Source organism: Uranotaenia lowii, chromosome 1 (assembly GCF_029784155.1).
Source record: "Uranotaenia lowii strain MFRU-FL chromosome 1, ASM2978415v1, whole genome shotgun sequence".
In the NCBI taxonomy this organism is placed as follows: domain Eukaryota; kingdom Metazoa; phylum Arthropoda; class Insecta; order Diptera; family Culicidae; genus Uranotaenia; species Uranotaenia lowii.
Window position 1 is genome coordinate 178,371,140 of NC_073691.1, and position 488,180 is coordinate 178,859,319.

Genomic DNA, 488,180 nt, shown 5'->3' on the forward strand with positions numbered 1-488,180 from the left:
ACGTATTTGACGTTTGAGTTAAAGTTTCGAATTTCCGTTCGTGAAGATATCTGTCGTGAGCGCTAGATGTTCCGGAGACTCGCAAATGCAATTCTGATCCGGGTTTCGATGTCTTTTCTGGTACCACCATCAGGCGTCATCTGGCTACCAAGATACTGGAAGCACTTCACCTTCTCAACGTGTTGCCCAGCTACCATGAGACTGGAGGGATTTCCTGTGTTGACCTCCATCGACTTGGTCTTCCAATATTGACTTTGGGACCTGTTGCCTTGGAGCTTTTGCATATCCGGTTGTGTTTGGGCGAGGAAACCAATATCGTAAGCCAGGTCAAGGTCGTTCAGTTGCTCCATTGTTGAAGGATTCCACGGCAATCCTTGGTTCGGGGCACAGTCGATCGATCCAGTCAGAATTTCATCCATTACGATTAGAAAAAGTAGCGGTGATAAGATACATCTCTGTCTCACTCCAGCAGTTACGGAATTGGATCGGACAAGACACCGTCGTGCAAGACCTTGCACGAAGATGCCTCATACTGTGCTTCGATGAGATGGACTAGTTTCTCTGAGACCCCTCGTCGTCTTAGAGCAGTCCAGATGTTTTCGTGGTTAAGTCAGTCAAATGCTTTTTCGAAATCAACGAATACCAGAGGAAGAGGTTTCTTGCAAGATCTCCAGTGTAGCGGTGTTTGTTGGAAAATGCGTCGACGAAAGCTAGGTAGTTGTAGCCATCCACAGGACCAGCGTAGTCGACACGGGCTTCGTTGGAATTTGCCATGATTTCATATTGGTTTTCCCCGGGATTTTGCGGTGCAGAAACTGCAACTTCGAACATTGGATTTCTGCTGCACGGACTGGATCAGTGTGTTGAATGGGACTGACCAGAGATTAAACTGATCGATCGTCTCAATGCCGAAGACGTTGGGATCCGGGTTGGTTGAAATGAAAACTCGACCTTGCTTGGTGGTACCATGAACGGTGATGTTTGCAAGGAATTCACCGATGATACCAATCTCGTCATCTACAAATTTCGGCTCTTGAATTGCTGATTGACCAATTGTTTCCCAGACCTGTCCGGAGATGTTAGTAATGTCCGACGCACAGTCTAGTTGTAACTGGACTGGGAAGTTGTTGAGATCCATCTTGATGTATTTCCGTTTCGTGGAGTGGTCCAATCGATTAACCAAAGTGCCATTGGATTTGCCGGTATCCTTGAGCTTTGGTTGGTCAACCGGTTTGAATGGCTTCTGCTTGGCGGAGGAACAATAACCATCTTTGTGTCCCTTCTTCTTGCACTTGGTGCAATAACGATGTTGATAAGGGCACTTCTTGACGTAATGTTGGTGTCCACACAACCACCAGGGTGTTTTCGGGACCTTCTTCTTGCTAGCAGAATTCGAATGATAAGCGATGGATAGGCGATTCCCGGTTGACGTACTTGTTGTTTTCCCCCTTTCTCGATCATTTTTCGTGTCTTCTTTCACACATATAGGATCTCAGTGAAACTTCATGTTTCTTTGAAGAGATCTAAATTCTACTAAAGACTAAAGCGTACATTTTTCAAGGGTTTAATGGCTAGCATCGTACTGATGGTGACACCACCAGCTCACAGAAAGAGTACTATTTGTGTCGTGACCGAGACTCGACCTCATGACCTCTGGCTTAGAAGACTTGAACGCTATCCTCTAGGACACGGTCGGTGGTTCCATCCCCGGCCGGTGCGGATTTTTCTGCTTCAAATTAGCCAATCAATCGTGTCCGGATGTCGGCATCGCGTGGTGACTGGAGACACGGACGAACCGGAGCGCCTTAAATTGATCGTTGGAGAGCTTCGTAGGTGGAATAATCATCAGCATCGTCCTCACGTATTGAAGACACACTGATAGCGAGCGTTGAAGAGCGATGTTTGCCTTCCGAAAAGTTCCTCAATTTCGTGACGGTTTCTGCGAAACAGAATTCTCGGGGGTGCTTTGACAAGATGCTGTTCAAGTAGTGTTCGTGTAGCTGCTTGCCGTCTTTCTTGAAAATGTCTTCGAAACGCGCCTACCACGATTCCATAAATATTCCGTTATCAAGATCGTACCGAAACTCGTCGATACTAGTTGCGAGACAGTCGATAATTCGCTCACTGCCAGCCGGATTGATGTTCGTCCGTTGGAGATCTGCAATCTATCGTTGCTGGTTTGTGATTCGGTTCGGTGAGCTGAATTATCGTGTCTCGGAAATCCTTGTCGGTCATCTGAAATCGGTTGTTGCTTAAAGGTTTCAGAAATTTGAGTTGGTTGCTTCCGGAGGTTCTTGAAATTCCTCGTTGCCGAAAGAATGTTGTATTCTTCGATAAGTGAAACAAGGGAAATACTGACTAATATCTGACTCAGTTTTGCACCGGTAGTGAACTGAGGGCAAACAGTAGCAAATCTCTGAAAATATCCAGTATTGCTTGTGCCCTCACCAATGCTATCGTGAATTTTGACAGGTCGTACTTCCCGATTTAAACAAATGGTATGAAAGCGAAAACAAATATTAGCTGGTGAAGGATTTCCACAGCTTGATGTTTACAGTTGGCACCATCGATTTTACGCACATCAACTGTAAGGTGAGGGCAAAACTTGATTTATGTTCGTTTTTGGCCGAGACGATGCACCACTATCAAGTGATGAAAACGAATACGGTATTAGTCATTTTGTCTCATTATTCTCGTCTCACTCCTTATACGTCTCAATTCTCACGTCTCATATCTTACTACTAATGTTTCACGTCTAAAGTCTCACTTCACACGTTTCATTTTTCACTTCTAACTTCTAATGTCTTCTCACGTCTTTCGTCCCATATTTCATCTTTCACGACTCACACCTTACTTATAAAGTCTCAGGTGCCCCTTTTTTAATCATAGCTTTGTTAATTAAGGCATTCTACTTATGAAGTTTCATTTTTTTCGAGTGAGGTACCACCTGGTACCACTTCTTACTTTTCATTACTTTGGTCTCACGTCTCAGGAATAGGCACAGTTTTCCGCAATTAACACGGTTTTTTAACACGTATTTTGCATTAAGCGCAGGTTTTTTACACGGTAGTACCCTTATTCACATAATAGTAGTCTCGTAATGATGGGAATCGTATAAAAATATGAGACCGTTATGCGAGTAGGGGCAGTATACCCGTGTAACAAAAAACCTTTTTTGGATCTTTAATAGGAGACTTTTTCTTGCTTGGAATAATACTCAAAACCTCAAGCCTGGAACAAAAGACAAAATTACCTATATGGCAAAATTCAAAATCGATAAAAGCGGTTCAATAATTTTAAAATAAAAAATGTCTTTTAAAAGTCCACTTAAATTGAGAAACAAATGTTTGAAACGACTACTGTTGAATATGATTATCTACAAAATTTGTTGTACTATGTTGATGAGGAATTTTTGATTGTATTTTCTCACTACTTTTTCAAAAGCATTTTTCTCATCCCTAAAGTCAGTGCTGCTAATATCATTTTGGAGCAAATTTGATTTCAGGGCTCCATTTTTTTTAAATTAAATCCGGAGCCTCAAAAATGCTTGAAATCAAATTTGATGCTTTTTATCAAGTTTAATCATTTTTTTAATATTCCAGCTTTAAAAAAAACTTTCACATCCTAGAGGGTGCAGTCAACCAATGTCTATCCGCGCCGGCACTTTTCCGCGATGCAACTTTCGCCTTCTCTCGCTCTCCGATTAGGTCGATTGACTCCAGCCAGCCGAGTGCAACAGGACATTTATCCATCCATCCACCAAGCGCCTCCATCAACCTCAGCCAAAACCAACGGCTTGCGTATGTCGCACGGAGAATTAATGCGTGCGCACGATTGAATGTTTCACACGAATGGTGAAAAGTGGCTTCCTATGAATGAAAGAGAATGAGATAGGGAAGCTACAACATTCTCCCTGGTCAAGCAGGCCACGCGTCTGGCGTCTGACGCTGTCGCTCGATTCAACAATGTTGAAAACTCGTGGTGTGGAAGCGGCGTCGTCGTGGTATATAAAACTGCATAGACTCTAGACTAGAACGTCACGACGGACGACGGCATGTATCCCATCCGTTCATCCATCGTTGGCAGCGCCATTGTCAGTCAGTAACACATGGCGAACGCAGACGGACTGGCAATCTTTGCTCCCTTCGTTTAGTCGCGCCCCGGTGCCCGTTATTTTACTGTGGACGAACTTATCGATCGATATCAACGCAGCCTCCAACCGAAAGGAGGGAACGTTTAAGGAAAAAAAACAGGGGTGGTGCAACTGCAAGTTCGTCTCGGTTGCGTTTTACATCAAATCAAATGTTTCACGCGAACTGGAATTGATTAACCTCGAAACAATTTAATCTTTCTGCGGACTTCATTAATGACACGAAATCGTGGCGTCTCACAGAAGAACGGTGATAATTAATAGTGCCTCGTTCAAACAAACATACCATCAATGTCTGTCTATTTACGTCCATTCAATTCGTTGCCGGTAAAAATCGTTAAACTGATAAGAACCCAACTTCTGCCTTCGGGATTGAGATTCCGGTGATCCAGGATTAACGTCAGTAACGGCGCAGCTGTCGACCAGAGTGCTGAAGCTCTTCAACAAACGCCGGTCTTTCTTTTTCCTTCATCAAACATCGATTGAGAGTGAGAGTTCAACTCGAAGACTTCAAAGTGGCCTACCACTTCACTTGTACCGAAGTGATTGACTGATAAGAGTTGTTCGGTTAGCTCTTGATTTGTTGTGAACGAGCACCGAAACATTAAAACGATTTAGGGAACCAGTAGTAAATCGTCATCATCAGTTGCCAAAAAAAACGGTGTCAGTGCTAGTACTAGTAAGAGGTTATCATGAGTGGTGACGAAACGGCTAAGCGGGACGTATCAGGGGTCGAAAATGGATCAGCTGCTTCTGCTGCCGCCAATAATGGTGGAAGCGCCACCAAACTAAACGTCCAATCCGTGCCCGGGGATCTGAAGCAGATCGTCCTGGACGGGTTGGAAAAGAAGGGGGACCGAGGTAGTTGGCTGTGGTGAGTCTCGCCTCGTTTTGCAGAAAAGGTCAAGCTAAAACGTGATATTGATATTGTATAGAAATCCAACAAGCCGATAAACCGCACTGTTTTCATACAGTGTTACAACAGCCTGTATTGCCGAATAATTAACATTTGCGCACATGGTCCTCGTTTTGACTATCTTTTTTGCTGGCAGAAAAAGGTATTGGAATCGACGGGCACTACCAAATTAGAAAGTCTAAACATAGGAAAATCGAAATTTTGTTTTTGCATCGGTGCTGTATGCTCCATAATTGTTCATTCGAATGGGAACATACAATTGAAGATCCTGATTTCTTAGACCACGGGGGAACAGCTTCCAGTAGCGTGGGACAGTCGATTCGCGATGTCAAGAGATCGGCGACGAAAGAATCACGGGTTGCAAGTCTACAGGCTTGAAGAGTGTCAATGTCTATAAGGCGGCATCGATTTTCTTAGTTTGGTAAGCGAAAAGGGTCTTGCCAGTTCAGGTGCCCAAGGGCGTATCGCAAAAAGCGCCGCTGGATAGCCTAAAATTGATCATAGGCCCAGTATAAGATCTCATGCCAAATTTGGGCCAGATCGGATCACGGAAAGGGGTCACTCCACGAGCCTGAAGTTTGTATAAGATTTAAAGACATTTCGTTTGGGAAGAACATGAAAATCCAGTTTTTCATCAATAACTTTGGTCCCCTTCGCCCGATTTCTTTTGGAGACGGTTTTTCTTAAAGCCTAAATCATGACAAACATTTCATCCCAAGACTGCATTGCGATTCGAATTAAGATAAAAAAAAAGTTATCAGGTTTCAAAAATGGGATAACTTTTTAAAGGGGGATATTCATCACCCATTCACCAACGTTATTGATAAAAAACTGGATTTTCATGTTACTCCCGAACAAAGTGTCTCAAAATCCCATACAAAATTCAGGCCCGTTGAGCGACCCCTTACCGTGATCCGATTAAGCCTAAATTTGGCATGAGATCTTGTACCAGTCATAGCATGCAGCGCACAAGATTTCACAAGTTTGAAATTTGCCATACAAATTTGGGGCAGTCTACTGCACATTTACGACGATTCAATGGCAAGCAGTTGATGTCGCACCAATGAGCGAGGTTGAACTGATTTTGTAGAAAATTAATATCGTCGTAGTCGTTTACGGTGTAAAACATTTTAAGGTCATCAGTATAGCAAAGTTTTGGAACGTGTGTTTTTAGTTTAGTATAATTCTCTGAAATTAAACTTAGTTTAGTACAATGTTTTTTTTTTAAATTTTTCAACTTGTTTCATATTTTAAACAACTTTGATTGAGAAGTGGATCTCTTAAAAGGAACACTTGTTCCACTGAGATTCACTATTTTAGCTTACATTCATTTTGATATTATTACATTCTTCCGCTCTAAAAATTAAATATATTGTGTTCTCAGCATGCTTAACTTTTTTGTAATTTGCTCGCGTTCTTTTTAATTACTTTGAACTTTTTTGCTGCCAGACATGCTGAGAACTGAAGTGTCCATTACCAGGAAGCTCATTTGAGTTTTTTGGTGTGGGGGAGTGTGGCGGGCCATTCCGAGAATAAAAAACGTCGAGGAATGAAAGCATGTCGTTGAAACAGATTAGAAAAATAATCGATCCTAAATGGCTTCCTTGTGGCACACTGGAGGAGGCAGAGAGCTGCCTGGAAGAGATTCAAAAAACTGACAAGTATTTTACCACCGAAACCTAAACCTAAGCATCCAATTTTCCCCATGGCAATTTCGTGGTTCACATTGTCGAATACAGCTGACAGATCAGTGTAGATGGCATAAGTTTGAGATTTCCCAGCGAAGCTTTCATCCATAAAAGAAGTGAACGTCAGCAAGTTGCTTGCCGTGGAGCGTTTTGCATGAATCCGTGCTGATCATTACAAAACGAGAAAATGGGATCCAGAACCACCAATTCAAACATAAGGCTGAGATTCCTCGATAGATTTTATCACGCACGAGCTGCTCTTTCGACTCCATTTCTGCGAGTTTTGACCACAGGATTTTAAAACTTGCAGGATGTAAGCAATGTACTATGAATTAAATCTACCCATGTTTTCATTGAATTCTACCCAACGGTTAAAAAGTTAGAGTAGGGATACCATACGTACTCTTTTAAGAGTACATGTACTCTTTGTCGATCGAAAAATGAGCGTGCTCTTCTTTTTGTGAAATTTTACGAAATGTACTCTTTTTTGGTGCAAGGAATTAAATAAAATTTTCTAATATAAACTAACTTAGTTTTTCCGATACATGAAGATTGTATTCTTATGAATACAAGAGATCCAACTTTTTATGCATTCGTTGCACAACAATTCAGTTTTGTCTCTTTTGTTGAATGTTTCAAAGGATGGCTACTAATAGAAGGAAACACGAGTACATTCATGATTTCATACGAGATTTTTCGTTCAAAATTAACGCCTTTGGCTATGCAATGAACTCCCGGACATTACGCAATATGCATAAATACAATTCACGAATCAGGAATAATGTTTAAAAGAATAAAAAAAACGCCTTTATGAAAAACTCTTTTAAAATGCAGTTTTTTTTATCAAACTTTTGGAAATCCAACTTAAAATATTATGCATTTGGCATGTAAGTCACATATCTTGCAAGAAATTGGCAGTATTTGAATGTCCTAAAGACATCATGGTTTTTAAATAAATGGTGTTGGGCTTTATAATTTTGAAAAAAAATTCTCAATGTACTCTTTTTAGCGTTGCAGGATATGGTGACCCTAAGTTAGAGTAATTTCATAGTGTGGCAATTTCCTCGTGGTCACCCTTTAGGTGCACATACCCATAACCCGAAAGGGGTTCCGAAAGTTAAAAGTTGGTCTCTCCATACTTTCGATAAAAGCCGCGAATCAGCCTATGGATCAACCTGGTTATAATCGTTGTGGGAATTTGGTGTTCATTTTTTTTTAAACCTGCGTGTAAATCTCAAAAGGGAAGCTTTATAATCCATCATCATCCAATATGGACGGGCGCAATCTAATTTATCCTATCTGTACGAACACTACTGCTGTATTCTTCCAAAAAAGGTACCACGCTTATACAGTGTGTATGGATCATAAGCAGCTACATAAATAATCATTCCGTTTAGCTGCAATTTCTGGGGTACCACAGGGCAGTAGTTTTGGGCCATTATAGTTTACGCTCCTCCGCAATGATATTAACATGCTGGTTGTTTAATGTGGAGCATTTTCAGTCTTTCTAATAAATAGTCACATGATTTATGACGATCCCTTAATATAGTATTAACCTGGCTAGTGGGTCAAACTCGAAAAAACCGTCGAATCTTTTCTAAGAAGATTTGTCCGTTATGCTATTCGCGAGTTACCCCGGGAGAATCCTGCCCACTTATGCACAACGTTGTGCTCTGCTTCCTACTGTTATCCCAGAAGACCTCTTTTCAGAAAGCTGAACTAAGAATTCAAACTTATTGAAATCTGTACCGGTAAATTACTAATTTTGTCATTAATGCGATTGCGAAAATCGTATCTCTGAACAGATGTTTAGTTCCGCTAGGTGATTAGATAGAAATTTTCCCGAAGCCACTCGCTCGGTCGGTATCGCGCGATATTTCGTTTTTTCCTTCTTTCTTCAATGGAGCGTGCTCCAAATGTCCCACTGACATGAAGAGTAGAAAAGTAGAAAAATTGTGAGAATGAGCGGAACTTAGAATAATTCAGCGGCGTTGTTGCGTGTGAGTGAGTTTTCCCCCTAGCATGTTCAGCTGCTGCTGCTGCTTCTGTATAGCAACAAAAACAGACCTCAGAGCGACGGACGAGTACATAGTTAAGGCCGACAGAATTAGAGAATAATTGTATGCAGGGAGGCAAAGAAAGTGTTTAAATTTAGACCATGCAACAGGCAGACGTCAGATTTGCGGTATGAGAAACGAAAAAAAAAACCAGAGTGTACCAACGGATTTCTGGGTAGCGAACATTGGGGTAAAAAAAAATGGAACACTCTTACTAGATGAGGTTTTACAAGTAGTGTTACTGCTAGGCTAAAAACTAAAACACGCTTTCTGGACCTTTGGTCCTCAGACATTGATCGCCATGTTCGCGACAACTTCAAAATCTTTAAATACTCTAGTAAGTAAATTAATCATGCCATATGGGAGAAAAGACTACGGCAGACTGATGCTTTGCTATGGTGCTGTTGACTCTATCACGTGACTATGCTCCGTGAAGACCCGCACTGACTTGACTCCGTCACCCACCATCCATTGAAGAAAAGCGAAGAAACGAAAGAAGAAATGTTGGACAAGGTCGGGGTTTGATGTTCAATTTCTTTTTGTTCTTCACAGTTCCCCCTATCAGCAGCGATTGTTCGGTTTTGACCTGTTCAGAATGGGCCAGAGAGAAAGTGAACTGATAAAAAAACAGGTCTGGGTGGGTTAACATATTAACATAGTTGAAGCCGCATGCGGCGAGGATTTTTTTAATTATCTTGCATCACTTCAAGAACGCTTGTATCAGCACGCACCTTTACACAGAGTTAGTTGATAGCTAATGAGGAAAATAAATCCCATTTTTGAACTGTTGATTCGAGACAAGTATCAACTAGGGCATAGGCCCTAGGGAACAAAATGAGGCTGCCAAGAACGGATTCGGTTGCTGTGCTCGCAGGCCACTAAATGAAATCTTAAGAATAACAAGGTAGAAAAATAAAAATAAAATTTCCCTGTGGTCTTCTCGAAGAAAACAATAAATTGATAACTAACAAAACTTACTGATTTGTTGGTCTGAAATTTTCAAACCTCTTCTAGAACGTGCGCAGTGAAAACGTAATCTCGCCAAAATTTCGCACTTCCGGTAAACGTCAGGGTTTTCCACTCCTAATCTCTATTTTTGCGAATACTGACCTTTTTTTCATACACAAAACTTTAGAATGTTCTGAATCAAAGCAATCGGAAGATTCCCTTTTGCTTTGGTTCAGTAGAATTATTCAATCAAGCAGGATTGAACACATATTAGAGTTGAGAATGTTAAAATTTCAAAAGCGCCACGTTAAGAGCTGTGCGTGCGTAGCGAATCGGTCCTGCTTAGGCTAATACGAAATGAATGTTTGCAACAAAGTTGCCAATTTATCCTTCAATCCGAATAATTGTGTCGTTATTCACTCAGTGAAATAATATGTCGTTTGAGTCGTGATATTCAAATTAGTCAAACTCAATTAGCGCTCGCCGATGATGCTGTCCGGTTCCGGCTGCACACTTAAATATAAATTTACCAGCGCAAGAGGCTTGGTGCGATAAGATGCGAACAAAACCCGATTAGGTCTTCAAATCGGCACAAAAAGTGACACAGTTTGTTCTCGCTCCGTCCCAGCAAGAGGGGCACTTCCGGTTAAGTATCGACGATCCTGTTTCTGATTTTTTGGTTTCTAAAACTTAGCTCCAGTTCAGCTGTTCAAGTCACATTCAGTGACACGTCCTACTATCGGGAGGCCATTACACTGTCTACCGGCTGTTATCGCCTTAGCAATGGAAGCGTTCGATTTCAGCTGCAATCGTTGGCATCCGATTGAGAATCCGAGAATCCGTTCCGAGATCCGCTTTACGTTACGTTTATTTTCGAGTGCTGATGAACTTCCTCAGATTAATGTAGTGCTGGAAGCAGATGCTTCATTGACATTATTTGATGCGCAGTTAGTTTGATTAGCCATATTTGTATATAGAGGTGAGAAATGAGAGGTCAACAGTTTAAGGTATCAGTGCTTAATGAGTAGAACTGACAGATATAGAGCTATATAGCTAGTCCAAACACGCGGTCAATAACAAACTTTAATGCGTGCAGTGATTATAAAACAGTTACATTTATAGACATACTGATTGACGTTCGAAGCAACGTGACGGATGTACAACACAGTTCATTCGATCTGGTTTGTTTGGTGGGAATCCCTCTAAAATTCATCATCCGTGCTCTTTTGGAATAAAACAAATTCAGTATCTATGACTGGTGCAAGGTAACTGGTTTTAGGGTATTCCTCCTTTGGATTCAACTTAATAGTAATAGTTAGGACTGCAATTAACTGACCGTAAAAAAGAGAACTTTAGCATGAAAAAACAGGTTCAGCACATGTCCTTTTATCACTTAGATTTTAAATCTTCGAGAACACCTCCAAGGGAGACAATAAATAAATAAAGAATAATGCCAAAAACTAATGAATTGGAATAAACTGGACAAAACATTGTGTGCAAAAAATTGCATAAAATATACATTGAACTTAATTTATCGGCCTTATCCTTTTTGGTACCAAAATCTTAAGGTTATGAGATTTTTTAGACGGATAGAAAGTTGGAAGAAATGAAAGATGGTGAAAATGGGCAAGCAGAAGATTTTATTTAGAAGCATTATCGTTACATACCAAATTTTTATTCAGCACGGGTCAACTACTATGAAGTGGCAGATACAGATTCATCTACCACCAAACATTAGTAGGCCAAGCGTGGTTCGCCTCACAAGCCGAAACATGAAGTGCGAACGAACAAGCATTCAGTCAACAAGAGTATGGGTAAAGGGTGTCCACGATGAAATTGCCACACATAAAATTGATTCGCAAAATTCGAGTTTTCATCCGATTGCCATCAAATTTTCAGGGATTGAAAAATAACTATTAAACTTAATTTTTCCATTTTACTCGTATTTTATTTACAGTTCATACGCAAATGCCTGCACCTTGGCCTTAACCCCGGCCATAAGATTCTGCACAACCTGTGAATCAACGGCTTTTTTTGCATGTAAACCCATACTTTCTTCAGTTCTTCGACTTTCTTCACTACCTTAGGTCGTTTAAGAAGGTGCTGCTTCAAATTCGCCCAGTACATCTCGATGGGGCGGAGCTCAGGAGTGTTGGGAGGGTTGAACATTTTCGGCACGAAATTGACCTTATTGTCTGCATACCACTTCAGCACGTCCTTGAAGTAGTGGCATTAGGCCAAATCCGACCAGAAGACCTTCAGGAGAAGAAGCAGCCGCTTCTGGAGGAACTCTTTCATGTACACCTGTTCGTTCATCGTGTCCTGGGTCACGAAAGGTGCACTCTGCTTCACGTGCAGATAGCTTGCCAAACCAGGAATTTCTTCGCAAATTTGAACATCTTCTGAGTGCGGACATACTCCGGAACGCTGAACTTATCCTTGGCCGTGAAAAACAGGTTGCCGGGGATCTGTTTGAAATCGGTCTTCACATATGTTTCGTCGTCCATGATGCAACATTTAACTCTCGGCAGCCAGGTACAACTTACTGGCACGGGTTTTGGCGGACTTGTTCTGCTTCTCGTCGTGATTAGGCCTTTTGTACCTTGAACGTTCAAAGCCCAGCCTTCTGGACAAAACGTAGGCTTAGGCGCAGCTTATTAGCCACATCCCGAACAGAGGCGTTCGGGTTTCGGTTGAAGACCCCAACTACGCAGTTGTGATTTTTGGTGTTGTACGGAATACTTTTTCTTTCACTTCTGGGCTTCCGATCGGTGGTCAATCGTTCCTCGGACCGCTTAATCACTCACGACACCGTGGAATTCGATTCCCAACGTTGTAGCGATGGAACGATACGAGAGATCCTTGTTCTCGTGATGAATGCGCAAGATTTTATCACGCACGAGCTGTTTTTTCGACTCCATTTTCGCGAGTTTTGATCACAGGACTTTAAAACTTGCAGGATGTAAACAATGGATCATGAACTAAATCCACCCAAATTTTCATTGAATTCTACCCAACAGAAAAAGGTTTGAGCAATTTCATAGTGTGGCAATTTTAACGCGGACACCCTTTATGTGTATAAGCCTCGATTCGTTACGAAGAGAGGTCAGATCTCAAGCCGTAAGAGGAGAGATCGGGCCTTGAGTCGTGCAGAGATGAGGTATGTGGACGTTAATCTCGAGCCAATGGGAGATGAGGTTCTCGAGTCATTAGAGGAGAGTTCAGACTTTGAGTCGTAATGAAAAGAGTTATTGCTGGAAGTGGTCTCGTCTATGAGTTTGCTAGTACGAATAAACCTCCCACCACTAAGGACATTATGAAGTGGAAACTAAGGTGTGAGAACCCAGGTGGAGTTTAGAGAGAAGGTATCACGAGTCGTCCCATTGCAACCAAGGACCAAGAGTAGCAAACTGGAGAGATGCGGTGGCTTGCCGTGCCATGGAATCCAATCCGTATCCTGGGTTATCTACACTGAAAGAAAAATCATGGTATTCCAAAATGAATAAAAATGTTTAATTTTACCATACGTTAATATTGTCGATATAAATAAAGTTTTATTTATTTTGACGACTTTTTGGTTAATTTTACCATGCGGGGCAGAAAAAAGATGGTAAACCTTAATGAAAAAAGAGGTTTAATTATACCATGCGCAAAATTTGTTGATAAATATGAAGTTTTGGTTATTATGACGATCTTTTGGTTAATGCTACCATGCGGGTCAAAAGAAAATGTGGTAAACCTACATAAAAAGAGGTTTAATTTCACCATGCGGAACGTTTTGTGCATTCGAATATAAAATTTTGGTTATCGTGACAATACTGTGGTACATTTTACCATGGTTGTCAATAGCCAAAATACTTTCAATTATATGTGTCATCTTGCACTTTGTTGCCTGCTTGCCGTTGAAATGGCTTTGGATTTTAATTTATTGTTGAAACATTGGAAACAATATTGATTTTGTGCTATGTGCCGCGATCTTAAAGGTAAAGTGTTTTGGTGTGGGATATGTCACAAAAGATATCATGTTTTATTTATCCGCAGAGCCATTACAATCTGGAGTGCAAGCAGAGTCATCAACGGCCGCTAATTTTAACAGTTTATAAAATTTTCAAGAGTAAGTAAAATTTATTAGTATTTCTGCACAATATTTAACTTTTTTTATATTTCTAGGGCACGGGCGATCATGATTCGAGAAGACCAAAATAAAATCTTGGGACAACCGCGGAACACCGGAAACAAAATGTCGAAGGAACCTTGATCAAGTTAGGTTTTTCTAATTAGTTCCTGATCCAGTGTTAATGACAAAAATATTATTTGTGAAGAAAAACATAAAAGTGATGAATAAATAAACCATCATTTTAAAAATTTAAATGATTTCATTGAATGCATGGATAAATTACCATAGTTTTGTCTTAAATACCATGGCATAGTAAAATTGACCGTCATTCTGCCATAACGCACCATAACACGTTCACATGGTAATTTTAACTAATGTGTTGTTCAAGATAAACAAAAACGTACTCGAAAAAAACCACCTGTTTTTATTTTTAAATTTACCCTCGGATATGGTAACGGTTACCATGATTTTTTTTTCGGTGTACTAATAAAAAACACCATTTCTTCATCTTCCCCGGCTACCGCTCACTGAAAGCCTCACACTTTCTCTCTCTTCGTCTGTTTTTCTAGCGCCGATGTGGTCTAGCGAATAGGCTGGCGCGAGTCAGGTTTTGGTATGCCAGGCGTAATACATTCACTCCATAACAGCTCATACGAAGCCATGGGGTCCGGGTATAGTACGCGTCGCATTGAAGATTTGTCGAACTTAAAAATCTAAAGAATGCACTTGAACACATACTTAGGCAGAAACTGCGGTGAATCCGTGCATCCATGGTGCCAACATACATACATACATACATACATACATACATGCATACATCTTCTGCGTCTGTTTTTCTTTCTTTCGTCTCACTGCTACTTCTCCTTACTAGCGCTAACACTTACTTGTTTTCGTTTTTACTTATTATTCTTTTCCAGCGACCACCCAAGTCATGAGATGACCGAGCGGCATTTGGGAACCACAGGCTACAGGCGATTGGCCGATCAACAACTCCCGGGGAAAGAACGGCTCCAACCCCGATGAAAGCTTGTTCCAGCACTCACTTAAAACGGTTACAAAAACAAGTAGCCCTAAGTAACAGTTCAAGTTTTTAAGGCACCCTTCAAGATCAGTTTCTAGTTTTATGAGAAGCTTCATAAAACAATCAGTGTTACTTGGGGCTCCAGCTCCCAACGAAGTAAACGACTTCTGGCTAGGGAGTATTTTGTTGATGAGCCTTTCCAAGCATTACGAACCTGTGTTTATCGGTCACTAAGCTTCCGGGATGGTGCTAACGGTGGATGTAAATTGGGATAAGGATAACATCCAAGATGGCGGCTTTTGATTTACTTTCAACACCCGAAGATGAAGATGATACGAAAATCCAACAATACGAGTATTGACTTGGGAAAGGAGCTCAACGAGTAGAATTATTGCCTATAGTTAAAACAAATGTTCTTTTAAAGCTCTGCACATTTCTAAACATCCGATTTTCTTTTTCACTTTTCCACAGGATTTTGTTCATCCTCTGCCTAACGCCGAACATTTTGAATGGTTTCCACGTGTCGTCGTACGTTTTCCTGGGGCAGATGCCCCAAAACTACTATTGTGTCGTTCCGGAGCTGCTGCAAAAGGGTTGGAGTCACGACGAAATTCGAAACATTTCCACCTTGAAGTAAGGAGAGTTGAACTTCGATTGTTGGGCATTTTTTAAAGCATTCTTCCCTTTCAGTGGAATCACTCAGAACGGAACGTGTAGAATCCTCAACTGGAACTACGATGAGCTAGCTCCGATGAACTACACGGAGGCGGTGACCTTTTTGGCCGGTAAACCCAACCCGGAAGAGGTGTCCTGTCTGAGAACGGCCGGTTTCGAGATGTACTACGATCAGCAGCCAGGGGCGTCCATCGTTCCGGAGTGGGATTTGATTTGCGAGCGGACGGCACTGCGCTCGACGGTTCAGGTTGCCCTGTCGATTGGGAAGTTTTTTGGAGCCTCAACCTTTGGGGTGTTGTCGGACAAGTTTGGCCGCAAGAGTAGCTTTTCGATAGCGGCCTCGCTATACATTGTGTCTAACTTGTTGACCACGTTTTCGCCCGTCTATCTGCTGCTGCTGTTGGGTCGCATCGGATTGGGTGCCTCGGCTTCCGGTGTGTTTTATCCGGCATTTGCGCTGCGTAAGAATTTCCCAAATTCATTGTTCGGGTAGAAGTAAATAATTTTTTCACTGTTTCTTCATCACAGTAACAGAAAACATCGGCAATCGACACCGATCGTGGATGAGCATTGCCTTCAACTTTTCGTATCCAATCGGTATGCTGATACTGGCATTGGCCGCTTATTTGATCCACCCGTGGCGGGACCTTTCGCTGGCCCTGACGATACCATCGTTTCTGCTGGTTATCCACTTCTAGTGAGTACCGAATGCGTTATCTCAATGTTCCTAGAGGATGTTAATTTGGAGGTGCCCAATTTCAGCTTTCTGGTCGAATCTCCCCGGTGGTTGCTGAGCAAGGGCCGGGAACGTCGTGCTTACCGGATGGTGTTCGGACGGAAGGCACCCCAGGAGCTGTGTGACAGTGAGAAGGAATTGAACCCGGACGAATCGATGACGATTGCCGGTGGAAAGGGCACCGAACCGAGCTCATTCAATCACAAGCTCCGTATGCTGTTCAGCGAGTTCACAAAACTGTACGGCACCCCAATACTCTGCCGGAGGGCTCTGATATGCCACTTCACGTGGTGTGTCACTTCACTTTGTTACTATGTAACAGGTACTTCAACCAAAACTTTGTTAAATAAAAATTATGAAAAATAAGACTCACCTTCTTTATTTGCAGCTTTGAATGCCGACAACTTTGCGGCCAACCGGAACGTATACGTGGCCACCACCGGTTCCGTCGACATCCTAGCCTACATCATCTCGATGATAGTGTTGGCTTACTTTGGCCGGAAGAGCACCTCGTTTTGTTTCTTCCTGTATGCCGGCGTTTGTTTGCTTGTCGTTTTGGCGGTTCCACGGGAAAGCACCACGGCCGTCGTATCCCTGGCCATGCTCGGGCGGTTGGGAATTACGGCCGTCTATGCCGTGGTCACCCTCCATACGGCGGAACTGTTTCCAACGGAAATTCGCAACACCGCCCTCGGGATCTGCTCGACGATGGCCCACGTGGGTTCGATGGCCGCTCCCTATATCGTGGACCTTTTAGGGCAGCTCGGTTGGTGGATTCCGACTACGATATGTGGTGTTTCGGTGCTAGCAGCTGGCCTGCTCACGCTACTTCATCCGGAGACGAAGGATGCCGAGCTCAAAGATCACGCGAAACAGGAAGTGCGATCCGAGGGTGACGAGAGTGCCGAACCCATGAAACAGTAAAGCATTCGATAAGAAATTAGACTAGGTGTGCCCGCGAGTTTTGTGAGTGTGTATGAGTGTTGTAAGTGCTAAGATTATGATTAGACAATTTATACTTGCTGTATGAAAATTCGAATATATTACTGTCAAACCAGAATAAAAAAAAAACAATCGAAACAAATGTCCCCTAGTTCTTATTCATAATGTCACGTATCCAGGGCATGTAGAATCTGACATCGGTGTAGACCCCGGGCGATGCCGGTGTCCCACAAGCTGCGCCGTAAGAAATGACGCCCCGTAGGATGAACCGGCCAAGGGTGGAAGGATGAAACTCATCAAAAATGGGCCGAGGTCTAGGGCGACATACCAAACCACTCCCGGAGTCACCCTGAAAAAGAGAAACATTAATGTATTGTTTTGTTGGCCCAATGCGCCGCGGAGGACACTGTTTATTTATAGCCCTTATCCTTATCCCTCATCTTAGAAATGTGACCCCCACCCTTTCAAGTCGTGAACGAGTTGGAATATCGTCTCTAGAACCAAGGTTCTTAGATACACTAGGTTCTCCGACTTTCACAGTAAGTAGGCGAGGAGTGAGCGGGGCTCTCAATGAGTTTGTTTATTTTTTGCTCAGCTTTTCTGTGGTTTGTTGGTAAACAAACTTCATGAGTTCCGTATAGTTGCATAGCCTACATAGCCAAAATGGCTGAATCGGGAATTCGTTATTCGGGAACACCTCCTGAATATATACGCACCTTGTCTAGAACTACAGCATTGAACTGAAACTAGCCTAACAGTTGAAACTTCAACTCGGTTAGCATCTCCCCCCATTTCGATAGTGGTAGACAGAGAAGTTTCTGTTGAAACTAAGTAGTCTAGGATAATTGAATATCCTTGGTTACCCTAAGTAGCCATGGATATAACAAACAGAAAATAAATTTTCACTTGTTCTTCAGACTTCGACCAGAACACATGTTTTTCGTTTAACTCTCAAGTGTTTCAAATGGCATTCCTTCTCAACTTCAAATCTGCAATACCATTTTTTTTGCGAATTATACCCACCTGGCAGGCATCAGCGATCCCCATGGCACAGAACATCCCAGAGCTTGACGTATCCGAGGGTGGAGCCACGACCAGTCCCAATAGCTGCGAACACGTTTCATGGTCAATCGGTTGAACCTGACCAAACCGTAGAATTTTACTCGTCGGTCCGTTGTAGCGATCCGCACCGTAACCAAAAATTTGACACTCCTCATCTCGTTCTGATTCAGTTTGTAACGTTTTATCGCTGAACCAATAGTCGTAATCGTAGTAGTTATTATCTTCATAAGAGTCAACCGAGCTTTGGTCGTTTCTTACAGGAAAAATATTTGGTAAACCAACTGAACTCCGTGGGTTGGAAAGTTTTGGCGGTATCTCAGATATATTGATGCGTAACATGGCAATGTCTCCAACAAGAGTAGTTCTGTGAAGAAAAAAACGCGTCAGGTCAAAATTCATCAAACCTTATGAAATTTTCCTCACCCATCATAGCTAGGATAACTTATTTTTTCCAAAATAGGAAACACGTGGGCATCGTTGCTGTCCAAAGACGATCCGCCTAAAATCGCATATATCAAATGAGATTCACTGAAATCAGAATTCGTTAAATATTTCAGAGTCACAAATTAAACATGTGTTACTTACAAATCCGTAACACAATGGTTGGCGGTCACAATCCAACCCAAACCTATGTAGGTTCCCCCGCAAAAATGCGTAGCTTTTGTCGAGTTGTTCTGCTTCGTCAGCGGAATCCTTTGCAGGGATGCAGCGAAAGGAAATGGACCTCCATTCGGGAAGCTTCCTTCATAGATTTGACCATTTTTTATGGGATTGGGGACACTTTGTACGAAATTTCTCTCAACAAGCAGTATCACAATCAAAGGTAAAATCGTGGAAAAAAATGACAAAATGTGACCGAACATGTTCCGCTGTTGGAATTTGTAAGCTCATCGGACAATGATCAAGGCGCGCGCTATTCCAATTGTCGTCAAAACGAATGGTGATGAACACGTGTGTAAATATTGAAGTTTAATTCATACCAAAATCGTTAAGGTTGTTCTGAACAAATTAGACCGAAACGAGCTACACACGTTGGTGCAAACCATTTTTGTTAGCTGAGTTGTAAGGTAGTATTCTTATTTAAATGATAACTAGCTGATACAGTTTCTAATGACGGAAATTTGGTTGATGTTGTTAGTAACGTCGATGAATTGAAATCATACTTTTCACAATAAGTTTACAAAATCCAAGCAGTGCCCACAAACGGGTGTTTAAAGGTACATTTTAACAAATAAAAAATGTACGTCGTATGAATAGCATAAATTTATGCGTGTTCTTACAGTTGTCACCAGGTCCTATGAATCGATTTTTTTTTTCATCTGCCATCCCAAGGAATACATAAATTTTTAAACATACAAAGGAACTGAAAATAAGTTCAGTTTAATGCCTTCAAATAACCATTTTTGCCTCAATTTCCAGCAAACTGGAAACGATCAGCAATTGAAATTTTTGAAATAAAATTCGATTTGCTGGTTTTTCCATTATTTGCTTTGTTTTGCTGTTTTTACAGCAATTCGTGAGTTAACTTAAAGTGATCAACAAATAAGAGCTCGAAGTTCAATGTTGCCGAATGGAAAAAAAAATCTTTTAAAGCGAACCTTCCGGTATATTTTTTGTTCAGCTATAAATTTTACAAGGAAACTGACTTGTTTTTCTTATTTTACAGACTTAAACCAAATATTATAATAGTAGGAATATTCCTCACTCCCCAGAAACTTGAAGGACACATAAAACGCGCCTCCAAGTGAGGAAAGTTATTACGAATATGAATAAATGCTATCGAGAAGACCTAAGTTGCCTTAGACTAAATTTCGAAAGCTTCTGGCGAAAACTGTTAAGCTCATTATCACCGAAACTTTGTGTCCCGATCTGACAATTATATTATAACACAAGCACATTTTTTTTTCATAATATCTTTCATGATAAGTTACTGGACTTCGTTAATAAATTTTATACTCAAAATATGATTTTGATATATAGAAAACTCCAAAACATGTTGAACCGATATATCAAAATATGATGTGCCTAAATGAAAGGTATTAAAAAGTGCAAAGTCTACGCGAAGATTTTTTTCCTTTACCAGTTTATTCATTTTTAGAGAAATGCTGATTTTCATTTACAAAACGTGCTCCAGATAATAATAATAATAATAATAATAATAATAATAATAATAATAATAATAATAATGATTATGTGGTAATCAATTAAGTAGAGCGTAACTAGAGTAGAGTAGATTTAAAAATCAATTGTTTTTTACAATTTACTTAGTAAAATTGTTGCATTTTATGATTTATTTAATGAATTATTCAGTTTTCTTCAAAAAGAGAAATTTCCTTCAATGATTGTTCCAAATTGTATATTCAAATAACATAAGAAACTCAAATTGAAGATATTTTAGCATACTTCGTCAGTCGGGATCTTTTTTTCCATTCGGCAGAAAACAACACAAATTGAGAACCATAGCAACATACTTTGCTACTCGGAGGAAAGTTGGAGTAGGCCGAAATTCCTATGTTGAAAATAAAATATAAACAAAATTTTCTGCGTGGTCATACAAATTCAAGTTCAATCACGAACTTTTGTAGTTACGACGCGAACCCACGGTTGATGAAAAGAATGTTCAGAGTTGCCTCAGTTCCTCAATACTTGAAATTTCCTTCTAGTAAGAACTTTCTCCAGAAGGTGGTTCTTATGTGCATGTCCTTGTTGAAGTATATGAAGCATGCTGAGAGTTACCAATGTTAATTATAAAATGTTTGCTTAAACAATGGCTGGACTAGCTGCTAAAAATGCAGGAAGAGCATGCGATTTTATAAAATTTTTGTGTAGCTTAAATTGTGTTTGTACTCTTCTTCTTCTTCTTCTTACATCAACATGGCCAAAACTTGTAAGCATCCCACGGTATAAGTATATAAGGTAGGCTACTAACACGAGTAAACAACTCGTTTGAATGCAAACTAGTGACGTCATTACTATCTGCCTATAGCGTGCCGGGCAAAAAGTTTCGCGCGCGGAGAATAATCAGATCACTAGATGGATAGTAATGACGACATCATCGGGAAGATATCACCTTATTAAATTGTACACCGTGTAAGCATCCTGGAAAATGAAAAACTTGCGTCCTTCATTTTTCTTTTCAACGTTGTATCTGTTACATATTGAATGCATTGCAGCTACTACTACGGCCAGGCCAACCATGTGATGAAAACCGCAAAAGATTCAGCATCAAGGGGAGGAATGAAGTGTGGATTTCCCTTCCAAACGCTTCATAAGATATTTTAATACATTTATGGTTCTACAGTAGGTTGAATAAAAGCTAAAGTTATAGAAAGGACAAAAATAATGGATAGATCTTACCAAAATCTACCGAAGCCGCGAAAATTCGAACTGTCGACGAGCATCTTGACGGGGACCAAGTGAAGACGCTGATTCCGGATCGTCAACTACGGCCCCATGCGCCGGAGAATCGACGCGGGACCATTAGGAAAGTAAGCAATTCTTTTCCTGCTACGAAAACATTTTCGTCTTCACTCCTTTACAGGTTTTCTCGATTCCAGTTTTTTGTACTTTCAGTGCACTACGAACTTTTTCAAAAGTTTCTTGTGCAATTCTAACTTACAACTTTCACATAAACGGTTTCTTTGGAGAACTTTCAACACTTTGATTGAACTCGATTGTTGAAAATATGTTATTTTCCAACAAATTTGCCGAACCGAAAAAAACGCGTGCTGACAGTTTGGCATACGCCTACTCTCTTCTAACTTAAATTGTGTTTGTACTCATAAATAAAAGTATTTAATTTAAACAAAAACGTGCAGACAGATTTTTTTTTAAATATTAACAAAGAGCAACATAAAAATATTGAATATAAACCGAACGTTTGTAGGATTCACAAAATGCTTTTTTAAAGATTGCTATTTTTCCAGCAATTCAGTTTACTGGTTTTCCAGGATTCGATATTGCTGAAAATTTTGCTGGAGAGTCAGCAGGACAAAAACCAGCAAAAAAAAATTGCTGTGTATTGGCTATTCATTACGTACAAACATCGCGAAACAGTAAACCAATTAATTGAAAATTAAAATTCTGATTAGAGTGGGAAATGCAAAATTCAATCCCCAATTAATTTAATAACTCTATCACCAACTCTAATTCTCTGGTTAAGAAAACTTCAAAGATACATCGCTACAACTAATCCTTGACTTGATATCTGGTTGCTAGAATATAGAGGAAAATAAGAATAATTGTATTAATATAATCAAAGTTCGTGAAATAAAGTCTCACCTTGCTTCAGCGTACTAAAACAAACAGACTCCAATTCGACAATGCGAATGCTGATTTTCCAGCAAACTAATTCAATTGCTGATAAGTCCAGCAATATGAACACCGATTACAGAGTTTTCAGCGAAAATGACAAAAACAAAACCGATTGCTGATTTTCCAGCTAACTAGATCAATTGCTGGAAAGTCCCGCAATTTGAAAATCGATTACTTATTTTTTAGCAAAACTGACAAGAACGCAACCGAATGCTGAAAAATCCATCAATTAGAAAACACATTGCTGGTTTCCATCAAAAATTTAGATTGCTGAACGTTTCCAGCATTTTTTTTTTGCTGGAAATCGAGGCAAAAATTTACTGTGTACAAACGCTATGTAGATGACTGCTTTCTAATTGCAGATGAAAGCAAAATCGAACTAGTCCTAAGCGAATTTAATCAGCACCTTGAAAAACTAAAAAACCTACATAAAAACTCACAATGGATTTTGAATCTATATTTAATAAATATTCTTCATTTAAATTATCAAATTTTAAGATCTTGCCTAGATATTATAGTTTCAGAGATACCTACAACTTCATTTGTGCTACAACGCTTTAAAAAAATAACGATTTGACTTATACTTTCAGAAATATCTGAGATATAATTTGATTTAAAGCTTCTTCCAGATTTCGAAATTCCCGCATTTTGCGGAGTTATGAAAAATTAACAGAAAGAGAACTTCTATATTTTTCAGAAGTCATAATTTTAATCGGTGTTCGGGAAAGTTGATCATGTAATTAGAACCTGTATGCATTTATTTTTAAAATCGGTGTAATTTTGCCAAACAAGTGCCCAAATTTGTTAGAAGAATACCTGTTTTCAAATGTTTCGGTTCTAATGGACAAGCATAATTCGTAGTATGTTATCGATCCGTACAATCAAGCGTTGCTTAGGGTCTTTCTTTTCTCGTTCGAACATGAATAAACAATCGCTCCTGGTGTCATTAAACATTTATTCAAACTTATATAAGTGATTTCCAAATAAGAACATGGAAAAGTAGTTTTATGTTTCCATGTGTTGATAAAAATTACAATTGGTAATGACATTTCATCCTGAATTATAATATTCTTTCTCGAATTTTTAGGTTCATTGAATACATAGTCTTAGTATATTATGGAAAAATTATTGATAAGGTACAACTCCCTCGTTTGAGTAGAAATTTCACGGAAGCTTACATTGGGGAAAAACTTGATGGATAACTATGAATGTTAAAGTGTTCGATGATGAAACCGGATTGAAAAAAACGACGTTGTTTTCAATGTTTTGTCCAAACAAGGGTGCACCCCAAGGAACAAACAGATTCGTTGCGGTCCATGGTATAGGAACCAAGGACAAAGTAAGTGACGACAGAAACCTGGGATAACGACAGATAAAAGAGTGGCAACATGGCGACCGTCAAAAGATAGGCACAAGATTATTCAGTGAAACTCAAGTTTTCCCAAAATGATGGGAGGCACGGAATCGAAATCCAAAAAGCTGAAGATAGCCGTGAACTGCACTCCAAGTGTAATGATCGCGTTTCGCTCATTATTTTATCGACGACATTGGTTGGTTAATATCTACATTTAAAGTAGTAGTACTTTAATAATAAAATAAGAGCGAATAGAAAAAATATGATTACTATTATCAAGCATGAGGTTTACTTTCTTCTCGTCTACATGCCTTAATACTGCCCATCACGAGTCCTTTGGGGACGATGGCCAGTTAAATTTAGCCACAAGCCATGCTGAAATGGCTAGCAATATAATAGAAAGACCGTATCGGAGTTCTGACAGAAGATAAGTGAGTTAGCGGCAAAGCTAGCAGCAGTGACCAGTGCGTATCTGGCACAGATTTCGAAACTGAATCTTTCGACGAAACCACAAACGTTAGATTTGGGTTTGGCTTTGTAAGTAGCTAAGCCATTCGATGGCTCTGCGAGAACAGCCTAATGATCATTTAGATCATAATGATTATCGCCCATCCACTTTCTAACAGAGACCCATGTTGATAACGAACAAAATTTTGAATAAAATAATAAACCATCTTCATCACAACCATAGAAAAAGAATCATAAAATAAGAATCTACAAGAATACCGTTCGGTTCAAAAAACGCTCCGACTGGTTTCCAACGGGCTACCGATAATATACACTCAGAAAAATACTATTATACATGCCATAAGATTCTCTTATGAAGTGGCGCCATAAGAAAAATCAATGAAATTCATAAGATTATCTTATGACGCGAATGAACTCTGCAGATGAACACCTGCTTCAATGAGAGGTTGGGACTTTTCATAAGAGGGTCTTATAAAAACAGGAAATGTCACGTTCGATGAAAATAATTCAAAACAATTGATGTTAAAAATTTATTTTATTGTTCGGCTAATTGGCTCGGAATTACATTCATTATGGTCACCATCAGCAACACATCCATACCCGGTTCCAAAGAATTTGTTCGGCCGCATACGGTGTTTTGACCTTCGATTTTTTTCCCGGTCAACGTGCTGAAAAGTAAACAAAAAACATAGAGTTTACCTTTAAAAATATGTTTAACGATTACAAAAATAAACTTCAATTCAAACTTACCATTTAAAAGAATAAAACTAATTACTCCACTACTTCGTTTGACGACTGAAAAATTACTGATGGAATGAATGTGTTCATAATTTTTCCACAATGCCGTTTCTTCTATTTTCCATAAGAACTTCGTATGAAAATTGAAAGAATTTCATAAGACTCTTATGAAAACTTAGTTTGGACGCAAAAAAGGGGTTCATAAGACGTATCTTATGAAAATTATAATAAGATTTGGCCTGAGTGTATGAGTCAGTTAACAAATCATACTCTGTAACAGAAAATTGAAAAAGAGAGAATAGTAAAAACAATAGTTTCATGAATTACACATATACACTTAGAAGTAACAAAAAACAAAATTTGAACACCGAAGAAATTCCAGACGGTCAGGAGCTCTTCGAAATTCACCTCACTCCCGAAGACAGGGAAGCAAACGAAATACAAAACAAAACAAAATATTTGAACAAGCCGGAAGAGACAGTTTCTCAAAGCATGGAAGAATTTGAGAAAAATTGCAAGGCGGCATCCAAGAAATGCACAAAAGCTACTGTGCAGAACCTGATGGGAGGCATTTAATCAAAAGTACGATCATTCTTCAGAACATAATTTTTTTAATTATGTTAACCATGATATTATTTCTTATCATACTGGTCCTCAATAAACCGGAAAGGAAAAAATTAAAATAGTTAGCTTTCATTTAATTGTTATTCACAGAAAGATGTTGCTAAAGGATCCGATTTTCTCGTCCTCAAAACAATACTTTACATCGTTCGTGCAAGATAGCTTCACCATGAAGTCACAAACTGACGCCATCTATACTGATCTGTCGGCTGCTTTCGATAAAGTAAACCACGATATTGCTATTGCTAAACTTAAACGCTTAGGATTCTGTGGATCCCTACTGGACTGGTTTCGAAGCTATTTAACGGGACGAAAGTTATCAGTGCAAACTGGAAATTACTTTTTAAGACAATTTTCTGCTTGTTCAGGTGTGCCCCAGGGAAGCCACTTGGGAATGATAATTTTTGTCATCTATTTTAACGATTTTAACGAACCCTCTTCACGCAGAGTACATTCTTGGGAACGAAACCATCGCCCGGGTGGACCACATCAACGATTTGGGCGTTATCCTAGACCATCGGCTGGAGTTTAAGACTCATACGAATTACAAGGCGACGATAAAGCGTCTAGAAGTCTTGGCTTCTTATTTCGCGTAACAAAGGAGTTTAAAGATGTGTACTGCCTAAAAAGTCTGTATTGCAGCATAGTTCGCTCAACGCTTGAATATACATCTTTAGTTTGGTGCCCATTTTACCAGAACGGAGCTGAACGAATAGAGGCTATCCAGCGGCGTTTCATACGGTATGCCCTGCGACACTTGAACTGGTTAGATCCGTTTCGTTTACCCAGTTACGAAAACCGTTTCCGCCTAATTGATTTAGACACGCTTCAAATTTGTCGTAACGCTGCACGTGCTCTAGTCGTAGCGGATCTCTTTGCGTCGAGGATTGACTCTCCCATGCTGCTGGAGGCTATTCCTCTCAGTGTGCGACCCCGAGGATTAAGGAACCAAAATCTACAGCTCTATGTTCCCATCCGGCTGAATAACTACGGAGCCAACAGCGCTCTTATTGGAATTTTGAGAACTTTCAACCGCTTCGCCGAGTACTTCGATTTCGACGTTTCAAGGGCTACCGCTAACGCCCTTCAAGTTTTCTTAGCTGGCATTCTCGAGCCAATTGGCGGAAATTCCAGAGCCGTACAACCCAGAACGCTAAAAGTGGCCTGTGACGCAGCTGTAGAAGAAAGAAATTTTAAAAATCAAACTGGATTCGATCGAGTTTCCCAAAAACTTAAATAACACCCTGTTTCCTTTAAGATTTATGAGAACCGAAGTTCCTCCTTACCAGTAAAATTTCAGTTACTATATTTACATGGATGTCCGACTCACGACATAACCAGATGAACAGTATTGCTCCAATTAACTCGATCTATGGCAACCGGACAAATTGGCCGATTGCCTACACCGGTTGATGGTCCGGATCTGGGACACAGAAAAGCTACCGGAGGAGTGGAAGGAAGGGGTCATATGCCCCATCTACAAGAAGGGCGACAAATTGGACTGTGAGAACTACCGAACGATCACTGTCCTCAATGCCGCCTACAAAGTGCTGAATCATACTCCACCGCCTAACGCCACAAGCAAAAAGTTTCGTGAGAAGTCTTCAGGCAGGCTTGAAGGAGAGACGGTCTACGACGGACCAGATCTTCACATTACGGCAAATCCTCCAAAAATGCCGTGAACACCAAGTCCCTACGCACCATCCGTAATGGTCTTTAAGGCAAATGTATTAAAAACAATAAATTTTCACACGTTAAAAAACATCCGCTTCGAAACATTTGGTCCTTCGAGCCGGATCGGAACTGGTGAAGAAGCGTTTCGCGTGGCTGACAACGCGAACCGAGCGTGTCACGTGGCTCGAACAACGTGACATTCGCGATTTACCCGCCGTCGTTGGAGAGAACCACGTCGCGGTGCGAAAGTTTAGTTACGGTTTTCGTCGCGGTCGCCGATTAGTAGACGTGTGATATCGTGCGCCGGCGAATTCTTGCGTGTTCTACTGCGGCGAATATAGGACACATTCGTGAGTGATTGGAAAGGAGTCTGCGGTTACGGAGATGCTACCTCGCACTCCCAACCAGAAAATGGAAAGGCCTGAAGAAATTTCGAAGCTCAACATCCGACGTGGCCGGGTCAAGGCAAAGGTGACCCGATTACTGAATATTCTGGAATCGGATGAAGGAACACTTTCCTTGCCAGCTCTGAGGGTTCATGCCAGAAACCTTCAAGCCATGTATAATGAATACAACGAGATTCATAATTCCATTATTGAAGCCGTACCCGAAGATGCCGAAGCACAGGAGGAGAAATTTATTGAGTTTGAAGAAGCCTACAACGAGGCCTCAATAAAGATCGAGATCCTGATGGATGTGCTGCAAAGGGACAATCAGCGAGCCCCAGCCCACGCCGTTGCCGCACCAATGCCAGGTCAAGTGATAGTTAACACACAAGCCTACCGTGCGCCGTTACCCACATTCGATGGTCGCTATGAAGCATGGCCACGCTTCAAGGCCATGTTTAAGGACCTTATAGAGCGAACTAATGATTCAGATGCGGTTAAGCTATACCATCTGGAAAATTCGCTCAAGGGTGAAGCTGCAGGGGTAATAGACATTGAGACGCTACAAAACAACCATTACGAACGAGCGTGGGAGATATTGGAGCAACGATTTGGAAACAAGCGTCTCATATTGGAAAGTCACATTCTGGGACTCCTGAACATGACGAAGGTTCAAAGGAAAAGTTCCAAAGAGCTGCGGAATCTGGTGGACGAGTGTACTCGACACATTGACAACCTAGTCAAGCTAGACCAACCTCTGACTGGTATGTCACAAATGTTCGTGGTGACATTGCTGACACGTGCACTGGATGATCAAACCCGTGAGTTGTGGGAAGCCTCATTTGATCAAACGGAGCTACCACAATATGATGACATGATCGAGTTCCTGAGACAGCGAGTTGTGATATTGGAGCGCTGCGAGACCGCCACAACAGTTGGAACGTCCAAGACTTCAAAGTTTGCATCGTTCAAAGGAGGAGCCTCGAAATCATCGCATGCAGCAATAGCAGCATCGGAAGATGCATGCGACTTCTGTAACGGCCAGCATAAAAACGACAAATGCCCAATATTCGTAGGAATGAATGTTCAGAAGCGGCGAAGAAAGCTCAGAGAGATGAAGCTCTGCTGCAACTGTGTTCCAGAAGGCCAGAAGGCGCAAATGTTAGTGAAAGAGGAATTTGATTATATCCGAGACAAACCGACCGTATCAAGAGCGTTTAAATCCAAGCCGAGTTTACAGGACGTCAGATTTCACATCGGAGACACTGTGTTTGAGTTCCCCCAGGAGAAATTACTGTTGACTAAAGAGCAATTAAGCCAAGAGGGAATATTGGCGTGTAAGCTCATATTTCCGGGTTATATTATCCGCAGTATCCGGTACTTCGCGTATTCAGATTACGTTAGTATCTGCAGAAGCTCAGGCAAAATAGGAAGGAAAAATAGAAAACCTTCGGCTGACAAGAGCAGTCTAAAACCTACCGGTCTAGCGCAAGCTAGTCCGCAGGAGGAAATCTCAGAAGAACAAACTGTCTCAGAGGCCCTAGAACAGAGGTTAGTCTTGACTGCTCAGCCAGTCAGATCGGCAACCGAAGAAACCCTAAGCACAAAAACCAAATCGTCAACACCTCCTACAAACCCTCGCCTCCAAAAGGACTATTCCACCGGCTCAAGCAGTCTTGAGTTAGCGTCTACGACAGATTGTAGGGAAGTACTTTTACCAACTATGTCAGATCCAGTTCCGCGTGCCTCTACTTCGTCTTCGACTCCCCCGGGTCGAGGCCATGCCTCTCAGGGAAACCAAGAAGTCGCGCCATTGCCTGGGCAGCTTCCCGCGTCACTGGAGGCAAATAGGGCCAGCGGCGTACGACGGGCATATGATGCAGTGGCAGCGAAAAATGAACTGCAAGCGAATTCATCCATTTACTGGATGGATGATCTTAGAAGTCACTTCCTATCAGGCCCAACCGTGTATCGACAACTGATTTTCAAGACCTCTCGTCTGGTCACTAGACTCGCTGGAGATGACCGGATGCTTTGGATGCCTATGTTGATCAATGTAATATGCCAGTCCAGAATGCTGGCTATTATGGAAAATAGTAGGGTCGCCCTCCAAGTTTTGATGGTAGCGGAGATGACTGGACTTTATCAGAATGAGAGGATGGCAGACCCTGATACTGCGGATGGGATTTTGCACGCTGCTTGCGTTGCCGTGTTGAGGAACCCGGACATGATTGCATGCTGTGACCTTACACAAGGTACTCCACTGAGACCAGATAATGCAAGAGGTTCCGAAGCCGCTGACGTTGCCCTCATAGACCCGGCTAATGCTGAAGCAGTTTTCAACGAAGTTATGGTAAGGATTAGGGCTGATCCTGACTCACGTCCGTATGTGACCCCGGTAGCCGCGTATGCTTGCGCGGTCACAGCGGTCGCCAAAAAGGGCATAGTAACAACACAATGCCTAGAGAGGATCATGGAAGGAGTCTGCACCGACCTGGGTCGACAGATATCCCTCTCTGTTGACCTAATTCGAAGATACCATGACAGATTCCCGATTACATTCACGGACGAGAATGTGGCAGAGCGCTTCAGAACCATCGAACAGATTATCCCTGAAGAGAATATGAGACTCAGGATCATCGTCAGGCAGGCGGCCCTAGCTGGTTTAACGTGTATTACACTAATTAAGAGGGCTCTCGATTTGGTTCCAAACTTCCCTTGGGGAAGAGTAATGGGCTTGTTCCCCGGAGAAGCCCGCATTGCAATGAACGCATTCCGTCTCATAGACAGAAACCCTTATTATGGGTTTGTCCATTCGTTAGAGGGGATTGCCGCTAACAAATACCGGAATCTTGCATGGGTCTCACGAGAGGCTCTAGTTAGATACCAAGGGGAGTCCGACCTACGAGCGTACATGGGTCTCCCTCGGACATGCCAGTATCCGGAGAGGGTTCAAGCCATCTTTGACGCTAAGGCCCACCTTAGACGGCGTGCAGAAGACGGAGTGTGGAGGCGAAGGATGAACCACGAGCTCGCGCGACTCTACGGCGAACCCAGTATCCAGAAGGTGGTGAAGGCTGGACTAGGCTGGACAAGTTCAGCTGCACTGCATTGCCATCCTTCCCAGCCGAAAGAGGGCTTTCAAGACAAGAGGAAAGGCGAGGTATAGTCTCGTCTCGAATCGGGTCAAGAGGGCTGAGTGAAAGAGAGTATCAAGTCACGAGTCTCACGAGTCAGTATGGTCTCCCATCACGGGAATGACGGCCAGTGGCCCCAAATGGACTTTATATTGTATGGGTACATAGTATCATGAGTCATCATTTGCATCCATGGAACTAGAGTTTAAATGGGGGGTGGGTACCCGGAGGTTCGCCGTTCCTTGGGATACAATCCGTAAACCGGGATTTACCACCTGTAGCTACCAACTAAAAAAAAAAGTCGTCCAGATGTTTAGTATACGCTTTCTGTTGACTCTATTCGTGAAGAACGTTCCAAAAGTGTAATTACATAACTCAGAATTCATAAAATGTAAGTTACCACCGTATCAACCGAACCCAGGTGAAACCACACGACAGCAGCCAATCAGCAACGCACCGGTACCCAGTAGCACATTTTATGCTGGCTGACACTAGCGGCTCGTTTAGACACCAACATTCATTGATGACGACATTTTTTAGTTGAAAGCCAAATTGTTATTTGCGCTGTCCTGAGCCTCCAAGAAAGGACTTCGAGGACTGGACCCAGCTTCATCATCGCCAAGACGATCGACTTGGGTCCCGAAAGGTAGTCGAAGAAGCACACTGGAAACTTGGCACCGACCCGGAAAAACAAATAGTACCAAGAAGGATCTAAGCGATGTCTCGCAGTACGTTATCGTACTCCCTGTTTTTTTTTTGAGTATAAATTAAAAACGAAAGAAATAATTTCAAGGAGAGGAAGGGAACCCTGTTCCCAGGTGAACGTGTGTTTTGTTGATAGTTTTTTAAATTTCGGTTTTGAGGTGTTAGATATAGGAGTGCAAAGAAGGAACAGCAAGAGAGCAACAATGGAGATTTCCTCCTCCGTTCAGTTGCTTGGGAAAAGAGAACATCAGGCAAGCGAGGCGCGATCGGATGCGTTTTTTTCTCTTTCTCTCCCCGTTTGCTTAATGCGTTAGAACGTTTTCGCTCGTTATGTCGTTCTTGCTCTTATCGTTTTTAACGCGTGGTAAAATTCGGTGAGTTGTACCGGTGCCAAATGCATTGTACGTGTATGACAATGCCACGTTAAGACGTTTTGCTCTTCTCATTTTAAGCGCGCGATTAAATTGTGCATTGTACGTGTATGACAATGCCACGTTGGACGTTTTTCTCTTCTCGTTTCAAGCGCGCGTTAAAATTCGGTGTGTTGCACATGTGCCAAGTGCATTGTACGTGTATGACAGTGCCACGTTAGGACGCTTTGCTCTTTTCGTCTTATGTGCGCGGTAAAATTCGGTGAGTTACACCGGTGCGAAGTACATTGCACGTGTATGACAATGCCAAGTTAGGACGTTTTGCTCTTCTCGTTTTAAGCGCGCGACAATTTCGGTGAGTTGCACATGTGCCAAGAGCATTGTAAGTGTATAAAAATGCCACGTTAGGACGTATTCGCTCTAAATAAAAACGTAATGTACTCGATTGTGTGCGACCCGACGATCATTAAATATTTAACATTGCTTTGACCACATCCCTTCCCAAAGGGAATCCAGATCTTATTTACCTTCCCCACTAACAAACCACCCTTCCTGAGACGACCGTGAAGATTTAGAGGTGTATTCGGTCTCTAGTAGCAGCGGAAGTCGAACTAACAATCCTTCCCTGTCCCCGATGAACCGTAAGGACGTGGCTGGCGCCGTTATTGATCATATATGATTAGGAACCATCGAAACGTGTACACAGAGAATGGTAAGCTAATCCCAAGACCCATTTATTTGGATCTATGTACAATTTTGATGGTTCTCGTCAATCACGGAGTAGCAACTACTGAAATGTACGGTTTATCTAAGCTCTGAGCTCTAAAAACGAAAGAAATAATTTTAAGTAAAAATAAAAAATCTCTAAATGCGAATCGCATATTAACAACACAGCAGCAAGCCCGGACCAACCGTAAATGACCTGCTAAAATATCACAAAGTGACTTACCAACTCAAAGTAAAAACAAACTAAAAATCTTTAAAACATAATTGAAAACCTATAATCGCGAATTGCATACTAATAGCAATTTCGAAGATCGAGATAAAATCCCTCAAGTTGTTAGGGATTTACCTGATTTTAATGGAAATCCAAGAGATTGAAGCTCATTGATGTTTGAACTATTTGACGATTTGAGGGATACATTTCAGTATCATCTGTTAATAAAAACCATCCGTAGAAAATAAAAGGTGAGGCCAATAATACGCTCATCACCACTTCCACACAATGGGAAAATATTAAAGAGGTTTTAAAACTTTATCACGCTGATAAGCAGCACCTTATGACCTCCGACAATTAGCCTAAATCATTGAGCATGGACAAAACGGAAAGCATCGAGAACTACTACTCGATAGTAAAGCTATATATAGCCAAATAGCATTGGTCACTTTTATATGGGGGCTTGGAGTTCCACCCTCCAGGTTTTGTTAAAATGTTAGACCGCAAAGCTTAGCACAGCCCGCTGGCCAGTAGCTCAACGCCGAAGCGCAAGTGACTCCATGAAAGTTCATGAAAATTTAGTCTTGCCATTGACTATAGAAAATTAAACCAAAAAACGCTACCTGATAAATATCCGATGCCGGATAATGTTCAACATTCTTGACCAACTTGGAGGGAATAAATATTTTACAACACTGGACTTAGCTTCTGGTGTTCATCAAATTAAGATGAACCTAAGACATCGAAAAAACTGCCTTTCCGATCAACTATGGCAAATACGAGTTCCTTCGTATACCATTTGGCCTGAAAAATGCTCCTGCGATCTTTCAGAAAGCAATGAATGATGTCCTTCGAGAGGAAATTGGAAAACGTTGTTATGTCTATATTGACGACGTAAATGTGTTTGGGAAAAATTTCAGAAGAACGCAACAAAAACTTGAAAGTCGTCTTACTAATTCTTAAAAATGTCAAACTCAAAGTCATATGTGACAAATCCGAATTTTTGCATAGTTCCATTGAATTTTTAGGATATGTTATTGCCGACAATGGAATCAAACCGAACGAGAAAAAAATGGAAGTCATTAAAATCTTTGCAGAACCTAAAGATCTCAAACAACTAAGGGGATTCTTAGGCATAGTAGGATGTTACAGGAGATTCGTGAAAAATTTTGCTAAGGTAGCAAAACCTTTAACAAACCTTTTAAGAGGTGAGAGGAATTCAAATAGTTCTAAGAAAAAAAATACGATAAATCAACAAGAAAGGGATTGTTTCGAACCCATTAGAACGACACTTACTGGAAGTCACGTTTTAATTTATCCAGACTTCAAAAAGCCCTTTTTAATAACTACGGTTGCATCAAAATTCGCTATTGGTACCGTGTTGAGTCAAGGTGAAATGGGTAAAGACAAACCAATTCATTTTACTCCAAGAACTTTGAACAGAACTGTAGAGAACTATTCGACAACGGAGAAAGAATTGCTTGCCATTTACTGGGCTCTTAAAGTGTTTAGGAATTACATTTATGGTTGTCACGGACCATCAACCATTGACATGTTCACTGTCTCCTAGAAACACTAATGTAAAATTAAAGAATTGGAAATCGTATTAAGAAGAGCACGACTATGAAATCGTGTATAAACCTGGAAAAAGCAATGTGGTAGCAGACGCCTTAAGTCGCATACAAATCCATTCGCTCACGCCAACGCAACATTCCGCAGAGGACGATGATCCCAATTACATTTTATCAACAGAAGCTCCTCTTAACGCATTTAGAAACCAAATAATCATCGAAAAGTGAACGATAAACCATACCCAATAATCAATCACACATCCTTTTCCAGGAATACGACGGACTGTCATTAAGAGAATTAGCTTAACTGACCAAACTTTGGCAATATTACTTAAGGAATTTTTTGATCCTACAAAATTCAACGGTTTGCACACCTCCAAGGAGATTTTGGGTAAGCTTCAAGAGGTTTACAAACAGTTTTTCTGTTTGTAAAATTCGCTTTACACAAAAAATCTTGAAAGATGTCTCAGACCCAGAGGAACAACAAAGAATCATCCGAGAAACTCATTTGAGAGCTCATCGCGTGGTTCTATCTTCCGAAAAATACCCAAACTATCCAAACATTCATCCGAGTCTGTAACGAGTCAAAGTACGATCGACACCCTCTTGATTTACCCATTCAGGAAACGCCCATTCCAAGATATCCTTTCCGAATTAGTGGACGACACTTACTTCCCATGGAGCACTGGAAAAACTATCAATGCACATACGGGTTTATGAATCGTTAAGAGGCTAAGTAATAGAAATTCCTTACTGCGCAATATTCAACTAAAATATTGTAGGTACCTTTCCTTTGATAGATGATGTGACCGGCGTTGTTGTTCCGGTTAGAGGTGTACCGGGTCTTAGCGTTAGAACCCTAGCTCTGCGACGTAGTTCCACTTCCCCGTGGTGCAGAGTGCAAACGTGTCTACAGACTTGTCACCTGTAGATGTACGGCCAAGAGAACTACACGTCACACTTGGTACAGTCAGCTACCGACGGGCTGCGTGCCGAGGGTGACAAAACGTGGTGTGACTGGGCACCTTGGTACCAGTGCTCAGTTGCAAGAGGGAGGGTCGGAACGTGTATCGGGTAGTCGCGACCCCGATATGCGGGACGACCAAATGTTTGAGCGGGTTTCGATCGATCTGCCTTTTGGGGAGGTTCCTGGCCCCGACTCGCGGATACGATTGACTCACGACAGACAGAGGGGCCTTGTGCCGTAACATGTGGCGCCCAGCGGATGGGCCTCAGGTTGAGTCTTGATGAGAAATCTCGGAGAAATAGTAGGATGAGTGGTTATCTCCAGACCCGAGGAGAGGCGAGTTGTTCTCGTCTCGAATTGGGTCAAGAGACGTTTTGAACGAGGGCTCTCGAGACACGAGGAGAGGTGGGTATTGACGCCTCAATTCGTGTCAAGAGGAGGAATGTAAGAGGGCCTCGAGTCACGAGTAGCGGCGAACGGACTGCCAATCCGTGAGTCGTGAATCGTGACAAAGAGTGGATGATGATTGCTGGTGTAGCACGTATAAAAACGAGTATTTGCCGTGGAAAGCATTGCGCGAGTATGGTCTCCCATGTCGGGTATAGCCTTCGTTGCAGGTCCGCATGGGAATTATGGCCAGAGGCCCCAGGTGGATTTTTAGGGGTACATAGTATCATGAGTCGTCCAATTGCACCCATGGACCCAGAGTAGCAAACTGGGGGGAGGGACGCGGTGGCTCGCCGCGCCTTGGAATGCAATCCGTAAAAAGGATTTACCACCTGGGTTAACGACTAATAAAAAAAGAACCCAAGTGTACTTGTTGATGTACCTGATGATAAATATATTTTCCCCTTTTTTAGCTCCAAATAGCCATTGATATCCGAGGGTCAGAGCTAGAGCTTAGTGTCAATATTTACAGTTAGATCGAGCAACTGCAGAAATAACATTGAAACCTAGAAACGTTAGGAATATCAAGGTCCGAAAACATTCATGTGGGCCGAAAACGTTGATTTCTTTTTTTTTAATTTACTGTTGGTATCTTTAACTAATTGAACACACTTTTTCGAACGAAGAAATTAGAGGAATAGAATAGAAATCAGTGATAAGTCTTTCATTTGCCAAGTACAAATGAAACTAGAATCGAGTAGCGTCTATCGGTTGTATACTGTTTACCGGAATTCCATTTACCGGAAAACCATTTACCGGAATGCTTTTTACCGGAAATTCATTTACCGGAATGAACCGTTTACCGGAATGCTATTTACCGGAATGAACCATTTACCGGAATGCCATTTACCGGAATAAGAGTTTTTAATGACAAATCTATTATTGTATCCCGTTTACCCGTGAACTGAAGCCCAGAATGATTTTTGGTCAAGATTTGGGTACATTAATTGATATCATGATAACCAGTGATTTAGTATCCGACTCCTCACGCTGCGCGTTCGAACTTGAAAGACATATTGTCCTTCACGCTGTCGCGTGGCGGACGGGGCTAAGGGATCACCCCTAGCTTTCAGGCAGACCTATGAAGCCCCGACAGACCTAGACCAATGTAATAGGGCCGCCGCTTCCGACGGCGGGTCGGCGGCCACCTCGGATTTGGGAGCCTCGGCGGCTTTGTGCCGCCTCAGTCCCTTCATCCTCGTTGGTTGCGGCTTTGCCCCAAAAAATAATATTTCAAACCCCTTTTTTTGGAAAAAGTTCTTATTTTCGGATTCGATTGTATAAAAATATTCAATACTCTGGAAAATGGTCTTTCAGGCGAAATTTTCTATTGAAGAATGGTAAATTCTGGCGAAAATTTTAGGGAAACGGGGTACAACCCAAATTGTTAGGTATCAAAGAAATTCCGGTAAATGGTAGTTCTGGTAAATGGTTTTCCGGTAAATGGTATAGTCCGGTAAATGGTTTTCCGGTAAATGGTATAGTCCGGTAAATGGAATTCCGGTAAATAGTACATTCCGGTAAATGGTATTCCGGTAAATGGTACTTCCGGTAAATGGAATTCCGGTAAACAGTATACAACCGCGTCTATCGTAGTAATTGTAATGTGAATCTGGGCTTTTAAAGATTTAAATTTTAAACTCTAAACAGATATAAGTATAAGTATATACTTGACCACCATGTGGTTTTCTAACGGAATTTTTTGAATAGCTTACGTTAGGAATTAGTATTGGTTTTTGGTTGGCTTACGTTTCAACTTGAAAGTAAATTTGCGTACAGGAAGGAAGTTTTTGTTCAGTTCGATGCGAAATTAATATACCGTGCGAGACACAATGGCCACGCACTTTCAACTTTAATTATTATTTTCTCCGAAAATCAACAACGAAAATGTTCATGTTTCATATTTTCGGATACCTTTCACTACTGAAATAAATTTATTTTTCTTTTCGAGGTCAGGAACAAACAAAAGTTATGAAACATTTGAAAAGAAAAGTGTCGTTCAGTCGCGGAAAAAAATGACAATTTTATACACTTGATTAAGAAGGTTTCTATCCCCGCGCACGGAAAATCTTATAGTATATATCAGTCGTTCTTTTTATCTTCTTGGGATTTTCATCCAATAGGATGATTCATCCCTCGGTATCAGCCGTTCAACGAAGAGAAGTTCTTCGAGAAGGTAACAAAGGTTACAGTAGTTTAACAAACAGACTTCTTCATCAATATTTTACACCATATATTGGGTAATGGACTGAAAACGCCATTTTTAGAAGAAAAAAATCAGAAAAACTGATTATCTGATTGCAAATTGCTACGACGTGTTGGAAATTTGAGGTTCGATTACAATTCGTCTCTATTTAGTGTTGGTTGGACAATTTCCTCGTGTATTTCCAATGTGCCGCCACTTTTCAAACTGTTTGGATACCGTAATTGTTCGAACCTGAATGAAGTGCGCGGCCTTTGATACACCGATTTTTTTACAAATTCACGTTTTTTGTGACGTTGCAATGACAAATTTCCTGCTTTTACATTTGTCTCTCAAAGTACGTTAGTTTTACCACGTGTCAGTGATTTTCTTTTCAGAATCGCACAAAAAATTGTTTTTTTATGGCACAGAGACCATTCATCACCGCTGAATTGCGTGGCCATTGGTGCAGACACGGAAGCTGAACATTAATCATCAGCTCGTCCAAAACAATTTAGACTGCGTGTCAAATACCGCATTTTTATTCAAATATGTTTCGCTCTTTCAAAACTTAATCATCGCTGATCTAATCAGTTGATTAAGATTACTAATCATAATCTTGCTTTCCTCAAGTATTTTTGTGTTGCATTATTTTTTCAATTCTTAAATCTAAACTATATCGGACAAATATAATTTTAAAATAAAGTAAGTCAAATTTAAACCAGAGGGAAACTTTTGGTAAGCCGACGGTACTTTCAGAATAAACTATATAACTTACAACAAGCCACAACGAGACTTAATTGTAAGATGTGTAGACAATAAAAATAAACAAGCTCACCAAATAAGCTGGGACAACACTCAAAGAGAATGCAGAATTACTTAACGATGATACTAATCGTTGCGATGCCTTCATCAGGGCTGTTCACCATCGCTTCGATCATTCTACCGTGGACCGATTCAGGCTTGCCATCGGTCATCATTCCCTTCAGCGCGTCCAGATCTGTGAAAAAATGGTAAGACATATCTTACAGAAACAGTTCAATTATAATTTTTTTTAACAAAACGCCAACGTACTTTTCACTTCGACTTCGTTGTTGTACACAACCCGGCTCAGCCCGGGCGGGAAACGCCGAATGTTTTCCTTCGGAATCGATGCAAAGCTACCGATATCCAGCAGCAAGAAATTGCCCTCCTTGATGTCGAACAGTGCCCGGGACCAATCGGCTCCTTCATATCTCACGATAACGACTTCGCCCTCCTGGGTTGGCATGTACGGATTTGGATCCTTAGGGCCGATGCCGGTCAGCTGGTCCACAACCTGGCCGTACTGGTCCAGATCGTCTCCCGTAATCACCGAAATGATGTTCGATTCGAACACTTCGCTCGCGTCGACTATAAACAGGCGCTGGACCTTATCAAACTCGAGCTGCTTGGTTCGGATCGCCTCCTGGTGGCGGAAAAAAAGTAATGTTAATTTTATTAGAATTCGATTGAGTTTGGATGACCGGCGGAAGGTTTTTTATTTTTTGTAATTTTTCATAACCTTCGGATGATTGACATAATAGTCAAGTACTTAACATACAAAATTTCAGTTATGAACACGATAAATAGCATTAGACCCAAGTGACTACCCTGTGATAATCTAGGAGTTTTTTGTTTGATATTTTCTTATAGCTTTTTATTTCATTTTGGGTTTGCTTTGGATTCCGTCAGAATAAAAATAGGTACGACTTTCGATTTTCAAGTTATTCCATACGTAGCTGTGCGTTAGAACGAGCCCAATGTTTACATGCAGCTGTCATTATTAAATTTCTCAACTTGCAGCGTGAATCTGAAAGGTATCTCTGTTATTAATAAATCTTGATCTTCCCGCCGTTGGCATCAACATCTTGACTTTGAGACCGTTGACTTCACGATCACAGGGTTCAAGAATCAGTGTTAACACCACTGAGACAGCGAGAAATGGCACTGTAAAACTGAGAATGTTAGTAGTCGTGACAAAAGTTAATTAATCCTTACCCAGTTTGAAAAAAAAATTGTCAAGTTTAATATTTTTAAATATAATCTATTAGTAACATCCTGCTCTATTGAGTTGAAACTTATAAAGCTACAAAATCGTAGAATTCATCGTTAGACCTTGCTTGACTTACATCGAAGAACACCGGCTTGTAGGTGCTAGGATCGGCTATAGCCGAGCGCTTTTCGCGTTCCTTCTCTGCCTGCTCCTTTTCCTTATCCGCTTTTTCCTTCTCCTTTTGTTGGCGTTCCTTTTCTGCCCGCTGTTGAACTTCCTTGTCGCGCATCTCCATCAGCTGCATGTTCAAAGTCTCGGATTGCTTGGGGCGCCGCAACACCACTTCCCGGACATCACTGTCCGGTGAAGTATCGACTCTCATCAGCTCCAGATCGTCCGTGTGCTCCAGCGAGATGAGCATTTCCTTCATCGGCTTGGTCAACTGCCCAATCCCGACACCCTCCAGGGCTACCGGGAAGGTTAGAAGGGGGGCAAATTTGAGAGATTCATCGACAATACTGCGACATTCTTTCCAGGAGACGTCGCCCGAATTGCCAAACTCCAGATACTGGATGGTGATTTTCTCCTCACTTCCAGTGGCAAGAACCTGAAGAGATATGTAAGTTTTGAGTTATTTTTGAGGGATGAAACTGTCGAATAATGGTCACCTTTGACCGGAACAAAGCACACTCGAATGGGGCAAAAATGATATCGTCGATTTTGGGTTGCTGTTGAAGCGGGTCGGCATCTTGAGCCGCAATGTGAAGCTTGGTGTTCAGCTCGTAGTATTCGGATTTTCCGCCCTGTCCGTTGATGTGGTAGATGTACACGACACCCGACGGTAAGGTAGCAGTGATTTTCACCCGTGCACCTTCCGGTGGAAAGCGTCCGGATTTTAGGACCTTGCTTACAGCCGGTTTATTGGCCCCGACGGTAGATCTGGCAACCTTCAGCCGTTCTAGTTTGTTACTCAGCATGCTGACCTTGTTATCTTCCTTCGGAGAAACCACCGATTGGGGTTGCCCTTTTGGCGATTCTTTTTGATCATTTTTATTGGACCTTTTGTTGTCATTTTTATTTTTGTTTTCATTGTTTTTCTTATTGAAATGGCTATTGTTTTGCGCCGGTTCTTCGCTAGACCTGTTGGATTGATTCTTATAGTTTTGATTCTGTTGTTTGTTCTGTTTGTTATTTTGGTGCTGTTGCTTGTTTTTGTTGCGGTTTTGATCCTGGTGATTCTGATACCCTTGGTCGTTACCGTAATTGCTAGTAGCGTCGTTCGAATACGAATGGAGACTGGCTGTTTGGAACTCTTTGAATGCATTCGCTTCAGCCAACATACGTTTGTTGGAATAAGAAATGGGAACCAAGCGGCTGGAAAGAGATAAAAAAAAAAGCAAACATGAGCTAAACCACTCGCCAGGTACCCTGTTCATTACTCACGGCATACAAATAGCTTTGTGCCTGGGCCAGTCCGTCCGCTGGCAGATGGCATCGCAGTAGTAAGCGCCACATTGGCACTCAAAATTGGGCATTTTGGTGCAGTTCCAGCAACCAAGTGGGAATGCCGGCATTTGCGATTCCTGCGGAATGGAAAAGATTGTGGAACACTAGATTAGAATAAGGTTAGATTGGACAGGAATTCCTGGCAGATTGAACATAGTAAATAAAACCTAAACTTGATTTGGACACTATTGAAGTGTTGTGTAAACAAATACCTATTAATCACTTACCAGAGACATTTTTTGTGGAGACTCATTCTCTGATGAATTGGAAGCATAATTCCCGTTGTTGTTTGGACCATTGAACGGACGATTGTTTTGTCCACCTTTGTTTTGCCGGTGTTGATTCTGGCATATACAAAAAAGGGAGGAAAGAATCAAGTATTATTATTATTACTTTTTGCGATGTAGTATACTTTAAGTTCAAGTAGTTAAAAAAAGTATTCTTTTCTGTTCTACCGTGGATTCCGGAGGCAACGAGAAGCACGATTCTAGTGTTGGCTTCGGCTGAAATGGATGATTCCGGATCTGAAAGTTCGGCGTTGGTTGCTGAAAATTGGGCACGGTTTGAGGGATGTTGAAGGGGGGTCCCATTCTGAAAAATGGTGCCCATGGTGGGGCTTGTGGTCGATTATGAAATCGAAACTGATCATGTTGATTTAACATGAACAGAGGTTGACCTACTAATCCATCCTGAAAACATTCAATCCATTTGAAGGTCAAAGATGTAGTGTGATGAGCACTGTATGTGACTTATGTAAGTAACCTGATTTCTAGTAACGAACCAAAACTTACCGCATTCTTTTGACCACCCGGGTTGTTTTTGGTGTCTTTTTCACGATCGTGGCGTAATGCAAAATCAGCGGTAAAGAACACCGGATAATTTCGCATCTGTGCAATGGCATGACCAGCGCATCTGTAAAAATAGAAAACATTATTTAGATCCCCACCACTGTAAGCCGAACACGAATGTTGTCCAGTATTCAAATATCTGTTATGTTAACAGATATATCATAATTCAAAAAAATATCACGAAATAGGTCTGATTGTCTAGCCAAATGGAAAATAATGTAAATCAGGAACTTTAACATATACTAATTGCTACCTACTACACGATAAAAGCAATTATTCAAGAAGTGAAGTCAATTATCAAATTTCTACATACTTATAAGAAAAACCTCGCGAAAATGGTATCATGAATATTGTGAAACTGAAGCCAAGCTTCAAAACTAAACTATCCCCATTTTTGAAGCCTAATAACTTTTTTTATTTTAACTCGAATCGTTTAGCAGTCTTCGGGTAACATATTTGTCAATATTTCAGTTTTAAGAAAACCCGTTTTCAAAAGAAATCGGTCGAAGGAAACCAAAGTCATTGATGAAAAACTAGTTTTTCATGTTTTTCCCGAACAAAATGTCTCAAAATCTCATACAAACTTCAGGCTCGTTGAGCGACCCCTTCCCGTGATCCGATCTGGCCTAAATTTGACATGAGATCTTGCCTAGGCCTAGGATCAATTTTAGCCTGCAGCGGATAACATTTTACAGGTTTTAAATTTCCCATACTAATTTGGGACAGTCTAATGTACATAAATACATACATATATGTATTTAATGAATATAATTAAAGGAATTTGTTTTAGCGTATTAAAAAAACCAAAACGGTTTTGAAAAATTTTGTGTTTTGGAAACTTCGGATGAATAACGCAGTATCTCAAAACAAAAATGAGTAATGCAAAAAACATTCAAATTTGGTGTAGGACCACAAGTTTTAAACCACACTTCCTTATCGGACCAGTGGAAAGTGTGTGATAATCGGTTGAATGAGCACAAATTCGAGCCGACCTAATGGTCCCTAATCTTACGTCAAAACATCATTCCTGACTTGACTCGCTTGAATACTGTTTTTCTTTATGTTCTTTGCATAGTCACCGAATTTATCAATGTAGCTAGCTATTGAGCCGAAAATGGAAGTTAAATGCTTGAATATGCATTTTTTGCTGATCTAATATTAAAAAAAGGGCTTGAAAACTTACTCCGGTTCCTCGAATTGGATGAACACCATCTGGTGATTGTTGTCCGGCCGGTGCATGCCTTTCACGGCCCCAAACTGCCGGGCTATCTCTAAGATCATGTCATCCGGGAATTTGGGATCCCGGAGGATAATCATGACACGGCCCGGTTGAACATTGCCAGCTTGCTGCTGCTGTCCCGGTTTCGGACCCATTCCGCCACCACCTCCGGAAGATTGATTGCGAATCATTGCAGACAGAAAAACCGTATAGATTATTGGGTATCGACAGCACTTCCGATTGGTCCAGATTACACTGCACTGACGATTACACGAGATCAACGAACCGGGAAGTTCCAAACAGCAAGATTCAGAGTCTATGTCGAGACAACGGAGACAAACCACATGTATGGAGACTGCAGGAGGAGACCAAAGAAACTGGCTTCAAAATTTGAAAAATTTGTCTTTACACGCTTTTTTAAGAACAGCCAAGGCACGAATCGATTTTGTCCCGAATCTGCCCTATAGGAAATGGAACAGATTTTTGAGCCTATTTTTAAAAGCCTTTAAGATATAAGGTTTCCAGTTTTCTCCCGGACATATCCGTTCAATTTTATTTAAAAACCGGGCAATATCCGGATAAATTTGGTCAAAACCATGGAATTATTCAACAAAAATCAGAAAGGAAACAGGATACATACAAAGGATTGAAACAATGTATTACGAGTTTGAATGTAAAGAAAAAAATTTTAAACAAAGATTTATTCTTTGAACTAAAAAAAACTTTGAAACATGATATTAACTCGAAAAAGAATGCGTCACCCATACTTGGGTGACGGGAAGATGATCATGTTAAAACAACAATCGCCCATCTTTTGGCAGCTTATCAGAAAACGTTCAAGCGCATCGAAAATGTTGAGCTAATAATTTTTCGTGCTATTCACAATTGGTGATACGATATGAATAAGAAACACGCAAGTGCTTCGGTCAATGTTCCGAAAATCAATCAAAATATAGGCTCATTCGTCAGCTTTTCACATCCTGCTAATTTTGCTCCCGGTACCTCCAAGCAGCGCTGATTGTTTACTTTTCCGAAGACTTCCTTCACCTGTAATTCTGAAATCAGCCATGCTCAGAACATTCACCAGAACATGGAGCCATGAGCTAGGTGTACGGTTTGTGGAAATAAGCCTTTGCTTGATTTAAATTCGGCCAAAAAAAATTGATCGAATACGAACCAAACCAGAACTTATTCGAACTGATTTCTGTCGATTTCTGTCATTTCGGCCCGAGAGAAATTGGTCCGGAAAAACAGACAAAAGCCGAACAAAAATCGGACGGTTTTGAACTGACAAGCTTTCTTTTGACAGTAATCGGTCCGCTTTGACTGACTGACTGGACACTCGATCTCGTTGTTTTGCATCAAGGAATATTTAAAGGAGGTAGTGCCGAGGCAGCCTTGCTTTAGTATTAGTACCGCCTGTGACGTCATTGTTGCCAATATTCTGTAAATTTATATGGAAATTTTTCCTTTTTTATTAGCAATTACAAAAATTTGAAGATTTTTTCAACTTTGAAGCCACACAATTCTAGAAATATTATTGTTCTTCAAGACTGATACTAAAAAAGTTGAATGTAGTAGTTGTTTTGCTTTAATCCAGACGATTGAAGTTGCTGAGGTATCCTAACTCAAATTGACAAAACTTGATAATTAGTTCAAAATTTTGCTTATAAACGTTGAAATCAGTTAGGTTTGAATCGTTGATAAAATAAAATAACCAAAAATAGTATTTTTCGAATCCAACCACAATCTTTTATTTGAATTTAGTAAACCAAAGTTGCAATGGTTTTATTGGGGTTAATTGTTCTAAATTAGAAATTCATATGGTACACCATGTTAGATTCAAATCATGACGATGAGGTGCACTGCCATAAACTACCAATCAGACCTTTTGAAATGGGAAAATTATTATTTTTGCTCGTTTCACATAGAGCATGACTGTGCATTCAATAACAAATTCAAGAATAATACACACTGCAGTCTATTAAACACAAAAAAAAACCTCATAGCACAATCAACTAGTAACCTTACAACAGGCGATTTCGACGATACAATCTGGCTAAACCGATTAATCTTTATTACAGAGCATTTTTGGTCACAATTTTTCAAGTTCGCAAATCGCAATACCGACGGTAGGTGGCAAAATTAGCCAGAAAATAATCAGGTTTTTGTTCTTTGTGCCATGTCAATGTGATCAGATGGTTCTACTCTCTAATTTGATTGTTTCGGAAACTTTGCTTACAAATGGATTAAAATAAAATTAAAATAAAAAGGCGAATTTGTTCAAACGTTAAGGTAAAACACTTTTCTTAACTGGGAATAGATTTAGCTAAACAGGATTGAAATGTTTGTCGTATAAATGATGTGTGTATTGGCTCAAAAGTTCAGCTGCCCGAAAGTTTACAAGTGCTCGATATTTATTAAGCTCTTCTCATCCAATGTGGTGGAAAGAAGGTGATGAAGAAACACGCACACTAATACAGAACTCGTTATTCTAGATGCAAAATGTAAACAAAGCCTACGTCACTTGCCAGGATGTTTATGTATCCTAGGCGAGAATCGTAAACAGCAGTTGGCAATGATTTTTTTCTCTATAGTTTTCGCTGTTGGTTGTTTGTTTGGAAATGCAACTGACGTCACGAATTGTCATGGTTTCAATGTTTACAGAAAAAAACTTTTACTAACACTTAGCACGGGATTTCCATCGCCACCTGAGATGTGTATACAGGTTGCTTCTCATCAAGTCTGTTGACTGCAATGTTGAGTGCAAGTTCGCATTCCACTTGAGTGCAATATTGTATAGTAAGCTTGAATGCGGAACGCGAAATATCAAATCGTAGAATGGTTCAAATTAATTGGAAAATAAAAATAGGAGAATTTTGATAAATACATCAGCATCTTTTTGAATATTCAATTTGAATAAATGAAAAAAAAAAAATTAAAAAAAATATATGATAAAAACCAGTTGAAGAGGAATTTGAAAATAATCGATAAATCCACTTTGAGAAGTGTCACACATTCGTCTCTGCCTGTATAGAGATACCTATATTATTTTGAGTGAATTCAATCCGTTAATTCAAATACACATGGAAAACAACTTCTCACCTAGAAATAAGGTAACTATTTTCTGAAACCGTTTATTAAGCTAGAGCTGATATTTCATTGAATAACATGTTTTGCATTCGTGGTGAAAATCAGAACAGAACGATAAATCATTCCGGAACAGCCATAGTCAATTAATATTTTTACCCAGCTGGCCGGAGAAGAGGATGAATGTGCTGACCAATTTAGAAGGATTCAGCGGCCATAGTTGCTCGGAAGTACACGGAGAAGGCAGCGTTGATATCCGAGAGGAAGCAAAAGTGTAACATTCAAGGAAAAAAACAAGTTGACAGAACCAGATTGCCGACAATCTTAAATAAAAATCAAACATTGAATGAATTTGGGTCTTTGTTTTGTTTTTTTTTTTATTTATTATTTGGTGACAAGCCAGAACCAGACCATTTTAATCAGTGAATGAGGAACTGGTAGAATGTACTTTTTTGGTCAGTGAATCCCAAAAAGGTAAAATTCAGCATTTTTCTAGGTGAATGCGAAAAAGGTAAAAATTTACCGAGAAAGATTGGTGGAAAAAATCACCTCTGCTTCTCGGCAATTTTTTACTTTTTTTATTTTCCGTGTTTTTGTTTTTTCGGATGTTTTATAAATAAGAAAAAATGTCATTCATTGCTTTTTTTTTCAATAAAACGTGTTTTAATTCATAATTTTCTGACACAAGGTCTAGTTTTGTGCTGAGTTGAATGTCTTTTTTTTTTTAATCTATTTACAATTTTTGCCAAATTTTCCACAAAACTCTCATCAGTTTGCATTAAACTATTTAGGCCTACACTCGTAAGGAGATAATTAATTTAGAAGAAAACACTATCTCTACGTCTTGGGTGCTTACGAACTAATAAGGGTATTATGCTATTTGTATTCTTGCACACTGTTCTGTTGTTGGTTTATGGGTTTTTATTTTTTGACATTTTTCTTTTTTTTTTCATTAAGTATTCGATAACCGAAATATTTTTTTTTTTTGTTATTTTTTATTTATGTTTTGTTTAAATATATTAATAAATCATCTGTCTTTAAATTTTGTACAGTTTTTTTCTCTCTCCCTCTCAATCTTTCCCTAAAAATCAGTCCAAATTTTCGCATCGGAGGAGCCTCCGCGATGTTTATAGAATTTTGTATTTTTTAATTTAATTTTTCTGCGGGATGAAGTTAAAAAGTTTTAAAACAAACTCGTCACACTTTGATAAAATAAGTCTCTCAAAAAAACAAAAAAAAAAACGGGGAAAAACAAACAAACGAAATAAAAAATCTCTAAATTCAAGATTTGTAGAATTAAATGTTAACTCGATTCCCATCATCGTTGCGATACTTTTGAAAACAAAGTGCTACACTTTTTAAGCATGTTTTTACATACGTTGTTCCAATTTCTCGCGGGCTGTGCGAAATAAAGTTAACGGGAAACGATCGATGTTTATCTAGAGTTCACCAGTAAGTATTAAATATAATTTGCACTTTTGATAGCCCACAGAATTCTGCCTCGAAGAGCGGAATATCATGTGAGTTTCAAATCTACAAGTCTAAGCTTGAGTTGCACCTTAAAAGTATGGGTTCGTTCATTGGGATTGCGTTGTCACAAGTTTCCTCTACTATTTTTTGTTTAGTTGGTAGGATGGTATGAAATGTACAAATGCGAACAAGGGGTAAAATTTTTTTGTTTTAAATTATTATTTTCTTTATACAAGTGTCTAATTTAAGATTTTGTTTTATAAGGAAAAGTTTCGTTAACATCTCCTTTCAGTCGTTTGTGTTGCTTTTGTTTGTTTTTTTTTTTTTCAATTTTTCATCAGTTTCCTCGCTTGTCCTAGTGTATAAATTTTGTGTTACTGCCATATGCTGTTTGGCTGTCTCTTGTCCTCACGCTTGTTTTGTTTCAGGTTCTGAATTGTTCTGGTGTTCGTCCCCGTTTTTCTATCCAGCTCTAGTTCTAGCTCTCTCTTTTCTTACTACTTGCTACAATGTTTTCTAGTTATTAAAATATTTCGTATAATTGAAACCGAGGAAAAACTAAATCACAGATAAATCGCGTGGATAACAAACAAAAGAGTGTGTCTCACTAAAAAAAACTATACACATATAAAGATATAATTCGCAACTCGGGGTTCTAGCGCTAACAATTTCTAATTTTTCTCGTTTCTGTTTTGTTGTTATTGCCCAAAAAGAAGAAGTCGTTGCGCGATAAACTAATAAACTTATAAAAAAGAAACAGAATGAAACTTATACAAATTAAAAAAATGACCGGAAACGAACACAAGAGCAAACTTTTGTACAGAGTTGAAAGAAAGAAAAAAAATAAACCCAGAAATAAAAATAAACTAGTTACAAAAAAAAAACAAACCAACAGAAAAAAACTATGGTCAACTTCTTCGATTCCACCAGTTATTGGTTTTAGTCCCGCATTTTTACACCTAGCCAACGATAGATGGCGCCGCGTCGCTTCAGTCTCTGCTCTCTCTGTTGAACTAACTAGCTTCCGTCCTTCCGGCCGATCGAAGGTACTTTTGTACGGATACGATTCGTTAGCTTGCTTGTTGTTTTGTTAAGGTCGTTCCGGTGTGTCTACTTGTTTGTTTGCTTGAGCTGAGTATTCTCACAGCACCAGCCGGGATCGGGACTTCACCAGCCGTGAACCACCGATTCGACCGCTACCGAAACCACCTTCACTGCTGGACGAGGAGGTTGACGAGGAGAAGGAGGCGGAATGGGGCATAGCCGAACCCTTGATCACGTCCCCGTTCCAGCTTTTGCTCTTGGCTCGGAAATGGCGATAGGCATCGCCGAAGGCCGGGTCCAACATCTCCCGGTAGGCAATGGGGTCGCACAGTTCCGGATGGACGGCGAAAAAGTCCTTGTAGCCTCCATGCAGCAGGTAGATTTCCGGATAGTGGAGCGCCGGGTAGCTGTCCGAGTTGAGGATCCGATCGTGGTTTCGCAGGAAGCGTGATCTGTAAGGCGAAAGAAAACAAATTGATAAGTAACAGTCGGTTTGAATTTGTTGACGTGGTACTCATACGCAAATAAAGTTAAACGTGCACTCTAGTTGGAAAAATGGGTGGGGATACTTACAGCTTGGGACCTCGTTCGGAGGAGAACTCGCAGTGGAACACGATGACGTCCCGTTTGGGTGCGTCGGCTTCCACCTTCGGAGGATTGGATTTGGTGCGTATCAGCTCCTCGAGGATCTGGTCCTGGGTGTAGAGGTTGCGGGCGCCCCGAATGTGACCGCCTTCGAACTCGTAGGGGTAGCGGCAGTCGATGATTTTGTAAGAGGCGATCTTGTGGTCGTAGGCGCCACGAACGAGCTCGGCCATCGTCTGGGGGGAGATGGACTTGAGGTCCCGGTGCCGTCCCTCGGTGAGGGGGAGGATGTAGGACTTGCTGAAGTCTCCGATGAGGTCCGGTTCCGAAGATGAGCGGGAGAGAGCTTTCATGATTTGGGCATCGTTCATGGAGATAGATTTCTGGAGCAGAGGTCGCTTAGGTGGGACGGTCAGGGAAGCGGGGCTGTCCAGGGAGATGTTTTCCGAGAGGCAGCTGCGCAGGGAGCTGACCGGGGTGAGGACTTCGGGCTTGTGGCGTTTGCTTTGAACCGGGCTGACACCTGGGGGTTCCGGGCGCTTGAAGCAGCGAGTGGCATCGGAGCGGGATGAGAAGGGAGTAAGGTTAAGGTTTTCCTGGTCCGGTGAGGGCCGGTAACGTTCCGGAGTCTTGACGATGGGGCTATTGCTGCTGGTCACTGGGGAATCGAAGAGCAGGTTGCTTTTGACGCGACGCACTACCGGAGTTTCCGAAAGGCTGAGGCATCGCCGCACGAAGGGTTTCTTGTTTTCCGGGGTCGTTTTGGTGGCCTTAATGTCTCCGCAGATCAGGGAATTAAGGTTGCTAGGGAGCTGGGCGTCATCTTCGATCGAGTCCATCTCGAACAGGTCCATGTCGATATCGTCCATCGACTCCATCGATCCGGAGGACAAACTGTAGCGCATGACGGCTGAAGCGGGAGAGGCAGTGACCGAGGAATTTTGACGCGGGATCGAGGGTTGCACGAAGGTGAACAAGGATTGGCTTTTGTGACCACCGCTCGATACACTGGCGCCGTAGCCGGAATCCATCGAGTTGGGGTCATAGTCTTCGAGGGGTCGGCGGGTGCGGATCGCACTTCCGGTAAGGGCACCGATAGCGATCGTTTGCTTGTTGGGGGTGATCTCGGAGGCCAGCATCTCTTCCGGCTCCTCGGGACACTCGCAGGGACTGCAGGGCCGTGGGCTAGGCTGCGGGCTGTTGCCATGGTAGAAGGACAGTTCCTCCTCGGTCGGAAGGTTCTCCTTGCCCGGGGAGCCGAGGAATTTGTTGTCCATTCGGAGCGGGGCAATGAACTGCCGACGCTGGGCCGACCGCTGTCGTTGTTCGGCCAATCGGCTAGCCGGTGATCGGCCGGTCGAGTTTATTGTGAAGGTGGTTGAAATGCATCTGTTGAAGAGAAGGGGGAGAAAAAAATGTATTAGGTCTAGTCGATCTAGTTCCGGTGATCGGGGCTTATTATAATATTTTTTGCGCGTTTTTCTTTTTTCTACGGGACCCCTACTTGGATAGGATGATTAAAAAGCGTGAAAGATCCCCCATTTTTTTTTGCTGATCCCATTAGGTATTTATGAATGCGCATATTTCATCAGGAAAGCTACGGTGTTTATAGCGAGTGTGTTTGCTGTAATTATCATCCTGGCGCATAAAATATTCAACTCGATTGTCTCGGAAGTTTGTGGCGGCCGGGAGTAAACACACATGTGCGCGGGGAGATGATCCTTAACTTTTTTTTTACTCTATTAAGGCTACACGCAGACACACACACGCGCATGAGGAATACTTCTAGAGCCGGCTCGAAGGACCAGCAGCAGAAAAAAAGAAGGAAAAATATGTTTATAAAATGTGTGAATGCGCTGCGCCGAGGAGGGCATTGAGCTATCGAGTTGAATTGCGTTCGAGTCTGGGTCCTGGCACAAAGCGGGAAGAAAGAAGATCGTCACATGGTAAGACGAAGACGACTAAAAATAGGATCACACGCAAAGGGACTCGGCATTGCCTCTTTCGCTGTAAGGTAAGCCAAAGGAAGAACGAAGTAGAAATCGATAAAAATAATTTGACGACGACCGACCGAGGGGGGTGCAAATTTTACCCCCCTTAGAAGTGAAAAAAAATAAATGAAAGAACCAACTCCGGACCTATCCCAACACTTACGAATCGAGGCATCGAGAGTCGCGGTTGGGGAAACATGTGGTTTACGTGGGAGATTCCCATTTTTGGGGCACAGATAGCCAGCCGGCTGGCCGGCCTTGAGGTAAACAAAACAAAAATTGGCGAAAGCTGGGACGAAAGCGAGCACCAGAAGCAAGCAGAAAATTTGCCGTAAATCGCTGCTCGACTAGCCGGTCGGCAGACGATCGCGTAAAATTTGCACAAAACCGCGAGAAAGGAATGAAAACAAGCTAGCGCGTAAAGCGAACGTGGGTAGGTAAACAGAAAACAATCTTTGAGCTGGTTAGGCAAAGATTAAATTTTAATTCTCACTCTCAGGAGCTGTAATTTCAAACTCAAAACTAAGTTTTGAAAAATAAATTATTTTTCGGGAGGTTTTAAATAAGGGGGGATTGAGGTCAATGTACTTCGGACCTAGTTTTCCCCCAACTTGAAAGATTCCCATTTTCTGAATCTAATTTCCCTGGAAAGTGATTTTTAATCAACTTCCTGTCTGGCTGCCTGACTGCCTTCCTTAGTGAGTTGTAGGCGCGATCACATTTCGGGTCCCCCCTTCTTCTCTGGAAGTAGTTTTATTCCAGAAATATCACACACGGTACAGAGTTTTCCCCCACTTGCACAACTCTACATAAACTTGTGGACTCGAACGACGAAAACTTGTAAGGAGGAAGTGTTTATTTCTTTTCTCATGAGTGCACATCAACCACACATCGTCGATCGGGAGTCGAGACACAACCGAGAAACAGTTGGCTGCTCGGAACTATTTTTCCCCCGGTTTTTCCACAATAATACTGCGCTCTACTGCGAGGGACAAGTCGGCAAGCCACACCACATTTGGCATTTTTCTGTTCCGTTTGCGTTCAGCTCCGAGCCAGGAGGAGAACAAATACACAATTTTTCAGCTGCCATAGAACCGTCACATTTGTGTTATGTTTTTGCTTTCTTTTTTTTTCGTTCTGATGAACGAATTTGTTGAAGGAGGAAAAGTAGTTCAAAGGGCGATCTCCCTCGCGTATTTTTTCGCCTTTTTTTCCTTCCACTCGTAATTGCAAGATAACGAAGTGACCCGAAGAACTTAAAGTCGCTTCTGGCTGGTCTATATCTAGGTTTTTTTTCCCGATCGCGCTCCCGATAAATAGATTTATTAATTTTTGGTTCGCGGCCTAATTGAGGACACCTTTTGTTCCCAAACTTCGGCTTACCTTGTGCACTCGGACAGATCGAAGTCGATCGTTTCCAACATCATGATGATTGTAGAGTGGAAGAACACGTTTCTTCGCGGGTTGTAATCCAAATTTTCTGGGAAGGCTTTTCCGACGGCGATCAATCGATCGGTCACACACTAAATTCACTAGAGATCACACACTAGGGTACAGTTCTTGGGATCACTATTTGCACAACATTGTTCAGAGTCTTTTTTTTTCCTGGTTGTCTTCTCACAGTCTCTTCGTGATCGGTTTGAGGAAAGTCCTTCTCTCGGGTTTAAACTTTTGTCACCGCATTACTCTTAACTGAGCTGAGAGAGATAAGAATTATCTTAACACACGCGATCGCGACAAGTGTCACTACTTTTAAGTTATCGAAGTTAGAACCAACCGAAGAAACCTTAGTGAAGGTTGTTGTTGTTGTTCTAATCTTACAATTTTACTGATTAAACTTGGCAGATCTGAAGAGTTAAGGAAGAAGTCTTCAAAGCAGGAGCTGCTTCTGCCACCGATGAAGTGCTGAACTCAACTGACTTCCAGTTCTGTCGCCGGGATCAACTCGTAGTGCCGCATAGGTCCGTCTAACTTATTTTTACCAAGTTCACTTTGTTCTGCCTGTCCTGCAGCGCAGCGTAGGCAAAGAACAGAACGACGAACATCGAAAGGCGCGCTCACATAAACTCCGGGTCTTGTCTGTTTTATTCCTTCCTGCTCCGACCAGTTCGTCCTTCACAACCGAGAGCGTTTGCTCTCTTTCGCTTCAGCAGCATACGAGCACACACACCAGTTTAAGGGGATCCCTCGTCGTTCGGGATTCAATCCATCCATCTACCATCCTAGCAGCAGATCCAGAGATCCAGGCACACACACATACACTATCACGAACCACAGAAACCAGTTATGCTGCCGGATGTCTTCTTCTGCCTCGTTCTTCTTATGTTGCGCTGCTGGGCTGCCATACTCCCGCCACCGTTCCAATCCACCCTCTCTTGCTATGTTTCATCTCTACATTACTGGTGGTGCAGGCCCTTCGGTTCCTCCGTCGTCGTCGTCGTCGTCGTAGGTACTACAAACCGGCCGACTTATTTTTTCTGCTCTTTCCAAACCCCCTCGAAAACCTTTTCCCCAACAAGAATATTCCCTAAAAGAAAGAATCCATCCAACATGGTCCTTCAACACAGGTAGGTTCCACCTACCTACACACCTTTCAGAATCAGAATCTGACTCTGACTTGCCTAACTGACTGACTGACTGACTGTGTCTTGTCTTGTGCTAGCAGAGATTCCTGTTGGATGGAGGCTGCTGACCTCCGACTTGTTTCACTCCACCCACCCTTTTCCCGTGTCGTATCTTTCTTCTGGTAGGGCTCACCTCAACACTTGCCGTCGTGTCGTGATTCCGTGCAGGAAACCCCGATTGGCCGCTTAAAACAATTCCGCCGAATGTAATTAACGCCAATTTCTCTGGCATCAGCAGCAACCACAGCAAATCCCTTTTCTTCCGGAAGCTAAACATCCGCGGCCGCTGTGCTGTGGCTTCTTGGTCCGAAATTTGATTTTTTCAGTTTTGGGAAACAGAAGTTTTAACGAAAAACAAAATTATGCTATAAAACCAACCAGTCATGTGCACCGGAAATTTTATTTTCTAGTCGAGAGACCGAGATTTTGGATTCCGAAATAAGAACCTATGACCTATAAACCCTCGAATTCGAATCTAGATGCAAAATGCTACCAGAAGTCTGGATCTCGAAATGTTTATTTTTGCTGGCCGTTACCAGTCAAAATAACCGATAAGAATCTCATGCCTCTAGGCAAGGCTGTGCGAAGTCTATTTAAGACATTTCTTTTTACGACTCTATATGATGTTCAGCAGTTAAGACTAATTTTTAGTTGTAGATATCGATTTGCAATCCAGTTAAACTTTTAGCTTAGCTTAGCTTGATTGACTACTCACATCCACCATTGATTATTGAACCCGAAATGCTTTATTTATTTTTTGTAATAAATTGCAATTAAAAAATTTCATTTGATTGCCTTAATAAATTTCATGGATACTCTTCATTGATATGGTTGATATTGAATCATTTGCATTTCGAATCCCATGATCGCAGGCGTGGCTCAGTAGAAATAGTTCCACATCGCCAATGGTTGCTTGCTACTCCGTGATTGACCGAGGCTATCAGTTAAACTTATGTATTGAAACTCAAATCTTGACTCACAAAAACCTTATCACGTGTTACAAATTGGTTCTCACTAAAAAGTGTAACTAAACAATTTCAGAATTTCAAACCAACCATTTGAACTCCGAAATTCATTCATCTCATACTAGACTGCTTTTTGAAGAAGCTATGTTAAAATTTTTGACTGCTTCATCCGTTCATTGCGAAGATCATGGCTTTTTCTATCGAAACATATTAATTTATTTATTAACGGTTTTCTTGGCATCGTCGTTTATATCGTCGTTTGTTGCAATGTTACCAGATTTAAGCCTAAAAACTCGCTTCTTCGATGATTATTCTGGTCGGTATTTTGGACCACCCTTAAACTAAAAAAGTTTTTTCTTCTAAATTTTGCTATATTTACGACAGCAATTGATGCGCAATTATGCGAATAATTCAGTTAATCTTTTCCTTTCGTATTCTTGTAGTCAAGTTTTGTTTGTACACGTTAATTCATTCCTAAACTAACTTTCTTCAACTTTTCCGGAGCCTCTATTCTGGTACACTTGTTTCGAAACATATTAAGATTATCTCATAGCTATAGTTGAATATATTTTTTGTTAAAATTGTTCTACCGAGATATTTCAAGTGTTCATGTTTTTCATGTTTTTAAGCTTCTTTAAGCTGTAGCTTTTGACAACTGCTTATCAAACAGTTGCCATTAGTGCGGATTGTTAGATAAACGTGGCATGGTGCACAAAAAGTAAGTTAAAACAATGATTGGCTTGGTTTTATGCTGGCTGAAGAAAACTCCCTCTAAAGGCGGGTTTGGGCTTTAGCGAGTTGATTAATTGAAATAATGCCAAATTTCCACATTTTATTCATAATTAGCGATCGAAATAGTGTGCATGATTCTTCTCATATCGTCGTACAACATCTTATAACGTTCATGAACATTTAACAGCAAATTTTATACCCAAGTCATGTTGAGTGGTCCAAAATAAGTCCCTAAGGAATAAGATAGGACCTACAGTGAGCGAAATAAGAATAGCACCACTATGTGTTTTGCTTGTTAAAATATGAAAGATTGAAAATTACGAAAATTTTCTTCCACAGTTTGTTCTGAATTGCTTAACGGATAAATCAAGCATACGTTTACTTTTTTTGGACGAAGCAATTGGCGTTGAGGACCAATAATGTGAAAAAGGGGTGCGAAAATTAGAATAGGACCACTTGAGTTTTTCAACAAAAACATGATTATTTTTAATAATTTACTGTGTAAAAGTGAATAATGATACTTCTACGAATTTTTTGAATAGATAACTGCATTTTAAGAAGTTTTCCAGAATTCCAAAGGTTTTCAAAGATTTTAAAAGGGGGTTTTAAGACAAGTTCATTTTGCGTTAAGGAATTTGATATTTGACCTGTAATTCTTTACCAAACTACTTACTTTCTTCATTAAAATGACGTGAAATGATGAAACAAACATTCGAAATTAATTTGGAATCAGAAAAAAATTGGTTGGTAATCAAAAACATTTATTTTGTTCAGTAAACCACACTTTTTCCAGTTTCAAGTCGTAGATGGCAGCACTATCTTGCAGTTAAAACCAAATTTAGTCTCAATATTGATTTTGCAGGTTAATTTAGGCCATTATTCATCATTTTGAGGTATTTTCCCATCACAGTTTTGTATAAGTTCACGCTGCAGAGAGCTTTACCGGATTTGCAAAAGAATCACCAGCACAAAAATGTACAACCGTCAAAATTCCTGCTCATCTCAACTTCCGATTCAATTGCAAATCATACCAAAAATACTGCTAGCTGTCTGGTTCATCAAGTTCCATCGCAAAGTATAACTTTATTCTGATAATCGGTCCAAAAAATTCACTTTTAGTGACCTTGATTCAATTCTATTTTTTTCGGATTTAGTGATCTTAGAATTTCCAAAGTGTTCACACGGTACATGAATTTATTTCTTGACCAAAATCATCCAGCACTCCCTAATTAAACCCGGATATTCGAAAATGGGCATGAATTTGGTTTGATGACAAGATAGTGCTGCCATCTATGACTTAAAGTTAGAGAAATAGTGTTTGACTATTAAAAAACATTAGTATTTTTGAATTTCAACCTGCTTTTTGGATTCAAACTCAGCCTCAAATCTATATTTAATCATTTTACATCATACTTTTGAATGTTAATGAGAAATCAAGCAGATTGATAAAGTTTTAAAGCTCCAATATCAAATTCCTTAACGCTAGAAGAGCATCTCTTAAAACCCCCTTTTAATACCTTTGAAAACTTTTGGAATTCTGGAAAACTCCTTAAAATGCAGTTATCTATTCAAATAATTCGTAGAAGCATTATTATTCACTTTTACACAGTAAATTTTAAAAAATAATCTTGTTTTTGTTGAAAAACTCAAGTGGTCCTATTCTTATTTCACACCCCTTTTTCACACTTTTGGTCCTCAACGCCAATTGCTTCGTCCAAAAAAAGTAAACTTATGCTTGATTTATCCGTTAAGCAATTCAGAACAAACTGTGGAAGAAAATTTTCGTAATTTTCAATCATTCATATTTTAACAAGCAAAACACATAGTGGTGCTATTCTTATTTCGCTCACTGTATTTTCGACATAGGTCAAATTGCTATTAAAACAAGTTTTTTTTTGGTTCTTCGAGCTTGCAAACTAGTTGTCACGTGTTTTATCATAGCTTTATGAACATGTTTGTAGTTGTCAAATTCATGACAGCTCAGCAGAAATCCTCTTGAAAGTTGACTCCAATAATGGCCCGTCCTCCTGAAATGTGCTTGATTCGGTTAAACTATGAAAATCAAAACTTTATTTTCAGTTCAATCTCCCTTATCAGCTTATTTAAATGAAATGTAAGATATGAATAAAACCATAAGAAGTAGCTTTAACTATATTTGTTAAAAATTTTTAGGTTAACATGATTTATGACAGAAACATAGGAAAAAAATCTGCAAGGTGGTCCAAAATATGTACCCGGGCCTATATAAGTCCGTTACCCTAAAGGGGAGAGTGGGGATACTCGATCCCCTTTTCTAATTTTCACCATATCTTTTTGAAAAAAAAGCAACTCGAACCCTTTTACATTTTCTGACAGCGTGTAACTTCAAGTTTTTATGCTGCAAAAATTAGAACGATATTTTAACCGGTCGAAGAACTAGAAGCATTTTCGTAGAAGTAAAAAAAAAGTTATATATTTTATGTTAAGGGAGACTTGATCCTCTATAGGGCGTTTGCTACACACACATACAAGAGGTCTGTTGGGCACACATTAGAGGTTTTTATATGCAAAAATAGCAAAATTCAACCAAAATGTTGGTTTTCCCTTAAATGAATGCTCAATTTCTCTAAAAAGCATTCAAAAAGTATATTTCGGATCATTTGCTAACAAGTGGAAACGATTCTGCGATTATTTTATTGGATATCAGTGGGAAACCAAGCAAAACAAAAAATGAAAAATAAGCCAACCATAATTGTAAAGCATATTAAACGGTTCCCCGGGGTCCTTTGTTCCCGTTTTTGGGTCTATCATAAAAAATTTAGAACCAGGAAGAAGATGTTGATAGTTTTCGTCACGAAATTGATTAATAAACTTGAGCAATATTTGTCCTGCTTTCATTAAAAACGCTCATATCCTGTATAAAGTCTTCATTTTTGTTAAAGAACGTCACTCAAAATTAGAAAAAAATCACAAACAAGTCAAAAAATGATCTGGCTTTCTAAAAATGTGTTGAACATAAGAAACTTTTCAATAGTTTTCATTAATTCTTCGAAAAATATCTTTCTTTAGTCGATTTGTATCCATTTAACATGGGGCTGTCACATTTGTTTGCCCAACGGCTTACTTATACTAATGCACTGAGCAAACGCCCTATTGAAGCAGACTTGATCCTTTATTCAGGAAGTCCTAATCCTTGGAAAAAAATCAAACAAAACCCAAGTAGACTGTCGATTGAGTATTTTGGTCATGTTTGTTTTGGTTTCACAATTTATAAATGTCAGAAGAAGAAAATTCTTCAACTTTGTCTCAACCCTAAAGATATTGCATTCTTAAAGGCGCTATTTTCTGTAACTGAGAGAAAATTAATTATTATAGCCTTTTTCTTCAGACAATTGTTCAATAAATAATAGTTATTGGATAAATATTAGTAATCTCGTAATCAGCAATGATCACGATCCATTCAGAAGAAGAATATATTGTTTTGAACCCTAGGGATCAATTCTACCCATATTCAACATTTTAGAAAACTTTTTCTGAAAAAAAGTTGAGAGTTGTCGATTGTTTTGAAAATATGGTATTATGAAGTTCATATTACACTCGAACGATTGGTATATTGGAATAAATAGTTTTGCTAAAAAATTTCCATGTAAGGAACATTTTAAAGTGATGAAAAAAGATCTTCAAGTCACCTTTTATAAAAAAAATTCAAACAAAGCTCAATAACTCAAACAATTATTTTGTTAAAAAATTTGGGGCTTTAAGAATTATTGTTTTGCTTCATTTTGCACATTTTTCTAGAACATTTGATCTTTGCAAGACATTCCAGTTTCGAGATATTGCTAAGGAATTAAGTATCCCCAGGGATCAAGTATCCTCATTCTCCTCTACTTATTTAACCCATCACAAGTTGGTAGCCATGTGAATAGTATTGAATACTCGCCAGGGCCGTAGGAAGAACCGTCTCATGGTTTTGATTTTTATTATGATTTTTTTTTGCCAAAAATGCATGAATAAAAATAACGTTAGAACAAATTATTTATTTTTAAGCACATTTAATTTTTTTTTAAATTAAATCGTAACTTTATAAAATAGATCATTAAATCTTTAAAATGGTGAGCTGGATTGGTATAATGAAACCTTAAGTAACAAAATATGGAATGCACATCATTGAATTTGTTCAAGAGTTTGATAGATCAAGCTTATTTGATTTGAGCATAAAATAAGTTTTTTTAAGGAAAGCCTCAAATTTCCTAAATAAAACTTATTCTAAGCATTCCAGATTGCATGGTTTAACTCGGGCCCTGCCCGGATATTCAGTGAAAATTTCGTGAGAAGTCCGGCCCGGTCCGGATGTCCGGTTTTTTTTGAAGAAAACTACCCGAATGTCGCCCGGGTTATGGTAAGTTATGATTTTTGAATCCAAAAAACGATTTTTCAAAATTTTTAACACCAAAGTTCACGCTTCTAATATGATTTGAATGCTGCTGATGTTCTTCGATGGAAAAAATCAAATTTGGAATGATTCATTTTTGATGTTAATAATTTACGGATTCTGCTCAAATTTCCCGGATGTTTCCCGGTTAATGAATTGGAAAATTTGAGATCCAATGCACGATTTTTGGCAGGTTTATCTTTTTTTGAAATTTTTTGGCTCGAATACGCGCTAGAAATATAAGCCAAAAATTGAATTTTGAATCTCTTCTCCAAATTTTAATACGATTCCTGAAATATAAAAAAAATACGATTTCCGAATCTTAATTCCAGATCAGAATTTCATGAGCCAAGTTTCGGAGCCCTTATTCATGAATCTATAATCTGTAGTTCTGAGTTTCTATCTGTATTCATTATTAAAATTATTTATTTTTAATCTGAATTGTGAATTTAAATTCAATTATGAATTTCGAATGATGTATCTGATTCTAATTTCAATTTTGAATTGTCAAAGCTTTGTCATAATTGAATTTTGTGTAAGAATCAATTTTAAGAACTGCTGATCAGAATGTTTAACATTTTTTTTTTCATATGTGATGAAAGGAATTAGAGAAACATGAACTATCAAAGAACGAAAGAACATAAGCCGTAAATATCATGAAAATTTCGAAAAAGATACAACGGCTCACCGACAGGACTTGAACCTGCAATCTCCGCTTCGGTACAACGGCGCGTTAGCCAATTCCACCACGGTGAACGTGATGGAACCGGCGAACACGAGCAATCGAGCTCTGCCGATCAACTGCTGGACCTTCTATCGAAACACCATGTATATCCCGCATGTGATCTTTTCCCTCTATTGATCTCTCTTGTTTCTCTAACCCCACCCATCGACTCGGGATTTTTAGCCGAGCGAGCACATGGTCGATTGCTTCGGGTTTTGCCGCAACTTACGGTCAGATGAAGAAGCAATCAGTGCCGCTCAAGGTTCCGAGCAGACCAGTTACACAGGGAGGTGTTGCTCTGTTGAAATCAATACTGATGTTATGAAATCGCTTGGTACATCTTTGTACCTGAAAATGATCACATTTTCATATGTGATGAAAGGAATTAGAGAAACATGAACTATCAAAGAACGAAAGAACATAAGCCGTAAATATCATGAAAATTTCGAAAAAGATACAACGGCTCACCGACAGGACTTGAACCTGCAATCTCCGCTTCGGTACAACGGCGCGTTAGCCAATTCCACCACGGTGAACGTGATGGAACCGGCGAACACGAGCAATCGAGCTCTGCCGATCAACTGCTGGACCTTCTATCGAAACACCATGTATATCCCGCATGTGATCTTTTCCCTCTATTGATCTCTCTTGTTTCTCTAACCCCACCCATCGACTCGGGATTTTTAGCCGAGCGAGCACATGGTCGATTGCTTCGGGTTTTGCCGCAACTTACGGTCAGATGAAGAAGCAATCAGTGCCGCTCAAGGTTCCGAGCAGACCAGTTACACAGGGAGGTGTTGCTCTGTTGAAATCAATACTGATGTTATGAAATCGCTTGGTACATCTTTGTACCTGAAAATGATCACATTTTCATATGTGATGAAAGGAATTAGAGAAACATGAACTATCAAAGAACGAAAGAACATAAGCCGTAAATATCATGAAAATTTCGAAAAAGATACAACGGCTCACCGACAGGACTTGAACCTGCAATCTCCGCTTCGGTACAACGGCGCGTTAGCCAATTCCACCACGGTGAACGTGATGGAACCGGCGAACACGAGCAATCGAGCTCTGCCGATCAACTGCTGGACCTTCTATCGAAACACCATGTATATCCCGCATGTGATCTTTTCCCTCTATTGATCTCTCTTGTTTCTCTAACCCCACCCATCGACTCGGGATTTTTAGCCGAGCGAGCACATGGTCGATTGCTTCGGGTTTTGCCGCAACTTACGGTCAGATGAAGAAGCAATCAGTGCCGCTCAAGGTTCCGAGCAGACCAGTTACACAGGGAGGTGTTGCTCTGTTGAAATCAATACTGATGTTATGAAATCGCTTGGTACATCTTTGTACCTGAAAATGATCACATTTTCATATGTGATGAAAGGAATTAGAGAAACATGAACTATCAAAGAACGAAAGAACATAAGCCGTAAATATCATGAAAATTTCGAAAAAGATACAACGGCTCACCGACAGGACTTGAACCTGCAATCTCCGCTTCGGTACAACGGCGCGTTAGCCAATTCCACCACGGTGAACGTGATGGAACCGGCGAACACGAGCAATCGAGCTCTGCCGATCAACTGCTGGACCTTCTATCGAAACACCATGTATATCCCGCATGTGATCTTTTCCCTCTATTGATCTCTCTTGTTTCTCTAACCCCACCCATCGACTCGGGATTTTTAGCCGACCGAGCACATGGTCGATTGCTTCGGGTTTTGCCGCAACTTACGGTCAGATGAAGAAGCAATGTGCTCGCTCGGCTAAAAATCCCGAGTCGATGGGTGGGGTTAGAGAAACAAGAGAGATCAATAGAGGGAAAAGATCACATGCGGGATATACATGGTGTTTCGATAGAAGGTCCAGCAGTTGATCGGCAGAGCTCGATTGCTCGTGTTCGCCGGTTCCATCACGTTCACCGTGGTGGAATTGGCTAACGCGCCGTTGTACCGAAGCGGAGATTGCAGGTTCAAGTCCTGTCGGTGAGCCGTTGTATCTTTTTCGAAATTTTCATGATATTTACGGCTTATGTTCTTTCGTTCTTTGATAGTTCATGTTTCTCTAATTCCTTTCATCACATATGAAAATGTGATCATTTTCAGGTACAAAGATGTACCAAGCGATTTCATAACATCAGTATTGATTTCAACAGAGCAACACCTCCCTGTGTAACTGGTCTGCTCGGAACCTTGAGCGGCACTGATTGCTTCTTCATCTGACCGTAAGTTGCGGCAAAACCCGAAGCAATCGACCATGTGCTCGCTCGGCTAAAAATCCCGAGTCGATGGGTGGGGTCAGGGTTACCACCTATTTTCAAAAAATGTCTGGAACAATTGGGCCGAAATGTCTGGAAATGGGTATAAATGTCTGGAACATTGTAGTGTTGAGCTAGTCGGGGACAATAGAATCGAAAAACGAAAAAAACGCCCGAACATCAATTTTTCTGATCATTTCACCGACCAGTGCAAACATTGATTCTTTTATTTTCTTTGGGTTATTGTATTAAGCTTTATCATTCCTTTTAGAAAATTTGAAAAATGATATCACGTTGAGCTTTTGTCGGTTCCAAAATGCAAAGTTTCAACAGCTCTATCCAGTTATTGGGTTAATTTCTGCCAAAATAAATGATTTTTCAAAAATAAGAATGCATTTGGTTGGTAATGGACATCACAAATCCTTGAAATCGAAACACATCAACCACTATCTCAATGTTTGGCTATGAAAAATGATGAAGCGAATTTCTATCCTCCCTACCCAGGTGTTGAGAAGCTTATTTCAATACTCAAATTTTAAAATAATACGTTATATCAAAAATTAAAAGTTCAGAATATAAACCATCTGTTTAGCAATTTATATTCCGGAATCCAGGTTCATTTAGAAATTATTATTTCAAATCGCAGATTCATTGTTATAAATTGTTATTATTGTTATTATAAATTAAAAGTTATCGGGATCCAAATGGGAAAAAAAAAATAAAGTTAAAGATTTTGTTCCTTTCTGCTTGCATACAGTCATATCTAGATTGGTAATATTGAAAAACCTTTTTTCATTGTTAAAACCTTTCTATCAAGTAATGCAAAAAATTCAGGTGGATTTAGAATTTTTCCTCGGAGGAGAAATTGTAAAAGTTAAAGATATTTTAAGCACGACTTTTGAAGTATATTTTCACAGCGTGAATTAATTTGTGTATAAAATAACTTGAATGCGAACCATGCAGTGGATTCTAGGGCATTTTGACCGGAAGTTATAGATAACCGAAAAGCACTGTAAATATAAAAAGCAAATTATTTAAATCTTCGTGTCGAGCATTTGTCCAACGAGGCTTGTCGAGATATTTTCTGTAACATTAAATAACATAAGTATATACGATTTTAAACAAGACATCGTAGGTTTCAATGTGTATGTATTCAGAATATCAATATTCTGATTTCACTTTTAGATAACTATTCAGATTAAAGTTTTCGTTAAAGACAACTAACACCATTTTGAGAAATCTCAGCCAAGTTTAGCAGAGCCTACATTGCGACGTTGAATTAGTCAATGTCTACTTTTTCAATGGCTATTAAACGTCTAAAACTGTTTTTCAATTTCTTTTGCAATTTCACAATATATGTATAACAACATAGCTGCTGAGTTTTAACAAAAATAGTATTGATTTGATTGGAAAGTTTGAAGCGTTTGTGTCTGGCGTAAAATTTGATAAGTTGTGATGTATGTTGATGATCCAGTTTGGAATGTTACGTAGGCACATTATTATAAATTTTTAATAACTACTTGTGATGTTTATACTAGAAACAAATGTAAATTGATTACAGAGTTTTCGTTTCTAGTAACTGATTCGAGTTGGGGAATATGCCCATTCAACAATTTTTTCTGAGTTTTTCGGATTCTGACTTAGAAATCATATCAGTCTTTTCATTTCAGTCTCAGGTTTCAGATTGAAATAATAAATAAGCTCGGGCATATTTAAAAAAAATTCTAGCAAACCTGACCATTTCGAAACCGCACTTTCTCTGTCTCAAACTGCTCAAAAATTTCCGAAAAACCAGTCACTTTCCGCGGACGGGACGCAAGAACGCGTGATTTCATGCCACGGAAACACCAAGAAAAGAATGACACTTGGCCGCCGGCTGGTCGCATTGTATTTAAATATGCCTTTTCACACAGCCCATTGATGAAATAAGTTCGGGACTAAATGATTCCAAATTCACCCAGTAGGGGAGATGGGGGCATAATGGCCACCTTAAGGAAAACGGTTATTTAACCATAGAAAATAGCTATAATATGGAGGTTACATTATTGTTTCGTGTTCAGACACTTGAAAAGCCTATTCCCTAACGGGCTGAAACGTGAAAAACTAGATGAAAACGTTAAAAAATGCATTTTAAAAATTTTTGCCAAAAGCTGAAAACCAACCACTGTGGAGGCATAATGAGAACCCCCCCTGAGGCAGTATGAGCACCATTGATCAGAGCAAGATGTGCGTTTTCTGCCGGGGAATCTAGCAGCGAATTCAATTCGATGAAGTCAGGTGAGTCGTAGATTCATCAAACAAAGCAATAACAAAATAATCTAGGTCTGTTTGTAGAATACAAACAATTCACGCACGCTCATACATTATGTGCTTTGTTCGGAGGATGACGCTGCTAGCCGTATAATGTAACAATAAAAAAATCGATCATGAATTGTAAATGGAAAAAAATCACCTCGAACAGAAATCTAACTCTAGTCTTTTGATTACTCCTCCGACACCTTACCAATAGGCTAAATCGTCGGATGAATACTAGTCAAGGTGTGGCGCTATAAATCAATTTGAATTCGCTGCTAGATTCTACGGCAGAAAATGCTCATTATGCCTCGATAATATGGTGCTCTATATGCCCCTAGTCAACAAATTTAAGTAAAAACGTGTTTTAAAATTGATAAAAGTGAAAAATCAAAAATTTTATGATGGTAAAAATTGAGAAACAATGTGTACATCATGTTGCAGTGCGTACATTATAGATCAAGGTTATTTTAAGATCGTAACAGCTTATTTCGTGGTGCTCAAAAATTATAATATTTTCGTAACTTGAGAACCAAGCTAGTTTTTTTTGAATACCTCTGTAAAGATGATAAGGAGATTCCTTTTTTTGTGAAAAATTAATACTATAGGAAGTACGAAACAAATCCTCATGAAAATTTATTTAAGAAAATACGCACTTTCGTAGAAAAGCGTAGTTCTCATTATGCCTCGGGTGCTCGTTATGCCCTCATCTCCCCTATGCACGTTCGGACCGAGTAATGTCAAATTCTAGACAGTTTTCGTCCGATTTCGGACGATTATGATTCAAACTTGGTCAGAGTCATTCGGTGGGAACAAAACCCACCGGGCTGTTGATAAGAGCGAAGTGAGCTCGAACAAACTCTACTCCACCTCAGTCAGTTAAAGTAGTCAATAATGCCAAAATAGATTAAAATTTTGAAAAAAAAAACTTTTTCAATCAAAAAATGTCTGGAATTGTCTGGAAGAAATACTTAAAATCTGGAAGTCTGGATACCAAAAAAAAAGTCTGGTCGGAGGTCAAAAAGTCTGGAAGATCCAGACAAAATCTGGAAGGTTGACATCCCTGGGTGGGGTTAGAGAAACAAGAGAGATCAATAGAGGGAAAAGATCACATGCGGGATATACATGGTGTTTCGATAGAAGGTCCAGCAGTTGATCGGCAGAGCTCGATTGCTCGTGTTCGCCGGTTCCATCACGTTCACCGTGGTGGAATTGGCTAACGCGCCGTTGTACCGAAGCGGAGATTGCAGGTTCAAGTCCTGTCGGTGAGCCGTTGTATCTTTTTCGAAATTTTCATGATATTTACGGCTTATGTTCTTTCGTTCTTTGATAGTTCATGTTTCTCTAATTCCTTTCATCACATATGAAAATGTGATCATTTTCAGGTACAAAGATGTACCAAGCGATTTCATAACATCAGTATTGATTTCAACAGAGCAACACCTCCCTGTGTAACTGGTCTGCTCGGAACCTTGAGCGGCACTGATTGCTTCTTCATCTGACCGTAAGTTGCGGCAAAACCCGAAGCAATCGACCATGTGCTCGCTCGGCTAAAAATCCCGAGTCGATGGGTGGGGTTAGAGAAACAAGAGAGATCAATAGAGGGAAAAGATCACATGCGGGATATACATGGTGTTTCGATAGAAGGTCCAGCAGTTGATCGGCAGAGCTCGATTGCTCGTGTTCGCCGGTTCCATCACGTTCACCGTGGTGGAATTGGCTAACGCGCCGTTGTACCGAAGCGGAGATTGCAGGTTCAAGTCCTGTCGGTGAGCCGTTGTATCTTTTTCGAAATTTTCATGATATTTACGGCTTATGTTCTTTCGTTCTTTGATAGTTCATGTTTCTCTAATTCCTTTCATCACATATGAAAATGTGATCATTTTCAGGTACAAAGATGTACCAAGCGATTTCATAACATCAGTATTGATTTCAACAGAGCAACACCTCCCTGTGTAACTGGTCTGCTCGGAACCTTGAGCGGCACTGATTGCTTCTTCATCTGACCGTAAGTTGCGGCAAAACCCGAAGCAATCGACCATGTGCTCGCTCGGCTAAAAATCCCGAGTCGATGGGTGGGGTTAGAGAAACAAGAGAGATCAATAGAGGGAAAAGATCACATGCGGGATATACATGGTGTTTCGATAGAAGGTCCAGCAGTTGATCGGCAGAGCTCGATTGCTCGTGTTCGCCGGTTCCATCACGTTCACCGTGGTGGAATTGGCTAACGCGCCGTTGTACCGAAGCGGAGATTGCAGGTTCAAGTCCTGTCGGTGAGCCGTTGTATCTTTTTCGAAATTTTCATGATATTTACGGCTTATGTTCTTTCGTTCTTTGATAGTTCATGTTTCTCTAATTCCTTTCATCACATATGAAAATGTGATCATTTTCAGGTACAAAGATGTACCAAGCGATTTCATAACATCAGTATTGATTTCAACAGAGCAACACCTCCCTGTGTAACTGGTCTGCTCGGAACCTTGAGCGGCACTGATTGCTTCTTCATCTGACCGTAAGTTGCGGCAAAACCCGAAGCAATCGACCATGTGCTCGCTCGGCTAAAAATCCCGAGTCGATGGGTGGGGTTAGAGAAACAAGAGAGATCAATAGAGGGAAAAGATCACATGCGGGATATACATGGTGTTTCGATAGAAGGTCCAGCAGTTGATCGGCAGAGCTCGATTGCTCGTGTTCGCCGGTTCCATCACGTTCACCGTGGTGGAATTGGCTAACGCGCCGTTGTACCGAAGCGGAGATTGCAGGTTCAAGTCCTGTCGGTGAGCCGTTGTATCTTTTTCGAAATTTTCATGATATTTACGGCTTATGTTCTTTCGTTCTTTGATAGTTCATGTTTCTCTAATTCCTTTCATCACATATGAAAATGTGATCATTTTCAGGTACAAAGATGTACCAAGCGATTTCATAACATCAGTATTGAACATTTTTTTTCTTTTTTTCATATTCGGAAAATTATCATCAAAATATTGAAAATGAATCTGATTTTCAAAAATCATGAATCAAATTTGAGGGGAAGAATGACCAAGTTGGGTAAAATGCTCTATAAAAAAAATAGAATAAAATAGTATCAAATTTTATATGCAATGCAAAACCAAAGTTAAACCAGGATTTAAAGCAGTTTTTCTTATATAATTTGTTAGGATTATTTGAACTAAAATTAAGGATCCTTAACTGAAGACAGAATCCGAAATAAGAAAATCGGAATACAATTTTTGTTATAGGATTATGGAACCAGAATCTGCGAAATGAGTTGATTTAATTAAAAATTTAATAAGCAGAACCTAATTTCAATGAACAAATGAGAAAATTTCGAAAAACTTTAGCAGAATTCTGAACTTAGAATGGGTTTTCGAGGTTTTGGCATTAGTTATGAGTCTAGATTGTTACTCTTGAATAGCCTTACTCTATCATCAAATTTGATTACGAATTTAAAATTTTGAGTATAGAGTAGAATACCTCGCTTGCTCTTCTTGGATCCTCTTGGGGGGGTGGGACATATCTAATGCTCATTTGAAGGTAATACAGCGAACTCTTTACAGTTTCTTTGTAAATTGATTCATAGAGGTCTAATCCGTCTCTGATACTCACGATATTCAACAGAATTAGCAAAATAAAAACAAAAACCTAATATCCATAACTTTATAGCTTATTTGATTATGTAAAACAGTTAACGTCGTTCCAAATGTTATGCTGATATGAAATATTCCTTGAGAAACCAATTTCAGCCTCAATTGTATTTTGTGTTTCTCATTATTCTGAATACTAAACTCCATATTCAAAGGGATTTTGATAGATTACTTAAAACCACAAAATTCACATTCTTCCGAGGTGCAAATAACCAGCTGATAGGGTTTTGATTAATTTGGGTACCATAAATCTAAATATGTAGTTTTTGTCAAACAGCTTCTGGTTTTGAAATCACTTTTGAAACTATTTAGGTAAAAATCATTTAAGAATTTTTATTTTGACTTATTTTGAGAAAACTTTAAAACATAAAAACTGTAGAATTTAACTCTTTTAGATAATTTATCATCATGTTTTCCTAAGTTGAATGAAGTATAATAAACAAATGAGAAAAAGTTTTTTTGACTTCATGTAGATTTGTTTGATTGATTTTACTCAAACCTGATGCATATTTAAACTTATTAACTCCGTATCACCAAAACCTCAATTTTCTTATTTTGTTTCAATATTCAAAAAAAATTACCGAATTCTGAATGTTTGTACTTAAAAAAAACTTTTTGGAAACCTTTAAATCTAGATTTTTTAATTAGAAAAACATAGATTCTTCCTTTTGGTTTATCCAGGATCCAGTTTTTCGAGGGCGGCAAAATATTCGGAGCTTGAAATGTTCAACTAATAAACCTGCGTTTCAAAATTTACAATCATTCCATTTATATATTTTTTATTATATTAAAGAATCTTTTTCTAATCGTTCATTATTTTTTTGAATCTATGATAATTAGAAAAACATAGTTTCTTCCTTTTGGGTTTTCCAAGACCCAGTTTTTCGAGCGCGGCAAAATATTCAGAGCTTGAAATATTCAACTAATAAACCTGCGTTTCAAAATTTATAATCGTTCTAATTATATTTTCTTATTATTTTAAAGAATCTTTTTATAATCGTTCATTATTTTTTTGAATCTATGAGAAGTTAGAAAAATTATTCAACGTAGAAACTTTAAAGCCAAATTACAATGTGCAACGTTATATCAATTGGTATTTGCTGTGTGCTTTCAATACTTACAAACATCTTTGAATTCCTTATTTTTATTTTTACCAGTTTTATGGATCATTCTAGAAATCATAAATTTTTGCAGCCTGTACTTTGTCAGTTTAAGCTTTCAATGATGAATTGAACATGTTGTTTAATAAATACATGATGTTATTATCGTGAACTTCAAAAATGAACTTGTTTAGCCTTTTATTTTGATACCTAAATGGAAGAACTTAAACATAAAAATGATTTTATCTCTGATTTTTTTGTATATGAATAATCCTGAAGCAAATCATCTCGATATGTCAATGACCCCTGTTCTACCAAAAAAAAAATTGAATATTAGAAAAATTCAATAAATATTGAAAATGAGCGATTAGAATTTTATTAGAAGCATTTTCGACATATTGTTCCTCATGGAACAAATTTTTATTTTCATAACCTTTAAATATTCTTACTGAAAGAACATTACTTTTACCGATAGGGCCGATAAATTAAATTAACATTTTATATTTATTTTCAATTTACCAAATTAATTTACCAAATTTTATTTTATAGTGTTTTTAACTTTTCAATAAACGGACCGATTTTTATAGTCGAAATAATAAAAAAATGAAATATTTTTCATAAGTTTGCCTTTGTTTATATAATCTGACTTGCAGTATTCTGAAAACATAATCTCGGAAGCCAATAAATCTAATTTTTTCAATAAGAAAAACTTAGCTGCATGCTTTTGTCCTTTCCATTATTATAATTGACGACGACATAATATTCATAGCTAGGAATCTTAAACTTTAACTGCGCTGGAAAATTTATAAACGTGTCACTAATTTTTATTCTTTTTAATCCTCTTTTTTGAATCGATCGTTCTTTTTAATAAGTTTAAAAATTCGAAAAATTATCCGAAGAAGCAAATTTTAAGCTTAATTTTAATGTGTTTGCTTTATGTTTTCAATATTTACAACAAAACTTGGAGTTCATTATTTTTATTTTTATCAGTTTCGTGAATTTGATCATTCAAAAAATTATCCATTTCATAACCTATACTTTTTCAGTGATGTTAAATTGGTTCTGTTGTATTTTCAATATATAAAGTTATTAGTGCAAACTTCAATCAATCTTAACCTTTTGCAGCCTTTTATTTTAATAACTGGAAGTATTTGAATATAATGAACAATTTTATCTTTTATTTTGATCCCTGGTATTCCCATCTTTGTGTTTTGAATAGATTCTCTAAAGTAAAAATTTATTTATTTATTTATTTATATTTTTTTATTATCAAAAATTAACATTTCAAATCTTGATCGAATATTTTTTCAAATTCAAAATGATGCAGAAGAATTTTTTATCAACTCTTCAATTGAAAATAAAGAAACGAAATGTTTTTTTTTCAATTATTAATAACTAACAATATCATTTTGCTGAACAAAATAAATCATAGTTAATTTCTGACCAGATCTGAAATTTATTTTAGGATTCTAATTTTATTTGTTTTTAAATCTGATGTTATACTTTATGTATACATAACTGACATTGATTTGAATCTTTTATTCTGAATTATTTTGAATTGTTTTAGTATTTATCAACTATATATGGATATATATAATATACTAGCTGATCCCATACGAACTCCGTTTCGCTTTCAACTTGTAGAACGTTATGAACAGTTTGTATAAAAGTCAATTGCCAAGCATTTTCCAGATGCACTTCCGAATTCATTGAAGTAATGATTGCAAAATATTGGAAGATCACATTTTCTGCTACTAAATTTAAAATCAGGAATTAATTGACCGTGCCGAGAAACCTCGTGTATAAATTTCGAATCGATCGTTACATAACAACGCCATTATTGTCAAAAAGCTTTCGGTTGCCTTTTTTACAATATTTGATATCTGAAATCGATTGCCCTTCCCTCAAAACTCCCGTGTACAAATTTGCATAATAACGTCAATTATGCTAAAAACAGTGAAAAATTTATTAATATGGACGACCTCTTTCGTTGACCCCTGGCATAACATTAGACGTCTGAAATCGATTGCCCGTCCCTGAAAGCTACCATGTGCAAATTTTCATCCAAATCCGGTTGATAATAACGACGATATTGAAAAAATATTGGAAGGTTAATATGGACGATCCCCTTTGCCGGCGCCTTGCACTGAATTTATTACCTGAAATCGATTGCCCGTCCCTCAAAACTCTCGTGTATCAATTTTCATCTGAATCTGATGCATAATAACGACAGTATTGCATTTACAGTGAATAGTTTATATGGACGACCCCTTTGGCCGACCCCTGATTTTAATTTTGATAAGTGAAATCAAATGTTTGTCTCTTATCACTCCTATGTGTAAATTTTCATCCCAATCCGATGTACAAAAACTTCAATGTCAATTAGATATTGAAAAGTTAATATGGAAGACCCCTTTTGCCGGCCCCTGACACTGAGGGGCTTATTCTGCGAGGCGAGTGACGTGAAGTGACTTGGTTTTTTATAGTCACCGTATTCTAGCAGGCGAATGCCGTGACTTGAATGAACCTTTGGTGACTTGAATGAACTTTTTTTTACTGTCACCGTATTCTCAGAGGCGAATGGCGTGACTCAAGTCGATGCCAAGTGACTTTTGGAGTCGTAACCTATTTCGCAAGTGACTCGATAGGAAACTAAGTGGAAGGCCAAAAAAACATAAGAAATTGGAACGGAAATTTTATCAAATCATTCAATGCTTATAATAAAAACTTGTAACATGAACCCTAACTCCAAATTACGTTCTTTTCCAGCAGCAAATGCAACAGGTCGTATGCCGCCGGCTGATAGGTTTTTTTTTCATCGACTCGAAACAGACAAATGGTCGATGTGTCTGCTTAACGCAACCAAAAGCTTTGCGGTAACTTTTACACTCCTAAGTTGATACTTTCATTCAGTAAATAAAAAATCAGATGATTCTCGTTAGTTTATTTTTTTTTTATTACGCGTTCGATTTTCTTTTACCGTCCTCTTTGTCGTTCATCAAAATTAAGGTTCCAACGGCTTCGAACCGCAGCTCCGGATCCGACGATCGGATCCGGATACTTCATCCCTCGAGGGATGAAGTATTCGCAATGCTTATTTCTCCCGCAAGATGTTCATGGTGCTGGAACATTTCCAAGAAATTGCAAATCTCCGGCCACTGGTTGATGCTATCGTCGTCGATTAGATTCTTGGCAATCTCAACCACCATTTCTAGCGGAATCTGCTGTTCGAGATGTTCCTTCGATTCCGGCGGCAGTGTTGTAGAACTCCAAAAACTCGACCCAGAACAGTCGCCGTAACAGCCATGGCCATGACACGGGCATCCTCGGTCATCTGCGAGTTCTGGATGGCTCCTAGCAGATGTGTCACCTTGCCTCCGAACGGTAGATTGTTGAAGGCCTTCCGGGCCCGGATGTTTGCCGTTTCACGAAATTGTTTTCTTTTTCGTTTGTTTTCGGAACCGTCGGGTTTCGGTACTTTGACAGTTCGTTGGGTTCATGCGAATGAACTCAGTGGCAAAAACCTATGGAATGTAAAGGGAGGTGACGCGAATATTTATTTTTAAAATTAATGGTAACCAAAACAGACGGAGATGTTACTTTTTTGTTGATAAGAGTGATTGAGATCATTGTAAAAAAAAAAGTTTAATACTTGGCAAACAAATTGAAATGCGCTCACATTCAAAATTTAAAAAAAGATGTGAAAAATTGTTAATGAAACTGATCTGATTTGCTTCACCTGAGTATGAACAAACGTTGGGCAATAGTCATTCCGGATGAATTTCAAAGAACTGTCAATCAATGAAATTAACTTGATTTTTGAGGTAGGCAATTCATGTTTTTGTATATGTATTAGTATTTCAAAAACTTTGCAATTTCATTGAAACGAGTTTCATATGCTACATAGTTACTATGTATGTGCAATGCATAGTAATTTATATGTCTATTTTTTAAATTAAATTATTTACGTTCTTGAGGTATAACTTAACAGACTGAATTTATTCAAGCAGTATATTTGTGTCGCATTTATTACTGAATTATCAAAAAAAAAATGTTTTTCAAACTCTATAAAACCGCAAACGGAGCTTTTCACAATGTGATGTAAAAAAAAACAAACATATTCAAGAAAACAAATACCAACAAGCTTTTGATCCAAAGAAATGTCAAGGGTTATGGATAACTTGATTTTTAAGGTATAATAGATCGCTTGTTTGTATTTGTATTAGAAAGCTATCAATAAAATTGTTACGGATCTGAAATCCTAATGTGAAATATAAGTTCCAAAATCATTAAATTTGAATTCATAATGCCAATCGGTTCTGGCATATTTCCATCTTGATCTAATGTAAATTTCAAACATTTAAAATATTTTGTACATATCTTTTTGATTGAACAGGAAATTTTTCGAAAAGTATACAAAAACGAACACAACCAAAACAACTTTGAAACGTTTTTTTTTTTTTCCAAAACAGTTACAACAACTTATAATACTCCTCTGGATTTGTGTACCTTTAATGCAATTTGAAATTAGTAAATCTGAATTATGAGTCTATATGCATATCTGAATCCAACGCTGGCATTTTAACGTTCAATCTGAAATATGGTTTTTATATGAGGTCCTTCATTTTCAATTAACATAAACTTTAATCACAATTTTCTCAATTGATCTTCTAATTAAAATGAAATTTTAGATCTGAGTTTTCATTTTGAGTTTGATTTTTGAATTTGTAATTTTTGAAATTATTTAGTTATTTAAGTATTATGAATTTTGAATCTCAATCTGAAATTTAAAAGTTAATAAAGGCAAATGGTAAAGATAATTGGAATTCCATTTAGGTTTAGTTGAGAAGAAAAAGTGAATGTGACGTCATCCAAGAAAATTGAATATCACACCACCTCCTTTAAATGTTCTTAAATGTTTGACAGTTCGCATGGTGAACCAGATGAAACTGGTTCATTTCCACTGAAACTTCAAAATGAACTATTTGCCTCCGAAGCAATGAACTAGTCACCGTGAGTGAGTCGCCTCTCGGAATACCCCGACTAGAGTCACGTGACTACGACTAATGTGACTCCGAGTCACTTCATTCGCCTCGCAGAATAAGGCCCTGAGTTTGATACCTCTAATCCAGTGGTTTTCAAACTTTTTTCACTCACCGCCCCCTTTTGCAAAATTTTCGAGCTCAACGCCCCCCTGGGCAAAATTTCAGAAAATTTTAAAATAACGATAAGCTGGATCGTTGAAAAACCATAAGCTTTTGGCTTTATGTTGTTGTAAGACTTAACTCAAAATTCATTCAAATCTACATGAGGGGTAGGAAGTATTATAAATGGTCGATTTTAATTTTATAATGTCAAACGATTCTTCCAATACTCAAATTCCAATCCACAAATCTTTTTACTATAATAGATCATTTGTTGTTCGAGGTATCCTTAACTGGAATCAGCTACCCAACGTGATTAAAAACAAAACTCAAAGAAGAGGATTCAGGGAGAGTTTACTGGCAAAACTAAACGATACAAAATAGTACACATGTAGATTGGTAGTAGGCACATTTTAAGAAACAGTAATAGAATAATCATCAAACAAATTATCATACAAAATGTCACAAATCAAAAGATTTTCAATCTTAAGTTGCATGAATTTACAAATAAATAAAATAAAACGATTCTTCATATTTCAAAGTATATTTCGTGATTTTTCAAATACTATTTCGTCCGAAAGAAAAATGGAAATTTTCGAAAAATGTATGAAAAATGACCATACACAAAAACATAAAAGCGCGTTTTCTCGAAATGAGCTTTTATTCACTTAAGTATATCCTTTGGCTCCAAAAGGGCCTAATTTTACATCACACCTCCAGCAAACAATTCTATGTAAAATTTGCTGAACAATTACTTTAATTGATTTATAAGTTTGTTTTGATATAAAATCATACATGTATCTTAAATTTTGATTAAAAAAAACTCTATATTCACCATAAATTTGCATTATTGAATAAAAACTTACAAACTTATTACTGTCCAGCCGGTGAAATAACGTAAAAAATAGTATTATTACTTGTTATCAGAATTTGAGTCCTGTTCAAAGTTTTGAAGCATTTCCGGGTCTTAAAGTTTAAATTAGATTTTAATAACTGAATTCCGGGAATGTAAGTAAGTAAAATAGAAAAAAAAAAAATAACCGAAAAGATAAAAAGTTTATCGAATGCAAATGGCCCAATTGAAATGAAGATGATCAAGTAAGAACTTAAAATAAAAATTCTCTTACCTAAAAAACTTCTTTCAAATTTTCTTCCCAAAAAGCTATCACTAATCACAGATGTAAAAGGGTGTAACAGATTTTTTCGATGGTTGATAAACAGAAATATCTTTTTTTTTTAAGACAATACATTTAAAAAAAAATCAAGCCTTGCCATCTAAAATTAATCTTTTTAGTAGATATAACCCAAAATAATCCCACAAAAGAGGATCAACATGTAGAGGGTATTTTTTTCGAGGATTTTCATCCGGTTGGATGATTAATCCCGTTAAAGCGTTAGAGGATACACAAAATCTGTGACAACATAAAACAATTTTTTAGATACATTTTTAGAAAAAAAAATTATATATTGGAATAAAAATTGCATGCAGCTCAGAGAAATTATCGATATTTTAGTCTTAACCCTGATGTTTAGTTCTGTAACGTAATTTCATTGTTTTGCATCGAATTGATTCGTTTCTAAATCTACGTTGTTTCGTGATTTGTGAAAATGTGAATTATGACCTCACCGCCCCCCTGAGCCCTTCCAACGCCCCCCAAATTTCAAAATTGAGCTCATCGCCCCCCTGTAAGCTCTCAACGCCCCCAAGGGGGCGGTAGGGACCACTTTGAAAACCACTGCTCTAATCGATTGCACGTCATTCAAAACTCTCGTGTTTCAATTTTCATCTGAATACGATGTATAATAAGGTCAATATCGCAAAAACAGCGAACAGTTAATATGGATGACCCCTTTGGATAACCCCTTAAACAAAATTTGACTCGTGAAATCGATTGCTTGTCTTTTAAAACACTTATGTGCAAATTTTCAACACAATCCGACAAAAAGTAACGTCAATATCGCGAAAACATTATTTGTCTAGTATGGACGACCCCCTTTTGAATGGGTCATCCGAAAAACTGAAAACATTTTTCATCTTTCCTGGTCCTAATGAGCATCCACGTCAAATTTCAGACCTCTAGCTCTTAAGACGGCTGAGTCTATAGAGGACAAACAAACAAACAAACAAACAAACAAACAAACAAACAAACAAACATACAGAAATTGCTTTTTATATATATATAGATATGGATATATGGATGGTGGATGGTCATGGGTAAAAAAATGGTTTAGAAATCAATTTTCATATTTATTGCGAGTTTTTGTTATTGTTATTATTTCTAGCAACAATTGATTTTTTTCGAAACCTACCAAAAAGTCGTCACGTCACACTGGAATGTGTCAAAACGTGACCAGATATCTACGAATCCGTTCATTTTTGCAGCTTTAGCCAAATGTTAAACTTCAGCCATTTGGATTCTAGCAACTCATATTTTGCAAAGTTATGCAAATTTTGAATTCTCTGAATTAATTTGATTGATTGGTAATTTGATTGTTTTATTTCTGTTTCGTGTTTGAAAACATTTGTACCTGAAATCCAAAATTTGAATTCTTTATAGTGTTATTTAATCACTGTTCAATCTAATTTGTTAACTAATTTTACAGCCTTATCGGTGAATGTAATGTTCTTTAAGTAAGAAGATTTTAAGACATTTACTGCCTTAGTGCCTTAGTAGCTGATAAATATTATTCAAGGTAGTGTCTACTCCATTTGACATTACATTTCTAAATTAGTCACTCCATAGTGAACAAATATTTAGTATGTGATGAAAATGCCTCTCAAAAATTTCTCTTTGCTCATTGCCAACTGCAGTAATTTTCTTCAAATCTTCTACCAGTTTAATATTTTCAAATCTTGAAACGTTGTTTACCACAAGAACATAGCATTCAAGATTGAAAAAATCACTTAAAAAGAATTGAATATTTTAAAAGCAGTAAATTTCTCATTGTTTTAGAATTGTGGTTATGTACATCTATTTCATTCCAATTTGCAACTTCAAAATTCAATTCAACATTTCAAACAATGAGAAAGTGTTCAATATTTACATAAGTACAAACATGTAAAAATTTACAACTTCTTGGGTTCTAAATTACCGAAAAATTGCTGAACATTTGAAGTTTATAAAACATAAATGTTTGGGAAATATATTTAAATTGGAAAAATAAAATTTTCAAAATCATTATTATTCGATTTCAGGATACTGAAATTTTCCGAAACTGATATTTTCGGTTGTGAAGTTTTGAATTTTCTGAAGGTCGGAATATTAATGTGGAATCCGCACAAAATTCCAAACTTACAGTTTAAAAATAAAACATGAGATGAGAGAATTTTAATCGTTGGATTGAATCTACCTTCTTATTTTATTCTATAAAATTTATTTCGTCAAACAAATATTGTTTCAAATTAATGTTCATAGCGGTTTTGGAATTGGGAATGCAGTTTCAAATCGAAGATGAAAAAAATTCTAATGAAAGTTGAGATAAGGAAAAGAAACTCTGCATTGAAACTACAAGATCCTAAATTTAAAAAAAAAACATAAATTGTCAAAGATTTTAACTGGAATATTATTAATGTTCAAGAAACTTGATTTTTTTTAGACATTTTAATTTCGAACTGTTTGAAGAAAATAAAAGATTTTTTTTTGAAAATGCCAGGTTGCATTAAAATCTTATTTCAGTTTGACACATTCATTATCCAATGACGATCCAATATTGAAGCCTTCTGAAGTTAATTTTAGTCTAATTTAGAATCAAATTTTAGCTCAATTAAGGTAGAATTGTAATTCAATTTCAACATCATGTTCCCTATTTGACTGTATCGATTTTTCAAACTTCGAATCTAGACGAAAATGTTAGTCCCAGAATTCGGATACTGACATACGGTTCAGTAAACATAGCATAATGCTGTCTACGATGACTTAACCTTGTCTATGGCGACCGTCAAAAATTTCAAGATGTGCATAAAGTCTGTTGAGAAACTAACTAACACGAGACCTGCTAGTTAAACAATGAATTTCAACTTTTCCAAAATGTACATTGTTGACGGCATTGAGTAAAGGGTAAGTAAAACAAGATTGCCAAATATGGGAATTAAATGGCTCTTATTTAAAGTTGGCTGGTAAAAAGAATTCTGTTAATTTCCGGGAAAAATCTGATCTTTTTTTTGGTCTTTTACTTGAAGCCCCACAATTCAACTCCAAGTCAAAACGATTCTACATGCCCATCAGCGTAGAATATCCACTTGTCTGTAGATACCTTCCCCCGAGAAACTTAAATTCGAAGCTAGGTTTGTATTCGTAAGATAAAAAAGGAAAAAAACCTGCGTGCCCTGTTTGTCATTTGATGATTCTGATTCAAACTCGGAAGGGGACACCGGCCTATGATTAACACTCCGATTCTGGGTTCTGGGTGGCTCTCAACTATCTTCATCGTTGCTCTATCTAGCAGGAATGTTTAATCTTTAAGTCGCCAGTAAAAAAACGTCTCAAATAGTCACATGTTTATGGTGAAGGGACAATCGCCGCGTCGGCCGAAAGTCGGGGAGTCCCTCCATCGAAAGGCGACAACGACGACGACGACGGCGTCGCGGGGCCAGAATTCCCTGAATCATTACGTGTTGAGCGATGTGAACATTCTGATAAAACAGTGAAAAAAAAAAGAAGAACTCCCTTCCCTTCGTGAGTTGTTTTTTTTTTCTGCTGCTTCTTCTCAACTGAACTCCACACATATGTATGGGCTGTAGAAGAGTAGTTATGCCACTAATCAGCATTTCCGTCTCAATCAAATTCATTCACGCTTTTCTGGTGGCGCGGTTCGTCTTCGCGTCCGTTTGAATTTCATCCATCGCATCGGGGTGTTATATTGGGACAAGTGCTATGAGAAGAACGCGGGTCGGTTCCTTATCAATGGTTCGGTCCCCCGTTCACAAATGAAGATATGTTTGATTGTAGTTGTATTTAAGTTGAACGAAGGGAATTGTGTTTTGATTAGACTCAATTGATGATGTCTTTGGGAGTTTTTAATGGCCCCGCAAAGTCGCTTCCGTCCCCGAGGCCATCCTAAATAGTGGCAATATGGGATGATCGATCAATCTGTGATAGGTGCGTTGTGACAGTTGATTCGATTGGGCTGAAACTGTCATCTTTTAATGAAAAAAAAAGTCAGATCACAATCAGTTATCTGTCCAATGTTGTTTAAAGAAGTTTCAACTATTGACGAAGTCTTTTCTATACAAAAGATTTCTGGTTAAGTAAGATTTCAATATTTCAATTTCAATAAAAATGATATCGTTTTTGTATCATTTTTGTGTCATTTTTGTATAATTTATGTATATTTTTTGCTCATTTTTGTGTCATTTTTGTATCATTTTTGTGTCATTTTTGGTCATTTTTGGTCATTTTTGTGTCGTTTTGAATCAATTTTGTGTCATTTTTCTGTCATTTTTGCGAAATTTCAGCGTCATTTTTGGGTCATTTTTGTTGTTTTTTTTGTCATTTTGGTGTCATATTTTTTTGTCATTTTTGTGTTCTTTTTGTAATTTTTGTAATTTTTGTAATTTTTGTAATTTTTGTAATTTTTGTAATTTTTGTAATTTTTGTAATCTTTGTAATTTTTGTCATTTTTGTCATTTTTGTCATTTTTGTCATTTTTGTCATTTTTGTCATTTTTGTCATTTTTGTCATTTTTGTCATTTTTGTCATTTTTGTCATTTTTGTCATTTTTGTCATTTTTGTCATTTTTGTCATTTTTGTCATTTTTGTCATTTTTGTCATTTTTGTCATTTTTGTCATTTTTGTCATTTTTGTCATTTTTGTCATTTTTGTCATTTTTGTCATTTTTGTCATTTTTGTCATTTTTGTCATTTTTGTCATTTTTGTCATTTTTGTCATTTTTGTCATTTTTGTCATTTTTGTCATTTTTGTCATTTTTGTCATTTATGTCATTTTTGTCATTTTTGTCATTTTTGTCATTTTTGTCATTTTTGTCATTTTTGTCATTTTTGTCATTTTTGTCATTTTTGTCATTTTTGTCATTTTTGTCATTTTTGTCATTTTTGTCATTTTTGTCATTTTTGTCATTTTTGTCATTTTTGTCATTTTTGTCATTTTTGTCATTTTTGTCATTTTTGTCATTTTTGTCATTTTTGTCGTCATTTTTGTCATTTTTGTCATTTTTGTCATTTTTGTCATTTTTGTCATTTTTGTCATTTTTGTCATTTTTGTCATTTTTGTCATTTTTGTCATTTTTGTCATTTTTGTCATTTTTGTAATTTTTGTCATTTTTGTCATTTTTGTCATTTTTGTCATTTTTGTCATTTTTGTCATTTTTGTCATTTTTGTCATTTTTGTCATTTTTGTCATTTTTGTCATTTTTGTCATTTTTGTCATTTTTGTCATTTTTGTCATTTTTGTCATTTTTGTCATTTTTGTCATTTTTGTCATTTTTGTCATTTTTGTCATTTTTGTCATTTTTGTCATTTTTGTCATTTTTGTCATTTTTGTCATTTTTGTCATTTTTGTCATTTTTGTCATTTTTGTCATTTTTGTCATTTTTGTCATTTTTGTCATTTTTGTCACTTTTGTCATTTTTGTCTTTTTTATCATTTTTGTCATTTTTATCATATTTGCCATTTTTGTCATTTTTGTCATTTTTGTCATTTTTGTCATTTTTGTCATTTTTGTCATTTTTGTCATTTTTGTCATTTTTGTAATTTTTGTCATTTTTGTCATTTTTGTCATTTTTGTCATTTTTGTCATTTTTGTCATTTTTGTCATTTTTGTCATTTTTGTCATTTTTGTCATTTTTGTCATTTTTGTCATTTTTGTCATTTTTTGTCATTTTTGTTATTTTTGTCATTTTTTGACAATTCTGACAATTCTGGAAATTCAGACAGTTTTAACAATTTTGACAATTTTGACAAATTTGACAATTTGGACAATTTGGACAATTTGGACAATTTGGACAATTTGGACAATTTGGACAATTTGGACAATTTTGACAATTTTGACAATTTTGGCAATTTTGACAATTTTGACAATTTTGATAATTTTGACAATTTTGACAATTTTGACAATTTTGACAATTTTGACAATTTTGACAATTTTGACAATTTTGACAATTTTGACAATTTTGACAATTTTGACAATTTTGACAATTTTGACAATTTTGACAATTTTGACAATTTTGACAATTTTGACAATTTTGACAATTTTGACAATTTTGACAATTTTGACAATTTTGACAATTTTGACAATTTTGACAATTTTGACAATTTTGACAATTTTGACAATTTTGACAATTTTGACAATTTTGACAAATTTGACAATTTTGACAAATTTGACAATTTTGACAATTTTGACAATTTTGACAATTTTGACAATTTTGACAATTTTGACAATTTTGACAGTTTTGACAATTTTGACAATTTTGACAATTTTGACAATTTTGACAATTTTGACAATTTTGACAATTTTGACAATTTTGACAATTTTGACAATTTTGACAATTTTGACAATTTTGACAATTTTGACAATTTTGACAATTTTGACAATTTTGATAATTTTGACAATTTTGACAATTTTGACAATTTTGACAATTTTGACAATTTTGACAATTTTGACAATTTTGACAATTTTGACAATTTTGACAATTTTGACAATTTTGACAATTTTGACAATTTTGACAATTTTGACAATTTTGACAATTTTGACAATTTTGACAATTTTGACAATTTTGACAATTTTGACAATTTTGACAATTTTGACAATTTTGACAATTTTGACAATTTTGACAATTTTGACAATTTTGACAATTTTGACAATTTTGACAATTTTGACAATTTTGACAATTTTGACAATTTTGACAATTTTGACAATTTTGACAATTTTGACAATTTTGACAATTTTGACAATTTTGACAATTTTGACAATTTTGACAATTTTGACAATTTTGACAATTTTGACAATTTTGACAATTTAGAACATTTTGACAATTTTGACAATTTTGACAATTTCGACAATTTTGACAATTTTGACAATTTTGACAATTTTGACAATTTTGACAATTTTGACAATTTTGACAATTTTGACAATTTTGACAATTTTGACAATTTTGACAATTTTGACAATTTTGACAATTTTGACAATTTTGACAATTTTGACAATTTTGACAATTTTGACAATTTTGACAATTTTGACAATTTTGACAATTTTGACAATTTTGACAATTTTGACAATTTTGACAATTTTGACAATTTTGACAATTTTGACAATTTTGACAATTTTGACAATTTTGACAATTTTGACAATTTTGACAATTTTGACAATTTTGACAATTTTGACAATTTTGACAATTTTGACAATTTTGACAATTTTGACAATTTTGACAATTTTGACAATTTTGACAATTTTGACAATTTTGACAATTTTGACAATTTTGACAATTTTGACAATTTTGACAATTTTGACAATTTTGACAATTTTGACAATTTTGACAATTTTGACAATTTTGACAATTTTGACAATTTTGACAATTTTGACAATTTTGACAATTTTGACAATTTTGACAATTTTGACAATTTTGACAATTTTGACAATTTTGACAATTTTGACAATTTTGACAATTTTGACAATTTTGACAATTTTGACAATTTTGACAATTTTGACAATTTTGACAATTTTGACAATTTTGACAATTCTGACAATTTTGACAATTTTGACAATTTTGACAATTTTGACAATTTTGACAATTTTGCCAATTTTGCCAATTTTGCCAATTTTGCCAATTTTGCCAATTTTGCCAATTTTGCCAATTTTGTCTATTTTGACAATTTTGACAATTTTGACAATTTTGACAATTTTGACAATTTCGACAATTTGGACAATTTGGTCAATTTGGACAATTTGGACAATTTGGACAATTTGGACAATTTGGACAATTTTGACAATTTTGACAGTTTTGACAATTTTGACAATTTTGACAATTTTGACAATTTTGACAATTTTGACAATTTTGACAATTTTGACAATTTTGACAATTTTGACAATTTTGACAATTTTGACAATTTTGACAATTTTGACAATTTTGACAATTTTGACAATTTTGACAATTTTGACAATTTTGACAATTTTGACAATTTTGACAACTTACAGGAAAAAGTTTAACAGGTTAGAAAATCGTTTTGAATAAAACCGTTTGAAGAAGAATCCATTGTTGTTTTAATATTTTGACAATTTTCACGGATTCTTGAAAATGGCGGACTTTAAAATCCAAGCGAATTTTGTCAAATAAAAATTACTTAAGATAACCAAAAAAATGAGTTGAGATTCAGCTCTCTTCTTCGAATACCTTTCTGTTTTACATACATTTAATGGTGTTCGGAATTCATTTTTTTCTAATAGCTTCTCGGAGTAAAATTGTCAAAAAAAATACGAACAACTCCGTTCGTTCTAGTTCCGGTTTCCTGACCAGCAGTTGAAATTTTGTTAATTTATTCCAAATCATTACTCCAGAATAAATTGCACCAGTGCTCTTTTGTTTTGGGTTCAGTTGGTTTAGAGTTGAGAAATCGTAAAACCAAATCAAGTTTCCTCCCAGTGTAGTTGAGAAAATATTTATTACCCGAAAAACACCGTAACGATCGCTTTGAGGGGATTCCAGGACCTTTTGGCCTCATTCCGGGCCAAGAAAACTGGATCGGCTTGTTTTCCTACTATTAAATATTTTGTCCTCCTCCGGATCGAAGATGTCCAGCTCAAAACAACGGTTCCTCTCCGATTACGTAAGACGTGAGAGGCTGCAGCAGGCTGACGACATAAGAGGGGTCAACCGGATTCGGTGGACCATTAAGCAAAGTCTTGAGCCGGACAAACGTTCGTAGTGCCGTTAATGAAATTTTCTCCGGCCTTATTTTCCCGATGTTTTCGATGGGAATGAAAGAAATGTGGAAGAAAACCCTTCTATCTGGCAGCTTCTTCATTGAAATCTTTTGTTTCGCTCTCGGACGTGACAAAAGCCTGGTGACGATTGATAATTTTTACTGCTGTTGAGAAAGTTGAGTGACAGATGGGGATTTAAGGTTTTCTTGATGTTCCCTGATAAGAAGATGCACATTCGGGGTTGAGATTAGAAACAGAAAATCTAGTTTTCGAACGGCTGAATCTTGATCCCGTTTCCTGTTTCTTGATTGACAGTGATTTTCTCATTCGATGGGAGTTGTTTGTTTACCACTTGGATATTGTTTGTTGTTTTCAGTTGATGACGCAATGTACTTCTTCAAGTTTTTGTGTCTTTCAAGCCAGAAAGTTTGGATTGGAAAAATTGGCTTGGTTTTTTTTTTCAAATTGTCAAAATTGCTAAATGTTAGAAAATTGTACAAACAGGCAAATTTGTCAAAATTGTAAAATTTTCAAAAATTCTTAAACTTTTTAAATTGTCAAAAATTTCAAGTGTTAAAATTATCAACTGTCAAACCTGTAATAAAATTCATTTAAAAAATTGTAACAAAAATTGTTTCCAAATGTCAGCCCGTTTCGCAATGCTCCAGTTGGTAAGATTCTGATCATTAGGCTTACCCAATTGGGCTTTCCCTTTCTAAAGTCTCACAACCGATCCGATCGCCCCGAGATCTTTTTTCCGGCCCAGGTTTTGTTTATCCTTCTTCCTTCTCCGGAAAGATCTAACAGGATCTCGAGCGACGACGAAGACGGAGAAGAAGGGGAAAGTGAATTCCTGTTGCATCGGCAAAAAACCAACAAATTCATTTCAGCAAAATCCTTGCCGACTACCGAAGGAACGGAGCCTTTTTTTTCGAGAGTGTGGGTGAGCCAGATTGTGATTGTATCGGGTCGTGTTGATCCCGTTTTTTTTTTGTTATTTTGGTCTGGATGTCTAACCTCCGAATGTTATGTGTAGTGGGAGTCATCAGCCTCCCACACTTTGCCGAAGAAAGAAAGAAAGAAAAAGGGAGAGAGGGAGTTGTTTTGGTTCATTTTAAAAATAAGGATCTGGCTTTATCGGGATAATGATCCTTGTTTGGTTTCTGATTTTTTGGGGGTATTGGTTTGCGTCGTTAAGCCACATAGAAAGATTCACACTGACAGGTCCTGATCGGTTCTTTTCTCTGTGTTTTTTTTCTCGCTCCTTATTATTGAAAGTAGACAATCCGTGTCAGAATTCTACACTTGTTATCTGTTGCCGTTTCTTTTGTGCCAAACTTTGTGTGATTGTTGTTTAGGTATAGAAGTAAAGTGGAAAATCCAAAGCGACCAACGAAAAAAAAACAACTTACAGGTTCAGAAAATTTTGGTTTCGGTCAGGTATTCAGAACGACTTCGACTGTCGTAAAGTGCAGGTCGGTTCTATTTTCTAATTTTTGGTTACAAAATAACAAGTCAAGACCCAGCGATATTTTTGTGGGACGAAGTTTTTTATTACGATTACCGGTTCACAATTTGGGAGTAAAATTCCAATCCGCGTACGTAGCTGAGCTCAATCCTAGGTTCTTAATCTGAAAATGGAAACCTGAATTCTGATTCCTGATTTCTGAATTCTGAATCTGAAATCCAAATCTGAATTCGTAATCTGATGTTATGTGTTAAATTTATAACATTTGAGTTGTATCTCTACTAAAAGTAGCAGATTCGGGGCATGCGAAAAAACGAGATACAGACTCCGTTCGTTTTGGCAACACGAACGTAAATTTTGTGTTTCCAAAATGTCTGTATCACGTATTTGGTCCCACAGTAAAGAAACCAGAGAAATAATATGAGATAATCAAAAACGACATGAAAAATATTTCCGCCAAAAGCTCAGTATTTGTTAGATTAAATCAGAAAATGTTTTTGGTGTTTATTTTAGCATAACAGGTAAATTTACAATTAGTTCTAGGATTTTCACTTAATTTCAATAATTTAAAAAAAAAATTAAATCTGCTTTCTGTCTTCAATGTAGATAAATGAATATTAAACACAAATCTTCATGAAAGTGTTTTTTTTTATTTTTCACAGTTTTATTGATCACTTTGAAGTTTCTTCCAAAATGTTTACCATCCCCCTAAAAGCATGTTGAGAATTGATTTATTAAGTCTAAGTAAAATGTTTATGCATTTATTTTTTGAAAATCGAAGTTAGAGTATTAGAAAGTAGGTCAAAAAGTGTTCAGTCGGGTGGCAATGGATGTCGAAATTTGAAAACCACACACATTTTGTAGATTGGCCCAAAAAACTGACCTGATTTCTGCCCAATCGGACTTGACTTAGGATTGCCTCAAAGCGTTCATCAAAGTTTCGGTTTTTACCCTCAAAAATCATTAAAGGGGGGACCAAAGGAAATCAGAAAAATCGAAATTTTAATTTGGATGCAAAATGACTTAAAAATGCATGAAACGTCGAGATCTGTTGTTACCTCTAAAAAATTTTGTTTGGACAACAATAGACTTTCTGGGACATTTTTTCGGAAAACCGACTGAGTCCCAGAAAGTTGATTTTAGGTCAAAATGTTGTTTTCGAGATAACACCAGATCTCGATGTTCCATGCATTTTTCAGTCATTTGGCATCAAAATTAAAAATTTCGATTTTCCCTATTTCCTTTGGTCTCCTCCTTTGGTGATTTTTGAGGGTCAAAACCGAAACCTTGAGCGCTCTGAGTGCTTTGAGGCACCCTTAAATCAAGTCCGATTGAGCAGAAATTTTGCAGAGCTTAGTTTTTTGGGCCAATCTACAAAATGTTTATGGTCGGTTTGCGAAATTCGACATGGCCCGTTTGGCTGCCACTTTAATTTAGTATTCGAATCTCGAGTCTACTCATACCAAAATAGGTTAGACACTTTAAAATATTTCTAGAAAGTTCTTTCTTCGATATCAAATATTAAAGATTTCACCGGTCACAAAATTCACATTTTTCATTGTGCCAAGAGTTTCAGAGGTCTTTTTATTTGAATTCAAGCGTTTATCAAACGATTTTTAATTTTTTTTCTACTTCAGGAAAGTTGTTAAGTGAATTTAAATCTTCAAGATCAAAAGCTCAGAAACATATTAAAAACAAATTTTAAGTTTTTTTAAAGCATTAGAACTCTGAAATCAGAATAACTGGGAAAATCTGGTGCTTTGAATTAAAGACGATTATACCTTATTGATTTAAATTTAAAGTTTTAGTCTGTTTTGTTAAAGTTTGTTCGTTGATCACTGATTTTGCTAATAAAAATAACTGTTTTCATTTTTTCAAACGATATATCACAAACACTAGAGGCGATAAAAAAAATATGACAAATGATTAAATCCAGAGCGCAAAATTAATTTTTCAAAAATCACTTTCTAAAATATATGTATCAAAAAGGATGTGAATCTTATAAAAAAAGTTCTGCTTCCATTAACGAAGAATGTTACTTATAAAAAATATTATCTGTAACTGAAGGTTAATTTGGTTCAACAATTTAAACACTCACATTTTTCGAGGTACCAAACCGCTGAATCCAAACATGCATAATTCCATAATTATAAATTTTCACACCGCCTATAACTTTTTTTGTTATTTTTACTGCCGAATAAAGCAATAAATTTTAAGAAGCGATTTATTCAGTCCTGACTTAGCGCAACGAATTTTAATTGTGTATGAAAGGTTTTACAGGAAAACAATATTTTCTATTCAAAAATCAACAAAGATGTAGGGGGAAGTCGTCTATGGCCGGACAACATAGATTTTTCGAAAACACAATATCCTAATAATGTTTTAACATCATGAAAATAAAGTAAATAGTATCCTGATATGGTGTTAGAAATATGGTAATCCAATCTGAAAAGGTAAACCAATGATAGGCATCTAAAGCTTTTGCCTAGTAGTACGGAGAGGATCGCCTAAACTTTGCATTTGTATTGTGGTCAGTTTTTTCGGCTTGTAAATTTAAACTGCACATGAACGACATCGTTGATTGGTTATCTTTCGACTACGTTAGATATGAGATAACAAAACGCAAATTCAAACGAAATTTTAGGAAAATTAAAAAAAATGCGATTTGTCTATGACCGGACACCAAATTGTTGTCTATGACCGGACAAGAAAATATTCAAAATTATAGATGATTTCAACTTGAAACTTTAAATTTTTCATCTTTATAGCACCCTCAAATGGTTAACAGAAGATAAGGATTCAATAACGAAACTATTTTGGTCCTCTGAGAAACTTTAGATTTTGCTGTCCGGTCATAGAGAATTTTTCTCTAGTTTTTTCGAAACAAATGTTCCATTCTGGTTTGTCAAAAAAACTTTTATGACTGGCTTCATAGAACGTTCAGTATTGGAAAACATATACTCACAAGATCTGAGCAAGTGATTTCAGTCATTTTGCTGCGTTTTTGAGCCATTGGTGACAACTTTGGTGAAGTAATTCGTAGTGTCCGGCCATAGATAACACTTTTGGAAATGAGAGAAAACTAACATGAAATGATTTCTCTTACCACATGAATATGTTGTAAATTTTTTTTTTTCTAATATAGTTAAGTGATCATAATATTGATACTCTTTAAATCAGTTGAGAAACCAATATTTACAAAAATCTATTTTTGAAGTTATTGCTTAAAAATCTTAAGTGTCCGGTAGTAGACGACTTCCCCCTACTGAAAGTTCAAAAACATATAACTTTGGATTATAAGTATTCCTTGATTCTTGCAGTACATTTCATGTCAACAAACCACAAACCTAACTTGTACCCTGGAAAAGATATTCGATGTTATACAAAAAAAAATTCTAAATCTTAATTTGAAGCTCATGCCCGTAGGAAAGGGGGCCGTTATTTTGTTAAACGACTAACATAATTCAAGAGTAACAATCTCAACAAGGCCAAAACCTCGAAATCTTTACCCAGGTTAACAATTCTACTACAATTTTTCAAAAAATTTCTCCCTTATTGATAGAAATGTTAGAACTGTACTCGAAATTCTCGCTTCAAATTCAATTGTGAATAACTTTCGATTGCGTGGAAGGAATTTAATGAAATATTCCGAAAAGTGATGTATTGCTTAGGTATGCATTTGGGCGACAATCTGTCAGCCCCTAGATTTTTCCGGCCCGGATAATTGCGAAAAATTGGTCTGGTTAGCTTAGGCTGTAATCATTTCCGATGTTCTGGTTCCAAATTTGATTATAATAATTAAAATTCATTACTTGTGATCGGATTTTGGATCCTGTACCCAGTTTATAATTCTTGACTTGCAATTCGGATCATCATTGGGACAAAATCCTGATGCGAATCTTGGTTTTGCATTTCTTCTCTAAAATTAGATTAAATTTTTATGTTTGAAACTGAAACTTAGCGCTGAATCCAGTTCCAGAGTTCAACTTAAAATGCAAGATTTCTGGTTAGGGATTCTGATACCAAACTCGATATTTGAATTACACCAAGGTTTTTTACGCGGTTTTCACACGGTTTTTTTACACAGCTTTTTTTACACGGTTTTCGGGAATTAAAACGGTTTTTGACAGAAAATAGTCCTTTAGAACGGGACAAACTTGGGGAAGTTTTTGAAGTTGGAAAAATCGTAGCTCTGAGACTAAGAACGTGGTACATGAGACCTGAGACACCTGGTACACAACATCTGAGATCTGAGATACGAGACATGAGACCTGAGACGTGAGACCTAATACACAACACCTGAGACACAACACCTAAGACCTAAGACCAGAGACCTGAGACCTGAGACCTGAGACCTGAGACATGAGACTTTAGACCTGAGACATGAGACATGAGACATAAGACATAAGACATGAGACCTGAGGTATGAGACAAGAGCCATGAAACATGACACCTGAGACATGAGACCTGAGACAAGAGACAAGTGACATGAGACCTAAGACATGAGATCTGAGACCTGAGACGAGAGACCTGTCACCTGAGATCTGAGATCTTAATAATAATAATTCATTTTTATTCGTGTAACATAAGATACAATCTTTTTTAAGTGTTACAGTTGGGTTGGTCTTAGACATAGGACAGGTCTCGAGCCCCACGTCTCAGGTCTCAGGAATAATTTTTCAGGTCGCATGTCTCAATTATAAGGTCTCAAGTCTCAGGAACCAGTTCGCAGGTTTCAGATCTCAGGTCTCATGTCTAGGGTTACCATACGTACTCTTTTAAGAGTACATGTACTCTTTTTCGATGGAGAAATGAGCGTACTCTTCTTTTTGTGAAATCTTGAGGAATGTACTCTTTTTTTTTCCTATATATATAAGAAGTCCGAAATAAATGCAACACTTTATCATTCATGGCACGGTACTTCAGGTTTCTCTACTTTGTTGAGTTTTCCAAACAATGAATTAAAATGGCATCATTAATCGATTAAAATCTAAATTTTTCGTAAAAAACAAGCATGCTAATTCATCAACTGTTTTTAATATGAGTAAAATACAAAAACTTCGAAAGTTTCAAAACCGCTTTTAAGAAAAGCTTCTTCCAGGCGTCGAGATAAACTGTGCAGGCAATCAGCGCCTTTGAATATGCAATTAGCGCCCAAACAGATGGCAAAGAGCACTACAGCAATTTGAACTCTTTTGGGAATGCAACAGTTTCCCATGTTTGAGATATTCTGATTTCTATCTTTTTCAATAATTCAACAACCCTTTGACTTTTCACTGAAAATCTGCAAGAAAATGAACAAAAACTAATAACGAAAACTTTCAATTTGTAAAAGTACTAGCTGAACAGGTAAACTTCGTTTTACCTTCTTAAGTATAAATCGTAATAAATGTTTAATTTCATCTACACGTCTTTAACTGCATCGTGCTCGCGAATAGATTCTTATGGAAATCGTAACAAATAAAGTTGAATTTGTATTTGGACCACCTTCCATAAAAAGTGAGATCCTTGAAACTATTATACAAACCATCTCTGACCCAAAAAACCCTCGGATACCAAATTTCACTTCATTCCGACCGACCATTCATACGTGATGTTGTTACAAAGAAAACGCCTCCATTTTTATATATAAGATTTTTGAAAAATCTTAATTGCTAGGTTATTACATAACAAGCAACTACATAATTGTCACTATTTTATGTATTTGAATGACCTTAAATTTCATGGATTCTTCCGTTTCTCCTAAATATTTTGAAATATGATTTAAACGTACTCTTTTTGGCGTTGAAGGATATGGTAACCCTACTCATGTTTCAAGTCTGAAGTCTTAAATCTCAGGTCTCAAGTCTCAGGTCTGAGGTCTTAAGTGTCAAGTTACAGGTATTATTGTTTCAAGTTTCAGAGTTGCAGAATTTGGATGGTCTTTTTTGCACGGTTTTCGGGAATTAACACGGTTTTTCTTTCCACGTTTTTTTTACGCGGTACGTTCGTCAGTGCAAAAAAAAACCTTACTGCATTCATTTCTGGAATCTGGAATTAAGAATCAGAAATCGATTTCAATTTAGTAATTCAAAATTTTGATTCAGGTTCAAAACGCAGAGTTCAGAATCGGAATTTAAATAAAAAAATAGATTCAGATTTAACTCGAAGTTTCAATTCATAATCAACATTAAAATATCAGTATGAGAATTTCATTAAGGTATCAAATTGCAAGAGATCGCAGTTTCAAAATTTTAATTGTTTATTCATTTTTCCAGTTTCAAAGACTTGAAATAATTATAAAATAAGATCTAAATTCAGTATGAACATTGCGCTCTTTTAAAAATCTAGCTTAATATTTAAATTATTTTTACAGGATTTTAATAAAGGAATAATGTTTGATGCTAAAGGAACTTGTACTTGACCTTCTTGTGAAAATTTAGCTGGAAATCCATTCCCATTCCATTCCCATTCCATTCCCATTCCATTCCCATTCCATTCCCATTCCATTCCCATTCCATTCCCATTCCATTCCCATTCCATTCCCATTCCATTCCCATTCCATTCCCATTCCATTCCCATTCCATTCCCATTACATTCCCATTCCATTCCCATTCCATTCCCATTCCATTCCCATTCCATTCCCATTCCATTCCCATTCCATTCCCATTCCATTCCCATTCCATTCCCATTCCATTCCCATTCCATTCCCATTCCATTTCCATTCCATTCCCATTCCATTCCCATTCCATTCCCATTCCATTCCCATTCCATTCCCATTCCATTCCCATTCCATTCCCATTCCATTCCCATTCCATTCCCATTCCATTCCCATTCCATTCCCATTCCATTCCCATTCCATTCCCATTCCATTCCCATTCCATTCCCATTCCATTCCCATTCCATTCCCATTCCATTCCCATTCCATTCCCATTCCATTCCCATTCCATTCCCATTCCATTCCCATTCCATTCCCATTCCATTCCCATTCCATTCCCATTCCATTCCCATTCCATTCCCATTCCATTCCCATTCCATTCCCATTCCATTCCCATTCCATTCCCATTCCATTCCCATTCCATTCCCATTCCATTCCCATTCCATTCCCATTCCATTCCCATTCCATTCCCATTCCATTCCCATTCCATTCCCATTCCATTCCCATTCCATTCCCATTCCATTCCCATTCCATTCCCATTCCATTCCCATTCCATTCCCATTCCATTCCCATTCCATTTCCATTCCATTCCCATTCCATTCCCATTCCATTCCCATTCCATTCCCATTCCATTCCCATTCCATTCCCATTCCATTCCCATTCCATTCCCATTCCATTCCCATTCCATTCCCATTCCGTTCCCATTCCATTCCCATTCCATTCCCATTCCATTCCCATTCCGTTCCCATTCCCATTCCATTCCATTCCCATTCCATTCCCATTCCATTCCCATTCCATTCCCATTCCATTCCCATTCCATTCCCATTCCATTCCCATTCCATTCCCATTCCATTCCCATTCCATTCCGTTCCCATTCCCATTCCATTCCATTCCATTCCCTTTCCATTCCCATTCCATTCCCATTCCATTCCCATTCCATTCCGTTCCCATTCCCATTCCATTCCATTCCATTCCCTTCCATTCCATTCCCATTCCATTCCATTCCCATTCCATTCCCATCCCATTCCATTCCCATTCCATTCCATTCCATTCCATTCCCATTCCATTCCCATTCCATTCCCATTCCATTCCCATTCCATTCCCATTCCATTCCCATTCCATTCCCATTCCATTCCCATTCCATTCCCATTCCATTCCCATTCCATTCCCATTCCATTCCCATTCCATTCCCATTCCATTCCCATTCCATTCCCATTCCATTCCCATTCCATTCCCATTCCATTCCCATTCCATTCCCATTCCATTCCCATTCCATTCCCATTCCATTCCCATTCCATTCCCATTCCATTCCCATTCCATTCCCATTCCATTCCCATTCCATTCCCATTCCATTCCCATTCCATTCCCATTCCATTCCCATTCCATTCCCATTCCATTCCCATTCCCATTCCCATTCCATTCCATTCCATTCCCTTTCCATTCCATTCCCATTCCATTCCATTCCCATTCCATTCCCATCCCATTCCATTCCCATTCCATTCCCATTCCATTCCCATTCCATTCCTATTCCATTCCCATTCCATTCCCATTCCATTCCCATTCCATTCCCATTCCATTCCCATTCCATTCCCATTCCATTCCCATTCCATTCCCATTCCATTCCCATTCCATTCCCATTCCATTCCCATTCCATTCCCATTCCATTCCCATTCCATTCCCATTCCATTCCCATTCCATTCCCATTCCATTCCCATTCCATTCCCATTCCATTCCCATTCCATTCCCATTCCATTCCCATTCCATTCCCATTCCATTCCCATTCCATTCCCATTCCATTCCCATTCCATTCCCATTCCATTCCCATTCCATTCCCATTCCATTCCCATTCCATTCCCATTCCATTCCCATTCCATTCCCATTCCATTCCCATTCCATTCCCATTCCATTCCCATTCCATTCCCATTCCATTCCCATTCCATTCCCATTCCATTCCCATTCCATTCCCATTCCATTCCCATTCCATTCCCATTCCATTCCCATTCCATTCCCATTCCATTCCCATTCCATTCCCATTCCATTCCCATTCCATTCCCATTCCATTCCCATTCCATTCCCATTCCATTCCCATTCCATTCCCATTCCATTCCCATTCCCATCCCATTCTAACGCAATGCGATTTTTCTTATGAACGCGGCAAAAGACAATGACAATAAACCTTCGTTTGCTAACTGACTCAGTTGGTGCACCGGTTAAGTCATCGGGCTGGCAAGTCGGAATAAAAATTTTGTGTTGGGTTCGATTCTCACTCTATTTTTTTTATTTTGTTATAAGTTATCCAATAGGATGAAAATCCCATAAAATGTGTTTCTTGTTTTCCTTGAATGTAGAGGTCATGCAACATTTTGCTTGGGAGTTTGAGTCGTTTTGTAAGGCTTCTCCAATCATATCACTTTACAGTACAGTACAGTACACTTTTCAGTGCATTTTTGGTAAAGAGTTAGTGCCGAGCCCTATTGAAATTTTGCAACCTCTTCTTTGGGTGTAGCTATCACTGAAAGAATGTGTTCTATTTCTAAATGAACTAAATGAAGCTCAAGAACGTTTGAAGGAACGTAAAAACTAATTTGAAAAATTTGTGCATCTTTTATTTTATAAAACTGTAAAATATTGCTTAGATATTCAAAATGAAGGTTGTACAATCAACATCCTTGAACGTTGCGAGTTATGTTGACTTCTGAGAAAAAGGTAACAAAAGTTTTTTTTCTCATTTCGCTGAAATGTGCGTATTTTAAGGAAATGTTTAAGCAATTTAATTCAAACAAAAATTTTGGTTTTTTTGACAATAAGTGATAAGTCATCTTACATAAATTCATAAATTCTCCAACATCAAAAACACAAAAAAGTCCTTCAGGCTTACCAGAAAAAAGTTGTAAGTTTTTCTATTAAGTTTTGTAAATATACTGAAATTATTTTTTCTTCAAAGCGTTGCACTCAAAGAATCCCAATTTGAAGAAGAATAATAAATTGACTCCAACCCAGTTTTGTGTATGACAGATTTTACTAAAACATGATACCTTTTAAAATTTTCAAAGGCAAAATTTAAAAAAAAAAACAAAAGGCGACAAACAAAGTTTGACAAAATATTCCTCTTCAGGACACTAAAATATTCCAAAATTAGGTTTTCATATATAGGAATACAAAATACAATTCCTCTGTGTAAAAATTAATTGTCAATTAAGCACATGTCAGGTTTTTACCCACGGAGGAACTGGCTGTTATTGGCTCTAGATGGCTTATTTCGACTTTGCTATTTTGGTCAAGTCAAGGGTTTTCTTGGACATTTCATATTTTTAATTGTTGGATATTTACTTTGTCAATATGTTACAAAATTTGGAAAAGAATTTCCCGTCAACGACAAGCCTGGCGCCAACTAGCGTAGCCAGCTGTTAAAACTTTTACCCGAAAAAAAAACAACAGGTAGACTTTATTCCAGCTAAATCTTTAAAAAACAAATTGAAATCCTTCCCTTCAGTGGGTACATCTAATTAAAATCGCTAACCACAAGTGAATGTTTTGGCAAACATACAATAAACAAAATGTAAACAAATCCCTCCCATCGATCAGGTTAATCGTTGTTAGGAATTTTCAGCAGGATAAAATTTTCTACTACTACTAGTACCTATCAATCTAATCCGAAAAAAAATTCCTCGCCTAGAAGACTCTGCAAGATTTCATATGATGATGTGTAATGGGTTCGAGTCCCAAAATAAAAGCAAAAATTTTTGTACAGAGAAATTCACAATTTCGCCCATTTCAGCAGAAATCAATTCACGCTAAGCAGAGGGAAATCCGATTCAGCACTTTTCCATATCGAAATAGGCATCATCGGCACCCTTAATCGGGGAATACCTACTTGCCATCATCCAAAGCCATCGGTCATCGAACCAGCAGCCAGCCATCTAGGAAAAACGCAGGTGCTCGGTTCCGACTACAATTTTTTTTTGGGATTTACTACCCGCAGCAGCAAATTTTGTGAATGTGATACGCACGCGCGTAAGGGGGTGAAGCGCAATCGCGTTCACGTTAGCGTACGCGCAGGCTAAATTTCAATCCCTCCATCCCGAAGGGAGGCTGAGAATGTCCACATCTGTTCAAATTTTGGCCAGCCCTCTTGTGAATGGGATATTTGATTCCGGTGCTTATCACCCTCGGCCTGATTTCGGTTTTAGTCGTTTAGTTGGTGTTGGTGGTGCTACTTGTGATGGTGGTAGCTGTCAGCGTTGTTTGATAACGAATCTGCGCCAAGTAGGGGTGAAATAATGTTCACGAGCCGCGACTTTGGCTCTGCCAAAACCGAAATTCGAATCGGAGTCATCCTTATGAAATTCAGGTTGCAAGCATACAGTGCTCAACTTCAGACAATAATCGCGTTCTAAAATGTTGTATTTTTTGCATTAAAACTTGCCTCAGTGATATTTTAGTCGAGCAAATACTCAGTGTGTGCCTTTTTCTAAAAGAAATTATGTTTTTTGACAAATTTTCTTAAAGATTAGCATAACCATATCTGTTTTTTCGGTACAAATAAGAAGCGATTAATTCACGTGCGTAACTTCCCGATTTGAACAAATCTTGAAAACAATTTGGTTGAAAGCACTTTTTATTCAATGGCTAAGAGACTTTGAACGATCTCCTCAGAATTTGAACTAGAATTTTTTGGCTAATCAATGGGCGTTGATTGCTTATGACTTTCTTATTGTTTGTTTTCTAGAAAATTTACCACGTTTGTTCGAAGATCAGACATTAGCTGTACCCGCGAAGGGGGCAAAAATCTTTACTGAGCACTTTCCGATGATTAAAATTGAATACAATTACCTGTTGGTAACATTTTTAGAGAAAATTCTATTTTAAGGAGGATGGTCTTGGTCGGTGGCGCCAGGTTTGTTTTTGATCGGGAATTCCATTCATTGGATTTCAAATATGTTTCACGTTCGTGTTTCAAAAGAAGACTGACGTTTGATCGTACCTTTCGAAGAAAGCAGAGCATAGCCTCGTCGGTTATTTCATCTTTTCAAGCCAAAAATGATTCAAATAATAATCGTCAAAAAGTTGTATCTCATAAAAATTACAAAAATAATTTAAAAAAATGAAAAAAAAAGACAAAAAGAACACAAATGTAGAAAATAGGATTCTGAAGAAATTTCTGTATATTTTTGTATTTGTCAAGTTTAACATTGCTGTTATCACTCATGTCATTCATGAAATTTTGGGGTCATTTCTGTGTCAATTTTGTATCACATTTTCAAAACCTTTTGTGTTATTTTTGAGCAATTTATGGGTTATTTGTGTGACTTTTGTCCCTTATTTCTCATTTTTGTGTCTATAGTGTGCCATTTTGGTGTTGTTTTTGTTAGATTTTGACATTTTAGTAATTTAAGTATCATATTTGTGCCATTTATTATACGTTTTCTGAGTAATTTTCGTGTAATTTTAAACCATTTTTGTGCCGTTTTTAGGCTATTTATTTGCATTGTGGTATTTTTGTCACTTTTGTACCATTTTTCAACCATGTCTGGATCAACTTTGAACCATCTTTGGAAAATTTTTTAGGGATATTTGGCATTTTTGCACCATCTTCGAGCCATTTTTTTGACCATCTTCTAGCCGTTCGTGTACCAACTTTGAGCCATTTTTTGTTATTTTTAAATCATTTTTGTATCATTTTTACATCATTTTTATGTCACTTTTGTTTTGAATTTTTGTAATTTTTGTAACATTTTTGTTTAACTTTTGAATCATTTTGGTATTATTTTTGTATCATTTTTGAATCATTTGTGTATCATTTTTGAATCTTTTTTGTATCATCTTTGAATCATTTTTGTATAATTTTTGTAACATTTTCGTTTCATTTATAATTTCATTTTTGTATCAATTTTGTATCAATTTTGTATGATTTATGAATCCTTTTTGTATGACTTTTGTATCATATTGGTGTTATTTTTGTATCAATTTTGAATCATTTTCATATCATTTTTGTATCATTTTTGTATCATTTTTGTATCATTTTTGTATCATTTTCGTATCATTTTTGTATCATTTTTGTATCATTTTTGTATCATTTTTGTATCATTTCTGTATCATTTTTGTATCATTTTTGTATCATTTTTGTATCATTTTTGTATCATTTTTGTATCATTTTTGTATCATTTTTGTATCATTTTTGTATCATTTTTGTATCATTTTTGTATCATTTTTGTATCATTTTTGTATCATTTTTGTATCATTTTTGAATCATTTTTGTATCATTTTTGTATCATTTTTGTATCATTTCTGTATCATTTTTGTATCATATTTGTATCATTTTTGTATCATTTTTGTATCATTTTTTTATCATTTTTGTATCATTTTTGTATCATTTTTGTATCATTCTTGTATCATTTTTGTATCATTTTTGTATCATTTTTGTATCATTTTTGTATCATTTTTGTATCATTTTTTAATCATTTGTGTATCATTTGTGTATCATTTTTGTATCATTTTTGTATCATTTTTGCATCATTTTTGTATCATTTTTGTATCATTTTTGTATCATTTTTGTATCATTTTTGTATCATTTTTGTATCATTTTTGTATCATTTTTGTATCATTTTTGTATCATTTTTGTATCATTTTTGTATCATTTTTGTATCATTTTTGTATCATTTTTGTATCATTTTTGTATCACTTCTGTATCATTTTTGTATCATTTTTGTATCATTTTTGTATCATTTTTGTATCATTTTTGTATCATTTTTGTATCATTTTTGTATCATTTTTGTATCATTTTTGTATCATTTTTGTATCGTTTTTGTATCATTTTTGTATCATTTTTGTATCATTTTTGTATCATTTTTGTATCATTTTTGTATCATTTTTGTATCATTTTTGTATCATTTTTGTATCATTTTTGTATCATTTTTGTATCATTTTTGTATCATTTTTGTATCATTTTTGTATCATTTTTGTATCATTTTTGTATCATTTTTGTATCATTTTTGTATCATTTTTGTATCATTTTTGTATCATTTTTGTATCATTTTTGTATCATTTTAGAATCATTTTTGTATCATTTTTGTATCATTTTTGTATCATTTTTGTATCATTTTTGTATCATTTTTGTATCATTTTTGTATCATTTTTGGATCATTTTTGTATTATTTTCGTTTCATTTTTGGTAATTTTTGTCATTTTTGTCATTTTTGTCATTTTTGTCATTTTTGTCATTTTTGTCATTTTTGTCATTTTTGTCATTTTTGTCATTTTTGTCATTTTTGTCATTTTTGTCATTTTTGTCATTTTTGTCATTTTTGTCATTTTTGTCATTTTTGTCATTTTTGTCATTTTTGTCATTTTTGTCATTTTTGTCATTTTTGTCATTTTTTTCATTTTTTTCATTTTTGTCATTTTTGTCATTTTTGTCATTTTTGTCATTTTTGTCATTTTTGTCATTTTTGTCATTTTTGTAATTTTTGTCATTTTTGTCATTTTTGTCATTTTTGTCATTTTTGTCATTTTTGTCATTTTTGTCATTTTTGTCATTTTTGTCATTTTTGTCATTTTTGTCATTTTTGTCATTTTTGTCATTTTTGTCATTTTTGTCATTTTTGTCATTTTTGTCATTTTTGTCATTTTTGTCATTTTTGTCATTTTTGTCATTTTTGTCATTTTTGTCATTTTTGTCATTTTTGTCATTTTTGTCATTTTTGTCATTTTTGTCATTTTTGTCATTTTTGTCATTTTTGTCATTTTTGTCATTTTTGTCATTTTTGTCATTTTTGTCATTTTTGTCATTTTTGTCATTTTTGTCATTTTTGTCATTTTTGTCATTTTTGTCATTTTTGTCATTTTTGTCATTTTTGTCATTTTTGTCATTTTTGTCATTTTTGTCATTTTTGTCATTTTTGTCATTTTTGTCATTTTTGTCATTTTTGTCATTTTTGTCATTTTTGTCAATTTTGTCATTTTTTTGTCAATTTTGTCATTTGGGGATTTTTTTTTATTATCTGACAATTTGCGCCGGGGGTCTTCAGATTTTCCCCAAAATTGAAAATTTGGTTCATTTTTGTGACTTAAAAACACATGTAATTTTTCAGATTTCTAACATTTTTATTTTTTGAGTTAGCTTCGGTTAGATTTTTTTGTAAATAAAAAATAACCATTTTTCAAAGCTACATAACTCTGTTGTTTCTCAACGGAAATAATAAAATAGCACATCAAAATGCATTGAAATTTTATCAGCTTTCCAAATAGAATAGTTGAAAAAAATTAAATAATGACCTTCAACATGAAAAGTTGTAAATAAACTTTAAATGGCTTCTAAAAGTACCGTCTGCACCACCGAATATTTTGCAAAAAATACCATTGTATAGCTCGATTCATGATGCAACTTTCATCTGAAGACACCAAAGTGGGCCATTAACACCTTGAAGAGTTATGAAAGAAATAATGACAATAAATCTCTTTTTTTGCATCGAAAACAAACAATGGTCGAACAACTGCACTCACATATGGAGATAGCAAGCACTTCTAACCTAACAACATGGAAACAAAAGAACTTACCAAAGCAGGTAAAAAACACTACTTTTTCGTGCTTTGTAGAGTGTTTGCAGCAAAACTGACTTCAAATTTTAACCAAAATTCTGAGTATCGTATTGTTTAAGTGATATAACTAATAATGGGAATGTTGCTTTTACAACCTAGTCATATATAACTATATAACTTATTAATTTTTCGATCAAAGATCATTGTGAAGCATAATCAATGCCTAAAGTAGAAGGTTCAATACCTGTGTTTGGGATTACAAAAATGTGATTAAAAAAATGAAATATAGACGTGCTTTACATAGTTTTTATATCGGGAGCTAAGCACTGGACACCAAAATCCTTTCCCATTGATCAAAAAAGTATGATAAAGTGGCACAAATGTTGTAGAAATAATCAAAGAGCTCAGTATGGCCAGCCCAGGCTGTAAAATGATGAAAATATGATACTTTTACCGTATTCGTTTTCTACATTCGCCCAGTTTTGAGGTTTACCATACTAGAACGAACATAATTCGTCGTCAGTGTTTTGCTACCTCGATCGCTCACACACGAATCTCCAGTGTTCCACCGTCCATTTTAAATCAAATCTGGGGAATTACGGATGCAAAAATTAGCGCATAAACTTCTAAAAATGACAGTAAAATGTGCATAACTTGTTGTGACCTGGTGCAAAACTGGGTATAAACGAATACGTTATTAGATTTTTGGATATAACATGAAGTCAGTTAAGCTGCAACAATCTACCGCCCCTTCTTTCATAACAGTCCCATATACAAAAATAAGCAAGCGAGACAATCAGCTTTTTCTGTTTTGGAATATATTTTTAAATTGTTACCACCACTTTCAGCATAAACGAAAATCGTTTCTAGGTTGTCATAATAAATCGTTAGGCCTGAAATTTTCGAAATGGAGTTATTGGTAAGGTCGAGAGCACCATTTTTATTCATTATGGAACTGTTAATCGGCCATATTTAAAACCTTTTTCGAATCTACTAGCATAACAGTCCCATACAAAATATATTTTTCTCACCAAGCTACCTTCTAAGACTTAATTTGATCATTTTTGAACTTCTAAATGCAATTGTCAGAAAAAAACATACTTTTGCAAAAAAATATCATGAATTCCACATTGTAAGTTGAATCTTTTTACGATTTTTGATTGCATCCGATAGTTTTTCGCTCAGGAAGTCATTTCTAAGAACGTCAGACCTGCCTTCGAAAACTAGTGTGCATCATTCGACATCAAGTGAGTTAAAAAAATGTTTAAATGATTCAAAGCAATAAACCAAAGACTATTTTGCCGAAAGAAACATTGAAAAGTAATCAAATCCGTGGTATTTCACATATGGGACTGTTATTCAGGTATATTACATATAGGACAGCCACGAATTGATATTTTTTTTCGAAATTTCTAGAACAAAATATTTTTTTTTTGAGTCTTTTATGTTGAAGCCTTATGTTGACCTAAAATGACGAAAATTCATATGGGACTGTTATGCGAGTAGGGGCGGTCTGAAAAGGACGAAAAAATAGTGTTTTTTACCTGCTTTGATAAGTTCTTTTGTTTCCATGTTGTAAGAAGTGCTTGCTATCTCCATATGTGAGTGCAGTTGTTCCACCATTGTTTGTTTCCGATGCAAAAAAAGAGATTTATTGTCATTATTTCTTTCATAACTCTTCAAGGTGTTAATGGCCCACTTTGGTGTCTTCAGATGAAAGTTGCATCATGAATCGAGCTATACAATGGTATTTTTTGCAAAATATTCGGTGGTGCAGACGGTACTTTTAGACGCCATTTAAAGTTTATTTACAACTTTTCATGTTGAAGGTCATTATTTAATTTTTTTCAACTATTCTATTTGGAAAGCTGATAAAATTTCCATGCATTTTGATGTGCTATTTTATAATTTCCGTTGAGAAACAACAGAGTTATGTAGCTTTGAAAAATGGTTATTTTTTATTTACAAAAAAATCTAACCGAAGCTAACTCAAAAAATAAAAATGTTAGAAATCTGAAAAAATACATGTGTTTTTAAGTCGCAAAAATGAACCCAATTTTCAATTTTGGGGAAAATCTGAAGACCCCCGGCGCAAACCCGTCAGATAATAAAAAAAAATCCCCATTTTTGTCATTTTTGTCATTTTTGTCATTTTTGTCATTTTTGTCATTTTTGTCATTTTTGTCATTTTTGTCATTTTTGTCATTTTTGTCATTTTTGTCATTTTTGTAATTTTTGTCATTTTTGTCATTTTTGTCATTTTTGTCATTTTTGTCATTTTTGTCATTTTTGTCATTTTTGTCATTTTTGTCATTTTTGTCATTTTTGTCATTTTTGTCATTTTTGTCATTTCTGTCATTTTTGTCATTTTTGTCATTTTTGTCATTTTTGTCATTTTTGTCATTTTTGTCATTTTTGTCATTTTTGTCATTTTTGTCATTTTTGTCATTTTTGTCATTTTATGTCAATTTTTTTTATTTTTCTGTCATTTTTTTGTAATTTTTTTGTAATTTTTCTGTCATTTTTTGTCATTTTTGTCATTTTTGTCATTTTTGTAATTTTTGTCATTTTTGTCATTTTTGTCATTTTTGTCATTTTTGTCATTTTTGTCATTTTTGTCATTTTTGTCATTTTTGTAATTTTTGTCATTTTTGTCATTTTTGTCATTTTTGTCATTTTTGTCATTTTTGTCATTTTTGTCATTTTTGTCATTTTTGTCATTTTTGTCATTTTTGTCATTTTTGTCATTTTTGTCATTTTTGTCATTTTTGTCATTTTTGTCATTTTTGTCATTTTTGTCATTTTTGTCATTTTTGTCATTTTTGTCGTTTTTGTCATTTTTGTCATTTTTGTCATTTTCGTCATTTTTGTCATTTTTGTCATTTTTGTCATTTTTGTCATTTTTGTCATTTTTGTCATTTTTGTCATTTTTGTCATTTTTGTCATTTTTGTCATTTTTGTCATTTTTGTCATTTTTGTCATTTTTGTCATTTTTGTCATTTTTGTCATTTTTGTCATTTTTGTCATTTTTGTCATTTTTGTCATTTTTGTCATTTTTGTCATTTTTGTCATTTTTGTCATTTTTGTCATTTTTGTCATTTTTGTCATTTTTGTCATTTTTGTCATTTTGGTCATTTTGGTCATTTTTGTCATTTTTGTCATTTTTGTCATTTTCGTCATTTTTGTCATTTTTGTCATTTTTGTCATTTTTGTCATTTTTGTCATTTTTGTCATTTTTATCATTTTTATCATTTTTATCATTTTTGTCATTTTTGTCATTTTTGTCATTTTTGTCATTTTTGTCATTTTTGTCATTTTTGTCATTTTTTGTCATTTTTTGTCATTTTTGTCATTTTTGTAATTTTTGTCATTTTTGTCATTTTTGTCATTTTTGTCATTTTTGTCATTTTTGTCATTTTTGTCATTTTTGTCATTTTTGTCATTTTTGTCATTTTTGTCATTTTTGTCATTTTTGTCATTTTTGTCATTTTTGTCATTTTTGTCATTTTTGTCATTTTTGTCATTTTTGTCATTTTTGTCATTTTTGTCATTTTTGTCATTTTTGTCATTTTTGTCATTTTTGTCATTTTTGTCATTTTTGTCATTTTTGTCATTTTTGTCATTTTTGTCATTTTTGTCATTTTTGTCATTTTTGTCATTTTTGTCATTTTTGTCATTTTTGTCATTTTTGTCATTTTTGTCATTTTTGTCATTTTTGTCATTTTTGTCATTTTTGTCATTTTTGTCATTTTTGTAATTTTTTTAATTTTTGTCATTTTTGTCATTTTTGTCATTTTTGTCATTTTTGTCATTTTTGTCATTTTTGTCATTTTTGTCATTTTTGTCATTTTTGTCATTTTTGTCATTTTTGTCATTTTTGTCATTTTTGTCATTTTTGTCATTTTTGTCATTTTTGTCATTTTTGTCATTTTTGTCATTTTTGTCATTTTTGTCATTTTTGTCATTTTTGTCATTTTTGTCATTTTTGTCATTTTTGTCATTTTTGTCATTTTTGTCATTTGTGTCATTTTTGTCATTTTTGTCATTTTTGTCATTTTTGTCATTTTTGTCATTTTTGTCATTTTTGTCATTTTTGTCATTTTTGTCATTTTTGTCATTTTTGTCATTTTTGTCATTTTTGTCATTTTTGTCATTTTTGTCATTTTTGTCATTTTTGTCATTTTTGTCATTTTTGTCATTTTTGTCATTTTTGTCTTTTTGGTGTCATTTTTGTCATTTATGTATCATGTTTCGCTTTCAACGAGTCAGACTCGTACAGCTTTGATAGATGAAACAAATCTTTAACACGTGACATTTCGCAATGAAGTCTATGGCATACATTTTGAACTGTGAGGTTGACTTTCAAGAGGTTTTATTTCAAAAGAAAAAAAAATACGAGTGATTTGTTATCTACGTGGTAAACATCAAAAAGCTTAAATCACGAGTCTGGCTCGTAGTAGAGAATTTCAACAATTGTCAAACTTATTTTACATGTTTTTTCCCTTTTATCTCAGGGATATTTAGATGATTATGTACCTAGCAACTTCTTTTGTTAGACTATAGATTATTTTTCACGTTTTTCCATTATAATATACTGTTTTTATCTCTACCACGAGTCAGACTCGTGGTTTTATCTTTTGATAAAAATACTAACTATGTAACAACAAATCACTCGCGCTTTTCCCTTATGGAATGTTTTCTGTGACCATGAGTTGACTCGTGATAAAAATTGTACCGCTAAGTAAAATTTTCACGAGCCAGACTCGTGATAATTGTGATTTTGGCTCAAGTTCATCTAAGATTTCTATTAATTCATCAAAAATTTCTATGCCAAACTGAAGAGAGGCGAACTCGTAAAATGCTGGTAGTTCCCGATACCATCTAAATCCCTGCCGGTCGCGGATCGGATAAGATTGAACTGTTTTGCACTTCTACATGCATCTCCTAATATCCATCAAATCGTAATGCAGCCAAATCGAAAAGCGCGCAAAACAGTCCCTAGTCTCTCTGATGTAGGAATAACTAGTTTCCCTCGCTCCCTGCTTCGATCGAATCGAAAGGACTCTTCGAACGGGAAAATCCCTCTACGGTATCCCTTTCTCCTCCACTCCACGTCAACTCGTCATACCGCACACGCTGCTGCACTTCCTAACTTCCGATTTTGGTGATCAGCCCGAACATCTGCAGAAATAAATTTTCCTACCTAACCTAACACAATCACAACCGAATGTGTGTTGTGTTGTGTAGGAAGGAAGGGCACGTGCCATCCGGAGGTTCCCGCGTGACACTTCCTCCTGCCTCTCACTTCAGTCCCTTCGATCGCATACCTGGCACTGGCTGACTGACTGACTGGTTTGGCCGTACCGTATGTGATGATGACGACGACGATGAGACAGTGTGGCAAAAATCTCACCCTACGGTAGAACTTTTTCGGGCTGAGGGCCAAAAACACCCGGCGCGCGCACCCTTAGCCGAATTTGCTGCAGCTCACCACGTTGTTGTTTCCCTCCCGACTTTCTCGGGCTCTCTGCTGTAGCTAGCCTAGAGGTTTTGGATATGGGCAAATATTTCCTCTTTTTTGGCACAGAATTGCGCGCTCCCGACTACAATCGGTACTTTGATTGAGCAAAATAAAATGAGAAAAAATGGTACAATAAAATCCCAAATATAAGAGAGACAATTATCGTCAGCGTCTTCTTGGTTTGGCTCCTTGGCAAGGAAAAGGTGATAAGATTTGGCATCTTGCTACTTCAAATACAGCTGGCTTGGCGGCAAAAAGGAACAAAAATAAGGAAAGGCGCTTCATTGCTGCCTTGGATATAAGTTGTTGGTGGAAAGTCGGTAAGTCACAATGGCAATCAAAATAACTGTGATACGGTCGTTTTCGGAATGAAAAGTCTGCTCTTGCATTCGGACAATGTGCGGTTCCAGATGCGCCGAAATGCTTTGACCATAAGCTTTGTCCATCAATCCATTTTTGGGCCGAACAGGAACTGCTTACCATACGATGATTCTTGATTCTGGGTTGTCTCGACAGAACAAACACTACATTCGTTGCCATAAACATTCAATCTGCAATTTACCAGCGTTTGAAGATTTTTGACGGTCGCCATGGAGTTTTGTTTATCAAATATTGATCGAAAAGGCATTCTTAACCTGAAAATTATTCATCCAAAGAATCATCCACGGAAATAGTATGAATTTCTGACGGTCGCCATTGAGGAAATGTTTTTTTCGCTTTTACAATCAATGATCAATGCTCCATTCCGACTTAAAAATTATCCATCCGTAGTATTTTTATTCCGAAGAATTCATCTTACTCCCCTGAAATTTATCATTTCAACCCGAAATAAGTGTATTGCATCATTAAACGCAGATTGGAACAAATTTCTGTTAGTAGTACCTACACTAGAAGATGAGTGCTTAATTAATTGAAAAAAAAACTTACCCGTCGTTTTCCAAACATTTGCTGGTCCTGAAAATGAAAAAAGAAATAGTTCACTTAAATTTCATCTTAAATGAAATATTCTAAATTTAATATTTTTTCAATAATAATTTCAATAAAATTGCAGCAAAAATAAAGAGGAAAAATTCTATTTCTGTCAAGTTTTCTCTCTTTAAAATATTCGAGTGAAATACCCGAGTGTATTCCAAGTAAACAACACAAAAAGCGCGAAAAACTCATATAGGTGCGTATCACTGGCAAAAGTTTGCTAATTTATGCAGAGCCTTGTTTTCAATCAATTTACTTTGTTCCCGAAAATTCCCCCGTCTTCAGTGCGCTCGCGCCAAGCAAAATCCTAGAATGAACGAAAAAAAACCCTCCCCTTACAAGGATGCAGAAAAGAAAATGCATCTCATAAATGCCAAAAATGCCTTGCAAGAAGAGCTGTCCATCTTCCGGAATCAGCTGATCATCTAGTGGAAGTATTTAAATTTACCGTCTTCCACGTTCAACCCCCTTCCAGAATTGTCTTGTATGTCCTTCTCTAAATAGCAAGGGTCTTCGTCCTTAGGCCAGGCCTAAACCATCTACGTGAGATTGTTGCTGGGCAGCATTCAAAATACATAGTCTCCTAAGAAATATGGCAAACGAAATCAAAAGGAAAAGAGTAAAAAAAGTCATACAGCCAGGATTGTTGCCGTATTCGTTACAGAGCTAATTGTCTTGCAAAATCCGTCCTTACGCAAAAGGATCTAACAGCAGTGCAGCATCGGCGCTTGGAATGTGCCTCTGGCAATCGTAGTGATTTGCGCGCTCTCGATTCTTTGCAGAACAGATAGAACAAAACTAATAAAAAAAAATGAATAGGAAAATACATATTGTTCTTGCAATGTTTTCAAAGCAAGAAAAAATAAATAAACTTAAATTAAAAGCAAGTAAAATATTGAAATGAAACAATTAAATAACGAAATTCGAAACAAATAATAAAACCTTGAAAAAAATGTCAAATATGAACAAGAAACTTCCGAAGATGAAACGAAATTGAATTATTTGAGAATTAACTGAATAAACTGAATAAAGGGAAAACAATATTTATTAAATAAAAAATAAAATATTTTCAAAATCATAAAAATTGTGTAATTTTGAGAAATTAAAAAAAAACATAAAACCCGATGATATTCAACCTAATAAAAGAAAGGAAATGAAGTTCATTTAATGAAAAGGCGGAAAAAAAAGTTAACAAATCCATGATGAAACAGTTTCGTCTTAGAATCATTGTCTTAAAATTGTTGTTAATTTTTTTTTTAATTATCTTAAAACAATCTTAGAATTGTCTTAAAATTGTATTAAATGTCTAGAAATGTTTTCAATTTTTTAAAATGATATTCAAATTATCTCAAAATTTTCTCAAAAAATATTTAAAATAAGTCTTGACATTGTCCTAAATTCATCTCAAAATGGTCTTAAATTGTATTTTTTATATTTCCTTTTTCTCAGGGATTGCAAAATATTCTTAAAACTGCCTTAGAACAGACTTCCAATTGTCTCAAAATTATGGTATAAAACTAGTATTAGGTCTTTTTTTCTCTCTATTTTGTCTTCTTTTGTCATCTTGTCTGAAAAGACAAAAAAAAAATTCAACAACCGAAAAAAACACTTTAAAAAGACCAAAAAGCAAAAAAACAAAAAGTCAATAAAAAGAACAAAATATAGTTCTTTTCTGATTTTATTACCTTTTTTGAATTTTTTTTTCTTCCTTTTTCGTCTCTTTTCTTGTTTTTTTTTCGTTTCTTCATCTTTTTTAAATCTTTTCTTTTGTTACAGACTTTTGTCTTTTTCTTTGTATTTTTTTGTCTTTCATGTTCGTTTATGTCTGTTTTTCTCTGTTTGTTTGTTTTTCATTTTTGTCATTTTTGTCATTTTTGTCTTTTTTATCTTTTTTTGTCTTTCTTGTCTTTCTTGTCTTTTTTGTCTTTTTGGTCTTTTTGGTCTTTTTGGTCTTTTTGGTCTTTTTGGTCTTTTTGGTCTTTTTGGTCTTTTTGGTCTTTTTGGTCTTTTTGGTCTTTTTGGTCTTTTTGGTCTTTTTGGTCTTTTTGGTCTTTTTGGTCTTTTTGGTCTTTTTGGTCTTTTTGGTCTTTTTGGTCTTTTTGGTCTTTTTGGTCTTTTTGGTCTTTTTGGTCTTTTTGGTCTTTTTGGTCTTTTTGGTCTTTTTGGTCTTTTTGGTCTTTTTGGTCTTTTTGGTCTTTTTGGTCTTTTTGGTCTTTTTGGTCTTTTTGGTCTTTTTGGTCTTTTTGGTCTTTTTGGTCTTTTTGGTCTTTTTGGTCTTTTTGGTCTTTTTGGTCTTTTTGGTCTTTTTGGTCTTTTTGGTCTTTTTGGTCTTTTTGGTCTTTTTGGTCTTTTTGGTCTTTTTGGTCTTTTTGGTCTTTTTGGTCTTTTTGGTCTTTTTGGTCTTTTTGGTCTTTTTGGTCTTTTTGGTCTTTTTGGTCTTTTTGGTCTTTTTGGTCTTTTTGGTCTTTTTGGTCTTTTTGGTCTTTTTGGTCTTTTTTGTCTTTTTTGTCTTTTTTGTCTTTTTTGTCTTTTTTGTCTTTTTTGTCTTTTTTGTCTTTTTTGTCTTTTTTGTCTTTTTTGTCTTTTTTGTCTTTTTTGTCTTTTTTGTCTTTTTTGTCTTTTTTGTCTTTTTTGTCTTTTTTGTCTTTTTTGTCTTTTTTGTCTTTTTTGTCTTTTTTGTCTTTTTTGTCTTTTTTGTCTTTTTTGTCTTTTTTGTCTTTTTTGTCTTTTTTGTCTTTTTTGTCTTTTTTGTCTTTTTTGTCTTTTTTGTCTTTTTTGTCTTTTTTGTCTTTTTTGTCTTTTTTGTCTTTTTTGTCTTTTTTGTCTTTTTTGTCTTTTTTGTCTTTTTTGTCTTTTTTGTCTTTTTTGTCTTTTTTGTCTTTTTTGTCTTTTTTGTCTTTTTTGTCTTTTTTGTCTTTTTTGTCTTTTTTGTCTTTTTTGTCTTTTTTGTCTTTTTTGTCTTTTTTGTCTTTTTTGTCTTTTTTGTCTTTTTTGTCTTTTTTGTCTTTTTTGTCTTTTTTGTCTTTTTTGTCTTTTTTGTCTTTTTTGTCTTTTTTGTCTTTTTTGTCTTTTTTGTCTTTTTTGTCTTTTTTGTCTTTTTTGTCTTTTTTGTCTTTTTTGTCTTTTTTGTCTTTTTTGTCTTTTTTGTCTTTTTTGTCTTTTTTGTCTTTTTTGTCTTTTTTGTCTTTTTTGTCTTTTTTGTCTTTTTTGTCTTTTTTGTCTTTTTTGTCTTTTTTGTCTTTTTTGTCTTTTTTGTCTTTTTTGTCTTTTTTGTCTTTTTTGTCTTTTTTGTCTTTTTTGTCTTTTTTGTCTTTTTTGTCTTTTTTGTCTTTTTTGTCTTTTTTGTCTTTTTTGTCTTTTTTGTCTTTTTTGTCTTTTTTGTCTTTTTTGTCTTTTTTGTCTTTTTTGTCTTTTTTGTCTTTTTTGTCTTTTTTGTCTTTTTTGTCTTTTTTGTCTTTTTTGTCTTTTTTGTCTTTTTTGTCTTTTTTGTCTTTTTTGTCTTTTTTGTCTTTTTTGTCTTTTTTGTCTTTTTTGTCTTTTTTGTCTTTTTTGTCTTTTTTGTCTTTTTTGTCTTTTTTGTCTTTTTTGTCTTTTTTGTCTTTTTTGTCTTTTTTGTCTTTTTTGTCTTTTTTGTCTTTTTTGTCTTTTTTGTCTTTTTTGTCTTTTTTGTCTTTTTTGTCTTTTTTGTCTTTTTTGTCTTTTTTGTCTTTTTTGTCTTTTTTGTCTTTTTTGTCTTTTTTGTCTTTTTTGTCTTTTTTGTCTTTTTTGTCTTTTTTGTCTTTTTTGTCTTTTTTGTCTTTTTTGTCTTTTTTGTCTTTTTTGTCTTTTTTGTCTTTTTTGTCTTTTTTGTCTTTTTTGTCTTTTTTGTCTTTTTTGTCTTTTTTGTCTTTTTTGTCTTTTTTGTCTTTTTTGTCTTTTTTGTCTTTTTTGTCTTTTTTGTCTTTTTTGTCTTTTTTGTCTTTTTTGTCTTTTTTGTCTTTTTTGTCTTTTTTGTCTTTTTTGTCTTTTTTGTCTTTTTTGTCTTTTTTGTCTTTTTTGTCTTTTTTGTCTTTTTTGTCTTTTTTGTCTTTTTTGTCTTTTTTGTCTTTTTTGTCTTTTTTGTCTTTTTTGTCTTTTTTGTCTTTTTTGTCTTTTTTGTCTTTTTTGTCTTTTTTGTCTTTTTTGTCTTTTTTGTCTTTTTTGTCTTTTTTGTCTTTTTTGTCTTTTTTGTCTTTTTTGTCTTTTTTGTCTTTTTTGTCTTTTTTGTCTTTTTTGTCTTTTTTGTCTTTTTTGTCTTTTTTGTCTTTTTTGTCTTTTTTGTCTTTTTTGTCTTTTTTGTCTTTTTTGTCTTTTTTGTCTTTTTTGTCTTTTTTGTCTTTTTTGTCTTTTTTGTCTTTTTTGTCTTTTTTGTCTTTTTTGTCTTTTTTGTCTTTTTTGTCTTTTTTGTCTTTTTTGTCTTTTTTGTCTTTTTTGTCTTTTTTGTCTTTTTTGTCTTTTTTGTCTTTTTTGTCTTTTTTGTCTTTTTTGTCTTTTTTGTCTTTTTTGTCTTTTTTGTCTTTTTTGTCTTTTTTGTCTTTTTTGTCTTTTTTGTCTTTTTTGTCTTTTTTGTCTTTTTTGTCTTTTTTGTCTTTTTTGTCTTTTTTGTCTTTTTTGTCTTTTTTGTCTTTTTTGTCTTTTTTGTCTTTTTTGTCTTTTTTGTCTTTTTTGTCTTTTTTGTCTTTTTTGTCTTTTTTGTCTTTTTTGTCTTTTTTGTCTTTTTTGTCTTTTTTGTCTTTTTTGTCTTTTTTGTCTTTTTTGTCTTTTTTGTCTTTTTTGTCTTTTTTGTCTTTTTTGTCTTTTTTGTCTTTTTTGTCTTTTTTGTCTTTTTTGTCTTTTTTGTCTTTTTTGTCTTTTTTGTCTTTTTTGTCTTTTTTGTCTTTTTTGTCTTTTTTGTCTTTTTTGTCTTTTTTGTCTTTTTTGTCTTTTTTGTCTTTTTTGTCTTTTTTGTCTTTTTTGTCTTTTTTGTCTTTTTTGTCTTTTTTGTCTTTTTTGTCTTTTTTGTCTTTTTTGTCTTTTTTGTCTTTTTTGTCTTTTTTGTCTTTTTTGTCTTTTTTGTCTTTTTTGTCTTTTTTGTCTTTTTTGTCTTTTTTGTCTTTTTTGTCTTTTTTGTCTTTTTTGTCTTTTTTGTCTTTTTTGTCTTTTTTGTCTTTTTTGTCTTTTTTGTCTTTTTTGTCTTTTTTGTCTTTTTTGTCTTTTTTGTCTTTTTTGTCTTTTTTGTCTTTTTTGTCTTTTTTGTCTTTTTTGTCTTTTTTGTCTTTTTTGTCTTTTTTGTCTTTTTTGTCTTTTTTGTCTTTTTTGTCTTTTTTGTCTTTTTTGTCTTTTTTGTCTTTTTTGTCTTTTTTGTCTTTTTTGTCTTTTTTGTCTTTTTTGTCTTTTTTGTCTTTTTTGTCTTTTTTGTCTTTTTTGTCTTTTTTGTCTTTTTTGTCTTTTTTGTCTTTTTTGTCTTTTTTGTCTTTTTTGTCTTTTTTGTCTTTTTTGTCTTTTTTGTCTTTTTTGTCTTTTTTGTCTTTTTTGTCTTTTTTGTCTTTTTTGTCTTTTTTGTCTTTTTTGTCTTTTTTGTCTTTTTTGTCTTTTTTGTCTTTTTTGTCTTTTTTGTCTTTTTTGTCTTTTTTGTCTTTTTTGTCTTTTTTGTCTTTTTTGTCTTTTTTGTCTTTTTTGTCTTTTTTGTCTTTTTTGTCTTTTTTGTCTTTTTTGTCTTTTTTGTCTTTTTTGTCTTTTTTGTCTTTTTTGTCTTTTTTGTCTTTTTTGTCTTTTTTGTCTTTTTTGTCTTTTTTGTCTTTTTTGTCTTTTTTGTCTTTTTTGTCTTTTTTGTCTTTTTTGTCTTTTTTGTCTTTTTTGTCTTTTTTGTCTTTTTTGTCTTTTTTGTCTTTTTTGTCTTTTTTGTCTTTTTTGTCTTTTTTGTCTTTTTTGTCTTTTTTGTCTTTTTTGTCTTTTTTGTCTTTTTTGTCTTTTTTGTCTTTTTTGTCTTTTTTGTCTTTTTTGTCTTTTTTGTCTTTTTTGTCTTTTTTGTCTTTTTTGTCTTTTTTGTCTTTTTTGTCTTTTTTGTCTTTTTTGTCTTTTTTGTCTTTTTTGTCTTTTTTGTCTTTTTTGTCTTTTTTGTCTTTTTTGTCTTTTTTGTCTTTTTTGTCTTTTTTGTCTTTTTTGTCTTTTTTGTCTTTTTTGTCTTTTTTGTCTTTTTTGTCTTTTTTGTCTTTTTTGTCTTTTTTGTCTTTTTTGTCTTTTTTGTCTTTTTTGTCTTTTTTGTCTTTTTTGTCTTTTTTGTCTTTTTTGTCTTTTTTGTCTTTTTTGTCTTTTTTGTCTTTTTTGTCTTTTTTGTCTTTTTTGTCTTTTTTGTCTTTTTTGTCTTTTTTGTCTTTTTTGTCTTTTTTGTCTTTTTTGTCTTTTTTGTCTTTTTTGTCTTTTTTGTCTTTTTTGTCTTTTTTGTCTTTTTTGTCTTTTTTGTCTTTTTTGTCTTTTTTGTCTTTTTTGTCTTTTTTGTCTTTTTTGTCTTTTTTGTCTTTTTTGTCTTTTTTGTCTTTTTTGTCTTTTTTGTCTTTTTTGTCTTTTTTGTCTTTTTTGTCTTTTTTGTCTTTTTTGTCTTTTTTGTCTTTTTTGTCTTTTTTGTCTTTTTTGTCTTTTTTGTCTTTTTTGTCTTTTTTGTCTTTTTTGTCTTTTTTGTCATTAAAGGAATCCTTTAGGTGTGGTGTTTGTTTGCTCAATTCTGCCAAGCAGCAAGAAGCAAAAAAAAAAGTTTAAAGAAAAGACGACACTCAGTTGCTGATTTTTTTGCAAGGGCAGCGAAATTATTGCCATTTCCTCTCTCATTCCTCTCCCATCAACGCCCGTTCTGGCTGATGAAGGAAGAAAGGAACGAAGGCACTGCCAGGATTATATTCCTGACGATTTTTTCTCTTCTTGCTGTAGCAAGACTTCTTGTATTGAAGATTTCGATTAAAAGACCCCGGGTGCGCCAGTCTGAATAAGAAGTATGAAATGAAGAGAAGTTTTCGCGCGTCCTTGTTACAGCCGTCGAGTCATTGTTCTCGAGTAACCGAAAGGAATTGGCGCGCCCATTCAGATTGATTTTACCTCACCTAAGGTTGCTCGGCGCCAAATGTCCTTGGAGATTTTAAAATATTCAAGGTCGACGAAATGTTTCGATGGTGGGTTGAAAGAATAATGTTTCGATGGTGGGTTGAAAGAATAAATAGGAAAAATGTTAGATAAATTCCTTAAATAAATTAATTTAACCAGTTAGATTATCTTTTCTCCAAGAATGCACAAAAACCAAATATTTGCCACTGTTTGGGAACTTTCCCAAGCAAATTTGTATCAACTTTGCTTCGATTGTTACCAGGTTTATTTCAGGTCTTCGAAATGTAACAATTTGTTCGTTTCGCTTGCTTAAAGTCAGGCAAAAAGTCGCCGGAAAACCACCAGTAGCAAACCATATGGTGTGGCGCTGATGGCTGCCCTAATAAATAAATGGCGCGTACCCAGCCAAAGCCGTAAAAAGGATTCGTTTGTCGATCCCGTTTCAGGACAACGACAACTACGAAAAAAATTGTAATAAACTTTCTGGTGGGAAAAACTCTCTTTGCCTGTCACAGTAGAAGGAAAACGCGCGCCATCCTAAGGATAATTATGCGCCTTTTCGGGTTTCCGACAACGGGAACGGAGAAATCCTTCCTTCTTCCAAACATTTTTGTCGCCGTCCCGATTCCCGGTTGGTTCACATATGGTGGGGCATTTTCCCTTTTCGATGAAATGTCCAGGATCATATAGTTCCCGAAGAGTCCTGCTTTGGGATCGTTCAAAACGGCAACAGACAACAGTTAAGGAAGAAAAAAAAACAAATACATCAAACTAGGGCACTTCCACAAAGTGTTTGGGTAATTGGTGCCCATTGCACCAATTCCAATCCAATCCAAGAGAGAAGAGGGAAAAAATGGTATTTTAATGAAAGTCAAAATTTTCGTGTCTTTTTTACGGTTCTGGTTTGATTTGCATTTTTCACCTACGGAACCTACGTGTGTGTTACCGTTTTCTTTCGAACGATGGGAAACTCAACTTCTACCACCAGGTTGTCTGTCATCTGGAGCTGAGTTCTTGTTTTTTTTTTGTTTTCGGAAATCGAAGCCGAAAGACATTTTTGAAATTCTTCACGTTTGTGGGAAAAATTTTCTCCGATGCGGAAGTTTAAAACGTGTGAAAATATTTGGGCCATTGAAGTTATGGTTGAAATTCTTTGTTTTATGTAGGATCGGTTTTCGGTGATGTTTGTCCCTTAAATGCTGAATTTTAAGTTTTTGTACTTCAACTTACTCACTTACTGACTACCAGGTTACTTACGCACCGGCATACTAAGTAACCAGTTTACAGACATACCTATGTAGAACAAGCACTAGGGCAAGAAAAAATAGTAGGGCACGGACTAAAGACGACAAGGACAAGGACAAGGACTAGGACAAGGACTGGGACAAGGACTAGGACAAGGACTAGGACAAGGACTAGGACAAGGACTAGGACAAGGACTAGGACAAGGACTAGGACAAGGACTAGGACAAGGACTAGGACAAGGACTAGGACAAGGACTAGGACAAGGACTAGGACAAGGACTAGGACAAGGACTAGGACAAGGACTAGGACAAGGACTAGGACAAGGACTAGGACAAGGACTAGAACAACAGTATCAGGAATTTATGCGAATAATTCCACTAGCTTTTTCGGTCCACTTTTATGATCCTCACTAGCCCATCCTTGACCTACTGTCGATACAAGTTCTTATAAAAATTGCTCCACCATAAACAAAAACACAACATCCTGTCGCCCATCGACAAACAACGACGGCCAACGACAGTCAGTACAAGTTCATCTAATCTCCCGAAATTGACCCACGGCCCAGTAGACGAGTTTGTGTGCGTCTAATGTTTTAGTCATGCAGTTTAAGTTTGCTTTTTCTTCCTAACGGGTTCCGAAATCATTCTAATGCAAATCATCGACTGCCAGCGGCCTACCTTCTGTTTGAGCAGTTCAAAAGTTCATCGAAACCGTTGTTGATCTTCCTTTTGGTTGGTCGAAAGAATGGAGCATCTAATCATATATGTAACTTTGTACGGCATTGCGCTGCTGGTTCTACGAATGGCTCGATTGCATCATTGAGGAAAGAGAAAAAAAATGCAAAGATCAACCAACAGTCACCAGCCAGAGGATAGAATTGAGCGATTAGAACTCTTACTGCTGTTTTGAAACTTCCCTCATTGTAAAACTACCAATAACCATGAATTAGACTTGTATTTGGAATTTTTGACATTTTTGTATCAATTTAAAATTAAATTTGGATGTTTATGGATATCACTTTTGTCAATTTTGAAATTATTGTCATTTTTATATCATTTTGGTATCAATTTCGTGCCAATTTTGAGTCATGTTTAGACATTTTGTGTCATTTTGTGTTTTGTGTTGGTGCCAATCAGGGCCGTAGGAAGAACCGGCTCATGGGGGGGGGTTTTGGTGACAATTTTTTTCCTATTACATTTTTGCTCGAACAATGCATACATTAGTGAAAAATGTACATATACATATGTTTTAAGTACTAATTATTCACATTAAAGCTGTTTTGCATTAAAAGTTTTTTTTTTCAATAAGTCCTAGGAGTTGCCAATTTTTTTTCATTAAGCTTTAAAAAATATTGAGCTTTGTGATATAGCTCAGTTGGTAAGTCTATTGCCTCCTGAGATGATGCCTGTGAGTTCGGACCCAAGAGTAAACATCTAAAACAATTGTTCCAGATAAGTTTTTCAATGACTGTTGTGCCAACTGCATCTTTGATAAAAGTCCCGAGTGACACAATGATGTAGAAACGACTATAATTTAAACAAAAAAAGGATTTTGAATGCTTCATAAAGAAAAAAAAACTTTTTTACTCATTGAAATTAGCAAGCTCATTCTGTTGAACCATAAATAAACATGACCATTTTAAGCATGATTGAAAATGTATCAGATATTTATAAATGAAATTAAAAAGTTAGGTTTACGGTTAAAAAATGGTTAATTTTCTACTCTTGTAAACTCTGGTTTTAGTTGATGTAAAGATTTTAGTTAAAACCTTTGATTTTGAAGAATCTGCAATATATGTATAATAAAATTTCTAGCTGAATTTTTACCAGAGGATACAAAACAAGTTTCAAAATTATCATTTATTATATTTCATAATTTAGATCCTGTGATTAAAGTTTTCAAAATTAAAATCTAGATTTTACAAAAACAAATTAAAATAAATCCAGATCTTATTTTTTATATGCGATTTTCAACAGTTTTCTGTTTCTAAACAGATAGTTGAATTCAAAATTTTGATTTTGAATAAAAAATCAAAGATTGACTGCGATTTGATTCTTTAACAAAATTTTATCATTATTGATTTTAAAACGTTAATTTACACTAAATCTAAATACGATTTTAGTCTCAAGTCTGAATTCTGCATTTTGAACCCAAATTCAAAACCTGAATCTTAATTCCAGAATTTGAGACCGAAAAGTGAAATTTGTATCAGAACCCTTTACGAGAAATCTTTTATTTGATTCTGAATTTATGGTTTTCAATTTACATTTTTTTCCAATTGAACTTGTGAATTAAAATAAATTCGTTTATGATGAAATTGTTTAACATTTTTTAATTCAGGACACGTGAAACTTTCTTATGTTTCAACTCTGCGTATTGATTGAGGATAAAAATTTCAGATCCAAATCTTAAAAATGGTTTGAATTTTAAAAACTGAAACTGATCCAAATTGAAAATCAAAAATAATTAACTGAATTTTTACTAGATATTTTTCCGCAAGTATCGGGGTTGGGCAAAGGCAGGCAATGTTATTCTAAAACCTTGCGAAATAAAGGCATATTGTTTCCCCACAATCCGGCCAATTTGCAGGAAAATTTCGTAATTTATCGATTATAATTGAAATGTGAAAAACGTGGAAACTGTTTTTATTTTATTAAAACACATCAGCTGATTCAGAATCTTATTTAAGGCTTCCGAAAAATTGTTTGTGTTTATTTCGACACAATTTATTTAAAAAAATCATTTCAAAGTAAGATACATAATTCTGTGGACTAAACTGAAATTTTCGTTTGACTTTTCATATAGAGTGAGAAAATCTGTTCAAAATCCGGACAAAATGGTAAGCTTAGTGTTGGGGTTCAATATTTGGGACTGAATTACTACCATCATGTGAGAATTTTTTTGAAAAACTGTTGACGAAATTTTGATGTTTTGGAGTTGAGAATGTTACGCTATTGATACTCTTGAATCATTTCAGTTGTTCATCAAAATTTGATTGGAAATTTCAAATTTTATGTTTAGCTAACAAAATTCACTTGGCATTTTTGAACCTTTGGGGGTTTAACCCCCAAAACCCCCCCCGTTCCTACGGCCATGGTGCCAATAATTTCACATAAGTAACATAAAAGCATGTGAAGCTATTGGGTTTTAACAAAGGTTTGTGTCATTTACGGGTCCCTTTTTCTATTTTTTACAGTTTCCAAATTTTTTTTGTGATGTTTGTGGCACTCAAAAATGCCGCAAAAATCACACAAATTTTGTGCCATTTTTGAGTCACCTTTTGACAGTTTTTAGTGAGATTTTTTATATTTTTGTCAGTTTTGTCTTTTGAGAATTTTTGTTATTTCTATGATTTTTGTCAAATAAACCATAACTGGAGTGAAGTATCATAGTAACCTCTTGAGGAGTTTTATCGTATCATTTTCTCTACTTTTGAAAATGCTAAGCGCAAAAAAACTTGCTCGGCCACCATTCATGAATCAGTACCAGCTTATCGTCCAAATGAGAAAATCTAGGCACGATAATAGTCACAGTTTTTTTGTCCACATTGTCATAAAGATTCTAAATGTGACGCGTAAACAGTTATGGGTTTTTTGGATCGCTTCCATTCACTGCCGGAAATGAGCTGCGAATATTTGAATAATTCTCTCTTTAGCTGTTTCTATCCATGAAAGGCGATGGGCATTTTTTTTCACAGTTGGATCAAGAGATTTTGTTTAAAGTTTAATTAACTTGAGCTTTTGATCTTATCAACAGGTTTTCCGAATTTAAACTGTGTTCATTTTGCGGTGAAATTTTTTGGATCAAATGACGATCCGTAAACTTTTTCGTTGCGAATTCTCGGGAAATCGTTAAAAAATAGACCACCATCATTTGATATTTTCGGTTCAACCGATGGACCGACAAGGCAAAAAAAAAGATTTTCTGAAGAATTTTCTCACACCAACCATTTACTTTTGAAATCTCTTCATCTGCCAATCCGTCAATAAATGGATTACCGTCCATCAAGTTTGTTTGTAAAACTAAAAGCTAAAAGTGATCGAATTTAAAGAACTCGAAAAAAAACTAATCCGCTCTTGAGAGAGGTCCTGAATGGGATTCTCAATCAGGTAGGTCTTCCGATGGTGGTGGTTTAAAATGTATCGAATTGCTTCGGAACAAGTTCTCTGAATGAAACAACCAAGGACCAGAAGAAACCAACAGACCATGTCCCGTAAAAAGTTTTTTTTTCTAATAATTTCAGTTACCGCTTTTTCCTCTTATTTTGCCGAACTGTTCACTCAGGGGACGGGAAATTATGCATGAAATATCCTTGTTAAAAACTTGTTCGCAAAACCCGTATCGGGACTCGTCTCGTAATTTTTTTTTTTGGAAATGGTGTCCTTCTTCCTACTTTCGGACCAGAAAACGAACACCGTTGTTCAAACAACGGACGGAGACCTTCTTTTTGAGGAACTTCCTAGATTTGTTCTTTCCTTAAAAAAATCTTTCGCTCAGTCGGTCTCCCATGATGGTGTGGTTCGCGCGCAGCTCTTTTGAAGGCGGACACAAAAATAAGGAAGGAAGCACGTGAAAAAGGACATCTCAATCTTCGAATTTGCACTACTATGCAGTAGAAAAGAATGCCGGCGGACTTCCTGCTTTTGTTCCTGACCAACGTTTTTTTTCCTTCCTCCCTTCTCAACTTCAACAACCTCGGTGGTTTCTACGCTTGAAGTAAAAATGTTTTCCAGAAGGCGAAAGTGAAGACAAGTCCATTTTGCCAAGAGTAAATCTTTTAACAAAAAACCAACAGAGAAAAACAACAAATCTGAAGAGGAGATATGCTTGTTTTTCTCCGTTGTTGTCGGGCTCATTGAGCATCGGCATTTCTTCACTTTCCCAAATTCACGGTTGCATTCACGCATGTGATAATTGATGTGTCCAATACAGTGATGAAAAAATGAAAAGAGAGAGATTGGCTGAAGTAACCGGTTCCTGCTTAGCTTAAGAAGGAAGTGGTTTTTCTTTTTGCGAATAACATCTTGGTTTCAAGCGAATTTGGAAAAGGAGTTTCTCTTCGCTGGTGGTCATTTAGAAAAGATCTTTTGAAGGGTTTTTTGTTGAAGACTTTGTATTGAAAGTTATCCCCTGGAAAATTCTTGTACGAACCTCAAAAAAGGATCTTGTGAAAATTAAACACAAAAAAACAGATTGTTGGACTGGCAGATTGACAAGAAGTCAGATCGTGAATTTCACATAGATACGAATCAGACAAAATTGACAAAATGAACAATATTGATAAAATTTGCAAAATTGACAAAAATGATAAAAGTGTCCAAATTGATAAAATTGACAAAACTGTCTAAATTACAAAATTGATATAGATGACAAAAATGATAAAAATTGACAAAAATAAAAAATCAGAAAAAATGACAAAAATGACAAAAATTACCAAATCACAAAAACGACAAAAATTACCAAATGACAAGAATGATAAAAATGACAAAAATAACAAAAATGACAAAAATGATTAAAATGACAAAACTGACAAATGACAAAAATAACAGAATTGACAAAAATAACAAAAATGACTAAACTGATAAAACTGTCATAAATGACAAAAATGACAAAAAAAAACCAAAATTACACAAAACAGACGCCAAAATGACACAAAAAAGACACCAAAATGACAAAAACGTCAAAAATGCCAAGAATGACAAGAATGAAAAAAGTGACAAAAATGAAAAATGACAAGAATGAAAAATGTGCCAAAAATTAAAAATGACAATAATGACAAAAAAGACAATAATGACAAAAAAGACAAAAATGAAAAAAATTAAATGAAAAAAATGACAAAAATGACAAAAATGAAAAAAAAAACACAAAATTAACAAAAATGACAAAAATGACAAAAATGAAAAAATGAAAAAAAGAAAAAAAAAATGACAAAAATGACAAAAATGACAAAAATGACAAAAATGACAAAAATGACAAAAATGACAAAAATGACAAAAATGACAAAAATGACAAAAATGACAAAAATGACAAAAATGACAAAAATGACAAAAATGACAAAAATGACAAAAATGACAAAAATGACAAAAAATGACAAAAATGACAAAAATGACAAAAATGACAAAATTGACAAAAATGACAAAAATGACAAAAATGACAAAAATGCCAAAAATGCCAAAATTTACAAAAATAACAAAAATGACAAAAATGATTAAAATGACAAATATGGCATGAACTGACAGTTTGACAGACTCACAGACTGACAGACTGAAAGGCTGACAGACTGACAGACTGACAGACTGACAGACTGACAGACTGACAGACTGACAGACTGACAGACTGACAGACTGACAGACTGACAGACTGACAGACTGACAGACTGACAGACTGACAGACTGACAGACTGACAGACTGACAGACTGACAGACTGACAGACTGACAGACTGACATACTGACAGACTGACAGACTGACAGACTAACAGACTGACAGACTGACAGACTGACAGACTGACAGACTGACAGACTGACAGACTGACAGACTGACAAACTGACAGACTGACAGACTGACAGAACTGACAGACTGACAGACTGACAGACTGACAAACTGACAGACTGACAGACTGACAGACTGACTGACAGATTGACAGACTGACAGACTGACGTTGATAGATTGACTGACTAACAGACTGACAGAATGACAGACTGTCCAACTTAGCAACAGACAGGCAGACTGACAGACTGACAGACTAACAGACTGACAGACTGACAGACAGGCAGACTGACAGACTGGCAGACTTACAGACTGACAGACTAACAGACTGACAGACTGACAGACTGACAGACTGACAGGCTGACAGGCTGACAGACTGACAGACTGACAGATTGGCAGACTGACAGATTTACTGGCTTACAAGTTGATAGATCAACTGACTGATAGAGTGACAGATTGACAGACTGCCCGACTGAGCAACAGACAGGAAGAGCAACGACAGTTTGACAGACTGACAGACCAATAAACTGACTGACTGACAGACTGACTGGCTGACAGACTAACCGACTGACAAGTTGATAGATTGACTGACTGACAAACTGACAGACTGACAGACTGACAGGCTGACAGACTAACCGACTAACCAGTTGATAGATTGACTGACTGACAAACTGGCAGTCTAAAAGACTAACAGACTTACTGAAAAACTTACTGATGGACTGACTGACAGATTTACAAACAGGCAGACTGACAGACTGATAGACTGACAGACTTAAAGACTGACAGACTAACAGTTTGACAGACAGACAGACTGACAGATTGATCGTCTGAAAGAGTGATAAAAATGACAAAAATGACAAAAATGACAAAAATGACAAAAATGACAAAAATGACAAAAATGACAAAAATGACAAAAATAACAAAAATGACAAAAATGACAAAAATGACAAAAATGACAAAAATGACAACAATGACAAAAATGACAAAAATGACAAAAATGACAAAAATGACAAAAATGACAAAAATGACAAAAATGACAAAAATGACAAAAATGACAAAAATGACAAAAATGACAAAAATGACAGAAATGACAAAAATGACAAAAATGAAAAAATAAGACAAAAATGTCAAAAATGACAAAAATGGCAAAAAAGACAGAAATGACAAAAATGACAAAAATGACAAAAATGACAAAAATGATAAAAATAACAAAAATGACAAAAACGACAAAAATGACAAAAATGAACGATATGACAAAAACGACAAAAATGACAAAAAAAATAAAAATGACAAAAATGACAAATATGACAAAGATGACAAAAATTACAAAAATGACAAAAGTAATAAAAATGACAAAAGTAATAAAAATGACAAAAATGACAAAAGTAATAAAAATGATCAAAAATGACAGAAATGACAAAAAAGACAAAAATGATATAAATGACAGACTGATAGACTGACAGACTGTCAATCTGACAGACTGGCAGACTGATTGACTGACAGACTGACAGACTGTCAGACTGACAAACTGACAAACTGACTGACTGACAGACTGACAGACTGACTGACAGATTGACAGACTGACAGACTGACAGACTGACGTTGATAGATTGACTGACTAACGGACTGACAGAATGACAGACTGTCCAACTTAGCAACAGACAGGCAGGCTGACAGACTGACAGACTAACAGACTGACAGACTGATAGACAGGCAGACTTACAGACTGACAGACTGACAGACTGACAGGCTGACAGGCTGACAGGCTGACTGACTGATAGACTGACAGACTGGCAGATAGTCAAACTGACAGATTTAATAACTGAAAGACTTACGATTGGTGAATCAATTGACTATCAGACTGACAGACTAGTAGACTGAAAGAATAACAGACTAACAAACTGGCAAACTGATAAGGTAACTAACTGGCCGGCTGATAGAATGACTGACTGACAGGCTGTCAGATTGTCCAATTGACAGATCAATTGTCTTGCAAACTGAATGAAAGACAGTCTGCGAAACCGGCAATCTGTGAGATTGAACGACTGTTCAATTGTCGCTTCCGGCGAGGATGATGACATCATAAGACTTGGAAATGAAAAACATAAACATCTAAAAAAACTGTTGAAAGCCGCTAGCTAGGCATATTGCAAAGATCGTTGTTGTTTTGTCTGCAACCGAAGAAATAAAATCGAAAATTGAATTTTTATTCCCCAACAGAGTTTCACAACTTTCGAGTGAAGCAAACGGACTTATACAACAACAAAAACAACGAAAAAATTCACACTTTATCAGAAACAACTGACAGAACTTCCCCACGGCACCAGGGAACGCCAGACAGAACCTCCGATGGAGTAGAGAGGGTTTGTCGTGCGTTTGCGGCTGACTGTGACATATGGCATGAATGGGCCCTTATGATTTGCGCGAAACATATTCACGCACGAAGGCCCGCCACCATCCTTGCCAGCTAGCTAAGCTAACAGTTTTGTCCGTTGCTCGGTTTGTTGATATTAAGGTTCAGAATGCGAGGTTGTGATACCCAGCAGCAAGATATATGCCTACACCATGGCAAGCAAGTGGTGCGAGGAGCATGTGAGTTCGGGCCATGCTTTCCTTCCCCTTCCTGCTGCCGATGCCGAGGCGTTTTGGTAACGAACAAATGCGCGCGCATATACAATTTCCCCGCATTTTCGTGCGCTAGATATGACTATTTGCCGCATGGAATCTGCTGAAAAAGTATTCTAAATGTGCGCCAAAGCTGATGTTGGCCAACATAATGGTTCTGGAAGGCGGACGATTTTATCCCGAAGCGGAGGGGAAGAAAATCTTATCAGTTATGGCACGCTTATTTGAACTGTTGGTACTTCATCTATGAGGTATTGTGGATTTTTATATAAAATCGTAGAAAATACTGTAGTGTACACATAGGCTTTTTTGCGTTGGTTCTTTTTAGAAATTTCGCTATATTCCATGTAAAAAAATCCGCGGAAAATTCAAAGCAAAATTTTCCCATTCATAGATAAATTAATTTATCACGAGTCTGACTCGTTATAGTGAATCTATGTCAAAACCGAAACCTGCACGAGTCTGACTCGTGGTAGGGAGCTCATGTGACAGTAGAATCGACGAGTCGGCGGAATATCTTTTACCACTTTACCACAGGCACCATAGGCAATAAAGATTTATCTATCGGTATATTCAGCCATTAGCCACGAGTCTGACTCGTGGTATAGGGTTTCTGCAATAAGAAAAAGGTCTAACTCGAGATTAGAAAAACTGATTATAAACAATAACCAATTTAGGCAAATCCAACGACTTACATTCTAATTTTTAAACAATTTTGTCTTTTTTACAGTTCAGTTGTGTCAATTCGGATTGTGTGAAATGAAGCACACCATCGGTTGATTTCGAAGCACGGAAAAAATCTGATAGCCTCAGCAGCAACGGCCGAATTCCCAAACAGGTGCGCAAATTTTCCGTTGAGATCCCACAGCTTTGGTGTTCTGGATGGCGAAAACAAATTCATTCATAGAAATTAGACACTTTAACTCCAATTGCATCGTCCTATTCTGTCTGCCGACTGTGCACTCAATAACGGTTAGGGCACGTGGAACTGCAATCTATATAATATATCGTTGGAGGGTGGTTGTGGGTCGTACTTTCAGCGAAAAAGTCCGTTATCTGCAACAGGGCTCAGGGGTGATTTTTTCGACCTACTGACTAGCTATGAGGGTTTTGGATGGGGGTGAGAAATAACAGTTGTTATCAGCTGGTGGCAGTTGGGAATGATTACTAATAGTTGTTTTTTCGGAAACAGTTGGTTTCTTCAACAAAACAACCGCATAACCTATTGGGAATGACTTCTTAAAATTTAAAACTCAGTCGATGGCAGTCAAAGATCGACAAAACTCGGATGGAAACCGTTGCTGGAAACAGAATCGAGAGGGAGATGAAAAAAGAAAATATTTAAACGGAGTTCTCTCAAAGGCGCGGTCACGAGGCGATATTAATCTTCATTCTCGAATACCCTTTCGCATCGTTAAGGAATTCGCGCTCGAGTTGGGGCTACCAGATTCCGAAAACTTTCGATAATATGCGCATATTTCTCATCACGAGTCTGACTCGTGGCTACTTCAATTCTATACCACGAATCAGACTCGTGGTTATCAAACACGTGGTTTGCAGTTTCCGCTTTAGATACTTAGATCGTAATTCAAGCTCGTGGTTTTGGTGACACTTCATCATCACCAGTCTGGCTCGTGAATTATGTTTCTGATGTTTGTTCCTTGAGTCTGATTTCCAACAAAAGAGTTAGAAACCTTCAAGTTTAGGTTATAAATTTTAGAATTGACCCTACCAAGCTATGGTAACCCGAGTGCAACTGGATGATATGAGCATGTTTCTCATCACGAGTCTGACTCGTGGCTAATTAAATTCTATATCACGAGTCAGACTCGTGATGAGAAATACCGCGAGTCAGACTCGTGGTTATGTCACACAAGGTTTGTGGTTTCCGCTTTTGATACTTAGATCGTGAGTCAGGCTCGTGGTTTTGGTGATACTTCACCAACACGAGTCTGACTCGTGAATAATGTTTCTAATTACCAACAAAAGAGTTAGAAACCATCAAGTTTAGATCACAAACTTAAAAATTGATCCGTGTCAAACTATGGTAACCCGAATGCAACTGGATCCACAACAATCATCCCGGCAGCCAAAGGACCAACGCATAAAATACGACCAGAGCCGAAACGTCGCGACAGAAATGCAGCAAAAAAACAGCGAAGCAAACCGAAAACATAACACGATCGCTAATAATAATAAAACTGGAATCACACAGCCTCGGAGCATAAGAGACCACTATAATAAAAAAGCAAAATAATAACAATAATAATAGCAACAGCATCAGCAAAAAGGAACCGATCCGTCGGAATTGTTGTGGTTGGTCCGTCGATTCTCGGCAAATTTTCTGAGAGCAGTCAAAAAAAAAATAAAACCGGTCCTCCCGCAGCACAGCATCCTTTCGGATTCTTTCTCCTGCCTGGATCGGTTGCTTGAGCCCAATCGCCTTTCACGGCGAGCCTTGCTAGCTCGTGCGTTTTGGGGCGAGCCCCAACCTCGGTGCAAACGAGCGGATACACGAAAGGGCAAACGAAAAGAACACGATGATAAGACCACACCGAACGCGCATAAAAGCGATCATCTCGCTCGCTTTCTCTCTCCTCTCCATCTACCAAATCACTAATGTTGGACCAACGGTCGTTTTTGCACTTCGTCGACTTCCTCCCGGCAGTTAATTGTTTTAGGGCTTCGGTTAAAATTTCCTCCGAAAGGAAACCGTTTCCTGTACTGTAAATTAAGTGATCAAATATTTTATCGTAATTTTCAACGATTTTTGGGATTTGTACCGTCATAGGTGAAATCCATATTGAAAACAAATCATAACTAAGCTATCAGCTTAGCGAAAATTGCGAAATTTAAGTCAACATTTTGATTCAGAATTTAGGTTTAGAATTGACAGACCAGTTCGAGGTGGAAATGTTGCTAATGGGCGAATATCACGAGTCTCACTCGTGGTAGAGAATTTATACCAGAAAAACAAGCCATGAGTCAGATTCGAGATGAGGACCTACTAGACTAAAAACCTCCACACAAGCACAACCACGAGTCTGACTCGTGATCAAAAATTTCTGAGTCTTACACTTCAACTTTTCCGGGATTCAGACTCCAAACCTCGAGCTTGGCTCGTGGTAAACTATTTTTAACCATATGCAAAAATCACGAGTCTGGCTTGTGGTGAAAAATTAAATATGGAGGTTCAGAAATATTCAGTTTGGAATACAGATTTAAAATGCACGAGTCTAACTCGTTGGAAAAATTGTAACGGAACTCATGAGTCTGACTCGTGGTTGAGAATAAAGTTCATTGACAGATTTCACGAGTCAGACTCGTGGTGAAGAAATTGTTCCAGTTGTAAAAATCTGGAGCCCGATTTTTGGTAGAAAAAATTGATAATATGAAAGTACTCACGAGTCTGGCTCGTGATAAAAAAACCAACCTAAATTCAGGGTCCAGAAAAAAAAAATTCAAAGAATTTAGATTTAGCTTTACAATTTATAATTCAAGTTGTGAAATAGGAGCAAGAACGTAGAGTGAAACTGTAAGCTATTCGAAAGAGTTCCTTGAATCAAATACTTCTTGGACTTTCCGAATTCTTAAAGGAATACCCGTTCAAAAATAATCATGAGAAGAACTGTTTTTCATTCATCAATTCTACTTCACCATTTGAGCATCAAAAACGGACAGGCAATACAACAATCGACTGGAATGTCGGCTATCAGCAGGGGGGAGCCAAATATGATTATTATTCATTTCAATTTTTTTTATGACCAACAAACAGTGGGCACACATTCCAAGGTTTAGGAGAAGAAAAACGAACGGACAGCTTCTAAGTACCGAGAGCAATGGATGGATCAATGATGTATGGAAGAAAAGTTACTCGTCATCATGTTCTGCTTTTTTTGTACCAACTTTTTTCTCCACATTATCGCACACTTTCGAGCGCTTCAAACGCCCCTAAATACTTAGTTGCTCGAAAATTTCTCGCCAAATTAGAAGCCCATCTCCCATCTTCTCACTTTTTAAAAACCATGGCGGCAGCGGCGGCGATTCTCAGCGAGACGGACGAACCTAGGCGCAATTATTTCCAATAGATTATGTATATGAGAATATTTAACCGCGAAGAGAACACGTCTTCGCAGAATGGCGGAAAAAAATTGAGCAACAACAAAAAAAAAGACTCGCCCGGTGCCTGATTTGAATACTAAACCATCCTGTTGGTGGAACCTTTCACGAAACATAGGTTCCTACATGATAATGATATTTCTTTAGCAACGGAGCAGCAGCAATGAAGAAATCACCGGCCAAGACGTCAAGAAAACGAAGCCTCTCTGTGGTGGCACTCCAGGAGGCCCCGTCGTCGTTGCCCGGTTCTGGGACCGGGAAGATCCTAATCTGTTTGTTGCTGCCGAGGAACTTTGGTGAAGTTGATGGCGCGTACACAATGGTTGGATTGATGGGAATACTTTTTTTTTGTTGCTCCAAGTTTAACGTGTGGATGACGATTTTTAGATGTTAGATTGAATGTACCGAATTTTTCAACATTTGAAAAATGAGAGTCCAAACTAGCTGGTTAATGCTTATCGAAGATCGGGTAACGCTTCTGGCCAATATGACAGATAAGGTATCTGTCTAACCTAGCCAGATTGATGGAATGATAGATTAAGAATTTTTGGATTTTAGAATAAAAAAAAATCAATAAACAAAGAATCAATTCAAACGGGGAGCGATAATTTACCTTGCGGCCTGGAACTACGTGCCAGACCCGTTTTAAAAATCTGTGCTCTGTTTTACAATGTGTGCCATCAGCGAAAATCCCGAGTCTGACTCGGATTAAGAACACGACTTTCACACAAATTTTTCGAACGGGTCAGACTCGTGTCAAGTTTTTACCACGAGTGAGGCTCTTCATAAAGATGTGCAATAAAGGATTTCAACCATGGTAAAAAAATAACGAGTCCTACTCGTGGTAAGAAATACGCGCCATCAGTGAAAATCACGAGTCAGACTCGTGGAAAATGCATTTCAAACAAAGATTTTACCACCAGCCAAACTTGCGATAAAGAATTTGTGGCCCTATCACAAACTTTAAGTCAGACCACTAGTTAGGTAAGAAAGCTGAACAACTTTATCGAAGACAGTAACTTTGTATTTTATTAGGCAAAGAGCCTGATTTATTGATGAGAAATCAAGCGAGTTGAGAGGATAGCTTGAAAACGAAAGACGAGTTGAGAGGACAGCCTGAGTAATTGATGAAAAAACAAGCGAGTTGAGAGGACAGCTTGAAATCGAAAGGCGAGTTGAGAGGACAGGCTGAGTAATTGATGAAAAACAAGCGCATTGAGAGGCAGCTTGAAATCGAAAGTCGACTTTAAAGAACAACCTGAGTAATTGATTGAAAAACAAGCGAGTCGAGAGGAAAGCTTGAAATCGAAAAGCGAGTTGAGCGAGTTGAGAGGACAGCCTGAGTAATTGATGGAAAAAAACAAGCAAGTCGAGAGGACAACTTGAAGTCAAAAGGCGAGTTGAAAGGACAGCCTGTGTAATTGATGAGAAATCAAGCAAGTTGAGAGGACAGCTTGAAATCGGAAGGAGATTTGAGAGGACAGCCTGAGAAATTGATTAAAAAACAAGCGAATTGAGAGGACAGCTTTAAATCGAAAAGCGTCTTGAGAGGTCAGCCTGAGTTATTGATGAGAAATCAAGCGAGTTGAGAGGACAGCTTGAACACGAAAGGCGAGTTGAGAGGACAGCCTGAGTGATTAATGGAAAAAGTGTTGAGAGGACAGTTTGAAAGCGAAAGGTGAGTCTAGAGGCCAGCCTGAGTAATTGATGGAAAAAAACAGGCGAGTCGAGAGGACAGCTTGAAGTCGAAAGGCGAGTTTAAAGGACTGCCGGAGTTATTGATGAGAAATCAAGCGAGTTGAGAGGACAGCTTGAAATCGAAAGGCGAGTCTAGAGGTCAGCCTGAGTAATTGATGTAAAACACAAGCGAGTCGAGAGGACAGCTTGAAATCGAAAAGTGAATTGAGAAGGCAGCCTGAATAATTTATGTAAAACAAGTGAATTGAGAGGACAGCTTTAAATTAGAAGGCGAGTTGAGAGGACAGCCTGAGTTATTGATGAGAAATTTAGCGAATTGAGAAGACAGATTGAAATCAAAATGCGACTTGAGAGGACAGCCCGAGTTATTGATGAGTTACTGATAAAAATTCCAAGCAAACTAAAAGAATAGCTTGAAATTTAAAGGCGAGTTAAGAGGATAGCCTAAGTTACTTACGAAATTGGAAATCAAGCGAGTTGAGAAAAGAACAATCAATGAAGCGTTGCGAGATGATAGTTTGAATGAATTATTCGTTCGTCTTTTCTCGTACCTAGTCTAAAGTGAGTATAGTTTACGATTCAGGTTGACGTACTGGTACTAAAAGATCTATCGGATTCAACTATATCCTTAAAGTTCCTGTTTATATTGTAAGATTCAAACAAACTAAAAGACGGGATGAAAGGCGAAATACTTTATTAACATTAGAGAGTTTGTTACTTCAGACATTCATCGGTGTTAAGCTCACGTAAACATTCAATTGAAGTGCTTGTAAAGTTTGCGTCGTCCAAGCGAGAAGCCAAGTTCCGCCAAAAGAGTGAGCCAGCAAACCAAATAACAGACCAGCATGACCTTTACCATCGGACAAAGGTCTTCGAGGGAAATGTACGGAGTCGCATGACCGTCATACCATAAAGATAAAGCACGTTGTTCGTATCGTAACAGCAGGTCCTCGTATATGCTCTCCCAGTACTGGTAAACACCGTTATCGAAAAGCTGACGTTGAAGTCTTCGGTAAAGGTCGCTGAACGGGTTCTCATAACCGAAGTAGATCGCACCATATCCTAGGTGAATTTTTTCCTCTAGCGCTGCGTACTTGTAGCGGTTGTCTGTGAAAGACCACAGCTTCGACAGTCGTTTCACGTCCGAGTCGAACAGTAGATACACGTGCTCTTCGTTTGGCTTGAACACGACCCGTTCGACGAAGGTTAAAGTGTTCCGAAACGGTTCAAGAATGGTAGGAAATTTAGAAAACGTCAGTTCGCCATTGACAAAAATGGGTAGTTTGGAGACCTGAAGGTCTTCAATGGATGTTATATCTGGTCGGTAGGGCCAATCGACGATCAATGCAAACATCAAACTCTCGTAAACCGAACGTACCACGAAGCAGAACAGCTTTAAACCGATGAGTAGAAAGCGTTCTTTCCGCGTAGTTCGATCCAGCGAAGCACTTTGTATGTCGAATAAACAAAAAAGAATAGGATTGTTTTCGAACATGCTTGGATAACGGAACATTATCAACGCAACCACAAGCAATAAACCGACCACAAAGAGAATGAAGGATAATTCAAGAGGCTTCTGTATGACCTCGAATACTGTGTAAGAAGCACTGCTTGGAACTAGAAGGGCCATGTTGAATGGAGTCAATGCTATAACTGTTCGCTTCAGATCCACGTTCGTCAGCAATAGTCTGTTCAAATGTATTTGCTCAACGTACGAATCAATATGCTTTGTTAGACACTGCAGTGAATCAAAACCCGCACATTTAACTTCGTGCACCTTCAAAGTACCATTCATATGATTGATGATGGCCTTCATTAGCTGATAGTCGATACCTTCTGTAGAATGTGCAATCATTTTTCTAAATACAAATGGTATACTATTCCAAGCCGCGACCTCCAACTCGAAGCCGTTTAGATCCATGAACTGATATGGAAATAGTTGCTTCCAAGATTCTTGTTCTAAATGCTCAATTATCGTATCTTTAATTGGGATGTACATAAACCATCTAATATCGCCTTCGGGTTCGACCGGCATTGTGACCAAAAGTGTTCGATACAGTTTATGCAGAATCATTACCGTTATCATGGATTTCAGATATTCGAAGGTGGTTCTCCAGAAAACAACCACCGTCTGAGTTGCTACTGGAACTGTATCAAGTAGCGCCTGTGTTTTCTCCGAGAGTTGTCGATTCGTATGCGGGTGAAGTATTACTAACAAAGAAGGTTTTCTTTGAGTATCCAGCAGGTTCAAAGGAAAGCTTTCGTTAGAAATTAGGATAATGGGAATCCGCTGGAACGGGTTATTTCGAAAGAAACCAGTGAGTAGTCCTTCAACGCTATGGTCGTCATCGATTGATTTTTCCGAGACGATCACCCAACAGGTTAAGGTTTCGTCAAGTCGTTCGCCGCTAAGCTTTTTCAGGAGCGATGCGAAGGTTTGCTGCAACTGGTAAACAATATTCGGTTGCATTACCACCAACGAGAGAGCGAGAAAATTTGTCACATTCATTCCGAAAACAGCGACTTCGAGGAATGCAATCCGGTAGCAGACTGTTGATTTGTTTGAACAATGTTATGGTTGGTCTGTTTTTGAAGTTCACACGATAGTTGAAGCAGGTGGGATGTGTTATTGAGGAATAATTATTGGTTGCAGAACCTGACAAACTTGCATCTTATCTATGTGAAAATGTGCCAGATTTCCTATACATTTGCTGGAAGTAAAAAACGATGGAAACTGTTGTTAAGGTTACTGATTTAGACAACAGTTCATGGAATCGGTTCTGTCGAAGTAGCAATGGCGGGTTATGAACCCTTAAGGTCATCGTTTAAAAGGTACCTCCTTTACAATAGAAAGAAACGCGTCAGCTATATCACCTCGGTAAATTATGACCGCTTCACGTTTCCCGGTGGACCGCGGAATCCATATTAATCGTTTAAACCCACTTCCAAGGCTGCTGAGCTTTAATACCCTGCTGGAGGTCAAGGCACCTAGTTTCAGTTATTTATTTACCTGATGGACCGTGCCAATCATTCTAAATAGCGCTTATGACTACTGAAGCTTGATAAGGTCAGGGTCACGGCAGCGTCAAGTCAGGGTCAGGATAAGCTTAGAATAAGGTCAGGGTTAGGTCTGGTGCAGGTCTGTTTCAGGTCAGGATAAGGTTGGCCAACCAATTGGGTTAAGTCAAGGTCAGGGTTAAATCAGATCAGAGCCAGGTTGTCAGGTGGATCAGGTCAGCGTCAGGTCAAAATCAGGGTCAGGTCAGGATCGTGTCAGGATCAGGTCAGCATCAGGTCAGGGTCAAGATCAGGTCAAGATCGGGAGCTGAACTAGGAGGATTTGCAAATGATGTAGTTCTTTTGGCGAGAGGCTCCTCGACAGCGGAGGTAATGCTACTTGGCACAGCAGCTATCCAGGTAGAGGAAGCTGGATGCGGTCCAAGTTCCTGCGTTTAGCGCACCACAAAACCAAGATGGTGCTGATCACTAACCTGATCTGACCCCAAACAGGTACCATTGCAGTTGGACCGTGTGATATCGTGTCCAAATGCGCAATTAAGTATCTAGGCGTGATGATCGACGACAGACTTAGCTTCACGAATCATGTCGACTGACCACGGTCGCACTCACACGGATGATGTCGGCAATCCGCAGTAGCAAGAGGAGGATACAGTCAAGCGTGACCACGTCAATATTGGGGTACGGAGCGGTGGTCTGGAGGCAGGCCCTGCGAAGACAGTGTAACCTGCAGAGACTTAGCAGCGTTCAGCGGCTAATGGACCTGCTGGTTATCAGTGGATTTCAGACCATCTCGAAAGTCACCTGCGTAATCGCCTGTCATCCCATCTCGGTTTGGCTAGAGGAGGATGTCTTTTGTCCAACTGGCAGCAGCTGTGGAACAGCTCAGCGAATCCTGGAGATAAGTGATCGGGCTTTGAGTCGTTAGAGAAGAGGTCAGGCCTCGAGTCTGAGTCTTTACGGTAAGAGGTCGAGTCTCGAGTCGCAGGAGGAGAGATCAGGCCTTTAATCAAAAAGTTGAGGGATATAAGTCGAGTCGCCAGAAGAGAGATCGGGCCTTGAGGATAGGTATGTGTCCGTCAACCTTGAGTCGAAGCGATGAGGGGTTGGATCTCGAGTCGTAAGAGGAGAGATCAGGCCACGAGTTGCGAAGAGGAGAGGTTTATGTGGTAAGCTCGGGTCACTGCGAGGAGAGTCGTTCTCAAGTCGTTAGAGGAGAGTTCAGACTTCAAGTCTTAAGATGAAAGGTTTTGCTGAAAGTGGTCTCGTCTATGAGTATTGCCTTGGAGCGCACAAGCGCGAATAGACCTCCCACGATTGAAGCATAGTTTGTTAAACAGTTCGAGGTAGGAACTAGGTTTGCAGCCCGAGGTGGTGTTTAGAGAGTAGTCTTCCTATTGTACCCATGGATCCAGAGTAGCAAAGAGGAGGAACGCGGTGGAATGCCATCCGTAAACAAGGATTTACCACCTGTGGTTACCAACTGAAAAAATTCGGGGTCAGAGTCTAGTGTGGTCAAGTCAAGGTCAGGTTAGAGTAAGGTCACGGGAAGTTCAGGGTCAGGTAAGGTCACAGGTGTTCGACAATCCGCCATTGTGACAATCGACGTTAAAATTGCTTTTAACAACGCTGTTACGATCTACTGCCCTAACCGCAGGTGTTCCACAGGATGCCATACTTGCACCTGTGCCCTGGAATACATGTATAATGAGGTGTTAACGCTGAAACTACCGAGCTCATGATCACCGGTGAAACAATCGAGATAGACGACCTTGCAACGGTCGGACTGTAGAAAGGGTTGGCATCTAGACGGATGGAGTCAAGCTCCAGACCATAAAATCGAAGTACTACTCGTGACCAACGAAAGAGTTGGAGATTACTGACACACCACATCTTCGAAGAAGCAGCTGAAATATCTTGGAATACTGTCAGAGAATCGCTTTTGGTTTTGTGGGCATGTCAAATACTGTTATGATAGTGCGTCGAAACTGCCATGGTCCAAAGAGTATCAAGAGACGTCTCCTTGCGGGCGTTGCACTATCGAAACTACGATACGAAAGGGCGGTCGGAGCTCTGTCCGCAACAGTTCAAAATTACCGAGTTCACATCGGCTCATAACTATGCGAGTTTGCTGTGGATACAGGACCATCTCTACAGATGCAGCTTTTGTCATCGCGAACATGATTCCCATCGACATCACTCTGGCTGAGGATAAAGAGTTATACGTAGCTAGAGCACTTGTTACCTGAAACTTTCATGGCGATATATAATCGTCGAAATTGCTCAGATCATGTGCAATCTGATACGGAACAGGACGTATGACCCCACTAATCAAAAGCAAAGCGATCTTAGAGCGCGGTATAACAGTATGGCAAGGCTTAAAAGTGAGACCTACTCTCGTACTCTCGTAGATCTTTTCTACAGCAAGAGGAACTTGAGAAGGAAAAAGTAGAGATGGTGCGATGTATAAGTGTAAGAGCACAACCTACACCTTGGTGTAGTATCATAGGGTGAAACTAAGGGGCACATCAGGCATACGAAGCTCAAGGTGGTTATAGTGGAACGAACCCACTCACGGCTGCAAAAGCACTCGGCTGTTAAGGTTTAGAGTCAAACTTCAATATTGTAAAAAAATCAGGGTTAGGTTAGGGTAAGACCAGGTCTAGTCAGGGTCAGGTTAGAATAATTTCAAGATTACTTTAGGATTAGGTTCAGATCAGAGTCAGGTCAGGTTAGAGTAAGTTCAGGGTCAGGTCTGTGTCATGTCAGAACCAGGTCAGAGTAAGGTCACGAGACCACAAGATCAGTTTAGGGTCAAGTTAGAGCAAGATCAAAGTCAGGTGATGGCCAGGATCATGGTCTGGTCAAAGTCAGTATCAAAGTAAAAGGGTTTGGTAATCACGCGGTTAGAGACTCGTGGTCACCAGATTAAAGCTGTGAATGCTCCAAAACACTGCGAGATCTATAGGTTAATATTTTGTCAGGCGCTACATTTTCCTCTGATTTCGGATCAACGGATAAACAAAAATAACAACACAAACTTTTACGCAAGTTCTAAGTCTAAAAAGGCACAAGATGAAATATTCAAAAAGAAAATCGGGAGGCCAAAATTTGGAAAGATCTTTTGGTCGATTACTTGTGATATAATTCTCGCATGTACTTGCCCATATGCCAGGCTCCAACAACCAAACAATTTCGGAATACCACTATTGCTGTCCTCGTTTCGAACGATAAGCGCCTCAATTCAAATTGAACCTTCTGCTATCCGAGAAACAGAATGAAAAACAACCTTATCAACGGTGATCCAACCGAGCAGGAGAGACCGTGAGAAATCTAACCTACATATCAATTTAGGGGCAATCTCATCATCCGAGTCCTGGGGGAGGTCCAACCAGACGGATGACTGAAAGTGGTTAGAAGGTAGCTGATAAAACCGGAATCCGGCTGTCGGCGCGAGTCACGATCCTGGGAAGGATAATCGAAATCGAAAGTGATGATTACAGGGCACCAACGTTGGGGTGCATTGAGGTTGAAAAATTTAGTTCGCACCCAACGAAAATGGACGTTGTTGCTAAGCTGTTTGTTCCTCCATCCAGCAGTAGATTCGGATTTGTGATTAGTTCGTAATTTATTCGAATCACTACTGAGTGGATTCCGACCCAACGGAAAGAAAACTACTGAAGTAGCAAACAGTGACCGGCTTTGTCTGGGAGGCACCTGGTTTAAATTTTTTTTGTTGCTTCCAAGTGAGAACACTTTAAAGTTCTTAATTCTATTCAACAGCCCCATACAGAACATAATTGTAGCCGAAGCACTCGAAGAAGTTGCTGTTTGCATGTTTTATTGTTGGAGATGCCACCAACAAATACCGGCTAATCGTCGTTGAAGTGCTTTTGAGGAAAGAAAATTTATGCACAACAGTTCTCGCTGATATATGCCACTTTTGTATTCATTCACAAAATCGAAAACCACCTTCCAGGAGATCGTCCATTCAGATTTGGGAAGCCGCCTGGCAGGCGGATGCTGTTCGTTAACAACCGGTTGGGTGCTTAGACTTATTTTGGGATGTTTTACAATATTTTGTTCGAAAACAACTTCACTCAAATTTTTTCTATCTAGCCGAGTGCAAAAAACTATGCGGAAGGTGTGAATGAGGTTTTTTAAATTAAGAAGATTAAAAACTGGAACTGCAATCATTTTGAGCTTAAACTAAACAAACAATGATTGAAAACTTTCCCGTGAGTTATGCAATGAGTTGAAAAACCTATTTTGGTTCATTCAACCCCATGAGTTTCCAACACCAATGTAATAATATCACGATTTAGTCACGCGTCATTAAAGTCATTACCGAGGAAGGCTCCATCAGCGCCCCAATCGTGTTACAATTATCGAAAAAGAATTCCCCACAGAATGAATTTTACCAATCATATCGGCCGAATGGTTCAAAACAACCTCCCCGGGAGCAATGCGGGAACCCGGTCCATAAATCGTAAAGTGATCAATTAATTTTAAGATTTGCCAATTTCTTCTAGTCCTCTGGGATGAGACGAAAAAAAGGGGCGAAACACGAAGAACACACACGGAAAATTGATTCGATTTATTATAGAAATTAGCCTCCAGGCGGCAATAATTGGCGCACAATCAGGCGAAATGGCTATTCTGTTCCAAAACAGCGCAAAAAAAAACCTCAAGAGCAGAAACAAGATCACAAATGTTGCCTTTAGATATAAATTTGGAGAGCTAGGGAACAGACGAAATGAGGAGCCTGGTTGGACGATTGGCCACCTCTAGTTTCCCTGGGGGTGTCTCGTCGGCAGAAGTCAGTTGTTCATCAAATGTAATCATCAACATCCCTCAGATGTTGGTCCAGCAAAACACGTTCGTTGCCAATTTTTGGCACAGTTTGATGTTTTGATTCCATTCTTGCCGAGGCCAAACGAACAATCCTGTCCATTTGTTGTGCCTCCGATTTGCGGAATGAAGCGACACAGATCGCAATTTTCGACGCCGGAACGTGCCCACATCGTTTGTTTTTTTTTTCTTCTGTCTTTTGTTTACAATTTTAGAGACGAAATCTATAGCAAAACGATGGCTATTCCTTTTTCTGTTGACATTTTGATAACAGAATTAACAATGATAATTTTGACATTTCATCAGTAAGGAAACAGTGTTAAGATAAGTACATCAGTTTTGAAATTTTTGATAAAATTTACAGTGTGAAAATAGGAATAATTTTGAAAATATCAAATGTTTTAATAAACTTGAAAATTTAGACCATTTAAACAATTTTGACAAATTTGATTACAAAATTTAACTCATTTTTGACGGTCGCCATACAAAAGAACAGATGATTAACACGCACTTTGATTTCGTTGTGTAATCTGGTATGTTAACTTTTTTTTAGCTAAAACAATTTTCAATATTTTGAAAATTTTCAAATACTTAAGCTTTTGTCAAAATTTTGAGTAATCCAAGGGTTTTGATAACTTAAATTTTTTTTCACATCGGCATTTAATACTTATTGTTAAAAATTTAGATAATTTGAGCCACTCTACGTTGAACTAATTTTTAACGGTCGTCCTTAAAATAGAAAGACATCATCGTTTTGTTTTGAGTGAGATCTAAAAAAAATAGACAACTTTAACAACTTCAAAATAAAATAAAAACAAGTTAATTAATTTAAAAATTTTGATCAGTTCAACAGTTTAAAGATTTTAATCTTTTTCACTATATCGGTAATTTTTGACATTTTTGACAATTTTTACAATACAAAAAGCTTTGACGGTCGCCATAGAAAAGAACACATCATTTAATAGCTCTTCAAACGCTACGTAATTTGGCAATTTTGACAGTTTAAGGCTTGAAAATTTAAAAAAAATGCCAATTTTAAAGTTTAGCCATTTCTGAAATCAAAATCAGTAGGGACCTACCTTGCTGTGAGACATTTTTACACACTAAAGACTGCAAAAAAAATCTAAGCCAGGAAAGACCAAAATTTGGATTTCTATATCTCAGAAACCTGTGGACCAAATCCTACAAATTTAGCAACTTCGAGTTACAATATTTTTGGTGTTTAATTTTGTTGAATAATGATTATTTATTGAATTAATAACATTTGAGTTATGCTTCATAGAGTATGCTAACGTCAAGTGAAAAAACGAAATATCTCGTATACGGTACGCAATGAGTTAAGCTGCTCTTGAGTCAAAATAGTCTAAATTCGCACAGGGATTAATCGGTGTAAATCAATCAAACTCGGTCAAATTTCACAGATTGATGACGTTGACGACGATTGCTTTGCATCGGCTTTTGGATGGGTATTTCGAGATGCTGCTTGCAGCGGATTTAGTTGAGAAAAAAAAACCTGGAATAAGGGTTTCGTTTCTTTGTTAGCGCCGCCGTCAACTGAAGATGAAGAGTTTCAGATTACCCGCCACAATCGGGCTCGATTTTTCCTAAGGACAACCTTTTGGGAAAAGGGTATTGAACCCTTTATATTGTCGATCGAAAAACGGAGAAAAAAAATTACATTCTTAAAAAGAACGAATGTTTTTTTCCCAAAGTATGTACGTATAAGAGTATCTGTCAAAGAAAAAAGACGCCGAGTGTCAACCTCAGAAAAGTGGAGCACAAATTAGAGCCAATTGAAATGATTGGGCTACTTCTGCCGGGGAGAAGAGTCTCTTATCAATTGAAAGCGACCATTCGAATTGGTTCCAATTGGTAAACCGGGGACTCGTTTCGCTTTACTGGGGTTTCGATTTTTTGTCACCGCCAAAAGATTCTAACTTCGGAGAACTATTTTGGATGCGAAAAAAATCTTTTTAAGGAGGTTCCCTGGAAGTTTAAATGCCTGATTGAATTGAAATCGGTTTGTTCAATTGTCATTTCTCATTACCCTGGAAAACCGCCCCCCAAATCGTAAAACTATCTCGTGGACAGGAACGTGCCGGACCTTTCGAAACGAGAGGAGAGAAAAAAAACGGGAACAAATTTCCGTTATGGATACCTGGTTCTTTGATGCTATACCATCAGTTTTTGTCAATCTGTTGCTGCTGATGTTATTGCATTGGATTCAAATTGTTCACTAGCAGAACCGTAATGGGATGTCCTGACCGGTAAAAATTTCCAAACCAATTACGAAGCGATTGTTCCGATTTTCAAAGTTCGATTCAACAGTTCGGTTTCAAAGTTGTACGGAAAACCAAAAGCTGGGAGGTTCTCATTCGGCTCAGAACATTGTCACTTAGCTGCAGTGTCTCTCTTTTACTAGCAACAATGATCCAGCTAATTGTAACGAAACTTCTACGAATAAAAGCAGTGTCAGGGAAAATCCCATTTTAAATTATCTACCAAGAAAGGTTTCTCCATTAGCAACTGTATGCTTAAGTTTCGTAACGGGTTTTCGAATTCCACAGGCACTGAATCATCTCGTTACTTGTTTGTATTATACATTTGATGAATATTTATTGAAAATTGTTCAGGTTGTGTCAAATTTCCGTTTAGAAATAGATTAGGTTTTTTTAAAGGAACAAATCATCTTTTTGTGCTGAATTTTACGAAAATTTAAAAAAAAAATGGTCTGAAGTTGCGTCGTATTTTAAATTGACGTTCAATGACCTCGTAATTTGAAAATATAATAGATAACAAATCGTCTAGTAATTTAAAAAATACATGGTAATCGATAATGTTTTACTGTTTTTGTCTCCCATTTAACTTTGATCATGCCTAGGAGACTCTTTCGATGTTTTCTTAGTGGAAGGTTCTTCAGTGCAATAAACAATCTCAAACAATTTCCAAAATTTTCTCAGTTATGAACTTGACGATAAAAAAATATAATTATTTTTATGTACCTAATTTAGCCAAAATTTGTGTAAATTATCTGGTTATGTCAACATTTGCTTGTTTGGTCTCTAAAATTGATCCGACTTGTCTTTACGACGTAACTTTATTTGTGAATCAATTTTTATGAAAACCGTTCGAGTTGTGTCATTTGCTACACCGAGTTTGTATGGGCCCTACCCCTTATTTTAAAAGTGGGAAAAATTACTCATTGCAATAATCATCTTGTCATGTCAAAGCTTGCATGTGTACTTTATATCATAAATATCACATGAAAATTGTTTGCGTAATTTAGATTTTTTTTACTATCAATTTTGTATGGGACCGCTTCGGTCAGACAGACCTTGTTGATTGTAAGAATTTTTAAAATTTAAACGTTAGTTTTTAAATATTTAAGTAAGTTTCAAATGAAGAAAATTAATTTTTGGTTCATTCACAGTGCGATGCAAAAAACAATAGGGAAAATAGGCGAAAAAGTGGACAATAAGCTTCACATAAGTATTAATGTTGAATATTGTTGTTTACTTGTGAATAAAATTAGATGTAAATCACAAAAAAATAGATTGAGATGGGTTGTATTTTATAATGATTTTATATGGGCCCTCTTTTAGGAAATAGAGAGCGCGCTTTCAATACAATCAATTATCTTATTGAATCAAAACAATAAATTAGCCTCACCATGAATAAATATTCTTATTACGGTAACATAAAATTAAAAAAATTTCCGATGTGTGACTTTTTACATTCATTTTGTACAATTCAAATTTTCTTGAATAATTTTTTCCTGTTTTCAAAACCTTAATCTAAAATTTGATTTTTTTTCAATCATTGTTTAAAATCTTAAATTAGTACTCAAACATGTACATTTTAGTTGTATAGAATTCCCCTCCTCTTCCCCGTCAAATTTAGAGCAGGTTTAGAATTTACATTGATACATTTTTCGTTACTAAATAGCATCACATGTATCATTGGCTTTATTTGCAAAAAAAAAAACATTTAAAAAGCCTCCCTCTTTCTTTCGTCTCCCCTCTGAAAGAAGGAATCATCATAGAAATATTTCTCGTATCCTAATACCCTCTCATGAAAAAAATTGATTTAGTTTGCTTGATAAGGTATAGTTATCCTGATAAAAAAGGATGGGAGCCTCCTTCCTTTTTTCTGAGGGATGGGGGTCTCAACCAGACCTAGAAAAAATTCTCGTATCCAATAACCCTCCCATGCCAAATTTCTTTTAAATAAGCAATCCAAATCATCATACAAATATTTTGCGTACTCAAATACCCTCCCATGCCAAATATCGATCCATTTGCTCGATCAGCTCTCGAGTTATGTAAAAAATTGTATGAGAGTCCCCCCTTTCCATTTCCCCCAATGAAAGAATGGGAATGGGGACAAACAATCATCGTTTTCAAATATTTACCATCCCATTCCAAATTTGGATTCTTTGTTCGATAAGTTCTCAAGTTATGCATACAAATGTATGAGATTCCACCTCCCCTCTTCCTATCTCTCTCTAAAAGGAAGGGGGAATCTCGAATCAACAAAAAAAAAATAAGATAATACTATAAATAATTTCATGACACCCACCCAACACTTCATTTTGCTCCAAATGTTATAAAAGTCATTCGAGTTTTGCAACATTTTACAAATTACCTTAGAAACATTTTTCGTAAACTCATTAGGTTATGTTCGACATTTGGCCATTTGCTTGAACTCATTCTTTTTCGCATCTCCTTACTAGAAGAAGGGAGGGATATTGAATAATAATAGGAACATTTCTCGTAGTCAAGTCTCATGCTAAATTTGGTAACAATAAAGTGTTATAAAAAAATTACATTTGTATGGGAACCCTCTTCACCCCTTTCTATCTCCTCACTGGAATGCGGAAAGAATATCAAACAATATAGAAACATTCTTCGTTTTCAAATACCTTCTCCTACCAAATTTGATTTCCTTTGCTTGATAAGCTCTCGAGTTATGCTAAAAATATTACACAAGTGTCCGTTCTTTTTCATATACCCACTGGAAGAAGGGATGGGTATCAAACATTCGTAGAAATATTTTTTGTTTCATTCGCTTGATCACCCACTATCCTTCCCATGCCAATTTTTGTTTCCTTTGCTTGTGAAGTTTTAATTTTTTTTGTTTCGATTATAGTCATTTTACCATCTTTATAGCATTCGCGACTTTATCAACGTTGCAGTTGGCGGATCGTTATTGAAAAACTTATCCGGTACAACTGTGTTCGTTCTTGGGCTCGAACTCGCGGACATCGGCTCAGAAGACAACAGACTTGCCAACTGATCTATATCACAAGCCCGTGAAGTTTTTAAGTTATTCAAAAATTATATGAAAGCCCCTCTCCCTTTTCTTTTATTCCCACTGGAAGGAGAGATTTCTCGAGATATGCTAAAAACTACTAGGGCCCCCCTTTTCCCCCCTTCCCATCTCCACATTGAGAGGCCGGAAGGGTCTCAAATGATAATAGAAATCTTTTTGTGTAAACAAACACCCTCTAGTACCAAATTTGTTTCCTGTTGCTCTATTAGTACCCGTGTTATGCAATAAATTGTAAATGGGGTCCCTTCATCCTTCCTCATTTCTCATTAGAAAACGGGAAGGGTACTAAATAATCATGGTATGGGAAAATTCCTCGTATCCAAATAACCTACCATGCAAAATTTATTTTACTTTGTGTGATCAGTAATTTAAAAAAAATTTAAAAGAGAGAGACATCTCAAAATGTCATAAAAAATGTCTGGTATCCAAATACCCTCCCATGCCGAATTTGGTTTGATTTGCTCAGTAAGTTCTCGAGTTATGTGAAAAATATTATGGAATACCCCTTCCTCCCCTAATTCCTATCTCTCCGCTGTAAAGAAGAAGGGGTATCAAACTATTTTAGAAACATTTGTTGTACCCAAATACACTCCCATGCCAAATTTGGTTCCATTTGCATTATCAGCTGTCGAGTTATTCAGACATGTTTCTTTTGTGTGGGAGGACCACTCCAACCTTCTAGAGAGGGGAGGGATCTAAAACCATTCTCGGGACCTTCCCGGACCCCAAGGTTCACGCAAATTGGTTCAGCAGTTTGCGAGTCTATAGGGAGCAGACAGACAGACAGACAGAAAGAAATTCATTTTTTTATGTGTAGATTGAATTTTTATGGGGTCCCTCCCTTTTCAACAAGTTAAGGGGTATTCAATAAAACAATTCACCTGGTTTAATCAAAACTTTTTCACTAATATGATAAATCATCTTATCAGAATGAGTTTTGTTTTTAATGTTTGAGTAAATTTTGTATGGGAACCTTTCCTTCCTCGGAGGAGTTTGTAGTATTATAGAAACCATCTCCCGCCCCAAAAACCCTCAGTTTCAGATACCAAGTTTCACGATGATCGGTTCAGCAGTTTCTAAAGTCTGTAGGGAACACACAGTAATACAAACATTCATTTTTATGTATACAGATGTGACCTCTGAAACCCCCCCTCATCCTATAACTTATTTATAAAATTGTATAGTTCATTCAGTACAACCATTTCGTTGACGGATCAAAACTTTTTTAAGAACAGTTAAAAAAGAGCTATACAATTGTAGAATTTTGAATGGGAGCACCCTCTCGACAGGCAGATGGGTAACTCCTTATCGAGCGATATTGGAACAGCATACTTCCTTTTTGAAAGTAGACTGTACTGTAACTGCTTTCATTTAAAAAGTCCTAAAAACAAACGCCCCAAGTTTTAGATCACAATTTGGGCCTCAATAAACCTACGCAACACAAACCCAGACTGCTCCTCCGGTAAACAGTTCCCCCATCTGAATGTGGGGATCCAGATTTCCGAGAGGGTTTTTGATGCCGCAATTTGCATGAAGGGCCAAGCAATGGAAAGAAGGAATCGCCGAGAAATCATATAAAGTAATGTAAGAGTAGTTCACACCCAGCATATCGAAAGGATGGAGCAACTACAAACATCCAACCAAAACAAAACGAAAACAAAACATATACAACATACATAAATCCGACGCATGCCACTCCGATGCTCCGATGCCCGGACAGAAAAGTTCGTTACAACCTACTTTCGGCGAAAGGAACGAACAAGTTGAATGTTGTGCGCTCGCTGGCACATCGGGGCGGATAGGGTTTTTTTTATCTCTGTTGGGGAATTCTCTTCCCCAGAGTCCACACAAGAAGACAATCATTAGAATTCAAGCTTGTTCGAGAAATTATTCCTGTCCGATACAAATCCCACTGTGCATCGTTCGAATGTGGTGCTGCATGGTTAAGTTTTTCCCTTTGATTCTAAGGCTAAGGCAAACCTTCTCTGAACTGAGCGATTGCGTTTCCCGAAAGCTGCAAGAGAAAGAAGGCAGATTTTTAACGGACAAATTCCAAACTATCTCTACTGGCGCGCGATTGCTGACTTTATCGTCGTTGGTTTTGGTGAGACTGAGAAACGAGGAACGATTACGATGATGATGAGGTAGGGTCGTCACTGAGGATGAATCCTACGCTTGTTCCAGTCCGGTCCCTGTCGGTGCATCTCCGAATCTCTCCGCCCTGAGATGGCAAATTGAAGAGTAACCGTCAACGATGGCTCCAGCAGAGATTAAATGCTGTTTCGTTGATAGTCCTACCGAAGTTATCAGGGAAGATAAGAATTTCGTGTTGATTTCAGGCGTATTTAATGTGAAGTTTAAATCGAGATTACAGAATCTTAAATCTGAGTTCCGTTAAGGCTCCTAGACTGAAAATTTCAAGTTCAGGTCGAGAATGAAGATTAATTAAAGTACTAATCGGAACTTTAAACAGGAACATCAAAACATTCAAGCAAATATGAAATGCTTAACACGAGCAACACTCGTGATAAACATTGTACATCATGTAGTCATGTGCCGTTTACTCATGTTTTAATTTATACACCACGAGTCAGGCTCATAGCTTTTTTCTAGTACACAAATGACCATATTTTTTTTATTACGAGCCTGACTTGATGCCAAGGTCAGTAGAACGAATAAGACTCTGACTGTTTTTAGATTTTTCCAATATTCTTTACCACGAGCCAGACTCGTTTTTAAAGTCGATAGAATCAAAAACAAGAAAAAATAATCGTGTTTACCTACCTTGGAAACTGCCTAGGTAGATATTTTTTTACCACGAGTCAGGCTCGTGGCCTTCCTCTATTACACAATGACACGAAAATTACTCTGACTGATTTTTGTTTCTATAAAAACAAAAGAAAAACAAGATAAAAACACAGTATTGTTTACCGACTTTGATTTCCCGCATTTTGCCCGACTTTTTCCCGCATGGTCTTCAGAAATTCCCGATTTTCAAAATTAAAAATGTTTTCAATCATGAAATCCTTATTTTTTTGATTTTTTTTTAAAGGTAGTGATTTTATTTGTACTTTTTTTTCTACAGAGCCAAATATCATAGCTTATTTAAAAAGATCTCAATTTTTAAAAATCTCGTCATGACTCGCCGTAGTTCTACGAATTTTCATATCTCGCTTACAAGAAATCCAGTTTCCAAATCAGAAAGAACATTAAAAAGGTCAAACAAAAATGAGAGTTTGGCACGCCATTTAAGGGAGTTTGCGAATGCATTGATAAGGAATGTATTCGGAAAAAATGCAACACTTTGTTTGTGAATAACTTTTGAATGCATGGATGGAAATTGATAAAATTTTCAGTGAAACTACCTAGTGATGAAATGTATACGTGTTGAAATGAGTTGATGTCATGTGATTTTTTGAGATAGTGTCCGATACAGAAGCTAATTGACAGAACGTTTTGGGCAGCATCACAAAAAACAACTGGAAATTAAATATTTGACAAAATTTTTATACGGTAAATCGTTTAAGGAGTCTTAAAGGATCTACCAGTGTGAGCTTAAACTTGAATAAAAGTGAAGATTATTGATTTCATGAAGTTAAGGAATGTGAGAGTTTTAATCAAGCGCAATTCGAAAATTTCTATAGTGGAAGTGATGAAAAAATATAATTTTTTCTGACTGGTTCGTCTATCTGACTAATAAACTGGCCTGGCTCAACTAGTACATGGTAAAAAAGCTGCCCAGTGTTAAAATAAACATTTATTTATTTTTTTTTTTTGTTGGGTACCCATCACTGCTACCAGTTAGTTGATCTATTGTAATATGTCCCCTGTTTAATGTATGCTAAGTCAAGGAAGATCACTTTCATATATTAGATAGTGTCCCTATCTTGAGATTTAGCATTTTTCCAATCTGGTATAACCGCTCTTATGAAGCTGTTCACCTTTTTAGGACCAATTGAAAAAACTTCGGAGGGATCTAATATACCACAGCAATAAACATAATACGGTGGTCAAATCGTCCGTAATATATTTGGACCACTAGTGGGAAATTTTTTGAAAAATTTTGTAATGGGCACCTGGCAGGTTTCCAGCCAAAAACATTCGTTGACAAGTCAAGATGACAAGTCGAAACGTTATCAAAAAAGCCTTGATTTAGAAAAAGGGTGGTTCACAGTATACATTATAGATGACGCGAGTGATGCCCAAAAATTAAAGTGGAAAAATTTCTTCATTGGACGCTATTCAGGAAACAACTTGACAAAACAAATAAAAAATTTGCACATGTAAACATTAAATTTCTAAACAGCTTCGCTGAACCCGCCCGAATCTTCTGGACGTGTAATTTAGATTAGGAATTTAGTACTTTTCGTAGATTTTATCCATACAATCACAATGATGCCAAAAATTTCATTGCATTCTTCTTAACTTTTAATCAGAAAATATTTCCTGACCTTCTGTTTGATGCCGGAGGACAAATATTTGTAAAAAAATAACTAAACGTTAAAAATGTTGTATTAGAACACAAATTAGAGTTTTCGAGGTAAAAACCTAAACTCAACAAATCAGCTGCCGAAAAAAAATATTTACGTCATCGTGGAATGTGTCAAAGTTTAAAATTTGAAAGGTTTAAATCTCATCAAGCTATTTCTCGGTAGCCACTGGACTGAATTCTATGATTTCTTCACTTCTGAGTTGCTGGAAGTTTTAAGTTTGATTATTTAAAACATGGTTTAAGTGTAAATTACTTAATTTTTCTATTATTCTGGAGGCACTAAAGGCACTAAAATATACACACTGCGAAACTGAGCCGAAAATTCCCGATTTATTGGAAGAATTCCCGACTTTACCCCGATTAATTTTAAATCCCGACTTTTTCCCTCATTTACCGACTTTCCTGATTGAGTGGCCACCCTGTTATTAAAATAGATATCAGTTTCAAGTGTTTTCAATGTTTGAGCATGAGAATATTTAGAATCAAAACGAATTTATTTCCTCTGAGCTAGACGCGAAGTTTCTGTAATTTATTTTTCACGTGTCAGACTCGTGACTTTTGTTTGGGAATCTTACCACGAGTCAGCGTTATTAGCAAAAAACACTTTTCAATCGCGAACCAGGCTGGTAGTTTCAGATTATCTATTTCATACGAGTCAGACTCGTCATGGCTTTCTTTTATGTCACAAATATTTGTCAACGAAAACTAGTGATTTTGAGCCTGTCTAAATCTTGTGTATTTACATATATTATTTTTGATTATGATTTTTTAAGAAGGAGAATTTGGGGTTAATAAACATCTCTATTCGCGCGGTGGCTCCAACGGTGCCAGGATTTTTCATGATTTGTCCTAATTTTCGAAAGACTGTCCTGAGTTTTCAAACTGTCCTGATTTAAAATAAAAATGGTCTTTAAATTATACTGAAATTGAATTTATAGTTAAATTATCAGGATATCTAACAAATCTGTAATAAAATAGCTAACCTAGGTTTGTCAGATGGTTTCCAAAAAAGCAGGACATTTTTAGAAAAAAAAAGCGTGAAATTTTAAAATGTTTTAGAAATAGTCATGATATGTATGTTTGTATGTTTTTGGTAGATACTCTGGGTAAGTACGGTGCTTTCATACTTGAATATTAAATTTTATAATTTGACAACTGAGGCATAGCTCAGTAGGTAGAACATCTGCATTTCGAGGCAACATCTATGTTTTCAGACCCAGAAGTAAACATCGACCAAAGTTGAAGGTTTTCAATGCTCTTCCGCCAACTGGAACATCTCAAAATTATAGAAATTTTTATACTTATAAAATTAATTCATTTTAGTGCAAATAAGAGTGAGTCATTATTTTAGCAGTCTTCCACTAGCACTAAGAAAAATAAAATCTTTTTGGCAATATTTTTTAGTTTACTGAAGAGCTACAAACTTAGCCATGCAGCAAAAACAGCTAGTTGCCATCGAGGAGCTTCTCGACCTTACCCTTTCTGAAGGCTAGGTGTCTATATAAAGGGTAACTCAATGTTTTTATTTATGTCACGACATAAATTATATTGCCTGTCGCTTATCAATATGGAAATTTGCGAAAAATAAAAACTTGAAAAATATAAAAACAAATGAAACATTTTGAAATTACATTCAGTTTTTCATACAATTTGAAAAGCCTTGGCCCATAAAGTTCGATGGATTGGAATCTGCCATGAGTTCGGTAAACGAAATACATTATTGTTCTTGAAGAATGCGATGAAAAATTAATTATATTTTTCCCCGCACGTATCCGGGCCGAAAAATCCGTGTTATTTCATCAAAAAACGTGACAGAAAGAAGAAGAAAGAAAGTTTAAGAAAATGCAGACCCAAAACCCGGGCAAATTTGGTGTAAATTTAGGTATTACTCAACAAAAATGAATTAATTAACGATTTAAAATCGCATTCAGGCTTCAAGAAAACCGTTCATATACATTTGGACAAAACATGCTCAAAAATTTGTATGAAGACGACACATAAATATTCTAACGTAAGGTTGCCAGATTTTTCCCCGGACCTTCCAAATCCGGGCAATTTCATCTTAGAACCTGGCATTTGATTTAAAAAATTTCATCTCAAAATCCTAGAGAATTTGGTCAAAATAACAAAATTATTCTATAAAAATCAATAATTCAAATACGATTTGAATTTTAGGACATATTTTTATCAAGTTATGTCGTGAGACGAAGAGAATTTTTTCCCCACCAAAACTCATCAGGAAATATTGAATGGTATTTTAAACTTTCAAAAAACCGTTCCAAAAAACCTGTTCAAAAAAATCGTTTTTGGACGCAAAAATATCCGGACAAGGTTGGATAAAATCCAGCAATCTAAGCTCTCCATTGAAATGCTTAAATGTGACTTGCACCGCAAAATTTAAAAATATGATTTTGAAGTTTGAATAAAGCAAGGCAACAACCTTTATTCGATTTAACACAACGCATATGTTCAAATATGCATATTTGCATATGATATGAGAAATTAAGAGGAATAAGGGTTAAATTAGTAAAATCTACTCCTTTCAATTTCCCGAAAAAACATGTCTTTCCTTCATAAGTTTGAAATTAACTCGGTAAAAGTGGTGTAAAGCAGTAGACTGAGTTGATTTGAGGTCATTTTTAAATTTCTCAAACCCTGGGGTCTAAAAAGCTTCGTTTTTGGTTCTAAACTCATCCATGATTTTATGCAGAATTTTTAAGTAACGTTTACATGAGTAAATTTGAACTTTTAGGTTTGTATGGGAAAATTAAATATTTTGTACTAAAAAATCAACATCGTTTTTGTTTCTTCTGTGGGACCTAGCCTGTTCATGGGTTTTGTGCCAATTTATGAATTATTAAATTTTTTTTCTTTTTCTAGGATTTTAACTCTCTCGAGTTATTCATCCTCATTAAATTATTCAAAGGAAATTTTCCACTGCACAATTTTTTCCAAGACCGTAACTCCGTATCTTATTAGACAAAAAAGTTATTAGCTGTTTAACAGGGGTATGTCTTTTGGCATTGATAAACAATAAATTCAATAGACACCACTGCTAGGGGCCTAGTGAGGTTTTAAATGACTACTTTTTATGCAATACTTCGCGAAGCACAAGCAGTGGTGTCAATTGAATTTATTGTTCATCAATGCCAAAAGACGTACCATTGTTAAACAGCTTATAACTTTTTTGCCTAACAAGATACGAAGTTACGTGATACTTCAGGGTTGTGATATGTCAGGGTGTGATTGCAATTAACTCGATAAGTGGGAAGTTATTTTGTAAGCGAGAAGGCAGTTTCGATAGTGTTGTGTTTTTTTTAAAAGGTCAAAATCAAGCTAATGTTTTAAAGGATGTGATAATCGCGCTCGGCAATTATAATGTGGTGTGAGCAAAAAAAAAAAGAGTTTGAAAGCGTAGTAGTTTGCTAGCTAAGTTTTTGAAATTTCGGGTCGAAGGAGTGTATCTAGTAGGAGAGCATTAATTGAAAACTGAAAAGAGGGGGGTTTTATGAACAGTGAAGGTGAAAGCATCTTATCTCCTCTAAAAATCGTTTTTCATAGTATTTCATTTTACATGTTTTATCGACTTAATAAAATCATTTTTTTCAGATCGGGAACCAGGTAATTGAATACATATAATTATATTGTAATTATTTTTCCTAAATTGGGGCTTGGGGGATCCATCCGGGCATCTTAATGAAGCGATTCTTTGAGGAGAGCATTGGGCTACCTCATTTTATGGAATCGTGGATTGAAGACGGGCTCGTCTCCACACCCAGTGGAGCGCTTTCCATTATAACGGCTCGACTCAGAGATTTTGTGATTGCAATTTGTTCTTTCGATGGAGAAAACTCAATCCTATCCCTACCTAGAAGTTCAAGTGCCTCTGCTTGAACTTCTTTTCCTTTGGAACAGTCCATTCAAAGGCATTTTGGTTCATTTGGTCTCTGAATCTTGAACAAGTTATAAAGAAAAAGTTGCTCGCTGCTACTGGCTGCGCCTTGCTAGCTGGGTGGTAGATATACATACATACATACATAACAAGATACGAAGTTACGGTCTTGGAAAAAGTTGTTCAGTGGAAAATTTCTTTTAAAGAATTTATTAATTTTGCACAAAACCCATGAACAGGTAAGGTCCCACAGAAGAAACAAAAACGATGTTGATTTTTCAGTACAAAATATTCAATATTCCAATACAAATCTAAAAGCTCAAATTCACTGATCTAAACGTTACTCAAAAATTCTGCAAAAAATCATGGATGAGATTTGAACCTAAACGAAGATTTGTAGACTCCAGGGTTTGGGAATTTCAAAAATGACCCCAAATCGACTCAGTCTAGTAAAGCAGCCTTATATTCATATTTTCATGCGTGCAGTTACTCAAAAACACTATTTTTTCTGAAGATGATCAGGTCAATAAGGTGGTTTGACAAGCTAAGAAATTTAGTTTTTTTTATTTGTTTAGGAAATTCTAGTGAAACAACCAACATATCTCCGTTGAGGAGGTAGCCGGTGTCTGAAACTTCTTCGAACCGAATTTTACCCAGATAATGATCGAGAAGGAGTAAAAATATAGAATTTCTGTGCCAACACTTCAGGGGTGTGAATAAAAATTAAATTTTGAAACTGATTGTCATGAAATTACCTTCTTTAAGAGACATCATATCTAAAAGACATATCGCATAGCCTGCTCATCGTCGATTGGCTTGACGAAAAAGGAAAAATTAACAGGGATACCAAATTCCCCCTTCCTCTCCAGCAGGAAAAGGTCAGCAAGTATCGATGTATAAAATTGTATCGCATTGTACTTGCATTCAGCTTAAAATATGGCAGATTCAACTATATTCTCTGACTGATTATATGCATTCTTCCCCTTTAAAAACGGAAAAATAAAATTGTTTGTTCGAACGAAGTTCGGGTTTCAATATTTTTATTCTAGAATCAAAATTTTAAATTAAAAAATTCAAAGGAAAAAGATTTTTGATTTTTTTTTGTATTGGAATTAATTTGCAAAAAGTCACATTCGGATTGTCATCGATCTTCCGAGAACGCGGCAACTTCTCTGTGACAACTGTCCAATTTATGTCAACCGCTTGGAATCCAAACAAAACCCTGAACCCCTTTTTAAGCATTCTACAAATATGACATATCCCGCTGTTGTCCACCACCACTAAATGTCCTGACCACAAAGCTGGACATTGTCCCGGGCATCCTTTGTATCCTTTGTTGGCCAAACAAAACTACACCTACGATCTACGAGTGGTTTCATTCTATTTTGGCACACCATTGGTTTGGGCTTGCTGTTGCGAAATTCTTCGGAACTCCCGGTTCGGTTTCCCTAATCCTTGGGCCTGACCAAACGCCCTTTTGCAGTCAGTTTATTCTTTTTCTAGATTTTTTTTTCTATTCCTTTCCAAACGAACCGATCGCCATATCGAGTTCGATGGAATCGCTGTCAGAGAAGTTCGCCGATCCTAATCCGCTTATTGTGCAAAGTGACGAGGGCACAAGTTCCTGACGGATCGATATTCGTCATTTTTGTACCTGTGTAACCCACACCCAAGGACAGGTTTGGCCCAAGAACAAATTCGAAGGGATTTAAAGTTTAAAAAACTCCCACCCACCCGATTAGAATGGCAAGGTCCCGGAGACACAAAGCGAAAGCGATCCTCACCGGGATGCGATCCTTTTAAAAGAAAGAAAAAAATAGGACAAAAAATCTGCCATCCACAATGGCTATTTTGGTCCAATTTCTTTTATATCGCAAACAATTAAATCTTCCCGAATACCGAAACGACCGAGGAATTCGCTGGCCGTCGGCATTTTAGGGTCCTCTGGAGCTGATAAATGCCTGCCGGCTTCCTTCAGGTGCTGTGAAATTCCTTTTGGATCGGAGTAACATGTTTCAATTATGTTTTTAAAATCCTCGCGGAACGACCGGAAAAAAGGACCAAAAAAAAATAGCTCTGCGCAATAAGGTGATAATTCAATAAATCAAAAGATTTACCTTCCTTCTTAAAATCTTTTAGGACTTTTAAACAAAATTGCAGCCATCGGCCGGTCAATTCCCATGACCGCTTCCGCAATTACATCAACGCGGCTTCGGAAATGCCCGGATTCATCTTTCAGCAGGTCTTCAGAAGGTGTGAATTGGGTGCGGAAAGCAAGGACACAACCGCCGGGATGGATCTGTGAAACTTCTTCGAATGAAAGGATTGCCAAAAAAAAAACCTAGCGCTATCCGATTCGGGATTAGGGCAAGGTTTAGACGAAACGTTGCAGACAATTGGCGTTTCCGGTTGTAAAGAAATTTTTAAGGGCATGCTGACTTTAGAATTTCATAAGTTCAAAGGAAGACGTAAAAATAGTCCTTCTGAACGTTCAGCGCAGTTTTCCTCGAAACGGGGTGAATCCCGATTGTAGCAATTTTATTGTTCAACGAAAGAAAAGTTTGTGGAAAAAGCAGTGAAATTTCAAGAGACGGATTTAAAAAATAACTAAGCGGCAAAAATTGTTAAATTTTATTTAAAAAAATTCTGTCAATTTAGTGAATTCTATCAATTGTAATGAATGCAAAGTCATTCAGCTCAAATTTGTAAATTGACATTAATAAAAAAAAAAATTTCTATAATTTAATTGTATAATTAAGTCCCTTAAAGGTATGAGTGCATAAAAGCTAATTCCGAGAAAACAGGCTTTTAAATTTTTGTGTTTGAGAATTTTCCATGTATTTTTAGAAAAATAGTTTCATGAATATTTTGTGAAAATTAAACGTTCTTTCAAACATAAATAAAAAAAATGTAAATAAAACTATAAACATCTGAAACCATCACCAGTTACAGTTTAAAATATGAAAAATAGTTATACTAACTCTAAATCGATCATTTTGGAACTTATACCCCTTTTGCTCTGAAGGGCAACGATAATAAAAAAAAAAAAAATCGGTCAATTTAATAAATGGCATACATATGTAAAAATTCATGAACAATCTCATATGAAAAAATTATGATCAATTTAGTCAGTTTCTCAATAAAGTAGAAAATGTTCTCCGTTTTTTTTTTATATTTTTTGAAAATATGTCAAAATTTTACAATTTTGTCCATTCTCATCAGATTTGTAATTTTTGTCATATTCGTCAAATTTTAAAATTTTTCAATCCTTTTAATATTTTGTGAATTATGTCAATTTTTTAAATACTTTTAATACTATCAATGATGTTCATTATGTAAATTTAATCAATTTATGGACAATTCTATCAATAATCAACATTTCAATTTTGCTAATATTGTCAATTTGAAAATTTTGGAAATTTTGTCTATTCTGTCAAGTTTTTTAAATTTGACAATCTGTGAATTTTGTGTGTTTGATCAGTTTGATCATTTTGATTAACTCTGTAAATATTGTAAAATAAGAAAATTTTTCGAATATATTTCCAACAATTAAGATTTTTTAAATATTTTGTCAATATTGTCAATATTAAATTAATTTAATTTATTTTCAATCTGTCAATATCGTAAATTAGATGAATCCTGACGATTTTTGCATCATTTTTGTATCCATTTTGTATCAATTTTGTATCATTTCATTTTAAGTCTTTTTTGTATAGATTTTTTTGTCATCGTAGTGTCATTTTTATATCATTGTGTCTTTTCTGTGTCATTTTTGTATCACTTTAGTATCATTTTTTTTTCCTTGCAATTTTTCTGGTATTTTGTCCTTTTTTTTATTTTATTAATCTTTGTAATTTTTTTCATTTTTCTAATCATTGTAATTTTTTTCATTTTTTTCAATTTTGACATTTTTGTAATTTTGTCATTATTGTCATTTTTGTTATTTTTGTAATTTCTGTCATTTTTGTTATTTTTTGGCATTTTTGTCATTTTTAACATTTTAATAAATTTTAGTAATTTTTATTATTTTTGTCATTTTAGTCAATTTTGTCAATTTTGTCATTTTTATCAAATTAATCATTTCTGTCAATTTAATCATTTTTGTCATTTTGTCATTTTGGCATTTTGTCATTTTTGTCATTTTTGTCATTTTTGTCATTTTTGTCATTTTTGTAATTTTTGTCATTTTTGTCATTTTTGTCATTTTTGTCATTTTTGTCATTTTTGTCATTTTTGTCATTTTTGTCATTTTTGTCATTTTTGTCATTTTTGTCATTTTTGTCATTTTTGTCATTTTTGTCATTTTTGTCATTTTTGTCATTTTTGTCATTTTTGTCATTTTTGTCATTTTTGTCATTTTTGTCATTTTTGTCATTTTTGTCATTTTTGTCATTTTTGTCATTTTTGTCATTTTTGTCATTTTTGTCATTTTTGTCATTTTTGTCATTTTTGTCATTTTTGTCATTTTTGTCATTTTTGTCATTTTTGTCATTTTTGTCATTTTTGTCATTTTTGTCATTGTTATCATTTTTGCCATTTTTGCATTTTTGTCATTTATGTCATTTTTGTCAGTTTTATTATTTTTGAGTTATTTTTATGTCATTTTTGTCAGTTTTATTATTTTTGAGTTATTTTTATGTCATTTTTGTGCCATTTTTGTAATTTTTGTGCCATTTTTGTCATTTTTATGCCATTTTTGTCAATTCTGTCATTTATGTATCATTTTTGTGTCATTTTTATCATTTTTGTCATGTTTGTGTAATTTTTGTGTCATTTTTGTGTAATTTTTGTGTAATTTTTGTCATTTTTGTCACTTTTGTCACTTTTGTCGCTTTTGTCATTTTTGCCATTTTTGTCATTTTTCCCATTTTGCCATTTTTGCCATTTTTGTAGTTTTTGTCATTTTTGTCACATTTGTCATTTTTGTCATTTTTGTCAGTTTTATTATTTTTATGTCATTTTTGTGCTATTTTGCCATTTTCGTCATTTTTTGTCATTTTTATGCCATTTTTGTCATTTTTGTCATTTTTGTCATTTTTGTCATTTTTGTCATTTTTGTCATTTTTGTCATTTTTGTCATTTTTGTCATTTTTGTCATTTTTGTCATTTTTGTCATTTTTGTCATTTTTGTCATTTTTGTGTCATTTTGGTGTCATTTTGTATAATTTTTGTGACATTTTTTGTCATTTTTGTGTCATTTTTTGTCATTTTGTGTTATTTTTGTCTCATTTTTGTGTCATTATTGTGACATTTTTGTGTCATTTTTGTGTGATTTTTGTGTCATTTTTGTATCAATTTTGTGTAATTTTTGTTATTTTTGTCATTTTTGTCAGATTTATTATTTTTTAGTTATTTTTATGTCATTTTTGTGCCATTTTTGTCATTTTTGTCATTTTTGTCACTTTTGTCATTTATGTGTCATTTTTGTGGAATTTTTGTGTCATTTTGGTTCATTTTTGTGTCATATTTGTGTCATTTTTGTGTCATTTTTGTGCCATTTTCGTGTCATTTTTGTCATTTTTGTCATTTTTGTCCTTTTTGTCAATTTTGATATTTTTGTCATTTTTGTCACTTTTGTCATTTTTGTCATTTTTGTCAATTTTATTATTTTTGAGTTATTTTTGTCATTTTTGTGCTATTTTTGCCATTTTTGTCATTATTTGTTATTTTTATGCCATTTTTGTCATTTATATGTCATTTATGTGTCATTTATGTGTCATTTATTTGTCATTTTTGTGTTATTTTTGTGTCATTTTTGTATCATTTTTGTGTCATTTTTGTGTCATTTTGTGTCATTTTTGTGTCATTTTTGTGTCATTTTTGTGTCATTTTTGTGCCATTTTTGTGTCATTTTTGTGTCATTTTTGTCCTTTTTGTCACTTTTGTCATTTTTGTCATTTTTGTCACTTTTGTCATTTTTGCAATTTTTGGATCAGAATTAATCATTTATGTGTTATTTTGGGGTTATTTTTGTATCATTTTTGTATCTTTTTGGTGTCATTTTTGTGTCATTTTAGTGTCATTTTCGTGTCATTTTTGTAATAATTTTGTATCATTCTTGTAAGATTTTTGTATCATTTTCTTGTTGTTTTTCTGTAATTTTTATGTCATTTTTGTGTCATTTTGTGCCATTTTGTGAATTTTTTTTTGTCATTTTGTGTCTTTTTTGTGTCATTTTTTTTAGTTATGTTTGGGTTTTTTTCAATTTCTTTATTTTTGACATTTGTATGTAATTTCTGTCATTTTTTTGTCATTTTTCTCGTTTTTGTCATTTTTCTCGTTTTTGTCATTTTTGTCACTTTTCGTAAATGCCAAAATTACTCCTGTTTTTGGTAAATTTATGTTCCAATTTTGAACATTTTTCTTATCTTGAGAAGATCTGCAAGATAAATAAGTATAGAATGCTAAAATCAGTTCTTAAATCCTTTTATTTCTTTTGACATGTACATCAATATGAGCTACATCATGTGAACTATTAACACTTAGAAAAAGAGTAATTTTACCAAAATAGATATCAAACCAGTTAAAACAAAAAAAAAATATAAACAAAATATAAACTTGCAAAGGTTTCTGTAAAACTATGACTAATTATTTTTTCTTATACTTCATCTGTAGTATAGTGTTCATTTGACACTTTTACCAGGGTTGTACCTACCTTTTTCGAATTTAGATGGGCCTCAATTGAACCTACAGTTTATTCATGAGAAGTAAATATGCGCATTGACCTACTATTGATTCTCATTGGGACATCCTCAACGCGTTGCACCAAGCGACCAGACAGTGTCATTGACCTTTTCGATTGAAAAAGATTTGCTCGCATTACGTGTGGTATGTGCATGCATAAATAACCAACTAGATGTTGTTATTGTTGATCGACCCAGTCCCTAAAAAGTTAGAAGAGAAAAAAACCGAAACGAAATGAACAACAAACTTATTCGTTGGACTGGGAGGACTAATTTAAATACATCAGACTGACTGACTAACTGAGGACGTCGTCGACGTCGTCGTCAGTTCTGAGACATGCGGGTCATCCGAAATATCTCTCCCAAGATCATTATCATACTACGCGGGAACCGTTCGGTAATGTTTTCTCGGATGAAACACAAATTTGTACTCTGGAGAGAAAAAAAGGAAGCATCTCTCCAGGCAGCTAGGAGGATTAATGATGGAACAGCTTCGACAACAGGGAACCATTTTAGCATAAAAATTACCCATTTAGTCGCAGAATTCCTGGGGATATTTAATTTTTGTTTTATCACAGTCCTTTCCCGTTTGGTCCACGCCACAGCCAGATGGAAGGTTCCTTACGGAAGGAAGTTTAGGAAAGAATCGATGAGGAAGTTCCCATCGTGATGTCTCACCCGGGATTCAGGAAGAAGATTTCAGGCGACCGATGGGTAAGAAGATCAAACTACCTATGGATTCTTGTGCAATATGGGATGAAAACTTTCCCTTAATAGGGGAGATCTGCTTTTTCCCGGGACAGGTAGGACAGCCAGACGTTTGATGATGATTTAGGAAGCACTTCAAGATAGAATTACTTACATACATCCATCGCCGGGATGCGTCTGGGGAAAGATGATGGGAACATGCGTCAGTTTGATAGGAAGGGCAAATTTTGGACAGTTTCTCACCAGGTTCTGGGATCGGTTCGATTTTCCTTGCCCTAGGATGGACCCCGACTTATTACGGTTTCACATCAAAAAGGGGTTTGGTCTGATGCTGGGTAAGGGATCCGTTTGCAAAAAAAACTAAAATTAGAGTAATTTAAGATAATAGAAACAGTATTACTTTCTGGTGAAAGTACTGTTACTTTTTTTTGCATTCCTCTCTGCATATGAAGGATGAGAAAAACCTGGTCCAGGTGCTTCTTCGGAGCGAAAGATTTGCCGTTCTCGAGGGGCGTGAGACCTGGACATCTTCTTTCCAGTAATTCCTTCACCACTAACAATTTCCAATTATAAACGACTGTATTTTGTGTTTGATATTTTCCCAAACGGAGCCTGGAGGCCGATCATCTATGATCGAGCCCAAACTCCATTCCAACAACAATCATTCATCATTCATTCCGCAAGGTTCAATAAAAATCTACCGGAAAATAACCCATGTGGTCTTATTTAAACTAACTGTGAAGGAGGCGTTTTTTTTTTCGAACCGTTCCAACCTTTTCAGCAAGTAGTAGTAGCAACTGGACGACCGACTTTTTTGGGACGTTCCGGACAGCACGGGCTAACCAGCTAACGCGAAACGCCCCCTTAGAAAGAGTTGCTCATGCTGCCTGGATGTTTTTATAGAATACTTTTTTGATTTTTTTTTACTTTCTAGTTCACAGCTAGAATCTACCCGAACAGACAACGGACGATTTTGCTGTTTGTAACATGAGTCATATTTCAAGAAAAAAATCAACATAATGAATAAACAAAACTGTTTTACATTGTTTTTTGAAAATCGGTTTACAGTTTTGACTGCATCTGTAAAACCACTGGACCTATTTTTTTTACCATTTTGGAATCGTCTTAAGAGTTTCTTTGTTGTTATCATGTTTGGAGGCATCGTTAAATTTCAGTTAAACTTAGTTTTTATTAAAAACTCGATTTACTGTAAAAATTACTTCTAAAGTTATCTGCAGCTGGATTTGCAGACTTTGGTCAGTTGAAAGTTCAAAATAAGCTCTAAGGTGGTCTTCTGCATCATTCCGACTTACTTTAATTCGCACCACTATTCAAAGTATGCCCTGAAGTGATATAAAGCTGTAAAGCCGTAAAATTACTATTGTATTCAAGAACATAAATTCTTCCAAAGCACCGGAACTAAGACTAATTTAAAAATTCTGTGCTATTTTGAAGCAGGCACTCAGTGACCGGCTAAAATGGGTTAATTTTGAGGAAGGAATGACCAAAAGTAGGTTCTTGTTTAGAAGAAGCTGCGCTCTCAGAAGGAGCGCAAATATTTTTGGGTATAGTTGGAATATACGAATATGGTATCGAACTAAAATCAAGTAAAAACACCAAGAGATCACAAATGGTTTAACGTTTCAGTCAAGTTTGAAAAGAAACGGCGTTTTTATTGTGGTGCAGATTGATGTGAAACACCCTTTAAATATTGTTTTTGCAATCTATGTAATTTGGGTGTTTTTTTTAAATATTTTAAAACTATTTTCATTTTTGGGTTAGCTAATATTTTATGTCAATACTTCCACTGGCAATTATGGATCATTTTTTTTAAATTATTTTTTACTTGTGAAATTTTTCGCTGTTTTTAGCCATTTTTTGTAATTTTTTTTTTAAATTTGTATGTAATATTTTTGACATTTTTGGCACTATTGTGTAAATTTGTTAATTTTTAATTTTTGATTTTTTTGTCTTTTTTGCCTTTTATGTCATATTTGTGATTTTTGTGCCATTTTTGTATCATTTTTGCATCTCACTTGAATCATTTTTGTATCATTTCCATATTATTATTGTGAAATTTTTGTATCATTATTATTAAAATTTTATATTCCATTTGTATCACCTTTGTACCATTTTTGATTAATTTTCGTATTATTTGTGTATCATTTTTGTGTCATTTTTGTCATTTTTGTAAAATTTTTGTATTATTTTTGAATAATATTGTGTCATTTATGTGTCATTTTTTATCTTTTCCGTATAATTTTTGTAATTTTTTCGTATTATTTTGTATCATTTCGTATCATTTTCGTACAATTTTGTATAGTTTTTCTATAAATTCTGCATCATTTTTATATCACGTTTTAAATCAACTTTGTATAAATTTTGATTCAGTTTTGTATAATTTTTGCATCATTTAAGAATCATTTTTGTTTAATTCTTGGATCATTTTTGTATCATTTTGAAATAATTTTTGTATCATTTTTGTCTCATTTGTGTATTATTTTTGTATCATTGTTGTATCATTGTCATTATGGTAATTTTTAACTTTTTGTCGTTTTGAAATTTTTGTCATTTTTGTCATTTTTGTCATTTTTGTCATTTATGTCATTTTTGTCATTTTTGTCATTTTTGTCATTTTTGTCATGTTTGTCATTTTTGTCATTTTTGTCATTTTTGTCATTTTTGTCATTTTTGTCATTTTTGTCATTTTTGTCATTTTTGTCATTTTTGTCATTTTTGTCATTTTTGTCATTTTTGTCATTTTTGTCATTTTTGTCATTTTTGTCATTTTTGTCATTTTTGTCATTTTTGTCATTTTTGCCATTTTTGTCATTTTTGTCATTTTTGTCATTTTTGTCATTTTTGTCATTTTTGTCATTTTTGTCATTTTTGTCATTTTTGTCATTTTTGTCATTTTTGTCATTTTTGTCATTTTTGTCATTTTTGTCATTTTTGTCATTTTTGTCATTTTTGTCATTTTTGTCATTTTTGTCATTTTTGTCATTTTTGTCATTTTTGTCATTTTTGTCATTTTTGTCATTTTTGTCATTTTTGTCATTTTTGTCATTTTTGTCATTTTTGTCATTTTTGTCATTTTTGTCATTTTTGTCATTTTTGTCATTTTTGTCATTTTTGTCATTTTTGTTATTTTTGTCATTTTTGTCATTTTTGTCATTTTTGTCATTTTTGTCATTTTTGTCATTTTTGTCATTTTTGTCATTTTTGTCATTTTTGTCATTTTTGTCATTTTTGTCATTTTTGTCATTTTTGTCATTTTTGTCATTTTTGTCATTTTTGTCATTTTTGTCATTTTTGTCTTTTTGTCATTTTTGTCATTTTTGTCATTTTTGTCATTTTTGTCATTTTTGTCATTTTTGTCATTTTTGTCATTTTTGTCATTTTTGTCATTTTTGTCATTTTTGTCATTTTTGTCATTTTTGTCATTTTTGTCATTTTTGTCATTTTTGTCATTTTTGTCATTTTTGTCATTTTTGTCATTTTTGTCATTTTTGTCATTTTTGTCATTTTTGTCATTTTTGTCATTTTTGTCATTTTTGTCATTTTTGTCATTTTTGTCATTTTTGTCATTTTTGTCATTTTTGTCATTTTTGTCATTTTTGTCATTTTTGTCATTTTTGTCATTTTTGTCATTTTTGTCATTTTTGTCATTTTTGTCATTTTTGTCATTTTTGTCATTTTTGTCATTTTTGTCATTTTTGTCATTTTTGTCATTTTTGTCATTTTTGTCATTTTTGTCATTTTTGTCATTTTTGTCATTTTTGTCATTTTTGTCATTTTTGTCATTTTTGTCATTTTTGTCATTTTTGTCATTTTTGTCATTTTTGTCATTTTTGTCATTTTTGTCATTTTTGTCATTTTTGTCATTTTTGTCATTTTTGTCATTTTTGTCATTTTTGTCATTTTTGTCATTTTTGTCATTTTTGTCATTTTTGTCATTTTTGTCATTTTTGTCATTTTTGTCATTTTTGTCATTTTTGTCATTTTTGTCATTTTTGTTTTTATTGTAATTGATGTAATTTTTGTCATTCATGTCATTTTTGTCATTTTTGTCATTTTTTTCATTTTTGTCATTTTTGTCATTTTTGTCATTTTTGCCATTTTTGTCTTTTTTTGTCATTTTTGTAATTTTTGTAATTTTTGTCATTTTTGTCATTTTTGTCATTTTTGTCATTTTTGTCATTTTTGTCATTTTTGTCATTTTTGTCATTTTTGTCATTTTTGTCATTTTTGTCATTTTTGTCATTTTTGTCATTTTTGTCATTTTTGTCATTTTTGTCATTTTTGTTATTTTTGTCATTTTTGTCATTTTTGTCATTTTTGTCATTTTTGTCATTTTTGTCATTTTTGTCATTTTTGTCATTTTTGTCATTTTTGTCATTTTTGTCATTTTTGTCATTTTTGTCATTTTTGTCATTTTTGTCATTTTTGTCATTTTTGTCATTTTTGTCATTTTTGTCATTTTTGTCATTTTTGTCATTTTTGTCATTTTTATCATTTTTGTCATTTTTGTCATTTTTGTCATTTTTGTCTTTTTTGTCACTTTTGTCATTTTTGTCATTTTCCATTTCTGTCAGTTTTGTCATTTATGTCATTTTTATCATTTTTGTCATTTTTGTCATTTTTGTCATTTTTGTCATTTTTGTCATTTTTGTAATTTTTGTAATTTTTGTAATTTTTGTAATTTTTGTAATTTTTGTAATTTTTGTAATTTTTGTCATTTTTATCATTTTTGTCATTTTTGTCATTTTTGTCATTTTAGTCATTTTTGTCATTTTTGTCATTTTTGTCATTTTTGTCATTTTTGTCATTTTTGTCATTTTTGTCATTTTTGTCATTTTTGTCATTTTTGTCATTTTTGTCATTTTTGTCATTTTTGTCATTTTTGTCATTTTTGTCATTTTTGTCATTTTTGTCATTTTTGTCATTTTTGTCATTTTTGTCATTTTTGTCATTTTTGTCATTTTTGTCATTTTTGTCATTTTTGTCATTTTTGTCATTTTTGTCATTTTTGTCATTTTTGTCATTTTTGTCATTTTTGTCATTTTTGTCATTTTTGTCATTTTTGTCATTTTTGTCATTTTTGTCATTTTTGTCATTTTTGTCATTTTTGTCATTTTGACATTTTTGTAATTCATGGTCATTTTTATTCATTTTTGTTATTTTGCTTATTTTACTCATTTTTGTATTTTTTCCATTTTATTTGTTATTTTTATACTTTTCATATTTGTTATTTTGGTCAAAACTGACATTTTTTTTCAATACTGTTATTTGTAATTTTTTCGTTATTTATGTGAAGTTACTTGCCTTCTTAGGAAAAGCTTATTTAAAAAGCTTCGATTTGTAATACTTTGCTAAATTACACAATGTGACCAAAAAAGTTTGCCATTTTTCACATGGTTTTCTCTCCAATTTAGCAACATCATCCCTCGAACCTCAAAAAGAGGAGTTAGGTTGTTGCAAACTCAAATTCAGTGCCCTCGAAGTTATCAAAAACAGATTCATAATACCCAAATTTAATCTGAAATGTAAATTTACATGATTTTTTCTGTAATTTTGGATTTTAATGACTTTAAATTTATTGGATAAAATGGTAATTTTACAAAAAAAATCATTTTGATTAAAACAAAAACAAAAATGCTTCTGGATTGTCCGATATTGAGATCTGTACTCGGGATCTAGCTGAAACATCTGGAAATAAAAGTTTGATGTTTTTCCTTCTCCTGTCAGAGTTTTGATGCCTAAAGCGTGTTGAAGATCTTCAAATGGAAATTTTCCAATATGGTATTTCAGCTCATCAGAGTTTTAATGTCCATCTTGCCACGAGATACAATACTAATCCTCTTAGTCTTTGTTCAACTCAATGCAACCGATTGTCATATATTAGCTCGATTTATTTGTTTCTTTTCTTTGAATTGTACGGATACAAACAACATTGTCCTGAAGACAATTGTGGCTCTAAACCATATGTGAGGGGCGCCTTAAAATATCCCGGACTGCGTCCTGGAAATCGTTCCATAATTTACCTCACCATGATGACAATTTCTTTGACAGTAAGTAAGTAAGCAGCTAGAAACACGAACAAAACACCGATAAAACTGATCGATCACGTCTCTCAGAGTTTTGGAGGCGATCCGGGACCACAATTTTTGAAGAGCTCACCTGAAAGAAAACAATCGAAAAAAACAAAAGGTTAATAAAGGTTTCGAAAAAAACGAAACGAAAAAAATAAGCGCTAAAGGGATTTAAATTATCGACGAAATATGGTTGGGCAATTGTTTGAAACCAAACGAGAAAGGAGTAAAACATAAAGCGAACAGAAGGATTATCGATGAAAATTGAAACGAACAAAAAACTGAACCTTATGCGATTAGCTCCGAAGAACCAGACGATGGATGGTAAAAAAAGATGTTTGAAAGGGTTTGCTTTTTTCAATGAGTTTGTCTCAGGTTTTTCGCTTCTTTAGCCCTCAAGAAACGAAATTCTTTGAAAGAAGAAAAAAATCAGGATTACTCGAGTGGGCATCCCGAGCAGGCTTCTTCGCGATAAGATCTCCAGAGACGAAGCCCGTTTGCCTTGGCTCGGATTCTGGGAGATTTCTGGACTGCAAGACTTAACTATCATCCATCCAATCGCCAGATCCCAGACTTTAGCAATCGTATCAGGAAGTCGGTCAGGCGAGAAATCAGTGATTAAGAAAATTATCAACATAACACAGCTAGCAGCAGGACATCTGTTTTTTAAGGGTTTAATTAGAGATTAGGGGGCTCAGAGAAAACTCGAGAATCGACACAATCATTTGAAATATTTTGAGAATTTTTGTTGGAATTTTGGACGCGGCGCTTTTCACGTTCGCCATTTAAGACATTTGTTTTTATTTTTTTTAATTTTTTTTATTATAACCTTTATGTAATTTTTATCATTCCTGTCAAATTTGCTATTTTTAACATTTTGAGCAATTTTTAAAGAAGTTTTACGTAATTTTTATCATTTGATCATTTTTGTTTATTTCTTTTTTTATAACTTTTGAGTCATTTTTTTATTTGCTGGCGTATACACGACTTATGCCTAAGACCAACGAGACCCAACTTGGCTATGTATGTGTTCTCTATAATTGTATTTGTTTTTGTAGTCATTATATTTTTTTAGTTTCTCATCTACTTTATCGGTAGCTGTTTTTTTTTGTAGACTATTGGCTATATGCCCAATCTTCTTCTGATTACTTCGTGGAGTTTACAATATTGATGTTTCTTGGCCGAAGCCCTCATCATGGTTTGGAGCTTACAAATTCTTGTTTTCGTCCGTAGATTTTTGTGGTTCGTCTTATTCTTGTGGTTTGTCCGACGACCTTTATTCTGTTTAGCCTTAAGTTTTTTTCAAAGATACAGTTACCCTTAAAATTACTGATAAGTACTACCAGAGCTGACGAAATTGAAGTCTGAGATTATATAAATTTCCCAGATATAAAATGGTCTTTTTTTTTGACAATCATTTGTAGACACATATATTGTTGCGCTATTCTGTTTCTAATTCTTACCAAATGTTTCAAAACCGTGGGAAACTAGAAGCTGATTTTGGAATCACTTCCGAAATTGAGTAAGCACGAAATCGTCGACTCATCTTTCGAATGCCTAACGGTTCCATCAAAAGGACCTGTCAAAAATTGTACCATCAAAATTGATAAAAGTAAGCTATCAGCTTCCTAATGTCGGATTGATCTCCGAAGGCGGTCAGAATATTTCATTGAATCAATTTCAATCTATCAAGTGTGGCTGGCCAAACTTAAGTCATTCTAGTTCACAGAAAATCACTTTAAGGCTGAAGATCATCGGCGATTGATACTTTTCGAAAAGGAAAGTTGCAACATCACCGTCTAATATTAAAAACTATCCTCCAAAATGATGGTCCCATTTTGACGGGAGATGATGGACTTTTTCACACCATGAGGTCCTCCTTCTGGAAGAGGTTTCTTAAAATTCTTTTCTCCCAGACTTTTGCTGCTGCGCCGGTTTGCAAGTGCAATTTTCGCGTGGGAATTCGTGCAGGCTGCAACTTTGCCGAGGAGAAAATTTCCAGTTCCAGAGATCCAACAGGGAACGGTATCGGTTTTGTTTCGGAAGTTTTTTTTTTGGATTCTCAAGTGTTCTGGGTTCTAGTGAAGCGTAACTAAAATGGATAACAATGAGAACCAAGGCAAGACGATCAACGATCTCCAGCAGTCAAGGGAAGAGGAACCAACAGACGAAGAAAAAAACCATAAGGTGGCGGCAGGTCATAGACCAATATTTCATTTGGAACCCTTTGCAGTTGCCAGGGCACCTCCACAGGATAGCCGGAATCGATCTTGGTCCAGAACTTGGACTCGAAGATCCCCCACTGATGTATTTTTTTTTTTTGTTGATCCTCGATAATTTTTTTTGAATCCTGCTGGATCATTCGAATAAATGTTAACGATCTTCAGAATTTAAATTTTGTTCTCAATATGTACTGTTTCGCGAAAATTTCCGAAAATTTAAAATAAAACTGTAAAGCGGAAATGATAAACATAAATTAACGAAAATCTTATTAATTAGTTTAGGATTCAAACTTCAAAAGCAGCGAAAGCGAAAGGTTCTGAAAAATTTGCTCCAATTATACGGTCCAATCCGCAGGATCAATCTTCCAGTTTTCTTCCTTTCCAGGTTTGTGCTCGAAACCGAAAAATCCTGACCAAGGACAATGGCTATCCTAATTTCTCATATTAATGGCGCTAGAATCCTGCTAGGGAAGCAATTTAAGAAGGAAGAAAAAACCAATTCCTTACGGTTCCCAACTGGGTACGCGGCTCAGAGTTGCTTCCTGTGGAGATATTTAGGTCAACCTTTGCTCTCAAAGATTTTGTCTGTGTGGTATCACTCCGGGAGGATGGCTTAGCCAGAAAATGCATAAACTGGGAACGAATTAGTTTTTCTTTTGTTAAACCTTGTAGTGATTTACAGGGTTATTTTTTTGTAAATTTAACAACATGTTGTACGTTTCGCCACAAGCCCAAGGTTTAGATAAGGCGCCAAGCGCAATTTCTGAGAACAAAAGACAACTCCACAACACATGAAGTTTTTAACAAAAAAACTGGAGACATATAAATAACCATAAATCCAGAAACCTCAGCTGAGAGCTACAGGGTTATTTTTTTTCATATGGTTCCTGTTTTGTCTTGTATGAAAATTTCTCAGTGTATTTTTCATTTTCAGAAGACTTTTTGGCTTTGAATTGCATATGAAAAAATGGAGTTCTTTTAGTTGTCCCTCATCACTCGAAAACGGGTGGTCCGATTGATAAGGTATTTGACACTTGTGGAATGTTTATATAATACTAGCTAACCTGGTGTGCTTTGCTACACCTTCTAAAAATCAGTAAATTGTCATTGAAGTTATTGAATAATGCAATAAATTGTATAGAAGACCCTCTCCCCCCCTTTGTATCTTTCCAATCGAAGAGGGTTGAGTCCCAAATAATTATAGAAACATTTCTCGTACCCAAATAACGACCCATGTCAAATTTGGTTCCATTTGCTTGATTAGTTCTCGAATTTTACAAAAAATCGTCAGAGAGGTCCCTCCCCCTTTTGTATCTTCACACTGGAAGGTGGGAGGAATCTCGAACCATCTTTAAAATATTGTTCCTACCCATATACTCTCGCATGCCAAATTTGGTCCCGATTGCTTGATTAGTTCTCGAATTGTGAGGAAAATTGTATGGGAGACCACCCCCGCTTAATACTATCCCATTGGAAGGAGGGAGGGGTATCAAACCATTTTAGGAACATTTCTCGTTTCAAAATACACTCCCATGCCAAATTTGGTTCCGTTTGCATGATCGGTTCTCGTGTTATGAAGACCTGTTACTTTTATTTGAGAGACCTCCTCCCCCCTTCTAGTCAGAGGAGGGGGTTCCAAACTTTTACAGGAATCTTCCCCGTCCTCCGATACCCCCACAGAACAGAACAGAACGACAGACAGACAGAAATCCATTTATATACATATATAGATTCACATACCTACATATTTAAATACACAGGGAAAGGGGGCTCCAATACAAAGTCAACGTGAAATATCACACAAATGATACATTTTAAACTGAATTTCAATAAAATTGTTTCTTTTGGCAAATTTTGAGATTACGAAACGATTTATTGGACTTACTCTTCAAATCATTTATAAGAAAAGGCGGGGGGAGGTTGGTAATCGGCCATCCCATACAAAATCAATGTAAAATATGACATTGCCCAAATGAAGATTATATAACTTTGTGCACAAAAAAGTTTTAACATTACGAGAAAAATTATGGTATTGAAATAACCATCTCGTTTTCAAAATGTTTAGAGGGGAGGGGGGTCCCATACAACTTCAAAACGAGAAATATGACATAACTGTCATGTGATTTTTATCAAATTGGAAAACAAACTTATCATGACGTAAAGAGATGATTTATTCAAGCCAATTTCAACATTACGAAATAAATTTTTCAATTTCCCTTAACTAATTCTCTCACTTTTTAAAAGGAGGGGCACCCCCTTTCATATGTCCCATATGAAATCAATAAAAATTTCAACAATTTCTAGGTGAGGTTTGTGAAACTAGGTACACAAGCCTGTTTTGATCTTATGACATGAAATATGGTACTGAAAGAGCCCTCCCACTTTTAGAACGATGAAAGGAGGGGAGGATCCCATACAAATTCAACGTGAAATATGGCATAACTCGGATAAGTTTCAAGTGTTTTTTCCAAATTTGACAAGCATTCTAATTTTGACACAATGAGATGTTTCGTTGTATTGAAATATTCTCCAACTTAAAAACAAAAATGGGGAAGGGTATTGGTGTCCCATACAAAATCAACGAAAAGTACGAAACAATACAAACACTTTTAAAGTGATGTTTGAAAAATATTTTACACAGGAAAGTTTTGATGTAACGTTGAGGATTAATTGTTTTGAAAGTCCTTCCCGCTTTCCAAACTGGGGTTCCCATACAAAATCAATGTAAATATATGACAAACACAAACAATTGCTATGTGACTTTCAAGTCATTTGGGACCCAAGCAAATTTTCCCAATCAACTTTGGCAGGTCTTTTCAGGGTCAAGGAAATAATCAACCTTCTCAAATTCAAAAGCATTTGACTACTTCTAAAATAGATTAGTTCCCATAATTTTTCTTCGGTCAAGAAATTCGAATCTCTATCCGGAACAATAAATAACGGATTGTCATTTTTTTTTCTTCAATCTTCGAAAGTCAATTTCCCAAATCGGTCGGAAAACAGGATCCTGCCGCCCGAGAAGGAGTCCCGTTTCCAAAAGTCAACAAGTATGCGACCATAACAGTAGTTTTTTTTTTGGAAGCCGATTTCTTTCTTTGAGAAATATTTCTACAAGTCCAAAACCACCGATTCATAAAGCAAAAACCTGGGAAAGATAACGGTAGCGGCCAAGTTGGTAGAACCAACGACGGACCAAGTGTCACCGACCACGGTGACTTCTTAAGACCTCTCAAATTACCGTTGAGAGAATATTGACAAGCAAAGCCATCGGGCTTCAAGAGGGAACAAAACCCTAAAATGGGAAGAAGATTCCGTAAGGCAAAACCAGACTAACCAGATCTGCATCGAAGAGCTAATGTTTGCAAAAGTCCGGTCCCTGGCTCAGCATCCCAGAAATTGGTCCAGCCGAGCGGTCAGATCGATAAGTTTCTTGTTTTTATGCTTTTGATTGCTTCTCCTTTATGTAAACTCATGTTGGACCTGTACTTTTCCGTTCAGTTGACCGCAAAAAAGGTAAATATAAACAGAAGTGTACATGCACACTCACACAAAACCGTAAGTAAACAGTCGTGGGACGGGAAATTTGCTCAAATGAACTTGTCCAAATAGAACTCGGGCAGTTGAAATGCTAACCATGGGCAGAGGAATGGCATTCATAAATATGTGCACTGAGAAAAATAAAGAAAAAACCTTCTCTCGGATGGAAAATCTCGCAAAAATAATTAACACTCTGGAACTTAATTTTTCGACCTGTCTAATCCCCTTATTAGACATGGTTCAATTTTCCACTCAACTCCAGCAAAGGATCTTCCGCCCGAAACCCAAAAATCGGAAGGAACACAAAAATATTTGCACAAGTCATTCGGCATAATTGGGAAACGGTTCGTTCCGGTTCCACCTTCTGCGCTAAAAATCGGGTTTTTTTTTTGTTTTTGGTAAATACTCTACCCGATAATTATGTGCTGTTTTATTTGAGAGGAAAACCGGAAAACGAACCGGTCACAAATTAAAGCGTTCAAACTTTTCACGAAAGTGTAGTAGCTAAGGTGGAAAACAAAAGATTTCGCCGACAAACCACCATCTTCTGATCTGGAGAAAGCCTGAATGGATTTTTGTTCTTTTTGGACCCCTCCCCCCATCTTGTTTTCCAATCTTCCCGCTGGAAACTAAGAGGGGCCTTACAATTTACGCAAAAAATACACTGCCATACCAAATTTGGTTCCATTTGAAGCGTTAGTTCTTTAGTAAACCAAAATTGTGGTTCATTTATATGGGCACCTCCCTACTTTCTTCCAGTGATGAAGAGGGGCTTAAAACTTCTTTCTCAAAGCCCCTCTCAAAACCTTCACTCGCCAATTTTCACATACACCGTTTAAGGAGTACTATACCGATTTGCATTAAAATTGGTTAGTGGTGGATTTTAAGTGGGCTTCAGAATAGTCTCCATCACTGGATGGGAAGAAAGAGACGGAGGGGTGGGTGGTGGGGTATTGTCATACAAATCGACCATAGTTTTTGATAGCATCACTGGAAAACAAATCGATGAAATTAAGCCAAATTTTGTATGAAAAGTATTTGAAAGGATAAATATATTGATGATTTGGGCCCCAAGGAGGAGAGGGATGGTGTCATTTACATTTTTTTCATAGCTCGAAAACTTATCAAGCAAAAAAAGCCAATTTGGCATGGAAGAGTATTTTGAAATAAAAAATTTCTATTGATGTTTTAAGACCTTTTGTACTTTCAAGTGGAAATGATTAAAAATAAGTTGGGGGGTATCCCTTAATATATCTACATACCTCGAGAAAGAATCGATCAAATAGAACCATATTTGGCAGGGAATGGAATTAGGTCTGGAGAGTTGTTTTTATCAAGGTTCAATAATCTTCCGTCATTGCAGTGGGGAGATTATTAAAAGTAGGGAGGAGCAGCTTCCATACAAACTTTTTGCATATTCCGAATACTTTGTATGCAAATGGAATCAAGAGGTATGAAAGGGTTTTGCCAGTGGCAAGTAGTTGATTTTACAAATTTCCAAAAACCGACAAATAAAAAGAACTTTAATGTCTAGTATCTTATTGAACGAAATCAAAATAAAAAAAAAGAAATTTAAACTTTTTCAACCCATTTTCTACATAAACTTTTTTCGATATCCTTTGATACAACTTCAACCTATAACTTTCCATGCGTTATTTTTTGCGGTACAAGAATTTTGTACACCAGAGAGTTGAAAAAATATCAACTTATGAGCTCATTGTAAAAAATCTCGTTATAAATGTCATTAAAGGAAATGAAAATAGCACACTTGTAGTTGAACAGCAGAAAATTTAAGGACATTTTTCAATTGTTTATTTTCCTAGATCTTCTTCATGTCAGCGCAAGGTTTTCACAGAGAAATATGATTTCATTTTTCGTTTGGGAAAGCAAATATTTGTGTTAAGTTTCTGACCTAATATTAGTTATAATTTTAAAACTGATTTTAAAAATCCTGTTATATTTTTCTGAACAGTGATTCGAAAATGTCATTTTTTTTATCAATTCTGCAATTTCTGTGAATTGCCGTCTAAAACTTTCATTTATAAATCTAAATCTAAATTCTGAAATAAAATAATGAAATATGATTCTGAACTCTGGAGCCTTTGCAATTCTAGTTTCATTGAATTTAAAACTCTCATTCTAGATTTATATTTTTTTTTTAATTTGAAACGAATTAAATGAAATTTTAATCTTTCGTTTCGAATAGTGACAAATTACCAAGAAAAAATCATGAATATTTTTGTGATTATCTTTTATTCCCTCTAGAGCACATTACTTCAAATTTTTCAAAACGATTTTTTTTAAATAACAGAGGAAAACAGCATTTTTGTGCCTAAGCTTCAGAAACTGATTTTGGAAGATTGAGTCTTCCTGTATTCAGAACATTTGTCATATTTTGCCTAAAACGCCAGCGGCTTCGGCGTAGTGGTTAGAGTTCAAGTCATCTAAGCCAATGTTCATGAGATCGAATCCCGGTCATGGCATACATAGTACACTTTCTGTGGTCTGGTGGTTTTAGCATTTGTGAGATGCTAGCCATCATTACCTCGAAAGATGTGCGCTTAGAAAGAGACGAACCAGCCCAAGGCTGAAAGTTTCTATAATAAGAAAAAAAAAATATTTTGCCTATCAACGCTAGTTTTAAAGATATGGCGTGTGGAAATTTAAAATTGATCAGTTTTAGGTCGATCGATCTTTGATAACTGATAAACTAATAAACCCACATGTAAATTGAAAGATGATTATAAATCAATTGCTATCCTTTATTCAATCAAGGATCCAGATCTTGTCGAGTTAATTTTGTTTTCGCTTTGAAAAATTAATCCTACAATTCTACAATTGATCAAAATTTGAATAAATAAGGTTACAAATTTTTCAAAAATTATTTAAGAAAGCCTTTAAGTATTTGATCTTTAATATTTGAAGTCATTCAATAGCTTGGTCATTCTTTCTTAAAATTCCGTCGAAATTCCCGTTTTTTTTACAGATTTGGAAAAAAATGAACTAGAAAAAAACTTCGATCACTTTTTCTCAACAGAAAACTTATCGCAGCTTTCGGAAAAATGAGTTCTTGAGTTAAAAACTTTATTATCAAAATATTTGTGACGTTCTACAGTTTTGCCAAAAAATTGCAAAATTTGTTCAATAAATTTATACATATCTTTTTTAAGAAAAATGTCTGAGAATCAAGAGCTAATAGAAAAAAAAATGTTTGGAATCAGCGCATAAAAAAAATTTAAATTAGCTTTTATAACATATCGCCAAGTGAAATTAAAAATTCTTAAAATAAAGCATTAATTTTTAAGAGTTGAAAGTAAAAAAAAAATCACATATTTTCGACGTACACAAAACTTAAGAGCTGATTTTGACTGATTTGTGAATTCTGAATTCAAATAATGACATTATTATTTTAGCTCTCGTTTTTAAGACACGGATGACATGAAAGTGTTAAAGTGTCTCTAATTAAGCCAAAAAAAGCTCTCGTTTCTAACATTCAAGGCTAATATGCAAAAACAGTAAAATATAATTCTCTTATTAAAACTAATTCCCTTATTAAAAAAAATATACGGAAATGATGTTTGCAGTCTACAATTAAGATTTAAAATAAATTAAAATTTTTGATATAAAAATCTTCATAACGCTCTTCTGTAATGTCAAAAATAGTTGAGTATATTTTACAAATAAATTTTCAAAAAAATGTAGAATTACATTTATTTTCTAGTGCCCAACCCCTCCTTAAGACGGAATTCATTAAAATTATCATAAAATCGCATCGAATAGTTATTTTTTATTTTATTTTGCTGAATGATTAAACAGATGTTGTGTTAAGATTATGTAATGATGACAGCTGTTTGACATGCGTGTGGCATTCTTGTAGCTAAGAAAACTTTGTCTATACAAAGTCTAATAAAAGTTTGTTTTTTTTATAGTTTTTTGTTATAAAACAAAATTTAAAAAAAAAATTGTTCGATGTTGGTTAAAAATGATGAAATAAAAAACTCGCCTAAACATATTTTGTTTGATAAATCAAATATTTGTTTGTCAAAAGTTGTTTGTAACCATAAACTACAACATCTGTAAATTTTTCAGCGAAAAAATGGGCCTTGTATCCCTCAGACTAGAAAATTAAGAAAAAATATGAATCCTTCAAAAAATTAAAGATAGTAAAAAGATTCCAAATCTGTTTTGAGTTCTAATGTACCAAAATCTGACAAAATATCGCGTAACATAACATGAAAAAACTGGAAAAGGACCAATTTTTCGTTAAATAATCGTTTTGGTAGCGTCAGAAATCTTTGGTCTATGTTTTTTTCGATGTAAAATAGCTATTGACAGTTAAGTCTACAACTTACACCAATTCTGACAATGATCATAGTTTAGATTAAAAACAAAAAAAGGAATGGAACTTTTAAAAGTGGGATTAGGAAAATCGACAACAAGTCGATAAATATGTTACGAAATATGTACATATTTTTTTGAATTACGAAGGAACTAAAATGAATTCAACATTTTGCCTTTAAATAACCATTATGTCTGCGTAGAAAGCAGTTTCTGGTATCTTTAAACAATATTGTTAAACCATCATGTACAAATATCGAGAAACAGTTAATAATATAATCGAAAATGTAAATTCTGAATTAAATTCAGACACGAATGCCACAAGGATAGTAACAAGAGACAAATTACAAATAAAATTCAAATACAAAATTGAAAATCAAAGTAACAATCAGAGCCAATACAAGAATTACAAATTGTATAATTCTTTTTCAAAACGATTATTTTTGTAAAATTTGAAACAAAACATTTGAACAAAAATTTAAAATATAATAGCAATTACAATTTTCAATTAAGAAAAAGATTCTCATCAGATCAAATATTAGAAACAGAAACTCTTCTGAAAAAATTCTTCTAAATGTGACAAAAGTTGAAAACATAAATTTTAAATGGTGACTAGATGTTTAAAACACGGAATCAGTAAAGCTTAGTTCTTTTAGAAATGGGACAGTTACGAATGCCTGTATCTAAAAAACCATTCGTTTGAACGAAATACTTTCTATGAAGAAAAAGAAGGTAATGTTATGATCTTTCATGAAAAATTTTGAAAAAAAATATTTACCGTTTTTTGTTAAAGAAATTTCAACTTTATTCTCGGTATCTCCCATTAGCCAGCGCACACTTTTTTCAGTCATGGTATTGATCAGTTTCTCCAACTTATACTTCGTAAAATCTATATTTTAGGTGGCTTCACCCTCCTTCTTCAATTTCTGAGACTTTATGGTCCAATACTTCTCTGGAAACTGGAAACTGGAAGCATTTTGGTGGATACAGTTAATTCGAAATGAACAAATTTGATTATTTTTTACCACATTTTTGAACGTTTTTTTTTTCGGTACCGGTTTTAAAGCTTAAGAGCTTTGGAACTATCAAAAAATAGTTGTTTGATGTTGGATTTCAATGAGTCATCACTCGGCAACACTTTCAGCTTAAAGGAGAAAATTGTTTTGGACATTTCAGCGATCTACCCTTAGTTTTTCGTTTATTGAAAATTAAAAATGCTGGTATGAGACTTGACTTCCTTGATGATCTTTAACCGTTGTTGGCGATCATGTGCTTCTCTCCAATGCTTGATTTAAACTTTGTGGACATTATTGACAGTGTTTGCATACTTATCCACCACAAAAACTCAGTAATTCTTTGAATAATCAACGGTTTTGTCAGCTATCAATTTGATAATGACGTATTTTCAAGGAAACTGTGCAAAATTATTTTTTTCTTTTTCTCTTGCATCGTACATATCTCAAAAACGCGTAAATTTTAAATTTTGAAAAAAAATAGGTCGAATAGTACTTTTTACAGGAAACAAAATGCTGTCAAAATTTTCAATATCCAATAACTAGTTAACGAGCTATTAGCAAATGAAAGTGTCCCATTTCTAAAAGAACTAAGCTTTAATTCAGTAATTAAGGAATCAGTAATTCAGTAATTAAGTGATTAAAAAATCAGATAAAAAATCCAAATAAGTACCTATAGGTAGTACCTTCAAAAATGATCTCGAGTTCTCAATACTCGGAAAAATCATGAAACTGAAGCAACAACACAAGACTTAAAAATCTCAATGAATTCAATCTCTGTTTTAAAATCTATTTAGAAGAAGACAAGATTAGAAAAAAAAGAAACATTTATTTTTGAAGAATCATTCATTGAAATTCGCAATTCAACTACGAGAATCCTTTTTTTTATGATGAACATAACTTGAGAATGGACGTTCGATTGGAAAATGAAATGCTGAATCCAGGATATTAACTTCAGCAGAGGATAATTATAAAATGGAAGTACCTCAGAATCAATAGTATGAGACTTTGGTTCTATATATCAGATGGAAAGTTTCAATTCAAATTTCGAATCTTATACTGGAATAGAAATTCAATAGAGAAACTCAGTACTGCCGATTGGTCAGTTGCCTAACTACGGTAGTTATTTTCCTTTCTTGTTGATTTTCTCATAATTTGTTATTAATTATGCATTAATTCTAGACATACTTATGCTTTAAAAGATAGCATTCTAGATTGCCAATTTATTGATTTTATTTCCAGCAAAGCTCTAAAAACTCATAATTTTCAATTATTTTTTTTTTCAATTTCTTTGATTTATTTTAAATTTTATATCAGACCTGATTTTAACCCAGATAATGCCTAGTTAAAATTCTGTAGTGTTTATTATTTTTTTTTTTTTTCATTTAACTCAAGCAAACATGAAGCTTTATATAATTGCATATTTAAAAAGTTACTCACAAAAAATGAAAGTTTGAAGTTATCTTTTGATTTTAGATAACGTTTGTATGTACTTGTGAGAAGTGCTGTTTTTTTAAATTCTACATATTATTTCTCCAAAAACTTATAATAACTGTTATTTATTCGAATTTAAACAAAGCTCAGAAAAAGCCATTCCAGCCACCGCCGAATCCGCTACATGTTTTTTAATATGAAGAAAATATTGCGAAACAAAAACCTAATGTTTGATAAGCTGGAACCTCTGAAAATATATTCTTAATTCAATAATTAGGAGTAAGCGATGCATTCTGGATTTTTTTGAACATGTCCAAATTTTAAAAGTAAGGTGGACAAGTAAAACAATGAACGGTTATCAGAATATTGTTTAAAAAAAGTCCGTATTTTGATGGGTTGAATTACATTAAAAAAACAGAAAATTCAAATTGTGCTCAGTTTTTTAACCAGGGTCGACACTCGAGCGTCATCTAAATTATTGTTCTTGGAAGTTCGAAAACGATACAAGAGCTACTGATGTGTTCGTTAAAAAATGAAAACTCAAGGTGTTTTCTCTCACTTTCTTCTTGAATTTTTTTTCCGAATAATTACTGAATTCTGCTTGGATTTTGTGTTCAAAATTCGAAATTCAATGTTCAGATTTTTTTTTAAAAGAAAGAAATATCCTAATTTAGTCAGCCCGCTTAACCCTAATCCGTCCCTGCGATTTGTACTCGTAACAGTCCCTGGAGTGTCAATTGGATATTCCTGACTAAAACCAATATGTATATCTCTTTTTTCTCTACCGATTTTTACAAAATTTAAAGTTATGAAAACATCATAATGTGACTCAAATATATCATATTATTAGACAAAAACACTTCAATTTTCCGTTATTCAAAGTCTAAGAAAAAAAAAATCCGAAAACATGCTTCGGAAAAAATACTGTTGATTAGCTACGGATTGTACAAGAAAAATTTCACATAGTGTCCAAGAAATCTGAAGTTAGAAGATATACGTATAAAATATAAATTTTTTAAATTTTTTAAGATCATGACCACAAAAAATGTAAAGGTTTTAAGCGAGGAGAGTCAAATTGACACTCAAGGTCTGATCAGGGAGTTTTTTTTCCTGGGCTTTCAAAGTGCGTGCATAAAAAAGTAGTGATGCAAAATTACAGACTTCATATTGAGGGAAATTGTATAATTTGAATGCACCCAAATAAAGTAACAAGCCGCCAAACTTCCAATAGTGTCACATTGACACTCAAGAGCGGAATAGGATTATATGCGGGAAAAATACTGCAATGTTTATTCCTGGGGCCCTACCGTAACTTATATTTCAGTGAAACTATTAGAGATATTGTTTTAGGGGGGCCCCTTTAATGTTACAATTCCAATTTTCTAGTTTTGTTTTCCTTGATTTCTAGAACTTTAGATAGTATGATCAAAATAATGTTAAACTTTTTTCCGCCCTAGCGGGAACAATTACCCCCATAACCCCCCTTCCCCCCTCCTTAATCCGGCGTTGAATACGACAAACATTCCTATGATGGTTTGAAACCACTTGTCTCATTTGAAAGGGAACTCCCATACAAATGATACACAAATTTAAGCCAACCTCAAGAGAACTAATCAAGTAAATAGAAACCAAACTTGCCATCTGAAGATATTTAGGGTCAAGAGTGGCTCTGATAAAACCCGTCAATATTTTAGAGGTGGTGGGTTTCCCCATAAATTGAAACACAAAAACATTGAATCTCTTTGCACTTCCTGGTAGGTCCTTGTTGAGCTATTCAATTCTAACAAAGCCATTTTCCGTTCTAAACACGCAACTTTAAATCAGTAAAATTGTTGAACATTTAAGAATGAATTTAAATAATTGCACAAAATCCGAAAGAACACAGAAAAAAGAACGGCGCCACCTTTCAAATTATTTGGGATCATGCAATCTGCCGCAGTTCCACAGATTTGAGCTTCAAGACCAAGACAGCCTCTGCGAAACAGCTGATTAGTGGTCACCTTTTGCAGGGTTAAATCAAACAACCCGAAATCCCGAGTGTCTTACATCATTGTTGTTGTTTACGCTTCCGAATTGATTGCATTGGTGAGCGAAACTCGGCTGATTAGTTAGTGCGGCTTCAGACCAAAAAGATCCGTTTTTTTTTTGGCCCGGCTCCAAACATATCTTCCCCTTTAATCGTCTGCATCCCGAGGGGCAGCATAAAATATTTTTATTAATGGTTACCAGGCAATGCACGCCCAATTTTAAACACTGTTAGCCAAAGTTAGTCGAAAGAGGATCCACTTCAGGAGCATTCAGGCAAAGGCTCCAATTTAGCGCGTATCAGTCAAGGGAAAATGCATCGAAATACGATTTTTTTTTTCTGGTAACTTAGACCGGTCTCCAATCAACCGAAAAATTCCTTTCCCACACCAAAATGTTTGTGTGTGGAGAGGATTTCGGCGAGGTTTTCTTCATCTTGAATGGATATCCTTCATTTTGGGGTCTTTTAAGTCACCGTATTTTTTTTTCTTTGGTTTTCCGTTGTCGGTCGCGCTGTTCATTCTGAATTTGCATGTTCACACTTGTGTGTGCCTCGAATCGGACAGTTCAGAATGCATTTTTGTGGATTTTTTTTTACCATTTTCGTCATTTGACTCACAGTGGCTCTGTTTAACATATAAACCAAAGCTTTCCGAAACCGGTTAATTCTTGTGAGGGTTTTTCTGGAATTTATGAATTTTAAACATTTTTCAACATCCTTGAACCCACCGTTCTTTGAACTAAACAAAAAAAGATTTTTGTGAAGGAATCGACCGAAGAGTCGTTGGTCATTTTGAGCACGGACCACTCCGAGACGAAGATAACAACAAGGGAGCGCCTTAACTCCTCCTTAGAAGTTTATTTTTTCTTCCTTATGATCTTAGAGTCAAATGTTTGTGCCGAGGAAAGGCAGTCAAAACAAGCGAACTAATTCAAGGAATGCTCATTCGAGGAATTTATTTTATTTTAGCTTGAAAGGGAAAGGTACTAAAGTCTATTGAAACAAACGAAAACCTTTTTCTCTATCAGAATTTCGAAAAATCACGTTTAAATCTAGTTTCGATATAAAATCTCATATTTGATTTGTCAATGAATTTATCGACCTTATCGGTGAAAAGGGATATTTTTTAGTAAAAAATCTTAAGAGTTTTGAAATTTTTATAGACGGACAGAAAGTTAGAAGAAATGAAAAATGGTGAAAATGATAGGATAGAAGAATTTTATTTTGAAGCAGCATCATCACATACCAAATTTTTGTTCAGCACCTGCCAACGCTCATTTTAACCATCTTTCATTTCTTCTTACTTTCTTTCCGTATTCAAAAATTTCAAAACTCCTAAGATGTTCTTACTAAGGAATGTATTCGAGAAAAATGCGACACATTGTTATGTGAATATCTTCTGAATGTATGGATGGTTATTGATGAAATTTTCAGTAAAGCTCCCTAGTAATGTAAAAATTTGGAGCGTCTAATACAGAAGATCATTCACAAATTTTTTGGGTAGGATCGAGAAAAATCCAGGAAAATCAAATTATGAGACCCGAAAATAGCTGGAAATCAACTATTCGGCAGAAGCTTTAATAGTAAATCGTTTAAGAGTCCTCCTAGAGGATCTTACAGTGAGCTTAAATTTGAATAATGCCCTAATTCAATTGGGGATGTGATAAAAAGAAAAAGGTAAAAAAGGTAGAAAAGTTGCCCACCGGTAAAATAAACAAAATACGGTGGTCAAATCGTTAACAAAATATTTGGACGCTAGTGGGGAGATGTTTTGAAAAAAAAAATCCGTAATGGACAGCAAAATGAGCACTTTAGCGGACACCTGGCAGTTTTCAGCCAGACACTTTTCGTTGAAAAGTCTCGTCTGTATTTTCTGGAGATAAACAGGGAGAAAAATTTGAAAAATTTGGTGTCCGATACTTGGGGAGGCTGACGACCTGTGGAAACTGCTAATATTGTTTCATAACGATTGACACGCTGAATGGCTTAATATACGAATAAGTCTACCTCAGAATGCCCACAAAGTTTATGCTCTGTTTTTGTAAAATCTTAAATCGTGCCATTAGGCGAAAATTATAGTGGAGAGATGTTCTTTTTGTGCCGAAGGACAATCGGCTAAACTTCTCATAATTTCGCCCAAATTGAAATTTTCAAGTAATTTTAAATTTTAAATTTCAGTAAACAGTAAAAATAATAAAAAAATAGCTATATTTTGTAAAAAGGGTAGTTCATAGTATACATTACACATTACAGTATACATACACTATATATACATACATACAAGAAAATGCAATTAAAAAGATTAATAATGGTGTTTTACATAAACCATACTTTTTTTTCCAAACTGGTTAAAAATTACCCATTTTTTGTTTTTTTGTCATAACTTTGAAGGATGCAAGTATATGCAACTTTTTTTTCTTGCACTCGATTAATTAGACCCTTAGCTATGTTTCGAAGATAAACAAAACATTTCGGGCAACGTTAGGCTTTTTTCTTTGGCTCCAAAATGTTTAAAACCTAAGAGTACTTAATAAAATTACTCATTTTTAACCATTTTAGTTAACCGTTTAAAAATGAAACATACTTTAAAAAGAAGCTTAGAAACCAAGCTTTCCAACGATATATTTGAAATTGATGTCGCATTTCCTTTATAGAAGAAATATTGATTTGAATCATCCGAAGTATATTTTCCAGAATTTTCTAAGTCTAATGTCTGTGAAACGATAAATGCTCATGATAAATGCTCATGAAAATTGAGGATATCTCAGTTAAATATAAAGCTACAAACTGGTATATGACAAAATCATTACGATGAAGTTATTCACAAAACAAAGTGTTGTTTTTTTGCGAATACACTCCTTACACTTTCCCCGATAAGGCCGATAAATCAATGAACAAACATAAAATTACGGTGATAAATCTCGTCTTAAAAACGAAATTTGATTCTGATATCTGTTTCTGATGTCTTAAGCTTGCCAGATAACCCGGTTTTACCCGGACTTCCCCGGATATTTGATACCAAATTTGAGAAACCGACCTGATTGACCGGATTTGGTTGAAAAACGCTCGGATTTTGCCAGGATTTATTCATCTTACTAGCAAAATCAACAAAAATCTCAAATTAAATTGTTATAATTTCTACTTTTTGCTTCCATAAACAAAGTTTCATAAAAATAATTTTGAAAGATTTTTTGAGATTCAAAATAAGCTGATGTGTTTCGATTTTCATAAAAAGCTAAAGCGCATTCTGTTTATACGTAACCACAGCTCGAATAAAGCAAAAATCTGGCTAAAATCGTTATCATGACCAATTTTTAAATCTTCAATCAAATTGTGGCTACCAAAGCTTTTATAAAGCTCCTTTAAAAAATTTCTGTTATTTTTTTTATTCCGTGAGTTCTCCGAGTATTTTTTTTAATTTTTTCCAGCAACCATGATGATTGTTGAATGATGATTGCATTCTTGAGATATGATCTGGTAAAATTAATAACAAAAAAAACAATGTTTTAGGCATATTTTGAGCATCATTTCTACTTCCAGCCATAATTTTAGATAAAATGTGTATGAAATAGTATCTTAAAATAAAAGCACCTCGTCAAATCTTTATGATAAGGAAATTATAATGAAAAATTTATTTTTATGGAAGAAATAAAAGTAAAAATATTTCGCGAAATACGTTTTAAAATAAATATAGTTGGGAAACATGACATATTGACATCGCAAACATAATGGAATTGATTGAAAATAGGCCTGAAAAAATATTTTGAAATAAAATGTTAAGTAGTAAGGTGAATCCATCAACATGACGTTATTTTGTGACCTTCGATTTTGCCACCAACATACCGTAAGTTAATTCAATGCTTAATAGATTTATTATGATCAGATAAATAGGTTATTAGTTTAAAAATGATTTTATGAAAGCCATATAAATAGTTAAAATTCGATCTCGCAAGTGAACTAATAATACGCGTAGAATGAGTGCATCATTTCTGTGTTGTTAATCATCAGTACAGAATATGAGGACAGACTTATTAAATGGAATTACAAGGAATTGGTTTTTAATGTCCGGTGGAATGATACCATGAGTTGAAGTCGAATTTCGTTGTCTGGCGCCTTCTTAAAATCCAAGATGGCAACTTCCGCTTCACTTTAAAATGTTGTGATTTACTTAAAACCGCATGAAGCCCTCACAACATGGGAATTGGGTGTGAGAACTAAACGAGTAGAAGTCGAATTTCGCTATCTGACGCTATCTTAAAATTCAAGATGGCGGCTTCCACTCAAATTTAAAATGCTGTAAATGACTAAAAATCGCGTGAAACTCCCACAATAAGGATATGGATATTAGATGAAAGGGCTAAACTAGGAGAAGTCGAAAGTTGCTATCTGACGCTATCTTAAAATCCAAGATGGCGGCTTCCACTCAAGTTTAAATGCTGTAAATCACGGAAAATCCCAAGAAACAATATGCGCAGTGTGTAAAAGGGCTAAAGCCTCACAATATGAGTATTGGATGAAATGGTTAAACTAGAATAAGTCGAATCTCGCTATCTGACGCTATCTCGAAATCCAAAACAGCGGCTTCCGCTGAACAATTCTGTTAACGACTAAAATTGCATTGAACCCTCACAATATGGATATTGGGTGGAAGGGCTAAACTAGATGAATTCGAATTTCGCTTTCTGATGCCATCTTAAAGCCAAAGATAGTAAATATTGCTTCTACTCGTTTAGTTCTTCCATCCAACCCATATTGTGGGAGTTTCATTTTCTGTTATTTAGAGATATTCATAGTACTTTCGAAGAATTTTTTTTTTATTCAACTCGAAAACAGCACACATGACTAATTAAAAATGTTTTAAAAATGGGAATTCCAATTCAAATATGTGCAACCTAGCCTGATCGTGTCCTGTTTGAACATCTTGATCATGAAATGTAACCTAATTTTATTTATTAATTTAAAAAAGTTTGAAACAAACTTCTTAGTTTATGTTTAATTAGAATTTTAATAGATCATTCAAAACTCTTCCTAAACAACACAAGTATTTTTTGTAAAAGCTTTATTGAAATATGAAATTAAATGGTTGAAACAAGAATCTAAGCATTTTTTATGACAGTAATAAAACAGTCATAAAACTAGCTACATATAAAAAGCCATAATTAAGCCAGGGTTGCTTGGTGCTATAATTGGCATAAGAAGATGCCCGCAAATGTAGCAAACAGTTTATGGGAATTTGGCATTGAACGAATATTCTTACACGAGCAAAAAATCTGCTCATGTTCTCTTATTTATAATTTTCAATATCCAATGGTTCTCCGTTTTACAGTTTTCTAAAATCAATTAAAATTTTTGGGCTTTCAAAATCACACATTAATATTAAAACGATAACTTATTTTATTGTGAGTCGTCCTGGGTTTTTTTCATTGAATCTTTGCTTCTAAAGTCCCTTCCAGGTGACCCAGTTTCGACAATCCTCGACCCAGCTATCCGTTGCTGAACTTTCGTAACATAACGATACAAAAACGAGAATGAAAAACATCGAAAACATTCCGAATCAAAACAAGTTTTGAGGATCGACCCCACCACTCAGCCGAAGGACGGACTTTTCTGTAAGAATTCCCTGAGTTGATGTTGCTATTATCTGATGCCCCTAGACTAGTTTCTGGTGGAGCACGAAATTCGGCTTAAAATTAGAACGACCAAGACTGAGATTCGACGACCTCCACCGAAGAAAAATCCGCACAAACGCTTGTCTTGGAAGTCTTTCTAGGGAGTCCTGTTGAAGTAACCGGTCTCCCGGAGAAGGTTCTTGATAAATAATTGAAAGAGGGAGAAAAACATAACAAAACTGCCATCGCGAAAGACTTGTTTTGTAATGTTGTCGAGCGCTGTGGCGCATTCAGCGGATGCATTTATCTTGAAATGCAGCGGCGTGGAGGCAGTTAAAATGAATCGACTTCGGATGTTTTGCGCTTTCCGGAGGCAGATAAGCTGTGGAGAAAAACAGAACAAGCTACCGATTATCGTCGTTAAGATTGGTTTCTTGGAACCAAGTGAACTGAAAACTGTTAACCAAATTTTGAATCAAAAATTAGCTTGGATTGAAAGTTTTGAGAGCTGGATTATAATGATGACTTCAACCATGTAAATCAGAACTCAAAATCGAAATTTGAATTGAAGGTTTGAAAAAACTGATTTCGAAATCAGAACTAAGAATTTTTAATATGACATTTATGAGCGTTTATTTGAAAAAAAAATCGGGTAAGAGTCTGAAAAGTATCTTTGTCTTATACTTTCAATCAGTGAATCTTTACCATACTATGCATTCGTCACTATAAGCTCGAAGCACAATTTTCTTTTAGCACGAGTCAGACTCGTGGATTTTGCTTGGGGCAAAAAATCAACCACAAGCTGGACTCGTGGTAATACATAAGTCAAGTGTAAACATGTGTGAATCTTCCAAGCCGACTTATCTGAGTTTTGAATTCCTTACATAGTGAATCTTTAGAGATTATCGATCAGTGTATTTGTACAGTTTTCAAACTATAAATTTTCGATCAAATAATCATATTGTGAGTCTTTGGAATCATCATTCTGTCAGTCATTCATTGTAAACACTCCTCACAACAAGTCAGATTTTGAGCTCGTGGCACATATTCTTCAACCATGAGTCAGACTCGTGGTTTTCGGTTATGCCATACTTCCCTTACCACGTCCCTGACTCGTGGGTATTAATTGAAGAATAAATTGGTATGTCCTATATGACTTCCCTGAGTTTTCAAATCCTCAAACAGCGAGTTTTTTTTTAAATTTTCGTTACGTGTCTTTGTCAAATTTTTAAACTGTGTATAAGTTTTCGATAAAATAATAAGTTTGAAAGTCTTTGGAACCCCACGTTTGCTAGTTATTCAATTCATCGGTCTTAACCGAGTTTTTCTACCTTTATGAAAAAAAATTTCAACTCCGAGTCAGACTAGAGGCGGCTGCTTCTCAGACTTTTGGTTATACTTTTAATCGGTGAGTCTTCGCCATCCTATGTATTCGTCAATGCAAGCTCGATAAGACCCTTAAGCTCGAACCACAATTTTCTTTTAGCACAAGTCAGACTCGTGGATTGTGCTTGAGGCCAAAAATCAACCACGAGCTGGACTCGTGGTAGTACATTGGTCAAAGTGTAAACATGTGTGAATCTTCAAAACCGACTTCTCTGAGGTTTGAATTTCTCAAACGATGAATCTTTTGAAATTTTGGATCCGTGTATTTGTACAATTTTCGAACTATAAGTTTTCAAAAAAAAAAATATTATGAGTCTTTGGAATCATCTTTCTGTCAGTTATTCATTGTAAATACTCCCCGTAACAAGTCGGATTTTGATCTCGTGGCACATTTTCTTTTACCACGAGTCAGACTCGTGGTTTTCGTTTATGACATACTTCCCTTACCACGAACCTGACTCGTGGGTATTATTTGAAAAATAAATGCGTGTGAATATTTGGATATCCAAATATGACTTCTCTGAGTTTTAAATTCCTCAAACAGCGAGTTTTTTTTTTTATTTTCTTTGTCAAATTTTCAAACTGTGTATAAGTTTTCGATCTAAAATTAATTTTGAGAGTCTTTGAAATCACGCTTCTGCTAGTCATTCCAATCATCGATCTTAACCGTTTTTTTTACCTTTGTGGAACCAATTTTCAACTAAGAGTCAGACTCGAGGCGGCTGCTTCTCAGACTATACTTCTATTCGGTGAATCTTTACCATCCTATGCATTCGTCATTGCCAACTCAACAAGATCCTTAAGCTCGAATCACAATTTTTTTGAGTACGAGTCAGACTCGTGGATTTTGCTTGAGGCAAAAAATCAAACTCGAGCTGGACTCGTGGTAATACATAGGTCAAAGTGTAAGTATGTGTGAATCTTCCAAGACGACTGCTCCGAGTTTTGAATTCCTCAAACAGTAAATTTTTTGAAAATTTCGATCTGTATATTTGTACAATTTTCAAACTATAAGTTTTCGATCAAATAATCATTTTGGTGAGTCTTTGGAATCATCATTCTGTCATTCATTGTAAACACTCCTTATAACAAGTCAGATTTTGAGCTCGTGGCACATTTACTTCAACCACGAGTCAGACTCGAGTTTTTCGTTTATGACAAACTTCCCCTACCACGAACCTGACTCGTGGGTATTATTTGAAAAATAAATGCGTGAGAATATTTGGATATTCAAATATGACTCCTCTGAGTTTTCAAACCCACAAACCAATTTTTTTTTTTTTTCGTTCCGTTTCTTTGCAAATTCCGTTAAATGCACTCATCACGAACAGTCAGATTCTTGGGCTCGTGGCAAAATTTCCTCGTGATATTTGCGTATGGCACATGTCTCTAACCACGATTCTGACCATAAGTGATAAGTCGAAAGAAAAAAAATGCTTGAGATTATTAGGATACTCAAAAATGACATCTCTAAGTTTTTCAATAGTCAAACAGTGAGTTTTTTTTCAAATTTTCGTCAAACTATAAGTTATTTGAAAAATTGTCATTTGGGGAATCTGTGGAATCATCGTTCTGCAAGTCAATCATAATGTTTTTCTACAATTTTCTTTTGCCAGCGAAACGCACCTTACAACAAGTCAGATACTGGGGCTTGTAACACTATTTTTTTTTACCACGAGTCAGACTCGTAGTTTTCGCACGATTTAGAATCGCTCAGAAAAAGCATTCTGAAGTAGTGATCCCAAATTAAGTTTAGAATCTAGAAAAAAAAGCTTCTAAAGGCCAGAAAACGCATTTTAAAGTTGTGATCCCAAATTAAGCTCAGAATCCCGGAAAAACACTTCTTAAGGCCAGAAAACGCATTCTAAAGTAGTGATCCTAAATTAAGCTCAGAATCCAGAAAAAAGCATTCTAAAGTTGTGATCCCAAATTAAGCTCAGAATCCCGAAAAAAAACGTGTCTTAAGGCCGGAAAATGCATTTTAAAGTCGTGATCCCAAATTAAGCACAGAATTTCGAAAAAAACGCTTCTTAAGGCCAGAAAATGCATTTTCAAGTTGTGATCCAAATTAAGCTCAGAACCCCGAAAAAACGCGTCTAAATGCCAGAAAACGCACTTTGAAGTTGTGATGTAAAAGCTCAGAATCCCAAAAAGACCAGAAAACGTGATCCAAAATTAAGCTCAGAATCCCGAAAAAACGCTTTTAAAGGCCAGAAATCGCATTTTAAAGTTGTGATGTGAAAGCTCAAAATCCCGAAAAGAAAATGCATTTTAAAGTTTTGACCAAAATTAAGCTCAGAATCCCGACAAAACGCTTCTAAATGCCAGAAAATGCATTTAAAAGTTGTGATCCTAAATTAAGCGAATCCCGAAAAAACGCTTCTAAAGGCCCGAAAATGCATTTCAAAGTTGTGTTCCCAAATTAAGCTCAGAATCTCGAAAAGACGCTACTAAAGGCTAGAAAACGCGTTTTGAAGTTATGATCCCAAATTAAGCACAGACTCCCGAAAAATGCTTCTAAAGGCCGGAAAACGCATTTCAAAGTTGTGATCCCAAATTAAGCACAGAGTTCCGAAAAAAACGCTTCTAAAGGCCAGAAAATGTGTTTTAAAGTTGTGATCCCAAATTAAGCTCAGAATCCCAAAAAGACGCTTCTAGAGGCCAAAAAACGCATTTAAAAGTTGTGATGTGAAGCTCAGAATCCCGAAAAGACGCTTCTAAAGGCCAAAAAACGCGTTTTAAAATTGTGATCCCAAATTAAGCTTAGAATCCCGAAAAAAACACTTCTAAAGGTCAGAAAACGCATTTTAAAGTTGTCTCTCAAATTAAGCTCAGAATCCAGGAGTCGAATTGTGTCTTCATCAAATTGTGAACCTGTAAATTTTGTTTTAAATTGTTATTCTGAAAATAAGTGAGTCTTGGGATTAAATTTTCGTGAGTTCTTACAAAACTGTAATTCTGCCTGCGAGTTTGCAGATTGTCATTCTAGGAGTCATGAAAATTATTATCATGGGTCCAATTTTATGACTTATCTCAATAATTGTTTTTGGTTTTATTTTAAATGGCATTCAGTGAGTTTGTTCATTGAGTTTTCCACCTTGTAAAATTTCAATCCAACAGGTTTTTAGAAAATTTCCGAGCCACAGTTGTAGTTGTACAATGTGAGACCGTCGCAAATTCCAGTCCGCCATCTGACACTAGAACGTTAAAGACCATTTCGCTGAAGGATTAATCTGATAAGATGAAACTTGATCGTTTTCTTTTTGCCGGCCAAGCTTAGGCCCTCTGATTTATAGCCTTTAGCCGTTATGAAATTTGAAGATCTATTCCCGGGGCTCTCTGGCCGAGACGCGGCTGTGATATAAATAAACAAAGCCTCCGTTCGCAAAAAAAAACAATTCGCACTTCACTCAGAATACGACTCTCGGATGAAGAATCCCATCAAGTCTTCAGAAACGTGCCCGGGACAGCTCTCAGCGGGCTGATTTGAACCGGGGCAACCAATTTTTGAAGTGTGCAGAAGATCAACTTACTATGTTCCGAAAGTGAGGCGCGAGCGAGAAGAGCATGGTCACGATTTTGAACCGCGCGCCAAATTTAGCAAAAAAAATATGAACATGAATATGAGAAACGCCCTCAAGAATTGACCCCTGCCTGTGTACAATTGAGGCGACTTGAACTGTTTGGATCTGGAAGACCTCATTCGAATTGAGTTCCTAGAAATGGGGCAGGGGCGTAGGGAAACAGTTTTTTTAAAGATAATTTCAATCAGTTAGAATTCTCAATCGGAAACTGGCAACACGATTTTTTTTTCATTCGAACATTAGAAGGAATTTTACCGTTCTTCTCATCTCTGATTCGATCCTCGTTATTTTTTTTCAGTGCACACCAGCCGAGATTCTAATTTCAAGAATGCACACCTTCCATTTGAACTGCTTTTCTCCACAGATCTCTGTTTAACGAAGTAAATTCGAGAAAGTTTAGCAACGCCACTGCCTCGAGAAACCGTACGCAAAATGCCTCCAAACATAAGATTAATAGCGTCTATTCTTCCGAGAAATATCTTCCAAATAAGGAATAGATCGCTAGATGGTTTCAAATTGCGTCTAGTAAAAAAAAATAACTCGGGTCGCTGAACCTGCCGACCATCCTGAGATAACGAATCCTGAACCCTCTGGCGCTGCTGTTCCGATTGGTCGAATCATTCTGGTTTGCTACATTTCTTTGATCCCGAACCGATGGGAAGCAAACAGAGCCCAGTTTAACAACACTCATCCCCCGCGCACTCTCTCTTGCGCAAACTTCTCAGGAGATGGGGAGCAGAAAAACTCATTAGGCGAAGCCTCTGAAAAAAGTGTCCTCAACCAACCATCTCGTTAGGACAAGCTGGCATCTTAATTCCCGCAATTTCACTGGACTCGTGAGCCGGCCTCGCGAGCCGCACTCATTTTATTACCCGCTAAATATCAATTATTGACCAAATAAATACAAGCCGGAACATGAACGGCTACATGAGTTTGTTTTGTTTTTTTTTATGAATTTCGCGACCAGCAAAAACTATAGACGCGGGGAAAAATCTGCTCAATGAAGTTTTAACGACCGACCCATTCCAGCCCAGCAAAACTCCCTCCGCGGATCTTCTACAGAGCCCCCGAAAGATTCTTTGGGGCTTTACCGCAGGCGATCTCTCACGGATCGTTAATTAGGCGTCGTGTCAAATTCGCGCAGTTTTTAGTCATTTTGCGAATGGGTGTTTTTTGCCTATCTGCCGTCTTCCGTCGTCGAGTGGCCAACACCCAACAATTCATTGGATGGATAGATGAATGACTAGGGAGGAATGGGGCTGCTGCTGCTGCTCATCAACGTCAATGTTGGGACAAGATCGCGCGATAGAGATAACTTCGTCGGGGTGATGGCTTTTTGGCAGCCGGGCAGAAGACGACAGACTCCTCTTTCTACGAACGAACGGGATGATAGCCAGCCAGCCCATACCAAATCACTCGAGGAAATGGTGATTGTTTTTAGATGAGCCTTGTTTGACAGCCTGTAAGTTAGATGTTTTAGTATTTATCTCCTAACTTGATTGGTGCTTATTAGATTTAGAGTGGCATCACACCAGCTGTAGCGACAGGTGATTGGATTTATATACGTTAACTGTCCTATTTAAAACTGAATGTAGAGTTTATATTGTGTAAGATTTGTTTAATTCAGTCATGCATAATAATAAAGACGACAGGTATGTCGTCTTCCACACAACACAAACAACCGAAGGAAACATTCCTACTGGTGTGAAGCAAAAGTGTGCATCCCTACTGTACATCCTTACTGGTGTAAATCGGTCAGGTCTAATAAGAGCGGTCTAAAAGTTTGCAGGGGTAAACTTTAGTTTTCTAAATGGCGTCCAAGCTAGAGGAGCTACGAATCAGAATTTTGTACATGCGTCGTGAAAATCAAACGTCAAATCCGTATTGCTGTACGGGTCCGAAACTTGGTGCACATATGCGGTAACGACGCGAAAACTGCAAGTATTTGTAAACCGCTGCCTGCGGAATATCATCCGCGCTTGGTGGCCTGGCAACTGGATCTCGAATGAGGAACTACATCACCGGTGTCATCAAAGGGCGCTAGAAATCTTGATTCGGAAACGTAGGTGGAGATGGATTGGGCACATGCTGCAGAAAGATGAAAACGAGATTTGCAGAGAGGCGCTAGATTGGAATCCAGAGGGACATCGAAGAAGAGGCAGACCCAGAAACTCGTGGCGGCGAAGCCTAGCGAACTGTCGACGAGAATCTTGACTGGGGCCAGGTCGAAGACGCTGGCTCCGGATCTTAAACAGTGGAGGTCTTTTACCACGGCCCTATGCACCGGAGGATCGGCGCGGGATCATTAAGTAAGTAAGTAAGTCGTGAAAATCCAAACTACACGCACGCAGAAATAGCAAAAACAAGATCTCGGAAGCTGTATACGACATTGTTAACAAAGTTTGTTTGCGTGGCAATGGACGACGAAACCTACGCCAAGGCAGACTTCAGACAGCTTCCGGGACAAGAGTTTTATACAGCAACCGGATGAGAAAAGGTGGCGGACATTTTCATGCATATTTAACTATCAAAGTTTATTAAGAAATATATCGTTTGGGAAGCTATCTGTACATGAGGCTTGTAAAGGAACATTTTTGTTGCAGCCGGGACCATCAACCAGGAAATTTACGTAAACGACTGTCTTCAAAAGCGTTTGCTACATTTCTTGGAGAAACATTACTTATCTGTGCTGTTTTGGTCGGATTTGACATCCTGTCATTAAGAAAAAAAGGCCAAGGAGTGCTGCTAACAACATTCAGGTTGTACCCAAGGATAAGAAACCTCCCTACACACCAGAACTTCTCCCAATCGAAAAATATTGGACGATAGTTAAGCAAAACCGTAAGACCTAAAAAATGTAAGCAGCGAGAAGCAGTTCAAAGCAAATTGGCGCCGAAGAAAGTGGATAAGGTGACTGTACAAAAACTGATGGCAGGCGTTAAACGAAAGTCTCGCCAATTTGGACTAGGTCGACCGGATTCTTAACTGAATAGTTTTTCCGTCTTTTATACATATTGAACCCAAAAAAGAAAGATACTTTAATTTTTAAATAAACAAATAATCGATTAACACGCAATTTAGTTTCACCCCTTTTTGATCCGAACACCCTATACACACGCACAGCTCTTCTCGGCTAGTGGTTTTTTGCCGGCGATTGGAAATAAAGAATGTTACCATCCTGTTTTGTCTTGTGATAGGAAATGGGTTCAGACATGAGCGCGGTTGCGCTGGGAGTACAATGCCAGTTATTAAAAGGTGTCCACGATGAAATTGCATTATTTATACCCTGCAAGTTTTAAAGTCCTGTGATCAATACTCGCGGAAATGGAGTCGAAAGAACAGCTCGTGCGTGATAAAATCTTGCGCATTCATCACGAGAATAAGGATCTCTCGTACCGTTCCATCGCTAAAACGTTGGGATTCGCGAATTCCACGGTGTCGCGAGTGATTAAGTGGTTCAAGGAACGATTGACCACCGATCAGAAGCCCAGAAGTGAAGGAAAAAGTATTCCGTACATCACCAAAAATCACAACCGCGTAGTCTGGGTCTTAACCGAAACCCAAACGCCTCCGTTCGGGATGTGGCTTAGAAGCTGCACTTAAGCCGAAGTTTTGTCCAGAAGGCCACAACTAAGGCTGGGCTTCGAACGTTCAAGGTACAAAAGGCCCCTAATCGCGACGAGAAGCAGAACAAATCCGCCAAAACCCGTGCCAGGAAGTTGTACCTCAACATGCTGACGAAAGTTGAATGCTGCATCATGGACGACGAAAAATATGTTAAGGCCGACTTCAAACAGATCCCTGGCAACCTGTTTTTAACGGCCAAGGATAAATTCAGCGTTCCAGAGCATGTCCGCACTCAGAAGATGACCAAATTTGCGAAGAAATTTCTGGTTTGGCAGGCCTGCATTTTGGTTAAAGTAAAGACACAAAAGTTATTAAGCTTCAAAAAATCCTTTTTAAAGGGTGATATTCATCACTATTGATGAGAGACATTGCTTCAAACATTTTGACGCAGCATAAACAGTGATAAATGCCGCCCTGATAACAGATAAACCATTTTTGAAGTTTAATAATTTTTTTATCATAAGTCGAATCGAAATGCAGTCTTCGGATGAAATATTTGTCATTGTTTAGGCTTTAAGAAAAACCATTTTCAAAAGAAATCGGACGAAGGGGACCAAAGTTATTCATGAAAAACTGGATTTTCGTGATCCTCCCGAACAAATGTCCCAAAATCACATACAAACTTTAGGCTCGTTGAGCGACCCCTTCCCGAGATCCGATATGGCCCAAATTTGGCATGAGACCTTGTACTAGGCCTAGGATCAATTTAAGCCTGCAGCGCATAACATTTCACAAGCTTGAAATTTCTCATACAAATTTGAGGTAGTCTACTGTACATCCTTACTGGTGTAAACCGGTCAGGTCCAACAAGGGCGTTCAAAATACCCAGCGTTAAAAATTCGCATGGAACAAAAAAAAGTGAATTGAAACCAGCCATTTTTTTTTATTGATTTATGGACATTTTGGTCAACACATTAAGAACCGCAAATAAATCTAAGTCCGACAGGATCAAAATTTGGCTTTCTCTCTCTCAAATTCTACAAATTAAGTGTCTTTGAGTTATCAAAAAAAATTTTTTTTTAAAAATGTAACATTTGAGTTATGCTTTCAGAAAAGCGCAAACGCGTCAAACGAGAAAACGAGATACCTCGTAGTTGGTCCGCTATGTATTAACATAATTTTTTTTTATTTTTTTTTTTTTGCATTTTATCAGTTCAATCAAAATGTCAAAATTTAAATCAAAATAATTATGGAAAAACTATTGAAATGATGTATTGATAACGTTTACAATCTTGCAATATACCAGATATTTTCAGGTTAAAAATTTTTTTTAGCTATACATAGTTAGCAGCTTTAGTTTTGAGTTCAGAAGTGGAATTAAAAAAAAAATATATCTTTTCTAAAAAAATTGAAATTCAGCGAAACAATGCTTAAAAATGCACAATGAATTAGGAAATTGATGAAATATGTTTTGTCCACCTTTTCATCCTACATAAGGAATTTTGTCGAAACGTTCGCGAGCCAGGCTTTAGAAACTATTCGATCATACACAACTCTCTTTTTATTTCCTCATCTGAAATTGCTTTAAAATAACTAAATGAATTTCGAGATTTCAGTTTTGGGTCAAATCATAAACTTTGCACGTTATCTAGTCAATTTGGATTTGGGTTTTCAAAATAAAAAAAATTTAAACAGTCATAACTTGGGGAACTAGTGTATTTAAAAAATATTTAAAAATACCTAATGATACCTTAAAAACCTACCACTCACACACTCATATTCAAAATCATGTTTCTTATCCTGAGTTATAAATTTGTTAGAGAGTGCCTCTTTAGTATTCAGGTTCACAAGTTTGAAATCAAAATTTCAGGCACCCCAGGAAATTATCCTCAAAATTAAACTTTCGGTTGCATCTAGAATTATAATATGGTACTGAAAAAGTCATGGCAAGGAAATGATATAAATTGAAATTTCATAAGCATAAGAACGAAATAAAATCAAAATTTTCATATTAAAAAAACACAGAAAATCATAAATATAAAAACATATGCTCAATTAAAATATAAAAAGACATAAATTAACACAAACTAACATCAGAGTCATGCAATTATTTTTGGACTAAGTTGGATATAAACAATGAAATAAGATAATTAGAGCTCAGATTCACGGCGCATAGCGTAGTAATGGTTAATTGACAATATTTTATTTTAATATCAATATATTTTCAACAATTTCAAATAAAAAATTAATAAAAAATCCTAAGATGTTGGCTGAAGTTTAATTTCATTTAAGCTGAAGAATGGAGTTTATTTTTGTTATAAGAGCATTTAGTGATAAAATCCCGAAATTAAATAATTTTTTATACTCAAATTTTTCCAGTTTTTTAAATATAAGACTAAAAGAATTCATTTTTGAAACGCACAACAATAATTATTACATACATAATATGACACGATAAATTAAACATTGAAAGCTTATATTAGAAACGTATAAATTTGGAAATTTAACGAGCTATTGGAATTCGATACGGAATAAAAAGGTGAATAAAAAAAATATGATAGACTCAAGAAAAACATTTTGAAAATTAGAAATAACTAAAACGGATTTATATTTTGAAACGCAGGTTTTCTAGTTTTTAATGCCAAGCCATGAATATTTTGTCTCCGTCAATAAACAAATAAGGTTTTGGAGAAGACAAAAGGTACAAAAAAATATCTTAACAAATTTTAAGCTTTTAGTCTTGAAATAAAATCGTGTTTTTAATACTCAAAAATATTGAATCGAAAAGCATTGAAACAATTTAAATAATGGGAGTTAAGAATTTGGCGAATTAATTTGAAATTCAAACTGAATATCAAGTGAAAAAAATAGTTTGAAATATTTGAGAAGAAAAATTAAAAAAAAAACAGCAAACAATTTTGAAAACTTATAATTTTTTTGAATGAAATAGATAATCCATCAAACCACTTTTAAATGTGAAATTAAGCATTAGGCAGAAAGAAAAATATAAAAAAATTTAGGTTGAAATATTTTTTTTTGGATAAATCAGCATTAGTATCAGCAGAAAAATTGTCTTGATAAAATTGTTGTTTTCCAATAATCATAATTCGCGAGTGATATCTACATGTATTTTTCACATGGCTACCACCTTGTCTATCTGTTAATAAAGATTAAATCAATAAATTTGTGAAGTTAAAACGGTTGAATTAAGAAAAACCCCTTTTAAGGTCGAGATAGGGTTTTTGGGTGTTATGATTTGAATTTGTATACTATAGTAAATGTAAATATCAATTCAACATATATCCAAAAATAATGGCTACGATTTGTTAACGTCATATCTGTAGGATATGACTTGTTTGGTAACATTTATTTTTGAAACACCTTTCTCAGTACAATAATGGAAACATTATTGTAGTATTTTCATTTCTTGAACTGAAAATTTGATACGAAAAAATCTCCCTCGGGAAGGGGGGAGGGATTTTTAAACCCCTTGAATCCCCCTCCCCCCTCCGTTGACACGGCCTTGATACTAAACATATCACTATAGAACATTACTGAATATTTCAAACAGTACCGATTTAGCGTTCATCAATTATATTAGACTCAGAATAATGAATCCACAGAATTATGTCAAAAAGTTATCAGTACACCAGTTTTGAGACTGTTTTTTTTTTGCTTGCCTTCAGATTACAGTAAAACTTTCACCGATTATTTCTCATGCCCCACCAAACATTTATGCAAATTAAAGGCTCATTTGTGAGTGATAATCGTTTATGCACTTCGAGGTTTTGTCAACAGTAGTAAAGTTGTCTAAGATAATTTCATTAAATGTTATCTAGCGTACAGATGTTTTCTGTAAAATTATATTTTTTGGGTTTTGGTGATCAATATCAAATACATCTCAATGATATATGTAGGTATAAATAAACTAAAAATCATCAACTTATATCGAAAGTTTACCTTAAAAGTTTACGTTTAAAAACTAATAGTAATATTATGGAAAAAATATTTTTGTGAAAAAAACTTCACAAAATGATACTCCGATTTAAAACCTTTCCTTCGGTGTATGTTACCACGGTGTGTTTTCACAGGATTCCCTTAAATAACCGCGGTATTAACACAAAGTTCAGATACCGAAAGCAACTACTATCTTCTTCATTGAGCGTTTTCGATCAATCGAAAATGCTCATTGATGAAGATATAGTGTCCGAAACACTTTGTATTTTAATTGATAAAATATGAATGATTGAAGAAAATCATCAAAATTTTCTTCTACAATTTGTTTTAAATTGTTCAACGAATAAATCAGCCATAAGTTCACTTTTTTTGGATGATGCTATTGGCGTTGAGGACCTAATATATGAAAAAAGGGTGTTATAAGAATACTAAGTACCGCTTATGTTTTTCTACAAAAATCAAAATTGTTTCTTAAAATTTGCTGTGTAAAAATGAATAATAACGCTCCTATGAATTCTTTGAAGAGATGATTCATTTTTTAAGCGTTTTCTGGAAGTCCAAAAGTTTTAAAGGAGCGATTTTCCTCTAGCACTGGTGCAGGAATTTGACAATTTGACATTGACAATTGACATGATGTGAAATTATGAAACATAGATTCTAGGCTGAATTTAAATCCAAAAAACAGGATTCTCATTAAAAGATATTATTTTTTTAAATCAATCAAACATGATATTTTCAATATTAAATCATAGATGGCAGCACTGTCTTGTTGCCCCCGCGCGAACGCCTTAGAAATTCTAAGATCACGAAATCAAATAATAAGAATTGCATCAAGAAAACTACAAAGTGAATTCCTTGGATCGATACTCAGAATAATGTTGTACTTTCTAAAGGAGCTTGATGGATCAGATGGTTGGTATAATTCGCAATCCAATCGGAAGTTGAGGTGAGCAGAAACACCAGCGGTGTCTATATTCTTCCGCTGGTGAGTTTTTTCAAATCCAAAAGCTTTCTTCAGCGTGAACTCAAACAAAACTGTGTTGTAAAACTGTCTAGAAATAAAGAATATGGGCCTGAACGGACCCGGAAAATCAATACTGAGACTTAATTTGGTTTTAACTGGAAGATAATGCTGCCTTGAAAAAGTATGGTTTAAAGAAAAAAAAGTTTTTGAATTCCAACCCGTTTTATAGTATTATAGCTCAAATATCAAATTGCTTAGTGCTAGAGGAAAAACTTCATAAAACCCCATTAAAACTAATACTAGTGAACGCCTAAAACTGCAGTTTTTTTTTGAGTAAATGATCATTAGAAACATGGAGAGTTTATTACACGTTTTATTTTTTTTTATACCAATTTTATTAACTCTGTTGTACACTGTGATTCTTCAATTTTATTCAAAGAGCTAGCATTACTGTTAAGGTTAAATAATCTTAGCATCCACAGTTTTGAACCCATAAAAAACTAGAATTCTTTGTATCAATTTGAATTTTAAAGTTATTAGGAAGTTTTTTTTTTTTTTTGTTTCGATTATAGTCGTTTTACCATCTTTATGGCATTCGCGACTTTATCAACGTTACAGTTGGCGGATCGTTATTGAAAAACTTATCCGGTACAACTATGTTCGATGTTTGCTCTTGGGCTCGAACTCGTGGACATCGGCTCAGGAGACAACAGACTTGCCAACTGAGCTATATCACAAGCCCAGTTATTAGGAAGTAAAATTTTTAAAATGTATGAAACTCGCCTAAAATCGTTTATAAATTTAAAATTTTCAAAAAAAAAAATGCTTTTTTTTCAGCTAATACCAGTCCCCGACGTTCCATGCATTTGCCAAATTTTTATGTCGATTTTTGACCAAAAAATACTTTTGTCGAGGTACATCAAATGTTTAAGGCATTTGGCATCAAAATAAAAATTTCGATTTTTCCGATTTCCTTTGGCAGTGTCACAAATAAAATGGATTAATTGTCATTAGATTTTGATACACAATATGTGCTTTCTAAAAAGACCCCTCCCTCTATAAAAAATTGGCAAAAGTGATCTATGCAACATTTCAGAAGTGCCAATAAAAATAACATATTTCAGAAAATTGCAATAATAACAAACCATAAGTAAACCTAAAATCATAAAGCAGTCATTCAGACCCGCACTCCAGCATACGGCAATTTTTCGGCATAGTTTTCTGGGGTCACTGTAGTACACACACCCAAAATTCAGCCTCTGTGCCAATGGCGTGTAGTCAATTTCATAGCATCATTGGTACAAGAAGATAACGCGACCGGCACTGATTCGATTTGCGCCAGCGAACCGAGCACTGTGCGTGTGAATGTAGCAAAAGCAACAACAAAAACATCCTTCTAATTCAATCAACCGGCAAACACGGCTAAGCTGTGCGTGTGTATGTAGCAAAAGCAACAACAAAAACATTCCTTCAATTCACCGGCAAACAACACTGGCCAAGCTGCCCGGCTTTAGCAGCTGTGTATATGTAGCGTGTGTATGTAATAGCAGGCAGTAAGCAAAGCACAGTTCTCATTCAATGGGTTTCCCGTTCCTTCACTCCCGTTCCCTTTCCCGTTTCCATCTTAAGACAAAGGAATGCATTGAAAGGAGGCCAAACGCCGGGAAGCCGCCGTTGTACGTTTTTTGTGATTGATCGGTAACAGAAAGCCTATGACAAATATACCTCTTCCTGCATGAAGCTCGAATAGTACACTAGTTAGAATGTCAGACTGGCAAGACTATACAATTGGTGATGTGAGTTCGATTCTCACTACAGCGCTGTGGTTTTAATTTTTATTTTCTTGTTTCTGGGATGAATTATCCAATTGGAAGGAAATCCCATAAAATGTTTTTCTTGTTTCGCTTGAATGTAGTGGTCATAATTTTTGTTGGGAGCCGAGTCCTTATGCCAGTTACGGTTTTTCAAACATACCGTCTTCGGCACAGTGCACATTTCAGAGCATTATCGGCACAGAGATTTGCTAAAAAGGCATTGGATTTTTGCAACCTCTTCTATGGGTGCATATAAAGCATTTAGCATCTGATATATTTCTGGAAAAAGTAGCCATCAATCTTAAAAGAGAACTCTTTTTTCTTCACTCAACGAAGATATTCCAGTTTTTTTTTTGCAAGGATTTTCATCCGTTTGGATGATTCATCCCCACCCAGAGTAAATGATATTCCAGTTCCATTATTGATAAAAATAGTACTTTTTTAAAAATGTTGATGTGTTATTCGTGCTACACTGACAATATTTTCACCGACTTCAATAAGTAAGTAGGTCCAAAAATTCCAAGCAAAACTTTGGGACCTCAAACTGCTTCTAGAAGGCCTGATCGAACCGAATTCTAGATCAATTGGTCAACTCAATGAGGCTTTTCGGTCTATTAAATTCTTTCATACAAAAGCAACGCCAAATATGATAAAATTGGATTAAATTGATATCATTGGAGTTCGAATTTTTATTAACGTTTAATTTAACACTTTGTTATTAATACAACCCGATTTATATTTTTTCGTTTACCTTGGACTTTGCAGACATGCAATTGTTTATCAACTTTATAGGAAACTTATGCCGATTGTATTTTTTTATTAAAAAAAGGACTTGGTCCAACTTCGTTGCCACTCCTTTTTGTTGAACGTTCCTCAAATTCATTCTGTGGAATTCCACGATTTTCGATTCATGCCAAAAGTCATAAGTCCGTTGACAGGTTTGCTTCGAAGATCTTCGGCACACCCAGAGTTAAAAAATAAAAAATGAATATAAGAAACAATAACAAAGGGAACGGACCAGTTCCTTGAATTATTTTCATTTTTTACATACACACATGACGTCTCTCTGGAGAGCAACGGGCAACAGTACGTGCCATGATTTGCATTTCCAATCGATTTCAAAACGTCCCGGGCTTGAATGGTGCATTTTTCCTTGCTGCAGGTTACTTTTTCTACCATAAGTCAAAGCTCGGGCACGTCACAGTTTGCGTTTGCGCAGTCGGGAATAAATTTGAAGTGTAAACATGAACCCCCCTTCGTCGAGTTCTTCAACAACTTGGGAGGGCGCATTTCTAAACATTCTCAATGGGAGAACTTGGGGTCATTGATCTCGGGGTCTCTCGAACTAGCGCTTTTCGAAACTTTATCTAAATCTTCCTCGAATCGATGACATCCGGGGATTGGAAGGCTCGGAAATTTCACGGTGCGAAACGTCGTTATGGTTTGCAAATTGAACTGGTTTGCTCGTTTCGAGCCCCTCGAGATGCGCATTTCGAGATCGGGCATGTTAATTTATTTGGCAGCAAAATTCTAGAGAAAAGGCTGCGCCTTGAGAGTCTAGTATTGCAAACAGGAAATTGTATAAAATTTAGATTCACGGTACAGATTTTGAGAGTTTGATTTAAGATGTTCAACATTCGAAGGTGAATCGATTGTTGGAAAAAAACTAGCCAAAACAGGAACTGAAAACCTTAAAAAAACTCATTCAAGTCTAATGGAAGGATTTCAAATTCAATAATCTATGAACTACGCGGCAAGAGCAACCTAGGGAGTAAATCGTTCCAAATTATGCTTTCAACATTTTAACATCATTCAAAATAATTACAGATTGGCTTTTGGTAGTTGGAGCTATCTATGGGTTGATGTTGTTAGGCTCTAAGATCAACACAATCCCCTGTCCGATCCATTATGCTCAAGAGAGGAAAGAAGCGAGATCCTGAGAGAAGTTTTGAAGTGGTTCGATTCCGCCTCGACTGGAAGAAGACTCAATGAAGATGCCAATCACGTCCGCTCGTCCCGGTATTCTTGACTCCCGGCTTAGAAAGAACTTTTATAAGAGGCCATTCACACGCACTCTTCAAGCTTTCAGCCTTCCTAGATTTCTTTTAATGGCAGCCCGCGAAAAGCAGGAACCTGTTATTCAAATCCTCCCGGGGCCTGGGTCATATCATAAAATGTCGGTTTTCGAAATTCACATTTTTTTTGCCTTGCGCAACGTCACACGCACAATTTTTTTCCTAGAAGCCTGAGGAACGCACAGTCTTAAAACCATATCTTAACCAGCTGATGAGCCATTTCGAGAGGTCGGTCATTTCGAAATAATCTTTTCCCGGAGGGCATTATCGGCATTTTGAAACAGACACCAAACCCGGACAGGACAGGTTGTTACGCACTAAGTATTTCACACCCGGCTCCAAAGTCCGAAGACGACGACGAATGCTATTTCCTGTGAGATTTATGTTGATTTCTAACCATCAAAACGGCACCGAATTATGTCGGGATCCGTCACTTTTGGAAGAGTTTATGACCTTCGCGAAATGGGAAAGAAGTTTGGCAACACAGAACTCGAATGATTGAAGTTGAGAGTTGGAACTTTTTTTTTCTTGGAATTTATCAGAAAAAAAATATTAATAAATTTGATCATATGATTTTCTTTGAGTTACCTCCCCGTAACCTTACCACTAGGCTTACTCGTAAGATGAAAAGAGTCAAGCTATAATTCAATAGAATTCATCAAGTTGAATTCACTGCTAGATTTTACGGCAGAAAATGCCCAATGTGCCCCGATTAATGGTGCTTTGTTTGCCCCGAGTCAACCAGTTACAGTAAGCAAAAATTAATACTGTAGGAACTAAAAAAATTGTTCAACAAAATATGAACTTGTACTAAATTTTGGAATTATTGGAAATAATGTCATTATTTTCATTTCTGTCAAATTTTTGACAATTTCATATATTTTTGTGTCATTCCTGTTTCACTTCGGTGTCATTTTGGTATTGTTTTGGAGTTATTTAGGTGTCATTTTTGGATCATTTTGGTGTCATTTTTGTGTCATTTTTGTGAATTTTTTTTGTTGCTATTTTGTTGTGTCATCCTGGTGTTATTTTTGTATCATTTTTGAATCCTTTTTGAGTCATTTTTATATCATTTTTGATTCACTTTTGTGTCATTTTGGTGTTATGTATTTTGTGTCATTTTTGTGTAATTTTTGTGTCATGATTGGGTTTTTAAGTGTATTTATGTGTCATTTTGGTGTCTTTTTTGTGAGTTTTTTGTGTCATTTTGGTGTAATTTTTGTTTGACTTTTGTGTCAATTTTCTGTCTTTTTGTGTCATTTTTGATTCCTTCTTGTGTCATTTTTGTTCCACTTTAGTATCATTTTTGTGTCACTTTAGTGTTAATTTTGTGTCGTTTTGGTGTCATTTTTGTGTCTATTTAGTAATATTTTTGTGTCTATTATGTAACATTCCTGTGTCACTTCGGTGTCATTTTTGGTAATTTTTGTTTCATTATTCTGTTTTTAATCGTGTCATTTTTGTGTAATTTTTATGTCATTTTTGTCTCATTTTGTGTAATTTTGTTGAAATTTCTGTGCCATTTTTCAATCACTCTTGTGTCATTTTTAGCAATTTTTTTCCCTTTTGAATTATATTTATGTTCTTTTTGGTGTCATTATTGTTATATTTTTCTATCTTTTTCATGTCATTTTTGTGTCATTTTTTTTCATTTTGTTCCATTTTTAAGTGATTTTGTAAGTACTTTTGGTGTCTATTTTGTGACTTTTTTGTGGCATTTTCGTTTTATAATTGTGTCATTTTGGTGTAATTTTGGTGTCATTTTTGTTTACTTTTGGGTAATTTTTGTCTCATTTTTCAGTTTTTTTCGTGCCATTTTTGAATCACTTTTGTATGATTTTTGTGAGATTTTTGTGTCATTTTAGGGTCATTTTTAATTCACATTGGTATCATTTTTATGTCATTTTGGATTTATTTTGGTATTAGTTTTGTGTCATTTCTGTGTAGTATTGTATCTTTTTTTGTGACTTTTTTGTGTCATTTCGGTGTCATTTTTGTGAAATTATGCTATAATGATAGTGTCATTTTAAATTCATTTTTGTTCCTGTTTTCTGGTGTAATTTTCGTGTCACTTTTATATCATTTTGGTGTTACTTGTGTGTCATTTTTCCTTCCCTTTTGTGTCATTTTTTGTTCAACCTTTGTATTATTTTTCTGAATTTTCGTGTTATTTTTGTTTCGCTTTTTTGTAATTTTAGTGTAATTTTGGTGTTTTTTTTTTTGTAACCTTTTTGTGTCATTTATGCCAGTTTTGTCATTTTTTGTCATTTTTCTAATTTTTGTCATTTTAGTCGTTCTTTAACATTTTAGCCGATTTAGTCATTTTAGTCATTTTTGTCATTTTAGTCATTTTTGTATTTTTTATCATTTTTGTCATTTTTGTAATTTTTCTCATTTTTTTAATTTTTGTAATTTTTTTTTAATTTTTGTAATTTTTGTAATTTTTGTAATTTTTGTAATTTTTGTCATTTTTGTCATTTTTGTCATTATTGTCATTTTTGTCATTTTTGTCATTTTTGTCATTTTTGTCATTTTTTGTCATTTTTGTCATTTTTTGTCATTTTTGTCATTTTTTGTCATTTTTGTCATTTTTGTCATTTTTGTCATTTTTGTCATTTTTGTCATTTTTGTCATTTTTGTCATTTTTGTCATTTTTGTCATTTTTGTCATTTTTGTCATTTTTGTCATTTTTGTCATTTTTGTCATTTTTGTCATTTTTGTCATTTTTGTCATTTTTGTCATTTTTGTCATTTTTGTCATTTTTGTCATTTTTGTCATTTTTGTCATTTTTGTCATTTTTGTCATTTTTGTCATTTTTGTCATTTTTGTCATTTTTGTCATTTTTGTCATTTTTGTCATTTTTGTCATTTTTGTCATTTTTGTCATTTTTGTCATTTTTGTCATTTTTGTCATTTTTGTCATTTTTATCATTTTTGTCATTTTTGTCATTTTTGTCATTTTTGTCATTTTTGTCATTTTTGTCATTTTTGTCATTTTTGTCATTTTTGTCATTTTTGTCATTTTTGTCATTTTTGTCATTTTTGTCATTTTTGTCATTTTTGTCATTTTTGTCATTTGTCATTTTTGTCATTTTTGTCATTTTTGTCATTTTTGTCATTTTTGTCATTTTTGTCATTTTTGTCATTTTTGTCATTTTTGTCATTTTTGTCATTTTTGTCATTTTTGTCATTTCTGTCGTTTTTTTCAGTTTTGTCCTCTTTGTCATTTTTGTAATTTTTGTCATTTTTGTCATTTTTGTCATTTTTGTCATTTTTGTCATTTTTGTCACTTTGTCATTTTTGTCATTTTTGACATTTTTGTCATTTTTATCATTTTGGTCATTTTTGTCAATTTTGTCATTTTTGTCATTTTTGTCATTTTTGTCATTTTTGTCATTTTTGTCATTTTTGTCATTTTTGTCATTTTTGTCATTTTTGTCATTTTTGTCATTTTTGTCATTTTTGTCATTTTTGTCATTTTTGTCATTTTTGTCATTTTTGTCATTTTTGTCATTTTTGTCATTTTTGTCATTTTTGTCATTTTTGTCATTTTTGTCATTTTTGTCATTTTTGTCATTTTTGTCATTTTTGTCATTTTTGTCATTTTTGTCATTTTTGTCATTTTTGTCATTTTTGTCATTTTTGTCATTTTTGTCATTTTTGTCATTTTTGTCATTTTTGTCATTTTTGTCATTTTTGTCATTTTTGTCATTTTTGTCATTTTTGTCATTTTTGTCATTTTTGTCATTTTTGTCATTTTTGTCATTTTTGTCATTTTTGTCATTTTTGTCATTTTTGTCATTTTTGTCATTTTTGTCATTTTTGTCATTTTTGTTATTTTTGTCATTTTTGTCATTTTTGTCATTTTTGTCATTTTTGTCGTTTTTGTCATTTTTGTCATTTTTGTCATTTTTGTCATTTTTGTCATTTTTGTCATTTTTGTCATTTTTGTCATTTTTGTCATTTTTGTCATTTTTGTCATTTTTGTCATTTTTGTCATTTTTGTCATTTTTGTCATTTTTGTCATTTTTTGTCATTTTTTGTCATTTTTGTCATTTTTGTCATTTTTAACATTTTTGTCATTTTTGTCATTTTTGTCATTTCGTCATGTTTTGTCAAAGTTTTCATTTTTGTCATTTTTATACATTTTTTTCGTTGTTGTCGTTCAGTCATTTGAATCATTTTTGATTTCCTGACCTTGCTTTGTCTTTTTGTGGCAGTTATCTCATTTCTACTTTTTTTGTCATTTAAACAAAATTTTCATCGAGCTGTAGAATTGTCACTTTAGACTTGGTAACGAAGAAATTTCGAGGGTTTCGGGTAAACATTCGCAGACCAATCCTCAGACTTGTTATTTCGTGTTATATATAAAAAAAATCTTTTAAAATAATTTATCATTTAACAACAAGTTAGGTGTTAAGTTTGAAATTGATTGAACAGATTGAAACCATTGAATATTTCAGCCTCATGAAACGAAATGAATTTTTACTTCCAATCCAGTCTCGAACACGTTCAAAGTTCTCGATGTTTCTCTACATTCGTTTATTAAGCCCCACTTGTGGCAGTTTGAGAACGCATCAGTGAAAAAAGTGACCACGATGCGCATCAAGAAGCTGATGCTGCTGCTTGCGCTAAACCTGATGAGGGCTCTTCTGTTGACTTTACACTTTACACTTTCTTAATGTAAACAAATTCCTCTTTCACAACCTGGTTCGTATAAATAAATACGAACCTGGAGAAGGGCATCTTGGAGAAAAAACAATGAATTGGTTTTTTTTTTCGAAAGCAAAATGTGGACTCAGAATCATTTCATCAAACATTGAACGGCAAAAGCCTTTTTTTTAACAAACCATAGGTTTCAACTTCAAATCGACTGTTTCCTTCCTTTGAAGAAAATATGCAACAATTGCCAATAAATTAGAAGACACGCATCCGTCAACTCAAAACTTAAAAAAAACCTTTCCATATGATTATCTTCAAATTGCCTAACCACAAAACCATCATTGGTTGCGTAGATTTACGCTACAAACGCTAGTCCAAATATTTTTCAAGTTCACTGTCAATGGACCCATAAAAATGCGTGCCACGCATGATTTGCGACCAAAAGACGGACTCTCATTATAAGAACCCCTTTTCGTTCAACTGTCATCGTCCGGCCGATTAAGGGAAATAGTCCGATGAGTTGGGTAGGGACACATTTTATGGGAGGGGGAGCGGGAATTCCAGGGTTTAGAATTCGGGAAGTCTGGTGTGCGCGAGCATTTGGATACGCAGACACGCACAAATTACGTCAAGAGAAAAAAAATCGAAAAAATCGTGGAGGGCTCGTCTAGTTTCGAGTTCTTGGGCCTGTCTTAGGACAGTGCGTAAATTTTACATTGGCTCAATAGGTTTCCTGAAGCAAACTAGAAATGACTATCTTGAGGCATCCCGCGATTGAGTCACTCGATTCCAGTCGACTATTCAAATTCAGGGACTGTTTCTGTCGCTCGGCTTCACCATCAGCGGAATACCAATCAAGTTTTCGATACCATTTAGCCAGTACTCTCCAAGTATGGTAATTTTAGGTTGCCGGTACAGGAGTATAATCGAACATTTCTCTTTCACTCGTTTGAAAATTGTAAGACGAAACTAACTTCGATTTTTAAATTGAATTACCCACCCAGAGCGCCGCACCCATTTCGACGTTCATTGTGGTTCGATTGCGGAATGAGATTTGATTCTTGAATTATGACCCAAACTGCTTCTCTTCAATGTATTCTAGTCGTTATGCTGCCATCGAAAACCGACGAAAAGAGACCGTTGAAAGTCAGATTCCGTCAGACGGTAGCAACACTAGGGACCTTAGGAGTTTCTTAAGAACATCCCATAAATTCTTAAGAATGGCATGAAGAAAACCCTGGAAGTACAAATCTTAGTCGGTTTTGACAACAAATTTTGGATTGTAAAAATGGAAATGTATCAACATCGAAAGACTTTTTGCTAATTTAAAAAAAATTGTTATCAAAGGTTAATTTTTAACAATTTAAGTCATTCTAAATGTATTTTTCATGTCTGGAGCCTCATTTCTCACATCTCACATCCCACTTTTAACGTTTCATGTTTCACGTCTGACGTGAGACGTGCGACGTGAGTCGTGTCACGTCGCATTTCTCAGGTCTCTCGTCTCACGTTTCACTAATCACATCTCACGATTCGCTTCTCACTTCAAAAGTTTTGCTTCTCACCTCACACTTCTCACGTCCAACGTTTCACTAATGTCAATTTCTGACAATTTTAAGTAATTTTTCATGTATTTTTCATGTCTCATCCCTCATTTCTCACATCTCACTTTTCACGTTTCATGTCCCACGTCTCACGCCCATGTCTCACATTTTCCGTCTTACTTCTCACGTCACCCGTCGTACATTTCAGGCCTTATGTCTTACGTTTCACTTCTCACATCTCACGTTTCGCTTCTTACTTTGAAAGTCTTGCTTCTCACCTCACACTTCTCACGTCTAACGTTTCACAAATGTCAATTTCTGAAAATCTTGAGTCATTTTTAATGTATTTTTATGTCTCATAGCTCATTTCTCAGGTCTCAGTCCTCACGTTTCATGTCTCAAGGCTCACGTCTATGTCTCATATCTTACATCTTTTGTCTTACTTCTCACGAGTCACGTAGAACTTCTCAGGTCCTACGCCTCACGTTTCATTTTTCATTCTTCATTCAACTTCTTGCTTCTCACCTTTCACTTGTCACGTCTAACGTTTCACATGTGTTTTTTCACTTCACAATACTCATGCCTCATTATTCACTTCTCATGTCAAACGTCTCACTTCTCGCGTCTCATGACACCTGTGCCGAAATCGAATCGTGTCAAAACCGAACCCTGCTAAGATCAAACTATGCCTAAATTTGGAGTGCCTTGTACTTCATGAAAAGTAATTGAAAAAAAATCTTACAGCACTGGAGAAAAGTGTACGATAGTATAAGATTGAAGAAGAGTGGAAAATTTGAGTAAAAGAGAGTAAGCAAGAGCAAATGAAAAATCAGTGGAGAAGAGAAGCTTAATGCAAAAAAAAACCTAGAAAAGGATGGCATAGAGCAGAGTAGAGTAAAGTAGATTAAAGAACGGTAGAATAAAGTGGGATTTTAAAGAGTAAAATTAAGAATGGAGACGAATTGAGTAGAGAAATGAAATTGGAAGAACAGAGAGGAGCAGATCAAAGGATGAATAGATAAGAGTAGGTAAAAGAACAGAAAAGAAAAAAATAAAGCTGAGTAGAGCAGTTGATAAGAGTAGGGATAAGAATAAATATCTCTAGAATGAAGTAGAGTACATTAAAGTAGAGAGAAGAGTAGAGTATAGTTGACTTGTTTTAAGAAATATGTAAAGAATATAGTAGAAAAAGTAGAGTAGACTATAGTAGAGAAGAATGGGTGACTGTAGAGTAGACTAGAATAGATCAAATAAGAATAGAGTAGAGTTTAAAGAGGAGAATAACGATGATTGATGCAGAGTATAATAGAACGAAGAAGAGAGACAAAAAATGTACAGTAGAATGGAGTAGGGAAGAGAAGAGTCGAATAAAGAGTTAAAAATAGAATAGAGCACTGAGAAGAGTGGAGTAGAGAGTATTTTCAGGTAAGAGTACACCAGTGTCGAATAGAGAACAGTAAAATTCAGAATTATAAAAAGAAAGATGCAGAAAGTTAAATCAATTGAGATTAAGCTTACCAGGACTTGCCGGGATATTTGATACAAAATTTAGAAAAAGTCCGGTACGGCCCGGTTGCCCGGATTTAGCCTGGATTTATTTACTTTATTTGGAAAACCTTACAAAAAAACTCAAATTGAGTTAACATAGTTTTTAATTATGATTAATTATAAACGGTGTTGGAAGCCTAAAATAAGATTAGAAAAGAATAGATGAATTTCGATGGAAAAAAACAATATTTCAAGTGTTAGTTTCTTGATTTTTATTGAATAATTCTGTGGTTTTGACCAACTTTGCCCAGATATTGCCCGGATTTTGGGAAGATAATTTTGAAAACAAATACTATAATATTTAAATAACCTAGAGGGTAAGTCAGAAAAATTCTGGTAACCTTTATTAGGATTCAAGCAGAATAAAGAATGCTAAAGTAGAGAAGAGTAGAGAAAGGTTGCCGAAATCAAAAAAAATCTGTAATAACCCAGAATTTTGAGCAAATTTTCATCACAGAATCTATGTCACAGAATACAGAATTTTGAATTATTCCTTGAATTCTCAGATTTTTTTATTTTTGAATGAATTTCCAAAAGTTTTTTTTACCTACCTAACCCACCTAAGGGATTTTTTAGCCAAAATAAAATTTAGATTTCTTACTTTGAATTAGAAAAGTATGATAATATTGGTAATGTATATCGATTTTTCCCAACTAAAATGTAGAAAAGACCCAATTTGTCATAAATTTTCAATTAAATTAAGGGGAATAGCATCACAAAAAACCGCCACAGAATTTTTGAGTAAAATCACAGAGTCAGAATTTGTTTTCTCAAAAACATAGAATTTTTTTTTCGGCAACCTTGGAGTAAAGTAAAGGAGAGTACAGGAGTGTTTTTATTGGAAAGAGCAGATTAAAATAGTGTAAAGTGGAATAAAAAAAAGAAATAAAGCAGAATAACAAAGTTAACATAGTTAAGATAACGATAAGTAAGTAAAGCATGATAAAGAAAAATAATATGAAATAGAGAACAGAACAGAAGATTTATGGTTTAAAGAAGAAATATATAATAGAATATATACGTGAAAGAAGAGTATAAATATTTAGAAAATTTCAAAAAGGAAAAAGTTAGCTCGACACAGAAGTAGTAAAGAAAAGTGGCAAATGGGAGAAATCACATAAAGTAAGGAGAATATAATGTGCAGTAGAATATAATAGAAACAAAACGAAGATGAGACAGTGAGAAGGATATAATCAAATAGAAAAAAAGAAAATAATAATCAGTGTTAGAGAGAAGAAAGAGAAATACAAGCTGAAAAAAATGAAAAGATAAATTTCTAAAAATATTAAGACGATGTTAACCAAAAAAGAAACAAAACATAAATACAAATTTTTGTTAGCGTTACATAAATTAATGGTAAAGAAAACAAAATTAAGGTAGAAAATCCTCAGAAAAAAGGAGGAACAATATAAAGTTAGTGATAGAAAAACTGGAAGGAAAAAGATTCACAGAAATTAGTATCTAAGGGTATGAAAAGAAAATCAAAAAGGATGAGAAAAAAAACCAAATATACAATAAAGAAAGAGCTAAAAAGCTTTAAAAAATCAACAAGTATAAAACTATTTTGAAGACAGAAAAAAAGATAATTAAAGAGGCAAAAAATTAATCAAAGCTAAAAATCACAAAACAAAAAGGAAAAGAAGCGAAAAAAGATTTATAAACTGGAGGAAAGTTGTGAAGAGGAAGAAAGAAATTGGAAAAAACGAAGCTGATCAACAACAAGGAAAAAGTTTGAACAAATGAAGAGTAGAAATAAATTATGGAATATAAACAGGCATGGCTAGAGAACACTAAAGGAAGGGCTCAAAAACACAAGGTGGAGAAAAAAAACACAAAAACCCGGAAAAAAGAAGTAATGAAAAGCGAAAAAAAATTAGGAAAAGCTTGGATAAAATCGTGAAAAAGCTCAAATAAATTAAAGAGTTATGAAAGTAAATGAAACATAAAAATAAAAAATAAAAAATATCAAAGAAAAAGAAAAAAGGGAGAAAACAGTAAAACAACCATGAGAAAATAAACTAAAAACATTAAGGATTTGCTGAAACCAATAAAGAAAAATAGAGGATAACAAGAGATCATAAAAAAACGAGACTAGGAAAATGAAATGAAAAACTTTTTAAGACTACGAAAGTTAAAAAAACGAACAGAGAAAGAAGGTTTGGTATTGAATGAAGAGACAGGAAGTAGAAGCTAGTGGAGGAGGAAAAAAAACAAACAAATGGATAAACCTGAAAACATCAAGTTGAAAAAGAAAGTGCAAGAAATGAGAATGGCGAAAGAATAAAACAAACTCATGAAAAGCCAGCGAAACCAAAAAAAAATTGAAGAAGAGATACGATAGCACGACAAGGGAAACAAAAGTTAATCAGAGAAACCGAGATAGAGAGAGAAAACAAAAAATACAACCTCATGGACTTTTTGAAATTCAGCAAGACAAAAAAACATTGGATTAAGTTTAACAAAGAAAGTTCAAGAAAAACAAAGAAAAGAAAAAAATGGAAAGCCAGAAAGAGCCAAAAAATGACAGCAAACTGTAAAAAGAAAAAGAGGCACACAATGAAAAAAGAAAGGAAACTGGAAATAAAATAGAAAAGAGATAATATAAATGAGAACATAAAAAATAAAGAAGGATAAAAATATTGACAAAAATTGGAAAAGACTACAGAAACAAAACCCCTCAAACGGAACGAGAAAAAGGAAACTAGAATTGTTGAAATTGTCAACATTGTCACAATTATAAAATTTTTAAAAACAATTTTTCAAATTGTAAAAATAAATGAATATGTAATTTTTTTTTTCAAAAACTGCAGAACATTTCACTTTTGACAATTTAAAATTTTTCCAAATATTTATAACTGAGACAATATTAACAAGTGCTTTGAAAAAGTTTCAAAATGGACTCTAATTCAAGGTCGTCGAAAAAAAACTTATATTCTGAGAATTTACCCGAATATTCGGTGACGGTTTTCTGTGATGAAAATAGCATTTATTTCATTGAAAAGCTATTAAAAATTGGGGATTTTCACAATTTACATGGGAAAATCAATTATAATTTCCAATCTTATCATATTTTTCCAAAACAAAGTATAGTGAAATTTTGCTCAAAATTTTGTGAAATTATAGATTTTTCTGTGATTTCTGCACCTTGCTCTAGTTACGCCACTGAGGCAACAGGCCTAAAAAAAAAACCGGCCAAACTGCAATTGTTGTTGCTCCAAAAACCGCAAAACCCCATCCAAAACCGCCAAGAAGATCAACGTCGTTAATCGATTCGGTATAAAATATTCGAGAACCATCATCATCGGATCCATACCAGAAGCAAGTTTCTGTTTCGAGCAACATACAGACAGACAAATTAACAACTTCGAGAGCAGTTCATGGACCGCGACGATGCAACTTTTTGGCGCGAAAAAGCCAGAAACATCGAAAAAAAAATCAGGAAAAAGCGCGCGCTTTTCGGGTTGAAATTTTCTATGTCTTCCTGCAGAGTTTGACCAGAGTTTCAAACCAATACAGCTTTCAGAGTGCGAGTCAAATAACTGAAGATGCAACTTCGGAGCAGCATCCGTCCATTTAAAGGGCTCTCGTAAACAAGCGGAAAAGATGCATCTCATTCCCCTCGAGAGGCACAACTTGGCTGCATTTTTCGCGGGTTTGTGTTTCCCGGATTCCTAATGATTGGCTGGCTGGCTAGCTGGCTGGTCGAGATGGCACAAATACTTGGAGGCCGAAATTGAAAACCAGTAAAAGGAAATTGGAAGAACTAAATGGCAGACTAAACAGCCCTTAGCCCGGAGCCACTTGTTCGTTTTTTTTTGGTGGCGCAAAAAAAAAATAAAAAAAAATCTATGTTTAAGGGCCTCGAAGGTTGACTGTTTTCGATTCGAGAAATAAAGCGATGTCAGAGTAAATTCCATCTTATCACGTAAAAAATTTATAACAAATTTGATAGGATAATATGTAGACATGGCCCAATTCGGGACAACCACCCTGGCTACTTCTAGAGATAGCAACACCAGAAAACGAGTTTAGGACCTCCTTATGGAACGTGCGGGGATAAGCGCGGAATCGGTAAAAGAGTTCAAAAGCAGAGGAACAAAAAACAGCAAACACATAAAAAAATCAGAAAGAATTTTGTATGCAATACATGAATACAAACAAGTTTTCGAAGAGAGGATAAAGGGTATATGATGATAAACAAAATCAAAACCAAAAACAACAACAGAAAAAGTAGAAATACATGGACCAAGAGGATCATGCCAGATATTTAAATGCCTTTTGCATAGCGAAATCTTCCCTGCACAGTGGACTGAAATTCCGGAACAAAATTGTTGAAAAATGCTTCAAATAGGTACCCTTCTTCCGAAATGTTGTTCTAGTTCAACAAATCAAATAAATTTTTCTCAAATTTTTATTTTTCCAACTCTGAAATCGGAAATTCATATATTTGGTGACAACTGGCTTCGGCTTGTTGAGAGGGTTTATGGCTGTAAGCAGTACCAGGACGTTATTCGTGGCATACTGCTCCATAGATTGCTCCATTTCTTCGGAAGTTTCCCCTTTCGCTGGTGAAAGATGATTTGCTCAAATACAATTAGGTATGTGAAATTGGTTTATATCGAATTTTGAAAACCGACCATATTACTTTTTGTAGATTGGCCCAAAAACTGACCTGTGCAAAATTTCAGCTCAATCGGACTTTTTTTAGGGTTGCTTCAAAGCGCTCAAAATTTCGGTTTTTTTACCCTAAAAAATTACCAAACAGGGGACCAAAGTAAATCGGAAAAATTGAAATTCTTATATTGATGTCAAATGAATTAAAAATACATAAAACGTCGAAATCTGGTGTTATTTCGAAAAAAAAATACCTAAAATCGACTAAAAAATTTTAAAACTCACCAAAAGGGAAAACCAAAGAAAATTTTAAAACTCATATGGCTTAGAAATGCATGAAATGTCGAGATCTAGTGTTTTTTTTACAATTAGCTCATTTGAAACGGCTCAAACCATTGAGTTTTACGGAGCCGGGAAAAGAGATCTAGTATTTTTTATCTGAATAAAATATTGTCAAAAATCAACTTTCTGGAAAATTTTCGAAAAAAACGCTAAGACCCAGAAAGTTGATTATTAGTAAAAAAAAAATATTATGAGATAACACCAAATCTCGACGTTTCATGCATTTGTAGGTTATTTGACATTAAAATAAAAATATCGATTTTTCAAATTTCCATTGTTCTTCCCTTTGCCAATTTTTATAAATTTTAAAGTTGATTTTTGAAAAAAAAAAATTTTTTTAGAGATATCACCACATTTTTAAATTTTTAACATTTTTAAGTCATTTGGCTTAAAAAAATAAAAATCGATTTTTCCGATTTCCTTTGTTCCCTTCTCTCCCCCTTTGTTGATTTTTGATATCCTAAAGTCGATTTTTGATCAAAAATTTGTTTTCGAGATTACACTAGATTCCAACGTTTTATGCATTTTTAAGTCATTTGGAATTAAAATTAAAATTTCCTTATGATGATTTTTAAGGTAAAAAACCGAATCTTTGAGCGCTTTGAGTCACCCGATTGTCCGATCAAGTCCGATTATTGACAGGGTTGCTAGCGATTTTTCGTTTTGAAATTCCAAAGTTTTTCCCGATTCCCGGGTTTTCCATGGTTTTTTCCCGATGAAATAATGATTTATTACTTTATTACACTCGATTTTCAATATAAAATCATGGTGAATAAAAAAAATCAATGGAAAGAGTCTCAAATTTTCAACAATTGTATCCTTAAACTTGTTAACCGGTAAGAAATCATGTCAAATACTTTTAACACGTAGTCTTTTCGTATCAAATTGATAGGTTTTTCCTGATTTATTTAACGAATCGAACGAAATTGGCATCTATTTGTGGTTTTGCTCCACAATTTCAACAATTTTGCAAAAATAAATCCAGTTAAATTGATTATGAAACTATAATGTAGTATGTAATTTTCAGCTACTGTGAAATTTTCTACAATTTTTAGAGATTTTTAGAAAAAAAATGTATAGCTTGTTTAAAAAAATATGTGAAAAAATACATCGAAACATAATTACAGCTTTTAAAATTTGAATGGGGATTTGTCTTCAGTTATTTTCTGAATGCAGTTATATTTTTTTGTACAAATCCAAAGACATGTTTTAGCAAAAAATTGTTTATCTTGCCAATACAGAACAATGAATAACTTTAGTAGTGCTCAAGTCAATTAAACTAAAGTTTCGTGGGAATATTGAAAATCGTCAAAAAGACAGGGCTGAACTTTAATCGTTTGAATGTAAGATATTATTTTATATCAGGTTAAAGGCCTTAAATTTCAACAGGAGCCTTTTTCGATACAGTTTTTACACAAGACATATATTCCAGCGTAGGAAACTTTAAGCAAAGGTTTAACGTAGGAAGAATTTAAAACTAAACACTTGCGATATAATGCATCGTTCTTCAGGCCAATTCAAACGAAATACACAACAACAACAGCATCAACGTTGAAAAACCAATATTTTTTCTCGTGTAAAAAATGTGTTATTTTCCTTAAAAACGACTTACGATGTCAAATTATTTGCTCTATGCATAAAACATTTAAATGAAATATGTATACCGAACACTGAATCATTTGATGTCGAAAACTAAAACTGGTACAGTCGAACCTGGATAAGTGAGAAACCTCTATAAGTGAGAGAAAACATCAAATCCCAATATTTTCAAAGCACAAAACCTTATTAAGTGAGAGTGTAAAACCTTATAACCTAGAGTCGTTTTTCACACTAGACCAAGGAAATTAGAGAAAATATCAGGTTTGTATTTAAGTTTTGGTAACAAAAGGCTTACCAAAGCTTACCAAAGAGCAGCTATCCACAGTTCCATATTGAAACTCATTCGAGAATTCTTCGAACTGATGCATCAACTGGTTACTTCTAAATCAGTTGATTTTTTATCAAATACATATTGGATAGTTGCATTTTTAAATCACTTTTATGCATTTGATTGATGTTAACCCTCTATAAAAGAAAACTTGATTAAGTTAGAAACCTCTTTAAGCGAGTAAAAAAGTTTAGTCCTTTGGATTCTCACCTATCGATTTTTGATTGTAGTTAGTTTTGTTTTTAGTTTTGTCGATAATAGTTTCTTTTTTAAATTTATAACATTTTATTTATGCTGGGAAATGTAGAACACTTGCGGAGAGCGAAAAAATAAGATATCACATATTTCTCCGCAATTAATTAAAAAAAAAAGCGATTCAAAATTCTGAAAATGAGCGTTTATGAGATAAAGCTACTTCGAGAATGTCAAAATCTACTCTTAAATTTAGAAATAATTTTAAAAATATTTTTGAAATACCGTGAATAATTTTTAAAGATGACAACTTTCCCGGTGAGGTGCCGAAATTCCCGGTTTTTTCCCGGTATTCCCGGTTTTCCCGGTTCGCTAGCAACCCTGGATTGAGTTTTAATTAAGAACAGGTCAGTTTTTTTTGAGCCAATCCATACTATGTATGTGGTCGGTTTTCGAAATTCGATGATGGAATTTTTCCCACACATGCATCACATTCCTAATGTATAACTTGAAAAAATAAAATTGAAGTGCGGTGTTTCCTGAGGAAACAATTGGAAACTTTTCTAATTTTTCACAACAGTTAACGATTTTTCGTACGATTCAGGTTCGTTAAGTGACATTTTTCCATCCTTTCGTAGCTGATCTACAGTCTTTTTTCAATGTTTTATCGGATTCTCTTTTAGACTTTGAATAACGGAAAACTGAAGTGTTGTTGCGGAATGTTGTCTGAGAATAATGTTACATTGATAGGTTTCTAGAACTATAGATTTTGTACAAATCGGTTGAGAAACAAGAGAGACCCAAGTAACCAAAAGTTCCATAGAACGGTCTCTTAGAAGCTTACTCAGCCCGGTTTTAGGGCTGTCTAGCATTCTACTCAGCTTAAAATTTAAGTTCTTATCGATACTTTAAAGTCCCATTATCGAAGCTGAGTAGAAGGCTATTCAGCCATCGCATGAGACTTTGAAAAAAAAGGATTTTTTTCAAAAAGAATGGTAGGTATTTACTTTACCACTCTTTCATTGAAATTCTATTCATTTAATTTTTATTATACTTTTCTCGTTACTCTTAATAAATTTTATACTTACTTGAACAATTTTCATGAAGATTTGAACCTGGACCTTTTTGGTGAAAACTCAACACGCTGCCTCTGTACCATAGCCAATGCTTTGAATGATGTTATCTAAAACTTCTATTTACAGTTAACTCAGGTTTATCACCTTTTCCGAGTAGGCTTAGGATTTAAAATGTAAACATTTGCATCCATCAAATTATGCATCCTTTATTCTCAAAGCGGACTCGCATGGTTCATGATAAAACGTAAGTTTTGAAATGTTTGATTTAGCTTTTTGTGAAATGTATGCCTTACTTTTTTCTTTCAAGTTCTAGTTTAAAAAAGAAGTACCCCATACGGTTGGATTACAAGTTTCTATTTTCAATAATCCGATAATGAAGTGCTGCGAGATCTCTTTCAAGTCGAAAAATTTCTGCAACAGCAAATGGAAAGCCAAATTGAGCTCGTAAACGAGTATGATTTTTTAAAATGAGTTTTATTTGTTCTGTGCCACTAACGATAATTTTTAATTTTAGATTCTTGTTGGGTGAAATAAAAAAAAAACAGTTCTTCAAAATGGGCCTGAAAAAAATTCAGAAGGCGCACAGTTTTCAGTTTTTCTCATTTGAGTGCTTCTAGTGCAAGAAGCTTCTCCCGGTACAAACCAGTGGAGACCTTGCTTTAGACTGCTCCGCTTCTTCTGTTACAGCTGCTCCGCCATGAAGAAAATAAAGGAAAATTTAGAAACATAGCAATGTAAATGAGAAAATATGATTCGGTGTGAATATATACTATCATTGAAAACAAAATTTGAATAAAAATTTGGTTTTTTTGTTTGTTTGGCTCAAAAACTAAACTATGGATTATTAATGTTCCAAAAGTATAGAATTTGTGGAAAGCTGGTGCAGAAACTTATTTTGGATTTAGTAAAGTATTCCCTTAGTATCATTTACTTATGAACCTGGACTTTTCCATTTCAATGTTCTTTTCCTAACATCATTTTTGTTCCAATCGCCGACGGAGACAGTAAAACAAACCATTCTTTTATTTTTTGTAAATAATTTATACGTTTGCATTGAAGTTCTTAAGAAGTTCCTCATGGAACCAAAACGTTCGTAACAAGTTCTGCATGGAACCGAAAAGTTCGTAAGAAGTTCTTCATGGAACCAAAAAATTCGTAAGAAGTTCGTAATGAAGCACGATAGTCCAAATTGAATCCTGGATTTTTAAAGGTACTTGGAACGCACAAAAATGATCTATGCTACTTTTTTAGACTTTTTATGTTCGTTCAGAAGTCCGATTCAAGCACTTATATTCAATTCTCTCGAAGAACTTTTACTCAGCCAAATGTGAACTTTTAATGCACAGGATTAAGTATTTATGAGACTTTTGGTTACTTGGGAGATTTAGCGGTTTTTGTCAGGTCAGGAGTAATTTTTTCTTGGATGGGTGAGGGTTAAGGACCACGAAGAAATCTATATACAAAACACAGAAATTTTGAGTTTGGTATCTTGAGAACCACTGTACCAAATTCTATAAATTACGTACTTTTGAGTTGTTTGTAATGTCTTGTTTGATTTTGTAGAATATCATTTGGTTAAATTTACTACCTAAAAAATGTAATTCGTTTAAGTGCAGCTCACTTGAGGAATGCCAGCTACGAGATATTTCGTATTTGGTTCGTATGTGTTGAAAAAAAGGTCCCAAACTTCGTTCCAAGACGCGAAAAAAAACTCCAAACGACCAGAAAACGCATCCCGTAAAAAAAGTAAAGTAAAGTAAAGGAAAAAAAAATAATTTTATAAAAGTGCAAAACTTGATTCAAATTGCGAAAAAAACGTTTCGAACTTATAGAAAATGCATTTTTCAAAAAATGATGATCAATTTAGGTAAAATTGTCAAAAAAGCGTGTTTGAAAAATTACGAAAAACGCCTAAATCAACTAAAAAACTCATTTTAATACCTTAAGGACCGCGAAGAAATCTAAGCCGGAAAGCACCAAAAACAACTTGTCCAAACCCTACAAATTTAGTATTTTTGATTTTTTGAAACTGTTGTGTTTGATTTTGTTGATTTTTAAATTTTAAATTTATAACATTTGATCTACGCTTCTTCTTAGAGTACCACTCTAGCGGCAATAAAAATAACGAGATATCTCGAAAATAATATTGTCATTCAAGTTGCGAAAAAAAAACGCTAAGAAAAGTCAGAAAACGCGTTGGAATCATATGATTCTCAATTTTGGTTGAAATAGCTAAGAAAAAAACTATTAAATCGGCCAGGATACGCATTTAAAAAAAAAGTGATAACAAATTCCGGTCCAAATGTCCCAAATATCTGTCCAAATCACGAGAAAAGCTAAGAACGATCAGAAAGCATTTTGAAAATCATATACCCAAAGTTCGGGCCAAGTCGCAAAAAAACACTCTTATAATGGCCAGGAAAAGGCATCTAAAAAAAAGGTTCCAAATTTCCTTTGTGTGCGACAAATTAGCTTTTTTACAAATTTTGATGAGAACCACTTGTCAATTGACTGAATTAACAGTATTTCATTGTATTTTACGATTATTAGGTACGGGAGCTTCGCAGAAACAATTGTTCACTCGAAAAACTATTTTATGCTAAATTTCACACCAATCCAGTCGAGTAGTTTCTGAGTTCTTCAAGAACATAGATATAAATTCTCTTTGATTTTATAAAGATTTTGGCCAATTTTAATTAAATTTCAAACAACTATAAAACGCTTTAAACAAAAACCATACCTCCAGTTTTCAGATATTGTAAATACTTTAATATGAACTTTCATTTCAGATGCAATAAACGATAAAATTTTCGACTTACCCCATTTGATACCTCAATTGATTTGTATAAAAGTTCGGGTGAAAATGAAAGACAGAATTCTAAGCAAATATAAGAGAAATCCGAATAGCCTCTACCTAAACGAACTTTTGAAGCACAGCTCCAAAAAATAACAAATCTTGAAAGAAACGATTCAAAGAGAATATTTTAGAACCCTGTTAACTAAAATATGTTGAGGAGACCCCAATTTGGTACACTTACGCCTTCTTCTGTCGCTGGTGAAAGATGATTTGCTCGAATTCAAGTATGTAAAACAGGGTGGCATGCCAAATGGGTCATGTCGAATTTTGAAAACCGACCGACTTTTTTTAGATTGGCCCAAAAAACAGACGTTTGCAAAATTTCAGCTCAATCGGACTTGATTGAGGGGTGACTTAAAGCGCTCTAATTTCGATTTTTGACCCTCAAAATTTACAAAAGAGAGGACCAAACGAAATCGAGAAAATCGGAAATCTAATTTTCATGCCAAATGATTTAGAAATGCAAATAAGTTCCTATTTTTGAAATTTCCTTTCGATCCCCCCTTCGGTAAATGTTGAAATTTTAAAGTCGATTTTTGCCTAAAAAAATTTTTTTTTAGATAACTCTAGATTACGACATTTTATGCATTTCTAAATCATTTGGTATAAAAATTAAAATTTAGATTTTTCTGATTTCCTTTGGTCACTTCTTTGGTGATTATTGAGGGTCCCCTAAATCAAATCCGATTGAGCTGAAATTGGCACAGGTCAGTTTTTTGGGCCAATCCAAAAAAAATGATTAAGGTCAGTTTTCAAATTTGGATGATGAAATTTTTTCCATACATTCATTGCCACATTAATGTACAATTCACTAAGGGAATCAATTGGGAACTATTTTATGATTTCACAACTTTTCTTACGATTAAAAAAATTAATTCAAATGTTGGTCCGAATCGCTTAAAACGCTCTGCACGGCTAAAAAACGCATTAAAAGAATGATCCCAAAGTTCGATCCAAATGCTAAAAAATGCTGAGAATAGCCAGAAAACGTATTTTAAGCATAAAATAGAAAAAACTTTTAGAACAGCTAGAATACGCTTTTTAAAAAGGTGTTAACAAGTTTTGGTCTAAATGTCCCAATTATCAGTCCAAATCATGGAAAAATGCTAAGAAATCCCAAAAATAAATTTAAAAGAATTATCCCAAAGTTCGGTCCAAATCGCCAAAAAATCGCTTAAAATGGCCAAAGAACGCATCCTAAAAAATGTTCCAAATTTCGATTCAAATAGGGAAAAAACCGAGAATGGAAAGAACGCATTTTAAAAAATTATCTCAAATTTCGGTCAAAACCGCAAAAAAGGCACTTAGAACTGTTCGAAAACGTATTTTAAAAAACAGTTGAGCAAATTGAAGTCGTACAACCTATTGAAGCATATATAGATTATTTACTTATAAGTTTATATTCGATTGCGTCCTTTTGAAAAATTGTTACTTTTAAAAGAGCTATCTAGAAACAGTGCCATCTATAGCGCCGGTAAAAAGTTACAAATCAAGCAAAAGATGTCACTGTTTTTAAGGCTTCTTGAAAAAAAAATCATTTGATATTTGATGATTTTTTGTTTGAGCTTGTTTGTACTTGTATATTTTTATATCGGTGATAAAAGTTTTGTGACTGTCTAGAAGGGTATTGAACATGATGTTAAAACCAAAGACAGATGTGAGCTGAAAAAAAAAGACGTGATACGTGAGAAGGTGAGACATGAAAAGGTAAGAGGTGAAAAGGTGAGACATGGAAAGGTGAAAATCGAGACGTATGATGTCAAAAAGGAAAGATGAAACGTGAGACGTAAAGAGTAAAAAATTGAGATTTGAAACGTGAGTCGTGAGGAATTGAAGTAAGCCGCGAGAAGGAAAAACGTGAGACTTGAGTTAAAATCGAAAAATCTAGCGAGACGTGAGAAGTGAGACTTGATAGTTGATAAAATGAGGTTTGAGAAGGGAAGAAAGGTGACGTGAAGACACGTGAGACGTAAATGGTGAGAAAATGATACAAGAGAAGGAGAAATGTGATGCTTGAGTTAAATCGATACCAAACGAGACGTGTAAAGTGAGTCGTGATACGTGAGAAGAGAAGGCATGAAAAAAGTAAGAGATGAAAAGGGACATGATAAGTGCAACTCGAGACATATGATGTGAAAAGGAAGGATAAGACGTGAGACGCGAAGACTAAGGAATTGAGATCTGAAACGTGAATCGTGAGGAACTGAAGTAAACCGTGCGAAGGAGAAACGTGAGGCTTTGAGTTGAAATCGAAAATCAAGCGAGACGTGAAAAGTGAGACTTGATAGTTGATAGAATGAGGTTTGAGAAGGGGAGAAAGGTGACGTGATGATACGTGAGACGTGAGGCTCGAGTTAAATCTGTGTAACAAGACGTGTGTAGTGAGAGGTGATACGTGAGAAGAGAAGTCATGAGAAAAACGTAAGAGATGAAAAGGTGAAATGTGAGACATGAGTAGTCGTAAGACGTGATAAGGAAAGATGTGACGTGAGAGATGATAAAGTAAGAAATGAAACGTGAGACGTGTGGAAGTGGAATGAGATGTGATAAGGAGAAACATGAGCCGTAGTACTTTAGACGTAAAATGTGAGACGTGAGCAAATGCGAGTGAGAAAAAACGTAAGCTGTGAGACTTCAATTTTTCCCAACTGAGCACCTTCACTCAATGCCCGTATGGTCGGGTTCCTGCATTTGACATTTATAGCGTTTTAAAAAAGCAGAAACGTTTGAAAGAGCCAAACAGAGTTGTTAGGTGTCATGATAAACAAGGGACCGTGCTAATTTCTTGAATCGTCCAGATTTTTCAGACGATATTTCAATAGTATTTTTCGCAGCCAAGATAACTCCAGTTGTATAAATTAAGGTGTATGTCGAACCTGTATTTCACCTTTTTTATGCAATCTAAACAGAGCTGCATATCATTTTCATAATTCTTCGCTGTGTACTGATTTTCTACAAAATCACCATACAACTCCGAGGCCAAGATTAACAAGCTTAAAATCCATCATGCAAGTTACTGAATAAAGAAATTCAATTGGAATTCATTTTCAATATATCGAAAAAAATAATAATTTCACAGTTTACAGATTACAAAAATTATTTTAAGAAGTGACACAACTGGCAAGAAATTGAAATTTCCTACCCTTTTTTCATATCTTAACCTACTGTGCCTTCAATGTCCGCAACCAGCTCCGGGAGGAACAATCCGAAGAAATAGCAAAAGGCGCTTTCGCGCTTTTTTCCCTTCTTGATTCGAACGAAAGGTTCGCTGCTTTCGGCACCTTCTTTCTCGGCCATTTCTCGTCGAATCGACGTCGAACTGGACTCCAAGATTTAGTAGAAGCGCGCGCGGGAGGAAAAGCTCCAACGGACAGGAAAGAGAGTCAGTGAGTGGTGCTAAAAAAAAATTGAAAAAGGGAGGCCCAACGAAAAATAACTGGACTGTAACGGTCGATTTCGGTTTTATGATTTCTCCAGAAGCTGTTGTCCCGGACTGGATTCGAAAACAAATCACAAAAGTTTGTCATTTTGAAAACGCGTTTAACGATTCGGGTGTTTCAGGTTCGGTTTGCATACGATCGGTTAAATTAGGGAGAGGTTAACTGGACAGTTAATCTGTAATTTTATTGATATTGCCCAAAGAAAATCTTACAATGTAGGGAACACCGATGATTGGACAAATATTGTACAATCTTAAGTCAACAACGGGGCAGAAGATGGAGCAATCGGTTTGATTCTTTGAGCTCGAAAGTTTTTTCTCATATTTGCTCTGGGCGGGCGATTGAGAATCTTACCGTCGAGTATTACATATTGTAACTACATTGTAGCGATGCAAATGTTGCGACACCTTGATTATACATATTTGGGAGCCGACGCCTGATTTAAAAAAAAAAGAAAATTAAAATCGTACTTATTTTCTCACAACAAAATTTATCTGAAAGTTGAGGGAAAAAAAATCATTCATAAAAAAAACAAACCAACAAGCCATTTAAACACTCGTGAATTGAAGTTCCCATGAAACCACCTAATTGTTGCAAATTGGCGGGAACGAAAATGGTTCCCTTCGGTTTCCGATCGATGATGATGCTCCATTATCGAGTAATTTTAAAGAAGTAAAAAACAAACAACCATCCCCAAACATCGGTTTCAGAGTGTGATCTGTCGATATGGTCAAACAAAACGAGAATCCATTTGCCGACAATAGTGATGGTTAAGGTTGGTATTTTTAACCGAAAAGTAAAATTTCTCACACCGTTTTGCGGGACCTGAGGAATGCTGCGTTTGATGCGGTACCGATTTCCGGTCAAGAAATGTTTGCAGAATCGATATTGGTTCTTTAAAAAAAACGGAGAACGGGGTAAATGGTTTCCTGTATGGGATTTTAAATAATAGCGACAAATTCCCTGGTGTTTTGGAGATATTTTAAAAGTTTTTTAACAGCTTGGAGCAGCTCTTAAAATTCCCGGTTCTTTAAAAAAAATCGTTATTTTGCAATGACAAATGTCAACAAAGATAGTTGAATACACAAGTATACAAAATTTTTCAAAAAATTCGTGAGCTTTATAATCAATCGTAAACCGATCCAGGATTTTAGTTATGTTTTCCCAAAAAGTAACTTAATTGATACTCTTAAGGAATCCAAATAGTATAAGTCAGTACAGTTTATTTGCTTAAACATCCATTTTATAAAGCACATAAGAAAAATGATGGTGGAATTTGCTCTTAGTTACTAGCTTTTGTCACTGACTGTAGCTATTTCTCACCCAAAAGAAAATATTATGAAAGATGTTTCTAATTATATGGCGGATTATTAACAAAATATTCATGAATCATCCAAAACTCGGGCTCATAAAAAATCGTGATGGAATCACCCTTAAACCACGAACGAAAAGTTTTGTTAAAAAAAACTAATTTAATCAGAAAATTTCGGGAACACGTGCATATATTTGGGTCTAATATTCACAAAAATATTCAAAAAAATGAAAGAAATTGCCTCATGACAGTTTTTTCACGATTTTTTAATATATTCAAAAAAATTGTAAAAAAAAAAATTTTCTTCCGAAAGAGTAGTTCCTGGAAAATAGTTATTATATTTTTTTAGATTCGGAAATTGTAGAAATTTTCTAATGTCTCAAACAATCTTCCGGCTCCTAATGAACAATGTTTGGAAGAAATTTACCAAAATCGTACAATTACAACCAGAAAAACCAACAATTTTCAAAAAATATTTTTTAACTTTGATGAGGCATAATTTTTATAAGATTCAAAATAACGGCTTCAAACCTGTTCAGTTGCGTTATTCGTGTTTAAAAAAAATTTAAATAGCCACCAGGCTATTTTTAATAAGCAATGAATTCTATTATCTCGTTCAATAATCGCCTTTCCTCTAGTTCAACTGAAATTACCGGAAACCAGAAAACCATATTTATAGCTGAATTGACAGATAATGACAAATGTCACTTAATACTTTCCTCCGTGGACTAAAATATGAACAAAAAACATTACAAAACAATATCAAACATGAAAAATCTGCAAAACCAACGAAAAAAGCACGAAAAACAAAATTAATGAAATTAAGAAGTGACTAACCATAAAAAATATAGAAAAAAATAATACAATGACAAACTGGTCATTTTATTCATTTCTGTAGATTTTGTCATATTTGAAGTTTTCCTAAATATTGTGATTTTTGTCATTTTTGAGTCACTTCTGTCATATAAATGTCAATTTTCTCATTTCTGTTTCAATTTTGTGTCCTATTTTGGTCATTTTTGTGCCAATTTTGTGTCATTTTTGTGCCACTTTTGTTTCAGCTTTGTGTCATTTTTGAACCAATTTTGTGTCATTTGCAATTTTTGTGCCATTCTTGTGTCATTTTTATATCATTTTTGTATACATTTAGTGTCCTTTTTGTTTAGTTTCTATTCAATCTTGTGCCATGTTTGTTATACAGACCCCATTCGATTTTGGCAACATCCAATGTTGGCACAAGTGCCAAAATCGAACGGTTTTTAGAAGCGACATTACCTTTTAGTTTTCTCTATAACAAAACCAATATAATTTAGACAAACACCAAAAATACGTTTCTATGGTCAGAAATGGTGATAAAAATCAACAATATAATCATTTTTTTTAAATTATAAAGTACTCAAAAATTACAAACAAATGAAAAATTTAAAAAAAACAAAAACAAATACAAACAAAAGACTAAAAATGACAAAATGATCATAAAAATGATGAAGAATGACAAAAACAGCAAAAAGACAAAAAAAAAAAACAAACACTATAAACAAAACAAAAATAGTGCAAAATGCATCAAAAACACGAGAAGAAAATTAATAAAATTTCTAAAAATGGTCGAACACTGACTAAAAATAACGTTAATGATAAAAAAAATAGTTATTTTAGGGAAACAAATTTCAGGAAAAAAACCGTTCGATTTTGACAACATTCGATTTTGGCAACACAAAATGTTCGGGCATGTTGCCAAAAACGATAGGGGTCTGTATTTGTAATGTTTGTCGTTTTTGTCATTTTTCTCGATTTGAGTAAATTTAGTCATTTTAGTCATTTCAGTCATTATTAGTCATTTTTGTCATTTTTGTCTTTTTTTTCATTTTTGTCATTTTTGTCATTTTTGCATTTTTGCAGTTTTGTCATTTTTGTCTTTTTTGTAATTTTGTAATTTTTGTAATTTTAGAAATTTTTGTTTTTTTGTCATTTTTGTCGTTCTTGTCATTTTTGTCATTTTTATAGTTTTTGTCATTTTTGTCATTTTTATCATTTTTGTCGTTTTGTGTCATTTTTGTCATTTTTATTTTTTTTTTGTCAATTTTGATATTTTTGTCATTTTTATAATTTTTGTCGTTTTGTAGCATTTTAGTCATTTTTGTCACTTTTGTCACTTTTTTTGTCATTTTTATCATTTTTTTAATTTATGTCTTTTTTGTCATTTTTGTCATTTTTGTCATTTTTGTCATTTTTGTCATTTTTGTCATTTTTGTCATTATTGTCATTTTTGTCATTTTTGTCATTTTTGTCATTTTAGTCATTTTTGTCATTTTTGTCATTTTTGTCATTTTTGTCATTTTTGTCATTTTTGTCATTTTTGTCATTTTTGTCATTTTTGTCATTTTTGTCATTTTTGTCATTTTTGTCATTTTTGTCATTTTTGTCATTTTTGTCATTTTTGTCATTTTTGTCATTTTTGTCATTCTTGTCATTCTTGTCATTCTTGTCATTATTGTCATTTTTGTCATTTTTGTCATTTTTGTCGTTTTTGTCATTTTTGTCATTTTTGTCATTTTTGTCATTCTTGTCATTCTTGTCATTCTTGTCATTCTTGTCATTCTTGTCATTCTTGTCATTCTTGTCATTCTTGTCATTCTTGTCATTCTTGTCATTTTTGTCATTTTTGTCATTTTTGTCATTTTTGTCGTTTTTGTCGTTTTTGTCATTTTTGTCATTTTTGTCATTTCTGTCATTTTTGTCATTCTTGTCATTCTTGTCATTCTTGTCATTCTTGCCATTCTTGTCATTCTTGTCATTCTTGTCATTTTTGTCATTTCTGTCATTTTTGTCATTCTTGTCATTCTTGTCATTCTTGTCATTCTTGTCATTCTTGTCATTCTTGTCATTCTTGTCATTCTTGTCATTCTTGTCATTTTTGTCATTTTTGTCATTTTTGTCATTTTTGTCATTTATGTCATTTTTGTCATTTCTGTCATTTTTGTCATTTTTGTCATTTTTGTCATTTTTGTCATTTTTGTTATTTTTGTCATTTTTGTCATTTTTGTCATTTTTGTCATTTTTGTCATTTTTGTCATTTTTGTCATTTTTGTCATTTTTGTCATTTTTGTCATTTTTGTCATTTTTAACTTTTTGTCATTCTTGTCATTCTTGTCATTCTTGTCATTTTTGTCATTTTTATCATTTTTGTCATTTTTGTCATTTTTGTCATTTTTGTCGTTTTTGTCATTTTTGTCATTTTTGTCATTCTTGTCATTTTTGTCATTCTTGTCATTCTTGTCATTCTTGTCATTCTTGTCAATCTTGTCATTCTTGTCATTTTTGTCTTTTTGTCATTTTTGTCATTTTTGTCATTTTTGTCATTTTTGTCATTTTTGTCATTTTTGTCATTTTTGTCATTTTTGTCATTTTTGTCATTTTTGTCATTTTTGTCATTTTTGTCATTTTTGTCATTTTTGTCATTTTTGTCATTTTTGTCATTTTTGTCATTTTTGTCATTTTTGTCATTTTTGTCATTTTTGTCATTTTTGTCATTTTTGTCATTTTTGTCATTTTTGTCATTTTTGTCATTTTCAACTTTTTGTCATTCTTGTCATTCTTGTCATTCTTGTCATTTTTGTCATTTTTGTCATTTTTGTCATTTTTGTCATTTTTGTCATTTTTGTCATTTTTGTCATTTTTGTCGATTTTGTCATTTTTGTCATTTTTGTCATTTCTGTCATTTTTGTCATTCTTGTCATTCTTGTCATTCTTGTCATTCTAGTCATTTTTGTCATTCTTGTCATTCTTGTCATTCTTGTCATTTTTGTCATTTTTGTCATTTTTGTCATTTTTGTCATTTTTGTCGTTTTTGTCATTTTTGTCATTTTTGTCATTTCTGTCATTTTTGTCATTCTTGTCATTCTTGTCATTCTTGTCATTCTTGTCATTCTTGTCATTCTTGTCATTCTTGTCATTCTTATCATTCTTGTCATTCTTGTCATTCTTGTCATTTTTGTCATTTTTGTCATTTCTGTCATTTTTGTCATTCTTGTCATTCTTGTCATTCTTGTCATTCTTGTCATTCTTGTCATTCTTGTCATTTTTGTCATTTTTGTCATTTTTGTCATTTTTGTCATTTTTGTCATTTTTGTCGTTTTTGTCATTTTTGTCATTTTTGTCATTTTTGTCATTGCTGTCATTTTTGTCATTTTTGTCATTTTTGTCATTTATGTCATTTTTGTCATTTTTGTCATTTTTGTCATTTTTGTCATTTTTGTCATTTTTGTCATTTTTGTCATTTTTGTCATTTTTGTCATTTTTGTCATTTTTGTCATTTTTGTCATTTTTGTCATTTTTGTCATTTTTGTCATTTTTGTCATTTTTGTCATTTTTGTCATTTTTGTCATTTTTGTCATTTTTGTCATTTTTGTCATTTTTGTCATTTTTGTCATTTTTGTCATTTTTGTCATTTTTGTCATTTTTGTCATTTTTGTCATTTTTGTCATTTTTGTCGTTTTTGTAATTTTTGTCATTTTTAACATTTTTGTCAATTTTGTCATTTTTGTCATTTTTGTCATTTTTGTCATTTTTGTCATTTTTGTCATTTTTGTCATTTTTGTCATTTTTGTCATTTTTGTCATTTTTGTCATTTTTGTAATTTTTGTCATTTTCAACATTTTTGTCAATTTTGTCAGTTTTGCCATTTTTGTCATTTTGGTCATTTTTGTCGTTTTTGTCATTTTTGTCATTTTTGTCATTTTTGTCATTTTTGTCATTTTTGTCATTTTTGTCATTTTTGTCATTTTTGTCATTTATGTCATTTTTGTCATTTGTGTCATTTTTGTCATTTTTGTCATTTTTTGACATTTTTGTCATTTATGTCATTTTTGTAATTTTGTTTTTTTGTAATTTTAGATTTTTTTTGTCATTTTTGTCGTTTTTATCATATTTGTAATTTTTTTAATTTTTTTAATTTTTGTCGTTTTGTGTCATATTAGTCGTTTTTGTTTTTTTCTTTTTGTCAATTTTGTTATTTTTGTAATTTTTGTTTTTTTTTGTCATTTTTGTTATTTTTTTCATTTATTCCATTTTTGTCATTTTTGTCATTTTGGTCATTTTTGTCAGTTTTGTAATTTAAGTAATTTTTGTCAGTTTTGTCATTTTAGTAATTTTTGTAATTTTTGCAATTTATCAAAATTTTTGTCATTTTTGTCATTCTTGTCATTTTAATCATTTTTATCATTTTTGTCAATTTTGTCATTTTTGTCAATTTTGTCATTTTTGTCGTTTTTGTCATTTTCATCATCTTTGGTCATTTTATTCATTTTTGACAATTTTGTCATTTTTGTCTTTATTGTCATTTTCTGTCATTTTTGTCATTTTTGTTATTTTTGTCATTATTGTCATTTTTGCCATTTTTGTCATTTTTGTCATTTTTGTCGTTTTGTAATTTTTTGTCATTTTTGTCATTTTTGTCATTTTTGCCATTTTTGTCTTTATTGTCATTTTCTGTCATTTTTGTCATTATTGTCATTTTTGTCATTTTTGTCATTTTTGTCATTTTTGTCATTTTTGTAATTTTGTTTTTTTTTTGTAATTTTAGAAATTTTAGTTTTTTGTTGTCATTTTTGCTGTTTTTGTCGTTTTTATCATATTTGTCATTTTTATCATTTTTATAATTTTTGTCGTTTTGTGTCATGCTTGTCGTTTTTGTTTTTTTTTTTCTTTTTGTCAATTTTGTTATTTTTGTCATTTTTATCATTTTTTTCGTTTCGCGTCATTTTTGTTATTTTTGTTTTTTTTTGTCAATTTGGTTATTTTTTTAATTTTTGTTTTTTTTTTGTCATTTTTGTCATTTTTGTCATTTATTCCATTTTTGTCATGTTTTGTCATTTTTGTCAGTTTTGTAATTTTAGTTATTTTGTTTTTTTTTTATTTTTGCCAATTTTGTCATTTTTGTCATTTTTGTCATTTTTGTAATTTTGTTTTTTTGTAATTTTAGAAATTTTTGTCATTTTTGTCGTTTTTATCATATTTGTCTTTTTTGTCATTTTTATCATTTTTGTCGTTTTGTGTCATATTTGTCGTTTTTGTTATTTTTCTAATTTTTTAAATTTTGTTATTTTTGTATTTTTGTTTTTTTGTCATTTTTGTCATTTTTGTCATTTTTTCCATTTTTTTTTCATTTTGTAATTTTTGTCATTTTTGGCAGTTTTGTAATTTTAGTATTTTTTGTATTTTTTTTAAAATTTGGTCATTTTTGCATTTTGGTCATTTTTGTCATTTTTGTCATTTTTGTCATCTTTGTGTCATTATTGTGTAATTGTTGTGTCTCTTGTGTCATTTTTTTTTTTTTTGTGTCATTTTTTGTGACACTTTTGTGTCATTTTGTACCATTCTTGTGTGATTTTTGCGTCAGTTTTGTATCACTTTAGTGTTCCATTTGTTTAAATATTATGTCATTTCCGTCATTTTTGTGCAATTTTCGTGTTATTTGTGGTTGATTTTATGTTAGTAAAGTTTTTCGCTTTTGTCGATTTTTGTCATTTGTGGCTTTTTTGTAATTTTTTTCTTTTAGTCCGTTTTTTTTTCGTAATGTTTGTCGAATAAAGTCGATTTTTGTCAATTTTTTATTTTTGTATTTTTTTTTAATTTTGGTGTTATTTTTGCGTCTTCTTGGGCCATTTTTATGTTATATTTGTGTTATGTTTGTTTATGTTCTTTTGTGCCATTTTAGTTGAATTTTTGTGTCAATTTTGTCATTTTAGTTTCATTTTTGTCATTTTGGTCTCATTTTTTTTAGTAATTTTGTTAAATATAATGTTCTGAATTCATCTTTAATTATTTAAATTGGGCTTTTATGTGGAAACCTCATTATTTATGATGAAACTTCCAATCTGGAAGAGGATAGGTAAAAAAACTTGCAGTAAATCGTAATAAGAATAACTTTATTTTACATCAGGATATCCTAATGAAATACTACACTATTATTCGATCCGCCTCTCAACTCTCCCATGAGTGAATAGGTCTTAATAATTAGGGAAACTGATTCTCCACAGGAAGTCCTGCGTCCGGACTCCCTGTTTTACACTTGTTCTCTGACACATCCGAGCATTCAAGAAGTCAACGAATCCTCCAACATTCCAGTCGTTGCTCATTCATCTTTATTGTGTTGTTTCTTTTTTTTAAGCAGAACAACACTTACAAACCCTACACACTGAACGTGGAAGATTTACAGAAATCAAACATTGAATATTAATTAACTTGACGGCGTTGTTGTAGGGTTTGTTTTCTTTTTTTTTTTATTCCAGTGACACACATGAGAATGTAGAGAGCAGACAGATACGCTCAATTGAGCTATTCGAGAAGGAACATCCACCACACGTTATGACGATTCCAGAATGAGATGTCAAAAAATGACGGTCATAAATTGTTTCGATAAACGTTGCATAGCAGCTACTGCCACTTGTTAATCCGATCAAGTCCGCCGTGGGAGAAAAGGAACCTTAGAAAAGTCTTTCGGTTTCGAATTGAGGTGAAAGGGAAATCTCGGAGGATATCCTTTTGAAGGGAAAAAAATCGACTGGCTCCGCCATAATCTTAAAGTATGATGGCTCGAATATTGAAATCGAAGATAGCTGAAACATCGTACAATTCCTTCCGTTTGTTCCGATTCTGAGCGGTGATTTTTTTCCTTTTCTCATGGTATGCCTAAGAGAGAACTGTAATCTAAATTGATATTTCTATGGACCTTAATTACATCAGTCGCACCACCGAAATGCTTCAGAGAGAACTTCCGAAAAATTTAACGATGGCTGCTTCCAGAAATGAGATATATTGTGTATGGGAATATTGTGGTGGGAACAAAACAATGTAAAATACGGCAAAACTAAAACGGTTTTGATTGAATGAAATAAACAACCAGGTTTTCATATAAATTAGTGTCATTTTGGAGTCATTTTTGTCCCATTTTTGTGCCAATTCAGAGTCATTTTAGTGTCATCACTATCATTTTCGTGTTATTTTTGTGTGATTTTTTCATAACTAGATTTTTAGATATATATCAACAATATGTACTACGCAGCTTGAACAATTAGTTTTCTTGAAATTTGGCACAAAAACATGATTCGATTTATCGAGTTTATAGATTATATTTTACATAGAAAAAAAATTCTTCCACTGGAGGAAAAGGGGGAGGGTATGGGAAGTCCACTACAAAATTAATATAAAATACGATAGAACTCAAAATTTGTCAACAAAATTAATTTAGAAACGAATTTTGACAGCACATGATAGATTCAAAGACCACGCTGACTTGTCTGACTTTGACTGACTAAGAAGAAAGGTTGGTGGAGAGGGATCCCATACAAAACCTATGTATAGTGCAACATGACTGAATATTTTTTTTACAAAATTTATATACCAATAACTATTTAAATAATGATATCAATTAGTGTATTGAAAAATCACTCCCACTTCAAAAGAGGGCGGGGAGGAAAATAAGGCGGGTCCCACACTAAATCAATATAAAATGTAACGCTACTCGAATAATTTTGAGCGAACTTCTTGAAAATTGGTACACAAATAAGGTTTCACATAGCAAAGTTTCATATTGCATTCGAAGACGTTGGAACCCAGATGTTCATCCCGTCTTTTGTATTGCTTTTAACATTTTTTTGTTAGAAACTACAGGAGTCCGTTGAGCCTCCCAGATGACATTTGGAAGGTACTCGAATCAACAACCATGTAATCTTTCATAACGTACTATCCAAAAGATGCTTCAACTTTTTGTCTCAAGAAGTTTGATCACAAACAGTGCATGGCCAATGCGGGAACAATGTGGTCCACTCGAGAGAGTTAAGTGAGAAGAATCCTTTCCCGCCGAGCGCGCGCGAGTTTTCAACAACCGAAACCGGCCGAAAATTAGGCACAGGATGATTACTGATTTCGACTGGACCCTCGGGTTAGTCTTGTTCGGAAAAATTCGAAACGCTCCCACCGAAAACCTTCCGGAACAAATTGCTAAGAAAAATTGCCAGAGCTCGGGAGAAATCCTTAAGATTTTTTTCTGTTCCGAAAAATCCATCCAAACCATAAGAATTCTCTGAAGCTTCAAATTTTTCGAAAAGAAACACAACACAATTGTCGGATAAGAGATGACGCAACAGGAGAAGGTGAGGCATGAAATTTCATTCACCGAAAAACCCTACCGATAGCCGAATCCAAAAATTATTACTCTTTGACTCCTTGCATAGGTTTTGAAATGAGGAACGAAGAAAAACAAAAGAGTTGAGAGATCCTACCGGGGGATCTACCGTAGTTTTTCTTCTTTCTTTGAACGGGGTACTTTGAACTTGTATCGAATTGTAGCTGTTTTCAGTTTTTTTTCGGACTCAAAGTCGTACGTAATGTCACCATCTGAGCCTTGGTCACGAATAAGTTTCTTGGTTTAAGAAAGAAAAAACTTAACACTAAAAAACAAAGCACGGCAAATTTACGACTTCGAGTACTACACAAGCCCGTTTCAATGGCGAAAATCGGCAAATCTCGTTCAAGGGACCTACCGATTTGCAGAAAAATCACCGATGATGGTGCATACAATAACATCGGGAAAATAGGTAATAAATGTCAAGAGCCTATGTTTTTGACTGCAATTACTATGGGATTCCGGCCGAATTCCGGATAGATATTTGACAGCTCGATGACTTGACCTGCTCCAAAGGCTCTACAAATAGGCAAACTCAAAAATGACAAAGAAAATAAAAAAAAAAAACAAACGAAGCAATCATTATCCTTTGAGTTATATTATTCATTCTGTAATATATGAAATATCAGTCCATTTGTGTCATTTTTGTGTCCATTTTGAGACAGTTTGAGTATTTATTTTATCGTTTTTGTGTCATATTTTGTCATTTATGTGCCATTTTTGTACCATTTTCTGTCAATTTTGTGTAATTTTTGTTGATTTTTTTGAGTCATTTTTGGGAATTTTTTGTGAATTTTTTGTGAATTTTTTGTGCAATTTTTGGGTCATTTTTGTGCCATTTTTGTCCTAATTTTTGTGTCATTTTTGTGCAATTTTCGTGTCATTTTGTGTCCTTCTTGTGAAATTTTTGGACATTTCTGTGTTATTTTTAAACCATTTTTGCATCACTTTTGTGTAACTTTTATATCATTTTTGTCATTAATTTATTATTTATTTGTCATTTTTGTGTTGTTTTTGAACCATTTTAGTTTCATTTTTGTGTCATTTTGGGTCATTCTAAAGTTATTTTTTTTTTTGTTATTTTTGTGTCAAATTTGGGATTTGTCATTCTTGTGTGATATTTGTGTCATTTTTTGTGTCATTTTTGTGCCATTTTTGTGCCATTTTTGTGTCCAATTTAAGTTTTTTTTTGTCATGTTGTGTAATTTTTGTGCCATTTTTAGTGAAATTTTTGTATTATTGAGGTATCATTTGTGTGACATTTTTGTATTGTTTTGTCTAACTTTTGTGCCATTTTTGTGTCATTCTTGTACCATTTTTAAGTCATTTTTGTGCATCGTTTGTGTCATTTCTGTGTCATATTTGTGTCATTTTTGTGAAATTTTTGTGTTTTTCTCTTCAATTTTGTGAATTTTTTTTGTCATTTTTGTTTCTTCTTTATTTTATTTTTGTGTGCATTTTGTGTCCATTTTGTGTCACGATGGGCAATATTAGTCCCAATTTTCATGTCATATTTGTGTCATTTTGGTGTCAGTTTTGTCTCATTTTTATGTCGTTTTCGTGTCATTTTTATTGACATTTTTTGTCATTTTGTGCTATTTTTGTATCATTTTGGTGATATTTTTGGCGTATTTGTGTATCATTTATGTGGCTTATCTATGTTATTTGGCGTTTAATTCTTTAAATCTTTTGTGTCATTTTTGTGCCAATTTTTCCCATTTTTGTGCCATTTTTGAGCCTTTTTAAAGTAATTTTTGTGTCATTTTTGTGTCATTTTTGTGTCGTTTTTGTATCATTTTTGTGTCATTTTTGTGTCTTTTTTGTGTCATTTTTGTGTCATTTTTGTATCATTTTTGTGTCATTTTTGTATCATTTTCATGTCATTTTTGTGTCATTTTTGTGTCATTTTTGCGTCATTTTGTGTCATTTTTGTGTCATTTTTGTGTCATTTTTGTGTGATTTCTGTGCCATTTTTGCGCCATTTTTGTGTCATTTTCGTATCATTTTTGTGTCATTTTTGTACCATTTTTGTGTCATTTTTGTGTCATTTTTGTGTATTTTTGTGTCGTTTTTGTGTCGTTTTTGTGTCGTTTTTGTGTTATTTTTGTGTTATTTTTGTGCCATTTTTGTGCCATTTTTGTGCCATTTGTGTCATTTTTGTGTCATTTTTGTGTCATTTTTGTGTCATTTTTGTGTCATTTTTGTGCCATTTTTGTGTCATTTTTGTGTCATTTTTGTGTCATTTTTGTGTCATTTTTGTGTCATTTTTGTGTCATTTTTGTGTCATTTTTGTGCCATTTTTGTGTCATTTTTGTGTCATTTTTGTGTCATTTTTGTGTCATTTTTGTGTCATTTTTGTGTCATTTTTGTGTCATTTTTGTGTCATTTATGTGTCATTTATGTGTCATTTTTGTGTCATTTTTGTGTCATTTTTGTGTTATTTTTGTGTCATTTTTGTGTCATTTTTGTGTCATTTTTGTGTCATTTTTGTGTCATTTTTGTGTCATTTTTGTGTCATTTTTGTGTCATTTTTGTGTCATTTTTGTGTCATTTTTGTGTCATTTTTGTGTCATTTTTGTGTCATTTTTGTGTCATTTTTGGGTCATTTTTGTGTCATTTTTGTGTCATTTTTGTGTCATTTTTGTGTCATTTTTGTGCCATTTTTGTGTCATTTTTGTGTCATTTTTGTGTCATTTTTGTGTCATTTTTGTGTCATTTTTGTGTCATTTTTGTGTCATTTTTGTGTCATTTTTGTGTCATTTTTGTGTCATTTTTGTGTCATTTTTGTGTCATTTTTTTCCATTTTTGTGTCATTGTGGTGTCATTTTTGTATCATTTTTGTGCCATTTTTGTGTCATTTTCGTATTATTTTCATATATATGATGTCATTCTCGTGTCATTTTTGTGTCATTCTAGTGTCATTTTTGTGTCACTTTTGTGTCAGTTTCGTGTCATTTTTGTGTCATTTTTGTCTCATTTTTGTGTAATTTTTGTGTCATATTTCAATCATTTTCGATCATTTTTGTGTCCAATTTGAGTTTATTTTGTGTCCTGTTTGTAGTTTTTGTGCCATTTTTTGTGCCATTTTTGTATCCTTTAAGTGTCATTTTTTGTAACAATTTCGTCTAGATTTATCTTATTTTTGTGTCATCGTTGTGTAATTTTTGTTCCATTTTTATGTCATTTTTGTTTCTATTTTGACTCCATTTTGTGAAATTTTTGTGCTATTTGTGGTACAATTTCATATAATTTTCGTTTCATTCAATTGTTATTTTTGAGAAATATTTGTTCAATTTTGTTTAATTGCTGTGTCATTTTTATGTTATTTAATTTTTATTTTTGAGAAATTTTTGTTCAGATTTGTTTCATTTCAATGTCATTTTTGTGTCTATTTTGTGTCTATATTGTGTCATTTTTGTTTCAGTTTTGTAACATTTCTGTATCATTTTTGTATCATTTTTGTGTAATTTTTGGGTCATTTTCGCATCATATTCGAGTATTTTTGTGTCAGTTTTGTGTCATTTTTGTGTGATTTCTGTGCCATTGTTGTGTCATTTTTGTGTCATTTTTGTGTCATTTTTGTGTCATTTTTTGTGCCATGTTTGTAAGATTTTTGTGTCATTTTTGTAAGATTTTTGTGTCATTTTTGTGTCATTTTTGTGTCATTTTTGTGTCATTTTTGTGTCATTTTTGTGTCATTTTTGTGTCATTTTTGTGTCATTTTTGTGTCATTTTTGTGTCATTTTTGTGTCATTTTTGTGTCATTTTTGTGTCATTTTTGTGCCATTTTTGTGTCATTTTTGTGTCATTTTTGTGTCATTTTTGTGTCATTTTTGTGTCATTTTTGGGTCATTTTTGTGTCATTTTTGTGTCATTTTTGTGTCATTTTTGTGTCATTTTTGTGTCATTTTTGTGTCATTTTTGTGTCATTTTTGTGTCATTTTTGTGTCATTTTTGTGTCATTTTTGTGTCATTTTTGTGTCATTTTTGTGTCATTTTTGTGTCATTTTTGTGTCATTTTTGTGTCATTTTTGTGTCATTTTTGTGTCATTTTTGTGTCATTTTTGTGTCATTTTTGTGTCATTTTTGTGTCATTTTTGTGTCATTTTTGTGTCATTTTTGTGTCATTTTTGTGTCATTTTTGTGTCATTTTTGTGTCATTTTTGTGTCATTTTTGTGTCATTTTTGTGTCATTTTTGTGTCATTTTTGTGTCATTTTTTTGTTTTGTTGTTTTGTTGTTTTGTTGTTTTGTTGTTTTGTTGTTTTGTTGTTTTGTTGTTTTGTTGTTTTGTTGTTTTGTTGTTTTGTTGTTTTGTTGTTTTGTTGTTTTGTTGTTTTGTTGTTTTGTTGTTTTGTTGTTTTGTTGTTTTGTTGTTTTGTTGTTTTGTTGTTTTGTTGTTTTGTTGTTTTGTTGTTTTGTTGTTTTGTTGTTTTGTTGTTTTGTTGTTTTGTTGTTTTGTTGTTTTGTTGTTTTGTTGTTTTGTTGTTTTGTTGTTTTGTTGTTTTGTTGTTTTGTTGTTTTGTTGTTTTGTTGTTTTGTTGTTTTGTTGTTTTGTTGTTTTGTTGTTTTGTTGTTTTGTTGTTTTGTTGTTTTGTTGTTTTGTTGTTTTGTTGTTTTGTTGTTTTGTTGTTTTGTTGTTTTGTTGTTTTGTTGTTTTGTTGTTTTGTTGTTTTGTTGTTTTGTTGTTTTGTTGTTTTGTTGTTTTGTTGTTTTGTTGTTTTGTTGTTTTGTTGTTTTGTTGTTTTGTTGTTTTGTTGTTTTGTTGTTTTGTTGTTTTGTTGTTTTGTTGTTTTGTTGTTTTGTTGTTTTGTTGTTTTGTTGTTTTGTTGTTTTGTTGTTTTGTTGTTTTGTTGTTTTGTTGTTTTGTTGTTTTGTTGTTTTGTTGTTTTGTTGTTTTGTTGTTTTGTTGTTTTGTTGTTTTGTTGTTTTGTTGTTTTGTTGTTTTGTTGTTTTGTTGTTTTGTTGTTTTGTTGTTTTGTTGTTTTGTTGTTTTGTTGTTTTGTTGTTTTGTTGTTTTGTTGTTTTGTTGTTTTGTTGTTTTGTTGTTTTGTTGTTTTGTTGTTTTGTTGTTTTGTTGTTTTGTTGTTTTGTTGTTTTGTTGTTTTGTTGTTTTGTTGTTTTGTTGTTTTGTTGTTTTGTTGTTTTGTTGTTTTGTTGTTTTGTTGTTTTGTTGTTTTGTTGTTTTGTTGTTTTGTTGTTTTGTTGTTTTGTTGTTTTGTTGTTTTTGGCGCACTTTTAAAGCTTAAATTTCAAAATGAACTGAATATATTTAAAATGAAAGAGTTATTAAATAGATTCCAACATCGAGGTAGGTACTTCTTAGAAGTATTTAGACGACACCGTTCCAAAGGAAGGCAGTAATGAATAGACAAATTTTCATCATATTTTTTCGTAATTCGACCATACCAAAGTCAGATCGCTTCACCAAAACATTGTGGAATTGGCCAGTTTTCTTTAGCAGTCCCAGGAGCAAACATTCCACTAATAATGAAAGAACGAATCGGAAATATCCACACAAATAGCATGTAATGGACTGCCGCCAAAGATGAACGTGCATTTTTTGGACCAACCAATCGCAAAAAAAAACATGAATGCATTCAGCAGCATAATAAAAACAGTTTCTTTTTAGCTTCGAGAACCATTCAAGATCAGTTTGAGCGATTTCTATTGAACGTAACATGAATGTAACATGAATGCGAAGAGGAAAAAACATACAAGGCAAAACGGAAACTTCACAAACCAAAGTTTGAATTGTTGATCCTAACTTCATTTGTGCTAGATGAGCTTTGTCATCCTTGATTTATACATGAGTTATACATGATTCGAAGCAAAATCGCGTAACTTTATAAGCCCAGATTAGGAATTTCAATTCCGGAAAGCAGATTAAAAGTTTTAGACTAAGAACTTGAAAAATTTTACTTTAGTTTTATTTTACTTTCCTTAAAAACATTTTATTCTCGATTCGAAATGAGGGTCAATGAACCTCCTAAGCCCTCCTAGACAGGAATTTTGAGCTGTAAACAAAAAAAAAATCAAAAACACAAATAAAACCCGAAGAAGAAACCCTAGCATTCCAGAAAAAGGCGGGAAATCCCTTTTCTATTTAAAGGTCTAACGCCGAGAAAAGGCGCCAAAATCAACGGATCCAATAAAAAAAACGGTGCGGGAGCGGCAGGCTTCCAATTTCGAGATTTTTATCTTCCAAACATTTTTTTATATTTAACTGGCTTGTTCGATGTAAATATTAGAAACGGATTGCCGAAAAGTTCTTATCCCTTTTTCACACGTAAACCACCCAGTAGGAGTTTTTTTTCTATCATCGTTCCCGGGTCTTTAACACACAAGTTTGAAGTCATAAAAACCGTTTCGTTGCAACTTTCCAAAATCCAAGCCTATAGCTAGAATATCCTTGAAGTCCACTGGAGAAAAAAATATAAGCAAAGAAACCTAGCCAAAAGTCAATAAAAACACGAAATCAGTCCCGAATCAGTTTCGGTTTCGGGCAGTTTTTTGCCCCGTTCATCCATCAAAATAAAAAATAAGAAACCAACGAAAAAAAAACCCGCGATACTGACCGACGAACGATCCGGAATGGTGATGTTATTTTCTTAACGATTCCAAATAGGGTCCAAGAAACCATGGAAGAAAAGCAAAATGTGCCATAAAGATTCGTTCCGAAAGATATGGGGCACACACTAGAGAAAACCGGGAAATTGCCACACATCCATTAGGAGCTTAGGCGGGAATTGCATTAATCTCAACTTGAAAGAAAAAAAAATATTAAGAATTCTCGCAACAGGTAAATACTTTTGCTCGCTGCACTCAAGAAGAATTTCTCACCATTAATTTGATCGGACAGAAATCTGTTAGATTCAATTTTTTTCCTTAACAACAACAACAAACAGAAAGCAGCTCCTTTAACGCTCTTTCTAGAAACCGTTTCTTGTAGGGATGTTTTGGTGTTTGTAGGTATTTTAGTGTCATTGTTTTTATTACCGATCATTTTTCACTGCAACTTGATTTCGGGGTTCGGGTGTCGAGTTTGATTTATAGAATTTTTGCCCGGCAAACTAGAAGCGGGGGAGGTGTCGATCAAAGCAAATATAGGGAAGGGAAATTGGACCTGGAGAAGGTTTTTTTCCAGTGGAATGTAATTTAGAATTCCAAGAGTTCTAATTTTATTGAGAAATAACTTTTGAGTTTAAGGATTTTTTTTCCTTTTTTTTTAGAGTTCCAATCCAATCCAATCTTCAAGGGTAGAGAACTCCAATAATCGAAGAGCACTGATGCCTTCATACTGTAAAAATTAGGGCTTGAATATTGTACAAACATTGTGAAAACAGGAATCCAAAGCTTTATCTTGGTCCTGATCGTGGTCATGATCCTAAATCGGAACCAAATGATCCTGATTCAGAACCTAATCCTGATCTGAAATTAAACCCTGATAAAGATCGAGATTTCAAAAATCATCCTGATCCTGATTAAGATCCCGATCCCGATGATTTAATGGCGGAACTTGATCTTCCTCGGGAGCTTTAAACTACTGCTGATACTGATCCAGAACCGGATCTCGATTTTCATCCGAAACCTGACTGTGATCGTGATCCAGAACATCATTCTGAATCGGCTACTGAACCTGATCATGTTCCGTAAACTCATTTGAAATCTTATCACAACTCTGAGCCGAATACTGATCCTGATCGAGAACCCCATCCTAATCGTAACCTCGACCCAAATTATTAATATGATCTTTATTCCGATCCTTGAACAGGTTGATCTTAATCTTGATCCAAAAGCTTATTCTGATGCTGATCCTGGATTAGAACCAATTCATATCATGTTCCGAAACCTCATCCCAAATTGAATCCTTACCCAGATCCTTATTCGGAATCAAAATCAGACCATGATCGAGAACCTGATCCTTTTTCTGATCCTAGGCCTGATACTGGTCCGGAATTAATCCTGATCAATTACCCGATCATGATCTTGATCATGAACCTCAAACTGATGATGATCCAAAACCTGATTGATCCTAATCCGAAATCTGACTCTCATCCTGACCTAGAACCAAATTCTGATTATGATCCTGACCTTGATAACAATCCTGAACCTTACCCAGAAACTCATTCTGATCCGAAACCTGACCCTTATCGTGATCCAGAACCTCATACGGCACCTGATCATGATTCAGAGTCTCATTTGCATCCCGATCTTGGTTCAAACACTGAACCTGATCTAGAACCTAATCCCGAACTTGACCTCGATCCTAACCATCATCACGATCTTCTGCAATCGAATGTTTCTTCGCCGAAGGAGCAACCTTGGTCTTAGAGGTCTACATCCACACTCAGCTTTCGCCAGAAAATTCGTGACGAACGAATCAACAGGATCCGTATGCAAACCAAGGATGTCGGCTAAAATATAGAGTGTTGCATTTTAGCCGACAGGTGCCTTATGAGGTTCATAATCTAGAACTTCATACAGCACCTAATCAGAGTCTCATATGAATCTTGGTCCAGACACTTATCCTGATCAAGAACCTTATCTCGATCTTGACCTCCACCCTAACCATCGCCACGATCTTCTGCAATCGAATGTTTCTTCGCCGAAGGAGCAACCTGATTTCGCGAGAAAATTCGTGACGAATGAAGCAACATGATCCGTATGTTGCATTTTAGCCGAAAGGTGCCGTATGAGGTTCACGATCCAGAACCTCATACGGCACCTAATCACGATTCAGAGTCCAATTTGAATCCCGATCTCGGTTCAGACACTGATCCTGATCTAGAACCTAATCCCGATCTTGATCTTGACCCTAACCATCGTCACGGTGTTCTGCATTCGAATGTTTCTTCGTCGAAGGAGTAACCTTGGACTTGGAGGTCAACAACCTCACTCTGATTTGGCCAGACATTCCGTAACAAACGAAGCAACAGGAACCGAATGCAGCTTCAGATGCGTCTCAGAAGAAATGGAGCTGGATCGAACAATCTGCAAATCCCTTGACAAACCAAGGAATTCTGATGTCGGTAAAATGTTGAGTGTTGCATGAAACTGTTTTCACTCCTACTGCAGCTTCGAAGGAAGGGCCGATCACAATCGTACGGCTCCTCTTTTTTTGATCTAAGTCGTGTTGCATGAAGAGCTTGGCTATTGTTATAGCTGGTTCGATGAAAACCAGCAGATTGCAAATTCTCGCTACATAGGATCACCTTCCTCATGGTCAGCGCCGACACCCAGTATCCCATACTAGGCCGAGGGTCAGTACCGATTGATCTTCGTTCAAGGTCTTCAGATGGAACGTCTACAAGACCCGATCGGTTGTTAGAAGCCCACTTTGTCAGATGAAATTCTGCATACTGACACATCGTGGACATCTGGCGACGTATTCGTATAGCGGACTCTAGATTGTGGCTCTAGAACTAGGCTGCGACTGGGAACCTATCTCCTTGATCAATGGCTAACTGCTTCAACGCACGAGTTGCCAGGTACGGAGCTGAAGCGGTTCCGTGATCTGGGAATCATCCTTTCGACACTTCTTCGCACTTTCGTATTTCTGCTGAGAGGTTTTGGCCTTCATTGACGGTGTTCAGAAACGTTCCAGAGTTTGAAGTTTGGATTTGGTCAACGGTGGAGATGTAGCACGCTCGTGGTGCGTTGGTGGAGTCAGTCGTTACTTTTCCGGAAACTGTTCAGCCGAAGTGTATGTCCACCAAGAACGGGAAACCGTTGCCAAGAGATTGACGTACGCCGGTTAGATCTCGTGATAGCACTCTCCACCGATGATCATGTCGACCATAGCTGGAACATTGAAATGGACACCCACCAACAGAACTTTAGGAATGATCCAACCAAATGTGTCGATAGGAATTGTGGGCAGATTTGATGTCGGCTTCCTCATAACCAGAAAGTCGAGTGTGGTGGAGAAGTCACTATTCCTGAAAACAATCTTGGCCACCAGCTAACGTGCTTGATGCACTTGATGGATGCTCTGATTCCTGCAACTGAGATGTTCACGGGGCTTTGTATGGTGGCGAGCTCGTTCGTCAGCTTCTGCGTGATAAAGTTAGACATCGTTGCCGAATCACGACTCAACTCCGCTGAATTTCGGCAGATCGATTTTTGGCAAACGATGGCGAAAACTAGCTGATCTGTCGTGAGAAGACGATGCTTGCATGATCGTTGAACTAAACGGATGCTCCCTACTTTCCAGTTTGGTCAACAAAAAAACCTTTCGCCCTTCAAAACCGATCCTCGAAATCCGATCAATACTCTAGATGTCTCAAGATGTGATCCAAGGCCTCATCCGAAAACTCATTTGGGACCAAATGTTGACCATAATCCAGAACCTCATGCGGCGAAACCTGATTTTGATCCGAATCCTGAATAGGAAAAGAACCCGATATTGATCATATACATAAATCTTAATTCGGAAGTTGATCTTGTCCCAAATCCTAATTCGGAACTTGATCTTGACCCAAATTCTAATCCGAAACGTGATTTTGATTCTTAGCTTGGTCCTTATCCGGAATCTGATCTGTTCCCGATGTAAAACCTAATCCTGGGCCTGATTTTGATTCTGACCCTGCTAATCATAGTTTTTCAGAACCACATCCGGAACCTAATCCTGATCCAGAAGCTCGTTGGGGAGCTCATTTCCTCAGATGCTAATCCTGATCCTGATTAGCATTTTTAATGTTGTAGCCTTGATCATGATTGTCATTCGAAATTTAATTTGTGACCTGATCCTGCTTGATTGCCTCATTTGGAATCTCGTTTTGAAACTGATTCTGACGCGTTACCAGTTCAAGATGCTGATCTTAGTTCACGATCTGATCCTAAAATCTGTAACAAATCCGAGGCCTGATCGTGATCCTGATTCAAAACCTGATCATAATCCTTGTACAGAATCTTCTCTCTGACCTCGATTATAATCATGATTAATTGATTCGAAATTGCACCCGGAACCTGATCCCACATCCAAACTTCATTCGTAACCTCACCATGATCATGATCAAGAACCTAATTCGAATCCACATCCTTATCCTTATCTCAATTCAGAACCTGATCCTTATGCTGATACCGTTCTGCAACCTAATCCTAATCCTGACGCTGATCCTGAATATGATTCGGAACCTTACTTTAAACTCGTAACTCGTATCGAATCAGATTCTAATCTTTATTTTGATCATGATCCGAAACCTTGTTTGGATCATGATCCTTATCCTCATCGCAATCCAGAACTTGATCCTGATCCGTTTCCGGAACCTTATCCCGATCCTTACCCTGATCATAAACATACTACGGAACTCTTTAAAATTTTGTGCAGTACCTTATCAGAAACCTGATCTTGATCCTTGCCCGGAAGCCGACTCCAATCCGAAAACTGATCCTAGTCCACGACGTAATCTTGATCCTGAATCTGACCCAGATTAACCCTAATCCGCTCTTGAGTGTCAATATGACAGTATTGGAAGTTTGGCGATTTCTAACTTTATTCGGGTGCATCCAAATACAATTTCTTCGATGATCCTCAATTAATTCTTGAAATATTCGATTTAAATCATTACTTTTTTATGGACGCACCCTGAAAGCACAGGAAAAAAACTACCTAATCAGATGTTGAATGTCAATTTGACATCCTCGCTTAAACCGCACTCCTGTGAAGGATCGCAGCTCTTATGTAATAGCACCACTAAAATCGATATGAAATTGGCTTTCTGGTGAATATAAATTTATTGCGGAAATCTTGAGTTAATGTACTCAAAATTCAGTGCAAAGAGGAATTAAAGTGCAAGAAAATCTGACAAATTGCAAATGGACGAAAAATTTGAAAATCACCTACCTTTGAAGATTCGTCAAAGAATCTGAATTTGACAATATAGAAATGCAAAAATGTTCCAAATTACGTCAAATTTCCAATCCTTTTTTCAAATTTTATCTGGTGTGACTTAAAAAACTTTGACGGTTCATTGATTGAAAGAACGGTTTTCACACCACTTTTTTACATTTTTTGTGGTCATGATCTTGAAAAGTTACAAAAAAAAAAATTTATATATGCAACGTATAGCTTCTAACTTCAGCTTTCTCGAAAATTAAGTGAATTTTTTTCTAAGCATTCCGTAGCAGATCTTCAATCTTTTTTCCGATGCAAGTTTTTTCGGATTTTTTCCTTGGACTTTGAATAACGGAAAACTGAATTATTGTAGGTGAATAATGTCTAAGAAATATATTTGTTACATTACGAGGTATCCAAAACTATGAATTTTGTAAAAATCGATTGGGAAACAAGAGAGATATATTGGTTTCAGTCAGGAATGTCAAATTGACATATGCTGTGAGACTAAATTATACCTCCAATCAAACTGGAAAAACCACCAACACTAAGCCAACATTTAAAGGTCCTCTTTATCAAATTAAAACAGAAACTGACCGAAAAAAAACCCGACAAAGAAACCCACTGTTATCAGCTGAAGCTCGTACAGCTGGAATTTGCGGTTATTTACTATACTTTTCAAGCCCTTCTTCCGAATATTTATCCGTTTATCTGAATTTAAGGTTTCCAGTCTCTCAATATTTGCATCTAGCTCAACGCCTAGTAAAGCAGTGCTGAAGTTGAGCTGATTAGATTGCGAGGTCCGGCTGTGAAGACAGCTGACCGGAAAAGAAAGTTGGCACTTATTGAGAACCGATTTGTAAATAAGTGCCTTTTTTTTAAATATGGATACAACGATCAAAAATTCATTCAAAAACTCAAAATTGACTGTAAAAAAAAGCTTCAATTATTCAGTAATGATAAAAAAAATTTAACAGTAAAAAAAACTATCAAAATCATAACTACACCACGTTACAAGCCCAGCTGATAAGAGCGTGAACTTGAATGTGGCAAACATTTGCGGCCGTCGTCGGCGGGAACAAATAAGTATTTCATTTACAAACAAATTTTTGATTCGACAAAGTGAGAACGTTGTTGTCGTAGAAATATGGTGCGCGGCTGTTCAAAGGTAAAAAATCGGGGTTTTTCATGAATGAATTCGATGCGATGACACCGGAAGCAGCTTCTTCGCATATTCTTGCGAGGCAAAAACCTACCTTGTGCCAATCGATCGAAAATTGTACTTGGCAAAGAAACATTTCTGGTTTAGGAAAAGTTTTAAAAAACATTTCAAAACATCTAATGTTCCGGCCAAGATTTTTATAAATCAACGGTCAGTTTATTACAATTTTAGAAAATTGTTTTAGAACAGTGATTTTCAAAACGGCCCCTACCGCCCCCTTAGAGGCGTTCAAAGTCTACAAGGGGGCGGTGAAAGAGCCCATAATAACCAACTTTTGTTCTATTTCCATACAAATAAATTCAAAAATACTCTTAGGGGGGGGGGGGGGGTCGGGTGAGAGCTCTAAAATATCAAGATGGAGGGGGGGGGGGTTCATGAATAAAGTTTGAAAATCACAGTTTTAGAATCTTCACTGGCAGCGATGAAAACTGCTGAACTGTTACAAGATTAGTTACTTTTTCAAAACAGACAGCTCCGTCTTAACAGATGTCCGTGTTAGTGAAAGCAATTGGAAATCTATCAGTTTCTGGACTCGAAATTCGATCGGAAATTTCGATTTGTACTTCTGTAGTGTTTCTCCGACCACAATAAACAATGCAGAAAATTGCTTAGGCTTCTTGAGCTACTTTAAATTACCTATTCTCTCTAAAATGCCGTTACTCGCAAATATCTTTCACATTTTTTACCAAACAAATGACATCTTCTGAGATATCAAGTTTTTTGTTGTTGTTGTGGCCAACCGGTTTCTCTTTTCCGGACAAGAAAACTGGCTCCAAATCAACCTCCGAATTTCGGTGGGCCAAGAGGGCACCTTCAAAACATGGTTTCAAAAAATTGCTTCCCCCAGAGGAAAACCCGTACCAAATTCGAAATTCGAGGCGGATCACATTCGGTCCTAGGAACAACACCGTTAAAAAAATAAACTTAAATTGGGTCCTCGAACCTGTCTCTCATAACAGTAATTTTTCGAAAACGAATTCAAGATCGGCTGGCTGCTGCCTCTCAGAGATGATGAGATCCGATTTTGGGCGCGAATCGGAAACCTGTTTTCCATTGGTTTATTTCGATCGTCAACCTTGGCCAAGGGTTGTCCTACAAGTCTGTCCAAGGAAAAAGTCGCGAAACGGGACACTTTGTTGACGGAGATAAATCTAATGAATATTCAAAACAAGGATTACACGCTCCTTTCTAGGTTAGATTCGTTCCTTGCTGTCTCTCCTTCTCGGATGTTAGCCCTTTTCTACGTGAAACGTCCGTCCGGCGCTGGGAAATGATTTATATGCGTGTATTTTGAGGGTCCAGAATCCGGCAAAGGTCCCGTGTCTAGCCTGGAGAGGGGCATCCAGGAGGAAAGATTAGTCTATCTAATCAGTCTCATTAATTCTCATCTCGCGAGAAAGCTGCGTGCCTTATTTCCCCGGGACGAAAACAAAAGGGAAAGTTTCAAGTTTGAGCTCTGATTTTCCGGACAGCAAATAGGACGATTACTTTTTTTTGGAATCTGGAGAAAGTAATGGCATTTTAAAGCAATTTTGTCCATAAAATTTAGAACCTGTTGCATTTAAACACTTACGAAAATAGGAAGCAGGAGGGGGAGGGGGGGTGAACAGTCTCCCATACAAATTTATAGCAGCACAACTGAATCAATTTGTATGCACAAACTATTTTAACATAACGAAAAGATTTACGGTTTTGAGAACCCATATGTCAACAGAACTCTTCCAAATGAAGGAAGGGGTGAGGGGCTCCCATACAATATTAATCTAAACTATAACCCAGATCAATCAATTCTAAAGTGATTCTCACAAAGTTTGACATATACGCCAGTTTTACTACAATGTGATTAATGTTTTCATTTAAATGCTCCTCCCACTAAAAATAATGGAGTGGAGAGGGGAGGGGGGTTTCCCATACAAATTTATAGCAGCACAGCTTGATTAATTTCTATTAACAAAAAATTTCAACATAACGAAAGGATTTACGGTTTTGGGAATCCATGTATCAACAGAATCCTCCCAAATGAAGTAAGGTGGTGGGGCTCCCATTCAAAATCAACTTATAACTATAACTAAGATCAATCAATTTTAAGTGCTTCTCACGAATTTTGACACATAAGCTAGTTTTACTACAATGTGATGAATTGTTGCACTCAAATGCTCCTCCAACTAACAAGAATGGAGAGGGGAAGGGCAGTGGTTTCCCATACAAATTTATAGCAGTACAGCTCAATTATATTTCTATACACAAGCAATTTTAACATAACGAAAAGATTTAAGGTTCCAAGAATCCATATGTTAACAGAAACCTCCCAAATGAAGAAAGGGTGGAGGGGCTCCCATACAAACTCAACCTAAACTTTAATCTGATCGATCAATTTCAAAGTGATCCTCACCAAGTTTGACACATATGCCTGTTTTGATACAATGAGATGATTTGTTGCAGTTTAATGCTCCTTTCACTAACAAAAATTGGAAAGGGTGGGGTGGGGGGTGTACAACAGTCTCCCATACTAATTTATAGCAGCACAACTGGATCAATTTCTATGCACAAGCTATTTTAACATAACGAAAAGATTTATGGTCTTGAGAATCCATATATAAACAGAACCATCCCGAATGAAGGAAGGGTGGAGGGGCTCCCATACAAAATCAAACTCAACTATAACCCAGATCAATCAATTCCAAATTGATTCTCACCAAGTTTGACATATAAGCCAGTTTTACTACAATGTGATTAATGTTTTTATTTAAATGCTCCTCCCACTAAAAGTAATGGAGTGGAAGGGGGGGGGGGGGGGGGGTCTCCCATACAAATTTATAGCAGCACAGCTCGATTAATTTCTATTTACAATAAATTTCAACATAACGAAAGGATTTACGGTTTTGGGAATCCATGTATCAACAGAATCCTCCCAAATGAAGTAAGGTGGTGGGGCTCCTATACAAAATCAACTTAAACTATAACTCAGATCAATCAATTTTAAGTGCTTCTCACAAATTTGACACATAAGCCAGTTTTACTACAATGTGATGAATTGTTGCATTCAAATGCTCCTCCCACTAACAAGATTTACGGTCTTGAGAATCCATATATCAACAGAACCATCCCAAATGAAGGAAGGGTGGAGGGGCTCCCATACAAAATCAAACTAAACTATAACCTGATCGATCAATTTCAAAGTGATTCTCACAAAGTTTGGCACATAAGCCAGTTTGATACAACGAAATGATTTGTTGCATTAAAATGCTCCTTCACTTCCTAAATTGGAAAGGTGGTCTCCGATACAAATTTAAAGCAGCACAACTCGAGGAGGCTCCCATACAAAATCAATCAAAAATGAAACCCAACTCGATCAATTTTCAAGTGAGTTTCATCAAACTGTGTTCGTCAGTCAGTTTCGATACAACACAACGAGAAGTTGTATTTGTTGATATTTAAACCTGCAATTTCACCCTTTAAGGTGAGTTTGTCAGCAGATTCTAACCGTCTATCCTCGAAATCAACTGTGACGAACGAATCTGACGGATTGGAGGAACCCGGCCCAAAGTTCCAGGTACCCGCGCTCGCGATAGATCTACTAACGAAATTACGCAACAACAAAAAAAAAACAAAATGCAATCCCTAATCAAGAATGCAATTCAGGTCGGTATTTATCGGTTTAATTTCTCCTCTGTTTGCGCTGTTGGCCCATCCTAGAAGCCAGGGACCGAGGAAAGTCCCGAACTTTCTAATCTTCATTCATTCAACAAATCTGAAGGACCGAGATGACCACCCCTCGAGGAATCATCTCTAGGATTCCAACTGAAGCTGGGCGCAATTCCTTTCCCGATGAGAAATGAACACTAATTGGCCAATGTTTTCCCAGGAGGATTTTATTGTAGGGCTGGTACATAACTTTTTTTTTCGATGGTCTATCCCGCTGGAATGTTGTTGTTTATCCTCAGTGAAGTTCGGTTGCCGTAGCTGGGATCAATAAATTAATTGTCTAAAGTGAGAAAATTGAGAATTCGATGCGAAAACAAACCTTGACTTGAGCTAGCGATTCATTATTACTGGGTTCGTCGAAACATTTTTCGATTCCGCCCATCATTCTTTCGGAAAGGTTTAGGCAAAAAAAATGATAAATGAGCTTTCTAGCAAACGTGCTTTCTGTTTTATATCGAATCAAGTACGAAAAGATTTTTTCTTTGGAAAAACAAGTCTAGCAATTAAAATTGAATTATCAGTCGTGGCGCTAAATTTGATAATCACTTAATTTAAAGTCGATTACAACCCAAGAAAAGTGTTTGGAGGAAGAAAAATGAAAATGCAAACAACACTAATCAAATTCAGAACTCTGTAACCAAATTTTAGATTCTAAATTGAAATTATAATTTTTAGATTCTAGATTCTAGTTTTCTAGATTCTAAATTCTAGATTCTAGATTCAAGGTTCTAAATTCTAGATTCTACATTCTAGATTCTACATTACACATTCTAGATTCTAGATTCTAGATTCAAGATTCTATATTCTAGATTCGGAATTCTAGGTTCAAGGTTCTAGGTTCTAGATTCTAGATTCTAGTCTCTAGATTCTACGTTCTAGGTTCTAGATTCTAGATTCAAGATTCTAGATTCTAGATTCTAGATTATCAATTCTAGATTCTAGATTCAAGATTCAAGATTCTAGATTCTAGATTCTAGAATATGGATTCTAGATTCTAGAATATCTAGTCTCGAATGAAGAATCCAAAACCTTGAATACACGGTTTTAATATTATCTCGAAATTCGAATCCTGAATCTACTTTCAGGAATCTAGTACTTTAATCTGTTTTCTCGAATTAAGAATCTAAATTCGGGATACTGACACCTAGAAAACATACATATATTCATTATTCAAATCTAGTATCAGAGTCCCTCTTTCTAAGATTTAGAATCCAAAATCTAGTATCTTAAATTCAGAATCTTTAATCAGTATTCTAGAATCTAGAATCAATAATCTAGAATAAAGAATCTAGAATCTAGTCCAGAATCTGTAATCTGGTTTCTTGAATTAAGAATTCAAAAATTCTGGAATCTAGTTTTCTATAATCTAGATGGAGTTGAGATTCGAGAAAATTTAAAAATCTAGAATCTAGAAAACTTGAATCCAAAATCTAGAATCTGGAATCAGAAATCTAGAATCTAGAATCTGGAGTCTGGAATCTAGAATCTATAATCCAGAATCTGAAGTCTGGAATCCAGAATCTTGAATCTAGAATCTAGGATCCAGAATCTAGAATCTAGAATCCAGAATCCGAAATCTAGAACCTTGAATCTAAAATCAAGAATCTAGAACCTAGAATCTAGATTCTAGATTAAAGATTCTAGAACCTAGAACCTTGATTCTAGTTTCTAGGTCCTAGATTCTAGATTCCAGATTCTAGCTTCTAGATTCTAGAATATAGATTCTAGGTTCTAGAATATAGATTCTAGGTTCTAGAATATTGATTCTAGGTTCTAGATTCTAGATTGTGTATTCTATATTCTAGATTCTATATTCTAGAATCTATATTCTAGATTCTAGATTCTGGATTCCAGACTCCAGATTCTAGATTAAAGATTCTAGATTCTACACTCCAGATTCTAGATTCTAGATTTCTGATTCCAGATTCTAGATTTTGAATTCAAGTTTTCTAGATTCTAGATTTTCAAATCTTCTCGAATCTCAATTCCATCTAGATTTTAGAAACCTAGATTCCAGAATTTTTGAATTCTTAATTCAAGAAACTAGATTACATATTCTTGACTAGATTCTAGATTCTTTATTCTAGTTTATTGATTCTAGATTCTAGAATACTGATTAAAGATTCTGAATTAAAGATACTAGATTTTGGATTCTAAATCTTAGAAAGTGGGACTCTGATACTAGATTTGAACAACCAATATATGTTTTCTAAGTGTCAGTATCTCGAATTTAGATTCTAAATTCAAGAAAGTAGATTAAAAGCACTAGCTTCCTGAAAGTAGATTCAGAATTCGAATTCCGAGATAACATTAAAATCTTGTAGTCAAGGTTTTGAATTCAAGATTCGAGTTTAGAAATTCTGGGTTCAAAATTATAGGTTCCAGATTGTAGATTCTTATTTTCGAATTTTAAATTCGATGTGCTAGATTTTTTTTCTGTATACTGAATTCCCGATTACAGGTTTGGTGTTCTGGATTCTTTATTTTAGATTAATAGTTCTAAATTCTATTTTCTGTTTAGATTCCAAGTTTAAAAATTTGAAATATTATTCTAGATTCTAGATTCTACCTTCGAAATAAAAGATAATAAATTTGGGAGTCAACAGTTAAGATTCAAGATTTTAGACAAGATTATAGATTCTTGATTCAAGTTGATAGTATTTAATTTCTATGCATATAGATTTCTGGATGATTCGTGACTGTATATATTCTATATTCTATAAATTCAATATTTTAGATACTGAAATCTAGATTGCCACCGACCGTGGCCTAGAGGATAGCGTTTAAGTCTTCTAAGCCAGAGGTCATGAGATCGAATCTCGGTCACGACATACATAGTACTCTTTCTGTGGCTGGTGGTGTTAGCATAAGTGAGATGCTAGTCATTATATCCTGGAAAGATGTACGCTTTAGTCTTAAGTAGAATTTAGATCTCTTCAAAGAAACATGAAGTTTCACTGAGATCCTATATGTATGTGTGCGTTTTTAAAGATTGGAGATTCTTGATTCTATATTGCAGAATGTAGATTCTTCATTAAGATTTCTATGTCCTCGATTCAGAATCAGAGAGTCTGACATATCATTCTTGATTCTAGACTCTACCTTCTGGATGGAACATATTGTTGCAGATTATGGATTCAAGATTCTAGTTTTCAGGTTCTAAATTCCCGATTTTGGATATCGGATTTTGTTTTTGTTCAGATTCTCAAAAAAAGAAGTTCTTTAGAAAAAACTGAACTGAACTGTTTTTTTTTCTTTTGGTAAAATTTAAAGCTGGTAGGAAAAACAATAAAATGAAACTACAGTCGTTTAGATTATTTAATTTATCTACCACAAACACAAGCGTTTATGTTTTCTCATAAAATTTCTTAAGTCGCCAAACGACTTCTTGCCGGAAAATTAACCTGCGGCGGAATCCTTCTGGGAAAATAGGATTCTCGAAGGCCTGTGCTTACTCGAAAGGTCAGTTTGAGTTTAAGTACGCTGAAAAATCAAATATCCTATCAAAACATCAAAACGCATTAAATGGTAGGTGTTCGTGCTTTTAACGACCTGTTGTCCGAAATCGGGAGGCCGCTTTTTCAGTGCTATCTTTCTTTCAAGTTTCATTTTTTAACTCTGGAATATAATGGTTCAGTCTTGAAAGAAAGTAACTTCCCCAGAAGCGAGAGAAAAGAGTATTTGCGATCGTCGTTAGCCAAAGGCAAAAACAACTACTTTTGGACGATTCAGGTCCCATAAAAAGCGAAGGGTAATGTGGCAATAAAAGGGATGAGAAGGTATTTTCCGAAATTCGGTGTGCTGTTTGGACTGCGAAGAAAGGACTTCTTCAGCGCACTTTTAAGGGAAAGGGCATTCTCGAGGAACAAACCTCTATCGGGCTAGGTGAGAGACAAATAAAACAGCAGGTTCCTCTCGAATCGGGTTCTTCTTATATTATTTGTCTCGGGCAAACTGTTCAATCAAAACCAACTCTGTGGGAGAGATGCTTACGAGCGGTTAGCTTCCTAGTGGCTTCTGAAGTGATTTTCTTATGATTTCTGGGAGAAAACAGAAACCTTTAGTTTGTTCTGATAAAAGAGTAGAAATCCGGGAAGAAAGGATTTTTATCAACTCTGAATCATTTGTCTAAAATATATTTTTCAAGTTTCAAATTTTCACGAATTCTAAATTTAAACTTTTATGTTCGAGGCTCTAGCCTAGAAACTTATAATACTAGATCACGATTTTCAATTACAGACAGATTCTTGTTTCTTGATTTATGCTTCTAGATTCTAGATTCAAGATTTTAAATTCAAGGTTCTAGTTTCTAGATTCCAAATTTCCTATTTTCTAGATTCTAGCTTCCAGATTCTAGATTCTAGATTCTAGTTTCTAGATTCTAGATTCTAGATTCTTGATTCTAGATTCCAGATTCTAGATTCTAGATTCTTGATTCTAGATTCTAGATTCTAGATTCTAGATTCTGGATTCTAGATTCCAGTTTCTAAATTTTGATTCTTGATTCTAGATTCTTGATTCAAGATTTAGATTCCAGATTCTAGATAAAAATTTCTGGATTCTAGATTATTTTTTCTATATTTTTAAAGTTTCTAGATTCTAGATTCCAGATTCTGGATTCCAGATTCTACTTTATAGATTTTGGATTTTAGATTCTAGATTTGCGATTCTGGATAAAAGTTTCTAGATTTTAGATTCCGGATTCTAGATTCAAGCTTCTAGATTTTAGATGCTAGATTCTAGATTCTAGATTTCATTTTCTAGATTTTGACTCTAGATTCTTGATTCAAGATTCTGGATTCCAGATTCTGGATAAAAAATTCTGGATTCTAAATTCTTCTATCTAGATTTTAGATTCTAGATTCTGGATTTGCGATTCTGGATAAAAGTTTCTAGATTCCAGATTCTAGATTCTAGATTCTAGATTCCACTTTCTATATTTTGATTCTAGATTCTTGATTTAAGATTATAGATTCCAGATTTTGGATAAACAATTCTGGATTCTAGATTTTACTTTCTAAATTTTAGATTCTAGATTCTGGATTTGCGGTTCTGGATAAAAGTTTCTAGATTCTAGATTCCAGATTCTAGATTCAAGCTTCTAGTTTCTAGATTTAAGATGCTAGATCCTAGATTCTATAATCTAGATTCTAGGTTCCAGATTCTAGATTCTTGATTCAAGATTCTAGATTCCAGATTCTGGATTAAATTCCAGATTCTGGATAAAAATGTCTGGATTCTAGATTCTACTTTCTAGATTTTAGATTCTGGATTTGCGATTTTGGATAAAAGTTCTATATTCTAGATTCCAGATTCTAGATTCAAGCTTCTAATTTCTAGATTTCAGATGCTAGATCCTAGATTCAAGATTCTAGATTCTAGATTCTGGATAAAAGTTTCTAGATTCTAGATTCTGGATTCTAGATTCTAGATTTTAGATTTTAGTTTTCGAGATTCAACAGTTACATTTTTCCAGTATGTTTGGATAAGGTGCAGCTATTAGTCCTACGTTTTGCCAGAAACTAATTAACCGGTCAATCATTCGCTAAGATTTTCTGTGGTTGCCGAAATAATACTGGCCTTGTTCTAAGGAAAGAAAAATGCCCAACAAAACTAGCAGCGATCGTTTCGTCCCTTTAAATGGTCATTTAAATCCCAAAAGCTCAGAGCTGTTCAAACAAAAAGTAAAAAAACAACGGGACCAAACAAATTTCCTGGACCTTTAAAAATCCTGGAAAAAATATCTTTCTTTATCCAACACAGGAGAGTCCAAAGAATCGGAAACCACAAAAAGCGGCAAAAATTGTTCTGAAAAGCCTTAGAAAAGACCACAGCCAGCACCCAGTATTGTTGCTGGTAATATTTTTCGCAAATAAAGAATGAAAAATTAGAAGAAAAAAAACAACTCTCCGATGTCCAGCTGATAAAGACCTGGAAATGGTTTTCAAATTTGCATGCCAAACAACAGGGGAAAAAACCGGGAAAAATAGCCTTGCAGTTTGCAATAGAGGAAAGGAAACTCCGTAGCAAAAAAAACCAACCTTGCAATGATATTGCATTTTGTTTCGTCGTCGTTTTTGTCGTCTGGCGATCCTTCGCTGATCGCGCTTTGAGTTTTGCCGCTTCGGAACCTACCTTTCGGGTGATATTTGGTTTTGTGATAAGCCCAAAAAAAAAACGTCGAAGGCCGTCTTACCTGAAACGAGAAGTTGAACAAAAAACGTGTTTATTAATCTTCTAGCTGAAGAGAAAAAATTGACGGTTTATCATAAATTCGGAGTTTGTGAAAATGGAAATATTTGTTTTTAAAAATGTTTTTGTGTCTTTTCTTTATTTGGGAGTCATTTTTACAATTTTCTAAATTTTGTGACGTTTTAAAAGTCGAGAGTCTAAAGTCAGGAGCCGAGATTTGACAGGCAAAAGTCAAGATTCGAAGCAATGAAGTGTCGAGAGTCGAAAATTTAGTGCTGAGATTCGAGAGGCAAGAGTCAAAAGTCGAAAAGAGTCGAAAACCGAAGGTCAAGTCGAGTGATCAAAGTCGAAAATCGAGAGTCAAGTGTCGAAAATTAAAATTCAAGAGACAATTGTAGAAAGTCAAGAATTAGGTATCAAAAGTTGAAAGTGTTGAGAATCAAGGGTCAAAAGTCGGGAGTCAAATAAGAATCAGCGAAATCAAAAATAAAGAGCAAAGAGTAAAGAGTAAAGAGTAAAGAATAAAGAGTAAAGAGTAAAGAGTAAAGAGTAAAGAGTAAAGAGTAAAGAGTAAAGAGTAAAGAGTCAAGAGTAAAAAGTAAAGAGTAAAGAGTAAAGAGTAAAGAGTAAAGAGTAAAGAGTAAATAGTAAAGAGTAAAGAGTAAAGAGTAAAGAATAAAGAGTAAAGAGTAAAGAGTAAAGAGTAAAGAGTAAAGAGTAAAGAGTAAAGAGTAAAGAGTAAAGAGTAAAGAGTAAAGAGTAAAGAGTAAAGAGTAAAGAGTAAAGAGTAAAGAGTAAAGAGTAAAGAGTAAAGAGTAAAGAGTAAAGAGTAAAGAGTAAAGAGTAAAGAGTAAAGAGTAAAGAGTAAAGAGTAAAGAGTAAAGAGTAAAGAGTAAAGAGTAAAGAGTAAAGAGTAAAGAGTAAAGAGTAAAGAGTAAAGAGTAAAGAGTAAAGAGTAAAGAGTAAAGAGTAAAGAGTAAAGAGTAAAGAGTAAAGAGTAAAGAGTAAAGAGTAAAGAGTAAAGAGTAAAGAGTAAAGAGTAAAGAGTAAAGAGTAAAGAGTAAAGAGTAAAGAGTAAAGAGTAAAGAGTAAAGAGTAAAGAGTAAAGAGTAAAGAGTAAAGAGTAAAGAGTAAAGAGTAAAGAGTAAAGAGTAAAGAGTAAAGAGTAAAGAGTAAAGAGTAAAGAGTAAAGAGTAAAGAGTAAAGAGTAAAGAGTAAAGAGTAAAGAGTAAAGAGTAAAGAGTAAAGAGTAAAGAGTAAAGAGTAAAGAGTAAAGAGTAAAGAGTAAAGAGTAAAGAGTAAAGAGTAAAGAGTAAAGAGTAAAGAGTAAAGAGTAGAGAGTAGAGAGTTAAGAGTAAAGCGTCATGACTCTGGTTACAAAAATAATACTTTGTACCATGTTTAAAAAGAAGATTTCATGACCTTTTCGGGATGCAAAATTTCTCTAGTCAAACTCGTGATTTTCTTCTTGATGACACAAAATTATTAAATTAATTCGTTTCAAATAAAAGACTTTATAAATAAAAATATTTAGAAATCTAACACATCCTAATCCGGATATGATTTTCGCTTTCTAATCCCTGTTCTCAAAACGGAAAGAAAATCTGACACAAAACCGCTGACTTTCTCACGTTTTACACTCCCACTAGTTGAAATGGTAAAAGTGAAAGGAAAATATTAATCTGTGCTTTGCCAATAAAGTAAAAAAAACTCCTGAAATCAAAAGTTTTGCGGGTGTCAAATGGTTCCCAAGTGTATGTAAACACTGGCCCGGATAATCGGTACCGGGCCTCGGCAGGACAATCCGGCCTCTGTTCCGTTCCCCTGGGCTTGATCAATTGATTCCAGGCTTCCTTTACCTTTGATATCAATTGATATTTTTTGGTCCATTATCCTCAATCCGATCGAAGAAGATGCGCTGGGAAAATTTGGCAGGTTCATCAATTTGGGAACAATTTTATCGCACTTTTCTTTCTCATCTACGTCTTGCGTTGGCCATTCAAAGGAAACCGGGAATAATGGTCCGAAAGCCTCAATACTTATTGCTTGATTTGAGTTTTTTAATGGTTTTTTTCTCGGGTAAGGTCCTCTTTCTTTAATCGAAGTAAAGTGTCTCATGACTCGAGATATTTCTTAAGCGATCAACAAGAGATTATTCGGTTGTTGAATCGAAGGACGATCAGTTCTCACAAGGTGCGGTGGTCTTTAAGGAAAATTTGAGGAAAAGATAATAAAAAGCCATGGTAGTGCCAAGAAGTTGCTGACGGGAAAGAAGTTTTTCCTCTTTCTTCGGTGTCCCGGGAGCTAACGGCAGCGAGGGGGTGCCAAGGGTTGGAACAAAAAACCTAACCTTACACCATCATCGACGTCACAAAGATCAGACAAAGTAGAGGGTGGAAAAAGGCATTCCGCAAAAATTCGAGGAAGGCCGTTAGACAAGAGAAGATGGTTGGCTTTTTGTACGTGCGATACTTGTTGTGTTTGTTCGGGAGATTCCTTTTTTTCTGGATGGTGGTTTTTTAAAAAAAGATCCTTGAGCTGGATCCGGTAGCAGGTATGGGTGAAGTTTTCTCACGACCAAATTCATGGCTTTGAAGCTGACTCGCTTTGTCGAGTTGAGTGAAAAACGAGACAACCATTGTAACCACATGATAACCCCAGGTCTTAGTTATCTTAATCTAGCTACTTTTAAAGCATGATTTTTTTACGCAGTTTTTGACGGTCGCCATGTAAATACTAAAAATCTACGACCTAATCGAATCCGCGTCACGACACTGTTTCACTGTAAAAGACATCTCACTTGAAAGACGAGTTACGGTGTCATCGAGCCTGCTAATTGACATCCACTTTAAAAAACACATATTTATTTCGTATGAATTTTAACATAATTCTTATAAATTCAAGAAATTATTCTTATCTTCACATTTTTGTATTTTCTTATATATAAAAAATGGAGGCGTTTTCTTTGTAACACCATCACTTATGAATGGTCGGTCGTAATGAAGTGAAATTTGGTATCCGAGGGTTTTTCGGGTCAGAGATGGTTTGTATAATAGTTTAAAGAATCTCCCTTTTTATGGAAGGGGGGTCCCCATACAAAGTTATCTCTTTTCCATATCTTATATATAAAAATGGAGGCATTTTCTTTGTAACACCATCACGTATGAATGGTCGGTCGTAATGATGTGAAATTGGGTATCCGAGGGTTTTTCGGGTCAGAAATGGTTTGTATAATATTTTCAAGAATCTCACTTTTTTATGGAAGGGGAGTCCCCATACAAATTCAACTAGAAACGGGACAAAACTGGAACAACTTGAAGATGATTTTCACGAAAACTGATTCACGAGCACGAATTACTTAAAGAACTGTAAACATTTTCCAACGATTTATTAAGGAACGGGTAAAACGAAGTTTACCGGGTCAGCTAGTTTTATATAAATGGAATTGCAGTACTCTTCCTTTGCTTCGAAAACAAGAAACGTCCGGAGGTCCTGAGAACGAATGGCTACCGGAAAGCAAAACACGAAAAGGATCGGATCGGAATCATATGATCTCGAGGAATCGGGATCGGTCGATTTTGCCATCAGCTGATTTCTCGTTCATTCTCGTTACCTTTAAACGGGACGGCGACGGTCATCGGGCTCCGAAAATTGACGTGAAATCACCTGATTCGGAAGGTTCTTCGAAGTAATCCTTGCTAGGGCCAAGGATTCGCCGCAATGCCTGCAGCGACGAAGTTGGAGTGTCGTCGTATCGGGATCGTGTCGAATCGAATCTTGAGATAGACGACCGTTTTCTTTTTTTATTTCTGCAAGATCTTCCCGGGTGGGTGAGCCAAGAATCAATTGATTTTTTTTCTGGGGTCAATATTTAAAGGTCCCTTCTATTCTCCGATCGTGGGATATGCTGTTATTGCTGAATTTTTTTTTCTTTCATTTTGGGAATAATAGCAAAAAAGGAATCATAATTATTGCGTCCAAGCAATAAAAGATCGGCAACCGGACAGCGACATCGGAATTGTCGACGATAATTTATAACCATAAGAAGGTGGGAAATTCACGTGGGAATTGACGGCTAGGATCCATTAGAAGGCTGGAGGTTTTTTTTTTTTCTTTATTGTCATTTTTCTGTTGATAACATTAATAAAAAAGCGTTCTCGTAATCGGCCAAAAAAGTACACACACAAATTTCTATTTTTTGTTTTTCTTCTGATCACATCACATGATCAAAAAGTTTCCAAAAAAGCAAAATCTCAAATGCAACTTTGTTCAAAAAACTTATTCAAAACAAGTTCCACAAGGGACAACAAAGTTCAAAAGGGTCATTTCAATCAATCAAGGCTGTTTTCGATTCTCAAAACTAAAAAGAAATAAAATAAAAAAACACTTAAGAAAGAAGCCCCTCTTGAAAAAAGGTAATTTTTCAAAGGTTTCGATTCAACGTGGAATCGAAAAGTGGGGGCATAAAAACTCCAAAATCATCACTCAAAATAATCAATTCGAACCAAATTCGAGAGAAGAAAAAAAGGAAAACATAAATAAACCGCGACCGAAGACGACGATTTCAACAGAGTTCGAGACATCGAGAGGCGTAAAAAGAAACACTTGAGAGCGGTACGGTTTGGTATCATTTGGCTTCGTTTTATTCCGATTCTAACTTTTTCAGAAAAAAACCCGAAGAAGCGCGATGATTAAAAAGATTCAATTTTCTTATTCCATAGGTATGTGAGACGTTTGGCTTCGTCAAAAAGGACCAGGACAACGCAACGAAAAGCCAAAGGATTGTCCAATCATCTTGAACGGGGTGGGTGATGTTCCATGATTCTCAGCATGGTTCTTAATTTTTTCATTTTTTATCTTGGTTTTTTTTTTTCTTCGGTTTGTTTCAATCTCTGGACGGTAAAAATATAAAGTCAGTTTTGTTAAGTTTTTGTTTTGTTCTCATGAGTGTTCGGTTACATAATCGTTACGTTTAATGCTGCTGCTGAAGCATGCTACCCGTTTTGATGGATTGTTGAAGGCAGTTTGAGCTTCGAACCAGAACAAACAACTGAAAAAATTTGAATATTCAATTCTAAAAAAAACATCAAATTGCAAATTAAATTTCTTAAAAACCAGATATAATACCCTTGACAGTGGATTTCAGCCTTTCTTACAGCTTGTACATTATTTGGATACTATGACACCAAAAATAGACAAATCATAGATTTATAAATTCTGAATTATGATTATAAAATCTCGAACGCAGAAAACTCAAAGCAATTTAAGAAAATAAAGTTCAAAATGGTTTAAAGCATAAAAGTATTTTTAAATAATCATAAATTTCATATAAATAACAAAATTTTCAACTGATTGGAGAATATTGAATCACTGGATTCTGGAATATGAATCATCTTATTTCTATGACATTATAATCATACACAATTTACTCTTATTGTCATTTTTGTCAAATTTGTCATTTTGGCATTTTTTTTCAGTTTGGTCAATTTTGTCGATTTGGTAAATCTTGTCAATTTGTGATTTCATACACTTTTGTCGATATAAGAACAATTAAGACGTTTTTCAATTTTTTTCAATTTTGTAAATAATGTTAATTTGGCAAAACTGGTAAATTTGAAAAGAATCTGACAGTTTAATAATTTTTTTCAAATTTTTGCCATTTTTTTTTCAATGTCATTTTAGTCCGTTTCGTCATTTCGACAATTTAGTCATTTTTGTCATTTTTGTCATTTTTTCCATTTTAGTCATTTTTGGCAATTTTGCAATTTTTGTCATTTTTGTAATTTTCGTCATTTTCGTCATTTTCTTCATTTTTGTCATTTTTGTCATTTTTGTCATTTTATTTCACTTATGTCACTTTTGTAATATTTGTCATTTTTGTCATTTTTGTCATTTTTGTCATTTTTGTCATTTTTGTCATTTTTGTCATTTTTGTCATTTTTGTCATTTTCGTAATTTTTGTCATTTTTGTCATTTTCGTCCATTTCCGTCATTTATGGTCATTTGTAACATTTTTGTCAAAACTGACATTTTTGTCATTTCTGGCATTTTTGTAATATTTGTCATTTTTGTCATTTTAAATTTTTGTCATTTTGGTCACTTTCGTCCATTTCCGTCAATTTTGTCATTCGTATCATTTTTATCATTTTTGGTATTTTTATCATTCATGTCATTTTTGTTATTTTTTGTCATTTTTGCCTTTGCTGTCATAATTGCCTTATTTGTCATTTTCATCATTTTTGTCATTTTTGTCATTTTTGTCAATTTTGTCAATTTTGTCATTTTTGTCATTTTTGTCATTTTTATCATTTTTGTCTTGTCATTTTTGTCATTTTTGTTATTTTGTCGATTTTGTTATTTTTGTCATTTTTTTCATTTGATCATTTTTTTTCATTTGATCAATTTTGTAATTTTTGTCATTTATGTCATTTATGTCATTTTTGTCATTTTTGTCAATTTTGTCAATTTTGTCAATTTTGTCATTTTTGTCATTTTTGTCATTTTTATCATTTTTGTCTTGTCATTTTTGTCATTTTTGTTATTTTGTCATTTTTGTTATTTTTGTCATTTTTTTCATTTGATCATTTTTTTTCATTTGATCAATTTTGTAATTTTTGTCATTTATGTCATTTTTGTCATTTTTGTCATTTTGATCTTGTCATTTCGGTAATTTTGTCATTTTTGTAATTTATGCCATTTTTGTCATATTCCATTTTTGTCTTTTTTTGTAATATTTGTAATTTTTTTTTTTGTCAAAATTGTCAAAATTGTCATTTTTGCCTTTTTTGTTTATTTTTTCAGTTTTTTTAGTTTTGTCATTTTCGCCATTTTTGCACTTTTGCCATTTTTGTATTTTTTTTAAATTTTTGTCATTTTTGTCATTTTGTATTTTTTGTAATTTTTGTCATTTTTGTCATTTCGGTTATTTTGTCATTCTTGCCACTTTTGTATTTTTGTAATTTTTGTAATTTTTGTAATTTTTGTAATTTTTGTAATTTTTGTAATTTTTGTAATTTTTATAATTTTTGTAATTTTTGTAATTTTTGTAATTTTTGTAATTTTTACCATTTTTGTCATTTTCGTCATTTTTGTCATTTTCGTCATTTTTGTCATTTTTTCATTTTTGTCATTTTTGTCAATTTGGTGAATTTTTGCCGTTTTTGTAATTTTAGTCATTTTTGTCATTCAGGTCTTGTCATTTCGGTAATTTTGTCATTTTCGCCATTTTTGTCAATTTTGTATTTTTTGTTATTTTTGTCATTTTTGTCATTTTTGTCATTTTTGTCATTTTTGTCATTTTTGTCATTTTTGTCATTTTTGTCATTTTTTGTCATTTTTTATCATTTTTTGTTATATTTGTAATTTTTGTCATTTTTGTCATTTTTGCCTTTTTTGTCTATTAAGTCATTTCTTTCATTTTTGTCACTTTTGCCATTTTTGTCATTTTAGTCATTTTTGTCCTTTTTGTCATTTTAGCCATTTTTGTCATTTTAGCCATTTTTGCAATTTGTGCCACTTTTGCTTTTTTGTCATTTTGTTATTTTTGTCATTTTTCTTATTTTTTGTAATTGTTTTCATTTTTCTCTTTTGTCATTTTTGTCATTCTTTTCATTTTTGTCATTTTTATAACTTTTTGCCATTTTTGTTATTTTTGTGATTTTTGTCATTTTCGTAATTATTATCATGTTTGTCATTTTGAAATTTTTGTAATTTTTGTAATTTTTGTCATATTTGTCATTTTTTCCATTCTTGTCTTTTTTCTTCATTTCTGTCATTTTGTTTTTTTTTTGTCATTTTTATCATTTTTTTTTTTCATTTTTTTTAAAATGTTTTGTCATTTTGTCATTTTGTCATTTTTGCCATTTTTGTCATTTTTGTCATTTTGGTCATTTTAATTGTTTTTGTCATTTTTGTCTTTTTGGCCCAGGGAAGTTCACCCACCTGTTGCATAGCGTTTCATAAAACAGTTGAGGACATCCAAAGATCGCAGCCCGGTTCGGTTTCGAGGGTCAGGACTCGGATTGAACAATAAAACTCCGTATTCTCCTACACTAGCTTGTCGAAGCTGGAACCATTTAAAAGATAATCGAATCTAGAATCTATTGGAAGGTCGTCCAGTCCAAATTCATTTTAAGGTTGACAGTGGGAATACTTTGGGAGGTCACTGAACCCGCAATCGATTGGGACGCCGTCGAACTAGAACAAAACATTGAAAGGTCTTAGGAATCTATCGGAAGGATGCCAGGTAGGAAAGCCCCTGGAAGGTCATCTATCCGGAAAATCCATTGAGAGATTACAGATATGGAAACTTCGGAACCATTGAAACCATTGGAAGGTCATCGTACACTAGAATTCAACAATTCTGTTGAATTCTTGTTTTTACGACTCCCATAGAATTCCTGGTTCGACAACCTTCCATTGAACTTCTTTGTTCGACGGCTTCACAAAAGATTCCTGGTTCAATGACCTCCCAAGGGATTCCACTGTTTGATGCCCTTGAATGGGGAATATATTGGAAGGTCATAGGACTTGAAATCTTGGGAATCCTGGGAGTTATCGATCCGGTAATCCACTTACTGGAAGGTCTTCGAGCGTGGAATCCCTTGGGAGGTCATTGAACCAGGAATATTTTGTGAGGCCGTCGAACATGAAATTCAATGGAAGGTCGTGAAAGGTTTTTGATCGAAACTATTGGGGGGTCGTGGAACCATATTAGAAGGTCATAGCGCCGGGAATCCATTGAATGTTCGTTAAGCCAGAAATCCTTTGAAGGTCATGCGGGAGGTTTTTGAACGGGAAATCCCTGGGAAGTCATTGAACCGGGAATCCAATAGGAATTCGTAAGATCGTTAGACCAGGTGCCACACAGGTCGTTGAGCCTGGATTGGGAGATCGTCGAACAGGGATCCAGCTAGGGGTTCATCAAGACGGCAATCTTTAGGGAAGTTGTAGAACCAGAGACCTTATCGGGGGGTAGTCAAGCCAGGAATCAACTAAGAGTTTACCTTGTTGCGAATCCTTCAGGTCTTTGGAAAATTGTCGGAATAGGTTTAATACATAGTCCTCAAGCCGGAAATCCTTCAGGAAGTCGGGATTCCATTCACAGTTCATAATAAATCGAAGGTAATTAATACTAGGAATCAAATTGGGGATCGTCGACCCGGTAATTCATTGAGAGGTCGGGAAGCAACATCATAATGAGGTTGAACCGAACATCTATTGGACAAACTTCGAGAAAGCAATCTCTTGGAAGGTCGACAAGTCCAAGTCGTCACGCTAGGACCTCACCATAGGAATTTATCGATCCAGGAGCCTATAGAAGGTCGTCGAGCCGAAAATCCTACATAAGGTCGTTGAGCCCAGAATTCTTTGGAAGGTCGTCAGACCGCAAATTCATTTGGAAATCATCCAGCCTAGATGACATCTTAAGTGGTTGAACTGGATCTATGGAAGATCGTTAACAGGAAGGTTATCATAGAACGTAGTAGTCGTCGAGCGTGGGTTGGTGGAAATTCATCAAACAAAACCAAGAAAGGCAGAGCGAGCGGCAGGCAATGATTATGGTTCGGTACGTTGAGGTTGAGTGACTACTTCATAAGTAGCGACTACTTCAGAGGTTTATGAACTTAGAGGGGTGCTTTACAAATTTGTCAGGGTTCATACCCTCATCCACACGGATCCTTGGCTTCCCACGAGTCGTGATTGCGACCTTAAAAAAATTACCCGAAAATTATCAAAAATAGTCCTTCATTTGATGGCATAAAATAGATAAAAATGAACTGAACCTCCATAAAACAACTAACATCTTCAACGAATTTAACATCGTTCGAGGAGCGCAGAGGACTCTCCTGAATCGATTTTGAAGGCCTACACAGTTACTAAATCATTTTTTTAATGATTTTTCCCTCTTCCGAAGTAATATGCTCTTTTTTGTGTATTCCATCGAATAATTCTGACGAATGCGCTTTCCTCATCCTTTGAGCAGAGTCGACCCCAGAAAAAAAAACCCAACTAATGCGGGTGGCGGCAAGCCTCAAAGAGGAAAGGGTTCATCCTAAATCTCCTACCTTGCGACTACCAGTAAATTAGGGAATCGTCCGACGAATGCTAACAAGTGAAAATAGGGAAACTTTCTTCGAAGTTTCATGAACCAACACATACGTGGAACTAATGTGCTACGAAATGTAATTACGAAACCGAGCCCAAAAAACCATGTGAATGCACCTAGCCCCCGGGATCTATTGGACAGGTTGAATAAACAGGTTCCCCCGCCCTGGACCCAAATCTACGTTCTCGGTGGAACTTGTCTGGGACTAATCTGTCTTCGATTTTTTTTTTCAATCAAGAACAGAGAAAAGGAAAACAGAACCGCGACCATATTCCTTCCAACTAAGAATAAAAAAAACCATAAAACCTAGGATGAACATCATAGTCATAGCACACGTGTTTCGGTCAAAGGAATGGGTTAGATCGGTGGAGATCTCCTCAGGATAAATACGAGCCGCTCCTAGAAGAAGCAAAAGTAGAAATTAAAGAAGAAGAAGCCTCAGCTCAAACATAAACAGGTTTCGGGTCGTGAAGTCCTACGCGTTCAAATTTGGTTGAACGAAATCCACACTCAGACACGAACGAGTCCCAATGGAAGACCAAAGGTGGCCAAGGTGGGTGGATGGAATCCGCGACGAGGCAAGGAGGATTTGTTATCCTATATTTACCGATGAACGCCTCCGCGCGCCGTCGCCTTGAACGAAAATCAGGATCCGACCGGGGGAACCGGTTCTATTTTCTCTCCTTCAATCTTCCTTCGATGCACGATCGAGCGAGAAGCCTTTCACGCGCGATCCAAGTTTCGATATGTTTGGATTAGCTTTCTGTCAATGTTTTCTCGGATTCCCGCTTCTTCCTTCGACTGGCGGTGATAATCCTAAAGGTCATAAAGTTCCTTTTCTCGATGTTACTTTTAGCTTCGTTTTTCTTTTCGTCGCCATTGTTGTTGTTGTTCACTGGACGAGGCTGGTGTAATTTGGATAGTGTGGATAATTGAGCCTCCACCATCGACTAATGGGTTCAGTACAAAACATTTTCGGGATTGTGCTGTTAAATCATAAACTTTATGGTTATGAAAAAAATTATTCTCTGTAAGTCAGTCGGTCTTCAGAGGGGATTTGAGAAATGCATTCCATTTACGGTGGTATTTTATCCAAATATTTCCCTTTATTTGAACGTTGAAAAAAGTTAGGAAAAATTGTTGGAATTATCGAATCAATAAAAAAAATACTTTAGCAATAAGAATTTAGATTGCAGCTTGTTCTCGAAAAAAAAAAACTGTTTAAAAACGATGCGATATTGAGGCATTCGATTTTGTTCTTTTAAGGTAGGTTTGTGACAGTCTTCAGTCTTCTCTCTCCAGGCTCCAGTCTAAAGTCTTCAGTTTCAAGTCTCGAATCTCCAGTCTCCAGTCTCCAATCTCCAATCTGAAGATTTGAGATTCTTCAGTGTCCAGTCTTCAGATTTCAGTCTTCAGACTTTAGTCTTCAGCCTCAGCCTCCAGTCTTCAGCCTCAGTCTCCAGTCTCCAGTCTTCAGGCTCCAATCTCAAGTCTTTAGTCTCCAGTTTCAAGTCTTCAATCTCCAGTCTCCAGTTTCCAGTCTCCAGTCTCCAGTCTCAAGTCTCCAGTTTCGAGTCTCTAGTCACCAGTCTCGATTCTCCAGTCTACAATCTCCAATCTTCAGTCTCCAGTATCCAGTCTTGGAGACTCGAGTCTCCAATCCTCAGTCTCCAGTCTCCAGTATTCATTCTCCAGTCTTCAGTTTCCAGCCTAATGTCTCAAGTCTCCAGTCTCCAGTCTCCAGTCTCCAGTCTCCAGTCTCCAGTCTCTAGTCTCCAGTCTTAAATCTCCAGTCTTCGGTCATCAATCTCCAGTCTTCAGTCTTCAGTCTACAGTCTTCAGTCTTCAGTCTCCGGTCTCCAGTCTCCAGTCTCCAGTCTCCAGTCTCCAGTCTCCAGTCTCCAGTCTCCAGTCTCCAGACTCCAGTCTCCAGTCTCCAGTCTCCAGTCTCCAGTCTCCAGTCTCCAGCCTCCAGTCTCATTTCTCCAGTCGCAAGTCTTCAGTCTCAAGTCTCAAGTCTCCAGTCTCAAATCTTCAGTTTCCAGTCTCCAATCTCCAATCTCCAATCTCCAACATCCAATCTCCAATCTCCAATCTCCAATCTCCAATCTCCAATCTCCAATCTCCAATCTCCAATCTCCAATCTCCAATCTCCAATCTCCAATCTCCAATCTCCAATCTCCAATCTCCAATCTCCAATCTCCAATCTCCAATCTCCAATCTCCAATCTCCAATCTCCAGTCTCCAGTCTCCAGTCTCCAATCTTCAGTCTCCAGTCTCCAATCTTTAGTCTGAAGTCTCCAGTCCCCAGTCTCCAGTCTTCAGTCTCCAGTCTTCAGTCTCCAGTCTGCAGTCTTCTTTCTCCAATCTCCAGTCTCCAGTCTCCAATCTCTAGTCTTCGGTCTTCAGTCTCAAGTCTCCAGTCTCCAGTTTTCAGTCTCCAATCTCCAGTCTCCAGTCTGAAGTCTCCAGTTCTCAGTCTCCAGTTTCCAGTCTTCAGACTCCAGTCTCAAGTCTCCAGTTTCCAGTCTTCAGTCATCAGTCTCCAGTCTACAGTCTCCAGTCTCCAGTCTCCAGTCTCAAGTCTCCAAATTCTAGTCTTCTATCTTCAGTGTCAAGTCTCCAGTTTTCAGTCCTAAGTCTCCAGTCGCCAGTCTCAAGTCATTAGTCTCCAGTCTCCAGTCTCTAATCTCCAGTCTCCAGTCTCCAGTCTCAAGTCTCCAGTCCCAAGTCTGCAGGTTCAAGTCTCAAGTCTCCAGTCTCGAATCTCCAATCTCCAGTCTCCAGTCTCCAATCTCCAATCTCCAGTGTCCAGTCTCCAGTCTTCATTCTTCAGTCTCCAGTCTCCAGTTTTCAGTTTCCAATCTCCAATCTCCAGTTTCCAGTCTCCAGTCTTCAGTCTTAATTCTTCAGTCTCCAGTCTCCAGTTTCCAGTTTCCAGTCTCCAATCACCAATCTCCATTCTCCAGTCTCCAGTTCAAGACCCCAGTCTCCAGTCTCCAGTCTCAAGTCTCCAGTCTCAAGTCTCCAGTCTCCAGTCTCCAGTCTTCAGTCTCCAGTCTCTAGTCTCCAGTCTCCAGTCTCCAGTCTCCAGTCTCCAGTCTTTAGTCTTCAGTCTTTAGTCTTCAGTCGCTAGTCTCCAGTCTTCAGTCTCCAGTCTCCAGTCTTCAGTCTCCAGTCTTCAGTCTTCAGTCTCCAGTCTTCAGTCTTCAGTCTTCAGTCTTCAGTCTTCAGTCTTCAGTCTTCAGTCTTCAGTCTTCAGTCTTCAGTCTCTAGTCTCCAGTCTCCAATCTCCAGTCTTCAGTCGCCAGTGTCCAGTTTCAAGTCTCCAATCTCCAGTCTTCGGTCTTCAGTCTTTAGTCTCAAGTCTCCAGTCTCCAGTTTTCAGTCTCCAATCTCCAGTCTCCAGTCTCCAGTCTGAAGTCTCCAGTCCCCCGTCTCCAGTCTCCAGTTTCCAGTCTTCTGACTCCAGTCTCAAGTCTCCAATCTCCAGTCATCAGTCATCAGTCTCCAGTCTCCAGTCTCCAGTCTCCAGTCTCCAGTCTCCAGTCTCCAGTCTCCAGTCTCCAGTCTCCAGATTCTAGTCTTCAGTCTTCAGTCTCAAGTCTCCAGTCTTTAGTTCCAAGTCTCCAGTCTCAAGTCTCCAATCTCCAGTCTCCAGTCTCCAGTCTGAAGTCTCCAGTCCCCCGTCTCCAGTCTCCAGTCTCCAGTCTTCAGTCTCCAGTCTCTAGTCTCCAGTCTCCAGTCTCCAGTCTTCAGTCTTCAGTCTTTAGTCTTCAGTCGCTAGTCTCCAGTCATCAGTCTCCAGTCTCCAGTCTTCAGTCTCCAGTCTTCAGTCTTCAGTCTCCAGTCTTCAGTCTTCAGTCTTCAGTATTTAGTTCCAAGTCTCCAGTCTCCAGTCTCCAATCTCCAGTCTCCAGTCTCCAGTCTGAAGTCTCCAGTCCCCCGTCTCCAGTCTCCAGTTTCCAGTCTTCTGACTCCAGTCTCAAGTCTCCAGTCTTCAGTCATCAGTCATCAGTCTCCAGTCTCCAGTCTTCAGTCTCCAGTCTTCAGTCTTCAGTCTCCAGTCTTCAGTCTTCAGTCTTCAGTCTTCAGTCTTCAGTCTTCAGTCTTCAGTCTCTAGTCTCCAGTCTCCAATCTCCAGTCTTCAGTCGCCAGTGTCCAGTTTCAAGTCTCCAATCTCCAGTCTTCGGTCTTCAGTCTTTAGTCTCAAGTCTCCAGTCTCCAGTTTTCAGTCTCCAATCTCCAGTCTCCAGTCTCCAGTCTGAAGTCTCCAGTCCCCCGTCTCCAGTCTCCAGTTTCCAGTCTTCTGACTCCAGTCTCAAGTCTCCAGTCTTCAGTCATCAGTCTCCAGTCTCCAGTCTCCAGTCTCCAGTCTCCAGTCTCCAGTCTCAAGTCTCCAGATTCTAGTCTTCAGTCTTCAGTCTCAAGTCTCCAGTCTTTAGTTCCAAGTCTCCAGTCTCCAGTCTCCAATCTCCAGTCTTCAGTCTCGAGTCTCCAATCTTAAGTCTCCAGTCTCCAGTCTCCAGTCTCCATTCTCAAGTCTGCAGGCTCAAGTCTCAAGTCTCCAGTCTCAAATTTCCAGTCTCCAGTCTTCAGTTTTCATTCTTCAGTCTCCAGTCTCCAGTTTCCAGTCTCCAATCTCCAGTCTTCAGTCTTCAGTCTTCAGTCTTCAGTCTCCAATCTCCAGTCTTCAGTTGCCAGTCTTCAGTCTTCAGTCTCCAATCTCCAGTCTTCGGTCTTCAGTCTTTAGTCTCAAGTCTCCAGTTTTCAGTCTCCAATATCAAGTCTCCAGTCTCAAGTCTCCAGTCTGATGTCTCCAGTCCCCAGTCTCCAGTCTCTAGTTTCTGACGTCAGACTCCAGTTCAAGACTCCAGTCTCCAGTCTTCAGTCATCAGTCTCCGATCTCCAGTCTAAAGTCTCCAGTCTCCAGTCTCAAGTCTCCAGTCCCCAGTCTCCAGTCTTCAGTCTCAAGTCTCCAGTCTTCAGTCCCAAGTCTCCAGTCTCCAGTCTCAAGTCTTTAGTCTCCAGTCTCTTGTTTCCAGTCTCCAATCTCTTGACCTTGACCAGTCTAGTAGAGTCTAGTCCAGTGCAGTCCAGTCCAGCCCAGTACAGTCCAGTACAGTCCAGTGTAGTCTAGTTCAACCTAGTCCAGTCTGGTTAAGTGTTGTCCAGTTTAGTCTACTCCAGTCGAGTCGAGTGTTTAGTCCAATGTAATCCCGCCTTGAGTCTAGTGAATTCACATTAGTCAAGTTTAGTGTAATAAAGTCCAGTGAAATTTTATTTAGTTCGGTGTTGTGCAGCCTAGCTCATTCTAGATCAATTTATCCAGTCTTACTAAGTCCGAGTTCAGTTCAGTTTAGTCTAATGCATTACAGTTTGGTGTAGTTCAGGCTATTTAGATCTTGTCTATTCTAGTCTAATCAAGCTTAGTCTTGTCCATTCAAGCAAATTATGGCGATAACAATTTGTCCCTCTGCATAAATTCGAGTTTTTGTTAACAAAAGTACAGAAAAATGTTCCAGATTTGTATACAAATATTTCCTCAATTTTTATTTTATATTTTCCTACAATTTTCTTCTAACAGGAAAAAAATTTTGAAATTTTATAATTCACTTCATTCGGATTATTCAAATTGAACATACATAATAGATAAACATATTTTGAATGACTTGAAGACATCGCCAGGTTAAACAGTTTTTTCAGTTTAAAGGTCGAAGAATATTTAAGTTTTTTCATCAATCTTCTGGAAAGTGATTAAAATAATTTTTTCAGTGGGTAAAATTTGTGACCAATTTTTGTAACCAATCTTTATATTTTTTTTATTTTATTCTTTTATGTGTAATTTGTCGGTCCGAAATCAATCATCCATGGGGCAGCAGCCGGACTTGCAAGGTTTCCATATCGTTCTGTGGGAAAACTCCGCTTGAAAGCTGATCCTTTCAAATTTTCGAGAGCAATTTCATTTGATCCAAGTCCTCTGAGAAAGGTTCTGGAAACTGACTGGGAAAATTCTCATTATGCAATAATGTTGTTATTTATTGTGCCGTGTTCCTTCTTTACGCAAACCCTGGAAATTTGAGGATCGTCTCGAAGCTATTTGGGTGAAACACAAGAACAACCCGGAAAAAAACCATTAGAAAATAAAAAAAAACAGCAGTCAAAAAAGTCCCAAAAACTACAAAGGCACACCTAAAACTGACCATTCTTCGTCGCTGGGCTCGGTCTGAGAGGAGAAAAATCTCAGCACCGTGGTGTCAATTATCGCAACTAGGTTTTTCGATAGCAGTGCCCTAACGAAATTGGAGGAGACAAGCAGAAAGGACAACGGTTTCTTCGGGTGGCGGCGATGTCACACTCGAAAGCTAATGAATGAAGAATTGAAAGTTGCAAAAAAGCAGAAATCTTAAAGAAAACACTCGACAAGAAAATTTTGGTTCCCATGGCCCTTGGCCGTAAGGCACTTGAACTATTAATCAAGCTAAATACTTGTAAATGGGCCCGAATCCTGGGGTTTTGCTCAAGTGACCTCTGGTGTTTTGTCTTTTTGTTTTCAGCCAATTTTGGCTACTTTGCCTTTTAGAGAAAAATTACACGTGCATTGCCCAACAATGGATGGGACATTTTTTTTCTAAATACTTAAACTTGACCTAACCTACTTTGCCTTTGGCCCAAGGAGAGAAAAAGCTAGAAAGGTTTCGTGGTCGTGGGAAACTGCGGAAGATTTATTACCACAACCGATGAAACTCAGACGCGCCTCGGGGAGTCCTTCGAGTTCAACCTTAATGGAAGATAATCGAATGTCCTCTTGGAATGTTCAATCGAACGACTATCCTGGATAAACCGGCTTTTTTATATATATTTTGGGTTAGTTTGTTTTGGTTTAAGCTCTGATGCTGCTGGACGGTGAGGAACAATCAACCAAAATATATTTCTCATTCCGAGAAGCGACTTGAAGAAGCACTTCTCGGCACGGGTTTTGATTCTTTCTGGTTTGGGTTTTCTCGGGTGTGTCATGTTCGGTGATTTCGTTATCTAGATGGATCAGGCGACGCGAAGGTGATTTATCCGTAGCAATAGTCTCGTCCCGAGACGAAACACCAGTTTGAGTCGAATCTTATGAACAAATTAGACATAAACAAACTTTTGAACTGTTTACGAAAAGCACTTTAATTCTTAGAAACTAAAAGTTCCCTACAAGTTGTGTAAGACTGAGCCATATTGTAACGGTGTTTTATCGTGTAATGTGCATTACAAACAAATAAGAGCCCATGTAAGACTAAGCTGGAATTTTCAAAGTTCAACAGGTACTCTTTTCTCACTGAAAACTAACTGACCCGAGCCCGGATCGACGAGTGTGAGAAGGAATGTCATCTAATCTCGACTCCCAAAAAAGAAGCCTCGATCCAATTAGCCTATCAACGATAAACTAGCTCGGAACGAAGATCGAATTATCGACCAAGGATCACAGCATGATTCATTCGGCAGGACAACTAAAGGATTGTAGGATTCAGAGAAACCTGATTTTGCTCTCAAAAGATTTCTTTTGTCCTTTTTTCTATCGAAGCTTTTGGAAAATTAGTTTTTTCTTTCTTCCCGTTTTTCAGAGTTATAAAGGGGTACCCAGCGAACAACAAGTTGAAGGCAAAAGTGAACGAAAATATTTACGCTTTTAAGGATTTATTTGTCTAGCGAACGATTGCTTTCGGTTTTTTTACTCTTTTTTCGACATAAAGCCGAGCCTGACAGTGGTCTCCAACTTCGACCTGATAAAGAAAATGGAAGAAATCGAAAAGTTAATTTTACGATCATTAGCCTTAAGGTGAGCGCGCTTCTTTGATGAAAATCCTTTCCGAGGTTAGGAATTGATCGAAGTAAGTGCCCGGTGAGGCTGGATAATGGAAACAAGGAGCAAAGAGGGAATCCTCGACCACGATGAATAATCATTATCTGCATCCCCGAACGGGAATGGACGAATCAATTCGAGGGCCCCAGTAGGAAACTAATGGATGGATGGATTCAGGTGTCCTAAATTAGGCCGCTCGATGCAGTTTCGATGACCACGGTTCCCACGGTTTCACTTCGATGGCCGCTAAGATGTAAAAGAAAAAAATGAATTGAATATTACCGAAACAAGATCAGGGAAATCAAATCGTGAATCCTGAAATTTCCGTCAGTTAGAAGAAAAAATAGATTACATCTTGTAAAACATCATTTCACTTTTGATTGACCACAAGAAATAAACTCAAACTGAAATTTGAAACACAAAAACGTAAAGATTTGAAAATAGAACAGCGGAAAAAATTGAGCTAAACTTTTGCATATCAAATTGTACCACCAGTTTCAACGATTTGAAAATCACAAACGGACGGAATCAGAGTTGCCAAATTTGGGACTTTCTAAATATCCATTTCAAAAATGAAATACAACCAAACATCTGTTCCTAGATATGCGAAGTGAGAACCGAAATTTTACAGCTTTAAGGTGAAAGATAAAATTTAAATCTCTTATCTCTCATCTCTCATCTGAGGCCCTCGGAGCCAAAGAAGTATAAGTGCATAAAAGCTTATTTCGAGAAAACACGCTTTTAAATTGTTGTGTTTGGCCATTTTCCGTATATTTTTTAAGAATTCGTATATCACTTTCGAATGTAAAAGTATGAAAAATAAATTCTAAAAATCAGAAAAAATCATCAAATATAGCTTGAAATATGAGGAATCGTTTGGCATCATTAACTCAAATTGACCATTTTGTCACTTATACCCTTTGGCTCTGAGGGCGTCATCTCTAATCTCTCATCTCTCATCTCTCATCTCTCATCTCTCATCTCTCATCTCTCATCTCTCATTTCTCATTTCTCATCTCTCATCTCTCATATCCCATTTGTCATTTCTCATCTCTCATCTCTCATCTCTCATCTCTCATCTCTCATCTCTCATTTCTCATTTGTCATCTGTCATTTGTCATCTCTCATTTGTCATCTCTCATCTGTCATCTCTCATCTCTCATCTCTCATCTCTCATCTCTCATCTCTCATCTCTCATCTCTCATCTCTCATCTCTCATCTCTCATCTCTCATCTCTCATCTCTCATCTCTCATCTCTCATTTCTCATTTGTCATCTGTCATTTGTCATCTCTCATTTGTCATCTCTCATCTGTCATCTCTAATCTCTCATCTCTCATCTCTCATCTCTCATCTCTCATCTCTCATCTCTCATCTCTCATCTCTCATCTCTCATCTCTCATCTCTCATCTCTCATCTCTCATCTCTAATCTCTCATCTCTCATCACTCATCTTTCATCTCTCATCTTGAAGGATGGGAACTTGAAGAAACTTGAAGTATGAGATTCATGAGATGAGAGGTGAAAGATGCGACACTGAAAACTGACACTGAAAACTGAAAACTGAGAGATGAGACACAATCACCCATAGATGAGAGATGTGTAAAAATGGAAAGCTGTGTGACTGTTGCGATTTCAAATGAAAAAAGGCAACACTGAAGGTCTGAAGGTTGACATTCTAGACACCTGCTATGACTTGGTTCCTGCTAAAACATTCCACTGACAACGAAATCCTTCACCGACCCCTTCACTGCTCACTCGATTCCACCCACCACTTCACGATCCTATCAAGAACCGAAACACACAAAAAAAAGTCAGTAGCCAATTCTCGATTGGGCTGGGAACTTTGGGTACCCGGTCCGTATGCGTGCGATTTCCGATCAGCTGACCGGAGCTTTCTAGGAAATGACCTCAATTCTGACTACGGGCGACGAAGACAACAACGGCAAACGGAGGCGACCCAGTTCCGTGGGATACTTTCGGTCGAGATTCTCGGAAAGTTTTGCTGATTCCAGGGCTTTCGCCGCAGACGTTCGCGTCGTTACGCCGATCCAGTTTGGGGTTGGATTACAACAGCACGATTTAGTTTTCTGTTACTCCCCACCATCCCCAGGAATGTCGTTTGAAGGATCTACTTTCATTCAATCTTTCAGTTTTGAAGACCGAGTGATACGTGAGAATTGTTCTTGGTTTTTTCAATGAGAATTGAATGACGAAAACTTCTTAACATAGAATGGAAAAGGGAGTCTCTAAAAATAAAATCACGTTGTTTTTATTTTTGTCACCTGAAAATACTCACGAAGCAAATGCGTAAAATCCTAACGTACACGTGGAAGTTTTTTTTTCTACGAAAAATAGCTTCAACGGTTTTTTAGCGTTCATTGTCTTCTGCAGCCGAGAAAAAGATGAACATCTGACACTTTTGCTGCTCAATTACATTGGTTTCAATGTTATTCTTTTATCTTCCTAAAAGAGCGAAAAAAATCAAAACAATATCGAATAACAAGGCCGATAGGAGTACAAAAAACACCCCCTGATCGTACAGAAAACGACCAGGATTGATTCATTTCTGCCCAACTCGTAATCCTTCCGCTATTTCGTACAATAACAAGTTAAAGGAAAAAAAATCTCAAAAAAATCTTGTTCAAATGTTAACTTTCTGCGGCTGCGCGAGTTCAAGATCTAAATCTTGAAACTGTCAACCCACCCTAAGGGAAAGCTATCGCGCACTGTCTTTGTTTATCAAGTGTTTGTTTCTTTTTAAGGGCAGAAAACCCGCAAAAAATCCTTGAAAATAATAAAATAACAACCGCCCTTTTGTGCGATGTGTCACAAGATGAATGTGAAGATTTTTTTTCACTTGCTAGAGACTGAAATTCGTTTTCGGTTACAACTTTTTTTTTTCGATCTACCGGGAGACATTTTTACGCGTAGCGGGCCCGTGAGATAGCTGTTAATTAAGACCTCACCAGGCGCAGAGCACAGCTTCCCGAGATTGGCACCGAACTTGGCGCAGAACGTGTCAATTTATGTTTAAAAGAAAACATTTCAAAAGGTTTAACTAGGCACTCCTGAAAACCCAAAGTATAAATCATCTCTCATTTTGTTATGATTGAATGCAATTTATTTATTTTTCGACATCTCTCATTGGGTCCATATGCTTTCAATTATAATTTCTCTCATCCTCAATTTAACCTTTCTGATATCTTGTCTTATGTCTCATATTTCATTTATCAAATCTCAAATGCTCATGCGCTCTTATCTTAAACCTTATATCTCATCTTCTGTAGTCAATAATATTTTGATTTTCTCCGAATTTTCTTAAATTTATATTCAACACGTCCTAAGGCGCATTGAATCTTGTTTCCCATTACATGTCCCATTATTATTTGACGCGCACAATGACGAGATTGGCACATTCATAAACCTAGAACACCTCTGAGAAGAAAGAGAACAGTGCCAAAAAAACTATCAACAACAAAACGATACTACTCGAAACATATCATGGCGTCCCCAAAATCCGGGTAAACGAGAAAACGAAGCGAAATGCTGTAAATTAATGTAAATTTCGAGAGGAAAAAACTGATTTACATGTTGGGTACCACGGCGCGGCACCCGGCAGGAATCCGTCCCCGGGCGTCTTAGCGTATTAGATTTGCCTTACGGTTCAATAGGGACGTAATTTGGTCCTGGGATTATGTCACCCCGTTTTATTGTTCCGGGAGTTTTGTTGCCTTACATCGTCAGTATATTTTTGTAATTTTTTTATAGCACAGCAGCAATTTTCCCAAATAAGCCAACATTGTTTCCGCCAGTAATTGAGACAGCCTGGAAGCGAAAATAACAACAGCTGGAAAATTTATTGATACTCGTCGTTTCCAAGATATTTTTTTATATGACAACTAGAAGCAATAAAATATGCCAACCAAAATTGAGAACGAGATTTGCATGAAATACATACATAGGTCGAATGCTCGAAAGTCGAATCAAATATGAATAGGCCTCTAAAATTCATCAAGTCTTTGAGTCACATGTATACTCCACTTTCTTCACCCTTCAATAATCTCTCATCTCTCATTTCTCATCTCTCATCTTTCTTCTCTCATCTCTCATTTTTCATCTTTCATTTCTCATCTCTCATCTCTCATCTTTCATCTTTCATCTCTTATCTCTCATCTCTCATCTCTCATCTCTCATCTCTCATCTCTCATCTCTCATCTCTCATCTCTCATCTCTCATTACTCATCTCTCATCTCTCATCTCTCATCTCTCATCTCTCATCTCTCATCTCTCATCTCTCATCTCTCATCTCTCATGTCTCGTCTCTCATCTCTCATCTCTCATCTCTCATCTCTTATCTCTCATCTCTAATCTCTAATCTCTCATCTCTCATCTCTCATCTCTCATCTCGCATCTCGCATCTCGCATCTCGCATTTCTCATCTCTCATCTCTCATCTCTCATTTCTCATCTCTCATCTCTCATCTCTCCTCTCTCATCTCTCATCTCTTATCCCTCAGCTCTTATCTCTCATCTCTCATCTCTCATCTCTCATCTCTCATCTCTCATCTCTCATCTCTCATCTCTCATCTCTCATCTCTCATTTCTCATCTCTCATCTTTCATTTCTCATCTTTCATCTCTCATTTTTCATCTATCAAACATTATTTCTCATTGGAAACAATTACAAGAAATTATCTATTCGACGTTACGCTACCAAATATTGCATAACTTACAGCAGGAAATCCGATCTTATTCCCCTTGACTGACCATGGAAACCAACGATCGATGTCATTCAATATTCTCCCCGATGTCGTTCATTGATGTAAGCAACTCCCACTCCTGAACCAGAACCCAGTAGTAAGTCGCCGGCGGCAGCAATCGTGAGAAACATTGGGTTCGATCGTCTGATTTCCAAACAAAACCCCCGGGTGGAGGTGATCTTTTCTTGAATTATCTTTTTATTAGATCGTGGTCCTTCTCGGTAATCGCCTTCGGATTTGACACCTCACCGACAGCGCGATCTCTCTCCTCGGCAGGAGATATCCTGGGCCCATGCTTGATTGGTTCTCGATAGCGATGTCCGAAAATGTAAGGCCATTGTCGGTACCCGTCGAATTCCGTACCCCCCACGCAACCGTCCTCAGTTGAATTTCTAGGATTTCTCAGCCTTTTTTTCCTTGGCACCCATTACCAGAAAACGATGTTTACGGTCTGTTAAGTATCGCTATTTGTTGGTTTCCTATCAAAAACATTGTATTCATCGGGAAAAATAGGGCCTAGAGAGGTTGCCGACTTTTCTCCCATCCAGTACAAAAAAGGTCGCCCAAGAAACTATTCGCAACACGGTGTTGGGTTCTTTATTATTGTCCTGTTTAACAAATGAAATTCTTTTTTTCCTGTAAGATAAAAAAGTGAACGAGATCCTTCAGAGGAAAACATTTCTATGAATGAGCCTCTCTTCGTCATGCCGACGCCTTTTCCCTGGACCTAGGCGATCAATCGATCCTGTGAGGTAATAACTTTCTGATTAAAGGCGCTCTCATGGCTGCTGCTGGGAAATACTTCCAATGTAACATCATTCATTGGGAAACCATCTTCCAGGAAAACTGCTCCAGGAATGTCGGATTCTTTGAGAGGGATGCGAGCATTCTCACCACTAGCCTCCGTTGCCCTGTTCATTGAGAACTAGCCTCCGTCGACGGAGTTTTATCAATCACAAGGATCGGTTTCCGATGAACTGGTTTCCACAGTCAGTGCAGGTCCTTTTCGAAAAGATAATCTCCGCAAAATACCTCCGGCTTCGTTGTGCGAAGGAATTTGGGATGCTTGTTCCGCAAGAAAAAGGGAACAAGAAAGTAAGACACCGCACAGCCACCGCAAAAAAACTACCATGCAATGCAATAAATTTGTCAGTTTTGATAACCTGATAAGCGCCATCTAGGAAGGTCTAGTTGCCGTCAATTTTTAATTCAATCAATTTTCTGTCAAATTTCAGTACTCATCTCTCTACTCTCATCTCTACACTTTCTTTTCTTGAATCCCTTCTCTCAATTCTACTATATCTAACCTCATATCTCTCTTATCCACTCCACTCTTTATATTTCTTTCTCCTTGATCTTTCCTCAATTTTTTTCTTTTCCTTTTGTCACTTTTATAATCCTTTCTATTTTCTCTTTTCCTCTCTTTCTTCTTCCCTATTTTTCCTCTCCTCTCTTTTCTTATCTTTCACATCTTTCCTTTTCTATTGTCCTACCTCCATCCTCCTCTCTTCACTATCCACTGCCTTCTCATCGTTTTCCTCTCTTCTCTTTGCTCTATATCCTCGCTTTCAACTCTCTTCTCTTCTCTTTTTTATAATTTATTCTCACTCTTCGACTTCTTTATTTTCTTCTCTGCTATCTCTTCCGTCACTACTATCCATTTTCATATTCATATTTCCTCTTTTCTCCTATTTTTTTTCTTAACTATGCATTCTCTGCAATTTTTTCTTGAGTGAAGATATGAGAGTTTAGAGAGATGAGACATAATAGATGTCTCCAATGAAGGAGAGAAGAAAGAAGAAATAAAAGAGAAGAGAGAAGAGAGAAGAGAGAAGAGAGAAGAGAGAAGAGAGAAGAGAGAAGAGAGAAGAGAGAAAGAGAGAAGAGAGAAGAGAGAAGAGAGAGAGAGAGAAGAGAGAAGAGAGAAGAGAGAAGAGAGAAGAGAGAAGAGAGAAGAGAGAAGAGAGAAGAGAGAAGAGAGAAGAGAGAAGAGAGAAGAGAGAAGAGAGAAGAGAGAAGAGAGAAGAGAGAAGAGAGAGAGAGAGAAGAGGAGAAGAGAGAAGAGAGAAGAGAGAAGAGAGAAGAGAGAAGAGAGAAGAGCGAAGAGAAGAAGAGAGAAGAGAGAAGAGAGAAGAGAGAAGAGAGAAGAGAGAGAAGAGAGAAGAGAAGAGAGAAGAGAGAAGAGAGAAGAGAGAAAGAGAGAAGAGAGAAGAGAGAAGAGAGAAGAGGAGAAGAGAGAAGAGAGAAGAGAGAAGAGAGAAGAGAGAAGAGAGGAAGAGAGAAGAGAGAAGAGAGAAGAGAAGAGAGAAGAGAGAAGAGAGAAGAGAGAAGAGAGAAGAGAGAAGAGAGAAGAGAGAGAGAGAAGAGAGAAGAGAGAAGAGAGAAGAGAGAAGAGAGAAGAGAGAAGAGAGAAGAGAGAAGAGAGAAGAGAGAAGAGAGAAGAGAGAAGAGAGAAGAGAGAAGAGAGAGAAGAGAGAAGAGAGAAGAGAGAAGAGAGAAGAGAGAAGAGAGAAGAGAGAAGAGAGAAGAGAGAAGAGAGAAGAGAGGAAGAGAGAAGAGAGAAGAGAGAAGAGAGAAGAGAGAAGAGAGATGAGATATGAGATATGAGAGATGAGAGTTGAGGGATGAGAGATGAGAGATGAGAGATGAGAGATGAGAAATGAGAGACGAGAGATGAGAGATGAGAGATGAAAGATGAGACATGAGAGATAGAAGAGATGAAAGAGAGATGAAAGGGATGAAAAATAAGAGATAAGAAATGAGAGATGAAAGATGAGAGATGCGAGTCAGAGATGAGAGATGAGAGATGAGAGATGAGCGACGAGAATTGAGAGATAGGAGATAAGAAATGAAAGAGATGAGAGATAAGAGATGAGAGATGATAGATGAGCGATGAGAGTCAGAGATGAGAGATGAGAGGCTAGAAATGAGAGATGAGAGTTAAAAGATGAGAAATGAAAGATAAGGGATAAGAAATGAAAGATGAGAGATGAAAGAAGAGAGGTGGAATATGATATTTTATCCCCTTTATCTCTTTGAACACTTTCTTCTCTTCTCTCATCTCTCATCTATTTTCCTTATCAGCCTTCCTCTCTTTTATGATCTCTGATTTCTTTTCATCATTTTCTTCTCTTCTCTCATCTCATTCTCTTTTATAACATCTTTCTTTATATTTCTATTACATTTCTTCTTTCTTCTCGCATGGCTCTTCTCATTTCATCATCTTTTGCTTTTAGTGTCGCTTCAATTGTTGTTGGCAATTGGATAATTTTTAAGTTATCTTTCTTTCCGTTTTTTTTAACGGTAGAACGCTGTCAGCTTTTTTTTTATGTGGATGAAGCATAACAAACACAATCCTTTAAAATTCCCAAACACAATTTTAACATTGGACTCATTCGGTGAGTGTACGGGAAATAAAACGATTGAAGCTTAGGAAGGTTACACTTCTAACAAACAATCGTTTTAGACGGAACTTTTGAAAGAGTTCAATAAAAAAAGACGCAACTCGAATTTATACTTCCGAACGTCGATTGCTCAAGGATGAAAAACTCCACCTTCCATCGGATGGAAGTTGCGCTCAGGTGTATTTGCATCTCAAGGTTCCTGAATCTGCTGCTGCCGTTGATTTTGTTTGGTTGTTTTTTCCGTTTCCTAATTTTTAGAAGGTCACTTCTTGGGCAGCCCGAGACCAGCAGGTTTTCTGCCTCAAACATCAAACTTTATAGGACCCAGAGGAAAACTTCCAAATGGAGGTCATAAAACCATTCATGTTCGGGCATTGCTTTATTCAAATTGTTGAATCCGACAAAAAGGAACAATCTTCCGGATGTTTAGCTCGTTTCGTATTTTTTTGGATGTGCTGCCGAAGGACAGAACAGGTTGCTGTTGGCAACCAACATTAGGTAATCGGAACCGGTGGTTGTAAAATCTGGAACATTTTGCTGGTTTCCTATTGTTGAGGCACTGCTGGAACAGAAAATTAGATCACTGCGAAAGGCTGCACGCGACAATGGATTTTGATTGCCCCCGGGATGGTTCGAACTTAGGAATGTTCGAGGAAGTTCGAGACCTTGGATTTTTTTATTTCGAATTAGAACGATCCTTAAGAACGACAGCTGATGGTTTTTTTTTGTTAATAAGCTGGTTTTTTTTTTAAAGAGTTGACTGCTGAAAAAGAGTAAAGATGCTGAGCTACTTCCGCCAGTATTTTTTTTTGCATAAAACTATTTCTTTGTGACTGGATCACTGGACTGGAAGATCAGTCAAAGCTGTGCGGCAACAAAAAGGTAACGAAAAAAAATTTCCAAGAAAATTCAAGTAAACATATCAGAATTATATAATCAAAAGCTGTTGAAACATTCGAACCCATTTTCCATCACTTCCCTATGATTACTTAGTTTATAGTTTGTGCAATAAAATGTTGTTTAGGTGAAATTCTTCATATACCGCTTCCTGGACAGGATATCTTTAAATTTTATAGTTCTCTGTACAGCCGTTGTTTGCCAATAAAATTTCGATGGAACTAAGTTGTATGGAATTTGAACCATCGGATCAAGATCAAATCTTCTAAGAAGTACAAACGGTTCGTCGTCATAGGAACTCGGTCTCATGTGAGGGTGCCCATTTTTAAAGGTCCTGGCAGTTCCAAGAAGTTTAAAGAGCCTTCACAACCATCAAGGAACAGAATTCGGTTAAAGGACCAACCCCCGCACAATTGGCTCATTGTTTCGGAACACAATCCGGACGAAACAAAGGAACACTTTGGAAGTTTTCTTGCAGATAGCATCAATGGCAACAACAATTGCTCAAAAGAACAAAAAACGCTACATCCGGTGCCGACCTAAGTTGAGGATGATGGAACCTGACTCGAGGTTCTTCAAATGGCCATCGGCCAAAGGACCTGTGTCGTCGTCAATGGGCCAATTTTATTGCACCACCCTCAATAAACTGCAACAGCAAAGGCCGCGGGTCCCTGCATAAGAAATATCAATTTCATTCATTAAAGTTGTCCTTAGAGATCTTGTCCTGTGTCGTTATGCATTTTTTCTTTATCTTGACGAAAACACATCGAACCAGAAATCTTATCTTTCTCGGAGGTTTTGTTCTAAAGATTTCGACTCGATTGCAGCAGCAAATCATGAGGTGGTTGTAAATTTTGGGATTAAATTTACGACTCGGACCTGCTCGAAACAATGCCGAGCTCTGTAGAGGTTGTTTTGTAAACATCACGGAAACGTTATTGACAAGTTTTTTTTCTGAGGATAGTTTTCCAAATTAAAAGTATTTAAACAATACTGGAGATTTCAAATTTTATAACAAACTTCTAGAAATTTTAACCAGTTAAAAATTTCAAACCTACCTCTTTTACCTTTTTTCCTTGTTGGGTTCCTACCACTGCGACCAGATGTTAGATCTTTTGTGGTTTGTCCCCTGTTTAATGTGGCTAATCAAGATAGATCACTCTGATTGATTTCAACAGTGTCACTTTCTTGTTGTTTAGCATTTTCCCAATCTGGAAGAACTACACGGATGAAGTTGACAACCTTCTTGGAACTTATAGAATATATTTCGGAAGGATTCACATTAGACTGCCCCAAATTTGTATGGGAAATTCAAAACCTGTGAAATGTTATGCGCTGCAGGCTAAAATTGATCCTAGGCCTAGTACAAGATCTCATGCCAAATTTGAGCCAGATCGGATCACGGGAAGGGGTCGCTCAACGAGCCTGAAGTTTGTATGTGATTTTGAGACATTTTGTTCGGGAGAATCATGAAAATCCAGGTTTTCATCAATAACTTTAGTTCCCGTCGGCCGATTTCTTTCAAAAACGGTTATTCTTAAAGCCTAAACTATGAAAAATATTTCATCCGAAGAATGCATATCGATGAGAGTTAAGATAAAAAACTTATTAAGCTTCAAAAATGGGCTAACTTTTTTAAGCCCTGCGTCAGAATGGCTCTTACCTATTAGTTTTAAATGATAAAGACATTCACAGTGTCCTGTTATTAGTCCTGTAAATGTGTTTAGGTCTTTAACCTCTCTTAAGGCCACCCAAAAATTATAAATTTTTCGGGAGCACAAAAAAAACCAATTTAACACACTTGACAGTGGATTGTAGCCTTTCTTACAGTCTGTTTATTAAATGTGGATACCCATATTATACAAAATCATAAACAAATGATAATTTTCTTAGCTCGGAATCTTATGTTTAAAGAATCATTAAGAAGTGAATTCAAAATAATTTGAAAATTATCATAGTTTTCAAATATAAATAATATTATGTGCAACTAAATGGTGATTTATAAATTATTGGATTCTAAAATATCCTATATAATCTCGTTTCGATATTTTTTTAAAAAATGGGTATAATCTAAATGAACGCTTTTTTGAGGACCAATAAATGGTATTTTGACTAAGATTCGAAAAATTTACAAAATTGACAAAAAAAGATAGCAAGTTTTAAAATTACATACAAATTAAAATTTTCCAAATTGACAAGATTAACATCAATGACAAAACTGACGAAATTGACATAAATAACAGAATTCACCAAATTTTAAAAAACTTGATAAAACTGACAGAAATGGAAAAAAGGAAGAAATTGACAAAATGAAAAAAAAATGTTTGAAATTACCAAATTTACAGAATTGAAAAAAATTCAAAAAATATTCAGAAGTGACAAGATAGACAAAATTTATAAAACTGCCAACAAAAATGACAAAAGTTGATTTTAATCGTAATTGTTTTTTTGGTCAATTTTGCCACTTTTGTCATGTTTGGTATTTATTTGGCATTTTTGGCAATTTTCTAATTTTTGTAATTTTTGTCATTTATGTCATTTTTGTCATTTTTTCATATTTCTTTCGCTTTAGAACATTTTTGTCATTTTTTCATATTTTTTTCCTTTAAGATTATTTTTGTCATTTTCTGTCATTATTGTCATTTTTGTAATTTTTGTAATTTTTGTAATTTTTGTAATTTTTGTAATTTTTGTAATTTTTGTGATTTTTGTGATTTTTGTGATTTTTGTGATTTTTGTGATTTTTGTGATTTTTGTGATTTTTGTGATTTTTGTGATTTTTGTGATTTTTGTCATTTTTGTCATTTTTGTCATTTTTGTCATTTTTGTCATTTTTGTCATTTTTGTCATTTTTGTCATTTTTGTCATTTTTGTCATTTTTGTCATTTTTGTCATTTTTGTCATTTTTGTCATTTTTGTCATTTTTGTCATTTTTGTCATTTTTGTCATTTTTGTCATTTTTGTCATTTTTGTCATTTTTGTCATTTTTGTCATTTTTGTCATTTTTGTCATTTTTGTCATTTTTGTCATTTTTGTCATTTTTGTCATTTTTGTCATTTTTGTCATTTTTGTCATTTTTGTCATTTTTGTCATTTTTGTCATTTTTGTCATTTTTGTCATTTTTGTCATTTTTGTCATTTTTGTCATTTTTGTCATTTTTGTCATTTTTGTCATTTTTGTCATTTTTGTCATTTTTGTCATTTTTGTCATTTTTGTCATTTTTGTTATTATTGTCATTTTTTTCGTTTTTGTCATTTTTGTCATTTTGTCACTTCTGTCGCTTCTATCACTTTTGTCATTTTTGTGCTATTTTCCAGTTTTGTAATTTTCATCAGTTTTGTCATTTTTGTAATTTTTGTCATTTTTTTCGTATTTGTAATTTTTGTCATTTTTGTCATTTTTGTCGTTTCTTCAATTTTGTCATTTTCGTCGTTTTTGACACTTCTGTCGCTTCTATCGCTTTTGTCAGTTTTGTGATATTTTCCAGTTTTGTAATTTTCATCAGTTTTGTCATTTTTGTCATTTTTGTCATTTTGGTCCTTTTTTTGCCATTGTGTTCATTTTTTTTATTTTGTCATTGTTGTCATTTTGCCGTTTTTGTCATTTTTGTCATTTTGTCGTTTTTGTCATTTTTGTCATTTTTGTCATTTTTGTCATTTTCGTCATTTTCGTCATTTTCGTCATTTTCGTCATTTTTGTCATTTTTGTCGTATTTATCATTTTTGTCATTGTTGTCATTTTTTTCTGATTTTGCCGTTTTTGCCATTTTTGCGATTGTTGTCATTTTTGTCATTTATGCCGTTTTCGTTATTTTTGCCGTTTTTGTCATTCTTGTCAGTTTTGCCTTTTTTTGTGAATAATTTAAAACTTTGTTAGCTTTGTCAATTTTCTCAATTTTGTCAATTATGTCAATTTTGTCATTTCTACCATTTATGTCATTTTTATAATATTAGTAATTTTTTGTCATTTTTATCATTCCTGTCATTGTTGTCATTCCTGTCATTTTTGTCATTATTCCGATTTTGCCGTTTTTTTAATTTTTGTCATTTTTTCCGTTTTTGTTATTTTTGCCATTCTTGTCATTTTTGTCAATTTTGTCATTTTTGCCGTTTTTGTCAATTTTGTCATTTTTGCCGTTTTTGTCGTTTTGGACATTTTTGCAACAGGTTTTTAAAGAGTGATCATTTTATGATGTTTACTTCGGAAAAAAACTTTTTGGTACCTATATCTAAAGGTAAATCGACCGATATCTATACTTTTCTGTAAGATAAGGCAAAAAACTGCTGGTGCAGAAATTCACCACAGACAAATTGTCTCAACAAAAACCAACCACACCACTTAGATGAAATCGGCCATGGATACCACGAAAACACAAACTGTGTCACAGTGTGTCTGTTGACCAGCCCCGATCTCTACCGCGTCAAGTCCAAGTCGAAGAGAAAACCAAAACACGTTTCTCTTCAAATGCTTCCGCCTTCACATCCTAAACCTACCACCAGCTTCGACATTACAGACGGAGAATTCGACACAAAAAAAACTAGACCTAACGATGGCGAGAGATCGCAATCCATTCCCGGATTCAACGTAATTTCCAATGTAGGCTATCACAGGAGAGGCACAGCTATTGCTCTGAAAGACCACCTCCACTTCTTCCATGTAGAGAAAAACTTGGACGGCAGGTTAATGGCTCTTCGTATTGGGTTCACAAGTTTTTGCAATACATACGCACCCTCTGGAACAAATATCAGAGCTGAACGTGAGATTTTTTTTTTCCGGGAATTTAACACCACGGTCATTCTTCCCAACCCTGAACGTGAGAAATTTTTCTTTAACACACTGCCACTGCCCCGATACCTACGATAAATCAGCTGTTAGATGACGATAACGAGAGGATTGTAGAAACCGAAGCAATATAGACTCAACTTCTTATCCACTTGACACAACTCTACGCCCGTAGTCATGTGGATAGATGTAGATTTTGGTTTCCGGAAAGGCCGCAGCACGGTGGATGCCATTCGATCAGTCATATTTGTCATCGAAAAAGCAGACGAAGCCAGGCTGAAAAAGAGAAGAGAAGACCGGTTCACCCTTGACGTGAGGAACGCCTTCAACAGCATCAGTTGGGCAGCGATTGCGTCGTCGATCATTCAAATGAGGATTCCGGCATATATCTGTAGGATGGTGGATTGTTACTCCGGTAACCACCAGCTACAATATATGACCAGCGAGGGATTAGAATTACAGAGCGTCTCGGCAGGGGTTCCACAAGGATCTATACTTGGCTCGGTAGTGTGGGACATCGTCTACGATGAACTGCTGAGACTACGTTTTTCCATGAGAGTGAGACTTGTGAGATTCGCCGAGGAAAGTTGGATACGCTCCAAGAGCTTGCCTCTGGCTCACCACAAGGCCGAGATGGTGCTGATCACAATCCTGATATAAGCACAAATAAGGACGATTGCAGCTGAATCGTGCGCAATCGAGTCCAAGCGTGCAATGAAGTACTTCGGGGTGATGATCGACAATCAGCTGAATTTCACAAGCCATGTCGATTAAGCCAGTTAAAGAGCGGCAATGGCAACGGCCCTATCGCGAGCCATGTCGAACAACTCGGCGATCCGCTGCAGAAGAAGGAGGGTCCTGGCGAGCGTGACATCGTCCAGTCTGCGATACGGAGCAGCAGCATTGAGCAGGCAGTGTAATCAGCAGAAGCTCTGCAGCTTGCAGCCGCTGATGAACCTGCGGATTATCAGCGGGTACTGAACAGTGTCCTCGGTAGCAGCTGACGTTGTGGCGTGGATCATGCCCATATCGGTCTTATTAGAGGAAGATATCGTCTGCTACGAGCACAGGCACATGCCCGATGTGCGGAAAACGGTCAGAGATGTCTTGATGTCCAACTGGCAGCACCAGTGGAGAGGTGGATTTCTGCATGACACAGTTCTTGGCTGGTCTCGGATGTATCATGCAGTACCACCATCGGTTTGGACATGTGGCTTCGGTATTCTGTCCAAACTGCGGTGACACTTTTTAAACTTCGTAGTGTTCAACTGTCCAAGGTTCGGAGGGGTACTTGGAACCAGCATCAGCCCCTGACGGGTGTAGGGTTCGACTCCTTCACCGGGGAGCAATGCGTCCGAATCTAGCAGTAAAGCATACAAAGATAGGACTTAACCTTCTGCTGCTTGATACGTCGCGTAGGTGTGTAGGATATCTACACCGTTACCGTCGAGGAGTATCCGAGTTAAACGTGCCCTCAGTCCGCAGTCGAACTCATATGGGAAAGAGTATTCACGCCACGTAGTAGAGTGGTTTTACCTCGCCGTCGGGTGAGTCACTCGAGTCGGTGTAGGATGACGTCTTCGCCGGAAGTTGTCCGAATAGTTTCGTAAAGCCCCGGACGTGTGCTGTGACAGGCGCGTGTCCAGGATAAGCTGTTCTCGATTGGAACAAGGACGGACAAAGAGAAGTGGAGCCAAGACCTCAAATCGTTAGAGGAGAGTTCCCGGGTCTCTAGCAGTGAACTCGAACAGAGGCGGAGCGCACGATAGTCGTGGTAACCAAGCGAGCCTCAAGTTACGAGTAAAAGGCTGAACCTCGAGTCGCAGAGGACCACCATACGGTACCTCACTCCAGGTGAGAGAGTAGAGTAAATTGCAACTTCTTGGACCAACATTTTCCAAACCACCTGTTCATTTCTCACCAGAGACTTCATAAACAATAATTAAGAACCACCACAGCCCAAATCAGACCATCCCAATGGATAATGTTTCCCATAAAACTGACTGATATTAGTTGTAGAAATGGATCCGTGTAGACTACTCGCCCTGGCAGTTTTGATGTTTTCTGGAAGCGTTAACTCATCGGAAGGTCTGAGCGATACGGTTTCAACAATACTTCACCGCTTGATCATAGAACGTCCCCAAATAGTTCGCAGCTGTTGGCTGTATCTGCCAACGATTCGGGGTAGCTACGGCGATGAAGTTCTAGACATTTACAAAGCTAGCGCTTTTCGCGATATTCCTACAGTGAAGTTCAACGATGGGATCCTCGCTTCGCCATCTAAGAAGATCTACAGTGAACCTACACTTTTGATAGTAGTGTTTGACGAGCTCGCAAGCCAATCTCCTGAAAACATTCGTTTGATACTAGTCCAGTGTCCAATTGCCTCCAAGGTCTTGGTGGTAGTCATTTTAAAATCTATAGAGTATCTGGAGCATGTTCTGCGAATTTTGTATGATACCCGTTTGATCAATACGCTCTACGTAGTGCTGGACGGCCGTTTTGCAGACACCATACCAAGTATCGAACTTCTGATATATTCCATCGTCTTCAACGTGTTCGAAACACGTTCGATGAATGATTCATGGAAGTTATTGTTTCTAGATCAGTTTGAAAATTTGAACGGTAACCAGGTGATAGTTGCTGCGGTTCAAAATAGTCCGTACATGTTTTTCTTAAACAATGGTGTTGATGGAATTGACTATCGTCTGCTGGAAACAGTTGTGGGGCATTGCAATGGAAGTCTTCTTGTTCATCGCATAGAATGTAATAATGGTGAGACGGGCAGTTGCCTCAACCAATTTAGACACAAAAACCCTACAATTGTTCTTTTCAACCGAGTCTTCCAATCGGAGTACGTATTAGATAACTTCGTTACATCTTTGACCCCGACTGTAATGGCCTTTCTCGTTCCGAGTGATAAAGCCGTGTCCCTCATCAATGTTCTAGGGATTCCTTTTCAGCGCACTCTGATTTTGTTCTTGGTTATACTGCTGATTTTGTTGATCATTTTAAGGCAGCGATTGGTTTTCAAACATGATATTATCCTGTTTGCACTGTGCAATATACAGAGATTTTACCCGCTTAGAGCAACTCGGTTGGAACGGTTCATAACCATAGGGCTAAGCTTCCTCATGTTTGTCACCCGCTCAGCTTACGAAACCAGGTTACAGGCACTTATCAACAACTGGCCTTATTATTCCGAGATCAAGACCATTAATGACATACAGAAAAGGAACATGACCGTCCAGGCCAACATCAACATCATGGAAAACACTCCAGCCGTATTAAAGACTATCGAATGGGTATTATTGCCAACTGACAATCTACTCCTAACTATCAACGAGAGGTTCGTGTACATGTTGATGGAGGATGAATCCCGCCGGATAATGAAAATATGGCCAACGACCGAAAGCCGCCAGAAGCTGAAAGTCTTACCGGAAACCATCAACTTGGGGTACGGGATGTATGCATTCGGATATCGAATACCCTTCGCGCACAAGTTCGAGCAGCTTCAACGGAACGTCTTCGAAACCGGCATCTACTCCTACTGGACTGAATGCTCAAATTCCCTCAAATCAATTACAAGCTGCTTCGGGGCAGCTATCATAAATCGACCCAACTTATAAGCCTCGAAGATCTACACTCGATGGCAGGAATTTGGCGCGCATGTTACATAACTTGTTTGGCAATGTTTGTGGGTGAGGTCTGTCACGCCTACGTACGTCAGCAGTGGCCATTGTGGAAAGCGTATTTGGTTCGGAAGCTCAAAACCGTTAAAACCAGAATTGGTGCGCTTCTCAAAGTTGTGCGAAATATGAAGCTGTTCAAACGAGAGAAAAGACATGATCAACAAAATTTGCGTATTAAGCACCTTAAACAACGTGAGAAAACAGCTAGATCAAGATGGAATAGAAAAAAAACTCTGTACTTCAAAAGATTAGCAGAAAATGATCTTCAAAGAACATAATTATGTCGCGTCAATCCGTGTTACTCTGATCTTATTACTCTGATCATTTTTTTTTATCAAGTTTTCTGCGTAAAATAGACTCACCACCCCACCACATTAATATTTCACAAAATTTGAGTTTTCTTAAATTTGTGTGGCCTTGACCCAGTAATTCTTCGAAGACTTCTTTAGACTTCTACCATTCAAACTGAATTATCTCGGAAATTACGCAACGCCTTTTGAAGGAATTTTGGAAAATGAGCAAGCGTCTGATGTCTCAGGTCTCAAGTCTCAGATCTTAGGTCTCGAATCTCAAATCTCGAATCTCATGTCTCAGCTCTCAGCTCTCATGTCTCAGGTCTCAGGAGTCAGGTCTAAGGATTCAGGACACAGGTCTTATGTGTCTTATGTTTCAGGTCTCAGGTCACAGGCCTCATGTCTTAGGTCTCATGTCTCAGGTCACAGGCCTCGAATCTCAGATCTCAAGTCTCTGGCCTCAGGTCTCAGATTTCAGGTTACATGTCTCAGATCTCAGATCTCAGGTCTCAGGAATCAGGTCTCATGACTCTGGTCCCAGATCTCATGTTTCATTTCTCAGCTCTCTAATCTCAGGTTTCATATCTCAGTTCTCAGGTCTCGAATCTCAGGTCTCAGGTTTCAAGTCTCATGTCTCTGGTCTCAGGTCTCAAGTCCAAGGTTGCCGAAAAATGTGGGTTTTTGCAAAAAAAAAAATCTGATTTTCTGTGATAGAACCCAAAAATTCAGTGACGGTTTTCTGTGATGGAAATAGCATTTATTTAATTCAAAAGCTATGCAAAATAGTTGTTTTTTCACAATTTAGATGAGCAAAATCAATTAACATTACCAATCTTATCATATTTGTCCAAGAAAAAGTGGGAATTAAAAATTTATTTTTACAGAAAAATAGCATTTGTAAGTAAGTTAGTAAGTAAGTAAATATGTAAATAAGTAAGTAAGTAAATGTGTAAATAAGTACATAAGTAATTAAGTAAGGAAGTAAGTAAGCAAGTAAGTAAGTACGTAAGTAAGTAAGTAAGTAAGTAAGTAAGAAAGTAAGTAAGTAAGTAAGTAAGTAAGTAAGTAAGTAAGTAAGTAAGTAAGTAAGTAAGTAAGTAAGTAAGTAAGTAAGTAAGTAAGTAAGTAAGTAAGTAAGTAAGTAAGTAAGTAAGTAAGTAAGTAAGTAAGTAAGTAAGTAAGTAAGTAAGTCAGTGTAAGTAAGTGTGTAAGTGTGTAAGTAAGTTAGTTGTTTAACTTCAATTTTTTTAACAAATTTATTGTTCGTTCTATTTTTCACTGAACTTTGTCTAAGTTATACCCCTATTTAGGAAAACATGTTTTCCCAATTTCTCAGAAACATTACTTAGTGTTAACCGATCGTTTGCGTTCCTCCTGAGAATGTGTGCTTCAACAAGTGTTTGCTTTCTTTCGGATGCACTCGAACGTGATCGCTTGAAAACATCAAACCATCGAAGAGGCTCCAACCTTTTTTTTTTCTCTTTTTCCGGAAAAAACGAAACTCAGATCGATGCCGCCGCCACCGCCTAGGAATCCTTTTAAAGTTTAAAAAACCTCAAAACACTGATCGGTTCGGTTAGTTTCCCGGAGGTCGCAACAGGAGAGGTTGCCTTTTATTTTTGGCAATCGGCCAAGGGAACAAGGGAAGAAAAATCTTTTAAAGATCTCCACTTTCAGTCGCGTCCCGATCCTTTCGGAGATCCTCCCACGTCCTTTTTTTCCCTACTTTTTAACAAAAACCAACGTGCCCCGAAGACGGTTAAACACTTGTCACAAAATTTGTTGAAAGTCACGAACGGGACACTTTCCTTTTGGCTGATTTCCTTTATTTTTGTTTATGCTCCTTTTAGAAATTTTTTTCGAGAAGAAAAGTACATTAACGGATTCTGCGAAAATGTAGGGCAGATTTTCTTACAGCGAAAAGGCGAAAGCATTCGAGAAAAAAAAGAAAGATCTAAACGTCAGACAAATTAGATATGGTTTGAAAAAACTTTTCTATTTTTGCTTGACAAATCAGGGGAAAGAGGCGATTTGAACAGTCAATTTTAAAACGAATTTGGAAAATGCAGTTGAAAATACCTACGACAATATGCACAAAATACATAAAAATCCGCACAACGAGCCCGACTTGTGGCTATTAGACAAGATGGTTATGATTTAATAGCAAACGAGTTGGACTCGTGATGTTAATATTGCACAGATCTTACATCACGAGCCTGACTCGTTGCCATTGAACAAAACGCATCGTGTTTGATAGTCACGAGTCAGATTTGTGGTGAGCATTTCTTTTGTATTATGAGCGATCAGAGAATCTATTTTGCCAATTTCCCGAGTCTGAAACGCGGTTTTAGCCCTAAAATATCTATCACGGGTCAGACTCGGAATGGGAACGAATCTCGTATTTAATTGAGTAGATTCCGCCAATTTAAAACATTTAGTTAGTAAAAGTTATCGTTCTACAAACTCCCGGGTTATGTCACAAATTTTCCTGGAAGTCGCACCAGGGATCCTGTGTATCTGTTACGAAAATAATCTACTAATCCTGAATTTTTTTGTTGTCATAAAGTTCTAACGTCGTTCCGGGAGACCTTTCGCAACATTGTGATGCAGTGACATGTTTTTTTCCTCTTCTTCTGTCAGTGTGAATTATCGTCGTCCGACATTTTGCGACATATGAGATCTGTTTTTTGTTCCTTGAGAGGCTCGAAACATATCAAGTGAACTGAACTGGTTGTTTTTTTTGTTCTTGCTCAAGAGCTGATAAATTTCGAAGACGACGAGCGAAGGCCTCCCGGAGAAGTCTCAGTCTGTTTTTTCGAACGCCATTCAAAAACCATATGGATTGCATATGGTTTGCAATTTCAGAACTTTGTTCGGTGCCTTGAAATGTCAAAGAAACTGCACTTGGCCCAACCAACAAGCAGAGGGCCAAGTTGTTTTTTTTTCGTTTCAATTTGGTTACTCAATTGACTCTGTCAACATAAAATGGGACGAAACTGTATAAGCTATCGAGATCAGATGTTTTTCATATGATTTTTTTGGTTTTTGCTCACTTAGGCGGCAGGAAATTTGCGTGGGGTATCCCGCTGTGAGTCGGGATTGTTTTTGTTGCACTCGGCCATGTACAAACTATATGATTGGTAAGGTCTGGGGATCCAAAAAAATATCCAAGGATATTTTGTTTCCAATTATTCTCTGGTTAAGAAACCGACTGAAATCGACTGTTCGATAAAAACATGATTACAAAAAACTAACAACCATTATTTAAATAAATGGAAAGCATTCCCAAATTTAATTTAGAAAAAAAAAATAAAAAAAATAAAGAAGCTTAGCTGGGAGCATTTCAAAAGCAAAAATCTACTTAATAAAAACAAACAAATATAAGAAATATCAAAATTCAAAAGATTTATGGCGACAGAATAATTCAAACAACAAAATGAATATTCAATCTAGAATAAGCTTCCGGATTGCCCGGTTTGACCCGGCCTTTTTTCGATATTTGACACCAAATTCAGAAGAATTACGGCCCGGTCCGGTTGCCCGGGTTTAGTTTAAAAAAAAAAACCCGGATTTTGCAAGGATTTATTCACTTTATTTACAAAATCCAAACACGATTTGTTCTAGCAAGCTTTATCTGAATAATCTTGAACGGTTTTTTGGAAGCCTAATATAAGATTCAAAATCTGCTGATGTATTTTGGTGAAAAAAATATTTCAAGTGTTTCCTTTTCGATTTTTATTGAATTGTTCTGTGGGTTGACAAAATTTTCCAAAATATTGTCCAGATTTTAAGTTGAATGTTATGAAATAAAATGCCCGAATTTGGTCTGGTTTTAAGAGAAAATTGCCCAGATTTGCCTGGTCCGGATACATAAAGAACTAATGGATGATTGTCACGAATTCTGGTGCAAAACTTATCGAAGCAAAGATTATTTGATGCTTTTTAGTTTTTAAGAGAAACATGTTTCGCCCAGACGTGAACCTACAATGCAAACTTTCACTTTAAAAAACAACCGTCCAATTTGCGAGGCTTCCTGTTGCAGTAACGGAAACAAGATCGATTTATTTTGGTCAATCGGGGAAAACTTGGCCCTTCTCATTACGATTCCGAACACGTTTTGACCCCGAAAGGACGGTGGCGGTTCCAGTTTTCTCTCCTTTCGTCGAGTCGCCTAGACTTTACAAGCTTAAGGATAAAAATATGCACAAAACAGTTAACATAAGATTGTACAAATTGTATTCAGATCGAAAACCCCTGGCGGCTCTGATCTCAGGTTTTTTTTGGCAGTAAGATCTTAACATATAAAACTGGTTCCCGATGCATACACATGTGTGCAATCTGGCTCGTTGCAATTGCTGAATGGAGGAAATGCGCGCATTCATGAAAAGAGCCATCCCGGGCAAGCCACTGGCAGATTTGGCCAAGGAAAAAGAAGAAAGAGTCGCAAGAAAATGCAGCTTTTCGCAACAGCAGCGACAGAAGGAAAAAAATCCTTTTTCAAAAGAAACCGGGCCTGAATCTATCAGCATCTATGCGTAGACAACTTTGGTAGGAATGCAAATTTTTGCCCTTTTTTTCTTCCGTTTTTGCTCTTGTCTTGGAAGACGTCTGGAAAGACGAAGGACGCCACAAAGTGAGGTTAAAATGGAGAACCATTGGACACAAAAAAGAGTATAGATCCTACTAATCTTGAGGGATTTCCCAGCAGGGGGGTCAAATAGTCGGTGCCTGTTTACTTTTGCTAACTGGCAAGTGATAATCGTTTTGGAGATAGAAACTCCTTGGAAGGCTCAAAAAATTCTCCACAAACAGCCAGCGGTTTTGTTTATTTGCTCTATGGATAAGCCCATTTAGACAATTGATAAAAAAATCAGCTGCAGTAGAAGGAAAGTCTTCCAAGATTTTTGGTTTCTTGCTCAAAGATTAAGATGGAGATATGCAAATGTTGGAACACCTGAAATAGAACTTTTTTCCTTTGAGACTGGGTTTTTTGCAACAAAAAAATTCAAATGAACATTTGAATGAGAAACCAAATCTTTCAAAAATAAAAAAATTAAATCCAACCGAAATCCGGGTGGCTGATCGATTATTAGTTTTCTTGAAACCGCAGATTATTAATTTGCTCAAATGCTCACTTGCTTTTTCCATTGCAGAACGTATGTCGTCGTCTTCTAGCCGTTCGATTGTCAATTAGTCTTAACGGCCATTTGGGACCCCGAAGAATCGATTTGTCAATGGGGTTTAAAGGATAGCGCTGAAGAGTTTTGTGCCGGCAGAGAGTTAATTGAAAATTCTTGCTGATTTGCTGTCCACAATGGATTCGGGGAGGTTTCCATTAATGGGATCAACGCGCCGAGCTTCATTTGGATGGAAATCAGTTAGGTTTCAAGGTATTATTTTTTTTTAACTTTTTCGAGAAAAAGTTCAAGAAAATTCAAGACTTACCTGAGAAGAGCTCTGAGCCAAACGTTTAGAGAACCCATATGTTAGAAGTGGTACAGAGACCCTGGGTTGTGGCCGGTCCCGGGACGAAATATGTCAAAGTTATCGGATCGCAACTTGCGACATATTGAAGGAAAGCTCTCAAAAAAATGGTCTCAAAAAAATGAGAAGTGATACATGAGAAGTGAAACGTGAGCAATTAGAAAGTGAAAAGTTAGAAGTGAGACCTGCGAAGTGAAACGTGAGAAGTGATAAATGAAAAGTGCGAAGTTATGAGTCATGAGAAGTGAGACTTGAGAATTGAGAAGTGAGAAATGATAAAAAAAAAGTTTAACATGAGAAGTAGGACTAGATAAGTGAGAAGGGAGACGTGAGAAGTGAAAAGTAAGAAACTTCTCACCTCTCACGTCCAACTTCTTATGACTAACTTCTCACTTTTCATTTCTCACTTCTCATGTCTCACTTCACATGTCTCAATTCACATGTTTCACTTCTTATTTCTCACATTTCACGTTCCACTTCTCATGTCTCACTCCTCATGTCTCACTTCTCACGAAGGTTACTCCTAGATCCTTAACAATGACAACTCTTTCAAGCCGGGTGCCACCAAAAGCGTATTCGAAGACCAAGGAGGATCTGTTTTTAAAAAAGCTTATACACTTGCACTTATCGGCGTTTACTACCATCCCATGTTTTCCACACTATGCGAGTAGTATACTACTGTCTTCTTGAAGCGCAGCACAGTCCACTCTCGAGTCAACGATCCTGTAAATTTTAAAATCATCTGCGAACAGTAGTTTAGGTCGTTTATGAAAATCACAAAGATAAGCGGTCCTAAATGACTTCCCTGTGGAACACCAGACGGCATGTTGAAACCAGTCGAATGAATTCCGCGAATATTCATAAAGCTATGACGATGTTACAGGTAGAAATGCAACCATTTGGATGCTGCCCGTTCTAAGAGTCCGTAGTGCTTAAGTTTCTCCATCACGACCATATGAGGCACTTTATCGAAGGCTTTGTCAAAGTCGATGTATCAGTTGCAGCATGCAATTCCCTGGCATAGCACATCTAGTTGGTCAACGTCGATCTTTCCCGGATAAATCCCAGCTGGACCTCAGCAAGTATCGGAGTAGCTGCTGAGTAGAGTCTTTCGAACATCAAGCTTCAAGCACTTCGTGAATGGAATGCTGGCAAACGCTGAAAAAAGTAGTCGTCTTAGATGTATTGACCAACAGCGTTGACTCATCTACCAGGACACTTCGGTAACGTCAGTTTCTTTGGATACCTTACCGTACCGTCCTGCTTATGGGCGATATTATCCAATCGATCAATTTTGTGAACGTTTCCGTTCAGTGTATAACCAGTTTTATTTTAACATGAATAAGCGTAGTCTTAAATTGGTTGTAAACAGATTTCAGATATGGCACCTGGACTTCTTCTGAAAGATTATTGTTTTCGTGCTGCGTTTTCAATCGCTAAATAGTACCAACGATTGGGCCCGGCATATTGACTGACTTGACTAGTAAATTACCGACTTAGCCAACTATTTCAAACCGTATGTTGTGTTTTCCACCGATAATGGCTTCATAAACAATAATTTAAAACCAGTGTAGACAAATCAATGTGCCAAGTTGTTTCTCTTGAAAATAATATTAGTTGTGACAATGAAAACCCCTAGATTGATGGTTCTTTTGGCATTAACGCTTCCTGGACGTGTGCGATCATCGGACAGTCTTAGCGAGACTGTTTCGACAATATTGCATCGGCTGATCGGAGAACGTCCGCAAATGGTTCGCAGCTGTTGGTTGTATTTGCCGTCCATTCGCGGTAGCTACAGCGATGAAGTTCTAGACATTCTCAAGTCCAGCGAATTTCATCATATTCCTACAGTGAAGATCAACGATGGGTTCCTAGCTTCGACACCTAAGAAGTTCTACAGAAAACCCACCATGTTGATAGTAGTTTTTGATGAGCAAGCTAGCCAATCATTCGAGATCATACGGTTGATACTTGTACAATTTCCGATAACCGTCAATGTCATAGCGATAGTTATTTTGCGATCGGTAGAATTCATCAGGCAAGTCCTACGGCTACTGTTTGAAGTACGTTTGATGAATACGCTCTACGTGGCTCGGATTGTCAACACCATACCTCACATTGAGCTGTTGACGTATTCCAAGGTCTTCGATGTGCTAACAACGCGATCGTTGAATGACTCATGTAAATTGTGGTTCCCAGATCAGTTTGAGGATATCAACGGGGAACAAGTGATAGTTGCAGCTGTTCAAAATATTCCGTTCCTGTATTTTGACAATAGTCGAGTTGATGGAATCGACTATCGCTTGCTGGATACAGTACTGAGTCATTGCAATGGAAGTCTTCTTGTTCAGCCCATCGAATGTGATTTCAGTAAGACGGGCAGTTGCATCAACCATTTTAATCGCAAAAACCCTTCAGCTATAATATTTAACAGAGTTTTTCAAAAGGAGTACGTACTAGAGGAGTTCGTATTATCTTTAACTCCGACTGTAATGGCCATTCTGGTTCCAAGTGATAAAGCCGTATCCCTCATCAATGTTCTAGGGATTCCTTTCCAGCGTACTCTGAGTTGGTCCTTGGTGATACTGTTGATGTTGTTGGTTATTTTGAAACATCGATTTCCAATGGTGTTTAGAAATGATTTCATCCTGTTTGCACTGTGCAGTATACAAAAGTTTAACCCTCTTAAAGCAACTCGGTTGGAGCGGTTCATAACCATAGGGCTAAGCTTCCTCATGTTTGTCACCCGCTCAGCTTACGAAACCAGGTTACAGGCACTTATCAACGACTGGCCTTATTATTCCGAGATCAAGACCATCAATGACATACAGAAAAAGAACATGACCATCAAGGCCAACATCAACATCACGGAAAACACTCCAGCCGTATTGAAGGCTTTGGATTGGGTTTTATCGCCGACTGACAGCCTTCTTTTAGCAATAAACGAGAGGTTCGTGTACATGTTAATGGAGGATGAAATTCATCGGATAATAAAAATCTGGGCTACGACCGAAAGCCGCCAGAAGCTGAGAGTCTTACCGGAAACCATCAACATGGGTTACGGTCTATACCCGTTCGGAAGTCGAGTAAGCTTCGCACAAAAGTTTGAGCAGCTTCAACGTGAAATCTTCGATGCCGGCATCTACTCTTTTTGGGCTGATTATTACCATTACAATGCTTTACGCAAAAATTATTGGTTTCTACAGGATGGCCATTATCGGCAGACACAGCTCATAGGCTTGAAAGATCTACAAACTTTTGCTGACTTGGGACGCGCGTGTTACGCGATGTGTTTGATAGTGTTTGTGGCAGAGGTTTGTCGCGCTCACGCACGCAAGAGGTGGCCATTTTGGAAAGCCTTCACGATTCGAAAGCTCATTATGGTCGAAGCAAAGCTGGAAGCGCTTCTTAAACGCGTTCGTGATAGGAAGCTGCTGTTCAGAGGAAGTCGACGGACAAAAAATGCCGAAATCCTTCGAAATTTAAGGCAGGTAAACGGATTGATACTTAAAGCACCAGGCAAAGACAACCCAAGTAACCAAAAGTTCCATAAGACGGCATCTTAAAAGGTTACTCAGCCCAGAATTTAAGCTGTATAGCATTCTACTAAGCCTAAAATGAAAGTTCTTATGGATACTTAGTTCCATGATTAAAGCTGAGTAGAAGGCATCTCAGCCTTTGTATGAGACTTCGAATAAAAAAGGTATCCTGAAAAATAGATGTTTAATGTTCAGTTTTGTCTACCTTCACCATTTGTTTTGTATTTTAATTTAATTCTTCTTCTTTTTATGAATTTTTATTCTTTCTTGAAAAATTTGTAATCTGGAAGATTTGAACCGGGACCTTAAGATGAGAGCTGAACACGCTACCTTTGAACCATCGTTAGAGCTTGGTTCAGTCGTTAGAAAACATCATTTTGATTTATATTTATGATAAACTTTTTCATACTTAGTAGGCAGAACAAAAAATATAAACATTTGAAATTTACAAAACGATGCATCGAACCGATCCATTCCGGACCTGACAACAGTTGGAATTGGACGTGAACATCATTTGAAACCACATAAAAGCGTAATTGCTTTTTTCGCAGCATTGATATTCTAACTTTAGTGGTGGAAGATAAAGAAATTTTACTTTGAATAGTCAAATAAAACCTCAATATTCTCATTGAACCATTTCATTTCCAAAGATAGTGTCCTTATTGTCAAACTTATTCATTTTCCATACTAATTAAAAGTATGTTTTATGAATATTTTTGACCCAACTCAATCCAACTCACGTAGAAGTTTTTCCAATAGTCCCTAAAAGAACCTGAAAATTGGTAAAAAGTTCATTAGAAATCACATAACCCAAGGTGATTTAAAGTTCCAAAATGGTTGCGTATGGAACTTGGAAGCTGAATAAAGGTTCATTGAACAGCATATGGACTTCCAATTTGTTGAAGGCAGCTAAAACGCACAAATGTTCCTTGGCCACTTGTTTTGGACTTTTGAAGGTCGGAAATTGCTTCATGCGGGAAAATGGGTTCAGTTCTCTTGAGAACCTTTTAACAGCTAAATGTGAACTTTGAATTCTACTTTTAAAGTCAACTGGTGCCTTTTGATTACTTGGCAAACAGTCGTTCGAACCAAAAACAAAAAAAAATCACACATAACTCTTTCGGTTCAATATTTGACCGCCGCCTGGCTTCGAGTGCACCTCAAACAATCCTTTCGGCGGAGAGTCCTGCACCTTTCGTGCTGCTGCCAACGCTAGGTGTGAACATTAACATGATTCTGCCTAAAATAACAATCCCGAAATAAACCTAGTACTGGATAGAAATCACACACCCATTAAACTTGACCTGTACCGAAATAAATTTTGCTTTAAGAAATGCTTAATACTTTTACGGCAGGTCATCCCGGCTGACTTGCAAAGGACTTGCAAATTAGAAAAATGTATACCCAATTCTGGAATTCGTTTGGTTTGGGTTTTTTCTTTAGGAATTTTAACTTCCGAAGGTGTTGCAGCGATGCACCCGTTCTCCAAAACAAGTCCGACAATAAAAGTTCCCGAAAATCGAAGACGTGAGTACCTCCGCATTTGTGAGTAACAGAAGAAAGGTTCATGTTTTGCCGTTTTATGGTCTTTGAAAATTTTCCAATGCAATGATGGATTAGGGCAAATACTTATGATCAGTTTATGTTTATTGGATTTCGTGTCTCGTAGTGTCTAATTTCTAAAAAAAACTAGTTTTTTAATTTAGAATCTAAGTTTCAAATTGGTCATTCTTTAAGGATTGATTTCAGCTGACCTGATTTCATAAAATTAGAACTGAAGTTTCATTTTAAAGTCACGATTTCTGAATCCAAATCTGCAATCCGTTGTTGAAACTGAGAGTAATGTCTATTAGCAAAATGACAAAATTTACAAAAATGGGAAAAAAATGAGAAAAAAATATCAGGCATAATCGACAATAAAAAATGAAAATGAAAAAGAAATAAAAGTAAAAATATTTAAATTTCAATATGTTAAAACAAATTAGACAAAATTGCACAAAAAAATTACATAATTAAATGACCTATATATTGACAAAGATGAGAAAGACTGGAAAAAATGTTGCAAAACTAGTCGGTTTGGTCTTATTTTGTGTTATATCGCTGTTTTTATTAAGCCAATTTTGTCCCCATTTCATCTTTTTTTTTTATTATTGTACTTTTTTTTAACTTGTTTCAATTCTATGCTGCTCTCTAGCTCGAATTTTAGATAAACAATCAGACTGACCCGATCAGCAGTTGATCAAAATGTAGCCTTCAAATTGTATTACAATTTTCGATACAATTTCGTTGTTATATTTTGAACAGAAACGTTCAACGAAATGGCTTTTAGACATCACCCAGGTTAAAAAATATTGCCGAACGTCAGATACTTACGAACATTGAAACACAACACAACCAAATGAACCATACCGTTTTTATAGATACGTACTAAAGGAATTGTTCCTAAAATCTGCCTTCTGGAAACAGATAATCAATCAAGCGGCATATTCTAGTTAAACAAGGATTCCAGAAAAAAAACCTCTGCAATTCGACCCTTTTTTTACCGAGATCTATGACAGTCCGTCAAACCGCAACCCGAAGAAAGAAAAGGATCATTATTTTCGGACAGTCAAACTTTCATCAATCGCCCCCGGACTGGACGATGACAGGACAAGTTTCCCTGGTTCGGAACTTTTATCCATTTATCTGTCCCAGGATCGAGGAACCCGCAAATTTGCATAAAATTCGGCACCTTTGTCGGACCCTTTTTAGGTCCAAACGAACTATTCTAACCGAAAGGGATCGGATCCATTGGAAGAGGTGTGAAATAGATTACTCTATTCAGATTAACTACTTTCCTAACATATGCTACCGTAACAACTGACCACAAGAAAAAGGCCCCGAAGAATCTAAGGATATAAGGCACCGTTCACAGTAATCGATTGGGCCTGAGGCGTTACGCCGTCCAACTTGGTCAAAAAAAAAAACGGGAAAAAACCCATCAATCAAACACGGAATCTTTAATCAAAAAACTTCATCACCCGATAAAAAAAACTTAATTTTTCGATAGCAAAAAAGAAGCCACAGTTCCAGATGTGTCAAACATAACTGTTCTTTCGAGGCAGTCGAAAATCAGAAAAAAAAAAACCGTTTCAGATCGTGGGAAAAGGGTTGACTTTTCAGAAGACCGAAAACAAAACATCTTTAAGGACATGTTTCCAAAAGTGCAATTTTGCGAAAAGTTCAAGGGATCCATGAAAAAAAAAACTAAAAAAAAAAAATTAAAACCGGTAATAATCTGCGCAAATTAACTTTCCTGCCTTATCTTCTTCCTCAAGTTGATGCGTTTTTATGGGTGAACCTTGCTGCAATTAGCGTGTTGTTGCGGATGCTGTCGGCCAATCGGGGATGCATTTTGCCAATTCAAATTGAAGAGGACAAAAAAAAGTATGACGATCGAGGTACGACAACAATAATTTAGGGCAAAGGGAACCGGTTATTTACTCGCGAAAACCATTTTCTTGCCAAGTGGGAAAAATTTTCGGTGCATTATACTCGGAGAAGTTCGTTGCCTGTAATTTAAGGGAATTGACCTGAGGCCTTAGCTCGGTTGAGGCAATCACATACACCGAAGAAGAGCTTGCTCAAAATGGAAAGAATGGCTTTCTAATTCTATTTGAGAAAAAAAAATACTAAAGAAATAAGTAATAAAAACAAAAATTAACCAAATGAAAAAGAAATCAATTTTTTTGAATCACACATTTGTTCATCATAATCTTATGGCTATACGGGTAAGTATGAAAAAATCAAACATTGTTGAAGCTACTTTTATCAGCGTAATTGTTAATCCTGTTTTTCAGATTTGTCAAAACAAAAAATCGTTTATTTAAGGAATTTAACCTACTAAGGCCATTTTCCTCGTAAGAGTTTTGTCTATTTTTTACAAAAATCTTCCGAAACATAAACTCTTATCCAAGATAGACTGTCCATTGTTTTAAGAAAATCGAAGACTTGTATTTTTTTTTCAGATGCTTCCGAGGAGATTATTTCTTTACATATAGGTTCAAGAAATTTTTTTATGATCAATATAAAAAATTTCGAGGTTTTAGACTGCCATTAGAAATCAACCCAAATCAAACTAAAATAGCTATTAAATTTCAACTCAATCGATCCGAAAAAAATATAGCTTTGAAATTCTTGCAATGCAAATAAGATCAAATTCACACACACACCAATCTGCTATGGAAACTTTTTATTTTCATGTCGTTGTTTAAGAATTCACGACCATTTAGATCACCGCTGGCTTTAATTTTTCGGGGTTTCTTTTGTTGATTTTGTTTGGTGATGTTTCTAACAAAAAATCGCCTGTTTTACGTTTCGGACTACTTTTATTCGACCATCCTCAGAAAAAAGCCATTTTTCTTAGTTTCTGCTTTAACTTAGAGTAGCGAGACGGTTCTAGCTGGCGAAAAAATGGTTTATTCTGAGGATGGTCGAATACAAGTAGACTGAAACGTAAAAACATCACTAAACAAATCAATAAAAGAAAATCCTAAAAATGTTTAAGGATTCGTCTAAAAGTTGACAGAGATGGAAGAAAATCAAAGAAATAAACTATTTGGACGCTAACCGAAAAAAATATAACGAGTTTTATTCAAAGGTTTTAGTAACTTTAAAAATGAAAGAAATTAGAAAGAACTACCAAAAAATGGATAAAATTTGATTCACTTTTACTCACCACCAATTCAATAAATTAAGCCTTTTGTGGAAAATTCTTTCCGCGGCTCCTTTTTGTTGTCTTACCTGAAATAAAAAAAAGAAGATTTGTTTGTTTTATTTTTGAATACCTAATAAAGATTTTATTGGTTTTGTTCATAGAGTAAAATTGCTGCCAATATTTACGTTTGAACAGGAGAAAAATTTCCATGTTTCCAATTTTTTTTTGTAATTTACTTCTCAAGAAGTTAACCGAATAACATTCTTTAAATGCCAATATTGGTATATCATTCCAAAGTATGCGAATACCAATGAATATATTCTTGGTATCCTTGGTATATTTTCATCCACATATCATTTTACGAAAACTCTCAACAGGAACTTTAAAAAAAATATAATTTTCATATTTTGATTTTTTATTAATTCCATATTTTTCATTATTCATTTGCAAGTTGTTTAGGTTTAATTTACATATTATTATATTTATTATATTGGTCGTTCCATTCCCAATGACCATGAAATTGCACCGACCCTTTCCGATTTGGCCCTAAATCAGTAGGATGACTTATTGTAATGACTTATTGTAATAAGAAAAATCCAAAGTTTTAGGTGAATCGGACCACCTTCCCCCCCCCCCCCCCCTCCTTAAAGATTCTTAAAAAATTTACTTATTTTCTCACAAAAACAGCAATTTGTTCTGTGAATATACAGTGTTTCACAGATACAGATTATTCTTATTTACATAACAATAAATCATCCTACTGATTTGGGGCCTAATCGGAGAGGGTTGATGCATTTTCATGGTCAATTGGTATGGAATGACCCATATTATTTTTTAAGTTTTTTTTTACATTTGTACCTACTGTATGTAATTGTTTTTTTTTATTTAATGTTTTAAGTTTATGTGTTTTTTTTTTATTTTGATTTTTTTTACTGTTTGTTCTATCTTTGTTTTCCTTTTTGATTCTTCTCTTAATTTTTTGGTATTTTCTTCACTGTTTGTTTTTTATTTTTTTAAAATAGATTTTAAATTCTATTCTGGGTTTTTTTTCAGGCTGATTCTTTTCATCATTTTCAATCTATACCGGTATCGAATTTGAATACGGCGAATGCGCCAACTGTAAAAAAAAATCCAGATAATCACATAAATGCGTTAAACTCTTTATTTTACATCCGAAAATATGATCTCCTTTTAATTTTTCTTATTTTAGTGAAGTTAAATTTAGTTTTTTAAATAAGGCCAATAGCTTTTTTTTATGAGTGTGTAATCCCACAGTTCATTCGCCCATTTCCCCTAAAAATTTCGTCGCGAACTAAAGGGCCAATAGTTATTTCGAGATGGAAAAAGGGCATTGAAGTTTTTAAAATTTGTTTTTTTCAGGACGAGGAGAAGCACAAATCAGCATTTATAAGATCGTTGAGTGTGTTAATGTGATCATTTAGACCCGCTTTCAAGCCGAAATTTGCTTGAATATTGCTTCTTTAATGAGTGATCCAAAAGGCGAACAGTCATTCTGCAATTTAAAAGGGCGCTCCAATTTGGCGAATGAACAAAATGAGAGCAACAGTCTGTGGTTAAAGGGCCCACAGTTATATTTATTAATTTTTTTAAGTAATTAGTACGGAAAAGCTATATTGATCGATCGGGTGATGAAATTAAATCAATTTTAAAGCGTTTTAGCGACTTATTTAGGAAAATGATTGTACGCAGCTAAATAGGAAATTGATTTTATTTTCTGAAACTTGGAATGCGTTTTTCTCAAAACAAAGGTCTTGGCGCATTCGCCGTATTCAAAAATCGATACCGATATCTTTTTCTTTTCTTACTTTTAAAATCTTTTCTTTACTTAGATATTATTTTTATCTTCTTGAGGGTGGCCAGCGAGTTTCAATTTTCAGAGTCCTGATTTTTTCCTCGTTTTTTTCGATAGTTATTCAAGGATTTCTCGGGATTATATTGCACAAATAAATATGTTAATCAGGTTTTTTTTACCCAAAAACAAGTAATTTTAAATAAAATTTCGAAATGCCATTCAGATTACGGTGATGTTTGTTGGGATTTCAATAGAAAATAAAACATTAGGAGGTTGAAATGCAAAAGTAAGAAAATAACTGTAGTCTTGTCCTAACCTTGTTTTTATCCAGTGAAGTCTCGTCAAAAATTGTGATCTTCTTCTCACTCTTTAGCAAAAATTTTGCTTTTTATTAAGAAAATTTTGAGTTTTTATTAAGAGAAATTTTTAGTTGAAGTTTCAATTGAAAAATACTATATATTTTCTACCCTCATACTGAATTTTATAATTCAGCTGACTTCTGAATTCTTAAATTTGGAAAATAACCACGAATTTCGGATTGCATAACTGATCCATAGATCAAAACTTAATTTTAAATTTTAATTCTAATTTTAATGTCCATTTCTGATGCTAAGCTCAAGTTTGATATAGCTACCGAATGATTTTCTAATTTTAATTTCTCCTTTGCAATTCTAAAATAATTTTTTGTAATTTTTATGCTTCTTAAGCATTCTGAAATTCAATTTCTATTCTCGTCTTGAATACTGAATCAAATTTGAAATCTTAATCCAAGTTTTTTTAAAATTATTCCTGGGCTGAAAATTGCTTTTTAAATTTTGGTTTTTGTGGCAAATTCTCACTAGACGTACGTACATGATTCTCTAGCTCATACTTTTATAATCAGGAATTTTAAACATTTTCATTTTTATTAAATGAAGAATGTGATTACCAGTAAAAGCGCAGAATGTAAAACAGAATAACACAAAACCTTAGTATCTTGTTCCACCTTTTGTGCATTTATCAATGAACCAAACAATAAAGTGGCCACTCAATTTCAATTTTATGTTTACCGCATTTCCCCGCATGATCTAATGACTTTCCGATTCTTAAAAGTTAATAAGCTGAATTGTAAAAATTGTAAATTGTCCAAAGAAAGTTTTGTCGTTTGTCAGTAACTTTTTTTTTCTTTCATTTTTTAACAAATTCCAGTGTTTACATAACACACATGCTTTGTAAAATTTAAATGTTTTAACACATAAAATGAAAACTTGGAATATAGCTACGATGAAACGTGAAGAACTGAATATTGTGATTTTTCTCCATCCAGATTTGTAAATTCTCCATCCAGGTTTGTAGGATTATTTCCTGAGATGCGTACTAAGTTACAAATTATAAGGTTCTAACAGATATGAAAAAGTTTATTTATTTCAAAGACTTTTTAAAAAATATTCGCAAGCTTAGAAATAGTTGAAATCCATATTTTTGAAGAATTTTTCGGATAGAATTTAAAATTCCGATAAATTTCTGCATTTCCAGAATGACCCAAAAATAAACGACTATGCACTATGTAATGTAAAGCTTCTGAAAAAAATCAACTTTAGAATTCAAAAGGTTTATGTATGCGAAAAATGATCCATCGAGAACTCTCCCGGTTTCGATTCGCCACCCTGCTTTTTATTATTTTTTGTTTCTTCAATTTGTGCAATCCTTTCAAGTTCCTGTTCCTGATTTAAATTCCCCCCATCCAGACCCCCTCCCCTCCCAATTTTTTTCCGTGATTTTATTCTCACTGTTATTTTTTAACATCCAATTTAAATTTAATTATTTATTATTTTTTACTCTTAAGTCATACGCTAACTTTTTAACTCTTATTGATTAGGGTTCAAACCCGATATTCATTCAAATGCGAAATGATCATTGAAGCTTGTTTTCCTAATCGCAAATTCAACTCGGAATCGTATTTTTTTTTTAAATCGAACTGTTTCGAAATTTCACAACCCTTATGTGTTTTTTATCATTCATCTTTTTTAAGAAATACCAGGACTTTTGTCGTATTTGACCGGATATTGGTCAGTTTATGAGTAAGGTTGCTGAAATCTCAGACAAATCTGTTATTTCACAGAATTGTGAGTGAATTTTCATCACAGAATCTTTGTCACAGAACACAGAAATTTGAGTTATTCACAAATTTTACCGATTTTTTAAAATTTTAATTGAATTTCCAAAATTTAAAATTATTTGGCCAGTATAAAATTTATTATTCTTACTTTTAATAAGAAAGGTATAATAAGATTTCTAATGTTGATTGATTTTCCTCAACTAAAATGTAAAAAAGACACAATTTGTCATGAATTTTCAATGAAAATAATGGAAATAGCATCACAGAAAACCATCACAGAATTTTTGGGTAAAATCAAAGAAATTCAGATTTTTTCTCAAGAACGCAGAACTTGTTTCGGCAACCTTGTTTATAAGTTGAAAATTTGTCCAGATTTTTGGGTGAAAATACTCGGATCTGTCCGATCCGTATAAATTCTGACAAAATGTTGGACTGAATCGGAAATTGCTGGATTCAAGTCCCGTCGGTGAGCCATTGTATCTTTTCCGAAAAATCTATGATATTTACGCGACTTATGCACATGATACTAGGACCTCATAAAGTCCAAAAAAATTCTCAATTTACTTCTGATGATTCTACCTATCTCCAGTGACGATCAAAATCCGTTCCAACGACCCATCAAATCGGACCAACCGAAAAGTGTACCACCGTTAAAAATACCGCAAAAAAACAGAAGAAAGACTACGAAAACAGAAAACGATTCCGATAAGGCACCTGACCAACTGACGCTCGTTTTTCGCGCCACAAATTCCCAGTTGGAAAACCACTGACTGCGCACACAACAACAAATGGTTAAGATTGAGGAATCCTGTCAACCGGACATGAATCTGGCACACTCGAAGGAAAGAAATAAAAAAAAAACGACTGAAAAAAAACAAGTTAAAAAACAGCAGTAAGGCAGAAAAAGAGAGAAATCATAAGGCTCCGCACGCATACTCCCACAACACGTACACGAGCCGCCGTCTTCGTCTTCCAGTTGGCTTGTGCCAAAATACATAGAGAAGAAAAAACAGGAAAACCAGGAAAAAGAGCAATCTTGTCGGGGAACCTGTCATAATCCCATTATGAGCCTCAGAACCTAACTTAAAAAGATGGAAAATTGTAGGAGAGAAGAGGAGAGCGACAAAGAGAATTCCAAGATCAGACAATTAGATCGTAATGTTCCGAATCAAATAGGAACAGGTAGCTTGCTGGGTCTAGCTAGGCGTAGGTTTGGAAGGCAGGGCGAAGAGAGGCCATTGACACCGATGATCGGGTAGGACGAAAACGAAGGTACGGTAGCAAGCAGGTAGGTAAGCATCCTGCTGGAACGATGGATTTATGGAACCCGACGAAGGTGTGACGAGGGGGCGAGGGCGAGAGCACATTCAAAAGGACAATCAACGCAATACAATACAATGGGAATCTTGCGCCTTCGGTCGGTCGATCGTCGGTTTTCGAACTGGAGTTTGCTTCGTGTTGTTTGGGCTGTGTGGTGGTATCGATTTCTTTCGGTTTTTTCGAGGACCTGTTCGTTCACCAGGATCGTTATGGAAATGTTTGTACAATTTTGGGTATAGCCGGGAAACCGAAAAGACATACCGAAGCACATTGTTTTCCAATAAGCTGCAGGTTTCAAGGAGAAGAATAGAGGAAAGAAAAACAAACTTCAACCGGTGGGAGTTGGAAAATGAAGTTTGAGGCTGGAGGGAGGGAAGATCTTAATTTTGGATCAGAAGATCTGCCTACACAGGTTGACGTGTGCTCAACGGTATGGAAATCCTGCCTTAACTCCGGTGCTGGCTTGAAATTGCGGTTTTCTTATTTCCTTTTCGGGGGTTGTCAGTCAGCCCAAAAATGGCAGGTGCCCGCATTTGGGGTAGGAAATTCAATCTGGTTTGGTCCCCCACTGTATGATATTCTAAACTACGCAATAATTGAAGATTCTTCTAACTAGTTTAATCCTTTGTTTTATAAACTAACAAATTTGCAACAATTGCCTAAAGCTATTCTAAGTTCGGCACAAAGCTGAAACGACAACTTTTCTTATAATGGAATTAATATTTCAGGCTTCAAAATTTCGACAAATTGATTGAAAACTAAGAGGATTTGACACCAAACCAACGATAAAATGGCTCTCTTCTCTCATGACATTAATGATCAAATCAATATGTGACTTTTTATAGAAATTTGAACCGTTAGGGTTGATTTGTCTCGACTAGTAGATATGAAATTCAAAAGTATTAAACAAACTAAAAACAAATCTAGAAACTTATTGATAGAAAAACTTTAAGTAATCGATAAAGACCGTTTTTTTCTCTAATTTATTCTGACTATAATATAAAAGATTACGTTAAAAATGAATAGATAATGCTGTATAAATGATATTTCAAAACTTAAGTTGTTTATAAATCTTTTTTTTACTATAAAATCCAAGTTTTGAACTTTTTCATGATTAAATTTTGATTTATCTGAAACTGCTACGTCAGACGTTGTCGAGTTTGGTTCTTTTTGAAAATTTAAAAAAGAAATGAAAAACTTGAAAAAAAAGAAAAACGGTTGTAAATAACAAAAAAAAATCTTAGCATCAGGTGAATTCTTTCGATACCTTTCACGGATACCAAATATACATGAAACTAGACGAGGACAAATTTAGATAGAGATGCATAGGGAAACCGTTTTAAACTAATATTGATATTAAAATATGGTAAATTACTTAAAAATTTTCACCAACACATCGCTGATTTTAAGCATGAAATAATTATTCAATGGTTTTTTATGGCTAAAGTGTAACTCAGATTCAGATTTCAGATTCAGACTTCATATTTAGATTTCCTTCTCGGGATTCAGATTCAGATTTCAGATTCAGAAACCCGATTCAGATATCGGATGCATTTTAAGATTTAGATTTCAGATATCAACTTTAGATGTTACATACAGTTTAAAAAACGGAATAGCGAGCTTAGTTTCATCTTTGACAAGCTACCATTTCTGATCGATTTTCATGAAACTTTCACAAAAGCTAGTTCAACTACATCACCGTTTATAATTGTTTAGGAATAATATGCAAGCACAGTGCCAATTTAATTTCCAACTCCTTTAACTCTGATGAAATTTTGTGTATTTTCTTTGAAAAATAAATAAACCATCACACTAATACCTCACGAAATTTTAAATTTCCTAAATATTTGTGAATTGAGATACAGCATTGACTAATGGTATGGTTTCCGGAAAATGTAACATGTCCAAAGAAAGTTGCTTTTAACAAGGTGGTTAGCGAGTTTCCATTTCCAAATTTCCGTTTTTCCCGATTGCGATTAAAGTGTGTCCACAATGGAATTGCCACACACAACATTGATTCGCAAAATTCGAGTTTTCATCCGATTGTCATCAAATTTTCAAAGATTGAATAATAACTTTTAAACTTCATTTTACCATTACCACCACTTTTTACATTCAATTAAAACGATATTGTTCCAATTTAAAATTACTTTATCGCACACATAATTTGATTATTGAGCTCTGATTTCTGAATTTGAAATTTGAAATATAATCATTGACGATGAATTTCGGGTGAATCAGGATCTATAAATCAAAATCTAACAACTTGAAGTTGGGATTCATGATTCGAATTTCAACTGATTAATACTGATTGATATTCTAATTTAATTTTTTTGCTCTGTAATTTTAAGAACAGAATCTACTTAATTCTATTCCTCCTATTATATTTTGATTTGAATATCGTAATTCAAATCATAAATTTTAAGTTCTAACACAAACTTTGAAAATTATTCTAAGGCTTAAATTTGCTTTTTAAATAAGCTTTTTTAGTGTTTATAACATCTTTGATTGTGATTCTTACATTTAAATGATCGTTTTTTTTTTCAAATTATTAATCAATAAAGAATGCGATTTCCAGTAAAAGCGCAAAATTGTAAATAGAATCACACAAGCATCTCGTTCTACCTTATGGGCATTTTATGAATGAACCATGTAACATGGTGGCAGCTCATTTGGAATTTTTCTGTTTTCTCGCATTTTCCCCCGCAGAATTCAATGAATTCCCGGCCATAAAAGGTTAAAAAAAAGGAATTTATTTGTGAGAAACAGTTTTTTTAACATATGAAAGATACGTTCTTCGCGCTTTTGACGCTTATAAAAGATTTGTAAAATTATAAATGTCAAAATTTAGTAAATTAACAAAAGAAAATTTTGGAACTTGAACACTTCAGAGCACTAAAATTATCGACTTTTGCCCACATTTTCCCTATGGAATTTAGATCCCTATTTTATTCGCTTTTGAGAAAAAAAATGATAATATAAATTAATTTAAGAATTCCATTGGTTTCTAAAGGGGGAAAATGATTCATAACGAATTTTCCCAGTTTTGATTTGAAATTCCCAGGTTTTTACCGGTTTTCCGGTCCCATATTCAATTCCCGGTTTTTCCCGGTTTTCCCGGTTCGCTGGCCACCCTGATGGGATCGTTTTTCGCTTACCTATCTTCCCACTGATAGGAGGGATGAGTTCGAAATATTCATAGAAACATTCCTCGTATCAAAATGTTCCATACAAAATTCAGTGCCTCTCGACTGACAAATTTTCGAGATCTTTAAAAAAGTATGATGTCCCCCTCCCCGCTTCATACGAGTGTCGACTCATATCTGGTAATAAAATTCCCTGATTTTCCAGTCGTTTTTCCAGAAAATTCCAGGTTTGAAAAACAACCTGAGGAAGCAATTTAAAGTTATAATCAATATATTACCCCCGAAAAAAAAAAACGCACAGAAACCTTTGAGTCGAGAAAAATAATTTATTACGATAATTTAAATGGAAGTATTATTTGTAATATGAAACATTTTAAGATAAGTTAGCCAGTTCGGATCCACTTGTAGAAATTCTTATGATTTCAGCATAACAATTTTCTCTTGCAAGCTATGAGCCTTCTTCTGTGCGTCTTCCAAAATTTTCCTCCGTTTCACCTCAAGCGATTTTGCTTCCGCTTCTCGATGACGCTTCATCAGCTTTGTTTGATCTGATTCAAGAGCTTTCTTTTTGCGGCCATCTTTGTCTTCCAAATGTTAATTTCGAACTCTCTGAATAAGTTTGTTGGAAATTTGGACTGATTTTATCCCTCCAGCATAAAAAACAGCATCATAGATTTGTCGTTTAGCCACCACTGATTCTTCACGCATATTTTCGAGACATTCGGAATTTACTGAAAAACCACGTTCAACATTCGCGTTGCCATGTGAAAGACAGCAGATCATTTTGACGATGTTGAAGAATTATGGACACTTGGCATTTGCTAGCACTCCACTCCAAAAATGATCCATCCTTTCTTTGCTACGGTCATAATTATCAAATTTATCGCCTCTGGCAATCACTCCAGAATACTGCCGTACTGCTAAATCTGCCGAGGATCCACTAACGCTTCCAGTATCTGTCAATATAGTCAAATTCTTCTCAAATCTTTTTTTGGCCAATTTGGTATCGCTGCTGATAACTGTCGGATCAAGGCAAGAGGCGGCCTTGGTCAGAGGATAAGTTAATGCGATCGCTCCATTAAATTAAGTACAATTGCCTTCAGCATTCCTTTGCATTCGATACAAAATTGCAAGCCTCGGAAACGCAAAAAATCAAAGGGCTAACGATAATTACATGAGCAACGTACACTGAAGAAAATTTTTAAGCAGATAATAAACTATGACGTTTCAATTTGTTCAAATAAAATCATGATCATTATTTTTTCCCTGACTGGTGGAAAAATTCCCTGATGTTCCCTGGTTTTCTCTGATACAAATTTAATTCCCTGATTTTTCAGGTTTTTCCAGGTAGTCAACACCCTGTTCATATCTCCTCAGTGGGGTCAAGGAGGGGTCTAAAACTACCATAGAATCTTTTTCCGTAACCAAATATCCTCCCATGCTAAATTTAGTTTCATTTGCTAGATTATTTCTCCAATTATTAAAAAAATTGTATTGGAGACCCTCCCTTCCTATGAAACGTGGGAAGGGCCTCAAACCACCTTGGGAACATTTTGTTCATCCAAATGCGTCTTCAAAATTCTATTGTGCAGTTCCGATTTTATGTCCGTGTTCTGCTCTGATTTTTTCCCAAGCTAAGAGTTCTTTGTACCAAATTTGTACATTTGTGATTATACAAGATTCAGATTTTCCATATTTTGTCCTGAATCCGATCTCAGTTTCTGAATATTCAGTGAGAAGCCTTCGGTTTTTCCATTATGTAATTATGTGAGAAATTGCAGTGGAAGTGAGAAGCTGTTTTTTTTCTTTCTTTCAAAATTTCTCAAAATCAACATTGAGCCCAAAATCGAAAAATCGAGATTTACGTTGAAATAAAAAAGTTGATAAAACTTCCATCTCATACAGTTCATTTTATGCTCTTGTAATTGATTGAATATTCGATTAGCAGGGTGGCCAGCAAGTTTCCATTTTCAAATTCCCGGTTTTTTCCCGGTTTTTCGATCGAGATTTTATAATTTTCCCAGTTTTGAAATACATGAATGTGACAAGAAGGATTTTTTGAAAACTAAAATAAGCTCTTTTTTCAATGTCAAACGTAAGAATATTCTGATAACGATGATGTTTGTTGGAATTTCTACAGAAAACAGTTGAAACAAAGGATGAAAAATATAATTGAGGCCCTCAGAATCAGAGGGTAAGGTGCCAAAATCACCAACTTTGAGTTCAGTACATATACCAATGGATTCTTCATATCTCATTCTACATCTGCTGCAAAACTCTGATTTTTTGATAATTTTGTCAACACTTTTTCGATTCAATTAAAACGATGATGTTCCAATTAAAAATCACTTTATCGCACACAGATTTTGATTATTGGGCTCTGGTTTCTGAATTATGAAATTTGAAATATAATCATTAACGATGAATTACGGATTTTTGAATCAAAACCTAACAACTTTAAGTTTGGATTTATGATTCAAATTTTACCTGATTAATACTGATTGATATTCTAATTTAATTTTTTTCTCTGCAGAACAAAATCCACTAAATCCTATTCCTCCTTTTATTCTAAAATTTTGATTTGATTCTCGTTTTGAATACTTGAACCTGAGCCTGAGTTCTAAGAGCTTGACTTTGGACTTGGCATGTTATTCTAAACTCTGAGTCTGAATTTGCAATCCTACCAGAAAATTAAGTATCGTAATTCAAACTTTAAGTTGAAGTTTTAATACACATATTGAAAATTATTTAAAGGCTTGAATTTGCTTTTAAAATTAGCTTTTTTATTGTGATAATATCTTAATGTAGTTTTTAGCTTATACGTTTAAACGATCTGTATTTTTCAAATTTTTAATCAATAAAGAATGCGATTGCCAGTAAATGAGCAAAATGTCAAAGAAACACACAAACATTTGGTATCTCGTTCTACCTATTGGGCATTTTATTAATAAACTATGTAACATGGTGGCCACTTATTTTGAATTTATCTGTTTTCTCGCATTCTTCCCCGCATAATCTTTTGAATTCCCGGCTCTAAAAGGTTAAAAATTGGATTTGTTTGTGAAAAACAATTTTTTTGGAACATATGAAAGAAACATAAGTTCTTCGCGCTTTTGACGCTTATACGACTTTAGTCCACATTTTCGCCATTGAGAAAAAAATGAAAATATGAATTAATTTTAGAATTCAATTGGTTTATATAGGGGAAAAATGATCCATAAAGAATTTTCCCGGTTTTGATTTAAAATTCCCGGTTTTTTCCCGGTTTTCCCGGTCCCATTTTCAATTCCCGGTTTTTTCCCGGTTTTCCCGGTTTTCCCGGTTCGCTGGCCACCCTGGATTAGTAAAGCCTTGCATACAAGCTTTCGCGAAATGTTTGCCTTATATTCAATGTTGAACTGCATCCTGACTTATACTCAAACTTTTCTGCATTGTTTCAAACTTGCACAATTCTTGAACAGTTAGGATACAGCCAGCAGATTCGAACCTTGACCTTCAGATTGAGAGGCGCGTATGTGTGTTATCATTCAAATTACCTAGAAGCATTCTGACAATAAAATACTGTTACTGTCCTGCACAATCTAGATCGATCAATGTCAAAAAATAATAAACCAGCTGTTTCTTATTTTTCAAATGTTTTCAAACACACCTACAATTTATCAGTGTCATCAGCAGTATCCATCCACATGTTGTCTTATTATAAATCGATTTCATTTTTCTATTTTTATCGCACCGTAGGATGATGAATATCATATATTAAATTTAGAACTTGGTGATGAATATCATATATTAAATTTAGAACTTGATGGTGATTTGATAACTCTATTTTTATTTTGATTGTTTTAAAACCGTTCAGAGACTATTTAGTATTTCTCTGGTTTATCAATAAATAACAATTTCAAATGGAATACTTAGTTCCTTTTCAAAAGGGAATCTTCCAGGCTGTCAATCAAATTATTGCAACACTATTAACTGTAATTTTCAAACCAGATTTACAAACAACTGGACACAGCTTTCAATGGTATAAAAGGGAATGTTCGAATCAGTAAGGGTATGTTAAAAAGTGATTTTTAAAAGCAACTATCGATTTAAAACCGAAAATGCAGTTTGTAACAGTACTTTTTCTTCTGGGAGCCATCGTTGGGTTTACCAGCGCAATGCCAGGAAAGGGTTCTCTCTGCCCCATAGATGGGTCTTCGACTTACATCAAGCATATAACGGACTGCTCGAAATATGTAGCGTGCATCGGTTCCGAAAGGGCTGAGGAAATGTCCTGCCCCGGGGACCTCTGGTGGAACGATAGCACCAAACAGTGTGACTACCAGCATACCTCGGGATGTCAGATGTCGGGGTAAAAGGCTCAAAGTTCAAGGAAAATTTGTTATCCAAATTTTTGCTTATAACCTCATAGGTTAAAAGTGAAATAAAGATCTGGATGGATTTCAGAAAAACTAATAACATAATAAGAAAAATAACAAAGTCAGTACAATCGATGACCTCCACAACCAAATGATGGTTCTTTCTCTAGGGGTATATGATATGTAATGGTATGCTGTGTAACGTAATATACAGTTAAAATTCTCTGAGAGGCTGAACTTTGTTGTTCCCATGTGTAACGAAACATACTAATATTAACCTTTGTAGTGCTGAGCTTTGTTGTTATGATGTGTAATGCTATTAGAAGTAACGTAACATAGAAATAATAGCCTTTGAGAGACTGTCCTTTCTTGTTATGAAATGTAATGCAGTGCTGTGTAACGTAATATACAGATAAAAGCCTTTAAGAGACTGAATTTCATTGTTGCGATGTGTAACGTAATATACTAATCATAACCCTTGTAGTGCTGAGTTATGTTGTTATGATGTGTAATGCTATTATAAGTAACGTAACATATAAATAATAGCCTTTGAAAGGCTGTGCTTTCTTGTTATGATGTGTAATGCAGTGCTGTGTAACGTAATATACAGAAACGTAACATACTAATAATAACCTTTGTAGTGATGAGTTTTGTTATGATGTTTAATGCTGTTCTGTGTAAGGTAACATACAGATAAAAGCCTTTTAGAGGCTGAGCTTCATTTTTATGATGTGTAATGCAGTGCTGTGTAACGTAATATACAGATAAAAGCGTAACATACTAATAATAACCTTTGTAGTGCTGAGTTATGTTTTTATGATGTGTAATGCTATCATAAGTAACGTAACATACAAATAATAGCCTTTGAAAGGCTGTGCTTTATTGTTATGATGTGTAATGATGTTCTGTGTAACGTAACACACAGATAAAAGCATTTTAGAGGCTGAGCTTTCTTGTTATGATGTGTAATGCAGTGCTGTGTAACGTAAAATACAGATAAAAGCCTTTGATAGACTGAATTTTGTTGTTGCGAACGTAACATACGAATAATAGCCTTTGCAGTGCTGAGCTTTGTTGTTACGATGTATAATGCTGTGTTATGTAACGTAACATACAAGTGAAAGCCTTTGTGGTGCTGCGCTTCGTCGTTACGTCGTGTAATACTGTTCTGTGTAACGCAACATACAGATAATAGCCTTTGAGAGGCTAAACTCTATGGAAACGATGTGTAATGCTGTTCTGTGTAACATGACATACAAATAATAGCCCTTGTAGGGCTGATCTTTGATGTGATGATGTGTAAAGCTGTTCTGTGTAATATAACATACATAATATAATAGCCTTTGCAGTACTGTGCTTTGTTGTTACGATGTGTAATGCTGTTCTGTGTAACGTAACCGACAAATAAGAGCCTGTGTGAGGCTGAGCTTTGTTGTTTCGATATGCAACGCTTTTCTTCATTCTTCATGCGGGCACACTGTACTTTCTAAATTCAAGCAAACAGCACTTAGACCAAATGTAACCCAAAACTTCCTTCTGAACATTCGCCAAATGTCGGTCACAAAACGTCTTCCTGGTATTGTGTTATTTTCTGCACTTTGTCCTGCTGCCGCTCCCAAGAAAAAGCGATACTCGTTACGCAGAAACCTTGCACCGAAAACCAATAACGTACCCAGGATTATCTATAGAAAAAAACTGTCATCCTCTCTCATTTACATAATCCTTCTCGACCAATGTTGGCCGACCACCATTAACGAAAAACCCGCACGGATCTTATTTTTTTTTTGGTTATTTCTGACCTTGGACCACATCCGTCCGTTGAGAGTAACCACCATCAACAATTTTAAGAGAACTAAAACCCAAAATCTCTGTATCAAATATCATCTACATCCTCTCCCGATTAGAACTGATCAAAGGATTTTTCGCCTGACAGTTCCCGGCTTAGTCCTGTGGAACACCCACAAATTATGATCGCGGTAGTGTATTTTTTTGTGTCGGGGGGAACCTTATGGTCCCTCAACCGATTGCCAGCTGTTGCTGTTTTTGGGCTCTCTTTTGGAATTGATTAAGCTTAAGATTTATCGCCACGATGCTAGGTTTTTCTGACAGCACATGGTCACAATCGTAGCCACCAAGTGTGCTTTTCGCCTATTAATTTTCCTATGAATGATTCCACTCCTGAAAGGGTCCAAGGTTCAAATATGATTTCCCGCGAGATCCAGTCGCTAATTAAAAGGGGACTAATTGGGAGCTCAGATTTATCGATTGGAATCGGTCCCCCGAAGCAAATTATAGCTATACGGGAGTTATTTCGGCTAGACGTTTGTTGATTTAGCTTAGAAGGTTTTTTTTTCCAGTATCTCTCTTCCAAAAACAGCCCAAAAAGTTTGTTGTTTTTTGTTTTCTCCTCCGGACACAGGGCCAAGATGCCGACAAATGTGCGTATTTTTCTTTAGAGTAGGTGAGCCCGGAAAGAGCCCCGTTCTCGAACTGTGAAGTGGGTGCGTATGGGAGGCGCAATTTTTTTTCCCTTCAATGAGCCTTTCGGGTCCTGAAGAGGAGATTTCAATTTTCTGTTTTGAAGCAAAATAACAGAAAAACGGACATTTGAATCTCGTCAGAAAATTTGTGGATACAGATGGCTCGGTACTTGTTCAACGGACGTAAGCCTTCTCTCTAATGAAGTGGAAGTACGCACTAGACAATTAGACAAGTTTTTGCGAGCAAAAAATAAAACTAACCAAGAATGTTGAGCAGGTTTAATGCATGCGTTTGCTGGAGGGCAAAAACGAAGAAACCAAATGAACGCGGCATGCTGCTTCATTATCATACTGACCGTTAATGGAATTTGGAATTATTGTAATCAGCCTCTTCAATGAATTTTTTTTATTCAAAGAAGTGTCAACGAGATGAGCTTTGTATGGAAATTTCAAATTTATAAATTTATTCACATCCCATAACTTTTTTTTAGGTTTTATAGCCAGAAACACATCTGTAAATTTTGAAAGCGATAATGCAGTCTCAGGGCTGCAATCAGTTGAGTGCAACCAGTTTCAATGTTATTTAAATTTGTAATTTTATTTTTTCAGTTCAAAATCACCATAGATGTACTGGCAGTTAAAACCAAATGTAACTCTGAATGATCTATTACAAGTTGTCTATTTATGTCTAAGCACAATTTTAAAATTGACAGTAAAATCACAATTTAGGAACAAATACAATTTTACAGCCGTTTAAAAAGTCATCCGGAATGAGTAGGGTTGTATGAAAATCTTACTTAGACATAATGGGACACCTTATATTTCTTGATTCATGTAATAGTTTTAATGTGAAGCCAGGAAGCTTATTTGTACCCCAAAGAGATATTCCATTCGATCCGATTCTCGAAATAAAACATCAAAAAATAACAAAATACTTGTAATAAAGATTGAATAAAAATCTGATAAACGATGTTAAAAAAACCACGTGCACCATAATCAAAATTTTGGAATATATAATTGATCTTTGACCGGTCTCAAAGACCCACACCAAATTTCAGCTCATTTGGTCAACTTTTAGGAGTTTCTAAAACATGTTCATGTTTATTTGAAATCTTATTTCTAACGTTTTTAATTTATTTTTTTGATCATTTATTTATTATTTAACTACAGACCCCGTTCGATTTTGGCAACACGTCCGAAAATTTTGTGTTGCCAAAATCGAACGGTTTTTTTCTCAACTTTCTTCCAAGTTATTTTTTACAAAATAACAACGTTATTTTTAATCAATTTCCAACCATTTTTTATTTTTTTCATCATGTTTTCTATGCATTTTGTACTTTCCTTGTTTTGTTTATAATGTTTATTTTTTTTATCATTTTTTGTTGTTTTTGTCATTCTTCATCCTTTTAAAGTTTTATTTTGCCATTTTCAGTCTTTTGTTTTAAATAGATTTTTTAATTTTTTGAATTTTTCATCTTTTTGTCATTTTTGAGTACATTATAAAATTTTTAAAAACTTTGGATTTTATTGTTGCATTTTATCACCATTTCAGAACATAAAAACGTTTTTATGTTGTTTGTCTAAATTAAATTTTTCCTGTTTAAAACGCAATATTGTTTCTAAAAACCGTTCGATTTTATTTATTTATTTTATTTATTTAATTTTTTATTTAGTTTCTTTGAATTTATCATTTATTTCTTATTTTAATATAATTTTTTTTTAAATATTTTTTTTTTTTAAATTATTTTTATGTTTTTTTTAATTGTTTTGTTTATTTTTTTCTATTTTTTTTCATTTTTTTTATTTCGTTTTCTTTTTATTTTGTTTATTTTTTTTTGTTACTTTTATTTTTTTTTTATTATTTTTCTTTTATTATTTTTTTTTTAATCATTTTTTAATATTTTTTAATTATTTTTATTTTTTTAAGTTTTTATACATATTTTTTTCAAATTGTTAATTTTTTTTGTTTTCGATTTTTTTAAGTTTATTTTTTATATTTTTATCATTTTATTTTATTTTTGTATTTTGTTTTTAATTTTTTTTTTTCAATTATTAATCTTTTTTTTTATTTTCTTTTTTTATTTTTTTTTTAATTTTTTTTAATCTTTTTTTATAGTTTTTTTTAAGTTTTATGTTTTTAAGTTTTATTTGTTGTTTTTTATTTTATTAATTTTTTAATTTTATTTATTTTTATTTATTCTAGTGTTTTTTTTAATCTTGTGTTTTTTATTTGTTTTTAATTCTTGTGTTTTTAATTTTTTTATTTTTTTTATTCTTGTGTTTTTTTTATTTTTTTTCATTATTTTCACTTATTTATTTTATTAATTTTTTTAATTTTATTCATTTTTTTATTTAATTAATTTTTTTATTTTATTCATTTTTTATTTTAATAATTTTTTTTATTTTATTCATTTTTTATTTTATTAATTTTTTTTATTTTATTGATTTTTTTATTTTATTAATTTTGTTATTTTATTAATTTTTTTATTTCTTTCATTTTTTTCATTTTTTTTTCATTTTTTTTTTTAAATTTTTTTATTTTTTCATTTCTGTTATTTTTTTCATTTCTGTTTTTTTATCATTTCTTTCATATTTGATTTTTATTTTTTTTTAATTTTTTTTCTTTATTTTTTTATTTTATTTTATTATTTTTTTCATTTTATTTTTGATTTTTTTTTAATTTATTTTATTTTATTTATTTTTGAATTTTTTGAATTTTTTATTTTTGTAATTTTTTTTTATTTTTATTAATTTTTTTTTATTTTTTTTTTATTTTTGTTTTTTTTCTATTTTTTTAATTTTTTTATTTTTTGTTTCGGCACTTTTAAATTAAGCAAAACTCAACAAATTACTTCTATGGTTGTCATTTATGGACATTTCTACAAATACGATTGATTGAACCTAGATGTTATTTGTTAAAAAGTTTGTTGAATACCGCAAGATGATTGCAGCCTAGACAAAAAAAAACAAGTGACTTGAAAGGATGGTATTTTCAGAGTTAATATAAGCTAGAATGAATGGCACATGAATATTTTTGGTTATTCTTTAAATGATTTAAAAAAAATCTAAACATCATGTTTGTTGACTTTTCGTATAAAAGTACCGTAAAATGAGATAATTTTTGGACTAATTCCGGAAAATTTCTGTCAAATAATGTTTTTTTAGTACCTGATTAGTTTTTGATAGTGAATTTGGTTAATCTGAACTAAACTAAATCAAAAGAAAAATTAAAGTTGAAAGGGTTTTTAACTATCAGTTTTGAAACACCTCAAGTGGGGTAAATAGTGACAAGTTCTTATTTATAAGAGAAAAAAAATAGAAACCGGTCAAAAGCAAAACTTCCATCATTTAAAACGAAAATCGATGACTAGGTTTTTCGCTTTACATACTTTTTTTTTGATTTTCACAACATCCATTAATCACCTTAATTTATCATCCACACTTAAATTCGAAGAAATGTTGATGGTTGTGCCTAAATCTAGGGAAAAATAATTAAAAAAAAAAAGATTTCAATTTCTAGGCTTCCGGCGAAAGCTAAAAATCCTATTCTTCAAGCATCGTATTAAAAGGGATATTTCTTCAATTTTAACTTATTTTCCACAATCTTGGATAGTTTAAAAACTTTAGTGGACCAAAGAATGATTTATTAAAATGTTCACCGTTCGAAGCAAAGTTTGAATAAACTGTCTTTTTTTTCTCCCCAAAATCACTTAGAAAGAATTCTTCACTATATATCAAAGTTTTAGTCATGTTACATCACTGTTTAAAGTTATGCCAGCCAACACTTGTCATGGTTTTGAAATTTGGCGCTTTTTATGCTTCAAATAACTAGATTTTGAATTCATTCAAGCAACCGTAAGTAAATTTATATTGTTTTTGGTTTTACGCAATAGTATGTTGATCCTGAAAAAATAATGTTTAGATCGTAAGGTTTAAAAAAAACTGCGCTTTGAAAGCTCAAATGTCTTCCACAAACGTTTTCTTTGGATTTCAATTTTTTAACAAACTCACCTTGCCGAATTCGAAGAATTGAACCTTTTTTCCCTAGCGCCACTCTTTTGACGGCGCTCGAAGCAACAGGTCCCAGATAAGGGAATCAAAAGCAGAACAATTTCTCCGGTACCTTTCTTTTGGCCGGTAATTTTCGGGCACTACCAAAATCAGCAGGTAATTTATGAAGCGGCGCTCTTTTTGCACCGCAAAATTGTTTCTCTTTTCTGTCTTTCCCGGGTCTTCACAACACCCACGACCTTGTCCCGGGACCTGTTAGGGATCAGCTTTGACCTGCTGCTGTTCTTCGGGAAACACTTGAGAGTCATAAATTTTCTCGTTTTTCTCGTCTTTGGCGAAGTCCATTTCATGGACAAATTATGCAAAAACTAGCTACTCACTATGGAAACATTTGTCTTCTCAGGACTGTGAAGAATCGAGAGACCCTTCACTTGAAGAGGGATCCAGCCCGAATTTGCCAGTAATTACTGGGACACGTTCTAGTAAAATACGAAAAATGCCAGCTAGCAGCAAGCAGCGTGATTTAAAAAAAAAGTCCAAATCCTACAAACCCGTAAAAGAAAACAGAAATCTAGAAGATCAAGATTGATGAAACTTCCATCTCCATCTCCGAGGTCCTTCGTCATTTTGCTTGAGGAACCCAACAACGCAAAAGTCAACCCCGGGACTCATATGGAACTAATTTTGTTTCTTTGCATTTTTATACTTTATTTTCAAGAAAAATAATGGCATTTCCCGCCTCCAGAGCCCTGCGAGCGCTTGACCGACTATTTTTTGTTTTTCTTGGATCAAGTTTTGGACCGATTTCTGATCTGACGAGGACCGGGCAGCTCAAAAGAACTCTTCCAAAACCCTAGGAACTATTAGTGGCGGCTTTTCTGCTAAAATCGATAATTGCAGGGAGATTTTGGTTTGGCTGTAATTTAACGCTTCTAGGACCAAAGGACGTAAACAAAAACAGAGCTGATGAGAAACAGTGTTAAAATTAGTTTTCGGAAGAGATTTTTTTTTCATTTAAAAGTTTAAATCTGTTGGTCTGAAATCTGTTCCAGATTTTTAATCTGAATTAACTCGAAGTAAATATAAAGCGCATCTTGTTTAGAGTTTAACGAAAAGTTTTCAATACAATACATCGTCTCACAATATTAAAATTTGCCCATCAGTTCAATGAATGAAGCTTTCCAGATTGCCCGGATTTACCCGGACTATCCCGGATATTTGATATAAAATTTAGGAAAGGTCCTGCCCAGCTCAGTTGTCCAGATTTCGTTGAAAAAAGCCTGGATTTTGCTCGGAGCTACATTAATTTATTATTTTTGTGTCCAAAAACGATTTTTTTCGGGCAAATTTTATCTCATTAATTATGAAAAGCCTTTTTTGGGATCCTAAATTTAGATCTAAAATCTACTGGTGTGTTTTGACGAAAACTTTTTTTCTTCTGGATTTTTGTCTAATAATTACGTAGTTTTGACATAATTTGCCCGGATATTGCCGGGTTTTTGTTTTGAAAATCATGAAATCGAATGCCCGGATTTCGCCAGGTTATTTTTTAAAAAGATTGCCCGGATTCTGTTATGTTTTACGTTCTTTTACTATGAAGCCTCCCCACCCTTATTCAAAAGATAGAGAAGCCTTTCTTTGTTCACAAAAACAGGAAATCAAATTGAGTACCAAATTTGAGGAAAATCACATCTAGTTGCGAAATTTCAATTTTTTTTGTATGGGAGTCACCATTTTAAATACAAAAAAAAGGAGGAAGCGGTTTTTCAAAACAATCAATCGCCTCATATTATCAGGATATTACATATGCAAGTTTATGAAATTTTACGAACATCAATTTAAAAAAAAATCGAGTTTTGCCATACAAAACCTTGTTTTTGTATGGGAGCCCATGTTTTCGAATAAAGAGGGGTCTATCAATACATTTCAAAATTTCAACAAAATTTTTTTTGGTTATGTCAAAACTTAGTTGTGACTCATACGATTTTTTTTGTTTTCGTTTTGATTTTGTACGGGAGCCCCCTCAAAAATTGATATTTATGACGAAATTTGTTTTTTTGTACGAAACATTTTAAAAATCCCTTGAAAATTGTTCGAGTTGTGTTTTTTGTACCGTTAATTTACAGAGGGATCACCCTTATACTCATGACTCATACGATTTTTTTTGTTTTCGTTTTGATTTTGTACGGGAGCCCCCTCAAAAATTGATATTTATGACGAAATTTGTTTTTTTGTACGAAACATTTTAAAAATCCCTTGAAAATTGTTCAAGTTGTGTTTTTTGTACCGTTAATTTACAGAGGGATCACCCTTATACTCATGACTCATACGATTTTTTTTGTTTTCGTTTTGATTTTGTACGGGAGCCCCCTCAAAAATTGATATTTATGACGAAATTTGTTTTTTTGTACGAAACATTTTAAAAATCCCTTGAAAATTGTTCGAGTTGTGTTTTTTGTACCGTTAATTGACAGAGGGATCACCCTTATACTTTACGTTGATTTTGTATGAGACCCCTCCTTTATAAAAAAAATATGAGGAGTGGTCTTTCAAAACAATCAATCGTTAAATATGTCAATAATATTGTACAGGCAAGTGTGTGGAATTTGACTACCATCACTGAAGCCCATGATTGAATTATTTCACATCATATGTAAAATTTATATGGGAGCCTACGTTTTCAAAAGAAACACAATTTTCAAAATGATAAATCTTCCAATAATGTCAAATCTAGTTTCACATATATTATAATGAAAATCTCTTGAAAATTGCTCGAGTTGTGCAGCCTCACTCAGATTTTGTATGGGAGCCTCCCTTGAAAATATGAATATTAGTTTAAGCTAGCCAATTTGCCCGGTTTTATCCGGGTTTGCCCGGATATTTGATACAAAGTTTGGGAAAAGTCCGGTTCAGCCCGGTTGTCCGGTTTTTGACCGGATTTATTCACCCTATTTGCCAAATCAGACAACAAGAAACAAATTGTGCTGCAAATGATTTTGTCATATATGCGTCCTAGACGAAATATTTTGAGCAAGTTTTATAAAAAAAAATCATGAAAAGTTTTCTGGAAGCCTAAAATACGGTTTAAAATTTGCTAATTTTGATAAAAAAATTATTTTTCAAGTTTTTTTTTCTTGATTTTGAGCAATACCTGGATTTTGACCGAATTTGTCCAGATATTGCCCGGTTTTCGGTCGACAATTTTGAAAACAAATGCCAGGATTTAGCCGGGTTTTTAGATAAAATAGCCCGGACTTGTTCGGCTCGGATGCGTGCCGAAAAAATTCTGGTATCCTTAATTTAGATGATTAAATACATTTCGTTTTTATGCGTTTTATCTTTCTGTTTAAGAAACAAACCAATTCTTATGATTTTGCTTCATGGCGATCCCATCATTCTGCCAAAGATATCGCACCTTACAACCTCGCAGAAATTGGTAGATTCTTGAAACCTCTCCATTCATCGGGTCGTGCGAGCTCTTATTTACGCAATTCAATTACGAAATTTCCCTTTTTTAGGCAATCATTCAGCGACCAATATATATCATAGGAACGCTTATCAAAACACTACCATCTTGCCCTCGATTGACAGCTTGGTGTCAAATTTGCATTGAAGATAACAGTCTCGCTTCCGCATTCCAGACGATTTGTCAATATCCACAGCCAGTTACCAACTGCATAGTTACAATGAACTATTTTCCTATAGAGCATAACCAAGTAGGAAAAAATCCGACCGTTGGCACACGAAAGTAAACTCACTTTTTCTTATCTTTGGCACCCATAGAATGAACGAAGGAAAATCTCGTAATCACAAAATGTGCGTTCGAATGGCTTCAAGTAAGTCCTTGACAGGTCTCTAACGGCTTGCCGAGATTGCGCCACATCTTATGTTGGTATGTATGTACCTACTTATGTTTGGGTATGTTGATTTTTCCGGGAAAAAGTCGGCAGCAAAAATAAAAAGTTGGCGCCAAACCCGATCCCAGTCGTTTGCTCAGATTACGCAACTCGTTGTAAATTTAAAAAAAACATTTCAAGTGCTTTATGACACCCTTGGACCTATGCCGCTTCGCCTCTATTGGTCCCTTCTAGCTGGCGCTAAATCGAAGTCAATTGTGGAGCCCTTTACATATACTTTTACAATCACTCCCGGATCCTGGTTTAGAAATTCTATCCCTATCGACTTTTGAGGTGTTGTAATCGTAAAAGATGACTGATTTGAGCATGATTTACCGAACAACTGCACTGGTAGATAGTTACCTGTCTCATCACTGGGCTTTGAAAGTGGCCGCTTCTTGCCTTCAAGCTCAATTCGCAGAAGTGACAAATTGGAAAGGTTTCCCGGCTTTTATTGCACACATAAGGGTCCATAATTGTGTTGCGGCTTGAGGCCTTTGGAGTGGACGAGGAATACAACTTTCTTTGACATGTTTTTTTACTTCTTTCGAAAATCGTTAAAATACTGCGTGTAGCACAATTTTAAGCCAGAGTAGGTGTGATTGGGGCTTGACTTCTTGGAAGATCAATCCTTTTGGTAATTTTATGAACAATAAAACCTTTGCTTCGCTTTTACGATATGAATTTTATTCTAAGTTGAAACATGGGATGAAAAAGAGAGTAGAACTGCAAAATTTTTAGAACATTTAGAACATTTTAGAACATTTAGAACATTTAGAACATGACAAAAAGAAATTAACAAGCTAAAGCAAGGTTGCGAAATCTCATGAGATTGAGATTTTTTTGAGTGAGATTTTCCCTTTTTGAATCTCAGTGTGATGCTAGGTAATCTCATCGTGAGTATCACAAACGGTTTTTGTCTTGAATGTCAACGCTTTCTCAGACTGAGAATCACGAGCAGAAAAACTACTTTTTGGAAGGCAGAGATGCCATGGAATAATATTTGTGCAAGCTCTTGAACAATGAAACAAGTTTTATAGTTCAGAAAAAGCTGAACATACCACGACTTTTTAAAAACTGTCAGTTATACGTTATACTTGATGAATGTTAAGGGCTAGTTATACTTTTTTTTAAACATTTTTAAGAGAACATACTATTAAAAGCTCAGTACAATCAGGTTGATGATAGGAATTTGTTTTTTTTTATTTATGTCTTAGGCAAAGTTGCGATATCTCGTTCAGTTAATATTTTATCGAGTGAGGTTCTTCCTTTTTGAATCTCAGTGTGAAACGTTAACGTTGATTGTGAATGAAAGTTTTGATTTTAAAACATCTTTCTGAAGAATGTATTATCATGACTTGTAAGAATCTGATTATAATATTTATGTCTTAGTTTAATGAAAGTTTTACAGAATGAGCAAAAAGTTTTTAATGACCAAATTTCGCTCGTATTCAGAGGATTTAAAACATGCAAGTTATGAAATTGTATTTCCTACAGTAATGTACTTTTAAATTTCTTATAAACGTTGATGCAAAGTTTTGCAATCATGGAAAAGAACCGCAAACATTGAAATGCCCAAGCTCAAAATTCTTCAAAAAGCCCCCAATGGCTTAATGTGCTTGCCAGAAAAAAACATCTCAAATCTTCTGGACATTACAAGAAACTATAAAAAATATAGCAAAATCTGAATTGCTAAATATTTGATTATTATAAATATTAACACAAAAAGTACCGCAAAGACAACTAAGCTGGGAAACACTAAAATTCAAAATTAAAATTATAAGGATCCACCGGGCCTAATTTTACTAATTTAGTATCTTTGAATTACAGAAAGTTTTATTGTCAATTTTGCAAAAAAAAAGTTTTGTGATTTTATTTATAGCATTCGAGCTATGCTTTGCTTTTACTTGTAGCGATAACCTTAAAAAAATTTAATTTATAGGTAGCTATGTAGAGTTTTAATATGACTGAAGAAAATAGTTTCTTAATCTTCCAAACAAATTAAATTTTAAAATATAAAAATTAAAAAAAAGATTGTTAACAACGAATAACCATTCCAATTAAATCGCATGGCATCCCAGCTTATGCAACCGGCTGGAATCGACCACATATGAAAAGCATTTATGAACCAAATAAAAAGTAATGAAGAAACATCAAAATTTTCCCTTTCAAATGGAAGCGGTGGTTTGTAGCTTCTATATTAATGGTTAATCTTTTTTATTTCAGTTTAAAAAAGACATTTTAATGATTTTTTATGCATTTTAACGATTTTCTTTTTCAAGAGAAGGAAAGCCGGTTTTATTTGCACCGGTTCACAGATCTTTTTCAAATATTATCTCGACTCGCATTATGTTTGAAATTCCCTGTGGGAAATTTCTGAAGTAGAAAACATGATCGTTGCACCAAAAAGTAGGATATGATTCATACCAGCCTATCTAATGTCCGATAAATTCACTTATTCTATTAAGAGCGTTTCCAGAAAATTTATTGAATTCTAAATAGTTAAAAGAATATGACAGAAATAATAATGTGCCATTGAATATTAAGATTGATCAAATATTATTGTACTACCATTTGGAGTAATTGTAAAATCGCTTCTTTTGTTAAGCGGCCTTATTTCTAATTTTTTGATTATTATCCTATGAGCTTTTAGACACATACATCAGAGATGAATTGTTTTTTAATTATCATAGCTGGATTTTTTTTAACGATTTTTGAGTACGTTTAAAAATGCCCTCCAAAAGAAATTCGTGAAACCCTTGGAAAAAACACTGTTCAATTTTATTAAAATGGCTAGTTTAGACTGTTAATTGATCATTCACAGCCTAGTACATCATTTTGAAGTGGTTTTTGTGAAATCGGGAATGTTAAGATTGGTTTCGAAAATTGGTTTTCTCTACGGTTGTTCCGGATCTTTTACAGTCTCTAAGTGACTGTTCTGCAGAAAATTGCACCACCAATGAGTAGTTTGGAACAGAAAAGGGATGTCAAGGACCAAGGACGTTTAAAAAAAGATCGTTTGAAAAGAGATTTAAATAAAAGTTGAAACAAAGGACAGCTTATCACTGACATCACGGCTTCTATTTTTTTATTTAGTTGATATAAAAAAGTAGGTTTTAATTCTGAATGTATAGATGCATATTTGTTAGAATACATGATCTTTATTAATATTTCCAAATTTAGATATCCTTCACTCGTACACAACATGCTCTGAAGAAGGGACCGCATGAAATTTGATGACTGTGATCATATTACAGTTCAACATATGTTTTTTTTTTTGTATGTCAACAGCCGAGAAAATACAAAAAAAAAACCTAAAAAAATCTGAGTTTTGACCTTTTTTTTGTAAATATTTCAGCCCTTGAGAGTTAAACCAAATATCGATTTTTCTATTAATGTATTCTATGCTTAGCTAACTAAGCATATTTTACTGATTTCAAATAGCCAGAAAATCGATTAGAAATGTTGCTATTAATCCCATATTATGTTGTTGCTTTTAATTTTGAAAACCAACAAAACGTCAACGACTGAATTTTATATTTTTTTTATTTAAGTCGTCTTGACTATGAAATTATGTTATAAATTTTTTAGTACCAAAGCGCCGTATTTGCAAATAATATTATAAAATTAAAGTGTTGTTCTCAACATTTTTAAGGTAGTGTGTTGTGTACATAGACACTTTTTAAAACATATGTACCACGAGCTTTAACACTTTCGTTATTAAAAAGTTTCAATAAAGTCCAATCATTAAAGCGCTCTTATTTTCTTTATATCAAAGCGTTTGGAGTCGTTCAACTTGGCGTGTCGCTAGTGTGAAAAGCTAATCACATTATATGATACATTCAAATATTCCATAGATTCGTTACAAATTTTACTGTCGTCAAAAAATAGTAGGGGAAAAAGTGGGGAATATAGCTGAAGATTTCTCTAATGGGATTCTGGATTTCTGATTTTTTTTCTAGATGTGATGCTCAGTGAATTTCGTTTGACATCGACAGCTTTGAGCATCACAACGAAATTCATTGTGCTGCTTAATTTAAACTCATCACGGTGAGTATCAATTTCAAATGATTATCTGAAATCTTGCAACTCTGAGCTAAAGGCTGAAAAAAAAACACGTGAGAGACCAAGAACCACCACTCCAAAAAGTGGGCCAACAAGCTGTTTAAAAAAAATATTTTCCGCACCCAAAAAAAGAAGGAAACAAGTAGCGAACGTTTAACAACCAGAGTATGTGTGAGAGAAAAAAATAGAGTAGCCTAAAGAAAAGAGAGAATAATCACTGGAGAAATAAATAGATCCTGAGAAAAAGAATCTAAAAAGAAGACAGAAAAGAAAGCGTTTGAAACTATAAGTAAAGGAAAGGAGTAAAAAATAAGAAATAAACAAAAACAGAGAAACGAAAGAATAAGATAAAATAGAAAATACAGAAAGAGAAAACAATAAGAAAAATGTAAATATGGACCTGAACAAAAATTCGTAATTTCAAAATGAAAAGGAGAAAAAGAAAAACGAATAGAAATGAAAAAAGAGATAGACACAAAAAATTAAAGAAAAAAAGGAAAAAAAAGAAATAAAACACACCATATGAATGGAAAATAGCAATAAAATGTTAAAGGTTAATCGATTGCTGTGCACTGTGGAACCAAGAGATAGATAGATGTGTACATCCACAAATCAGACTCTACTCCAATAATGAACTCCCTTTGAGGTGAAATTATCGGAATAAGATTCTATGTCGGCCCGGCATTAACAAGCTTTCTAATAACTAGCATTGTCCTCCCAGCGCAACCGAATTGCAAAGAGAGAGAAAGAGAGGGAGAGAGAGAGGGAGGGAGGGAGAGAAAATGAAGAAAGATAAAATAAAGAGAGAGAAGAAGAAGATAAGAGAATAATGAGTACAACAATTATAAGAGCCTGAAAAAAAGAAATAAAAAATGCAATAGCAAAAAGAAGTACAATGAAAGCGAAATGTTCAGAAGAAGTTTAATTATTTAAGCGAGGGAAAAAAGAAAATCATATGAGGAAAAACATGACTGGAAAACAAATAATAAATTCTTTCTTTTTCTTCTATTTTCTCTTTTTTCATAACTTTGATTATTTTTAAAATGAAAACAAAATAATTAAAGGAAATTATCGAAAATAGGAATAGAATTGTGGATTGAGGGACTTAAAATCGATATGATATCGAAAAGGCAAACTGGAGAAAGGAAAAATCTGAAAACGAAGAAGGATTTGAGAAGCAAAGAGCAACTTATGAATGTAAAAAAGGAGAATCCGGAAATAACCACAGAGGATTTCAAAAGCTAAATGAAAAAAAAAAAATGAATATGAAAGAAAACATTGGAGTGAAAGTATAATTAACTTAGAGTAAGGCAAAAGAGTATCTAAGTGTTAAGAAATGAAAATAAAAAAACTGGAAAATTAATAACGGGAGCAAGTGCAAAAGCCAGTGCCAGAACCAAAGTCAGAGCAGAGCCAGCAAGCAGAGCATGAGGCAGAGGAAGACCAAGATCAAAAGCAAAAGAAAAGGCAAAGGGTGAAAGGCAAAAGGCCAAAGGCCAAAGAAAAAAAGGAGAAAAAGGCCAAAGGCCAAAGGCCAAAGGCCAAAGGCCAAAGGCCAAAGGCCAAAGGCCAAAGGCCAAAGGCCAAAGGCCAAAGGCCAAAGGCCAAAGGCCAAAGGCCAAAGGCCAAAGGCCAAAGGCCAAAGGCCAAAGGCCAAAGGCCAAAGGCAAAAGGCAAAGGCAAAGGCAAAAAGCAAAAGGCAAAAGGCAAAAGGCCAAAGGTCAAAGGTCAAAGGCCAAAGGCCAAAGGCCAAAGGCCAAAGGCCAAAGGCCAAAGGCCAAAGGCCAAAGGCCAAAGGCCAAAGGCCAAAGGCCAAAGGCCAAAGGCCAAAGACCAAAGACCAAAGGCAAAAGGCAAAGGCAAAGGCAAAAAGCAAAAGGCAAAAGGCAAAAGGCAAAAAGGCAAAAGACAAAAGGCAAAAGACAAAAGGCAAAAGACAAAAGGCAATGAAGGAACAGAAAGAAAAAGAAATGAGGATTCGAAAATAAAGATTTCAGTGGAATTTTAGGGACAAAAGGCAAAAGACAAAAGGCAAAAGGCAAAGGGCAAAAGACAAAAGGCAATGAAGGAACAGAAAGAAAAAGAAATGAGGATTCGAAAATAAAGATTTCAGTGGAATTTTAGGGACAAAAGGCAAAAGGCAAAGAGCAAAAGACAAAAGGCAATGAAGGAACAGAAAGAAAAAGAAATGAGGATTCGAAAATAAAGATTTCAGTGGAATTTTAGGGACAGAATGAATGATGGGAAATTGCAAACAAAATTTTATAATTAAAAAAAATGATAAATATGACAGGCATCAAATATAAAATACTTCTTTTGTCACCCCTCCTTCGATTCTTTAGAAATTCAAGCAGTAGAAAGATCGAAGTTCAAAGTTTTAGAAGGTGGGAAATGTATCAATAAGAGATTTTTTCAACTTTTCGATCTTAAATAACTCGATATTTCAATTTTGTAAAACGTAGATTGTATACAAGTTTGTTGCATGTAAGATTTTGTTCAAGTTGTTCAATTTGAAAATTTGGTTTTTTTTCTCCTCCCTCGCGATGTTTTAACTCCAAAAGAAGGATTTCAATTTTTTCCAGCCTTTTGATATCCTTCAAGGAAGGTTCAAAAGTTTATTTCGAGAGCTTTGGGAATGTGTTATAAATAAAATTCAATCAACAAAAAAATAAATAAAATATTCCAAAGCTTTGTTGTTCCCAAAACATTCCGTAGTCCTTTTCGAGCTTTGAAAACTTGAAAATAATCGAATGGGGCATTTAAAAATTCGACCTTGCCCCGATTGCCTTTAAACCGTTTAAAAACCTTTCCGAAATCGAATGCTACATCGACACTTCACCTCGAATCGCAATCTGCCACATGTCATCGATGTCTAGGGTCATCAATTTCGATCTACACCCACCTATCCGAACTTGCAGTCTATAATACATATCTGAATCCTATACAATCGAACTTCTTAATTGCTACCTTGCGAATGTTTTCAACAACAACCTGCTGTTTCGAGTCCTTTTTAAAATTAAATCCCTGCTGCTGTGGTGCGCAGAAAATCGATTTCTTGTGTTTTTGCCTTATTTGATCCCGCCGATTTGGTTGAAATGGGTTCGTTTTTTTTTTGCAGTCTTTCCTCAATAGAAAAGGAGCAAAAAATGACAGGTCATCCTGATTCGATCCTGGTAAAGTGGAATAAAGGTAAAAAAAATCCGTTCGATGCACTTGCACATCACGGGTGTGGGTTTTGCGAGACCAAAATCTGAGACAATCGGAGAGAAAGAAAAAAAAGACCGATCTCAGCATGAAATTTCCAAAACAGCGAACTAGACAACTTCCATTTAATGATTGTTTTCGTTCTCGTTTTTGGAGCGGTGCAAATTTGCGGGACCTTTAAACTTTGAACTGAAACGAAGTTTGAAATTTTCCGGCTGAAAAAAAAACCACTTGGCGCCACGTCTCGATTGGAAAGTTTAAAAGTTTTTTTTTTGAGAAAAGACATTGAAATCCAATCACACAATTGTGCAATTCGACAGGCAGACCCATGGATGGATATGTTGCGGGGGTGGGAAAATAATCACTCTTACCTTTTGTCGTCGGTGTTGAAAAATTCGCACGAATGTTTGTCACTGCAGGAAACGACGCCGTCTTGTCGTCCATCGGTGTCGGTAGCGGCCTCTTTCCTGACTTTTGCCACAAAGTCAGGCTGAGACTCCAGGAGCAGGGGTTGCTTCTGGATATTATCCTGTTGCTGCTGGTCCAGATTAGATTTCCTGGAGTTGGCCCCAGATGCCAGGAGGGTTTTGAGACCGGTCGAAATTCCTGGAAATAGGGAAAAAGGAAGACATTTCTTAAAAAGATAAATCTTAAAATTCAAGGATTCCAAATTTTTCAAAAGTTACTAAATATGTTAATACAAGGGTGGTTTCGCGAGTTTCCGTTTTTAAATTCCCGGGTTTTTCCGGTTTTTCCGTAAGATGTTTTATGATTTCCCCGGTTAAACAAATTTGTACATCCGGTTTTTTTAATCAAAGCCGTAGATCATGGGAGGCCAACATTTTCAACAGGCGGGTCAAATTATGGAATTGAGATCTGCTCGAAGCCGAAAAAGTAATTTTTCTTTAATATTTAAGGAAAAAAAACATTTTAAAAATAAAAAATGTCTGCCTCAAATGCAGATTCTTCTTAGTAAGAAATGATTGTGGCATGCTTTTGTTTACAAATTCTTCCAAGAGATTTGAAACCTTCATAACACTACATGGAATGGAATTGTTGAAAAATTGTACCGTTCATTAGCTGTCGGCATTTATTTATTTACTAAATGTACCCATTTATAAGCACGAACCTCTTGAACTCTTTTGAGTTGAATCTCAAAATTGACCCATTTTAATTTGCATACAGAAAACAATAACATATTTCAGTGAAATTTTTCATAATATCAAATTTGTATCGGGAAAGTCATCTCATCCATCCATTGATAAAAAAGTTTGTGAAAAAAAACTATTTCGTTTTTTTTTATTTTTCTTTTATTAAAATTATTTTTTCTTATTTTTTTTATTTTTAATTTTTTTTTCATTCTTTTTTTATTATTTTTCAATTTTATATTTTTTTTAATTCATTTTTTTCTTCTTTTTTTATTTTTTTCTTCTTTTTTTATTTTTTTTTAATTATTCATTTTTTTTTTCATTTTTCTTTTTTTTTATATTTTGTTCATTTTTTATTTTTTTTTTTTTAATATTTTTTTATTTTTGTTTAATTGTTTTTTAATTTTTTTTTAAATTTTTTTTCAATGTTTTTTTTATTTTTTTTTTAAATTTTCATTTTTTTTTAAATTTTTTTCCAATTTTTATTTTATTATATTTTTTTTTATTTTAATTTTTTTAAAATTTTTTTTTATTCTTTTTTAATTTTTTTTTTAATTTTTTTTTTTAATTTATTTATTTTTTTTTATTATTTTTTCATAATTTTTATTTTTTTTCATGTTTTTTATTTTTTTTTCATATTTTTTATTTTTTTTCATATTCTTTTTTTTTTCTTATTTTTTATTTTTTTTCATATTTTTTATTTTTTTTCATATTTTTTATTTTTTTTCATATTCTTAATTTTTTTTCATATTCTTAATTTTTTTTCATATTTTTCGCAAAGAAGCAAATTTCGGTATCAGCCTTAGACAAGTTCTTTCTAACTGCCCCACGGAAGAAAAGAAACTTTTGGAATTCCTTCGAAAAAGTAAACTCCTATCACAAATATAATCAGCCAAACATTTCTGGCAACACTAGACACGGAAGAGAAGGGATGAATAACGCGAAAGCGTTAAAATCCCAGAAAAAAACTAAAAACAATTTTTTTTCATATTTTTTATATTTTTTATTTTTTTCCATTTTTTTTAAATTCATACTTTTAATTTTTTATCATTTTTTTTCTTTTTTCTTATTTTTTTTCTATTTTTTTTATTTTTTTTATTTTTTTTTATTTTTTTTTATTTTTTTTTATTTTTTTTTTATTTTTTTTTATTTTTTATTATTTTTTTTTATTTTTTTTTATTTTTTTTTTATTTTTTTTTATTTTTTTTTAATTTTTTTATTTTTTTTTTATTTTTTTTATTTTTTTTTATTTTTTTTTATTTTTTTTTATTTTTTTTTATTTTTTTTTATTTTTTTTTATTTTTTTCCTTTATTTCCATTTTTTTAAATTTTTTTTAATATTAAAAAAAAAACTTTTTTAACCTTCCTAGGCCGTTCGCTAGATTTTGAACAAATTATTTTTCGCTTGTTTTGACTGTTAAATTGATTTCGTTCCACTGGTCACATATCTTGACCGATATTTATGAATTTAGATTCATTGTTTAGGAGATTTATTCATAATTTTAAATATATAAAACTTAAATCGATTTGACTTAGCAGATCACCTATAGAATGCTTTGAACAGAAAAACGACTTCGTTATAAAATTCTGATATCTGCAGTATATGTTGGTGTATTAATTTTTTTTTATATGTTTTGAAATTGTGAAAAATAAACCGTTTAAAACATATATAAAAATTTTAGGGTCCCATGGGAGTTTTGGTCGCGATTTTGGAATTACGGGAAAAAAAATTCTCACTTTTCAAAAGAAGTAACATTTTTTCTTAGCAGCGCTGTATCTCATTCATAATTGAACCGATTTCCAAAATTCAAATTTTATTTTTATTTTGATAACATGATCATAATTTTCACTGAATACACATAGTATCTCAAATATTACTGTTATTCGTAATACGAGAATGAAAACAAAAAAAAATCGTGATTTTCGAACCCCTCTGTTATGATGCGCACATTTTTCATTTTGTTATCGTGATTTCTTAAAACTTTTCATCAAACCTTCCCAATTTTTATATACCCAATGATAGATTTTAATCTCTACAATCGATTGATATGCTGTTTATGTGGTTTTTCAAAAATTTGTAGCAACGTTTTCCGAATTTACTAAAAGATATCGGAATTCGTCCAGATTTTCAAACGTTTTGTAGCAAGCAAACACAACCCCCCGGGAGAGCTTAAATCGAACAAAATCCATGGCTCTCCTGGTCGTGCTCTCGAAATCCGCCTTCCTATAGCAGACTGAAGGAATCGCCCGCATGGTTTGTGCTGATACTAATGAATATTTTTACCTGTAGAATAGCTAAGTCATTGTCTTCATCATTTTGATTGCTTTTCAGCGTTTTTATTGTTATATTAAAAACAATCACAACCAATATTACAACGATTTAAATCTTTAAGTTTATAATACTATAAATATCGAGTTTTAATTTACATGTGAAATATTAGACAAAATATGCATAGAAGTAGTTTAAATCATAATTTGAACTCTTCGTGGTGTTATGAGAATTAAAAGAAGTTTTGAATGAATTAGTAATTGTCATATAAATTTAAAAAAAAAGTCGTGTTTTAAAAGGTTAAGACATTATGTTCTAGAAAATTGTCCTATTGCATAGTATTTTGATCGACATCTTTTGTTTCAGTGATATTATTTTTTTTTTTTTTTTTTTTTAATTTTTTTATTGGCTTTACCTCTATAACATAACCGGCCAAGTGTTAATTACTCTTCTACTTACATGTCTATTTTACATTCAATTACAAAATTAGCTATCGTTTTATATAATTCAATGTCTTTCTTTTTTAGTATCAAATGAATATCGGGTGGAATTCCTTTTTTCATTAAAATTCGCCAAATAGGTCTACGAAGATTTTCAAATCTGCTGCATGCGAAGATAATGTGATCAGGATCTGCGATGGATTCGCCACAACTGCACGTCGCGTCCAATAGGATACCATTTCTAGTCAGATGAGCAGGGAGCCGTGAATGATTTGATATTAATTTGGAAAGGATTACAATTTGTCTGCGGTTGAGATCCAAGCTACTAAACCATGGTTGGAGCGAAACGTTAGAGATGATGCTGTGACAGAAACGTCCTTTAGTTCCTGCATTCCACTTTGCTTGCCATTTGTGCACTGTTGTACGCCGAATCGGAAACTGGATGTCGAATGATGTTAAAATATAATCTGCTGTACCACCATTGATGCACGCACTTTTCGCCTCTTGATCTGCCAGCTCGTTCATTGGAATACCCCTGTGAGACGGAACCCATATCAGATGGATCTCGTGCCCCATTCTTTGTCCTTCAAGAATGGAAGCTTTTATATCGTACCAAGCAACGGGATATTTTTGATTGATGTTGATTTTTTGAAGGCTCGTGAGACAACTCAAACTATCGGTTAGAATAATATACTGAGCAACAGGAAGGCTTACGATCATTTTCGCAGCATGCCTGATTGCTAGAAGCTCTGCCATATAAACTGATGCTTTACTGTCGAGTTTGATCCCTTCTGCAGGCGCTCCAAAACTATTTACCACAGCATAACCTGTGCCGTGTATATCTTTCGACCCGTCAGTTGCCAAGATTTTCGCGTTGGCATACACTTCCAAGAGATAGTTTGAAACCAAATCAGCTGCCGATGAGTTCTGGTGTTCTGAACATAACCGTTTAACAGTGAGATCAATGGATATTATTGTTCTTACAACTTCACGGTTGACCATGTAGCATGGGAGATTATTTAGAGGCTGTTCAAGTGGAATAAATTCGTTAAGCATTCTTATGGCGCGGTGTATTCCCGTAGCCACTAAGCCACCTTCCAAGATCGGTCTGGAGTATTGACCATGCCAAGAAGAAAGTGACGCTCTTTTATTTACAAAACGCATGACAGCAAGTTCTCTTCTTTGTTGCAGCGGAATAATACCAGCCATCACTTCGAGTGAACCTGTGTGGGTGGTTTTTGTGGAGCCCAAACAGATTCGAATTCCTGCCCATTGTAGTCTATCCAAAACGATGGCTTCTTTTTGTGTTAACTCCGTCATAAATATGGAACCGTATTCCAATATTGATCTCACACATGACTTGAAAATAGCTAACATTGCTGCTGGATGTGCTCCCCATGACTGGCCCGATATGCTTCGTAGAAAGTTAAGATACGGAGCCGCACGTTTTTGTACCTCTCTAATATGACACGACCACGACAGATTTCGTGTGAGGTACATGCCGAGTAACCTCAGGGATCTGACGTATTCCAAAGTGCAACCGCCGATATTTATTTCTGGGGGATTATCGCATTGTTGTGTCGAGATCAGAAGGCACTTACATTTCGTGGGCGAAAGTTCTAACCCAAGGTCGAAAATATTTTCCACAACTATATCCACTGCCCTTTGGAGAGATTCGCAACTATGCTCCAGCGAGGTTCCTCTTACAGCAATTGTTGTGTCATCGGCGTAATTTACGGTTATCACATCAGGAGGGACACTGTTGATCAATCCACTGATCACAACATTAAAGCATAACGGACTTAGTGGAGATCCCTGAGGAAGGCCTTTCCACGTTGTCCTAGATATTGAATCTAATCCATTTGAAATGCACAAATTCCTTTCTTCAAAAAGATGGAAGATACTTCTTACTAGGCATTCAGGGACTGTTAATGAGCGTAATTCGCGGACCAGAACATTAATTTCCACGTTGTCGTAGGCGGCTTTGATATCGAGGCTACATATCACCACATGCTCTCTTCTTTTCAAAGCTAAAGAAGCTTCATTAATCAGGGGAAACAACGCATCCATTGTTCCTCGTCCTTTCCTAAAACCGTTGATAGCTGAAGGGAATAAGTTGTTGTTTTCGATGAAATGTTCTAGTCGATCTTTGATTATGAGTTCATACACTTTGCGAAAACATGAAGCTAACGCGATTGGGCGAACAGCAGAAGGAGAAATCGGATCATGACCACTTTTAGGAATCGGTACAATTTTAAAGGTTTTCCAGCTTTCCGGAATTCTTCCTGAAGCAAAAATTTGGCAATAGATTTTTCGCAACTGACTAAGCGCCGCCCATGGGAGATGATTTATGACGGAATATGGAACACCATCCAAACCAGGAGCCGAATCTTTACCGATTTTTAAAACTGCTTGAATATCCGATACTGAGAATGGTAAACCAGTTTGAGGGCAACACGAACATTGTAGAAAAGCCGGGGGTGGATTTTTGGCAGATGAGGGAGCCAACTTGTCCAAAACATCGTTGGCCAAATTGTCCGAAATTCTAAGGTTTTTTGATGGCTCTCCGCGCCCTTTGAATCTTCTAGCCATCCTCCATAAGGTTGTGAGGGACGTAGAACTATCACAACTATCACAAAAATGTTGCCAACTTTTCCTCTTCTTCTCGCGTACCAAATTTCTGAACCTTCGTTCTGTATTAGCGTACCCTTCGTAAGCTTCGGTTGACAGCTCTCGTTTCCAAGCGCGGAAAGCAACTCTGGTGGCTTTCTTCGCTTCTGTTAGCTCTTCGTCCCAATAGGGTTGCGGTATTCGGCGAGTGTGGTTCGAGTTTACTGATGGACAGGATCTGCGCAGTGCTTGCCAAATCAGCTCAAAGAAGACATCAAAGCTATCCGGTTCTCCATTTTCGACGAATGATTCCTCGAGGCTTCCGGTAAAACGTTCCCAGTCGATTTTCCGAACATTGATTCCAGAGTAGAATTTCATCGCGCATGTAGTACTCGAATGAAAAACTATCGGAAAATGATCGCTTCCATTTGGTGAATCCAAAACCTCCCAGTCGAAGCACAAACTAAGGCTCGAAGAAACCAGCGTGATATCAATTGCGCCCCACGACCGGTTTACATCAAACCTAGTTGGCTGACCATTGTTGAGAATGACGAGATGAGATGTTTCGATGGCTTGATGAAGACGGTCTCCACGTGTGTTTCCATGATCGCTTCCCCATAGGTGATGTTTTGCGTTAAAGTCTCCTCCAATGATGCACGGTTTCGGAACGGTTGATAAAAAATTATCAAACTGAGTCTGCGATATGTTGGCTTGCGGGTGTATGTACACAGATACAATAGTGATCAACCCGGAGATGTATTTGATCTGGCAGGCAACGGCTTGAATATCCGCTGACAGTGCAATAGGAAATGCTACGGGATTCAGTTCTGAACGAATCGCGATGGCTACGCCCATCGAGTTTCGTCTGTGATCTTTACGAAAAATGGTGTGCTGCGGTAGACTAAAGTTTGTGTGATTGTCGAGATGTGTTTCACTCAAAAGCGAAATATTGATATTGTGTGTATTTATGAGCTGGATTAAAGATGAGCGTTTACTATTTATCCCTCTACAATTCCATTGTAGACATTGCAGAGGAACGGTGGCTGTTAAAGTGCTCGGTGTGGTGTTTTTCATAATCTGAGATTAGCAAAATATCCTTTCATTTTATCACTTACAACATCCGAAATTCTCTCCAAAACCATTTGTTGAATTTTTTGTCGAGTTTCAACATCTTCCTCAGGAACTTCCAGAGCCTCTGCAACGATATCGATGACCTCAGTAGATTCAATCGTCGATCGGATCGAATCGCAAACCCCGTCAGAAATGTTAACTTCAAGTTGGGGAAGCTCATCGTCCGAATCGACATTATGACGACGTTTGCTGGAAGGATTAGACCCATTCTTGTCAACATTACTTGTTTGGCAAGCAACTGCCACGGTGGATTTTGTTGTTGGTTGGGAGATGATAGTTAGTGAGTTTGATGATTCATTTGAAGTTGTTCCACAAAACCAATCGACACGTCCTTGTGAAAAAGTGTCGCGCCGCTCTTTATCGGTTTTCTTTTTTTGAATTATTTTCGGACAAAGCTTGTGATCATTGGCCCGATGGGAGCCCAAACAGTTAACGCACTGGGGCTCACTATTTTCACATGCATGATCTTCGCCGCCCACTTGCTCCAAGCATTGGTTACAGCGTTTAGCACTCTTGCATCCTTTTTTATCATGTCCCAAGCGCCAGCAGTTACCACACTGGCGGACAGGATAAATGTACTGCTTAACAGAATAAAGCACTCTATTCAACTCGATGTGAGTAGGTAAACTCTGCCCAGCGAAAGTAAAAATCACCGTAAACAGGGCTTCCTCTTTATCATCAGCTAATTTTCTAAGCACACGACGAGCATGAACTATCTCCGGGTTATCAACTTGATTCGACTTGCGTTTATCGTACGCATTAGCAAACTTCAATTCTTCATCACAAATATCCGGCTCAATATAGGCTACCCCAAGGCACTCCACCAGCCGTTGGGGGATAAAAAAACGCACTTCATTTGAGGTACCGATGCCTGCTATTTCATTAGCAGCATCCCTCGATCGCATCAAAATTTTCATTTTGGTTTTAGAAACCGGCATAGCACGTATAAAATCGTCACCAAATTTCTTCACCAGACTTTTAGCAATCTTCGCAGCAGATATATTTCCGACATTTGTTTCAGCCATAACGAGATATGGCCCAGCATAATTTTCGTGATATTTCCGCACTCGAACTTCATTTTTCGATGACCTTGGTGTATCGTTGTGGGTCATTGCACCGCTCGACAATAGCGTGTGGAAGGAGAGAAGAAAAATAAATTAGATTTCGATTCAGCTCACACACACGATGTGCAACGTACCGTAGTTCAAACGAGACTGCAGTGATATTATTTGAAATCGACATTCTTCATTGACCTAAGTGTGATTTTTATTATTTTACTCATGTTTTCTTCAAAAAGATTCATAATTTTAACTTAATATCAGGATTTAGAAAAAAAAAAATGAAAAAAAAAAAAAAACTCCTAATAAATTATAAATAATTTATGATTCAAACTTTAGAAATAATTTCATGGATTCATAATGCTGTGCTTTGAAATGTGAGATCTAAACTAGTTTTTCGGATTTTATTATTGAAATTTTTGATTTTCCAAATATGAATTTTGCAATTCAAATTAACATTTTCTAAGAGTTCAGAATCGGAATTTATAATGAATAAATTAATAATTGAAAACTAAGACAAAAGAATTGCTTATTCTTAATTCTAAACTCATAACCCAACAAATATATGAATTCTAATTCAAATTTGACAGTTTCGAATTAAGTATCATAAATATGAAACATACAATTTTTGAGTACGAATTTTCAATCGTGAGTTTGTTCTTTTTTGAATAAGGGTTTAAAAAAGAAGGCAAAATTGTGTTAATTAAAAATTCACCATTGGAAGCTTAGTATTGTGAACAATTTTATAATTCCGATTTAAGAGTTTTGAATTCAGAAAAAATAAATTGTGAACAAAGAAATATGAATCGTGAATATTGAATTATTTATTTTAAAATTTTATTCATCATTCGGATTTGAAGTTCAGATTAGTAATCTGAAATATAAACAGCAAATCTTATTTTATACGTATGGTTTTTAAAAAGTTCAAAAATTAACATCGCAATCATTCACACTTGTGTAAAAGTATTATGTATGTATGCAAATTTTATGTTACAAATTAAAATCAAAGAAGATGCCACCGAAATTATTTTGCAAAATCAGGATTCTTAAAAATATCTTAAAACATTTCTGAACTAGGTCTCTGTAACTTTGAAAAGCTAAAAAACAACCAAAATGATGAAGACAATGACTTAGTTATTCTACAGGTAAAAATATTCATAAATATTAGCACAAACCACCCTACGTAACCATGCGGGCGATTCCTTCAGTCTGCTATAGGAAGGCGGATTTCGAGAGCACGACCGGGAAAGCCATGGATTTTGTTCGATTTAAGCTCTCCCGGGGGGTTGTGTTTGCTTGCTACAAAACGTTTGAAAATCTGGACGAATTCCGATATCTTTTAGTAAATTCGGAAAACGTTGCTACAAATTTTTGAAAAACCACATAAACAGCATATCAATCGATTGTAGAGATTAAAATCTATCATTGGGTATATAAAAATTGGGAAGGTTTGATGAAAAGTTTTAAGAAATCACGATAACAAAATGAGAAATGTGCGCATCATAACAGACGGGTTCGAAAATCACGATTTTTTTCTTGTTTTCATTCTCGAATTACGAATAACAGTAATATTTGAGATACTATGTGTATTCAGTGAAAATTATGATCATGTTATCAAAATAAAAATAAAATTTGAATTTTGCAAATCGGTTCTGTTAAGAATGAGATACAACACTGCAAAGCAAAAGTTCATAAAAAGATGCTTTTTTCAGAAAATCCACGCTAGCGACCAAGAATTCCATATGACCTTCAATTTTTCTATATGTTTAAAACGGTTTATTTTTCACAATTTCAAAACTTATAAAATTGTTTCAATACGTCAAAGCAATTAGAAGATATGGGAATTCTGAGAAGACATTATTTTCGGGGGTTTTTTTTCATTCGGAGCAGAATCCAGACGTTCGGATAAGTTACATCAACTGAAATTTCATACATTCAGAAACTAGAATAAATCTCCTAACTAATGAATGTAAAATCATGAAAATCGGTTAACATACATAATCAGGGGAACGCGCGCAAACTCTCGGGTCATATTGACCCGAACGGCTTTTGTGTAACTTTTTTTTTCGGCTTGCCAGTTGTGGCACTTCCGGGGATCACCGGAAGTTGCTTTTTCTACAGGTTATGTATCTCGTGGTTTTAGTAATATGTTCCATATTTCATATTTTTCCGATTTTTTTCAAAAGAGTTATGACGATTTTAAAGTTCGCTTCGGGTCATATTGACCCGAAAGGCCTAGGAAGGTTAATTTTTTTTAAATTTTATTTTAATTTTTTTAATTTTTTTTTATATTCAAATCAAGGTTGCAAAAAAAAATCTGTGTTTATTTGCGAAAAAAATTTTGACTTTCCGAGATTTCACACGAAATTATGTGATGGTTTCCTGTGATGTTTTTTTCATGACAGATTGGGTCTTTAACATATTAAAATAAAAAGAGAAAATTTTTATTATCAATCGTATGGTATTTTCCAATTCAAAGTAAGAAATCTAAAGTCTATGTTGGCATAAAAAATTATAATTTTGGAAATTCTTTCATAGTTATTAAAATCTGTGAAATTTGTGAATATTTCTAAAATTCTGTGTTCTGTGACACAGATTCTGTGATAAAAATTTGCTCAAAATTCTGTGGAATTATAGTTTTTTCTGTGATTTTGGCAACCTTGATTCAAACATGTCATCCTTCTGAAAGATTTACCAGAACCAAAACGGATCTGGTTAAAATCTTGACTAGTGTTACCCCACTGTAAATTCCAATAAATATTTAAGAGTACGTTACCAATACTAAGCTATTTAAATTTCCATTTTTCCATTTTCATAATTATACCTTTAACTATTGAAGTTAAGCAAAAAAAAAAACAAATTTTAAATACTTACATACCAGAGTTTGGAGTTTTTGAATAATAAGCAAATGTTGCAAAATATTATTAGATATTCGATGTTTTTAAAACTAAATTTACATCACGAGTAGTTTAAAAAGCTTTTAAAATATAATTTTGATAATGATGCTAATGTGATTTAGGGATCTTTTTAAAGTTTGATATGATCTGTTTTCCTGAGGCTTTTCAAACTCCTCAAAATTAAAGTAGAGTCCGCTCGAAAGCTCACAACGCTGAGGAGACCACTTCAAAAATCAGTGGTATGATATAATCGAAAACAATTCAAAAAAATGGCGGAATATGCGAAGAAAAGTACAAATAACACAAGGCAACAAAATTTATTATTTCTGAGGTGCAAAATATTTAGAAGCTTATTTTGAATAATAATGTTAGCTCTTGTTTTCGAGGCAACTCTTGAAAATAGGTGAAAACTCATTAAATGATTTGTACACTGGCAAAACTGGCAACACTGGCAAACTGAAGAACATTTCAAAAAAAAATTTGAAACAAAGGTTTTAATTCAATGGACAACTTTTCAGGAAACCGTGTATAATTTTGTCTTCTGAGAAAAAAATCACTGTAGTTTTTCTTGTTTCGGTTGTTACGATTGTTTTTTTGGTCATATTTGCTGTTTTAACATTATTCATTGATTTTTAGTTTTTTTTTATTTGTAGCCTTTTGTTTGTATTTGTCATTTAATTCTATGAAATGTTTATCTATTTCTCATTTTGAGCGCTTTATAATTTAAAAAAATTGTTAATGCTGCTATATTTTGTCACCATTACCAGAACGTGAAAACATATTTATGGTACTTGCCTAAATTATGTATATTGATCCTGTTATTGTGAAAATTATAAGGTAATGTTCTTTCTAAAAACCAATATGTTGCCAAAAACGAAAGGGGTCTGTATATATTTTCAATTTTCATTTATTTCGTCTTACTTAATATCTTTAAATATACTGAAAGATCTCGTTTTCTTTATTACCTCTTTTTTGTAATTATTTGAACACAAACAAAACGCAAAAACATAGAACAAAAACTTATTACAGAAAATTTAAAAAATTACATTTGTTAAAATTTAAAAATCAGACATCAGAATTTAAAATTTAAAAAATTGAACAATTTTAAGCTGTTTGAAAAATTTCCCAAAAAACAGAACAGAACAGTAAAAAGAAGCAAAAACATGATCATAGAAATTAAAAAATTAAAAAAGAAAATGAACAAAACAAAAGAGGGGAAAAATCAAAAAGTATATATAAATGAATAATTAAACATTAACAATATAATGATACCCAAATTTAACAAAAACAAGTTTAGAAGCTGTGTGAAGAAGTTTAGCAATACTTTTAACAAAGAAATTTTTTAAAGAAATACGTATTTACGGCTTATGATCTTCCGTTTTTTTGATCCTCATGTTTCTCGAACATTTCCCATCACTTTGAAAATTTTGTTCTTTACATAAAAAATTTAAAACAAAAACAACAAACATGAAAGGTGAACCAAATCCCATCGTTTACGATTGTTTTTTTTTGCTCTAGGAATTGTTTGAGAATGCTACTATTTGATCAAATTTGAGATAAATTTATCAAGTTATCAAAACAACTTTAAAGTTTGTATTTCACATATAGAATATGTTGTCTAGGCTACAAATATTCTAAACGGAAAGAAACTGCGACTAGTTTATGTCAGTTTCTGTATTATTTCGTAATAAAACTGTTTGTTTCCATTTTTTTCATACGACGTAATGAAAGCTCACGCGAGATTTGTCGGTTTTTGTTTGAATATTTTTCGTCAATATGTTTCGAAGTTTTTCATTATTTTTTAATAAATCGTTTCAATTGATTTCGTCTTACTAGAAAGAGGCTCCCATAAAAATGAAACACTATTTAGTTCGCACAACTTCAAATCCAATCCAGGAAAAGGGACTAGATTTGGCATGTAAGGATATTCGGTTGAAGAAGAGGCCCTCCCTCCTTACAGGCTCCCATACAATTTTGTTTGTATTACCCCAAAAACTACCTAGAAAAATTGGCATAGAAGGGCATTTTTGTTATTTTTGTCATTTTTTCGATTTTAACATTATTCTTGTCATTATTGACATTTTTGTCATTTTTGCATTTTTTGTAGTTTTTGTAATTTTAGTCATTTTAGTCATTTTAGTCATTTTAGTCATTTTAGTCATTTTTATCATTTTTGTCATTTTTGTCATTTTTGTCATTTTTGTCATTTTTGTCATTTTTGTCATTTTTGTCATTTTTGTCATTCTTGTTATTTTTGTCATTTTTGTAATTTTCGTCATTTTTGTCATTTTCGTCATTTTTGTCAATTTTGTTATTTTTTGTCATTTTTGTAATTTTTGTAATTTTTGTAATTTTTGTCATTTTAGTCATTTTTGCTATTTTTGTCATATTTGTCATTTTTGTAATTTTCGTTCTTTTTTGTCTTTTTTGTTGTTTTTGTCATTTTTGTCATTTTTTGTAATTTTTGTCAATTTTGTCTTTTGTAACATTTTTGTCATTTTTGTCATTTTTGTCGCTTTAATCATTTTTGTCATTTTTGTTATTAATGTCATTTTCGTTATTTTTGTCATTTATTTTTGTCATCTTCAATTCTGGAATTCTGTGGTGGGCGACATCCCCCCTCCCTCAAGTAAATGGAAAGGGAGGATTTAGACAACTCGAGAACTAATCAAGTAAATGAAACAAAATTCCCCATTTCGAATCGACGAATCACGATAAATCTATATATATAAAAAGTAATTTCTGTATGTTTGTTTGTTTGTTTGTTTGTTTGTTTGTTTGTCCTCTATAGACTCAGCCGTCTTAAGAGCTAGAGGTCTGAAATTTGGCATGGATGCTCATTAGGACCAGGAAGAATGAAAAATGTTTTCAGATTTTCGGATGACCCCTTCTGAAGGGGGTCGTCCATACAAGACAAATATTGTTTTCGCGATATTGACGTTACTTTTCGTCGGATCGTGTTGAAAATTTGCAGATGAGTGTTTTGAAAGACGAGAAATCGATTTCAGGTGTCAAAGTGTATGTAAAGGATCAACCAAAGGGGTCGTCCATATTAAATGTTCGCTGTTTTTGCGATATTGACGTTATTATACATCGTATTCTGCTGAAAATTGATACACGATAGTTTTGAGTGACGTGCAATCAATTCGAGGTATCAAATTCAGTGTAAGGGGCCGGCAAAAGGGGTCGTCCATATCAAATTTTCAATATCTTAGTGATATTGACGTTTTTATACATCGGATTGGGATGAAAATTTGCTCATAGGAGTTATTAGGGACAAAAAATTGATTTCACTTATCCAAATTAAAAACAGGGGTCGACCAAAGGGGCCGTCCATATTAACTATTCACTGTTTATGCGATATTGTCGTTATTTTACTTAGGATTCAGATGAAATTTGGTACACGAGAGTTTTGAGGGACGAGCAATGGATTTCGGGTATTAAATTCAGTATAAGGGGCCGGCAAAGGGGGTCGTCCATATTAACCGTTCAATATTTTTGCAATATCGTCGTTATTTGACATCGGATTGTAATGAAAATTAGCACACGGTAAGTTTCGGGGACTGGCAATCGATTTCAGATGTCAAATGTTTTGCCAGGGGTCGACGAAAGGAGTCGTCCATATTAATTAATTTTCAGTGTTTTTAGCAATATTGACGTAATTATGCAATAGATTGCCTTGAAAATTTGCACAAGAGAGTTTTGAGGGAAGGGCAATCAATTTCAGGTATCAAAGAGTGTTATGTTATGTCACCGAAGGGGTTTAACTTTTTGGCAATAATTGCGTTGTTATGCAACGATCGAGTCAAAATTTATACACGGGGTTTTTTTGGCACGGTCAGTTGATTCTTGATTTTAAATTTAGTAGCAGACGACAGAAAAAGTAATCGTCCAATATTTTAGCAATTATTACTTAACAATGAATTCGGAAGAGCATCTGGAAAATTTTCGACAATTGACTTTCATAAAAGCTGTTCATGACATATTCCAAGTTCAAAAGCGAAACGGAGTTCGTATGGGATCAGCTAGTATTTCTATAATAAATGGAGACCCCTCGGTCCTTCTGAACTGAAGGGATGGCAAGGAAGGAATAGAGGCTCCTATACATTTTTGGGAAATCCAATAAATGCAACCAAATGTTAGCTTGCAGTCATTTAATTGCGAAAAATTCGTGTATGGTGTTCCGAGCCCCTTCTTACACTAGAAAGGTGGGCGGGACATGGAAAAGGTGAGAAGGGTGAGAGGGATTCTCATACAACTAAAACACATATTTCAACTTAAGGACTTATTAAGTGAAAAGAACGAAATTAAGCATGTAAAAGTATTTGGGGAGAGAAAAAGTTCTTATGATGGTTCGAAGTTAAACATTAAAAATTATGAATTGAATTTAATGTAAAACACTTTTTGCCAGAATCCTTAAAAAAGGTCGAAACGTCGAAGGTGATAAAAAAAATCCCGAAAATATAAAACATGCTTAACATTATTCAAAGGATTTCCATGGGATAACTGCTTTCATTGCGTAAACGGCCACCTTACGCGCGCGCCGTCAAGTGCACTCTAGTGTTAAATTGAATATTCCCAATTGAATTGTAAGTATCATCACTCAAAACAGCAACGAAAGGAACAAAAAAACAGGTTGCCTTCGTGCCTTTAGCCGCATATCGTGAAGTACCGCATGTTTGTTCATGTTTCTTTCCTGAGGACCTCTTTGGAATCAGTTAGAAAATTGCGCGCGCTGCCATCATAGACGAACGATTAATTCAACCATACTGGCAAGTGACTAATTTTAAAGGTTTTTTTTAACTCTGTATTTTTTCCTGTTGAATTCCGCCAAGGCCGCCGGCCAGCAGGTTCCCAATAGCGACAAAACCTGCGGACCCTTCGAAGGCGAAAAATCCATGTGCTCTGAACTATGACGCTGATGAGGAAAGCTATCGGGAACTTGTAGCAACAAGCGAACAAGTGCATACTCGTAGAGGAGCTAACATTTTGAGCCTTCCTTATCCTGAACCGCAGAATATCCGGGGAAAAAAAGCAAACAATAACTAACTATCGTGTCTGGGAAAGAATTACAACTTACAAGAGAAGAAAGAAACGAAGCACCGACCGAAAAAAAGCGGGACAAAAATGGAAATAACTTTACCGGAATTTGTGCACGGGAGTGTGAAGTTCTTCCGCGTGTGCGCCGCCAACTTTTCTTGACCCCACAGGAGTAAGCTAGAATAAGTTCTCTCGGATAGGGTTACTATTGGTGAAGTGAACTTGATCATTAATCGTAGTTCGATTGTATATTGGATTTTCAACAGGTAGTTGGGGGTTTTGAAGGGCTCAAGAATCAATCAAGCAGATGAGAGAAAATTTTGAATGGGGAGGCTATCAAGATACAATAAGGATGAAAGTGGGGGGGGGAGCTCTTATATAATTTTTTACATGAATCAAGAACTTAGCAAGTAACTGCAACCGAATTTGGAATAGAAGAAGATTTGGGTCTGAAATGTATGTAATTGTTTCCAGTGAATAAACAAAAAAAGCAAAGGAGGGGGGTGGGGAGCTCACATACAATTTTTTTCTGGACAACTCAAGAATTTATTAAAAAAATAAAATCAAACCTGTCACTAGAGGGCAAGAAATTTCTTTATGCTGGTGCGCAAGACCTCTCTCTTCACCAAAAGGGGGAGGGGGGCTCCCATAAAAAGGGAATAAAATGTTTGAGTATCTGATCGAGACAAATTGCACCAAATTTAACATGTGAAAATATCTGCGGGAAGGCAAGGGTCAACTGATGGTTGAAGACCTCTCATCAGTTGAAAAGGAAGAGATGGGAGGGTCCTTAAAAAGTGAAACATAAATTTTGAAATAGTCAGCTGGACAACTCTAATAAAGCAAATGACATGTGGAAGTTTTTTGGTGCAATAAATGTTTTTATGATAATTCGAGACCGCCCCTCTTTGGAAAAAGGGGCTCCCATACAAGTGAGACACAAATTTCATAAAAACCTTCCAAAAGCTTGCGCGATACTGTCGTGTCGGGGTGTTGTGAGACAATTCCTTTCAAACGAATCGGTAACCCTATCTCGACCAACAAACACTCTTCCAGGAGGTCAGGTGCATTACCTCGAGAACGTGACCCTTGCCTTCTGTATTCCCTGTTTCTGTTTCGGTTTCACCATCCCGTGCAATCGGAATTGCATGACTGATTTCCGTTGGCGCGGCGGTGATCAACAGTTGTTATTACTATTAACATTGTTCTCCCCTTACTCCCTCACTTACGAATGGTTGGTTTCTTTCCTTTTTCCTTTGACCCAAGAATGTCCGATTTCCTTCGGTTACCACCGGCAGTAGTTAATCTGCGTTTGTGACCGGTAAAATCAGTTAACATTTAGCTCCAGGGGGGTCATTGCCGGTGATTGTAAACGGAAAACCAACGGTCATCAAGATAGAAAAAAATCTGGAACGGAGACACTATTGAAAACATGTAGGCTTGCTCGACTGCCATAGTTCCTGTCCCGCAAAAGAACGTCTTATGTTCGGGGTCTACCGGGGTAATTTTATACGGTTGATGACACCCACCACTCCTTTTTTCGTTTTTCATTCTTTTGAGAAGTGAAAAATTTAGCATAATTTTGTCTCCGGCAGACAAACTAACGCAAGGGATCGATCGATTCAAAAGGAGAACGACGGAAAAAAAATGCGCAATAAAAGAACTTTTATCTTTTTTAGTTGAGGAAATTCGTCCAGAGAAGGCGTGGGTCTTGCTTGTGCTGCGCACGTGTTCAACAACATCAGCAACTTGTGGAAGACTGCTCCTCGATCGGAAATGGGAAATGAAACCATTTAGATGCGTGGTCTACAATTTGCCTCGAAATATGCTAATCAAAGGATCGTTCGATATGAGGAATGTTTATACTGTCTTTTTAGAAGGAGGATTCGACAAAATTTTTTTTATTACATTTGAAAAAATATCAGAATTTCTGGCTTGAGACGCATATTGATGGTAGTATAGTAATAAGTCATCTGTCGAAATACTTAAGATAACGTATGTGAGCAAACGTCGACTGCGGCAAAACTGCGGTGAAACCGTACACCCATACTAAATATCCATGTTCATTAAAAACATTTTTCCACAGTTCTACATATCTTGTTTCTTAGAAATTTGGTGTGCAATCAATCGCCGACTTTACGAAACTGAGGTGAATCCGTCCACCCATGGTTAACCCTTCATTCCATAAAGTAACAAATTTGCATCAGTTAATGTATAAAAAAAAGTGAAAAATCGTATTTTATTTTAATTTTTTTCTTGATGTACACATCATTTCCAACTGTTTCAAATGATTTTCAAGGGAAAATAAAAAATCATGAAATGAAGGGATAATATTTGAAACCTGATTTGAATTGAGGCTTTAAAGGCAATCATCGCCTGAATAAGCGGAAAAATGGCGCGTAAATCATCCGATTTCCGGAAATCAAGGTGGAAATTCCCATCGATGACGATTGCCGGATATAAATCCGGAAAAGATGCACTTTTTAGATTGAAATTCTTTTCATCTTTTTGGCAGAAATTATCGTAAAATTTCATCAAAAAATATTTTCATAAGTCACCTTCCACTTTCAAAACTATTGAAACTGTTATATGAATTTTATTGGACGGAATAAAGGTATTCCACAAAAGTAAAAATCAATATTTATCCTGAGGCTTAATTGAATTTTTCGACCTAAATCAAAAGAAATTTTTTCGCGAACCATGAACCTTCAGTCCTAAGCTTTCGGCGGGATCTTTAAATTTGCGGGACCATCATTGGACCAGAACTCATGATAAAGCATCAGTGATAAAGCTCAATCGTCTCGGAGGCCGCGCTGCTGATCTCTGATCCTTCTGGCAATAAAAACGGCAATTCTGGCCGCCAAAATCTGTTGCCATTTTTCTAATCCGTAACGGCAATCGGCGCAACATTGCAGTTGGTGAATAAAATTGCAACAATGTTACTGAGCACTCGCTTTGTGGTTGCTGCTCAAAATTGAGATCATAAAATTGTTTTTGCGAGCGGCGACAAACAAAACGTTAGAAAGGAAAAGTTCTAATTACCTTGATGCTGATTTCTACCGAAGGCGGTAACGAATTTTTTTTATGAGAACCAGAGGCCAACGGTTGTACTTTTTCTTATGGAGATTTCTGTTTCTGTTATTATTTTTTTAATTTGTTTGCCAGGATTACGTCTTGAAATGAAAAGAAAAAAAACACTGGGACACTTTCCTACCGGAACAATGTCGTGTGACAGTTTTTCCAGAATTAATATCTTTCAATTTCGGAAAAAACCGGGTGCTGTCGTTGATCATCCAAGGTAGAGTCGAGGGGGAGAAAACAAATTCTGGGGGTTGATCGAATGAATAGTTTATGCACTCGGGAACCTGCGAAGATGGTACCGCTTGAGGCTTGGGAAAAGTATTGGAACTTTTTGGATTGCACTAACTATTTAAATAAAGTTTTGTGAAGCTTAGTTTTGTCCTGAACTTTCGCGATATCTGAAATCTTAAGGAGTTGTTGGAACAAATGCTTCAGACTACTTAAATGACAAAATAAAATTATTATCCAAAGTAAACACGTTACTCCGACGTAAAAAGTAAAACCGTCATCTCAACCGTAGATCTTAGTTTCTGGAACAAGACGCAAAAAACATAACTTCATCGTCTATTCCGATGCAAAATACCACCGAACGAGAAAAAAACTTAATTGCTAATCATTTCAAAGTCTTCCAAGGTAACATAAAAAAAAATCTTCCTCGGTCTAAACGATAGAAATATGTTACAAACTAGACGCGCTACTCCAGCACAAAACAATCGTTGCAGTAACCCTGATGTAATGACTTCAGTCTCTCGGAACAGGATGCAATAGAAAACCCTGTAATCAAGTGAGGATTCGTGCTTGTTTACTCTCTTCGATTGTATTACCGTAGGCAGTCTTCACGCTCGTAACAAGCGGCCCAATGACAAATCTCTCTGTACTCAAGTCTGCATGAGATAGAATCACGAAGTGTTCGTGAAGAACTCCCTTCAGTCAATCTTCTAACCCGGACAGACTACCAAAGGTAACATTTATGATGGATTCACGTCCCTTGCTGTAGTTTTCTGGTATTACCTGTATTACCCGGTTCTACATTCCAGAACCTTGCCAGAGCTTCCGGAAGATTTTGAAGTCTTTTTCTGTTCATTTTCATCATCTTCAGACTACCCTCATTACAAAGATAAACCAAAGTTAACACGTTACTCCGACGTAAAAGTGAAACCGTCACCTCAACTGTAGACCTTAGTTTCTGGAACAAGAAACAAAAAAAAACATAACTGCATCCAATATCCCGATGCAGAATATCATCGAACGTTAGATTAGCTAAATTGCTAATTGTTTCAAATTCTATCAAGATAGCATGAAAAATATTTTTCTTTGGTATAAACGATAGAAATATGTTACAACTAGACGCGCTACTCCAGCACAAAACAATCGTTGCAGTAATCCTGGTGTAATGGCTTCAGGCTCTCGGGACAGGATGCAATAGAAAACCCTGTACAGTATTGTTCCGATTTTGTCAGCTCCCGATTTTGTCTACCCCCGATTTTGTCTATCCCCGATTTTTTTCAGCATTTTATCCCGATTTTGTCAGCCTTTAAATTTAGTTGAAATTTTCTGCCTTTGAACTGAAATTCCCAGTCATTTAACACTGTATGTTTTTTGGGGTTGTCCTGAACCACGTAGAGGACCACCCATTAACCACTTAGTATTTTAGGGATCATTCAAATATTACGTAACGCTTTCAAGGGGGGGAGGGGGTATAGAAGTTTTCTACGCTTTGTGGATTTTGCTTAGAAATTTTGAGACGATTGTGTTACGTAGGGCGGAGGGGGGGTTGAAAATGCTCGAGAATTGCGTTACGTAATATTTGATCGGCCCCTTAAGGGTTGGTATTTTAAGGGTTGGGGGGAAGGTTCATAAGAGTTTTCATTGATGACGAATGGAAGGAGGTTGAAACTTGACCACATTTTGATCACATGGTTTATGGATAGCCCTTAGGGATCATCCATAAACCACGTAGACTTCAGGGGGGAAGGGCGGGGGGGGGGGGGTTGCCAATGTCTACGCTCCATACAAATTTTTGAAATTTTATATGGACAAAAGTATACGAGGGGGGAAGGTGGGAGGGGGGTCTGAAATGACCAAAAATGAGTCTACGTGGTTTATGGATAGTCCCTTAGGGAACTATCCACAAACCACATGGATTTGTCTTTTTTCATGAAACTTTTTTTTCTTTTTAAATTCAGAAAAACAAAGGACGGTAAAAAAAACATTTATTTTTGTAAATCCATAAAAAAGTACCATTACATACTTCAAATTAAAACGTGATCAACAAATTCAGCTGTTTTGCAATTGCATGTCAGTCCTGCAGCTACGCACCAACGGTCTTTCAAATGGCATGTACACAATCCATTATATGAAAGGTGTTTGTAAACAATCACTTAGGGTTGAGTTCTTGAACAGGTCCTCCATTTTGCTATTTGCAAGACCCTTCATTTGACGCCCCAAGAACTCAAATCGGTCAAGCGGTCATCGAGAAACGTGTGAGACATTATTTTGTAACATACACACACACATACGCACATACATACACACACATACACACATACATACACACATACATACACACATACAGACATGTTCCGATCTCGACGAACTGAGTCGAATGGTATATGACACTTGGCCCTCCGGGCCTCTGATCGAAAGTTGGTTTTTCAAAAGACATGTATTACCTTCTTTGTAAGAAGGGTAAAAAAATAAAGAAAAGGGGTCAATGTCACCCCTTATCATGGTATTGACATAAAATATCGAAATAACAAGTAAACGGACAATTATCAAATCAAAATTGAAATTATTTTCAAGAAAAATTTTTTTCCCGATTTTGTCAGGTACCCTGTTTTGTCAGCCCTAAATTCAAGATGGGGCTGACAAAATCGGAACAATACTGTAGTCTGAAACCCTGTAATCAAGTGAGGATTCGTGCCTTTTCACTCTCTTCAACTGTATTACCGTAGGCAGTCTTCACACTCGTAACAAGCGGCCTAAATTCATCCCTCTTTCTTCTCGAGCCTACACAAGACCGAATCACGAAGTGTTTGTTAAAAACCCCCTTTAGTCAATCTTCAAATTCGGACAGACTACCAAATGTGACATCTATGATGGATTCACGTCCCTAGCTGTGGTTTTCTGGTATTACCAGATTTACCCAGTTCTACATTCCAGAGCCTTGCCAGAGCTTCCAGTAGATTTTGAAGTCTTCTTCTTTTGTTATTAACTTAAGTTGTCAACGACTTCTTCTCGTAATTCTTCTCGTTTTCGTCATGCTTCAGACAACCCACATTAAAAAGATTAACCAAAGTTAACACGTTACTCCGACATAAAAGTGAAACCGTCACCTCAACTGTAGACCTTAGTTTCTGGAACAAGAAACCAAAAAAAACATAGCTTCATCCACTATTCCGATGCAAAATACCACCGAACGAGACGGAAGCTGAATTTCTAATTTTTTTCAAAGTCTTCTTAGGTAGCATGAAAAAAATCATTCGTCGGTCTAAACTAAACGATAGAAGAATGTTATAAACTAGACGCGCTGGAGTAGCGATCGTTGCAGTGACCCTGGTGTAATGGCTTCAGTCTCTCGAACAGGATGTAATAGAAAACCCTGTAATCTGAAATCAAGTGAGGATTCGTGCCTTTTTACTCTCTTCGATTGGATTATCGTAGGCAGTCTTCACACTCGTAATAAGCGACCTTAACTCATTCCTTTCTGTACTCGAGCCTACACGAGATCGAACCACGAAATGTTTGTTAAGAACTCCCTTCAGTCAATCTTCCAACCCGGACAGTCTACCGAAGGTAACATCTATGATGGATTCACGTCCCTTGCTGTGGTTTTCTGGTATTACCTGTATTACCTAGTTCTACATTCCAGAGCCTTGCCAGAGCTTCCAGTATATTTTGAAGTCTTTTTCTGCTAGTTGTTAACTTAAGTTGTTAACGACCTCTTCTCGTAATGATGTCAAATATTCTGCACGATTATGATCTCTGGAATTTTAAGTTCGATTACCTCATTTCTCGGTCCAAGATCTGATAAGATCTTAAGTCCCCGGCAATGATCATGGTCATGGCCCGGAAGTCAAACGCCATACTTTCCCAAGTACTACCTCTGCAGCTACAAAAGAAGCTTGGAACTATTAGCTTTGACTCTCACAAAGCCTCCTATATTCGACGCCTGTATTTTACTGCTGCGTTTTCTGAAATTCCACTACTGCAATGGATTTGGAAGGACCATCCCTTACCCGAATTGAAATCTGGGTTATCCCGAACTTGAATTGGTTCACTAGTACTGTCGATACATCCTTTGTAGTGGTGATCTTGTCCGATTAGCCTAGGACATCCTGGGCCATGGCGTTGTACTCCGCATCCTTTGAGCAGAACTGCGGTTCAACTCAAGGATCATTTGAACAAGACGAGTCCGGCAGGTTCTACTTTTAAGGTACCGTTTCTACCCAGCTAGTTTATCGTGCGTACACGTATTCGAGCTAACGGACTTCACATTTGAAGAAATTTCCGCCATACCCCGTTTACTCGTTGCGCTTTCTGTCGAGCTCAAAAAACTTACAAAGACCTCGTTTGCTGCCAAGAAGAGCAACATCGCTTACGAAAGTTTGTCTCCAACTTTTTTATGGATAGTATGCTAGCTTCTCCGGAGCTGAGTGTTGCTGCAACTCCAACAGCCTGACCACATCAATGGAGTCTATCGGCTGACTGTCTAATGCTAACCCGCAGAACATCTTCGTTCTTCTCCTCTAAACGGATTACGGAGCACTCTCACCGACCCGGCTTCTTTGCGTCCATATGAATTTATGCTCATTGTGTCTTATAAATCTAACCCCAACGTGAATACACCTCTCACAGAGATGGGGTCTTTCGGGGGACTTGACCCTTATGGTCCCTAGAGTAGGACCCAGATGAGCGCTGGAGAGATCGATTTTACTCTCCTTACTAAGGAAGCATGTTAGTGACCGCCATCTGCAAGAATTGGAGACAAGTTTCCGTTCTGGATCGTCTACCATAGTTGGTTATTCGACGTTTTGATAAACGGTTACAGAAGACTCTCTAAAGATTTTAAGCCCATGAGAGACCAAGCAGACCTCCCAACCAACTTTTTCACTATATCTGTAACTTACAGTAATATTGAAGAGAATTATACCTTTCTTTGCATGATGGATGTGGATGATGGATGTGGATAATTGGAAAAATTTATCAAAGATGACACACTACTCCAGCTTAAAAAGTGAATCTACTGAAATCTGGCCCTCCGAGCCATAGTGACAAAGACGGAATGCCGTTTAGCCAAACGAGTCATCAGACCGAGTAAGACAAAGCCGAATTGGTCACAAGGCAGTTATAATAACTAGCTGAAAAATTGGAATAACTAGTCAGTTTTTTCCGTGCTGTCATATTTATAGTTAAATGTGAAAATCAACCAGGAATGTATATTTGAATCTATTATATTTATAGTTGAATGCCTAAAACCAATCATACAAATGTCGTTGAATCTATCATTTTAACAATTGAATCGATCATACCATTACAGTTAAATCTTTCATATTCATAGTTGATTGCGTTAGATCAATCAAAAATTTGTAGTTGAATCAAATATATTAATAGTCGAATGCTTAAAATCAATCATACAAATGTAGTTGAATCTATCATATTTACATTTGAATCAATTAAACTATTACAGTTGTTACCGATTCAATCCTGTTTTAAAAAAAATCGGAACAATTCATATTATTTAATACATGTTTTGATCGCGTTACTCTAGTAGTTTATTAGTTTGTTGATTACTTGGTTTGGCTCATTTTCCATGTACATAAAATTTCCCTACTTTTGCATTTATTGGAATTGTTTCGGGTTTGGGAATGCCGAGGTTTATGCCAGTCTCAACTATGCCACCCTTCGACTACAGCCGTTTAGACCACTTTTCACCGGAACTGGTGTAACGCAAGAGAGCCAAGCGGAGAGAGAAATCGTCCGAAAAAGATAGGAGGGGTTTTTTGATGGGCTGAAGTGCCGACTCGGTCACTGTTGTCGGGAATAGGAAGCGACTCACATCGTGGAAAAGAATCAAGTTGTGATTCGTGAGTTTTTTTAGAAGTGCGAAGTGTCCGGCCAAGAGTGCCGAAGTATAGGGAGTCGGAAAGCTATAAAAATCTCCCCAACCGTTCCGAAGGGCGCTCCGTTGCTTCCAAGCGCTCTGTCGGATCTTAGATCCCTACCGCACCACGAAGAACCCCGCCAAACGGGTTTCTGAACGACCCGAAATACACCTCTGTCACCAACCCACATGGTGTAATTTTCGGACCAGGACGGACCACATCGTCCCTTTTGTATATTGGCTCTGGTCCCAACCCTGTTGAACCGATTCAATTTTGTCAACAAAATTGCTCGGCTCGGAAAGGCAGAAAGAAACCGATTGTTGTCAGCCACCCACCCACGGAAGGAATCCTGAGCACCAATACCCCGGGGTCATCAAATCAGCGAGGCATCGTGCACCAACGAGCCCCGAGGCCATCTAGCTAGCGGAAGGAGGAAGTTCCCCCATGGTACCCCGAAAATCTGGCAAGTTTAATAAATGTAAAATGTCCCGTAATTTGTGATCGTTTTCTATATTAAAAATGAGCCATATACATGTCTTGGATGATTGATTGCTTCCACCTCGTAAAACAAGCTTGGTCGTTCCCGTCCTCCCCGAGATCGCTGAGGAGCGACCCTGAGAGCACGTAAGTACCGGTTGAGCTAGCTGGCGGTTACGGCCAAAACCTTAACTTTCACAGTTAAATCCATTATATTCATAGTTGATTGCGTCATCAGTTTGTATTTGATTGCGAAAACATCAACTACGGTTTGATGATTGGTATTACCAGCTGAAATAATAAGCACAACTGTCGTCTTTTTTCTCCGTGTCATAGTAAACAAAAATTAATTGCTTTGGAATGATGAGAATTTCCTAGAAAAAAAACGTGAGATACAAATGTTAGCCAGTTAGACTGTTTGAAAATTAATATTTTCTACATCTTAAGAAAGGCCACCGCACACTTAAAGGACATTCCAGATAGCTCGACTTCTCCAACGTCAATCGTCTTATCGTTATTCTTTGCATTCGGTAGGCACATATTTCATTTAAAACCTACATGCCGAAAGTTGGGAACCCAAGATGCAGTTTGAGACGAAAAAAATCACCCCTCAGAAAGCGCCTCCCCTGTGAAAAAAAAAGTAGAAAACGAATCGGAACGAGAAAAAAACACCAACAAAATATTATCCTTGGAAACGGAACTTCCAAGATCGCTCGGTTTCCTGAGGAGGGTGAGTTTTTTTTCTCTCCGGAACGATTCCGGTTTCCCATTGAAACGGTAACGAACGACACAGATCGGTAAATCGTTTTTACCGCCAAATCCGGGCCAAGTCGCGCCAAGCTGGGGTCCCTGATATGCATTTTGTGACACTGATAGCGCGCAGCATCCAGTGCATAATTTAGCTGGAGCAATTGTTGGTTTTTTTCCTTCTTCGTTGTTTGAAGATCATGAGAGAGGAAAAAAAGGCGAGTGTCCCTCTCCAGTTAAATTCATCCCTGAGAACGTTTTTTTTTCGTTTGCTTCGAAATTGTCTAATCAATTTAAGGCAGTTGACAGTTTTAATGATATTCGTTTTTTGTGCATCTTAGTTTAAAACTTTACACAGGATTGCGAAAAAAAAAATTAGAATCAATCCTTCTCAAGAGTTTGGGTTGGGTTTGGTTTGATTTGGCGGTTTTTTCAAGACGTTCAGGTCGTTAGATATTTTATGCAAAAAAAATTTCAAAAGTTTTACATAAATTAATCTTATCCCAAGTGGCTCCACACAGGATTTTCCTGTTTTTTCCCTCCCTTTTCATCTTATTTTATTAATCTAAAAACAAAAAAAAACATCAGAGATGCTGTGCGACAAATATGTGCCCTAGTTTCATTTTTTTCCTTTTGATGAACTCGAAACAAAAGGGAAACTTGTTGCGTGAAGCTGGTACCGGAAATGCGTTACCGGAAAAATGGGTAACGATCATTAATTTTCGAAAGAGTTCAACGAGAAAACGTGTGAGGAAAATCAAAATGTCTCCGCCCGGAAAATTCCCTATCGAAATGAGGTTTCCGATGACGTGCCAAAACAGGGTTTGATTAAGTGATCAACATTGACCCTTCTTTCTCATCTTAGGGAGAAAGCAGCTGCGATAAGAATCAAAATTCGACCAGGGGTCGGTTCCGGTTCACTAACGGAATGAATTTGCTCTGAAAAGTCTCCCGGGAAATTTGGGAAATCCATTAGTGGTTAGGACCTTAATTAATGAACCATTTAAGCAACCGCCATATCAGAATCATCAAAGAATTTCAGGAAGACAAACCCCGAATGCACAGAGAGGTCACTTCAAAAGGGTATCTCTAAAGTGCAACCGCAAATGCGCAAGCGATTCCAGTTGATCACCTTCCAAAGTCAAAACGGCAATCAAATCGTTTTTTTTTCTTTTTCTAAATTTGAAAAAAAATGTATATGTTGCAAACAAAATTGGTTTTAATGAATGAATCGGTAATCATATTCCAGCTTATCGGCGCCGGATGACACGGCTTTTAATGACCTATATTTGTGCGCGCAGCAAGTCGTCTCAAGCGTACGAAATTAATTTAAATGCAATGTTTTGGCTCCTCGCCATTCAACTTTCTATGGAACGTTCGATTGACGATGATCTCATTCATGCTTTTGCACCACTTAGCAACCGTATCGTCTCAGTAGAATGTTCCAAGAAATTTGCACTTCTTGGGTCGTTTGCATCAGAACAGAAAGAAAAAAAAAACAACTCTATTTCAAGGGAAATTCAAATCTGCGCACGCACGTGTTGAGGAAGTGCTTCCGGCTTTTTTCTTGGTATAGTTCCCCGATGCCTTTCTTTCTGACATCGCGCACTCGAACTTTGGGAGGAGTAAAGATTTGATCTAAGCCGCCTAATCGCTTCTGCTAAAAAGACGTTCATCTTGTCGTTCCCCTTTACCTGTGTTTGGGGAGCGTTTTATTTCAGGCGGGATACAAAAGATTTGTCAGACGAAACTGAAAGGAACATTGCTTTGTACGTTTTACGTTCCGAAAAAGAGAAGGTGTCCAAAACTGTTCTAACCCTTTGAACTTTTTTGCAAGTAACAGCGAAGGTTCAGAATAAGTGACATAAAAGCCCTAATGACAAAAAAAAATCAAAAATTCGTGTTCATTAGATAGAAAAGCAACTTTTGGAAAAATAACTTCTATTTAAAAACATTTTCTTACGAAGCAATAGCCATTTGGTTCTAATAAAAAACTTTTTACCGACAATTTATTTGGTTTGGAAAACAAACGGCTTAACAAAAAGTAAAGTACATCACAACCGGGAAAAAAATTAACTGGATTCTATTCAATTGGAAATGAGAGATGATTCATTGTATTGAAGACCCCTCCCACTTTGAGTACGAGGAGCCTCCATACAAAATCAATATAAAATATAGCACTCCTGGAATTTTTTTCAAGTGGATATCATCAAGATGGGTTTTTCAAGCAGGTTTTGACATGACGTGAGTTGATGAACTCTACAGACTCGAGAACTACTGAACCGAACAATGTGAAATTATAAAGAGTTTTTGGGGTCGAAGATGGTTTCTGAAATAGTTTTAAACCGCTACGACTTAAAGGAGGGGGGAGGGGTGGGAGGTTCTCCCATACAAAATTATAAGATATGACACAATCCAAACAATTTTCAGAAACTACTGAACCGATCAACGTAAAATTACGTATGAAGCCATTTTCAAATCCAAGAATGGTTTCTATAATACTTTAAAACCCCTCAAAGTTAAGGAGGGGAAGGCTCCCATACAAAATTAGCAAAAAACTGAACCGACAAACGTGAAATTTGGCGTTTAACCATTTTAAAGACTGGGACTGGTTTCTATAATACTTTTAAACCATACTCTCCCATACAAAATTAACAAAAATTTGACACATTTCGAACAATCTCCGAAAACTACTGCACAGATCAACGTAAAATTTGACGCGTAGCCGTTTTCAAGACCGGGAATGGTTTCTATAACACTTTTAAACCTCTCCAGATTGAGGAGGGGAAGGCTACCATACAAAATAAACAAAAATTTGACACAATTCAAACAATTTTCGGAAACTACTGAACCTATCAATGTGAAATTTGTTTTGTAGCCGTTTTCAAGACCGGGAATGGTTTCTATAATACTTTCAAACCCTTGCAATTTAAGGAGGTGAAGGCTCCCATACAAAATTAACAAAAAATATAACACGATTTCAACAATTTCCGGGAACAACTGAACCGATCAACGTAAAAATGTGGTGTTTAAGTTTCTATAATACTTTCGAACTTCTCCAAATCCAAACAGGGAGGAGGCTCCCATACAAAATCAACAAAAATTTGACACAATTCGAACTATTTCCGTAAACAACTGAACCCATCAACGTAAAATTTGGTGTGTATTCGTTTTCAAGACCGAGAATGGTTTCTATAATACTTTCAAACCCCTCCAAATTAAGGAGGGGGAGGGTCCCATACAAAATTAACAACAAATATAACACAATTCGAACAATTTTCGGAAACAACTGAATCGATCAACGTATAATTTGGCGTGTAGCCGTTTTTAAGACCGGATATGGTTTCTATAATACTTTTAGACCCCTCAGAATTAAGAAGGGGAAGGCTCCCATGTAACACAATTCGAACAATTTCCGGAAACAACTGAACCGATCAACGTAATATTTGATGTGTTGTAGCCGTTTCCGGGAATGGTTTCTATAATACTTTTAAACCAAGCCAAATTAAAGAAGGGAAGATTCCCATCCAAAATTAACAAAATAATAACACAATTTTAACAATTTCCGGAAACAACTTAACCGATCAACGTGAAACTTGGTGTGTAAACGTTTTCAAGACCGGGAATGGTTTCTATAACACTTTCAAACATCTCCAAATCCAAAAAGAGGGGGGGGGGGGAGGGCGTCTCCCATTCAAAAATAATAAAAATTTGCTAAAATTTAAACAATTTTCGGAAACTACTGAACCGATAAACGTGGAATTTGGTGTGTAGCCTTTTTCAAGACCGAAAATGGTTTCTACAATACTTTCGAACCCCTCCGAATCCAAAAAGGGAAGGTTCTCATACAAAATTAATTATGTTGAAATTTAATTTCGTAAAAATAATTTTAACAATCTTAAATTTTCCCATTGAAGGGGTAGCAAAGCACACTGGATCATGCAAAAAAAGTATAGTTTTTAGGAAGGGCCGGCAATTTGCATCTCTGCGGCTCCTCAGCTGAATCCCTGAAATTTTTTGAAGTCTCCAAAATTGACTAGAATGAACAGAGACAACATAAGTTTTTCTTCAGGTCTGTTTTACCAGGATTCAACTAACGGAACTCTATAGAAAAAATAAACAGCATTTTGTCGAAAGCATTCCACCATCGCTAGTTTGAAAGAAAGTTGAAATTAAAAAAAAAAGAGAGAATATTCTCCACTAAAATGTCTGATTCAGCCTTTGAAAGCCTTAAGAAATTTTCCTCTGAAGGTCCGGAAATTTTTGTTGACCCTGTTTAAAAAATTAAAATCTAAAACAAAATAAATTACTAACATTTCTAACCATTATGAGATGTCTTTTTGACACTCCTGACTAAATCTTGTTTCTCAACCGGTTTTTATAAAATTTATAGTTCTAGAAACTTCTTAATGCAACTGAAATATGTTTCTCAAACAATATTCAGCTACAATACTTCAGTTTTCCGTTACTCAAAGTCTAAGGAAAAAATCCGTAAAAAACATGCTTCGGAAAAAAAGGTTGAAGATCAGCAACGGAATACTCAAAAAAAAAATTCACTTAGTGACCAACAAAGCTGAACTAAGAAGCGCACCAGATTTTTTTTTTAAATTGAGAACATGTCCACAAATAATGTAAAACAGTGGTGCAAAAACTTTTTTTTCAATCAACTGATCACCGCCATTTTTTTTAGTCACACCCGGTAAATTTAAAAAAAGGATTGGAAAGTTAAGGTAATTTTTGCCTCTTTAGATTGTTAAAATACGAAACACAGAATTTTCGACGAATTTTCAAAAGTAGCAGTTTTTAAAAATTTTCGTCAATTTGCAATTTCTCTGATTTAACAAGATTTAAATCCAATTTTGCGCTGGTTTTTAAGTTTACTAACGCAGATTTCCGCGATATATTTATATTAGCCAGAAAGCCAATTTCATACCGATGCTAGTGGTGTAATTATGTAAGCGCTGCGATACTTTACAAAAATATGATAAATAAAAATGTTAAAAAATCTGTTACTTTGAGAATTCGTGAAAAATTCTGTGTTTCGTATTTCGACAATCTAAAAATGCGCAAATGTGCCAAATAACGTTAATCTCGTTTCAAAATTTATCTGGTATTACATAAACAAATTTAACGGTTCATTGATTGAAAAGAACGGGTTTGCAGCCTTTTTTTTTCGCGTTTTTTTGTGATCAAAATCTTTAAATATGTCAAAAAAATATATCCTTGTGCGCAAACGTCAGCTTTCTTGGGACAAAAAAGGCATTTTTTTAGCATTTTGTAGCTGATCTGGAGCCTTTATCCGAAGAATGTTTTTCCGGATTTTTTAACTAAGACTTCGAATAACGGAAAACTGAAGTTTGAAAAGAGGAAACGAGAAGTGACACTCAAGGTCTGATTAGGGAGCTTTTTGGTCTGGGTCCATAAAAAAGTAATGATGCAAATTTCAAATTTCAAATTTCAAATTTCAAGAATTCATTAAAGGTCCCAGAAGATTTTTTTTATTGGATGCAACCAAATAACAAGTTGCCAAACTTCCTATAGTGTTATATTGACACTCAAGAGCGGATTAGGATTAAATTGCTAAGCACTGTCAATATGGAAAGTACAATAACACAAAACCTAAACTGGACATTTGCACGAAGACGAAGGTTGCCCAAAAAAAATTCTATGTTTTTGCAAAAAAAAAATCTGACTTTCTGTGATTTGACCAAGAAATTCTGTGATGGAAATCGAATTTATTCGATTAAAAAGCCATGATAATTGTTTTGCAAAGCAAATATCCACAATTTATGTTGCCAAAAAAAATTATAATTTTTCAAAAACATAAATTTTTTTAAAAAAAATTTTGAAATCTGTGAATATTTTCAAATTCTGTGCTCTGTGAAACAGATTCTGTGATGAAAATTTGTTCGAAATTCAATGAAATTGTAGATCTTTCTGTGTTTCTGCAACCTTGAAGACGACTGTGATGAAAGCAGCAATATCGAAAATTAGAAAACAGCCAAAAGAAAAATGAAAGAAGATACGATACCCTCACAAATCAGACTCCACTCCAATAATAATCTTCCTTGGAGGTGGAATTATAGGCATAAGATTCTATGCCGGACCAGATTTTGCCACCTCTTCTTTGGGTGTAGTTGAATTTTGCAATGTTTTTTTCATCTATTATATTTTATTTTATTTAAAATGCTGATTTTATTGATTGCCTTTTATTTTTATTCGGTTTTCATTTCCACCTTTTGATTTTTTCCTTCAAAATATTCAATTTACAGTTTAACTGTTTTAGGTGATTTTTTTTTTGTTTTTGCACAACTTTGGAACGTTTCTGAGGGTTTGATATGTTAGATTTAAATGTATTAAAATACTTTATTGAAGACAATGATACGTTCAGTTGTGCCAATTGAATGAAATAAAGAAATTTACTTTAAATATAGATATTTACTTTTATGAAGAATTTTCGCACCGTTAGTTACGTTTGTTAACAAAGATGCCAATTTGCCTGATTTTTCAGGTTTTGCCTGATTTTTCGAGGCTCAACCTGACAACCTGATAAGCCATTGAATTTTCCCTGATTTTAGATAATATGCCTGATTTTGCCTGATTTTTGCGAATGTGATGAAAATGGGTAGTAAGGAACTGGATTAGGTACCATTGCTGAAGTTAAAAAGTGAAAATATGGCTGAATCAAAGCAATCGAAAGATTTAAAAAAGGGAAGCAAAGGGAATCGTTCGATTGCTTTGATTCAGTAGGGGAGAGTGGGGTATCACGGGCCATTTATTTTCATTGCTTCATAACTTCATTATTATAAAAGATGAAAATGAAATGATGAAGATGGATTTTGAAAAACTGTGGGGAAACGTGGGCCACCAAATTCAAATTGACCAGATAACGTGCGAAGTTTATGAGTTGACCCAAAACTGAAATTTCATGATTCATTTAGTTGTTTTGATAGAAATTCAAAAAAGAGAGTTGAGATGATCGAATAGTTCCTAATTTCTGGCTCGCGAACGTTTCGGAAAAAAAATCCTTATAAAGCATTTATGTACGTCTCTATCGCGTTGGAAAAAAAATGGACAAAATATTTTTCATAACTCTTTATTTGTACTTAGTATTCTAAGTTCTGAATGTGTATAAACACTCCAAAATATAGGTGGCCCAAGATACCCCACAAGCTATGATTTGCAAATTGGTTGTGTTTGTGTGACTTATTTGTTAAATCAAAAATTCCTTTTCCTTGTGAAAGAACATGACAAAACCAAGATCACTTTAATAGACGGATTGAAAGTTAGATATTTATGCAGAAAAATCATATTTTCTCGCGTGAGCTTTCATTACGTCGTATGAAACATCTTAAGAATTGACGGAAAACTGCTGAAAAAGTTATCAAAATTACTTTGAATTTCAGATATAGAATATGTTTTCCAGGCTACAAATATTCTAAATGGAAAGAAATTGTTACAAATTTATATCAGTTTTTGTGTTTTTTCGTAATAAAATTGTTTGTTTACATTTTGTTTTATACGACGTAATGAAAGCTCACGTGAGTTTTCGATTTTCGTTGCACATTTTTTTAAGTGCATTTTTTATGTGGGGTTTAATTTATGTTTTCGACCGTGATTGATGTTTTATAGTAATTTTTGGCTATTTTTTGGTCTAGGGATTCAATCAAACAACTTAGCTTTTGAAATGCCCGACGTTTCGACCATTTTTGATGGTCATTCTCAAGGGAAGAGAACGGACAGATAATTCCCTTGAGAAAGACCACCAAAAATGGTCAAAATGTTGGGCATTTCAAAATCAAAGTGGTTTGATTGAATTTCTAGACAGAAAAATAGTCAAAATTACTATGATGCATTTTTCATGTTTTTTTAAACTTTAGATCCTAATTTAGTAACAGATTTAGTAGATGCATGGATTTGGATTAAGGTTGCCAAAATAATTCTGTGTCTTGACGAAAAAAAACTGACTTTCTGTGATTTTGCCCGAGTCGAAAATTCTGGAGTGCACGAAAATTTAGATTTTGAACATCGATAATAAGGCCAGCACAAATATAAAATTCTTCTTTTGTCACCCCTCCCTTTGGTTTTTCCGAAAATCTCCAAGGGGGGGAAATAAGGTTTAAGGCATTTTGTAGTAAAATTTGATAAATTGTTTGAAAATTCAAACAGTTGAAAATGCGAAAGTAAAACTGTAGAAGATGGGAATTGTGATACCTTTTGTACTCGAGATTTTTGGCAAATTTTTATTTTGTTCAATTTGTTTCAATTTATTTAAAAAATTTGGATTACTTTTTTTTTAACCCCCTACTCACGATGTTTCAACTCCAAGGGACAAATGAAGGATTTCAAAGTTGTGCCGGCTGAAATTGAAAGTGCAACACAAATGCTAGCAAAATTATGCTGAGCTGAAAATCGCAGGTTGAATGTTCCTTTTTAAAATTTGCATTGTATTTCTTAAATGATTGAAATTATTATGTTTATTGCTTTTTGAAGTAAAACTTAAATCATACTTTTTTTGAGATTTGAATTTGAATTCTGTGCATGGATTCCGAATTCAAATTTGCGATTGTAAACCTGAGTTCTGAATCTGAGTCTCAAACGTACCTAGTTCGGTTTTCGAATCCTGAAACAATTCTGATGCTCGGAAGAGAGCTTATTCGTATATCTGAAGTTAAATTTGGTATATTTTAAAAACATAATGTTTAATCTGACAAGAATTTACGTTTTCACGTTTTATCAAACACTTCTAAAACAAATGAAAAAGTTTTGAGAAAATAAGCAAGTTCCTAACATGTTTCAAACAAGCTTTTTGGTCTCGAACTGCAAAGCAATAAATCATCGTCAAAAAATGTGAACCAAAGGCCGTAGGCAAAACCGGACCAAATTCCCCCGGAAAGTGTCGAAATCTTGAATTTATTCAAATTAGGCAACCCGAACTGGCCCTTACAGTCGTCTGTTAGTTTTCAATCCTTTCCCAAATTGTTTCCAATCCGTTTTCAGGATCCGAGAGAAAATCCCTAGATAGTGCAAAAGGAAAAAAAAGTTGTTACAAAAACCAAACCACACAGCAACTGGAACAGTTTTACTTTCAATCAAAAAGGATCTCCATTCACGGGACATAATCGAAGAAGAAAAAAAAATCTCTCGATTGCAGCCTGCAAATCGTGGACCAGCTGGCCAAGAAACGGCGCGTGGCCAAATCAAATCGGCGCAAGCTGCTGCTGCTGGTTGCATCTTGCGAATCTGCCGAAGATTCCGAAGATGAAAACAAATCCTTGCCCGAAGTTTTTCCTTTTGCCTAATTGTCGTCGAAGGGAACCCCACCACTCACTGTATATTTAGTTCACGCATCTTCATCAAATTTTGCTGAGGAACTCCCTCCGGCCGAAAGATCGAAGAAGAATGTGAAAAATTTATTGCACCCGATACATATTTTTTTTTCTTGGCCAAGGAATCTATTGATCGGAAACTTTTACTCCTGGAATGGCAATGGAAGTTTATGGGACAGAAACAAAGCCATGCGTTTCAGTGTTGTTTCGTGACTCACAGGAAAGTTCCTTGACTTTTCCTGCTGGCGCTAAGATGCTTCGAATCGAATCCCTGCCGAACGGTTGAAGCAAAACACATTAATCTAATGATCGAATCGAAGAAGGGAACTTCTAACGGAGGAAAGCGAATCGACGTTTCGAGCTTACTGTTCCCGATCGATGGAAAAAAGGAAATAAATGTTTGTTTTCTTCAGTGAGATTTGATGCTAGGCGCAAGTCACTCTAGATCTTGTACACGATCGTCTAGGCTACAGGGTCTTAGGACGAATTTCGAATCGGGTTCGGTTGTATACCTGGCCGGGACATTACCGATCTTTTTTCCCTAGATTTCGGCAAAAACGCATTGCCTGGAGGATTGTTTCATAAACATATTGATTTTTTTATTTGGTGTAATTCCGATTATGCCGAGTTAGATTTGTACTACGTACGAAGTCTTTTAATGCCAAAACTTCAATATTCGATTGTTTAGCGATTGTTTAGCTACTTTCGTAAGAATACTTAGTTTCTTAAAAAAAATTTGCCCATGAGTATTCCACGGTTAATTTCACAAAACTGTGCCTCCAGACGTGGCGCCAGCGGCTCCTTTTTCTTCGGAGATTTCTTCAGAATTCGCGCGCTCGGGATATCCCCGGCTGGTGTGGTATCCTGACTAATGGAAGAATCCCGAAGGGATTTTCGGGAAGTTAAATATAGAGAAAAAAAAATTACACGAAAAAGGTTGCTGCAGATCTTTGCCCCGTTGGAACGGAAGAAAACCGTTACAAAACGGGATCTCCCGGGATGGGCCGGCCGGCTGACCGATCCAACCAAACACACGGGTGGGGTGCATAATTGGGACAGGGATACTGGCGCTGACGCTTTTCGGCCAGGGATATTCGAAGCTTTGTTCCGGGACGATGGTTTTCCTAAAAATTTGGATATTGTCGGCTGATGGACAGGGTCCGAGGGGTGCAAATAGGAGAGAAGAGGCTCCTGGAGGGAGGATAATACATTAAGGAAACTCATGTTCATTTGGAGTTTCTTAAGGGTGACAAAAATTTGAGGTTGAGACGTTGGACAGCTGATGAAAATTTATGGTCAGCCCTAGACGGTTTTGATTGCCAGGATAATTTACATCATAAATCTAATCAAGAATCCTGGGAATAAGAGAAGGAATAAACATATCTTGAATGAATACATATTCTCAACCCTCAACTCTTGTCATCCGGGTTTCGATTTCCGAATTCTGATTTTCGAAATAGTCGATTCTCTACCTATTGAATTTCAACATTAAACGAAGTATGCTAGAATTTTTAGGATCCTAATTCTCAACTCTCAACTCACGAATCTCATCTTTTAACTTTCAACTCCCAACTCTCAATTCTCAACTCTAAACTCTAATTTCTAAACTTTCAACTCTCAACTCTCGACTCTCGACTCTAAACTCTAAACTCTAAACTCTCAACTATAAACTCTAAACTCTAAACTCTAAACTCTAAACTCTCAACTCTCAACCCTCAACCCTCAACTCTCAACTCCAAACTCTCAACTCTCAACTCTCAACTCTCAACTCTCAAATCTCAACTCTCAACTCTCAACTCTCAACTCTCAACTCTCAACTCTCAACTATCAACTCTCAACTCCAAACTCTCAACTCTCAACTCTTAACACTAAACTCTCGACTCTCAACTCTCAAATACAAACTCTCAACTCTCAAATACCAACTGTCAAATACCAACTCTCAATTCTCAATTCTCAATTCTCAATTCTCAACTCTCAACTCTCAGCGCTCAACTCTGAACTCTAAACTCTAACTCCCAACTCTCAATTCTCAACTCTCAGCGCTCAACTCTGAACTCTAAACTCTAACTCCTAACTCTCAATTCTCAACTCTCAACTCTTAACTCTCAATTCTCAACTCTCAACTCTCAACTCTCAACTCTCAACTCTCAACTCTCAACTCTCAACTCTCAACTCTCAACTCTCAACTCTCAACTCTCAACTCTCAACTCTCAACTCTCAACTCTCAAATACAAACTCTCAACTCTCAAATACCAACTCTCAACTCTTAACACTAAACTCTCGACTCTCAACTCTCAACTCTCAATTCTCAACTCTCAATTCTCAACTCTCAACTCTCAACTCTCAGCGCTCAACTCTGAACTCTAAACTCTAAACTCTAACTCTCAATTCTCAACTCTCAACTCTCAACTCTCAATTCTCAACTCTCAACTCTCAACTCTCAACTCTCAACTCTCAACTCTCAACTCTCAACTCTAAATTCTAAACTCTAAATTCTAAACTCTAAACTCTCAACTCTCAACTCTCAACTCTCAACTCTCAACTCTCAACTCTCAAATCTCAAATCTCAAATCTCAACGCTCAACGCTCAACTCTAAACTCTAAACTCTCAACTCTCAACTCTCAACTCTAAACTCTAAACTCTAAACCGAAACTCTAAACCCAAATTCTCAACTCTGAACTCTGAACTCTGAATTCTGAACTCTGAACTCTCAACTCTCAACTCTCAACTCTCAACTCTCAACTCTCAACTCTCAACTCTCAACTCTCAACTCTAAATATACTGATTCATCAGAATTATTTAAAAAAATTAAATTTGGTTCATTCTGGCGTTTTTTATAAATTTTATGTTTTGTAATTTTTTAGATTGATTAACCCGCTTTTCAAATGCACTTTTATAATTTCAGAACTTTCTAATTGAAATCAAATAAAAGCATCGAAATTTCATCAGGTTTTGAATTAAATTATAGTAAACTTGTACATGAGAAATCTAAAAAAATGTCACCTGTATCATCAAATATCCAGCAAAATATTTCATTTTTAAGCCCTTTTGATGTTGCAGTTATATTTTTAAGACATCATATTGGGCTTTTCGTTCCTTTTTGAGTTATGGAGGGAATAATGACAATAAATCTGTATTTTTGCGTCCAATTTAGATAAATCTAACATGATTTTTAGAAGAATCCATAAAAAAAATTTAAAAAAAACCTTAAACTTTGTTAATTTCCCCCGCGGTTTAAAAATGACAAAATATTTGCATTTCATATATTTTTAATCATTTTCACGAAAAAAATCTAACCTGTCTCGGAAAATATATTTTCCTCACAAGACTCACCTTTGTCTTTGACAACAACTTTTTCCAACTGCGACAAATGTTTTTTTACGGAAACTTCTTTATTTATATAATTTGAATTTTTTGGACGTCATCTTGGAATCTTGAAGTACCGCATTGCATCATTTTAAAACCACATAATGATCATGTGGTACATCTAAGTTGACGGTCTGGATCTCAAATTCTATGGGAGATTTCAAAGTTCGTTCGAATAATCAGAACCAAAACTTCCAGTTTTAGATAAAACAATTTTGGGGTTCAAAGGTTTCTAAAATTTTTTAAATTATTGTGAGAAAAATATATTTTCCAAGACATTTAAGGTTAGATTTTTCCGTGAAAATGATTAAAAATATATGAAATGCAAATATTTTGTCATTTTTAAACTGCGGGGAAAATTAACAAAGGTTAAGGTTTTTTTTTAAATTTTTTATGGATTCTTCTAAAACTAATGTAAGATTTGTCTAAATTGGACACAAAAATACAGATTTATTGTCATTATTCCCTCCATAACTCAAAAAGGAACGAGAAGCCCAATATAAGCTGCAACATCAAAAGGGCTAAAAAATGAAATATTTTGCTGAATATTTGATGATACAGGTGACACTTTTTTTAGATTTCTCATGTAGAAGTTTACTATATTTTAATTCAAAACCTGGTGAAATTTCAATGCTATTATTTTATTTCAATTAGGAAGTTATGAAGTTATAAATGTGCATTTGAATCAAACTAAAAAATTACAAAAAATAAAATTTATAAAAATCGCTAGAATGAATAAAATTGAAATTTTTTATATATTTCTAATAAATCAGTATATTTAGATAAAAAAAACAAGCTTATTTTGCACTGTTAATGTATTTTATTTTTAAACTCGTTGTGGATCTCAAATTCTGAAATATAAACTTGATATTGAAAGTCTGTTCCATAAATGTTGATATTAATTTCAAAATTTTATTGCCGAACTTTGAGTTTAAATTTTTCAATTCTAATCCTAAGATTTAAACTTAGAAATTTAAATTAATAATAATTACATAAATGCTATTGTTTTGTTTTTGTTTTTTTTTTTTTTTTGAATATGGATAAATGATTTTGGAATGTTATTTGAATAATTCTTTCTGAAATCATAGTACTGTGTACTGGTTACAGAATTATGGATTTAAATTATTAGTTTCAAGTTTTGGTTTCATTTCTGTTCTTAAATGAGTACGTAAAATCCAGATAATGAGTCTGCATTTCAAATCTCAAGCTTAGGTATATTTTTCCATTTTGAAAATTAATTTTGAGTCCGATTTAAAAACTTGAAATCTCAAACTTATAACAGAATCTTTTCCAAAATTTATCTGCATTTTCAGTCCAACTTCAGAATGCATGATAAAAGTCTTAACACAGAGACCTTAATTCGGTCTTCTTTATTCTGAGTTTGGAATCAAATGTGTGTTCGGAATCTTATTTTGAAATATCATACTGATCCTAAATTTTTAATCAGTTTTTTAACATCAGTTCTGAGCTCTAAGTTTGGATTCTGAAATTAGAATAATTTCAGAAAATTTCGAACAATTCCAGCTTTAATTTCTCTAGCTAAAGCTAAGGTATTTTTCCATTTTGAAAATTAATTTTGAGTCCGATTTCAAAACTTGAATTCTCAAACTTATAACAGAATCTTTTCCAAAATTCATCTGCATTTTCAGTCCAACTTCTGAATGAATGATTAAAGTCTTAACACAGAGACCTTGATTCGGCCTTCTAAATTCTGAGTTTGGAATCAAATGTGTGTTCAGAATCTTATTTTGAAATATCATACTTAGCTTGAATATTTAATCAAATTTTTCTTCATCAATTCTGAGCTCAAATTTAGTATTCTTAAATTAGAATAATTTCAGAAAATTTCGAACAATTCCGGCTTTCATTTCTCAAGCTCAAGCTTAGGTATATTTTTTCATTTTGAAATTTAATTTTGAGTCCGATTTCACAACTTGAAATCTTAAACTTATACCAGAATCTTCAAAAATTCATCTGCTCAGTCCAACTTCTGGATGCATGATTAAAGTCTTAACACAGAGACCTTAATTCGGCCTTTTCAATTCTGAGTTTGGAATCAAATGTGTGTTCAGAATCTAATTTTGAAATATCATACTGAGCCTGAATTTTTAATCAAATTTTTCTACATCAGCTGAGCTCAAAATTTGGATTCTGAAATTAGAATAATTTCAGAAAATTTCAACCAATTCCGGCTTAAATTTCTCAACCTCAAGCTCAAGCTTAGGTATATTTTTCATTTTGAATTTTAATTTTGAATCCGATTTCATAACTTGAAATCTCAAACTTATACAAGAATCTTCAAAAATTCATCAGCATTTTCAGTCCAACTTAGGAATGCATGAATAAAGTCTTAACACAGAGAACTTAATTCGGCCTTCTTATTTCTGAGTTTGGAATCAATTGTGTGTTCAGAATCATGTTTTGAAATATCATACTGAGCCTGAATTTTTAATCAATTTTTTTTACATCAGTTCTGAGCTCAAAATTTGGATTCTGAAATTAGAATAATTTCAGAAAATTTTCAAAAAAAAATCCGGCTTTAATTTCTCAAGCTGAAAATGCTTAGGTATATTTTTTTCATTTTGAAATATAATTTTGAGTCCGATTTCATAACTTGAAATCTTAAACTTATACCAGAATCTTTAAAAATTCATCTGCATTTTCATTCCAACTTCGGAATGCATGAATAAAGTCTTAACACAGAGACCTTATTTCGCCCTTTTTTATTCTGAGTTTTAAATCAAATGAGTATTCAGAATCTTATTTTGAAATATCATACTGAGCTTGAATATTTAATCAAATTTTTCTCCATCAATTCTGAGCTCAAAATTTGGGATCTGAAATTAGAATAATTTCAGAAAATTTCTAACAATTCCAGCTTTAATTTCTCAAACTCAAGCTCAAGCTTAGGTATATTTTTCCATTTTGAAATTTAATTTTGAGTCCAATTTCATAACTTGAAATCTCAAACTTATACCAGAATCTTTAAAACGGCATCTGCATTTTCATTCCAACTTCTGGATGCATGATTGAAGTCTTAACCCAGAGAACTTAATTCGACCTTCTTAATTCTAACTTTGGAGTCAAATGTGTATTCAGAATCTTATTTTAAAATAATCAAATTTTTCTACATCAATTCTGAATCCAAAATTTGGATTCTGAAATTAGAATTTCGAACAATTCTGGCTTTAATTTCAAGCATGGGTCGAAAAGCGAACATTGAGGAATGGAAACACGCATAAACTTTTCCCATTTCCTATTTTCATCAAAGAATTACAATCATCGTCTATGTAAAAAATTTAATAAAAGTTTACTCTCGATTCAACTTTTTCTAAACGTAGAATTTATATAGAAAAAGTGATTTGCACTGCATAAGGTTTTTATGTCGAATCCCCGGGTTTTCCGGTGATCTCTTTAATTCCTGGTTTTCTCGGTTCGCTGGCCACCTTTTGCTAACAAATTTAGGACTACTTTGTCCCTAACAGCACTATTTTTGAAATCTAAAATCATTAAAAAGAACGAAAACTATTACACCTATCAAAAGCACTGGAACCCCAGGAGGAGCCTCTGAAAATTCGGTAAATGAATCACGTTCAGTTCAATTGAATACCCAATCATTGTTGGAAAAAAATACTGGGAGGATCTATGTCTAGTTTTTATGATTTCTAAAATTGTCCGATTCCTAGGAAAAAAAATCTTGTAAAAAAATAATTTTAAAAGATTTAGTGAGTTCAATTACAGAGGAGAGATCTGATTTTATCAGAAATTGTTATGATTGTTAATAATAAAAAAATAAGAGTACGACTATAATGAAAATTTATTTTTGTTTACCTTTCATTGATATCAGTTTGGAACCATTATTCATTTTATCAAAGTTTGAGAAGGTTATTGAACAACTTGTTTACAAATATCTGGGTATGGTTTCGCTTAAATTTATGGAACAACATCCTAATTTTGTGTGCTTATTTAGCTACTCTTGTCTTGCTAGATTTTCTATACTAAACACTTATTGGAAATTTGGGAAAGTATTAAGATCACGTTAATTCCCAAAGGCTACAATAGCGCTAATAATCTAACATAATTGACAAGGATGTTGAAAAAAAAAACTTAGAAATCAACTCTGCGTAAGGCGTAAAATACAATTAACACATTGAGGGCCAAATATTGATTGTTATATGTACCTACTTAGATGGACAACTAAAAAAACTATAAATTTAACACCAAACTGAGACGAAAAATTCCTGTTTCGCAAGGGAATTCTCGAATTTTTCCCGCATTTCACAAATGGGAGACCACCCTGATCAATCCTTCAAAATGCATAATATTGATTTAATTCAGCATGCAACCAAAAGAGTCTTGCAAATTTCTATTCCACTGTAAAAATGTTGTGTATTCTCGCTGCTGTAGTCGTCCGTCATACCTATTTTTGACGGTCGCCATGTGAAGAGACAAGTCAGCGTGAGCAAACCTCCGGCACACCAACCGTAAATCATGTTATCATGTTTTGTCTTTTTTTAAATTCATTTAAAATTTTGATTCTTATTTGTGATTTTTAAATTAAATTAAGCTCTGATCGACTTCCTCTTACGGGGCCAAATCATTTTCAATATTAGTTGTTTTAGTAATCTCAGAAAGATTATGTCAGTTGGCAGTTTTACGACACTTGCAGTCAGACAAATCTCCAAGACAAGTTAAAAAACTTCTTTCGACCGGTGCATCGAACACGTTTTTGATACTGTTTCAAGACGTTGCGCGCAAATAAGAAAAAATGCGCGCCATTTCCGCTAGAACGCTCCTAACGGCGGCAAACACTGAGCACTGCAAGCAACCTAATTACTTCTAGCTAGGACTAGAAGCGCCAACATTATCCAACTGCTGCCTTACATGTCGTGTTGGATTCCCCAGAGCATTTTCTAGGCAGCCAACTGTGAACGAACCTTCTCCGTTTGTAACGGACCGTTGAACACCTCGATCAAAGAAAAGCGTGCTCGCGTAACAGGTTGGGAGTCCGTTTGCTTCCGAAAAAAAAAATAGTTCTGTCCTCCTCGTGATCTAGATTGGTCCTGAAAAAAAAAGGATACAAAAAGTCCTTGACCTTCCGGATCCCGCGAGTTTTCCTTCTTCATTCAGGCTTTGCCTAGTTTATGACTAGTTTCCTTTCTAGAGTTCGCCCGATAGAACCTTTTCAGACAGATGATGGGGAAGAGTTTATTCACCCATCGACGAGAAGGATCCGAAAGGTCTGCGACGCCGCAATAAAACCGCAAGAATGGTGGAAAAGAGGTGAAAAACACACATATTAGTGAAAAGAACTCGAAAAAAAAAACAGAGAGCGCCTCCTTTGAAGACCAAGAAGACGACGAAACAGTGTTCTGATCCTGACCCGATCCTGGGGGAGTGCTTCTGTTGTCGAAAGTTTTCGACTGGTTTATCTATGAGCCAAGATCTATCCTGGTAAACATCATCCCGGGAATCCTTCACAACGTAAGTCGAGAATTTATGAATTTCTAATTACCCATTAATTGCCACGAGTTCACGCACTGCAGCCTTCGGAGGTCCTTCAACTAACCATATGAAGACGAACCCTAAGACGCACCGAAACGAAGAAAAAACAACTCCAGTGAACGGGGGTGTCTTCACCGGGTGTCTCTTGAATAAATTGAGAGACCACATCATATCCTTATTGGTGATGCGTGCTGCCGGTCAAAACGGAACAAGGACGACTGTTTGGGGGTCACAAACTAACTTTAGCCATACATACATACTTAAACACGGTAACAGCTTCGAACTCCTTGGCACGAGCCAAAATAATTCTCCCGGTAATATGTGGACCGAAGGATTCCGAGTGGAAAATTATTCCGTCTGGGCACCGGCATGCTGCCGATCGCGGCTTTACGCTAGATCAATTTTGGCGCCAATTGAACTTTTGTTTTGAAGCTTACTTGAAAAAAAAAACGAAGGTTCAAATTAAATTACATTAAATATTTTTGTTTCGATTATAGTCGATTCAGTATTTATGTGTCATTGTGTAAATGGAGGAAAAGCACTGAAAAACTTTTCCGATACATCAGTGTTAAATTTTTACTCTTGGTCTGAAACTCTTGGCCATCGGCCAGTAATAGAGAATCTGATTCCTAAACCTAACTTCTGAACCAGATTCCGATTCTAAAATATAAATTTCAAAGATTCCAAAATCATAGTTCCGAATAAATTCAGCATAGGAATTTCGTGTCGGAATTTGGAGTTTTATTTTGTATTAATTTACCATTGGGTTTACTTATTTCTCCGAGTTCTAGTTATTTAAAAAAAGTATTTTTCTTAGAATTTTGAAAAATGGTGGGAATCCGAAATAATTGGGAATCCAAACGTGATATTTATTCAATTTTTGAGCTTTTTTAGTCATTTTTTTTTTTAATTTTTTGTCTTGATTTTTATACATTTAGCACCTTTCTATTTTTTTTTTGTTTAAAATATTTGCTTTTCTTGTCATGTTTGCTATTTTTGTCATTCTTCATCATTTTAAGTTATGCTTTGTCGTTTTAAGCGTTTTGTTTGTACTTACTTTTTAAACTATTAAGTTTTCATCATATTTTAGGTACTTTTTGTAGATACTTTTCACCTTATTTAAAAAAAATGATATTTTTTTTGTAGAATTTTATTACCATTGAGGAGCGTAAAAACGTATCTATGGTGTAGGAATGTTTTGAATGAATATATTCATTCTTCTAATTTGATAAAATTTTCAAATTTTCAAATTTTCTTCAAATATTTTTTTTATTTTTTTTTTATTTTGAACAATTTTTTTTCATTTTTTTTTTTCATTTTTTTTTCAATTTGTTTCAATTTTTTATTATTTTGTTCAATTTATATAAAAAAATTCTTTATTTATTTTTTATGACTTTGAGAATGTGTTTTTTTTTTTGCAGTATTTTACTCAATTTTTTTAAATTGAAAAAAATCAAATTCTTTTTAAATTTTTTTAAATTTATTCAATTTTTTAAATTTTTTTACCAATATTTTTGAATCTTTTTTGAATTATTTTTTCTTAAATTTTAATTTTTTTCTTTTTTTTTAATTTTTTTTTCAATTTTTTCAATTAATTTTTTTCTTTTTTTTTCTTTTGATTTCCATAATGTTTTTCTACTTTTTAAATGTTTTTCAATTCTTCCTAAATGGTTCTCGATTTAATTTCAAAGTTTTTTTTTAAATATTTTAATTAATAACTTTCAATTTTCTTATTTAATTAATTGTTAAAAAAAATATTTTAATTTTTAATTAACTTATCATCAATGATAGTTTTTTTTTTGTCATATTCAGTATTTTGTTTGAATTTGTTTTTTAACTATTTGAATTTCTCATGTTTTTGTCATTTTTGAGAACTTTATAAAATTTCTAAAAATCTTTTGTTTTCATTGTTGCATTTTCCATTTTCATCCATTTCAAAACATAAAAACGTATTTATGGTGTTTGTCTGGATTAAATTGGTCATGTTGTAATGAAAACTAAAAGGTAATGTTGTTTCTAAAAACCGTTCGATTTTGGCACATGTTGCCAAATCGAATGTTGCAAAAATCGAATGTTGCCAAAAGCGAACGGGGTCAGAATAATCATTTTTTATTATATTTCCATTTTTTAAATTTTTAATCCATTTTTTCATTTTTTTTTCATTATTATTTAATAATTTTTGTTAATGTTTTTTTTGAATTATTTTTTTCAATTTTTTAATACTTTTGCATTTTTTTATTATTTTTTTCAATTTTTGTTTAATTTTTTCAATTTTTTTATTTTATTTTATTTTTTTTCATTTTTTTTAATTTTTTTCATAATTTTTTTCATAATTTTTTTATTTTTTTTTTCATTTTTTTTTATTATTGTTTTCATTTTTTCTTCATTAGTATTTTTCATTTTATTATTTTTTTTTATAATTTTTATCATGTTTTTTTTATAATTTTTATCATGTTTTTTTTATAATTTTTATCATGTTTTTTTTTATAATTTTTATCATGTTTTTTTTTTTTATAATTTTTCTCATATTTTTTTTCTATATTTTTCTCATATTTTTGATAATATTTTAATTTTTTTTAATTATTTTTATTATTTTTTCTTTTTTTTATTATTTTTGTCATTTTTTTTATTATTTTACATTGTTTTATTATTTTCCCGTTTTTTTTAGTATTTTTCCGTTTTTTTTAGTATTTTTCAATTTATTTGATTTTTTAAAAATATGTTATTGTTTCATTTTTTTTTAAATATTTTTTTCATTTTTTCTGTCTTTATTCTAATATTTTTTATAATTTTTTATTTTTTTTTAAATATTTTTTTTATTTTTTTGTTATTATTTTTCGTTTTTTTTATAATTTTTTATTAAATTTTTTAATCATTTTTTCATTTTTTTAAATTTTTTTGCATTTGTTTTTATTATTTTTTTATTATTTTTTTCTATTTTTTATTATTTTTTTTATTATTTTTTTCTATTTTTTATTATTTTTTTATATTTTTTAGTATTTTTTTAGTATTTTTTTAGTATTTTTTTATTTTTTTTATTTCCTGTTTTTGTTTTACTTTTTTTACTTGGTTTTTAATGTTTTCATTTTTGTTGTTAAGTTTTTTTTTAATATTTTTTTTTATTTTTAAATAGAATTCACAATTTTATTTATTGTTTTCTCAAATGTTTCTATTATTATTTCCAATTTTTTGTTATTTTATTGATTTATGTTTTGTTTTTTTTTTAATTTTATTAATTTTTGCTAATTTTCTATTTTATTTTATTTTTTTGAAAATTTCCTCGTTTTTTATTTTGTTCAAAAAAAATTTTCGTATTTTTTTTATATCTTATTTCAAACGTTTGTTTTACATTTTTTTTTGATTCGATTTTAATTGTTTTTTTTTTCGCATGTAGGTATATTTTTTCTACATATATTGGTTTGAAATTTTCATCTAATTTCAAAATTTTGTTCATATTTTCTCTTATTTTTTATATTTTATCCTTTTTTTTTTTATTCCATTTTTTTTTTGTTAAATTTTATTTCTGTTTTTTTTTATCTTTTTTTTAAATTTTTCATGTTTATTTTTCAATTTTTTTATATTTTATTTCAATTGTTTTATATTTTACTCAAAACTTTTTTCCTTTGAATTTTTTAAATTTTATACAGAATTTAGAATTTTTCAGTTTTTTCACTTTTAATGTATAAGGGCCGTTCACATACCACGTGGACAATTTAGGGGGAGGGGCTCCTTTAAAATAAATTTTAAAAACTTTTAAAAAATATATAAACTTTAATAAAAAAAAAATTAACTTGAACTATGAAGTCGAGATTAATGTTCGGAATTCATTATTTTTCAATTTAAAAAAAACATTTTCGTTTATTCATCTCAACCAAACTGAAGTTGCTTCTCCACGTTATCCTGTTCTCAGTATAACCTGGCTTAGCTCATATTTTTTTGAATATCTGAATTTTGTTAAAGATAATTCGTATTCGAGATGAATATCGCTTAATTTTTTGGTTTTGTATTTTGTGGAATTTTTATCATTTTTGAGTATTTTAAGACATTTTGACTATATTTACCACCAAATAAAACAAATGATTATATTTATTATAGCTGTTATATTTTATCAACATTAAAAACGTAAATACATACATGTATATGGCATTTGCCTGCCTAAATTTTGTAAGCCAAGAAAATTTTGAATAATCTAAACTAAAGAATTTTTCATGGAAGGCTATTAAAAACCAAAATGAAAAGAAAAAAACAGTTTCACTTGAAATCCGTAATTTTGGGTTATTCGCATTCATCGGTTCATCGGGTATTCGCAAATCACCGGTTTAATGAACTTTGTGCAATCGTCATCAAACTCCTTACCCAATGCAAAGGAAGCAAAGGCGTGAAACTATTCACGCAAAATTACCTGTAATCTCGATACAATAATCAACCCAAAATGCAATTATGGCTTACCGTTTTCTCAATCTCCCTTCGGCAGAGAAAAAAAACCTAAATTTGTCAATGAACTGAAAGGAAATGTAAAACAGGCACCACCAGCATCATAATTCACTTTCGCTCCTGGCGCTTTTATTCTCGATTTCGGGTGTTCGGATGCAGATTTTTGCCAAAGAAATCTGCTCTCGAAATGTACCTAATTTCGAAGGAGAAATTCCCCGGCAGCTTACAGGGAAATCACGCAAGTTTTACAACTGCACGGTTGATTAGCATAGTCACACCCTTTTTCCGCACGCAAAACATTTCTCCCTGTTCTCAGGATGGAAATCTTTTAAGAAAGGACTCGACGCGCCAAAGGCTTTGTGTTTCTCGCATACAGACTTTGATCGATTCCGGATTAATTACGACCAATAAATAAGGGTGACGCGCTCGATGGGTTCCCAATTTATTCATATACATCCGCATTAGTTGCTGTGTTTTTCTATGGCAAACTTTCCTTACCGAGAAATTCCGCAACCGAGCGATATTTGCCGTTTGTTCGGTTAAGATTTTCTTCTGGGCTGTGCTTGATTTATGGCGTAAAATTCGGCTCCATTGTTTGAAGAAGTGCAATTTTTCCCTCGTCTTCGGATGGGACAGCAAGCAAGATGATGCAATTCCCGGGCGAAGATGCAATCCCTTTTCCGGCGCCAGGAGATTGAACAAAATCCGTTGGCGTTCAAGATTCAGGGGGAATCAATTTTAATTTATCTTTCCAATAACTTTTTTTTTTCCTGAAAAGAAACTTTGATTGCATTGAGTCGGTTTTTCTCTTCTGGCTGGGGTTTGGATAAAATTTGTCTTTGGTTTTCTGAATAGTTCTCTGAGGGATCGTCTGTGATGATTCGTACGACGCAATTTATGGATTAATAGTGCGATCATAATTGATTCCTGTAACGGGCCGTTGATTCTGGTTCTGAGAAAATTTTCATCGGAAACGTGATAACACAACAATATACGCGAATTTTGGTGGTCTCAACAATAACTGAAAACATACATAAGACGCATTGAGTTTTTCGATCCTCGCGGTAAGATTACATCCAGAAAAGATATTTTGAGACCTGGTATATTGAAGTTTTGGCATTGAAAGATGTCATAATACGTCATACAGGTGAATGCGAAAAAACAGATTCCCAAGATAAATGTTTGTTTTTCACTCAAGTAGTGCTTGAGTGAGTAAAGTAGCAATAAATAAATTTTAGGTTTAAAATTGACTTAAACTTTTGCTTTTTGAATAAATGAATAATGTGAATTCACCGCTGCCTCCTTGAAAATTATGCAAGTAACCCAAAGTTCCATAGAACAGACTCCTCCTTACTTACACCCTAAGAAGAAATTGAAAAATTTCAAAGCCGATCGGAGCTAACTGTGTGCCAAAAATGCGCTTGGATGTGAATGTGCATTGCACCAAAGTTGATATGATTGCTTCCCCGTTAGGACAACCACAAAAAATGATGCAGGACCACATACAAACATTCAAGCGGGAGAAGGACAACATTTTATGGGATTTTCATCCTATTGTATAATTCATTCCAGGAGCAAGAAAAGAAAAAAAAATTGTTTTCGGTGAGAATCGAACTCACAGCAATGTTCTACCTCCATCTTGCCCATCCGACAGCTTAACCAGTGTACCACCTGAGGCAGATGGAGAACGTATCTAAATTATATCACCCCTTGATAGCAATATATCAAGATTATATCTCAATCAGATAGGATTCAGACCATCAAAAATGCAAAAATATGAGGCTTGCGTACAAGTTTTTATGCAATGTTTGCTTTCCACTCAAGTGCTTTTGTATGTAAAGTTGCGTTGCCTGCTGACTTGTACTCATCAAACTTTCATTTATTGTTTCCAATTTGCAATTTTTGAAAAGTTTGGGTACAATCAGGAGATTCGAACCTCGACCTGCCGGTTGAGAGGCGCGCACGCTACCACAGACCCATGCCTGGTGCAATGGAATGAGAGCTTCAAAATTCCAAAAAAAGCTTTCGAAGCAGGCAAATTGAGCTAAAAAAATCAGCTGTTTGTAGCATAGGAGATATAATCTTTTTTTTTCGAAACGATACCCGATCAGAAGAGAATAGCAACATTACATTAAGATGAGATATTTTGATATTCATATTTTTTCATATCACAGTGAGATATAATTTAGTACTCGTAGGATGTTCAAATATCTCAAATTATATCAAGAAATCTATGCAAGAATAACTGAATTATATCACCCTATGATAGCATTATATCAAGTTATAACTCAATCAGATAGGACGGACATTGACAATCGAAAAAGACAAAATTAACGAATTTTGCATACACGCTGTTATGCAATGTTTAATTTGGGCTCAAGTACTTGTATGCAAGGTTGTATTGCCTCCTGCCTTGTACTCAAACTTTCATGTACTGTTTTTAAACTTGCAATTCTTGAAAAGTGTACAGCCACCAGGAGATTCGAACCTCGACCTGCCGGTTGAGAGGCGCGCACGTTACCACAGAAACATAACTGATGCAATGAAATGAAAGCTTCAAAATTCCAATAAAAGCTACCGAGACATGCAAGACAGAAAAACAACTTTTTTTTATCAAAGGAGATATAATCATTTTTTTCCAAAACGACTGAAACCAAGATTATGATATCAAAGCTGTATCTGAAAAAGATAATAATATCTTGTTGAGATGGAAATGAGAAGTAGTTTTGATATGTTCTCCTGATCGGGTGTAAAAACTAAGATTTTTATAACAAAGCTATATTTGAATAAGATAATATCTCGTTGAGATGGGTTTGATAAGTAGTTTTGATATGGTCTCCTGATCGGGTCGAGGGACATGAAAACGTTTTTATTTTGTTTCCTTCAGTAATACGCAATGCGGTTGCGCTGGGAGCTTAATGCTGGCGCAATCATCGCAGCTGGCGCTCACATCTAATTTTTTTTTGTTTCGATTATAGTCGTTTTACCATCTTTATGGCATTCGCGACTTTATCAACGTTGCAGTTGGCGGATCGTTATTGAGAAACTTATCCGGTACAACTGTGTTCGATGTTTGCTCTTGGGCTCGAACTCGGACATCGGCTCAGGAGACAACAGACTTGCCAACTGAGCTATATCACAAGCCTGCTCACATCTTATGCCACTGGCGCACAGTGGTCCAATTCTCAAAAAAGCTGGCAAAAAGTCTGTTTTAAACAATTTTTGCTCTGAAACCTTTCAAAATTGTTCAATAATCATAATTTCACAAAAAATAACATATTCTTTTCATATTTTCTTTTAAATTTCATTTTTTATTGTCAGAATTCGAAAAGTTTAATTTTATTTAATATCTCAGTAAGTAAATTCTTGTATTGAAATTTTCCATCAGATTGCTACAAAATCTATCACATCCTAGAAAGGTTAATTGAATCTAAAATTTTCTCAAATTTACAATACTTATGAAATGAAATCAATACAGATTGACCTGACAACGCTCTATTGACGATCACTTTTTTAATTTTTCATTAATTAACGAGTCAGTATAGAAATTTTATGATAGATGAGAATTGTTCAACAATTTCGCTTTGAAATTAAGGTTTGCAGGCTTTTTTTTTCTTAAATGATCATTTATTATATCAATGGTAGTTTTAACACAAAACACTTAATATTCATTTTAAACGAGAAATACAAACTTTTTGCTTCATATTTTCTAAATTTTTTAATTTAACTTTTAATGTTTATTTTTTAATTTATGAAATATTTCATATTTTTCAAATAATACCATAAAAGTTTCTAACATTTTTCCCGTGAATTTTGAACAGCAAAAAAGGTTCCATGGTTTGAACAATAATCAGAAGAATATTTGAGAAACCGTAATTCAATTATGTTTTGGGAGTTTTCCTAATAGTAAAAATAACACAGAAATTCATACTGATAGTGCTTCATAATATGAAAAGGATGTTTTATGAAAGGATTTTTGAGAAAAATCAACCTAGCGATCGAACTAAATATCAATTTAGTTCGTGATCCGGGAGGTTATTGGCTTAGAAGTCAAATTTGATGAAAAAAGTGGTTCAACTCTTTGGCGTCGTTCTCCAAAAATGGCAAAAAAAGGCAGCCCAATTTGCCATATTTTGTAGCCCAGAAATGTGGAAATCTATCCAACATAAAATTAGAGTGGAGTTATGTGGAGTTTTTTTTAAATCTCTAGTTGAAGTTAAAAAATTCAAAATATTTATCGTTTTTTGCAACTAAATTCCATATAAAAAATTTCAACTTTATTCCAAATCACAAATTTTTATTAGATAAAGTGTAAAATATGCCCAACAAAAATATAAAAATAATTGCAAAGCAATATATATTTGCGATTTGAATATCTATTCGTTTTTCAATGTAAGCAAATCTTTGCGAATTTTTCATAAAATATTCAATCTTTTCTTAGCATTTCTTTGAGAACTCCGAAACGGGTAAACTTAAGACAATCATTTTCATGGTTTCAATTAGCTTGAAAATGCCGGAACACGATGAAATATTTGGATAAATAATTATGAGCGCTTCAAAAATCGACTTTCTGCCAGCTTTTCTGGGTTTTGGACCACTGTGTGGCGTCAGAGTATTGAGAACTCATGAATTTTAGGTGTAGCTTTGGTATCAAAATTTTCGATATTGTCGTTTCGAAAAAAAAAAATCTCTTTTGAGTTGATTTTTCTGTCTGACTTTGCCTACTCCGAAAGAATTTTATTGGAACTCTGAAACCTTCATAACAATGCGCCAGTCGTGGTTCTTTGGTGGCGTGCACGCCTCTCAACCTGAAGGTTGAGGTTCAAATCTTCTGGCTGAACCCAAACTTTTCGAAATTATGCAAGTTTGAAACAAGACATAAAAGTTTTAGTACAAGGCAGTTTATCATTGCCTACAAGTGAAGAGTACATTACATGTCCAATATTGCATGGAATCTTGTATGAAGTAATTCGTTTTTGTCTCATTTTGGTGGTCAGTATCATATCTGGTTGAGCCAAATCTTGTTATAATGTTATCAAATGGTATCAATTGGGGAGTTTTGCTAACTTATTTTATTCTAAGACATTTTTGCTCAATCAATGCATGAATAAAAAAATTAATAACAAGTTTTTAATACTATTTGATTATTAATTTTTAAGTTCTTTCACATTAATAGTTTTTCAAATTTTATTTTACAGAAACTTTTGAGTAAATATCCTAGAATCTTAAAAATTTTAAGCAAGATTTGTAGAAGGAATCATTCAGCAATTAAATAGGAAACTTACTTTCATCGATGGTTTAAATCTTTGAATTTGCTCAAAAAATCTGGAGAATCTAGTTCAGTGATTTTCAAAGTGGTCCCTACCGCCCCCTGGGGGGCGTTGAGAGCCTACAAGGAGGCGTGAATTTCCATACAAATTTGTTCGAAAATACTCCAAATATTAACAAAGGAACCGGTGAGTGAAAAAAGATTAAAAACCACTGATCTAGTTTATTTGAAATTAAAACAGAAAAAGTTTTTTCAAAAAGCCTTTAGTTTCTTAAATAATCTTGTTCCACGCTCAAATCAAATAAGCTAAGTCTATCAAGATCTTGAGATTTGATTATTCGTTAAACCAAATCTTCAAAAGTAAAAGATTAAATTTTTGTGATTCAAATTTGATTCTGCAAACTCGATCCAAGTTTAAGATTTAAGATTATAAAGTGCAACATTTTTAATGTTTATTACAGCAACAAAAATATGGAATACTCTGCAAATCTTTTTTTACAAATTCTTCTTGATATTTGTGATTTGAATTCCTCAACAAAATAGTCATTTTGATACTATTTACTCATTCGGACTGAATACGAGATGTCTCTAAGTTACATTCAGAAGCATTACTGAAATGTTATAAATTCAATCGTTAAACATTGTTCTACAAAATTAAACACAACAGTATCGACAGTTCAGAGATACTAAATTTGTAGAATTAGGTAAAGACAAAGTGGTTATCTGAGATATAGAATGTCGAATATCGGTGTTTTTGACTTAAATTTTTGCGTGGACGTTAACCTTTCTTTGCGGTTAAAAAAAGGACAATTAGCCGGTTAGGGTCATATAGACCCGGATTACTACTTTGGCTGTATATTTAAAACTACTGAACCGATTTTCATAAATAACACCATTTTGGAATTGTCAACATGTTCACTATCTTTATATGAAGGAATAAAAATATAACATTGTTGATGACTGAAAATTGAGCCGAAAGACAAAATGGTCCAAAAAGATGGCATTTTTGGACCGAAGATCACATCCCAGTTCGAATAATGAAATTTCACTGTGTCAGCTAAATTTGGCTGATTTAAACATTTAATTAAAGTAAAAAAAAAGGTTTTCTTTTCCGAGGTCATATGTCTTAAATGAAAAGAAAAAGAAAAAAAATCATTGATTTTCTTCTTGAAAAACATTGTTTTTTCTTAACTAAATAATTAACTTATATTTATAAAACTAGGCTGATAAAATAATAAATCTGTAAAAAATGAAAATCAATGCAATGGAAACTAACCAAATTTAAATTTTTTTGTGATATTTTTATCACAAAAAACTCGCGAAAAAACATACAACGAGAGATTTCAGAAAATCGCTTAGCTGTATTCCAACATGGAATGGATTAAATGTGCAGATTTCAAATTCTTGAATTTTCGTGTTTTATTTCTTAAAATATTATTTAAAAAATAAATTTAACATTTCAGAGTAGTTCTGCTCAGGGTTACAAAAAGCGTAAAGTAAAAGACGAGATACCTTAGATTTGGTCCTCAATGTGTTGAAATTCTATGATTTAATACTAAAATTGGTCACCCTATCAGTCTCGTCATTATTAATTCATCACTATCGGTTGGAGTTGAATGTAGTTGAACAGAATGGCAATTTTTTTAATCAAAACTCCTTGATCTTCTTAAAAATATAAGTAATAATCATTAAACATTTTTTATGAACTTTTCAAACTAGCAACTGTGGTCTGTAAAACCAAACACTTTTATAATTTCAATATGAGTTCTCAATCTACCAGAATTAATATTTATCAAAAATTTTTCAATACGACTAAAATGAGTTATATTTTATGCAAAACACTCTTTTCTTAGGACTTTTTATTTTTAAGATCGTTTTCGGAAGATCACAAGAATCAAAACTTAAATTTTTAAGAAGCATCTGATAGCAGACACTTGGACGATTTCAAAATGGTATAGTTTATGAAAATCGGTTCAGCAGTTTTGATTTTATAATCAAAACAATAATCCAGGTCTGTATGACCCTAACCGGCTATTGTCCTTTTTTGCTGGGCGATTCTGGTAACCCTATTCGAAAATCTGATAATGAGAAAAGGTAGAGCTTCTCATTTTAGGAAAAGTCAGAAAACTTCATGTATCTAGTTTTAACCGTTCCTGAAATATCGCTTAGAGAAAGTACAGTGCAAAGTTAACAGTTAACGCAAAGGAAGGTTAAGATAACATATAGCTATTCTACTTTCAAATAAACAGTGCTTGAAAATAAATTCCTCGAGTTTCAAAAAAGCAGTAGAGAAAATGTAATTATTTGTGACATCATTGAAAAACATTTATTAGCTTCCGGTTTCACTTATGCTTTGAAAAAATTATTTGATTCATTCAAAAATATTCCAAAATATCCTTAAATTCGCATATTTCAACACACTGCGATAAATAAACTTAAAGGATGCCTCAGTTTTCTCAGAAGTTGAAAATACTCGCGGTCTTCGAAAATGTTGATCATTGATTCGAAACCTTTGATTTGGGTATCTTCAAAATGTTCTAAAATGTTTCTAAAAAAATTTAAAAGCTAACCTTTATATCTCAAAAAATCGAGTTGGTAGAAAAAAAATCCAACCTACATATTTGGATTAGTTCGATTAGTCAAAATCATTTCTTCACCCTTAAGATATTTTGTTGCCTTTTTTTAAATATGTAAAAATAATCAATTTTAATGTAACAAGTTTTTTTTCACTTTTTTACCATGGGTCTTGTTACCATTCAAATTCAAGGATTTTTTTCTTGAATACTTCACTCAAAACACAGATTTGTTTATTTTGAGGGGAGTACCATGCAATGTTGAATCATGTTAACATTTAACAATCATTCAATATTTACATAACGTGTTCTATCGACATTAACATACTCTCATAAAAAAGCTTTTGAAACTTCTGTACAGTGTTGCTGAAAATTCATATGACTATTTGGAGAAAATTTTCACTGGAATTTTCTAAAAAAAATTTCAATTTTTGTCACGGATCAGGTTAGAAAACAATTAATTCGAAATTTTAAAAATAATCTCAACATATTCAAGCATTGAAAAGTGGCATTTGAAATTTTCTGGATAAATTATGACCAGTAATCGCAAAAAGTTAATTTTGGAAGTAAAACTTGAAAAAAAATAAGCCGTTTTCTTTGGTCCCGTGATTTTTTTTAAACAGTGCATTCGAAAGGAAATTTCCTTTTCAACTCAGCAAATTTTCAGCGATGTCCAATTTATTATTATTATTAAGCTACAAAAAACACCGTGTCTTTCGTAAAGATGATTGTCTTGTGTTCAAATTTTGAATTAAACACCATCACTGGGAAATTACACTATTACCACCTTTTAAGATTTCTAAATTCCTAACAAGGATTTCTGTATTCAAAACTTAACTTAAATTAGCATGTTTTTATATGAATAATAGTTTTTTTCAATGATTTTAATGATATGCAATACTTGAACAAACTTAAAGAGTTTTCTGAATGTCTTATCTCATTCTTCGAGGCAGTTTGGGACTCTGAGTTCCGGTAAAATTAGTAAGCTTTTTATTTCAATTTAGAGGTAAATAAAGAGAGATCAGAGTAGTTTATAAATTTCAAAACTTATGATATTCTTCTTACACAATTTTTGAACAATTGAATTCTTACTTGGAAATTTAAATTATGATTCTAAATTTTGAATTTTGAGTTGAATTCCTTATCTTGAAACCAAAACTGAATTTAGGTTTCTTTTTGCTAATTTTCCCGGTTTAGAGTCTTAATTCCCGGTTTTCTCTCGGTTTTCCCGGTGCGATTTTCAACTCCCGGTTTTTTTTCGGTTTTCCTGGTTCTGTGGCCACTCTGAATTAATTGTTAAAACATCACTATAAGTTATAGTTTTGTTTTTCTCTTCTGATCGGGTTATACATATGGTCGTTTTGGTAATTTATATTACGTCACTTAAATTTAAAATAAAAGTCTTGTTCCAATCATTTGCAGCATAAAACAGCACACCCACAAGTTTTTTTTAAAACTCTGTAAATTTTCACTAGATTTTGGCTTTGAGCTTTACTGGGTCCTAGAGCACACGAGCAAAGCGCCAGGCATGGGTTTGAGAAATTTACCATCCAGTTCATTGTTCAAAACAAGTAAGTTTTTCAACAACGCCAGAACCTACTTGGAGCGTCTGCCACATTAGCTATGAAGCTCTGTGGAATAGTCCTTGAAAATTTGTGTACTAGAACAAACCATGGAAAACACAAGTAGCAAAAAATAGAAATATGCTAAGACCTATTAGCGACAGCTGTGCCCACAGAACCTCGCTGATAAGGTCGCGTGCGCGTCTTCCAGAAATCTACACCGTCAATTACCAGGACCACAACTTACAACTCTTCGTATCGACAAATGAACGGGGCATCATTATCAGCGCCCATCCATTATCGGTGTCATCCCATGGTCATCCCTGCCGGAAGGCGAGGAAGCGCGAACCGGACCATTGATAAAAATTTTACGCAAAACGCATACGCATCACCGAGCAACGCAACAGCACAACCAACATCTGGACGCCCAACCCTTAGCACGTGCCCTGCTGTCCTGACCATCAAGGACTTGCTCCCTCCTCTCGATCACGCGTGTTCTTGGTATCGATGATCATAATTGATGAAGAAGAGAGCTCACAAAAACAAAACAGCAACACATCAAATAAACTTATTCATGAAACAAAAAAAAGGATCGAAACGAGACAATCGGCACCAAATGTACACAATGTACCGTGAGGGGGATCTCCCATTAAAGCATTGACGCGCATCCCTTCGGCCTTACTTTTTTTCGTTTGCGTTTGCGCACCACAACTGGGTCGCTTGCCCTGGACGACGCGACGTCATCGTGGCCGGTCAGTATCCTTTCGGTTGCCGTTTGCTTGCTTGACCGAATGAGAAGAAGGACCATTGCACTCTGCAACTAGTTAGTCGATCGCCAGGTGACCGGTGAATTGGAGAACCCGCGACGGGCGGCGGCACGCAACAAGAAGGCAAATAAAATAATGCACGGTTCGCAGATGCGATCCCAAGGACTCGAGGGGCTCGAAAGCGCCGCCAGTAGCATGCGCGTTCCTGCGTGTGAGTTTGCGTGTGTATGCGTTAGTTCAGTTAGTCCTGGTCCGTCAATCGATGGCGCTGAAGTGGTTTGCGTACATGTTGTTTTCGTTCCCTCTTACATTTTAAGGACCCGGCAGCACCACTAGAGGGTGTCTACGGCGAGAAATTATTGGTAGGGTGACCAGCGAACTGGAAATGCTTTTTTCCTAGATTTATTTATAACAAATTTTCAAGAAACTATAATCAGTAATTAGCATTTAACGACATCCACTGTCACTTTTGACCGAGAAAATCGCTAACAACCCTATTTGTTGCAGTCGTCTTTCCCGGCTCTGTCACCAACTTCGACGCTGCCCCACCAACCACAATTTCATTCCATTTCCAATCGATGCCGACGATGACGTGACCCGAGTCCTTGCGCGTCAGATGTTGATTTCACCCCTTGCGCTCCGCGTGGCTAGGGCTGCGCTAAGGACTGCGCAAACCCAATTTCGGGCTGTAGAGTGCTGCTGCTGGTTGGTTGTTTTTGTTTTAGCAAAGTGCGCTCACCCGAGCCGATTCCGGAATCGAACTGAACTCGAAAACACCCCTCACAACTGAGTCATTCATCCCGTTTTGTTGGGTGCCGTGAAAATTATTAGATATGTTGAGGGAGGAGGTCCTGCTGCAGCAACGCAACGTGGTGTTTCTATTCGATAGATTTCGTGGGGTGTGCTGCGCGCGCTCTATATTTTTTGAATCTTGGGTACATACAGCCAGGACTCGAAATCCAGGAATCCCCGGGTAACGGTTGTTTTGATGTTTGCAAGCTAATCGGTTCGCTATTGAGATGAAGGGATCGATTTGGGAACTTAGCAGATGTTTTGGAAAATTAAATTAAAATTTCTTCAATTACCAGCTAGACGTACATCATTTTTCGAAGGAAAAGTATATTTTTGAATAAAAGTTTTGTAACCATCCATTTGATGGGTTACAATAACATCTTGGTTTTTGGGCCAATTTGGATGTTATTCTGTAAATATTGTACTTCTTTTATTGTTATTAAATGTCTAAAAATAGGACAAGATGTCAGACTCTGTGATTTTATGTTTGAGTGATATCTTTTCCTGTTTTTAGCAGCATAAGGCTGGTGTCAATTCGCGTTTGTTTTGTTTAGCAATTATTAATTTATTTATTTATTTATTTATTTATTTATTTATTTATTTATTTATTTTGTTTTTTTTTTTGTACATTTTCGTTAAATATTTTTTATTACATTTACTTAGTTTTTGTTGTTGTAATTTTGCTGTACATTAAAACTTGTTAGGAAATTTGTTTGGAATGCACAAGATATATATAGATGTACCTATAACCGTTTGTAAGTCCGACACCAGCCATGTTTTGTAAATAGTTGTGAAGCGTTCGTGTGCCTGATGTTCAACGAAGGGGACAACAACACCATCCACGGGAAGTAACAAGGAAAGGGAGACATACAGAAAAAAATTATAAATAAGCGCTGCGCCCGCAGCTCGTGGCTTATTCTATCAAATGATAGTTCCGGTCCGGGTGGAGTGAGAATAGCGACAGCGACGTTTCCGACGAAATTGGGTGGCACAGACCCCCTTCCGTTAATTTGTAAAAAAAAACAACGACCAGCTAGACGACTACACGCAGTTAATTCCTAGCTGGTCGGTCGAGTGTGGCCGAGTGTAGTGATTCCCAGGACATTTGTTCTTCCCAGTGCCGATATCACCATTGCCCAGAAAAAGTCACCGGTGTTCCGCGAGTGCAAAAGGTCGTGCTGTGTTAAAGTGCCCTTTACGCTACAACCCCCTTGAGGCACGGTGGCAGTGGTGAGGCCTGGTGGAGGCACGCCTGGGAGTCCATTCGCCGACCGCTTTCGTTAGTGCCCTCTCGATTGGTGAGTCACTCGCGTGGAACTTAAAGTGCACCATTACCACTCCCCGGACCTACTAAGAAACAAGGCCTACGCCCAAAAGGCCGAGTTGTCGCCGGAATATTCTTTCCAATACCAGCTACGGCAGTCCTGTTCCCGAATCCCGTTCCGTGGTTCCCAAAAGGTGTCCCCCAACGAGTCGACCATCGCAGTAACGGCCGCAACGAGATCCAGAACAGTAAAAAAAAAAGCGCAAGTACAAAACCCCATATAAAAATAAATTACTTAAATTTAATTACGATTATAATCACTTTTTGAAAGCACAAAGTGCTAAATTATCAATCCACCCCCAATTATTGTATGGTCCCTAACATCCAAATTGTAGTGACGTTAATTGAGTGCATTCCGTAAATCAAACATTAAATTTAATCGTTTTTGTAAATATCATGTCGTATTGTTTTTGGTTAGAAGTCCGCCCATAAACCTAAATGTTTCTGTTGTTGTGATTCCTCCTCGAGAACCATCCAGTTTATTCCCCTGTTGAGCTAGCGCAGGGAAGTGGGATCTTTCGGATTCTAACAGTTTTTAACAAAAATTCAACGGTTAAATTGATAAATAATTTAACAAGAGGTCCTCAGAGCCAGGCACAATGGGGAAAAAAGTGAATAATCTGCGAAGAAATTCAAAATCTTGCCTTCTACTTTCTAGATATAGTGCCCTTTTAACACCTAATTCCCCTATATTTTGTAAACAATCCAGAAAAACACTGATTTGAACTAAAAAAATTTGAACAAAACTAGACCTATCTTGTGTGATTTTTTTCTCCAAGAAATCAAATGAATTTCTGCGACCGCATGCTTTAGAAAATTGAGATATGGTTTATTTTACCCTCAATTGGTCTATATTTTTCAATTAATTATGAAAAAGTAAGTTAGGACTTGAAAATTTTGAATCAAATGAGATCTATGTTGTGTGATTTTCTCCGAGCATTCGAATTAAGGCTGTTTGAACCACACCACACATCATAAAATGGAGTTGTGACTGTTTTACTTTCAATTCCCCTACATTTTTCAAATAGTTTAGAAAAAGCAAACTCGGACTTGAAAATTTTGAACCCAATAAGACTTATCTTACGTGGTTTTTTTTTCAAGAAATTGTTAAGCATGCATCGGAAAATGGAGTTATGGATGTTTTTACCCTCAATTCCCCAACATTGTTAAATTCATTCAGAAAAAAAACATGTTCTGACTTGAAATTTAAAATTGAATGACACTTATCTTGCGTGGTTTTTATCAGAGAAATTAAACCAAGGCTATTTCAGCTACCGCACGCACTGAAGTTATGGCTGTTTTACCCTCAATTCCCCAACATTATCCAATTAGTTCAGAAAAAGGACATTGTTTTTTCTGCCTGTTCTGTCTATTTTGTCTTTTTTGTCATTTTTGAATATTTTTTTGCAATTTTGGCCATTTTTGTCTTATTAGTCTTATGTGTCTTTTGTGTCTTTTGTGTCTTTTTTGTCTTTTCTGTCTTTTGTGTCTTTTTTGTCTTTTCTGTCTTTTCTGTCTTTTCTGTCTTTTGTGTCTTTTTTGTCTTTTCTGTCTTTTCTGTCTTTTCTGTCTTTTTTGTCTTTTTTGTCTTTTTTGTCTTTTTTGTCTTTTTTGTCTTTTTTGTCTTTTTTGTCTTTTTTGTCTTTTTTGTCTTTTTTGTCTTTTTTGTCTTTTTTGTCTTTTTTGTCTTTTTTGTCTTTTTTGTCTTTTTTGTCTTTTTTGTCTTTTTTGTCTTTTTTGTCTTTTTTGTCTTTTTTGTCTTTTTTGTCTTTTTTGTCTTTTTTGTCTTTTTTGTCTTTTTTGTCTTTTTTGTCTTTTTTGTCTTTTTTGTCTTTTTTGTCTTTTTTGTCTTTTTTGTCTTTTTTGTCTTTTTTGTCTTTTTTGTCTTTTTTGTCTTTTTTGTCTTTTTTGTCTTTTTTGTCTTTTTTGTCTTTTTTGTCTTTTTTGTCTTTTTTGTCTTTTTTGTCTTTTTTGTCTTTTTTGTCTTTTTTGTCTTTTTTGTCTTTTTTGTCTTTTTTGTCTTTTTTGTCTTTTTTGTCTTTTTTGTCTTTTTTGTCTTTTTTGTCTTTTTTGTCTTTTTTGTCTTTTTTGTCTTTTTTGTCTTTTTTGTCTTTTTTGTCTTTTTTGTCTTTTTTGTCTTTTTTGTCTTTTTTGTCTTTTTTGTCTTTTTTGTCTTTTTTGTCTTTTTTGTCTTTTTTGTCTTTTTTGTCTTTTTTGTCTTTTTTGTCTTTTTTGTCTTTTTTGTCTTTTTTGTCTTTTTTGTCTTTTTTGTCTTTTTTGTCTTTTTTGTCTTTTTTGTCTTTTTTGTCTTTTTTGTCTTTTTTGTCTTTTTTGTCTTTTTTGTCTTTTTTGTCTTTTTTGTCTTTTATGTCTTTTTTGTCTTTTTTGTCTTTTTTGTCTTTTTTGTCTTTTTTGTCTTTTTTGTCTTTTTTGTCTTTTTTGTCTTTTTTGTCTTTTTTGTCTTTTTTGTCTTTTTTGTCTTTTTTGTCTTTTTTGTCTATTTTGTCTATTTTGTCTATTTTGTCAATTTTGTCTTTTTTGTCTTTTTTGTATTTTTTGTCTTTTTTGTCCTTTTTGTATTTTTTGTCTTTTTTGTCTTTTTTATCTTTTTGTCTTTATTGTCTTTTTTGTCTTTTTTGTTTTTTTGTCTTTTTTGTCTTTTTGGTCTTATTTGTCTTTTTTGTTTTTTTGTCTGTTTTGTCTTTTTTGTCTTTTTTGTCTTTTTTGTCTTTTTTGTCTTTTTTGTCTTTTTTGTCTTTTTTGTCTTTTTTGTCTTTTTTGTCTTTTTTGTCTTTTTTGTCTTTTTTGTCTTTTTTGTCTTTTTTGTCTTTTTTGTCTTTTTTGTCTTTTTTGTCTTTTTTGTCTTTTTTGTCTTTTTCGTCTTTTTTGTCTTTTTCGTCTTTTTCGTCTTCTTCGTCTTTTTCGTCTTTTCGGTCTTTTTGGTCTTTTTGGTCTTTTTGGTCTTTTTGGTATTATTGGTCTTTTTGGTCTTTTTGGTCTTTTTGGTCTTTTTGATCTTTTTTGATCTTTTTTGATCTTTTTTGATCTTTTTTGTCTTTTTGTCTTTTTTGTCTTTTTGGTCTATTTGGTCTTTTTGGTCTTTTTGGTCTTTTTGGTCTTTTTGGTCTTTTTGGTCTTTTTGGTCTTTTTGGTCTTTTTGGTCTTTTTGGTCTTTTTGGTCTTTTTGGTCTTTTTGGTCTTTTTGGTCTTTTTGGTCTTTTTGGTCTTTTTGGTCTTTTTGGTCTTTTTGGCCTTTTTGGTTTTTTCGGTCTTTTTTGTCTTTTTGGTCTTTTTTGTCTTTTTGGTCTTTTTGGTCTTTTTGATCTTTTTTGTCTTTTTGGTCTATTTGGTCTTTTTGGTCTTTTTGGTCTTTTTGGTCTTTTTGGTCTTTTTGGTCTTTTTGGTCTTTTTGGTCTTTTTGGTCTTTTTGGTCTTTTTGGTCTTTTTGGTCTTTTTGGTCTTTTTGGTCTTTTTGGTCTTTTTGGTCTTTTTGGTCTTTTTGGTCTTTTTGGTCTTTTTGGTCTTTTTGGTCTTTTTGGTCTTTTTGGTCTTTTCTTTTTGGTCTTTTTGGTCTTTTTGGTCTTTTTGGACTTTTTGGTTTTTTCGGTCATTTTTGTCTTTTTTGTTTTTTTGTCTTTTTGGTCATTTTTGTCTTTTTGGTCTTTTTTGTTTTTTTGTTTGTTTTGTCTGTTTTGTCTGTTTTGTCTGTTTTGTCTTTTTTTGTTTTTTTGTCTTTTTTGTCTTTTTTGTCTTTTTTGTCTTTTTTGTCTTTTTTGTCTTTTTTGTCTTTTTTGTCTTTTTTGTCTTTTTTGTCTTTTTTGTCTTTTTTGTCTTTTTTGTCTTTTTTGTCTTTTTTGTCTTTTTTGTCTTTTTTGTCTTTTTTGTCTTTTTTGTCTTTTTTGTCTTTTTTGTCTTTTTTGTCTTTTTTGTCTTTTTTGTCTTTTTTGTCTTTTTTGTCTTTTTTGTCTTTTTTGTCTTTTTTGTCTTTTTTGTCTTTTTTGTCTTTTTTGTCTTTTTTGTCTTTTTTGTCTTTTTTGTCTTTTTTTGTCTTTTTTGTCTTTTTTGTCTTTTTTGTCTTTTTTGTCTTTTTTGTCTTTTTTGTCTTTTTTGTCTTTTTTGTCTTTTTTGTCTTTTTTGTCTTTTTTGTCTTTTTTGTCTTTTTTGTCTTTTTTGTCTTTTTTGTCTTTTTTGTCTTTTTTGTCTTTTTTGTCTTTTTTGTCTTTTTTGTCTTTTTTGTCTTTTTTGTCTTTTTTGTCTTTTTTGTCTTTTTTGTCTTTTTTGTCTTTTTTGTCTTTTTTGTCTTTTTTGTCTTTTTTGTCTTTTTTGTCTTTTTTGTCTTTTTTGTCTTTTTTGTCTTTTTTGTCTTTTTTGTCTTTTTTGTCTTTTTTGTCTTTTTTGTCTTTTTTGTCTTTTTTGTCTTTTTTGTCTTTTTTGTCTTTTTTGTCTTTTTTGTCTTTTTTGTCTTTTTTGTCTTTTTTGTCTTTTTTGTCTTTTTAGTCTTTTTTGTCTTTTTTGTTTTTTTTTTTTTGTCTTTTTTGTCTTTTTTGTCTTTTTTGTCTTTTTTGTCTTTTTTGTCTATTTTGTCTTTTATGTCTTTTTTGTCTTTTATGGCTTTTTTGTCTTTTTGTTGTTTTTGTATCTTTTGTCTCTTTTGTCTTTTTTATATTTTTTTTCTTTTTTGTCTTTTTCTGTTTTTTTTGTCTTTTTTGTCACTTTTGTCTTTTTTTGTCTTTTTTTGTCTTTTATGTCTTTTTTGTCCATTATGTCTTTTTTGTCCATTTTGTCTTTTTTGTCTTTTCTGTCTTTTCTGTCTTTTCTGTCTTTTCTGTCTTTTCTGTCTTTTTTGTCTTTTTTGTCTTTTTTGTCTTTTTTGTCTTTTTTGTCTTTTTTGTGTTTTTTGTGTTTTTTGTGTTTTTTGTGTTTTTTGTGTTTTTTGTCTTTTTTGTCTTTTTTGTCTTTTTTGTCTTTTTTGTCTTTTTTGTCTTTTTTGTCTTTTTTGTCTTTTTTGTCTTTTTTGTCTTTTTTGTCTTTTTTGTCTTTTTTGTCTTTTTTGTCTTTTTTGTCTTTTTTGTCTTTTTTGTCTTTTTTGTCTTTTTTGTCTTTTTTGTCTTTTTTGTTTTTTTTTGTCTTTTTTGTCTTTTTTGTCTTTTTTGTCTTTTTTGTCTTTTTTGTCTTTTTTGTCTTTTTTGTCTTTTTTGTCTTTTTTGTCTTTTTCGTCTTTTTTGTCTTTTTTGTCTTTTTTGTCTTTTTTGTCTTTTTAGTCTTTTTAGTCTTTTTAGTCTTTTTAGTCTTTTTAGTCTTTTTAGTCTTTTTTGTCTTTTTTGTCTTTTTTGTCTTTTTTGTCTTTTTTGTCTTTTTTGTCTTTTTTGTCTTTTTTGTCTTTTTTGTCTTTTTTGTCTTTTTTGTCTTTTTTGTCTTTTTTGTCTTTTTTGTCTTTTTTGTCTTTTTTGTCTTTTTTGTCTTTTTTGTCTTTTTTGTCTTTTTTGTCTTTTTTGTCTTTTTTGTCTTTTTTGTCTTTTTTGTCTTTTTTGTCTTTTTTGTCTTTTTTGTCTTTTTTGTCTTTTTTGTCTTTTTTGTCTTTTTTGTCTTTTTTGTCTTTTTTGTCTTTTTTGTCTTTTTTGTCTTTTTTGTCTTTTTTGTCTTTTTTGTCTTTTTTGTCTTTTTTGTCTTTTTTGTCTTTTTTGTCTTTTTTGTCTTTTTTGTCTTTTTTGTCTTTTTTGTCTTTTTTGTCTTTTTTGTCTTTTTTGTCTTTTTTGTCTTTTTTGTCTTTTTTGTCTTTTTTGTCTTTTTTGTCTTTTTTGTCTTTTTTGTCTTTTTTGTCTTTTTTGTCTTTTTTGTCTTTTTTGTCTTTTTTGTCTTTTTTGTCTTTTTTGTCTTTTTTGACTTTTTTGTCTTTTTTGTCTTTTTTGTCTTTTTTGTCTTTTTTGTCTTTTTTGTCTTTTTTGTCTTTTTTGTCTTTTTTGTCTTTTTTGTCTTTTTTGTCTTTTTTGTCTTTTTTGTCTTTTTTGTCTTTTTTGTCTTTTTTGTCTTTTTTGTCTTTTTTGTCTTTTTTGTCTTTTTTGTCTTTTTTGTCTTTTTTGTCTTTTTTGTCTTTTTTGTCTTTTTTGTCTTTTTTGTCTTTTTTGTCTTTTTTGTCTTTTTTGTCTTTTTTGTCTTTTTTGTCTTTTTTGTCTTTTTTGTCTTTTTTATCTTTTTTGTCTTTTTTGTCTTTTTTGTCTTTTTTGTCTTTTTTGTCTTTTTTGTCTTTTTTGTCTTTTTTTTCTTTTTTTTCTTTTTTGTCTTTTTTGTCTTTTTTGTCTTTTTTGTCTTTTTTGTCTTTTTTGTCTTTTTTGTCTTTTTTGTCTTTTTTGTCTTTTTTGTCTTTTTTGTCTTTTTTGTCTTTTTTGTCTTTTTTGTCTTTTTTGTCTATTTTCTCTTTTTGGTCTTTTTTGTCTTTTTTTCCTTTTGTGTCTTTTGTGGTTCTTCTGTCTTAACCGTTTTTTCGGTCTTTTTAGTCTTTTCTGTCTCTTCTGTCTTTTCCGTCTCTTCTGTTTTTTTTTCTGTCCTTTCTGTCATTTCTTTCATTTCTGTATTTTCTGTCTTTGCTGTCTTTTCAGTTTTTTTTTGCTGTTTTTTCTGTCTTTCCTTTCTTTTTTTGTTTTTTTTCTGTCTTTTCAGTCTTCTCTGTTTATTTTTGTTTGTTTTTGTCTTTTCTGTCTTTATATCTGTTCTTTCAAATTTTTTTCTGTCTATTCTGTCTTTTCTGCCTTTTCTGTCATTTCTGTCTTTTCTGTTTGCGCATGGTTTATATTGTGGTGAAGTGTCTCAAAAGGGTGGGGGTAAAGTTTTTTATGCGGATCAACGGTGTTGTGATTATTGAAAATTCAATCGACAATTTTAACGAGAATCTGGATAAATCTATGCTAAAAACGAGACAGGATTATCTAAGTTATCTAAGAGTAAAGTACTATTAGTTAGAATGACGTGAAAAGGCCTCCGTCTCGAATGGAAAAAGTGGATTTTTTTATGTCCACCCTAAAAGTATGAAATTCAGAAAACTGATTACTAATAGATTAAGAAAAAAATTGAAAAATAAAACTTCAATGGTTAAATAATCTTCAAATCAGCAACTTTCCAGTAAACTTTTTGAAGTTTGGAAACATTTTGATAAACTGAAAATATCGGCATTTTAAGATTTCATGAAGTGATGCATTTTTACTTGTGCCGGTGACTGTAGCTAGTTTCAAGTAACATCGCCAAAAGAGAATACTCAATTTTTTTCAAGTGTACATTCCATTCCGTAGACAGAAATCCGTCCTTCATCCCTTTTTGGGTACCTCGCGGCGTGAGATTTTTTTTCTATTCTTGTGACAAAAGTCTCAAGAAATTCAACACCGTCGATTGATTGATTCCCGATTACAGTGCAATCCGGACCCGGATAAATCGGAAGGGGGAAAATTTTGGCGGGAAAGTTTCGACCGATCATGGCGCTTCGTTTTTGGTTTTCAAAAAAAAAAACAAACATTTTCGAGCCTAGACAGTATCAACTAAAGGATGCAAAAAAGCAACAGCGGAAGGCGCAACATCTTCCGGTAGCTACCAGATAACTTCGATGAAGAAGCACTTAATTGGATTTGATGATGTGAAAAATATGCAAATAATAATGATGCTGTTATTGTTGACGTTGTTCAAGGGACCCGGTGGGAAAACCTACTGTGCTATTATTTCTTCAAAGTTTTCTATAAAGTGTCAGTGAGGGTTTTAGCTCTTCCAGGATAAGATTGTTTCCATTGTCGTTGTCCCTCTCGTTTATGCAAATGTTATTGATTTAGATGGAATATTAGTTCAACGTTTATGCATACAACCTATTCTGATACCTGAATTGAAGATGGGATAGAAATCAATTCAATCGGAACAAAAACTCACGGCATGGCGTGAGAAACCGCGTGTTGACGGAACAAAGCCGAAATCTTGCTGAGCTTTTGTAAATTTGTATGGAAAGATTGGACATACAATTGGAAATTGTTGTTCTTTTGAAAGATTACCATTTGTCGAGAAGCAGTATCTCTAGAGAATTTTCTATATTTTAGGCATCGTTTGACAGTGACGAAAAAATAAAACCCACTTTGACTTGTAAAGGGTTTCTCATTCGAGAACGTAGTTGGCTAATCGTCAAAGAAATTATAATAAGATGATTTTGTCGAATTCAAAGATCCATGACGATATTGTAAAAATATTGATTAGTTTATGTGGACAAAGCCTTTTTTAGATTTTAACTACGAAGAATGAAATTATTCCAACAAATTGAATGACACTTTAACGCCTTAAATAAGATTTATAATCTGCTGACTTTAGCCGGTTGCCCAGATATCGAAATTTTCTAATTTTGCCTACATTTATCGATAATCTTAAACAAAATCAAAACCAAAACTACGATTCTGTTAGCATAATATATGATTTTTTGAGATAGTTTCATCAAAATAAATTTGCAAACATTTTATGAAAATCCCAAATTTGATTTGAACGATTTAACTCAATAAAAAATAATTTTCAATTTGTTTGTTTTACACTTTTTCTCTGTAATTTTATGAGAAAATTTTTTTAAATCTAATGTTCGGTTTTCTGGTAAGAATGTGTAAAGATACGCTTAGTAAACTATCTGGAAATCTTAAGTAGAAGAGAATCGCAGAAACCGGTTTTTTTTTACCGAATTTTCAACCCGTTAAACAAATTAATTCAACACGTTTCAGTAATTTTTCAAATAAGGGAAAGTGGCAATCGTATATTAGGGGGGAAAAAGTTTTCACTACCCTGCACAATTAGCGATTTGTTTTGGAGCTCGGTTATTATTATCGAAATACCGCAATATTTAGCTTAGCTTAGCTTAGCTTGATTGACTACTCACATCCACCTTGAATCATTGAACCCGAAATGCACCTTAAAATGTCTTGATAAATAATTTAATAGTATTCTAGTATACTCTGTGATCGATTTCTAAATTTGGTTTAAATACTCTGTGATTGATTTCTAAATTTGGTTTAAATACGAGTCAAAACATTTCGGATTCCAAGATCGTAGGCGTGGCTCAGTAGAACTAGTTCCACATCACCAATGGTTGCTACTCCGTGATAATATAGAGCAGAGAATCGATCCCACGACATCTAGCATGAGAGTTCAGGAGGCTAACTCCTAGACCACTAGTGAGTGTCATTATCGAAATACCGCAATATTTATCGAAAAACTATAGGGTTACCAATTCGGAATTTTTATAACCAAACGTTCGGTAATTTTACCGAATGTTCGGTAATTTTGGCCGATTGACTGATTTTTGTTTCCGAACAAACTGTGAAAGATAGATTCAACTGTAATGGTATGATTGATTCAACTGTAAATATGATAAATACTATTGTATGACTGATTTTATGCATTCAACTTTAATAATAGATTCCACTACAAACTGCTGATTGACCTTACGTATTCAACTATGAATATGATAGATTCAATTATATCACAATTGGTTCAACTGAAAATATGATAGATTCAACTACAATGGTATGATTGATACAAGGCATGCATGCAACTATAAATATAATAGATTCAACTATACATTTCTGTTTGACCTCTCACATTGAACTATAAATATGATGGATTCAACTATAAATTTCCGATTGTTTCAACTAAAAATATGATTCATTCAACTACACCGGCATGATTGATGCTAGGCATTCAACTACAAATATAGTAAATTCAACTATATTTTTATGATTGATTGTGGTATACTTGTATAAATACATACACATGTTCATCAGCAAAAATTGAAAAAAAAAATCGCAAATGTGAGACCAGCAGGAAGTTTTTGAAGCCAATGTAGCACCATCGTCTTCAGCGGAATTGACGGAAGGAGAATCCTGATTCATGTAGGTGTTGCCTGCAGCGATCGTGGTACTGTTTCTAGGGCTTAGTCGATGGTTCCTGACATTGGTGGAAAAGCGCAAGCGCTCCCCGGCAATGGGAAAACATTTTCCCCTTCCTGCCAGCGGTATTGGAGTCAGTCAACATTTCCTGGAATTGAGAAAGATGCACTCACTCTTGCTGCCCACGAAAACGACGTGGGTCTCGACGTTCCTTTATGTTTTCTTGGCAGGATCCCACAGGAAACTAGTATTCGTAAGTCAGTAAGGCCGGTAAAAGTCAATACTTATTTATTAAGATTGATGTCATGATATTGATTGAATTCCCCCCACTAGGTCAATCTTTTTTCGTAAAATAATGTTACTTCGTTTCAGCGGGTGTACTTTGATTCCCGTAAGGCCTATTGGAAATACCGAGGAGAACCTCAGATTTCTGTCCCCGAACCTCGTGAGTTATTCGAATATTTACATTATTCTCTTTTAATGGAACCTCTTTTTCTTTCCGGGCCATGGTGGCTGAAATCCCTCATTAAGCTTCGACCACGTAAAACCACAAAAATAAAAAAATATGAACATTTTATTAAAAAAAAAAATAAATGTGTTTTAACAGAAAATACTATTGGATTTTTCCTGCTTCAATTTATTCATATTTCAAAACTACGATTTTCTGCATTCAGGGGGAATAACGGTGACGGCTAAAACAGCCAGGATTTTAAGTATCGCAAGTTTAGCCATAACCTTTTTCGTGGCATCGCATACGAATTTTTGGGTCAGAATCAAACAACCATATTTATGTTCTAGTAGACGCATAATTTAACTGATATATCTATATATTTTCCCCGTGCTAAAATAATAAATAAAAAGAAAATAAAACGTAGCTATAAAATTATACGGACATAAACATCTTAAGATATGACTTCCAATATAAACAGAAGTTAAATTTACAATATTTATAGTTGACCTCATTGAAGCAATCATTGAAATAAAATTGAATCTAGCATGTTTGTGATTAAATCAATCATACTACTATAGCTGAATCTATCATATTTATAATTAAATCAATCATATTATTATAGTTCGATCTACTATAATTATTGAGGAAGAGTAAAACAACAAGTAGGCTACAGAAAGGAAGGTGGTGAAATAGAAAGAAGAATAATAAAAGTGGAAGAATATATAAAAAGGAGAATAAGAGATAGAACATATAATGGAGATACGTATATTTCTGTAATACAGACCCCGTTCGTTTTTGGCAACATTCGATTTTGGCAACATCCGATTTTGGCACATGTTTTTAGAAACTACATCACCTTTCAGTTTTCGCTATAACGGGACCATTATAATTTAGAAAAACACCGAAAATACGTTTTTACGTTCTAAAATTGTGATAAATACAACAACAACAAAAAAACAAAAGTTAAAAAATTATAAAGTACTAAAAAATTGCAATGAGATGAAAAATTCAAAAAATTAAAACACAAAAGACTAAAAATGACCAAAAACAACTAAAAATGATAAAGAATTAAAAAAACAGCGAATAAGACAAAAAATTAAAAGATTATAAACAAAAGAAGAATAGTGCAAAATGCTTCAAAAACATGAGAAAAAATAATACAAAAATACTTAAAATGGTCGGAAATTGACTAAAAATAACGTTTATGATAATAAATATAGTTGTTTTGTAAAAATAAGAGAAAAATATTAAGGAAAAAATCGTTCAATTTTTGGCAACATTCGATTTTGGCAACACAAAATGTTCGGGCACGTTACCAAAAACGAACGGGGTCTGTATATAAATGTGCGAGTAAGTGAAATAGAAAGATAGGAATAAATGAAAAAGGATGAGTTATAAAGAAAGAACATGGATCACCATGAGAACAAGCGTAAGGGTTAAAATAAGAGTGAGAACAAATGATAGAAAGGATGAGGACAAAAAAATTCGACTGGAATAAACGCAGCGTTACCAGATCTACTGAATAAAAAGGATTTTAAGCACTTCTACGCATCTACGGATCGATGCTCGAAATCTACGGATTTTCAGCATTTCGTACGGATTTTCTACGGATTATCAAAAAATATATAGGGAATCTGCGGATAAACGAAAATTCTACCTGAAGGCAAAAAAAGGTCATTAAGTTTCATTTTGCCGAAATCAGTACATTTTTCGGTTTTCCGGACATTTGATTTTAAAATTGTCGACCAAAAATCTGGGCAATATCTAGGCTACTTGAATAAATCCGGGCAAAATCCGGGCTTTTTTTCAATGATATCTGCGCAACAGGGTCGGACTTTTTGAAACTTTGTGTTATATATCCGGGAAAACCCGGATAAAACCGGGCAATCTGGCAACCTTAAGTTAGCATGATTGAGAGTGTTCTCAAAAACAGTGAGGTTTAGGGTGAGACTGAGAGTCATACTAAGAATGAGAGAGAAATTGTTAGTGTACTGTAAGTGGCAGTAATCTTGAGGTTGAGAGTGAGGGTATGATTACGAATGGGTACTCAGAGTGAAAATTACACTGAGTGCATAACATCTCCCACAAAAATTAGATTTAAAATTTTGATCAAAATGATTAAAATAGAAATAAAATAGAAATAGAAAACTATAGTTTGTGAAATCAATTTTTGTATTATAAATTACGCCCATAGCAGACGTTGCAAAAATCCAATGCCTATTAGGCAGATTTCTGTGCCAAAGATGCGCTGAAAAGTGTACTGTACCGAAAATGATATGATTGGAAAAGAACTACTGGTACAAAGACTTGAGCTCCCAAGCCAAATGATCACTACATTCAAGCGAAACGAGAAAAAAACATTCTATGGAATTTTTATCCTATTGGATAATTTATCCAAAAAAAATATATTGAGAATCGAACTCACTGCAACATCTCATCTCTCGGCTTGCAAGTTCGATATCTTACCCAGTGCACTATCTGAGTCGGTTAGCGAACGAATGTTTATTGTCATAGTCTTTATACCACAAAACGCACTGCATTGGCCGTCTGCCGTTTGGCAGTTTTTTTCATTTTCCTTTGTTTTATATGGGCAAGGGATGAAAATGGGAGAGCAATATAGGGTGGGAATGGGAAACTAGAAACTGTTTTCTATTGCCGGCGGATTTTCATACACACGCACAGATCATCTTGGCTGATGGTTTTTGCCATCGGTTGGAAACAAAGAATCTTTTTTTTTCGAATGCCGGTTTACATATACTCATAGCGCTTGGTAAAATATCCTTGCCGGCGGATTGTTTCCATCCTGCTTTGTCTTGTGATTGGATATGAGTTATGGTTTATTAATGCCGGACCGGCATAGAATCTTATACCGATAATTCCACCTCCAAGGAAGTTCATTATTGGAATAAAGTCTGATTGGTGGGTGTAGTTGAAAAAAAAGTAGAAAAAATATTGACAGGGAAACAACCTTAAATCTCCCGAAAAAAATAGCGTAGAAACATCATCTGAAAAGTTTCGAAAGATGGATATTATCCGTTACTTTTGAAAGAATCCTTCGGGACAAATCCCTCTCCGGTCTGTCAAAGTTTAACACTAATTTGCATGGGTCTTAAGAAAAAAAAAAGCTGAAAACGACTCCCGGTACCTGCGCTAATGCACGCATATCTATGCAGCAGTTTTAATGGGGGTTTTTCAGGACAAATCTCGCGGACGAAAAGACCCTTTCCATCGTTGACGTTGCGAGAAATTATGCACGTCATCTTTTACCTCTAGCTAGACTGAACTCTTCCGCGCTGAAATGTCCAAGTGCCTACCTTTGCCGATATGTGATATGGATTTTTTTCTCCAGCGTTCACAAAGGCTACGCCGCAGGGCAAGGCGCGAATAACGCTCAAAACACGATGATTTATTTTTATTACTTATCAAAATAAACCGTAATCGTAAAAGATGGACCCTTACAGATCCTCTATCGTTTCGTCTCCGCGGAAAACCTTTTGGGTCGTCACGGGAACAGAGAAAGGGTCACTCGCGGATCTTGTCCAGGTGAAAGGGTTTGGACAGTAGTATTTCCTTGGACATGGAAGGATTGACGAAAAGGTTCCGCGAAGGTTGAAATTTTCCCTTCGAATGTCTTCCTGCCGAAGGGAAAGTGATGAAGAAAAAACAAAAGGATACTTTCACGCGTTAGGAAATCCTGGGAAAAGTCCTGCGCCCATCGAGTTTTTGATTGAAGAAAGGTGCCCGCAGGGGTCACAGTCCAGGTAGCCGGACGCGGTTCAAGTCAGTGACCCCTCACGGTTTGTAGCGCGCCCCGGGAGGATTTCAACGGGTTTTTTCGCGGATCCTCATTGTGTTGACCACTGTCCGGTGGCATTCGAGCACATCAACAGAAGACAAGAGACCGTTTTTGTGTATCGAACGTGCCCGAACTTTCTTCGTTTTTAACGATTTGTTTGCTCAAGATGCGCGTGAGGACCATACAGCAAAACTGGCCGAGTTTTGGTCAACCGCGCCGCCTTAATGCAAGATTAAACGTGGATGACCCTTTCCGGAATTAGTCCTGTAAATGGGTGCATTTTTCATATCAATTTACTTCACTCGACTCGGGGAATTACAAGTAGGATCCGGTCAAGGAGAAGAATGGTCATCAGGCGTCGGAAACCACACACTTGAGACAATGGGAATCAACTAGTGGTCCGAGGGAACCGGATTCAGGATTTCCGAGGGGACCAAGTTAATCGAATTTTATGATTCAGTAAATTTGAATACATTTTAATATGTTTCTATGGGAAGCTCACACAACCATCAGGATTGAAGTAACATTCAGTGAAAAGAAATTAAAAAATGCCATAAAAGCAAAGACATTATTTTGATTTAAAAATGTTAACTTCTGTTGGAACTTCAACACTTAAACCATCTGAGTTATGTATGTATATATGTAACTAAAACAGCTGACCAGTTTCTACAAAACAGACCATCTTTCCTCCAGACAAGAAAATACATCTGATTGAAGTAAGCAAAACAACGCTATACGGAACGCAGCAGTTGTGCACTCAAAGTCATGAACCGTTGGTTTCCTCCCCCTATGCGTGATCTTGTATCAAACCACCCGAAATTGGTTCCTTTCTTCGCTCCGTTATTGAAGAAAAAGGTCAAGAAAGAGGATTCTACGTTCCGGAGGAACGCCATCAACAAAAAGGAGAGCCAAAGGAAAAAATTGCGAAAAATCAAAGCTGCAAATAAATGTTTGGCTCGTGCCCAGAGTTCGAGTTCACGGCGCGCCAGAACTTCTTTTGTTCCTCTGCCGGAGTCCGATTCATCCTTTTTTCCGGAACTGAATAGCCCGCCCATTCAGCTTCGAGTTCAAAAGTTATTACCGGGCCCAATGTAATCAACGATGACTCCGAACAGCATTCACTTACTAGCTGCAAAATTCAAACTATTGTGCAGCTTTGTTTGACGCTGCCTGCCTTTGTTTCTGACTGTCGTTTCACATTATTTTTTTTGTTAACAACACTTGAATTGACTTTTGATTTTTGCATTTGCAAATCTGGACCATTCATCCATGAGGGCATTCGAAGTCATTCCGGAGAAAACAAAAAGGTTTCATAAATCTGAACAGGCGAATTCCGGCCTTAAATTGGCAATGATATGAAGTTGATATGGAGTTTGAGGCACAAAAGGATTTAAACATCTATAGATGTTTTAAATAACGAGAAAGTAATCAGGAAATAATTGAAAAAGTTGGCAGCGTCGCCATAATCAAGTACATCTAACGAGAAAGAGCGGCTTTTGAGTAGAAGTAGCCGTAGCCTTCAAGCCAGCGGTCATGAGATCGAATCTCGGTTACGGCATACATAGTAAACTTTCTGTGGGTTGGTGGTTTCAGCATTTGTAAGATGCTAGCCATCATATCCTCGAAAGTAGTGCGCTAAAATAGAGTTAAGAAAAAGGAATCTCTTCGAGGAAACATCCAGTTTCATTGAGATCCTGTGTGTTTGTGTTCGTTTTTTACAAAAAAAGTACCCTATTAGAAAAACTATCGATATTATTACGCAAACCCGTCTCAACGAGATATTATTAACTCATTCACATAAAGCTTTAATATAAAAATCTACTTTTTTGTTGATTCGAAAAAAAATTGTACCTCCTTTGAAACAAACTCTTTTTTTGGTTTTTTAATTTTATTCTTTATTCTTTTTTCTTTTTTTCCTTTTTTTCTTTCTTTCCTTTTTTTCATTTTTTCCTTTTTTTAAATGTTTTCCTTTTTATATTTTTTTCTTTTTTTTCCTTTTTAATTTTTTTTCCTTTTTTTCCTTTTTTATTGTTTTTCTCTATTTTTTATATATTTTTTCTTTTTTAATTTTTTTTCGTTTTTTTCTATTTTTTGTTTTCTAATTTTTTATTTTTGAAATTATTTTTTTTAAATTTATTTTTGTTTATTTTATTTATTTTTTGTTTTTTTATTTCTTTATGTGTTTTATTGTTTTTTTTTATTTTTTTTTATTTTTATTTTAATTTTTCTACTTTTTTTGTAATGTTCCTTTTTTCAATTTTTTAATATTTTTAACTTCAATATTTGTAAGTTTTTTTTTTGTTTTCTTAAGTTTTTATAAGGCTGGAACAAATATCAATTTCTTCTTTTGTCAACCCCCCTTTGAAATTTCCAAAAACCCGAAGGGGGAAATAAATAAAGTTTTAAGAATTTCATGGAAATTTCGATTAAAATTTCAAGCATCCGAAGATTACAAGACCAAAAAACAAATTTGGGAAGATTGAAGTTATTTCACCATGTGTATTCTTGATTTTATTGAATTTTTAGATAAAATTTAAAGGTTTTGTGCAATGATATAGTAAGTAAATTTGTTGCATACAAGCTTTTGTACAATTTACTCCAATTTATTTGTTTTTCGCATTATTTTTTATTGTCCCCCCCCTCGCGATGTTCCAACTCCGAGTGACAAAAGAAGGATTTGAAATTTGTTCCGGTCTAATTTTTTAAGGATTTTTTTTAGTTTTTTGTTATTTTTCTTTTAGTTTTTTTTTAGTATTTTTATTTTTCTTTTATTGTTTTTAAATTTTTTTCAAGTTTATTAATTTTTTTTAAAGTTTTTTTTATTTTTTTTTTGGTTTTTTCTTTTTTTTATTTTTTTTAGTTTTTTTAATTTTTTAATTTTTTTTTAAATTTGTTTTTTAAATTTTTTTTAAAGATTTTAATATTTTCTCAAAGATTTTAACATTTTTTTTAAATTTTTTTGTTTTTATGGATTTTTTTATCTTTTTAAATATTTTTAGTTTTTTTCTTATTTTCTTCAGATTTTCTTTTTTTCAGTTTTTTTTCTGAATTTTTGAGGTTTTTTCATTTCTTTTTCCTTTTAATTTTATTTAGTTTTTTTTTAATTTTTTTTTGACATTTTTAATTTTTTATTATTTTTTAATTTTTTTTTTAGTTTTTGAAATTTTTTTTAATAATTTTATTTGTTTATTATTTCTTTAAATTTTTTTTTAGTTCATTTATTTAGAATTTTTTTTTAGTTTTAATTTAGTTTTTTTAATTTTTTATTTGTTTTTTTTTTAATATTTATTTCATTTTTTTTTTAATTTTTATTCGATTTTATTGTTTTTTTACCTTTTTTTGTGATTTTTTTGTTCGTATTTATTTTTTTGTTTGTTAAACATTTTTTTGTTTTTGAAAATTGAATTTCAATTTAAATTAAAAAAAAAATTTTAATGTTTGTTAATGCCTTTTTTCGGGTTTTTTAAATATTTTTTTCTATTTTTTTCCGTTTTTCACCTTTAATTGTTTTTTTTTAATTTTTTTTTATTTTTGTTTTAGTTAATTTTTTTCTAAAATTTCTTTTTTTTTACATTTTATTTCCATTATATTTCAATCTTTCTCTTCTTTGCATCTAATTTATTTTTTATTTTTTTTCCTGTTTCTCAATTTTAAAATTGATTTTTTTTTAAATTTTCATACATTACTTCCGGTTTGTGTGTTTCTTCAGATTTTCTTTTTTTAGTTTTTTCTGAATTTTTCAATTTTTTTCGTTTTTTATTTCTTTTTCCTTTCAATTATATTTAGTTTTTCTAATATTTTTTTTTGATATTTTTAATTTTTTTTTTTAAATTTAATAATTTATTTTTTTTTATTATTTTTTAAAAAGTTTTTTAGTTTACTTTTTTATTTTTTTATATTTTTTTTTAGTTTTAATTTAGTTTGTTTTTATTTATTAGTTTTTATTTGTTTTTTTAAATATTTAATTCGATTTTTTTTTAAATTTTTATTTGATTTTATTGTTTTTTTTAACCTTTTCTTGTGATTTTTTTTGTTCGTATTTATTTTTTTGTTTGTTAAACATTTTTTGTTTTTGAAAATTGAATTTCAATTTACACTAAAAAAAATTTTTTTTTAATGTTTGTTAATACCTTTTTTTGGGTTTTGATTTTTTTTCATTTTTTCCGTTTTTTACCGTTAATTGTTTTTTTCAATTTTTTTTTATTTTTGTTTTAAATAATTTTTTTCTATAATTTCTTTTTTTACATTTTATCTCCATTATATTTCTATCTTTCTTGTCTTTGCTTCTAATTTATTTTTTATTTTCTTTTATCTGTTTCTCAATTTTAAATTTTTTTTTTTTTTTTAATTTTCATATGTAACTTCCGATTTGTGTTTCTTCAGATTTTCTTTTTTATAGTTCTTTTCCTAAATCTTTCAATTTTTTAGGTTGTTTATTTCTTTTGCCTTTCAATTTTATTTATTTTTTTTTATTTTTTTTATATATTTAATTTTTTTTATTTTTTATAAAAAATTCTTAACAATTTATTTCTTTTAATTTTTTTAAGTTTATTTTTTTATTTTTTAAGAATTTTTTTTAGTTTTAATTTAGTTTTTTTTATTTTTTAGTTTTCATTTGTTTTTTTAATATTTAATTCGATTTTTTTTTAATTTTTATTCGGTTTTATTGTTTTTTTAACCTTTTTTTGTGATTTTTTTTGTTCGTATTTTTTTTTGTTTGTTAAACTTTTTTTTTGTTTTTGAAAATTGAATTTCAATTTAAACTAAAAAAAATTTTTTTTAATGTTTGGTAATGCATTATTTGGGTTTTGAAAATATTTTTTTCTATTTTTTCCGTTTTTTACCTTTGTTTTTTTTTCATTTTTTTTTTTTATTTTTGTTTTAAATAATTTTTTTCTATAATTCCTTTGTTTACATTTTATCTCCATTATATTTCTATCTTTCTTGTCTTTGTATCTAATCTATTTTTTTTATCTGTTTCTCAATTTTAAAATTGTTTTTTTTTAATTTTCATATGTAACTTCCGATTGTCCAAAATCGAACGGTGTTTTTAGAACCTCATAGTTTTCGCTATAACAGTACCAATATAACTTAGACAAGATAAAAAACTAAAAAAATAATGAATAATGTCAAAAATAGAAAATATGACGAAAAAAAACAAACATTATACATTAACAAAATTTACTAAAAATGGTCGGAAATTGACAAAAAATTACACTTATAATAGTTTTTCGTAGTTATGAGTGAAAAAAGTTGGATTTTGACAACACAAAAAGTGTTGCCAAAATAAAACGGGGTATTTGTTTTTAATTTTTTTGCTTTATTTATAAATATTTTACTTATTATTTTTTCCTTTTTCATTTTTTTTATTTTTACTTTAGACTTTATTTATTTTTTATCTTATTAGAATTTTTATAAATTTTTTATTTTAAAAAAATGTTTTCATTTTTAAGTTTTATTCCGATTGTTTTTTTAATTTCATTTTTTTTAACTTTTTCTTCATTTTGTAAATATTACTTTATATTATAACTTTTACAAAATCAATCTACAGAATGGAAATATGTACATACATGGAGAAGAAACATGTACATACATATTTCTTTTCTGTAGATTGATTTTTTTTGTCATTTTGGTTTTAGTTTGTTTGTGATAATTTTAATATTTCCGTTTTTTATAATTTAAATTTAAAATTTTCAAAGTTTAGTATTTTCAATTATAGTATTTTCAATTTATATTTTAAAAATAGTTTGTTGACATTAGCTTTCTTTGCTTTTGATTTTGCTGTTTTTTTTTATTTTTTCTATATTATTTTTTGTTTGTTTTCTTTTTCTTTGTTCATTCTTTTCTGTAGATGTTTCTAATTGTTTTAATTTTTGTTGTTGTTAGTTTTGTTTTTTTTTGTTTATCTTTATGATTTTTATTATTCAGTTCATCACTTTACTTATCTCATCAATATGTACATTTTTGTTTTTCTAATTTAGCTTTGTTGTTTCTCTGGTTTCAGAAGATGAAATGTATTGTTATTCTATTATTATTTTACGCTTTCTCATTTTTTTTTTTTAAAAACATTATTTCTAGTGATTTTTGCGTACTTAATTTGATTAATTTCACTTCCCAGTTTCAAAAAAATCTGTTACATTTCTGAATTTGTTTGAAGTTGGATTGCTTAAATTTGATGTAGTTCTTTTTCTAGGTTTGCTTCTTAAAGCCTTGTTTCTATTTCATGGTTAGGTCAATTGAAAATGGTCGCTTTTATTTGTAATGGACTAAACTGTCAACATTAACATTTGATTTACAGTTTAACTTATAAAAGATTTTTTTTAACCTTATTGCATGCTTTATTATTGATTTCCATGAATATATTTTTCCATTTTCTGAGACAACTTGATGATTTTTTTTTTCAATATTTAACGTTTGCGCTCATTTTTTTTCTTCAATTTCAAAACCCTAGTCTACATTACAGTTTGAATTTTGTTTTCCCGCACAATTTCTGACAACAGGCGGGAGGGGTCAAAATAACAGCAAGCTGGACCCCAAACGGTGCCCGGCTCGGTAGGAACTCTCCAACTTCGTCGAGTTATAAGAAGGAAGGGCCGGAACCCCTTAGTGGATTTTTTTTGGCTTTCTAGCGCTCAAATTGTGAGGCGTTGGAATGTGGACCAAGCGGGACGTCATGGATTTTTTTCCCTTGGACAATGGAAGCTCTAATAAAGACCACACACTCATTTAGCATTGATTTTGGTCCATGGATTGATGGATGGTTAATCAAATCTGTACCGAGAATGACGCTGGGCTATCGAGATCAAAGTTCGGATGTGTAAGGTCGAGGGTTCATGGCATTTTCAGATGTCCCGGTTATTGTTGTTCTCAGAAGAATTGCAATTGTTCAATTGTTTGCAGTTTTCAAGAAAAAAAAATTAACTGTTTAATGTTGCCAGTGTAAAATTTGCGTTCTTGCATACAAATCTCCAATTTCCTAGCACTTCAAGGACTACTGCCCTGGAAATCTTTGCCTGGCTTAAGTTCATTCAACCTATTAGTTGAAACATGAGAAGAGGCACCCTTCTTCGTCACCTACTCGGAGCTCCGAACGTCCTCAGCAATGAAAAAGTCACCCCCGTAAAAATAAGAAACAATCATCAACAACAGTAACAGCTGACGATAATTTCATTCAATCTACGGCCTATTTATAGTCAAGTCAGCAGTCCCCTGGCGGTCTGTGGCACGCTCTTAAGCTTCCTTCTTCCGATCCAGCTCTAAGAAGTTCGTTTTCATTATTTTCTTGAACCTCCTCCTACGTCGTTTTCCTCCTTCCGAAGTTTGTGATCATCTGACACACGCACAAAAACTGCGCCGCTAACTGAATGAGACAGAGGTCCTCGCTTCCTATTTTTAATCTAAGGGCACGCGCCAATTCTAGTACGCAGAAGCAATGCTACAGTACTGAAACAAACCAGACCACTCTCGAGAACACCTTTTCCCTCGAAAGCACTCCCGCGCACGATCGACATTTCTTATCTGAATTCGTAGCGTTAGGAGGGGACCGATTCTTACTGGAGAAAATGTCAATGGTTTATTTCAGTTGAACGCACGTTCTCCAGATTTCTACGATCCTGAGAGGGAGCTAATGGAAACTCCAAAGCCACGTACACGCATGCACGCACGCACGCACGAAAAACAAACGGGACGGCTTAACTCAAAGTTGATGTCCTGTTTCACGCTTCAACTGACTTTTCAAATTGAAGTAGGGCGTGAACGGATTTTTCACGACTGTTCAGTGAAAAATTGGAAAAATAATAATTGTTATTGGTTGTTGATTTTTTTTTTGACGCGTTCTTCTGTAAGAACGAAATTTCTGTCTGCCATGAAAAAATGCGGTTTCTTTTTTTTGTCAAATGTGGAAATAGGAAAGAAGGCCAAAAGTTTTCTGAATTTCGATTTTCTAAGGGTGGCAACGGATGTATGGGAGAAATTTCATGATCGAATTACGAACCGACCACAAACAAATTTTGTAGATTGACTTAAAAAAACTGACCTTTACAAAATTTCAGCTCAATCGGACTTGATTTGGGGGTGCCTCGAAGCGCTCAAAGTTTCGGTTTTGTCACCCTCAAAAATCACCAAAGGGACACCAAAGATAAGATGTAAGAGATACTGGTTACGAGATATGGCATACGGATCAAGTGTCGTCATTCTCTACTACAGAGTCTTTTTCAGGTTATAGATTAATATTTCGAATTTCTCAGTTATACATATTTGGGATTCAGATAGCAATGTCTGGTTTCAGATTTTTCAACATAATGTAAAAACGATGATTTCCAAATCGAAATAACATTACGAAACCCTACGATCCTTTCAAAAACACTGCTAATTATTTTAAACTGCATCAATTGCAATAACTGCAAAAAGCAAGTTGCAAGTCGGCAGATGGATCTAGAAATTTAAATACCTTTTGTCAGGGAAAATACCAGTTCTTTGGCGCGTTATTTTTTTTTTATCTGCAGAACCACTTTGATTGGAAAAGAAAAAAATCTTATAATTTACATGCAAATCGCACACACACCCTTCATTAGATCAGCTCAAAAGAACACCACTAGCATACCACTGATACGGGAGAACACGTCAACGAACTGTTTACTTTTTCAAATCTTTTTTCATTCCTCCGAAAATAAAACTTACAGCAAGGGAAAGAAAACTCCTTGGCCCTTTAAATTTTCTTCTTCCTTTTACAAACCTCACGATGCTTCCTTATGTACAACTCAAGCAGGGCGCGTACTTCTAGAGAAATCTCCGAAGAAATCAACCTCAAAAAAACGAACGAAAAGCAGAGTAAATAGGTAGGAAAAGGTTATTCCGAAGCGGCAAACGCATTTTTGCGATACCGCCAAAATGCAACCCTTTTCGATGAATTTCTTCTACCATACCATCAGCGTATGGGAGATGAAAAACTAAACCGGAATTGGTCGCATGGATTTACGCATGAACATAAGGACGAATCGCAGCGCACTGATTCCCTAGACACGAGCTCGTTGGCACATGTGTCTTAAAAATAGGCGCCAAGACTTGTATCACAGCAAATCGGTTAGGATTTGTTGGTGACGTCATTTGTTTTTTTTTTCTGATCTGTTAAAAGGTCCTTACAAAGCTTACATAAAAAATGTTTGGAGCTTTAAAAAAAATAAGCAAGTATTTTTTTCCTAGGTTGAAGTGGCGGTCCAATTTAAAATGGAACCTAAATTTTCAAGTCAGTATTATCATTGAAACATATTGACTCAATTGATTGAATGAACTTTTTCCGGAATTTTTAAAGTAGGTACTGCCGGTAGGAATCAAACCAAACTAGCCATCAACGCTTACGCCATCTGAATGTCATGGAGTAAACTAACCGACTTGCATCAAAGAGCGAACGCAATTGAAACGCAGCTTGCAAGTATACACGGAAAATAATAAAAAGGTAAAATTTACCGAGTTAGCAAAGGTGAACGCTCGTGAAAGCCAAAAAGGTAACTTCTACCTCTTTGAGGTGAAACTCACCTCACAGCGAGGTAAAATTTACCTGAATCGAGGTTGGAAAAAAGGTACAATTCACCGAGAAAAAAGGTGAATCCAAAAAATGTAAATCTTACCTCGTAGCGAGGTGAAGTTCACCTGAATTGAGCTCAATAAAAAAGTATAATTCACCTAGAAAAAAAGGTAAATCCAAATAAGGTAAAACTTACCTCGTAGCGAGGTGAAATTGACCTGGATTGAGCTAAACAAAACTGTACAATAATTCATCTCGAACAAAAGTAACTATTTGCCGAATCCGTTAATTGAGGTTAAGCTGTTTTGCCGTTCAGAAGGGAAGTTATGTTTCGTGCCAATATGAGAAAATCGGAACAGAATGGTAAGTTTTTTCTTAGATATCATTTAGTTGTGCTGGTTCTCGTCATAATACTATGCTTTTGTTTCAGATCGGCCCAGCTTCGAGGTATATTTCACTTCATCCTCCAGATATCTTTCCGGAAAAGCCGGATCTGACTGGATTAATCGCCATTATGGGGCGGAGAAACGTGAAGCTGAATTGTCACGAGCCTGGCGAAAAAGGATTTACTTTATTTAAAGGACTTAAAGGATTTTTTTTAAATACGGTGATATGTACATTACAAAAATAAATATAATGAATAGTCCCTATTTATTTCAAATAAATATAAATATTTGAATGAATTTTGTTTTCATTTTTATTTAAGAAACCAACCAAACCAAATAGCATTTACTTTTTAAATCAGTGAAAGGGAAAACGGTATTATTTACTTTTTTGCTAGGTGAATGTGAAAATGGTAAAATTTACCTTTTTGCCAGGTGAATTGAAAAAAGGTAATATTTAATATGCTAGGTGAATGAAAAAAAGGTAAAATTTACCTCGAAAGAGGGGTGGAAAAAATTCACCTCGCAAAAAGGTAAATTTTACCTTTTTATTATTTTCCGTGTACTACCAGTCTGCAGATTTATCAAGCGACGCGACCGATGAAAGCAAACATAGCTCACATTTGAGGTTTTGGATCTATTTTTTAAAGTTACGATTTAATACAAAAACTTTCAAGGTCAAAGTACTTTAAATGCATAATCATATAGTAACAACAATAGGTATTTTTTTGTATTCGTGCATGGTTGAGCAAAAAATCATAGGTAAAAATCAGTCACCCGCCCCCCCCCTTCCTTGTGTCGGTTCTTCCTAAGGGCCCTGAGTCAGTGCTATATAGGTACACTCAGCCGAAATAAAAACGTTAAATTCACCTAGATTTTCACGTAGGCGCTCTCTACGTGAATTTTTGCTCGACTTACGTGAATCACTTAGAAGCTAATACAAATTCACTTGATCCGTACGTGAAATTCATATGGCTGATCGCTGTCAAAACGAAGACACATTCGATTCACGTGAAAATCGAGTGATCCGCCAAGTACAAAGGGATTTGGTGCATTCTATGTGACGTTCACGTAGCTCTGGATAACTTATTCACATAAAATCTATGTGACAGATTACACTACTCAAGATGGCGCGGATCCAACAGTTAGTGCTATCAGAAAGACAAATTCTAGGTGATGGAGAAGCTGATTTTTCGTAAGTAGTTAAAATTAAGATGTGAATTCGTTATTTATATTTTTTGTTAATTTTCAGAATTCGGAATTGGGGCAGCTAGGACGACCAGGCAATTATTATGGAGGCAACCCAAATGCCGTCTTCGATGCGATATTATATGTTAGGTACGTGAAAAAAAATGTACAAAGTTTCAATTAAAAATAAAAAGTGCATCATGTATTAGAAAAATTAAATGTCCTGCAAAATCAACACATTTTATGTTTATAAGATCCGAAAAAACCAACTACGTTTATATTTCAATAAAAGCTACGTGAATCGCATGTAGCAGAACGCATCCCTTTTCACATTCGACCTACGTTATTTTCACATACAACTCATATGAAAATTACGTGAATTCCGCTTGCTGCGCCAGCTCCGTTTGCTACCTGAAATTCACGTAGGTTTCACGTGATTTTCATGGTGGCAAAAATCCATGTACATTTTCACGTAGCGTTCATGTGAAGAATTTTTTCGGTGTACTTTTGCATCAGTTTCAGTTTTATTTATTTATTTGTTTTTTTTTTGTACTTTTTCAGGTAATCATTAACCAGAGTTTTAAGGGGGGGGGGGTAGGGTCTAACACTTTCAAAAAATCGATTTTTTTTATTTTTTTATTTTCTTATTGTAAAACATTTCAAGAATGTTGTGTCAAATTTTCAAGTCAATTGAAGCAAAACTGTAGAAGTTATAGGCCTTTATCTCCTCCTATCTAATACTGCAAGAAAGCAAGAGCAGAAACTTCAAACGCGTTTTTCTCGAAACCACATTTTTAAAGTCCGTGGACATCGTCATTTGAAAACTACTTATCCGATTCTTTTCAAATTTGGAACATATTTTCTACATATAAAATATCAGACCCCAACGTTTTTCTTTTTTATTTTTTTTACTTTGGGGAGATTTTACGGGTAAAAAATGGCGGATTTTTTCGTGAAAAATCGTAGTTTTTACTTCAAACAGCCACAAAAATTTCATAAAAATATTTTTAAGTTAAAAAAAAACGTTGGGGTCCAGAAAAACATCTATTAAAAATATTTTGCTCTGATTTTTTGATTTCAGATGATTCTGTGCTGAGATACAGTGTCCACCGCAAATCCTGTTTTCTAAAAGGCATCATCGAAAGTGCTCCGTCACCGGCTCATTTTTCAATATTTTTCTACGAAAAAATTACTAAATGTTCTTTTAACAATGCTTTGCATAATGCAAAAAAATTTGAATACATTTAGTGAAAACAGAAAAAAGTTACCTAATCTAATAAATTTAGCTAAATGCGATGAAGAAAATGTAAAAATCAAGCATTTTAGTATTAAAATTTCTTAAATTCAACAAAAGCTCATTTTGAAATACCTCATGTTTAGCACTTTCGTGTTCAAAAATATTGGAGAATTTCTGCCTTTTTTAACTGCCAACTTGGACTGCGATCTCGGTTGCTGAGACTTGTTTATGTTTACATTTGCATCTCGTCTCGTCTCAAGTCTCCCGACAAGTATGGGAGAACCTTCAGCAACGAAAATGTAAACATAAACAAGTCTCAGCAACCGAGATCGCAGTCAAAATTGCCTAGTGTGGACTAAGCTTAAGTGTTATAAGTCTACACACTAAAAACGCAAATTTTCCCCTCGGAATAATGACCCTCCGAACCACAGGGAAATTACTGTTTTATACGAAATTCGAAAGGGAATCCTCCCGAATCTCGAGACGCTTCACTTCTTCTGAAATCTGGGAAGACATTTCTTCGAATGCACGGGTACTCGAACAATCGTCCTGTATCACGGAGGAACCTCAGCTGTCAACCATTTTCTGTCGCGCTTTTTTATAGTTTATCCTTTTCCATCTTGTACGTATGTCACGTCTAGTTTCCGCTTGTGCGGTAGATTGAAAGTCGTTAAGCAGGAAAGCGGGAGTTGATAAAAACCTGGCGGGAGAAGGCGTTTGCTTCAAAGGATCTATCAACGGTGTTCGAATGAAGTTCTCGCAGGTCGAGGATGGCCGTCGCGTCGCAGCATTCAAAACATACAAGAACCGCTGAAATTAGCAGCATTATCGAGGTGCTGAAGAAGGTATTTTTTTTAAATAATGCATAACGAACTGAAAAATAACATTCCCATCTTTTTTCAGGCAAAATATCGAGAGATAAGAACAATAATTAGGACCAGCAGTATTTTTTTTATAATACCCTGTTCATCTTATTAATAAATGTGTTTTTCATTAAAAAAGAGTTTCTTCTTCAAAATAAATCCTCAAATCCAATAAAAATATCAAAAGGAAACAATCTCGAGCCTACAGGAGAATTACGAAACGTCCCTGCACACCACAGGAGAAAACTGTTTCGAAGCTACAGGTGATTTTGACAGTTGTTTTCCTGTAGAGTTTTTCTGTCCTGAGATCGTCCTGTAATTTTCAGCTGTTGAAAATACAGGACAAAATCGTCCCGACCACAGGAGAAAAGATTAAGTGTGTACACACTTAGATTGCAAATTTTCCTCTCAGGATATTGACTCTCTGAACCACAGGGGAATGGATGAATTTATTCGAAGTTCGTATGGGAACCCTCCCGCATCTTGGGACACTTGATTTCTCCTGATATCCGGGACATAATATTCACGAATGCACAGGCACTCTGAATATTGTCCTGTATTATGGGAAAGCTTCAGCTGTCAAAAGTTTTCTGTCGCGTTTTTTATAGTTCATCCTTTTCTATCTTACGCGCATAATGTTCCGTATAATTTTCCCTTTCTCAGTATAGAAGTCGTAAAGCTAAAGAAGTGCGTGTGGTTGCAAGTCGTGCACATGGAACATTTTTTTGAAGTATCAACCGACGGAGTCTCAAAGGAGCCTAATTGTATAGCTTATTTCGTGTCAATGTACCCTTGGTAGTGCAGAACCTGGTTATTTTATTCTAAATTTAACAAACAATATAAACATTAACATTTTTGTTGTTTGTTTTCAGGTGAAATGCCGTCCAACGTAAGGAATGCTCAGATCAGCAGCGACGTCGTTATTTTATTAACTTAACTACTTCTCATTAAGATTAATAAATGTTCTATAGTGATTCAAAATAATAAATATTTTTGGAAGTTTATGCATTATTTAATTCGAAGTAAACATCGAAAGAAAATAGTCCTGAGCCTACAGGATAGTCCCAAGAATTTCCCTGCAAATCACAGGAGAAAGCCGTTGCAAGCCTACAGGCCAATTTGACAGTTGTTTTCCTGTAGTGATTTTCTGTCCTGAAATCGTCCTGTAATTTCAGCTGTTGAAAATACAGGACGAAATCCTCCCGACCACAGGAGAAAATATAAGTGTGTGTAGACCATTTTTTGAAAAACTCCGAATAAAATCCTCAACAGAATTCTGATTTGAAATTTGAGAAAAGAAAAATATTGTAAAAAAATAATACCCATTTATTGACAAATTGTGACTGTTGTGCACAAGCTAGCCCCTCGGACGACCCAGAAACAGCTTTGACAGTAATTTGATAACAGTGATAAGGAGGCGTCGCGACGCCGCATATTCGAGATAGGTTGTCAGAAAATTTTGCAAGTCATTATTTACAATCGTCATTGTAGAGTACCAGCACGTTTCAAGTATTATATTTAAAGATCTTTATTTGCCAAATTAATAAACAATATTTGTATAGTTCTAGTTGAAAACGGAGCGTATTAACCGAAGTTTGGTTCGTGAAATACAAATTGTAGTAGGAGATTAAATTGTAAGCATAAAATTATCTAACTTGAATTCAATTACTAACATGCCAATAAATTGCAGTTTGAGCTTGAAGCAATATAAAACCGGCGTTATTCTTGCTGAAAAACTCCAGGATCAATTTCACGAACAAACTCAAAAATTTATCCAGAAGTACCATGGCTTCCAACCAGCATCAGCGGCAAACCCGATCGCAGACTAAGGCAATTCGAGAGGCAATGAAAGCTAACCTACAAATTGCATCGTCCCACGCCTCTGAGAATTGCGGTATACTCTTCGAGGCTACTTTCGTTGAGGCAAATCGAGGTCACGAGCGGGACTGTATTTCTTGCGATCAACGGAATGATGCTGATAAATTCATGGTACAGTGTATGGGTTGCCAAGGATGGGAACATTTCAAGTGTGCCGGTGTAACTACTGCCAACGCCCACGAGATAGCGTATCGGTGCGTGATGTGCAGGCCCCGGATCCCTCCACCAGCACCTAGTTCAATCACGGCTGAATCCACAGCTAGCAGCTCTCGTCGAGCTCGTATAGCTCGTGATTTGGAACGGTTGGAAGAAGAGCGGAAGCTGCACGAAACAGCAGCCAAGGCGCAGATGGATCGAGATAAAACTTATCTAAACAAAAAATATAAACTGCTTGAACAGCAGGATGAAGAGAATGAAAGAGATAGTGCTCGGAGTAAACGCAGTAGTCAAGCCGGATCCTGCCGGGTAACAGATTGGGTTAAGGATCAGTCAAGAACCGTTGAAAGATCCAACCGGGACGTCGTTACAATGCCGTCAGAATCTGCCAAGGCCATTGATTCCGGGAGAGCAGTTGAACCTACGCTAGTGAGCCAGCTTGGTGGCCCTCAAACGTCGACCCCATTAACAAAACCCATCGAAAGTGAGGAGAAAACTCCCGCAGCAGTTGTTCTTGATCTGGCTAGTTGGATTGTGGATTTAGATCGCACATCCCTGCAACGAACAACCGGCAGTATTTCCGTAGGAGAGTGTCAGGACAATGAGTCTGCTGCTACCGACGATGCCGCTAGAATCCCGTTAGTTGACATACAACCTTTTCTACGTCTTCTAAAGGATGTGGAATCCAACGATCAAAGAACTGGAGCCTATCCGAAGCCATCCCAACCTACATTCGACAAGTGGCGGCTTGAAATCGACAACCTTCGTCGTGTACAAAATTTACAACAACAACATGCCCAGGAAAACGATATTCGTCGAAAGCGTGAAATCGAATTGATGCAGCAGTTGAAGTTAGTTGAACAACAACGACGCGCGGATGCGGAGGAAATGCAGAAACGGGAAGCGGAGTATCGTAGGCAAATACGATCTCAGGAAGAAGAGCGTATCGAACATCGGAAGCAAACAGAGAGAGCGCTGGAAGAGCGTGATCGTGAATTGAGTCGATTGCGTCTTGTTGAACAGCAACTTATGAGTCGGCTAAATCAATTTTCTCAACCCAACAAGACTTTATCACCGGAAATGAACATCGGACCTGTGTATTACCAGAATTGTCAACCAGCGGCAGGTAACAATACCCTCCCCCAAAACGATGCACCATCGGTAAGTGAATTATTTACACAACATAATCCCTTTGAAAAACCTATCAATGCATCGATGTATGAAAATATAAGCACACCCATCGGGAGAAGAACCCCCTGTTACGATTTCCCTGAAGTTACACCACCCATGCTACCTCAGCAACCACCATATCCTCCCACTCCAGTTGCCCCTATTGTGAATCCATCGTATGAAACAAACCACGTTCGTGACCACCTTTCCGGGCCAACATCGCAGCAGTTAGCAGCCCGCCACGTGGGGAGGAAAGAACTTCCTGTGTTTAGCGGAGATCCTGTGGATTGGCCGCTCTTTTATAGTAGCTATCAGCACTCCACCGAATTATGCGGTTTTTCAAATTCGGAAAATCTTCTTCGCCTGCAACAGAGTTTGAGAGGAAATGCTAAAGAAGCCGTGAGCAGTTTCCTGTTGCACCCTTCGACGGTTCCGGAAGTAATCGAGACGCTTAAAACTTTATTTGGTCGACCGGAACAGATCGTACATCACATGGTCAACAAGGTACGCAGTACTCCAGCCCCGAAAGAACACCGATTAGACATGCTGATGAATTTTGGATTAGTTGTACAAAACATGTGTAGCCATCTTAAAGCCGTAGGATTGCAGAACCATTTATCTGACCCTACTCTGCTCAAGGAACTCGTAGATAAATTACCACCTACAGCTCAATTCAACTGGGCGTTGTATCAGACGCAGTTCCCGCTCGTAGATCTTAATGTATTCTCCAAATACATGCAATACATAACTACCGCCACCAGCCGCTTAGTAATGAACGGCGGAATCAACAATGCAACATCAAGAAGCAAGGGAAGAGAATTTGTTCACACGCACGCTGAAATCGTCGATGACTCGGAACAACCCGAATCGAGTCAAACAGAACAGCTGAACCATGTTGCACTGAAACCATGCGTCGCGTGTCAAAAATTCGCTCACCCATTAGAAAAATGTTTCAAGTTCCAAAATATGAGTACAGATGAACGTTGGAAGCTAATTAAACAAAACAATAAGCTCTGTAGACGCTGTCTTGTGGCCCATAGTAGGTGGCCGTGTAAAGGAGAAGTTTGCGGGATAAACGACTGTTCGAAGAAACATCATCGTTTATTACATTTCGATCCACAAGAGAGTACATCTGCGAGACAACATGCCACCGTGTCTATACATCGTGAGGTTACATCATCTATTCTCTTTCGCTTGCTACCGGTAACGCTTTTTGGTAGCAAAGGCAATGTGCAAACCTTTGCATTTTTGGACGACGGATCTTCTGTCACGATGTTAGAGGAATCGCTAGCAGACGAACTAGGTGGCGACGGAATTACAACGTCGCTTTGCATCCAGTGGACTGGGGGAGTAAACAAGAACATCTCTAATACTCGAATTATGGAATTTGAGATAGCTGAAACTAGCGACGCTAGGCGTCATAAACTATCAGAAGTATACACTGTTGAGAGTCTTGATCTACCTGAACAAAGTTTGCATTTCGACAGAATGTCTCAAGAATATCCACATCTACAAGGTTTACCAGTAACAAGCTATGAATCTGCAGTGCCGAGACTACTCATCGGACTAAATAATGCTCATTTGATTATGCCATTGAAAGCCAGAGAAGGCAGACAGGGTGAGCCAGTTGCTACCAAAACACGGATTGGGTGGTCAATCTTCGGTCGTGTACCACGAAGAGCGAATACGTTGCCCCATCACCAGTTACACATCTGTGCTACAAAATCTGATGACAATTTACACGAATTTGTTAAAAACTTCTTCTCGATCGAAAGTTTGGGCATACGAGCTGCCCCAGAGTTGCAGACCCTTGAAGACCAACAAGCTTATAAAATATTATCTGAGACAACAAAACGAACATCAAGTGGCCGATTCGAGGTTAGTTTATTATGGAAATATAATTACATTGAATTCCCCGACAGTCGACCGATGGCTGAGAAACGCTGGAAATGTTTGGAGAGAAGACTTACGAAAAATCCTGCCCTGTATGACAAAATTCGTCAACAGATTGCAGATTATCAGCTTAAAGGTTATGCGCATAAAGCCACCCAGGCCGAATTTGAAAGTTTCGATCTTCGCCGTACGTGGTTTTTACCCATGGGGGTAGTGCTGAACCCAAAAAAGCCTGAGAAGGTGCGGCTAATATGGGACGCAGCTGCTAAGGTCGATGGTGTATCATTAAACAGCATGCTCATGAAAGGTCCCGATCTTCTAACATCTCTTTTATCTATACTTTTTCGGTATCGAGAGCGTGAAGTAGCCATTGCAGCGGATATTAGAGAGATGTTTCACCAGATATTGGTGCGCCCTGAAGATCGTAGTGCCCAGTTGTTTCTATGGCGAGATTCTCCGGACAAACCCTTGGACATCATGGTGATGGATGTGGCCATCTTTGGTGCTACGTGCTCGCCTGCACATGCACAGTTCGTGAAAAATCTAAATGCGGCAGAATATCAACGAGATTATCCGAGAGCAGCGGACGCAATCACACGGTGGCATTACGTAGACGACTACGTACAATGCGTTGACACGGTCGAGGAAGCGGTGGAGTTAGCCTTGCAGGTGACAGAAGTCCATTCTAAAGGTAAATTTGAAATTGTTAATTGGATTTCAAATCGCAATGAAGTTCTACAACAAATCGGTGCCAACAACCCAACAGTTGTTAAGAACATGCAGTTTGGTGATGAGTCAGAAGGCCAACGTTTGTTAGGGATGATTTGGCAACCATCCTCTGATGTGTTCTCTTTTCCAGTACAATTTAGCAAAGAGATTGCAGATTTAATTAATTGTGAAACTGTTCCAACAAAACGGCAGTTATTGAAGCTAGTTATGAGTTTGTATGATCCCTTGGGTCTAATTTCTGCTTTTACGATCCACGGAAAAATAATTATTCAGGAGGTGTGGCGAGAGAAAGTTGCATGGGACGATAAAATACCTGAAGAGATTTTCACCAAATGGAAACTGTGGCTCAGTGCATTACCTGGTATAGAATGTTTAAAGATTAAACGATGTTACTTTCCCGGATACACAAAAAACACGTATGACAACGTTCAGCTGCACATATTTGTCGACGCGAGTGAGCAGGCGTATGCAGCTGTAGCCTATTTGCGAGTCGTAGAAGATAATAAGGTTCGATGTGCTCTGGTATCCTCGAAAACAAAGGTTGCACCGTTAAAGATTTTATCTATTCCTCGTCTTGAGCTGCTTGCGGCCTTGATAGGAGCTCGACTGAGAAAGGTTATAGAAGAGGAACACACCCTCACTATCCATGAAGTCCTTTTCTGGAGTGACTCAACTACAGTACTGTCATGGATACGGTCAGATATGCGTCGCTATAACCGATTTGTAGCTCATCGAATCAATGAGATACTTGAATTATCCAAAATTGAAGAATGGAGATGGGTCCCCACACGCCTTAATGTCGCTGATGAGGCTACGAAGTGGGGAAAAGGACCTTCGTTTGACGCTGAAAGTCGATGGTATAAGGCACCGGAATTCCTCTACGAGCTGGATGAAAACGAATGGCCGAAAGATCGTATCGTCTACGCTGAAGTTAGTAAAGAAGAGTTACGCATCGATAGTGTCCATGCTCATGTGGCACGAGTTCCTATAATCGACATCAACCGCTTTTCTAAATGGGAACGCCTTCTGCGCGTGACGGGCTACGTTCATTACTTTGAAGACTGTTATTTGAAGAAGTTTCTGGGCAAGCAGATCAACACTATTGGTATGAATAGCGATCACTTGAAGAGGGCTGAGCGTGCATTGTGGAGAATTGCACAAAATGATTCCTTTCCGAAAGAGGTAGATATACTCCGACATAATAATCAAACGAGCGTTCCGAACAGGAGAAAGATTTCAAAATCTAGTTCCATATCTTCCATGGGCCCAACTATCGACGAGTTTGGTGTGATTCGCGTAGATGGTCGAATGCAGGCGGCTGATTGGATGGAATATGATGCTAAGTACCCGATCATCCTACCCAGAGATCATAGGATCACTTACCTTGTACTGGATTGGTATCATCGAAATTATGGGCACGCGAATGATGAAACTGTCGTCAATGAGCTTAGGCAACGATTCAGAATACCGAGACTACGAGTCGAGTTGAAGAAAGTCAAAAAAGCATGTCAATGGTGTAAAGTCTACAAAGCGTCACCTGTAGCGCCGAAAATGGGTCCGCTCCCACGCGTAAGACTCACACCGTTTGTACGTCCATTCACCTTTACCGGAATCGACTACTTTGGACCATATCTGATTAAAATAGGAAGAAAAGCGGTCAAACGATGGGTAGTGCTCTTCACCTGTTTGACTTTGAGAGCGGTTCACCTCGAAGTTGCTGCCAACATGTCATCCGATTCATGCAAAAAAGCTATCCGTAGATTTGTCGCACGTAGAGGAGCTCCTGAGGAGATTTACACGGACAACGGAACAAATTTCCTAGGCGTTAGTCGTGAACTTAGAACGGAACTGAAAGCGATCAACAACGAGCTGGGTAGTACATTCACCGACACCAGAACCCAATGGTATTTCATACCACCAGCGGCACCCCACATGGGCGGATGTTGGGAACGGATGGTCCGATCCGTAAAAACTGCTTTGAAATCGGTCCCTACGGTTGATAAATTCGATGAAGAATCCTTCCTAACGGTTCTAATTGAAGCTGAACATATGATAAATTCTAGACCGCTGACATTCATCCCTATTAGGTCGGAAAACGAGGAATCTTTAACCCCCAACCATTTTTTGATGTTGGGGTCCAAAGGAGTACGGCAGGGTGTTAAAAGGCCTATCCTGAAGGGAACGGTTATAAGGTGTAGCTGGGACCTTATTCAACGAGTTTTGCAAATCTTTTGGCAGCGATGGGTGGTGGAATATTTGCCGACCATTACAAGACGAACAAAGTGGTTTGAAGATGTTCGTCCAATCAATGATGGGGAGTTAGTAGTAATTGCCGATGAGGGTGCGCGTAACCGATGGATCAGGGGTCGAGTGATTAAGATGTATCCAGGAAAGGACGGTGTATCCCGGATGGCAGATATACAGATAAGCGGTGGAGTTTTGAGTCGTCCTTGTACTAAACTTGCGCTTTTGGATGTAAAGTGAACATGACGCCGAACGGAACGTTCTTTCGACATGCGGGGGAGGATGTTGTGCACAAGCTAGCCCCTCGGACGACCCAGAAACAGCTTTGACAGTAATTTGATAACAGTGATAAGGAGGCGTCGCGACGCCGCATATTCGAGATAGGTTGTCAGAAAATTTTGCAAGTCATTATTTACAATCGTCATTGTAGAGTACCAGCACGTTTCAAGTATTATATTTAAAGATCTTTATTTGCCAAATTAATAAACAATATTTGTATAGTTCTAGTTGAAAACGGAGCGTATTAACCGAAGTTTGGTTCGTGAAATACAAATTGTAGTAGGAGATTAAATTGTAAGCATAAAATTATCTAACTTGAATTCAATTACTAACATGCCAATAAATTGCAGTTTGAGCTTGAAGCAATATAAAACCGGCGTTATTCTTGCTGAAAAACTCCAGGATCAATTTCACGAACAGTGACAAAAGAGCCGAAAAATCCACTTACCTTTGGTCTTGCCACGCTCGCCCTCGCGGCGACTCTTGGGAGTATCCAGGGTAGCATCTTTGAGATTAACAGCAATTTCCGAAACCGGAGAAAGACCGAAAACTTTTGCAGAACTTTTCTGCACCCGGGACAAACTCTGGTGCCTGCTTCGGTTTAGCCCTACTACTAGTTTCGGCGTTTCAACAGAACTGGTCCCAATAGCTTTCTGCTCCCGATAGTAACAGTCGGAAGACGATGATGACGGTTCCACCGAATTATCGATCCCGCCGGAAGAACAAAACCCACTATCACAACTTTGCAACGAAACCGACGAACTGCATCCGTTCAGGTCCGATTCGACCGAACCACTCGACGAGGTACGCACGAACGACGGAGTCGAATCTCCCGGCGGAACCGAAATCGACGACGGGTTTGGACCGGATCCGGATAAGTCGCACATTTTCTTTTTTTAATTTTTTTTTCTCTATATATTTCTAAACACGCAAGCAAACGGAGCCCTCTTGTATTTTTTCACTCGCTGGAAAAAATGGAAAGTTAGGTAAAAATTTCATCAGTTTTGAGAATGAAAAAAATATTCAGAAAAGCCAACGGTGGCCATGAATTTTTTTTTTCGTCTACTCACCAACTGCAAGTTTTTCGGCTCTGTACGATCACACCATTTCTACATCAATAACACTATTCTACAATCACTCGCGCCGTCAACTGCTATTTTTCAAAAAGCGATGTAACAAAATACACGTTGTATTTAAACAATAAAAAAAAGGATTTCACGAGCCACGCGATCGATCAAAGGCGCTGCAGTTGGAGAAAAAATCCGGCAGTAAACTGAAACGAAACAAGGAAAGAATCCAATATGGCGTGGAAATATGGAAATTTATTGGAAGATTTTCTTATCGTTTAAATGTCAAATCAGCTGTTTTCTATATTTTCCCGCAGCATTTTGTGTTGGATGAGTAAACGCGATGAAAGTATGTATTTTCCTAGAGCGCAAATGAGATAGCAATATAGCGCATTTGGCAGGCCGCCTGCAATCTTTTTAGCTCGTCGAGCGCTAATCTGCAAAATGTGGATTTACTTCAAACTAAAAAAAACGATATTTCCCTATATGGAATTGATCCACCTTCAAAGGTTTTTTCAACCCATTTATTTTTTTCAATGCAGTTGATTTTGTCCAAAAAATATTATATTATAATTTATTTTAGACAACGAATTTTACATAGTGAAGTGAAAAGAATATGTTTAGGATTTTTTTTGAAAAAAAAAATACAAATCTCTCCGATGACCACCAAGTTGACCAATTGATAAATGCCAAAGTTGACAAAATTTAAAATATGACAACCATTACAAAATTGACAAAACTAAAAAAAGTAAGTAAGTAAGTAAAAAAAAACAAAAGTGAAAAAACATTTAAAAAAATTAATAAAGATCACGATTCTTAAATGCTAAAATTAAAATAGAATAACCATAAATGTTTGTCAAAATACGGTAAAAGTGACAAAACAGCAAAAAATGACTAAAAGTGACAACAAACATATGAAAAGAAATATAAATCATGGTGGAATTCACAATGATGACAAAAACAACGAAAATGACAAAAATTTAAAAACATTATAAAAAGGCAAAAAATATCAAAATTACAAAAAAGAAAAAAATGAAAAAAAATCCAAAAATGACAAGCATACCATCAATGAAATAAAGAGAAAATAGATACAAAATTTCAAACAATCACAGAAATGAAAATTGAAATAAATTTTAAAAAAAACGACAAAAACTTCGATAATTAAAAGAAATAAAAAAAAAAACAAATATGACATCCATTTTTTAAAAACTTTATCAACATCCAGCAGAATTTCCAGAAACTCAGCTTTCGGCCATAATTTTTTGTTCTGAATCGTGTTCTACAATAATAATCGAAATAAGTCTACATCGCGTCGCCTACCAATTTTTCCGACTGGGTTGCAAAGCAGATGTGTACCCAATTCGAAATGTTAAATATTAAACGTGTACGAATGACAAACAGAAAACAAAATTGAATCAAAACAAAAACCGCGAATAAAGACGAGGTTTCCTCCCGCGCGTTCGCGATTGTTTTTTTTCTCTCTTTAGCGAAAGGAAACGAAAAAACAGACAAATTTGATCGCTTCTCGGAATAAAAACATTCGCCCACCCGTGATGGCCAGTTAGTCGCAAAATCGCGTCGTGTTTTCTCTGTTTAGTGAACATTTTTGCAATATAAATGGTGCTAGGTGCTTTTTAATCTTAACCACGTTGCGCTCTTTGTAGCAACATTGATTCGAGAGAAAAGCTCGAATCGATACAAGAAAAATAGATACTGCATCATCAGACAGTAGGCGGAGGTGAAAAAAAGTATCTCCCCATAAATATTTGTGTTTATCAAAGTGGCACCACCAAGTGAATTCTTTTGTCCGCCGAAGAAACCCCGATAAGTAGGCTGTGACCCCATAACATTGTTATTCCGTCTTGTCTTTTCGTCAAATCCCGAACGTCAAAATTCCTGTTCTGCGACAAATTACCTGCGAAATTCTAAACCGGAAGTGAAAGTTTTTGGCACAGCTGTTGTTCCGGAAGAAGTTGTGTGTAGGGTCTATCGGAAATATCTACTGGTAAGTTGAAAAACTACTAACTAAAATGGGATTAATCTTACGCTTGACCATACAAGTTTAAATTGATGTAAATTAAGGGGCATGAACAATAAAGAAGATTGTCCTTGTGGGAAATTATTGAACCCGTACGACGAAAACAACCAATGTCTGAAGTAAACTCTCACGCTCACTACGCGCCGCTACTAACAGGCTACGTTGAAGTTGATAATCAATAAATTTCAAATTTCAAAAATAATTACTTCGACTTATTTCCACTTATTTCCGCTAAACTGCAGAAAATTTTCGGCTATAAATTTAGCTTTTGAGGTATAAAAAATAAATTGTGCCTAAATATCTCGATGAACAAAAATGCCAATACGTCATTCACTCTTAAAACGACTAAAACCAGCTTGTTTTTTTCGGATTATTTGACGTCATAATGGTCTCAGGAATGACGTTTTTCATAGATTTGATCAAACATATCTACCTAATTTTAATGAGCTTAGATCAGGTTTCAGGCAAACCAACTCGATTATCTGAATGTTGGAAACTGAACCAGCTGACTGGTTTTATGACGACTTAAACCAAGCGTCACGAACGACTTTTTTATTGTTTGTTTTGGTTCTGGCACCTTTCGTTTAGTCTTTCGGTGTTCGCGCTTACTTTTTTGTCTACTAACAAACAACCGAAAGATCACGGACCGGTTTCTTGTTTATTGATCTTCGAAACACTTTTGAGTATTTTTTTAAATACAATACAAATAAGTTTCATTTTTTTTTCAATAGCATTGATCTTCGTTTTGTTTTCTGTTCAAACTATTAATTTTAAATCGGTTTGAAAATCTTAAAGCTGAAATCCGAAAATTAAATCGGAAAATGGAATATGAATCTAACCTTAGATCTTAATCTGAAGTGCGATTCTGAAATCTAATTAAAGATCTAGCGTCTGAAAATTAATTATGAATCAAACCTCTTAAAGTTGTAAGAAATTTAAAGTTGAAATTTCAGGAATAAGCACTGTTCCCAAGTTCAACGTTCAGAAAATTTAAAGCTCAGGGTCATCTGATCCGATTCTGGCCATCACCATGATTGAGCAGAACAAAGTGTAACCATCTCCCACCACAAATGTGTGGAACTACGCTGTGACGATAGGTAAAGAAAACCATATTCTAGCTTTGGCCTACGGAAAACGCAAATCGGAAACCAGTTTTGCGCGTCAGAAAACCATCTGAAAGTCAAACCTGGTACCGAGCCGAGTGCTGCTAGCTAATGTTAGTGCTTTTGCGCACGGCCCTCATCGAATGGTTTTAGCGGACAAATATGGTTTCGAGCTGGCTCCAAATGGTTGATGGTTGGACAAACAAAAACAATAACAACAACTAGTACAACCATTCATCGGGGTGTCGAGTCATACTTGACTTTACTGGGACTTGCAATCAAGCGAAATTATCAGCTGTGGTGAGCTCGCCGCATGTCTACTGCTTTTCTACTGCTGCATATCATGGTTGTGAGTTGTAAGCCAGGGGAGGAAAATGGTTTTCTCGAACAAAGGAAACCATGCCGTGGCCGCATGCATGCTTGTGAAACAACAACAATAAGAACGGCAACGGCATGGTTGCTCGGATGGTTTTGGGGAAGCCTGATGGCTGTATGTGTGCAAACGGCTTTGCTGCTTCGATGGTTAGGTGACTAAATAGAGAAAAGTGGTTTTGCGCTTATCAATTCGTGACTGCTCAATTTAAATTTGTAATATGATGTTTGATTTATGGTTAGTTTAGTCTACAAAATGATTCTGTCCTTACAATGAACCATAAGCAACATAAGAACATTTTCCAGTTCCAAATTCTTTTGAAATTATCTTCCTGTTTTCGCGGTTAGCGATAAGTTTTTTTTCTGAGATGTATAAGTGAAAACTACTTTTTGCAACTGTTACTAACATTACATAAATAATTCAATAAACAAATAAAAAATAATGCTACCTTTGACAACATAGATAAAAATGAATTTTTCCAAATTCCTTCACGTGACACCTAGGATCTTACATAAAGGACCAAGTAAAACTTTGAAACAAACAAATAAATTGTCCAAACCATAAACTTCTTCTTTCAAATTTGATCTATTTTACTCAAAAACAAATCCCTTTTTGAAAATTTAATGGTACCGTTCGACTTTTTCGCTCTTAAGTTTAACCAACTCGCCACAGAAGATTGTGTATAAGGCATTTCCCGACTTGTCAACCGAACAGCTGATTCCTCATGTGGCTTTTGAAGGTGTTCATTCCAGGCTTCCGCTAGATGTCGCTTCAGGACTTGCAAACCAGAGTTGCAAGATTTCAGATAATCATTTGAAATTGATACTCACCGTGATGAGTATCAATTAAGCAGCACAATGAATTTCGTTGTGATGCTCAAAGCTTTCGAAGTCAAACGAAATTCACTGAGCATCACATCTAGAAAAAAATCAGAAATCAAGAATCCCATTTAAGAAATCTTCAGCTATATTCCCCACTTTTTCCCCTACTATTTTTTGACGATAGTTAAATTTGTAACGAATCTATGGAATATTTGAATGTATCATATAATAGGCTTGTTCAATATACAATTGAAATTGGTTTCAATCGATTTCGATTGGTAAATGACTGTTCATTCAGCCAATGTTTTGGTCGAAACTAATCGAATTGACGTTCAATGAAGCCAATCGAAGTCGATGGGAGTTATTAAGCAAACACTAGCGACACCATGTCCTCCATAGAAAAGTTTCGATTAGTTAGGGAGCTTTTGGAAAGCTTTTGAAAACGGCCATACATTTGTCCTAACTCCGAAACGTCAAAAAATTTACCTGGCAAGGCGGATCGAAACCAATCGAAATCGATCAAGCCCGAGGGCAGGATTCGTTTCCATCGGTTTCGATCACACTAACACACATGCAGTTGTTTACTGTCAAAAAACAGATGATTCTGTTTGTTTTCAATTTTCAAGTGTGAAAGTGATGGCAGTGGTGCTATGCTTATGGTGCTGTGTGAGAATTGTGCAGTGTAAGTGGTGTCAAGGTGTCGAAGCACCGTGACCGCGATTACCGAGGAGGACATAGTGAACAATAAGGCCATGATGAAAACCTTCGAAGGAATACACCCAAGCGGTAGAATGAAAGTGTAAATCAAGTCACCTGCTTTCCGACAGCAGAAAAGATGCCCTCAATCCAGTCAGTGGCGGAGGTGCCGTTGCTGCTGCTGTAAAAATCCCCACTGAGAAGAAAAGTAACAAAGTGATGGATGTAATGTGAAAAAATCCTATGACTTTTTTATTATGTTTTCAGAGCTTCCCACCGAGGAGAGAAATAAAAATAAAAAAGAATAGAATAATAATACGAATTTTATTTTATAATATTATGAAGAGTCATGTTGCAGGTATTTGTTTTCCAATTGGATTAATTTGAGATGCATTCATGTTTGGAACTGATAGTTATTTCCTGGGTCCGGGCACTTCTTCAAGTCGAACGATAAACTTTATTTTTTGACATTTTCCGTTTGTATTGGTTAAAATTTGCCTTTATTGAAATTGCCAAAATGATAGATTAATTACAATTTGCTAGAGAAAACCGTCTTTTCAAATTCCGAACGAAGCTGATATAAAATGACATCTGAGAACACTGCGCCAGTACGTTAGTATTTGTTAGTGGCTGTTCAATCAACGGCCGGATAGAAATCAATTGAAGTCAATTGGGAAATCAGCTGTGCAACTGTCAATCCGTTTCAATTGATTTCGATTGAGTTTCGTTGAACACACCTAATGTGATTAGCTTTTCACACTAGCGACACGTCAAGTTGAACGACTCCAAACGCTTTGATATAAAGAAAATAAGAGCGCTTTAATGATTGGAGTTTATGGAAACTTTTTTTAAACGAAAGTGTTAAAGCTCGTGGTACCTATGTTTTAAAAAGTGTATATGTACACAACACACTACCTTAAAAATGTTGAGAACAACACTTTAATTTTATAATATTATTTGCAAATACAGCGCTTTGGTCCTAAACAATTTATAACATAATTTCATAGTCAAGACGACTTAAATAAAAAAAAAATAAAATTCAGTCGTTGACGTTTTGTTGGTTTTCAAAAATAAAAGCAATAACATAATCGAACATTTCTAATCGATTTTCTGGCTATTTGAAATCAGTAAAATATGCTTAGTTAGCTAAGCATAGAATACATTAATAGAAAAATCGATATTTGTTTTAACTCTCAAGGGCTGAATTTTTTACAAAAAAAAGGTCAAAACTCAGATTTTTTTAGGTTTTTTTGTATTTTCTCGGCTGTTGCCATACAAAAAAAAAACATATGTTGAACTGTAATATGATCACAGTCATCAAATTTCATGCGGTCCTTTCTTCAGAGCATGTTGTGTACGAGTGCAGGATATCTAAATTTGGAAATATTAATAAAGATCATGTATTCTAACAAATTCATCAATATATTCAGAATTAAAACCTACTTTTTTATATCAACTAAATGAAAAAATAGAAGCCGTGATGTCAGTGATAAGCTGTCCTTTGTTTCAACTTTTATTTAAATCTTTTTTCAAACGATCTTTTTTTAAACGTACTTGGTCCTTGACATCCCTTCTCTGTTCCAAACTACTCATTGGTGGTGCAATTTTCTGCCGAATTTTTGACAGTAATAGTCACTTAGAGACTGAAAAAGATCCGGAACAACCGTAGAGAAAACCAATTTTCGAAACCAATCTTAACATTCCCGATTCCACAAAAACCACTTCAAAATGATGTACTAGGCTGTTAATGATCAATTAACAGTCTAAACTAGCCATTTTTAATAAAATTGAACAGTGTTTTTTCCAAGGGTTTCACGAATATCTTTTGAAGGGCATTTTTAAACGTACTCAAAAATCGTTAAAAAAAATCCAGCTATGATAATTAAAGAACAATTCATCTCTGATGCATGTGTCTAAAAGCTCATAAGATAATGATCAAAAAATTAGAAGTAAGGCCGCTTAACAAAAGAAACAATTTTACAATTACTCCAAATGGTAGTACAATAATATTTGATCAATCTTAATATTCAATGGCACATTATTATTTCTGTTCTATTCTTTTTTCTATTAAGAATTCTATAAATCTTCTGGAAACGCTCTTAATAGAATAAGTGAATTTATCGGACATTAGATAGGCTGGTATAAATCATATCCTACTTTTTGGAGCAACGATCATGTTTTCTACTTCAGAAATTTCCCACAGGGAATTTCAAACATCACGCGAGTCGAGATAATATTTGAAAAAGATCTGTGAACCGGTGCAAATAAAACCGGCTTTCCTTCTCTTGAAAAAGAAAATCGTTAAAATGCATAAAAAATCATTAAAATGTCTTTTTTAAATTGAAATAAAAAAGATTAACCATAAGGATAGAAGCTACAAACCGCCGCTTTCATTTGAAAGGGAAAATTTTGATATTTCTTTATTACTTTTTATTTGGTTGATAAATGCTTTTCACTTGTTGTCGATTCCAGCCGGTTGCAAAAGCTGGGATGCCATGCGTTTTAATATGAATGGTTATTCGTTGGTAACAATCTTTTTTTAATTTTTATATTTTAAAATTTAATTTGTTTGGGAGATTAAGAAACAATTTTCTTCATTTATATTAAAACTCTAGGTAGCTATAAATTTCAACTTCGTTTTTAAGGTTGTCGCTACAAGTAAAAGCAAAGCATAGCTCAAATGCTATAAATAAAATCGTAAAACTTTTTTCTGCAAAATTGACAAAAAATCTTTCGGTAATTCAAAGATACTAAATTAGTAAAATTAGGGCCCGGTGGATCCTTATAATTTTAGTTCTGAATTTTAGTGTTTCCCAGCTTAGTTGTCTTTGCGGTACTTTTTGTGTTAATATTTATAATAATCAAATATTTAGCAATTCAGATTTTGCTATATTTTTTTATAGTTTCTTGTAATGTCAGAAGATTTGAGATGTTTTTTTCTGGCAAGCACATTAAGCCATTGGGGGTTTTTTGAAGAATTTTGAGCTTGGGCATTTCAATGTTTGCGGTTCTTTTCCATGATTGCAAAACTTTGCATCAACGTTTTTAAGAGATTTAAAAGTACATTACTGTAGGAAATACAATTTCATATCTTGCATGTCTTAAATCCTCTGAATACGAGCGATATTTGGTCATAAAAATTCTGTAAAACTTTCATTAAACTTAGACATAAATATAATAATCAGATTCTTACAAGTCATGATAATACATTCTTCAGAAAGATGTTTTAAAATCAAAACTATCATTCACAATCAACGTTAACGTTTCACACTGAGATTCAAAAAGGAAGAACCTCACTCGATAAAATATTAACTGAACGAGATTTCGCAACTTTGCTTAAGACATAAATAAAAAAAACAAATTCTTATCATCAACCTGATTGTACTGAGCTTTTAATAGTATGTTCTCTATAAAAATGTTTAAAAAAAGTATAACTGGCCTTTAACATTCATCAAGTATAACTGACAGTTTTTAAAAAGTCGTGGTATGTTCAGCTTTTTCTGAACTATAAAACTTGTTTCATTGTTCAAGAGCTTGCACAAATATTATTCCATGGCATCTCTGCCTTCCAAAAAGTAGTTTTTCTGCTCGTGATTCTCAGTCTGAGAAAGCGTTGACATTCAAGACAAGAACCGTTTGTGATACTCACGATGAGATTACCTAGCATCACACTGAGATTCAAAAAGGGAAAATCTCACTCAAAAAAATCTCAATGTCATGAGATTTCGCAACCTTGTTGCAAACTCTCTCGTTTCTTTGAGCATTCTTTGACCTCTAACATACTTCAATCAGGCGGTAAAGTCGTTAGAGTTTAGGACAGGTGATATCGCCGGCCAATCTGAGCTCGAAGTGAGCCCTGAAGAACTATTGCTGAAGAGCCTGCTGGACACAATTGAGAACCGGTCTACGGTTCGACGACATTATTTAGAACTAGTTGCTATTACGTATATTGGGGTTGATCTTCACTTCTTCAGCGATGAAAGCCCGTAGAGGTGGCCAATTTCTGCAGCATATTTCACATACATGGAGTATCGTAAAAAAACAAGCTAAAATATCAGCTAACAAGCGTAGAACAATCCCTAACATGGCGATCAATAAGTGTGAACAGAAAGTTAAATACTGAAACGCAATAAGGGCAGATGTGGACTTCGATAATGAAGATGAGGGGTGCAAATCGAGCTGATCTGATAATGATATCTGGTTTATCACTTGTGTTATACTTAGCAATAAATATAAGAAAGCGATTACCTACTTCTCATATGTTTTCATTGACGATCAAGATGAATTCCGTCGGTCCACCAACGGAAGAAAAAATTTCAAACCGCTCGAACTGAAGTAAAACTGACCAATGAATTGGCTCCTGCTCCGGTTGTTAAAGCAGACCAGCATCATCCAGCTTTACTGGTCTCGCTCGGGGTCACTGGATTGTATGCTTCTGTCGAAAAATTAACATTTTTCTATCTCGTCTTCAAGACAGCGGATTTCGATGTCATTTACCATATCCTGGTCACCATCGACTGGGAACCTGAACCCGATCTATTGAATCCCAATGCTGCGACCGAAGCCATATTTTCGCATATCTTAAATTACTTTACCGACCGCCCCGTGCCCCGTGCGAAGGACTCCGAGAATTTGCGGACTCCCTGGTTACGAAAGAACTGCGTCGACTGAAGGCGGCGAAGAGATGTGCCCTTAGAAATCACCATAAGCTCAAATCCTTCCAACCTAAGGATGTACATCGAAGACTGAACTTCGCTTATAAAAAAGCTAGTAAACGTTGTTACCAAAATGATCTTTTCCGAGTACAACGTAACCTCGAGTCCAACCTTAAATCGTTCTGCAAGCATGTCAAAAGTCAGCGGAATGAATCTGATATTCCAACTCAAATGTTTCTGAATGGCAACACTGCGAACTCTGATCGCGGAATTAGTGCTCTCCTTACTCAAAAGTTCTCGAGTACCTTTGCTACTGCTTCAACATCCTCAGAACATGTGGAGAGAATGAATTTTTCGCGCACTCGGCTTCTGCATAAGCACAATTGTAGTAGAGGATGCGGATATATCTAAAGCAGCGGCAAGGCTGATATTGCCATTAGTAGGCTTGGACGCTTTGGATTCTGTGGACCTTTACTTGGTTGGCTCCGCAATTGTTTAACTGGATGTAAATTGACAGTTCGCACAGGAGACACTCTTTCCAGCCAGTTCTCTGCCTCCTCCGGTGTGCCCCAAGGTAGTCACATGGGACCGATTATCTTCTTAATATATTTTAACGATGTGTCCTCACTTCTCGACGGCCCGAAACTTTGCTATGCTGATGATCTTAAAATCTGCTGTTTTAAACCATAAACGGTCAGAACGACATTGATTTCGTGCAAAACCAGTTCAATCTATTCGCACAGTGGTGCGATATCAATTGCCTGCCTCTAAATCGCAAGACGCAATGTGCAGTCATCAGTTTCTCACGAAGACGGCAGCCTTTTTACGCGGAGTACTTCTTAGGAGATGAGTCCATTACGCGGGGGTGAACCACATCAATGATCTGGGCGTAATACTCGACCGTAAGCTGGAATTCAAAACACATACGAACTGCGTCGTCGATGAAGCTTCTAGATGCCTCGAGTGGCCAAGGACTAAAATTCATGGTCCCTACTACCAGAACGGTACCGAGCGGCTCGAGGCTATCCATCTGCGCCTTTTGCGTTATGCCCTTATATACCTAAACTGGCAAGAGCCGATTCACCTGCCAAGCTACAAACATTGATGTCATCTCATAGCCCACCTAACCAAAAATTCAATAGAACGGTTACTTAAAAGCTTACTCAGCCCTGTTTTAACGCTGTATAGCATTCTACTCAGCTTAAAATTTAAGTTCTTATCGATACTTTCAAAATCCATAATCGAAGCTGAGTAGAAGGCTATTCTGCCATTGCATGAGACTTTGAATAAAAAGCATTTTTTCAAAGAGGATTGTAGGTATTTACTTTACTCTCTTACTGAAACCTATACATTTAATTTCTATTATACTATTTCCGTTACTCTTAGTGAATTTTATACTTATTACTTGAAAAATGTTCATGAAGATTTTAACCTGAACATTTTTGGTGAAAACTGAACACGCTACCTATGTACCATGGCCAATGCTTAGATTGATGTTATTTAAAAAAATCTATTTAAAGTTAACTCAGGCTTATCACCTTTTCAGAGTAGGCTAAATACTTAAAATGTAAACAAATGCATTCATCAAATGGTGCATCAACTATTTCCCAACCGGACTCGCGTGGTTTGTAAAGGGTGTCCACGATGAAATTGCCACACACAAAATTGAATCGCAAAATTCGAGTTTTCATCCGATTGCCATCAAACATTCAGGGATTGAAAAATAACTTTTAAACTTCATTTTACCATTTTACTCGTATTTTATTTACAGTCCATACGCAAATGCCTGCACCTTGGCCTTAACCCCATAAGATTCTGCACAGCCTGTGAATCAACCGTTGTTTTTTTGCATGTAAACCCATACTTTATTCAGTTCCTCGACTGTCTTCACTACTTTAGGTCGTTTAAGAAGGTGCTGCTTCATAATCGCCCAGTACTTCTCGATAGGGAGGAGCCCCGGAGTGTTGAACATTTTCGCGAAATTGACCTTTTTGTCCGCATACCACTTCAGCACGTCCTTGGAGTAGTGGCATGAGGCCAAATCCGGCCAGAAGATTGTTGGGAAGTTGTGGGCTTTCAGGAAAAGAAGCAGCCGCTTCTGGAGGCACTCTTTCATGTACACATGTCCGTTCATCATGCTCTGGATCACGAAAGGTGCACTCCGTTTCCCGCACATGCAGATGGCTTCCAAAACCAGGAATTTATTCGCAAATTTGGACACCTTCTGAGTGCGGACATGCTCCGGAACGCTGAACTTATCCTTGGCCGTAAAAAAACAGGTTGCCGGGGATCTGTTTGAAGTCGGCCTTCACGTATGTTTCGTCGTCCATGATGCAGCATTCAACTTTCGTCTGCATGTTGAAGTACAACTTCCTGGCATGGGCTTTGGTGGACTTGTTTGAAGCCCAGCCTTAGTTTTGGCCTTGTGGACAAAACTTCGGCTTAGGTGCAGCTTCTTAGCCACATCCCGAACGGTGGCGTGCGGGTTTCGGTTGAAGGCCCCAACTACGCTGTTGTGATTTTTGGTGTTGTACGGAATACTTTCTCCTTCACTTCTAGGCTTCCGATCGGTGGTCAATCGTTTCTCGCACCGCCTAATCACTCGCGACACCGTGGAATTCGCGATTCCCAACGTTTAAGCGATGGAACGATGCGAGAGATCCTTGTTTTTGAATGCGCAAGATTTTATCATGCACAAGCTGTTCTTTCGACTCCATTTCCGCGAGTTTTGATCACAGGACTTTAAAACTTGCAGGATGTTAACAATGCACTATGAACTAAATGCACCCAAATTTTCATTTAATTTTACCCAACGGTTAAGAAGTTAGAGCAATTTCGTAGTGTGGCAATTTCATCGTGGACACCTTTACATGACACATGACACCTGCGATCAGAGCAGGGTAAATGATCTCGAGTGGAACTAGCTGAAATCTGATCTTGATCTCATCTGATCCAAGATCAGTTGAAAAGTGAGACGTGAGACGTGAAAAACGAGATGAGAAAAGTGAGAAGTGATACATGAGATGAATAACGCAAGAAGTGTTATGGGTAGACGGAAGAAGTAAGACGTAGCACGTCAGAAGGGAGAAGTGAGAAATGAAAAGTGAGTCATGAAACTTAAGACATGATGAGACAAGTGAGTCGTGGGACGTGAGAAGTGAGACTTGAGAAGTCAGGCGTGAAAGGTGAATCGTGAAACGTGTGACCGGTCTTATGTCTTGCTTTTTATATCTCATGTCTCACGCTCACGATTTATGGCTCAGGTCTCACTTTCTAAGCCTCAGAACTAAGTTTCTGCCAAATTCCAAAATTTATAAATGTTTTCCACTTGAAGGACTTCTTAAAGGAATAAATATTTCATCTCAGATACCTTATGGAAAGTCGTGTTTTGTGAGTTTAAATGAGAAGATGGGTTAAAAATTTGAACAGGCTCAAGCAACTCTTTGCATATTTGGAGTACATACTTATCACGAACGCCGTATAGCAAAACTATCGCACTATCTACCTAACAAAGAGACCTTCATAGTTTCCCTAACGCCCCAGCCAGACGAACGACGATATTTGTGCTGCTGATAAGAAACCGAACTTCCTCCACTAGCCGGTCAAGACATCGATCCGAGCTGTCCAACACCGCATGTGCATACATGCATATGCGTGGTGCGCATATCGATGGATGATAGGCTACCCGCTCGCTACTATCCTATCCTAGAGCATTCGTCGGCATCGGATTGCAATGCGTCATGAAAATCAGTCCCGATTGGTTGTTTACTTTCCACCTACCTACAACAACAACAACCGAGGTGCTTGTGTGTGTTGTTGGGGCGTAGAAAACAGAAAAATACCCCCTTATTCTGCGCCGCGGGTGAGGTGACGATAGTCGAATCACCCTAGTCAACCGATTCCAGTAGTCGCTTTAGGTGAGAAACGTCTTTTAGAATGAACTTTTTGAGTTCTTATCCTAATCTAGTAGTCAGCTGGGCATGAACCTCTGTCACATCGGCTTCAGGACTAAGGTGACAAGACTCACGTGACTCCGACTCGACTCGACTATCGTCACCTCACGCGCGGCGCAGAATAAGGGGGATAGTGAGTCAGGTTCAAGCCTCGACCCAAGTTCCAATGTAGGGGTATAATGAAGAAAACAGTCGTTGTTTACGTTCGGAAACGTACGTGCACTGGTTGAAATCGCACCGTAAGTGTCTCGAGTTAGATTAGTCTGCCTCAATCTTAAATTAACTATTACAGTGTTACTCGATTCGATAACATAAAATTGAGAATAAAATAGTTAACATTTTAGTTTTGTTTGGTAAAAGTACCGACTAAAAAATCCCGGTCCAGCACACATCCATCATTCGGTAATCGATGTAGGGATGTCCGGTTTTGTTGTAAGTGTCAGTCGTACAACCCAAACGAGTACGACGGGCTTCCTCCTACAACATTTACGCTAACAGCTTCCATATGATTTGCTGATAGCAGCACAGGGGCATCCACACTCTATAGCTACTAAACAGTCAGTCAGTACTTACTACGACGCCACCAAGCTCAAAACGCGAATAGTCTGGTTGTCGTCGTCGTCGCCCATGACTCTGGCTAGGGTGTTCTGTGTTTGTTGTTGATCAGTTGTATTTCTACCCTCGACCGAGTCAGTCAGTTTATTGCATAGGCAGCTCCACCCTCTCTCTAACCAACTACCAACTGCTACCTCTCTATCCGCGTCCGGCTTTTCTGTTTGCGCCAGAACACAAACCGAGTGAGTTCAAGCGGACGAGTGCTTCTAATTTGTTACACAATAACTCATCATTTTCGCACAAAGCTTACCAACTAACTAACTTACCACAGTGTGTGATCGCTTAACTAATTCCTTTGTTCGGATTTCCTTTCCAATTGCAGATTTCGTCGTGATCGTCGAGAAAAGGTTCCATCCGAATTGGAAGCAGCAGCGCGCCGAGAATCGAGTTCGTTCCTTTGGAACGCTCCCCGGACACCTGTGGAGCATTTTCTTGGAAAATGAGCTGCTGAGAAAACAAAAAAAAACCCAAACAACGCTCCCCGCTTACATCTAAAGACATCATAAGTTTAGTCTCTAAGTCACGTTTGAAATTTGCAACGGTGCAACGCGCAGTATAACGACTTTCGAAACCGTACCTGGAGTCGGTCGTCTCGAGATCGAAGTTTTTCCCACATTCTGGGAACCTAAGGTAAACTCACAGCAACACCACTAACTATGAACATCTCCACCGGGCTGATGGATGAAACGTTCACCTATCTCTATCGGGAGGTGATCGAGCACTATGTGCCGGACTACATCAAAACGATGGAGTACACCCCCTGGATCTTTTCGCTGCTCGGTTCGGCTCTGATCGGGTTCAGTGGGATCTTGCCGCTGGCGGTGATCCCGGTGGCCCAGGACGGCAAGGATGGCACAGATTTTAATGATCGTAAGTGTTCATTTATTTATTTTATTTTGGAGAAGAGATTTGGGATAAATTTTAGGGATATCAGAGAGGAATAACTCATATCCGTTGTTCGATATCTTGCAAGGTTGAATTGTAGAGAGTATAAATTGTAACATTATGGATGCATTTTAAATTTAGCTCGGCTACCGATTCAGGATTAATAATCACATTTTAAGGACAGTCCACAAAAGATAGTGGGCACTGGCTATTTAATGTTGTGAAGTAAGTCTTACAGATAATCAAAGCGGCACTTGAAATGAGTATTGAATCCAGACCTACTTATTTGAGCTTTGTGTAACAGCCAATGTAAGATGTCATCTTATGCTATGCTAGTATGCTAATAAGCTAGAGTAAGCATATATGCTAGAATTAAAATTATGCTGAATTGTGTGTAAACCTCTGTTTTAAGCAATGCAGATACACGACGCAATAAATGTTAAAAAGTTAGATTCAATCCGCCATGACGCGAACAAACACATCGTTGGCCAAATTTAAAGGGTGTTCACGATGAAATTGCCACACACAAAATTGATTCGCAAAATTCGACTTTTCATCCGATTGCCATTAAATTTTCAGGGATTGAAATATAACTTTTAAACTTCATTTACCATTTACTCGTATTTTATTTACAGTCCATACGCAAATGCCCGCACCTTGGCCTAGACCCCGGCCATAAGATTCCGCACAACCTGTGAATCAAGCGTTTTTTGCATGTAAACCCATACTTTCTTCAGTTTCTCGACTGTTTTCACTGACCTTATTGTCCGCATACTACTTCAGCACGTCCTTGGAGTACTGGCATGAGGCCAAATCCGGCCAGAAGATTGTTGGGACGTTGTGGGCATTTAGGAGAGGAAGCAGCCGCTTCTGGGGGCACTCTTTCAGGTACACCTGTCCGTTTATCGTCTCCTGGGTCACGAAAGGTGCACTCCGTTTCTCGCACGTGCAGATGTCTTACCAAACCAGGAATTTATTCGCAAATTTAGACATCTTCTGAGTGCGGACATACTACGGAACGCTGAACTTATGCTTGGCCGTGAAAAACAGGTTGCCGGGGATCTGTTTGAAGTTGGCCTTCACGTATGTTTCGTCGTCCATGATGCAGCATTCAACTTTCGTCAGCATGTTGAGGTACAACTTCCTGGCACGGGTTTTAGCGGACTTGTTCTGCTTCTCTTCGCGATTTGGGGCATTTTGTACCTTGAACGTTCGAAGTCCAGCCTTAGTTTTGGCCTTTTGGACAAGACTTCGGCTTAGGTGCAGCTTTTTAGCCGCATCCCGAACGGTGGCGTTCGGGTTTCGGTTGAAAGCCCCAACTACGCGGTTGTGATTTTTGGTGTTGTACGGAATACTTTTTCCTTCACTTCTAGGCTTCCGATCGGTGGTCAATCGTTTCTCGAACCGCTCAATCACTCGCGACACCGTGGAATTCGCGATTCCCAACGTTTTAGCGATGGAACGATGCGAGAGATCCTTGTTCTCGTGATGAACTGGCCAGATTTTACCACGCACGAGCTGTTCTTTCGACTCCATTTCCGCGAGTTTTGATCACAGGACTTTAAAACTTGCAGGATGTAAACAATGCACTATGAACTAATACTAATTCCACCCAAATTTTCATTAAATTCTACTCAACGGTTAAAAAGTTAGAGAAATTTCATAGTGTGGCAATTTCATCGTGGACATCCTTCACAAATTCAAATGCTGTTCGCAAAAGTTGTTATTTCGTGAATTGGTTAAAAATTAGAAGGATGCGATTTTCTCGGTGTTTTTAATTATTAAGATTCATTCTACCACATCTTTTTCAAAAAAATGAGACCAACGCTTCTAAAGAATGATGAAGCTTTTACCAATTTTTAACACTGGTGAATAATTGTAAGCTAAGTTCCAAAATAATAAGATCTACTGATTCTTGAACAATATCATTTATTTTGAATTGTGGCGATAAACGAATGCCAAATATAAATTCACATCTTATTGTAATTAATTTCGATTTCATTGTTGAAATCTGCATCGGTATTTTAATTGTGATTCTGAATAATCAATTCTGGTTTTCTTGCTCATTTTGAATTCTGACTTTCAATAATTCATTTCTTTATTTCAATCCACCAGCTGTGCGTGTGTATGTAAGGCAGGCAGTAAGCAAAACACAGTTCTCATTCAATGGGAATCCTTTTCCATTCCCGTTTTCTTCACAAGACAAAGGACTAGGTACCTTGAAATGAGGCCAAACGCCAGGAAGCCATCGTTGTGCGTTTTTTTAGTGATTAATCGGCAGAAAGCTGACATGTCGGATTGGCAAGACGATATGAAAATGGTGTTTAGAGTTCGATTCTCACTTCCCTACGGCACTAAGATTTTTTTTTATTTTCTTGTTTCTTGGATGAATTATCCAATAGGATGAAAGTCTCATAAAATGGTTTTCCAGGTTCGCTTGAATGTAGTGGTCATGAATCATTTTGCTTGGGAGCTTGAGTCCTTATGCCAGTAGTGCTTTTTCAAACATGTCATCTTTGGCATAATAAACTTTTCAGCGTATTTTCGGAACAGAGATTTGCCTAATTGGCATTAGATTTTTGCAACCTCTTCTATGGGTGCAGCTGATGAGATTTAAGGGTTAACTTATGGAAATAGCCTCATACTTATCAATTTCGGCTCCAAATGAATAGCCATATGCAGCACCTTTTTCCAGCTCCGCCTCGCACACAAGTACACCTAGAGATCATCGTACCAAACGCAATCACATATCGATCATGTTTTGATAAACAGCCGGCACTTCTCGAACATCATCGACGTCAGATCCTGTCGAGGCGCCAACATCGAGTCAGACCACTATCTGGTGATGGAGAAGATGCGCCCAAAACTATACGTAGTGAAAAACAGGTGAACGAGGACTGGCTCGAAGACTGTTGGAATACCATCAAGACAGCCATCAACAATGTTGCGGGGAACGTCATCGAGCATGTGGAACGAACTCGACGGACCCTTCGAAACGTGAAAAATCACCGACAGCGGAAGAGACAGACAGCGAATCCAAATTTTCCCGGAGAAAAAGCGCCGCCTGGATGAGGAGGAGCTCGAGGAGCTGAAGCAGCTGCATCGTTCCTTAGAAATACAAAAATTCTTTCAGAAACTCAACGCATCCCGCAAAGACTTCGTGCCGCAAGCCGAAATGTGCCGGGATAAGGACGGGGGCATTCTGACGGACAATCGTGAGGTGATCAAAAGATGGAAGCAGCACTTCGAAGAACACCTGAACGGAGTACATGCAGGAGACCAAGACGGTGGGGAAAGATACATCGCCGGCGTAGCCAATGAATTAGAGGAGCCACTCACAACGATGAGTGAAGTTGATGGAGCCATTCGCCAGCTGAATAGCAACAAGTCGGCCGGGAAGGATGGCATCGCAGCTGAACTCATCAAAATGAGCCCGGAAAAGTTGGCCGATTGCCTACACCGTTTGGTGGTCCGGATCTGGACACAGAACAGCTACCAGAAGAGTGAAAGGAGGAGGTAATATACCACATCTACAAGCAGGGCGGCAAATTAAAAAAGACATACACCGTCTTAGCCGATTTAGGCTTTACAGACTGAATATATGACGCGGAAAACTTAAGATTAACATTTAACACCCAGTACCGAGATGGGAATCGAACCCATGCCATCAGTGGACCAGCGATTACCGTCGTACCACGCTAACCACTCGACCACCGAGACGTACAAAGACAAAGACTGGATTGTGAGAACTGCCGAGCTATCACTCTCCTATATGCCGCCTACATAGTGCTGTCCCGAATCCTACTCCACCGCCTAACGCCACAAGCGAAAAGATTCGTGGGGAGTCATGAGGCCGGCTTCATGAATGTACTTCAAACTACGGCAAATTATCCAAAAATGCCGTGAACACCAAGTCCCTACGCACCATTTATTCATCGATTCACCATTCAAAAATCGACACCAAAGCCACATACGATACGATCGACCGGGACGAGCTATAGAAAATCATGGACGAGAACGGCATTTGAATCACGCAGATGGCCTTTACAAGGCGATGGTCTATCCTGACGTCCAAGACGAAAAATATAATGGCCTGCGAATCCGAGAAAGACTTATCTAGTAATAACAAGGTCAATATTGAAGGCGATGAGCTGGAGATAGCCGACTTTGTCTATTTCTGCTCACTGGTAACCGCAGATAATAAAATCAGCCATGACATCCGGCGGCGATTGAATCGCGAAAGTCGTGCCTTCTATGGACTCCACAAGCAGCTGCGGTCGAGAAGACTTAGCACTCGCACGAAGTGTAAACTATACACCTGTACCGTTCATGAGATCGGTTGTCCTCTACGGGCACGAGACATGGACATTGCTCAAGGAGAACCTGTGCACACTTGGAATATTCGAGAGACGAGCGTTAAGAACCATCTTTGGCGGCGTGCAGGAGCACAAATTGTGGAGGCGAAGAATGAACCACGAGCTCGCGCGACTCTACGGCGAACCCAGTATCCAGAAGGTGGCGAAGGCTGGCCGGATACGCTGGGTGGGACATGTTGCGAGAATGCCGGACGACTGTCCTGCAAAACAGGTGTTCGCTACGAATCCGGTGGTTAAACCAAGTGGAGCGTGATCTGGCGAATGTGAGATGTCGAGAAATTGGAGAACGGTTGCCATGAACCTCTTGAATTTAGGGAACTATGTGAGACGTTAGACGAAAAATTATGATAATAAAATAATTATGTTCTTATTGAGGTTCATGGCATATCGGCAAATTATAATTCTAATTAGAGAGTAGTTAAGTCGGAAATGAAAATTGATAGGAGGAAAGGTCAAAGCTAGAACACTTTGTGTAGCAGAAACGAATAGATGGTGAAAATGTGAGCTAAAGGTTCAAAAACTTTATCGCTTACTGCTGAAATGAGTTAGGCTTTTAGGTTAATTAACAACGTAATTGTCGTTAAACGTTCTTGCACCAGTTCTAGTAGTATAGAATCAGTTTTTTTTTAATTTTCATGATTTTTGGGTCAAAATCATAACCATTTTGAAAACATAGATAAATGATAGAAAAGTGAACGCTGACCGAAGCTTTTGATGGTTGAGAAAATTGAAGTCGGATTGAGACTACTGCTTGTGAATGTCAGATACAGCTTATCGAGACTTCAACTGAATAGGGATGCTACTGCCTATTGCGATTGAGACTTCGGCTGTTTTAATTAAAAAAAGGAAAAATGAAAACGGGTCAAAATCAATGAGATATCTTTTCGTTTCCAGTGGTACTTTTATTGACGTAACACTAGTTATTTTGAGTAAATATACTTACTCATAAAAATACTTTCTAGTACTATACAAAATTATCTAAAAAAAACCAAAGACAACCGCAATCTGAAGTGGTGACAATTCTTCCTTCGGCTAGATCCGATCACTGCTCACACCACAGCTGCCATAAATCATTTTGCTACCGGTCTATACTTTTTCATCAAAAGACCAACCACATCGCCGCCTTCCGTATCTCTGTCGCGGTGCGGTATTCCATAAACATTTCGGACCATCCAATAATTTTGCCATTATCTAATGGCAGGAGCAGATAGGTCACAGCGATTGCTATCGGGCTGTACGTGAGTGCTGGAGCACATCCAGATCCTATCGGCTGCTGTCTCCTTTATTGCCCTATTTGATTTGCACTTGGGCCCTGAAAAAGTCCACCTACAATTACAACTGTATAAAAGATTATCTAACCGGCTCATAACTTACTAAGTACTATCGCTTCGTTTCAGCTGCCGAATCGAAAACACTTAAAGTGCTGCTCAGCTTCGCCGTCGGTGGCCTGTTGGGTGACGTATTTTTGCACCTGCTGCCCGAGGCTTGGGGCAGTGACCTGAACTCGACCGAGGGCGGGCACCCGTCGATGCGCAGCGGCCTCTGGGTGCTGGCCGGGGTTCTGATTTTCACCATCGTCGAGAAAATATTCTCCGGATATGCCAATGCCGACGAGAACAATCCCCAGCCGAGGTGCGTTGAGATTGCTACCTGTTTGCTGCGGAAGAGTGGCGGCAAACTGCCCGAAGGCTTCGTGGGAAGCTGCGGTGGAGGCGGAGGTGGTGCTTGTGATATCGAAGATGTTCCTAATGGGTGCTTCCTGGCGGCGGCCAAAGCCGGAGACGATTCAGCATCGTCGACAGGTTCATCCGGTTCAGCGTCGGGAGCGAAAAAAGTTGCGGGATATTTGAATCTGCTAGCGAATTCGATCGACAACTTCACCCACGGACTAGCGGTGGCCGGATCATTTTTGGTGTCATTCCGACATGGAGTCCTGGCAACGTTTGCGATTTTGTGTAAGTTAGTTTTGTTTATTATTCTTTAAATAAAATCACCATAATTTTTTTTATCTCGCTTTGTAGTGCATGAAATCCCGCATGAGGTTGGCGACTTCGCTATCCTGCTGCGTTCCGGTTTCAGCCGGTGGGATGCGGCCAAAGCTCAACTGTTGACGGCTGGTGCTGGTTTGCTGGGCGCCTTGGTCGCCATCGGAGGAAGCGGTGCGACGACGGCCATGGAGGCGCGAACCTCCTGGATCATGCCCTTCACGGCCGGTGGTTTTCTGCACATTGCCCTCGTTACCGTCCTGCCGGATTTACTGAGCGAAAGTGAACCACGGGAATCGTTCAAACAGTTTGGCGCTCTACTCCTCGGCATTGCGCTGATGGGTTTTATGACCGTGTATCTTGAACATTAGAACCCTGAAAAATGGCAAACCATCGGATGAATTTCTCCGTTTCCTGTTGTCGGTTGTCCCTGTCTAGTCCCGTGGATTCCTTGTTCCCACCCCTTGTACATGAAAAACGGACTGATCTGCGATACCGTTATTACCGTATCCTTGGACAGATCATCACTATTATCGTCGTCGTTGTCGCACAGGTCCCCGGGACCTGTGGTAACCAATGCCATATTATAACCCTCTCGACGGAGGAAAAAGCCGTTGGAGAAAAATGCAAAAATCAAATTATTAACAACCCCTAACTAGGTTAGATGAAAACCAAACCAAGAGGACATTATCCATTATGATAAAATGAATGATTAAATTTGAATTCAAATTTAGGATAATAGACTCCCTTTTGTGATAAGTGTGTTGACCAAACGGCGGCAGTACGATTGTTAAAATGCAAACCATGCCATTCAAATGGAACGCATAAGTGTGATAGGTAAGTGAAGTTTGGATTTTAAAATCGATAAAAGAACTCAAAACGTGGTGGATATCAAATTGATCAATACCAACAGCAACAACAAAAAGGTTAAAAACTAAACAGCAATGAAGTAAGATTTTGAATTTACGTAAGACATTTAGGTTCGTAGTCGTTTAGTGATTACTATTTAGTTTTTTTGTTCTATTGTTTTTTTTTCTCTCGTGATCCCTCCGTTCGTCTTTCGTGAACGGATAGAGAGGTGGTGCGCATGGCGCACATGAATGTATGTGAATGTATGTTAACGAGGACTCAGGCGCTGGTATGTTGTGCTAATAGATCAACCGATCGTGATTGGATCCTTTCTATTATTGTGCTAGTAGTATTAGATAAGTTTAAATTCTGTTCAAAGGTCGTTCTAGCGAGAAATTTTGTCTAGGACGTCGAAATAGAAGAAACTATTAAAGCAAAGATTCAAGTTAGTTTTGTTTTAATCAGGACCGCAGTGTTTATCACCGAATCCATGAGTTTTGGAAATATGATCTTCCACCGACGAACTTCGGAGTCCGAAATCAAATTGATAATCGTCACCATCTCGTTTTTTTTTGTGAGCCGGATTCTATCGTCCTCGAGGCTAAAAGCCTTGCGACCTCTCTTGATGAACTCATGGCTAGGAGGACGGTAAAGTCGACGAACTCAATCATCTTCTGGAAGGCTCAATGTCAGCAGTTCGACGTATGTAATATTCCACAGAACCGGTCCCAGAATCGGCTCTAGGCGTTACATCAGCTGTGAACTTTACGCCTGAAGTTCTTCGCTCATTACATACTAGTCACCGTGAGTGAGTCGTCTCTCGGAATACCCCGACTAGAGTCACGTGACTACGACTAATGTAACTCCGAGTCACTTGATTCGCGTCGCAGAATAAGGCCCACTGTAGTTAACGATTCTGAAAATAGCTCTCCGCCAGTTCTAACAAAAAGGTCGTCGCGGAACAGCATTCTCTGCGTTCAGAGTAACCTGGGCAAATCAAAATTGCACGTGCTGTTGCGGAACTGTTGAGCTCAAACCAGTGGATGTATTGTTTATAGCACCCATGGCCCGAAAAAAATGCGTCAGGTAGAAGTTTACCGCTCCCAATTACTGATCTGAAAGCCGTGGATAAGCGTCCATGATGCGTGTGTTTTGATGCGTCTCATTGCAGTTCGGCATAGGCCAAATAGTCGACACCTCTTTCGATACCCTCTCTCAAAAGTATTTGACTGGTGTCCCAAAACTTAGGGTTGTTTGCCATTATTCCGAAATATTTCATCTGCTGTTTCGAAGATTTCGTATACCGTATATCCATGTGTGGCACAACTTTGTTTGGTAAATCCTCGTTTAGGCGATGGGATGAGTCATGATATACTCCCACCTACACCTGTGGCGGGAGGTCATACTCGCTCTAGTGCGCTTCACGACATGCTCATTAACGAATCCGCTTTCAGTAATATCTTTCCTCTTTTAGACTCTCAGACAGGAGATTCACACATAAAACTCTCCTCTTCAAGACTCGAAACCTGATCTCTCCTCTGACGACTCACAATCTGGCACCTTCTCGTAATGACTCTAGGATAATACGCATACCCCTCATCTTGTCATCTTGTCGACTCAGGACCTGATCTCGCCTCTAACGATCCGAGATCCGACGTCTCCCCAGTGATTTAAGATCTGACCTGTCTTCCTTAAAACTCGATGTCAACGCACACATATTTCCCCTCTACCCGGATCAAGGCCTGATCTTTCTCGAAGTCCGACCTCTGATCACCAGGACTCGAGGTTTGTCACATTTAGCCCGTTGTGTGTCGGTCGAGAGAGGTCGATAGACTCGCGCCTATAACAACACACGCAAGGGACTTTACGTGACGCCTCGGGTGATTCTCGACGAAGATGTCATTCTACACCGACTCCAATGACTCGCCCGGCGTCGAGAGCCACTTTTCTCCGCGGACATTCCCCATCTAGTCTTATCCCTTACAAGTCGTATACTCCCTGGTGATGGAAATATCCTTATTTTTGCAGTTTTAATCTTGGGATCGCACGCTCACTACTTTACAGCCCCTCGGCGATCGGGTCAGACTACTCAGGAAGTGGTCCGGTAGTTTTTTTGTTATGTGCAGTACTTCGAGCTTCGCAGCTTTTATCCGGATGCCTACTCTCTCTACAGACACCGTTCGTTGGGTCTTCTACCTCCTCGATTGATCATGATCGTCTACTGTAGATCTCCCTTTCCGAAAACCGAACTGGCTGTCCGAGAGTTCATGCTCTGTACAGATCATCAATCGGTTGAAGGTTATCCTGTGGAGGCACTTCTATGGCACTACTCTCTGAAAGTATCAGAAAACGTCTATTCAGGCCTTTATCGAAAACTCTTTAGCAACATCTTTCTATGAATAAATATGAAATAAGTTTATTATCATTGTTCCTATTCGGTTTATTGAAGATCAGTATGATTAGAAACAATATCATGGTTAACATTAGTCAAAAATTATGTTCTAAAGAATGATCGTACTTTTGAAGAAACGTCTTCCATCAGCTTTTGCACAGTAGCTTTTGTGCATTTCCTGGCTCCTGCCTTCCAATTTTTCTCGAATTCTTCCATGCTTTGAGAAACTGTCCCCTCTTTCCTAAAGATCCTGTTCACAATCGCTCAGTATCGTTCAATCGGTCGGAGATCTGGACAATTTGGTGGATTGATATTTTTCTCGACGAATTGGATGTTATTGTCTGAAAGACACTGCAGTACAGGCTTGGCTTGGCGTAATGTGCAGATGCCAAATCCGGCCAGAAGAGGGCTTTTTATAGAGGAACGCAAATCTTTGTAAACTTGAGCATTTATCGTACCTTTGTGAAGAAAATACTTTACCGCAGACCTTCTGCCCAAATTTTGCCATCGCAATCGTGCAGTCTGCATTATCCACCCCCTCGTCCGTCGATTTCGTGTAGAATTGTGGCCCGGGAAGCGTTCCTGAATCCTGTTTTACGACGGTTTCGTCGTCCAATAAGATGCACCTGTTGCTGTTCCAGAATCCGTTCGTAAAGTTTCCTTGGCCTTGTTTTTGCTCGAGATTGTTGCTCTACTGATTTATTAGAAACCTTCCGCTTCTTGTACATCTTCAAGGATTTCCTGGCCTTGTTTCTCTGAATCATCCCAATGTCGATTTTGAACTTTTTAGCCAGATCACGCGGCTGAGGCTAATTGGAACCAGGTTTTGTAGCGGATCTAGCCAGATCCTTCAAAAAAGACTTTTTGCCATATTTGTCGATGATATTTATCACGCTTGTGTGGTGTACTTTGAACCGCTTTGCGATTTGTTTGTAAGTAAACCCTTTTCAGTGGATCATGTGAGCAATATTTTCTTTCTAGTTTCAAGATCAATACGAACTATAGTGAAGATGAATCCGAACAAATTGATTGCCCAACACTTTTCAAGCATGTAAACAAACTTTTGCTTGCATACACACTGAAAAAAGTTTACCCATTTTTTTTAGTAAACTAGTTTTAAAAGTTGCTAATGACGTTTCGATACAGTTCTTATGCCATTTTTATGGGTTTGCAATTGCTGCCGCATTCTTTTGGAGTATTACTTCTGCAGGAGTCAACATGCGTTTCAGTTCTCTACCCAAGAATGTTTCTTTCTCTGAAAGTTATCCTTCACGGTAAACAAAGCTACTCTATTCTGTATAAAATTTCATACAGTTTCAAGAAAAGTGTCTCCACGCACTTTTATGTTTAGGCGTTTTATTCAGAGCGTGTCTATAGAGCTTTTATACATTTGCGAGCTTTCGGCCGGTTAGTCAATTCTGTATATTTTGACATGGGGATGCCCATGCATTTTCAATTTTTCTTCAGAAAAGTAAAAGTTAATGAAATTTCTCAAAAAAATCATAAAAATTTATTTTGCGTAGCAATAAAATCTTTATTATTGTTCATAAAATATAAGACCAACCGTCGTGGTAGCGAAATATTGTATTTTAAATATTTTTTTTCGGCAGAAACTCAAACCTATATGGCTCAACTTGAAATTTCCATGACCTTCCGTATCGATTCACATTTCTGTTACCTTAAGGCCGGGAGGGAAATCAGAATCTGAAAAAAGAATTTATTTTTAATCTTTTGCAATAGCAGAATAGAATCAATTTGTATTGTAACAATTAATTATACTGGGAAACTAAGATTTTTATTTAACCGAAAATCTTGGGTAAAACTTTGTCGAATAGAAATTATAAATTTTGTCTGATTAGGAACAAACATGATTCATGAAATATTTTTGAGATACCTTTTCAAACAGTTCCGATGAACTGACCAGACCGAGACGGTTGCTCCCTCAAGCCGGTAGAATGGCAGAACTTTTCGATGCACACCGATGCAGATTCAACTGAGACGATGGCCGGATTGGCACTAAGAATATTTAAGGTCAGATCCAACATCTCTTGGTTCAGCTCGTTTCCCAGCTGTTTCTGCAGTATTAGTCCTGTACATGCGCTTTGCCTTCCTGTTCCTTTATCTTAAGAACCGTCTGTGCTGCAGTTAAAAAAAATCAGATAGGGAAAATAGCAATAAATTTCAAGCGTCTTGACACTTTGTTTAATGTTGTTTGACATACCTTTTCCTATGTTATTAACTTTTGCTGTTGCCGGATTCGGATGCCGTTTTCTGCTGTAACCTTTCCACTTTCTTCGGCGTAATCGAATCGGGAATGGTTCTGCGTGTGACATATCCTACTTCTCGGACGCGGAGACTGCTCCAGCCACTAAAAATGTAACATAGTTATAATAATGATTATTGTTCTTCAGAATTGAATTCTTCATTCTTACTCAATAAACCAGCCGTCCGGCGCCTGGCGGCCCATGCAGAGCGGGATTTGCCTTTTTCGATGTTTCCTGATGCACATTATCGGATAGCGGCTGATTTTTCTTCTACTAAACCCAATCTGAAATGAAACAAAAACAAACAAATTTTAACATCAACTCACCAATTTCCAAAGCCCAAATGACGAGAAGCGACAGATGATGATGATTTTACATCGAATTAACCGCAAATATCAAAAAAATGTTTGACTGTTACTCCATCATCATCAGAAAGCTCAAATGATTTTTCTTTTTTTCGCTTCGACATCCCTTCAAATAAAATTCCAACAACAGCAAACTTTTTATACAGAGCTGAATAATCGAGATTTAGTTCAAAACTGTATACTGGCAACCCAAAACTACTCAAAAACACAGTTCTCTTTGATGCTCGAAAGACACAAGACGTGTTCTCTCGAGCTAAGAAAAGCTATCTAAAACACATCGTGTGATCTAATCGCTTTACCGGTGTTAGCAAAATGACGAACGATGAAGCACCAAATACTGGTCAACCTAGAAAACGATATTACCAATCGTCGCATAACGGTCCTTTCGTGATTATTGTCGAAGCGAAAGATGAAAATACGTTATCGCCGTCGTCGGTAGCAAAACGGTTGATCCAAGTGTTTAAGGATGATTTTGTCAAAGCTATGCCAATGTCGAAACAAAAAATGAAAGTTATTATGAAAACGGCTCAAGCGGCTAATAGCCTTGTGGACTATAAAGCAAAAAACTTAAGTTTTGTGATACCCCAAAGGCTTGTAGAAGTGCTGGGTGTAGTGCATATTGAACTGAACGTGGAAGATGAAGAAATCTCCAACGCGGTTGCTTTCGATAAGAACAAATATCAGCAAGTGGATAATCCAAAGTTACTGGAATCTCGACGTGTCAAGAAGAAAGAAGGAGAAAAAGATATTTTTCTCACCACAGTGATCCTTACTTTTAGTGGTCTATCACTCCCAACTCATCTTGAACTGAACAGAACACTGTATGCTATAAAACCATACATGTACCCTCTCCGACAGTGTAAAAAGTGTTGGAGACTGGGTCACGCTGAGAAAAGCTGCCGGAGCAAAAAAAGATGCAATACATGTACGATAAATGAAGTGACTGAAGAGCATGAGTGTCAGCTCAGCCAGCCTGAGTGTGTAAATTGCCTCGGTGCCCACAAAGCTGACAATCTGAAAGCATGTCCGAAAGCTCAACAAAGAAGAGAAGCGGATAAGCAACGTCAAAACTGTTTCTCCCAAGGACCGACTGACTGGTTTTCGAATATGGGGAGAAAAGAAGCTCCTCGTCAATTTACAAATACACCAACCAACCGTCTTGAGGTGAAATCATCACAAGCAACACTCACTCCACAGATAGTGATTCAAAGATCAAGCAGTATGAAGAACTTGTCGGGTGATACCCAAACAATTTCATCTGCTAGACGACAGAAGAAAAGATGCCTTTCTAGCAGTCGCCTCGATATGCCGTCTTTGGAACTACATCTTGAAGATCAAGTTGGTCAAGTAGTACAACAATGTGTAAGCAGTCAGGCCATGGAAATCTTGATTCAAGAGTTGGCCAACTCCGGAAGTGCTCCAGATGTGGACAAATTCCGAACAAAAGCTGAAGAGCTGCTCATGACGAAAATGAAGCAGCTCATTGGCTCCTTACGATTATAACACCTTCACAATGACCACCTCAAACTCATCAGTCCAACTACAATTCATGCAATGGAATTGCAGAGGCGTAACGTCAAAAATAGCGAGTATAAATAGTATAATAAACAACACAAATTCGAACATTTTATTACTATCAGAAACTCATTTGGAGAATTCGATGAGCTACAATTTACCGGGATTTTATACATTCAGGAAAGATCACACTCGAAACTCGAAGGGAGTTTTGATAGCAGCAAGGAAAGAATTTCAGGCAACTCAACTATTTATTGACATTCCTGAAACGATAGAAGGTGTGGCGTGCCAGATCAAATGTGACATCGGATTATTAACGATTGTGTCAATATATATCCACCCTCACTCTCCGTTATCATGTGCTGACATAGAATCATTTCTGCGATCATTACCACAACCATGTATTGTTGGAGGAGACTGGAACGCGAAACATGCACTGTGGGGTGATCATCAACAAAATTCTAAAGGAACCCATCTGGAAGCAGCACTGGAAGCCTCTGATTACGTTGTCTTAAATTCCGGAGATTACACTAGGTTTGATGGATCCCATGCCCCTAGTGCAATAGACATTACCTTGGTGACATCATCTATCAGCCTTAATTTCGAATGGCAAACGTTAGAACACCCTTTCGGCAGTGATCATGTTCCAATTGTCTTTGGAACGCAAACCATAAGTGGAGTACGTCGAGAACATACAATTAATTATTCGAAATTAGACTGGGAAAATTACAATCGAAAAATGGAAGCGGAAGTAGACAGGAGAATGAACATGACCTACGAAGATTTTTTCCAAGCAATACTGCAGAGCCTTCAACAAGCATCACCAACATCGAATTCCCGGAAACATCGGAAAATTCCAATGCCTTACTGGGACGATGAACTAACAACAGCCCTAAGAGAATCGAGAAACAAGTTCAAGTTGTGGCGTAGGTGTTTGGAATACGAAGCTTTCAACGAATACAGGCAAGCGGAAAATAATTTCAAGCAAATGGTAAAACGCAAAAAACAAGAGTCTTGGAGAAAACGTTGCGATGATATTGACTCACAAACGTCCGTGCAACATCTGTGGAGATGGGCTAAGCTCTATAAAGGCAGACAAATAGGTGAGCAAAAATCATTTCGAAATAAAGATCAACTTATCGAATTTTTAGATCGGCTAGCGCCCCCATCAGTAATTCCTCCTTGTGTCGAAAGATCGGAATGTTTGTGTGGAAGAAGTACCAACTTTTTTACAATACATGACCTACAACTCAACATCAGAGATGGAAAGGACACATCTCCAGGCGTCGATATGATAAGCTACTCCGCCATCAGAAATCTACCTTATTGTGCCCAAGTTTGTTTGTTGCAAATCTACAATGAAATCTTTCATACGCAAAGCATCCCAGATTCTTGGAAAATTTTCAAAGTGGTACCAATCCTCAAGCCTGGTAAACCTAGAGACAATCCCAGCTCTTACCGCCCAATTTCACTCGCCTCTTGTTTACGAAAACTGTTTGAAAACATGATAAGAACCCGACTAGAATTGCAACTTGAAACGAACAAATTAATTCCTATGGCGATCAACGGCTTTAGGAAAGGGAAAGGGACTATGGATGCCCTTCACGGGTTACTTGATGAAGTAACTTCGGCTTTTGGTTCGAATAAGCACGTAGTGATGTGTAGTGTTGACATCAAAAGCGCGTATGACAATGTCAAGATAGACATACTAGTTCGAGAACTGAAAAGGCTCAGAGTAGACGAATGTCTAGTGCAAATGGTATATTCTTTGTTTCGGGAGAGAATTCTGACAGCGTCAGTTGATGGTTCCACTTATGTGAATCGATCAACATGGATGGGTCTTCCTCAAGGTTCACCGCTCAGCCCTCTATGCTTCAACATTCTCATCAGTGGACTAATGGAACAAACGACAAGTAGATCAATTAAAATTAGCTTCGCTGACGACATAACCATCGCAGTAACTGGAACACTAATTACTGATAGTGTCAGAATACTGCAAACTGATCTTGATGAAATGATCGAAGGAATTCAAGAATTGGGACTCGACATTGCACCAAGCAAATGTACTGCAATGATCTTCACAAAAAACCGAATAAGAGCAGACGAAGCTCCCCGGTTATCAATCAACCGATTTTTCGTTAATTATGAGAATTGTGTAAAACTTCTTGGATTATATCTCACCCCCACTCTTTCATGGGGAACTCATTTCAAACATTTGAAGAAGAAAACCTCACTCTACACTAACTTCATGAGGTCGGTGGCTGGCCAAAAGTGGGGATGTCATCCTAGTGCACTGTTAGCTCTATATAAATCTTCAGTTAGACCAGCTCTCGAATATGGTGGAATATTCTTTGCTGATGCGACAAAAGAGGAACTCACCTTACTTGATCGCATTCAATGGAATTGCTTACGAATTGCTCTAGGTTCAACCAAGACGACACATACTGCTTCACTAGAAGTGATGGCGGGAGTCATGCCGCTAGAAGAACGGAGACAAATCGCTGCACAAAAGTTTGTCAATCGAAGAATTGCCTTACAAGAATGGAACACAAAATATGCTACTCCAGCTCTCGAAGGACGAAGACCATTTTCGAACATAAGGAGGGCCATTCTTCTCATAAGAACTACATTTGGACCGATCGATACACACTCAGTTCTGCCCTGCTTCAGGTATCCTATAGAGAGCAGATTTAAAATCCTATCAATAGATCTCATAACTCAGAATGCAATCAAGGGACAGACCAAAAGAAACATTCCACGAATTATCGGTAGCATTATCCGCAGAAAATATTCCAACTGTTCCATATTAGCAACAGACGGATCGAAGGACAATATATCATGTGGATACGCTGTTGTCGATGAGGATAATTTTGTGAAGCGTGTTAAAATCCCAGCATTTTCCTCCGTATACTTGGCTGAATTGATGGCGATCTACCAGTCTGTTTTATACATAGAGGTATCAACAAACCGCAACTTTCTTATACTTACGGACAGCCTAAGCAGTTTGAAAAGCCTGAGCAACAGAAAAAAAATCTCAAATCAACCAAATGTGTGGTATGAAATCCGAATGAAAATTCATCAGCTGGAGAATGAAGGTAAAAATATCAGCTTTCTCTGGGTGCCATCACACACCAATGTTGAACTCAACGAAAAAGCAGATCGCGAGGCCAAACTGGCTTGTATGAACGGAGACCAGCCACCAGTACCTATTACAACGTGGGATGCTAGCTACCCTAGCCGAGAGAAGGCTTTAGTTTCGTGGCAATCAAAATGGCAGAATGGGATTAAAGGAAGATTTTGCTTCAAAATCATTGATCGAGTGTACCCTGAGCCTTGGTTTGGTGCTTTCAACCTGAATCGCCGAGAAATTGTCGTACTTTCAAAACTCATCAGCAATCATTCTCGAATACCATCACATCTCAAACGGAACAACATCATCGACGACGATAGCTGCGCGTGTGGATTCGGTGTTTCCTCTCCACACCACCTCCTATTCGAATGCAGCATGTACGAAGAACATCGAAGGGACGTTTGGACGACGCTTAGAATGGAGAAAACGTTACCACAGATTCAACTAATCCTTCAAAACCGGAACCCTAAAGTGTTTAAAACAGTGGCAAACTTCTTTATAAAATGTGATATAGACATGTGAACCGTAAAATCGAAACACCTGGCCCAAAAATGTGAAAACAAGAAGCCAAATTATCATTAAAATAAAAAAAAAAAAAAACTACTCAAAATTGCATTGGAGATATGCAAATTATGAACAACAACCGATTAGTTATGCTGAACGTATAACCGCAACGCATTTTATGAATAACTCAATTTTTCCGTGTTGGGTTCAATTTATTTCTGATACACTGCACTGCACTCAGGCAAATTCTTATTATTATTTGCATAAGATACGTCTTATGAACCACTTTTTAGAGTGTAAAATTGATTTTCATAAGAGTCTTATGAAATTCTTCCAGTTTTCATAAGAATATCTTATGCAAAATAGGAGTACCGGCATTGTGGAAACAAAATAAACACATTCATTCATTCCATCAGTTTTCATCGTCTAACGAAGCACTCCTGGTGCAGCTTTTAATTTTCTAAAGTGAAATTAAATTGTATTTTTTTTTAATGGTAAGTTTTTCTTGTAGTCGTTAAATTTATTTGCAAACTAAAATATATTTTCTGGCTTACTTTTCAGCATGCTGACCGGCAACAAAGGTCAAAGATCCGGATGTGACAAATTGGAACTTAATTGTGTGTGACTTAATTGGAACCGGGTGTTGATGTGCTGCTGATGGTGACCATTCATGAAATTATTCCACACAAATTTGCGAAAGAATAAAATGAAAATATCGAATATTTTGAATTTTTATTATTATACATGAAATTTCCCGTTTCCATAAGACCATCTTATGAAAAGCGGAAACTTCTCATTGAAGTAGGTGTTCATCTCAGAATTCATTCGCTTCATAAGACAATCTTATGAATTTCATTGATTTTTCTTATGGCGCCAGTTTATAAGAGAATCTTATGGCATGCTTAAGAGTATTTTTCTGAGTGTGTAGTTTAGGATAAGCAAATAGTGTGCATAAAAATCATCGATGTTTAAAAATGATTTTTAATCTTCCCAGCTGGTACTCCTCCAAATTACTTTACTCTGACAGATCTCACAATATCTTACCGTTAGCGCAACTATGTGATTTACAAACATGTCTTTTTGTCTTTGACAATTTAAATTCCTCTAATAATTTACAGAATCTGACGTTCACTACCGGTGTACGTTCTCATATCACTAGGCAAGCTAATCATCTTTTAAGATGCAGATCGTTTACTAGCCTCGGGCAACGACGAATTTCTTTTATAGGTCCTACAAAGTATAACAACCTTCCAGAGCATATCAAAAACACCAATAGTCGGAACATTTTTAAGACCAAATCTATACAACATTTTAAAGAAATATTAGCTAATACGCGACCAACAACTTAGCCAGCTTTTTACATATTTTCCTTAATCAATCCTAATTATAAGTTTTTAATTTTTTTTGCTTATAATTATATGTATTAGTATTAGTATTAGTATAAGTAGTTATTTAATTATTTAATTTAATTCCCTTTTTCTAAGTAGATCTCTTAAAAGGAAACTTTTTCCACTGAGATTCATTTTTAGTGTTTTTTGTTTTGCCTAAAGTTACATTACCTCGCACATTAAATAAAAAAAAATTGAGTTCTCGGCATGAGTAAATTTTGAACGCGATCTTAAATTCTTTTCTCTTAGCTGCCAGACGTGCCGAGAACTGATGTGTCCATTACCAGGAGGCTCAATTTGAGTTTTTTGGTGTGGGGGAGTGTGGCGGGCCATTAAGGAAATAAAAAAAAAAAAAAAAAAAAAGAGGTTGACCACTTTTTTTCTCTCTTCGGACGCTTAAAGTACTATCAAATAAGCTAAACAGTTCACGTGCGATAAGCGTTAGCGGTTTTAGCAAAAGAAAACGTGATGATTGTGGTAATTAGAAAGTCAATTCGAGACAATAACAGAAAACGGAGAAAGGTCCGCTTACCTTTTACGTTGAAGTTAATACACATTTTCCCAACATTCTTTTCGAGTTTCGTTATTCTAGAGCTAGAAACAGCAATCATACTAACTAACATACATATGTAGCTACAAACGCAGCAAGTGGTGTTGAAATTCTCACGCCCATTTGATTCGTGCTCCAGCTGTAGGAGAGAGGGTCAGGTCACTCACTCGCTCCTGACCTGAGTCGTGAGTAACGCGAGAACCCGCGAAACTCATTGCGCGGGCCAGAGCCATAGCAACCGCGCGATGCCGCGAACCGGCAGGCAACCTTACAGACAGACAGACAGTGTGTGCTCTGATCCCGCGACGTGAGTATCGCGCTGTCTGCGATGACCGCGACTCAACGAACGCGTAAAACGATTTGTCGGGTGTAAACAGCAGAGCGCTTAATCGTAGTCTAGAATCGGTTTATTTTTAAATTAAAAGAAGAAAAAAAACAGACTACAGAACATTGAAAAAGTAGTGCGGTAACACTATCGGCCTGCTAGCAGTAGGTAAATTATAATCCTAGCAGCGGGGTGGTCGAGTTTCGACGAGGCGACGACGCGTAGATTGCGTATGGAATATGATGGCGCCAGTGCCAGTGTCAATGGAACGGCCCCGGCGATGGAACGTTCTTGGCCTACTGCTGATCGTGGCGTTGCCGTCCCGCGGGGCAATGTCCGTCGATCAGGACGCAACCTGCAGCCATCTGGATCGGCACCAGTATCTGGCGGCGGAAATCCCTGTATCGTCGGCTGAGAAGCTGTCCCAGCTGCCGGTGCCAATGGTGGAGGAAGAGTTTCGGGGCCACATTACGGTGCTGTACAACGTTGCCCCACCAAAACCCTTTCTAACCCGGCGCATCTACAAAGAACGTGATCCGATCTTCTATCACAAGATACAGTTCGATGAGCAGATCAAACTGTAAGTATACCGGACGCTTAATCATTTATTATTGTTGTTTTTTTTTCTTCCTTCCATCGTCACATGTTTCTTACTACCTTTTGACATTGCTGCCCCGTTTAGAGGCACGTTCTTCAAAGATTCACAGTAAGTGAGATCACTGAAGGTTCCAAAATTCACGCCACATGATTTTGGTAGCAACTCTAAATGGAGACTACATTTCAATACTGTGTGTTAACTATATTACACACGTGTTTTGAGCGTTATAGATCCCACAAAATATCAAAAATAACCAAAATTCGCTGTCGAATTTAGTTTTTCAGATGTTGTATGTGATTCTTCTAGTGAAGTGCATTAGAAATTCTGACTCCATGAGCCCCAACCAAAAAATTCGGCTGAAATTAGTTGCTTTGGAAAGGATGCACCGCACGCTGCTGCAGTTTGGCTTGTGTCAAAGCAGCGATGCGTGCACTTTTCTACTGGAGCAAAGGTCGGCAAACTTTGAAATCGAAAGAGACAAAAATAACAAAACATTAACAAAATTTCAAAGGGAAGTCCAAATTGAAGAAAAGGTTAGAGATGGATACTGGGATGAGCTTCGGTGGGTCTCGAAGCAAGGGGTGTATCGCTGGACCCAAACAGCTGACAAGAAGAGAAGCCTCAGTCTCAATTGATTGGATTTGCTTGAAATTCTAAATTTAGTTCTTCCAAGTGCTTTCAGCACTGAAAATATATCAAGAGATTCAAACTCTTTTTATAGTCAAAATAAGCCGTCCGTATTAGTAAAAAACCTTTGAAATTATTTGCTTCATGCCGAAACCGTCAATCTACAAGGAATTTGATTAATCTATGCTGACTTTTTTTTTTTTTTTTTTTTTAGTTTTATTTGAGACTTTTTAAACACTTAGTGTTCATTCGAGTCTTAACTTATAAAATACTTAAAATTAATTACATTAAGCCTTAAAACTAACACAATATTCCGATTTTTATAATTTTTTTATAAGACCACTTGATTTTATAAATTTTATTAGTTTTTGTTCTGCTTCTGGGGTGTATGATAAAATATCGCCTATCGTTGTTCCAATTTTGCATTCTTGCCTTTGACTTTCGTATTTTTTGCAGTCCAATAGGAGGTGTTTAACGGTTCTTCTTACTCCACAAACTTCGCAGTTCATGTCGCTTTTATCAATCAAGGATCTGTGAGTTTCCCATGAATGTCCTATTTTTAAACGTCGAATCGCAACTTCTTCTCGTCTTGACGTGGTATTGTATTCCCAATGGCGTGTTGTGCATCTTATCTCCCTAAGTTTATTGTCTGCTGTATTTGTCCACTCATTATCCCATAGAATGCCAACTTTTCTTTTAATTTCATTAATTATGTCTTGTTGAGGAGTAGGAATTAAGGAAGGTTCTAGAGTCAATCCGTTTCTAGCCGCAAGATCAGCCTGTTCATTACCAAAAATGCCCCTATGACTAGGGACCCAAAACAAGTCTATATGCATATTTTCTTGGACAATTTTTGTTATATTTTGGACCCAGGGGTGTCGACTGTCACATGATTCAACAGCTAGCAAAACGCTAGCGGAATCAGTGAATACGACGTGTGGTAAGGTGGCATTTTCAATTTTTTTTAATACTGTCATTAAACCGAAAGCCTCTGCGGAGAAAATACTAATGAAGTTAGGAAGTGGAAGGGATTGGGAAATGCAATTTTGGGGATGGAAAAGTCCTGCAGAAACAGCGTTACTTGTTTTTGAGCCATCAGTGAAGTACTTTAAATGATTTTGAAAATTTAGATCTACAATTTTTTGAAAATTTTTCTGGATGACAATATTTGGTAAATTTTTATCACGGTAAGCTAACATATCCCAATTGATTCTAGCAGGTGTTGAACTCCATTTGTATGAGTATTTTTGTGAGTTTTCCGAAGGTGGTAAAACCCAGTTTAATTGAAATTCTAATTCTTGTTTCTTTGTTATAAAAATAGAGTAGTTCATAACTCTTCTGACATTTTCATTTTCAACATTTTGAAACCTAATGAAAAATTTTGCAGTGTTGTACAGCATGGCGTATTCAAAAGGTGGAAGACCTGATTCAGCCATAATACTTTTGATTGGGCTAGAGCAAAAGGCTCCTATAGCTAGTCTAACAACTTTATTGTAGATTACTTCGAGCTTTTTTAAAAGACTTTTGTTACAGAAAATTAATACAGGAATTGCAAAGAAAAGTCTACTAAAAACAATACTTTTCCCTATGTTAAGAATTACATTAGATTGACCTCCAGTTTTTATATTTGATATTGCTTTCAGTATATTACATCTTTTGTAACATGTCATTACAGTTTGTTTTATAAATGGTAAAAAGCTCAAATTAGGTACTAAAACTACTCCGAGCCATTTAACTTCTTCTACATTGTTTAGTTGGGATCCGTTCAATTCTAAGATATTTGGAATGACAGTAGTTTTTTTCTTTGTGAAACGCATAACAACAGTTTTTTCTGGAGAAATCCTAAAACCTGAGCGATTAGACCAGTTTCCTATTTTTGTGAGAGCTTTTTGCAGTTTATTCCGCAATAAATTTCCATTTTTTCCGGATACATACAAAACGATATCGCCTGCAAAAACTAGAATCTTAACATCACGTGGAATGTACCTAAATACAGAATTGATTGCTATCAAAAACAGATGAACACTTAAAACCGACCCTTGAGGAACACCATTTTCTAATAATTTGGTATCCGACGTGCAATTACCAACTATAACTTTAAAAGTACGCTCTTGAAGGAAATTTTTAACGAATCGAAACATATTTCCACCAATTCTCCAATCTTTTAATTGCTTGAGTATCAAAAAACGCCAAGTTACATCGTAGGCCTTCGAAATATCTAGGAAAACAGCATCGGTAATATGTCTTCTCCTAAACGACTCTTTTATATCACCTATCAGTGTTATTACATGTTCGTCCATTGATCTACCCTTCTGAAAAGCTAATTGTCGTGGATCTATCAAATTTCTTTTGTGTAACTCTGATGCAAGTCGGGAAGAAACCATCCTTTCCATTACTTTGGAAGGACAGGCAATCAAAGAAATGGGACGTATATTTTTAGGATCAGTATGAATCTTATTTGGTTTCGGGATAGGTACAACGAGTGACTCTCTCCATATTTGAGGGAAAATATTTTCTGTCCAAAGACGGTTGTATTCTTTAAGGAGTGTGTGTTTTGCATGAAAAGGAAGATGTTGCAACATGGAGTAATTTATGTTGTCAGGCCCACAACTTTTACCTTTGCCCTTGTCAAGAGCTATCATTAACTCTTCGATAGAGAAAGGATTGTTATATAATTCATTTTCAGAAAAATTGCAAGAAATTGGTTGCTCTTTAATATTTTTATAAACTAAAAATTCGGAATCGTAAGAAGAACTGCTAGAGTTCTCAGCAAAACATTCAGCAAGTGTATTGGCTATTTTCAAAGGATCATCAGTAAGTCCTTCAGTGGTTTCTATGATCGTTATTTTGGATGTTTTATTGATTCCCCGAAGCGCTCGAATACGCCCCCACATTTCGCAAGGCGGTGTGTCAGAATTGAAAGTTGAAGTATAAGTTTCCCATGATTCTTTTTTTGCGTTCCACACTATTTTACGTGACTCGGATCTAGCTTTTTTAAATTCTTCGAGAAAACTAGCATATTCAGGATGATCTTTTCCAATATTCCTAAGAGCCCGAAGAGCTTTTCTTCTTCGCTTAATAGCGGAGTAAACTGTTTCTGACCACCAAGGAACTCTTTTCTTAGGAGGGATTTCTGAAGTTCGAGGAATAGATTGGTGGGCTGCATCAAAAATAATTCTACTTATTTCTTCTATTGTCGCTGAGCCCCCTGCTGGAAGATTTTCGTCAATTACTCTTTCGAAAGTATTCCAATCTGCTGCTTTTGTAACCCAATTAGAACGTCTATTTATACTGTTTATATTTTCATTATCAATGGAGATCATTATAGGAAAATGATCACTTTCATATAGATCGTCTAAAACTTTCCATGAAAAATCAATTATTTTTTCTCCTTTGCCTATTGACAAGTCTATACTAGAAATATTTCCTGAGTTTATACAGAAGTGAGTTCCAGAGCCATTATTTAATAAAATCAGATCGTTTTCGTCAATTATTTCTGAAATAATATTTCCAGATCTGTTTGCTTCAGAGCTTCCCCAATCAGGATGACAAGCATTGAAATCTCCTAATATTAAAAAAGGTGGTGATAAAGATTTAACTAGATTCGAAATTTCAGATTTGTTCCAATGTCCATTTCGGAGGTAGAGGGATACTATACTTAATTTAAAAGGATATAAAATTTGGATTGCAACAGCTTGTAGTTGTGTATCTAAAGGTAGTTGAGCATGTGGGATATTTTCTAATATTGCAATAGAGACTCCACCCCAAGTTGAGTTGTAGTCCACACCTTTTTTGTCATAAACAAAAAAGTTTTTTAATTGAAAGGATTTTTTATGATGAGTTTCTTGTAACGCCATGATATTTGGGTTATAATCAGAAATAAGATGCTTTAATTCATTTCGATGAGAGTTTAAACCATTCAAATTCCATTGTAAAATGTTGAAAATGAAAGTTATGAAAAAAGAAAAGTTAAATAAAATAAACATTTTAAATATTATCTATAAACATATCATCAACGTCATCATCGAACATATCGGCATCACTGCGAGAATCAATTGTTGGACTAGATTTCCGGATATGTTTGCTAGGTGGTTCCTTACTATTAGGTGAAAGAGGGTTCTTCACAGGAGATCGTGAATTTGTTGATCGATTTATGTTCGGAGAGTATTGATCGTTTCTTCTAGTTTTAGGGTTTTGTTTAGTTTCGGATATCACAATATTCGTATTCGATTTAGGTTGAGTATTTTCAGAGCTTTTTAGTGGGGTGAGAGGGACAAGATTTTCCGAGAGAGCAATTGGAGATTTGTTGGTAGTAATTGATGAGTCAGTTGAACTTGCGGCTGGAATAGATTGGGATTTATGTTGAGTGTTTTCAGAGCTTTTTGGTTGAGTGAGAGGGACAATAATTTTCGAGAGAGCAATTGGTGACTTGTTAATTATTATTGGTGAATCAATTGAACTAGCGAGAGGAAGAGATTGAGATTGACAAGAGCATTTGCAACCACATTGGCGGAGAGGAAGTGGGACAACTTGGGAAACGTTTAATCGATTAGAGATATTTCTTGAAGCATCTAAATATGATTTATGTTCATTTCGTTCAGCATAAATGCGGCGAGCTGAGGGGTAGGGAATGTCGTTATCGATTTTAATTTTTACGATGGCTGCTTCAGATTTGAAAACAGGGCAAGAGGAAGATGTAACGGGATGGGGACCAGAGCAATTAATACATTCAGGAGGAAGTGCACATTCATCGCCATGAAAATCTTTTCCACAGTTCTTACATTTTTTACTTTTTTCACATTTGTGTGCGACATGGCCATACTCAAGGCATTTTGAGCAGCGAATAGGACGGGGATAATATGTTCGTGTTGGTTTTTTTGTAAATCCGAATTTTATAAAAGCCGGAGCCGTTTGCTGCCTAATAGTCAGCACAATGCTATCGGTGTTGACTAGCTTTTCACCCACCTTCTTTTTTATACGGTCTACCTGTACCACGTGTTGATCTCGTAACTCCTCCAAAATGATTTTATCATCAACGCTCTTCACCTCCGGGGCAAAAATCACTACCTTGCAGAAATTCAGCGACGGATGCTCGAAGGTTTTGATCCGGGTACCATCAGCCAGTTGAGACAGTTGAAGTAGTTTCTCACGTTTTGATCTGCCTCTTATTTTTAGAACAATACGTGCGCCATTTTGTTCTGTACGTGAATCCTCTACATCTCCAATTGAATTGATGATGGATCGATGAATTAGGAATGGTGATACATCGGCCAAGGAAAAATTTTTCTTATCACTTTCCGCTTTTTCTTTATCGAATTCCACAACAATGTAGCAAACTTCGCCACGATTTGCGATTAAAGATCCCAGAGCTGGGAAATCGTCTCCTCTACGAAACCCCTCTGTCGCCATAGCGACGAGGCTGGTTTTTAACGTTCAAACACACTCTACTTTTATTTCTAGGTTATTTCGTCAACCTTGAAAACTCTTCACGAGCGAGAAAATAAAGAACAAAGAACAAAAGACTTTCTCAAAACAACTAATAGATCAAAGGAAACGACCGATCACGATGCTGGTTGAGATAAGACTGCTATGCTGACTTTCTCTGTGAATTTATGTACTAGAGACATGAAACTTTCGATTGAAAGATGCCCTGTATACATAATAATAAGTTATATAAATAAGGTGGAAAAATAAAATAAAAACGAAGAATTAATTTAGCTAACCCGCGACGACAACCCTTAGAACTTCGCGTTCTCGTTGGACACCACTGTTCTGAAAACTATAACAACTGGTGCGTTTCGACAGGCCAGGCCGCTTTTCCCAGCCCAGCCACATTATCATTCGCGGGTTTGTTTCGTTGTTTCGTTTGTTTATTTATTATTGCCTGAATGTCTACCGGCACCGCGGACCTGACCCGTCCTGATGGGTGTAAGCTGAGTGCGGGCACGCCGAGTACACAATATTAATTGCGTTGAATTGCAATCAGCAAGCTCCTCACCTCTTCCACCCCAACCATCAGTCAGGTCAGTCAGTCATCAGTTGCAATTCTTTTCTTCTATCTCGAATAGAAATACAGAAACGCGAATTGGAAATTCAGCAGCCGGGCTGCTTTATCTTGATTCATCTGTCGCGGCGAATAAAAACCCTTCACCAATTTTGTTCATTGTATCAGATGGTTAAACTTTAAAACAATTCCTTTCATAATGATTTTAAAGCTTAGAAAATACCTCATTTTCATTTCTTATTCATGTACTTATTCAGAAAACAGTCTGCTGATAGTGTTTAACATAACAGCCTTCAAATGTTATTAACTTTGGTAATTTCGTTTAGATGTGTAAACACAACTCTTATCAAGGGCCTCTCGCAATTCATCAGCTCCTTCAAATTGACACCTACTCTCAGAACTAGTGACTTGGACAGATAAAACTTTTTATTCACAATCTGGCCGAAACATTGAGATTCCGCTGTTACACTTTCTCTTCACGCTATCTGTTCCCAATAGACTTGGAAACTATACTCAACCGTTTTGCATGCACATGCAACAACATGCAGGGTATATGAGGGCCGGGAAATATTCCTATAATAGTTGAAAATTCCTCCCCCTTTTTAAAAGGGGGGAGGGAGCCTCCCCAACAAAAGAAACATTTAAATAACAAGAGAAGTGATCATGCAAATGGAACCATAATTGGCATGGAAGTGTATTTAGTTACGATGAATGCTTCTATAAAGGTTTGGTACCCCTCCCACTTTCAAGCGGGGAGAGAGAAAGTGGGAAATTGGACTCCCACGTAATTTTTTGCATAATTCGAGAACTAATCATGCAAATAGAATCAAATTGTAAGAATGGGAAGAGGGAGTGGTGTGTTTATACATTTTTTCTGCGTAATTAGAGAACTAATCAGGTCAAGTGAAACAATTTTGGCATGGTGGATATTTGAATACGAGGAGTGTTTCTATTTTTATTTCTTTCCCTTCCTGCCTTCCAGTGAGAAGTGGGGAGGGGGGTTCCAATACAATTTTTTACATAACTCAAAAAGTTAATTAGCAAACGAGAGCAAATTTGGCGTGTGAAAGAGATTCAGTAATCAAGTGATCGCAACAAAATATTTCCGCCCCTTCTTCCAATGGGTATATGAGAAATCTATATAATAACTCGAAAGCTTATCCAGCAAATGAAGTCAAATTAACGAGAAATGTTTTTTTTATTAATTGGTATAATTTCCACATTCCAGTGGGAAAATAGAAAGAAGGAAAGGACTCCCATACAAATTTTATTGTATCACTTTTATGTAACTTATTGTACCGTAATAATAAAGAATTCCAGATTCAAAACAATCCTTATATTTTTTTTTGTATTACAAATCGAAGCTCAACTTGCCGGTCGCATTTTTAAGAGGTTCCGTCTTAATGGTGTTGAGATTTCATAAATAAAAATATACGAAAATCATGTTAAAAATTCAAATAATTTTAAAAAAATTCATAAATTTTATTAATTTTAAAGATGTAGCAAATCACACCGGGTCAGCTAGTGATGACAATAAATTTCTATTTTTGCATGGAAAACTAACAATTCTCTTGGCCCTATTACATAATACGAGTCGAGTAACTCGACTCGACTCCAGTCACTGTCGAGCCGAGCGAAATTATTACGGTAGTCGAGTGAAACAGCTGAGTCACGACTTTCAAGCAGGCGACTCAGTCGAGCTACTCGACTGAAATTCTACTAGACTCGACTACTGTAATACAAAATGGCTCACTCGAGTAAAATTACTCGTGATTCGTCTTATGTAATAAGGTCCTGTAAACGAAATTAAAATGTTTTGTACTCAAAATGTAGGTTTTTTATTGCAATTTAAAGGAAAAATAATAAAAAAATTATTCCGGCGTCGTTTTGATGAAATTTCGAACTTAACGTCGAATACCACTCATCATAGTTTGGATACCCTGTTCGCTAAGCGCAGCGTTCATTTTGTTTCACCATCTCTTCATATCTGTTGCATTCCAAGTCGTTCTTCTTCATTTTCTGCTTGACAATTGCCCAATATTTTTCGATAGAGCAGAATTGAGGCCATTTGGATGGGTTGATGTCCTTTTCGACTAAATCCACCCCGTTGTCCCGATACCACTGTAGTACCACTTTGCTGTAGTGACAGCTCACCAAATCTGGCCAAAATTTGGCTGGTTCTTTGTACGGAAGAGTACGATTTCTCAGGCATTCCTCCTTGTACATCCTGGAGTCAAACTCTTTCTTGCAAACGTATCGGCGAAAACGAATGTGAACTTACCGCGGACATCACCCCGATCAATGGCTTTGTAAAATGTTTGGCCAGGAAGCCGCCCAAAATCAATCTTCACGTACGTTTTGTCATCCATGTCGTACTTCGGAACCTTTTTGTATAACTTCCGGGTTTGTTCTTGGCTTCTACATTCTTCTTCAAAGACTAGTTTGGTTGCTTACTGGCCCGATAAAATCGTATTCCTTCGCGCAGACGAATCCTTCTGACGGTGCACCGGTCGGCATTGAATTTCTTGGCGATGTCATAGTCCAACTGCCCTGGGTTTGCCTTGATCGTTCTCAACACCTTCGAATGCAGTTTCCGATCCTTAGTTCCACTATGACGCTTGGTATGAACCTGCCGATCGATAGTATGCATCTCAGGGAAACGTTGCACACGGTCGATTTGACTATTTTTAACGATTTCGCTATTTTTGAACCCGACCACGTCGGGTTTTTGACGTGGGATTCCAAAATTAAATTTTCGTTTCACGGCCTTCATCAGGTGTAACTTTTTTGAAACAAATCGTAATGAGATTTTCAGCACTGATAGAGGAAACATTCCAAAACAAAGTACTGTCAAAACATCCCAGACAACTGTAAGCTCTATGATATAATAAACAGTGCGTCCAGATTTAAGATGATCGATGTTTTATTTACATTCACATTATCGGAATATTTCTGTCATGACATGACCCATGATCTGATCTTGTTTTCTTGGGTATAAGCTAGACCTATAAGCAAACAATTGTGAATATACAAAACGAGTTTAGCTTATTAAAGCCTCAAGGTATGATCCGTTTCAAATGAAGAAATTTCAAAAAACAGCTCATACCTTAAGAAAAATAAAGGGTGTTCGAGCCAAACTCGAAGAATTGGCAACGTCGCAATTGCGCCACCAACGAAAAAAGTCATCACCGATCACCGCCTGCTACTTTTGTGTGTTGTTTGTCCATTCAAGGACATGCATTCATATGTGTACATAGGAAACGCCGGTAAACGCCGGCCGGCGTACAACAACAATTGCATGCTGTTACTTCAGTCAGCGAGCAGTGGAAAGTTCCATTGCGCACACAGATGTTTGTGTGCGTGTGAATGAAGCAATCATTCAAGCAACTGACGTGTTCGCCAATCCATCCAGATCCATTCAAGTTTCCGGCCAGTTAAGACGTGGCTCTTTAAGAAGAAGTTCCAACGAGTTGAAATTAGTTCCTGCTGAGTTAAGTTCCTCCTTTAATTCCTTCCAAGTTAAGTTTTCCTTCCTCCGTTAAGTTATGTTTCCTTCAATTAATTATAAGTGTAAATAGTGTAAATAAAACTGTAAATAGAGAACATTTAAGTGCCAAGTTATTCAAGTCAAATCCCTCCAATTAGCATCCGGAAAATTGTGTCTTCGGACTTTCGAACGGTCCCCAAATTCGAGCAAAATACAGTCCACGGCTCTTTCAAAGGGCATCGTTGTTATTTAATCGAATCACCCTCTGGTTCAAGCTTAGAATATGAATTAGAAAAAAAAGAAGATATAAAATTGAAATATTGACTAGGTTGATTGTCGGTTTTTCGAAAACGGCTTCCCGGAAAGTCGATTTTTGGTCAAAAATTTGAAACCATATCTCGATTTATTATGTATTTTTAAGTCATTTGGCATAAAAAAATTTTTTTTTCCGATTCCCTTCGAGGGGGAACATTTTTTTGGTGATTTTCAAAGGTCAATAAACCGAAACATTGAGCTCCTTGAGGCTCCCCTAAATAAAGTCCGATTGAGCTGAAATTTTACACTGATCAGTTTTTTGGGCCAATCTACAAAATGTAAAAAGTCGGTTTCTCATGAATTTTTTCCCATACATTTAGGCCATCCTAATAGGTATTTATACATTTTGTTGTGTCCTTTGAAGAGAGTTAGCAGCAAAACTGTTCCGTTGCAGGTAACGGAATGCAAAAATGTTGGCAAGCAAACTCGGTTAGAGTACTGGGAACTCTAACATCGACGACAGTCCAAAGCTTTAGTAACTTCACTGACGTCGATAGGGATAACTTTCTTGGTACTTGGATTCACAAAACCACATTTTTTGTATTTGAGAAAACTTTATTTTCACTTAGAAAACAAACTTAAGGATGCACTTATACTCACTGAAGGTTGGGATAATACCACTTGACTCTGTATTTATATGCTAATGGAATGTATCGCTTCTCGGCCTAAAGGCTAATATCAAAGTGTAGGGCTAATGGAATGTTCTGGAAACGACGGAATTATATCAATCAATTATGTATAGAATATTCCAGATTTTTCTAAGGAATTATAATGGAACTTTCTAGAAACATTGGAAAGTACAATGATACAATGTAGTTCAATGACTGATGCTGCATTTGAAATAGCGTTCATTTTTTTCGTGAAAAACTTTTAAATATCTCGTAAAGTAAAAAATCTACAAAAAATCATGTGTTTTGAAGTAGGAAACATGAAACAAATTTGAAATTTAAGCTGCATAGCCGAAGCACCGAAAAATTCCAATCCAAGGCCTGAGTCTTACGAGATGAAGATTTTTAGTAACTTCAAAAAACAAGTATGTTACCTAATTCAAGACTTTTGAAAACATAATTCCCTTTGGACAAAGTATGGAAAATTGAACTTGAAGGTACACTAAATTCCATGGTTTGGGTTTTGTCCAATCGCATGGAAATTTATTTTCCAAATTTGGAGAGCCTATCAAGGATAAAGGAAACCTGCCTGTGGTACCCTCATTTCTGCTTGCAATCATTAATTGGTGAAATCGGCGCATTTTAACATGAAATGGTATGTTTTTCTGCTCTAGCATGACCAGCATGACTGACTATCAGCATGTCGCCATACAGATTGGGCATCAGATTCTTCGAAGCAAGGGTGAAACGTGAAACCATCCATTGATAAGGAGGGTTGGAGAGGGGGAACACAATAAATTAGGTTTAATATCAAACAACTATTGGTGGAAGGATAGGAGGTGTACGCATCGAGAGAGACAGCAGGCCGCCAAAATGCAGTTAACTTTTGATGGACTGTTTTGTTTTTTTTTCATGTTCTACGCGCAAAAGTTGAGAATGAGTTCCAGAGAATATGCTCTTTAAAACGATTTGCTCTTAGAAACTCTTACTCTCACGAGAGCATCAGCTCTCCGACTCTTCAGGCCATCGCCTCACTCCGCTATCACATTGAATGAAAAAAAAAACGATCAAAACAAAAGCGCATAATAACAACATCACCATGCCAGCAGCCAAATATTAGCACCAAGAGCAGCGAATAAAAGTCATTGGGCTACTGGGAGTACTTTTTTGTTTGTTTTTTTTTTTTCAATTCAAGAAGTAGGTACAAGAAAATCGTAAACAACAACTGATGATGAGTACCGTTGCTGTAGTAAATCATGAAAGAGAGAGAGAGAAGCAAGAAACATCAATGAAAGAGCGTATTTCATTCACGAAGACGATAACGTAGTAAAACCGTTATTTTTTATAGTCATGGGAAAAAGAAACTTATTCAATAAAAAAAGATCACAACACTCCTTCGAGCCGGATTTGAACCAGCGACCTATGGATTACTATTTTCTCTCTCTCCCGGAGGAGGAGAGGACTTAACACTACAGTCCACCGCTCTACCAACTGAGCTATCGAAGGTTGCTTGCAGAAGGGCAGGCACATGGCCGTGCTGGTTCTCTCTCGTTGGACACGAATCGAACCGAACTGGGTGTCGGTTTGGTTGAACGTTTGAAAGGGGGAAAATGCTAAAAATAGAATAAGCGAACAGCACGTGGTGGAAGATTTCATGCATGAAAGAAACGGTTGCAGGCAGCTAATTTATGGCAGCATTCTTTAACATTTCTTCTCAGTTAGGGTCTATAGGTATGAATAGTTAAAGCTGGAAACATAAAATTTTCTGACTTTTCTTAAAAAAAGGTTTTCGATTTTTGAATAGGGATATCAGCGTCATTCAGTAAAAAAGGATTTTCAACCGATTTTGATGTCTTAGACCCGGATTATTATTTTGGATAAAATATCGAAACTGCTGAGCCGACTTTCATAAACTACCTATAGGCTCATCATTTATGGATTGTCCAAAAGTCTGGTATCAGAAGTTTCCAAAAAATTTTGATTGGGATTTGTGTGGTCTTCGAAAAACCGAGCTTAAATTCAAAGTGTCTTCAAAAAATAGGTGTTTTGCAACAAAGATAAGTGATTGTTTGTGTGCTGAATTTGGTTAAAAAAATGGTAGAAAACTGTTTGATTTATGTCGTGTTTCATATTGACAATGTATGGGATCCCATTTTATTTTGTCTGAGACCCACTTCTGTATCAAAATGGGAAAGGTTTTTCATGAAAATCAATTGAAAAATGCCTTAGATGTGTCGCATTTTACAATTATTTTGTATGGGACCAACGTTTTTAGAGTGGATATAATAAATCATATGGTTATTTCAAAAATAGTTTAGTCGTTCAGTTTGAGTAATATAAGTGATAAATCAACTTGTTGTGTCAAATCAAAATATGCTTTAAACATTTTATTAAATCAAATTGTTCGAGTTGTGTCATATTTTGAGTTGATTTTTCATAGGAGTTTCTCCTATCTATACAAATCAATTAATCTTCTTAAAAACTCTCCGGACATCCCGGAAATTCGTTTATTCGTTATGGTTTTACAAAGAAATCGGCTCCATTTCAATGTTTAAGATACTGATGCCAAACCCGTTACAGCTTCAACAATCTGTTTCACCGCTTCGAGAGTAACGGTTATGGGCAGCTGGTGCAGTTTATACTGGGTGCATCACCGAGTCGGCATCCGGACGAAACCGAGATGGATTTTGTCGAGTTCGATGATTTCCTGGACAACGTGACGAGTCTGGCGGCCAGCTACAACATGTCCCTGTACCCGAATGCCGTAACCGGTAACGGCACTTTTGCCATGTTCGGTTTGAAGGAGTTTCAGGTGTACGTG

General features: G+C 35.7%; 6 protein-coding genes, 1 long non-coding RNA gene and 1 other non-coding gene across 12 annotated transcripts in view; 3 read left to right on the forward strand and 5 right to left on the reverse strand.

The window, feature by feature from the left end:
* Positions 1-4,084: 4,084 nt before the first annotated feature.
* LOC129738278 (organic cation transporter protein) lies at positions 4,085-17,384 on the forward strand. The gene is made up of 6 exons (XM_055729464.1): positions 4,085-5,024; positions 15,369-15,530; positions 15,588-16,033; positions 16,101-16,269; positions 16,335-16,630; positions 16,697-17,384. The coding sequence occupies exons 1-6, from the start codon at positions 4,843-4,845 to the stop codon at positions 17,230-17,232; spliced, it is 1,791 nt and encodes a 596-aa protein (XP_055585439.1). The 5' UTR covers positions 4,085-4,842; the 3' UTR covers positions 17,233-17,384.
* On the reverse strand, positions 16,682-19,300 carry LOC129738288 (serine protease 56). Its single transcript, XM_055729474.1, has 4 exons — positions 18,898-19,300; positions 18,736-18,840; positions 18,274-18,676; positions 16,682-17,599 (listed from the first exon to the last, which is right to left on the reverse strand). The coding sequence occupies exons 1-4, from the start codon at positions 19,173-19,175 to the stop codon at positions 17,399-17,401; spliced, it is 987 nt and encodes a 328-aa protein (XP_055585449.1). The 5' UTR covers positions 19,176-19,300; the 3' UTR covers positions 16,682-17,398.
* Positions 19,301-23,561: 4,261 nt separating this feature from the next.
* On the reverse strand, positions 23,562-44,169 carry LOC129738297 (uncharacterized). Of its 2 annotated transcripts, XM_055729481.1 has the most exons (9): positions 43,736-44,169; positions 42,496-42,616; positions 42,160-42,393; positions 41,932-42,048; positions 41,642-41,781; positions 40,867-41,572; positions 40,335-40,805; positions 39,259-39,631; positions 23,562-39,184 (listed from the first exon to the last, which is right to left on the reverse strand). In XM_055729481.1, exons 1-9 carry the CDS (start codon positions 43,960-43,962, stop codon positions 39,060-39,062), a joined length of 2,514 nt encoding a protein of 837 aa, XP_055585456.1. In that variant the 5' UTR covers positions 43,963-44,169; the 3' UTR covers positions 23,562-39,059. The 2 variants fall into 2 exon arrangements, with proteins under 2 accessions (XP_055585456.1, XP_055585461.1); XM_055729486.1 differs by lacking the exon at positions 42,160-42,393 and having other exon boundaries at positions 43,736-44,166.
* Positions 44,170-48,632: 4,463 nt separating this feature from the next.
* Positions 48,633-439,142, reverse strand: LOC129738307 (M-phase inducer phosphatase 2-like). The gene is made up of 6 exons (XM_055729495.1): positions 438,942-439,142; positions 438,320-438,836; positions 340,636-340,870; positions 108,817-108,843; positions 49,949-51,349; positions 48,633-49,827 (listed from the first exon to the last, which is right to left on the reverse strand). Exons 2-6 carry the CDS (start codon positions 438,756-438,758, stop codon positions 49,473-49,475), a joined length of 2,457 nt encoding a protein of 818 aa, XP_055585470.1. The 5' UTR covers positions 438,759-438,836; positions 438,942-439,142; the 3' UTR covers positions 48,633-49,472.
* Positions 439,143-440,414: 1,272 nt separating this feature from the next.
* Positions 440,415-461,732, forward strand: LOC129738318 (zinc transporter ZIP13 homolog). Of its 3 annotated transcripts, none has more exons than XM_055729509.1 (4): positions 440,415-440,943; positions 453,515-454,062; positions 459,851-460,408; positions 460,475-461,732. In XM_055729509.1, the coding sequence occupies exons 2-4, from the start codon at positions 453,849-453,851 to the stop codon at positions 460,807-460,809; spliced, it is 1,107 nt and encodes a 368-aa protein (XP_055585484.1). In that variant the 5' UTR covers positions 440,415-440,943; positions 453,515-453,848; the 3' UTR covers positions 460,810-461,732. The 3 variants fall into 3 exon arrangements, with proteins under 3 accessions (XP_055585484.1, XP_055585491.1, XP_055585478.1); XM_055729516.1 differs by lacking the exon at positions 440,415-440,943 and adding an exon at positions 452,712-452,816; XM_055729503.1 differs by lacking the exon at positions 440,415-440,943 and adding an exon at positions 453,158-453,374.
* A 3,471-nt stretch (positions 461,733-465,203) lies between these two features.
* On the reverse strand, positions 465,204-466,446 carry LOC129738336 (uncharacterized). 2 transcript variants are annotated; one of them, XR_008735502.1, is made up of 5 exons: positions 466,320-466,441; positions 466,112-466,227; positions 465,901-466,047; positions 465,574-465,818; positions 465,204-465,383 (listed from the first exon to the last, which is right to left on the reverse strand). It is a non-coding gene; the product is annotated as an uncharacterized LOC129738336 (long non-coding RNA). The 2 variants fall into 2 exon arrangements; XR_008735501.1 differs by having other exon boundaries at positions 466,112-466,446.
* A 7,095-nt stretch (positions 466,447-473,541) lies between these two features.
* Positions 473,542-488,180, forward strand: part of LOC129738183 (glycerol-3-phosphate acyltransferase 1, mitochondrial) — a 55,118-nt gene continuing 40,479 nt past the window's right edge. The window contains exons 1-2 of the mRNA XM_055729373.1: positions 473,542-474,300; positions 487,940-488,177. Coding sequence (XP_055585348.1) covers positions 473,960-474,300; positions 487,940-488,177 — 579 coding nt within the window. The 5' untranslated portion in view covers positions 473,542-473,959. The remainder of the gene's footprint in view (positions 474,301-487,939; positions 488,178-488,180) is intronic.
* Trnay-gua (transfer RNA tyrosine (anticodon GUA)) lies at positions 486,752-486,865 on the reverse strand. The gene is made up of 2 exons: positions 486,829-486,865; positions 486,752-486,787 (listed from the first exon to the last, which is right to left on the reverse strand). It is a non-coding gene; the product is annotated as a tRNA-Tyr (tRNA).

What these genes read in the sequence shown, in the direction of transcription:
- LOC129738278 (XM_055729464.1), top strand. Translation starts at nt 4,843, where the DNA reads ATGAGTGGTGACGAAACGGCTAAGCGGGACGTATCAGGGGTCGAAAAT. An exon ending in CGAAACATTTCCACCTTGAA is followed by an intron (nt 15,531 to 15,587) that starts GTAAGGAGAGTT and finishes CTTCCCTTTCAG; the next exon opens with TGGAATCACTCAGAACGGAA. An exon ending in CTGCTGGTTATCCACTTCTA is followed by an intron (nt 16,270 to 16,334) that starts GTGAGTACCGAA and finishes GCCCAATTTCAG; the next exon opens with CTTTCTGGTCGAATCTCCCC.
- LOC129738288 (XM_055729474.1), bottom strand. Translation starts at nt 19,175, where the DNA reads ATGTTCGGTCACATTTTGTCATTTTTTTCCACGATTTTACCTTTGATT. An exon ending in AACCATTGTGTTACGGATTT is followed by an intron (nt 18,841 to 18,897) that starts GTAAGTAACACA and finishes TTCTGATTTCAG; the next exon opens with TGAATCTCATTTGATATATG. An exon ending in AGTTATCCTAGCTATGATGG is followed by an intron (nt 18,677 to 18,735) that starts GTGAGGAAAATT and finishes TTTTCTTCACAG; the next exon opens with AACTACTCTTGTTGGAGACA.
- LOC129738297 (XM_055729481.1), bottom strand. Translation starts at nt 43,962, where the DNA reads ATGATTCGCAATCAATCTTCCGGAGGTGGTGGCGGAATGGGTCCGAAA. An exon ending in CGTTGCCTCCGGAATCCACG is followed by an intron (nt 42,049 to 42,159) that starts GTAGAACAGAAA and finishes TGTATATGCCAG; the next exon opens with AATCAACACCGGCAAAACAA. An exon ending in ACAAGCCGGTGTTCTTCGAT is followed by an intron (nt 39,632 to 40,334) that starts GTAAGTCAAGCA and finishes TTCCGCCACCAG; the next exon opens with GAGGCGATCCGAACCAAGCA.
- LOC129738307 (XM_055729495.1), bottom strand. Translation starts at nt 438,758, where the DNA reads ATGTGCGACTTATCCGGATCCGGTCCAAACCCGTCGTCGATTTCGGTT. An exon ending in CGAGCGTGGCAAGACCAAAG is followed by an intron (nt 340,871 to 438,319) that starts GTAAGTGGATTT and finishes CCCTATTTCCAG; the next exon opens with GAATTTCGACCGGTCTCAAA. An exon ending in TCCGAACGAGGTCCCAAGCT is followed by an intron (nt 49,828 to 49,948) that starts GTAAGTATCCCC and finishes TTCGCCTTACAG; the next exon opens with ATCACGCTTCCTGCGAAACC.
- LOC129738318 (XM_055729509.1), top strand. Translation starts at nt 453,849, where the DNA reads ATGAACATCTCCACCGGGCTGATGGATGAAACGTTCACCTATCTCTAT. An exon ending in TGGCACAGATTTTAATGATC is followed by an intron (nt 454,063 to 459,850) that starts GTAAGTGTTCAT and finishes GCTTCGTTTCAG; the next exon opens with CTGCCGAATCGAAAACACTT. An exon ending in GGCAACGTTTGCGATTTTGT is followed by an intron (nt 460,409 to 460,474) that starts GTAAGTTAGTTT and finishes CTCGCTTTGTAG; the next exon opens with TGCATGAAATCCCGCATGAG.